Here is a 576,716-nt window from a genome sequence, read left to right as displayed (position 1 = left end):
CTACTAATACAAGTCCTTTATCATTCTACAAACATAATCTTTCTACTTGGAAGGATAAATTTAGCGCAGAGTTATCCGACAATGTGTTTGATGATGTGACACAGCAATTCCTGATTTTCTTATCCGAAGCAATTGATTACACTAGGGAACAACTGTTTTGCGGTAAAAAGAAAGTTGGTAATTAGTATGGAAACCGATGCCCTGAGTCCGAAAATGATTTCATTTTTTATGTATCACGTCTAGTTTTGTCGCAATTTCAATTTTTCGATATTTATTGCCGCGCACTATTCACTATACATTAAGCCGAGGTGCCCCCTAGCTGATGGCACTAAATTTCCACAAGTAAATATTTTTGTTCTAATATTTATCTCAGAATGACGTTTTATTATCACATGCCCTATCACCTCATCTCCTTCCTCACTTTGCCAGGAAGTTGTTCTTTACAGAAAACCCTAATATACAATTCTTAAATCTTGTCAGTTGAGCACCTGGCTTACTTCTGTGAACTCGTGTGAATTTTGTTACAGTGGAGTCCCTAGAATCGTAGTGCAAAAGTGTGATTTTAAAAACTGAATATGGCGAGTACATCAGAATTGCGTAGGAGACAGTGTATATAAAATCCTTAGAAGTTTTGCTATATTTGTGGGTGTTATATGTTCGATGGTAAAGTTCGTAAAATAGATTCGTTTGTAAAGAAGCTATATTTTGCTTACTTCAAAGTAAAAGTTGGTGACATGGATAAATCATTTGCACCTCAAAGTGCCTGTAACAACTGTGTAGAAGGATTGCGTTGCTGGTATGCAGGAAAACGGAAAAACAATGCCATTTGCTATACCAATAGTATGGGGTGAACAAAGGAATCACTATGATGACTGTTATTTTTGTATGTGTAATGTTACTGATTACATCAAGGAAAACAAGAAATCAATTAAGTATCCAAATCTTCAATCAGCTTTGAGGCCTGTTTCTCATGGGCTTTCCTGTACCTGCACCACCAGCAAACTTGTATGACAGTGAATCTGAAAACAGTTCCCTGAATGCAGATACTGAAATGTCTTCTGATCCAGACGAATTTGACAATTCACCAAAAAAATTTACCCAACCCAATCTGAATGATTTGGTAAGGGAATTAGGACTCATCAAAAAGAAAAGTGAATTACTAGGCTCTAGACTGCATGAGAAGAACATGTTGGCACCTGGAGTTACATTTTCGTGGTACAGGAATCGTGAAAAACATTTCCGGAAATACTGTACACAAGACGATAGATGGTATATTGTACAGTTGTGAGAAATCTACTAAAACAGTTTGGAGAGGAGGTATATGAGCCCAAAAGTTGGAGGGTTTTATTGATTCTTCGAAAAGTAGCCTTAAGGCAGTATTGCTTCTTAACGGCAATAAATTAGCGTCCATACCATTTCCACATTCTATAGTCCTAGTGGAATCATATGAAACATTAAGGTTGGTTCTCGAAAAAATTAAATATCATGAACATGAGTGGCAAAATATGCAGTGGCCTGAAGATTGTTGGTTTACTATTGGGACAACAGGGAGGATACACAAAATTTCCGTGCGTCCTGTGCGAGTGGGTAGCAGGGTCAGGAACAAACATTGGAACACTGTATACTGGCCTGAAAGAAAGCAACTAACGCCAGCAGACAAAAATATTAATAATGTAAGTCTCGTTGCTCGTAGGAAAATAAATACTCCCCCTGTTAACTTACATATAAAACTGGGAGTTATGAAGCAGTTTGTCAAGGCATTAGACAAAAATCTTTCTTGCTTCCAGTACTTATGTACGAACTCTTCTTCATTGTCACACGCTGAAATCAGCGAGTGAATATTTGATGGCCCACAAATTCGAAAGTTGATAATGGACCACAATTTCACCAGTACTTAAATTAAAGAAACAGAAGAAAGTGCATGGAACGCATTCAAAGAAGTTGTGAAGAAATTTCTTGGTAATGTGAAGGATCCACGGTACAAAGAAATTGTAGAAAACATGTTGGACAAGTTCAAAGTGCTCGGTTGTAACACGAACCTAAAGCTTCACTTTCTAATGGACCATATAGATTACTTTCCTGCGAATTTAGTAGCCCTCAGCGAAGAGCAAGGTGAAAGGTTCCACAGGATCTAAAAGAGGTAGAGTGACGCTACCAGGGACATTGAGATGTAAATATGATTGCCGATTACTGTTGGAGTGTTGAAGAGAATACTCGATTACTTCACACACACTAAGATTCCATGGAAAGAGAAAAAGCGAAACTGAGGACGTCTAACATAGGCTACATTCTGAAGGTGAGCTCTCTGCTCTTATAATTTAGTTTAGTAAAATGTTTTGCTTGTGCAGTATATAGGCTTAATGTTTCTGTGAATTATTAACTGTTTATTTTATTGTTATACATCGTAGAAAAAATAGATGAATGTGTTAAAGAATCAGATACACAAAATAATTATATGATTTCTACGAACATGCTGTAATTTATAATTTCATTTTGTGGCAAAATAATGTTTTGCTACATAGCCAAAAAACCTGACTTGGTACGGCAAAACAAAATGCATTTTTGAATTCAGCACACCGAAATTAGTAAAAGTTGCATATTTATATTTATACCGCAGAAAAAAAGTTCTCATTTGTTCCCTAGTGTTATCTGCCCGGATCGAAACATCCAACCAGGAAATATTACGAAGCCAGAAAACTAAAGAAAAATTTAAATAACCAGAGGACTTACAGCAGATCCACTAACCCATAAAGAGCCACAAAATGAAACAGATTTCTCTATGAGAAAACACAATTTGACTACTTCAATCAACGGTGGAAAGCAATAAGAACAGTACTGAGTCAAAATAAACCAACGTGCAAATTAGATGTCAGCGAGGTGCAACAACTTTACAGTTCAAATTTTTCTCAACCAAATAACAATATTCGATCAGAATATCCACCCCATTACACCGAAGCAGAAATATTCGAATTAGATGAAACATTCCAGAAATCTATCACCAAGTCAGAAGTTGCGCTTTCAATATCTCGAATCGCAGTGGACACCACTCCTGGCCCAGACCATGTCCTGATGAGAGTTCTGAAGGACGATACTGCTGCAGAAATCATCTCCTCCATAGCTACAAGAATGCTCCAGACAGGTCACGTACCTCCATGCTTCCAGACCACAAGAAGTGTTCACATTTATAAATCTGGTGACGAAAATGACTTTAAAAACTGGAGACCAATTACTATTTGTTCCGTGTTACGTAGGGTAATTGAACGCGTCCTCGATAAATGCCTTCGAGAATATATAAAATTCAATCCTCATCAGAGGGGATTTACACATTCTCCAGGAACAATAGTTAATACATCCTTCCTCAGGACCATTTTAATGTCCGCAAAATCTAAAAAAATGTGATGCAACTCTCGTTTTCCTTGACATTAGTAAGGCATTCGATAATATCAGGCACTTGCACCTATCAAACACATTAGATAGCTTGCTTATTCCAAGCATGTTGAAAATGTTAATTTTGAATCTTCAACTAAATAATTCCACTAGAGTAGAAATCAATCATAAAAAAACTAATCCCATAGATTTACGAAAAGGAGTTATGCAAGGATCGCCCCTTTCACCCGCATTATACAATCTATGTACTGATCACATCCTTAATGAATTGTCAGAAGACTCGATCGCTGCCGAATACGGTTTCAATCTTGTTTCAGGTTTAAAACCTATTACTGTACTTGGTTTTGCAGATGATACTGTTATCATAGCTAAAAACAAAAACTCTGCTTTAGAACTCACCAGGATGGCTATTGATCATTTCAAAGCTATTGGTTTAGATATAAATGTAAATAAATCTGTAGCTATTAATATTTCTCGCTGTAAATTGCATCCAAATCAACTAAACATTTCTGATGACACTACTATTACATGCTTAACTGCAAATGAGCATATACGCTACTTAGGTGTTAATTTTTCTGATGTTTGTATATTCGATTCCCAAACCGTTTTAAACGACCTGAAAACTAGATTAGATTTGCTAATTTTGTCGCCTTTATTACATCCTGATCAAAAGTTTTGTATATTAAATTCCTCAATTTGCCCATCATTAATCTACACATTTCAGACAATGCCCTTGAAAACAATACCCAATACTATTTTAGATAACGCTGATAAAATTATTAAAAGCATTCTTAAAGAAATTTCGCAACTACCAGCTGACACACCCGATTCTATGATATATACACATCTTAAATATAAAGGTCTTGGTCTTTTTAGGGTACGCTGGGAATCCACGCTACAACACATTAACGAATTAAGGGTATTACACAAAACTAATGATCCTTACATTACTTCCACTCGGGACCTTACTGAGGAGAGTAAAACATGTTTAAAGATCCTTAAATTAACTCCTGCTAATTCTTTTTTAAATAATCGTGAAAATTTTGTGGACTCTCGAAAAGTTAGAGATGCTTTAAGAGACAAAGAATTTGAAAATTGATGTACATTGCAACAAAAGGGTAAAGGAATTATTCTTAACAAAGAGTTCCCCCCAGCAAACAGCTGGATAAGAAATCACAAAGGTCTAACCCTCTCGGAATGGATAGATGCCCTTAAAACGGTAGGCTATGTTGCTCTGATCCGAGCTGTACCGGGTAGAAGTCAGGATGGTAGGCGCTGTCTCAGCGAGATTGAAACTCTTCCCCATATCCTTGACTTCTGCCCATATAGTGAGGCCTTTGTCAACATCCGTCACCATGCTGTCCGTTCTATGCTGCCCAAGGCGCTGAAGGAAGTAGGGTTTACAGTCCATCAAGAGGTGCAGGGACTAATCACACAAGGAAGTGTTCGGCGAATTGATATCATTGCCATTAAGAACAACTCGGCATACATTCTCGATCCCACCATCAGATTTGAGACACATGCAGATCAACCACATGAGGTGGACAGTGAAAAGAAACGGATCTATGAACCAACAATCCCGTTCTATAAAGATAAATATAGCCTGTCCCACATTGATGTGATAGGTCTGATGGTGGGAGCACGAAGTACCATACCCTCCTTCTTTGTCAACAAATGTAAAAACCTGGGCCTAACACACAGCATTGTGAAGGAAATAGCCATTAGTGCCCTCAAAGGATCGGTTCAGATATTGAGAAATCATTTGTATGGGAGTGATAATGGAAATTTCAAGTTACCTTAACCGATGGCTGTTGATTGGTTTAGATATCAATGCCAATCAATCCGTACTATTATTTTTCTCGCGGTATATGGCATTCAAATCATTCTAACCTATCTGATGATATTTTTTCCCACCTTTCTTAACTGTAAATGAGCACAAACGCTACTTAGGTGTAAATTTTTCTGACATTTTGCATATTCGATTCCCTAACCGTTTCAAATGTATATCATTTTACCTTTTAGGTGTGTTTTCAAATTATATGTAATACGCTTTGTCAAATCTGGCAACCTTTTCATAAGGGAAGCTAAATTTATTATTATTATTATTATAACAAATTGAAAGGAAACAACTGAATTAGTTTGGACATCTGGTTAGAATGGGAGATGAGAGGAAAGTGAAAGAAGTATTCGAATCAAGAGTAGAAGGTAAAAGGAGAAGGGGTAGACCAAGAATAGAATGGGAACAATACGTTAATGATGTAGTGAGGAGAAGAGGGAAGGAAATCCGGGAAATAAGATTGGCATTGGACCGGGAGAGATATAAGAAATGGGTGGAGGACCCGACGCTGCAAGGCACAAGGAATAGATGAAGAAGAAGAATGTCTGCAGAATGGCAGCCACGCGGTGGCCGCACCATTTTCTATGGCACACTAATTTAAATGTAGCAGTTCACACAGGACGGACAGTCTGCGGCAGCGGAACATCTCCACATGCCAGCCACATCGCCCATAGCGTAATGGACGCCGCACAGTGGCCGCAAGTTCGCTATGGGCTATTGAATTATATTGTATCAATCACACGAGCGGATGCGACAGTTTGGCGGCGAGTGTCCAGACGACATATCTTGGCTTTTACTAGAGCTGGACTTGATACCTTAGGCATGCTTTGGCGCTTTGTATGTCTATAGGCCTATATGTGATTGTCCAAATCTGACAGGTGCCTGAGTGACATTCGTGAATCTGTTGCTGACAGGTGGGCTATCCTGCATCAGCCCCTAATAGAGCTAGGTCCTGTTTCACAGACGAGTAGCCTGATAAGTCTCAGGGGCCGGAGCCCCAAGCCCTTCCTGCCATCGTCAGCTGAGAGACAGGCATCCTATCTGAGCCCCTGATAGAGCCAGGCATACGGGCTGATGAGCCCCAAACCCTTCCTATATCAGCATAGGAAATCCGTAAGCACTACTACCCCCATCTATTTTTTACTATTGCAGATGATAGATGAGGGGTAGGTGGAGTGTGTTGATGGAATGATAGAGGGAAACGGGAGTACCCCGAGACAAACCCTCTGCAATGTCTGCTTGAGTCACAGTCGACATATCACACATGTATTGTAGTACTGGCTGTTGCAATTTTTTTAACTTGTAGTGTTGCATTGCGCATTGCGATTGTATTCAATGAGGATATGGATGTAGAGAAAGTTGACATTGAGGTGTTTGTGATCGAGAATGAGAAAAGGCCATATATTTAGGACATTCAAAATGAAGAGTACAAGGACAGAAACAAAAAATGTTCACCCTGGTATGAAATTTGTTGTGTACTGTTTCCCAATTTCATGAAAAATTCCGACGCAGAAAGGAAATGTGTTAATAAGTAGTCCTTGGCAAATATTTCTCGCATAAGCCTCTACAATAATACATAAATTATTTTAATTTATGATATTTACTTTTTACTTCATTAATTTTTCTATGTGCTTTTTAATAAAGTGATAACACTGATAACATTTCAAATTCATCCACAGTTAATTCCCGATTTACCACGAAAATCGTCTGTAGCTGCATTTAGATTGGCAACAGGCCATGATTGTTTGGCCAAACACCTGCATAGAATTGGAATATATCAGTCCCCTAACTGCACATTGTGCAACTCAAACCAAGAAATGGATTCGGAACACCTCCAAATCTGTGCTTCAGTGGCTGGCCATGATAATATCTTTGAAAAATGTTGGAGTGCAAGAGGTCAAATGACTTTATTGTCAAACGCCTGGCATTAGAAAACAACAACAACATTTCAATTTCTGAAAATAAAACAAACAGTAACATTGCGACGGCTGAGAACCAGACTGTTCTAAGTCTGTGTTTCATTGTGTTCCAGTTCTTCTCTGCATATATAAATCGAACAAAATTGTAAATATTCCTTTCCATAAGGTTGTTATGAAGCTATTCCAAATTGTTTCATGAAGCTCTGAATGTCAGAAGCTTAAAATAGCTCTCCTGAAAAAAAAAAAAAAAGTAAAATGGACTTGGAACAATCTGGTTCTGGGCCATCGATTAATATATTTCATTTCAGTAAACTCTATATTTTAGTATTGATACTTCCTTCTAATTCCTCTCTCTTTACCTTCTATTAAAGTACTGGTAATGTACGTACCGTAATATATTTTCTCCAAAGTGAATACGAAATTAAATGCACTTATTACAGCTTCATTTCAACAATTAAATGCATACAACTATTGGCATTAATTTACCATAAATGTCATAGACAGCACTGTATTGGAGGTATAGCCAATCTTCTGAAGGCATTTTTCAGAGTATGATACAATTCATCGAAGCTCAGAAATGTCATTTTGAAGTTAATTAAAATAAATTGATTCCTTCTTGCGCAAACTTGTTAAACAACACATAAAAAGTTCCTTATAATAAAGGACTGTTGACTATTGGATGCACTCAATGTCTTCATCTTTACTTTTCGAAGTACACTAGTACTGCACGGTAATTAGCATCTATGGCGACTGTCCACCTCAAATCCTTCCGTCCGTCCTTCATCTGCTCGTGTGACCTCAGAATGGTGCGGCTGCTGCACAGCTGCCTTTCCACAGACATTCCTCTCGTGTGAACCGGGCAGCCTACTTGTATGACAAGAAATGGAAAGGATTAGTCATTCACTTATTTTGGCTGTCTCGGTTTAGTACATATGGTAATGTATGTTGGAGAACTTAAAACATATCGGGAGAAGTTTTCTTATGTTTCTAGAATGTGCTCTAGCAAGAGTGAAAAGCCTATGTGTGTGAGTGTAGTCTATATGGTGTTATGGACTAATTCAGGTATTTGTACGAGAAGAAAAGGAAAGGATTACTCATTCACTTCTTTTGGTTATGTCTATTTAAAACAGGTTTCTGTTTAGTATGCAGGGAATGTTGAATATACCTGGCTATTTTTGTTGTTCAAAATGTTATAGCAAGAATGTTAAATCTATGTGTGAACGTGTATATAAAAGTATGTGTATATAGATAACAAAATTATTGTATTATCGTTATTTTACGAGATGATGTTCAAAATATAAAATATGTGATGTAATAGGTTAGGCAAGTGTATTTACTCAAGAGTAAGTTCTGTTAATATTTTAAAAGTGTAACAGGGAGTGTTTGGTTAACCTTACAACTGTTGGAAAATTCTGATCTATGTGTAACTTAATTATTCTACTGTTAAATTTCATAAGGAAATAAATTGATGGAATGACACCTGGATGAGGGACCACTATTGACGATAAAGTGGCAAGAAGTTTTTTAAAAACCACCTGAAGCCCTGACACAAGAAGAATAAATGAACTCATCTAGCGATTCTGTGTGATTCTGCAAACATTATCATGTGTATTTAATGCACTTCAACAGTTCACAACATATATTATGAATTCAACATTTTTTATTGAAAGTAAATGTTTAACAGTAAGAAATATATTATATACAAAATAAATGTTTAATAAATTCTATTCTATTGGTAGTTAGGCCTACTATTTTGTCTAAATGCACCTCTATAAAAATGTAGTTTTTGTTATTTAAACGTAATCAGAGTTTGTATACAAATCGAATATCGTCGGTGAAGAAACAATACCACGTAAGTAACAAAATGCAAATTTTACAGGGCAAACAAGAAACGTAATTTAAAAAAAAACTAATCACTTCCGCAATGTGAAATTCGGCATGGTATTAGTAAATAATGCTAGAAATGTGTATGGTATCCGAAAATGAAATTATATTCCAATTTTAAGTTATTTATGTTAGTTACGTGGTATTAGAAGGCTAGCTGTGAAGATTTATGTCAGTTACGTGGTATTGCATTAAATTAGTTTTCACTTAATTTCAATGATAGAACATTTTTAAAGTGAAGAAGTGTTATAATTAAAAGAAGTAAGCAATGTTTTGGTACTCTTAATTTTATTTTTGATATTACTTAAGTTTTTTACAGAAAAATACTGTACTTGTTAAACAATACTTGGAAAGGTTTCCTGTAAAACAATCACCTTGAAAAAGATCAATATGATGTAATTATAATTATGTTTATTATTTTGTGAGACGTGTCAATGAATTATAGTGTTGCTTTTAAGAAAAAAATTGTACCATCAGGACGATATTGTATTGCCCTCGGATCAGTTACAGTGGGTTCATTAGTTCCTCTTCCTGGGCGAATTGAGTAATAAATCCAAAATATTTTGTCACCATAATTTCTGGATAAAGAATAATCTAAATGCTTAACAAAGTAAGGTGTGGGTTTCTTTCTTGCTTCTCTTGTTATTGAAACATTTTAACTTGCATTCAATTGCACTGTGAACTGAGTCACACTACATCTGAGTGCGACCCTTCTCTAGATATTTTTGGGTAATCAACACAGAAATTGCTAGACCAAGGAGGGCATTAAACATGACTGCATTTCTATTTTGGTATGTACATCCATCAGAGTACAAAATTACTGGCAGAGGATTTTCTTTTATGCAGTCAGTCAATGCATTTATGACACAACTGGCGAAAACCAACGCCACCAATTCTGCCTGGGTTTTGCTGAACCAGTAACACACGACATCATGATTTTTCAAGTTGTAAATTGTAAAGTTATGCACACATAACTTAGTCTTATAATACACAGAACTTGCCTGTATGTATGGAACTATTTTGACTGCCAGGAGATCCATGTTGAATACATTGCCCAGTTCCATTTCAGCATCCTCTTTATCCTTTTCTTTTTGAGGTTCCTTCTTCTTTCCATCATGTTGCAGCCATACAGCTTCACTTTTTTTTCCCGGTTTTGTAACTACAACAGATGTCACATTGATCTTTTCTCGGGCTATAAATGCTGATGTTACTTTCCTGGAAAAGCAGGTTGAAATATCTCTGCTCAGAGGGTCAGTATTTTCATGTGCACATCTCTGTTTATACAAACCATGTACTGAATTTTGGAATGAACTGTAGGCTCCAAATAAAGTTTGCTTGTTGACTGTCGACAATAATGGGAAGGTAGTTTAGGGAGACTGTCAAAAAATGTCCAGAGAAATTGTGTACCTTCTTCCTTTTTGTCCTTTTTGGCATGAGTGTGGAAAACAGTAGAACAAGAGGACATTCCATGCTTTGAATTTTCTAACCAATACCTGATACACCAATATTTTATTGCAAGAGTATTCAAGAACAGTTTCTTGCACACTTGAAACTTTTCATTGCCCACATGGAAATGATACAACAAAGTATCTTTTCTTCTTGACTCACTAGTACTCTTCCCAGGATGTTTTGTCGGGATTACATCCACAAGACCGTTTACGTATTGTTTTCTCTGATCCCAGGTCATTCTATTCCAAGATATATAAACAATTTCTTGTCTTTCAGCATTACCAATTACATTGCATTGTTTGAATTTTGATTTTTGACACATTTTGGAATTACATGATGCCCCTAGTTTCCTTGCGTCCCTGTGTGTGTCATGCGTTACTTTTCCAGTTTTCAGCCTTTTATACCCAACGTAGGCTGTCCCTTTTTTTGCAGTTTTCACAGAATATTGTGTACACTTATTACAACGAAACTCAGTAACTAATAGGTACAGAAGTATTGATGTGCCAGATAAGTGCATACAGCTCGAATTGGCGGGAAAAATGATGCTTTGCGGCACACAGATTGACGTGTGTGTTTCCGTAGCATTGTTGAGAAATATTAAATATTAATATTAAGTCTTTTCCTTCCATGACCCATATCAACTCACCCATATTAAATGAGCATGTATTACATTTCAATTTGTTACTGAAAAAAATGTAAAACTCCTTTAATTCAGTTTAGTTATATTAAAGTATTTTCCGCCGTACGCATTACTGTAAGATAATATCTATTTGGAGGTACACAGCTCGCACACTTTGTCCATAAAATAGCCTACAACATTATTTTATTCTTCCGTGTTGAAATGTTTCTTATTCAGTTACGCGGTATTTCCAACAAATGTACCCTGAATGCAGTTAAGCGATATTGCATGTAGTGTAGTTATGCGGAATTTCAGTAATATTTTCAGGAATTCAAATATGCGGTATTGTTTCAACTCCTTTTTCTCACATTTACATGGTGAAATTACACTTTCCCGCGCTATCAAATGGTGCTCGCAGTGTCAGGGATGCCAACGCACCAGAAAACAAAAAATCGTCAAAAAGTCAGTTACGCGGTGTTGTTTCTTCACCAACGATATGCTACCTTCAAGTTTTGCATAAAGTTTCATGAAAATACATTAGGTAGGAAAGAAGTTATAAATTTTGTTTAAATTCAATCCCTATAAAGGGTAGTTTCCCTTACACAAACGTAATCAGAGTTTGTACTCAGATCAAATAGCTACCTTTAAGTTCTGGATAAAGTTTCATGAAAATATGTTAGATACGAAGGAAGTTATTAATTTTGCCCAAATTCACCACCTATAAAGAGGTACCGTAGTTCCCTTTGCACAATCGTAATCAGAGTTTATACTAAAACAAATATGCTACCTTAATGTTCGGCAAAAAATATCATGAAAATCTGTTGAATAGGAGAGAAGTTATTAATTGTGTCCATCTAGATTAAGTATTTGGGACATTCCATGGTCACATGTGGGACATTTGTACTAATTTCTTAATCACATATCTTCATATAATTAGTTAAGTAAATTTTTAAATTAAAAGTCTTGTATGCCAAAAAGAAAGTGTCAACAATGACTGATTTTTTTAGCTATGAAAAGTTAAATCTTTTTTGTGTACTTAGACAATACAAGACACAAGATGGTCACGTGCAGGACACATGCATTTCCCTAACATAACAAATTACTGAGTTATGATAGAAAATTCAGCCCATCTGCTAATGCTGCCATGCTGTATTTTTTTCTGAATTACTTGCAGAAAATTCTATAATCTCACCCAATCACATTGACAAAACATTAACTGGTGAACCTGTAGAATTTTTTTTTCTTGTTGGTCACATGTGGGACACAGGGGGTCACGTGTGGAACTTTTACCCTTATGGGAGGAATTAAAACAGATGACTATAAATACTCTTAGGCTATTATACGTAAATTTTTTATGGAATAACAAAAAAAAATTATAAATATCACAAAACTAAGGAAATATCAACAAATTTTAAAAAGGAATGTTCTTCATAAAGAACACAATACAACAGTTTATTCTACTTTAAAAATGCTCTGAAAAATAAAAAAACTCCATGATTATTCACAACATCTAGAGGTAACAGTTTCTTGACACTCTCTTGTTGGCTGTAGGAGATATGTCAGGTCGTTCAGGCCACTTGAAGTGATTTGAAATTCCAGCCTGTACCAAAGCCGAGACTTCAATTTTGTCACAAGCATGTACCTGCAATTACTTCAGAGTCAGTATAATGTGATTCTCTGCCACGTAACAGGTATGGGTACTGCTAACAACCTGTGAGGCTAGTTCAGCAAAATATCTGGGTAATTATAAGTAGGCCTACTTACTGGTTTTCGTTTTTTATGAAATTAATTTTTTTAACTATTTGATTATTATTCCTAATGTGAAAATACTTCCAAGCAAAATCTATCTAGTACTTCTCAGAAAGTATAGGGTATCTCAAAAGTCAGTTCAAACACTAAACCGCTATAAATATTATAATATTTGAGATAGGGAAAAAAACAAAAACATCACAGTGTTGGGCACACAACAGGGTTTACAAAACATTGGTAAGATGTCCACCGTTCTCTTGTTCAATGTATAGCATTCTGTCTGCGACACCATGCACAGCATTTTCCAGGTAATGCTTTGAAATATTGGCAATTTCTTGTGAGGTGGCATCTTTCAGTTGCAGTAGGGTTGTTGGATGTCAGGAAAACTCGTTCTTTAAGGTAACCCCACAACCAAAAGTCGGCCGGATTGAAATCTGGAGATCGCGGAGGCCACATTGTTGGAAAGTGCCTCCTGATGACTTTGGTCGGAAAAAGAACCTCAATTACGCGTGTTAACTCCACCATTAATTTTTAGTAGGTTATTTTTCGACGTTTTATCAACATCTTAGGTTATTTAGTGCCTGATGAGATGAAAGTGATAAAATGCCGGTGAAATGAGTCCGGGGTCCAGCACCGAAAGTTACCCAGCATTTGCTCATATTGAGTTGAGGGAAAACCCCGGGAAAAAACCTCAACCAGGTAACTTGCCCCGACTGGGAATCGAATCCGGGCCACCTGGTTTCCTGGCCAGACGCGATAACCGTTACTCCACAGGTGTGGACAATAATGGAATAAGACAGACTGTTAAAGTAAATGGGGAGTGCTACTAAGCATGTTACAGAACTTCGTCATCCCTAGACTGAGGAATCACAATATGGACGCTCCACCCCACATCTTTATCCCTGCAAAACAATTAATTACGCAGATGTTTGACGATCGTGTCATCAGTAGGCACTTTCCAACAATGTGCCCTCTGCGATCTCCAGATTTCAATCTGACTTTTTGGTTGTGGGGTTACCTTAAAGAACGAGTTTTTCTGACACATCCAACGACTCTACTGCAACTGAAAGATGCCATCTCTCAAGAAATTGCCAATATTCCAAGATATTATCTGCAAAATGCTGTGCATGGTGTCGCTGACAGAATATTGTACGTTGAACAAGAGAATGGCGGGCATCTTCCCAATGTTTTGTAAACCCCATTGTTTGCCCAACACTATGATGTTTTTGTTTTTTCCTTATCTCAAATATTATAATATTTATAGCTGTTTAATGCTTGAACTGACTTTTTAAATACCCTATATTTCCAGCATCTTTATCATGAACTTATTTTAAAATTCTGACGATGACCCATCGCTCCATATTATTTCTAACTTCGGCTCATCACTACCTGATCGAATGATTTCATCATATAGAAAGTGAACACAAATACAATGTCTTTGTCTTAGATTGGCAGTCAGAATAGATAAGGTACATTTTACATTGTCCTTTATAGAAAACAGCTGCAGTAAATAAAAGTACACTTGTGTGTGATCAAAGAGCACTTTGAATTTCTAACAGACTTGGAGAGCAAGTTTTGTTTTGATTACAAAGGTGATAAAAATAAAATTGCATACATGTCCCATATAGGATGGTTATGTGTGGGACAACAATGAAAATCATTATTTAATTGGTTATAATTAATAAAACAATTTCAAAATGTGGTCATGCAATTGTTGATTAAAAAAGAGGGAAAAAAGTTACTCAAAGTTTTTTTAATGAATATATTTCTTTTGCAAAACAAAATATAACCTATTTTGAGTCACGTGTGGGACATAGATGTTAATTCTTTTCACTGGCTTAATTAATAATTACTTAACACATTTATAACGTTATAATAATAAACTTGTGTTAAAATATATATTCACTTTTCACACAGAACCGGAAAAAGTTGCACAATAATGTTTGTTAAGCAACTGAGAGTCTCAAAAACAATGCAGTTTCAGTCTAGTGGGAAATGGCTGATAAAGGTCATCTTAAATGCAGATGTACCACAGTTAAATTTTGAAGCAATTGAAAGGGCAATGTGTTTCTACTTAATTCAGGGTTTTATGTACCATTTCACAAAACTTTTACCTGAAAAAAAATAAATTATGACAAATTCATAATAATGTCCTGTTTTTCATGGGATATCCCAATTGCACACTGTGCGATGCGGGCTGTTGTGAGGGAGGCAATGAACCTCTGGATTTTCTAAAAGCAATTTGTAATTAAATATTATTGATATTGTTATAATAATGATTATTACTGTTGTTGTTTTGTTATTATATTGAAATTTAGTTAAAGTAGTATTTTATGAAGAACAAATTGATTTTAAATACACATTACTGCAGCAAACTCATATAGCCTACATAATTAACTAAGATAATGATAAAATATGTGTACCGTAACCTATAATTAATATATACCACATGTATATTTGAATCGCACGTTTCAAAAAGAAACAAAGTCAAAATTTGCATTTTTTTTGTGATCAAATGATTAATACTTTCATGAAGTACTGATTTGCAAAGAAATGAACTTAGTCAGTCAGACCTTCCCCTGTATCTCTAACATCAAGTTGATATTTATAGTACGGGACTCGTACACTCGTATTTAACATATTCATGACAATAAGTTTTTTTTTTGCTCTCCTAAAATGTAGCAAATTTTGACTTAGTTCCTTTCTAAAATGTGTTATCCTTTGAAATATTAATACATTTCTCACTTTCATTTCATTATGAATTAACACAACGCAAATGAGAGCACAGTCCCATGTGTGGTATGGGAGGATTTCGAAGTTTCATTTTCTCTCTATGAGGCCGGGAGGGGAACATCCCTATGCACCGCGACCTGAGGTCTATTGTGCACCTCTGGGATGAGTTGTAGCCCAATGACCGCACCCATGCCGAACCGACCTAACCCCCAACACCCTAACGACAGTCCCACCATCCCTTTAAGTCCGTGTACCATTCCATCTCAACAGCCCCCACATTCCCCCCTGCAAACGGTCTGAGGTATAAGCCACCCCTCTCGTCGGAAGGGAAGTGGGTTCTGCTGCTGGGTCACCAACTACCATATCCGTGGAGGCCAACCGAGAGCATCAGGAGCTTCGGAGGGCCGCCGCAGGGGCAATCTAAAAACCAAGAATACAAGCAGAATGATAAGGAAAGGATAATGAGGGGGGGGGGGGGAAAGGAAGTGACGAGAATGAGTGGGATTCCATATGCCTGATATTCATCCATAGGAGTGAGGAAAAAACCTCACCCAGGCAACTCGTCCCAAGCGGGGAATTGAACCCCGGCCTGCTACCACGAGACCACAGCGGTGGACTTTCATTAGTACTAGAATTATTATTATTATTATTATTATCATTATTATTATTATTATTATTATTATTATTATTTATTGAAGTGGGTGTAAATGTAGAATTGAAACTATGTTAATAATGCACATACCGTCAAAAACTTGCATTTTCAATTTATTTTTAAGTGCACATGGTAGTTTCCTAGTACCCAGTACTCGTCATGTAAGTTTTTTTTGTGTTTGCACAGTGGTTCCTTTCTGAAAAGAATTTCAATAGTTTGTTACTAGATGTGATTTTAGTCAGTTTGTAATATATTTTTGGTCCAGGGAAAATACACATCTCTTATGAATATACAACAATGGCTGACTTAACGGCTTATGTAACGAGTACCGGGTACTAGGAAACTTCCCTAATTATCTGGTTTTAGGGCGGAATGCTGTAGTTTCATTCATGTTTTTGCATTTAGCCTATTTCGGTAATTTGTTTTCGTGGATAAATACGCAGAGAATCCAGATATGAAACTGATTAATATTATATTTATTTTTAGATTTTTAATAGTATTAATAGTAATGAAATAGGTCAAGGTACAGTACCTATTTAATAATTAACACAATATATAAAATCCAGTACCGTACTTAATTATTCTGCTCAGTGGGATGAATATGTTCCTTTTTAAAGCCTACAATTTTTTTTGTATAATTATTTGGTTTTAGGGCAAAAAACTGTAGCCTAATTTCTTCTTCTGCATTTAACCTATTTCGATAATTTATTTTCGTGGATAAATTCGCAGAGAATCCATTACGATTATATTATAATTATTATTGGTGACATTTCAGGTTTTTAGTGATTCGTTTTTCGTGACTGTATACATTTAGCCGTTGAACTATTCTCCAAATTTAAAATACTATTTAAATACAATTTACGATTCACAGAATTCCACACTTTCAGAAGCGCTGCATTCCACGATTCATTTTGTTTCTATTTATTGATAAGAAAGGATGGCCATAAATAATATAATGTATTAAAATCATGAATTCTCATTGCCCTCAGTAATTTTTATATTGCATCACGCGTTAGGTACTAGTATTTTTAAATGTCTTCTAATCGAGGCTTAATTATCAGCTTCCAATATACACATTTATTCGTAGAATCTTCATTGACGCTACAAAACGTAAATGTTTTTATTCCCTACTTATTGTTGCAATTTTCAAGCAAGAATCATAATATAACTTAGAAAGCTTACCTCAGTGGGAAGAGGTTTATCCTAGTTGTCCCATGGGAATCGAACCGAGCTCCTCAATTCACGTACTCTCCATAAAGCGCTATCTTTGCTTGCTTTAAATGAAATCAAAACTCATAATGGCGGTCCAAAATGTCATTTGCATAGTTGAAGAAGGCATTGTTACGCGTTGGGCGATGATCGCGAATTCCATTGAGAATTAAAAAATGGAACTAGCGTCAGAGAGAGGAAGCTGTAAATAAGAAAATTCATAGTACATTGAGAACTTTCGATCTGACTTTAAAATTCCCCTGTCGTTTTCATACTTTATATTTAAAACACAATTGATATAATGCACATTTTATGATGCAGTTATATATTGCATTCCTGTTACTTTATTTTTGTCACTATAGAAATCACAAATCGTTACTTTTTCCGAGAATATTAATTTCAAAACCCTTTGGCTTAGAGATCTTCGTCTTTTATTAATTTTATATCTGTAAATTCATTCTATACTATGTTGGCTGCGTTTTCATAATACGAGATGAACCTTAATGTTGCGATTGTGAAGTTAAGAAAACATAGTTCATTTGTATATTTGGTTTTTAAAAAATTACATTTCTTTGCATGTGTCCCCATTTTATCTGGAACAAGTGAAAGTAGATAGTTGAAATTTCACCATTTTTGTATCATAATTATGTCAGTCATGTGGTGATTGAAATATACTCGTAGAGCAGAAACTTGTGTAGGAGTCAAAACTTTTTCAATTAATAATACAATACAACGAAGTTAAGTCGACAGTAGATAATTGGAATAAATGTCTATTTCCCTAGTAATTAGTGATGGGCCGCTCATGAGCGAGTCGTTTCGAATGAACGACTCCCGCTCTGGAGCGGCTCTCCGCTCCCTCCTTACAAAAGAGCAAGTTGTTCATTGCATTTCGATCCCTACTCTTGGGAGAGCAAGGCAACTTCACCTCGCTCTCTTGCTTCTGGCTCACTCCCAACGATCCGCTCCCTCCACAACAGCACAGCGCTCCACAGCTCCATTACAGCTGTAACGATACGCAGCACGTCTGTCAGTGTGGTCATGCGCAATGACAAAGAGTGAGACGTGCGATGTTTAAATTACACTTCAATACAGACACGTTTAAACGTCGCCTATTGTCATGTTTCTGTTCTCCTTATTGCTAAATAGATCATGTTTGCACATTAGCCGTTTTTATGTACCATTGTACACTTTCATATACTACTTTACCAACAGTGACGTCGCCAGAATCAGAGCAACGGAGGTGCGGATGGGGTGCGAGATTTAAAAATGGGGTGTGAGCTGTAAAAATGTGGTACATAAAAATTCAAAATGTTCTTTCATGCACTTGCGCGCATACTGTACATCTGTTTATTATTATTATTATTATTATTATTATTATTAATTATTATTATTATTATTCACATCCATTACGATACACTATGGGACGCAGTTTTTTCACATCCAAGAAATTGTTTGTTTTTGTTCTTGAAAATAATTTATGCCTAGTATTTTGTTAATAAGTTGCCCTTTGGGGTGTGGAAAGGGGTGCTCCGATTTTTTATGGGGTGCTTGCGCACCCTTTCGCACCCCCCCCCCTAGCGACGTCCCTGTTTACCAACACTTTCAGAACTGTTTTTAATTGATCTGTTTATACTACATATCGATACTTCATGATTGTTACTGGTTCCTAAAACAGCGTAAGTAATGTGAATGGGCTCTCTCCCTCTGGGATAACATGGAAACTTGCCTTACTCTACGTGTACAAGAAGCTTTTCTCCGCATTCACAGACCGATGCAAACCGATTCGAATGTCTATTGCAATGGCATCTATTGAGAAGCATGTGTACTATGTCATACAGTTAACAACCCGCTCTGCAGTTATCGTAGAAGAGTCGGAGCGGTGCGGTGGTGAAGCGTGGGGTGAGTGAGCGAGCTGGTTGAGAAAGAGGGAGGGCACTGTACTGCTCCGCTCTTTTGAACAACTCCTCAAAAGGAGCGGGAGTCAAAGAGCTAGCTCGCATCAATGAACGACTCCGACCCATCTCTATTAGTAATTACTTTTAAAACTAATGTTGATAATTAGCATTGCATTTCAATTTTCGAAGCTTGTACAGTAGAACCCCGATTATCCATCACCCTATTAACCGATTGGCAGATTATCCGATGTCTTTTTCTAGTTCAATTTTTTTATTGCAGAGAACAAATGAAGCTCTCAGGAGGTAATTAATTACAAGCCTTTACCCTTACACAGTATGTAGTAGGAGTGTTTTCGTTACTGGCAACTGGGACATTTACTTGTGGGAAGGGGTGTTTTTCCCCAACTTGTAAAATAGACACTACTGTACATGCTTTCAAAGAAATTACCCCAAGAACTTTCAACTCATATACCATTCAGACCTTCTCCTTACTATTCGAGTGGGCGTAATGTGTACTTCTATGCAAAATGTCTTCCACGGGTGTCAAAAGAAAAGGTGTTGTGCTAATTATCGAAAAAAAACAAAAAACAAATAATTGAGAGTTTTGAGGAAGAAACTGTGGCTCATTTCATACGAGATTGGCGTTACAACTCTGCGATATTTATTTAAAAAAAATACAAGAATACAATTGTGCAAAGTACGAGTACGCAAATCTACAACACGAGACTTCAAATTTTCCTGTCTTCCATCACCCTTGGTCCTTAAAACCCGTTGTTGACAACAGAACTTAAATCACTGAAGTTCTCATTCATTACCTAGCATGTCAAACACCACCACGGAGAAAATTACGAAATTATAGTTTAATTCACGAATTATCCGATTTTTTCGATTAATTGTTCAGTTCATCCCCTTCATTACCACGAATAATAAAGGTTCTACTGTATTTGAAAAATTCATTAATTTCAACGAAAATAGTGTCCATTCCGGAATCCTAGAGGATGTTGATGAAAAACCATTATTTTTTTCTTTTAGCTATAAAACGTTGTCCTTTAGTACAGAATTAATTTTATTTTATAACAAAACAAAATAATGTAATTTTTTGTGTTGTACTAGCTGAAAGCCCGGGCTTTCCCTTTTTGCTTCTAATTTTAATCAAACTTGTTAGATTTTTCAGAAATCTCGGAACTCAACTATATACAAACAAAACAAATTGCCTTTACTAAGCTTTCTCGTCCATAAAGATGAATCTTTACATAGCGTCACTTACATCAATTAATAAGCTTCTTAGCCAAATACCTGCCAGGGTCAACTCAATTTAAAACAGTTGTAGATCAGGCACCGAAAAGAAAACATTTCATCATGTGCCTTACGTTCAACTGGTTTTTAATTTGTGTGTGTGTATATACAGTGAAACCTGCCTTTGCGGTCACTTCATTTAAACGGCCACCTGGCCAAACGGCCAATTTTCTCTGGAACCAATTGGATTTTCTATAAGAACAATACAAATTCTCTCTTTATTTAGCGGCCACCTCATGCACCGGCCAGCGGCCGGGGTCTATTTGGATTGGAACCTGACTATAACAGTCACTGTCCAACAGAAAATATTTTCACGGATACTGTCTGACCTATTTTTTCAATGGTTAGAGGACAGGAAGCAATATAAAGAGGACAATACCTAAGTGTACAACAGTACACCCTCCATGTCTTGGGGTTAGTTGGTTACTGTTTTATGACTCTTTTGTCACTTTCCACTCCGACCCTGCACAACTATAAATTCTTACTCGTTTTTAAAGGATTGAAACACGGACTTTTTCTATCGAAAAGTCACAGTATGTTTTAGGTCAGTAGTTAACCATTCGAATTTTTTATATTTTTTTCTCTCCTCTTTCTATCTTTCTCTATTTGGACCAGCTTTCAGGAATTTTTCTTTTCTTCACTCAGTTGATTTAGAGGAACTGTGACGTTAGTTTGAGAGAGAAATCATGTCTAACAATAAATCTAGAGTGGTGTTAAGTTTAGAGGTGAGACGAAAAGTGATTGAAGAAAGTGAGAAGGGAACATCTGCGAGAAAAATTGCTGAAATATTCAAATGTGGAAGGACACAAATAAACGTATAATTAGGAATAAAAATGAAATATTAAAAGAGTGGGAGGAAAATAAGCATGGTGGCCAAAAAAGGAAGAGAGAATCTGTGTTTAGTGATGTGAATGATTTCGTTTACGAATGGTTCAAGTGTGCGAGGGCGAAGAAATTGCCAGTAAGTGGGCCTATGATTCAAGAGAAAGCTCTTGAAATTGCCAAAGAACTCAGTGTAAGCAATTTTGTTGCTAGTAATGGGTGGTTAGAGTGCTTCAGAAAACGACATAACATTGCATTTCGATCTGTGTCTGGTGAAGGAGGTGACATTGCAACCAATGATATTGAACAATGGAAAAACAGACTGCCTTCAATTCTTGCGGACTATGAACTCAGAGACATTTACAATGTCGACGAAACAGGTCTTTTTTTCAGGGCCCTCCCTAACAAAACTTTAAGTTTTAAGAAAGGAGAGTGTAAAGGGGGAAAGTTGGCAAAAGACAGAATAACCCTACTCTTTTGTTGTAATGCTGCAGGAGAAAAAGAACCACCTTTAATGATAGGGAAATCATTAAAGCCCAGATGTTTGAAAAATGTTGACATGGGCTTATTGGGGGTGAAGTGGACTGCCAACAATAAAGCTTGGATGACATCATCATTGTTTGAGAATTGGCTATGCGATTTCAATTCCAAGATTAAACGACAAAATCGCAATGTGATCCTGCTCCTGGACAATGCACCGTGTCATCCTGAAACGCAATTGTCAAACGTAAAATTGGTGTTTCTTCCCCCAAATACGACATCACACCTCCAGCCCCTTGATCAAGGCATTATCCAGTCATTTAAACTGAGGTACCGCAAGCGAGTTTTGAAAAGGCTAGTTGCAAGAATGGAAGAGACTGACAGTATGACAGAACTCACGAAGACAGTTAATGTTGGAGATGCCATTTCATGGACGAAATCTGCCTGGAATGAAGTTAGTGAGACTACAATAACAAAGTGTTTCGCAAAGTGTGGGATCATCGCATATTCGAGTCCTGCTGAACCAGCGCCATCCCAGCCTGGTGAAGAAAACGACATTGACGTGGAGCTTCAATCTCTGGCACGGGCAGCAGGAGTTAATTATGACACAGATTTTGACGAGATGCCTATTGATTGCTTCGATGATTTGAACGGCAACTGGGAAGACCGACTTAAGGCAGAGTGTCAAGGTAATGTTTCTTTGCAACATTTTGCATGCATATCAGCATTCATTAAACAGTATTTTGTTTAATTTCCTAATATATACCGAATAGGCCTAGTGATGAAAATTAATTCCTCGCCATCTTCCGTAGGTGTCCCTGTACCTGAGGAAGATGGAAGTGACACCGAAAAAGAAGCTGATGGCATAAGAGATTCGGTCTTAAGTTTAAAAGACGGTATTCTTGCTCTTCAAAACATAAAATCTCTGTGTGAAACAATTGATAAAGACTTTAAAATGAATGCAATGGAATCATGGAATAAATTGTTGGACACTTTAGAGAACTGTGCAGTGAAAAGAAAATTTAAAAATCTAAAACAGTTGACATTGAAAGACTACTATACTGTATAACATACATAAAGTGAACTCCACAATGTGAAATGTAGAATAATTGAATGTAATACTGTAGTGCTATAGTTCTAAGCATATTTAGTATTAACAATATAGAATAAATTATTATGCATGATTGTTGTGCTCGCATAGTACTAAAAAGTCAATGAAATTCAGTAACCGTAACCTTAATCAAGCGGCCACTGATAAAACGGCCATTTTACAAGGTAACTTCAGATGGCCGCTTTAGATAGGTTTCACTGTATATATATATATATATATATATATATATATATATATATATATATATATATGTTTAATCTGGTATAGTTAACACCAACAGGCCTTCTCTTCCACACCACCAGAAATACAAATAAAATAACAGAGAAAATAAAACTATAAACTAAGTAAAGCCAAATGAAAATATATAATATATAAAGGCTAGTCACACAAACTTTAAATGAGTTAGTACTGTCTTGAAGTTCAGGAAAAAACAAAAACATACCCCTCGGTACCTATACCCCCACTAAAGCGATGACTCAATGTTCTACAGATCTTACATTTTATCTCTGCCTGTTAGTGTTCATTAAATTTCAAGTGGCTTATCTTATTCGTGGGCGTCAGCATATTAAAAAGCATTACAACCTTTCTGCCGTCTCCATTATAAGATCTGTACATTGATTTGAAGCTGTGGTACATAAATTTCACGTAATTTCATGTCTATGTGTGCTTTCACTTGAATTTCAGAGACAGCTGATGATAAATAAGAAATTCCCTCGTTTCCAGTGTGAACCCGTTGTGGTGTCATCATGAGCCAAAATTTCTCTCTTTATCAGTCATACCAAAGGATCATATATATGTAGGGCTATATAATTTAATTTATATTGGAAAAATTTTTACCCCCTTGACTGCTGTATGCTCGCTTACTTTATTCCCTTTTTTAATGACTTGAGAAATTATACCTAAAAAATTCAGAACATATTTTTAATTGTTTATTTTATGACGCTTTATCAACTACTATGGTTATATAGCGTCAGAAAACTTCGGAAAAAACCTCTACCAAGTAACTTGTCCCAACCATGATTTGAACCCAGGTCCGATCGTTTCATGGTCACGCATGCTAACCGTTACTTCACACTGGTGGAATCCAGAGCATAGTAATTATCAGGGAAAGGATTTATATGTAAATACATATTTACTTATAAAGCTAATATAATTTATATTTTGCATTATCTTTATGTTTCACAATGTGTAGGGTTGAAAAATCCTACTTTTATTTTCCATATTTTTCCATATTTTAGAGTTTAGTACATATTTTCGTTAATTTCCATATATTTTCCATATTTCATATAAAACAGTCCATATTATATTAGGTTTAACAATAAAACAAAACAAAATTCCATTAACTTTTAAAAATACATTTCAACAATAGAGATTTAAACACATGTTCAGTAATCCCTTTAACATCAGAGTTATTTGAAAATTAGCAGTCCTATCAACAATGGGAAAGTAAGTTACAAAACTGTATTAATTTAATTTAAAATTTTTAACAGACTTCAGTTGTGCAGCTCAACAGTTAAATGCCAGTCAGAGTACACATAGGTTCAGTTTTGTAAATCATACTATAAAGACGGTAAATATGCCAAAAGTACGTCATTCAGTCAATTTAAAATCAAAACTAACAAGTTACATTTCAGAATTTAAAGAAGATGGTTTATCAACTGACAATAAAATATTATTTTGTAATTTGTGTCAGTGTGCAGTATCATCTACACAAAAGTTCCTGGTGCAACAACACATTACAACTAGTAAACATCAGGCCAACAAACAACTAAATTCCAAGCAGAGACAATTGTTTTTAACACAACCAACAACATCGAATGTAAGATCTGAGTTTAACATCGACCTGTGCCGTTCTCTCATCTCTGCTGATATTCCTCTCTACAAACTAAAGAATAAGGTCTTCAGGGAATTCCTTGAAAAATATACTCAACATACAATCCCGGATGAGTCAACACTTAGGAAGACGTATGCTCCATCCATCTACGATGAGACAATACAGAAGATAAGAGATGAAATTAAAGATAGTTCAATTTGGGTTTCCATTGATGAGACTCCCGACAAAGAAGGTAGACTTGTTGGTAATGTAGTTATCGGTTTGTTAAGTGAACAATATTCTGAACGAATTCTTTTACATTGTGATGTTCTAGAAAAGTGCAATAACAAAACTATAGTTAAACTGTTCAACGAAGCTATGGGTATCCTGTGGCCAAAGGGTATTATGTACGATAATGTGTTATTCTTTATTAGCGATGCTGCCCCTTATATGGTCAAAGCTGGACAAGCATTATCTGTTGTATATCCTAAATTGACTCATTTTACTTGTGTGGCGCATGCATTTCATCGTGTGGCAGAAGTGGTCAGAGACAATTTCCCTAAAGTAGATTTGTTGATTTCATCAGTGAAAAAAGTATTTCTCAAAGCTCCCAGTAGAGTTAACGTGTTGAAAGAAATGTACCCTGAAATTCCATTGCCACCAAAGCCAATTTTAACTGGATGGGGTACATGGCTAGAAGCAGTTGAATATTATGCCGAACATATAGACTCTATTAACAATGTTCTCCTTGCATTGGACTCTGAAGATGCAGTCTCAATTGATACTGCGAAAACAGTTACCTGTGACATAAGTGTGAAGAATGACTTAGCTCACATTCAGCATACATTTTCATGCATCATAAAAACGCTCAAAAGTCTCCAAAATAGGCACCTTTCACTATCTGAAAGTTTTGAAATTATAAATAGTACTGTGGAACAACTGAATCGTGGTAGAGGTAAAGTTGCAGATGCAGTAAGAGCTAAGGTGGACACTGTACTTTCAAAAAACCCTGGATATGAAGAACTACAAAAGGTTGTTGCTGTGATGAGTGGTGAATCAACAGTGAAGATTAACTTGGACTTATCCCCAGCAGACATTGTGAAATTGAATTATGTACCAGTTACTTCTTGTGACGTCGAACGCTCTTTTAGTCAGTATAAATCTATCCTCAGAGACAATAGAAGAAGATTCACTTTTCAGCACTTGAAAGAAATGTTTGTAACCTATTGTTATGGTAACAGACAATAAAAATTGTGTTTTGTTGAAACTACATTGGAAGATAAGGTACGTCCATTATATTTTTTGTTTAGTTTGATTAAAATGTACCAATATTTAACGTACATAGTCATTTTTTTATAATTTTAAGTCCATATTTAATTCCATATTTTGGTAAAAATCCATATTTAATTCCATATTTTGGTAAAAATAACTACATATATATTTACATATTTCATATATTTTTAGTCCATATAAATCCGTTCCCTGGTAATTATGTATTATATTATATATATTGTATAATTTCATGGGGTCATTATTTAACATAATAATATTCTGACAGACACATATTTTAGAGATTCAGAGATTTTTCTTTCCACAACTCTTAACATATTACAATAGCAACATGATTACACATAGAATTTCGTAGTAGCGCATTTTTGGACATTAACAACAATATTTTGAGAGATATGTTACTTTATAATTGAATCGGTCGGAGCTAAAAGGAATTAACTCACTTTTGACAACCTTTCAGGAGAAGCAAAAAATATTCATCTAATAACACAAATATTATATTTTTATGTTATAGAACACAAAAGAACATTTAAAAGTCTTAGTTCCTTCTTCCACCGTTCGATGCACATGACATCAGTTGTTCAAATTGTTGCATAACCCAAAACTTCATATTTTGACTTAATTCCTTTTAGCTCTGACCGATTCAATTAATACAGTGTTATTTTCAGTGGACTTGCATACATTCAGATACTACATTACGAACATGATGAAGGTACCATTGAATTTATTTTTGTTATGCGTACAATTCCTTTCTTCTCCTCTATTGCATTTACACCATGTCCCTTAGAAGAATTGAGAAATAAGTGCTGATTTAAAGTATAAATAATGGTTTTATAACATAACCTTTTGTATAACTTGATATAAAAGCTCTCCGAATTTCGGAGAATGGTCAGTGCAACTCGATGTGTTTGCCTCGAGCTACCCTGAAGACATCTAAAAGGTACTCAATCTTCTCCCAAGTGTTCCGTAACATTTGTGGGGTGATTAGTGCAGCTGCATTTATAATGTGTTGTCTCAGTTTTTCCAAAGTGCCAATGGTATCACGTTGGTACACAACACTTGTCACAAAGCCCCAGATGAAGGTCAATGAGCGTCAAGTTGGTTGACCTAGGTGGCCAGGCAAGGGTTCTCCTCTTCCGACCAACCTATTGGGAAAGTTTGCATTCAAGAAGCCACATATTGCTCCATTGTAATGGGATGGAGCCCCAGGTTGCTGAAGAGCCGATTCTGGGAGAAGCTGATCAATAACAAATGTTCTGCAACATGTCCAGATACACATTCCCTGTGACTGTTGCCTTGATGAAGAAGAATGGTCCAACGACGGAATGTTCTACTGAATGGCGCCAAGCTTGTTTCCACAATAAATGTTAGTGTGCATGCACATGAACATGCAACTGTTTTTAAACCATTGGTGCATAAACTTGGACAGTTTCTGCATCTTGTCAGATGTAAATCACAAAGATATCTTCATCTGATTTTAAATGGTGAGCATTTATTTCTCGATCCCTCTAAGCAGGATATGGTGTATATAAATGTTTAGATGTGCTCACTCGAAAGCAAAGTACATAGTTAACATTGCGAAAAACACGGAGTTTCTAAGTGAATGTCTGCAACTTTGAGCGATTGTACTTGAGCTTTATTTTAATACGACCATTACAAATGCTAGTCGAACTGAAATTGCAGTTGCTTAAGTTCTAAATGCATGTTAGTGGGTATCATAAGAATATATGGAATATAATGATCTTCTCCTTTCATTTTGCCAGATAATATTTCCATTTCTATTACGTTTTGCATGAGCTCTTCACATCAGATGTTGTTGTCTGTAGTTTATTAATACTTAAATGTAAATTGTATTACAGCTGTAATAGCCCTAAGGCCATACACTAGTGTAACATTTACTGTGTAGAGTTTTACACTGTTGGTGAATGTTACTTATGTCCCGCCCACTATAGGAACTGCACTTGAACTGCCAACATAGAAAACAAAAAATCACACTCAATCACTTTCACCTTCATCTTGACGTGATAATAAAAGCCTAAACTAACCTAACCTAAGTGCATCGGTGTCTATTCCAAAATCGGCGGAAGTCGCTCAACGCTCAGTGGGTGGTGATACTCTACATTGACCAAAACTAATTCTGCAGCAAGACCAATGTGCTTTTTTACCTCAAGAGATATCCCACCTTTGCCACAGCCTTTACAGAGTACATTATTTTGTAGTACACTAGATAATATGCCAACATCTATAACCTCATTGGTATCACTAAGACCAGTTACACACTATACCGAGAGATGTGTAATGTGAAATGTGTGCCGAGAAATGCGCGAGCGAGGCGAGACAGCATTGTCCACACACTGTGCCGAGAAATGTGTAATCGAACCAAAAAGTACAGAATACATAATAGTTGTCAGTGTCGCGCGGTATCCATCTTAATTTAACCTATCACTGTGTTTTCATAGTGTAGTTGTGTTGTTTTAAATTTGTACAGTAATACTTTGATAAATTTAAATATGCTGATCTATGTGCTGTATGGCAGAGGAAATAAGGAGTCCAAGAACATAACCTATCATGGATATGTATGAGAGATTAATGGCATTATGTACGCAAATATCCGGAGTTGTTGTCTGTAGTTTATTAATACTTAAATGTAAATTGTATTACAGCTTTCCAAAGGATCCTGAGGTTAAAGCTGTTCGAACACCTCGTGTTGTCATTGCAACACAATTTGTTCCAGTCACTTCAGGGAGTTGGATGTGGATCGCACGACCTTATCATATGTGTATCAGACAGGGGGCTGTGTTGTATATATTTGCACCTTGAAGAACCAAAGGTTAGTTAGATGAGCATTACACTGATAATTAACCATAATAATATTGGTATATCCATTCGCTACTGTGTATAAAGTAGGCTCGTTATGTTATATGAATTATTATTTTCAGGAAAGAAGAAGAGTAAAACGAAAGTTTGCTGAAATCTTCCCTCGCTCTACTGTGACAGTTGTAGACGAAGTTGGGACCTCCATTATGTCATTGGAAACTGATACTGAAAATGAAATTTGGGTTTTATCGAAGAAGAATAAGGCAGTTAAGGAAAGGATAGTTTTGTGTACAAAAAGAGAATAAGACATTGCAACAGTATAAATGGCGAGTGGTGAAATCAGTGGGTGATTTAAAAGATGTGTTGGAAACTGTGAAACAGAAAATCTTGTTTGGATACGAGTTTTGTGATATGTCACGTTCCATTTCAAAGACTTTTGTATCTCTTCTCAAGATACATATGAAAGGTTAATGGTAAAAAGCAAAAGAAACAGTGTGATGAAAATGTACCTAGCCTACCGGTAGCAATTAATTTTCTTTTCCCTAACACATATAACTTTGTTAAAGAATTTGATACAGCTCTTCCTAATCCTCGGACTCTATAGCAATGATACAAAGTTCATTGTACAGATAAATGAGATATTCATATTCTTAGCATAATATAAATAAAATGTTAATATACAAATAGTTTTGTTTTTTCTATGTTTATTATGTTGTAGTCTATAGTTTGAACCTTATAAATCATCCAATTTCTTAATAAAAATACAGCAGTGGATCAAACCAAGAACCAACAGTTTAATAATACTAAAAAGGTAAGTAGTTTACGTAATTTCGTGGTGCAAAATATAAATTAATGAAATATAACTTTTATTTTCTTTGGGAAGTTATATTTTGATTGTTACTCCATTACCATGAAAAGAAAAAGATTTATATTGCATAAAACTGCAATAAGTGTAGGCCTATTTGACAGACTCTTTGATGCGAAAGTGGCACTGGCTCTGACAATGTGGTCATAATAAAGGAGGTGTTGGAGCTTCTTTTATTGCACCCAATTATATAAAATATTTGAAAAAATTATCAATATCAGACGTGATAGTTCCAGCATGGGTTTCTAGGGAAATGACTAGTTTTCATAGTATTGTATCTTGGACCTAACGAGTGTTATATTGTTAACAAGTGAGGGGGAGCTGCAACAATGCATTAAAATACAAAAGAATCAAATCTGTATAATTTTAATAAGTGTGGGCTACAAAATCGCATTAGAATACACAAGTATCAAAAGATTTTTTATTCTGAAAGTACAATATTATATGTGGCTGCAAACCAAAACCATGTTTTTACCAGGTTATACAACTAGCAGAAGTCAGTGAAACGAAAGAAAATTGTGCCTTCTTTGGTGTAATTTTTCTGGAGAATTACCATTATTCCCTCGCTATATTAAATGGCATGTAGCAAAATCGTATTTCACTTTATCGCGAAACGGAATGATACTGTTCACTTTTTCATGACCAGGAACAGCATTCTCTTCAGTCCAATAATGCAACACCTTCATCACGAGTACAATGAAGAAAACTTAATCATTAATAAATTATCGTGTTGACTAGCAAGTAATACATACAGTAACATCTAATATAAAATCATATCTTTTCATTGTGTGACCTGAAAAAAATTACATCAGTAGTGACGTGGGGTTTGAGACACCCCATTTCATTTTTTGGCTTTTTACTGAATATGACACGGAACATACTGAAGGAAGTATTGCAAGCAGCTAGACGAATCCCCACATAACAAACCAGAGTATCTAGTAGCAAACAAAAAACAAAGCAAGGTGGGGTGTGTCAAACCCCACGTCACCAACGCAGGGTAAAGTATTATGTGATCATGAAGGCATAATTTCATTCATAGCCAATATCATGTTGATTGGCTTTGCAAATTAGAAACCTAACCTAATTAATGTCTGATTAAATCGATTATCTGCTTCCATATTTCTTCTTCTATTTGAAGACCTCCCCGGAATAAGGATATAACGAACAAAACTGTAAATTCATGTTTCAGTAGAAAGGAAAATTATTTCAGGAGCACATTTCATTACTATCACAATCATTTCACTAAACAGGGATACAAATTTATTCAGCCATTGAGTTCAATGATTTGTTATAAATAAATGCTTTAAAGTTTCTTTTCCTACCTACATCACATATTTTAATAATTTGATGTTACATTCCTTTTTCTGGCGACGTCTTCAATTTACTACTATTATAGTTATCGTCTCATGTATCATACTTATATGTATGACACCGAAAAATTTCAATGGCCGATCTGACATATTAGAACAATTTTGCTATGTTTTCTGAATTTAAAATAGCTGAAAAATGTTTTCCCGATATCTGTCGTTGACAGAGGTCGAATGTGTCTTGAAAAATTCGCTGGGCTAGCGATCAGAGCGAGAAATGTGTTTGCCTCGCGCGAGGTGAGCAAGAAACTCGTAGTGTGTGACGTTCCATTTAAAACAATGTTTTCGATTAAACGCATTTCTCGGCACACATTTCACATTACACATTTCTCGGTATAGTGTGTAACCGGCCTAACACTGTGTTCTTGTTGCAGAGTTTCATAAATGATTTTAGAATCTTCAAGTTTCTTTCCTGATGCACAGCCACTATTTACAGATACATGGGCAGAATTTTCAGTTACGTGAGGCACAACATTACGCAATACTTTGTTTATTAGGAGGCAGAGTAGGAAGGAAGATTCAAACTGCGACCAGCGTCCGCTTATCTTAATTGCTAGGGCGGTCAGTGGCGGATTGTTAGTAACCATTAATAAAGCATACTAAACACAGGAAAAGACTTGAAAATGTTATAATTATTTTTCTATATACATATACAAAGTGTGCAAAAGGAAATTATTGATGCACATAGAGACATCTGCATAAACAAAAGCAATAAATTATGACTTTTTATATAAAAAAATTCGAAATATAAGAAGACTTAAGGGGAGCAGGCACTGCCTATCTCGACAATGTTAAATTCAGGTACGCACAGCTCAGAAACTACTTGAGATAGAAAAACAATTTTTACAACACTTATCAATCTTAAAGTCCTCTATTTTTAAAACAAAATGTATTATTGTAGCTTTAAAATTGTGGTCTCAAAAAAATAACATGTGATTAAAATTAAAAAAAAAAATTAGGTCACAATAAAAAAATTTTTATCAATTATAGGAATTGAATGTACTTAATGAAATTATTCTAATACATAGATAAAGGTTATAAATATAACATGTAAAAATTTCAAATCTCTATGTTCAATGGTTTCAGAGCTACGCGTACCTGAACTCTGTGATTTTAACATTGTCGAGATCTGCTCCCCTTAAACTTATTTAAACTGAAATATACCATGTAATATGTATTTCTTCATGTATTATTATTATTATTATTATTATTACTATTATGAATTCAATTTCTATTATTATCAACGTCGTTCTCAACGATGTTCATTTCTGAAAATGCAATTGTTTCGAAGTCAGGTTCAAAATCTGACACAGCAATCCTTAGTTGAGCAGTTAAATGTTCATCTGTCAATCTCGATCTCGTTTTACATTTCACATAATTTAACTTTGAAAAGAACTGTTCACAGATATATGTGAAACCAAACACACATGCTATATTTGCAGCAAATGTATGCAGTCTGGGGTACTTATTTATGTCCAGTTGTTTATAAATTTCTAGACCAGTTACATTGACACATTTGCTTTTCAGAAAAGTATCATTCTGTAAACAAATTACTTCCATTTGCAGATACGGCCTGACATCCATGATATTAACAGAAAATGGATTGGCGAAAAGCAAGAAATCATTATGCTTATCATGGAAGTCATGAAATCTAACATTTATATTATTTCGTGTTTCAAATTTCCAAGCATGCTTATGTAATTATCATTATTACCTCTGTTAACGGGCAAAGAAAGTAAACAAGGAAAATAATAATATTGCTGTTGTTTCAATTGCTCCATCCACAAATCTAATTTCATTACGAAACTTTTGATGTGATCATAAAGGTGTACAACGTTCTGGTTTCTTCCCTGCAGCTGACAGTTCAGATCATTAAGATGCCCCGATATATCACACAAAAATGCCAAGTCTCGTATCCATTCATCGTTATCTAATTCTGGTATATTCTTTCCCTAAAAGCAAATAGAACAATGTAATTAATTCATATGATAGAAGAAGTGTATCATTAACATCAACAAATTTTGATAGATTTATCGAAAGCCCCTTACCTGTTGTTTCATGTAATCGGCCACTGAAATTCTTAAGTCGAAAAATCTCTTCAGCATTTTTCCTCGACTGAGCCATCTAACCTCTGTATAATACACAAGATCTTCATAATTCTCGTCAATATCACGGAGGAGTTGCCTGAATTGTCTGTGCATTAGAGCTTTTGATTTGATTTTATTAATTGTTTTTGTAACTACATCCATGACATGTTGTAAATTTATTATTTTCGCAGATAAAGCTTCTTGGTGTATGATACAGTGATATGCCTGAAGTTCTTCAGGTTTTCCTATGTTCTTTAAATGAGATTTTAAGCGACCAACAAACCCCAATTTTTCTCCACACAAAGCTGGTGCGCTGTCAGTAGCAACAGAAACCAGTTTCATCAATGACACTTCATTAGTTTCTAACACACTGCACACTGCTTCAAAGATGACTTCGCCAGTGGTTCGGGATTTAAGGGGCACTAAGTCTAACAAGTACTCTTGAGGCGACAAAGTGTTGTCTACACCTCGAATGAATAAAACAAGTTGGGAAGTATCAACAAGGTCAGTTGTTTCATCTAAAGCTAAGGAATAAGCCACAAAATCTTTAATTTTAGTTTTGATTGTGTTCTTAATGTAGTCACCAATTGTTTCAATTCGCCTACCGACAGTGCGCCTGGATAACTTAATACAGTACTCTGGAAATTTTGTGTTTCACTAGGACAGATTAATTTTGCAGCTTTAATCATATACTTCTTTACTGTCTCCCCGTCTCTGAACTGTTTTAAATCACGGGCGAGTTCCCAAGAAATTGCAAGACTAGCCAGTAATATTCTGTGTTATCTACAAATTTTATTCTCTTGAATATTCTGGTGTTTCTTAAGGCCACTTAATATAATAGTTTTGCACGTTCTAAACCTAAAAACAATTTTCAAAAATTATATTTAATATACTGTGCAAATGTTAAGATCATAAATTTTCTTCGGAATAGTAAGAAAAAATAACATTTAATTTGTCTTACCTTCTAATTCAGCATGTTCTTTATGACGTAAGGAGTAATGTCGTTGTATATTAAATTTATTAATGCCTAATAGGATTTTCGAGCATAACATACATCGCATGTTCTCCCCTTCTAAACAGCAATAAAACTCTTCCTCCCATTTCTCGTGAAAAAATCGTTTTCTAACACGTACACACTGCTTTGATAATGCCGAATGTGTTCTTGCGTTTACCAACATTCTTCTCTTCTTAAATACTTTCAAACTACTTCTGTAACCCATATTGTAAGAAATTATCACAAAATGCACATCTATAATGCAACTCAACTGTATCGTAACACAATTAACAACACGTGTATATCACAACCAAGTAAACAAACCAGTTGCTAAGAAACAAAGCACAGGCCGCTAAACCAGGTATGCCAATACATATAAATTCCCTACAATGAAAAAAATTTCGCATATAAGGCGAAACAAAGCTGCTACGAAAAAAAGCACAGGACGATAAACCAGGTATGCCAATGCATATAAATTCTCTACAATGAAAAAAATTTCGCATATAAGGCGCAAAATTTGAAACTAAGATAGTAGTATGCCAGATGAACAGGAGACACGCCCACTTTAAATGTCGCTGTCCATTTAAACCGAAAAAAAAAAAAAAAACATACTTAGGAATCAGATACAAACTTAAATCATGGCTCATCTGAAAGATAAAGCTTCATAGATCAATAAAACACGAAAAAATGAAAAATTCAAGATTTTTTGGCTTACCGGGTCCCCTTAATGTTTGAATATTGAATTTTATATATAATATATTGCAAATGCAACAATTTAGAATAGAGCATTACTAACGCTTCTTGCACAATATGCAGTGTTACCTTTAAGAAACAATTAGATTTAAAAAAAATTATAATGCTTTTGGAATTTTCATTAAGGTAAATGTATACATTAGGGGGTGAAAATTTAAATTAGGCAACATTTAGGGCTCTCAATATTTTTAGCTATAAGAATACATTGTTATTAAGAGATTTAACTGTTTTTAAACAATTTTTCTTTGAAATTGTTTATAATAATATTTTTTTTGTTTAAAAAATTTATTAAAATGGTAAACATGATACCCTCTTTCCTAATGAAGCTATTTTCAAAATTCCTTCACTGTTTTATAGGAAAAATGTTTGTCTAATGCCTGAATAAACTTTGAATAACATTTTGTTGTAATTTAGCATAAATATCTTAAATTTTGTAAAATATTAGACGAAAAAGTATGCAACCTTGAAGAAAAAAATTTTAATGGGACTGTGAACATGTAGATCAAATTTTTATTTGATTCATGCACTAGATTACATTCCAAGCTTCAAAATGATACCAGAATCATATCTCTATCTTTTTTCTTGGATGAGATATGATGTTTTCCTTAAGCCAATATGTCAAGAAACTGTACTTACGGGAAACGGCAGTTGAAAGTTAGGCTGTCAAAATCCTCCTGCTTCATGCGTTATACCCTCAGCAGTAGTCTCGCGATCCACCTTCATTTTTTTTCTTCCTCTCAGGTATCTTCTTCTGCTTCTTGCTTCTGGTGTAGCCTGATTTCTCTTCATTATATCCTTTACAACCTTCGAAGAAGATACGCCCGCAGTTGTGATCAGTCCAGGTTCAATTCCCATCTTCCTTAGGATGTCCAGCTCCACTTCAGGACCACAGTTGTAGTGGCACACTGCATCCATTACACACAAATTCAGTGTTGCATGTCCCACATAGGTTTCTTTTGGACACCTTTTCCAGATCATCCCATTGAAGGACTCGTTAATGTTCTGGGTCTTCCCATGCAGGCATTTCTGCAACATCTTATGGTCCGTCAGTCTTTCGTAGACCGGTTTCATTTGTCTAATCACTGCAATGGGAATACCAGGACCTTCATGCTTGTAAAGGATGCCTTTTGCTTTGGCCACGTGATAAGTGCACCAACTATCTTCACCTAGTGGACACTTTGCATGAAGTGGCTGGCTGTCATTTGCTGCGACATGGAACATAGAGGCCCAGATAGCTCTTTTCATTTTTTCTACACTTTCTGTGTTAGACCTGAGGACAATACCAAAGTAATTTTGAAGTTTGTCTATGAGGGCTTGAGTCAGTTTCCCCTTTCCACCGATCTTTTTGGTCTTTACTAACTGCCGAAGACTTTTGCCTAAACGCTTTTGGAAGTGCCCCACACATTCTAATTTCACAAACTCTTTCCCATCATATGAGTCAAGTTCAGATACAGTTTTGAAGCTTTTTGAGTCGCCATCTCCTAAATATTGAGTATAAAGTAATCCTCTATTTTGGACTGACCTCAAAAAGAGCCTATCTGCCCCAACAGGTTCCATGTTAGGTGAAGATCCCTTGTAGTTACAGGAGCATACTGGTACATGGTCTGCTAGCCAAGTCTGATATGAAGGTGATTTTTTGTCTTCCTTAGCATGCATTCTGCAAGACATGCAGCTTTTGGACGTTACCTCCACATCGAGAACTTTACCAGTTTTTACTGACATGGCTGTCACAACACCTGACAAAGAAGAAAATCCTCTCCGTTGCCATGTTCCATCAACTGACACTGCACATTCATTGCTACCAGTATTTTCACGTACTTCATTAGCAGCATCATTCATTGTATCATAAGCAAGCTGTGTTACCACTTTGTTTACATGCTTGATATGACCCTGATAAGAATTTTTACTGAGGCCACATGGTAAGCCCAGAAGGTAACATAACCTGTTCAATTCACTATAGCCACAACCAATTTCTCGGCTCGCATAGACAATTCTCCTGTTTATTTCAAAATATTTTGAAACTTTGTGGCTTGAGAATAATTCATCAGAATTATACCCACATGCTGAACAAGTCAGTTTCACACATACTGCCAAACCATTTCTCTTGCCACTATTCAAACATAATGAAACTGAACCCACCATAAGACATTCTGGACAAGCCAGTAGTAAAATTAATTTTGTTAAATATCTAACATCAAAAAGAATAAAGCCATAATGTTCTGTGTGTTCACCATTTGTTACTATCATAGAAAAGTGCCATTATCTACAAAACTACCAGTCAGAATTAAATAAGCAAACCAGCAAATGAAAGAAGAAGAAATGCTACGTCCAAAACATAATGTTTCAAAAAATGCCATTTTTCATAATTTTTTGTGTTTCTAACGTAAACTTATACATACATACCTTATGGGGGGGGGGGGGGAAGTAACTTTTTTAAAAATGTTTATGAGAAAAGACTGAAATTTACAATGTGTGATTATGATACTGATATGCATATTCAATAAAAATTTTAAGTCTGTAGCTAAAAAATTATGGACTTTAGAAATTTCAGTAGCGCATTGCCTTAAAGAACTAGTATATGTCGCTGGCTCAATATTACAAGGTTCTACATATGTCTATATCAGAAATATTACTACATACACCCTTGTAGTATTTAGCCAGCGATGTGTCATCAATGTAATACCATCCAGTGTTGTCTTAATTAAAATGTTGTAATGTGTTGGATATGGTAATTTTATTGACACTCTGCATCTGAATCATATTACAGGACTACAAGATGTCAACATGTTTCATGATGTTGTAGAAAAAATTTAGAAAAATAAAAATCCTGGATTGTTAAGCAAATTCTTTGAACTAAAAGCTTCCCTCATTGTTAAATCATCCCATCCACTTTTCTCCTCAAAGCATTCCAATAAATTAGATTTGTTTTCATTAACACTATTCACAACCCGACACTGAGAGTTCCATTTCGTGCTAACAATTGGAATCCACTTATTGCAGACTGATTGTAACAGGCGAAGAAGAGAAAAACGTCGTGAATCCAGTAATACTGGCGAAAAACAACCTATCAAGATACCAAAAACAATTTACTAGAAATGAAGTACTGTTGTTGTTTAGTCAACTGTTCGAAGGCAGGTCTGAACCTCACAAATATTACAAACATTAACAAGGCACCATTTATGAGACAACTAGGCCAGAAGATAATGGTGTAGGGTGGCCAGTCCCTTGTGCTTAAATAATTACTTAAGAAATTCCTTCCTTCTATTGTGACATGCGCATTAAGTACAACACAAAAATAAAGCTTTGTAGCATTTCTCCCGCGACACAATTTAGCTCACTCACACTCGTAACATAATCAACAATCGGCTATCTTTGGGTATTGCGCTTATCTCTTCAGCTGACTACACTATCTACACTTGCTCTCTGTAACAACTTCTATGCATTGGCCTTGAGACGCCTGTATAATGTGTGAGGTATATTTAAAAACCGAAATACTATTCAAGTGGTTATCTAACACATCAAGATTACACAGTAAAGATAACAAATCTAAGAAATTGTCATGGTTTGCTGATTCTTCTATTTCAATATGAACCCTCAATGTTTATTCATGAGTGCCACAAAATTGTAAACACTCTATCACTGTTTAGTATGTGTCTATGACCAGTTCATTGTGGTTCTGGATTAAAATTTTTATGTTTAAGTTCACTTTTCTCGTATTTCTTCACTCACTATTAACCACAATTTCTTACTAAACCACATGTTACAGAAAATTCTCTTTTTCTTCCATACAGTTGCATACATATAAATTCATTTGGTTGATGTGCACCTAACTGTTTAATTTAAAGTTTCTCTTCTAATTTTAACGAATGGAAGGAGCATTTAATAATCCACTCTCTTCATTTTAAAATCACTTGTTCAAGCAACACTAAGCAAAATCAACTGTATGTAATACCATTAATTATAGACTATGGACAGAATATTTTTTCTTAGCCTTCTCATCTAGTCAGTACCAGTTTGGAAGTAATAATTACATGGAAATAAATTATAAATAAATGCCTACAATTTATGTTACGTCGAGGGTGAAGGTCTTGTTACCGAGCATGTGGCACAACAAACAATAAAAGAGGAGATATTAAAGATTTACAACATCATGGAAGAAGATTCACAAAAAAGTACTCAGAGGTTGTCAGACGAACTTGATGCTTCAAAAAATACATTGTCACATTAAGATGCTTAGAACATTATACAACAGTTTTAGATCTGTACTTCATGAATTGACACTTGAACAGACTCAAAGCGAGTTAATATCTAATAATCTCATGAATGATAGATTTATCAGGAGAATTGTTATACGTGATAAAAAAAATGGGTACATTACCACAAACTTGATACCTCAAAAGAGTGGCCCAATCCCAATCAACTTGCCAAAGTCATCACTGAACAAAATTGGTTTGACCCTGAAGTAATGTGTGTCTGGTGGAATTCTGAAGGTGTTATTCGCTGGAAGTTTGTTTCAAATGGATGTACTATTGATGCGGATGTTCAGTCTCAACAAGTTCATAAAGTTTCGAGAGAGGAGCTTGGCATTAGCTAAACCAAATAGAATTCTCTTGTAACAAGAAAAAGCAAGAACACATATTGCTCGAACAACCATAGAGAAAATAAAAAAATTGGGAGGACTCGAGCTAGCTACCATATCTGGCATATAGCCCTGATCTTGCACCATTAGATTGCCATCTATTACGATTCTTAACCCACTTCCTGCATGAAGCCATTGGAATGGGTATCACCAAATACTTTGTATAAAAAACCAGAAAGTGGTATCAACATGGGCTAACAAACCTCACTGAAAAGTAGCTCAAGATCAGATTGAAATGGCCTTTACTATGAAGATTTGATTAATTTGTCACATCACACTCGAACTAAAATTCTGCTCAAAAGTTGATAATATTATGAGACAGTACCTGTAGTGATCCATCGAAGAGATACTAACTTGTATTGCTTTATATGGGCCACCTTTTATGTAGGTATGTATGTATGCATTGTGTGTGTGTGTGTGTGCATATCTCAGTGCACTGTTAGCCAAACAGCTAGAGCATGGGCTTTCCAAAGTGGTAACCTGGGTTCGAATTTTGGTGGGTCCAACTGGAATTTATTGCAGACAAAGACTATGGTGGTAAGTTTTCGTGAGATACTCTCGTTTCCCATACCAGCATTCCATTATTGCTACATTAATCATCAACATCATACAGTGTTACATAGTTTGCCTCCCATGGTGTACAGGCATAGCATTCGTTCTACACGAATGGAAATTTGTAATGGAAACTTAGATGCGAGTTACTCACCAGATGTGGACGGGCGGTGGACAGCATACTTCATAACCATTGCAGTGTCAGGCAGTTAGCAGAGTCAGACATCATCGATAACACAAGCACTATTTTATTTACTGGAAGTACAGTCGCTACTTGACCAAATATAATGCTGGCATTCTGTTAATTTTTTTAAATCCCACACTTTTAGCTGCTGGTATTAAATGTTATTTAAAAACAATTGCACTCCGTGTTTACAGTATGTTGATGCACGGACGAAGTACACTCATTACCAATATATAATAGTGGCATTCTGTTAATGTTTTAAATGTCACATTTTACGAAATCGACAACTAATCATCCTCTATTTCTTCCATACCTGACATGTCGTCTTAATTCTCCATTGGGTCATTTTCACATTCGTCGCTGCTTTCCATCCCATTGTTTTCAATCACAATCCTCTCAATTCTTTCTTCCAAGATGCCATCTTTCTCTCTCGTTCAATCTCTTCCACTTTACGGCATACATTTTTCCATTCCCTTTGGCCGATTTCTTCAAATATTTGCTGACACAACATTTCGACATCTTTTATTTTAAAAGTGGTATTTCTACTACCAACCCATTGCTTAACGTCTCCCCAAATTAATTCAATGGGACTCAGGTCGGGATGGTAAGGTGGAATCTTAAGGCTGTATGGTTGTTTTTAGCTAATATTTGGTCAATTAAGTAGGTCTTCTGTGTTGGCTTATTGGCTAAGATTAAATCGTACAACTTTGTTTTGGTACTGTTTTCACCAATTGGGATGTTATGTTTCACTAACCAGGCTTGCATATCTTTTCTTAAGGAATTTGAGGTTGGGGGTTTATCCAGTTGTGTATTATGATATGAAGCATTGTCGATAACTAGAACAGAGTTGGGGGTAAATTTGGAATTAACATTGTACGAAGCCATTTGGTGTAGTTATCAGTATTCATTTCTCTGTGAAAATCTCCTGTTTTCAGTTGCGACCTGTAAATGAGGAGAGCATTTGGTATAAAACCTAATCTTCCACCTGCATGGACGATTATAAATCGCTCCCCTTTCAAGACAGGAGATATCAAACTGGAGCCACTATCGTCAGACCAACTCTTCAGAAAGGTATGACTGCTATGTATGTAAGTCTTGTCTTCATACACTATTGGCCATCCCTCAGCTCTGTATTTGCGAAGAGAAGTCAGATATGTCTCACGAAGAGAACGAATAATGTCTCTTTCAACTAGAACACTTCGATTGGTTCTTGATTTTCTCCACTGAAAGCCAAAGTTCTTGATTATTGTTCTAAGACTTGTGGGTTTACCTTGGAAATTGATAGTGTCTCTTAATTTCTGCAGCAGTCTTCTTATTGTTGGTGCACATTTTTCTTCTATATAGAAGTTATATATGGTGCGACGGATTATGCATTTATCGAAATCATCGATGTCAGTGATTCTTTTTGGGACGTTGCTTTTTTCCCCGAAGTGTCGAAAGAGGTCCCTTCGTCTTCATGCTTTTTCCTGTCTCATAAAATTCTGTAGGTCCCGCACCGTGGCATCGCGGTCTAAGGCATCCTGCCTAGGACTCGCGTTACAGAATGCGTGCTGGTTCGAGTCCTCGTGGGAGAAGAAATTTTCTCATGAAATTTCGGCCAGTGTATGGGACTGGTGCCTACCCAGCATCGTGATGCACTTGGGGAGCTATGATAGATAGCGAAATCCGGTTGTGAATGCCAGCTATAATGGCTGGGGGGATCATCGTGCTAACCACACGATACCTCCATTCTAGTTGGATGATCACCCACCTCTGCTTCGGCATGTGGGCGTGAGACCAGCAGCCGGTTGGTCAGTCTAGGCCCTTCATGGGCTGTAGCGCCACGGATTATCATTATTAAAATTCTGTAGACAGAACTGTGCAATACCCCAGTGGCTGCAGCAACTCTTTCTTGGACTTTTCTCACTTCTTTAAAATACTCGGGTGAAAATCGTCTCCTCCTTCATGTAATCATAAACGTTAGCAACAATCTCTCGGCTTTGACTGTGCAGTGTCTTCCCTTTCAATTTGGAAACTTTAGGAGGCATAATGAAACTAATTATCACAACTACAAACTAGTAACACTCGCATCTATGTCACACAAGAATATACCGGGGACTGTACGCTGGTGTGGTCTGAGCAGATGAACGGAGTTTGTTTTGGTACAGTCACGTGTGTGGGGGGGGGGATTTACTAGTGAGAGAGACTGGCTAGGTTCACAACTTGGATATGATGACGAAGGCCATTCTTCAGAATCCTTTGCGGGGCCCGTACCAAGAGCAATGTCTTCATAGTGCCTCAGGAACTACAAGCTTCCACGCGTCACGCACTAGATGACATTGCTTTGATGAATCACGAAGTCGAGTGTCCGCCATTACTTAGCATACAGACATAGACACGCACAAACATATCAAATAGAATTTAAAAAAAAAGAAAAATATAAAAATTATTTTCAGACAGTAGATCCAGAAATGACTACCTGGCACAGTTAATGATAACGAACAATAGCTTTCCAAGTCACCAACTTAGATTCATCATCATGAATGGGTTCGTTTTCGGTCAAAATGGCCTGTGACGGTGAACCTAGCAAAGATGGTCTTGGTCTTTCCACCGATGTTTTGGTCGTCCTTGATCTCGATGTCCTGTTGGAGAGTACTGGAATGCTAATTTTTGGAGTCTAATTCTTTCCATTCTCCACAGATGCTGTTTCCATTCTTGTTGGTATCTTGTTATCTCCTTGGTTAAACTGGGTACTCCAAGTTTATCTCTGATGGCAGTATTCCTTTGGTGGTCTAATCTAGTGACTCCTAACAATGATCGCAAGAAACGCATTTGGGTTACTTCAAGTTTATGAGAGTTTCTATCATTTAAAACCCAAATTTCACTTCTGTATTTGAGAGCAGATTTTGATGTAGTGTTATGTAATCTTAATTTAGTGTGTCATCATCTGTTTACTAAAATGTCTTTGTATTATACCGTTCAATTAATTATATTTTTGTAATTTAATATCAATATCACGCTTATGTTCTGCAAGTACACTTCCTAAATATCAAAAGTTAGACACTTGTTCTATAATTTTGCCATCAATTTCAATTTTCACCAGTTGTATATTTTTTTCAAGTCATATGCACAACTTGTGCGCGTTTCCATTTATATATATTTTTTCCACACATTGTCATTGTTTTGGATTTTGATGTAGAGATTTTCATATCATATTTGCTATCGATTTTAAATAGTTGGTACGCTGCTATTTGTAGGTTGTCTTCAGTAACACTTGATTATCGGCATACAATATGGTTTGGACCCAACTTAGATTCAAATCCTAATAAACAAAGGTTCGTATGGGATACTCCACTTGTTTGTTCAAATGACTTTACAGTTTGCTACATAAAGTCAAGGGAACTATAAATATTAAAGAGGGCAGAAAATGGGCAGAATGGACAGACTGCGAGGCAAGAATGCGCAAACGGATTTACTTTCGCACCTGGATTTCTCGATTTACTAGCTGCCTTTGAGCAACGACCATAACAGGAGGGGGGGGGGGGGAGCAAAGAGAGTTATGATGTTGGCAAAGAGTATTCTGTCGATGCTGCCATCTACAGGCAAATTACGTGAAAAAGGCGTCTAATCAGATAATTTCAAAATATCAGGCATACAAGTTACGAAAAGAACATTTCTTGGTTTTTCAAAAATCTGCCAGGACCCCAGACAAAGGCCTAAAAAGGACACGTCCGGACAAAAGCAGGTGTCTGGTCACCTTAAGTATCACCAAAGTGTGGCAAGGGAAGAGGGTAATTTTTTACTCTTAGAGAGTCGGCACGAAATCTGCACCACATATCCTGTGTAATGTGGAGTGCAGGTTTTTGCTTTCAAGTGCATTGTAACTGATGAAAGGGTTGTTTCATCCCTGAAAATCTCTGCAAGCAACTTGTTATGCAGTTTCACCCAAAAAGTGTGAAATAATTTCTTTGAAGATTCAAGACACTAACATTTCCTTTATAATACCTACATAATTATAAACTAGGGGTTTATTTCACTTTCCTTCCTCCTCTTTCTACTTTTCTGTTCCTAGTGCTGACCTGCTATGGCACTAAAATCGTCCTCCAGTGGCTTAAGGAGGGAAAGCTGGTGATCAACAAGATCTCCCAGCTAGGTCCAATGGACCTGTCGACCAACAGCAGGTGTGGTCCTCCAGACATTCTGGGGGTTGTGTGTGAATGAAGTAGCCACCAAAACGTTAAAATATGGTGTTCACTTAAATCGGCTACAACTTGCCATTTTCACTCCATTATGAAATGAGTACCTCCTTAAGAATTTACCTGAAATACATGTTTATCAATTATCAAAAGATATCTTTATTTATAAAGTTTGTTGTATTTTTTTTTATCTTAGCAAACTACAGTATAATTCATTTATACACTCCTTTCCTTCCTCACAGCAAACTCATTAGTCTTTAAAATGTTTGCACAAACACAGAATGCTTGATATTGAACTAAAAGAGAGAACGAGAGGAAAAAAAAAAGATTCATTACTAATTATAATGCATCATCACATTTTCATCATGTTCTTATAAATATGATTTAGCTACCTTTTACACAATTTTTACAACAATGTAACTTGCCTTCTATAAGAAATACGTCTCACTGTTAAGACATAGTTACTGTAAAATTAATTGTAATTTCTTTCTATACTCAAGTGTTTCTCAAACAAGTTTACTTCAGCCATGTAAGAAACCCTAAAAAAAAAAAAACACAGCCCATTAAATACTTATATTCATTCTGATATACAGCAGGCGATTAAATATTTCAATGAACATTTCTTTTTAAGAAACAGATATTCAACATTCCATCTGATTAGTATAATACACAATCACTCTCTAAAACATAAAAAAAAACAAACACCTGAACAGTTCATATTACAGTACATGATGACAAGGCATTAAAGCCCAGTGAATTATAAACAAAACTATACAATGGCAAAACTTAAATTACATCAACTGCTAGTTTTTATACAACATAATGGCTTACAAATTCTTGTACTGTACAATGTTGTCCCTGAAACATTTCATAAAATCGGCCAACCAGATGGAAATGTCCAAGTAGTTATTATATTTCTACCACGTTTGTGAAAGGGGTGGGGAGAGGGTCAAGTGTATTAATGAATGTGCTACAAAAATACAGCAGGAACATTTTTAAGATTATTTTTCAAAACTTTTCTTTCTACTACATATTTTAACATTCCAGTGCTAAGTGAGCAATTTTAAGAAGATATAATAGGCTGTGTCAGACAAAATTCTAATAATACCAAACAGAAGCAGATAAAATGTCTGCAGTACCACAAATTCCAAAGAAACAAAGAAGAAATCTTTTAACCCTGTCAGGGGGAAGATAAGTTTTATCAGAACAAGTTTTGCATAGAAAATGTCAATATGCTAGAATCTGTGTATGAACTTAACATATGCAAAGGGTGTGATGAACAATTTCCATCACTTAACAAACCACATTATAATTTCAACTTGTAAAAAAGAAGTACCTATCATTTTCCAAATCAATGGACATTTAACAAAAGAAATGAGATTAGAACACTGAATCAGTATCAACATCATATTTTTTAAAATTGAGAACCATTTAATCAGTTGGTTTTTATTTTAATTGTGCAATACACGAAGCACTCTTTTAATGCTGGAGGGTTCCAAACAATTAAACTATTCCGTCATAGTCAGATAAACATAAAGAAAATCTAAAATATGTATAAAAAAACCACACACATGCAGAAGAGGTAACTGTGAAAGACATGCAATCTCATCAGTGAATACGTTTTATAAAACCACAGATTATTAACATTTTATGTCTTTACAAGTTACAGCATGAACTTAATTTATAATATAAAGAAAATCCTTCACATACAGTACAAATCTTGATTATAATGACAGTTAATGAAAGAAAAATAAATAAATAAAAACAAAAAAGAAAGCTTACTTTGTATTACAAATTTTAATGGACTTAAATCTGTCTGGTACAATTTAAGATGCTTTTACCTTTTTTCCCTGCATTTATCTGCAACAATTTTCTTTTTCATGTCCAGTCTAAGTTTACTAATTACTATGAAATATCGGAACAGAGGTGCAAAATTAATTTAGTCCAAAGGGGATGAAAGTGTTTAACATAGACAAAGAACACAATCGTGGTAGAATTGAGAAAGTACAGAAGAACGGTGTAAGTCATTTCTGTTCACTGCAGAATGGTTAATCGAGGTTCTATTGTATTTAGGCTGAAATGCAACCTTTAATGGAAGTGGCGACGTAGTTGTATCTTTTGTGTTATAACAGCTATGTTTAAACCCATTTTATTCTTTCCTCCATATGCAAGGTTTAGTTAAATTTTGATAGGCTTCGCTACAGTAGCAACAGATAGCTATTCTGTAGAACACTTTTCTATCTGCAATTTGTATATTATGGAAAGACTGCAAGAAAAGTGTACAAAAAATTTTAGGGGCAAGTTTTTGGGAGTGTTTGTGCCAGATAGAGATACTGTTCATAGGTATACGAAGAATTTTTCGATATGTGGCCAATATTGGATTGTTTTTTGGAATAGCCAAGAGCCAAAAAGTCAAAAAGTTCATCACAGAAAATGGATGTTGGCAAATCAGTTCATACCTTAGTGCTGAGTGAATTTTACTTTTGTGGTCTGCAGTACAAACTCTGGTGTTTCAAAATGTCTTTAAGATATTCATAGGGGAATTCAATGAATGTTAGAGAAACTTCTGTAGGTATATAGAAACCTTATCTAGTAGGTATATAGAAACCTTATCTAGAAGTACAAAGCATGTAATGAGGCAAAGGGAAAACATTTTACAGTATCATGTATAAAGGTAAGAACCAAATTGTATGCAACATCCTACTTGTCAAGCATGCATAACCTGCTTCTCATGTGTATCACAGGAAAAATTTTATATAGAGAAAAAAATGATCGACTTTTTTTTAATCCCTAAAATATAGTGACCTCAACATTACAGTTTAAGAAATGTGTTGCTGTCGAAATATCACAATTAATAGTAGTGCTCAATGGATTGATCAGAGTTGAAGGGTGGAAAAGCACATGCGCACTTAGGCCAATGGTATAGGTTCAATGTACAATCTCTAAATTTGACCACAGGCAAGAAATAGCAGAGAAGCTTTTCCTGGAACACACTATCTGGAACAGAATTCTTTTACATGCTGTAAATCTACCACACAGACCTTCCACGTTTACTTTCCCTCCATTCAGAAGAAGCCAAGCTTAATGATTTCATTGCCTTCTAAACTTCATCACTGGGTGTGAACCAGTAAAAATTTTGGCTCCAGTAACTAGCATGTCAACCACAAGACTGAGTATGTCGCATTTAGGAATTATGATCAATTGATGTGTATCAATTTATGCTATCAATGTAATTTCGATTTCACCTAGTACACACAGATCTGATATTTACCAATCAGCTTTCTGATCTCTAATACGTAACATTATATTATACAGAGACATTATTACGTGAGGCAAGAAAACAGCAAGTGACCTGTGGTCCACTGCTAGCATGGTCTCTAGCAAGCATGCAACTATTTCGTTGCTGAAAATGGCCCCCATTTGCTGCCACACACAACCAACATCTTCTGATAAACGAATGAACAACATTCTGAAGTTCCATATAATTGATAACCTCGATTTGTTTTCATATATAGGCTTTTAGTTCATCTATAGAATGAGGATTTTTCCTATAAACTCTACCTTCTAGTATATTATATATTGTTTCAATGTACCGAAGTACATATGATATTTCCATGCAGATATTCTGCGTCATCATACGATGAAAGAGTAATGGAACGGAGAAAAATTCTCTCCAGCACCGGGATTTGAACCCGGGTTTTCAGCTCTACGTGCTGTTGCTTTATCCACTAAGCCACACCGGATACAACCCCGGCGTCGGACAGAATTGTGTCTGATTGAGTTCCAACTCTTGGGTTCCCTCTAGTGGCCGCCCTCTAATTACGTCATAGATGTGTGGACTTCGGTCCTATGTTCATAGACATCTATGACATAGTGCAGAGGGTGGCCACTAGAGGGAACCCAAGAGTTGGAACTCAATCAGAGACAATTCTGTCCGACGCCGGGGTTGTATCCGGTGTGGCTTAGTGGATAAAGCATCAGCACATAGAGCTGAAAACCCGGGTTCAAATCCCGGCGCCGGAGAGAATTTTTCTCTGTTCCATTACTCTTTCATCATCTACCTTTTAGTGTTCTCTATAAACAAAAATTATAGGGTGTTAGATCTGAGCTTTGTGGAGCCTGTTTCAATAATTTTGTTGCATTTCTTGTAGAGGACTGAGATATTCCAGTTTCCTGTGCTCAAAGCTTCAGAAATTTTTGAGCGGTATATTCTAATCTTCAACCAATCTCATCTAATTTTTCTTCTGTAAGAACACTACGTTTTCTGTTTGATTTTCGATTGTTCATTGAACCTGTTTCTTTATGTCTTTTAGTGAGCCTTCTAATTGTTTCGTCAGAAGGTACAGGTCTGCTTGAAAACTTCATTAGAAATTTATGTCCCGTTTTTGCATACAATCTTCTGCCTTTTATGTACCTATTGTACATACACACAGGTTCACACAATGAGAATTTGTTGGTAGGCATTACCTAAACACACAATAATCACTAAACGTTATACACTTGAAGAATCAAGACTTTTGTAACATGACTTATGACTACAGCACATGCTATATGGCGATCGAGGATCTACTATGCTGCACCTCTAACAGCCTGCGCAGGGAGCGGACCACCAGTAACCCACCACTTTCTCACTTCACGTCATAATAATGTCTCTATACAATATCTGGCAGCTGGAACCCAGTGACATCTTTTGGTTGGTCTCCCTTTACTAAATAAAGTTACAAGTATTTTGTGCAGCTTGGATAGTTTACATTCAGAATTCATAAATTGATCATATCTTGGCTGTATGCAATCTCGAAAGTCATGACATCGTCCCTTTACAGAAATGCAATTCTTTAAAAACTTCAGGAGCTGTTACATGCACTGTCACTTTCTTCTAATTTTTCTATTAAGCTCCCCCATCTAAAAGAGTTATTGAGAAAGCATTGTTTGAAAAGGATTAAATTGACACAGAGTTCAACTTTGTTTTAAATTATGTGATTGTTTATCTTTAAGAATTCCCATTCCTTCTGTAAAGAAACGATGTCCAGATTTTCGAAATTATATACAAATTAGCTAAGAAACAAGCAATTTTTAAGTACTTCTTACTTCCGAAAAAATTCTACATACTTCATTACGCCAACATAAAAATTACGGTGGCTCGGTGCTAGTGTGTTGGGCTTATAAACCAAGGCGCCTGGATTTAAATCCTGGTTTAACCATCCTGAATTTAGATATAACTTGTGATGGGCAGTCCTGTGGTCCAGGCAACAAAGGGATTTTTCTGGGTACTCTGGTTCCCATGTGATATCCTAACAACTATCATTCAGTCATTACAAACGCAATATAGAATCACTACTTGTGGTGCACTCTGGATAGTCTGACGAACTAATGACATCTATGAGCCATGCTTATTATTAGAGTTGGGGAGCAAATAACGGCAATTCAAGGAGAGGGGGGAGATTGGTGGGGGGGGGTGGGGAGAGGACACCAACCTTAAAACTTCAGGATAAGAAACTAAATTGGTTTCACTATTCTATGGAATTTTTACATTTTTCTTTTCTGTAGATTGACAGTACTAGATTAAATATGAAAGAGCTTATACCAAATGCTTCTATCCAATGTAAGATATATAAAGGTGAAATTTAATTTTACGTGTTTGTAACTGAATGCAAATTTCTTTTGATTATGAATGTTAGATAAAAGTGAAACTATTTATGAGGAAAAAACCTAATATTATTGGTAGAGACCAAATTAACACACATGAAAATTAAGGAAACAAGAGGAAATTGAGTATGATTATCAGTTATCACAATAGTGATTGCAATTTTATCAAGTTAAGTGGGCAAAAACTTTAAGTCACCAAGTCAAAATAAGTAGAATGAATTTTTAATTGTCACAAGGAATACAATTCTGCGTGTGTATGGTTGTGAGGTGAATTATTTCATAATTCTACAACAGTAAGCATGGTATAGTTATAGTTCACTGATAATAATAGGAAGATTGTAATCAAACCTGGAGTAGGTGCTGTTAACAAATAATTTCCATATACAGTAAAACCTCGATAGGATGCGCCCACTTATTATGCTATACCGTGTAATACACTTTTTTTTGTCTGGTCCCTGCACATTTCATATATAACACCTTTATCAAACAACCTGTTTGTTGTGCTCAAGTCTAGCATAATACGCTATTTTTGTGAAATATTTTTACGTAATCTTCAGCATTGTATTGTAAAAGAAATGAAACATTTTGACCATTGAACTCACTGGTGCCATTAACCTTAAAAGTATCGGTATTCGACCCTTTACCTGTGCACTTCATATTTACAATACCCCAGTGGTTCCCAACAGGTGTGTAGCACAGCCCCATGGAGTGTGTCGCGAAATTTTGGAATTGAAAAATAAATTTTATACCATCCATGAAGTCTCTCTACAACGCATTTTTTATTTACGACGAGTCTTTGATATGGTACATTTTATTTTGAGACAGACTTTACCAATGAAACTTGAACACCTGCAATAATACTCAGTTCAATTTTTCTTCCTGACAATAATTCGAATGAAAATGAACATCTCCAACAATGCTTAGTAATTCGTTTACTCTTTCCACTTAGTAATAAACAGAGTTTAGAATCATTTGAACATATTGGTCGTTTCAGTATATATGTGTGCGTGGGTGATAGTGCGATTATTTTTATCAAAAGTGCTTTATTTAGATTTTATATGGACAAATTTTTAATTAAAAAAAACTCAGTCTGAATTGAGTTCTGGGTTAGATGATAGCAGTGCTAATTCATATATTGTGAGCAATAGTTCCCTTCAGAGTTCACAAAAACGTACCGCGTTTTGTAAATATTATAGTGATGAATACTTGCAATATGGTTTTACATGACGTGGAGATGAATATAAACAAAATCTCGAGTGTTTTATATGCGGAAATGTTTTGCCAAATCAGTAGATGGTGCCGAATAAACTAAAAAGACATTTAAAACTGCAGTTTTCAGCATGTTATATGAATCAGCATATTATACCATGAAAATAGTTAACTTTAAACGAAGTAACAAACTGCTGCATCTTGAAGATTATTTACGTGTTAGCCTGACAATTATAAGGCCACATATAAAGAAACTTTATTCAACCCACCAAGCACAGACGTCACATTAATTTAAATATGAAAGTTTCCAAAAGCAATAATAAAAATGTGTTATCAGATTATATATTTTTTTTCGATTCGATTGCATGTTACCATCGACCTATTTAGAACACTGGATGTCCGACACTACATAGAAATTGTTATTAGTGCTCTTTTCTGACGAAACGCTCTGGAACAGCATTCTGGCACCTTTTTGTTACATTTTTCATCATGGAATCGAAATATGTGTGAATAACTATGTTTTTAATATTATTTTTCTTTGAATTCCACATAGACATCGAAAGTCTTAGTTGAACAAAAATGGGGTTAAAAACAACAAAATTCCCGTACAGTGAACAGTAATCATCTTCCCATCCACTATAAAATATTCTACACACAGTTTCACCACCTTTTTCTCCAGAAGAAAAGCACTGGTTGTTATTATATCATTATTTTTAATAAAAACAAATAAGTGTGTCGCAATATTGTGGGCGTTCAGTAAAGTGTGTCGTCAGTCAAAAAAGGTTGGGAACTACTGCTGAATACCCCACCCTCTTGATACGCTCTTAGTCAACTCTTTACCTTCGCACTTAAAGCCTACATACAGTTACAATACCCCACTCTCTTGCTAACTTTCTCTCTCAAGCAACATTCCTTACTTGGCTTTAATAAAATTCCGGAAACTTTTGCTGGCCAGGTTGTTGTCCTTTAGTGTATTGAAGTGTCTGTGAGTGTGTTTACATGAGTGTTAAGAAAAGCGCTTCCTGTGTTGGAAAAATTTAAAATCTTACAAAGGTACAATGAAAACAGTACTCTTAATCAGAAACAACTCTCTGATTCATTAGGAATCCCATAATCGAAATTAAGGACGATAATAAAAAATCGCGATTCAAGCACTGCAGCTGCGATGTCGGGAGGATGTAAGCGCAGGAAAGTGAAGTGTGGTAAACACGAGGACTTGAAAAACATGCACATGGCAAACAATTATAAATGACATTTTTTCGAAAGAATTAAGTACAGTACATATTGCAAATGTCTTTGACATACAGTACAGTAATTACATAATGGAGTAATACTGTACTGTATTACCTTTCATGAATCATTATTTCAAAAAAGAAAAATGCTAACAGTGTAGATACTGTATATAAGTCAAAATTAGTATACCCGCCTAATATGCGGTCCCGGTTAATACGCAGTTTACATGTGGTCCCTTGAACAGCGTCTTATCGGGGTTTTACTGTACATCCAATCAAATTTGCTTTCAATTATCTGACAATGGCCTAGGTTACTTTTGAATAGTCTTAAAACTGGTGTTAAGAATTTGTGGTTGAAAACTGCTGACTATGTATCACACCAAAGTTACAGTTTGAAGATAGAAGTACTAATTCAATGTTTCTCTATTCCAATAAATGAAAACTAACCAGTGAAGAAATCTATGCATTTAAGAGATATTTGAACTAATGATGATTCGGAAATACTAGTAGAGTCAGAAAGTACTCGAACTTTGGGTGGCAACATCGTGCTCTATAGGCAACTTTTCTGCCTTGTCCTTGTGGTATGTGACCTACTCTCCAGGTGTACAGACTCAGTGCAAGCATGTATAGATAGCTTTGTTGCAGATGACATATAACCATGTACACAACACCACCTTCAAAATAGGCAGTGACACACTTCTGCCAGCGTCCATACCACTTCTCGAAACATTCCTGCAGCCCATCTTTGGTCACTTCCCGCAGAGCGCTTGTCGTATGAATTTTTACCCCTTCAGCTGATGCAAACCGCTGTCCCTTGAGTAGGGACTTGACCTTTGTAAATTAGTAGAAATCTGCTGAAGCAAGAATATGCTGGAGAATATGGTGGCTGTGGATGGACAGGTATTTTGTTTTGTGTGGGGAATTCGCTCACTAAGAGCAACCAATGTGCTGGGGCATTGTAATGATGGAGAACCCAATTCTGTCCTTGCCACAAGTTGGGTCTTCTTCGTTCGTCGAACTGCAGCATGAAGATGTCAAAGAATTGCAACATATGCCTCCTTACTGACATTTCGACCCTCAGGAATAAACTCGAAATGTACGAGATCCTGGATATCGAAGAACACTTCAAGCATTACTTTCCCCTTTGATCAGTCAGCACAGAAACTCTTTTGCCGTGTTGAGCTGGGAGATTTCCACATCGAAGACTGCCATTTTGGCTGCGGGTCGTAAAGGAAACACCATATTTCGTCACCTGTGATCACTCTGTGCAAGAAATTTGGATTGTATGCACCCTGTCAATCAGGTCTGCACTAAACAGTTGCCTCTCTTCCAGCTGCTCATCTGTTTGGCTTCCTGGAACAACGTGCTCACAAACACATTGCATATTCAAATCATTGTGGAGAAAAGACTCCAAAGAAACCATGCGAAATGCCTAACAAAGTAGCCACATCATCTATTGACTGTCTGATTTCTTGTGCAACTCGAGCTATCATTTCTTCCGTTCTTGCCGATCTGGGTCTTCCTGAAAGTGGATCATCATCCGTTGAAAGATGGCCACTTGTGAAGCACTTGTGCCACTCATACACTTGGGTCCGAAACATTGCTTCTTCTCCATACGCTTGGTGCATGAGTGCCAAAAGTCTCAGTAAATGTTTTACAGTGTTTAACACAACATTTAATATTATCTCTGTGCTCTTTGAAGCTCATTTTATCACATATACCTACATGTCTTCACTAAACGAAGAGTAAAGCTGCACTGTATCACACGTCTTCACTAAATAAAGCTGAAGGCTGCATTGTATTTCGATTGGTGTCCGGCCATGTTAGTCTTACCCATTCTCATGCGCAGCCACACTAAGTCTAAACACCTGGAGAGTAGGTCACACACCATGTGGACAAGGCAGAGAAGTTGCCTATAGAGGGTGGCACACCCGAAGTTCCGGTACTTTCTGACTCTACTAGTATAAACTTGACAATAAATAATTTTTAGTAAAAATATTATCCGTTCTTAAAATATATTGTAAGAGTTTACAGTATGTAAAAAATTGGTTTCACTGGGACTGAGTTTTGCTACACACTCTCTTCATGTCATTTCAAGCACTCGTTTTTCTTATTTGTACAATCTGTGAAGACGTCAGTTTTTTTTTTTTAATTAGAGAGACTATTAATCTGTACTTGAATATGGAAAGCACCAGCTCAGCCGAGTCTAACTGATGGTTAAGCCATTTCTTCACAGCAAATGTGGCCGTTTCTATTTTATTTTTCTCTCGTTAAAAATGTCAATCATTACAGCAATCATATTTACACATCACATCATACTTAAGCAATAAAAATTTGTAAAAATGAAAACTATACAACACACAATTATTTGCTTACTTTCATAGAAAGCAATCCTGCAGATAAAATATATATATATGCATGCTATCTGCAGAATGCTTTTGTTGAATCACTGACCAACTTATAAACAAACACTCTGGAAAGAAAAAAAAATACACAACTCATATATAGTAAAAAAACACATATTTGTACACTTTATCTCACTTTTTATGAGGACAATGCATTCATTTTTTGTAAGACTAGGATTTTGGCAAAGTTTATTACATCCATTTTCTATCAGTCTTTGCCGTACTAATATTTTTACAACTTAGCTTTCATGATTTTATGCTTGAGATCTTGCAGTAACACATTTTATGCCAGACTCAAAAGCAACACAAATCCGTCCCGATTTATCCAAGAGAGGAAAGGTAATCTGAGACCTCCAATTATACCATAGAGAATCCAGAACTAAATACATAATTTACTAGTGCCAACTTGTAACTAATTAACAAGTTTTACAGTTGCTTATTATACTTCCATGCCCATCAATTACTCAAAATGAACTACAATTTTAGTCAACTATATCATTCTTTTGAAACATCATTTCCTTTAATTATGAACTCCATCTCATATAATAAATGTAACTGTCTAACACAGCATGACTCTGTGAATCAGGAATGATATCTTGAATGTGCAGAAACAAAAAAAATCTTCATTACCCGAGATACTATATCACATAAAATTATTTTTGTTCTCAGAAATAGAATAGATCGCAAGCCTTCTGATTTTTTTTATCGAGTTAATGTCAAAATATATACACAGAGGGAGGGGGGACTAGCTGATAGTATTTGGGGGCAGTTTTGTTCCAAACATATGTAGCTGCCACAAATGAACATATTACAAACCTTAAAAGCATATCTCTTTCACACTGATAAATGTTTATCTGCAAGCAAAATATTTGTTTGCTTACTATTTCCCTTAATAAATGCTTATTTACAATCCATCTAGTGCAAAATACAATACAATGCACAATAATGTAGCGAGATTTCGACTAGTGATAAATACTGACAATTCTTTCATGAGAGGACATATTTCTTCCTACAAACTTCCGAAGATTATCACAAATCTTAATATACAGCCAAAATCCTACCAATAAAGAATTACTTTGGAAGTAATGTCTGTACTCATTCAGTGGATATCACAATAGTATCTGCATCTTAATTATTTTCATTCATCCACATAGAATATAAATTACTTCTATAATGGCAAAAAAAAGTGCAGCAATTGGAAATCAGCGGAATTGGTAAATATAAAAGAAGCGAAATAACTGTAAAATTTACGAATACAAGTACTTCATTTAATCTTTGGAAACAGAGACGTATGGAAGCCCAAATACTAAGCTTTGCTGATTAAAAAATGCAAATGACAGACTTGATTCTTAGTAGGCAATGGGCACATCTCCCATTTTTCTTTCTGGCCTTTGTTGCCTGAAATCTTGGCTTTGCGCCATTTTGGTTACATGACAAAGGAGTACCACTACTTTTGGATGTCTAGTGTTCGTTCACAATTCTCAATGAGGATGGGATGGGCTAAGGATCTAGATCTTAGTAGTAGTGGAGTTTATGATCAATCATATGTTTCTAAAGGAGTCGTGGAACATCTGTAATTAATTAATTATTTACTAATATATAAACAGTTCAAAAGAGATAAATAGAAATGCAATCTCAATCTCGCAAAGTCCTCCATTCAAATTCTGGGGGGGGGGGGGAAGTAGCGAACAAATACTAATTTCACTATGTACACACGTGAGGGGAATGGAAGTATTTGACACACGAACAAAAATCTATTTCACAAAATATTCAACTTTCAAGGTTTTTATAGTTGCAATGACAATGTATGAATTCAAAATTACAATCACCATTTAATGCAGAACATCACAAATAAATAATTTAGTTCTTATTCTTGTACATATCAGGGTGTCTACCGAAAATGTGGAACAAAATTTAGTTACTCTTCAGTTACCACAACTTTACTCATAAGCACAAGGAAAAAAAAAATTAATAAATATTAATCGTGTTTCAGTCATCTTACGATCTGTCATCGAATTTGTGAAGTAAGTTGTCAGATCTTCATTTCAATGGAAGTGCAGTCATCTTCTCTCCCCGCCTTCTAGATTGTATTGGACTCGCACTGTAATTGCGGACTATACTGCAGCTCAGACAGACAGACAATCATTTGAGTCTTTTGAATTCTTTACATTTCGTTACAAATTGCTTAAATTAGTTACGTTTTGATTACCTTCGTTACTGGTGAACACCCTGAAATATGCACACAAGTTTGGAAGAGGAAGAAAGAAAATAACATTTAATATTTTCTTTCTTTGCCTTCCAAACTTACATTAATTGAAGATTTGTTGTATCATAAAATGTTAGAAAATGCCAACTGTACACAATGAAAATGAGGATGTTCAAACTGGAGGAAAATTGCAGTGTCATAAAAATCCTAATATTTGTCCTGTAACACTCCTTTATGATCAACTGATTCCTACGAGAATATCTTAAGATTCTAATCATTTGATATTATTCAATAAGCACAACAATTACAATTCTCAGTGTTACAAAACATGATATTATCTAAATATATTTATATTATTATAAAGCCTATATACAGGGCAATGAGATGTTGAACCAAATCCTGGTCTTCTATGATAAAAATCTATGATGAAGACAGTAATGGAAATATTACATACTTTTCTACCAATTAAAATTTCTCCATAATACAATATATTTGTAAGCAATGTAGAAAACAATGAAAACTATACATCAAATCTACAGGACAAATATAACACAAATTCCAGAGAGAAGTGTATCTCATGGAACAAGTAATTACCTGGAATCAGGTGAAGTAAGAAACAAATAACAGAGAATCACAATGCAATTCAGCATTTAATGAAACATATCATTTATGTACAGCTGGCAATATTCGAATAAAAGAGTGATTTATGACATACATGCAGTAACAAGAGGCAAGAAGTGAATGTGATTTAATTTTAGTGAAAATATGCACGTCAGCAGTTTTTTGAAGGGACAAAACGAAGAACCTATCAATTTTATTTCCATGTAACAATGTCAGAAATCATCCTTAATTGATTCTGCATAGATTCGACAATGAAATCTGTTCACCAATAGCGCTGCACACATTGGCTCACCACACATGTGTGGAGAACTGCCAGCAAGGACAGTTATTTCCAGGGTAGCAATGTTTTCCCAATGGACAGACATTTTTAGAATGTTCTTGCTCTTTTTCATTTCATTTAAGAACTCCCAACGTTGTTAAACAGTTTCTATATCATGCAAAATGTACGTAAGTCACTGCCACAAGTAATAAAAATATGCTTGGCACACTCTTGACTCCCCCTCTCCACTTTTTGGCATGTTGGGTAGTAGTACTGTTAGTGACTGGTAAATCTGGTCCTAGGACTTGGAGAAGTTAGGGGTGGAAATTGGTCCCCACCCACATGATTCAGTAGCAAGAGTTTGTCAGTCAGTTTATGGTTGTCAGGTCCTAAGTCTTGCTTGTCTGCCTGTGTGTTGTACATGTTGAAAACATCTGGTCTGGTGATCTTTCACTTTCTGTAATATATTCCTAGCTCTTTAGTTCAGTTTAGTTTTTGTTATAACAATTTAGTTTAGTTAGTGTGTTCTTCTTTACAATTGTTTCAAGTTTTAGTAATAATAGCTAACCAATAAAGCAATAACACCCATGACAAAGAAAGACTGGGAGGGTTACTGCAGTCATGTATTGAGAGTAGAAGCAGGATATTGGAAAAAACATTGGTCAGTTTCTGAAATAATGGACACCATTATCATAAACTTAGGCGAAGACAGTAGCAGCAGTAGCAGTGACAGTGACAGCAAACGTGATGGTTCCGAATCTAATACAGGAAATGAATCTCAAGATCAAGTGACAACACCATGATGATTCACCAGTGAATAAAATTTTTCTTTATCAATAGTAGCAGTAGCACGGCAGTCTCTTCTCTACCCTCTACCTCTATTTGTGACATGTTTGTTGATAACATGTGGACTGTTAGAAGTGGAGTGGGTGAAATTCGTTACAGGGCAGGATTTACCAGTAACTAACAATACATTTCCAAGTATGGTTGTATTTATGAAACTTCACTTTCACTTGTGACCTCAAGGCTGTCTAGCAAAATGCTTATTTAATGAATATAAACATAATATTATTCTCAAATATTGTTTACTGTACCAGTACAGTTCGTGTCTCAGTAGCTAACCTGTATTAAATTGGAAATAGATTATAAGGTTGCTGACGTAAAAACAAGATTTGACATATGATACCATTATCATTGCAGCTACAAATGGGAACACAACGAAAGTGGAACATTTTAGTTGCTGTATATAATTATATTTAATTAAACACGGTTATACAGAGTAAAATAAAATATGGAAAAAAGAAAAAAAATCCACTGCCTTATTAACTTCCCACACACAGAAAGAAGGTGAAGTACATAATGTGTTCTGCAAATAATGCAGAACCATTTCTGTTTGCTTGATTCATAATATTGTCGCACACCTCCAAAATCTGCTGTGTGTTTTCAAAAAGATTTTGCAAGACAAAGACAAAAGCAAAGCCACGTTTAATTGCCTTGATTTTCAAAGCTATTTTCGGTATAATTTCATCATGTCTTGCAATGACTGAAATTATACCGAAAGTAGCTTTGAAAATCAAGGGAATTAAAAGTGGCAATGCTTTTTTTTTTGTACTGCAAAATTTTGTTAAAAAATCATAGCAGATTTTGGAGGCACAGCGATCAATATGTTTTTTGAAGACAAAAAAATTTGTTACAGGGCCGGAAAACTAGTGATACCAAACATAGTCTTCATGACATGTTCAAAAATGAACAGTAATCTGAAACCATGTATACAGTGCTGAATGAACAGTATATTGTTCTAAAATGTTTAGTTTCGCAATTCCTCTGCAAGAAACATAGGCCAGTTTATATGTCAGCTAGGGAGTAATTTTTCTTAATCACGATATTTCGAGAATTATATCCAAAGCAATGGAATTATACACACTAAATCAATGCTGCCCAAAGGTACACAATTATTGAAAAATATTCACACAAAAAGTTCAAGATGATAAGTAATTAAATATGAAGTAAAATCTTCATCTGTATGCATCACATTCGAGCAAGAATTTATCAATACTATGCTCATAGAAGATGGTTGTCAGATCGAGTATACCGTAGCTGTGTAGTTTAAAAGTGTGAAATTAGGAGATATCTTTCAAGCAAAGATGCAAAAGAGAAGATATACAATAATATACATTTTTTAATTAAACTTGTTTCTATTGTGAAAACCCTGAGAAGAAACTTTACAAAATTCGGTAATTAAATCCCTGAGTTACTTGTAACATGAAAAAATCAACATTACATCTTGCGCACACATTTAAAACTCGTATAAAATGACAAGATTGTGAAAATAAAATGCAGAAGGGATTTGAAACAAGAGATGTAGATGAAAGATAGCTTTTAAGTAACGGTACTGTCTCCAATGATAAATGCCGAAATAATTGAACTCATGAGTGTATGTAAATTAAATGCAAGGTAATATAAACTCTCATCTTTGCTTTTAACGTCTAACATACTGGTACATTCATCTTTAGTAACCCATATTATAAATAGCATCTTTCTTACAAATTGTCACACTTTGATTTCATTAAGTGTGGACTATAAAAACGCACTGCTTCATTCATAGCAGTTTAACAAAAATTATCTTCATCTCAGCCCAATGTATCCCTTACTCCAATGAATAGCATTGTACTGAATTGAAGGAAATTATCTAACATCTTGAACGAAAGAATTAATGAGTTTTTAGTTACTCAAGTTAAGTCCTCGCAGAAAAGATAAATGACAGCATAACAAATTACATTTTGTGGCTTAAAGAATATTCAATAGGGAAGGCATTACATTTTGGAGTGTCATTTTAAGAAAGATTAATTCAACAAATTGAATGCATCCATAGTTGGAAAATTTCTTTAAAGTATATAACATACATATATAAAAATATGCAGGTCTTGTTCAGGGCAGTTTGCAGGAACCAATACTAATTATACAGTTCGTCTCTTCTTGGGCACTTTCATTTTGCAATACAAAGTAATACACCTTTCTATAATTCTTACCTTGAGGCTGTTTTATAAAGCAACATTTCGAAAATTTTCAAGGCATACTGCCACAAAAAAAAGAGGTTTGTACTACTACAGTTAAATATACTTCCATTTTTTGACAATTAATTTAGTTTTTCCTGAGAACGAAACTTCACTGATTGAGAATATTATTTTGTACACCTATTTATTACTTTTGCTTATCTCTATGCACCATAAAATGGCGGGAATACAAACCTACTGTCAAAAAATCACATGACACAACACTACTCAGCACATCATATAATGACATATTTTATTAACGCACTTATTTTAGGCTATCAAGGCTCTATAATGGGATACGGAAGTATAATATATTAATCTCCCAACAAACTACTTATGAATAATGTAGCAGTCCATGATCTGCAACAGTCATCAACACCTTTTTTCAACTATAAGCAATGGAACTACTACATAGTGAACAATATAAAATTTCCAGAAAAAAAGACACAGTTCCCCAAGAAATTGCCAAAATGCTTTAAAAATGGGGCAATCATCCAAAGCAATGTATGATTCATATCACTGCTTTTCTTTTTAAGACCTTTCTCAAATTAGATGATTAGTAAAAATTATATTCAAACATTTTTGTTACTACACATTCAAGACATTTTGAGTAATATACAGCATCACCTGGAGTTCACATAGAAACCACATTCTAGGTTCTCAGACAGGAACTGATTATTTACACTGACATTGATCTTATTTACATATTCAGTTCTTTTCTTGCACCATATTCCATCATACTTGTATGGGCATTACATTTTTTCCAACAGGGAGAAAAAGCAGCAACAAGTCTTTAATGGAGGTCTAAAGTAGTCCTTTCATGTTATCAGCTTTTGGTCCCTTCATCAAAAATATACCTGTCTGTACTATAATACAAGGCACTTAAAACAATTCTTTCTTTTTCCTCATAATACTTGTACAAAGCACGAAAACTAATTACTTTTCATTATATAAAAAAAAACTGCCAGTCGTAAGTGGACAAGCATAATGGTAAAATATTTTATCATGATGCTTTCTAAGAACACAACCCCAATCTAATCTAATAAAAAGTGTTGTTCATTTGCCCCATATGTCTTCAAACACTTTATTCTGGGTGCCAATATGGCACAAAATATGCTTGTATTAAAACTTTCAGCACTTTCATGCTAGTAGCTTGTCAGAAGTGTGAAAAGAACTTAAAAAGAGCGAGAATAATATTGCAGTGATTTTAATTTCATGGCTTTAGGAAGCATTTTATGATTAGATTTTATTGGCATAACAGCAGCAAGCCTTCTATTTCTCTTTTTACGGAAGCACACAATTGTACATCCTTCTGTCTGCAACAAGGTACCATGAAATTTGTTTAAACAAAAGCCGCCCTAAATAAGGGTTCGATAGATCGGCCTACTAATCAATTCATAAAGAATAATAAGTAAACAAAACAATTTTGTGACATTTGGAAAGAAAAAGAAAAAACATTAAGATAAGAAAACGTAGGAAATCATTTACAATAAAAATTTTGTTGGGTACAAATGATTATTTATACAGTATCACTAAAGAACGATAACAGAATATAAATGATAAATATCGGTTTGTTTAATTAATATAAGATATTATGTACGTATTTAATTATCTAAATAAAATAACCTATTTTACAAAGAAAGATGGTTATTTGTGTTATAATAATTACTTACATAAAATACAGATTATTTATATTGCGAAAGAACAATAACAATATAAATAACTTGAATATTATTTTATAATGCTAATGAAGGAAAACAATATAAATGATAACTTGAATATTATTTATATCGCTAAAGAACGATAACAATATAAAAAACGTGAATATTATTCATATCGGAATTTCACAGACTTATTACATATGTATTTAAGAAATTGTAGAAGAATAGTAATTAGTAACAGTATCCTATTTATTCTTCTTGGAGCCAAATTTGTAACTTTTAAAAGTGTGGTTACTATGTTGAAGTGTATGTGTTGCATCGATGCTTGATTCGTTATGTATGTGAGTCAGTTATGGGATGCTTGATGTCGTCGCAATGTCGTAATTATAGTTTGATTGTGTTTGTGTGACTATTGTGTATTAATTTATGATGTATGGTACGGAAAGCTGCATATTTGTGTTATAGAAGTGTTACGTATGTGTGTTGTTAATGTTTTTGTATGTTTCAAATTGATAACTGATATTTGGTTTGCAATCGTAATGCCTAATTTACGGATTGTTTATGTTTTGTTTACATCGCGTAAGCTAATTTAATTTTCTTTTCCATTTCTCTTTATGCCCATCTTTTTTGTGTATAAAACTATAGCCCTAACAAACATATGTAAACTAGGGCTAATCCCCATTGGAGATAAAATAATAATTATTATTATTCATATCGTTATAAAACGATAACAGAATACGAATGATGAGTTGAATTTTATTCATATCTCTAAAGAACGATAACAAAATATAAATAACGTGATATCCATAAAGAACGATAACTGGATATAAATGATAATTTGAATATCATTTACATCGCTAAAGAACGATTAAAAAATAAAATGAAAACTTGAAGAAGGCCCGAACCCACAACCTTTGAATCATTAAACAAGCACTCTACTGCTGGTCTACGAGGCGCAGATATGGAACACTTTCATAGTTCCGGAACTGCTTGTACAAGCACATGCATCGTGTAACATCGCCGCGACCCGAAGTGGACTTTGAAAATATTCGCTGTTCACCAGTGCGGCCACTTTTTTTTTTTGACAGCTGTACAACATATACACATTAAAAAATTACACATTATCAGTGTTAATGTTTCAAAGGTATAATGAAAACAAATGGACAACCAAGATGACATTGCACCATCAGTAAAAGAAATGAGAAATTTTACGAATCTTCAAGTTTGATTAATGAAGAAGCTGATGGTGAAGCTCGAAGGAGTAGAAGTGCTTTCCTTCTTGATCCACCTACACTACCAGCACCATTGACAGATGTTGCTGCTACCATTGGTTTGTACACGTAATTCCTCTGTATTGTGCTGCCATTTAGTCTACTCCTCTTAGTAACCTGCAAAGTTAAGTCGATCTCAACTGAATTTTTGCACTGGACATGGTTTTCTTAATCCAAAGAATACAATTAAATAAACATTCCATACATCAGAATTAACATAGCAAAAGATAAACATGTATAAAAGTTCAGACAATTTAAAATTATATACTTATACTTAAAAGTAACTCGAATAATCAAGCCGTTTGTCAATTTTTTCTTTTTATTCAAGTTTATAAACATATTTTAAAAATCAATCAATCTTCTTAATGTATAAAGTTGTTTGCTAACAACGAAGTCCACTATAGTCCACTGTAATCTATTCAGTTTTTGTTTTTCATGAGAAATGAGGAGTATTTTGATCGGTGTTGATTATAAATGCCTCTTGCTAGAAGCCAGAGTTGGGATGTAGTCAATATATACTGCAGGGCTGTCTTCTACAACTGGTACTGACGATTTTAATTTACTTCTTTTGTGGTTTATGGATGGACAGTATAGAAGAATGTGTTCCAGATCTTCATCATGATTATTACACCACAGACAAGTAGGATTATCAGAAAGGTGAAATCGGTGTAGGTACAATTGTGTGACAATGTGACCTGTTCTGGTTCTTGTTAAAAATGTTTGAAAGTCTGGGCAAGTTTTTGTATATTTCCAGGTCATTTGGTTTCTTTTGTACAAACTGTAAAATTTTTCCTTTGTCAGAAGAGAGCCAATTGTTGATCCATAGGTTTGTAAAATGAGACTTTACTGAAGCAAAGGCACTAGATAGAGATATCACTTGGAATATAGTACCCTGCTCCTGATGTCCCATTATTGGGATCTAGAGATCCATCTGTATAAATTTGAAGGTGATCCTTATATGTGCTGCAGAGTAGTTCCATTGCATCTAACTTAAGAATGTATGGAGGATCATTTTTGGAATGATTTCCTGGAATCACTCATTTCCATAGAGAAATTTCGTTCACAACTGGAGTTTTAGCAATGAGTGTGCCTGTGATATAGATTGGTATTGCTTCTTTGTTTATTTTATAGAAATTACACAGGATATCATCTGACAGTTTGAAGAACATCTGAGATTTGGATGAGGCTTGCAATTTTAAATGTATTTTTAGATCCTTTTGTAATACAGTGTATGATTGGGTGTATATTACATTCAATTTTTAGGACAACAGTTGATGTGGTTTTTGATACTCCTAGGCATAATCTTAAGGCTGAATTTTGAAGAACAGAAATTTTTTGTAGATGAGTTGCTGATGCTCCTCTCCATATTTCACATCCATAGGTCAATTTTGATCGTATATAAGCATTATATAACTGCCGCATTGTCGTGATATCTGATCCCCATTCTTTATTAGCTATGATCTTCAAGAGATTTAATCGTGGTAGACACTGCGAAGCAACATGGTTAAATGTGTTTTCCATAAAAGTTTTTCATAAAAAATTAATCCTAGGATCTTAGGAGTTGGATTATACTGAATTTCTTGATTATTCAAATAAATGTGAGGTTTATAGTTTTTTAAACTATATCTTCTCGTGAAGACAACATATTCAGTTTTTGACTGAGATAGATTCCATTTGTATCCCCAATTACTGATATTATTTACAGCTGTTTGTATAATTCTTAATGATTCATTTGGATTGTTGTTCGTAGCTCATATTGTAACATCATCTGCATAGATACCTATTTTTACCTCAGGTGGAACAACATCAGATAAGTCATGTAACATTATATTAAATAAATTTGGGCTTAAAACAGAACCTTGAGGTATAACACCTGTAATTTTTTTGGATAAAGATAAATGATTATTTACTGAGGTTTGAATTGTTCTTTCATTAAGAAAAGAATGTAGAAATCTTAGCATTCTGCCTTTGATACCATATAGTTTAATGACTAACTAAATTTTTGACGTTGGAATACTTCTTGAACTGCCAAATCTTTATTAGTGGGGGGGGGGGGAAGGATGTGTGGAGTTAAACCATATCTTCATTTATAAATAGCCATTTCTTCTCCCCCCCCCACCCCTATTCTGGAATAATTCTATAAAAATCATACAAATGAATTTCGGTATTCATTTTTAAATAATGAAATTATTACCGATAATGACAGCCTCAAGCTCAGGGATATTTATGTACATATTAGATAATGCTCAGAATTTAGTAACAGCCCTGAGCACATATCGATGGCTCAGAACGAGACTGTTACAACTCAAAACAGAGATTTTTCAGTAGAGCCATTTAAAGTTTTCCATTGTAGATGGTAAATCAGAGAATCATGGCACAACAATGAAAATTGGTATATATAATCATTATTGTTATAGAAGTTTATTGAAATATTAATTTTGTCGGTATTTGTTTTATGTAACTTGTATGTGACATTTTTTTGAGTTGTAACAGTTTCGCATTAAAATATTGTGACAAAATTTCTCAGATATAACAGTATTCCATAATATATTATTACTTGCAACAGATTTTTCCTTACATCACTCTGTAATAAATTTAGATAATACAATGGAAAATATGTCAAATGTAGATTTAGAAACACAAAAAAATGATATTGGTTGATATCGGATGACTACAACAATAAAAGAAAAAATTACACCAACCAGGATGACTACAACAATAATAATAAATAAATTGCGTCATGTAGCCTAGTTGCCTCATGAGTGATGCCTTATTGGTGTAACTTAAGCCTATGAGGTTGAAACCTGTCTTCGGACAGTCGACTAAACATCAACATGTAGTGAGAAAAAATATGTTTGGTTGTTATTCAAATGTAGCATTATTTTCTTCAACACCATTGGAAACTTTGAAACTTTTACACAGATCAAGCAAATTTTCCCCTCACATCTATCCCTGAAGGCGAAGAAAATACTGGCTTTCCTATTGCTAGAGAAGACTTGTGCTTCCATCTCTGTCGACTACTTATTTTTTCGAAATCATCTTATTCATAGGAGTGCTTATAGAAGATGGCGAAAGGATCCTGTTTTCTGACGTCCACGATTTTCATAGTAGACTAGTTTATATTATCACCATTTTTATTTCTGGAAAAATTATTTCCCATTTTTTGTGTTAAGTCTTTCAAATCTAAGATATCTGGTGTATCTACTTCATTGACTTTGTATATATTGCCTTTTTTCTTGGGAAATTTCAGTACTGGTACCCATTGCGTTGGCAATAATGTAAGTCCTTCTTTAATAACTCTTCCCCCCCCCCCCCCACCCTTCAACAGTAGAATCCATAGAGTCATTCTCATTCTCGGTATGACTTGACTAAAAATTTCTGTATTATGACATTAACACAGGTTAGTTACGCAGTGCAGAAATAATGGAGCAATGAATTTGTTCTTGTTTTGCCCAACACAATTGTCTGAAAACATAATTACCTGGTTTGTTACTGTGTTGGGCAAAGAAATAAGAAATTATAGAGGCATGTGCCAATCTCTTTTGAACCTCTTTTGGCCAACCCCTCATGCCAAAAATAACAATGGCCCTGGCTGTTTGCGATGTCATATATTATGAGATTGTAACAGGACAGTTTACTTTTATAATATTAAGAGGAACACTCATCGCAAAGTGAAGGAAGAACTGCCTGAATATTAAAGCAGCACACAACTTTGCTTGGATCCTGTTTTCTGATTCAATATCTTTAGTCTTTGTAGCCCTTAATGTTGCTTCTTCTTTTATATGTCTATTATAACTTTTTGCAGTTAATTTCTCTGTTTCTGTATTATTCTTACATGCACTATATACACAACATTAACCTTTCTTAGAGATATAAAATGAAATATTAAGTGAATTAAATACTGATGTATAAGAACATTCATGATGATTAATGTTTCAATACTACGTCGATGGTGAAGACAAAAGTAATAATAACATTGTTTTTAAACAATGCAGCCAGTATTATGCTATGATTATTGCATGAACTTATCATCAGATGTGCCAAATCTAAACTCGAAGCATGGATATTTTTAATGCGAAAGTGTTACAAATCAAAATGGAACATTGCTTTTAGCAACAATGTTTGCAGTTGAGAATGGAAAACTGTTACAACGCAAAATATAACACTTCCCAATTGAGAAAAAGACTAAATAGCATAACTTTAAAACTGTTATATGTGCATTTATGTCCCACTAGGAAATTTTTAGAGTTGTAACAATTTCACATAGCATAATTCTCAATTCAAGTGTTCAAATGATAGTAATAACTCAAAAAGAGAATTTTTTGAGTTGTAACAGTCTCGTTCTGAGCCATCGATATAACAGATTGGTCGCAATATAGGATTTTTTGGTAAAAGCACGAGTAATTCGACAGACTGACAGATAACGTGATATGGCTGAACGGCCCTAGATCATGTGCCAAATTACCTCGTTATGTGATATTTTTTAACCCTAATGCAATAATTTGTTTTGTAATTTGGGTAAGGAATTTGGTATGCTCAAATTATATCATCTTTCCATGTCGTAGAACTGACATGGAGTAATAATGTATTACCCCATGGAACTTGTAACTTTTCTTCCATCTAGCAGTCATTACTAAAAGTTCATTTTCGACAGTGAAGAATCTAGTGACTGTTCTCTTTTATATGGTGCCATTTTATAACATGGGAATGGCCAAACTTATATATGTTGTTGTTGTTGTTTTTTAATGCCAGGCGTTTGACAATAAAGTCATTTGACCTCTTGCACTCCAATATTTTTCAAAGATATTATCATGACCAGCCACTGAAGCACAGATTTTGAGGTGTTCCGAATCCATTTCTTGGTTTGAGTTGCACAATGGGCAGTTAGGGGACTGATATATTCCAATTCTATGCAGGTGTTTGGCCAAACAATCATGGCCTATTGCCAATCTAAATGCAGCTACAGACGATTTTCGTGGTAAATCGGGAATTAACTGTGGATTTTGATGCAGAAAGTTCCATTTTTTCCCTTGGGATTGAGTTATCAGATTTTGTTTGTTGAATTCTAAGTATGTAGATTTAATAAATCTCTTCACAGAGTAATACGTAGATTTAGTAACAGGTCTGTAAGTAGCAGTGCTGCCCTTCTTTGCTAAAGCATCCGCATTCTCGTTTCCCAGGATTCCACAATGGGATGGTATCCATTGGAATACAATTCTTTTATTGAGTGATATTAATTGAGAGAGCATTTTAGTTATTTCTGCTGTTTGAGATGAAGGTGTGTGTTTAGAGATGATTGATAGAATAACTGCTTTGGAGTCTGACAATATAACTGCATTCCTAAATTTATTGATGTGGCATAGAAGATTCCTGAGACATTCACTTATTGCAATGATTTCACCATCAAAATTTGTTGTTCCATATCCAAGAGATCTATAAAGTGAGAAGCGACAGCACGTAACACCTGCACCGGCACCTTGTTCTCTGGAGATCAAGGATCTGTCGGTGTATAAATGAAGCCAGTTTCGTGGAGGGTACCTAATATTAATTGTCTCTAAAGACAATTGTTTCAGTATTTCAGTGTTTACTTCTGATTTCAGTATTTCTTCTGTTAAATTTAGATTATATTCTATATTTAATGGTTTAATTTGTAAGTTTTCTTTTAAATTCGGCATATTGATTTTCTGTTTTAATTCTTGAACAATGGATATGAAACTTTTTTGAGTTTTCAATCTACAGATAGGACTGTATGAATGCCAATTGTTTCCTGGTAATCTGATAAGTTTTTCATATTGAATCAGTGCTTTTTCTTCTATTGTCATTTTGATGCTGTTAATATTAGTGAGGAATCTCATAGAATCTATTGGAGTTGTTTTGATTCCACCAGTAATGAGTCTGAGAGCTTGGTTTTGAACATATTCTATGTCGTTTATGAAAGGTGTATGTGTATATATGTATATATATATATATATATATATATATATATATATATATATATATATGTATATACACATACAGTGAAACCTGTTCAAATCGGAACCTGAATAATCCGGAATCCTGTCTATTTCGGAACAATTTATTGGTCCTGGCGAAATTTGTATGTATTATGTGTAATTTTTCCTGAATAAAACGGAAACTGTCCAACGCGGAAACAGAAACTGTCTGCTACTGTTCAAAATGGAAACAATATTTTGGACACACTATATTTTGTAACTATATTTTGAAACAGCATGTAATTTCAAGGAATATACGAAATATGTAGGTCACCAAGATAAAAACAAGTTTTCTTTGCAAAATTTTAGGGGGTAGGAGGGTGTGTTGGCCTGTCGGTCATAAATTTTATTACCCTGTTGACTAGGCAGACTAGTCCCTTCAAAGATTTTCAATGCTTCACACCCGTATACTGTTGTAGCTAAACAGAGCGCAAGTGCAGTGATTTCCAGGTAAAAAAAAAGTTGCATAAAATGTGGCATTAACATTAAGTGATGAAGTCAAAGTTATCGAGATAAAGGAAAATTAGAAACAAAGTCTATGTGAATTAATGTTGAAGTTTAGTTGTGGAAAACTCAGGTGTGACACTTTGAAAATTAAAGATCATAATGAGTGGCTTGTGGCCGATATTGTTGACACAAAAGGAACCAGAAAACAACTGTTTATGTGAAAATAAATGAACTGTTGTAAGAGTGAGTTCTTCATGACCTTTCAAAGAACAAGCCAATTTCTGGATCTATTCTGCAAAGCAAGCTATTGAACTGGGAAAAAAATTAAATAAATCAGTATTCAAGGCTTCTAATAGATGGCTCTTAGTCCAATTAATTAATAATGTGCAGTGATATGCAGTACAGTATTAGAGTATAGTGTTAGATATTAAATATAATGAGATTAGTAAACTTTAGTAATGTTTAATGGCTAATGAGTGAGTTACGATAATATTTATACAGAAAATGAGATTTTAATCAAGATGATTCACCAACGTAATAAGCGACAGAAAGCTGATTTAATGTGATGAGTGTTAAATGGAATATTTTGTACTTCTTGCAATTTGCGGCATGCCATTTTATTTTTCATGTATATGAATGACAAAATATTCCATTTTAATGTCACACCTGAATAATACAGAAACCTGTCCACAACGGAAAAAAAAATTAGGACCATGTCACTTCCATCTTGAACAGGTTTCACTGTATATATATGATCAGTAGAGCCCAGAAGTTTGGCAAAATGCCTTGTTTTTTATTGAAGATAATGAGCTTTTGTTAAAGGAAAAACTATTTCCATGTCTTTCTCAGTATCTGAGTTTTTCATCCCCCCCCCCTTTTTGCATATTTTAACGAAATTGCTTCATTCTAAGATTTAATGTCTTTTTTTTTTTCTAAATAAAACCGTGTTTCAAAAATACTTGAATAAGACATAATTAAAATATCCACTGTAATTATGATTTTATATTTTTCTGTGGAAAAAAAAAGATTATATTTTTGGTAGAAAATATTACTCTACGAACTTAGGTCTATGTAATTACTGTGATTTTAGTTCACATTATTGGCATGGATGAATATATACTAGGATGCACTGTTGTAGAAATTTACCTTGATGCCATCTGTTTGTGGGAGGGGCGTTATTACATCTAGCAGTGCACTAAGTAGCGAAAAGAGTAATTACTCCATGCATTTAGCAGCGCACCTGGTGACGAAAATGTTAAACTGTGCAGAAAGTATTCCCTCCCACCCTCATCGATATTCAAAACTAACCCAATTTAAAATAAAACATTTACCGTTTTATTCCTCACAGCATATTCTACTGAAAATTCTTACCGGAGCCAACAGAAAGATAAAAGAGACGATGTGTTTTACACTAACCGATTAAAATATAACCAGACAGAGACAAAAAATAAAGCAAAAGGTTAGATCATTGGGATTGTATTCTTTGGGTATTATTGTACAGTGCAATGAAAAAGTCTGCAAGAACTACTTAGATAGTTCAAGTTATTATATTACTATTACTTTACAATACATTCAACACTATTTTTACAACGTCCATAAACATCACTGTTTAACATACACTGCTTATACACACACACGTATCACTTTATGTTCACTTATTAGCAAGTTTCAGTCCGCCATCTCACTCCTCGACTCTCCCGTACAGCAATATCTCGAACGGATAAATAGAGAATTCTGGGTAATGTACCCAACACGTAGTTCTAATGTTCACCACCTACGACGTTGGGCACTGATCACCTTATTTCAGATCCCCAAAGCCAGATGGTGCTGACCGCAGTTTCGCATCCTATTATATATTTATCCATATTATTGGAATGAGGTACATTTATTCTTCACTCAACTACAACACGTGTTAAATTCAGTCACATAAAAGTGGAAGTCAGCTTAGATCCTTATTCTTTGAATCAGAACCAATCCTACCACTGTCTTTGTAAACATTCAGTACAAAAGCTAGTATAATTAGGTCCCGCTCTCGTCAGATTTATGGTAGCCTACTTGGGTAGTCTTTAACATACTTTCCTGCCATTTCAATATACAGCAGAACCCTGATTATCCGTCACTCTATTAACCGATTGGCGGATTATCCAACTGTCTTTCTCTCGCTTTTTTTTTTTTTTGCTACAATATATATGAAATAAGTACTGCACATTATATTAGCGCGTTTTTTTTTTCTAGAGAGTGTTATTACAAGCATTTACCCTTTCACAGTCTAGTGTACTGTTAGAGTTGTAAGCTTACTTTATAGACTCTCTAACTTATATATAAAATGTCTTCCACGGGTATGAAAAGAAATCGTGTTGTGTTAAGTTTCTTAAAAAAAAAGTGCAAATCATTGAGTGGTATGGGGAAAGAGAAACTGTAGTTCACCTCGCATCAGAATACGAGACTGGAGTTACAATTACTGTATGCAATTTAATAAAACTTAAGGATAAAGTGTATAAAGTATGTAAGTCTACAACACGAGACCTCCACTATTCCTATCTTCCCACAGACAGCCATTACAATAAATTTCCATGACCCTTAAAAACCTGTCGTTGACAACCAGACTTAAATTATTGAACTTCTGATCCTCTACTAAGCATGTTAAATACAAGATCATGAAGGAAAATACGGAAGTTTCAGTATTTTTCACTAAATTTACGAAAATCTTTTATGGTATGGGTTATCCGATTTTTTCGATTAACCGTTCAGGGCACCTGCTTCATTACCATGGATAATAGAGGTTCTACTGTATTCGCAAACACATCCACCTGAGTAACAACTACAAAAACTGAGTGAATTGTCAACACAACACAGGTAATCATTGAAAAGGTTAATTTTCAGAAAACCCAGGAAGTCTTCACTTTTACAATTTTACAAGGGTTTTTAAAGGGAGAAATCCCATTCTGTTAACAGCATGGAAAAATACAAAAATGTAAGTTGTTACCACAAAATAACAGTTTTGTTTAGCCCTGCACTCTGAAGAGACCACATTTTAAATTCTGTACTCATCATGCTGAAACAGCATTTGGCAACAACTAAACATAAATCTGCTGCTGCTAAAATGATTGGACACAAATAGATATCTTTAATTTCAAAAGTAGTCTCCACATCCAGTAGACAATCTCAGTTTTTTCTCGATCTATATAAAGCCTTTATGGAAGCAGGTATTCCATTCTGGAAATTGAAAAACAATTCTCTCAGGATATTCCTAGAAAAGTACACTAAAGAGGAGGTGCCATAAGAGTCAGCACTAAGAAAAACATATTTAAATGTATGCTATGAAGATACTGTCAACAGAATTCGCATGTCATGAAATTTGCATGGATGTGCCAGCTCAAAGGTTAACTGTACTGGTTATTAGACAGTGTGCTCGATTTGAACATGCTCAAGTGTCTGTTGATTTGTTGTAAATAATATATTTCACAACAATATTAATATTGGTTTAATGTAGTAAGTTGCATTTAATATGTTCCATGAACAATCCCATTAAATTCCTGCCAATCTTTTTAGTACAGTGGAACCTCGATGCATCGTTCCTGTTAACGTCGTTTCCCCATCTTTTTCGTCTGCTTTATTGGTCTTGGAAATAGTTCCATATAAATAATGTTATTTTTTCCCGGTTCCATTATTTCTCGAACTATAGTTTTATTGCATCGATCATTGAGAAATCACGGCCCCGATGGCATATTTTCCCACATGGATAGTTTTGTTTCACTTTGAAAGGACGAAATTTTTGCTCTCCATTATAATCTTTGAAGCAAGAGGATGCAGAAGATTGCGATCCAGAGACTGTGTCAAACTTTGCGGAGAAATGTAAAATGTATTACGACGCCATGATACATGATGTGATTCATCATTTTAGTCAGTGGCAGCTCGTGGGTATTGAATTCAGGGGGGCTGGCTGCATACAAAAATAAACCATGCAACTTACCTTATTTAAAGATTAGTTCCATGCGCCTTGTCTTGTAGGTTGCAAGCTTTTGAATCATCTTCTTATTAAAATCCGATATGTCGTTTAACATAGTCTTTACAATGGAAAACATAGCTAATGCGGCCAGGCTCTCTTCTCTCATAGTATTTCTAAGATAGGATTTTACTCTCTTCAAACACGAAAAGCAACGTCCTGGTTCGGAACTTGTCATTGGTATGGTGAAATGTAAGATTTATGGAATAAAATAAATGAATGAATGAATGAATGAATGAATGAATGAATGAATGAATGAATGAATGATAGCTATGCGTAGTAATTTCACAACTTCTGAAAATGAAGCCTGCAAATTCTCAGATAGAAGAAACTGCAAGAGCTTGACTGCGTCACTGATATTTCTGAATTTTTGTCTCTGATGCAACACAGTGAGTTCCGTTTTTAGTTTGTCTTTATCGACCATCAGAAAAAGCTTCACACATACATTTAGGTCATTTTCAGGAAATGAGCTTTTGTAGCATTCAAATTTTTCTTGATACAGAAGAGAAGATAATATCAGATGATCTATGAACTGGAATCGGGTGTTAGCTTGTGTGATAATGATATCACACACTTCCTTGGCTGCCGCAATCCTTGTCTGAATCCCTTTGACCTTACGACGCATTTTAGAGTTTTCATTTTCACAGATCTCGCTGCTCAACTGTGCACTGTTTCGTATTGTCTGTATGGCATTAACAAAGCTTGATATGCAGAGTCGGCCTCAGTAGCATAGTCGATTGCGGGTTCGATCCCGGCCCAGGTCGATGGCATTTAAGTGTGTTTAAATGAGACAGGCTCATGTCAGCAGATTTACTGGCACTTAAAGGAATCCTGCGTGACAAAATTCCGGCACACTGTCGACGCTGATATAACCCCTGCAGTTGCGGGTGTCGTTAAATTAACCATAATTTAATTTGTTTTATAGGCCTATGCAGATTTGAACCTTAGAAATATCTAACTGGCGATGTTGTAGTTGGTTGTATAATATATCTACATGGCATTAAAGAAAATGCATTTAAAACTGCGTGCTACTGACAAGCTGCTGTAAATTTTGCAGCGCCTGGAAACCCTGGATTCATGGCCAGGGGCAGCAGGGGGAGGGGTAAAACTAACGCGCAAAGCATTCGAGACGAGATTGGCAGCTCCAGGGGAGGAAGTGGCTTCACCCATAGTCCTTGTTTCTGGCTTCGCTCTGGCAGCACCAGGGGAGGAAGCGACTTCACTAACGATTGCGTGCATGTCAATTAGAGCGAAATTTAAAAAAATTCTAGCCGCTAAATAGAGACTGAATAATAAATGTATTTTTTAACATAAAATGAGACAAGATCCACAAATGTCTGGGGGTGCTGCAGCTCCGCAGCCCCCCTTCGAAAGCCGCCCCTGATTTTAGTGCAACATGCAAACTCTCCATGTGCATTTGGTATAGTCTGTTAATATGTAAATTAGTTACTATGTGTATGATCTGTGCTATGAAGACAGGTATTAGATTCTGAAAAGAAATACAATTTTATAGTAACTTATTGATTAATCATATTTTTCCACACAAGGACGATGCGGAGGTGTATAAACCCTTGATATAATATTATTATGGAATAGATTACGCAGTCGTCTTAATGGTGCGACTTGTTTAGAGTCAGCTGTGCTACAACAGATGCTGATTTCCACAGTGGCAAGTTTTTCTGTACATTGTTTATGTTCAGTAAATGATTGTATGCTTAGACACATACAGGAGAACTAGCCTTGTAGGGTTATACTAAAAAGCTAGACAAGTTTCGGCATTATTTTCATGCAATATAATGTAGACCTAATTTGTGACGCAGGTTCTAGTTGCATGTAATGCAACAGTATGGGCTAATGGAAGCCCACCTACTTTAAACAATAATATTAATTTTATGGGAATGGATTTGTGGTAACATATATCTGCATTCTGAATGTATCACGAATCTAGGTTTATGATTATCATATACTTCATTTCTGTCTAAATTATCAATAATGACCATCATCTTGTAAGGAATAGCGAACTAATTTCTAGTGCATATGTCATTCTCATTACACATGACTTGGTATGATGGTATGGGAAGTGGTAAAACTCCATCTTCCTGTTTATTTCAGTATTGTTCTATTAGAAATTCACTATAGAATTCAGGCGTAAAATATGCACGAAGCGAAAGCTAATTGCAGATTGTTTCTGCAAGAAATAGTGTACATAATGTTCTAATAAAGGTGCATTCAGTGTAATCACTAACATTTGGTTGTTCATTTTATACACTATTTAAACAAACAATAGCTTTATATCGTAAGTTTACAAACAAGAATAAAATATTACGAGACACGTCCATTGTGATTTTATATTATTTATGATTATTGTTAAAAATTAAATGCATCGATTATATGGGTATTCCCCTTAAATCATCTAGGGAACAATGGGATACGTTCATAACTCTGTTGCATCTATATGCCTAAATACGGTAATTTTTATAGTTTCCCAGTATTGTAGTTTTCCCATATTTATCGTTTTTATTCCCTGTCCCCCCCCCAAAAAAACGATGAATCAAGGTTTCACTGTACACTCTTAGACAAAAAAATGACCAGACTCTTGAAGCGTAAATTTGTCTAAGTTCCGTTCGGCTGTGCGCCTGATACACAAGACTAAAATCAGAGTAGTAAGGACGAAACCAGCGAGATCCAAGAACATACTCTTATATCGGCAAACAACGGTTTGAACTGTGTATGTGTCATAGCTCCGTGGTAAAACTCTGACTTCACATGCAGAAAACCCGGATTCGTATCCGCCTTCATATAAGTATATATATTTGTTTCGTTTTATTTTTTCTCTAGCTAGAAACAAACGATACATTTATTAACGTGCACAGGAGTTTGGATTAGTTGAAAAATTAAACAAAAACATTCAGTAATATCGGTGACTTCTTCCTAATTACCCTTGAATTCAAATAGATGCTCACTTCTTGGATCTTCTCCCTTCTCCATAAAGAATATTGATCATTTACTATAATTTCTATCAGTAGTAGTACTAATAATAATAATAATAATAATAATAATAATAATAATAATAATAATAATAATAATAATAACAATACTAGTCTAATAATAATAATAATAACAACAATACTAGTCTAATAATAATAATGCAACGACCAGAATAATAACAATAATAATATTCATACTATTACAAACACAATAATAATAATAATAATAATAATAATAATAATAATAATAATAATAATAATAATAATCATCATCATCATCATCATCATCATGTTAATAGACTAGTATTACAAAAACGAGATGAATAATGTTAAAGACAAAACCAATGCATTCCAGATATTGGCCACACTCGTAAAAAGTGCCGTTACATATCTGCTTTGTAATAGGTCCGTGGTAACAGCCTTGCTTCTTGTTAGGCGATTGAAGGTCGTGTACCCGTAAGGACGTCAGATGTTTAATTCTATATTGATGTGTAATTTAATCAGAGACATCTGGAACTTCTGAAAACATGAGTAGTTTAATATCAAAGACGGATATCTGTTGTCTCCATAGTTTTGATCAGGAGGCACTTTTTGTTTCACAGTGTTCTTTGTAATATTTTAACACAATTTATTTTTATAGATGTAGTGTTAGAGTTTGCATATAGTTCACCATAACTGAAAAGAGCGTGAAAAAATGTAACTTATAAGAATCCACATTATCTAAATTTCGATGTGAGGTCAGATGTCCGTCTTTGATATTAAACTACTCACATAGTTCTGTGCACATGTAACTGCGCATATTAAACGTGAAACAACCATTCTCTCTTGTCATTATCAGGAGTAACATAGCTGAAAGAAGACATAGGCCAGATACGTGTAGGCAAGCTCTTCTTGTTTATTGGTCTCTGAGATCTATTTCTTTATTTTGTTTAATACAAAGAAAAGGATTATGTTTGTCTATTCCTATCCGAAAAGGATTTCTTTTACTTAAGGTTTATTTTTGTTTGTTTATATCCGAGAAGATTTCGTTTAGTCTCTTTAAATACAAGATACAAGGGAAGGAATTGTTATTATGTATCTAACTTGCCCTTTGTAAATATTAACTTTCTGTTAAATATTTCACAATACTGGTTATTATCAGTATATAAGTAAAAAATGAGAATGAAAAAGCAGAGTATAGACTGAGATTCGAACTCGAAACCTTTCGAATACAAGACCACAATACTACCAACTACGCTACGCAAGAGAGACGGTGACTCTTTAAAAAGCATGTTATAATATAATCATGATATAGTGGTGGCAGTGGAGTGTTGAAAACATTTACGACAGAAGAAATTCGTCCGCGTGTGTATCATGCTCTGACAAATGCACCCGAAGTCTTCTGAATCGGACATGGAAACTGGAGCCCGGTCATTTTTTTTGTCTAAGAGTGTACATCAGTTGCAGAGAGGTCATTGAATTCATTGCTATACTCCCTCCATAAGCCAAGGAGCATGACGTCTTGTTGCAGTGTAGGGATCGAAAATCTGTTGGCTGATTATAACATGCCACTACATGTTGTATGGAAAGCAAAAATATCACGCTGTTTCAAGCAAGAGAACATCACATCTACTTGTCAATTACTTTTAAACAAATAAGGACTGAATTATATCTACACATTACCTAAAGACATTCTTAACAACGCGTTTCTTCAGAGAATTCTCAAATATTCACTGCCAGTGTCTGCTTCTACTACTAAAATTTACAACACATAATAACCACCACCCTACACCTCGGATCAGCTTTCGAGCATAACGCTTATGAATAAGTCTGGCACTAGATTAAAAATTCCACACTAACAAAAAGAAATGACAGAAGCATGTATAAAAACAACAGAAGTACCTTACATGTATCTTGCTCTATCTCCAAAATAAAAACATTTAATTTCTCTGAAACAATTAACTTTGAAGATGTACCATGTCAAATTTATTTTGCATAAAAGAAAACAATCAATTCAGAATAAACTGACCTTATGTGTGTCTTTTTCTTATAGCTGATGCAATGAATCGATCTTTTCTCTGCTTAATGTACTCCCATTCTTACTAATTGCTTGTTTATCACAAGTTGTAAAAGTTTACTATAACATCTATTCTTGCACAAATATTTCTCGTGTTATGTATTGTACTAAGACACAACAATACAGATTAAATCAAAATGATGTTACAAGAGTCAGTGTTGCAGCATATCAAAGTATGTAGCTCCTGTCACTGGTTTCACTGAAGGAGGACCATAAATTTTTCAAGAAATGACACAAAAGACATTGAGTTTGGGAGAATAGCATTCATGTTCAAAAAATAAATGAGAATTATCTGTGCTCCACATCCTCACATTATGTGTGTTCATTTTTCCCTGAAATGTGGAATGTTGCTTCATCACTAAAAAACCAACTTTTCAGGAAACTGTCTGTTTTCAGCTTGACAAAATCAGCAGAGAAAGATGCCTGCAGGCGTAAGTCTGTGTTCCTCAGAGCTTGAAGGAATTACAAATGGTAGGGTGTCATTTCAAAACATTTCTGCAGGATATCAAGTTCTCACAATGCCAAGTACAGCATGTGGATTTGTATGGCCTTGTTACGAAACTTGTGTGGACATGCTCCACTGCTTCTTCCTCTGTTGATGGCCGAAAAGTCGACTTTCAATTACAAATGCTGAAGTATCTTGAAATTGCACATATCACTTTCAAACTAACTTATCACAAGGTAGGTCCATTCCAAATTTCGCCCAAGAAAGCACTGAATGCTTAAAAGAGTCTTGTTTACATGAAAATCAAGAACAAAGTATATTTTATGTTTTCCACTCATCATAATTTTCCTTAGCTGTCTGCTGGCAGATGATTGGAACAATGTGAGAGAATTAGAAGAGTTTAAATCCCAACAGTTTATCTCACAACAAAATACATTCAATAGATTTCGCACAATAAATTACTGAAATCAGAAACATAATTTTGATTTACCGTACATAACTCTTCGCACTTGTACTTAGGATGCATTTTCCACTTTCATAATGAACTTGCCATTAACATGCTCGACTTACTATTGTTGGTCCAATGCCTAGGCTCTTGACAATGAAGTCATTCACCATTTTGCACTTCAATATTTACATTTCATATGATGAGAAAGTAAAACATAAGAAAACTACAATTCTCAAATTCAAGTCAGGTAAGTTTTTATTATCCTACCACTATTTCATAAACATTACCAGTGCTGCCACTCTACCATTAACCCAAATAATAAAGAGTTAACTATAAAAATAAAAATACCTCAATATATTCTTCTGATGTGCTGTCTTCTTGTTTTATTAACTTAGAGGATGTTGATGTGACTGGTAGAGATATACTGGCGGAAGGTGTTATGAGATCGCTTGGCACAGCTGATATCAGTGTAATACCAAGATTAAGTTTCTCATCACGAGAATCAAGCTCTTCATAAATACCGTCAGCTACCTGTTGGAGATACATGTCGATTACAGTAACAGCATAAAATTCACTTAAAAATAAACATTTCACACAATTTACGGAGATGAATCATAAGTTACACACACACTTTTATGCAACTTTCCCACAAATAAGATAATGCAGTAAACTCCACTAAGTCACTGGCATTTTTGCCATAACTTGGAAGTTCGCAAAATAATTATCTCTCTGTATCTTCAATGAAACACCTAACATGTTGTATGGTTGTTTGTCAGAACTTTAGTTATCCAAAAATCATGTATTTCCAGTAAAAATATCTGCCAATTTTACAAACACTATCATTAACACAAGCTTCACACCAGGACAATTTAAATAAACTACACAGTGTCAATAAAGCAAAAATTACAAAATCATCCCTGTCCCAAATTTAATATAATAAAACAATACAGTATAAGTACTGATAATTTTACTATTCTAACTATTACTGTTTAACATCTATACCCCTTTTCACGTGACTTAGTTCATGGAGGTCACAGCTTTTAGCTACCCATAACAAAACTAGGCATTTGAGCTTAAGCAAAGTTGCCTAGTTGTAATGTTAAGACTCAGTCACTGTTAGTTATGGTAACTTAAATATTACATGTGCCAAGACAAAATGTTGCAGCCAAGAAGAATATGAGATGCATGAGCTAAGTAGCATGAAAGCATATTAATGTCACATGATAATGATGATAATCCGAGGCACAATAGCCCATGAAGGACCATGACCGACCAGCTGGCCTCACGTCCACGTGATAAGTGCACAAAATACACAGCCAAGTAAAGTATTTTATAGCTCCTCTTCCAGTATTATAGTATGGACACTGAGTTAGTGGCCACTAATGCAGTTTTTATATTTTCGTTCAGTTTACATGCCAAAAAAAAATATTAAATCTGTCCAATTAAAAAGGCAAATCAGTTCCACAAGAAAGAATTCCTCTATCCAAGTGTACTGCTCTGGTAGGCACTGAATGGATCATTTGACCACCTGTGTATAGAAAGTTCTCTATATGCTTGCTCTCTTAGAATACCCAAATCATATAACACAAAACTGCGGCTTTCCTTGACAATTGGCAATCTTTGCAGCCTAAGCAAGAATTGGACATACTGTGTATGTTAGTCCTACATATTCATATTTCAGCTGACACACTGTCATGTAATGTCTGCAATTTACAAGAGGACACTTTTCAACATATTCTATTGGACTGTAAGCATCCAGATTTTTATGAAAAAAATGGAAAAAAAAATCTTGGAATATGAAGTTAGGACCCGATGCATCACTTATGAACAAGAAATAAAGAACAATAAACTTTGGTCAATGGCAGAGGAAATACTGTATATTGGAAACGTCATATAATAGGTACTTCATTAAGTTGGAAGAACGCATCAAATAAGATAAATGAGATTTCAATCTTGTGGAATGGTTTCTAGGTCGAATTATTATGTTATTGTAGTTTACTAATATTAAGTAGGATCGACGATTTTAAATACTATTCTATTTGCCGATGACCAAGTAGTCTTTGCTGACAAGGAAGACAAACTGCAGCTAGCTCTCTTTCAGCTAAACAAAATAATGTCCAAGTACAATCTAAATGTTTCTCATGAAAAAACGAAGGTCATGGCCTTTATTGGGAAATACAGATATGTTCCAAAATTATCCTCAACAATATGGTATTAGAACAGGTGCGACATTTTAATTATTTGGGGTGTGATATATCTTTCGATGAGGAGAGAGATCTCAAACAAAAGGTGCATAAATTTCAAAGTATATGTGGCACCATAAAACGAACATTAAAAAACAAAACACGAAGAGACACGGTTTTAAAATTTTATAAAACAATGGCAGTACCAGTATTGACTTATGGAGCAGAGACTTGGGCCATGAACAGAAGTGATAAAAGAATAATAGAGACAGCTGAAATGAGATTTTTAAGATATGTCGCTGGCTGTACTCTTAGAGATCACATTAGAAGGGAAGATATAAGAGCACACCTGAATATTTTTTGTTTGAATAAGAGAATTGAAGAAAATCAAGTTCAGTGGAAGGGACATATATCCCGGATGCCGGATTAGTAAAACAGGTTCTGCAATATCGCCCAACAGGGGTGCGTGATATCGGCAGACCTAGGCATCGTTGGGAAGACAACTTCTGAGACGAAACAGGCCAAATAGCCTATCTTGTTGTTGATGATGATGATGATGATGATGATGATGATGATGATGATGATGATGACTAATATTAATGCAATAGGGTATACACAATCAAATAAAGCAACAACAAAAGAACAGGAATCAAACTGTGCTTAAATTGTTGCAGATTAACAAGATAATTATACTCCACCACCACTTTGCTAAGAAATGTGGTATGATGCAGAAGATTTCTGTTGCTCTTTACATTGGTGGCAAAGATGATTCTGAGAATTATCATGAAATGGTAGTACAATAGGAAACAAAACACCTAAGACAATCCCAACACATCTATGCCTATAACAAAATCATCTAGAATTTGGAAAGCAGATGCTCTAACACAGGCCTGGATACTATGTTCCTACATGGGCACAGTATAATATACCACCCCTTCATTTCTCCCTCCATATATATTCTATCTGTCTGCATGTGCATACAGTAAACAGAAGTTGAACTCTGTACCATAGCGTTCTAATCAGGGTGTGTAAAGTGGTGGAATATGAAATAAATTGTAGATTTCATTTTAATTTCCAAGGGAAAAAAAGAGAGACTATTTTGTTATTATGAATAAAGATAAAGTTCAACGCCTCAACTGTAGATTTATATGAAGCATTAGAATATTAATCTTGAACATAAAATTATAGGTAAGGATTTAAAATGGAATTGTTAAAAATCGTTTATATTAACAAAATAGTTGTTAAATGTGATCCTCATTATCTCCTGGCCTAGTTGTCTCATAAGTGATGTCATGTTGATATCACTTGTGAGGTTAAGACCTGTCTTCAGACAGTTGACTAAACAACAACAATCACTACATACTAGTTGAAACTGCAGTCTGATCAATTCATTGCAGTTCAAACATACAGGTGACTCATAGAGGACAATAGCCTTTTTCAAAAGCCAGGTAAAACCAGCAGGGAACTGTATGAATTATTGCCTAATGACAAGTCTCCTAACTTACCTAATATTGATGCTAAGATAGTGACAATCTTTGAATCCATATATGTCTGCAAACATTTTTTTTTTCTAAAACGAAATATTCATCCTAATATAGATAGACTCATCCTGACCAAACAGCATTGGCGATCTAAAGCTTTTAAGTGATTATTTATAAAGAGTGCTATGCCATAATGACAAGTTCAAGAAATGAAATTCATGTGACGTAAACAAGTCCGAAATATTGTGGAAGGGATGAACTGGATCATATTTATCTCCCCTCCGTTATGCCCCATGTCTGCTCTAGCATTTCAACACAATACCAAGTCATAATAAGAGCTACCATGTAATTGTTAAATTATGCACTGAAAATATTGATGGTAAAATGTACGTATTAAATCGATTTTGACATGTCAAAGCATTTGACAATATTTCTCATGAAGTACTTTTAAAGATATTGAAGTTTTATGGTTTTAGTGCATCAAATTTGAAATTTTTAAAGTATTATTTAAACAACAGGAAAGTACAAAGTCACCATTTTCCTATTCACAGTCGACACTTTGAGGAAAGTAAACTTCAATCGTGACTTTACTTCGAAGTCGCCGAAAATCTAGACTTTGACTTTGACTTTCGTTTGTGGACAAAAGGAAAATGATTGATATTTGGGAAATTGTTGAATTTGCCGAGAATATTGAAGACATCCAGGAGATTATTAAAGTTTCTCATGTTCCTTAGCGTATTATTATAGATTATAAATTCAAATCAAGGTACAGATTTGATAAACAGACAGTATTAAATATCCTCGTCATGTTTCAACTTTCATTGATGAATAATCAAAGAGGATTATCTATTCCACCATAAATATTCCACCTAAACACTATTCATAACGACTGAAAAAAAAAATTTATTTTATAAATATGGTACCGGTAATAACTAGAATTAATTATTAATAAGAGACAAAATTGTGTTTTACACGTAAATAGGTGAAGTGACACTTCGCCTGAATAACAGCCCCTGATATAATATCACAACAAAACTTATCTTGCAGTAATAGCGTCAGTGAGTGGCCACATCCGCCTCCCAGTCTTGTTACAGCAAGAGTGATTTCTCACTAGTTTCAGCGTGCTTCTATCGGAGTCTTCAAGTGTGAAGTGTACACAAAATTGCTTCTAGTGTCAGATGCAAATAGTAATTACGAATATCTCTCCCTGTCCTGGGTTTCGGCACCAAAATTATGTGGGGAATGCAAAGAGAGAAGACAAGTCGTCGTATTCACTGAAAGACTGCTTTAATGAAATCAAAAGTTACAACAATCTAAAAGGCCGACGTTGCTACAACAAACAATTGAATAGCCGAAATAGAAAGTTAACATGGTTCAGTAGGGTGGTCATAGATGGCAGGGGCGTCTTAAATCCTCCACAAACGCATTTTTATGTTAAGGAAATTAAACACAAGTGTTAGTGTTGAAGTGCTAAAATCTGTATACTATGCTTATATACATTGCCAACGAATAAGTTTGGGGTAATGATCCTAAAATAAAAAAAATTATTAAAACTGCAAAAGAGGGCAGTAAGAAAAATTTGTAATGTTAAAACTGTACACATTGTAAACCTTTATTTCGGAGACTTGAAATTTTAACTGTACATTTTTGTATATTTTAAGTTGTTTAATGTATGTATAAACAAAATATTAATGATTTCATTACAAATAGCTCAGTGCATAACTATTCAACTAGGCATAAAAATGATTTAAGAAAAGGACAATCTAACCACACTACAACTAATAGCAGCTTTGTAGAAATTTGTAAAAAAAATTATATAATGTTTATCAGATAATATTAGACATTTAAGCTTGAGGTTTTTTAAGAAAGATATTAAGAATAAATTAACAGACTTGTCACTAAATAATATTGGAGAGTATTTTAACTCTATGTAACTGTGTATCTTTTAAGGAGAATTGCATATGAGGATTTAGCGTCACTTACAGAGCTTATTTTTGAAGACATTTTGAGCAAAAAATGTTATACAAACATGGCTCCTAATATTTTCAGAGTTACATTGATATGAAGTTGCTTGTAAAATACATTTTTCTTTTGTTTAAAAGGTAAAAGAATATTACAAATAGGGAATGAATCATTCAGATGCATCATTTCTTTAATTGACATGTATTCTGAAGCTAAAAATGTGTTGAGAACTCCTTAATTTCTTCGTACAGATATTTTTTTAAATTTTTAACTACAAAATTACATTATTCTTATGCAATAATCACAACAATTATTACAAATCACACCATTTTCACAGGCTTGATTCCCTTTCAGTTCAATTTTGCATTCTAATTCACAGTCTTAGAAAGTTTCCAACACTTTTTAAAAAATTCCACCAACCGCTTCAATACACTTGGCTCCACTCTTGTGAACTGCACTTATTGCTCTACATATCTGCATACAGCTATCTTTGATTTCCATAGCGGCATGCATGATGCACACCAAGTTTGTGACTTCGTATGATAGACAAGATCCTTCATCCATCCCCACACGCAATAGTCCAACGGTGACAGATTTGGCGATCTAGGAGACCAGGGATGAAAACCACCTCGTCATACCCATCTCTCAGAGAAATGTACATTTAAGTGTTCCACCACTGCACAGTTGAAGTGAGGAGATGCTCCGTCATGCTGGAATATCATATGTTGTCTCACCACCAAAGGAACACAGCCTCAAGTAACTGCGCCAGTTCTTTTTTGTAAGAAATGCAGATAAACCGTACCAGTCAGTAGTCCTGGTAAAAATGATCAGCCCGATCAGCTGATCGTGAAGAACACCACACCACACATTGATGCTGAAATGGTGTTGAAAATTTGTTCCCTATTGCAGGATGGGGATTAATTTCTGCCCAAACATTTACGTATATTATTTGTGCCATCCTGCGAGAACTGTGCCTTGTCACTAAACAAAATGTAGCAGTAAAACTATTTTCATTCAATCAGTTGCAGAACTCCAATCGATGGGCAGGATCTCCTGGTTGTATATAATGTACTTGTTGGAGGTGGTAAGGATACAATCTGTTTGCAATAAGTGTCTTCCACACCATCCATTGTATAACTCCAAGTCGTCTTGTTAGACGCTGTAATCTTGCACGTGGACTGTGCTGGACAGCGTCGAGAATATTCTCCTCTTCAACTACGTGACGTTAAACATTACGCTCGCTGTGGATTGTAATACTCGGAAGTGAACCTGTTTACCATAAAGTGCTGAAAGTCCTTATAATTGTTCTAGGATTAGGAATCCTGCAGTTAGGGTACCGTGATATTCAGCTGAAGTAGCACTCACACTCCAAAAATAAGCACCATATCGGTGTATTCCTCTGCAAAAAACGTATGCTGCATTGTAATACAACATTTGCAACCAAAGGCAATCTGACTGATTGAGCACAAAATCTGTCAGTGATACAGCTGCAGACACGACACAGTCACGTGCTCGCACTGGCTGCACACTGGCAAAGGTCACACATTGTTCACAGCAATGCGTTCCAATAACAAAGTGTAACTCTGTAAATATTGAGAACAGGACTCATGTTTATATGACATTTTTTCCTCAAAATGTCTTCAGAAGTAAGTTCCGTAAGTGATGGTGAATCCTCGTAAATCACCCTGTATAATATTATAAAATGTGATTTTTTTGTGTATAATTTTATATGATATTTCTTTGTATGTAACTTATGTATCTTATTGCCTATTTGTAAGTTACCTTTTTAACACTAATATTTATGTTTTTATTTTACCATGACATTTTCTTATGCAGCACTGTTCAGTCTATCCAGAATTAAATAAATAAATAAATTAATAATAATAATAATAATAATAATAATAATAATAATAATAATAATAACAACATACGTACTGTCGCACTAACTGGGTTGTGTTCATGTGAAATATGTGTATGAACTCGTGCAATAATCACACTTACCTCAATATCGAAACCTGTAAGGCTTGATTCATCAAATGAGTCTGCACTGCCTCCCCCTCCAAATTGATTAATATCCATGAATTCAGGTAAATTGTGCTAAGAAGCAGATAAAGGGGTTAGAGGAGTTGGTGGTGCACTTCCTCCCAATTTATCATCACTTTCTTCACCGCCTGATAAACTCATTCCACAACCACCACTCATGCCAGAAAGTGCTGAAAATTCTCGCTTCATTTCTCCCCTCTCTAACATCTCCAGGTTTTCTAGAAGAGGAAAAAGAAAAATATATAATTCAATTATCTAAAAATACTGACAGATGTATATTTGTTGGTTGATTATATAACTATATTACTGACTAAAAATCACTGCAAACTATGCAGAAGATGAAGAAACCAATTCTAGGTGCAATGTGTTCAATGTATAAAACTAGAAGTAATGACAAATGTTTAATCAAACAATTTTCTTGTCCAAAGATTTATTTTTATGTAATTACGATTTGAATGAACTTTATCAAAATAACAATTGCATACTGTTACAATCATATTTGTCTATAAGTTTTTGTTAAATAATGTATTCCGACTTCAATAGTGCTATAAATATATGTATTTTATTAGAACATTTTAATGCCCTTTTTCCAGAAAACAAGTTTATTTTATCAAAATACTTTGAATATGATTATATTTTAACCGAAATTAAACATCAGCATTGAACAGCACGCATTACAGAGGTTTACAAGTTCATAATAATTTTAGTAAAATTATATTTCTTACATATATCCCATAGTTACATCACAAATTGTACCGAATACATGAAAATAAAAAATATTAATCTGGAATGGATTCACACTCACTTCAAAGTTTATCTTCAGAGTTCAGTTTACACTTAAGTGCACATCCTGCCCTCTGTTTATAAGATATTGTAACGAAACTAAGTAAGCAACTAGATTTTAAAAGGGAGAATTGAATTGAACATTCTGCCAAAAAAGGGCCTATAGAACTATGGGTCCATTTTCCAGCTACTGCCTCAATTATATACAGTAAATAAGAAAAAACACTTTTTTGAAGGATCTAATATAATTTTTCAATACTTTACCTATAAACCTCAAAATTATTTCAAGTATCGTACAACGTAAATTTTCTATTAATTTACTAACTAGGCAAATTATTGATAACTTGTCTTTATGTCAGGAATTATGCATTGATGTAACCCTCTCTCTATGAACTCAAAAAAAAGTAGCTAATAAGCAAGCAGTATTTCCAAGGTAACTTGAGATTTTCTTTAACTGATTAATATCATTTAATTCAAGTTACAGTAGTAATTGCTCGTGTATATGGTAAAAGATTCCATCACGCGAACAATTAGACTAGTATGGCATTAAATTTCTCTCAATTTAAACCTATAGTTATATAGTTACAGTACACTGTTATGTTCGATGTCAGACTCCGTACTTACTCGTCATTGCCTGGTGACACAGGTACTATACAGAGCTTGCCTTCTTCCAAGCGACAGCATCAGGACTTCCAAACTACCACTAATGTTCCAAACACTATTTACTGTCTTATAGATCGATTTCAAATTTTTTTCGCAGAAAATTTGTTATAAATGCGATCTTTCAGTGTACAAAATTTGAAGTTCCTATCCAACCTTCCCAGTGGCGGCTCGTGAGTTCTAGGCTAGGTGGGGATAGTGTCTTGTGACCTTCTGTCCATGAGCCAAGAGTTTGTGAAGGATTGTAGGCATATAATACTATTTGTGCAAGCATAAATATAATTCCCTTGTCTCCCTTGCATACATGTCAAGTGCCCGTTCATCAGTATTGCAAAACCGTATGAAAAAGGTTTCTGATATATTATGTGTAAACGACTTATTAGATTTCCATCTATTCCCGTAATATATGCGAAAGTGGAAACCTCCCTGAAAAATATTCTTGCGGTATTTGCATCGTTTTTATTGCGACTGCTTTGTTTTATCATGTCCACATGTCATGTCAACATGCCTGAACCTATCCTATCTTCAATGTTTCGCAATAAGTAAAATGATGGATCTAAATTAACTGTTATAAGATTTTGTATTTCCCTTAATTCTTTATATTTATTTGAGGTCAACTGTAGATCAGTAATCAAAGCGAGATCCTTATTAGGTGACAATTGTTGGTCGTTCCTGCAAAATCAATTTTTACCATTTTTTTTTTTTTTTCCATTTTGTCGCACATTGAAGTAATGCAAGTGAAGCTCTCCTACAATATTGGCCGCATCTCTTTTTCTAGAAGTTCTGAAATTCGTATGGGCAACAGAAAGCTTTTCTTCTGGCGATCTTTCTTTAAAATGTGGACTAGCTTTTTTTCCGTTTTGATCTTTCGCTAAGTCTCCGAAAAGTTTACGTGGATGTCTCGAATGCTTGTGCTGGCAGAATCAAATTGGAATTGTTTTGTAGTAGATGGCAAAGTATTATATATTTTATTTTCAGACTTTGCATCTTGGTTGAAACATAGCGCATTATATTTTAAGACATTTATCTCATTTCTGCTGTTTTTTCCCCACCGTAATCGAATTTTCGAGCATAGAAATTTAATTAATTTTTTTATTGACTGTAAAATGTCTTCAGAGTAATCTTTGAGACAAAAATGTTCAATTATATTTGAGAATTTCACTTTTCTCTCGCTCTTGTTCCACATCTGGAAAACAGCTCTCCGGATTACGGAGCGCATGGTGTCTGAAAATAATTAATAGCTACTCTGTCTGCACCTGTTTGCAGAAAAAATCACGACATCGTATTCAGAAAAGTATTATGAATATCTCTACAAAATTTTATCGAGGTGATAGAAAGTCAACTCGAAATATATAATAAGGTAAAACTCAAACTCTTTGCACATGTTTATCCAGACACTTATTCTAGACAATAAGATATTAATTTTTGTCACGAAAATTAGCTTATATGTAAGTACATACCTTCTTATAATATATCCACACTCTGTATTAGAAAAAATACTGTATTAACTTTACCACTTTGCACCATCCAAACACATACTTCGCGCCTGCCTGTGCAGCGTAAATGATCTTATCGGTGACATGCAACTTTCGCTCTATTGTGTGGGCCCCCTAACAGATGTAAGCATCTGTCTACACTTGGATAGTATACTTTGGTGTGTTATAAACACGTCTATATAAGAATTTAGCATTAAAGATAGGGTGTGAAAATTGATTTTTGGCCGGCTAGATGCTTGAAATTACACACTGTGCGGCATCAGGTCCGAACCCGGGTCCTTGGTTCTACGTACTAAGCGTTTGGTACGTAGAACCAAGGACCCGGGTTCGATCCCGGCACCGGAGCGAATTTTTCTCCTTTAATAACCATTGTTACTAAAAATATTAATATCGTTCAACAGGACGGAAAGAAATGCAGAAAAGTGGACTAATAAGGGATATACTGATGTAAAGCATTTTTGTCAGATAGGGTAAAATCACATTAAAATTCTACAATACACATTAACAACGCTATAGCATATATTAAACTTTAGGTGTTGCGTCAATTCGGTAGATGGCCACTACAATACGCTCACCACATGTTTAATATCTCAAATTTTCATCTTTTGGACCATGGTTCTTTTTTTTTTAATTGCATGGACTTGAATGAGAGTTGCATTTAATTTTTTTATGGTGGAGGGGCCTGAAAGCAAGCATTGCAGATTCTAGTGGACTTACTGTGCATTACTAATTTTATATTGGAAATGATTTTTAAGTCGCAATTTTGTACAGGAGATATCATGATTCTGCTGTGTGGTGCCATCTGTCGGAATTCAAAGGTCTGAATGCAGATAGATTTTATGGATAGGTTTGTGACATAATTGTAGAAATGTTTAAAACTTTTATCATAGGGTTACACGCTATTCTTCCCGTGATATGGATTGCAACCATTAGATTCGGACGCATTACGAAAGATCTTACATTATCTTATATCTGCAAAAATATCTACCACATGGTCTGTTGAAATTGATTTATTTACCTACTTATTTATTCACTAATTTATTTATTTATTCACTTAGCCATTAATTAATTTACTTATTTATTCATTCACTTAATCATTCTTCCATTAAACCTGTTCTGAGACATCCCATTGTAGCAGAGAAGTGTAAACGATCTCACAAATTTTGTATCTGCCACACAGAAAGATGTTATAACCTGATGTCACAAAACGCCCATCTGTTTGGGAACTAGAACAGGATGCTTGGATATTGGGAAGAAGAAGGAATTGAAAAATCACAAAGTAGACACTAAGGTATGTTCCAAAATGAACGAAACATTACCCGTACCAATATCAGAAGCAATTCAGAGAACAATATGGAGAGAAAATATATATATAGTATATTATATAACCATTAATATTTTGAAATTGTTCTTGTTGATTTCATCATTTCAACTGTTATTTCAATTCCAGTTTATAGGTTTTTTTTTTTCTTTTCTTTAATTACAATTTCTACATCAAGCATGATTAAATCCTCCAAATGGCATGATGCTTTGAAATGTTCCTTTATTACCTTACTTGTGGCTAAGTGCACCGACCTCTGTTAATTTCGGCCGTTTCGTAAAGACTACTAAAGTTTACTGGTATTAAAACTGCTCATGTCTTATGAGATTGTGAGTGATTAGAGGAACTATGTATACTATAAGTGGTAGTTGTGGTTTTTTCGGTGAATATCAAAAATGAATTGACCAGCTTTTTTGACGAGTTTCAGATCCAAAAAATTGATTGATTCCTGAGTTTCAGATTCAATTGTGAACTTCAATTTATTATGCATACTGTTAAACGATTGAAGTGAATCTTTAGATGTATCTGTATTTCCTTCTAAAATTACGATAGTATCATCAACGTATCTATTGTATAATTTAAGATTAAACTGAGACATGAATTTAGGTACGTACTGTTGTTCAAGATGTTGCAAAAAATCTCTGCTAAAAGACTTGAGAGTGAATCACTCATGGCTACTCCATCAGATTGTTGAAAAATCTTGTTTATCAAAAGAAAAATAATTTTGTTTAGTACAGACAGTAAATTAATCAATTGACAAATAAGATTTTCGTCTGTATTAAGTTAACATAATCTATCTTTTATTAACTGTAGAGTTTCATCCAAAGCGATATTAGTGTAAAGATTCTCAATATCAAGAAACATTAATTTGGTGGATCTGGTAACTTTCATATGCTGCAATCTATCAGCTAATTGTTTAGGGTGTAGTTATTCTGCATTTTGAAAATCTGTTTTAAATATTTGAGTAAAAATTTATTTTTTTTTGTGCTACTACTACTGCTACTGCTACTGCTACTACTACTACTACTACTACTACTACTGCTATTATTACTACTACTGCTATTATTACTACTACTGCTACTACTATTACCAGAGCGTTTAGAATAGAAAGTGGTAACTCGGCAAGGGTCTAATGGGACTTTTAAACCCTCTAGTGTCGCCACGGCAACTGAGCGAAACATTTGCATGGTGATCATTCTAAGATTGCAGTTTTCCTCTTAATACTATGGACAGAGCAGGTAGAACTCGTTCTGCTATGTAATTAAGAAGATATTTCTTGTGGTGTTCGGGTGATTTTTATTGTGTTGTTTATGTGAGCGAGTAGTAATAAGCCTAATTGTTTTGTTCTTGATGTAAATCCAATTATACTGTGTAATCTGTAAGGAAGAGACGTTTCTTTTATCCATCCAAAGTCTAGACTATTTTTCAGAAGTGGTGTAGAGCAATTCCACGAACACAGAAAACTATATGCTCATTCTTATATCTGTGATATCCATTTTTCTGTGGTTTTGATTGTGATTTTTTAAAATTATGATTTATTTAACGACACTCGCAACTGCAGAGGTTATATCAGCTTCGCCGGTGTGTCGGAATTTTGTCCCACAGGAGTTTTTTTTACATGCCAGTAAATCTACTGACATGAGCCTGTCGCATTTAAACACACTTAAAAGCCATCAATCTAGGTCGGGATCGAACTCGCAACCTCGAGAATAGAAGGCCAGCGCTATACCAACTGCACTACCGAGGGCGACTTTTGATTGTAAGAGCCGATAAATTTATTATTGCCGAGGTGGGACTTCCACGCAAGAACTGACGACCAAAACTGTATGTCATAATACATATTTTCCCAAACTTGCCTCGATATCTTAAAAAAAAAGAAAAGAGAAAAAATCCAACGAAGAGGACATCAATCCTTTCTCATAACAATGTACCCTTACCAAATACCATCTGGCTATGACCAATTCCACTGACGCTAAATAACACAGTAGTTGATTCAGCATCTTTAAATATCCGAGTAAAAAATAATTGGATGTGACACCCGAAAATCAGAAGAATGCCTTAGCTAATCATGTGCTTGTATGCATTTATATGCCATTACTCCACACCTGAATGCCCAAAATTATGTCTAGTTACATTGACCGTAATTCCTTCCAGTGAATGAAATCCAGACCAACATTTCAGCTGTTTAGTGTGGGTTTTTCAAAATTGATACATTTTTTTACAGTCATAAACTGTGATGGGTTCGAGGAAAGTGAAAATACAAAAGAATTCAAAGGTGAATGAACGACTTTGCAGATACGCTGAACTCAAAGACTCCCTCGTCTGCCCTGTATAAAGGATTCTAGCATTACCGGTACACGATTTTAGAAAATACATTACACGTAATTGACACTACAAAGAACATGTTTGGCTAAGAAAGAACCCTTGAATTATTTAGAGTGACAATTCAGAGCACTAGCGAAATATATTAATTCTTGTGGGATAGCAGATTTAAATATATTCTGACAGAAAAAATTTAACCAGGATCCTCTATAGCGACATTTTGGAATTAGAAAATGATTATCTTGTGTTGATTACCATAGACTTTCTACATCTGAACATTTTTAAAATCTATGTGCCGGTTAAAAAATGTGCTATATTAAAGTACTAATTGTGAACTCCTAATTGAATCCAAGCACCTAGCTTCTACTTCACTAAATATGCATGTTTAATTATTAATTATTTTATTTTTAATAATAGCACTTTAGTCATAATTAACGTAAAAGTTATTTCAGTAACAAAAGTACAGTATAATTCTACTTTGCAGCTAGGCTACAACTTAACCTGGTTTACAATTTTATTACATTTGTTTACTACGTTTCCACATCATAAGAGGTTTCTAATCGAGCATATGAGAAAGTAATAGATCTCATGGAAAAGTTGTTAATTTAATATTCTCCAATAAGTAGCATACTACTTAATACAGTGCTACCAAATTGTTTTAATTTTACAAAACACAAAATAACTTGGGTATTTCAAAAGTTCAAAACTTACATTAACATAGATATAATATCGAAGCTTAATTTATGAGTCTTATTGCACGTAATATTTTTTGTTCCCCTGAATTACGTATAAACCAGATACAACTGCAACTAATGACTGAATAGTAGATAAAAACTATTGGTGAAAATAAAGTGTCTCCTTTATTATATTACATTCTTTCTTGTGTATAAAAACTATAATTTCATGTCAATTATAATGCCATAAAAATGTTCATTTTTGCGATGCTGTACTTTTTTTTTTTGCGTATTTCTGGCTGAAGCCAGCACAAGGATTTACTATTCAGGGTTGTGTTATATAACTCACAATTTGTTAATGTAGTAATATTACATTTTTAAAGAAGTAAAATATTGTAACTAAGTATTCTACAATACATTCTTATCTAATGGGTTATTTTTAAAAACCTTTTGCATTCACTTGAATAGCGATCCTGAAACTGGGCACAGAAAACAGGGCTAGCGCCATTCGGTGACGAATCACTGAACTAGAGGAAGTAACGTCACTTTCTCCTCTACCTGCTCTGCTATTACTACTACTGTTGTGGTCTGTCAACTGAAGTTGGGTGACTTGCTGAACGGATGACTACTGCGTTTGACTCTGCTCACACTTACCAGGATTTCTGACACCACCATTACACTTGATAATGGAAAAGAAACGAGTTTACTGAAAGAGCTGGGGCTCTCAGGATATTATAGGAAAATTACATGGTTACTGAACTTAGGTTCTAGACTGAATTAGTTGTGAATGAAACTATACTTGATTTATTAAATATATTCAAAATATATACACAAAGAGTTACTTACATGGTAACTCTCTTGTCGGAGCTGACGCCATGACAATGTATTGTCTTCCACTTCTTCTTTACCAAAAACTCTGATTATGACTCACTGTATCACTGTCTATCACCAATCCTCTCACCATCACTTTTTATGTTCCCCTATCGGTTTCCCGGTTGGGGTACAACCAATGCTATCCACCAGGTGAGATGGGCTTTAAACCCCTTATGATTATACGTGCTTAAAGATGTCGTCTTAATCAAACATCTGTTACAATTAATTCGATTCAGTGCAATACAGTGATAAGTCACTTTAATGAGACTACGCGTAAGAAAAGAGTTCGAACAATGTGTGATATAATTTAACCAATTAAAATGCAGGCTTTGTTGCACTGGACCAATGCGGTTAGTCCAGCAGTAATTCGTGGCATAAGAATACTTTTATCATAGCCAGTGATTTATCGCATGTGCGACAAAACTCTTTAATACTGGCTAAGCATCTATCTACTTCACAAGCTGGGGTTTCATTGGGTGTCTGCTTAAAACCATGTATTTCGCTGACACTGTTCCTGGACAGTTTCAAATTTAATACCCCACAGGAAATCATGCTACAGGGCGTTCTTAAGCCCTAGGGCATAACAATGCCCCCTTCATTTCAAAAAGACGATGCTTCAATGGCATGTGCTTTTTCATTGAACTTATCTGGCCTAGTGATCGTGGATTAGATTCTGGAATACAGTCACACACACACAAGCAACAGAAAGAGTTAACAGAGGGTTGATCTTGTGTCAGGGACTCTTTCTGCTCATGCAGGCTTACGAGATATTTATTTCCTTGACATTGGCCTACAAATGCACACCATGCATACCATGAATCTGGTGGTCGCAGAATTACAAAGCAGAGCAAAATCACTAATAATGATTTTAAAACTTGGTTTATACATTCTAATTGGTTTTGGGTTTTCTGTGTTAAATTTTGAGATATTCTATAATTTTGTGTTGCTTCGGTTCGGTTCGTTGCATGGCGTTAGCTATAACACTTATCAACCTTAGTTAAAATAATAGATTTTCAGTCTTACTAATAAACAGTTTATAGTTTTTATACGAGACTTATGCAGAGTTGAGACAGAAAACGTTACTAATAAACCGTGAATAAGCTATGGACGTATAAACAGGCTGTAACTATACAATGGGAATTGCCTTGCAGTAGTTATATACACGAAACCCCTTGTTTTGACCTGCTGTTCATATTTTATTATGCTTTTTTCTTTCTTTCTGTATGTTATATATTATGTCTGATTTCTTCTTACTTGTTGTTTACATTTTATTATTGCTATCTTATTCAGTTTTGTGTGTCCTTTGTAAATTTGTAGTGTTTCTATAACGCAGTTTTTACTTAAGCGTTGTATATAGCGAAAAAATGGCCGCCCCTCTAACACCTGTTCATATCGACTGTCATTTTTTGATGATGGTTACCTTGTAACCACAGAAGAACAAACCTAAGATCATAGAATTATTAGAATAATATTGCTGTAGCTTGTACTCTTTGACCAAAATGTAGTGTGGTAATCGATTAGAGCCAGTTGTACTATCGATATTTAACACGCCACCTAGAGCACTCTACCGGATGCAATAGAGAACCTAAGATATTTTATTACCTTTCGTAATGACGAAACTATGACGTAGCTGTGTAACAGTTATATTGTTATACACGACGTATGTAGTGATTATTAGTACGGAATTTACACACGACTTATAAACGAGCTACTCATTGTATAAGTATAAGACAGTTAAACGTCTGTATATAGGGCTTTTATTAGTAAGACCGTTTGAATAGTTTTCCTTTTCTTTACAATAAAACCTAACAATCTAAGATAATACAGTATTTCTCTCTCTCTCACTCATTCCTTTTCTTTCCGGGGTGCTGATATGCATTCTTCTCTCCTCACTCATACTTTACACACACATTCTGTTTTTTTTTTTATTTTTTTTTTCCATCTTTTTCAAGTCATATGCCTAAACTAGGTTATCCATGTTTGTGGGTAGGTGCGCTACTTATTCACAAATCCCGGATGCACCGCGTGAGAAGGGAGAGCATCCAACGGAACACCTTCATTTGCCGTCAGTGTCGCAACTTCTCCCACTTGCAACTGTTGTCCAGGTCACCTGCGAGGCACCTCGCACCATGTCTCGCATCCTGAGCACCGCAATAATAATCGCCGCTGTTGCCCCAGTCTCCGTGAGGCCTCGTACGGCATTCTGCAGAGCAGGATCACCGGGGATCTTGCCTTGTGCGACATGTCGGGAACATATGAAAAATGCAAATCAACATCAGTATTATTCATACAGAGGCGAGGATCCCTCATGCACTTGCGCTTACGTGCTCTTCTGCTGTCCTGCTTGCCACATGTGAGTTACGTGCTGAGTACTGGTACCATTCAAGCTGGTGAGTGACGTCACCTGTCCTTCATGGCTCTCTTTGCTTACGCTGTGTTTCATGTTACACCACCGGCAGTACGTCTTGCATTCTCGAAACCTAGAACACATACATACAGTAAGTTCGAGTAGCACAATGATTAAATTAAGGTAATCGTATACTTACTCACGAAAGAGTTTTAGTTGTGACATGTCTAACTTCAACTTTCACATCAACTAAGCCTTCTTTTAAATTATCATTTGAGATATGTTTGAAATTGAATATTTAGGCAGAATAACCTTTAAGTTTATATTATATGCTATTATATTCTTGTGTTAAATTAATCCTAAGCTTAGAAACATATCTTATTTCATTGTTCAAAAAGTTTCAAAATCTATATACATATTACATAGCAGTTAACTTGGATCAACAGAATTATTTATGATACAGTTATTTTAAGTTACAAAAGTAGAAGTAAATTTTACAAGTGCCATTTTGAACTTTGGCATCTCCAGACGAGCTTCGTGCTCTACTTAATATTATGGAATATGGAGAAGTAGGTTGGGATCTGTACAGACAAAACCAAATCGATTCAATAGAAAAGGTCCAACGCAAGGCAGCAAAATATGTCAAAATGGGGAAGGGACATGGTGAGGAAATAGTAAAAGATTTAGGGTGGGAACCTCTCAAATCAAGGCGACGAAAAACCAGACTCACCGCATTGTTTAAGGCACATATGGGACACAAAGCATGGACCGATATCAATGCTAGATTAGCAACACCATCATACTTAGGAAGGGCTGATCATATTAGGAAGTTTAAATGTAGAAAACAAAGAACAGACGTGGCAAAATTTTCCTTTGTTAACAGCACAATAGTAGACTGGAACAGCTTACCTGCGGCAATCTTTCAGGGTGGTCCTCTTAAAATCAATACATTTAAGGAAAGGTTGAGAAGATTAGACTGTAATTATTTAAATTGGTAATAGTTGGGTGAAACAGAAGTACTTATAAGTTAGATTCACTTTTGCTTATCGTAGGCGTTATTATAGAATAGTTTTTATTTATAGTTCTATGTTTATTACATCTAATATTTATAGATTTACGTTTATTTTATTTTATTTCTGTAATTGTAATTATTGTATATTATATATCACTGCCACCGGGTGTATACCCAATTGTAGTGTTAATAAATACATAAATACATACAATATACTTGGAGTTTTTCCTGGAATAGACGATATCACATCGAAGATCATTCAGATCCGATAACACAGGCTTCTTCAGTTTCCTCTGGTTAGACAGTGCGGCTGAGTAGCTGAAAATATTGTTACATCCGGAGAACAGAGAGTGTAAATCTCATCCCCATATTTTTGTTAGATCACTTTCTTACAACAACAATTAGACAATCTGCAATCAAATAGGTTAGTAAATATTTCTGGTTCGCAATCCATAGCGAGGTGAAGTTGGTTGGCTTCTCTGTTCGGCTGTTTCATTACTCACACTGGAGCATTTACTGAATTATGAGGAGAATCGAACTCGTGGTCTGGTTCAGTAGAACTGTGTGCCTGGGGAGGATCATGTAATCTTGCTTTCCACGAGGCAAGAGGGATTTCGTCCTCGGACTCAAAATCCTCATCTCTTTCTACTCTTTCTCTTAATTTGCTTAGCAGTATCTCATCTTCCGATGTCCACGCGTTTTCTGTCGCCGTTCTTGACGTTTCACTCATCCCTTCACCTTGGGTTTCTCTGTTCGATTCCATTTCCAGGGTCCTTCATCATTCTCCCACTAGTGCGTGTACATACTTTTCGTATTACTTTCAGTAGGGTGAATGTCGTCATCCTGACCATTGACTCTACAGGGGCACAACTTTAACCTATTTACGTGAACTACTTGTGTTCTACCGTCTCCATAGCGAATGCGGTAATTGACTTCATTTAGTCTTCTACTATCTCAACTGGGCCTGTCCATTGTTTAGCTAGTTTCTTAGTTACTCCCTTTTTCAACACTGTGCTGTGTATGAATACTTTGTCTCCTATCTCAAATGTTTGAAGTTTCACATTTCGCCTCTTGTACTGTCTCGCTTGCGTTGTCTTACTTTGCTTTAATCAATCTCTAACCACTTTGTAGGCCGTCTCTAGCTTCCTGGCTAGCCAACTACATTGCAGAGACATTGTGGTAACAATGAAGATGGAATTTCGTGACCACTTTGGTGTGGAACCACCAAGGAAAGCAAAAATGTTGAGGTGGGAAAAACGTGCATTCGCAACATTTTGTATTGCAAGCGTGATGATACCTGAATACGATCTTTCCCAGCACGTGGACTGGAAGAGGACCTGCAGATGATCAAGCTCCTTTTGCCTAGCCTCCACGAAGTCCCGACCTCACAACACCTGATAATGCTCTTTAGGGTTCGTCAAAGACAAAGTGCGAAATCACCGCAACAACACAACGGCACAATTACGAGCAATTGTGGAAGATGCCTTCAACGAAGTGACCCTTGATTATCTTTGTAAAACATCTGCAGAATTCAGCTATGCTATGAAAATGAAGGTCTTCATAACGATGTCTTGGATCGTTAAACTATCAGGTACATGTTCATATCAATCAACCAACCATACCCATCGTAGTGTCGTAATAACTGGGGGGTACGCCCACTTTGTGACTTCTCTGTATGTGTTTTCACTAATAAATACTATGAAGCATCTTATTTCATCAATCATTTCGACATTTCGCGATCCTCTTAGTAACTTCACAAATGAATAGAAGTCGAAACTGAGCAATATTTTATACAATAGTTAATTATTAGTTAGTTTAAACTTAAAAATATTACCTTCTATTAACCTAACATCCATGTATTGTGGGTCCCTGTCACCAAGGCATGACGCGTCCTCAGGTTTCGGATAGAGGAGACAGCTTCCAGATATGGAGGATACTGCGAATATATTGAATAAGCAGTTGCAGATAGCTGATAAGAGGTGATCCTCCAGCTTGGGGGTTGGGCGAATGGCTAACAACCCATCACCATAAAAAAAACAGCATGTTACGAAACCCCAAACTAAACCTCGAAATGGGACTGATTCTCTCACACGAACACAGCTATATTGTTGTGAAACTTGGACTCTCACTTTGAGAAAGGAACAGAGGTTAAGGGTGTTTGAGAATAAGATGCTTAGGAAAAAATTTGCGGCTAAGAGGGATGAAGCTACAGGAAAATGGAGAAAGTTACACAATGCAGAACTCCATGCTAGGAACATTAAATCCAGATGAGAGAGAAAAGAAAGATATGATTTAACGTACCACGAAGTAAAATGTTTAGACTTCACAAATAAGAACAGGAAATCCATGTGGTTGATAGAGGACGACATCGGAAATGAAATAATAGACAAACAAGGAATACTAAACAGATGGACGAAATATGTAGAAGAGTTATATGAGACAAGGAACCGTCCAGATGACTTAGCTATAGAAGACAAAGAAGCCATATCAAAATACGAAAAAGGATTTTCTATTTTAAGCGAAGAAGTTGAATTGGTGAAATGCTTGGGTGAAGAGAAGCAGAAAATTCTATCATTATGCAACGAAATATATAGAACGTAATAGTACACATGATACATATTAACTTATATCTCTATAAATACAATATATACAATTAATTCCTTTAACAAAATCAGCTCTGTTATGGTAAACAAAAATATATATTCTGAGATTATGAAATTCATATCTTTTACCACAACTGTCAGTAAAAACTTGTTTAAGCTAAGAAAATGTTCTTCTTATGTCACAAGACGTTACAGTGACACAATTATAACAAAAATCAATATACAAATTAACAATATTTATATTTTACCCAATATATACAAAATACAGATCAAAATGAAATACAATATAACATAGATAGATAATATTAACACAAAAGTCTAAATGAAAATGCAACTTACTCAGTATTAGAATCAGGTCACAATGTAGTCGTAACTTGGTGTTTTACATATACAACATTGACGATGGAGCATCTATATTGTACCACAGTCTAGTACATATAGTCATGAAGCTTGAGTTGTTGAGAGTACTAGAAACAATAGACTGTGCTTGTACTATTTTGCATTGTCTGTGATGAGGCGATAGTAGCAATCCTAGTGGTTAGCAACTATCTATGGCTGCATATTCTCTATATATTGAGCTTCGTGACTATATATACTAGACTGTGATTGTACTATGATTCATAGTCCATGTGTACTTGCTTACAATACTACCCTGCTTATGCATCCATGGCTAACAAGCCACGTTATGCATTAACGTGACGTAATAGATGTACCAGATGAAACTACTCGATCCACTGTACGTTTGGGAACAAAAATGCGCTGCCTGATGAAGAATCAAATTAGCTAAATACACAAAGTGTAAGGGGACACAGGAGTGAAATTTGTAATTTTTTTATTTTTCTAGCAATTATTTTCAAATTTTAACCACTTATATATGTCATTGCCAGTAGATTCTGTACAAAACTTTATGTTCCTACCTTAACTCGTTTCAGAGTAATACACATTTTTGTTATTTTTTAATATCCGATTCAATAAATGCCCCTTGCGGAACAGTTTTTGAAATTTAGTTCTCAAAATTGGTTAGCACCTAGTTTATATGTATAAAAACAATAGTTAGTTAGCATTTTGTTGTTAGTAATTTAGTTTGTTGGAACTATTTTTTAAATTCATTTATTTCATTTTCTTTTACAAAATCTATAATTTTTCAAATTCTGACATCTAAAATATATACAAAATATGCACTTACAATAAAATGCTAGCCCACTTTGGTTTTTACAACTGTCCTCGTCAGTCTTAGAAAGTTTCAATGGAACTGCATGAAAATTGTTCTGCAAGGAACTTTTTATAGATGGCAAGGTGTTGTAAAATTTTTTCCATAGAAAAATCAATTCAAAGATTATAGTCACCAACCTTTGATCTAGAACAATCCAGCACCATAAGTGAGACCTTCCAAATTCTTTTTCACCTCCTCAGAAGAGATCTTCACAATTCTGGCCTTCTTTCTGATTGATCTTTCATGCAGTGTGCTCCTTTTCCTGTTCTGTCTGAGATGGTTCTTGTCACATCATTGACTAGTTTTCCTGTTGTTTTTCAGCATCCATACCATGAAGAACTTCAGTTGTTTTTGTGCATTCCATATTGAATTCTGCAATATTTCTAACTAGTGCCAACTCTTAACTTCTTTTTTGAAATAAATATTTCCTTCGGCACTTTTTCCAAACAACACTGTGAACACTCTCATTAGCGCAGCGTTGGAGGAAAGCATCTGATGCAAGCCTCTGGTGCACTGGCTTAAGTTTAATTACAACTTCAGGTGTCAGAGTTACTTTCATTTTACTGTCAGTGTCTGGAGTCTCACCTTGTGTTCGCTGTCTGTTGTAAAAGCACCAAGACATTTCGTTTGTTGGACATTTCCCATGTTGAGCCTTCTCATTGGTAGACATATAGGTAATGAATAATGACTGATGGTGGCATATATAGCTGATTTAATTTTCGCAACATCTGAAGCATTGTCAGTAATTGCATTTCTGTAATAACTGGCCATCCTTTTTATTGTAGAGTTTTTTTTAGATTTCTGGCTTTACAGCCACCCAAAGTTACATTTTTTTACTCTCCATTCTTTTACAAGATTTCTGAGAGCAGTTCCAAGCCTCTTAGAAACATGATTTACACTCTTCCTTTGATGTACAGATATTTGGACTATATACTTCGATATCATTCAAGTGTGCATGTGTTTTGCACAGTAAGTGGGTGTGTCGGCTGCTGGGGCTTTAAAAATGGCGACACAACAATAATTTTAACATATTTCGATTTACGAAAGTCTAAATAATTTTTTACTGTAAAAATATAAAAATGAGTTTTTTCAAATAAAATCGTTAAATTTCACTCCTGTGTTCCCTAAGAACGTTGGAAACAAAGTACAGTCAATCTCTTTCAATTATAAGATAATATTATAATGGTGGTGTCAGAAATCCTGATAAGTTTGAGTACCTATGGCATTTAGTGGGAGTCGAATGCAGTAGCCATCCGTTCTACATGTCATTCGACTTAAGTTGTCATGTAGGAACACAATTAGTGTTCAGAAGTATGACATGACAACAATTTGGTGTTAGAAAAACAACGCGACACAACGTAAGTATTAACTTAACATAAAATTAAAACTTAAGTAATCTATAACTTTACTCACTTTATCAATGTTTTACATCCTCTACTGATACTTCTGTTGGGATAATTCAGTTTTCCTTCCCATTGACATTTCACTGTTTGTTTTCTTGTCCGTGCCTGAAATGGGAGGTACGATGTTATTTCATAAATGACGCAGCCAGCGGACCAAATGTCAGTTTTGAGAGGTTGATACGGTTTCTCCTGCAATTTATTTCAAAACATCATATAGCTGAAGTTTTCAGTTTACTTTCATGAATAAGTAGATAGCATGTCTGGGTAAGTTTATCTGAGCAGATTGGGCAGAAATTAAGATTGAATTTTTAGTATGTAAGGTATTTTGTTTACCTTAACAGGCACAGGATTATGGACCAGCATGTCGACTGATTTGAGCGTTTAGCATTATTTCTTTTGGGGTTATTGTAAAACAGTTGTGTTTGCTAAACATCCTACAACAATAGAAGAATTAAAGAATTACATTAAAGAAAAAATACATTACATTTCAGAAGATATGCTTAAAAACATTTTCGATAGTATGCACAAAATAAATGAAGCCTGTATCGAAATGAATGTGCACCATTTTCAACAATTTGTTTAAAATATCCACATTTTGATTATTTTTCAATTTAAATACACTCTCCATACTGTATGCTAATGTGCTGTGGAGATTGTGCTTATACATCGCATAATGAATACGTCCGCCTGGATAGTTCAGTTAGTGAGCAAAAACACTTATTGTTAATACTGTACTGTATTTTGATTAAATAAAATCCCAACGAAAATGATCAAACTCAAAATCGTAGTAGTTCCCAGTTTACGTAAATGGATACACGACTTTCCTTCCCTCCTATACCCAGTAAAGTGATTTATTTGTATTTTATACTACTATCATCAAAATCCGGTCTTGGAAGGGGTAACAATCTATCTGGTTTTCAGCCGTTAATCTAAAGGTATAATCAGGTTAATATTAGAAATGTTAGTAAAAACAAAATGATGTCCTGGTATATTTTAATCTCATATTTCACAGTACCTATAGTTCACTGTGGCCAACTTTGACATCATGGCTGTGTTCAGGAGTTTTAGTTTATCCTTAAAAAATGCAGTATGTTTGCTGTAATGGCATTGTGAATTCTATGCTTCAGATGACGAGAATTACGAATTTTTATTTTGTACATAAGATGCAAGAAAAAGCAGAAAACGTTCTCAATTATTTTCAAGTGGATTTTGTCACTTGTAAATGCTCCAACAAATAAAATTCTTTTTCTTCTCACATAATTTACCTAGAAACATTCTTGAGGAGGAGAATGAACACCTAACGCTACGTCATAGTGAACTATTACACTAGCTCCTGGCGAGGCGCATTTTCACCAACACCAGCTCACTACACAAAGGTTAGCTGCATATAGGCATACTGGTTTCATGTCGTAGTCCAGCCTGTCTTCTGTATATGTCAGTGATCAAATATTAAATGGAAGAATCTCGAGAAAACCCCTAATTGCGATCATGTCTGCATCAGGTGTCACTACGAATTTTTCAATGAAAAATCTCATACTGACCGAGACTCCAACCAACACTGCCAGTGAGAAAGGCCGGTGGTCTATGTTATGCGGCCATCACAGGGACTAAGGCAGATCTAACCTTCGAAAAGACGTGTTTTACATTGGTCAGCATTCTAATCTGTATTCAGCTATCTATCCATATATTGCGGCACTGCAGCTGAGGTGGGATCCAGCTCGTCTGATAAGCAATCGCTTCCTGCCGGCTCACAGTATGCAATTTTCCCAGTCTAGGTGGACAAAAATCAAATTTCGACTTATTTAGTTAAGGTATAGATGAATATGAATTCATTAACATTTGAAGAATGTTGTGAGTAATAGCTTTCACTGTTTTATCAACGACAATATATTTAGAAGGGTTCTTCCTAACACTTCTTGCTCCTATCAGTCGTAGACAGAAAGGTTTACTATGTGGGTAAAAAAGAGCAAATTATTATTAGTGATTTATTATGCTGTGAAACATGCATGGAACCTGTTCAGATAGATACGTTATTACAAATGTAACTTCAATTACAAGTTTGTAAAATATTTTTATTCTTATAGTAGGGTTTAAATGCTACAATTGAAAAAAAAATTAAAGTTCTCTAAATATGTGAGTTTTAGTATAGCCATTCACATCCGGTTACAACAATTCTTTTATCATTTAATATAGCATCATTTATAGTGTTGAATCTTTGATTCAAAGTTTGCGCGTTCTTGCACATTTAACAGTAATTAATTTTTTTTAGTGACGGTGACTGTTCCATGTTTGGCTTAACAGCAGAAAAGAATCATCGAATAAGGAAGTTTTTAATCACTGTGTGAGTGTTTTAGGTCTGCAAAATTATTCACATAACATCGAACATCAGGTTAAAAATACATTGGACACATTTTTATCTAACCTTGGGGACTGGGAATGCCCTATCTTACCAATGTTAAATTTAGAATCTTAATGCCCCATTATCTCATTATCTATTGGTCACAGCTTATTGAAATTTTTATCATATATTCATGAAATATTAATAATGAAATAGACACAGGGATATTGCATTGTGTTGCATTGAAATGGTGAAATATTTTTTTTATTTCATGTTAATTTTTTAACTCAAATTTATCAAAAATTTCAGTGAGAAAATCTCTTCTAATTCATTTATCAAAATAATCTCCTGTTAAAAGTTGCAATGTTATGTAAGTAATTTATGTTCCAAGTTTCATTGTTCTAGGTTCAATACTTCCTGAGAAAATGGGGCATTTGCAAAGAAAAATCTTAGTTTCGAGAAAAGTATATACAAAGTAAACAATACATAGGCCTATAGTATAGCTCACCAAACTTCTAATACAATCCAGCTCCATAAGATGGTTCATCTGGGTCTTCTTGCTGCTCATAAAGGTCCTCCAACTTTCGTTTTGCTGCATTTCTCTTCTGTCTGGCTTTCATTTCAATATTTTGCACCATACGCTTTGCTTCTTCTATTAGGTAGCCATCCAGTCTCTTCATTGCTTTCACACAATTTTCACCAGGAGGGAAACCCAGTCTGTCATATATATGACACATCACCAAATTCCCTTCATTGAATGAGGCAACAGCATCCCACACTCCAAAATGTAAGGTACGGACACCAATAAATGTGGTTTTGGGAAGTCTATTCCAAATAACACTGTTTACACTCTCATTAGGATTTTGTGTCCTGCCATGTAAACATTTCTTCAGCAACTCAGGCTCACTTAGGTCTCTAAATATTGGCTTCATTTCTTCAACCACAGCACGAGGAAGATGAAAGTGATCAGCATGCTTATAACATTCGCCTTTAGTCTTGGCTCGCTGATACTTGCACCAACTTTCTGCACTTTTAGGACAGAGTCCATGCTGTGGATCTTCATCGGATGACAGCAAATGGAAATACTCTGCCCATACACACTCTCTCATTCCTTGAAGATTGTTTGAATTTCTTCTGATTGCCAAACCATAATATTTTTGGATGTTAAGTATGGCTGAATCAGTCACACGTCCTCGACCACCAAAAGGTTTTCCATCTTCAAGTTTCTTTCCTTGTAATTTTGTTTTCAAATTTTTTAATCTGGTACCCATCCTCTTTTGTACATGCCCCAAGCATTCTAATTTTGACACTGTCGTATCACCATAAGGGGCAGTCTGAAGAACAGCCTTGTGTCCCTTAGAATCACCATCACCTAAGTAATTGATATATCGTACATTGTACTTTTGTGTGGATCGATTAAAAATGTTTACAACACCAGAAACCTCCATACCTCCACTAGTGCCTTGGTAGTTTGCACTGCATACTGCTTCATGTTTACCATTTAGTTTATCCTTACATGTACAGTGCTTCGATAAAATGTCTACATCTATAACTTTTCCTGTATCCACACTCGTACACGTTACAACACCATGCAATGAAACATGCCCCCTGCGGTGCCACAACTGTCAAATCCCTGTTGTTATTATTTTGTGTCACTGCTTCTTCCACAGATGATTTCATTGAGTCTTTACATACATCCTCTACAGCAGAACCTAAAACACTTATATAACGTTGAAACTTCGATGGAGGTTTGGGTAAGTTCAGGGCACCACAAAGCTTCTCCCCAGCTCTTTCTCCTTTCCCAATAAAACGTAGGCCATACACAAGCCTCAAATTGATTTCAGCGAGACTTACATTTTTCTCTCCTATATTATAATCATGTTTCACACTATTAGAAAATTCAAGTTTGTCTTCACACACACACCACAGTGTAAAACTAATTCACAAGCCAGACCAACACCTCTCTTTGAAGACAGGGAAACATTGCCATAGCAACTTTTACATACAACAAACTTCTGAATTGCTTCTTGTAATAAAGATAAATTAATAATTTCATTCGAGTCATCATTATTTAATTCTAATGCGTTATAACTATTAATATTTACATTGAGTTTCTTTTCAGATGAACAGTGAACCACTTTACTGTTTGAACTAGTGGGGTTAACCTCAACACCATGTGGCTCACACAATACTTTAGGCTTTGGTTTGCCTACGTTTATCCTTTTTTTGAAGATACTCTTTCTTTTAGTCATTTTAAACACTAAAAAGCACCATGTAACTTACACACAATGTAAACACCTCCAAAACTTGAAGAAATTTATGCAAACACACCTCTGTATTTACTTACTATAAACCGTAGCAACGCTATAAACAAACAAATGCAATACCAGCAATGGCTTCCAATACCAACATTGAAAAGGGGAAATAAATGTCTTTCTAACAAAAAAAAAATCCCAATGTTACAGCTATCTTTATAAAAAAGTTATTCAACATTGAACTTGAGCATTTTTTTCATATTTTCATGATTATTCTTAAAATCACTACTTCAAAAATATTTTTTTAAACTAAATTATACAACTATTTACCATAAGTGTTATATATCATTTTAAAGCTAAAACTTTGGAGATGAATAATTAGCAAAAAAAAAAAATTTATTTTTTCAAAATTTTGTCATTCCCAGTCCCCTTAACAAACGCACAGTGAATCAGAATGCAAATCACTAGCTGGACAAAATTAATAACTTCTTTGCATTATAACGGATTGTTATGAAATTTTATACATGTCTTACAGGTGGCCGATATGTTTTGTGTACAAACTCTAATTATGTATGCACAAAGAAAAACTACCCCTTCATAGCGGGTGCATTTAGACAGAATTAATAACTTCTAACAGATTTTTATGAAACACTGCATGGAAGTTACAGGTAGCATACAGTTTTTGTGCACAAACTATATTTACAGTTCCATTAGAGGGACTATACCTCTATAGGGGTGCATTTAAAGAAAAATTAATAACTTCTCTCTTATCTAATATATTACCGGTATTATTAAACTTTATGCAGAAGTTACAGGTCAAATATATTTTTTGTCTACAACGTCTGATTATGTTTCATAAGAGGAACTGGTCCTTTATAATAATGCATTTAGACAAAATTAATAACTTTTATATATATATATATATATATTTTTTTTTTTTTTTTTTTCATGAAAATTTGTACAACAATTAGACCTACAGGTAGCATACAAGTGTAATCAGAATTTGTACACAAAAATATAATTATGCTACCTGTAATTCCTGTACAAAGTTTCATAAAATCTGTTATGTAGGAGAGAAGTTTATTTTGTAAATGCACACCCTGTAAAGGGGTAGTTTCTCTCCAAATACTTTCCAACGAATACTTACATGTAATATTTCTGGAGCCTGATAGCCGTATGTGCCACAAAAAGACTTTGATAAAATAATCTCTCCAGTTTTATTAGCAGATTTTCGGGCGAATCCGAAATCAATTACCTTAAGGTGGCAGGCACCCTTCAGCAGTATATTTTCGGACTTAATATCCCGATGACAAATTCTTAATTCATATAGGTACTTCACTGCTGATAGCAACTGTCTGTAATAAGCAAATACTTTAGATTAATATTACGAAAGGTGACAGCATAGTGAAAATCTAAAAGTGTTATTGTCAAGGAAAGGGAATTATGAGGAAACTTGGGCAAGGAGTGGAATTAGTGTAGTGAAAAAATATAAATGAAAGTGTACAGATGGTAAACTGTTGAGTAACTGTTCCTATGCCTGACCCTGAAACGAGTGGGTCAGGGTTGGGACAAGTTACTTGGTTGAGGTTTTTCCTGAGATATTTAGCTATGTTCCGACCCCAAAATGATGATTAAATGAATGAATAGATGGCCTTACCAGGTGGGACATAGAATATCCCTAAGCATTCAACCCAACAAACTTCTTGTGTATCCGTGATGGAATGAGTTGTGTATCAATGCTGCCTAAGCAGATCATCATCTGCCACACCACGCATTCGTCTCTAACCTTCAAATCCTTATACCATACCTCTGATAGTGATCTACCATACTGTCCCTATCAGGCAAGCAAGAACCTGATGGGCTTTGGGGTCTTATACAGACCTGAGCCGTTTAGAACTCACCAGCAGTAGGTACCTTATACTAATCTTTGGACAAAGTGCGAGGAATACTTGTTGTGGCAGATGGTCGATTCAGCGTCATGCAACACAGGCGATGTCTTATTGGAACAGATGCATTATAGGACCCACTCTGAATGTAAAAATATGTAAAGCCGCAAAAAAGGTCAATGGAAGTAGCATTCTGATCAATTAAATTATCGATATATAACTTATAGTTTTTATCTATGTTGCCAACCAACCAATATTGTTGTAAATTAGTTTGATTTTAATCATGGCGGCAATTTCGAATGCTATAATTAAAATAAAAAAGAAATGGATCAAATTCTCCCTGGTGGCTTAAAATGTAAGCCTAGAAATGGAAATTATGGAATTATAAATATAACTTTTCTACTTGCTTTATCCATGAATACAGATATGTTCTATGGTTTTTTATGTGATTGTGATTTACTTAGGAGTGAAATGTTCTGCGAAACATGCAATTCTGTTTTCTGCCTGTATTTGTACAAACTCTTATTCTCTTGGAATTCTGTTACAAATTCCAAGAGGATAATGGGAGAGGTTGATCAAAGGAAGTGAAGTCCGTCTAAAATGACTAAAACTATTGGAGCAATTCGGAAAAAGAATATGGGTTGGAAGAAGGCCAGTAAACAGTTTAATGTTCGAAAACAACACTTTTGAGGTTGTTCAACATGAAGTACGGTAACTTACACCTGAGGAAGCAACAAAAACAAAATGAGCAGACTTACAGTTTGGGTAAAGATCTTGAAGAAGAGCTAAGCTAGTTCACTATTGTCTTGCTATGGAAGCTTCTTTTTTTGGGCTTACTTGTAATGACTTACAAAGAATGGCCGTACAATTGCAGAGAGAAATAACATTGAACATCCTTTCAAAGACGAAATTGCTGGGAAAAAGTGGGTAAGTCTTTTTCTTAAACGCCACAAAACCAAACTGTCACAAAGGAAGCCTACTGGAACATCCTATTGCAGGGCTCTTGGGTTCAGCAAAGAAAACACAGAGAAATTCAATTACCTTCTGGAAGATGTTTATGAGAAAGATGAATTCACTCCTGGCAGAATTTACAACGTTGATGAGAACTGCATTACTGTGGTACAATCTAAAGTAGCAAAAATAATTGGTCTTAAGGGTAAAAAACAGATAACCGCTTGACATCAGGAGAATGTGAGGCCCTTATAACGATTGTTGTTTGTATGAATGCTAGTGGCTCATTTGTGCCCCCTTTAGTAATTTTTTCGAGGCAAAATATGAGTGAGCAGTTGAAAAAAGGGGCTCCACCAGGAACAATCTTTGCAGCGCATCATTCAGGGTGGATCCAAATGTACTCCTTCACGCAGTGGTTTCGACACTTCATCAAGTTTGCCAATCCTACAAAGGAAACACCTGTGCTGATGCTCTTGGATGGCCACTTTAGCCACACACAGAATATTGATCTGATCGACTTGGCAAAAACAAATCATGTTACCATTGTGTTGCTGTCACCTCACTCCTCACAAAACTACAACCTTTGGACAAAACTTTCATGGGTCCCCTCATAGTTCACTATAGCAAGGAAATCAGGCAGTGGTTAAGGCACAATGAATGTGCTGTCAGTGCTTTTAATGTAATGGGCCTGTTTGGCAAAGCCTATATTAGATGCCAAACAGTTCAAATCGCAATCAATGGGTTTAAAGCAACAGTCATACAACCCATGAACAAGAAGCTGTTCTCAGATGCCGAATACATTGAAGAGGCAAACGAAAAACGAGATTTCTCTTTCTATGAATCTGTATTAAAGAAACAAACAACAGGAAATCAGAGCTTTCCAGAGAACAGAGAAGAATGTGATGTGGACGAACCACAAGTTATTGCAGAGTTTGACTCAAATCAACCATCAACATCTTCGGCAGGTCAGGGTGTTCCTCTGTCACCAGCTACACTTGAGGATTCTCAGGGTTCCACATCTTCTAAGACAAGCCCGTTTGACATCACTCCCATTCCAAAAATAAAAAATAGGATCTCGAATAGGGGGCAAAAGACCTGCAGTTCTACGGTCATCACATCTACGTCTTGTATGTCTGATTTATTTTGACCTGCCGCTCACATTTTATTATGCTTTTTCCTTTCTTTCTTTCTATATGTTATATATTGTCCGATTTCTACTTACTTGTTGTTTACATTATATTATTTTTATTATTATCATCAGTTTTGTGTGTAAAATTGTAGTGTTTTTTGTAATGCAGTTTTATTCTGGTTGAGTGTTAGAAAAGGCTGTATGGCCTTAACTCTGTCAGGTTAAATAAACCATTATTATTATTATTATTATTATTATTATTATTATTATTATTATTATTATTATAAAGCCCAATTTGTGTAAGCTAAAAAAACTAAAGAAGCCAAGAAAGTTGAACAACAAGCACGGAAACGTGCTCAAGGACGCAATAGCAATCGCGGCCAGGGATGTGGTTCAACAGTACATACAGCCTTTAAGAAAAGGAAAAGGGCTCGTGACAAAGCATCTAAATTTTGAGAAAAATGTGAAAGAATCAAGCGCTGAAGATGAGAACAGCGTGTCCTCTGGAACATTTGAATACGATCTTCTCCCGGAGTTTCCTCATTCAAAGATGATGATGCTTTGTGTATGTTTTGTGACAGAAAATTTTCGGAGGATTCTAAAGGGGAACTTTGGGTCATGTGCATTATTTGCTCGCTGTGGGCACATGTGGATTTTGCTCGGGCTGAAAAGGACGCGTACATTGCGATTTTGTCACTAAACAGTTTAATTCTGTTGTACATTTTCTGTATCTTTTTTTAAAAACTAAAGTTTATAATTATTATACTATACTTATACTTTGAAACTAGAATAGGTTTCCTCTTATTTAATATCTTTTCCCAATTTTGTTTAGTGTTATTTCGATTATTTTTACAAGGGACCCGATTTCGGCAACTATTTTTCAAATCGCCAAAATGTAAGGTTATTGAAAATAATTTTTTTCATATTAATTTTTAATTGTATTTTCTAAAAGTAAAATGTAAATGGTCATAGCATTATAAAGTAAATGTTACATACTTTTAAAACATAATTTTTTGCTATTTTCTTTTTTTTTTTATCAAAAACAGAATGGGGGTCCAGTTTTGGGCACTTTCCTCTAGTAATCACTGAAATGAACTTCTGGAGAAGATTAGCTGGAAATTCTAGAATAAGAGAAATAATGAGTGTTACATATGAGGTGTCTAGTATCAAAACCGGCCAAGTCACAACAATTAAGAAAATGAATTTAACTATAAACTGAAATTAGTCATGTATATCTATCTGGTGAATTGCACACATTGTATTCTTCATCCGACATATTTAGGAACATTAAATCCAGACGTTTGAGATGTTTGGCGTGTAGCACTTATGGGCGAATCCAGAAATGCATATAGAGTGTTAGTTAGGAGGCCAGAGGGAATAAGACCTTTGGGGAGCCCGAGACGTAGATGGGAGGATAATATTAAAATGGATTTGAGGGAGGTGGGATATGATGGTAGGGACTGGATTAATCTTGCTCAGGATAGGGACCGATGGCGGGCTTATTTGATGGCAGCCATGAACCTCCGGGTTCCTTAAAAGCCATCAGAGGTATGGTATAAGGATTTGAAGGTTAGAGAGGAATGCATTGTGTGGCAGATGATGGCCTGCAATGCAAAACTTCATGCATTACAGATCACTAAATATAGAGTCGTGCAATAAAACGAGCCAAGTCACTCAGCCAGTGAATTCAAAATCAGCCAAATCAAGGAGCGACTTGGAATTCATAGGTGGTCATGATAGTTATTGGAGCTGAATTGAGAGCGATCCTCGTATTTAGTGATTTAATTGTTATTATTTCAACCTGAAGCGCCAATTTTATAATAATAATAATAATAATAATAATAATAATAATAATAATAATAATAATAATAATAATGGCTTTATTTAACCTGGCAGAGTTAAGGCTTTCTCTTACACTCAACCAGGATTAAAACTTGCTTACACAGTTGAACATAAAACTTGGTCAGAATTTTAGTGTTGATTGTTGTTTATTTTGTTATAGTGTTGTTTAATTACTTAAAATAATTGTTTAATTAGTTTTTAAATTAACATTATTATCCATTGGTGCGAGTGCGTGAAAAACTTTCTTCAAGCATGGACACAGTTTAAATTGGTGGTTCTTCTGGAAATGAATCCGGTTCTTATGGTTTAGATCCTAGCACAATTGAACATGATTTTCATACTGTGGTTGATCGGATGGAAACTGTGAGTAGCGATGTAAATATTAATAATTGTGGAAATGATATAGGTTCTGTAAACATTTCCTTGGTGTCTAGTAACAAACAAAAGAAGATAAAAAAAAAACAATATTTATGCAGCTACCTAAAAAATCACTGAAAACTCTTCCTGCTAAGCATGTTAAGTTGACTCCTCTTGGAAGTAAAAATGTTACTATTTTAAATGCTATGAACAAGAATGCTCCTTCAGTACCTAATCTGAATGCAACTTTTTCTAATATGCAAATTAATAAGCGGCCGTGCACAAGCTCAAATACAGAAATAGCACAGAATATGACGTGTTACACCAACATTCCAACTCAAAACAGATTTCAGCCCTTAGCTACGGAAGACAGTATGGAGGAACCTTCTGCTGCTTCTACACTTCGAAAGGAAAAAATTCCACCTATCTGCTTAAAGAATATTGAAAACTATCAGATCTTATTACAAAGCATACAGAATCATGTACAATCAGAATTTCATACAGAGTTGAAAGGTTCAATCATAAAAGTATACGCATCAACATCCTATGATTTTCGATCACTTTCTACTTACTTTGATTCAATTCGTCAGCAATATTATACTTATAAAAATCCCGCTGAAAAGAAGTTTCCTGCTGTTATTCGAAATGTACCCTATTCTCTGTGATCAAGAGATAAAAGTCCTTGAAGAACTTAACTATCCAGTTCATAAAGTAACGAGACTCCTAGGAAAGAACGAACAGCCCACTCCACTTTGCGCAATAGAACTGGACAACAAAGACCAAGGTAAATCAATACTAAATCTCAGTCGCCTATTTTACAGTGTAGTTAAAGTCGAAATCAGACGCCAATCCAGAGAGATCCCTCAGTGTACAAGGTGCCAAAATTTTGGTCATACAAAGAACTACTGTCAACTCGAACCACGCTGTGTTCGATGTCTAGAGGCTCATCATTTCTCTCAATGCCCTAATCCTAAAACAACACTACCTAAGTGCGTGAACTGTCAACAACAACATCCAGCTAATTACAGAGGCTGTGAACACTATTTACAATTGAAGGAAAAATTCTCACGTGGTGTTCAGTTAAGACAAGAACAACGGACTCATGTTCCAGAATCTTTGCAACCATTACTTCAACACAAAGTAGAGTCTCAGCATCAAGTAAATCCTTCAATGTCTCAACCATCTACGTCAAGATTTGAAGCAAATTCTCGATCTAACATGTATGCAAATACAGTGAAAGGATTCTTTGATCAGAGTCACCGTCGCCCTATAAGTCAACCTGCTCCAGAATCTTCCTCTTCATCTCTCTTAACTGATATACTCTCTAAGGTTATCCCGCACATTATCACTCTCTTGACTCCATTCTTGTCAGAAATTAAAGATTATTTTATCTCTTCTCTGTCATCTTACTTCCAGAATGGCAGCAAATAATCAAATTTCTATTCATAAGCTCACTATAATCAATTGCAATGCTGATGGTATTAGAATGAAACGATCTTCTCTGATTGCCTTTCTGTCAACACATAATATTATGATAGCCTGTATCACAGAAACTCACCTTCTTCCAAACGAAGTCTTCACTGTTCCAGGATATAAAATATATAGAAATGATAGGAATGCTTCAACTGCATCTGGTGGTGTTGCCATTTTAATTAAACGTAATATTACACATCAGGTCTTTCTTCCTTATACGTCTGATACAGAAACAGTGAGAATGAAAATTAAGTGTCAAAGTAATCATGATTTTGTTTTATTTTGTGCTTATAAGCTCCCAAAATATTTGCTAAATACTGCATACCTTGCTCTTTTATTTCCCTCGGTCGGTTCAACATTTCTTGTGGGTGATCTAAACTCCAAACACACATCATGGGGCTGCAGAGTAACGAACTCAAATGGACATCATCTCTACGACTGTATTAACAACCTCGGTCTCCATATTCTCGCACCAACTGAACCAACACACTATCCATATAATCCCTTCAACCTTCCTGATATCCTTGACATTGGAATTCAAAATAATATGCATTTACCAACTTATGTTGCATCATTAACAGCACTTGATTCAGATCATTGTCCAGTGTTGATTACTTTCCACTTGTCTCCTAATGTAACACCTCAAGTGCAACGCCTTATTAATGGTTTTGTTGATTGGGATAAATTTCAGTTGACTCTAGACTCAATGTTAGTCACAGAATATCATCCACTAACAGCAAAAGACATTGACAATGATGTTCAACATTTTACAAGCCAAGAATTGAAGTAAGTTTCCCTCTTTTTCTTCTCTCTTCTTCACGAGCAAAACTAGTTACGTCAATGTCGAAACTCATATCTTTAATAAATCACAATTTCTGTTCACATTTCATGGAAGAAAACTGTGACTACAAAATAAACGTCTTGTCAGTTTTTTATAACCAGGAGGACTTCACCTCATTTTAATAAAAACTAAACAACAGAAATAAAAAACATTATTCCTGATAAGCTATCAAGTTATTTCAGTTAAATAAATAACAACTTCATTGTGTTAATATTTAAATTGTGATGTAATTTTGTCTGATTGACTAATTTCGATTTTAAATAACTTAATAATCCATCAGTTACATTGTTGTTTCTAATGCTCATGATTTAACAATAAAATTATTTTCCTTCTTGCTCCCAATAATTTGATATTAGTGCTCCACAATTTGCCTAATGATTCAGGCCCATTCCTTCTTGAGAACATAACATCCAATTCGGTGTAGGTAATAGACCAATTTTGTGTAAGTGTTTATTTAAACAATCATGTCTAGCGAGGAGTCAAAAAATGACTACAGGAGAATAAAACTCATTTAATTCAGGAATTAAATGAGTTTTGTGTAGTAAAAATTTTATTTTGATTGGTTATATTCTTGTAGTAATTTAACATTGTAATTATGATTAACCTTGTGTTTGATAATTTGTTGTACAGATTCATATGATAATTTTTTTACTCATAATCTGTTCAATTTTAGAGACCTTTTTTGCTAACATATAAGATTTCCATTTCCATTAATCCCACAATGTGAAGGAATCAATTGAAAGTGTATGTTTTTATTTAAAGTGTGTATTTGCCTAATTATGGTATGAATTTACCCATATTAGATAGATAGATGGATGGATGGATAAGATGGATGGATGGATGGATGGATGGATGGATGGATGGATGGATAGATGGATAGATAGATAGATAGATAGATAGATAGATAGATAGATAGATAGATAGATAGATAGATAGATAGATAGATAGATAGATAGATAGATAGATAGATGGATGGATGGATGGATCGATGGATAGATAGATAGATAGATAGATAGATAGATAGATAGATAGATAGATAGATAGATAGATAGATAGATAGATAGATAGATAGATAGATAGAATGTAAACACACAGTACGGGAGAGTGGGGGGAGAGACCGCAGCGTGAACACTGTTGACTGGCAATTTGCTTTCAGTACGAAGCGAAACTAGTATGATCAACGTACACTTAACTTGTATTCAAGCAATGAAACGCAGGACTCCAGTTACCTCGTCACGCTGTTAAAACAGTTGTTGTTTTATTTTTCTAGAAAAGTCATTTTATTCTTTCTTCATATATCCGATTTTGTAAATCCTCACATTGCTCTTCAATCCTTTCGCTCTATATAATAATATTGTTGGCCAGTCAAATGGAATGGCTGTTTGTAACGACCCCAACGGTCAGGCTATCCTTCTCATCTACTCTTTTTATCACTTGAAGAGGAAGATAGAAGCCATCTTCAAAACGTTGTGAATTCATTTAAAATTAAGCAATGCAAAATGAATCCAATCTACGCCTCTTGTTTACAACTCTCTAGATCCAAAGCTATTTGCTGAAGCCTCGCAGTAATCCGGCTGGACGAATCGGTCCGAGGCGACGCAGCGAGGCAGGCCTCTCTGGAAGCTGCGCAGACCGCGCACCTCGCAGCTATTGTAGGGCCGCGATAAGTAGCGATCTGAGCTCGCGAGTCTGAGTATGACCCCTGATCACATATGTATGACATAATCGCGGTAACAGAGACACCTTGACAGCATTCTACAATAGTAGCCTACTACCGTAGAAAAAACATTCGCTCTACAAATGAAGTGAATTTCCCCAATGATAACAAGACATGGTTATAATGGCAAACTTTTATTTATGCTCATACGCTCATTACTGAAACTAGTGCGTACTGCACAAATTCCTTACGATGTTATTAAACATTAAGCAATAAATAAGTAAAGTACAAATATATACATAGACTGGGCACCTTGAATATTTTAAAATGGCACTTTCTTACTGAAAGTACAAGGATGGAAAAGGAAGGCGAAAGATAGGAACAAATGCCTGCAATAGACTGTAGTACCAATGTTGTTGTTGATATAATTATGGTTTATTTAACAACGCTTGCAACTGCAGAGGTTATATCAGTGTCGCCGGTGTGCCGGAATTTCGTCCAGCAGGAGTTCTTTTACATGCCAGTAAATCTACTGACATGAGCCTGTAGCATTTAAACACACTTAAATGCCATCGACCTCGGCCGGGATCGAACCCGCAACCTCGAGCATAGAAGGCCAGCGCTATATGTTGATGATGATGATGATGATGATGACTTAGTTCATTATTTATTCGAAGTCTTCAAATATAAATCTGCAGTTGGATGGTTCACTTTTGCAGATAATTTGACAGGTGTTATTTGTTTTTAAAACCATCTACAGTGTTCAGTATATAGCTAATTTACAAATTATTTCACTGAAAAATAGCTTATAAATCAACACTGAAATTTCTGAAGTACGAGTAATTAGGCGTACTATCATTGTAAAATTTCCTTGCAGGAAAAAGTAAATAATCGACTTAAAATTTATTTTTAAATAATGCGAATTATTGATGAAACAGCAGTGGGCTGTAATGACAGTAGAAATAAAGTCTTAACTCTTTTTACCTGGAGTTGTTTCAATGTCATCTGGTGGCTCGCTAGCCATTTTCCGGATTCTTATGACATTTGCATTACTAATGCCGGCGTATTTAGCAGCTCTAGACGTAGCCTGCCCTAGGGTAGCGATTAGCCTCTTGTTTCGAGCCTCTTCGTCGCAACATTCTATTATATTCTTTATAATCTTCCTCTCTCTACTGTGTATTACTTGACCACGCCGTCGAGTTGATCTTGGTTGCTCCATTGCTAACTACAAACTGTGAGGAGGTAATGTTTTCGTACTGGTGATACTCAGTGTTACGTGAGGTCCGCAGAATGCACACAGAGGTGACGAGGTTGTTTTCTCTTTTCCCCACTTCCCCGCTCTCAGAAGTAGCTACTAAACGCTCCCCTACAATATAATATTTTTATGGGTTATTTTACGTCGCTGTCAACATCCCAGGTTATTTAGCGTCAGAATGAAATGAGGGTGATAATGTCGGTGAAATGAGTCCGGGATCCAGCACCGAAAGTTACCCAGCATTTGCCCGTATTGGGTTGAGGGAAACCCCGGAAAATGTCTCAACCAGGTAAATTGCTCCGACCGGGATTCGAACCTGGACCATCTGGTTTCGCGGTCAGACGCGCTAACCGTTACTCCACAGGTGTGGACCTTCGCAGCTATAGAAAGCACTCACTATCTCTCGTGTAGTTCGGATTTGTGCGTACCTCGCAACTCGCACGCGTCGGTTCAGAAAAACCAAGGCTTAAAGTGCAAGTCTATTTGAAATTTCGATCTGATAATGTTGCTTAGTTTCCTCGTATTTTAATTTCGAAATATTGAATCTCCTAATATTAACTCTCTGATCTACCCACTTGACTACTGATAGTCTGTCTCTTAATTTTCCAAGTACCAAATAATGATCAGAATCACAGTTTGCCTCTCTGAAAGATCGAATTTCTGCTATAGTAGTTTGTAGGCCTATTCATTTATCTATCAAGGCGCGATCTATTTGGTTGTGTGTCAATCAATCTGGAGAAGTCCAAGTATATTATTATATCGGAATGTTGTACTTTTCACAATTAAATTTTCTGTTGTGGCAAAGTTGACTAACCTAACTCCATTATCGTTATTAGTTACGTGTAGGTTCTCTATTTCAATAGTCTGTATAAAAATATCCTCCCGTCCTATTTTAGCATTGAAATTCCCCAATAAAAGTTTCATGTGACAGACCTATTGAGATAACTGATCAAAAGTCTGTTCCATTTCGTCATAAAAGCTATCCTTTATATGGTCGTCTTTCTCTTCTGTAGGGGCGTGAGCATTTATAACTATGATATCGCACCATCTAAGCTTTAGTAATGGTAATATAATCTATCACTGATAAATTCGACCTTTTTTTACTGCTGAATTTATTCTTTTAAGAATAAGGAATTCTGTTCCTAATTGGTGATTATTGTTTCCTTCCCCACAGTGCAACAAGTGATCTCCTATTGGTGATATACCACTCTAATATAACCTAACCTGTACTTCCACAAAGACTAATCCGCTAAACTGGAGAATTCCCACGTTATCTTTGAACCGTGCCGTTACGTTTAGCACCAAATTTAAATAAATACACAATCCCGCCAACATATGAATACGAAATTGGTGTATGGTGTCGTTGGAGGGAGAAATTTGTTTCTTTTCTCTCTCTGCCTCCTTCGTTCTGAACATTACTGACAGATAGCACCACTGTTAGCTACAAGGTATATTTGCGCAAATATATTGAAGTTGATTACGTGACTTAGATGAGAATCTCGAGACAAAACAGTTTTGCTATATTTATTTTTTATTTGCGCAAATATTGCGAGTAAATTATTACGAGTGGCTTAGATGAGAGGCTCGCGACAGAAACAGTTTTGTTGTAGCGCATGCGCGGACCTCTCATGCATGGGAGCGTGATCCTTACTTGAATTTATTTTCGCGTGTACATTGCAGATTAAATGATTGAGATCCCTTCTTGTTCCGGTTACAGACCTTGAATATACGAAGGTTAGGTTTGGTTAGTTCAGGTTTTTATTAGCCAAGTCCGCGCATGCGCAGACAGGCAATATGATGCTGTCACGAGCCGCACTTGAGTGATATGAGGTCGAGGAATGGGAGAAGGTAGGTTAGGTTAGGTTTGGTTTGGTTTGGTTAGGTTAGGGATAGGAAAGTGACAGGAGATTTTAACATGAAGTTCATTTACATATTATGTAATATAAATATTATTTTCATGTATATTACGTACTTTACGCATTGGTGAACATTAACGGAAAATTACTTTCCGTCATTTTAATGATATTCCGTGAAACACACCTTTTTTCCTGTTTATTTCCTTGTGATAACCTACTTTAAGATCTTACTAAATCTGCATAATAGGCCTGTAATGAAAGTGGTGAATAATTTCATGGTCTATAAATTTTTTTTCGTAAAAGGCTAGGTATTTTTCTCTAGGCCAGAAATAAAACGGCAACGCAGTCAAAATTACGTACTTCACGCTTTGGCGAACATTAACCGGAAATTTACTTTCCGTTATTTCAATGATATTCTGTGAAACAAGCCTTTTTTCCTGTTCATTTCCTTCTGATAACCTATCTTGAGATCTTACTACATCTGCATTTTATTTTAATACGTTCAAAACACCGCCGTTGTATTACATAAAACCTTTCACTTGACTAATGCAGTTAATTATTTAAGAATATAGTCGCGAATTTTACTACCACCATTTCGATTGTGTTTTGTTTGGCACGGCTCGGTACGTCCGGGCTCCTACCCGTAGTAGCAGTAGGTAGCCTCGTCGTAGTAGCAGTAGGCAGCCTGCTCGTAGTAGCAGTAGGTAGCCTGCCCGTAGTAGCAGTAGGCAGCCTGCTCGTAGTAGCATTGCTGCAATTAAAAGCAGCACATGAACGAACCATAAGTACTTATTCAGCTCAACCAAACAAATGGCCGCCCGTAGGCTGTTCAATTTGGGAGCATAACACTAGCGCCAGTGAGCGGTCTAGCGGTTATTTAGTAAGTCTATGCCCCTACCACGCCGTAGCGGAGAAGTGAGAAATATGTTCCCAAATTGAAGCAGCGGAAAGCTGCCATTTTTTTGGAAGAAACCGCGCGGGATTTCGAAACCACTCTTTGAATATGTGTTGTATTGCGTTTCCGAAAGCTAAATGTTTTTGTTCACACGAAGAATACTTTCTTTCCCATATACCTTTAATAACGTGTTTCTGCTGTCAGCAGATTGCTAGGTTTTTTGCGATGGAAATCGGGATATCAGAAGCTAACTTTTATATAAATTAATTGAGGGGTTTGCCGGAAAAGGGGCGTATACGTCAATATGGTGAATTGAGATACAGACAATCTAAAATTTTAAAACGCACCTGAATAAAATGTTATACAGATAGTGAACAAAATTATACATTAAATTAAAAATCTTAGCGAGTATAAATGTTTTGTAGCATTTAGGCAATTTATATTATTAAATTTCCTTTATATTTGTACCATATAAAACTTCGGTCTATACGCCCTTTATCCATATAATGATTTGCTTAGGGGATTTAATGTAGATTTCAGATTTAAATTTCACACGGAATTGAAACAAAGATACATTTTATGACATTTATTATCTACTTCTAAAGTAATTTACATTATTTCAGATATACTGAGTAGACATTAAGTACGCAAAGCAAAATCTCTGAATATAACAGAAAAAGAATATCTCCATTTTGTGTTAACATAAATAAATAATATTTATTCTTTGTATAATCCTGATAACAATAAGCCCAAAAATATGAATATTGTAACAAATCTCTTTATAGAACATAAAATATTTCCGTCTGAATCTCTGAGTTTCATAAGTTTGTTTACTCTTAAAGCAAGGTCAATAGTGAACATAAAAAGCAGTCAAAGGAAGCAACTGGGCTGACTAAATTGAACTATATATATTTGCTTAGTCTCTACCAAGAGAAAACACACACAGTACAGTATGCGGTAACGCGCAGCACTAGCTCTACTTGCAGACTGACTGACTAAATCGCGCGCGCGCGCACGCACGCAGCCCTGTCCTGCAGGTATGTAGAGTACAATCAAAACAAAATTTCGCTACCATAATTAGCGAATTATTCACTACATTTTAAACAGTTTTCCCGAAGAAGGGCGTATAGGTCTATCCGCCTTTCTTCCGGAAAAGCCCTCAATTATTATAATATAAATAACCCTTACCATAAGATTTATAAGTAGGCCTAGTTGTTTTCTGAAAAGTAGTGTTCGCGTGCTTTTAATGTAGGCCTAATATTCGCCTCCTTGATAACACTAAAATACAAAGGACACACAATACAGTGAATATTTTAGGCTAATCGTGTTTTATTTTAACCACGAATATGTTTTAACCATTCGCTACTAAATTAACTTTGCAAATTATCTTTTTCGAAACCGGTACTGCAACAGTACATCTGACGATGAATCCACGTTTAAAAGTAGTTCACTAAACTATAAAACGGTTATTTAGTAAGTCTATGGGTACGGCCTGGTGACTACTGGCCAGCGAGTAACGTTGACTATCGATATTGCTTGCCGTGGGTATTATCCAGTTGTCCGACTAATCTATTATATCTAGCTAGTTCTTTTGCTGCTAATGTTACCCCTCCTATTCTATAAAGACTCGTGACATTCAAAGTACCAAATCTCATAACAGTCATAACATTATTCCTTTTCTATGGTTGCACCAGAGAATCAGTCCCATTTCGAGGTTTATGTTGAGGCCTCGTAACAACCTTTTTTTATGGTAGGTACGAGTTGTTAGCCCTTCGCCCAACCCCCAAGCTGGAGGACCACTCCTTATCGGCTGTCCACGACTGCTTATTATATATATTCGCAGCTACCTTCCACATCTGGAGGCCATCTCCTCTATCCGCAACCTGAGAACGCGCCATGCCGTGTTGATAAGGACCCACAATACATGGATTAGATATACGACACATAAAATAATGGGAGCACTGCAGGAAACTGAGGCTGATCGCGTCTTGCTTACGCCGAAATTGAATTATGACTTAGTAAGGATGTCTAATGCGGGTGAGTTTATTCCGCCCTTCACCTTTAGATCTAATATTTCTGCACACACTAGTATGTAACATTGCTGTGGTGTTAGTACACTTTGTAGGCCTAAACCGTTTTTATAGCTTGCATTTTTGGATGTCGTAACTTGGGTCTCGTTATTTACAAAACGAAACATTTAGAGGTTAATAGTTTTGTCAGTATTTAATACGCTACAACAAATGTGTTTTACTGAACAGTTTTCTTAGCATCATCAGATCCTTACGTGAATGCGAAAACCACAGAGGTTAATTCAATTCTTACATTGGCGAGAACAATAACATTAGCTCTATTCAACAATGCTTACAAGAGACTACAAGACAAATAATCTATCTATATTTTCTGGCAAAGGATTACACATTGTCAGTTAATTTGTTTTATACAATGAAGAACCCATGAAGTATCAAAAAGAGGAAAAAATAAGTAAACAGCACAACCGATGTTTGAAACGTATATTTTAAGACATTATTATAAAAATAGCTCTTGTCAATTTTTATCGAAATTGAGTTAAGCACACCATTATGTGCAGACGCATTTTTGTTATTATTTGAAATATCTATAGATTCAGAAAACAACACATGTCAGGTGCCATAGCCATCAGAAAAAACCACCAGTTGTACAAAAACAGACTTTGTCACTAACGTTTCCAACAATAATTCCCCTTTGTCAGATGACATGTTTTGTTCTTGTTTGAAATATTTTCAGAACTGAATTAATTAGATACTTTATGCATTATATATATTGACAGAATTCTATTAAATAAATCTCGAAATTTTTCACACTGCAACAGTGAATAAAATTGTTCAGCATTCCATTTCAGTTTATTGTACACTGACGTTCAAAGAAATCCGACCTACGATTGTATGATCGTGTAAGCGAACTTTCGAACTGCGGGATAAGTCAGAACCAAAGATATAAACAATTGACAAAGTCTGAAAGAATTCCGCTAGTTCTCAATAGATGGCACCATTATTGGGGCCGTTAAAAAAGTATCAGGGAAAATGATTATGTAGATTAAGCATAAATTAGTCTCATAATTGACAATATCAGCGGTTTCCAGCTATATTCAGTGTTGTTTTACGATCATTAGAGTGGGATGAAAAATTGAATTATATAATGCGGGTATATTTATCTACAATTGGCAACAATGACTATTATCTTCACCATCTATTCATAGAAGTTATAACTAAAGAATCCACACGTACACCAACAAATTATCGATCACTATCGATTAGTAGGGTCAGATATCTTTGAACGTCAGTGTATATCATGACTGGTAACGATGGCAGTGGGTTAAATTATCAGAAAAGGAAATGACAAAGTCCTTTTGCTTTCTTCTTTCAATGACAATGCTGAATTGTACTTTAGTTGACTGGGGAATTATGCAGCTGTATTGGGTTTCTGGAAGTTAATCGACTCGATATTATGCCTTTAATAGTCTTACTTACATGGATTTCATGGATTTTTGTGACATTCTGAATACCGTATCGTATCACTTTACTCAGCTGGTTGAGCGATAGTGTTGCCTCATACCGGGAAATTAAGCATGGAATGCAAAAACTCTCTTATTCCATGGAGTAAGTGGAGTTCTAACTTCCACGAGTTTTAAAACAGCCCCCAGAATGCAGATGAATGTCGATATTAGTGTATTCTTGCCTCCCATGCGGGACAAACTAAAACGTATCATCCAGCCCATAACTCAATTTTGTCAAAAATTGGAGTTAGTGGATTTTTGATCTCCCTGAATCAATTTGAAACAATCATACAAACAAAGTGCTCTTAGAAGCATAGCTGCAGTATTAAGTTTCGATTATATGCAGAATTTTCCTATCCCATATTTTATTCTCGTCAGCTATGCTATTATTGTTTTACAATACATGATTTGTCAAATGATAAAGTAACACTGTTTACATATCACGATGGAGTTGGAAAGAAGGAACAAAACGATATTATATCCTTGCTGTTTGATCAATTAAGAGGAAGAGATGATCTAAAATGAGTTAATTATAATATCAGACGACTGTTCAGCTGGAATAAAAATTTTTGTGTGATGTACTTTCTGTACAAGCTAGTACACTGTTTTCTGAAGTTCAAACGAGTTACGCGTTTGTTCCCCATAAGAGGCCACTCATGTTAACGAAATGACCAGGATTTTTCCTTAATTGCAAAGATAAAACGACCTCCTCTATAGAAATTTGAAATCAGTGGATTGTCTGATAGCTAGCTGCACAGTCATCCGACACCTTTTGAAGTGGAGACAGTATATAGGGTAAACATTGGTAATTTCGTGGCAGTGGTTATTTCGTGATACTTTTTCTTTGCTCTTTTGTGAACTAACCAATGGTGTTACGAGATTCAAATTTCCGCCAAGGGGTTGTGTATGTTGTCCAGGTTCCAGAAACATACAGCTAAGCTTTGTGTGAATATTGTAGTTGCTTCAGTGAGCTTTTATGTTTGGAGAGAGCAAGTTTGCGTCGACTTCTCAGGCATACAAATTTTGTGGATGTTTGTAATTACATTACAGGCTTATTACTGAAGGTAAGCATATGATATTTGGTACAAAGATTTATTGTATCTTCATGAAATTTTAGGAAATGTTTTTGGAATTCTAGATACATCTGTAGTCGCCATATAGGCTTAGCTTTACTGATAGAAATCTTAGCTGTTTGAGGCGAAATTTTGTTGAGCATTAAGTGTTACAATTTTTAAAATAGTATAAAATGTATTACAATAGGAATTTTAGAAATCTGAAGACAAGATGTGATAACAAAAAAGAAAAGGGAGACGCAATGGGTTCAGTGTAGCTTCTGTTTGATGTGTTATCATGCTAAGTGTCAATGATAAGTGCTAGATGACTTGCAAGAATTGTGACAGAAGATGGAACATGGCTCCACCATTTTGGACCGGAGACAGAGGCAGACAATGGAGTGGCATCATGCAAATTCACCAAAGAAATATAAATTCAAAAGTACACCTTCGGCAGGAAACGTTATGGCTACTGTGTTTTTCGATTCAGAAGGACTCTTTCTTGTGGACATCATGCCACACGGAACCACCATTAATTCTGACGGGTATGTTGCAACTCTCAAGAAACTTCAAGTTCGACTGAGCCGTGTTCGACGACATCGGGAGAAGCAGGATGTTCTGCTATTGCACGACAACGCACAGCCATATGTCAGTCACAAGATCACAGACCAGATCAGAAAATTCGGACAGACAACATTGAAAGATCCGCCTTACAGTCCTGAACTGGCACCGTGCGATTACCATCTCTTTGGTAAACTGAAGGATCCCTTCGCGGAACGAGGTTAGAAGATGACTCCCTTGTGCACGCTGCTAAAGAGTGGCTCAGACGTGTTGGTCCAGACTTTTACCGTGCTGGTCTACAGGCCCTCGTTCCTAGGTTACGTAAGGCAGGTGAAAGGGACAGGGATTATGTGGAAAAGTGATATTTTGTTCCTTAAGGATGCATCTACATTCTGTGAAAATAGCAAAGCTGTAGAATAAAAATGTAATTTTTAAACAAACGTTATGCATTACTTTTGGAGTTACCTAGTAATATAGGCTATAATAAAGTCCGTAATAAAAGTGTTCACCCTTTCAGGGCAAAGAAGTTCCCCTATCAATTTCAATTTTTACTTTGATTTCATTCTTATTATGTGTTGATATGTATTTCTATGTTTTCTTGCTATGAATATTAGACGGAATTACTATGTTTGAAGTCTTGTAAGAATAAATGAGAATTTCATTTGACTTTAATGAATTTTTCCACAATTCTTCTACCTCTCACGAAATTATCAATGCAATATCACGAAATTACCAAGGTTATCACGAAATAACCAACCTTTCAGCTTAAGTTGTAAAAGTGGTTTTTGGCACATATTCAAGAACGTATCCAATCTTTTATGTCTCCAGATTTGTACAGCAAGTTATCGTATTCTAGATGAGAAAATCGGAATAAGGATATATTTACACATTTGCATTTTAAATTAATTTTCATGAAATTATCACGAAATTACCAATGTTTACCCTGCACCAGATTTCCTCAACATCAGAGCAAAAGTGGATTTTGCTCATTCATCTAGATGTCAAGTCAAGCTAAAGTAACTGGGAATGTATAACATTGACAGAGACTCTCCAATAGGCCTATAAGAATAAGGGACAATTATTCAGGGCAAGAGAGTATCAATACCCAAATAACTCGTTTATAATAAATCTTTGAAGGACCAGCAGTGAAAAATGAAGGACCTGAAACAATTACATGCACTATTGTCTCCAGAAAGGCGCCAGTTCTTTGAAAATCTCCACACCGATTCAAAAGCGGGAACTTCCAATATAGCCTATATGTTGGAGACATTGATGGGTCAGGGAATAGCAGTGCGGAAGAAAGCTATTAATAAGCGTTGTAATTTTCTGTTCATTTACGTATTTTTAATACAATCTTTTTATTACATTAAAAATATAAAAATTTTCGTTTCCATTATTTTAGCAAAAACAACCCATGTCACACATACCCACATTCAACAATTATTTACCCGTCTGTAATACGTAAAACGCTTAATATGTTTATCAAATATTTCATTCTAATATCCTGAGAAAGCAATCTGTACCTTTTTTATTTCGATGTTATAATTTACGCGGGCTGTAGGTTGTTTTATTGTTCTCCTAAAAAATACCAAATTTTGACAAGGGCTGTTATTGTAATAATGTTTTCATTTCATTCATTCATTCATTCATTCATTATATTCCATAGATCTTACATAAGCAATGAAGCTTTAAGATGTGGAACAAGTCAACATTTTACAAGATTACAATTACAATTTTTACACATTTTTACAATATTTTACCATTTTTACAGTTTTACAATTTAGTAATTTTCTACAATTTTTACAGCTTTGTGCAATTTTTTTACAATATTTTGGCGAGATGTAGTGAGATGAGGCGAGGTCTGACGATTCGCCAAAATATTACCCGGCATTTGCCTTTTGGTTAGGGGAAACCTCGGAAAAACCCAACCAGGTAATTAAATCAAAGGGGTGAAATGAAGTGATGCCGAGGACTCGCCATAGACCACCCGGCTTCAGTCTCACGGCTGGGGAAAACCTCGGAAGAAAACCATTCAATGAGACCAAAGGGGGATCCAACCCAAGCCCTAACGCAGCTCCGGATCAGCATCCCAGCGAGTCTGCCGACTGAGCTACATCGATGGCTCTACTAAAAGTATACAATAAATAGCCAATCAGATTATTAAATTTACAAACGCAAACGATCATTTATCATTTGAGCTATATGTAAGCTTATAATACAAAACAAGTAAGTTAATTAAATTTAAGGCATAAACAATTCAATCAGTTGTGATATACAGAAATTGATAATACATATCATGCAAACTACTTCAAATTACAAACACAAACAATTTATCAATAGAGCTATATAGATTACTATTCAATTTAAAGCATATACAATTCATCGGCCAAAACTATACAAACATATACAATACAAATTAAGCAGATTAATTCAATTTACAAGCATACTTTCATTAAGCTATACAAATTTGTGCAATTAATATCAAGTAGATTAATTTAATTTTTAATCATAAACAATTCATCAGTTGAGCTATACAGACTACCATTCAATTTCCAGCATATGCAATTCATCAGTAGAGCTATACAGACTAGTATTCGTTTTAAAAGCGTATACAATTCATCAGCCAAACTATACAAACATATACGAGTACAATCAAATTAGTTCAATTTACAAACTTATTTTCGTTAAGCTATACAAAATTGTACATTTCATATGGAGTAGATTAATTCAATTTCTAAGCTTAAACAATTCATCAGTTGACCTATACAGTATATTATTCAATTTACAGCACATACAATTCATCAGTTATGCTAAACAAAAATATACAATGCATAGTAAACAGATTAAGTCAATATAAAAACATATTTTAGTTGAGCTATATAAAATTACACGTGTATAACTAACTATACATGGAAATACTGGAAACTCTTTCACTGGATTCGAAAGAATGAGCAAATGTGGAACAGGAACCACTTATTTTGTTTTGGCTTCTCGAGTTTATCGACACTCCGAGTTGAATGAGTTTAAAGGGAAATTTGAAGCTTTCACTTGTCCCTGAGAAACCCGGCATGTTCGTGGAATGGGTGGCTTGAATATTTCAAGTATTTCATGGAAAATATCTCTATTGTCTCCTTATAATGTCTGAGAAGCCCGGTTCAGCGGTATTGAGGGGAAAATCGAAAAAAAATGTGAATATTTTATTAAAGCATGTTGAAATAGACTATTAAATTTTGTGCGAGATCGGGCGTATTTGCTTGCTTTCCGCACAAAACCAATACGCGGTAAGTGTGAAATACCACATTCAGTATTCCCAACGTAACCTAACACACATAACAATTTCCCTCTTCTTACCGCTTAAGCGCCATATTCATTTTACTGCTTTAGGCTTTTAACATATTATTTTTAGAGACGTTTAACATAGTAATAATTACTTGGAAACTTACCACTGCAATTTCACCTAAATTGCACTGTTAATTATTGTTTTTAAATATTTGCAAAAATTAAGTAAACTCTACAACATCACAATAGTAATATACGTTACAAGAGCGGTAAGTTGACGTTTTCGTGTTCGAGGAAAAGATTGAAAAAGCGAAATGTAGTTGAGCTTTTTTAATTTCCGAGAACATGAAAACAAACATACCACTCGTGTATCGTACATTATTTTGTGCGAAGATCGTTTATTACATACCTGAAAGACGAATTTCTAATTAGTTGCAATGAAATCTCCATGTTGGTTTCTGTTTAATGACGGCAACTTCGGAAAACCGAAATATCTTTCTTCAACATTGTTCCTATAAAATGTTTTCTGTGTTTACTATACTCCAGCAGGCCGTGATATACGTCTGTCTTTTTTTTCCCCCAGTCTATAAATGCGAACTTAAAACAAACGGTAAGGTTATGTAATGATTTATTTTTCATTTTAACAATATTATTTATATAACATATTGCAGTAATAACATCGGAATCTGGAATCTTGATTTTTTCACGGCTTCCTTAATGTTACTTGCATCCACGAATGCAGTAACTTTAGTGGAGTTGTAGAGTTTACTTAATTTTTGCAAATATTTAAAAACAATAATTAACAGTGCAATTTAGGTGAAATTGCAGTGGTAAGTTTCGAATTAATAATTATTACTATGTTAAACGTCTCTAAAAATAATATGTTAAAAGCCCAAAGCAGTAAAATGAATGTCGCGCTTAAGCGGTAAGAAGAGGGAAATTGTTATGTGTGTTACGTTGGGAATACTGAATGTGGTATTTCACACTTACCGCGTATTGATTCTGTGCGGAAAACAAGCAAATACGCACGATCTCGCACAAAAGTTACTGCATTTGTAATGCAAGTAACATTAAGGAAGCCGTGAAAAAATCAACAAGATTCCAGATGCCGATGTTATTACTACAATATGTTATATAAATAATATTGTTAAAATATTAAAATGAAAAATAAATCATTACATAACCTTTTTTTTTTTACCGTTTGTTTTAAGTTCGCATTTATAGACTGGGGGAAAAAAAGACAGACGTATATCACGGCCTGCTGGAATATAGTAAACACAGCAAACATTTTATAGCAACAATTTGGAGATAGATATTTTTGTTTTCAAAAGTTGCCGTCATTGAACAGAAACCAAGATGGAGATTTCATTGCAACTAATTAGAAATTCCTCTTTCAGGTATGTAATAAACGATCTTCGCACAAAATAATGTACGATACACGAGCGGTATGTTTGTTTTCATGTTCTCGGAAATTAAAAAAGTTCAACTACGTTTCGCTTTTTCAATCTTTTCCTCGAACATGAAAACGTCAACATACCGCTCTTGTAACGCATATTACTATTTTGGTGTTAATTGCATTCTACACATCGTGAATCGTGAAAATTCTTGTTCCTATACCGTTAGTAGGAATGGTTTAGGTACACTGGTCGCAAGGCTGTGCATTTGTGACGTCGGAGGAAGCTTAGACTAAATGAACACTTGAAGAGGAGCACAACAATGGCGCAGAGGCAAGCTAGTACAGTTCAGTGGCGGCTTGTATAGTAGGTAGTTCGGGAGAATTGTTAAACACTAATTTTATTTATACGTGGTAATTTGTCTATATATTGAAGTGAGTGTAAACGATTTGGCGGAGAAAGTACTAGTGAAAGACCATTAACATATGAACATTGTTATCAGTGTGGGAACATTTATTTATATTTAGCTATGGAGTACGGGGACAATGACAAATTATTTAATTTTTATAAGGTACTCCAGCATGTTAAAAAGCTAAATATAAAGCATCATTATTCAGCATGTCATTTCAATGAAAATGACAAAAATACTGTGGACTATCCTAAGTTCGACTGAACAGAATTGAAAGTTCAGTCCAATAAGGGTAGTGGATGTGGCAGGTGAAATTAATACAAATTCTTATTGGTTATCCATCAGCGAATACAGTGCTGTACTTGCATTTCCTGCCCGCCCCGAGACTTGTGTAGCCTATGCGCTTCTAGTACCACAGTGGGCTTCGACAGTTCCGTCTCACAAACGGCACAATTCTCAAATACAAAAAGAAGAATTCATTAATTTAAAATCAGTGATTAAATATGATGTCCTAATCAATAAAATATTCTGTTTTCCTTTAACAAAAGTATCACTACAAGACACAGAACCAATTCCCATTCAAATGGCAAACCCATTTCTTTGTGCCCGTATAGGGGCGTATCTAATTCTCCTACGCAAGCAGTCGAACTATGGGATGTCGAACTTAAGAGCTTCCACTGTATGAGCGAGATGATTGGCAGGTGTAATTCAACAACTGAAAGACAAGCTGTTAAGTGTTTCTTTGTATTGTAGTCGCCACAGTAATTTCATTTTGTGTACATAGGAATTCTAAAGTCAATACATAACAATTTTGAAGAACTAAAATATGTATCGGTGTTTTAGATTAATTTATCATTCAATTTTTTAATTTATTTTAGTTGGTTATTTAACAACGCTGTATCAACTACTAGGTTATTTAGCGTCGATGAGATTGGTGATAGTGAGATGATATTTGGTGAGATGAGGCCGAGGATTTGCCATAAATTACCTTGCATTGACATTACGGTTGGGGAAAACCTCGGAAAAAACCCAACCAGGTAATCAGCCCAAGCGGGGATGGAACCCGCGCCCGAACGCAACTTCAGACCGGTAGGCAAGCGCCTTAACCGACTGAGCCACGCCGGTGGCTTTATCATTCAATCAATCAGTACTATTGGGAATATACAGGGTGAATAAAAATACTGGAACGAACTTTGGGGCGGATTCCTTACACCAAAACAAGAAAAAGGTCATATAAACATATGTCCGGAAATGCCCGGTTTATGAGTTATTCAAAGTACAATTTCGGATTAGATTAGATTAGATTAGATTAGATTAGATTAGATCTTTATTAGCCGAATAGAATTACAAGCATTCATGGCGTCGTCAGTACACAAGAAAAATGACATAACATACAATATAATACAAAATTAGACTTAATTCTAAATAAATTTAACAATTTAATATTATAGGACAAGCTTGATCTTCAGTCTCCACTGTTCTATCTAGTATCTTCTCTTTTTGCTTTTCCCTGTCTTTTCTTCAACTGTGAGTTACCTGAAACATAAATGGTCAAGGGCAGTATCAAGAAACGTTAAATTCTAAAATTTTAAATTTAGATATTCATTTGTGCAAAATGGCATATGTGTCAATAAAATGTTCTTTATCTCTTTTTTTAATTTTCTTATGTTAAGTTCTTTGATTTTCTGTGGAAGTTTATTATATAAATTGCTGCCTCTATGTGATATGCTGTTAAGACTTCTGGTAAGCCTGTGGTAATTCAGATGTATGTTTTGGGATGTTCTGGTGTTATACTCATGATATGTTGAATTTGTTTTAAAGGAATCTATGTTTTGATGAATAAAGCACACTGTTTCTAAAATATATATGCAGGGTACAGGTAAGATGGACTAGGCTACATTTACAGACAATGAAACATTGTCAACTCAAAGGAAATGTCCAAAATGTGCTCAGCCTGCTATTACACACGCATGGAATCATCGGAGTATGGACTGTCGCACCCTTTTAAAGACCCCAATATGGTGTCGAATGGTGTCGCAGGCTTGTACAACACGTTGATGAATATGTGGTTTATGTATGATTGGGCGCCAGTACATTTAGTCCCATTGTTCGAGCTGAACTAGCTAATATCTAACATGACAGATGGATCGGTAGGAAGGATCAGTTCCATGGCCTCCATGTTCGCCCGACCTGAATCCTTTGGATTCTTATCTGTGGGGACCTCTGAAAGCCCTAGGGTATGCAACGGACATTTCCAATAAAAAAGACGCTTCATCATTGTACAAGCCTGCGACATCATTCGACACTGTAATGGGTTTTTTGAAAGGTTGCGACAATCCATGCGTGTGTAGAAGTAGGAGAAGTACATTTTAAACATTTCCTATGGGTTGACAATGTTTCATTGTTTGTAAATGTAGTCCATCAGAAACATTGTATTTTGTACTTTGAATAACTCATAAACTGGGCATTTCCCGACATATGTTTATATGACTTTTTTTTTTATTTTGGTGTGAGAAACACGCCCCCAAAGTTTGTTATAGTATTTTTGATTCACTCTGTTTATAAGGCCTACTTATCATATACATGACATCAGATGTAGGTACAGGTCGTCACTGTAGTGTTCAATTGAAGCTTAGTTATTCTTCGCCACTCAGATCTCTTGATGCCGATGTTCTTCAAACAGAGCACAATTTCTCTGAAGGGTGATGTCACAGATCACTGATCCTGCCGATCTTACTTAATTACAAATGGCCTTTAAGGAACCCTGAGGTTCATTGCCGCCCTCACATAAGCCCGCCATTGGTCCCTATCCTGTGCAAAATTAATCCAGTCTCTATCATTATATCCCACCTCCCTGAAATCCATTGTAATATTATCCTCCCATCTACGTCTCGGCCTCCCCAAAGGTCTTTTTCCCTTCCGGCCTCTCAACTAACACTCTATATGCATTTCTGGATTCGCCCATACGTGCTACATGCCCTGCCCATCTCAAACGTCTGGATTTAATGCTCCTAATTATGTCAGGTGAAGAATACAATGCGTGCAGTTCTGCGTTATGTAACTTTCTCCATTCTCCTGTAAATTCATCCTTCTTAGCCCCAAATATTTTCCTAAGAACCTTATTCTCAAACACCCTTAATCTCTGTTCCTCTCTCAAAGTGAGAGTCCAAGTTTCACAACCATACAGAGCAACCGATTATGTACAGTAACTGTTTTATAAATTCTAAATTTCAGATTTTTTTACAGCAGACTAGATGACAAAAGGTTCTCAAGCGAATAATAACAGGCATTTCCCATATTTATTCTGCATTTAATTTCCTCCCGAGTGTAATTTATATTTGTTACTGTTGCTCCAAGATATTTGAATTTTTCCACTTCTTCGAAGAATAAATCTCCAATTTTTATGTTTCCATATCGTACAATATTCTGGTCACAGGACATAATTATATACTTTGTCTTTTCGGGATTTGCTTCTAAACCTATCTCTCTACTTGCTTCAAGTAAAATTTCCGTGTTTTCCCTAATCGTTTGTGGATTTTCTCCTAGCATATTCACGTCATCCGCATAGACAAGAAGCTTATGTAACCCGTTCAATTCCAAACCCTCTCTGTTATCCTGGACTTTCCTAATGGCATATTCTAGAGCAAAGTTAAAAAGTAAAGGTTATAGTGCATCTCCTTGCTTTAGCCCACAGTGAATTGGAAAAGAATCAGATAGAAACTGCCCTATACGGAGTCTGCTTTAAGTTTCACTAAGACACATTTTAATCAATCGAACTAGTTTCTTGGGAATACCAAATTCAATAAGAATATCGTATAAAACTTCTCTCTTAACCGAGTCATATGCCTTTTTGAAATCTATGAATAACTGATGTACTGTGCCCTTATACTCCCATTTTTTCTCCAATATCTGTTGAATACAAAAAATCTGATCAATAGTCGATCTATTACGCTTAAAAACGCACTGATGATCCCCAATAATTTCATCTACGCACGCAGTTAATCTTCTCAAAAGAATATTGGACAAAATTTTGTACGACGTGAGCAAAAGTGATATTCCTCGAAAGTTACCACAGTTAGTCTTGTCCTCCTTCTTAAAGATAGGTACGATTATGGGCTCCTTCCATTGTTCTGGTACAATTTTCTTTTCCAAAATAGCAAGCACAAGTTTATAAATTTCGCTAGATAATGCGCTTCCACCCTCTTGTATTAATTCTGCTGGAATTTGATGGATACCTGGAGACTTGTACTTTTTTAGATTTTCTACCGCAACTTCAACTTCTGAAAGTGTGGGTTCGGGTATAAATGGCTCAGCAGTTTTTATTTGAATTTCGTCCCGATCATTTGTATTTGGCCTATGTACGTTTAGTAGTTGCCCAAAATAGTTTTTCCATCTGTTCAGGATTGAATGAGAGTCTGCAAGCAAGTCACCAATCTCATCCTTGATCACGTTTACCTTTGCCTGAGCCGATCATTGGTATAAAATATGAAATTTCACATTTTGCCTGTCACTATTCATGAACGCTAGTTCGATTAAATAAAATGTGTCTCAGTGAAACATACAGCAGAGTTCGTATAGGTCAGTTTCTGTCAGATGCGTTTGCAATTCACTGTGGGCTAAAGCAAGGAGATGCATTATCACTTTTACCTTTCAACTTTGCTCTAGAGTATGCCATTAGGAAAGTCCAGGATAACAGAGAGGGTTTGGAATTGAACGGGTTACATCAGCTGCTTGTCTATGCGGATGACGTGAATATGTTAGGAGAAAATCCACAAACGATTAGGGAAAGCACGGGAATTTTACTGGAAGCAAGTAAAGAGATAGGCTTGGAAGTAAATCCCGTAAAGACAAAGTATATGATTATGTCTCGTGACTAGAATATTGTACGAAATGGAAATATAGAAACTGGAAATTTGTCTTTTGAAGAGGTGGAGAAGTTCAAATATCTGGGAGCAACAGTAACAAATATAAATTATACTCGGGAGGAAATTAAACACAGAATAAATATGGGAAATTCCTGTTATTATTCGGTCGAGAAACTTTTATCATCCAGTCTGCTGTCGAAAAATCTGAAAGTTAGAATTTATAAAACAGTTATATTACCGGTTGTTCTGTATGGTTGCGAAACTTGGACTCTCACTTTGAGAGAGGAACAGAGATTAAGGGTGTTTGAGAATAAGGTGCTTAGGAAAATATTTGGGGCTAAGCGGGATGAAGTTACAGGAGAATGGAGAAAGTTACACAACACAGAACTGTACGCATTGTATTCTTCACCTGACATAATTAGGAACATTAAATCCAGACGTTTGAGATGGGCGGGGCATGTAGCACGTATGGGCGAATCCAGAAATGCATATAGAGTGTTAGTTGGAAGGCCGGAGGGAAAAAGACCTTTAGGAAGGCCGAGACGTAGATGGGAAGATAATATTAAAATGGATTTGAGGGAGGTGGGATATGATGATAGAGAATGGATTAACCTTGCTCAGGATAGGGACCAATGGCGGGCTTATGTGAGGGCGGCAATGAACCTCCTGGTTCCTTAAAAGCCAGTAAGTAAGTACTATTCATGAACGTTATAGAAATGAAGATGGGAAGGACAATCGATCCCAATCGTTGACAAAGATAAATGTAGCGGTCATTAAAATAAGAAAAAAAAATTAATAGGGTTCAGAATATATTAAGAATAATAGAGGGATGTAGTTCAGGAAGATGTATTAGCGAAGTAGATGTGGGACATGGAAGTAGGCCTAATGAGCGTTATCGAATACTGCTGGGGTTGAGAAGTCTTCGCAGCGCATGACTCAGTCGCTGGCCGAGCTCCGAGCTGGTCGGACGTCATGCAGCAGCGGGGCTTCTCACCATGTCGCACATAGCAGAGCCAGGTTAGTTGGCAGCACTGCAGCCGGTCAATACACACGCCATCAATGAACCGGGCCGCCCCGCTCTCTCGCTGGTGTGCAGCAACAGGGCTGCGTGTCGATTAGACATCCGCGCCAGCGAGAGAGCGAGAGCTTCATTCTGAGCCAATTCGCAATATTGGGTTATGGTTGTGAATACGACCCCGTCCTCCAGTGTTTATGACCCTAACAGAGCTGTCTCCAATGGGAATAACCTTGCGTATTGGCATGTAGGATTAGGATATTCGTTGCATGTTGCTTCTCAAATTTCAGACAGATTTTGGTTTCGTGTACGTTTACATTAGGAAAGTTGCATAGAAGGTGGAACGAAACAGTAAATATGGCCTGAGTTTATCCACACATGTTGTGTAAGTGTTTCAATGATTGTTGTAATCTTCCGATTCAATTGTTAGTATAATGGATTAGTCTGTCGTTGCGAAATTCCATATATTCTACATTTCTTTTTCTTTTCTTTTCTGTTTCTTTTTTAAATATTTGTTTTCGTTTTCTTTGTTTATTACTTTCTTGTAATCGTCCATTCTTTTTTTCTTTATCGATTTATTGATTAATTCTTTCACTTTCATTTTCCAAATAGTAATATTTATAGTTCTCTCGTTCTTCATCATCACCGTCCTTGCAGATATTAGGCCTAGTGGCCTGTTACGGTCTCCGTCCAACTTTTCCGGGGGCGTCCCAAAGATCGTCTTCCATGTGGTATATAGCGGAGAATAAAATTTCTCTTGGGAGTCTGGAACGGTCCATTCTATTGACATGGTTAAGCCATTTTTGTCTATAGTGGTTGAGATGTTCATAAATAGGTGTAATTTTCAATTCTTTTGTAATTAGTTCACTCCTTTTGTGGTCAAGCAAGCTGTAGCCGGCAGTCCTCCTTAGAAATCTCATTTCCGCAGTTGTTAGGCGTTGAACATTTGAGTTTCGGACAGTCCAGCCCTCACTACCATACATGAGGACAGGTCTTGCTAGAACTTCATATGCTTTTAACATGGTATGTTTTTGGGTTTTCGTGGTTTGAAAACCTGGTTGATGGTTCTTAAGTCTCCAGTAAAATGTTGAATATTTTCAGATATATCAGTAACAGGTAAATATGTCATTATAACCTAAATATTTAAATGAGTTTACCTGTTCTAACGTGTGGGTTCCAATGCAAATTTTACTCCTAACTGGCTGTTTACCTTGGAACGCCATAATTTTTGTTTTGTTTGGGGAAATTTTCGTATTGAAATTTTGTGCTATTATATTCAGGTGATGTATTGAGTATTGCAGCTCGTCTTCATTTGCAGCAAAAAGAACCTGATCGTCTGCGTTCTTCTTTATTATTATTCCCATCTTCGTCGTTGTTTCTCACTATTATGGCAAATTGCGATTGGAAATCTTCAAGAAATGTAAACGACATTTAAGCCTAGTTTGCAAACGTTTTGAGTCTATAAAATTCAAAGAGCAGTAATGTCAGACACAACACCACACGCTATAGATCTTGAGATGCTGCAGCTGTTGTATTGATTTAGTTCAGGTTCACGTGCGGCCCGAACAACGAAACGCTCAGAATCACCTCAGCTGACCGACTAGACTCGATGTATAATGAAGGGCAACGCATTTTGTGTAAGAAATATGTCTGAATATACCTAAACATCACGAAACGCAGATAACAAATGTCTGACACCATAGTGTATCTGATCTCCTTGACATGGATTGGATTTTTTAAAATAGTGCAGTAAAAATTAATCTGGATAGCGAAATAAATTCACAGACTGAATAATTTTTTGCATTATCTGCGAGCTTGTACACTTCGACCAGATGTTGCGCTTTGCAGCGTTTATGTTTTTCTATTTCCTGAAATGAAATGGTAGGCTACTTATTATTGCCTTGTAATGACAAAAATTATCATTTTCATTACGCAACATATATTCGTTTAATAACTGTCACCACACTTCTTGATATTAGTATTAGCTCTTGAAATTAAACTTACAGAATTGAAATTTGGAAAATGTCGACGCCATTCTGCGCAGTACATTGTCGTCAGATCTGTCATTCCTAGGAATGCCTGTCTGCTTGTGTGTAAATCATGATTTTGCGTGACTTGGACGTGGATGGAACATAAAGATAAGCTTATAAAAAAAAAGCTATATGAATCTTCTACATAGATTCAAAACCCCCTAAAGACCATTTTGTTCAGAACTGAGTTATGCTCACATACTGCTTGCTAAGAATGAATTGTAATCATTTATATAGTTTGAATTCAAAAAGCCACTAAATTTAAAGCAAAACGTTTGTTAAAAGTCACTGTTAGGTTGAAAATTCCCTCTGTTTGCCGCCAGTTAGTGTCAAAATACTTTATTTTGTGAAAGTGGATATAGGAGATTTTAAATGTACAGGATTTATATATTCTGTAGCTGCAATAAATTATTTCCTATATTTCCGTGCAGTCATTATTACTATAATATATTTTGGCTGAAAAAAGTGATAGATTATTTTTTGTTAAGCAAGTAAGAAACATATAGGCGTATGTTAGTTTGTTTTATAGCAGTGCTATTAATGTTTTTATTTTATTTTTGTTTTAAATATACCCAGATGGAAGCAGAGATTGATGGGGAATAACATGCAATATTTAATAACTTACATATGAAGACGTAGTAATCGTCTGGATCAAATCCAATCCAATCCATTCCAATCTTCAACAGAGGAAATTCTCTTCAAAATATGTGACTGATTCTCAGTCAATAAATTAGTATTAAATTGTAACAAAACTAACATAATTCAATTTAAATCCTGTCCAAATTCAACGTCGCAAATTTCTAGCGCAATAATTAACAATAGATCCCTATTAGAAACAAAAACAACCAAATTTCTTGGCTTAAAAATCGATGTGTTAAATTGGAAAAATCATATTAAAGAAATTACCCCAAACAAAATTCAGCTTGTTTTGCTATTAGATCTATGCAAAAGATAGTGAATATCAATACCTTAAAAACAATATACTTTGCATACTTCCACTCGGTAATGAGTTTTGGAATAATATTCTGGGGAAATTCCACAGATAGTAACAATATATTTCTATTACAAAAAAGAGTAATTAGAATAATAGTAGGTGCCAAATCTAGGGAGTTGTGTAGGACTATTTTCAAAAAACTACAAATAATGCCCATGGCTTGTCAGTATATCTTTTCATTAATAGTCTTCCTCGTATGTAATCGTGAAAACTTTGTAACTAATTCAACAGTTCATAGCATAAATACACGTCAAAAAAATGACTTTCATACTCCATCGGCAAGTCTATCGTGCTATCAAAAAGGAGTGCGTTATATGGCAGTAAAAATTTTTAATAGCCTCCCTATCGATATAAAAAATGAAACTCAAAACATAAAATTATTTAGGGCCAAATTAAAGAAGTACCTAATTTCTCACGCCTTCTATTCTGTAGGTGAATTCATGACATTCAATAACACTTCATGAAATTGATACTAAAACTATGTGTTGTACTAGTAGACTATATTGTAAATCTCGTCTGTATATATTTCATCTAGACTGTGGCTATAAATTAAGATTTTATAATAGTATTAAATTTTTTGACTTGTTTCATATTCTAGCTGTAAGCATGTATGAATACCATGGAATGTTAATAAATACAATACAATACAATACAAATGTACTCGGGTTCGATCCCGACTGAAGGCAATGGATGTTTAGGCTGAAGAAACTCCGAAATGCAGTTTTCACAGGATTACCAAGCAAAGCCGTTTGTCCCATGCAATAGATTATATTGGACGTAAAATACCTGTCTATGCATTAACAAGTATGGATAAATGCAAAGTTCTATGAGTGCTAAAGGTTATTATCCTGAAAGTGGGCGATAGGTTTGTTAAATTCTGTCCTGTTAAGCCAGAGAATCTGATATCCGAAAGAATAACAAGGTCCCTATGTAGCTTACCTAAGGTAGACGTTACATTTTAAAATACCGGTCCCATACTCTATTGAAATGCTTGCTTACTGCAATAAAATAGGATATTACTAGTGCTGTTGATCGATCAAAATATTTAATCGATTAACTATTTGAATTTAATCGATTAATCGAGTTTTGATAGAGTTAAAGATATTTTAATATACTGTAATACACAACTATTGTTAAATTTAACTTGTGTTCGGTGATAAGCATAAGTATTAAATATTGTATATCTGTATATATTGTATCATTATATTACAAAACAACTATTTTAATTACTAACATATTTATTATGAGGCTTATAATTTATTGTGTCAATTTCTCCGGGAATTTGTGAGACACATATAAATAACAAAAAGTATGAAGACTCACCTAGTTAATACTGCCTCATCCATGATTTTAAACATGTGAGTGCATTCACATGCTCCGAATTAAGTGCCGTTCTACGTTTAGTAACAATGTTTCCTGCATCACTAAAAACAAAGAAACTTTTCTTCTGTCAAGCACTTCTCCACGATCGTTCAAATGAAATATCCACCGAGTTTACCTCTCAAATTCTCATATGACATAATGGAGTTTACACTTTTCACAGACCACAAAAAACTGATTTTTCTTTCCTTATCAAATTAAATACACAACCTTCATATACAAACTTAGTACAGAAACTGCAACTGCAGTCAAAACAGAAGACTGGCCTACCAGAATTTAGAAAGAGAAGAAGGTAGTTAGGCTCTCATTTGCACACAGTAGACGTGGCTGTTTTATAAGGATGAGGGAGACGAATCCCAGAAAAGTGTGTATTTCATATGCTAGGAAGATGAGCTGACAACAAGGTGGAAGTTTTCTTGGAAAACCATAAAACTTAATAAGGGTTTCGCATTTTGTTTCAACTTTCAATAGAGGTAGACTAGGTCACTGTCCTCATATCTCCATCTCTTTCTGCAGTGTTTGTGGAAAGATTTTTCCTACGCTATGGTTTACAGTTTAAAAATAACAGTACTATTGTGCTTTTAAGTAAGCAATTTCCAAGAAAGAAATATTGTAGGAATTTTTAGTATGAGTTTGTATTAACAAAATAATAATTAATATCAACTACAACTGATTAATTTTAATCGACTCAATTATTCGATTAAATGTTTTCGATTGATTAATCTTACAACAGAAATTGATCGATTAATCGATTAAATCCCACAGCACTAGACATTACAATGTAGACTTACGAAATTAAAGTTGTAGGCCTATAAGAATTCCAAAACTAATGCAGTACACATTATTCCTTTACAGAAACTCTTCCTTCATTTCATTTAGATATAGACCTATGCACATTGTAATAAAAATATAATAAAGAATCAGTTCAATAAACATGCGAAACGTAGGGTAAACCTACCCAATTTCGTGATATTAAAGAATTGTTTAATGAAAAATATCACACGTCTTTAACATGATTACTGTTTTACTTCTTATATAGCCTGCATACTATTTGGCCATTCTATTCTAAACTCTGATTACCAAAATAATGAAAGTAATGAAGACATAATTAAGCCAAACTGAAAATATGTTACAAGTACCTTATTTCGTGATAGTCAATATTCCATCGAAAATATTTATTCTCTGTCACTGCCACACACTCTTCTTGCACACTCATCTGAAACATTTATTAACTGGCACTGCCACTTTTTTCTTCACTTGCACACTCATTGCATATAAATATTCAACGGATGGATTCCTCCGATCTACAGATTGGCAATTTTCATGGTACCAGTGAAGACAAGGACAGCACTGCCGTATTTCTCTTTACAAGTACTACTAAACCATTCTTCGTGTTTTCTTTTTCGCTGTTATACTTCTTTTTGTTTATATTTTAGGACACTTGTGCTTGTTCTATTCCTGAAGATACATTGTCGTCGTTATTTGCATCCACAGTACATCCATGTTTCTCAGGAAGATACAATTAGGATTTTGTATTGTTTCTTTTTCTTGTCTTGACTTTTTGTCCCTTTGCGGTGCAGGGAAGTTTGGAAGTTTCAATATCTCAGAAGATACCAACTGACCCCCATCACTATTTGAAGACTGTCCTTGCGATTCATTCAGATTCTGTTGCAGCGTCGTGTCTCTGAAGTCTCTCCACTATTTCAACCGGCGTATTTTATTTTAATCACTGAAAAGAAAACTCTTGTTTCTGTGAAATTGCATTCCTTTCCGGCTTACAGTCAAAACGAATTCACACTCTAGCATATCCAAGATGAATTTCACAAGCATGAGATCGGAGGCAAAGCATAAAGCAAAAGAACTTCCTATTTTCCCAATAGGCACTGTTTGAGGTTCATTTCCACTACGTTTCAAATGGCCTCCGGGAATCCAAAATTCATTGATAGCTTTGTGCCTAGGCCACTTTTCTACTAACACCTTCCGAAGAGCTCCTTTCAGGCTCTGAGTGTTGTAATTTTGTTTTCTTTCGGCAGTAGACCCATCAACTACTGCATTTTTACTCCTAAATTCAGATGATTTGTTTTTATTTGGAGTCATTTTACTTACTTACTTACTGGCTTTCAAGGAACCAGGAGGTTCAGTGCCCCCTCACATAAGCCCGCCATTGGTCTCTGTCCTGTGCAAGATTAATCCAGTCTCTATCATCATATTCCACTTCCCTCAAATTCATTTTTATATAAGCCTCCCATCTACGTCTCAGCCTCCCCAAAGGTCTTTTTCCTCTAGTCTCCCAACTAACACAAAATTAATTTCTGGATTCGCCCATACGTGCTACATGCCCTTTCTATCTCAAACGTCTGGATTTAATGTTCTTAATTATGTCAGGTGAAGAATACAATGCGTGCAGTTCTGCGTTGTGTAACTTTCTCCATTCTCCTGTAACTTCATCACTCTTAGCCCCAAATATTTTCCTAAGCACCTTATTCTCAAACACCTTTAACCTATGTTCCTCTCTCAAAGTGACAGTCCAAGTTTCACAACCATACAGAACAACCTGTAATATAACTGTTTTATAAATTCTAACTTTCAGCTTTTTCGAGAGCAGATTGGATGATAAAAAGCTTCTCAACCGAATGATAACAGGCATTTCCCATATTTATTCTGCGTTTAATTTCCTCCCGAGTATCATTTATATTTGTTGCTGTTGCTCCAATGGACTTGAAGTTTTCCATCTTTTCAAAGGATAAATTTCCAATTTTCATATTTCCATTTCGTATTATGTTCTGATCACGAGACATAATCATATACTTTGTTGTCTTTTTTTGGGATTTATTTCCAAACCTATCTCCTTATTTGCTTGAAGTAAAATTCCCGCGTTCTTATGTTGTGGTTTCGTAACAAGCTGTTTTTTTACGGTGATGAATTGGAGCCACTTTATCTGAAGAAATTTAAGCGGTGAGATCAATAACCATTCAAGTCGATTTACACAAGTTTTGAGAAAAATGCAAAAAAACTTTTTTTATGTCTTATCTAATTATTATTTTTTGCACGTAATAGTTCTGGTTGTTTTCGAGATCAAGACAAAGTAGTATACCAACTTTTAAAGTCGTAACACTTGCGGAAATATCCAAAATTTAATTTCAAATATGCAAAAAATGAATGGCGAGAAGTGGACTTGAATGGTTATTGATCTCATCGCTTCAGTTCATATAATCGTAAGAAATTCACTCATTTTCGTAAGTTTCCTGGTCTTCACTGCACTTAAGAAACTGATATCAAATATGATGGATTTATAAATACTTCGTATATTAAGATTAGTTTGTAACTAGAAACAATATATAATATTTAGTAGTAATAAGGTGATGACCTTTGAGAAAACTCTAGCAGCACAGCCTCATCACAGCACTTTCTACACATACGTAAATGGGTGGTGACACAAAACGAGGTGAATCAAATATTTGAACTTTTCACAGCGTATGTGGAGCACACTTGATAAAGTTCCAGTTGGTATCCTTTACTCCATAATAGATCTAATTTCATATATCACGGAATACTGTATATCATGAAATTAGATTAGTTTACCCTCTTTTTAAAGTTAACATTTCTTTTATCAATACACCTACTATTTCAAAAATAGAAGATTACTCGGAGTCTATATATATCTCCGGTCAATGTGAAAAGTATGCTACATAATATATTTTCATTTTGAAAGTTAAATACCTGGCATTCAAAATAAATATGCTCATTCCCAAAGCATGATTTAATTGTATATTACAAATAATATATTATTTCTTTATGGTAAGCTTAATGATCATAATCTTCCCATTTGTTCAACTGTCCACGATTATCTAACCCGTATCAGATTCAATATATTTAAAAATGTACAATTAATAGTTAAATGTGCATATCTTATAAACTTCATAATTGTTTACCTATGCAATTAAGTCATTTTTTATCTTTAAGACGGCGTCATCAGTGAGGAAGACACTGTTGAGGAGTCCACTCTACAGTCTTGATGAGTTCTGCAATATAAAGTTTGAAGTACAAGTGTCCCAAAAATCAGTGTCACCTACAGATGTTCAAACTGGCAGCCATTATTTTCAATGCATTTCATACAACGATGTACAACAGATTTAGCCTACAAGTAGTCTATACGTAATTTATCACAAATAATAACATCAAATGCATGTTCAATGCGTGGTTTTAGTTTATCTACGTTTGCTGGTGATGAGGAATACATGATTTACTTAATTATCATCAATAGAGAAAAATCACATGGTGTCAAATAACACGGCGTGCTGACCAATCGATAGTCCCACGATGTCCGATCCATTCTGTAAACGTGTTGGTCAAAATGTTGCGAACTATCAATCCGAAATGGGGAGGAGCTCCATCTTATTGCCAGATTAGCGAGTCAGGTGAAAAATCGTGTGGTTTTCCAGCTCGGGTAACACAGAGTCCTGAAGTAAGAAGTAACAGTTGCTTAAAAAAGTCGACTTTCCTCCCCAGACATAAACACCTGACGCATCGAGCTCTTCTTTCAGTGCAAAGTTGAGATCGACGTCAGACCAATAAACACATTCTGGTGATTAACATGTCCATTCAGCTTAAAAGCTGCTTCGTCTGTCTATAGGACTGACTGCCAAAACGTTGGATCTACTGCATTACGGATTGCAAATGCTCACAGAACTGAAGATGTCTGTTATAATCGTCTTCATTCAGTGCATGAAGTAACTTTGGAAGATATAGTTTCGCTGTCACCAATCCCACCGACACTAAGGGCCGTATTAAAAAATATCACTGCATCTTCACTTTCACCTGCATCCGACTTTAGTATGTAGAAAAGGTAGGATTTATGTTCAGAGTCACAACTTAACTTAGGTACACTTCAGTTGCAATCTAGTAAGACTGAAGAATGATACGTGAAGATCAACCTTACTGCTATAATTTGCCTAAACAACAACTAATAAAACATCCATGTTAAATCTTTCGTACACTACTTTTAACACTTGAATATAAATAATTGATTGAATGGCGATCTTAATCGTGTTAATTGTGTAAGCATGTGCTCTTTACAGCTGTTTCGGTGTTTCTTCACACCATCCTCAGAGTCTACTAGATCTCGGTGTCATCTCGAACTTCGCTGCCTGTTGTGTGTGTGCGTTCGATTGTTGAAAAGTGTTGAAATGTGGTGTCAAATAGTGTGTGTGTTCTGAAGTATTGATCTGTGTGTTGAGAATTTGATCAGGGTGTGTTTTGGTGTGTCTGTATATTTCATATTGTTCTAGTGTGTTGAGTTTTTGGTTTTTGGGTTGTATGTGTAGGATTTCCATGTCTGGAATGCTAATGCTAACCACACATACAATAACATAAATACAGACATGGAAATTCTACACATACAACCCAAAAACCAAAAACTCAACACACTAGAACAATATGAAATATATACACACACACCAAAACACACCCTGACCAAATTCTCAACACACAGATCAATTTCAGAACACACACACTATTTGACACCATATTTCAACACTTTTCAACAATCGAACGCACCGACACAACAGGCAGCGAAGTTCGAGATGACGCCGAGATCTAGTAGGCTCTGAGGATGGTGTGAAGAAACACCGAAACAGGCTCTGTAAGCCATACATGCTTACACAATTAACACGAGTAAGATCGCCATTTAATCAATTAACTAATAAAACATTTGTTTACTACGATGAAGTAACGTTTAAAGGCTGAAATAGATTTAGAAGATGACAATTTTCAAGAATTCTTGGATTATGCATTCTTTCTCATATTATTTGCTTTCGTATTGTCAAGTTATGCCTGTGTAAACATAACTTCAATCTTATCTCCAGTTTCAATAGTTTATTACGAAGTTAAGTAGCTATAACATATATTTCAGATTTTTCATTCTGTTACATTATTATTATTATTATTATTATTATTATTATTATTATTATTATTATTATCATCATCATCATCATAATCATCTAAAATCAATGAAAAGGGAAGATTTATTTATTTTTAAAATTGGTGAACTTGTCATTTATATAACATGTGTGTATGTGTCTAATGCCTACCCACTTCACTTAACGTGATTCGGGTTCCACATACTGCGGATAGATGGCAGGACTGTGACCCATTTTCAAGTTGCACACCACGTTATGCATGATGTGTGTCTGTGGAGAGTTATGTCGTGTACTAGGTGAGCGTATGTGTAAGTGTATTGTAGGGAATGAGTGAGGATGATGGTGAAGGTGAGGAAAGGAGAAGAGGAAACCCGGTGGCGGGACGTAGCCTACTCCTGTCGAATAGCACCAAGGGGATCGCTAGACTTAACGTCTCCATCCGGCGGACGAATCACTATCAACAGTGACATATACCTTCTCTTCATATGCAATACGGAGAGATTTGGGGTTTAACCCAGGCATAAAGGTGCACAATCTAGTGATTAGAAGTTGTGCACCGCCATCTATCCTAGTCTCGAGGTAGAAATTTTACATGAAAATTTCTGACCCAGCCGGGAATCGAAGCCGGGCTGGCTAGTCTGGAGGCAGACGCGCTAGCACAGAGCTAACTCGGCGGACTATATTTATATAACATAATAGAATCTGAATAAAATTAGCTGCAATGGACTATGATCTTTCATTTTAGAATACAAATTACTTATAATCTTATATAATATATTGCCACCGGCGTGGCTCAGTCGGTTAAGGTGCATGCCTGCCGGTCTGAAGTTGCGCTCGGGCGCGGGTTCGATCCCCGCTTGGGCTGATTATCTGGTTGGGTTTTTACCGAGGTTTTCCCCAACCGTAAGGTGAATGCCAGGTAATCTATGGCGAATCCTCGGCCTCATCTTGCCAAATACCATCTCGCTATCACCAATCTCATCGACGCTAAATAATCTCGTAGTTGATACAGCGTCGTTAATTAACCAACTAAAAAACTATATTAATATATCTCATTCAATATAAGGTTAAGATTGTAATTCGATTTTCATGTACCGACACTTAATAAATTTTATTATGAGTATTACTCTAGATCATAATATATATTATATACACAGATTGTTCAGCCTTATAGGCTTTGACGGTAACAACTTTTGTCAGGTTTATTATGCTGCCATCTAGTTGTTACATAAGGAATCGCGTCATAACTCCCATTTGAAATGCATTAGCGACTGTACTGCCATCTCGTGTTCGTTTACGGCGGACGGATGGCGATTCTAGCGGTTGTTCTCTTCAAAGTGCTGCCGATTTTAACATAGGGATGAGCAATCTGTTACATATATGATCTAGCATATTACTTCTATTTTTTTGCCCTAAATTTCGTGCCATTTCTTCTTCTTCTTTGTCGAAACCTAGGGGAGAGTTGGGTAGTATCGGACATCGGGTAATATCGGACAGAGCGTTTCTTTCATCTACCACCAGATGATAGTACCTGAATGACATGGTTACGTTTCTGTGATGTCGCATACGGAAACGTAACCATGTCATTCAGGTACTATCATCTGGTGGTAGATGAAAGAAACGCTCTGTCCGATATTACCCGATGTCTGATACTACCCAACTCTCCCCTAAATGACGTCTGATTTTTTTTATTTTACACCACGTATATGTATTTGAAATCAAGTTATTTGATATGGACCTTCACCTTTATCTGATGTTCCTTCCATTTCAATGGACATTTTTGAAAACGACAGGTTTGAAATGAAGTGTAACTCACAATGTAACTGTGGGCTGGAAGCGCTACATCATTATATGATGACATCGAACACCACGTTACTTGCTTTTTACCTACATTTGACTTTGACAAGGAAAAGATAAGTGTTTTCTTTGAATAGGAATCCGGCACTTCACCACTTTGTATGATCTAACTTATGACTTGAGAAATTTAGAACGAAGTGAACTTGAAGTGACGTTCTTGAATTCGGCCCTTAGTAATCTCATACTTGATATAGCTTCATTAAATCATCGATGAGAAACAACAGAAATAACCTTTCATCATTAAAAATTAGTTGAATATGCATAAATGGAGCTCATTGTTTGTATTATAAAGTACTGCATGGTTAATTCGACCATTATATGATTATGCTTCTACATGTCTCAGTAATAGTGCGATTGATGTGAACACGATGATTTTTGGGATGTTGGTGATCACTGTGGGCTAAGAATCTTTTAGTCATATTTAGCTTCATCATCATAGAACTTCTACGGTTTAAGTCTTCTTAGATCTGTTCCGTTCACTGCTCATGAAGTCTGTCCTGATCCTTTCAATCTTGTTTAAGGAGCCCCCAGATGCCTCAATCCTGTGGTTTTGTAGCTTATTTAAGTGTTAAGTTGGGAGTCTGGTTCCTATCCATTCTTTCCAGATATCTGTGCCAATTTTTCTGGGACTTTTGATATCCCAAGTTTAACATTTCTCTGATTATAATACTTTACACTCTTGCAAAACCCAATAATTGTCGTAAAAATCTCATTTGTACTGCCTCTTAATTTTTGCCTGTCCCTCTTACTTAATACTGTTACTTTACTTCACTACCATATAGTAGCGTCGGTTTTCATCAAACGCTATGTAAATGCAATTTTGTGTTAATTGACATTTCTGTAATAAAGTGACGTTTAATTATTCAACTCACTTTATTATACTTGTGTAATATTTCATACATGTCTTTCCTGTCAACTGAAATTAGGTTTCCTGAATATATAATTCAAGATATTTTCTCTAACATTTTGTTGTTGATTTCAATTACATATTTTCCACACAACATAGTTATTACCATAGAAGAGCATTCTTACAATCTACGCCATGTCATATAAGTAGCAGTTAATAAGCAATCGGAACTTGATTAGGTTTCCTGAATAAATAATTTAAGATATTTTCTCTAACATTTTGTTGTTGATTTCAATTACATATTTCCCACACAACGCAGTTATTATCATGGAAGAGCATTCTTTCAATCTACGCCATGTCGTATAAGTAGCAGTTAATAAACAATCAGAACTTGATTAGGTTTCCTGAATAAATAATTTAAGATATTTTCTCCACCATTTTGTTGTCTATTTCAATTACATATTTTCCACACAACATAGTTATTACCATGGAAGAGCATTCTTACAATCTACTCCATGTCGTATAAGTAGTAGTTAATAAATAATCAGAACTTGATTAGGTTTCCTGAATAAATAATTTAAGATATTTTCTCTAACATTTTGTTGTTGATTTCAATTACATATTTCCCACACAACGCAGTTATTATCATGGAAGAGCATTCTTTCAATCTACGCCATGTCGTATAAGTAGCAGTTAATAAACAATCAGAACTTGATTAGGTTTCCTGAATAAATAATTTAAGATATTTTCTCCACCATTTTGTTGTCTATTTCAATTACATATTTTCCACACAACATAGTTATTACCATGGAAGAGCATTCTTACAATCTACTCCATGTCGTATAAGTAGTAGTTAATAAATAATCAGAACTTGATTAGGTTTCCTGAATAAATAATTTAAGATATTTTCTCTAACATTTTGTTGTTGATTTCAATTACATATTTCCCACACAACGCAGTTATTATCATGGAAGAGCATTCTTTCAATCTACGCCATGTCGTATAAGTAGCAGTTAATAAACAATCGGAACTTGGTTAGGTTTCCTGAATATATAATTTAAGATATTTTCTCTAACATTTTGTTTTCCATTTCAATTACATATTTTCCACACAACATAGTTATTACCATAGAAGAGCATTCTTACAATCTACTCCATGTCGTATAAGTAGCATTTAATAAATAATCAGAACTTGATTCGGTTTCCTGAATATATGTATAATTTAAGACATTTTCTCTAACATTTTGTTGTCGATTTCAATTACATATTTTCCACACAACATAGTTATTACCATGGAAGATCATTCTTTCAATCTACGCCATGTCGTATAAGTAGTAGTTAACGAACAATCGGAACTTGATTAGGTTTCCTGAATATGTATGATTGAAGATATTTTCTCTAACATTTTGTTGTCGATTTCAATTACATATTTTCCACACAACACAGTTATTACCATAGAAGAGCATTCTTTCAATCTACACCATGTTGTATAAGCAGTAGTTAACGAACAATCGAAATTTGATTAGGTTTCCTGAATATATAATTGAAGATATTTTCTCTAACATTTTGTTGTCGATTTCAATTACATATTTTCCACACAACACAGTTATTATCATGGAAGAGCATTCTTTCAATCTACGCCATGTCGTATAAGCAGTAGATAACGAGCAATCGGAACTTGATTAGGTTTCCTGAGTATATATATTTAAGATATTTTCTCTAACTTTTTGTAGTCTATTTCAATCATATTTTCCACACAACACAGTTATTACCATAGAAGAGCATTCTTTCAATCTACGCCATGTCGTATTAAGCAGTAGTTAACGAACAATCGGAACTTGATTCCATAAGTTAAGATAGTTCTTCGGATGTTATAGTAATTGCCTCATGCTGTTAAACAATTTTTTTTCTGACATTTAGCAAAAAATGTCGATCAATTCAGGTATTTAGGCTAAAATATATAATAAACTATTGGAGCATTTGGTGTAGAAGACCAAGGTCTACGTAAGTCCTTACATGATGCCACTTTGGGGTTATGTAACCTAGTTTACATAAACAGAACCGTGACTGATTGCATTTTTTTTTCAGATGTTTTCTCCAACTATAAAGTGACTATCGAGTAATTTGAGGGCTATACAGCCGTGTATTGGAAGTGTTCATGTTTGTTTCGTTGTGAAATGAGGTTACTTTGATTCAGGTTCATAGCCACAAGGTGTAGACTGTTTCTTTTTCCGACTGATAAGGAAATGGGAGCAAGATGTGCTCAAAATAGCAGACGAGGAATGTGGGATCCGAGAACATAGTATGGATTGAGTGAAGTTTGTGAATGAACTGAACTTTGAGAATATAAACTTAGGAATTGACTTGTTAAGTTTCGTAATACAATACAACTGAAGGGATATCATTTTATTTTACTTCAATTTTTAAAATACCTGAGTTTTTGAATGTACAGTTACCCTTAAAAAGAATGAGACGATTCTTGGTCGTCGGAAGTTAAAGTTCTACAGCGCGGTTCACTCGATATCGACGTAACGATAAGTACCATGAAAAAGAGAACAAGAATTGTTACAAGGACCAAAACGACAAGGACCAGAATAAGTATCACGAAGAAGACAGCCATTTAAGGCCACGATTTCACAACTTAGCTCGGGTAACAAAATATCATTGCTTCTCTGTACCGAATGGCAAATGCCTGCTATCGGATCTACGTTCTGGACTGCGGCTGTCACTGTCTTGTCTCGGTAGCTCATATAGTAGCGTGTCGGTTCCTCCGTATAACCGACACGTCTCGTGTTCGATCCCAGGTCAAACTTTTTTTATTGAGGTGTAATTAATTTGTTCAGAGTTCCTCGACTATCTAATTTGGTGAAAAATATGGAATAATTTATGTCCAATTTTTGAGTCTTACAAGTGGGCTGAACCTCGTCAAAAAAATAAATAAATCTTACTTGGAAGTTAAAAGTATTCTTCTTCAAACAAAAATCATAAAAAACTAAAAGAGACCTGTTAACTTAAAATCTTGTCCACATACCATCAGCTTCTATTACAGCTCTAAGTCGATCCGGCATGAATGTCACGAGATTGTGGAATAAGTTCTGATCCCCGGCGAGATCTTCCCAGGTGTCAACAACTTGATCCCACAATTCGTCTCGATTTCGAGGGCGTCGGTGGGCATAGGTGGCTATCCTTCTCTTTTTCAATTCCACCCATAAATTTTCGATAACATTCAAATCAGGTGACTTCGGAGGCCAATTAATGATTTCGATCTCGGATCTCCTTTGAAACCATCTTTGAATGCTTGCGGCATAGTGCACGGGATGGTTACTCTGCTGGAACAACAATGTTCCTTCGGAAAAACGTTCTCGGACGGAAGGAAGGAATATATTTTCCAGAATGTGCTCGTAAGTTCCCGCATTAAACCGGCCATCGATGCATTCTATAACGCCAGGTCCATCGTAAGACATCCACCCCCAACACGATATGCTAAAGCGCCCCGATCTTTCACATCGGTGCACATAGCGCTGATCATGTCGGAGACCATCCTCTCGATAGACACGGACAGGACCTTCGTAATCACTCGAGATGGTTGTTTCGTCGGAGAAAATTACATTTCTCCAATCGAAATCCACTCGATTGGTAGCGAAGGCAAGACGGTTGACAGCTTGTGCTTCCCCCAATATTTCCATTTGCGCAGCACTCCGGCTCCTAATACCGCGGTTCCTCAACCTGCTGATCACAGTCTGTGAAGAACCGGGAAAGTTAGATGCTGCTCTTATTTCGTTAGCAGTCCGAAAAGGGTCCAGTCGAACTGTCTCGAATAAGAGAGCTCCTCTTCCAATGAAGAAATCCGCGGACGCCCAGGAATAGGACGATTTTCGACCTCCCCTAAATTTTGGTAACGATGACCCCCCTCGCGGCTGTACTTCCAGGAACACCGACCAAACGGCCAGCAGATCTAGCCCCTTATCCACCCTCAACTAGAGCTATAACTCGCTGTTTCATGTCACGTCGGTTCGCCATTGCAATGAGAAATGAGGGATGACGATAATACTTTAGTGTAGACATGACTATTTAACGTGATATAGAATTATTGAAATAAGGGGCATCTTGCATAGTAAGAGTTAATAAATCAACCCTAAATTAAATATTTAAATAACAGGATATAACAGGAAGTCCAATTGTTGCGAAACTAATCAAATTAAATCTAATTGCATTAAGTAAACAAATCCCAAGTTATGACACCACATTGCTACAGCTAAATTGTAGGTTATTAACATAAGCATTGAATAGGTCTGTGCTTATGCGTTGGACGACAAAACCAAACATCGAAAGTTCGAATCTTGCCGAGGAATGTAACTTCTTGCTTTTAATAATGTAAATCAGACTTCTAACTACATTCATATTTCTTACATTATTTATTAATATTTATAGCCAACATTGAATATGTAAAGAAAAGACTTTAGAAATCTCATATGGAATCTGTGATCTGTAGTGACATAAACATAGATTATCTCTCGGAACTTTTCCGTAAAAGTAAATTAAATTCACCCCTTGAAACTGGAAACCTTAGTCGTAGAGTCATTTTCCCACCTGCATTCAAGCTGAAGTAGCACAGCCATTGATAAAAGTTTTGTATACAGAATTAGACTGAATTCCTATTCGACAGAACCTATAATCAATGGCTTGTCTGAACATGATAAACAAATCCTAAGTGTTTCCAATGTCACTGAACAATTTCAAAATATTAATTTAAAAACTAAAAAAGGGTCGTAAATGCTGTAGCCTATCTGGTGATTATTTACATTTGTGTCTACGAAATGAATCTTGGGAAAACGTATATGATACTGGTACTACTGATATTAAGAGTAAATGTATTGTATTTTTCATTTAATTTCATAATCACTTCAGTGGATGTTCTCCACACAAAGTTGTAAAAAATTCAAAAGTAAAATCATGCAGATAACGCAGGGACTTAAAAATCTCATGTATTAAAAAGAAGAATCTATATGTAATGAGTTGCAATGCAATGATCCACATGTTCTTAAATACTACAAGAAGTACAGTGTAATTTATCAAAAATTATGAAATAGGGACATATAACACATATGAATAGAAAAGTACAAAATTGAGATAATGCAATTAAAGCTATTCGGAATATTATTAAAGTTAAACTTGTAGATCTCCTAATAAAGAAAATATTTTTTCATTAAAACCAGTGATTATAATGTCTTATAGTATATAGTACAGAAATATTATTGACAACTTAAACACTCAAGATTTTGCAAAAGATACTGCAATTGGTAACTTAACAGATGCATTTAATAATTAGTATTAATATATGTAATTAGTCAATAACTGCAAAAGTGCTTTTTCATTCAATCATAACATGAATAAAATTGAATTCACATTAAATTAAACACTATTGCAAACACGTAGGTAAAATAGTTCAAATCAAACTGAAGGGGTGAGAATGAAATAATCCAAAGCCACACTTTTAACAAAAATTGTTTTTCTGCGAGTGCATTTCTTACACACATGGGAAAGCTACTAATAAAATATTGTAATAACTACTCAACAAATGACATAGCCTAAGGACTCTAAACCTTTATAAAAGTGTGTCTGTGTGGCTTAGGAATATTTTTTAATTTAATTTTAATTGTTAGTTTTTAATATATATGCATTTACATTGTATGTGTGTATGTATAAATGCATTCATTAGATTAACGTTTATAATATTGTAACTTGTAATTTTGTTTTGTCTGTGATCATTAACACTTAATCTGAGGACTTTTTAAAACTCTATTTCAACGTTATTTTGCTATTTCAAAGTTATTTAGACAAAAAAAAATCGTTGTATAGACTAGGAATCGAAGTCGCACTCTTCTACACAACACGCAGAAGTCTTAGCGTCTGAGCTATTGAAACGACACGAAAGCTTTCCTTTCTGTGCGGAGTGTCGATCTAGTCATGAAGGTCCATTGTCGATTTAACTACACGATTTACGTATATATTTATCTTTTATTTACGTAATATTATCAAATTTTTTGCAGTTTTTGAAGTGAATTTCGGAACGATGCTAGTAACAAACCAAATAGCCTGAATTTAAGTAACTCAATATTCGTTATCTTGTGTATCAGTGCTCTGGTCTCTGATCATGCGCAGTGTCTTACATCTGAGACTTAGGAATATTCAATCGTCTCATCCTTTTCTAGGGAAACTGTACTTCACTCGCACCCCTTCTACATGTAAACTTCCACTCGTCCTCGCAAAGAACCAAGGCCGCATATGCAGTCAAAGTCGTGTTACGGTCATAGTAAACAGTACTAAGTGAGTGAGTGTATTATGTTCCAGAAATATGGTCGTACTTTCCAGTAAATAAAGAGCATTCTTTATTTAATTGTATTTTCGCACTGGTACTGTGCGTCCGTTTTGGCCCCTCTGTAAAAGCTAGTGGCTGGACTGTCTTAGCTCTTTTCTGAAAACATTTGCTGTTAGGAATTGGATGTCTATTTTATATTATACAAATGATTGAAACAGTTTAAATAAAATAACCTCGTTAAGTAACTGTCACGTGATTTCCCTCCTTTCTACGACCCTGCGACATAACCATTTGTACGGACAGTAGATAGCATGTATGCGGGTCGGGCAGAAGTGAAGACTGAATTTACAGTTCGTAAGGCACTCTGTTACAGAGTAGGTAGAGACCTATTTCAACAGGCGCGGGATTATGGTCCCCATGTCGCCTGATTTGAGTGCTTTGCGTTATATCTTTTGGGGTTACTGTAAAACAATTGTGTTTGCTAAACATCCTAAAACAAAAGAAGAATTAAAGAATTACATTCACGAAACAATACATTCAATTTCAGAAGATATGATATTGATATATATTTCTTCACAGCACTTCTTTATATGTAATGGTGTACCTCACATTTCTGTATCCGGTGCCACCATTAACATATTATTACAATAACACATTATTTGCAGTACACGTCCACACAAATACTCCCAATTACACTATGTAGTCTACCTTTTTTATTACTTGGTCAATCTCCCCTTCAGTATTTCCCTACATTTCATTTGCTATTCTCTATTTGTTCATTAATCCTAATATATCTGATATTATATACTCCTTTCACACCCCCCTTTTCCTCTAACTACTATTCACTAAAATCTCAATTTCAATTTTTCTCTATAAATTATCATTTCAGAAGATATGGTTAAAACGTTTTCGATAAAATGCATAAATAACTGAAGCCTGTATCGAAATGGACGGCCACCATTTTCAACAATTTGTTCAAATATACAGATTATTTATTTATTTTTCAATTTAAATGCACTCTCCATATTGTATGATATTGTGCTGTAGACAGTATACTAGGCCTATTCATTGCTATCCGCCTGGATAGCTCAGTTAGTGAGTAAAAACACTTATTAATTTTTTAGTTGGTTCTTTAACGACGCTGTATCAACTACTAGGTCATATAGCGTCGATGGGATTTATGATAGCGAGATGGTATTTGGCAAGATAAGGCCGAGAATTCGCCATAGATTACCTGGCATTCACCTCACGGTTGGGGAAAACCTCGGAAAAAGCCCAACCAGATAATCAGCCCAACCGGGGATCGAACCCGGGCCCGAGCGCAACTTTAAACTGGCAGGCAAGCGCCTTACTCGACTGAGTCACGCCGGTGGTTCTTATTGTTAATGCTGTCTGTATTTTAACTAAATAAAAACCTAACGAAAATTATCAAACTCAAAATATTGTAATAGTTCGTAATTTTCGTAAATGGATGCACTACTTTTCTTCCCTCCTATATCTAGTAAAGTGATTTGATTGTATTTTACACTAGTACCATGAAACTCCGGTCGTGGAAGGGGGTAGCAAACAATATTTCCGGTTCTTAACCGTTAATCCAAAGGTATAGCCAGGTTGATAATAAAAATGTTAGTAAAAACAAAATGATGTCCCGGTACAGTGTTTATAGGTTGACTTTGAAGAACCACAATTTAAACTGTAGACGATTATTGATATGAAATGCCATTTTCACTCTGCGATGTAACAAATCTGAAATAGAAAACCTCTGGATGAAGGAAGTAATTTAAATGTTTTTATTTAAAATAATGCAGAAGAACATGCTCATATCGTGCAGCATATACTTAACTATGCCTTCGTCAGTATGACGATTGTCATTAGAGGAAATGGACCTCAACTCCAGTTTCAATTCTCTGCGTAAAATAAATCGCGAGAAGAAACTTAACATGTTGATGTTGTAAACCATTAAACGCTCTGATAATTTCTGATGATGCTACACAATTAAAAACTATGTATTCACATTTTACGACCTAACAGCCCAATGAAGAATAAGTGCACTGCTAGAATGAAGATGGGGGCTGAGTTATTCAAACCTCTTCTTACTTTGGTTTGGACTGTAGTAAAAATGCATACTTATAAAATAAAAGCGGTACTTAAAACGTTGTTAATACCGAAGTATGATGCTTCGTATTAATTAATATTCATATTTCTGATTGTGAATTTATGAATGATTTATAACATTGGAATATTTCATATAAACGATCAATGAATTCGTTTAAAAAATAACAATGAGTGGTATGCATAAAGTTGTAGTATTACCTTTTGTTTTTACTGTAGAAGATACTTGAACTAGAAGTATGTACTTCGTTTTGTATGAATAAACCTGATACTACTACTACTACTACTACTACTACGAAGTATTTACTACGCGACGATAGCATTTTAAACCTTACAAATGCTTATGCTGAGCTAATGACGTCTCAAACAGGGCAGACTACGATTTTTCTTAGTTTACACTTAGAAGTAGAAGTATATACTTCTTGTTATGCATATAAATAGTAGTTTATACTACAAATTCTAGCATAAACTGAACATGATCTTCCAGATTAACTTTCTGCTAATGCAGAATATAAAAACCCATAGTAAATTATTTACTATGGGTTTTTATACTTAAAGACCGTAGTATATATACGAAAACCTCAGAAATAGCATTTACTTCAACTTTATACAAATCAGCCTATAAAAATAGTATTTAATATCAATTTAGTTGAGAGACAATTATGACATCCTCATGGAGAATCAATTAATAATTAAAATTGAATATAAGAAATTTTAAATTAATTTAATTAGAATAATTACATCAAATTTTTCTGATTAAAAAAGCGGTTTTTGAAATAGTGAAGTCGGAAATTTTTGGTTATTGGAAGGTTGAGGATTAAGAACATACATAAGTATTTTGTATTTCGTTTGTAACATTTATTTGCACACTCTCGTCTGTAATAAAATTGTCTATAATTCTTTAATGTAACTGTAGACTGAGATATTTATTTTGTATTGTATCTTCAAAGGAAAGCAAAGTATCAACAGAAGTTTTATTTCTCAGTTTTGCCTTTCTTTTGGTTCAAATTGGATAATTTTTTATATTATTTTATATTAACCAGAACGTGTGAAAATGAATATCCTTGTTTCATTCCTGTGTGTATATTAATCTTACCCGAGACAATTTCCAACATAAACACTAAAATGTTGCATTCTTTGAATACATTTTAACCAAAATGATCAATGTAGAATTTCAAACTTTTGTAGTGTGCTGCAATAAATAATCACTTTTAATGCTGGCAAAATGTTTCTTAAAATAAAAATGTGTGTAGGACACTTCCTACTTAAATTCACATTTAATTATTATTTTTTTTAATTTCTCACAATAAATCTTGCCAGTCTGGATCCTTTTTTTTTTCTTCGGATTTTGACTTGTGATTTAATTACTTTTGCTGTTATAATGTGCAGGCCTACATCTTTATGTTACACTTGTTAAAAGTTTAAATTCAAACGTAGCAGTTATAACTAGAGACCGGATTTTTATGTAATATCAAGGTGTGAAATATGTACATATTTATGTAAGAAAAATAAGCTGAATATGTGCCAAAATATGTAATATCATGAAAATATTTAATATCAATATCTGGCAGGTATAGGATAGGTAAGACTCTCCAGTTGCGATTTCATAGAGCACCCGACTTTTTTACTGCACACTTGACACATCACTATTTTTCCATCTGTAGTGAAAGCGTCGCTCATCGCAATCCACGATTTTATTTTTGTCGTTAGGGTTGAAGATGCAGGGGTCATTTTAGTTAGTTAAAAGCAGTAGATAAACTCACTTGCACTTTATGCTGTAAGTACTAAAACTAGAGAACTGAGTGAAATGAATGACACAACAGAACTGCAAACACTGTTTCGCTTTACTGGCTTAGGAGAAAATAAGAGGAAATGTGGAACACATACATTTTAGCTGCTCCCTGTAAGAAACAAAGTACTTACTAATACCTCAAACTATAGCCATTTACAAACTATTGTTTGAAAAGTGATATTCCTGTCTCATTCAGAAGGGTATGATTATTCCAGCCGAGAACCATACTTTCCAATTGTTCGGAAAATCCCATTTCCGTATAGGTCTACTAAATTTAAAGTAAAGAGGTCAAGCAATAACCTGAAAGCTATTTATTTTAATCTTTCAACATCTTTCCAGTTTGTTCCTTTACTCCAGCTTCTTTTCAAAAGTCGGCTACTTTATTGCGGCTCATGTCCGACTTGACATGGGGTTTCCCTGGGAGGATTAGGAAGAGGGTGGGCAAGGTTGCAAATTGCATGGGAACGGCTTGTTAAGACGTGTGCAGAACAATTATAGTTAGAGAAAAATTATGTCGTCCTCGTTCCATTCCACCGCATGAAGGCAATTCTACTTTCTGAGTGATTTTTACAATAGAAGAGAGTTGTATGAGAAAGGTATGGGGTGAGTGCCTCTATTACTTCCTGGAACTAAGGACGTTACGTTTCGTCCCGAAATATATCCTTTCTTGGGTACGTAAAAAGATTTTTTAAATCTGTGTATTTCAAATTGTAAACTTCCCCAGCGGAAGTTCTTTTTTTTTCCTTTTAGAGAAGTAAAAATGAATAAACTCTCTAAATATGTAGATTTATGTAATGCCGAGCCATAATATGTAATGTGGGCTAAATATGTAAAAATATGTAGTATCAAATTTTCATATATTAATGGTAATTACAAGGTTCGCAAAGACTTTTTATTTATATACGATTAGGTTGAAAGGAATATAATATGTAATTACATAAAAATCCGGTCCCTAGTTATAACGATAGGTAAGTCGAGCATAATGGTAAGCTGCATTTAAGCTTATATAAAGTGGAAATATTATAACATCTTGCCTTATCTGTGAGAATGCTTGTTATTTAAAATTTTGCAAACCAATCTAAACTTATAAAATACGAATCCATAATTTTATATATTCATGATAGTGTAAAATCGAGTGATAGATCTACAGGTTTATAATCTTTTATTTGTTTACATTTCGTTCTTCTTGAACTGTGGAAACTTTTTAACAAATTACGAAGTGCGTCAACTTTGATTAAAAAGGTGGTATGACTAACCATGGGTTTACGTAAACACGGTTAAAAAGTAACCATGCTTAAAATGTAATTTCGCTGCACTATTTTTAATCATTGGTTACTTACACAATACAGTTAGTTGGAAGTTCATTTAACCAAGGTTGTTGTTGTTGTTGTTTAGTCAACTGTCCGAAGACAGGCCTGAGCCTCACAAGTTATACCAAGAAGACACCATTTATGAGGCAGCTAGACCAGGAGATATTATGATATATATTTCGTCAACAGCACTTCTCTTCATGTAATGGTATACCTCACTCACATTTCTCGTATCTGGTACCACCATTAACACATTATTAGCAGTACACGTGTACACAAATACTCCAATTTACACTGTGTATCTTTTTATTATTCGGTCTAATGTCTCTTTCAACATTTCTCCTACATTTCATTTGCTATGCCCCATTTGTTCATTAATCCTAATATCTCTAATATTATATACTACTTTTAACCGTCCCTTTTTTTCTCTCCCTAACTAATATTCATTAAAATCTCACTTTCAGTTTTTTTTCTATAAATTATCATATTGTATTATTTGTCCTATTTGTTCTTTGACCTTTTCTCCTATTTTTTTCTTATATTCATTTACTGTTTCAACGTTCAAATGTTAGTACTAATTTTATGCTACCACTTGTTCACTTCTCTTAACATTTTTTCACTATTATTATTTACTCTTTCCTATTTGCGCTCACTTTCACTTTCTCATTACTCCACGTACACCTAATTCTTTTTCATTATTCTCACCTCCTATAAATACTTATATTTTATCTCTACGCATTTTATTTTATTTATTTATTTTGCCAATAATTGTAACATAAAATATAATATATGCAGAAAAACATTAGCTCGCCCCTGAAAGAGTAGAACTCGTGCTTAGGGGCGGATTCCTGAATTGAAATTAATAAGTATACAATACAATTTGTCTTATGTCTATTATGCAATTATAATATATAAAAATTTAAATTTACAATTTTTCAATTTTTATAAAATCCATACATAACTTTTTAAATTTAATACTAGAACTATTAGAATTATTGACAAGATTAGGATATTGAAATATATATTTGTTATATATTCTTGGGCCTAAATTACTACTATGATTAAATACTGTAACAGTGTTGCATTTTGGTTCAAACAATCTTAAAGAATTCATACCTTTTGTTTCATAACTATGAGAATACAATTCAAAATTATTTCGATTTTTATGTATGAATTTTATTAATACTATGTAATAAATTTGTCTTATTTTAAGAACATTAAAGTCTAAAAACAATTTTGAGATGGAAAATCAATAGGTTTATGAAGACATATTTTAATTATTTTCTTCTGTAATAAATGAAATGGATTAAAATTGGATTTAAATGAGCTACCCCATCCTATAATTCCATACATAATTACCGATTGAAATAAAGCTAAATATTTTGTGCGTAGTAAACTTATTGACAAGTAATTCCTCAATAAAACAAAATAATATATTATTTTACGTAATTTATTACAAAGGTAATTAATGTGTTGGTTCCATTTTAAATTATTATCGAAAATTATGCTTAAATACTTAACTTCAGAGAACTCCTTAATAATCGGACATTTACACTGTATAAGACAACAATCAGAATTATGTAATTTAATTTCCTCTCACCCCTATACTTGTCGATATTTTTACAGTTCCACTTTACTTGCACTTTTTGATCACATCTCCACATTTTTTAATCGCATCTAATACCTCTGAAATTTTAATATCTAAATCCCTAGCCGTCGCAGGTTCTGACATTTCTTTATAATTCATCTCAGCCTTATTTCTATCTCTGTCTTTCTTTCTATTTATTTCTTTTTCCTTTCAATTTCATTATCTCTATCACTCACGGACTCTATAAATGGGTTAACTATGCTGGTACTGATTTGAATGGTTTCTTCTACTCCTCTTCTGCCCCCCCCCCCACGCTTTCACTTTCATAATATAATAGATTTCCATTTACATCACACCCTTACTCCTCTCACTACTTTCTTCCCTATCACTTGCCGACTCCTGGTTTCTCTTTTTACCCTCACTCGCCTTTTTTTTAGCGCCCGTGTTACTTGTTCCATTATTGTCCGCATTTCTTCTTACCGCCATCGTATGTAGACTAGGAATCCGCTTACGATGCATGATCACGTTACTGTTTTCTCCTCCTTGTTGTCCCATCATCTTTACACTTCCTCGTACGTATGTGGGTTCCTTAACTCACTACTATTCCCCCCTGTTTCCTACGGGACAAAATTCCGGCACATCCGGCGACGCTGATATAACCTCTGCAGTTGCGAGCGTCGTTAAATAAAACATAACATAACAATCCCCCCTGTTATCGTGTGTTGATCTGCGACTATCACTTGTTCCGTTCTTGAAACTGAGATGAATTTTTTTCTCCATTTCTGCTCATTCCCTCGGTTTACGTAGCTAACGTCGACTCTCTGTTGTCTTCTTGTTGCTTCCCTCTGCAAAGTTTAAATATATCCACTGTTCTCTTTCGTTCTTCTCGTTAATCCAAATTCTGGATGATCTTCATTCCTCAGGTAAAACCCCATATCATACCATTTTCCGTTCACTTTCAGTTTATCCTCGTACATTTTAGCAAAGTGACCTTTCGCCCTCGCTGCTTTCATATGAGGTAATAGTCGTTTTCTTCTATTTCTTCAAATGGCATATCTGTTTCCACTGTCACACCTGAACTACAGAGCCGTGGCTACTACCGTCATTGACTTCTAGCAGAATGTGGTGCCCACAAGTGGCGAGGTAACACGTTAAAGTACAGAGTGTCCAACATGCCCGACTGTCCAACAGACCCTAGTTTACCCTATGCATATATATATATATATATATATATATATATATATATATATATATATGATTGTTAATGATTACAAGAATATAAACGTAACTTAACTTTCAGCATACACATATTTTACGAGTGAAATGAGGTGATAATGCCAGCGAAATGAATCCAAGGTCCTCTAAAAAGTTGTACTTATACAGACAGTAGCAGAAGAAGCAATATGATACAGAGAAAGTGTAAAAATTAAGAAACCTTGGGTGAAAGGAAAAATGTTGGAAAAGATGGAGGAAAGGAGAAAATTGAAAAAAAAAAACATCAACACAGAAGAAGGTAAAAGAAAATACAGGAAACTAGACAACGAACTAAGAAGAGAAACTGATAAAGCAAAGGAAGACTGGATGAAAGAGAAATGTAAAGAAATTGAGGATCTAGAGAGAAAAGAAAGCTATGATTTAATGTACCGCGAAGTAAAATGTTTAGATTTCAGAAATAAGAAAAGGTACGAGAGATGCAATTGGACTGCTACGAACAATCGGCGAAAGATACCTAGAGAGATATAAAGAAATGTATATAGGCCCTAGTATATCTGGACCTAGAAAAGGCGTTTGACAGAATGGATTGAAATAAACTGATGGGGATCCTGAAGAAAATTGGCGTGGATTGGAAAGAGAGAAGGCTGTTCAAATTTTTACATGACGCAACGAGTCAAAGTCAGGAGAGAAGAAGAAAAATGTAAGAAGGAAGTAACTCCAACTCTCTTATTTTAAATGGAACACTCAATATATATTTTTTATTTTTGAATAATGATCATTAAGAGCTTGTAGTTCATAACAGAATTAACGATACATAGGGAATTATGCAAAAAAAAATGTAAAAATGAGCATGCAATATGCAATCAAATTGTGAAAACAAAAAATATACACAAAAGTAAACTAAATATGCAAAGCTTAAAGAAGTAATGAACATTTTTATGTATTTATTTAATTAACATGAATGAGTAAGAATCTTGTCGTTAAAAGGAATATTACTGTTTGTAATTATTTAAAGCCAACATAAATAACCTACGTGTAGATCAAGTTGCAGCAGGTATTGAGGATTTTTCTGTGTAGGTATCGGGCTGGTTGTGCCTGGCTATTCCAAACAACGTAAGTGTAATGATGCGGGAATACACTTTACTCAGTGGCGGTTCGTGCCTAAAATGACAAGGGGTTCGCTATTTTTATGATATTACATAGTTTTCCAACAATTTAAACAATATCTGATTACTGAAAAATTGAAAAAATACTACAGTTCTTTAAAATATATAATTACCTTAAAATTAGCCTGATGATGATGATGGTGATGATGATGATCAATTATCTTTAAAAGCAAATAGCGATTTTTCCTTGCGTTATCATTCTGTCTTTCAATATTCTGCCTGAAAGCTGAGCTAAGCTGTTGCCTAATTTCTGTTCTTCCAAGGACTGATAAATCTAGGCAAGCATTCTTATGAGCAATAGATTCCTCATGCTTCTTAATTTTCTGTGTCAAATGGCTTAAATCTGACATGTCCAACTCGTATCTTAACCCTTAGCAAATAGCAGGCACGGAAGATAAAATAACTTATTTGTAGATTCACAACAGCAAATTCAGCTGTTTCTTTCATAATGTCTCACCTCGGCTTGTTTGTGTTTGCTTTAAATCGAGTTGAGGTAACGGCCTTCCAAACTTCTTTATTTTACATTTATCTTCCAAGATTAAAACTGAAAATTTTGTTTGTAAAAGATATCGAACACTATTCATTTTCTTTGGAAACGAACACTGATCACACTCACAGATGAATATATTAACACTAAAACACCAAGAACGATCATTCTTAAGGTACGATCACACGTCGCTACTTTTGCAGCACCGCAGTACAAAAAACTGCGCAACTCTCGTACTGCGACGTGTGAACAACGGTGCAATTCGAAAAGTAGCGGCTGCCGAACCTGCTGCCCGCTACTTTTCCATGCTGCGCGCAGCTTAAAAGTAGCGACGTGTGAACAGGGTTCTCAGGGTTGCAGCCGCAGCATTTTTGATATCGGTTTTGTTGAAACTTTTGCTGCGGTTGTAACCAGTGTTATCACCCAAATGTGCCAATGATACTTTTATTGCTTGGATATATTTTAATGTTAAATGCGATGAAAATAAATTATTTGTAACAGTTGTTAAATACACAACACAGTCTGAGCATAATTGGTGACGATATAATTCATTTTTTAAATTTTCTGTAGCGTAGTTCCAAACAGGAGGTTGCCAACATTGATTACGTGAAAATACTGTTGGTTGTCATTTAAGTATATAGGCGTTTTTAAAAGCTTTATAGTAAAAATAATGTCAATTTCTGAATACTAGATACGACAGAAAAGCAAATAATAGATAAGGAAGCTTTCGCATGAGTTTCTTAATAATGCGAACATAACCACAAAATGTATATTGAGAAGTCAACACGGAGATGGAAACCTGCAGCATGACTGCGGCTGCAAAAGTAGCGCCTTGTGTGTGAACATATCCCAACATCCAGTTGCAACTTTTGCAGCACTCGGGTTGCGCAGCACGAAAAGTAGCGTGCAGCGCGCTACTTTTGGCTTACGTGTGAACACGACACGCAACTTTTGCAGCTGCAGTATAAAAGTAACGCTGCAAAAGTAGCGACGTGTGACCGTACCTTTACGTTTCCGCCATAGCGTGTCGGCTGTCTCACTATTACGTCACTGGACAGCTGCGCTCAGCGCAGTGCGCAGGTTTCCCCTGCAGCATTCCCCCCTTACCTTCGCCCTACATGCAAGTCCAGAAGCTGGCTCGGCGAGGTTCAGAGAAGAAATTGAACCTCGTAAGCATGTATTCGATCTCTGCGATTCATAAGTTTTCATAAGACAAAAAATACATCAGAGCAGATGAGCAAGAAACAAAGAATGATAGTGTGAATTATATAAATAAATTTATTTAAACAATTAAAATTGTTTTTCCTTGTTTTTCCGTGGGGGTTCTCTGGACCATTGAACGCATAGAATGCACCGCCACTGAGTTTTCACTGCATGTAGATAAAGATTTTGAGATAGTGTTTGTAACTTCAGCCACAGATTTATGTACTTGCAGTCTCCTTCCTGGCAGGTCGCAAATTTCTTTCGTTATCTGCCGACAGTGACAGTGTGCTCATAGATAAAATATATGCCATCCGTACGAATAAACTAAGATTAGAGTGTAGCCTATTTCTTTTCGGTATTCTTCTTAATAAGCTGGTGATAGCGATGGAAATACAGGAAAGAATAACTCTCTGTAAGGCCCTATTGCATAGCTATCCACTTTATAACTTTTTTCTAATGGATAAACACATGGCCGTTTCTGAAAGCAAATCTACAGATGAAATAACAATGCAATGGATAAGAAGTTACTTCCTCTGCTAATAGATGTCGTCACGTGTATTTGCATGGTTGCACCATGGTTGAATATCCATGGTTAGATTCTCTATGATCACGTGGTCAGGGGCATTACATATTACTAGGGACCTGAGTTTCATATAATATCAAGGTATGAAATATGTACATATTTATGTAAGAAAAATAAGCTGAATATGTACCAAAATATGTAATATCATGAAAATATTTAATATCAATATCTGGCAGGTATAGTATAGGCAAGACTCTCCAGTTGTGATTTCATAGAGCACCCGACCTTTTTACCGCACACTTGACACAGTACTATTTTTCCATCTGTAGTGAAAGCTTCGTCCATCGCAATCTATAATTTTATTTAAAGTAAAGAGGTCATGCAATAATCTGAAAAGCTATTTATTTCATTCTTTCAACATCTTTCCAGTTTGTTCCTTCACTCCAGGCTACTTTATTGCGGCTCATGTCAGACTTGACACGGGTTTTCCCTGGAAGGATTAGGAAGAGGATGGGCAAGGTTGTAAATTGCATGGGAACGGCTTGTTAAGACGTGTGCAGAACAATTATAGTTCGAGACAAATCATGTTGTCCTCGTCCCACTCCACCGCATGAAAGCAACTCTACTTTCTGAGTGATTTTTACAATACAAGGTAGTTGTATGAGAAAGGTTGCCTTTTGTTCACTCATATTTATTGTGGGTGGTATGCGATGAGTGCCTCTACTACTTTCTGGAACTAAGGACGTTATGTTTCGTCCCGAAATATATCCTTTCTTGGATAGGTAAAAAGCCTTTTTAAATCTCTGTATTTCAAATTGTAAACTTCCCCAGCAGAAGTTTTTTTTTTCTTTTAGAGAAGTAAAAATTAATAAACCCTCTAAATATGTAGATTTATGTAATACCAAGCCATAATATGTAATGTGGGGGTAAATACGTAAATATATGTAGGGTAAACATTGGTAATTTCGTGATAATTTCATGAAAATTGATTTAAAATGCAAATGTGTAAATATATCCTTATTCCGATTTTTTCATCTAAAAGACGATAATGTGCTGTACAAATCTGGACACATAAAAGATTGGACACGTTCTTGAACAAGTGCCAAAAACCACTTTTACAACTTAAGCTAAAAGGTTGGTTATTTCGTGATAACCTTGGTAATTTCGTGATATTACATTGATAATTTCGTGAGAGTTAGAAGAATTGTGTAAAAATTCATTAAAGTCAAATGAAATTCTCATTTATTGTTACAAGACTTCAAACATAGTAATTCCGTCTAATATTCATAGCAAGAAAACATAGGAATACATATCAACACATAATAAGAATGAAATCAAAGTAAAATTTGAAATTAAAAAGGCATATTTTTTGCCCTGAAAGGTGAACACTTCTATTACGGACTTTACTATAGCCTATATAACTAGGGTAACTCCAAAAGTAATGCATAACATTTGTTTAAAAATTATATTTTTATCCTACAGCTTTGCTATTTTCACAGAATGCAGACACATCCTTTAGAAACAAGATTTCACTTTTCCACATAGTCCCCGTCCCTTTCAACTGCCTTACGTAACCTAGGAAGAGGGCCTGTAGACCAGCACGGTAAAAGTCTGGACCAACACGTCTGAGCCACTCTTTAGCAGCGTGCACAAGGGAGTCATCTTCTAACCTCGTTCCGCGAAGGGATCCTTTTCAGTTTACCAAAGAGATGGTAATTGCACAGTGCCAGCTCAGGACTGTAAGGCGGATGTTTCAGTGTTGTCTCTCCGAATTTTCTGATCTGGTCTGTGGTATTGTGACTGACATATGGCTGTGCGTTGTCGTGCAATAGCAGAACATCCTGCTTCTCCCGATGTCGTCGAACACGATTCAGTCGAGCTTGAAGTTCCTTGAGTGTTGCCACATACGCGTCAGAATTAATGGTGGTTCCGTGTGGCATGATGTCCACAAGCAAGAGTCCTTCTGAATCGAAAAACACAAGAACCATAACTTTTCCTGCCGAAGGTGCACTTTTGAATTTCTATTTATTTGGTGAATTTGCATGATGCCACTTCATTGTCTGCCTCTGTCTCCAGTCCAAAATGGTAGAGCCATGTTTCATCTTCTGTCACAATTCTTGCAAGTAAGTCATCTAGCACTTATCATTGACACTTAGCATGATAACAAATCAAACAGAAGCTACATTGAACCCATTGCGTCCCCCTTTTCTTTTTTGTTATCACATCTTATCTTCAGATTTCTAAAATTCGTATTGTAATACAATTTTTAAAATAGTATAAAATGTAACGCTTAATACTCAACAAAATTTCGCCTCAAATAGCTAAGATTTCTATCAGTAAAGCAAAGTCTTATGGCGACTACAGCTGTATCTAAAATTCCAAAAACATTTTCTAAAATTTCATTAAGATTAACTTGCTCTCTCCAAACTTAAAATCTCACTGAAGCAGCTACAATAGTCACACAAAGCGTAGCTATATGTTTCTGGAAACCGGAAAACATATGCAATCCCTTGGCGGAAATTTGAATCTCGTAACGCCATTGGTTAGTTTGCGAAAGAGCAAAGAAAAAGTATCACGAAATAACCACTGCCACGAAATTACCAATGTTTACCCTAGTATAAAATTTTAATATATTAATGGTAATTACAAGATTCGCAAAAATTTGTTATTTATAAGCGGTTAGGTTGAAAGGAATGTAATATGTAATTACATAAAAATCCGGTCCCTAAATATTACTATTTGATGAAATGTAAAATAAAAGTATTACTATCGATATTAAGTGCTACTATTTCTCCTGTCTCTAAACGGGCACGAAGATATGAAGAATCGAAAACTATACTGCCATGAGTTGAGCCTTGCCACCAGGAAAGAATGTCACATATTTCTAGCTTTGCATTACACACCACTTGCACATTCAAAGAAAAATATCCTTTTCTGTTTCTATACACTTCGGCATTGTCTCCACCAGGAGACTGAATTCGCACATGCGTACCATCACACATGCGAGCACACCGGGAAACCCCGCAATATTAAAAAACTGTGTTTTAGTGTTAGTCACCTCTGCATCAGTTTCTGGCATTTGTACATAATTGGGTCGAAGTAGGGCGATGTAATGTGTCACTTTCCTAATGATCCTACTAGCTGTAGGTTTATTAACATTTAAACTGTCGATGAAAGAGTAATGGAACGGAGAAAAATTCTCTCCGGCGCCGGGATTTGAACCCGGGTTTTCAGCTCTACGTGCTGATGCTTTATCCACTAAGCCACACCGGATACAACCCCGGCGTCGGACAGAATTGTCTCTGATTAAGTTCCAACTCTTGGTTTCCCCTCTACTGGCCGCCCTCTGCACTACGTCATAGATGTCTATGAACATAGGACCGAAGTCCACACATGTGCTGAGGTGCACTCGTAATGAGTGACTAGTTGGCCGGGATCTGACGGAATAAGCGCCGTCTTAAATCACTTCGTGATTTACGCGTGTCATATATATTATTTCAGTGTACCGAAGTACATATGATATTCTGCGTCATCATACGATGAAAGAGTAATGGAACGGAGAAAAATTTTCTCCGGCGCCGGGATTTGAACCCGGGTTTTCAGCTCTACGTGCTGATGCTTTATCCACTATGCCACACCGGCGTCGGACAGAATTGTCTCTGATTAAGTTCCTACTCTTGGGATCCGTCGGATCCCGGCCAACTAGTCACTCATAACGAGTGCACCTCAGCACATGTGTGGACTTCGGTCCTATGTTCATAGACGTCTATGACGTAGTGCAGATGGCGGCCACTAGAGGGGAACCCAAGAGTTGGAACTTAATCAGAGACAATTCTGTCCGACGCATGGGTTGTATCCGGTGTGGCTTAGTGGATAAAGCATCAGCGCGTAGAGCTGAAAACCCGGGTTCAAATCCCGGCGCCGGAGAGAATTTTTCTCCGTTCCATTACTCTTTCATCGTATGATGACGCAGAATATCTGAATGGAAATATCATATGTATTTCGGTACATTGAAATAATATTTAAACTGTCCCCAATCACAATCTGAAAACTGCCACACGCATAGAAACGAAGACATAACAGCAGCTGGTTCATTCCTGATATCGCCATATTTCTTCTTATTCTTGGTTCCAGATGTGGGCCGATTTCATGAAGGAGATTCATTACAAGTTCTTTCGATAACCGGAATCGTTTCTTGAATTAACCATCGTCATATACATCAAAAGGGTTATTTCGGTCACGAAATTGTTGCTGTCGTATCGGCATTAGGGGAGAGTCGGGTAGTATCAGACATCGGGTAATATCGGACAGTGAGTTTCTTTCATCTACCACACGATGATAGTACCTGTTTGAAATGGTTACGTTTCTGTGATGTCGCATAGAGAAACGTAACCATGTCATTCAGGTACTACCATATGGTGGTAGATGAAAGAAAAGCACTGTCCGATATTACCCGATGTCCGATACTACCCGACTCTCCCCTAACAATTCTTCTCCTGACGAGGAAGATGATGATGGTGAGGATGAAGAAATGTTCATCTTGCTATTAATACAATATTTACTAGTAATTTGTAACATTTACTCTTTCGCCATATTGTATAACTTATTCAGTGGATAAAGAGTTATTCCTTCATTTTTCGGGGATAAGTTATACTGAGATTTATACATTGGATAAACGCTATTTCACATTTCGGCAACACTTCTCCATTGGATAAAGCTATGTAGTAGATATCATACGTTTCAGAAACCGAGTAAGTCAGCGTTTCTCAAACTTTTTTGAAGTGCGGACCACTTTTTTAAGTCGGAACAGTTCCGCGGACACCTTCCTCTTGTTCCCTTTGACAGCAAATTTATAATTTTGGTAGTATATTTTAATACCAGTATAATTACATTTTAAAATAGAATTAATTAACATTAATTAAATTAAATTAATTTTATATTAGTATTAACTAATTAAGCTAAGATTAATACAAGAAAATTCATTTTGTTTCTTTAATAATTCAAGGCTATTAGAATTTGGATAATCTTTAACTTATTACTAAAAAATAAATAATGTTGGTACTCATATTAATGAGATGGATGAGCCTGCCTATTCTTGCACATTTGTTCTATATTTGGACGTATGCTGGTAAGCTTAAGTCGGAGATCATCACATACATCGAGTCGATTTCAGTAGCCTACTTTGTTTTTGTTAGAGTTAGTGATAAAAACCCTTTCTCACACAGATATGTAAAAGCAAACTGAATTATAATCTGTAAAGCACCATTGTACAGTTCACTATATTCTCTTTTCACTTGTGATGAGGTCAGAAATTAACCATACTTTCCGCTTGGAATTTCATTTTAAGTCCGGTGTCATTCGAGAGTTCAATTAACTGTTCTCTTTCACTCAATGAAAGTTTGTTAGTTTCAATATCGCAATGAAAGTGATCACGAACCCATGAAAATTCGTCATATTTACTTGGAAAATAAGTTTCAAAGTGTGACCTCAGAGTTGTATTATTGGTGTACGACGTACAGTACGTTACCATTTCAATGTGCAGACTGGGTGTCGGTAAACCTATTAAGAAAGTCTTCAATACATCAAAAGATTCGGTCCTCTGTTATGAATTTGGGTGTTCCCTGGCTGGGTTACAGGCCCGGCGCCAGATGTACAGAGAAATACTACATTCATAGTGCTTTAAATCCCTCATTTGTTGCTGAGAGTAGAGTGGGAACTCGGTAGACGGGTAGGGTAATAAATGTCATAAAATGTCAGTACTGGGAGAAAAAGTGCAGGCGATTGCCATGTGTCATTTCCAAACTCTGAGATTTTCAGCTATGTAGTGATACGCAATTCGTTTGAATTTTATTTTTTCTTCTGCATTTTTTGAAGGACCACAAGGGCAGACCTCGAGGACCACAGGTGGTCCGCAGACCATAGTTTGAGAAACGCTGGAGTAGGTAATTGAGAGAGAACATATGCATTTCATATGAGTCGTAGAATAACTTACAGGAAAATATCTGTGACTAGTTTCACGAACTTTAGATTTACAGAACTACTAGTGAAGTTGTGAATATGTCAAGTACAATGTAACACACCTCAGACTGTTTATTTTAATTGAATGTAATTCTCTTTTTTTGTTTTTTCACTTTTTTGAGTTGAGATGGTTGGAAAAACACGAATTTTATGCGTAATATGATTGTGCCAAAGTGTTGGATTTTAAGATTGGGCACTTCCTCATGAATTTAAGTGATGTTGGAGAATTGGTGCATAATGATATGGTAAATGGGAGCGTTCCTGTGTTCACCATAATTTACACTTAAAATCGTCATGGTTTGAATCCGGTTCTCCGAATTGGAGAATTTATGCTGCGACCGTTTTTTAACCCTTTCACCTATTTTAAATATACATAGTGAGTAAAACGTATGAAACAGTGCTTGTAACTTTATTTCTAATTTTATGAAGAAACTATTTATACAAAAGTTGTAGAGTATCAAAGAAAGAATATTTTGAACACGTTTTCAAATACTATATCTTTCATTATTTATAAAGGAAGTGCCAATGAGTATTTTTAATGGTGCCATTTACTTATTTCCCCATTTTTGGATTCTTCATGTCTCAGTACGTACAAAATCATATTTTTTTGCCATTTATAAACTACTGTTTTGTAAAAATTACCTCTTGATGACAATGTATGTGTACTGAACAAAGGGAAATTTTAATTCTTCAGTACATCAATTTAAGGAGGCTTTGAATTAAACAATTGCAGACAAAAGCTAATAGAAACAGTGAATAAAGCTAATAAAACAACTGAATAACAATGGTTATTTCATTCCGATATCTTCCTGAAAGTAATTAATCATGAGAAATCTTACAGAAAGACAACGAATTGAAATACTAATGATGATCGGCTATGGTGATAGAAGAAGGACCAAAGAAGAGGTTAATTAAATGCATCCAGAAAGGAACAATAATCTAAAATTTTAAGAATGTCCAATGAAACTGGAAGCCCGAAACAAATTAAAGATGATGAAAAAGCTCTTGATATTGTTTCAGCAGTAGAAGAAAATCCACATTTATCGACTCGTCAGCTTGCAGTTGACCATGATGTCGGCCAAAAATTCATATGCAACTTAATAAAGGCAGTCAAATGACACCCATACATATATCCGCTGCAAGAACTCAGTGAAGATGACTTTGATAGACGTACTGAGTTTGCTGAAACCCTCAATGACATGCTCAACCAGAACCCTAACCTCGTGAAAAAAATAATATTCTCCTGTCTAAACGGTAATGTAAATCGTCACAACTGCCATTACTCGGGCTAAAGAGAATCCTCGTTGGATGATAAAACATCATACACAACGTCCACAAAAAGTAAATGTGTAGGCTCGTATAATTGAATGGCTGCCTAGAATAACGTTGTAAGTCAGTTTTTACAGGCTGTCAGGAAATTAAAAATAAGTTTATTCCATACTAACATTGTTAAATATTACAAAATATGACAGTGTTAGATCTGTATTAATACTTTAGTAAGTATTCACACTAAATTTATATATATATATATATATATATATATATATATATATAATATGTATATATACTGTATAATATGTATTGTCATCTAGATAGGAAGATAATATTAAAATGGATTTGAGGGAGGTGGGATATGATGATAGAGAATGGATTAATCTAGCTCAGGTTAAGGACCAATGGTGGGCTTATGTGAGGGCGACAATGAACCTCCGGGTTCCATAAAAGCCAGTAAGTAAGTAAGTAAGTATTGTCATCTTCCAAATAACACAACTTTTTGAACATTTACAGTAGAAAAACATTGTAAGTCAATCCAGAAGAACAACGTTGTAAAGCAAAGAAACTTAAATACTGTCCATATTTCCTGGTAAATTCTTTATGGTTGTTACATTTGAGTACATTAAATAATAATAATAATAATAACAATAATAATGATAATAATAATAGACAAATTTATATCATAAGAACTTGAAACAAATTACACAACTTAGATCATATGTTTAGGTATTCAATATCAATATTACACAGACAAGAATCCTTTTTTTTTTTCTATTTATTTTCTTATTAGGCCATGGGAGATTTCAGAGTAACCATGATCTTATTACCTTTAAATATTCTCCTTTAGCACTCTATAGGCCTACACTGACTTACAACATTATTATACTCACCAGTTCAGGTCGTTTCACAGCTGGTTTAATGTCATTTTCGAAGTATATTCTTTCCCCTGATCCTTTGGTGTCTTAGGTACATTGTCCTTCCATTGCATGATATTAATCTTACGTTTTCTCTTTCTATTTACGTTTTTTATGAGACCATGTGATACGCTACAAGTATGATTGTCCGCCATTTTATTTGCGTTACAACGTTATTCAGCTCAACAACACAATCAAAATACTACAGCTCTCGAAGTACTAGTGTGAATATCAGCAAGACGATGACAGCACATGATGCAAGATGTGCGATACAACATTTTTCAGCCGAAAATTCAGTTTGGCCAAAAACGGACAACGTTATTCTAGGCAGCCATTCAATTGATGGCAGATTATAGGCCCATTTTTCATTGATGGCAACTTAAATTCCGAACAGTCTTTAAATCTTCTGCAGAATGAAATAATTCCAGCTTGTGGTACTTTATTCCTTGGAGAAGGAAGAGGAATTCAAGATGATATTTCATTCCAGATGTACATTATGGAACGGAGGTGGTGAATTATTTAAATCAAGTATTTCTAGGAAGATGGATAGACAGAAGAAGAAGTATTGAATGGCCGCCAAGACCCCTTGGTCTGAACCCATTAGATTTTTTCTTATGGGACATTTGAAGTGGAGGGTCTACTAGGACCGACCACGAGACCTGGAAGGCTTAAAACGAAGAACTAGGGATGAAATACATCAGATCAGTCGAACAGTGTTGCTGAGAACATTAAACAATTTCAAAGACAGATTAATGCATTGTTTGGCAGTAAATGAGAGTCATTTTCAACACCTTTCGTGAACTGAAATCAACACGTGATAGAAAACAACAATGCTAATTTTGGTTTCAATGGGTTTTCTTGCTTTAAAGTCCATAATTATTGTATTACTATTGCAGTTAAATTTCAATGGTGCATATCCTACAATGTGTCTTTTTTTAAATCATAAATTTAAATAATATTAATGTTATTCAATTGTTTTTATTAGCTTTATTCACTTCTTTTGTCTACAATTGTTTAATCCAAAGCCTCCTCAAGTTGATGTACTGAAGCATTAAAATTTCCTTTATTCAGTCATCAAGAGGTACTTTTTACAAAACAGAGTTTCTCTAGCAAACAGTTTGCATGTCATAATAGTAATATGCGTTACAAGAGCGGTATGTTGATGATTTCATGTTCGAGGAAAAGATTGAAAAAGCGAAACGTAGTTGAGCTTTTTTTAATTTCCGAGAACATGAAAACAAACATACCGCTCGTGTATCGTACATTATTTTGTGCGAAGATCGTTTATTACATACTTGAAAGAGGAATTTCTAATTAGTTGCAATGAAATCTCCATCTTGGTTTCTGTTCAATGACGGCAACTTTTTAAAAACTAAAATATCTATCTTCAATATTTTTGCTATAAAATGTTTTCTGTTTTTACTATATTCCAGCAGGCCCTGATATACGTCTGTCTTTTTTTCCCCCCAATCTATAAATGCGAACTTAAAACAAACGGTAAGGTTATGTAATGATTTATTTTTCATTTTAATATTTTAACAATATTATTTATATAACATATTGCAATAATAACATCGGCATCTGGAATCTTGTTGATTTTTTCACGGCTTCCTTAATGCTACTTGCATTACAAATGCAGTAACTTTTGTGGTGTTGTAGAGTTTACTTAATATTTGCAAATATTTAAAAACAATAATTAACAGTGCAATTTAGGTGAAATTGCAGTGGTAAGTTTCCAATTTATAATTATTACTATGTTAAACGTCTCTAAAAATAATATGTTAAAAGCCCAAAGCAGTGAAATGAATATGGTGCTTAAGCGGTAAGAAGAGGGAAATTGTTATGTGTGTTACGTTGGGAATACTGAATGTGGTATTTCACACTTACCGCGTATTGGTTTTGTGCGGAAAGCAAGCAAATACGCACGATCTCGCACAAATATAACTTACGAGGCCTGTCAAGAACAGCGGTAAGTATGACAAAAATCACGATCGTGAAAAGATGAAGAAAAATATGGAACATTAAAATAACATTTTTCAACTTTACACATCGTGGTACACAAAGATAATACAAAATATAATTGACTTTAGCTTCATAACTGTAATATGTATTTAAATAGAAATCCGTTTCCTGATAGTGACCATGATGATGATAATAATTATGATGATGGAGATGACTAAATTCACATAGGATTTGCACTATGCCGGAGCTAAACTCAGACAACACAGGACATAAGACCAGTGCTGTCATGGAGGTCATACGGGGCCATACATCGTATGGGAACCTACAATTATTTTAATTAATCATATGGGGAAAATAAATTTTGTCTGTATGGAGCCATACGGCATATGGGTGCCTAAGTTTTGTACGCGGAGATCTGTACAGATCTTAGAACATCCCTTGCTGTTCTTAATGTACTTTGTTTGATGTTCATAAACAAAAATTGTCCACCTCTGCAGCACTGGAATCGAGAATTATATAAAATAATGGTTGAAAAACAAGAAGTGCTGCAAATACACACTCAAAGTTTCATAGAGACAAGTGTACATCTATGGTGGTGCTTGTTGTACAATTAAGAGTGAAGAAAAATAATTCCTTTACTTCTTCTTTAATATAAAAAAAGTCATTAAATGAAGGCTTCAGAGCCATAATGGGCCAAGCGCCATTTATTAAAAATGAAGAAAGCAAGGGTTAAAGGTAAGTGAATACCATAGTTTAATGAAGATTGACATATTTAGTTTGAATGTATGTAAGAGAAGGTGGAAATATGGGCTACCATTTTGTTTTCCTCATAATAACGGAAAATGGTGTGAAATATTGCTTGGAAATCTTTATTGGCATACAAAGTAATCATTCATATACAGTTTGTCCAGTCTTGAAGATCAATAGTTGCAATAGATATTTGCATATAATTACTTTTTCAAAGAAAGACGAACTGGTCCTCTAGAGATAGTTGGGTCTAAATATGGACTACCACAAAAATTTGAAAATAAAATTGGAAGAAACAAAGAAACATAAGTAGGAAATCTGTGTCACATCAATGGCATTATTCTGTAACAAATAACGGAAATCACGATTGTGAAAATACGGGACGTGTTAATGTGTTAATATGCTGGTAATATGGGCTACCTATCCCATATTTGACACATAGCGGTAGCCCATATTAGCAGCATCGACTCATGAACGTTTCTAAGATTATATATGGTAATTGTTGTTCTAACTAAATATTACTCTTATGCCATGTGATAGATCTATTCTTAATCGGTGCAACACATCAAGCGTGATTTCTAAACACAAAATATATTTCTTTCAATAAAATTGAAATTACTACCTGCAGAAACTTTGAAATTGATGAAGAACACAAAGAACACAATACATCAACACCACAAAGGCGAATGGTTTGTCTCTTTGTGCACGCAGACTGATGGACACGAGATGTACTTTTAGAGCTTTTCCGTTAGGTAACAGCCTACATATTAAAAAACGAGGTAGCCCAGATTACCACTCCTAGCCCATATTTCCACCTTCTCCTCTATACTTTATATTACTTGCTATATGTTTCCATTGAATTATAGTAATAACTTCATTTTAACCCTTGTTTTCTACAGTTTTAGTAAATGGCACTTGGCCCACTATGGTTCTAAACCCTTCAAATGGAAGGACAGTCGGAGAGCTAGAGAGAGGAGTGTAAAATATATTTCGAGGGAGAAAACAAGGGGTGGGGCGTATCACCAAGAGAAAAATTACCATGACAGCACTGCATAAGACTAACAACGAACACACTTCCATGCCAGATTGGAGACGAACACTCTATCGTCGTGAATTCAAGTATCGTTGAGGTTGCATCAAAACTATTGTGTGCACCATGTCCGTTAAATAATAAATTTACTCACAATAGTAATATGCGTTACAAGAGCGGTATGTTGATGTTTTCATGTTCGAAGAAAAGATTGAAAAAGCGAAACGTAGTTGAGCTTTTTTAATTTCCGAGAACATGAAAACAAACATACCGCTCGTGTATCGTACATTATTTTGTGCGAAGATCGTTTATTACATACCTGAAAGAGGAATTTCTAATTAGTTGCAATGAAATCTCCATCTTGGTTTCTGTTCAATGACGGCAACTTTTAAAAACTAAAATATCTATCTTCAACATTGTTGCTATAAAATGTTTTCTGTGTTTACTATATTCCAGCAGGCCGTGATATACGTCTGTCTTTTTTTCCCCCCAGTCTATAAATGCGAACTTAAAACAAACGGTAAGGTTATGTATAATGATTTATTTTTCATTTTAATATTTTAACAATATTATTTATATAACATATTGCAGTAATAACATCGGCATCTGGAATCTTGTTGATTTTTTCACGGCTTCCTTAATGTCACTTGCATTACAAATGCAGTAACTTTTGTGGTGTTGTAGAGTTTACTTAATATTTGCAAATATTTAAAAACAATAATTAACAGTGCAATTTAGGTGAACTTGCAGTGGTAAGTTTCCAATTTATAATTATTACTATGTTAAACGTCTCTAAAAATAATATGTTAAAAGCCTAAAGCAGTAAAATGAATATGGCGCTTAAGCGGTAAGAAGAGGGAAATTATTATGTGTGTTACGTTGGGAATACTGAATGTGGTATTTCACACTTACCGCGTATTGGTTTTGTGCGGAAAGCAAGCAAATACGCACGATCTCGCACAAAATGTATTGCGGTCATTACGGAAGTTTTGGTAACGAGAAAAATCCCGCCGTCACTCGAGATTAAACCCGGTACCTTGTAGTTCGTAGCCAGTTACTCTACCAACTGAGTTACCGGTGTGAAAGTTGTTAAAATAAGGAAATTGTTTCCATACAAAATTCAGGACTGAAAAGAATTAAGTGAAGTTGATTTGGCAGAAGGAATGAGTTCTGTGAAACGCTAATTGAGAAGATAAACAAATCCAGATCTTGTGAGGCACATCATATTTTCAGATGAGGCAATTTTCTGTTTAAATGACACCATCAATCGTCGACACTGGTTTCCTGACAGCCCTTACTGGATTGAACAAGCGCACGCAGATCACCCTGAGAAAATCAATGTGTGTGGGCAGGTTCAGCGGTAGAGAGGAAAAGTGGTACAATTTTAATGGAAGGAAGTTTAAACTCTAAAAGGATCTACAGCTTTTGCGTGGTTGTATTGTTCCAGCAAGCAGAAAGCAAAGTTTTTTCCAGTGTTCTTCATGAGAATATCTGATTTTAGCAAGACGGCTCTTCTGCGCATTTTGGGAAAGAATTAATGTGTTTTCTGGACAAAGCTATTCCTAGTAGATGGCTCGGAAGAAGAGGAACACATTGAGTTACCTATTAGATCATCTGACTGCGCGCCGCTTGATTTCTTACTGCGGTACCACTACGTCCAAATCCAGAATGCATCTCAATAAACAAAAAAAAGTTGCAGATCTGAAGGAAAGAACTAGGGATGAGACGTAATAGATCGTGACAGACTAGGGCAGCGTTTCTCAAACTATGGTCCGCGGACCACCTATGGTGCTTGATGTCTGACCTTGTGGTCCTTCAAAAAAGACAAAAAAAAATTCAATCGAATTGTGTATCACACTGTAGCTGAAAATCTCAGAGTTTGTAAATAACACATGGCAATCGCCTTTCACTTTTTCTTCCAGTACTGACATTTTATGAAATTTATTTAACCTACCCGTCTATCGCCTTCCCACTCTACTCTCAGCAACAAAAGAGGGATTTAAAGCACTATGAACGTGGTGTTTCTCGCTGTCTTTTCCGTGCAACTCTGGCGCTGTGCCTGCTACCCAGCTAGGGACCACCCGAATTCATAACAGGACCAAAGTACCGAAACTTTTCATGCATTTATGACTTTCTTACTAGTTTTGCTGACACCCAGTCTGCACATTCAAATAGTCACATACTGTACGTCGTACATCAATAACAGAACATGAAAATTACATCTTTACTTGTTGAAAATGGGGCATGTTTCTTCATTAATTTTTTTTATTTCTGTTTTTGCAAACAACTATATAAGACATTTTCTTCTATTAATATTAACTTAATTAGTTAATACTAACATAAAATTAATTGAATTAAATTAATTTTAATTAATTATTTCTACATAGTTAATGTAAGAATACTGGTATCAAAATATGCTACATAAATGATAAATTTGCTTTCGAAGGGAACAAGAGTAATGTGGTCCGCGCAACTGTTCTGACTTAAAAAAGTGGTCCCCACTTCAGAAAAGTTTGAGAAACACTGGACTAGGGTATTTTTTGAGTGTGAATGGATCTCATGTCGAGATTATTTCTTGAAAATATTGAAGTGTTTTTTTATTTCTTTCAATTTTATTAGTATCGTGAGATGAACACATTAAAAATATACAGCTAATAAATTCAGTATTATTTTCGATTTAAAATTGACACAACCCAGCAAAAATGGTCATTTTAAATACATACAATTTTATCCAGATTCTAAATATGTGAATCTTTCATAACTCAATAATTTCCTTTTCTATAACACAGCCATAATATTACTTGATTTATCTTCAACATCTTTTGTATGTATCGTTTTCTAGTGAAACTAGACATTTTAAGTTATAAGTAATGTTATATATAATTTATTTACACTCGATATGTAGCCTATGCATGTCTAATAGCTCAAATATTAAAAGTAAATGCTTATATTACACTAAGGTAAAAGTGACACTTTCTTATTCCCCGTCTGCAGTATAAGCTACTTTTATTCTCAGCCGGAGGATGACCATTGGCCGAAATCGTTCTGAATGTGTCGGGCGGAAAGCTGGCAAATAAAACCAAATGTTTTACTTAAAGCAAGTGTTGAATATGGTGGCCTCTTTCGTCTATAGTCCTGCAAATGTAACTGACAACGACAAAGGACATTCTGGAACAATTTATAGAGCTCTATTTACGTTTTTTTAGCTTCTAAGCCTTGCAAAATATCCGTATTAATGCGATAAACTTTCTGTTTGAAATTTCACCACAGATAGAAATCACACACTAAGATAAAGAGAACGAGATGACAACAGTTCTCGACTGATTATTATTCTTTCATTAAACACTTCGCCAATAGTATGTTCCAGGGACGTACGCAAGGTGGGGGGGGGCGTTACCGAGTTTGACTCCCTCTTGACCTTAAAAAGAAAATGACATATTTAGATTTGAGTATTTTTTTTATCCATAATCGTTTTCCCTTCTCTAATTTTTCACTGTCTGTGTAACAAAATCTACATCCACATAAGACATACTCCTCCTACCCCTCCTTCTACACAGGGCTTTCATTTCAAAACTTCCCAGTCTAAATCACTAATTATTTAAATTGAATTCAATTTAAACAAAAAAAAAAAAACACGTTAGTTTAGATATTGAGGGGAAAGTCTGAAACCAGGCTCAATTGCATTTTAGATTTCACCCCCAATCCCCCAGCTACTCCCACTTTGAAATTTCAAATAGCCTAGTATCCCTATATTTTTATACAGGGTTATTAAAAAGAAAGTGCAGATTTCAAATATTTATTTTAAACAAACTATAAACAGTAGAAATACTTGCCGCATATCATTGGATAGAGGAAGGTTTAAAGTTTTATAGTCCATGAGGTTGCAAGCACTCAACATGCGCATCATGTGTTGCGCGACAAACATCAAAACGGAGGTCCATTTCTTGCCACACAAGAATCAACTGGTCCCTAGTTATGGAATTCACGGCTTCAACAATTCGATGTCGTAGATCTTGAAGAGTAGCAGGAAGGTGTGGCATAAACACCCTGCCTTTTATGTACCCCACAGATAAAAATCACAGGGAGTAAGGTCAGTGGACCTGGGGGGCCACAAACGATGAACACGATCTTCTCCACCTCTTCCAATCCAACGCCTAGGAATGGTGTCGTTCGGATAATGCTCCACTAAAAAAGTTCATACATTTTCTTTACAGAAACGGCGCAAAAAACATTCACCTTCGATGAGTTCTTGCATGTTCGACGACTACGCAAGGATTTTTAGTCCCTCAAATTCGGACTGGCGTGTAACTGCGGCGGACAGGCCGTTGCTGTTTCCGCTTTGCTTATGGCCCCGGATCGAGCATGGAGTGTAACCAAACGTTTTAAAAAAATTGAACCTTCCTCTATTCATTGGTGTGTGGTAAATGATTCTAGTGTTTATACTTCGTTTAAAATAAATATTTGAAATCTGCTCTTTCTTTTTGAATAGCCCTGTACTTAAATATGAAAGAGCATTCAATTGTTTATACACCTAATTCATTTGTTTTCGCATCTTTTGTTTTCTATCGTCGCCTGGCAACCTGTATTTTTGTTATTACCAGTTGATTGTAGGATGAAAACAGAGCTTAGTTTTTGTAATTCCCTAATTTTAATCAATAAGGATGATTTATCTTCTTTCTTGAAGGGTATACGCCATTTTAAAATAATTTAATACACAAACACAACTATTACATGAAATGCTCAATAAGTTTCTGTAGCTTAATTCTCTTCAGCTCTAATCAACAGTATCAAAAATACGAAAAAAAAAAACTCAGCGCGCCACCTCACTCCATCTGTACTCCGTTGCACTGTAACTTCACTTCATTCTTAAGTTGTCTCGGAATCTAAGCCTGATAATGACAATTATATTGTAAATTGTTAGGTAAATTTTCCGTCCGATTTCACATGGTGTCGCCCTAAGTACAGCACACACACTTGGACACACTCATCTGCCGTTCTGCTAGCAGTGCAGAAACATTTTTGCTCACGTCACGCGTACAGAGCGAAGCGAGCGTCACCTTACCCGACTCAAGACTTGGTCGTAGCTAATATAATTTAACACTTCTTTATGCAGCACCGAAATTAAAATTGATATCATTTCTTCAGAGAGAAAGCAGCTAATTGATAATTTTATGTAACTGTTTTCTGTGAGAAAGTCTACCAAATATCGACATTTCTACTTACGCCCCTGTTAAATATTAATATAAAATATCATTGGTGTTCGTGCAGAATGTAGTATGTTAAAATTACCAATTTTTCAGGAAAGGAAACGAACTGAATATTTTTGTTGCTTTCAGATCAATTACTTTGAAACTTGAAATATTATCATAAAACACATCTTGTAATACGAGGCGCATCCAGAAAGTAAGTTTCCCGATTGTTTCCCCTTGAAAGTAAACGTAATTAGCCGTGTCAATTGCGCATGCGTAACAGATCTATGACGTATCAATCATATGCCAGCCGGACAGGTACCGCCTGGTGCCAGTAGCGTGGCAGCAGTGGTCCGAAATGGAAGCTCTTATTCCTTCTCCCGCCGCCTGCGAGGTTCGGTCGGTGATAAAGTTCTTTAATGCACAAAGCATTGCGCCAATTGAAATTCATCGGCAACTCTGTCATGTCTATGGGCCGAACATCATGAGTAAGCAGATGGTACGTCGCTGGTGTAGGCAGTTTTCCGAAGGTCGTCAAAGTGTCCATGATGAAGAGCGCAGTGGGAGATCGTCCCTCATCAATGATGATCGTGTTGAGCTGGTGCGGCAGTGCATCATGGAGAACCGTCGCTTCACGATTACGGAGCTGAGCAGCCATTTTCCGCAGATATCGCGATCCTTGTTGCATGAGATTGTCACTAAGCACCTGCTGTTCAAAAAAGTGTGTGCCAGGTGGGTGCCGAAAAACCTGACACCCGAACACAAAAATGGAACGTTTAGGAGCAGCACTGACATTTCTGCAACGGTATCACGATGACGGCGACGAGTTCCTCGACAGATTCGTCACGGGCGATGAGACTTGGATTTCGCACTTCACCCCGGAAACCAAGCAGCATTCAATGCATTGGCAGCATAGTGGATCTCCGGTCAGGACGAAATTAAAATAGACGCTGTCGGTACGGAAAGTGATGTGCACGGTGTTCTGGGACAGGAAGGGCATTCTGCTCATTGACTTCCTTCCAAGAGGTGAAACAGTGAACGCTGACCGTTACTGTGAAACACTGCGAAAATTGCGACGTGCCATTCAAAACAAGAGGCGTGGAATGCTTACTGCAGGTGTTGTGCTCCTCCATGACAATGCTCGTCCACATACGGCTCGGCGCAAAGCAGCTGTTTTGACGGAATTTGGCTGGGAGTTGTTTGATCATCCACCCTACAGTTCTGATCTTGCTCCCAGCGATTTTCAAGTTTTCTTGCACCTCAAGAAATTCCTGTCCTCCGGTGAGCGTTTTGGCAACGACGAAGAGCTGAAGACGTCTGTCACACGCTGGTTCCATTCACAGGCGGCAGAGTTCTACGACAGAGGGATACAAAAGTTGATCCCACGATACGACAAGTGTCTCAATTCTGATGGTGGCTATGTTGAAAAATAGCTGAAACATTGCTGTACCTGTTGCCAATAAATGTTTTCCTGAAAGTGTGTGTTCTTTTTTTTTTAATAGGGAAACTTACTTTCTGGATGCGCCTCGTATTTTGCAATTACTTGTGAGCACCAAAATAATGCATATCTAGAGGAGAAAAAATTGTTTGAATTGTTTGACATATGACATTTTGAACGAACACCAACGATATGGTGTATGCATAGTTATGTAAATCGTACTTTTAGCTATAAAATAAACTTTTGTTGGAATGTCGTTTCAAGTTTATGTTCTTTGAAACTAGATATTTTTACGGAATTATGACAAATTTAACTCATTAAAACAAGAAAATTAATGGACTTGAACGAGAACAGACTTCACACAATGAAGTATCTCCTACCGCCTATGTTTTTCGAGGAATTACACAGTTGTAAGCTTTTTTGCTGTCCGATTTCACATGGAATGTCCCTTATGTGAGTTGTTATAGCGCACGGTCATTCATTCATTCGTTCGTTCGTTCATTCATTCATTCATTCATTCATTTATTTTATTCCATAGATCTTACATGAGCAATAAAGCTTTAAGATGTGGAACAAGTCAAAATTTTACAATATTACAATTATAATTTTTACAAATTTTTACAGTTTTACAATTTAGTAATTTTCTACAATTTTTACAATTTTGTGCAATTTTTTTTACAATATTTTGGCGAGATGCAGTGAGATGAGGTGAGATCCGAGGATTCGCCAAAAGATTACCCGGCATTTGCCTTTTGGTTGGGGAAAACCTCGGAAAAACCCAACCAGGTAATCAAATCAAAGGGGTTGATGCCGAGGACTCGCCATAGACCATCCGGCTTCAGTCCCACGGCTGGGGAAAACCTTGGAAGAAACCATTCAATGAGATCAAGGGGGGATCCAACCCAAGCCCGAACGCAGCTCCGGATCAGCAGCCCAGCGAGTCTGCCGACTGAGCTACATCGATGGCTCTACTAAAAATATATAATACATAGCCAATCAGATTATGAAATTTACAAACGCAAACGATCATTCATCAGTTGAGCTATATATATAATACTAAACAAGTAAGTTAATTAAATATAAAAAGTGAATATCATTTTCAAATTGTTTAAGTATATGTGCCTAGATATTTCTTTAAACTATTACATTAACTTATTCTTAAATAATTTTGCAACAAGTTGCGTGTAATTTTCATTGACAGAACTGTACTCCTGCTTGATCAGTAAAGTAGCTCGGTTCAAGTTCACTACAACTTTGTCTATAGACTTTCGGATAACTTATTCACCGTGTCCTGGAATGAAATAGAAAGGAATGGAATTTCAGGATGGGGGCACTACGACCCAGCACTGCGACCTTTCAAGATTTATTGCGTTAACACTCATTCTAGGTGCATTCCCAAACCCATACCGGCTGACTACACTAAGGTTTGCTGAGTACCCAGGTTTCGAACATGCAACTCCACACGTCCTTAGGCCAGCCCCCTCCGTGTGTCGCCAGCCGGCGTTCTGTGAATGCTATGGAATGATGATGGAGAAATTTTGACGGAATTATGTAAATGCCTAATATGGGGAAACCGGAGAATCCCGAGGAGAAACCAATTGCGACCTTGTCCGTAACAAGTTTCTATTAAAAATCCCAGGCCTGACCGCGACTCGAACCCGGACCGCTTGCGTGACAGGCTGAAGGCCTAACCACTCAGCCACCGCAGGGATACCGTGCCCTGGAACTTAACATTTGCAACGTTTTGGAACTCTAGACAGGTTCCATGAGGGCAGGTAGTAAGATTAGAGGGTTCACCTAATCTGTTGGGATCGTTATGCCTAACACTTCGCTATTGTTTGTAATACGAAAACTATATAAAGTCAACTCCGGATATAGTGAACCTCTGCGGGCTTGTATATTTCGTTCACTATATCCGAGGTTCACTAAATCAGAAGCATCTCTCCTCTAACCTTAAATGACAGGAATGAATGAAACTGTGAATAAGAAAATAAAACACTATACAGTAATTAAAATATTTTATTTTTGTGGAATGGATTACACTGTATAAGTACTGTTACTCACAGTTGATTTACTTAAACTATGCTGTCCACCCATGTCCACTTGCGAAAGACCACGTTAAATGACATATTCGCCTCATCTTCCAAAGAAAACACTTTACACTTCGACATTTTTATACAGTACATTCACTGTTCGAACACTAGAAACAGACTGATCAGATAGAAATAATAAACGCTGTTAGGGTGTGACTGCGTATTCAGCTTTGGAATTTCCCGGGTCACTTAATGGAAACTAGGAGGGTGTTTATGGAGTTTGAAAGCCATCGGAATCTTACCTTCATTTATGCTCTGAACATAATGTCCGTCCCCTTTTAATACAAGAATACAATTTCATTTTCTGTTTTTTTTTTTTTTCGATGTTATCCGTCATAATGAAAATGTTTCTGAGAACAAAAGGCAACCCTTTGACGGCGGAGGATTAGAAATAACAATAGAGTAATGTGCCTGAGAACAGACGGTGGAGTGAGACAAGGTCGTCATGCGTTGCCTGGATTTACAGTACAGCTCATTGTCTAGGAATCACAGATTCTACCTTTGTCTTTGACTAAAGGAGTATACAAGAAGATCTGACTTCAAATAAGAATTTGTCAGGATAAAACTTTTGTAACTTCAGTTTTTAAGGTTCACTATAACCGAAGCGAGGGTTCACTATAAACGGAAATATTAATGCACTTTTTAATGTATGCGGGTAAGGACCAACGATTTAGGTTCAATATAGCCGAATGTTCACTATAATAGAGTTCGCTATATCCAGAGTTGACTGTAACGGTGGAGCTTGTTTCCTAAAGGTACTGAATCCAACTGATCTAATTTTACATAGTGCTGCTTATGATTAGGTTTTTCTCCGAAGCGGTTGTTTGTGCGCTTTCAATCGGAGACCTCCGGTTACCTCCGATTGATGCCGCGCGGGTTGCATATGTGCTGCGGCGCAGACATACTTTTCCGCTGAGCATTCCTTTAATCGGATCAAATAGTGATTCGAGTCCGCTGACGTCCGCGTATCTTTTATATAATTTGTAATTTTTTTGTTGTTTATTTTCTCTTTTTTATTTACCTCTCTCCCTCTCTCTCTCTCTCTCTCTCTCTCTCTCTCTCTCTTTCTTCGGCTCTTCTTTTTTTTCTTGTTTTGCTTGAAGTACGAAGTTAGCTGACAGATTTTTTTTCTAGTTTAGAAATTCTTAGTATATGTGGAAAAGCGTATTAGTTTAAGTCAATGATCAAATTAATAACATTAAAATGAACTGAAAACTAACGTACCGGTATTAGTAAAGCTTTTCAGTAGCTAATGTAAACATTTATCATTTTCCTGGAAACACTTGTTTATTCACAAACAGTTTTTGTCAATTATTATTCCAATCGGTTTAGTTTAACGTAAAATATATTAAGGGAGTTTCAGAATTTAACAAAAGAAACGTGTGGTATCAATGGATTAAAGTTTACTGTCCGAAATAATTTATTCAGATTCTTCAACGGACAGGATTGTGATCATTGTGTTAAAGGGTGTCAGTATTTGAACTGTCTCTTCTAAAACGCGTCAGTCTTCCTCTGTAATAAAAAATATAAGCTGATATCAACTTAAGGATAATCGTAATTATATTATTACCACACGTTTCTTTAGTTTCAGAATGAAACTCAATATTTTAATCTAAACATTAAAATATAATTCAAGTTGCCTTTCAAATATTCCATATAAGTTATGTATGTTTTTTATTGCCTCGAAAGTTGCGTTTTATAGAAATTTCAAGACTTTTTTCTAGACTGGGGACCTTTGGAACAATAGCACAATATGCTGGATCAATCTTAGAGGGTCCTTTTTTGCTGAAATTCTTCTGTTTTTTCAGTTTTTCAATCGCAATGTTTCTCTGTCTACACAACAAACTACGAAATTATTTGTTAGAACTTTTATGTATAAATCAAAGTAAACACGCTTTTTAAAAGAGTTCAAAAGTGCTTTGAACAATTAAATTTACTTATTTGAAAAAAAGTGACGATTACCGAAAAGTGAGAGAGAAATTCACCCACATCTGGGGTCTTATAAATTCCTACTTTCACGGTAAGGTTCAAGATGTGCGTACCACAGCCTAGATGACAAAAATTTAATTTTTTTTAACGGCAGCAACCATATTTGGGGCATTGTCTTTGACAGTGGCAGAAACTCTGTTGTTTATTCCCCATGAATTAATGACTTGAATTCAACCAGCAATTTTGTCGGCTGTATGACTTCCCTTGATGATACATAAGTCCAAAGAACAGAAGTTAATTGGTCACCTACCACGTAGTGGCCTGTTACTGTTACGTATCCATCTTACCTGTTGGAGGACCAACAGTTTTTTAAGTCCTTTAATTCCTTTCGCAATTTATTCCGAACGCTGTCGTATAAGTCGCCTAAAATAACTTGCAATATTAAGGTAAAAGTAGAAACCAATTGAAAAAAGGAACTAAGAACCCTGGTTAGTTAAATTATAATGAATAGTTTTTTATGTTTTCTGCACACTATCACAATGTTTTTTTTATCACGTAAACCACGTGCTCTGTTTACTTACATGAAAAAAGTGTTATGACACTGCAGTGAATATCTTGGGTTTAAACCCTTGACGAGATATTTAAATCCGGCATCTTCGACGACGCTGAGTGGTTGCATATCATTGGGCATAAACTGAGTTAAAAGTTTATCTAATTTAACTTTTTCAGCACTGTTCGATAGTTGTGCTCAGTGTTCGAGCTGCTGTCCAACATAATTGCCGGCGCTTTCTTCAAGTCCGCCATTGTGCAATCGCTTCAAATGGTCTAACAAATTCGAAGTCCCACTACCCTTAGAGTAAATTCGCCCACAAAGTTCACAGCGTGCGACTTTATTATTACCTTCAACTAAATTAAAGAATTTCCATGCGACGAATATCCGATTTGGTGCCATTTTATTCCACTCACAACTACCGTCAGTCCGTACGCGCCGGTCGTCCTTGAGCTCTACGTCCTCCAACTTCACTTCGCTCCGAACCACCACATCCCTCCGTATGTCCCCTGTTCCACCTACGATAGTACCGGAGATCACCGGTGGAGAGCTTTATTCGTAATCTCCGATTCCTCCGCGGTAGTAGTCACTCCGATGAGCAGCACTAATTTTACAGCAGTCCAAAAAACTTACTGAAGCTACAGTACCGTAATACTGGGTATTCAGTTCAAAGTGTGTCATGGCTCACTGTATGCCGTCATGTGGCTAGCCGATGAGCCTAGAGAATTCAATCTTCCTACACTTCCGCAGAGGTGTATAACCTAAGAGGCAGAGAAGTTGCCTAGCAAGTACGGCGTTCATTCTGAAGAGTACGTACCGATACGTACGGTAACGCCGGTAGTGGCAGGAATGTGAACTGTTTGGAAATACGTACTGTCGGGATATGGGGAGAGGGTTAAGACGATTACTTACGTATTTGTTGACATTAACTTCGACGGTCAACATGGACACGGAGCATTTGATTTGTGTTGTGGAATGTTACCGCACGCAACCGATGATAACAAATACCCTGCGTACGACTTGCCGGCGCAAAACACAGTTCGAAAGAGCACACAGACCGTACAGACCGCCATCTGTTGCTACGACGTTCAAGTTATAACGTACACGTTCTCAAGTTCAGATTTAAGAACGCCTTAAATAATAGGCAACTTCTCTAACATATAAGCTGAAACTCGCTTCAAATCGGTGACCCAACAACAGTGACGTCATGACACACTTTGAAATGAACACCCAGTATATCAATAGGCCTAATTGATGTAGGGTTTATCTGGGCCTCTTTGAAGTTTTTTATGGCTGATTTTAAACTATTACACATTTTATTCCAGAGATATTGGGAATTTAATTTTGGATTTGGTAAGTTTTGGCATAAAAATTCCAAAAGTTTTATAAACAGTGCACTTAATGGACTAAACAACTTGTAATAATAATATATTTCGTGATATTATAATTAATGCAATGGCTTTTCATATATGAGAACATTTTTAAAAATTAATATCTTGTCTTAACAACACAAAAGCAAAAACTGATCACTTCATAATGTACACCAATGTTACAAGTATCAGATGCATCTTCATTAATATAATTACGTCCAGCATACTTTTGTAAAATTAAATTTGGTTTAGTTAATTCATACTCCATTAGCAACCGGCATAACTCAGTCGGCTGTGGCGCTTGTCTGCCAATCCGGAGTTGCACTCGGGCGTGGGTTCGATTCTCGCTTGGGCTGATTATCTGGTTGGTTTTGTCAGAGATTTTACCCGAATCGTAAGGCGAATATTAGGTAATCTATGGCGAATCCTCGGCCTCATCTCGCCAAATACCATCTCACTATCACTAATATCATCGACGCTGAATAGTCCGGTAATCGATACAGCGTCGTTAAATAATGAACTAAAAAATCATATTTCATAGCTGAAATTAGGGATATCAAGTAATTTTTCTTATCTTCTTGTACATGGATACAATTTAGTATTTCTTACAGTTGCACCAAAATACCATCATACCTTATCCCAGGGGTTCCGTAGCCCCATGGAGTTTGTAGCGAAATTTTGGAATTGAAAAATAAATTTTATGCCATCCAGAAAATCTCATTACAACGTATTTGTATTTTTTTATTTACAACGAAGTCTTTGATATGGTGCATTTTTATTTTGAGACAGACTTTACCAACGAAACAATGGTCAGTTTAAATTTTCTTCCTGGCGATAATAAGAATGAAAGTAAACACCTGCAACAAAGCTTAGTAATTCGTTTACTCTCCCCACTTACAAAGTAATAATCAGAGTCTAGAATCGTTAAAACAGATAGTGTGATTATTTTATCAAAAGTGCTTTATTTACATTTTTATGGAGAAATTTTTAATTAAAAAATCAGAATCAAGTTCTGGGTTAGATAACAGCAGTGTTAATTCAAATAATGTGAGCGAAAATTCTGTTCAGGGTTCGCAAAAACGTACTGAGTTTCGTAAATATTATAGTGATGAATACTTGCAATATAGTTTTACGTGGCGTGGAGATTAATATAAACAAAATCCCGAGTGTCTTATATGCGGAAATGTTTGTCAAAGCAGTCTATGGTGCCGAATAAACTAAAAAAGACATTTAGAACTGTCGTTTTCAACGTAATACTTATGCGAATCAGCATTTTCTACCATGAAAATAGTGAACTCTAAACAAAGTAACAGACTGCTGCATCTTGGAGATGATTTACGTGTTGGCCTGTCAATCATAAGGCCATGTATAGAGAAACTCTATGAAACCCACCAAGCGCATACTTCACATTAATTTAAATAGGTGCATTTACAAAAACGATAATAAAAATCTTTTATCGGACATACAGCATAGATAGGTTGAGATTTTTGACAGATACCTTTGTTTTTTTTCTAATGCCACTCAAGTTGCTGCTTGTTTTTTTTTTTTTTTTTAGCATTCTGGTACCTTTTTGTTACATTTTTCATCATGGAACCGAAATATGTGTCAATAACTATGTTTTTAGTATTATTTTTCTTTGAATTCCACTTAGACCTCGGAAGTGTTAGTTGGACGAAAAGGAGGTTGAAAACGACAAAATTCCCGTGCAGTGAACAGTAACCATCTCCCCGTCCGCTATAAAATATTCTACACAGAGTTTCACCACCTTTTTCTCCAGAAGATAAGCACTGGTTGTTATTATTATATCATTATTTTTAATAAAAACTTATAAGTGTGTCGCGATATCGTGGGTGTTGAATAAAGTGTGTCGTCAGTCAAAAAAGGTTGGGAACCACTGCCTTACCCCATTTCTGAGAACTTTGTGTGAACACTTTGCATGTTGGTAACCCTGCATATGCAGAATGGAAGCCTAGGATGAATAGTCAGTCGTTTAGCTTTACTAATTTTAACGCTTTTAGTCCTTGGGACTGTCGTTTTGGAGATTTTACGTCTATTAAAAAATTATTTGGCTCACAGCATCTCTATTGGCCCAGTAGGCCTATTGCTTATTTTCACGTACCATATTACTAGTAGATAAGGATAACGTTTTACAAAAGTTATCATTATGTTTTCATTAGAGTTGAGGTTTTGCACTTGCAGCAACTTTAAGCTTTTCTTGTGTCAGTATTTTTTGTTTCCAATGAATTCAAAGATATTTTACGATTTCTTGGTTTGCCGGTATATTCAGACACATCGACATATTTATCTCATATATCAGAATATATTATTTTTAAGAGTTCACCATAAACAGATACAACAAGAGACACAAAAAAATGCTACACACAATAACACACTACACATAAGGTAGCCATTACTGAAAATGTTAGACCATGACTATTTTCAGTCTGTACATTGGCTGGCTGCATTCATGACGTAATAGCACACAGCCACATTGGAAGACTGAATAGGATATGGTGTGTTTGGCTGTAAAACGTAAAATTTGATAACATCTACTATTATCGCCGCGCTCTCATGGTTAACATTCGGCAGGTCTTTGAGCGGCCTCGTGCATAACATTCGGCAGGTCTTTGAAATTTAATTGCATTATTGTTTTCAATTTCTTATGTCGCCGCTCCAATCACTCGCCTCAATTTCAATATTGCAACCAATAAGCTGCTTCCATTATTAAATGACACCTACTTGTCTAATCCACGTGGACTAAAACCGAGGTTGCAATGTCTTGTGCTGAGGACGAACATTAAGGTATGTGATTAAAATTATTATTAAAGAGTTATTATTAAGAGTTAAGAATGTCAACGTTCTCGTATGTGAAATAATAATAATTATTATAGTTATAATAATAATAATAATAATAATAATAATAATAATAATAATAATAATAATAATAATAGTCATTTAACAATATAACAAACTAGTGCTTATTCTTATCGAGGAAGTAGACGTGACAACGTGACGCTTAGAGTGAAACCTACAGAGCAACAATCGGTCGGCAAAATTATGTTTTAAAAGCATACCGCACGTTATTGTATGATGCCGACATGTTAACCCAGATACGCCTGAAATATTTTTTTTGCAATTTTTGTGTATTTTTCAAATCTCATTTAATGCAGTATATAACTGAAGTATTTCTATGGTGTCGAAACTTTCTAGTTGTAACTGGTTGAGCTAGAAACAGGTGTCCTTTTAAAAGGACAGTAGTAGGCATATGAACATACATTTTGAGGAATAATTGTATACTATGCTTACATGAAAGGAAACAATGTAATTGTTGTAATATACAATTATTATTATTATTATTATTATTATTATTATTATTATTATTATTAACATTATTACGTTGTTATTTTATTATAGTTTCTTTATTATTACTACTAATATTATTCTGAAGAATGATGCATTGTGGCTAAATTCGTTTTAACTCTAGAATGATATCGTCATTGAATAGTACCGTATTGCTATTGATACGTAAAAATAAGTAATAGGCGAAAAGAGTGTTGACGTTTCGAGGAGGACATTATATTGGGAGAGAAGTGACGATACATATAATGAAGCAATTGCTGTGGCAATGTCGAAAGACAGGTTTCAGTTCATTTTCTAAAATCTACATTGTTATGACAATGACAATTTAGATAGCAAATAAGACCTCTTCCAAAAATACTAAATGAAAAACAACAGAAATTTATGTCCTTCAATACCTCCCTTCAGAACGTCATCAGTACTTGTAAACAGAACTTGCTGTGCAAATCTGGCTTTCAGGTATATCTCCCTGTGAAGCAGACTTGAATAATTTCAAAGGAAAAATTGTTTCGGAGCCGGCTGTCGATCCCGGGACCTTTGGCTTAGCGCACCAACGCTCTAACGACTAGCTACCCAGCAACTACACCCTACACTGTCTCAACATCAGTGGGCTGACAAGACGCCAGAAACCCAATTTTGAGTGTACACGAACACTGTGTGGCATTTGTAGGCTGCATTATAGTGATATGTCTATATTTGAGACGAAATTTCGCCCGTAGCATAATTTTCAAACGTAGATAGCATTTCATGCAAGGAAAATCCACTAAAATTGAAAAAGCGAAACAATTAAAAAATATATGGGGATATGCCTATTTGTCCTTCTAAAAGGACACAAAATGTTTCGTCATTGTCATGTTGCAATGAATAGATATTTCGAACGCATTGTGGTTTCACGTTATATTTATGTTTATTAGGAGTCATTTGATCTACAGCAATTTGTAAAATAATTCCGAACTGTAAAAATATTTAACATTCTTATCTGATTTGCGTCTCGGATGCCACAGCTGAAATAAACTAACAATTCTCACGTCCACATCTCAAACTCAACGGTGACCAGAACTCTCATTACCAGTCTTAACACACCTAGCAAGCCTCTAATTAAGACCAGTAATAGTGACACCTGTGAAAAAGCAAATTCGTTAACTGTAGAGAGGGTAATTTGAAACATTGACAACTGTCCTTTTAATAGGACAGTAGGCATATCTGGGTTAAGCATGAGAGCGCGGCGATAATACATGCGATTAGGTACTTTTTGACAAAAAGTCCTTTATCTTCAGTTTCTGAAACATAATAGGTATTAAAATATTTTTATAGTTATTAATCAAGTGGTGTGGGTCTTTTTGAGATATTCAATAGCGGTGTGGTGTGGATATTTATATTCAAAAATTACAGTTCCTAAGGAGAGATCAAAAGATATTACTTACTGATTAAATAAGAGGCCTACAAATTTTTGTAGTTCCTGACCATTTCAGCAAGATCTCTTAGCAGGATAAAATGATTCTATCCTCTATATTTCAAAGTAGTTCACGAAACATGCAGCAGCTATACCAAGATGCTATGTCTATTGTTCGAAAGCATGCAAAATCTGACATTTTCTTAACTCTCACCCACAATCCACAATGACCTCTACTACTGCTTTACTTACTTACTTATTTACTTACTTACTTACTGGGTTTTAAGGAACCCCTGAGTTTCATTGCCGCCCTCACATAAGCCCGCCATTGGTCCCTATCCTGAGTAGGATTAATCAGTCTTTACCATCATATCCCACCTCCCTCAAATCCATTTTAATATTATCTTCCCATCTACTTCTCGGCCTCCCCAAAGTTCTTTTTCCCTCCGGCCTCCCAACTAACACTCTATATGCATTTCTGGATTCGCCCATACGTGCTACATGTCCTGCCCATCTCAAACGTCTGGATTTAATGTTCCTAATTATGTCAGGTGAAGAATACAATGCGTGCAATTCTGTGTACTCCCACATGAAAAATCCACTGATCATCCTGACATTATTACTTGCGTTTCCGCTTTTAAACTCAAAAACTGAAGATGGATAGGTTCAAGAAAAAAGTATTTGGCATAAAAAAACCATTCAGAGAGAGTGTGTTTCATTATTATGGTAGCAAATAACTTTTAAAATGACTGGTAGGCCTATTCTTCATTGACAATAAATATGAAAAAAATTTATTTGAACTTCTAATGAACTTAGTTTGCAGCATTTGCTGCATAAGCCACTAGTATGCTATAATATGTAAAAGAGAATTATATTACATAATATATTCTTGATTTAAAAAGTTAATTTAATAATATTGAGCACAGAGAAGAAAAATCGAATCATTGGGTCTCAAAAAATAAGAACTGTACCCATGATGCAATCGGTGGCTTCTGTCGCTATGCTAAGCCTATATGGCGTGACATGTTGGTAATTTATGTATCGTGAGGTGATTCAGAAGTATTAAAGTTAAGGGTCAGTGGTTCAGCTAAGGAATAAATAATCAAATAGTGAAATATATTCAATTATTGCACATAATTAATTGTTTGGAATACATATTAAAATTTTCTTCTCTGTGTTTTAGAAACTGGTAAAATGGGTTTCCATGTCTTGCTCAATATGAATCCACTATCCCGGTTTCATGTTTTAGAACGTATAGTAATTTCTACTGCATCTCTAATTACGCGTTCCCAGCAGCATGATTTTCTAGCGAGGATACTGGCATTATGAAACAAAACCTTGTGTACACGGTTAATGCAATGCTCTCCTATTGCAGTCATGTCCGGTCGATATAACCTAATGTATCGAGTGTGTTCTAATTTTCTTGATTCAATACTACGCCCTGTTTGACCTATATAAACTTCCCCACTACATTATTCCCCTGCCAGCACTGTTTCGCTTGATATCTGATACTACTTTAATTGAGCATTAACATAAGTAAACCATTAATTATTCATGTAAATTGGTATTACCTATTATTATGCACTATCAAATAAACTTAGTATTACAAGGTTACTTGGTTACATATAAGAACCTGAAGATATGTGGAGTTGCCTTGATTTTAACATGAATTAGCGCGTATGGTATTTAGCTTATTCAAATATCTGGTAGCCATCGGCGTAGCTCAGGCGGTAGCGCGTTTGCCTGCTGATCCGAAGTTGCGATTGGGCGTGGGTTCGATTCAGGCTTGGGATGAATACCTATTTGGGTTTTTTCCTAGGCTTCTCCAACCGAAAGGGAAATTTCAGTTAACCTATGGTGAATCCTCAGCATCATCTCACCAAATATCACAAATTCGATCTATGCTAAATAACCTAGTAAAACAATAACTGGTAGGAAATCTAACCAATCCGTAATGTCCCCTCCGTCTTATCCTTGCAAACTGTCGTCTTGTCTGCGATCATAGTCATTTCTGGACTGTTCACGAACAGGAAGTTGAATGGAAGCGGATTTTATTTATTTAACTAGTTAGGTAGCTAGTGAGTACAATTTGAATTTATAAAACAAAAATGTTTCTAACCACTACCGTAAGAGCCAGGCTCAAAAAAAAAAACAGAAAAAGAGAGAAAAACACATTTAATATAAATTGACAATCAGGCAGAAGCCAGTGACATTCAATAAAAACATGAATATAGTCGACAGAAATAAAAGGTAAAAAATACACACAATTGTTAATATTATATATCATGAATCATTTTATAAATTTATTTTTTAAAAGCTACATACGAAATATCTTGAGAATAAAAGGATATACAAGGGTTGTTCAAAGTTGATTTTTATCATACTAATGTGTGTATGTAATGTGAGAAAAGATTTGAGTCAGGGCCGCCGTTAGAAGTTGCGTGGTCCTGTGCTAAAATCACCGTCAGGTCCAACCACGTAGCCTATGAGTATTCACGTTGGATATTGTGTATGTGTGTGATTGTGAGAGACAGAGAGAGAGAGAGAGAGAGAGCGCGAGGAAGTTATGTTAGATTCAGCCGTTAATGAAACATTGCTTATGACCTGCTAAAGATACCTAGGAGAGCAAAGAACAAATTACCGTAACAATATTCGATGTTGAATACGAAGGCAGAAAAGAAAATTGTACAGGGACATAATTTCATTTTTACTTCAATTTTTATTGTACCTGAGTTTTTGAATGTACTTCACTCCCCACCCCTTCTACTAATGAAGTTCCAACTGTCCTGCACACAGAACCAAGGCCGCATATAGTAAACAGTGCTGAGTTAGTGAGTATAGTACGTTCCAGTGACGAAACAGCTTTCAATATTGAATTACATTTTCGCACAGGTACTATCGTCCGTTTGCCTACGTCGCATCCCGATTTTCCCCACCTGCTTCTGCTTGCCCCTCTGTAAAGGCTAGTGGCTGTGTTGTCTTAGCTCTTTTCTGCAAACATTAATTTCTGTTAGGAATTGGACTTCTACGTAATATTATACAACTGTTTAAAATAACTTAAATAAAAGAACCTCGTTAAGTAATTAATTGTCACGTGATTTCCCCCCTTCCTACGATCCTGCGACATAACCACTTGAACGGACAATAGATAGCATGTCTGAGTAATTTTATCTGTGCGGGTCGGGCAGACGTGAAGATTGAATTTTCCGTACGTAAGGTACTCTTTTATAGAGTAGGTACAGAATTATTTCAACATGAGTTGTTAGTACGAAGGACGAAACTGGTAATTAGAATTAGGTGCAATAGTCTATAGTGCGATAATAGGCACATTAGAACTGAAGCCTGTATCGAAATGAACGGCCACCATTTTCAAAAAAGCATAATGAATACGTCTGCCTGGATAGCTCAGTTCGTGAGTAAAAACACTCATTGTTAATACAGTACTGTATTTTGATTAAACAAAATCATAATGAACATTATCAAACTCAATATTGCGATATTTCCTAGTTTACGTAAATGGATGAACTACTTTTCTTCCCCCCTATACCTAGTAAAGTGATTTGTTTGTATTTTACGCCAGTATCATCGAACTCCAGTCGTGGAAGGGGGTAGCAAACGTTGTTTCCGGTTCTTAACCGTTAATCCAAAGGTATAGCCAGGTTAATATTACTCATGTTAGTAAAAATAAAATGATGTCCCTGTACTAGTAGCCAGGTATTATTAACAGACATAGGTAGAATACAGCAGGCAGTCTGTCAGCCGACATGCCGCAAGTCGCAAGGCCAAGTTCATCATCTGTTCATCACATTATATAATGATATGATACTGGACACAGCTGTAATATTGGAGGGTTTCGAGTTTCGATAATAATCTCAGCCGCTAATGACACGCCATCGTAATGCATTACAGCTCAAAATTGTAAAGGAATACAAAGTGGAGAAAAGAACATTAAAGTTACATTACAAACAGCTGCAACAAAGAGTATTGTGTGTATATTATATTATATATAGGCCTACAGGTTGTTAAAAAAAGATATAATATTCTGAGGGATGGTAGTACGCATAACAACAAGAAAAAAAGTCCAATAAACATGAGTCCTAACATTAATCATTTCTATAAAATAACTACTTTAAATTTCGTGTGTTGGTGACAGGTTAATAGGGCAACACATTCTATCCCGTAGATTAACTGATTCTCAGTATCAGCGTTTCTTAGCAAACTAATGGTTTAGGTTAATAGGGCAACATATTCTATCCCGTAGATTAACTGATTCTCAGTATCAGCGTTTCTTAGCAAACTAATGGTTTAGGTTAATAGGGCAAAATATTCTATCCCGTAGATTAACTGATTCTCAGTATCAGCGTTTCTTAGCAAACTAATGGTTTAGGTTAATAGGGCAACATATTCTATCCCGTAGATTAACTGATTCTCAGTATCAGCGTTTCTTAGCAAACTAATGGTTTAGGTTAATAGGGCAACATATTCTATCCCGTAGATTAACTGATTCTCAGTATCAGCGTTTCTTAGCAAACTAATGGTTTGGGTTAATAGGGCAACATATTCTATCCCGTAGATTAACTGATTCTCAGTATCAGCGTTTCTTAGCAAACTAATGGTTTGGGTTAATAGGGAAACACATTCTATCCCGTAGATTAACTGATTCTCAGTATCAGCGTTTCTTAGCAAACTAATGGTTTAGGTTAATAGGGCAACATATTCTATCCCGTAGATTAACTGATTCTCAGTATCAGCGTTTCTTAGCAAACTAATGGTTTAGGTTAATAGGGCAACATATTCTATCCCGTAGATTAACTGATTCTCAGTATCAGCGTTTCTTAGCAAACTAATGGTTTAGGTTAATAGGGCAACATATTCTATCCCGTAGATTAACTGATTCTCAGTATCAGCGTTTCTTAGCAAACTAATGGTTTAGGTTAATAGGGCAACATATTCTATCCCGTAGATTAACTGATTCTCAGTATCAGCGTTTCTTAGCAAACTAATGGTTTGGGTTAATAGGGCAACATATTCTACCCCGTAGATTAACTGATTCTCAGTATCAGCGTTTCTTAGCAAACTAATGGTTTGGGTTAATAGGGAAACACATTCTATCCCGTAGATTAACTGATTCTCAGTATCAGCGTTTCTTAGCAAACTAATGGTTTAGGTTAATAGGGCAACATATTCTATCCCGTAGATTAACTGATTCTCAGTATCAGCGTTTCTTAGCAAAATAATGGTTTAGGTTAATAGGGCAACATATTCTATCCCGTAGATTAACTGATTCTTAGTATCAGCGTTTCTTAGCAAATTAATGGTTTAGGTTAATAGGGCAACATATTCTATCCCGTAGAGTAACTGATTCTCAGTATCAGCGTTTCTTAGCAAACTAATGGTTTAGGTTAATAGGGCAACATATTCTATCCCGTAGATTAACTTATTCTCAGTATCAGCGTTTCTTAGCAAACTAATGGTTTAGGTTAATAGGGCAACATATTCTATCCCGTAGATTAACTGATTCTCAGTATCAGCGTTTCTTAGCAAACTAATGGTTTAGGTTAATAGGGCAACATATTCTATCCCGTAGATTAACTGATTCTCAGTATCAGCGTTTCTTAGCAAACTAATGGTTTAGGTTAATAGGGCAACATATTCTATCCCGTAGATTAACTGATTCTCAGTATCAGCATTTCTTGCAACCCTATGGATTATGTTAATAGGGCAATATATTCTTTCCCTTGGATTAACTGATTCTCAGTATCAGCGTTACTTAGCAAACTAATGGTTTAGGTTAATAGGGCAACATATTCTATCCCGTAGATTAACTGATTCTCAGTATCAGCGTTTCTTAGCAAACCAATGGTTTAGGTTAATAGGGCAATATATTCTATCCCGTAGAGTAACTGATTCTCAGTATCAGCGTTTCTTAGCAAACCAATGGTTTAGGTTAATAGGGCAATATATTCTATCCCGTAGAGTAACTGATTCTCAGTATCAGCGTTTCTTAGCAAACCAATGGATTAGGTTAATAGGGCAATATATTCTATCCCGTAGAGTAACTGATTCTCAGTATCAGCGTTTCTTAGCAAACCAATGGTTTAGGTTAATAGGGCAATATATTCTATCCCGTTGAGTAACTGATTCTCAGTATCAGCGTTTCTTAGGAAACCTATGGATTATGTTAATAGGGCAATATATTCTATCCCGTAGATTAACTGATTCTCAGTATCAGCGTTTCTTAGGAAACCCATGGATTATGTTAGTAGGGCAATTCTATCCCGTAGATTAACTGATCCTCAGTACCATTGTTTCTTAGCAAACCAATGGATTGGCCGGGAAGATCCTGTCCCATGACCTGCTCGTTCCACAGATCTTAATCCCTTGGATTTATGGTTATGGGGACACTTCATGCCTTAGAGTATGCAACACCCATTGAAGACGTTCAAATGCTACGCGATCGTGTCTTAGTTTGTCAACACATCCGAGACCACCCAGGGACGTCTGAAAGGTTCTGTGGTTCCTAAGATGCCGAACAGAAGGATGTGTTACGAAGAATGGAAGTACATCGAGCAGTTAAGTTCTAATACTCATTCATTCATACATTTATAGTTTTCTGCCCAAGTGCAGGCCTTTCACTGCAAAGCCAGCATTTTCCAATCTTTCCTATTTTCTGTCTTCCTCTTAGTCTCCGCATACTGTTCTGAACCTATATCTCGGAAAAAAAAATTAAAATGTTAGAAACATTTTTGCGAGAGATTTTTAATAGCCTCAGGTCCGCCGACCAGCTCTTCGTCTTCCCAGAGCGAAAGAAAAAGTCCCGGAAGACATTAGTTTCAGGACACATGTTTTCTTAACACATCGTGTGTGTGTGTGTGTGTGTGTGTGTGCTATATATCTTACAATTAGCCCTATACAGTAGAATCCAATGTCTTATTCATGGATTTCTCAAAGCATTGTACTACATACAGTGAACATGTTTTATGAAAATTTATTTTAATAATCTTTGTATATATTTGTCTGTATTTTGTTAAGATTGATGGATTTATCTTTCACACAGAGTTGACTTTTCTCGCCTTCTCTGCTGCAAAATCTGCAGTGACGTCATCTAGGTTTAGCTGTAACACCACATCTCGTTCTGTTGATAAGGTTGCTACTTAAAGATTAAATGAATCTCATTAACATCTTCAATGTTATGCTCTATAATATAAGCTATTCAAGTTTAAATAATTAATATAAACATCATAATAATAAGTCATATTACAAAAAATATAAGAAAGAACTTTAAATTATTATATTGTCATCACTGATTAATTTTACCATTCCTTTCTTGAGCCATAGTTGTACTCAGAGATGCCTTGATTAATTTAAAATGGGAGAAACTTCTTTCTACACTCGCAACTGATATTGGCACTAACATAATTCTGTAAAGAATAGACATTGAGTTCGGGAAAAGATTTCGTATTATTTTGAAACGCTTGAATGACTGTCTTAAATTCCTCACGAATAAGTTATTTAATTAATTTTAGTTCTGGGAAAAGTTCTTCATTGCATATGTTATTGTCACTCTTTAAAAATTTAACATTTGACATCCCTTTCATTGCTAGCCCCGCAGAGAAAGTTTGCTTTGTCGAGCCGCGCAATCAGCGTGTCATTTTCGCCAATCAGATTCCGTTACTTTTAGTGGCTGCTATTAGTCTACGCGGCGCTGGTTCGAGTCCTTATGAGGAAAGAAATTTTCTCACGAAATTTCGGCCAGTGTATGGGACCGGTGTCCACCCAGCATCGTGATGCACTTGGGGCGCTACTATAGGAACGAAATCCGATTGCGAAAGCCAGCTATAACGGCTGGGGGAATCATCGTGCTAACCACATGATACTTCCATTCTGGTTGGATGATTGTCCACCTCCGCTTCGGCATGTGAACGTGAGGCCAGCAGCCTGGACCCTTCAAGGGCTGTGGCGTCACTATTATTATTATTATTATTATTATTATTATTATTATTATTATTATTATTATTATTATTAGTCTACGCGGAGTCATTTCCATGATTGTGTTTTAATCAGTTATAGGGCTATTCACGAGTTAGTACGTGCTAGTGGCACTCCGTGTATAGGCCCATGTATAATTAGAGACGTATGAAATCATATTGCTTAACAATGTCTAATTAAAGGTACATACAATTATTCTAATGTTTGACAATGAAGAACATTTACATAGACAAGGAAAACTGCAAAAATAAGGAATACATGTATCTGCAAACATGTTTTATTTTAACAAACAAAATCATTTAAAAAAAGTCACAAACGTTATTTTAATCTTATAATTTGATAGCAAACATTTATGAACAATACACAATTGAAATACGTTAGATTTCTTATCAACATTGCCAAAGTTGGTAAAAATATTTAGGACACTAGAATATCAATGTCATGAATAGTTTTTAGGCATATACGAGTACAAGTACATTGCGACATATACCATATTGCGAATTGTAAGCAAAAAAAATAACATATAGTAACTATTTATTAATCTATACAGCTTCCTCAAATTAGAGGCTGCCATTGGACAAAGCATACAAAACAAAAATAGAACAAATAGATGATGAAAGATAACAGAGTGAGAAAAATGACAAACAAACAAACAAACAAACAAACAAACAAACAAACAATGGCAGTTAACAGAATAAGTTAACAGAAGAAAAATGATAATGGGGCATCAGTTTTTTCAGTACGCTGAATTAGAGTCCATATAGATAAAAGGTTCCGTAAGAGTTTGACAGAATTACAGACAAATGACATAAATAATAATAATAATAATAATAATAATAATAATAATAATAATAATAATTTATTTATTTTATTTTATTTATTTATTTAGAATATTAACGTGCAAAAACAACAGCACAAGGCCAATTACAGTTTAGTTTAATAATAATAATAATAATAATAATAATAATAATAATAATAATAATAATAATAATCTCTAATAATTAGTGTATCAATCTTTCCGTCTGTAACAGTTGTGCAGCATGATTATTCGTTTTATTATATTTTCTGTGACGTTATCTCTGCACTAATATTGTTATTAATCTACTGCTATATCAATAATATTTTGTAAAACGTTTCTACATTGTCGCAGTATATAGGCGGAACACTATGTATGGACCTATCATATTATATATGTGGTAAATCAAATATTGAATAATTATTAATTAGCAATAATAACTGTATATCGAAATTTTTCATACTATTTTATTTATAACTTCATGTTCCTGTTTTGGTACGTTCCATTGGCTGTTCATTAAATGTTTGTCTTAAACGCAGAAAATAAAGCCTTACTTTTACCGTGTGAGCAAAACATATGTGTATCTTATCTGTCGCCTTCCATACAAGATAAGACATGTCGGTGAGATTACCTTGTACTGTGATTCTATTTATTACGAGCGTATCACGACCGATCGTATCTCACTCGAGGGTGCGACACTCGACCGAGTTCAAGCGAGCGATTTAACTCCAATGCAGCACTCTGGACTGTGTAGCCTGCAAATCAATGGATGTAGCCTCCGACTCCGAGTTCCTTGATGAAGATCCTGGAACTGCAGATGGGGTGGACCCCTCTCCATTTTTACAGCGTCTCGAATACATTCAGTAAATTTCAACAGGAACTGCGAAAATACGAAACAATAACATAGTTTTTAATTTAGATGATAATGTTTAAATTTAGAACTTCCAATGATCATGCTTGGGTTATGCACATAACAGTACAAAAATGAAACAAATGTTTGTCATTTTTCATACACCTTCACAGGCAGTAATGATACAGGTGTAACCAGATTTTTCTCCAGTTTCACATGATTAAAAATAAATTTAAATGATTATCAGAAAAGAAGAGGAATAGTGATTCTAGTTTAAGAACCAGAATAAATATCATTAGAAGCCACATGCAGCCCGCGGGTTACGTAGTGAGTACCACTGACTTGAAAGGTACGCAATAATTGCGTAATTATTACAATATCACTTTGGAATATTTCAATAATCTGTGGACCGAGGAAAACTCCCTCTTTCATCCTTCTTCCTATTTATCGTGGTGAACTTTATAAGTAGGTATTTGAATGTCGGTCCATTTCGGTGCAAAATCTTTACACAGTTTTGACAAGATGAGCTTGATATGAAGGGGAGGAAGAAGAACGTCATTTCAGAGCTTAGAGCGCCTCTATCTTCAACGGAGCGCGCACCGACTTGTTCCGAGGCACATACTAATAGCGACAAGTTTACATATTTTAATATCTTTGGTTTGTTGGGAATCTACCTGTACGTTGATACCACGTTCGGATTGTTCAAATTCTTTGTAAGAAGTACACTGATGTTCTTTGCATATTTGCATCCATCAGTTTCCCTACTGACGTAATTTTTAGGGACTTACATATTAAAAAAACAAATTTTATTTTCCATTTATACGTCGAATGTATTATTTATAACATATTGTATCCTTTGTACAGGGACATCATTTTATTTTTACTTCAATTTTTAATGTACCTGAGTTTTTAATGTACTTCACTCCCACCCCTTAACTAATGAAGTTCCAACTGTCCTCCACACAGAACCAAGGCCGCATATAGTAAACAGCACTGAGTTAGTGAGTATAGTACGTTCCAGAAATATGTTCGCGTTTTCCAATGACGAGAGAGCTTTCAATATTGAATCATATTTTCGCACAGGTACTGTCCGTTTGCCTACGTCGCATCCCGATTTCCCCCACCTGCTTCTGCTCGCCCCTCTGTAAAAGCAGGGCTGTCTTAGCTCTTTTCTGAAAACATTAATTTCTGTTAGGACTTGGACGTTTACGTAATATTATACAACTGTTTAAAATAACTTAAATAAAAGGGCGTCGTTAAGTAATTAACTGTCACGTGATTTTCCCCCTTTCTACGATCCTGCGGCATAACCACTTGGACGGACAGTAGATAGCATGTCTGAGTAATTTTATCTGTGCGGGTCGGGCAGAAGTGAAGATTGAATTTACAGTACGTAAGGTACTCTTTTATAGAGTAGGTACAGAATTATTTCAACATGAGTTACTAGTACGAAGGACGAAACTGGCAATTGGAATTAGATGCAATAGTCTATAGTGCGATAATATGAACAAAAGAACTAAAGCTTGTATCGAAATGAACGGCCACCATTTTAAAAAATGTGTTTAAATATCCATATTAACTTATGATTATTTTTCAATTTAACTTCATTATCTATATTGTACGCTAATGTGCTGTAGACAGTATAATATACACTGCATAATGAAAATGTTCGCATGGGTAACTCAGTTCGTGAGTAAATCACTTATTCTTAATACAGTACTGCATTTTGAGTAAACAAAAACGTAATGAAAATTATCGAACTCAAAATCGCGATATTTCCTAGTTTACGTAAATATATGAACTACTTCTCTTCCCTCCTATACCTAGTAAAGTGATTTGTTTGTGTTTTACGCCAGTATCATCGAACTCCAGTCGAGGAAGGGGGTAGAAAACGATGTTTCCGGTTCTCTAAAGGTATAGCCAGGTTAATATTAAAAATGTTAGTAAAAATAAAATGATGTCCCTATATAAAGAGGTACACGAGGAAAATAAGCATGAATTTACAATTTAAGAAACACAAAACAATAGTAACAAAAGCGTGATAACGTACCTCTATAATTATTGCAGTGGTTCTTAAACTTATTAGTAATATGTTATTATTTCGTATTTCCACAGTTTCTATTGAAACTTCACTGAATGCAGTACTGTATTCGAGACGTTGAAAAAATGGAGAGGGGTCCACCCCATCTGCAGTTCCAGGATCATCATCAAAGAACTCGGGAGTCGGAGAGTAGCAGTTCGATTCCTCCCAATTTCTGGATGGTTGTTCGAGTGGTATGAGGTCTCGCATTTTCCTCTTGCAAGCGAATTATATTTTGATTAACTAATGTCGGGTACTTCTCTCTCAAAACTTCATGAACTCGTTCTAGTTCTTGAGAATGAATATCCGCTCGACTGCAGTTTTCTTTGGAAGAAGTATCCAGTGAAACACACCTTCAAAATTCAACCAGAGACACATATTAACCGACTTTGCAAATCTAGCTTTCAGTTACAGCTCCCTGTGAAGCTGATTTCAATAATTTCAAGGGAAAAATTGTTTCGGGGCCGGGTATCGAACCCGGAACTTTTGGCTAAGCACACCAACGCTCTACCGACTGAGCTACCCAGGAAACTTCAAAGGAAAAACTGAGTAAATGTCTGGTAGAATTTCTGGATAGCTCAGTCGGTAGAGGTTGGTGCGCTTAGTCAAAGGTCCCGGGTTCGATACCCTGCTCCAGAACAATTTTCCCCTTGAAAATATTCATAACCTATTTTGTTTAACCAGGACTTAGGCAGGCAGACGGGGATAGAACGACTCTTTTGAGATGTCAGGGTTGCGCTACGTGCTTGTATATCTATTTTTCATCATATGTGACAATTTTCCTGATAAATTTATAATGCACAGAATTAGCGATAAGCTGACGACAGATATACACTCTGCGTTGAAGCTGTTCAGGTGACAATTCATGAAATAGAAATTGCATCTTCTGTTATGATTTTCTAAGGATCTTAATGTGGCGATGTACAAGGTTTTTCATAAGTAACGAGTCTATCGAAAAATTAACTATTTTGGATAATTTTTTGAAATGATGTTATTCTCACGAGCAAGGACCCTTCCCGGTGCCGTACAGTCGATTTGATGTTCGAGCCTTGCTGCACGAAGTGTTTCCAGGCAGGTGGATCGGTCGCATAGGCCCAGTCCGTTGGCTTCCGCGATCATCTGATGTGACTCTCCTGGACTTCTTTTTCTGGGAATTCATCAAGGATCGTGTCTATGTGACTAAGCCACGCACCATTCCTGAATTAGTGGAACGAATTGAACACACGATACAAATGGTTACGCCTGACATGCTCACCAGAGTCCATGAAGAGTTGATACGTCTCTTACATTTTGTGCATTCAGCAGAACGGAATTTGTCAACAATTGAAACTGTTTTTACATTTATGTGTTTTAATAAAGGTTTAAAACACTGACCATTCTTTCGTTTAATAGCTCTGGCGGCGAGGGGAGGGGGTGTTTGTTTCCAAATCGGCTATAGAGTACCAGGAAGGGTTCTTCCTCGTGAGGATGAACATCTTTTCAAAAAATTATCCAAAATAGTTGATTTTTCGACAGATTTATTACTTATGAAAGACTCTGTATTGTATGTGCTGAAGCACCAAGCTCTTCTGACAATCTACGAGTATGTTTTTGTTGATTTTTTCCAAAATTCTGTCTGCATTCTCACTATTCCATACATAGGTGTTCCAGGACGATGCAAATCTTTAATGCCTTCTTCTCCATTATTGAAACTCTGGAACCATCGTTGCGCTACACGCTCACTAACGACATCTTCACTCTCGACTTCATATATTCTTGAGCTTTATAATCTTGTTTCCAGTAGTGCTTTAGGAGGGCCCTTATTTCAAACTTCATCACGTCTATTTTATATTCCTTATGTTAGCAACTGATGACTGTCACATGGTCAGAATAACCAGTAATAACCATAGCGTCATGTAAATTGCATTGCCTAACTAAAGTTAAATCTTAGCTTAAAAAATCGATATTATAAGACGACCTAATAATACGATTCCTACATATCACTCCATTACAAATAGGGATTTACGATAACTGATTACCGTTATGGAATAACACGGTTACGTTATGGATCTTATTACCCATACAGATTTTTGCAGTTTTATGAAATTTCGAAATTACTTTAGCGTGTAAAAATTATCATTGATTCAGGAAGAGGACAGCGGGTAGTTTTGCATAAACAGGCGAGGGAAGCAATATTTAAAGTGTATTTATATTCTGTAAGTGTGCATCAGCTGACGTCGAAACAAGCAGAAGACGAGAAGTGTGGTGTTACCACATTTAAGGAAAAGACCGCAACCGCCTTCAGTGTGTGTCAGTCAGTCCGTCAGTGAGTCAGCCAATCAGCCCGCCAGTCATCCAGTTATTCAGTAACTACTAGTCAGGTAGTCAGCCCATCAGTCAGTCTCTACCTGTCAGTCAGCCAGTCAGTCAGCCAGCCTGTCAGGCAATCGGTTAGAAGTTACCGGTCAGTTAGTCAGTCAGCCAGCTAGCCAGTCAGTCAGACAGCCAACTAACCAATCAGGAAGTCAACCTGCCAGTCAGGCAGTCAATCAGGTAGCCCAGTAACCCAGTCATTCACGACAGCTAACCAGTCAGGCAGTCATCCAGACAGTCAACCTGCCAGTCAGTCAGTCAGCCCGCTAAGTCAGGGCAGCTAACCAGTTAGGCAGCGGATCGCGTCTCAAGGGAGTGGCAACTGCGGGATCCATGGTAAAACAGAAAATGCCAGAATTTCAAATGGCCACAGCCCAGTACTTATGTTATTAGTAGTTAGACCATGAACCAATGTAATTTGTGTGACCACGCTGAATGGCGCTATCTTCCCTCGCTACGAGCACAAGAGCGCCGAACTTGCATATAAAGTTAACCGTGACGCGCGACCTCTGTCAGTAATATCTCGGCATCGAGAGTTGCTCCAAACCTGTGCTGTCACTCCTTTTATTTGTAATTGCAATATTAAAGTGATGATGGACACGCATTTTAGGCTCTGAGTGAGCCATAGTCAAAAAAATATGTTGTGAGCTAGTACTAATTTCGAAATGTTGTTTCATATGAAGCGAAAATAATATCACAGTCTAGTATATACAGTCACGAAGCTTGAGTTGATAGGTTGCTAGGAACAATAGACTGTGCAGATACTATTTCGCATTGTCTGTGATGAGGCGATAGTAGCGATCCTAGTGGTTAGCAACTATCTATGGATGCATATAAAATTTATTACATATTGAGCTTCGTGACTGTATATACTAGACTGTGATAATACATTGCATTCCCTTCATTAATAATTACTACTCTTATCATAGATCCATACGCTCCATTCGTAAACTGAAACAAAAATGAAACATTGAAACCAGCAAAACTGTAGTCTCATTCTCCGGACTGAGTCATGTATTCTAAGTTCCGGTGTAGGCCTATCCGTGATACAGAACATAATTTTTTCCTTGTGAAACGTGTTATTTCTGAAACACAGTATGAATGTTAAATAAAATTTATGTATGAAACTAAGTATTGAATAAAATGTATTATTGCCACATATGTTCCGTAAAGCTTTTATGTTCTTGAAGTTATAAATATTGTATCATTTTGATGTAGGGTAAAGGTGCCTAATTCCGTGATATCCCTAATCCCGTGATACTTTTCTTAAATTGAATGTCAGTCAAAGCTTTGCGGTTCGACCATAGCGCCAGACATTTTTCTCGAAAGAGTGCATCTTTCGCATCGGTGAACTTCTTAGCAAGATACACAATACCGTGACATTCAATGAAAAAACGTATCACGGAATTAGGCAACTTTAACCTATGTTGTTTTCAGGATATCCAAAAAAGTACAAATTAATTATGCGTGCCAGGATGTAAACCCAGTTATAGGGGATAGCGAAATACACATATAAGCTTTTTCTTTCCTTTCCATCACAAAGGAAAAGAAAAGAACATGCGTGAAGGTACGTTCACCGCTGTCGAGGAACAGGACTGTAAAACGAGCGGGCCCGGGTTCAAATCTCGGTTGGGACAAGTTACCTGTTTTGGGGTTTCTCAATTAATTGAAGCAGAACTGCTGGATAACTTTCGGGGTTGGACGTCGGACTCCTTTCGCCATCATTTATCCAAATGGCATTATCATTATTACAATAGCCCAGGTTAAGTTCACGGTGCACCATGCTATATTAGTAAACGAGCTCGACCGTTCGGCAATAAATGTCATTCACAGAACTGGAGCGGTAAGCACAATAAGCCTCAGGCTGCGGTACAAGTTTTCGGGTCCCTCCTCCGTAAAAAAAAAGAAGGTGAAAGCAATACCAAGACAAAATTTGAGTCACTGAACACACAGGTGTTTGCATCGCCCACAAATTAGAGTGCAACATGTAGATAGATAGATGGATTTCTTGAGTAATATTATACATACAGATTTTTATAATATCATAGTTTTCTCTAAAATCCAGTGCACGGGTCTTCTGACCGTACGTGCTTTGTACCTAAAACAAGTCCTACTTTGTAGGTTCCCCCCACCTATTATTATATCCAACTACTCTCTAAAAGAACACGCATATTAAAATGAAAATGACACACAAAACATATTATATAATAAATCCTAACCTAAGACAAACATAAAAGTGTGTAGTTGGGTAGATAGTATTATCCCTTCCTCAGTTCGTGTCACAAACTTCAACAGCTGAAGTTGTAATCTTTCTCGCCTTCAAGAGGAACAAGCCAATCTTTTGAATAATTTCGAGGGAAAAATTGTTCCGGGGCCGGCCATCAAACCCGGGACCTTTGATTTAACGTACCAACGCTCTACCAAATTAGCTACCCGGGAACTCTACCCGACACCGATCCAATTTTTCCCTCTATATCCACAGACCTCAAAATGGGCTGACAACCGTCAAGCAACCTACTTCGAGTGCACACTAACACCGTGTGACTTAAATTGTGGTTTTCTGTTAACGAACAGTTATGTGTGTTATGTCAGGTATAACTCCCTGTAAAGTTGATTTGAATAATTTGGAGGGAAAAATTGTTCCGGGGCCGGGCATCGAACCCGGGACCTTTGGTTTAACGTACCAACGCTCTACCAACTGAGCTACCCGGGAACTCTTCCCGACACCGATCCAATTTTTCCTTCTATATCCACAGATCTCAAAATGGGCTGACAACCGTCAAGCAACCAACTTCGAGTGCACACTAACAATTTTTCCCTCGAAATTATTCAAACCAACTTTACAGGGAGTTATACCTGAAATCTTGATTTGCAAGCCAATCTTTTGTTCGTATTTTCTATTCCCCATGAGGTCAAGGCATGCAAGCGAACTCCTATTCTGACTTAGCATCGAGGGTGGTAGATATTTTCTCCGTACATGTTCCAATTCGATACACTGTAATAAAATATGTGTATAGGAGTCCTTGTATATTAGTTAGCTCCGTTTATGGATATGGAATTGGTGCTTTCACGTAAAAAAACTGGACTCGATATTAATGCTATTCCTACAATATTAATTTACTGTTTGCTACAGTCTCCAATGAGAGCTAGAGACCATTGATACAAAAATCCTAAAAAAAGGAAGGATTAAAAATTGGCGGTGAAACCAGGATTCCGGTATTGCTTTCCGTGAATAACATCTCTAAGGTTAAAATTAAAATAAGACTGTGCAGCAGTTTTATGAATATGTGAATCTATTAGTATACCCAACTTTTGTTTTTTAGTGTCTTCTGTATTCACGCATATAACATGCTGCTCCTTTTTCTTGTGCATCTCTTTTGTCAGACATTCTAACATAGTGTTACAACAGGCTACGGCGCGACGTCACATTCTTAGTCATAACATGGCCAACATTGAACAAGTTTATATAAAAATGCACGTTTAACAGGAGTTTAATATAGCAATTCCTTTGTTTTTTAGAACTTAGAACATATATTAAAAATAATGGAGATAATTATTTTTAATCTTCACTTATGAACACTGTTGTATCTTGACCTTTTAAGTATTTAGAACATGTATTTATATTAGGCGATTGTCAATATGGCCATGACTGGTCCACGATAATCACGTGACTCCAATTCGTGCCGAAGCCTGTCTTTCTCGTTAGTCAACGGTGTTACATTTTGTGACGTAACACTCACTTTATTAGTGATTGAGTCCAGTGTTGCCAACCATAATAATAATTAGTTCGCAAGGCTGACTGTAGAATTTTTTCAAACGTGCCAATTAAAAGGACATGCTAATTAATGAATCCTGGACGGACGCCAATAATATTTTGTTGTAATATCACCCTGCTATCTGCCTACCAACTCACGGGTTTCGCCAGTGCCTTCTTAACAGCTTTATAGGCTCCCGGGCAAAGCTGTGGACTGGGCCCTGCCTACACAACTACTCACAGGTGTTACAATGTAAATTATTTATAAAATAAACTTACATTTATTGGAGCTCAAACAAAATCAGTGTTTTGAATTGAAAAAAAAAAACAAGCACAGCAAAATTTAGTCAATATAGACGTTTGGAGAATATAACATGAGCCTTGATCTTGAAAAATAAAAATTTCAACATAAAAATGGTACTTGGTAGACCATACTGTCGCAGATAACACAGGGATACATTATGAAATTATTGACTTTTTACCAGGTAGTGATCAACATTAAAAAAAATTTCTTTGCAGCAGAGAATTCCTTCTGACCCCTCATATTTAGTAAGATTACGTACAGTTCCCTTTCGTTCTCGTTTTTTCACATCTCTATAAAATCTCAATTTGGACATCTATTTAAACAAACTTCCTCTAAAATAGGGGTTGCTCTGAAGGACAAAGTATACCAAATATACAAATATTAGTAAATGTGTATAATTTTATTTTTCTGGCTTTCAATTCTTATTCACTAAATTTGTCTCTAATTTCCTGAAAATAGATTTTTAGAGACTCACTTAGATTCAGCGCAACAAGTATGTTCGCATCCTCTGAATGCAGGACCTTACTATTGTCAGCTCTTTCATAAATATCATTCCAAAGAATTGCGAAGAAGATTATTAGGTTCTATATTTCCTTCTGCCTCCTATAACTCAGTGATTCCTAAAGTGGAGGTCGCAACCTTCTGAGGAGTCGTGTAAAGTGCTGAAGGAGGTCGCGAGTTGATTTAAGAAATAAAACAAGAAACACAATAGTAAGATATGTTATAAAGGGCTCCTACGAAAGATCTTTCCGGTTTCGAACACATGTAATTTACGCTCTATGAATCTACGGTGAATGAAAATAGTACCAATGGAAAGAGAAATTCAAAAAGTTTAGCTTCTTAACTTAAAGATGTTCAATATGTCCCCCCTTGGTAACACGGCACATATCAAGCCTATAGTCAAGTTCCACGTAGGTACGCGGATTTTCCGACTCCCTGATTCTGAGGTTATGTCTGTTCATCTTACCAGAAAGATGAAAAATGGCTTCGACAGAAAACACCACGGAACGAATAAATTCATCATCGTTTTCAATATTAAAGTTTGTATACTTATGCAGAAATTTCTTCGTATCACTTCGTCCTCTGGTTTCAGTGCTTGCAGCAACTGTAGTCGATACAGCTTGCGAAGAATCTTGCTTTAAAATCAGTGTACCATTTACGGATTGTAGGCCTACTGGGTGGATCTGCATCAAACTTCGGTAATGGCATTGCACATTAATAACCGACTGGTTCACATGAAAATAAAGGAAATAAAAAGTTTTTCTGTCCTCTATAGCAGCCATTTCGCCTCAACAATGAACAAATTTGTTTATATGCGCTATTATGAGGTAATGTTACCAACTAGGAAAACAATGTTGCCACAACTAAACTTTTTGAGTTTCTCTTTTCATTGCTGCTATTTTCATGCCACTGCCTGCTGGAGTATTAGCAGATTATTATATAAATGTACATTTCACTGTATATTTATTGAAAGTGTTACGGTTGTGACATGGATTGAACATTTTATTTCCACATTCTTTCTTTTATCAAGAAAGATGTTGGCACTCTTTCATATGTTAAGGCATAGGGAGACATATCAACGGACATATTCTACAGTTGATCCGAACAGAATGTTAGCTTATGTATAAAAAATAACACCTTCTGAACTTGACTACACTTTTTAAATATTCATAACATGAAACAATTTGTTGTAATCGTAATAATATGAACAAAACAGCTGATAAACACGCCGGAAAAAGAGATGAATTATGGGTAATTTGACGGCCATATTAGTACACCTTCTTGGTTCCACCGTTTCAAGCTTATGGCCCTGGGTTGGTACGTACTATATATTCACGTGTTTTTATCGATAACTACATATTTTACGGAAATGTGGCAACCTCGTTTGATTAAAAAAGGATAGCCCTTATGGTGAAATTCATGAGAAGGAAAGAGACGAATAGATTCCATTCTCTGCTCTACTGCAATTTAAGGTCCGAATACTCTACAGCTCATTCACCTCGTACGCTAGAGCGTTTCAAGCTCTCCTTGCTATAGCCAACCCTGGGCCATAAGCTTGAAACGGTGGAACCAAGAATGTGTACTGTAGTATGGCCGTCAAATTATCCATAATTCATCTCTTTTTTCAGTGTATTTATCAGCAGTTTTGTTCATATTATTACGTTTACAACAAATTGTTTCATGTTATGAATATTTCAAAAGTGTAGTGAAGTTCAACAGGTATTATTTTTTATACATAAGCTAATATTCTGCTCGGATCAACTGTAAAATATGTACGTTGATATGTACCCCTATGCTTTAACATATGAAGGAGTGCCAACATCTTTCTTGATAAAAGAAAGAATGTGGAAATGAAGTGTTCAGTCCATGTCACAACCATAACACTTTTAATAAATATACAGTGAAATGTACATTGATATAATAATCTGAAAATACTCCTGTTACCTCCACATCCATTCTAAACCGTGTACATATGACCGAAACCGATAGTAGCAATTGAATATTTGGCGATTGGCGGTATTTCGCGGAGGATTATGGGGCATAGAAGGTGTAGTTTGACGTCATATCCGTCGCACCGATTTCAAGCATATTTGCTTGGAGTGTCCCTCCTTTCTCTTCATCCTCTCAGGCTATAGCCATGGATAAATATATATTTATCCATGCTATAGCTTACCTGTCACGGATCGTATATAATATACAGAATGTTTTGAAAAAAAAGGTTCCAATATTTAGAAAGGAGGTAGTATGCATCAAAACAAGAAATCAAAGTCCTAAAATCAATATTTTCTGAGAAATGAGCAGATGTTTACCATCACTGTAAGAGCAGCATATCTTCTATACTGTGAGCTCTTTGGCAAGAAACAATTGAGGAAACAATGCAGCCGTTTGTCACTGTTATTACACAGCATACCTTAGTTTGTGTTAGTATCTAGAGGACGCTCATTATTCAGAAGATATCAAATTTAGGACCCATGTTACTGTTACAACAAAACATGATCCGATTCAACAGATACGAAACTAACTTACGCGACTGGTACAACATAATTACTGCAGTGTAGAATCAGTTTACGTGCAATAGTACGATTACGAACTCTTAACGTACTGCCGTTTGTTTAAGCGTTCTCTTGATACAAACACGCCAAAGAGCTCACAGTATAGAGCAGGCCTGTACAAGATTTGCGCTCTCTGAGTCGGCTCACACACAGGTCGACAGCGGAATGCAGATCTTGGCTGCGCTCTGTATAAGGATGAACTGGAAGAAGGGGTGATCTCCTACAAAATATACACAAAAAGTACGAGTGTTCATGAAACGAATTCCCGTTCAGTGTTTACAAAACTAAAGAAATACTGTATTTATTTTACAGAAGTAATAGAAACTCTATAGCTACTTAAATATACAATATCATTTTGTTATATTTTTATTTGTCAGTACACCAAAACGGGGTTTTACGCTGTTGGCAGCTGAAAGGAAAGTACTGATCGTAATGAAACATCAGTTACAGATATTCGATGCTTGTCTTTATTAAAGTTGATTATAAAAAACAGTTGCTCACAAATATAAATGTTGAGCCAAACATAGCAATCATTTTCACAGCCAGCTTGTGTAATCGTAGATGTTGCTGAGGTTTAGTCTTATAAAACTCAACCAGACTAGTAGTATTATTCAAACGGTCTTTAGCCGTTAGGTCACACTGAAGATCAATACGTTCAAGCTGTAAATCGTGACAGTGTTTCAACTGGCGTTGAAGGAATTTATTATGATAACTTTAAACTTGTTTCCAATTAAGAGAAGATCTTGGAACCTAGAATTAAATTAATTTTGAATTTCAATTAAATTTTGCACATAATCGTTTAACATGGCTTCATCACGAGCAGTTTCTATCGTTGGAATGTGAGCCATATTACCTTCCCGAAACTGACTTACGAAAAGTGGAAGTTTACGACTGAAATCCCGTAATTTATTCAACATATCAACAATGAGCTGGCCTTTTCCCTGAAGAGAGATATTTAAATTGTTGAAGATTAATAAATTCTAACGTACCCTACCACATGTAATAATGCAACTTTCAACTCCTGAACCTTTTTACTGCGATCTTCACCAACAAAACCATCGTATTTCTATGTGTGGACTAGTAATGACGCATTATATTATGTTTTCCTCTTTCTTTCAAACTTTTGTGGCAGATAAGTATTGACTCCAGCTGCTATGAAAAAATAAGCATTTTCTCATGCAATATTGAAAGAATTTGCCTGATGGTTACTTTTCCGTCTTTTAGATTCCTCCATTATGTAGCCGTAGATAGGCAAAGTGAAATAGCTACTAATAACACACACTACACCAGATAGCTGCGTGGACTATCCTCTACCTATAGCAGGCATACGTATTCCGACGTACCTTTCCGACGAGCTGTTAGACGGCTCTCCCGCTCCGAAGGAGCGGCGGCGCTCAATGAGCGCCGTTTGTGCAGGCCTGCTATAGAGTATAGGAGATATGCTGCTCTTACAGTAATGGTAAACATCTGCTCATTTCTCAGAAGATATTAATTTTAGGACCCTTGTTTATAAGATTTTTATTTCTTGTTTTGATGCATACTACCTCCTCTCTAATTATTAGAATCTTTTTCCAGAACACTCTGTATACAAGTATAAACGCTATCCTTAACGAAACAGAACTAGTTTCACAGATAATGGGAATTAAAAGCTCAAATTTATATAACCAATGAACTTACAGGAAATTTAACATATAATTTATCATTATAATGACTTTCCTTCGCAGCGGGAGAGCTGTGTTTACCGCTCGCCGAAACGGAGAGGAAGATACGTCAGAATGACATAGACTTGCTATAGGTAGAGGAGAGGGAAACGACCGCTCAGCTATCTAGTGGAGTGTAGTGTGTAGGCCTATTCTCAGTAACTGTTTCACGTTGCTTACCTCCTGCTACAGTACAGTATGGAGGAATCTAAAAGACGGAACATAACATTTAACATTTAACGATTTACAGCTCGAACTTATTGATCTTCAACGTGACCTAAGGGCTAAAGATCGTTTGAATAATATTACTAGCCTGGTTGAGGTTTACAAGACTAAACCTCAGCAATAATATCCACAACTACACAGGCTGGTTGTGAAAATGATTGCTATGTTCGGCTCAACGTTTATATTTGTGAGCAACTGTTCTCTACAATCAACTTTAATAAAGGCAGACATCGAACATCTGTAACTGATGTTTCATTACTATCAGTAGGCTACTGTTCCTTTCAGCTGCAACAGCATAAAACCTCGTTTTGATGTACTGATAAAGAAAAATATAACAAAATGATATTGCACATTTAAGTAGCTATAGAATTTCTATTATTTCTGTAAAATAAATATTTCTTTATTGATTAATAATAGTCCTAGAAAGTTTTGCAAACACTGAACGGGAATTCATTTCATGAACACTCGTAATAGTACTTCCTTTTGTGTACATTTTGTACGAGATCACCCCTTCTTCCAGTCCATCCTTATACAGAGCGCAGCTAATATCTGCATTCCGCTCATGAGCTGTGATCTGGCTCGGAGAGCGCAAACCTTGTGCAGGCCTGAACTAGAGGATGGAGGTTGAGAAGTCGCGTTGTACAAGTTCTAAATGTATTACATTTGCCAACCGCTGGCTCAGGATATAGGCTAAAAGTTGGTAATATTGTGATACGAGTAATATTGTGACAGTTCTTTTTGAGAATTTATTACAATTTAACTGAGCGAGAGGAAGATCGGTTTTGTGTAGAAATTTGTACACGAACATTCCCTTAACCCAGCGATGTCAGACAGGGACTAAACAGAGCGGAGCGTCCACTAGAATGGTTGCGTGCTCCGGTGTTTCCACAGACATAAGCATGTTCAAGCTCCGATCTAGCTCCACAACCGGAATTGGAGCTTACAACTCTTGACACTACTACCTTAATACGTTGACGCAAAAAAAAACCGATCTTCCTCTCGCTCAGTAAAATTGTAATAAATTCTCGAAAAGAACTATCACAATATTACTCATATCACGATAATACCAACCTTTTCCCTATGCAAACCCTGTCCAACCATTCAGTTGCCGTACAAATGGTAACTTGCTTGTGATAGCAATGACCGTTCTGAATTTCATTTGTAGCATGATGGTAAAAATGTCTGTAAAACCAACCTACAAAATTATTGATTTCGGTATGACACTGTTCTTTGATTTCTCAAATTAGTTGCCTTGAATTAGTTTAATGAAAGTGTTTAAGAGTATCGATGTTAGCGACATCAGCTCAATGATTCGCTATGAGATTACTTGATATTTGTGTTTCAGTTGGGGAGAAACCTCGGAAGAAAGCTAGCGAGGTAATCAGCCCAGGCCGGATTCGAACCCACGCTCGGGAGTGGCATCGGGTCACAAACCCCACTCGCTACCCTGGGGCTACGCCGATGGCTCGTTAAAGGTTAGAGAACATACCAATAACTTTGTCAGGCTACATGCAACCCAACATTAGTCTGAAACACGTATGAAATTTACAATATTATAGCGTAATGCCATTGAGAAATTCCACTTTCCATCTCTGAGGACAGTTGTGAGAAATCTGGCGCTTAACTCACAGACATGAGTCTCTGAGACATAATCGGTTCTTTGTTTTCATAGATTAAAACAATGCTTCACTAATTTATTTTCACAAAAATAGAATGAATTTTATAACTGAAAAACATATACATAACACCAGAAGAAATGTTCCAACTCTTTTGGCAGAACCTAAATGCCACACTACAGCTGGATTAAGACACAATAGGAATTATGGACCAAGATTATACAATTCAGTATTGAAAAATAATCCAGACCTAAGCAATTTACACAATCTTAAGTTTAAAAATAAAGTGAAAATGTTTGTATGATATTTGTTTAATTTTATTATTATTTTAAGTGCTACTAGCATTACATGTTACTAATATTTATTGTTTTATCTAATGCAGGTAACCCATAAGATACAAAAATAAGCTTATTTTTATATAATTTGTGTACTCTGTGTCTATTTTATTTGCGAGATTTAAATACATTCATATTTTAAAGAGAAATATACCAGGAAAATTTGTAATAAGTCTATTATCAGAGGTGACAGAGGAAAATGACAGTGACACTGATGAAGAAAATGAAATGAATGATTGTTTTAAGGAGTAAATGAAGCATTAGAAACTAAAGGTATGATTTTCAGCGATTTACACAAATATTTTTATTTTGTTTATTTTTTCACAAAACCAACGTAATAAACATCACCAGAAAGATTTCGACGTCCCACTCAAGTGAAACTAAAAGAAAAGCTGTTGATCCATTTTGAATCTTGCGTACACTTAGGGGAGAGTCGGGTAGTATCGGACATCGGGTAATATCGGACAGTGAGTTTCTTTCATCTACCACACGATGATAGTACCTGTTTGAAATGGTTACGTTTCTGTGATGTCGCATAGAGAAACGTAACCATGTCATTCAGGTACTACCATATGGTGGTAGATGAAAGAAACGCGCTGTCCGACACTACCCGATGTCCGATACTACCCGACTCTCCCCTACACTAGTAGGCTCTGATGATAGTGCGTAAAGCACTGAAACAGCTGTAAGCCGGACAAATATTACATATTTAACGCTACTTCGTCAATTAATCAAAAGCTGTTGTCTCTGTTAACGATGTTGAGATACGTACCAATACGAAGGAAGCTTATGGTGCATTGGAAATAATTTCAAAACAATCTCGTTAGAAACATAATTATGGTCAGTTATTAGCGAGGGCAAACTAAAGACCCTGACAAGGGAACCGTTCCAGGTTGTGTAGCTTGAATTTAATGAAAATGCATATTTACTAATTTTCGTTCGTTAAGAAACGTGGTGATGGTCGTTCGTTTCGCCTTTTCCTCGTTTAGGAAATATAATGACTGGAAAATCGTTGCTACTTATATCACGTCTTGCGCGTACTCGGATCCTCATAGCTCCGCGACACCGTATCACAGCTTTAATGCTCTAGTCAATTTTTTTTTTCTCTTAACTCACGTTAGTACAGCAGTAGTGCAATCCATGGCATCTTACACTCATTCGTACGCCGTTGACTTGTTTGGAGATTTTCTATTATTTGTTATTAGTCATTTGTTATTTGAAGTGTTGTGCTTGTAAATACGGCTTGAATTTTGTGGATTTGAAGAAAGTTTGTGTTATTTTTGGGACTAAAGAAGATAAGTGTGAAGTGGAATAAAACTAACATTGCCGATATATTATTCTGTTTGAGTCTAGTACAAGAGCAAAGGCAGGGAGGCGGCTCGAAACATTTGTGCCGTGTACGAGGAGAATGCCGTCGGAGAAGAAAATAGTTCTCTCATTTCATCACACAATACCAGTACAAAAGCTAGTGTTCATTCACAGAAGATGATCTTAGGCATTTGGTGGGATAATGAAGACATCGTATACTACGATTTGCTTCCCAGAAATGTTGTAACCATAACTGCTAACATTTATTACCAACAACGCCGCAATTGAAGAAAAACGACCGGAAGACTGCATCAAGTGCTGCTGCAACGCGATAATGTACGCCCGTAGTCCGCTAACATGACGAAAGCAGCTATCTAGGAGGTTGGTTGACAAGTGATTCCACATCTCCCATGTTATCTCGATCTTGCGCTTCAGATTTTCACCTTTTCCATTCTCTATCCAACAATCTTCAAGGAATTCCTTTGATAAGGAAGATGCTTTACAAACTTGGCTTGACGGCTTCTTTTACTCCAAAACATCAGATTTCTTCAGACACGGAATTGAAAAAATACCTCAGCAATGCAGAGAATCATAGATAATGCAGGAGAATATATTACTGATTAATTTCTGTCTTTTATCCATCTCAAATAAAATCATTTATCACAGCAACAAACGCTATGATTGTATCAACCCAATAAGTTCACCGATGCTTTTAACACGACATTATGAAGAAAATGTAGAAAAATGCGATGGAAACACTAGGAAATCTGCCCCTGCTCTTCCTTTGCCCGCATAAAGTTTACATTCATTCGGTGTGATAGTAGCCAGCTCTAATCACTGAACAACAAGAATTTTGCTCCGATTTAAAACATTGTGTTCCTTATGGTTTTGTGTGCGCTGAATCCGAAAATGCATCCCTTTTCTTAGTATCACGTAAGGCTTTTAAGATATACTACGATTTCCCTTTTCGATAAGGGTTCCCCCAGCAAACATCTGGCGCGGGTTGGGGGGGGGGGTGTAAACCAAAACAGAAGCTAATGCATTTTATGAGTTTATGACCTATTTTCGGTTTCTTATGGTTGTTGGCATGTTCTTTTGTATTTCTAATAAATAAACAGATATTGGTCCCTTCTATTCAGTAAATTTCATAACAGCTTAAAGTGAAATCTACGCAATGAACAAACAAGGGTGTGGTTTTCAGTATTTATAAGAAAATTTACCACCTTGAATGAAGACAAATTAAAAGAGGGGATTTTCATTGGACCAGAAATTCGCAAAGTTGATTGACTCTTTGTTTCAGAAAAATGGCATGGCGCGCTTTCAAAGATGTTTGCTCAAATGTTCTTGGAAATTCCAGGGCAGACAACTACATCGGACTTGTGTAAACCATGTTAAGTGCATATGAGAAAATGGGGTGTAATATGTCTCTCAAAAAACACTTTTTACATTCTCATTTGGATTTCTTTCCTCCTAACCTTGGAGCGGTAAGCGACGATCATAGGGAAAGATTTCAACAAGGAATATCTGAAATGGAAAAGCGATATAAAGGAAGATCATCATCCAGCATGCTTGCAGACTATTGTTGATTCCTTGTGAAAGACAGTCTCGGGTCTGGTTATAAACGGTAAATGGTAAGTTCAAATTGCGAGTTTTTTCTCATTATACAAAAGAAATATTTTTATTGTTGTGTTTTTTTGTGTTTTAAACTATGTAACATCATTTTTGTATCTAGTACACATTTTTAAAGTATTATGAGACATTTTGAATTCTTAGTATGTTGTAATTTTATCAGTAGCAGTGAAAAATAAATAAAGATTTTTTTTTTTCATTACAAAATTGAATTCACTTTCTCCGGAAAATGGTAGGTGATGGAAAAATTTGGATTTTAAATTCAGATTTAGAGCACACATATTAGTAATATTCATCTATTGTTATTTCGGAGCAGGACAAAAAGTAAGAATTTATTGTTCAGTGTAATAAGTCCTCAGCAAGTGACTTCCTTTTCTAACAAATGAAGAAGACCAAGCACCGGTAAACAACGTCAGCAGCGACTGGATCACTACTTCAGGTTTATTCGAAAGAACTTGCGGCTGTTGGAGAGCAAGTAGATCACCTCTGTTATACAGGGTGTTTCCGGGCTGGTGTTACAAACTTTCAGTGATGATGGGGAAGGGCACACATATCGATTTGAGATCAGGAACCATGCTCCGGAAATGACTGAGTCGAAAGTTATAAGCAAAAATAGTTGTGTGGAAATGTAATTGTAATTTCACAACACGTGCCCTCCTTCCCTTAACCTTTGGAACAGTCGTGGAAAGATGGTATGGGCCGGATGTCTCCTACGTGGGTACCTGGCCCGATACAATCTGTGAGTTAGTCTACTGTTCCCATTGGCTCATCCGTATTCGAAAATCAGGTCAGCTTATTCCGCTCTCGTGTACTCCTCCATTTCACTAGGACTGATCGACTGGACACTGCAACTTGTACACATACACTGCTGTCTACAGACGTGCATATCAGGACCAACCATGTCCGTTACACATTACGCTATCTGCATTGCTTTAGTATAGTTTCCTGTCCCCACCCCTCAGACAGCGCACTGAATGGAATACTGTAAGTAGACAACGTAAACAACGTCAGATGAATACAGTATGTGTAAGATGTATAGATAAATACAAATAAATAAGGTGTACAGAGGAATAAAATTATTCCATTTACACACAATTATTTTTGCTTGTAACTTCCGACTCGGTCATTTCCGGACCAGGGTTCCTTATCTCAAATTGATACATGTGCCCTTCCCCATCATCCCTGAAAGTTTGTAACACTAGGTCGGAAACACCCTGTATATCAGAGGCTGTAGATAGACACTAAGATTTCACATCTCGTCACTTCTCTGGGATGGAGTACACACTTAGGTCGCATGATTCCAGTGCCGAAGGACATCCGTTGCCCGTCCATGTAGAGAGCTGCATTGTTATCTTATGATAGAGTGTATCGGACAATTGCGCCTTCGCGTAGATAAATAATGCACTTTTCTTGTCGGAAATGGAACTCGGCTGGTTTGAGCATACAGCATTCATTCAGTACTGGCACTGGCCACCGATGTAAAGAAAAATTTGGGTTTCAGTTTATACATATGAGAGTGCCCGTAAACATCAAAGATACTGAGAAGAGGATTTATGTCATCACGTAATTTCAAATCGTGGAAGTTCTTGGGCAGACACAATTCTTGGACTATAAAAAGATTGCGTGACGGTGGATGTGGAAGTAATCGAATTACTCAAAATAAATGCCAAATGATTTAAATATGGCGTGTAGAATATCTGAGTTCCTTATATCTGCTCTTTCTTATTATTGGACTGTATAACCTCGAATTTGAATATCACGTAAACATTTATTGTCGCACGACGTGTAAGCAGAACTTCGCGTGACGCAATGTAGGCCGGCTGGAACAAACAATGAATTCTGCTGCGATTTTTTCGAGCTGAGAAACTACATGCATTCATGTCAGTATGGAAGCGCTTCTTAATTTTGCACTGTGCAATTATAAAATGTACGACACCTAAGAAATTGAGGAAAGTTTTTCTTTGCAATACTTTTACTGTGTGTAGAGTTACCATGTGAAGAAATTCTATATGAGGACATGTAATCTAAAATAAGAGGACATTGCCGAAAAAGGAGGACTTTTTAAAAATTGGTATGAACAAAATTAAAGATAAAAACAATGGCTCACCTTAGCTAGTTTTCTCACTAGTTGCTGGATCAGTATTACGTCTGTACCCTACTTATTGGTGGAGCCCACTTTGTGCACAAGAGCCTGAAGGGACAAACTTATATCTTGTAACAAATAACTATGGAACTGTTCACAGGACATGTCCTTGAAATTATATTTCGTCATGATGATACCTCTGACTGTCTCCGTTAGCATGCGATTTCGTTCTTTTGTCCATTGAGCAGATATTAGGGAAAATACTCTCTCAGCACTTCCATTGTGACTTGGGCGATACATAAATAGAATTGACATATTTTTAAGAGTTCTGAGAAAGTTTCAGTGCTCACAGAACTATTGGAATTGAAGAATTTGCACCATTGTTTATCTGAACTTAAATCTTTGTCCAAATTAATTTGGTTGCCATATCTTTGTACATTGCAGAATAAAATTGATAAAATAGCTTAGAATCATGAATAGTGACTGTTGTGCGACCGTCCCTTAGGTCGCACTGTTTGCAATCCGGATGGCTACTGCGTTCGACTTCTGCTCCTTATCATCAGGATTTCTGACACCACCATTGTACACAACAATGGAAAACTATTTTGCTGGGAGAGCTGGAGCTCTCAGGACACTATAGGAAAACTACATGGTTACTGAACTTAGGTCTAGACTGTGTTACACATGAATAAAATGCTACTAAATTTATTATGAATATTTACACAATGTACATATAAGTTGAATTACTTACAGGGTATCTCGTTGGCTGACGCCATGCCGCTACCAAGTCTCTCGATTAGCGCTCTCTGCAAATCTTCACTAACTGCCTCAACTAACTTGCAGAATCTCCTCACCAACACTTTTTATGTTTCGTTATCCGTTTCCCGCCCGGGGTACCGACTACGCCATCCACCAGGTGAGATGGGCTTAAAACCCCTTTTGATTTTACGTACTTACAAATGTCGTCTTAAACATCTCTTACATTTAATTTGATTCAATGCAATATAGTGATAAGTCGCTTTGATGAGAGTACGCGTAAGAAAAGAGTTCGAACAATGCGTGATATAATTTAACCAATTAAAATGCATGCTTGTTCTACTGGACCAATGCGATTAGTCCAGGAATGATCTGTGGCGTAAAAATACTTTCATTGTAGGCAGTGATTTATCAAACGCCCGACAAGACTCTGTAACGCTGGCTAAGCATCTTAAGACTATGTATTCCGCTGACACTGTTCCTGTTTCAAATTTAATACTCCACAGGAAATCATACTACAGAGTGTTCTTTAGCCCTGGGGCATAACAGTGACATTTTTAGAGTGTAAGAATTCAATGCATGTCAATAGGTCATCATATTTTATGTTGTTATGTGCTCCAGCTTCAACCATTGAAAGCAGTTAAATTCTTTCATAGGTTTTCATCATCTGTTTAGATATTCTATGCACAATATCGCACATTATTCAATATTCATATTAATTCTAGTTGAAATGCGAAATGCCGGACATTTCAAAGTTTTTTAAAATGCCTGCCGGACAGGATAAAATGATTAAAAAAGAGGACATGTCCTCCTTTTGCCGGATGGATGGCAACCCTAACTGTGTGGCCTTATAACTTGAGATATGAGTTCGGTCCCGCGAACGAGGAGCAGTGAACAAGACCGTTCCGCGGTCAATGCGGAGGAGGCGTTACTGACTGAAAGAGAAACATTAGGCATCGGTACTACTGCCGCCGAGTTTGAAATAATTTATTGTTTATTGGCTGGACCAGGGCTTTCCACTTTTGAGTATCGCGAAACGCTTTAAACTCATACTAAGTCCTTTCGGATCCACTAAAATAGTTTGCATAACTTAGGGAAATAAACATGTTCTACGCACTAAATATCAGGTTTATGCATAAGTTCGTGGCGTTTTTGTTTGTCACCACAACACAGCGTTGTTAGGAGATTGTTTATAGTTTGTCATTTGTTATTTGAAATGTTGTGCTTTTAAATACTTCTTGATTTTTTGCGGTTTTGAAGAAAGTTTGTGCAGTTTGTGGGCTAAAGATGATGGAGTGTCTGTCAAGAGCAGTGGTGGGCAAAATGAACGCAACCCACAAGACAGGATTTAAATGGCAACTACATACTGTGGAAGGGATTGCACTCTACTGTGCAGTGACGGATTTACAGACAGTAGCGCCACTACACTCCTACCTACCATATGTAATTAGAATACAGTGAAACCTCTCATTTACGGTCATCGAAGGGACGTAACAACCTATCCGCATCTGGGAGGTGTCCTTTATTGGGAGAGAGGCTCCCCAATCTCACAGTAAATTTGTAACATGCATTTTGTATCCCTTCACGCTTTAAATGAAATGTATTACTGTAGTTTAATTCTATATATAGTATACTACAGTAAATTCTTTGCAATTTTGAACTACAGTAGATAAGACCGAAAAAGGAAAATATAGTACTTGTGCCATGCAATTTTGTTCTAGGTTTACAGTTAAGCAGTACTGTAATTTACAGTTTTCAACTTAACCTTTACGTTCAGGTGCCATGTCTCTCCAAACAGAACACCTGATTGAAGTAAAGAGAATAATCCTACTAACTCTATCATCCTTAGGGTGCTATGCATAGACATTTCGATAGCCCGCGCTACGAGCGTGCTAAACTAGCCCCGGCTATCGACTGGTTACTTGTACGGGATTCATATCATATCACATCGTTAACACTGGTTTATGAATACGAAAAACGTTAATTCGCTGATCATCCACCGGAAGCCCGCGCTAAGAATATTTATGAATATGGCCCTTATTGTCTTCTTTCATGTTAAGAAATTTCTGTACGGTTCTCAAAATTAATTTTCCATTTTTGTAACACATTAGGTTTTGAAATCCAAGTTCTGTCCGCAGTCAGGAGGTAAAGCAAGCTTTAGATCTGTGAAACAACTGTCCGTGTCCGTGTGTGAGTGTGTCCGTAAACGAGAGTTAAATTTATCATTATTTCTATATTATTTAAGTTGGGACATAAAAATCTGTCCGCATATGAGGAGTGTCCGTATCTTGGGGGTGTCCGTAAGGAGAGGTTTTACTATAGTCCATTCACGTGATATTTAATTAATCATTTTTCAAAGGCATTTCTTCGAAATTGGGATTTATCTGTGCATGCTATTTTCAGTTGCGCAAGGAGATGAGCATCGCTTAAGCGGGATCTGTAGCTGGACTTTATAAATTTCATTTCAGAAAACAGCTGTTCGCATTGGTAGGTTGATAAATACATACCGTCATTTCCCATAACTATGGTCCTGGAACACAACTATGGTCCACGATACAGCCATTCAAAGATCATTGTAGAAGTAACATAGACCGTTCGTAGATAGCTGCAGTGACTTGACTTCAAACTACAGTACAGCAAGAATATAGATAAACGAGGTACTACGTTATGGAGTACAAAATTTGAATAGTTGAATCGTGGACAATAGTTATGTTCCAGGACCATAGTTATGGGAAATGACGGTACTCATTATTTTTGAAGCAAACTGTCTAAGCAGTGGATATGTAGTACTGGACATCTTTTAAAAAAATTTAGCCCCCAGTAGACCACATTCTGCTTACAAGAAGCCATCATTCTGCAAATCCAGTACTTCTAACTGCAATTCTGGGATAACATTTTCAATTTAAACATGAAAAGGAGTGGCAAAAATATTGAAATCCTTCTCCATCCTTTGAAAATCACTGAATCTGTGTTCTTTGAACTCGTATAACAGGTGATCTATTTTAGTAATGTACATATTTAAGTTCGCGTCTTGAATATTTGTAACTGATCCTAAACATGAGAAATGAAAGAACCGTGTTTCTTGTAAGTGTGATATCCTCTCGATTCATATGATTCTGCGAAAGACATTGTATCACTAATGAAGCTCCGAAGTACAGCAGTCCAGTATAATCCGCCACGTACACGCGCAGTATTTTCTAGGAGTGGGGGAAGGGGAAGATAGGGGCTAAGTTTGATGCTTCGCTGAGGTCTGACGTCACTGCGGCAATGCCGCAGGAATGCCCACCATTGGTCAAGAGGAAAAAACGAACACTTCCGACTTATTCTTCTATTTGAGTTTAATAGGGAAGCAGCTCGAAACATTTGTGCCGTGTATGGGAAGAATGTCATCGATGAAAGAACTGAAAGAAAATGGTTCTATCGTTTCAACATCCCGTACAAAAATGAGTGTCCATCCACAGAAGATGACATGCGTCTGGTGGGATAATGAAGGCGTCATGTCCTGCGAATTGCTTCCCAGGAATGTAATCACAATTGCGAACGTTAATTGTCAACATTTCAGCCGCCTGAAGACCGCAATTTAAGAAAAATGACAAGGAGGACTGTAGACATGGAAATGGGCATGAATTTTTCAATAGTGGGAACAGTTTTCTTAACCCAGTGAAATTCCTCGATTATGTTGCTAATTACTCTCACATCAAACTCATCGCAATTACTTTTCTGGTGGAGACAGCGAATGAAAAAATTGAGGCGGTAGCGGAAGCCCATAAGCAAAAGTCATGTTTCGAGAAAACAATGATTGAAAGATTTATTTGTATGTCATTGCGATTTGGATGCACTTTTATCAAGATAACTGTTTTCATACGGTTACAATATTATTTGTCTACAAGATTTTGTTAAATAATACATTCCGACTTTAATAGTGTTAATAAAAGGATATATTTTATTGAAGCATTTTATAGGTCCTTTTTTCAGAGAACAAGTTTATTTTATCAAAATACTTTCAATATGATTATATTTTAGCAGAAATTTAATATCAGCATTGAACGGCGCACATTACAGAGGTTTACAATTTCATAATCATTTTAGTAAAACTATATTTCTTACATATATCTCGTAGTTCGTCATAAATTGTACCGAATATGTAAGAATCAAGAATACAGATTACAGGTTATTTACCTAGAATGGATTCATATTCAGTGCAATTTACACTTTAGTGCACATAGGCCTACTGGATGGACTCACACTCACTTTGAGATTCATCTTCATTGATGTTTTCTTCCAATGCAACTTTGCTCTCTTCAATAATCTTGTCAAGTCAACTATTTGAAATATTTGTACTTCACATTCAGTTTTTCACCAGTCTTTCTTTGTAATAATCACAGAATGACCCAAAGAGAATCTTGACATTTAGCTTTTGGGTGTGGACAATAGTGGATCTTGCTATGTGGAATCGATTGTAGATGTGACTGCAGTAAATCTCATTATATTGTTGTTCATTTTATATGGTCTGTTTTCATGAGAATCCCTTTCTTCCTCAAATGTTTCACCTTTTAATATTTTCCCTTGTATTATTCTCAGTCTTTGGCAGAAATGTTGAAGAATCCCAAAATCATTTGACGACACACCTCTTGCTGAACCCACTTCGACGCAGAGAATATCTCCACGTATTTTTACGACTTACTTTTGGATTTTAAGTTACATTTATGACTAGTAGATTTTTTTATAACAAGCCTGACTCTGTAGCATCCTGCAGTAACTTTGTTTGCCCACTGTAAAATATTTCGAAGAGATCTTCTTGTTCATCAGCAGTGAACTTCGAGAAACATTCCTTCTGGCAGCAGAGGTAACGGGTGCAAACACTTACCTTCAACAATAGCACCTTTCGAAGTTACATACGTAATAATATGTTGTTTATTCATTTTTCTGTCTTCTCGTTTTAAGTTCATTTTCATGTCCTATCTCCTCTTTTTTTCGTTTATGTTCATTTCATTCCATTTTGAAACAATTCAGATCGCACACAGATCACAACTGCTACACACAACACAATTATACTACTTGCAGTACCTGCCTCAACCTGACTGTGTTCATGTTTGCTGCGTTTCACAACTATGCAAGAGTGCATGGGTTCATTCAATTAGCTACCCTGTCCTCTGTTTACGAAATACTGAAACGAAACTACGTAAGCAAGTAGATTTTAACACGGAGAATCGAATTAAACATTCTCCCGAAAAAGGGCCTATAGGCCCATGGGCCCCTTTCCCGGCTACCGCCTCAATTATAGTAATACGGTATTGTTTTTATAGAAATAAATTTGTTTATAAAAGAAAGAGGCTAGAAGTTTCTGTTTTATATTTTGTATCTCGTATCACTACCCGTACACACGCACTATAGTGTTTAATAGTGTTTCCGAATTACATAATAATAATAATAATAATGATGATAATAATAATAATAATAATAATAATAATATTATTATTATTATTATTATTATTATTATTATTGGATTGTTCTTTTTCAAATAAATTATTACCTATTCTTTGAGGATGTAATGGGCAGTTCTCTCTCCCGGTGCTCCTTCATTAACTTGCAATTATAATTAACAAAAGTTTAGGTTTTCCCCATAGTATATAGCAATTCTCCTACTTATGTTATTTAGTGGAAACATAGTTTCTGTTCCTCCAACTCATCTACACAGTAATTCAATCAGTTCATAATCATGGCTCGCTGGTCACTGCAAATTAATGTATTCTACTTTCGCCAATGTGGTGTCATTTCTCCCGGCGCACCGTGGTCCAGAATGCAAATTTAGCGGGACACACTAATAACTTTTCAGCTACCTGACAGATTTTTATGAAATTTTACACAGTAGTTACAGGTAGCATATATGTTTTGTATAGCAGCTCTCGTTACGTTGGTAAAAGGGTAACTACCCCTTATATGGGGGCGCAATTAGACAAAAATTGTAACTTTTCTCCTATCTCAATGATTTTTATGAAATTTTACACAGTGGTTACAAGTAGCATATATGTTTTGTATACGAGCTCTAATTATGTTAGTATAAGGGGAACTGCCCCTTATAGGGGGATGCATTTAGACAAAATTAAATAACTGTAATTGAGAAAAATCGCACTACTGTACCTGGAAAGAATAGTGCGCATAATTTATTACTTCCGCAAATCTGCGCACCTTAAGACTCCATTTAAAATAGAGTTAAATACTCGAGGAAGTGAAAAAAAATTATTTTGGGACAGAACAAAGGATGTTTTTTTCATCTACCTTAGCCAATTCTGCACTCAATGGTTACATTTATATTTTGTCTCGTGTCCATTCATGCTAATTTGACATGCTATAATAACATTAAATGTAACAAAAACAAACAGTGTTACATACCTAAAGACCTACTTGACATATTGATACCAAATATGAAAGGAATCGACCACTTACAACAGAGTTACAGCACAAAGAAAACGGCAGACTCGCGGCACTTGCTGAGTAAGAATGCTGGGTGGCGAAATGTGGCATGTTACCGGCTTCTTATCTCGCTATGCAGCCACCTCCGCTGATTAAGATTATCAATTCAGTGTTACTCAGTTATATGGAAAAAAGAATTTAAGGGTTTTATTTCATTTTTTACATGTCATTTTTCTACTTTTGTCCTCCTAAATATGGATTATGGACTACTGTGCGGCGTTCCAGAAATTGGTTAGCTTGTGTTCCGTTCTTCCATAGCCGTGTTTTCAACAGTATCCTCGTATGTTACAAGAACTCGGAAACGAAATCATAATACTAAAACTGCAGTACCGGGTTTTATTTTTTATTTCTTTCCTCATTCCTTTAAACCAGTGATGTCAAAGCAAGCGCATTTTTCTGACCTTGACGTCGAGCGCGGGCAGCAAGCGCTAATTATGGAAAGAGGAAATGTTGTGTATATGAATAAGCAACCTGTTGGATTAAGAAAACAGTGGTGCACAAACTTCAAACGGAACGTGAAATTTGATGTCGTTATTTTTATATGGCTTCTTTCTGTTTAATATTATCTATATTGTCTGTAAAACAAAAGTACTAACACTGATTTCTTAATATTGCGGTTTTGTTTTAAATCTTAATAACATAATAGAGAGTTAAGAAGGAATATTCACTTAAATTCCATAGTAGTATAATATTATACTGTATTAAGTGGATGAAACACATCATTCATAAAGAAAGTGATATTCCAAAGAAAGAGATTGAGTAGGACATGATAAGTTGGAATTTATATTGATGGTATCTTTAGCCTTACAAAATTAATCAATAAACTAATCAAAACAATATTACAGTACAAAGCAAAGTTACCTATACAAAGTTACATATACAGTACCTAGGTACTGTATATGTTTTAAGTGTAACTAATATTACATAACAAAACTCTTATCGCATTATGCTTTTAAGGTGATATTTGTGAGCAACTTCCTAGCATCAGAATATTAAATTATTTTCTCGAAATCTGCTGAAGCTATAGAGCTGACATTTTTACAACACATGGGCACGTATCTTTTGCTTATGATGTAACAGTAGTTGCTTTGTTAATTCATTTCCTTACAAACAATTTCCATGCGAATATTTTCAAAATTTTCAATACACTATCTTCAGTAATACGTATATACGGTGTATTAGATTTACGAAAATATTCTGTAAGGCTACTAAATAAATAGGCCTATACCTGAAAATTTCACTTTTCTATACGAAAAGTTGAGAAAATATTTCTTTTGAATAAAAAATTCAAACTGGTGAAAAATGAGCATTAAAATTAAAACTTACATTCTTATAATGCATTTATACTTCTCAGGCAAATCTAAAAATTAACATGGATACAGTTTTAATAAGTTCTCTTCCCTTTATTGAATCAGTGCTGGCCATCCCTGAATATAGCTCGACCAAGTGGCATATACCACTTCTTTCGTCTGTCTCTTTCCTTTCCGCTGTAAAGCGCTCAGGCTCTCCTGGGCTCTAAAGCGCGCGCTTGCTCCTGTGGGCATCAATTGACATGCCTGCTCTAAACGGATGAGACCACAATTTCAATCGCAATAACAAAAAACAGAGCAAAATGTTCAATACCAGAATAGCAACCGTAAATGAAGGATAAGATACAAACGATCCGCACAGAAGTAAAGATGTATCAACACTGAAGCAACGTACGTCGAAAGCGAAGAGCAATGGCAGATGATTTTGACCTGTTCTATATTCTAACGTTTCCCATGCATGGTTTTCCGGTCTCCTGAAATTCAGACGTCAAGTTCAAAGACGCACACAGTTCTTCCAAATAAATATCCGGCTATTTTGAGGCACAGCAGCAAGTTAATGAGAAACCGGAATTCAACAGACAGCAGAGCTCTGCAGTGTGTGACATTATGTTGAATTGTGTACCTCTAATTTAGATTCTGGATGATACATCTGTTATTTTAACAGGCATTACCTCTCACTTGACAATATGTATCAGAAGAAGAATAATAATATTGTTGCATATATCTCAAGTCTGATTAGTGAACTATGCTACTAGTCAGCGATGTATGCAAGGGAAGGAGGAAGATATTGGCTACCCTACCCCCTTATCCCCTGACTTAGTAGCCTTATGAGTGATGACTTATTGGTGTCACTCATGAATCATGACGTTGCAATCAGACTTCGAACTGCTGACTACACACATTGAATTGTGGTGCCTTGCAATTCTCAATTGTTAATTAATTTTATTAAAAGTTTAAGTGTGATTGAGACTATTTTATTTTCAAGAGAGACTTTATTTATTTTATTAGGTTATTTTACGACGCTTTATCAACATCTTAGGTTATTTAGCTTCTGAATGAGATGAAGGTGATAATGCCGGTGAAATGAGTCCGGGGTTCAGCACCGAAAGTTACCCAGCATTTACTCATATTGGGTTGAGGGAAAACCCCGGAAAAAACCTCAACCAGGTAACTTGCCCCGACCGGGAATCGAACCCGGGTCACCTGGTATCGCAGCCAGACGCGCTAACCGTTACTCCACAGGTGTGGACGCCAAGAGAGACAGAATGAGGGGAAGAGAGATGGATATCACCGCGTGGTTTGTGAATACCCGTTTTCCGAAATTAGTTGTAGCCTGTCCTTGACAAGCGGCAAATGAACTCACTAAGCAAAGTCCACCTACGTCTCGGCCTCCCCAAAGGTCTTTTTCCCTCCGGCCTCCCAATTAACACTCTACATGCATTTCTGGATTCGCCCATACGTACTACATGCCCTGCCCATCTCAAACGTCTGGATTTAATATTTCTAATTATGTCAGGTGAAGAATACAATGCGTACAGTTCTATGTTGTCTAATTTTCTCAATTCTCCTGTAACTTCATCTCTCTTAGCCCCATATATTTTCCTAAGAACCTTATTCTCAAACACCCTTAATCTCTGTTCCTCTCTCAAAGTGAGAGTCCAAGTTTCGCAACCATACAGAGCAACCGGTAATATAACTTTTTAATAAATTATAACTTTCAGATCTTTTGACAGCAGACTAGATGACAAAAGCTTCTCAACCGAATAATGACAGGCATTTCCCATATTTATTCTGTGTTTAATTTCCTCCCAAGTGTCATTTATATTTGTTACTGTTGCTCCCAGGTATTTGAATTTTTCCACCTCTTCGAAGGATAAATCTCCAATTTTTATATTTCCATATCGTACAATATTCTGGTCACGAGACATAATCATATACTTTGTCTTTTCGGGATTTACTTCCAAACCTGTCGCTTTACTTGCTTCAAGTAAAATTTCCGTGTTTTCCCTAATCGTTTGTAGATTTTCTCCTAACATATTCACGTCATCCGCATAGACAAGAAGCTGATGTAACCCGTTCAATTCCGAGCCCTCTCTGTTATCCTGAACTTTCCCAATGGCATATTCTAGAGCGAAGTTAAAAAGTAAAGGTGATAGTGCATCTCCTTGCTTTAGTCCACAGTGAATTGGAAAAGTATCAGATAGAAATTGACCTATACGGACTCTGCTGTAAATTTCACTGACGGTGAGACTCATTTTAATTAATCGAACTAGTTTCTTGGGAATATCAAATTCAATAAGAATATTATATAAAGTTTCTCTCTTAACGGAGTCATTCTTTCTACTACCATGCAACAATGATCATCAAACCACGGTTTCTTTTTCTTAGTTTCATAATAACCTATGCTCTGCTCGGCTGCAATTTTGATACTATCTCTGATATTTTCCCACACGCTATTAACATCTAAATCTTCCTTAATTTCATCAGAACTTCCTAAAGTGGCAAACGTATTTGAAATTTCGACCTGATAATGTTGCTTAGTTTCCTCGTCCTTTAATTTCAGAATATTGAATTTACTAACATTAACTTGTTGCTCTACCCGCTTGGCTACTGATAGTCTTTCTCTTAATTCTCCAATTACCAAATAATAGTCAGAACTACAGTCTGTCGCCCTGAAAATTCGAATGTCTACTATGCTAGTATGTCTCCGCTTATCTATCAAGATATGATCAATTTGGTTGTGTGTCAATCCATCAGGAGAAGTCAAAGCATATTTATGTATATCCTTATGGAGGATGTTGTAGTTTTGACAATTATATTTTTTGATGTAGCAAAGTTGACTAACCTAACTCCATTATTAGTAGTTACGTGTAGGCTCTATTTTCTAATAGTTGATTTAAAAATATCCTTCCGTCTTACTTTAGCGTTGAAATCCCCAAATAAAATTCTCATGTGATATATAGGTAACTGATCACAAGAGTGTTTCCCTTCTTCACAGAAGTTATCCTTATATCGTCGTCTTTCTCTTTTGTACGGGCGTGAGCACTTGTAACTATGATATCGCACCATCTACCCTTAAGTATTAAATACGATAACCCGTCACTGATAAATTCGATCTTTTTTACTGCTGATTTTATTCTTTTGTGGATAGAGAATCCTGTTCCTAATCGGTGGTTATTGTTTCCTTCGCCATAATAGAACAAGTAATCTCCTATTTGTGATATGCCGTTTCCATCTAACCTAACTTTTTGTACTCCTACAAATTCTATTCTTTACAGTATCTAGCTAGTTCTTTTGCTACTAATGTTACCCCTCCTGTTCTATAAAGACGAGAATAGTTACGTTTCAAGTACCAAATTTCATAACCTTATTCCTTTGCTGTGGTCGTGCCAGAGATTCGGTCCCATTCCGAGACTTATTGTGTGGATTCGTAAGAAGCTGTTTTTCACGGTGATGGGTGTTAGCCCTTCGCTCAACTCCAAGCTGAAGGACCACCCCTTATCGGCTGTCCATAACTGCTTATTCAATATTCGCAGCTACCGTTCAAATCTGGAGGCCGTCTCCTCTATCCGCAACCTGAGGACGCGCCATGCCGTGGTGATAGGGACCCATAATACATGGATTAATATCACATAGTAAGTTTTAATCCGGCGAAGCACTGCGAGTCCGCGAATGCAAGCTGCGGCTGTAGCAAGGGCACCTGTAGCTGGTGTAGAATTTGTTTACTTCTTCGAAAATATTCTTGCTAATCATCTTTGCTCAATTCTTATCATGTCAAAATGAGACGATTAATTCATGCTAACTCACGTGCGATCGTCCTAGCTTCAAACCGTTTGTCTCTTGATAATACAGAATGCACTTTTGCCACACAGCCATCGATATTCAACGTGGTCAGTCGTCCAGGGCGATCTTCTTCTTGACGTTTCCTTATATCACTGAAATCCTTGTGTCATCTGAAAACCAGCGCTGAAGATATAATATACATAAACTTTGTTAACATTTTCTTCAATTTCAACACAATAGCCTATTATTGCGTGCCATTGTTACATGTTTTCCTTCATTTTTGTGTCGCAGTATTAGAACTCAGCACTATACACATAGAGATAATGAAGTGACACTAAAACTCTGAGCTAATTCAACTTGTTTCGGTTGTGTACCTAACTCTCTAATACCAGGACAAAGGGAAAGTTATTGTTGCAGTGTTGTCGCATTCTCATAGCTCTGATGTACAGATACGAAAATAAAATTTGGATCTCCCTTATTGTTTAAGTTCATCATCATCATCATCATCATCATCATCATCATCACATTCCAGGCACGAAATTAGGCCGTTGTTGGCCTGTTTCGATTCCAGCTATACAGGATCCAATAGACGTTTCTGTGGACGTCCAGGTCGTCGTCGTCCTTGAGGGTGGTATTTTAGCATTTCTTGGGGTGTCCGGCCAGCTTCCATACGAGAAATGTGTTTAAGCCATCTATTCCTGTATTCTGTAATTTTTTCTTCTAATGGTTGCATGGTGAGTTCCTGCCGTATATCCTCGTTCCTCTTGTGGTCCAGAAGTGTGTATCCTGCAGTTCGTCGCAGATATTTCATTTCAGCTGCTCTTAATCTGCTGATATCTCTTTGTTTCATAACCCAAATTTCGCTTCCATAGAGGAGAGTTGGTAGTGCAAGGGTTTTATATAGTTTTATTCTGGAATGTTTCTGTACTAAACTTGGTTTTAGGGTATGGTTTAGCAGTCCTAATATTTGTAAAAATGTGTTAATTTTTCTGCTTACATTATTTTCTCCTTCGTATGATATATTACATCCTAAGTATGAAAAGGAATTTATCTGTTCTGAAATCACATTTTCAACAAGAATCATGCTTCGGATTGGTTTTGTACCTTCAAATACCATTATTTTGGTTTTTTCTGGTGAAATCTTCATGCCATGTTCTTCTATGATTTTATTTAGTTTAAATATACCCATCTGTAAATTGTCTTCGGAGTTTGCAACTAATACTTGGTCGTCCGCGAAAAGAACTGTGTTTAGTCTTATGGAACTTGAAATTTGAATTCCTAATTTGTACTCCTCACACCAAAGGCGTATTATTTCATCCATGTATACAGGGTGTTTCAAAAATACGGGGCATAATTTCAGGTATGTATTTCCCACATGTAGACAATCAAAATAGTTCATTACAACATGTGTCCGGAAATGCTTTATTTCCGAGTTAGGAAAGTTTTTCTTTCCGCAGGTCGTTGCCGTCAAAGGAGACATTAAGAGGGCACTCTGACAGTTCATTCCGAGGCGAAGGTTACATTCAGTGTTGTGTAAGCGTTAGACTGTGCGACATGTATTCAAATCAAGAGCTGGCAGAGATACACTTCATGTACGGTAAGGCGGACGGCAATGCTGCGCTGGCTCGTCGTTTGTACCAGGAGAGGTACCCACAGCGACAATGTCCAGATCGGAAGACATTTGTACGTCTCCATTACCGTCTGTGCGAGTATGGAAAATTTAACTCTCCTGGTTTGGGAAGGGGACGACCAAGATCTACAACTCCAGAAGTACAGGAGGAGATTCTGGAGGCTGTGAACATGACTCCTTCTATCAGCACACGAAGGGCAGCGTTGCAAGTCAGTGTTCCTCATACGACTGTCCGGAGACTGTTGAAAGAGTATCAATTGTATCCTTATCATTTGAAACGTGTACAGGCCCTGTCACCAGCAGATTACCCTGCACGATTTATGTTCTGTCGGTGGTTCTTGCAGCAGTGTGGTGTAAATCCGAACTTTCCTGCCTTAGCATTATTTACAGATGAAGTACAGTTCACACGAGATGGTATAACAAATTTCCACAATCAGCATGTATGGGCGTATGTGCAACTGTTCCATCTCATCACCAGGTGCGGTTCTCCCTCAACATGTGGGCCGGTATCATTAGTGATCGATTAGTTGGACCCCATGTACTTGTAAACAGACTTACGGGGCAGGCGTACACAAACTTCCTGGAAAACACCATACCTCATGTTTTAGAAGACACTCCACTGATCAATCGTCAACACATTCACTTCTTGCATGATGGCGCTCCTGCACACTTCAGTCGTACGGCTCGCCGGTACTTGGATCGAAGGTTTCCTGATCGATGGATAGGTAGAGGTGGCCCAATTGCTTGGCCTCCACGCTCACCTGATCTGAACCCTCTCGATTTCTACTTGTGGGGCCATTTAAAATCATTGGTTTATTCGTCTCCGGTGCCTGATTTGGAATCCCTTCGGAATCGAATTGTGGCATGTTCTGAGGACATACGCAATACTCCTAGAGTTTGGGATCGTGTTCGCAGGTCAATGAGACATCGATGTGAGGTCTGTATTCAAGCAGGAGGTGGACATTTTTAACATCTTCTGTAATTACAACGACCTGCGGAAAGAAAAACGTTCCGGTGAATTTCAGTGTTGTGAAGGCCATAACTCGGAAATGAAGCATTTCCGGACATATGTTGTAATGAACTATTTTGATTGTCTACATGTGGGAAATACATACCTGAAATTATACCCCGTATTTTTGGAACACCTTGTATATATTACATCCTAAGCATGAAAAGGAATTTAAGCTTATCTCTTCTAAAATCACATTTTCAACAACAATTTTGCTTCGGATTGGGTTTGGTTTTTTCTGGTGAAATCTTCATGCCATGTTATTCTATGATTTTATTTAGTTTAAATATACCCATCTGTAAATTGTCTTCGGAGTTTGCAACTAATACTTGGTCGTCCGCGAAAAGAACTGTGTTTGGTCTTATGGAACTTGAAATTTGAATTCCTAATTTGTACTCCTCACACCAAAGGCGTATTATTTCATCCATGTATATATTGAAGAGACTTGGTAACAATGGGCAAACTTGTCGTACTCCTTGATTTATGGATCATCTGTAGTTAGAAGTAAAATTATTAAATTTTATATTTATTTTATTGTTAGTGTAAATATTGCAAATGTTTTGAAGCAGGATATTTGTTACATTTCTTTTTTGCAAAATGTCCATTAATTTAGGTCTTTTGATCATATCAAAAGCTTTGATATAATCAATAAAGGCTTTTTTAAGTTCCGCTTGCAAAGAACTACGCCGAAGCTGGTTAATTACGCAGTTGATACAAAATCTTTCAATAACCAATGTAAAAAGCATACAATCTTCAATTGACAGAGAACCCCGAACCCTTATTTAACAGTACTAACAGAGCTACGGCTGGGCATAACGTTCTTTGGAAATCATTATTGCGATATGAATCTTCTGCTCCTCGCCGGAATTGAAACCTGGGTTCTTTCGGCCGGAACGCCGTGTAGCACTTGATTGATTGTCTTGGCACCACGTCCTCGATGCCGCTGACTCTGGCCGCGAGAGGAATAGTCCTCGAATCGAGAGGAGAGCTCTCGCTTACGTAAACTTCAAAACAATGGAACGACAATGTATCGATTTTACGCCACTTGGAGACAAAGGGGGCCGTGAGCTAAAGGTTATCAAGCCGGCATGTCTGAGTAAGAACTTGTTAGGATAGGAAGTGTGCTCCGGCACTGAAAGATAAGCCGTGTGTCAATAGGCGCTCCGCACAATGTCTGCCTAACATGCCCTGACAGCTCATATCTGCGCACAAATATTAATATTCTCCAGCATTACAATGTGCTGCCTCAACCTTCTTTTTCTCTCTTGTTTTCGAATTGAATTTGTTTAATTACACATATTTAAAATATATAGTTTGCATCCAAAACAGCAAATTATCGTACTTTAAAATCTTTTTTTCTCTACAAGCAGCTATAAACGAGAGAGAAGAAATAAAACAATTATTTAAGCGCCAGGTAAGCTAAATGATTACTCTTAGTAAATAGCAGTATAAATCTTAATATATAAAATTGAATGTGGGTATGTATGTATATATGTATGTGTGAATGTTCTCTATACAAATCTACACGATTTGACCGATAGGTGCCAAAATTTGCACATTTAACCTTCATAACCAGGAGAAAAACATATGGTACATTAAAATTGTGCAAATGGATGTAAAATTAATTAAAAATATAAAAAATAAAAATAAATAGATCAAATATTCATGTGTAACATTAAAATAAAAAATCTTCTACAGTCATTTTTTTTATTATTGTCTGTTGTATTCAACATCGACTTTGACTAGGCCATGGAAATTTTAACACGAAATTAAATTACATTGTTGTTACACATCATGAATAATTAAGGAAGTCTTCCTTAAGCTTCGTTACGCGGTCGAACATCTGTACCAGCGTCGTGGTACTACCACTGAAGATGGAGGAGCATTCCTCCGAAACATGTCTGGTTTTTAACCGATTTTATTAATTTTATTCAATCATTAAAAAGTGTTCATATAACTGTATTAAATTACTTCTATTGTACATAACTATCCCGCTCATGAACAATGTTGTATCTGACCTAACTTATGTAATTCAATCCTCAACTATATTTTATACAAAGAAGTGAAAAAAAAAAAATACACACATCAATAAGCTTTTGTCATGTTGCTAATGTAGTATGTGAATGTACCGAAAATAACAGTGTATTAATTATAAAATGTACGTGTCTCAAAATATTGTTGTTCACGTCCGAAAATGTGTTGCTGCAAAATTATATCTCTATAATCACGTTGCAAGTGTAATATGTTAAGCGTTGTGGAAATAAAAATCTCTTAATTTCTAAAATACCACTAGGCCTATACGTTTCTCAGAATATTAGTCTTTATGTTAAAAAATGAATTATTGCGAGTTTATATTGTATCTGTATTCTGTCTATAAAATTAGAATTAATATATGTTCTGAATTTATGAGATATAGTTTTAAGTTTTATTAAAAAAACTGGGTATGATATAAGTGAGTGTACAGCGGTCAAGAGGTAAAAAATCTTCCAATATAAATTAAATTATATATGTATATATTGATTCGATGCTGAAACTGATCAGAAAGAGGAAAAGGAATGATATTTTCGTTGGGTTTTACTTTGTTTATAGTTTGATTTTTCTATTACTTTATTTGTATTTCTGGCGGTGTGGAAGAGAAGGCCTAATAAATAAATAAATAAATAAATAAATAAATAAATAAATAAATAAATAAAAACAAATAAATATATAAATTTAAAACAACAGTTTAACGTCAGGCACATGATGAAATGTTTTCTTTTCGGTGCCTGATTTACAACTGTTTTAAATTGAGTTAACCCTGGCAGGCATTTGGCTAAGGAGTTCATTAAGTCATGTAAGTGACGTTAAGTAAAGATTCATCCAATTCGTTTTGGTTGTCGACAGTTAGATTTCCGAGATTTCCGAAAATTTAATAACCAGTTTAATTAAAAATAGTAGCAGAAAGGAAAACTCGGGCAACGCCGGGTGCTTTCAGCTAGTTATTTATAAATGACATAATTACGGTACATAATAATACACACGTATATTTTAATACGAATGAAAATGGGGTACATAATCACTCGAATTTTATTTATGGCTTCAAAAAGCACCTTAATTGCTGTATTATGAATCAGGGTTTTTTTATATAATAAATCCACTCCTACAGTGATAAAACAGATTCTAAAAGTTATTACGTTTTTCCACGATTGTTACTAAAACTGAGAAGAGATATGTTTATTTAAAGAAATTTGAACAGTTTCTAAAATTAATTATGGGCACTTTTCAATTTCATTGTAATTATTGAGTTGATGTAGATGTTCTTCGCTGTGACAAAAGTTCTTATTTGAAATGAACAGAAGACAGAATTTAATCACTAATATATTCTCCTTCATTATCTATGTCTCTCTGCTAATGCTGGGGTAGTTTTTCGATTCCGTGTCTGAAGAAATCTGCTGGTTTGGAGTTAAAGAAGTCGTCAAGCATTTTCGTTATCAAAGGAGTTACATTGAAGATTGTTGGGCAGAAAACGGAAAAGGTAGAAATCTGAGTGCGCAAGAGCGAAAGAATATGGGGGATGAGAAATCACCTATTAACCAAGCTCTTGGTTAGCTGCTTTCGCCATGTTAGCGGAGTGTGTGTGTGTGTGCACAAATATTTGATGCAGGCTTCTCGGTCGTGTTTATTCAATTGTAGCCGCAAAGCGTCTAAATTGTTGACAATACTCATCAGTAGTTATGGTTACATTCCAGGGAAGCAAATCGTAGTACACGTTGGCTTCTTTATCTCACCAGATGCAATATCATCTTGTGTGAATGAATATTAACTTTTATACTTTTGTACTTGGTGTTGTGTATTGAAAGGACAGAACCATTTTCTTGCAGTGCTTTCTCCGATGGTATTCTACCCGTCTCGAGCCGTTTCCGCTGCCTTTGCTCTTCTATTAAACTCAAAATGAAGAATATGTCGGAAGTTTTCTTTTTTTCCACTTCACTCTCCATTTTCTTTAGCTCACAAATAGCACAAACTTCTTTAAAATCTGCAAATATTCAAGGCGTATTTATAACCACACCATTTCAAATAACAAACGATAAACAATCCCCTAACAACTCTGTGTTGTGATTACGAACAACCACGCTATGAACATATGCATCAACATAATATTTCTGTCAAAATTTGCCCATCCCTATTGTTCAGTGTTGTGGGAAATAAAGAAAAGCGGCACAATGGTAGTTCTGCTTTTGGATGCGAATTTTCTCGTCTCATGCATTTCAAATAGACCTATTTTGTGCCCTACTACATCGTTTGGAAATCATCCAAATTGCAAACGTTTTTTCTTCAATTGTGTTTAATGGGAGCATAAGAAAAGTTAATGGTATGATATTGTTCATCACTTTATTTTGCCACACCAGGAATCCAGCGAATGTTGACACTACAGGCAGCTGCTGTTCTCTCCTGACATTTGATGTTCATCATTAACAAGCCAGCTTCCGTCATGCAGTACACAAGTCTCCTCACTTGAATTTTCAGTACTGCTCTCTTGAAGTTTCCTTCAGCCATCACTATACTATTACTTACTTACTGGTTTTTAAGGAACCTATACTATTACAGTCTTACTAATAAACCGTGTATAGTTTTTATATGATACTTATGCAGATTTGAGACAGAAAACTTTACTAATAAACCATACATAAGCGATGGATGTATAAACAGTCTGTAACTATACAATGGGAATTGCTTTGCAGTAGTTATATACACGAAACCCCTTGTTTAAGCGTTGTATATAAGTTATAGAAAAAATGGCCGTCCCTCTAAGCTGTTTGTAATCGACTGTCATTTTATGATGATGGTTGCCTTGTAACCACAGAAGAATAAACCAAAGAGCACAGAATAATTAGAATAATATTGCTGTAGCAACAGAGAATATAATATCCCAACTTGCATAGCTTTCATCGATTATGAAAAGGCCTTCGATACAGTTAAACGAGAAAAAATATGGGAAATATTAATAGCGAGAGGAACCCCAAAACATTTAATAATAACAATACAGTGTTTATATAAAAATACTACAATTAAAATAAAATTAAACAAAGGTATCACCAATGAAATTAGAGAAATAACAAGAGGGGTAAGACAAGGGTGCTCGTTGTCGCCTACTTTATTTAACCTTTATATAGACGAAGTCACAAGACAGTGGCAGATAAATTTAAAATCAAATTTTAATATAAATAAGGAATATTCGAACACCTTACTCCTTGAAGATGATCAGGTAGTATTTGAAAATTCTGAAGATAACCTACAGAGGGCCCTATATAACCTGAACACAACAGCTAGAGAATTTAACTTAAATATTTCTTTAAAAAAGACATGGGATTCAAAGTAAAAACACCAATAAGATTAAAAATAATCCTTGATGATGAACCAGTAGAACAAGTGAACCATTTTGAATATTTAGGCTGCACATTATCATATGACAATACAAATTATTTTGACAAAAAATATATTAAAATTTCAAAAAATAGTAGGAACAGTTAAAAGAACCTTCGTTAAGAAGGTAAGGACAGATACAGTTCTGAAGTTTTACAGAACAATGGTCATACCAACATTGGTATATGGCTCAGAGATTTGGAACGTAACTAAACAGCAAGGAAGAAGAATGGAGGCAGCAGAAATGAAATTGTTGAGACCGTTGGCAGGATATACACTGCTAGATCATAAACAAAACAGATACATTAGACAGGAATCAGGCATTTCAAATATAATTGATGTAGCACATAACTATATAAATAGATGGCACGAACATGTAGAGAGAATGTCATCAGACAGAGTTCCAAGAAAACTGCACAACTACTGTTCTCCAACCAGGAGATAAACCGTGAAAGGAATGTGCTTACTATTGCGTCATCTATTGGAGCGAAGTAGATAGATAATATTAGAGTTATAATGTCAGTTTAAATATCATGCGCTCTCCTCCATATGTTATTTCCTGTATGGAGGGATTAAAAGACCAAGAGATTAACAATGATCTAATTTTGTAACTAGGGTAGTATAAAATGTATTGTGGTTTGTGCTTTGAGAGATAGCCAATAGAGATATGAGTACCCACGTGTGCGATCTTATGACATCAACATTCATTCACAGCATCACCCCCCCCTTAATTTCATTCCCTGGAGACTTTCTCGTGGTTGGAGTAATTACACTATAGACCCATGGGACGACGGGATGTAGGAAGACCGAGAAAACGATGGAGTGACCAGTTTTAGAGTTTAATTAACTATTGGGACGGAACAGGCCGGACGGCCTAACCCGTGATGATGATGATGATGATGATTGCTGTAGCTTGTACTCTTTGACCGAAATATAGTGTGGTAATCGAACAGAGCCACTTGTACTATCGATACTTAACACGGCACACTAGAGCGCTCTGCTGGATAGATATAATAGAAAACCTCAGATATTCTATTACCTTTCGTAATGAAGTAATGACGAAATTATAACTTAGCTGTGTAACAGTTATACTGTTATACACGACGTATGTACTGCCCTGCTAAGCAAAAGTGCCGTATCTGCAGGAAAATTGAAAAATGGGGTTTTCACACTTTATAGGGTTTTGTACTGTCAGAAATTCATTGGACTAGATAAAAATGCGGTATCTCCAATGACAAATGAAATATAAGTTTTTCATTTTGCCGTATCTGCACAAAATCGCTAGATAAACTAAGCAAGACTGCAGTATGTCTCTCATGCTACGCAAAAGTGCGGTGTGTGAGTTGCAGATACTGCATTGTTGCTTAGTACCAAGTATATACCGCGGTCTTTCTTAGCATTTCACACTCCTTTTATCCACATGCCGCTTTCTGCTTCACTATGCACCTGTCAGTGTTATATTAAACAGCAATCTGTGTTAAAACAATTATAATTATGTCTTCTTCTTCTTCTAGATCTAAACAATTAGTAAAATTAGCTTTGGAAAAATGTTCTTTATCCAACATGATAGAAAATGAAAATTTTAATTCAAGTGTTGCAAGTCAACTTATGAATTCTAGCTTATGAGACGTTCGCTTCAGTGGGAAAGAAATCTAAATTGAAATTTTTTGCATTTGTTTGGAATGAAGCTATTACAGGACGAAATAAGGAAGGTATTATAGGTACGTTTTACATGTTCCTGAAAGACACAGAGATGTCAAAATATGGTAATTTGGGTAGATAATTGTTCAAGCCAGAACAAGAACTGGTGTCTGTATTCTTTCTTGGTCTTCATGGTGAATTCTAAGGAAATAGCTGCCCAAGAAATCAACCTTTTCTGTTTTGAACCAGGACACACATTTATTCTGCTTACAGTATTCATCACCAAGATCAAAATGTCTCTCAAAAAGCAGAAAAGAACATACGACTTTGACGATTTTGTAGACCCTTGTCAAGATAAAATAATGTAAAAATGGTACTAATAAAGATAGATCACACAAACTTCCACAAAGGAAAGAGTACACTGCCCATCAGAAAAAAAACTGCAAAACAACTACCTTACCTCAAGGATATCGTTCACGTGAAATCAGTGAGAGGTAACAATGTATTGGAGTACAAAACAACATATAATGAAACTGAAAGTTACAAAACTTTAGATTTCCTGCAAAAGAAAGCACAGAAAAGACATGGCATGCAATTCCCTGAACATCTGGATAAGCCCAGTGGATTTGATCTTGAGAAGAGAGATAGAATTGAGATCACCTTGAAAGAAGGCATTCCAGAAAACAGACTTAAATTCTGGCGACATATACTAATACAGTAAATATTTTGTGCATACTTATGTTTAAAGATTGATTATTATTAATAATATTACTTTGTTAATACTATAATTTTGTTCATGACTTAAATTGTGATTTTTTTGTCTCTCATAATGTCATGTTGCGAAATAATTAGAAAGGATTTATCATATGTATTCAATTTTTGTTACTAATGGGTTTCTGCATTTGCTATTGCATATTATTCATGTAGCATTATTAATTAAAATAGAGAATCGTCAACTTCAGAACTTCAACATAAGAGACGCCTAGAATCATAAGGGCCTAAAGCATACTATGGTGAATTTGTATATTTTAGCATATATGCATATTCTGATATATTTTAATAGATATTGTGGGATGTATAAGATTGAACCATGAACAAATCAAAACCTAACATATCAGAAATCTGAATAATAATTTTAATATCATAAATTAATGTGAATTTTTCGATTCCGTACTTTGGGCCCTTATGGTTCTGGACGCCTATTCTTCCATTTCTTAATTTTATGCAGATACCGCACTTCTCCTTAGCAGGCGGCAACATACGGCATTTTGTAGTTAAGGCAGATATTTATATATTAAGTCATGCTGTGTTGAAGAGCGGTATCTGCAGTTTCTATTAAATGGCTGAATTAATGTAATTTTTGTTTGTTTCAGTAATTTTGTAATGTCGTATATAGCTAGAAACCATATAAATTATGTAATCACACGTAAAAATCGAAAGGGGCTGTACAGAAAACTTTAAACTCATTTTTCTCGATACTTTGCTTTTTGTAGATACGGCACTTAGCCTTAGCAGGGCAGTGTACCGATAGTGATTTATTAGTAAGGAATTTACACACGACTTATAAACGAGCTACTCATTGTATAACACAGTTAAACGTCTGTATATAGAGTTTTTATTAGTAAGACCGTTACTATATAACACTAACAATACCAAACTATTATTACCTTTCATTATAATCAGTGGCGGCTCGTGATAAAATATTATGTGTGTTCACAATTTTGTGTTCCAAAATCGAAGAGAATTTGAAATCGTACGTTTTTAGCCTAATATGAAATGTCATGATTCCAATGTTTCACTGTCGAAAAAACCGTATATAAATTCAAAAACAAAATATAATAATAATAATAATAATAATAATAATAATAACAATAATGAAACCTAGTCTTTTTATTTCCAATTTTTCCTGGAAAGCCAGTTTACCCAGTTCTTTACTCTTCAAAATTACTTGAACAGAGTTCATTGTTTACGTTTGTTAAAAATTAATACATAAAACAATTTACAAAAGCGTGTGTTCAGTAATATATTTTGATTCACAACACACTGATACACTGTAGGCTATACCAGTACTGTAATCCCATTCGCATAGATTGATTACTATAAATACATGCCAGTAAATATTATTCTTAAATAATATACACCACCATACAGATATTTAATTTCATAACACCATCACATTCAGCCAGCACGTCTTTGAAAGCCAAATTATGCTATATGCCGACACTGAAGTATAGTAATTCACGAACTACACTCTCGTAGCAGCACTGTACACGCATCCACTTAAAGTAAACGTTCCGACAGTGAGATGCTGACACCTGCAGGCTACAATACAGACTAATTAAATTTTCTCCTCGAGATATAGCACGTAAACGATAGGAATCGATGCACCTGACATCTGTAGGATAGATTCACTGTTCACTTAAAGCTTTGTGCTTTTGACGAATCATAAGAGGCCAGCGAAAGACAATTTTCTCCCGCGCATGCGTGAAATTTCTGTAACCTTCATGAAAAGAGCACGGCTTGTACGTGAACGGATGTTGCCAAGTTTACATAAGACGTTTATGCAAGATGCGGGAAGTTTAAAATAGTCGATCCTGATATTATACATCCCCACTACGCCAATACGGTATTAATAAAACTAGTCTTGCTTTAATGGAAACAAGGTGTTCAAGTGCTCTTGTGCTCTTATTGACGCACCGCCGCTGATTATAATACAATAGAAAGGCCGCAAGAGTAAATTTTACACTAGAAGAGTACAAGTTAGACTGAATCTGACTGGTTCTTTGTAGAGCACGTGATTACATCGTTGTTATGGTGTACTCGTGGCCTCCTGCACTCCTATGAGGCGAGAATAATAGTCATTTCAAGTGGAGTAAATTGAAAGCCAACCTTTTTACAGAGTTCAATTATTATCGAGGGACTCCACCTTTTTACTCGTGCGAGTGACCTCTACGAGATGGCGACTAGAATGTGACGCGATAATGTTATTCTCCCCATCATGGAGCTTTATGAACAATACGAGTACCACTGCAATTCCGAAGCAGAGAATTATAAAATTAAGACTCAAACTCTGCTTCAATGAATAGTTTAATCCAACAGAAGAATAACTTATTCCACTTTTGGATGGTCGGAAGTTAAGAATAAAGAATAAAATTAAAAACTTCCATAGAGCCTATGCTCAAGAAGTTGCAAAAGTGAGCAATTACAGATACTATCAGGCGAGTCGCAAGAAGAGTAATAATTATGTTCCTTCGATTGCATGGTTTTCTACGGTCATTGTTTGTCCTTCACTTCAGTTTTAATTCTTACATGAACAGCCCTGGACCTAGATATACAGGATATTTCAAAAGTCAGTTCAAACATTAAACCGCTATAAATATTATAATGTTTAAGAAAGGGAAAAAACAAAAACATCACAGTGTTGCGCAAACAACGGGGTTTACAAAATATTGGGAAGATGTCCGCCGGTCTCATGTTCAACGTACAGCATTCTGTCTACGACGCCATGCACAGCATTTTGCAGATAATATCTTGGAATATTGGTAATTTCTTGCGAGATGGCATCTTTCATTTGCAGTAGGGTTGTTGGATGTGTCAGGAAAATTCGATCTTTAAGGTAACCCCACAACCAAAAGTCGGCCGGATTGAAATCTGGAGATGGCGGAGGCCAAATTGTTGGAAAGTGCCTACTGATGGACACGATGGCCACACATCAGTGTAATTAATTGTTTTGCAGGGATAAAGATATTGGGTGGAGCGCAATCTTGCATGAAGATTATGTTTTCCATATCGTGATTCCTCAGTCTAGGGATGACGAAATTCTGTAACATGCTGTAGTAGCGCTCCCCGTTTACTGTAACAGTCTGTCTTATTCCATTATTATCCACACCTGTGGAGTAACGGTTAGCGCGTCTGGCAGTGAAACCAGACGCTAAATAGCCTAAGATGTTGATAAAGCGTCGTAAAATAACCTACTAAATATTAAAGATGGAGTTAACACGCGTGAATAACGTAAGTTTTTCGACCAAAGTCATCAGTAGGCACTTTCCAATAATGTGGCCTCCGCGATCTCCAGATTTCAATCCGGCCGACTTTTGGTTGTGGGGTTATCTTACACAACGAGTTTTCCTGACACATCCAACAACCCTACTGCAACTGAAAGATGCCATGTCGCAAGAAATTGCCAATATTCCAAGATATTATCTGAAAAATGCTGTGCATGGTGTCGCAGAGAGAATGCTGTACGTTGAACTAGAGAACGGCAGACATCTTTCCAATGTTTTGTAAACCCCATTGTTTGCCCAACACTGTGAAGTTTTTGTTTTTTCCCTATCTCAAATAGCACCCTATAGCGGTTTAGGGCCGTATTCATAGTCATTTTTAGCGCGGGTTTCCGGTGGATGATCAGCGTTTTTCGTATTCATAAACCAGTGTTAGCGATAGGATATGATTTGAATTCTGTACAAGTAACCAGTGGATAGCCTGGGCTAGCTTAGTACGCTCGTAGCGCGTGCTGCGAAATGTCTATGAATAGCACCCTTAATGTTTGAACTGACTTTTGAAATACCCTATACTGCATGACTGCATGTCAACCAATCTCGCATCCCAGTAAACTAGCATGGAGCGAGTGTATATCGCGTCAACCTGCCTAAAGAATCGGTTCCTTCTCAACACCTCCACTTCGTCCGATAAGGTAGAACCTTTGTTTTTTTTTTTTTCTTTTTACTTGATTATTTAACGACGCTGTATCAACTACGAGGTTACTTAACGTCGATGGGATTGGTGATAGCGAGATGGTATTTGGCGAGATGAGGCCGAGAATTCGACATATATTACCTGATATTTGCCTAACGGTTTCGGAAAATTTCGGAAAAACCCAACCAAGTAATCAGTCCGAGCGTAATTCCGGATCAGCAGGCAAGCGTCTTAGCCTAGAACCTTTGTACGCATGGGACATGTTTCACAATTTCAGCTTAAACTCTTCTTTTTCAGGGTGCTGTTGGTTACTTCCTAAGCAAGTAATGCACTATGAGCTCCATTACAAATCCCTACTTCCTTTTAATATTGGTAAAACTGTAACTCAAGTAACGCAAAACTAACAGAAGCTCTTACGATGTGAGAATACAGTATTTTGTTCATATCAATGAACCTGAGGGGGGCACGGATGGCCCAGCACTGCGACCTGTTGAGATCTATTGCGCTAACCCTCGATATGGAATGAGCTGCGTGCTACAGATCCGCTATAGGCACCGATCCAACCATATGACTCCCTTAACGACCGGTCCCTACAGCCGACAGAATCCATATAGGCTACCATTCCTGCTTCGGCAACTTCATATACTTTTTCATATAGCAGAAAGACAGTGTTTCACACATACCAATTTTCATTACTGTACAAGGTACAGTAATGGAGGAAAAAAAATTTTGAATACTTCCAAAAGTTTTACTGTTGTAAGCTGTAGCTAACCCCTTATCGGTTAAATAAAGTATTCACAGTAATCACCAATCACGTCATCAGTTACATGGGACACAAGAAGACAATATATAAAAGGGAAAATCATGTAAGCCGTTAGCAATGCCTTGATATAGGCATCGATAGGGGTCGTAATATGATTATTTATGCCCATAACGTATGTCGCGTTTTTCGCATGTAAATGTTTTTATTTTATGACCATGCATGCACTCACACTCAATACATATATTCTCTGCTCTTATTTACAATCGTATACTTTCCACTCACAATCAGTCTCGCCACTGACGCAATTTGCTTCTAATCGATACGACCCGGCGAGAGTCACATGACCCGGTCACGAATGTTGAACTTAATGACAGACACCGGACTTATATCAGACTGAATGAGAGAAATCAGTAACCTTGGACGAATACTTCCTTCCGGCCATCTTCACCACGTTTTGTGTTGCTCCAAACTTCGCTGCAATGCAGGGCCCGGCTGAATGCTCTCAGCTCCTCCTTCCAATTGCTCGTGATGGGCGTCGGAGGTTGGTTTGCCTCACGAGTATTTTTTTTACAGTCCGCGGCCTTCCTCGATGAGAAAACACCATTATCTAGAACTGTTGGAACGTTGCGATGTCCTTTCCACTTCTATATGAGCCCTGTGTGAAGGTGCTCCTACTTCAGGTAGGTAGCTAACCTTCACTTCTGATTGATAAGGCTGGTTCACAATAAACCGGGAACAAGAACTAGAACGAGAATTGGAAACGAGGACGTGAAAGAGAAGATTTTTGATTCTCAATAAACCAAGAACGGAAATGGCTATGCATATCGATATGTATGACAATAACGATATGTAAAGTCGATATTACGCAATCTTATGTTATATTTGTACAGGAACATCATTTTATTTTTACTAATATTTTTAATATTAACCTGGCTATATCTTTGGATTAATGGTTCAGAGCCGGAAACACCGTTTGCTACCCCCTTCCACGATTGAAGTTCAATGATTCTGGTGTAAAATACAAACAAATCACTTTACTAGGTATAGGAGGGAAGAAAAGTAGTTCATCCATTTACGTAAATTAGGAAATATCGCAATTTTGAATTTATAATTTTCATTAGTCTTTTGTTTAATCAAAATACAGTACATTATTAACAATACGTGTTTTTACTCACGAACTGAGTTATTCATGCGAACGTATTCATTATGCAGTGTATATTATACTGTCTACAGCACATTAGCGTACAATATAGAGAATGAAGTTAAATTGAAAAATAATCATAATATTGATATTTAAACACATTTTTGAAAATGGTGGCCGTTCATTTCGATACAGGCTTCAGTTCTTTCGTGCATTTTATAGCACTATAGACTATTGCATCTAATTCCAATTACCAGGTTCGTACTTCGTATTAGTAACTCATGTTGAAATAATTCTGTATCTATTATACAGGGACATAATTTTATTTTGACCAACCTGGCTATACCTTGTTGAGAACCGAAAACACCGTTTGCTACCTCCTTCCACGACTGGAGTTCGATGATACTGGCGTAATATACAAACAAATCACTTTACTAGGTATAAGAGGGAAGAAAAGTAGTTCATCCATTTACGTAAACTAGAAAATATCACGCTTTTGAGTTTGATAATTTCCATTAGGTTTTTGTTTAATCAAAATACAGTACAGTATTAACAATAAGTGTTTTAATCACGAACTGAGCTGTCCATGTGGACGTATTCATTATGCAGTGTATAGGGTATACTGTCTACAGTACATTATCGTACACTATAGAGAATGAAGGTAAATTGAAAAATAATCATAATATGGATAATTAAACACTTTTGAAAATGGTGGCCGTTCATTTCAATACAGGCTTCAGTTCTAATGTGCATATTATCGCACTATAGACTATTGTACCTAATTCCAATTACCAGTTTCGTCCTTCGTACCAGTAACTCATGTTGAAATAATTCTGTACCTACTCTGTAAAAGAGTACCTTACGTACTGTAAATTCAATCTTCACTTCTGCCCGATCCGAAAAGATAAAATTACTCAGACATGCTATCTTTTGTCCGTGCAAGTGATTATGTTGCAGAATTGTAGAAAGGGGGGAAATCACGTGACAGTTAATTACTTTTAATTCTGTTATGTTAAACAGTTGCGGGTGAGGGAAATCGTGATGCGACGTAGGGAAACGGACGACAGTACCTGTGCGAAAATATGATTCAATATTGAAAGCTCTTTCGTCACTGGAAAACGCGAACATATTTCTTGAACTCACTATACTCACTAACTGAGTATTGTTTGTGTTTACTACGACCTTAAGGCGACTTTGACTGTATACGCTTGGTTCTGTGAGGAGAACAGTTGGAAGTTCACTAGTAGAGGGGGTGGGAGTGAAGTACATTAAAAAAATCAGGTACAATAAAAATTGAAGTAAAAATAAATTGATGTCCCTGTATAATTGACCAATGACGTTCTCACATGAAAACAAACCAGCCAACATAAACACAGGTTAACCAACTTCAGAATTCATGACACAGAATATTTAAGAATTCAATTCACGTGGTAATCTGGTCACATATTCATGTTAGCATATATTGAAAGTGATTCTATTGAATTTTCGAGTTAGTTGGAAACTATGGATGAAGAAGAAATTGTCATGACCTCCGTGCTACAAAATACACGACAAGCAAATAGCTTTACCATGGCAACAGAATGAATCTAGTAGACTGTGATGGAAACGAGAACGGCAAAGTTGAAACTTGGGCAACCTCACGTTACCGTTCCCGGGATCCGGCAAGCTTCTCGTTAGTTGTGAATACTTACATTTAAATATATAGGCCTACATTTTAACAATTTTTCCGTTCTCGTTCTGGTTCTCGTTTCCGGTTTATTGTGAACCAGCATATAGAGTAGTGACGGTCCGGAAGGTATTTCGAGTTTGTCTTAATATAACCCGACTCTGATGCGCGTCTTCTTGACATTTTCTCCCCTTCTCTAGTCAACTTCCTTAACTTCTTGTTAAGTCGCCGTCATTGGAAACTTACTTCCTTACTTCCTATGGGTGATAATTAGGGGCCGGATTTTTATGTAATTAGGCCTACATATTATATTCTTTTCAACCTACCGTATATGAATAACATATCTTTGCGAATCTTGTAATTATCATTAATGTATTGAATTGCATCAGGATGGAGAGCTTTCTGGTCACTGCAATTCATACTCCTCGACAAGAAACTGAACCGCAAACTAAAGCTGGAGGTGCTGCAATCCTGTATCTTCCCAACCTTACTGTACGGCTGTCAGACCTGGAAACTGACCGTGAACCAGAAGACGCAGATTCAGATCTGCCAGCGCAAAATGGAGAGGAAAATCCTAGGACTCTCCCTCAGAGACAAGATTTCCAACACCAGACCTAAGCAATTGACAAACACCAGAGACATGGCACACCAAGGGAAACGCCTGAAATGGAAATGGGGAGGTCACGTGTCGAGACTTCAAGGCTGCAGATGGGCGCATATTTCCACCACGTGGGACCCACGCATCGGGAGGCGAAACCGAGGAAGACCTGGGACCAGATGGGCGGACTTCTTCAAGAGCCTAGCAGGATCCCTGTGGTCCAGAACAGCCAAGAACCAAGAAGAATGGAGATCGCTACAGTTTGCAAGTATCGTGTGAGAGTGCAAGTGTACACACACGAACGACGAACAAAACTTATATACTCGTAGAACAGAACCTACCGTCATGCGGATTAGCTCACCGCATGATCTCTAAAGAGCTTCCCTTTTTAGGAGGCCATAGCCCTTCACGGGAAATCCAAAGGCTATTTCATTTCATTAAAATGTGATACTACATATTTTTACATATTTATCCCGCATTACATATTATGGCTTGGTATTACATAAATCTACATATTAGGGGTTTTATTCATTTTTACTTCTCTAAAAGGGGGAAAAAACTTCTGCCGGGGAAGTTTACAATTTGTAATACACAGATTAAAAAAATCTCATTATTGATGGCATTATCTTTTTGTACGTTTTCTCATTGAAAGAGTAGGAATTGGTAAAAACGTTTCCTATGAAAGTTGTTTGTTTTGAAGAGCTCTGTCAGATGGTACGTTATTTGACCCGGACTCCCATTTGAAATTTTAAAGTGATACGCCACTGACCCTACTTCCTTTTAAAGCTGATTAATGAAATCAACCTCAAGTGAAAGTTCACATGTGGTTTAGTAATAAATATTTTTTTCTCGAAAATTTTAATGCGCTAGATTCCGAAATAAATGACACGTGTGGTCCTAATCACCCATTACCTTTTCGTACGTTTTCTCATTGAAAGAATAGGAATTAATAAAAACGTTACCTATAAAAGTTGTTTCTTTTGAAGAGCTCTATCAAATGCTGCCCTATTTGACCCATACTCCCATTTGAAATTTTAAAGTGATACGCCACTGACCCTACTTCCTGTTAGATCTGATTGATGAAATTAAGCTCAAGTGAAAGTTCACATGTGGTTTAGTTATAAATATTTTTTCTCGAAAATTTTAATGAATTAGTTTCCGAAATAAATTACTGTTACGGGTGGTCTGAATCACCCTGTATAATGCTTTTATGCGACCAAGTTCATACGTCTCATCTTCTTCGTGGCTACGATATTTTGTCTGGTACATGTAATATTTAACTTACCATAACTAACAGCGACTGAATCTTAACATTACAACTGTTCCTTAAGCTCAAATGGCTCGTGTTGTTCTGAGCGGCTAAAAAGTCGCGACATCTATGAACTAAATCGCATGAAAATGAGTATAATAGCCTCTAATAATTGAACAGCAATGTTGAAGTATGTAACGTCAGTAGTGTATACTTATCGAATGAGATCGGCGAGTTCAGCATTAACATTTGTTGCGTCCAAAATCTTCCGTACTTCACTTCAAACGAAACAGAGTCATGGTCTTCATCTAAATCAGTAAAAGCAAAGTATGTGTTTTTATTTATTATCTTTTGTCTACCAGCTGATGTAGTGCAAACAAAGTACCGGTATCTAAACATGACCTACCTGATGCAAGGCTACTCTGTGCGTCACTAACAATATTTACCATCTCTTTTTCAAGAAGATACTTGAGAACTGATATAGAGTTTACTCATCGTACAACTTACACTGAGGTATCTGTTCCTCCGCTCATTAGTATATGTCCTTCCTTGTACAGTGAAACAATGTGAGATATCTTTCATTCCTTAAGTATAGACTACTTTTACTTCGGATACACGCGTGTATCAAGTTTCTAACATGTATTGTAAGAGCAGTGGTCCACATTTAATGAATTCAACTGGAACATATCCACAGCCAGAAGCTTTCCTATCCTTCACTGACCAGATGCTCTGTAGGGCCTACACAGTATAAAGAATTCTTCTTATACTGTGCTCTGTAGTGCTTGTTGTTCAGTTACTGCTCACAGACTTCTTTCAGTAGCTGATCTTATCACAATCCCAAACAGTTTCCTGTTCTCACCCAATAAAGAGGAATAATGGTATTTTTATTCAGCCAGTCCAATGTTAGCTTTCAAATGTATATAATTTTTTGTTGTTTTTTGTTTTTTGGAAGTTTAAATATGCGCCAAGATTCAAATCATTTGATGTCACCTAAGATGCCATCAATATTGTATTTCCCAAGATTCGTTCTTAAACTCTGAAACTTAGCTTTCAAAACCCGATTCAATGAAGTCTCTGACAAAAAACAAATGTTCTAAAAATTCGTTCCAGTGATTCTAGGTAATACTTTATGCAAATTATATTATATTTTTGGCTTCTTTTATTTATTGTATTTCCGTAATGAAGAATTGGCGCAAAGGTGATTTCTCCGTAGTATAATGCTTCACTATCCACTGCTGTAGACGTCTTTTCAATGATTATCCACCCCTTCCGATATCGGTTAGCAAGGATGATTTGAAACGGGAGAAAACCTTGATCCTAATACTCCCGTAACAGCTGGTAACTCTGAAAAGTGTGTGTAAGGTTCTTGTAAGTAAATCGGTGCCCATGAGTAAAAAATCAATGATAACCAAGAAAATGAATTACCCTTAGCGTTTTCTACGCCCGATTTGAGCGAGAGATTTCTGCTTTCGAAATGAGTTTTCGTGAATAAGAAGACGATACATTTTTGCACACCTTGTCAGCAGACTCGTTCTAGGTGGCTCTTAGACATTTTGTTCCTCGAGTGCGGAGCACGGTACTAGCATCGAGAAACCTAGAATGGATGAGAGAGACCAACAGTTTCTAGGCTTGGTGCCTGGTTTTCTTTCGTTTCCATAGGATGCCTTCCTCCAATTTGTGCCAAAGTATAAAGTACTATGGGACATGTCTCTGGCAATCTTTCACTCCGTATTGGTAATAACTTGAGGTCCAGGTATGCAGTTGTGCAATACGCAGTACAGTTTGCACTCTAGGATTATATGAGTGTCCTGCAGACATGTGAAACCTGGTTCTCTGCTTAAATATTCACTCTTCCGAGTAAATGCATATCTTTTAATTTCATAAAGCACCATAATATAACTTGTTTATTAGAATAGTTGACATTTTCCACTTCCGTATACTTTGCGGTGTGCCCAACACTGTTCTTCCATTTCTGATATCCCTACAGGTGTATTGAAATAAGTGGGAAAAATTTCAGATATGGATTCCTCATATGTATAGAAAAAAAAATGGTTATGTCAACATAGGTCCGAAAACGCTTGGTTTCTGAACAGGCCTTGCAAGTTTGATCATAGTGCACTCTGATACGTTTGTTTTCTGGAATTATTAAGATACATTCTGTTTACATTCCCTTAGATGAACTGTTCAAAATGCCCACCTCCTGCCTGAATACAGTCTGCAGTTCGTCGTCTCATATAAATATGAGGAATCCATACCTGAAATTTTGTCCACTTTTTTCGATACACACTGTAGAACTCTCAGCTATTGGTCTTGGTGCCTATAGGCATACATAGGCTACATACATACATACATACATACATACATAAACATATATCTACATACTGTATATACATACATAGTGTTCTGCCCAAGGGCAGGTCTTTCACTGCAAACCCAGCATCTGCAATCTTCCCTATTTTCTGCTCTAGACAAAAGTGGAAGTGCATTAGAACATATGAGAACAATTTTTCCCAGGATGGCTGAGGGGAAATTAAAGGAAGGTGTTTTTGTTAGACCTCAAATTAGACTACTATTGAAAGACAGTGCTTTTGAATCTAAGATTTTAAGTGTTGAATTGGCAGCATGACAGTCATTTAAACCAGTGGTGAAGGGCTTTCTGGGAAATCAGAAAGAAGACAATTATGAATTTTTAGTGTCTGAACTATTAAGGACATAAAAAGAAATGAGTTGCCGAATGTCCCTTAAAATTCACCTCTTGCACTCTCACCTTGACCATTTCCCAGGAAATCTTGGTGCTGTAAGTGATGAGCAAGGTGAGCGTATCCACCAGGATATTTCTGACATGGAAAGACGTTACCACGGACGCTGGGATACAGCCATGTTAGGAGACTACTGTTGGTTCCTTAAACGGGAGAACAAATGTGAATATAAGAGGGAATCGGCCTCAGCGAAGCACTCCTGAGAGTTTCAGGGTAAGTCAAAATGTGATTTTTACATTTAACTGCGTCTACAGTGATTGCTCTGTTTATTTTTCAGTAGTATTTAATAGTGAAATTAGCTTTGTGCCGAATTAAAGCATAACGATTTGGTGGCAAAAAATAAATTTGTAAATAAGAAGAAATAAGAATATCTAAAAAAAAAAAACTGTACGTAATAGAGAATTTTAATTGACATTTTCGAAATCAGTGAGCCAGTTTACGTAAGAATTAGCTTATTTCGTCCAAGTATACAAAAAAAGTTTAAATTTGTTCCCTAGTGTTATTGTTCGAATACATATTTCAATCTACTGAGTCCCAATAGTTCTCAAAGAATGAAACTAATTACAGTAAGGGATACTGTACCATATTTCAAATTCGCTCCAGTTGCATCTTGTGACGTAGTACGAACATTTTCCGGGTAAAAATATTGTTCTTCTGAACATACGAGTAGAAGAGTATATAAGAACTGATGAACTGAAAGTATACATTATTATTAATTGTAACAAGACTAGATACATAAAGGTATGTATTTTGTTTATTGTTATTATGTACATGTATATGTAACTATATATACAGTATACATAAGAATAACACACAAAATACATTGGTATAGGTACACACATGTATATAAGTTATACGTATATACAACATACGTATATACACTACAATAACAAACTTTCGAGGATATGTGAAAGTTAAAGTCGGGTTTTAAAACAAAGAGGAAGTAGTACGTCAGTATCGCAGATCGTTTGGTCCATGAAATTCACTTTCATTCATTGTCTATTAGACAGGGCGACAGCCAAGTTGTAAGTTTTGTACAAATGTATTTGAAATTGAAAGTACTCTAAACTACTTAATTTTAACGTAAAAAATTAATCGGCCACCAACAACTTACTTAAACCTTAAATGCTCAAATTATATTTTGAACAATAACAAACAAATTACATAATTTTATGTATCTAGCTAGCCTTGTTACAATTAGCCTCATGGGACAAAGTACGATCCCTATTCATTTCCGTACCAGGAGGCGTAATAACTCTAAGACCACTGAGCTATAAAACAAAGAGGGTAACAGGGTAGTTTAGTCTAGTTGTAGTGGATAGGGTATTTTACTCCGAGGTTGCGCTGTCGCTGGGATGTGGGTTAGAATCTCGTTTGGAATCCTTTATGGTTGGTTTTTTTTCGAGGTTTGCCATGAACGTAAAGAGGATCTCAGGTAATCCCATTGCGAAACCTGGAACTCAGCTCGTCAAAATACCATATCGATATTACCTGTCACAACGACGTTAGATAACCGAGCAATGGATGCAAAGTCATCAACTAACCGGTTGCTATATTGGGATGAAGACACTCCCAATTTCCTAAGAAGTGATGGCCAAAACAGCAATAGGTTGCGTGCTTTAAGTCGCAAAAATAGGTATGTAGGCCTACGCCTTGCTCCACTTAACTCCTGCGGTGGCTGAGTGATCAGAGCTTTAGGCTGTCACGCAGACGGTTCGAGTTCGAGTCCCGGTCAGGTCTGGGCTTTTTCATTGAAAAATCAATAGTGACACACTTGGCAGACAAGGTCACAATTAGGGTTTTTCTCGGGGTTCTCCCGTTTTCCTATATTAGACGTCTACATCATTCCGTCAACATTCCATAGCATTCTCCGAACGCCGCCGGCTGGCGACGCACGGAGGGGGCTGGCCTAGGGATGAGGGGCTTACCTGCTCGAAACCTGGGTACGCAGCGAACCTTAGTGTAGTCAGCCAGTGTGGGTTTGGGAATGCGCTTAGGTTGAGGGTTAGCGGAATACAGTGGTGTCAAAGCAAGCGCATTTTTCTGACCTTGACGTCATGCGCAGGCATTAAGCGCTAGGTATGGAAGGAGGAAGGATTATGTATATGAATGAACAGCCTGTTGAAAACAGTGGTGCACAAATTTCAAACGGAACGTGAAATTTTATGTCGTTATTTTTACATGACTTCTTTCTGTTTATACTGTCTGTAAAACTAAAGTACTAACACCAATTTCTTAATATTGCAGTTGTGTTTTAAACGTTAATAACATAATAAAGAGTTAAGAAGGAATATGCATATAAATGCCATAGTAGTACGACTATACTGTACTAAGTGAATGAAACACATCATTCATAAAGAAAGTGATATCCCAAAAAAGAGATTGAGTTTGACATGATAAGTTGGAATGATATTGATGGTATTTTTATCCTTATAAAAGTAATCAACAAGCTAATCAAAACAATATTACAGTATGAAGCAAAGTTACCTAGGTATATGTTTAAGTGCAACTAATATTACATAAAAAACTCTTATCACATTATGCTTTTAAAGTCATGTCAGTGCGCACCTTCCTATCATCAGAATATTATATTATTTTTTAGAAATCTACTGAAGCTATAGCGCTGACGTTTTTACAACACATGGGCACATATCTTCTGTTTATGATGTAACAGTAGTTGCTTTATTAATTCATGTCCTTACAAACATTTTCCATGCGAATATTTTAAAAAATTTCAATACACTAACTTCAGTAATATGTATTTACGATATATTAGATTTACAAAAACATTGTTTCAGTACCTGTAAGGCTACTAAATAAACATATCTCAAAATTTAACTTTTCTGTTAAAAAATTGAGAAAAATATTCCTTTTGAATAAAAAGACAAACTTGTGAAAAATGAGCATTAAACTTAAAAATTACATTCTTATAATGCACTTATACTTCTCAGACAAATCTAAAAATTAACATGGATACAGTTTTAATAAGTTCTCTTCCTATTATCTATTGATTTAATGCTGGCCATCCCTGTATACAGTCGACCAAGCGCCATATACTACCTCTTTCGTCTGTCTTTTTCCTTTCCGCCATAAAGCGCTCAGGCTCTCCTGAGCTCTAAAGCGCGCGCTTGTACCTATGGGCAACAGTTGACATGACTGGGTAATATATCGTGAAAGATCGCAGTCCTGCATCGCAGTGGCCCCTCTCGAAACTCCATAGCATTTCTTGTCCACTTCACCTTGAAATTGCAGTGATTATTCGGAGATAATCTATACTATACAGCAGTGATGTCAAAGCAAACGCATTTTTCTGACCTTGACGTCGTGTACGGGCATCAAGCGCTACTTATGGAAGGAGGAATAAGCAATCTGTTGGATTAAGAAAACAGTGGTGTACAAACCACACGGAACGCGAAATTTAATGTCGTTATTTTTACATGGCTTCTTTCTATTTGATATTGTCTATATTGTCTGTAAAACAGAAGTATTTACACCAATTTCTTAATATTGCACTTGTGTTTTAAACATTAATAACATGATAGAGTTAAGAAAGAATATTCACGTAAATTCCATAGTACCTACAACTAGACTATACCAAGCGAATGAAACATATCATTCATAAAGAAAGTGATATCCAGAAGAAAAAAAGTGATTGAGTATGACATGGTAAGTTGGATATGATATTGATGGTATTTAAAGCCTTTTAAAAGTAATCAATCAACTAATCAAAACAATATTACTGTACAAAGGAAAGTTACGTAGGTACCGCATATGTTTTTAAGTGTAACTAATATTCCATAACAAAACTCTTATCGCATTATGCTTTTAAGGTGATATTGGTGCGCAACTGCCTATCATTACAATATTAAATTATTTTCTTGATATCTACTGAAGCTATAGAGCTGACATTTTTACAACATACGGGCACATATCTTTTGCTTATGATGTAACAGTAGTTGCTTTGTTAATTCATTTCCATATAAACATTAATTGTCCATGGGAATACTTTCGAAATTTGTAATACACTATCTTCAGTAATACGTATTTACGGTATATTACATTTACGAAAACATTTTTCATACCTGTAAGGCTACTAAATAAATAGTCCTATATCTGAAAATGTCACTTTTCTATAAAAAAAAAAAGTTGAGAAAATATTCCTTTTGAATAAAAAAAAAAACAAACTTGTGAAAAATGAGCATTAAACTTAAAACTTACATTCTTATAATGCACTTATTCTTCTCAGACAAATCTAAAAATTAACATGGATACAATTTTAATAAGTTCTCTTCCTATTATCCATTGAATCAATGCTAGCCATCCCTGTATACAGCTCGACCAAGCGCCATATATTACCTCTTTCATCTGTCTTTTTCCTTTCCGCTGTAAATCACTCAGGCTCTCCTGAGCTCTAAAGCGCGCGCTTGTGCCTATGGGCAACAGTTGACATGACTGGGTAATATATCGTGAAAGATCGCAGTCCTGGGTCGCAGTGTCCCCTCTCGAAATTCCATACCATTTCTTGTCCACTTCACCTTGAAATTGCAGTGATTATTCGGAGATAATAATCTATGGTGGACTGTGTGGGGAAAATAGGAGTGCAGGAGGGAATTATCTCCTCATAAGTTTCTTTTCCTATAGAATGTGCCGATTACAGAACTGAGCGAGAAGCAGGTAGCTGTCTAAAATCTAACAGCAAATTTGGTGTAGTGAAGAAATATCCCATGGCAGTTTTATGAGAAGTAACAGCATCAATCAGAGAGCATCTCCGTGCTTTTAAAAGTGATTCCACCGCGACAACTGATACCTGGTAACTAATTTAAATCCTTGGTTAGGTGAGACAGATAAAGAAGCCACATCTCTGATCATCGCAAGAGTGTTTACAGATAAGATTGGGAATTATCTGACAATGTACACGATAAAATGCAGCCAGAAGCCGGCGGCCGCCACTGCGCAACTGTTGATCAAGGTAAGATGAGAATAAGAAAGAAAAACGCACACATTTTGATTGTCACGCATTAAGTTAGTGGAGATTCACGTTCACGTTTGTCTAGACCTATTGTGTTACAAGTCTTGTGCTTATTTGGCGATATCATACCACCGTGCAGCAGCAGCAGCAGTAGTAGTAATAAACAAAGTCCCGTCGCTCTAATTTCCGGCAGCCAATCGCGTTGCAGGTCGGCTACATTTAAACGTGTGCGTCTTGTGATTCGCTGATTCACTTCTTAAGGCTCGATAAATACTTAATATAATCGTCCGCCATTTTAGCTCTTTCGTTGGCGTTCGCAGAAAGCACACGAAGACGTTATTTGCCTCTCAATTATTTGCTGAATTACATTTCGTTTGATTTATTATCATAGCAGCTACGACATGATAATGTTTAACGGTGTGGCAAATAGATTCCTCGTATGGTAGCTCGGGAACGTAAGAACAAAAATGGCGAACGATACTACCTACCTAGACTTTATAGAGCCTTCACTTTCTAAGACGTAAGCAAAGAGGCGGAATCACGCCGGAAATAACAGCGTCGGGACTATAGTTGTAATAATAATAATAATAATAATAATAATAATAATAATAATAATAATAATAACGATATAATATAATATAATATAATATAATATAATATAATATAATATAATAGTGCAATATGATATAATATAATATAATGTAATATAATACAGTGTTACTATAAATGATCTTTCAGGTTACAAACTTGAATAACTACCGTTAGGAGACATTTAGAAACATGATATTGGTACTAATGGAAAGAGAAACTCAAATATTTTTGTTATGTTGGTGAACCTGTCGCATATTTATTAATTTCATAGCTAGGAGACGATATAACAGAAAAATGGCTGCAAACGAAGACAGGAGGGTATTTTGTGTGCTAGATTTTTACATATCATAGTTTATTGTCACTGTACAACGCAATTTTAGAAGAAAATTTGGTGTTGATCCACCCAGTGGGCCCAGTATCCGTAAGTGGTACGCTGACTTCAAAACGAGGGGATGCATTTGTAAGAGGAAGTCAACTGATCGTCCATCAGTAAGTGAGGTAAATGTGGAGCGTGTGAGAGAAAGTTTCACACGAAGTCCACAGAAATCCACCATAAAAGCCAGTAGAGAATTAAACATCCCCCAACGTGGATTGGACTAGCTGGTCGTGAAGATTTAGAATGTTTGCATTGGTCTCCACGTTCCCCCGACCTCACTCCTTGTGATTTTTTTTCTGTGAGATTTTATAAAACAACAAGTGTATCAGCCACAATTACCACCTACCATTGAGGATCTTCGTGTCCGCATCACAGAGGCCATTGCACTGGTGGATGGTCCAATGCTACAACGTGTATGGCAGGAAATTGACTACAGACTTGATGTGTGTCGTGTGACACAAGGAGCTCACATTGAGCACATGTGACTTACTTACTGTTGTGAACCAAATATTTCTCTTTCTGTTTCATGTTTTACAGTGAAAACATTTAAAAATTGTTAGGGTTTCTGTTTCTGTTGATACCAATTTCATGTTCTCTAATTTTTGCTGATTTAAGAGTAGCACATGTGATTTAACCGAATGGATAACAAAAAAATTTGAGTTTTTCTTTCCATTGATACCAATATCATGTTCCTAAGTGTCTTCTAACGATAGTTATTCAAGTTTTTAATCGGAAAGATCATTTATAGTAACACTGTATAATATAATATAATATAATATAATATAATATAATATAATATAATATAATATAATATAATATAATACTTACAACTTACAAACGGCTTTTAAGGAACCCGCAGATTCATTGCCGCCCTCACATAAGCCCGCCATCGGTCCCTATTCTGTGTTCGAGGCTTATTGTAAGGTTTCGTAACAAGCTGTTTTTTACGGTGATGGGTTGTTAGCCCTTCGTCCAACCATCAAGCTGGAGGACCACCCCTTATCTGCTGTCCATGACTGCTTATTCAATATATTCGCTGCTACCCTCCATATCTGGAGGCCGTCTCCTCTATTTGCAACCTGAGGACGCGCCATGCCGTGGTGATAGCGACCCACAATACAGTACAATATAAAATGAAATAATATAATATAAGATAATATAATATAAGATTTGCTGATATGTCGTTGTTAGCAGAAGAGGAAATGATAACACCGTTCTGCATGGATTTTGTTGTTTTGAAATAAATGAGCGTTTCTGATTCACAATTTCACACTGATTGCAAAAATGAAACCGTTTTCGCGTACCACGTCAGAATTTTTTACAATTCAAAATTTTATGTTTTCAGTATTTTTCGTAATATAGTAATGTTACAGTGTGCTTGTCGTTTGTTAAAAAGGCACGACAGCTTATAATTTAAAATTTATTACTTAAAATGTGACATTATATATTTTATTATGTTTGTATTTAATATTTATTAAAATCTACTGACTGTATCCGCCCTTAAGGGATGTACAAAATTGTACCCTTCCCCTTAAAATGAACCGAGGTTAAGACATCCGTTGTTTATTCTTGGAGATTTTTATCTGTCTGCACCCAACGTTATCTATAAACAGGAAGTTGAAATGTTTAGTGTCTCAGGTCATAAAAAATTATGAACGAAATATTTACTCTTAGAGATTGCTATTAAAACTAACAATGAATTAGAGAAATGACATAGGGTCCCGTATATATATTTATTTATGGAAGTGCAATCCAGCTTATGAGGCTACAGATTTTCTTACTGAGATAATAAGCCTATCCCCTTTCAAAGGTTGTTTTAAAATTAGAGGTTCAGTTTTGTGTTATTGGTTGTCGTGTAAAAGTGAAGTGTGTAAGTTCTCATTTTTCTGCGAGAGTACAACATAATAGTGTTGTTTCATAGAAATGTCGAAACGTGGTTGTGTAAATGATCTAAATTGTTTTGCTATATATGTGGGTCATATACGTTAGTAAAACAGAGACAGAATACAGTAACTTTTGTAAAGAATGCTTACTTTCAATATTTTGGCATTAAGTTAGGAGACCAGGACAAATCCTGATGCCCCCATAAAGTATGTCGTAGTTGTGTTGAAGAGTTGAGGAGTTGGAAAAATGTAAAAAGGAATTCATTGCCCTTTGGTATCCCTATGATTTGGAGGGAACCTACGAATCATGGAGACAATTATTATTTTTGTACAGTTAAGGTAGCTGGATATACTGCTAAAAACAAGAAAGATATTCTATATCCTAACATTCCCTCTGCCATTCGGCCCATACCTCACGGTCCTGATATTCCCGTTCCGCAACCCCCTGAATCAGATACACTGCCATCTGGATCCAGAAGCACTGGAACTGAATCTCCAGTGGATCATACTTATGACCCAGGCAATACTGGTGATGATAGATGTTTTAATCAAAGTGAGCTTAATGATTTAGTGAAGGATTTAAATTTGCCTAAAGAATCAGCAGAACTATTAGATTCTAGGTTAAAAGAAAAGAAAGTATTGGCTGAAGGTACATATTTTTCATGGTACTGGCATCGTCAAAAGGAACTTGTCCCTTTTTTTGCTGAAGAAGAAAATTTAGTGTATTTCCAAGACATCCTTGCCGTCTTAAAATTTTATAACATAAACTATAATTCCAAAGAGTGGAGGTTCTTCATAGATTCTTCTCAGAAAAGTCTTCAACGTGTTTTGCTTCATAATGGAAACATTGCGGAGTATTGCTGGATTTTAAAAAGGGACTGCTCTGAACAACATGCAAGGAGGTCAAGGAGGACAAAATTTGAAGTGCAAAATTGAGGTAAGGTTATGAAAGTGCTTATAATTATTAATTAATATTAATTAATGATTAATTAGTGACAAATAGCAAATTGTGGGCTAGTTTTTCTCAAACAAAATTCTTGTTGAAAATAATTTTTATGACGTTTCACAAAGGTATAATTTCATTTCTAGTTATTCATGAATTGTCTGAAAATCTGACGTGATGGGGAAAAATGGAGATTATTTTCGAATTCAGCACAAAAAATCCGTTTAGAATTGCCCATCAGATTGAAAACAACAGAAAATAAGTTCTGAAATGCAGAACGGTGTAATAAATGATACTACTGGAGCTAAATAACAGCTGTGAGCAGTATGGGATGAAGATAAATGCAAATAAGACGAAGACCATGGTCATAGGAAGAAAAGTAAAGGAGATAAACTTTCGAATTCTAAGTGAGGCAGTAGAGCAAGTGGACAACTTCAAATACTTGGGGTGTAAAGCAGTAACATGAGCTGCTGCCAAGAAGTCAAAATGAGGATAGTAATGGCAAAGGAAGCTTTTAATAGAAAAAGGAGCATCTTCTGCAGACATCTGGAAAAAGAACTAAGGAAGTGCTTTGTATGGAGTGTGGCATTGTATGGGGCAGAAACATGGACATTACGACGAAGTGAAGAGAAGCGAATAGAAGCATTTGCATTGTGGATGTGGAGAAGAATGGAACGTGTGAAGTGGACAGACAAAATAAGAAATGAAGCTGTGTTGGAAAGAGTGGGTGAAGAAAGAATGATGCTGAAACTGATCAGGAAGAGGAAAAGGAACTGGTTGAGTCACTGGCTGAGAAGAAACTGGCTACTGAAGGATGCACTGGAAGGAATGGTGAACGGGAGAAAAGTTCGGGGTAAAAGAAGATATCAGATGATAGACGGCATTAAGATCTATGGATCATATGAGGAGACAAAGAGGAAGGCAGAAAATAGGAAAGACTAGAGAAAGCTGAGTTTGCAGTGAAAGACCTGCCCTTGGGCAGAACACTAAATGAATGAATGAATATAGAAGAGTTTGCGGGAAAAACGATGAATGTCACAGTTTTCTTAAGGTTGATGTCATTATCTAATTCAATGGATTACTGCGAAATTTAATGTTGTTCTTATGAAAAATGGTAAAAAAGAGAATTATCACCACGAATATAGTAATCCTTTCCTTTATTTTCTATAGAAATAGCACTACATCTCGCAGTTACAGACTCAATTAGATCATTATGTAAACCTTAATAGAAATGTGACATTCATCGTTTTTCCCGCAAGCTCTTCTATAATATATTATATGATATAATATAATAATAATAATAATAATAATAATAATAATAATAATTTCAGTTGTGTAATTTGCCGACAGAGTTGTTGCCCAAGGTGCACCTAGCAGACTGGTCTACGCTACACCGCAATGAGATGAGGTGATGATTGAGATTTGTTGGGATGCCACAAGGGAACAGGAGCTCCCGGAGAAAACCTCTGTGTTATCTGGACCGCGGACTTGTCCAACACGTTATAGTTCATGTATACACAGGGTATCGAACTCGGGTGCACAGCGCTTTAGTCAATAGACCACCGTGGCGGCATATGTAATAAAAATGTTGGGATATAGATTGTCGAGTTTATGCGTGTTTTTAATGGCAAATTATTATTATTATTATTATTATTATTATTATTATTATTATTATTATAGTGGGTTAATTTACGACGATGTATCAGCATCTCATGTTATTTAGGATCTGAATGAAATGAAGGTGATAATGCCGGTGAAATGAGTCAGGGTCCAGCACCGATAGTTATCCAGCATTTGCTCATATTGGGTTCAGGGAAAAACCTCAACCAGATAACTTGCCCCGACCGGGATTCGAATCCCGGGACACTTGGTTTCGCTGTCAGACGCGGTAACCGTTATTCCACAGGTGTGGACTTATTATTATTATTATTATTATTATTATTACTGCAACTACTATTAAGCTGAACTAATACTACTGCTACTAGTTAACTTTTGTTCACATGAGTGTCCGAAATTCAATCTATGTCACCATATTCATGGTTCATGTTTAAAAACAAAATTATTATTAATTATTATTGACTGTGCTTCTATTACTGTATTATTTTAGATATTAACTTATTGTTGACATGTACTAATTTAAAGTTACACATCAATAGGCTACTGGGTACTAGTGATGTATCTAGATGGCTGTATGTTTGATACTCCTACATTTTGAATGTAGGCTACTCTTAACATACTAGAATAAATCCTCATAACACGAAATGTGACATCATTACAAACTCAAGAGTCTCTTTATTGATATCGCACGACATAGGCTAACTTTACAGTACAGTGTGTGAAAGAAAAGCTAGTGAACAGTGACAAAAAAATGTAGGTGACTTATACAGTTTTACAGTCGGCAGTCAGTTTTTACACTATCTACGAACAATTACATGTTCCTCTGCTCAGAAACAACACACAATCGTAGAGCACTGAAGCACAGTCTACTATATACAGTCACGAAGCTTGAGTTTTGAGGGTGCTAGAAACAATAGACTGTGACGGTACTATTTTGCATTGCCTGTAATGAGGCGATATTAGCGATCCTAGTGGTGAGCAACTATCTAAAGTTTGCATATTTACTACGTATTGAGCTTCGCGACTGTATATAGTAGACTGTGACTGAAATATACAACAGAATATGAGAAAATGACGTCGTTGTTATGTTTCCATGGTTACCAAGTATCTTTGAGGTTATGTTTATGTTCCCATCGTGAATGAAGGTATGACTTTTTGATTTTACCGTAACGTTTACATTTTTAATTTAACACTTACGTTATGTTTAATTTTGATTGTGAATAGGCCATTACAATCGGCAGTCAGTTTTTACACTACTTACGAACGATATTATGTTCACAAGCGTCAGTTTTTACACTACCTACGAACGATAATATGTTCCTCTGCTCATAGGACTCGATGAAGAGAGTTAATTAACTTCCTCATCGCGATGTAACTTACAAGGCTTGGATTTCACATGACCTTTCAAATTAAGTCATACTGAACTCCGGAGCGCTTTTTCTACGTAGTTATACGCATTCAATTGCGGCGCAAGCAACACTAGTCAGCAAACTATCATTTCTTTTATGTCATAAACGAAGATATGTGATCAAAGAATAAAGATAAAATATCAGTTTTACCATATCGTGTCACTTTTCTGAGATATTCGTACGAACATAACAGTATTTACTATTAGCTTATTGAAAATAATGATATCGAAGGACAGTACAGTATTTCCTTAAGTGAAATAGTAGTTAATATGGATAAGATCAAACTAAACTAGATTAAGGTATACATCGACTCTTGGGTAAAAAATCACTCTTCGGCAATATGATTCTTGGGAGTAAACTAAGTAATTTATATAAGTATAACATGAAAATCGAATTGGGCCCAAAGATTTTTTTTTATTTAATAAAATTTTGTACTGACCTAACTCCATTAGGAATTGACCTAGGGTAAAACTTCTTTCTCCAAAATGATCCTCTACATATGGAGAATGTTACATACTTATTTATTATTGCTATTAAGTTTGAAATGAATACAAATTAATAAATACAATGAAAGTTAAACTAGCCCACTCCTGAATGAATAAGACTCGTGCTCAGGAGGGAATTCCAATACAGACAAAAATAAATTTAAAGTTGAGAGTGAATACAAAGTAAATAGTGTTTAATATGTTTAAACCCAAACTATAAATCCAATACCAATTTTTTTATTAATTTGGAGAGAATTCGTGGTTAAAATATTATTGGAATAAAATTTGTTTAATAATCTGGGACCTTGACTCATGCTATGATAAAAAGCTGCATTGGTTTTACATTTTGGTTCAGACAAACGCAGAGAATTCATATTTTTAGTTCTATATTTATGTATATATATCTTTCAAAGTTATTAAAATTTCTATGAAAATATTTCTATAAAATAAAATCATACATTTGTTTAATGTTGAAAACTTTGAAATGTTTAAACAACAATTCAGTTGGGTAATCTTTCTGCTTTTTTAAACAAATTTTTAATACGTTTTTCTGTAGTATAATTAACGGATAAAGGTTGGATTTATAAGTTCCATCCCAACCTATGATACCATACATAAATATAGCTTGAAATAATGCTAAATAAATTACACGTAAATAGTTAATTGACAAAATAAAAATAATTTTTTTTATCTTGAACCATTCAAAATATATGCCACATTACACCAGGTGTTTCAGACCACTCATATCAGCCTTTTTTCTCGAAACCTATATGATATTGGTTATTCATAAAAAAATTTTGATAACCAAAACCAATGTAAAGAATCGATTGGTAGTAGTACCATTTTCCGTAACAAACCGGAAGTACGGGTACCTGTGGTAAACTTCGAAATTTCAAATAAGAACATGGGTCATTGAAGGCACCATTGAAAACTACTTTTAAAAAGAAACAACTTTTACTGAAACTTTTTTTTCCTAACTCTTACTGTTTACTCACAAAGCAACAAAAATGATATCTTCTAAGAAATGCTGTATGTTGTTTATGTACGTACACTCTTCATAGTAAGTGTTCAAAATGTTCGCCACTCTGTGCTACACAATGTTCTGATCTCCTCCTAACATCCGTGATTGCACTTCAGCACAGCTGAGAGACCCACAGGCTTCTATAGTTCTTTGTTTCATGCCTTCTCTAGTTGTTAGACGCAGTTTTGTGTCCAGTTTAAATGAGAATGAAACCAAATTCATTATACTTGCTCTCCAAATGTTTTCGGACGTCGGACATATGTTCATAACGGTTTTTAATAAAAAATCACTAATTATAAATTCTTACTAAATGTTTCGGAAAAGGTTTTAAATTTAATTTGATTAGTCTATACTACCACTCATCCCTCTACAACAGCCGTGGCGAAAATGCGACTCGCGAGCACATTGTGGCTCGCAATGATAACTATGCATTTCTCTTGCTTCCTACCGCCGCCAACCCCCACCCTGTCACTCACTGGAGTCAAACTCCGTTCCATTTGTATTTGTCTCTGATCTGCGAGTGGCGTATCGTCGCAATGTCTCTCTCGAAACCGTGTACCTCTACAAAAACGAACGTTTCAAGTAGAATGGGAGGATGCATTTTTTTGCTGTCAATATGGTGAGAACATTAAATGTATGATTTGTTCACAAGTACGAGTATTACGAGGAAAACGGTTGTATAACATAAAACGACATTATACTACATGTTACTCAATTAAAAGGTTAAGTGTTATTTTTATTATCATCATTATTATTATTATTATTATCATTATTATTATTACTATTATTATTACTATCTCTGCACGTCGATCCTTTTTCAGCAGATGTACGAATAATGCGGTTAGATTTTCAATTTAAACTCACAGATTTACAATGTGATGTAACAATGAAAGCTAGATGTAAGGACTTGACAAATGTTGAACTTTTCAAGTCTTTGCCAAAAAATAAATATCCTAAGCTTCGTTCTTTCGCTTGCTCTGTTGAAGCCATGTTCGCTACAACTTACGTTTGTGAAAAATTATTTTCAACAATGAAAATAATGAAAACCAAATTTAGATCACGATTGACAGACAAATACCTTCGTGATCATCTACGACTGGCAGTAAGTGACATAATTCCTGATTTTGAAACTCTGTCGCAGAGACATTCTGAAGACAATTAATTTTAGGTTGTGATAATGTGTCCTTTGTTTTCTTGTTCATTTCTTTCTTCGTTACACGTACTAAACATTAGTTTGTAGCCTTGTACTGTATATAATTTTATTTAAGTGCTTGACGTAAGCAAAATGAAAAACCTTTAATAAGTCAGACAGTTGCTTCACTTTCCCTTCGGATGTCCGCCTCCCTCCATAGGTGCTATACACGTTGCAGGATCCACAGTGGCTCGGCGCACGAACACATTTTCGCCACGGCTGCTTTATAATACTATCAGTCACGATGTCAAACGAAGAATGTCACAAAAAATCCAATATGCAAAAATGCCCAATGTCCACTATACCTACTCGTATTGCCAGAAAGTGCAGACTGCAAAAAATATCAAAATCAATTCACATTAAATTTATAGTAATTACAACAAATACGTGAACAAGTAAGTAATACAACTACCGTACTTCATTCTAATGATTTATTTTATACATCAACCTCTTCTTCCTGAAGCTGTGGATCCTCATCTAACCTCAGGTGGTACGATATGGCACGGAAGTAGGTATGCTTTAGCGCTTTGTGCGCCCTATGTATGCGATGATTGTTCAAGTTCAACAGGTGGCCTCGTGGAATTTGTGAATCCGATGCTGACAGGTGGACCATCCTGCCTCAGCTCCTGATAGAGGCAGGTCTCGTCCGCACAAGAATTGTTTGTTAAGCCTCTGGGGCCCGAAGACCAAGCCCTTTCTATACCAGCATCGGAAACCCGTACTACCGCAGACTTCATTCGAGCCTATTTTTACTCTTGCAGATGATAGATGAAATGAGGGGGAGATGGAGAGTGTTGGTGGAATGATAGGGGGAAACGGGGGTACTCCGAGAAATATCCTTTGTAACGTTTGCTTTGTCCACCACAAATTCCATCAAGTCCTTGCTGGGAATCGAACCCTGTACACCTGGATGGAAAACCAGTGCGTTAATACTTGAGCTTCAGTCACAGCTTTTATCTGTACTTCTCTGTAATATTTCGGGCAATTCCTTCAATCCTGTGTTGGTTAGTGATACATTTTTTTATTGACAATATATTATGACCAGCTTGAATTTGCCTTATCACCAGATTGCGGCCCAGGGTACCGAAACGCATTAAGTTACGAACTCACGAACCACTGTGTTGAGTAGATCGAGAGGAATGGAAGATTGAAAGTGTAGTTACTACTTGCCTCAACATGTAAACATTCGGTCACAATAGGACACAAAATAGATGTTCACGTTTACAATATAGTACATACAGTGCATTTCTAATAGAAAAAAATAATTGCCTAACATTAAATGTTTCAATTTACACTATATTGTAAAAGTTTTAACAATGTAAAATGATCATTTGTGTGTGAGCAGAAAAGAAAATATATTACGCACATAAAATACATTTATTCACAATTCAGTGTACCGAATTACAAGGTGCATTCACAACATATCAAAAGAAAAGCATCTCCTACTTTCACTCAAAGTAACTTTTTTCAAGAAACGCTTTCAAATAATGTTGAAAGGGATGTTGGCATGTACCAACATTATGCACAAATCTCGATGATATTCTATATGACGTTCTATGTCTGATTTTGATGTTGAAGGCCAGTTTTGACTGAGTAATTAAATATTTTCCAAGTACCTCTTCCTATTCCACTGCTTTTGAAAGAATCGAGTTCTATCTGTTCTTATACTTTTTTAACAATTTGCAAAATACAGTGTTTCTTTTCTTTAATAAGAAAATATTCCTTTCCGAACTTCTATATAAGTTCGTTCTGAAGAGAACGCTTGGTACTCTTAATTTTCGACATGTTCCTTAGTATTGTAAATTATAAAACAGCGAAATTAAGACTAACACAAATATGCATGTATAAATAATGAAATAAATAAATGAAGAGAAATAAAATATACTTGTTTACTAACAGGATCTCAAGTACGTATGTTGATTGCAAGGATCCACCTCATGGCATTACATGTAATGCGCGGAGTAAACTGCACTCTCGAGCAAGCAGTGCACACGATACGATCCATCTGAGTAGCGCGCAAGCCTCGAACACCTTTCTAGTTCCATTCTATCTAGCACGATGCACGACCATGGAAATCGAGGAAGCTTTGCTAACTGATATTTGCGCTTTGGTAGTAATAAGATACATTTTGAACAGAAAGAAACGTAGACCTATGGAGCTATACAAGAAGCGGCTAGGGAGTAATTTGTTAAGTGCTATAAACTTTCAAGAAATCAGCGCCCAGTATAAAAAACCTTAGGACTACTCGGATGATTTCCACTAATTACGGATAATTATTGATGAAAATTGGGCCAAACGTTAAAAAATCAGCCACCAAATGCGAGAACCAATCTCAAGTCAAGATAAGACAGTATTTATTGTACTAAACTCAATTCATCCTTTGAATAATGTTATTGTGTAATTAACAAAGTATGTGAAACACTATTTTTGGTTGACTGTATATGTCAATATTCCAGGTTCCCACTGACTTTACGATTTTTGGTGACAAGGGATTCGTTTACAAGCCTTTAATACCTTTTGCGAATTTCAAAACAGGGTATCGGAGAAATAATCCCAGAAGTTTGCCCAGCAATTGTCAGCACATTAAAGGAAAATATCAAGATGAGTTAAATCATAGTACCAACATAATGTGCATCTTTAATGGGGATATTTTAATTGCAATAAAAATAATGAAACATTGAGAGAATTAGCCTACAGTTAAAAAATTCGAAATATCACACCAAGGAAAATCAATAACATTTCGAAGTTGCATTGTAATAAAGAAACACGTACTATTTTTCGAGTAATCAAAACTTGATTGTCATATGATGTTTTCAATTTAAGTGTATAGTCAAAACGAGTATTTTAAATCAGCCAAAGAAAATTATTTTAAAATAAAACATAGGAATGCAAAATATATATAACAAATACTACAAAATTTTTATTCAATTAATTAAAAATAATAATAAGAAAAAAAACAGAAGATATTAAACGTGCTGGTTTTGACTATCGGAGTAGCCTATGTGATGAACATTCTGGGGACGGAGGTTCGGCTGGTTGATGTTGAAGAGAGCCAAGAAAGTTTGTTTCGAATCCGGAAGTGACAGAGTGTAGTGTAGTAAGAATGGAATTGGAGATTTTGTCATTGAAAGGTCGACTGAAAAGAGTCGGAGGAAGGTGAGGGAATAATAATTGGTTGAGTAGGTTGTCTAGGATAACCCATTTGGGAAGAAGACATCAAATGAAGGTCCAGATGAATGAAAACGTTGTTGTCCATAGTAAGTTGGCATTTCAAAGAAGTTTCGTTTTGCTTTCACCTGAATGTCATAAATAGCTTGCTGAATCCCTTTCTTAGTAGTCGCACGATATGCTAACTTACCATTTTCGATGAAAGGAAAGTACAAAATTATTTGACTTCACATTGTTCAACAGTGAACTTTAACTTCCCAGAAGCCATCGGCGTGTTTCAGGCGGTAGCGCGTTTGCCTGCTGACCCGGGATTGCGCTGAAGTGGGTTCTATTCCCGCTTGGGCTGATTACCTGATTGTGTTTTTCCGAGGTTTTCCTCAACCATAAGACGAACCTCAGGTAATCTTGGCGAATGCTCGGCCTCATCTCGTCAATTGCCAAATAACTTAGTAGTTGATGAAGTGTCATAAAAATAACCAATTAAAAAATTAACGTCCCAGCAGCGGCTTGCATAATTCCAATGGCGGTTGCCAGTAATTCTGTAGTATCATCCTGCTTTCTCCCTCGTTTTGGAGCCCTGTCTCAACTTGCGTGTTCACTGGCACGTTTCGTTATTTTTATTATAATAATCAATATCACCAGGATTGCACAAGACTGGACATAATTTATGAGGTCCAGTCTACTTCAGACCACTCCATGCTTGGGGTGTGCGCGATTCACGAGATAAACGGCAACGAACCCGTCCACACTGCGGCAACGAATCCCTTTGTGTTCGCGAGAAAAACCGACAGGGAACAGATCGCTACGCGGGATTTGAGCTGTGCGCGTTCTGGCCGCAGCGCGTGCTTGAAATCGCGTACAAACGAGCGAACAAAGTCCCGAATTCTATTCGATCCTTGTTGCATTAAAGCCCCGACGCGCCCGTGTATTCCCGGCCTTACGAAACTAACTATACTTTCACAGTGCCATCTCACCCCATGGACCATGACGGCACGTATACTCCGTGCGTTCCAAACTTCAGTCTCGCGAATCGGTGACCCTAGAACGCAGTCTGCTTATCACTAGGGAGCTGATTTTTATGTGCTAAAAAATTTAAATATATTTATTTTTATGTGCTAAAAAGTACGAAAATATTTGCTAAAAATAAAAAAAATATTTTTTTAATATGACAAAAATACCTTACTAAGCTTGAAAAAAAATGTTACTAGGTACTCACCAACCACACTTGAGTGCTAGTAGTTGGCCGGGAATTGCAGTGAACAATAAAGGTCATCTCCAAATTCTCCATTGCAAATGCATGCCGATTATCTCTGAACAACGACTTATAGGTACTGTGAAAACGATCTTTCCACATCACAGGACGTCAGACGTGCATATTTAAAGAGAGGAATGTCACAAACACATACACCGTCAATTTCACTTATAGGCACATCCTCCAATACTTGAGCAACTTTATACATTTTTTTATATCTACTGTTTTTCCCAAACACATTCTGGAATTTGTCCCTTAGTAATTGTGTTTCTGAACCTGGTAGCGAGTCTAGTTTAATTTCCACGGCACGCACCTCCCTGTTTCAGACAACAGGTTTTTTGGATGTTTCGACTTTTTTTATGGTGTCACACAAAAAGCTTAAATTTGTTAATAGGAAAACCAAACCGTTTTTTTAAATAACCATCTTTCAGTATATCTTGAAGGATATCGATTGACGAAGCCCGATAAAAGGGAATCACAACAAGATATATTGTCTTACTTGATAGACATGAGCGAGAGGCGAGAGATTTGTTTAAATTAAATAATGTTCATACGCGAGCAATCTGTTGTGTTTGACAAACAAAGCGTGGAATGAAATCATCTTCAGCAACAATAAACATTCCTAATTATGTGTTGTAAGATCTCTCCTCCTTGCCCACGTTAATTTATTCTCTAATAATAACACTGATATGCTGCCTAGCAGTTCTCAGAACTTGCGGCGATACTATTACGAAAATGGATCACGGATACACCACACACCGCTTAGAAACATGAAGCAACCAAGAATTCTTACAAAAGATAACGTGCTTCTGAGTGATATAATTGATTTAGTTTTAAAATATTTAAAAGTTCTTGTAAAAAATTATTTAAGTAAAAAAACTCCAAGATTTATGTGTTTATAATAGATTTCCTGAAAATATGTATTTACATAATTTTTTGTGAAAACATGTGTTTTTATATGAAATAAAATTCGGGTTTTAAACTTGAAACTTCATGTTCGGAATTTTTAACTTTTTTAATTGTGTTTTATCACACACAAAAAGAATATTTAATTACATAGGAATCCGCGTCTTACTTATCACATTTTCGTTGTCATTGCCTGATATTTTCCAGGGTTGTCTTGATACTCACATGACATTCGGGTACGAGCTTACGAAATTTTGAGTGAAACCCTTCCACTGCATTATTCGTTCTACTGTATGAAGTCCGTGTAAGGTAGGTCCATACGGTGATAAAAAAATCTGGTGGTACCGCTTTTCTTCGCCTTTGCACACGTTAACCACTGATGTACGTATTCGTATATTCCGCCAAATCCAGAAAATCTTCATGAACTTCTTCATAAAGATTTTCAAAGACGGCTAGTAGTTGAATCCTATAGATTTAAAATCTCCTATATTCACTTTCACAAAATAAAGTATTTTGACTGTCACTCGTGGCAAATAGAGGGAATTTTCAATCTTACAGTGACTTTTAAGAAACGATTTGCTTTTGAATTCAAAGTATATAAATGATTAGAATCCATTCTTAACAAGCAGTATGTGAGCATAACTCAGTTCTGAACAAAATGGTCGTTGGAAAGAGCACTGAAATCTACAACTACTCAATCTGAGGGAGTAGATAAAATAAATATTAAATTACTCTGTATGATATCTGACATAATACTGCCTACAATGACACATATTTAACGCTTCACTTATTACTGCTAATTTTCCAAGCCTCTGAAATAAGCTCTTATCCGTCCTCTCTTCAAAAAATAAAACTCCATCTCCTCCTGACGACTACAGACCTATTAGCATCTTAACGGCATTATCAAAAGTGCTGGAACGTATTGTACACAAGTAACTGATAACATACTTAAATCATAACGATTTACTCGACGATTACCAATCAGGATTTAGGAATGGCCATAGCACCACAACTGCGTTAATAAGAGTCAATGAAGATATACGAGAAGTTACGGATGACAGTAAACTGACTTTATTGACTTCACTTGACTTCAGCAAGGCCTTTGATACTGTTAATATTGACCTCCTTTTGTGTAAATTGAAAAACTTGAATCTATCGGATAATGCTGTCGCTTGGTTTCAATCCTACTTTCGTGACCGCCAGCAATGTACATTAGTTGGTGATTCCTCTTCTGAATGGCGCATCACGAAGTCCGGAGTTCCTCAAGGGTCAGTGCTATATATTAACGACGTGACAAACACCATACAGCACTTGTTTGCTGACGATTTACAGATCTATATACACTTTTGTCCTAATGAACTAACTGACGCAGTGACCACAATGACTGAAGATCTAAATTCTATCTATCTACGGGCTCAAAAGTTTGGAACTGAGGTTAAACCCAGGAAAATTGCAGGCAATTGTAATGGAACATAGCGCTTGCTCAGTACAATTAACGACAAAACCATACCAAGGCTGTCGTTTATTAAGTATAGTGACACTGTAAAAAAACCTTGGATTATTAATGGACAGAGATCTAAACTGGAATAGTCAAGTAACTCACATCTGTAAGAAAATATTTTCATGGCTCCACTCTCTAAATAATTTGCGAAATTGTCTGCCTCTTTCCACAAAAAGAAACATTATTCAATCGATAGTGATGCCCCATTTTGATTACTGCGATTCTCTCTTGACAAATATAACTGTCAATTGTCAACTGTTAATTGAAAGACTACGTGTTCATTATGTGTGTGTCCGCTTCATCTGCAATACTCGTAAATTTGACCATATAACTCCATCTTTTGAAGTTCTTTCATGGGTTCACCTAAAGGAGCGTAGAACAGCATAGTTTTGGCTGTTTTGTTTAGAATATTACTCACTTCTACTCCAAAATATTTGAGAACTCGCTTTGAATATCTTAAAAAGTTACGGAATCAACATCAGGCTTTATCATCCATTCTTCATGATCGCACCTCTTTCTATTCATCATCTTTCACCCTGTCAGTTTGTCGCCTATGGAAATCCTTACCTCGTCATATCAGGGATTGCCGAACAGTTAATCAATTTAAATTAAAAATTAAGAATGACATACTTTTACATGAAATTGATTTGTGAGTGTTAGCCAATTTTTATAGGTTATTCTGTGTGTTTGTGTAAATTGTCATTTAGGCCTATCTCAAAGTAGAATTAGGATATGAATTGTAAATCAATTAATTATATATCACGTTTAGTCAATATTTCTTTATATGTAAACTTGTTAATGTGTATGAAAATTATTATTATATTTAAGTATGACTATTAATATTAGGTACTTTTTTCCATTGTTTCATTGTGTTTTTCACTTCTGGTAGTGTGGAAGAGAAGGTCTCATGGCCTTAACTGTACCAAAATAAATAAATTAATTAATCAATTAATTAATTTAGTAGTGATATTTCTAACCTAAAACGCTAAGAGTAACGTGGGATTTCTCCGGACACCAATCATTTTATAACTCCATAACACAATCACGTACCACAAACTCAACAGAGGTATTAACTTATGACACATTTATTATTATGATGTTCCGAAGTACATATGATATTTCCTTGTTCTGCGTCATCATATGGTGAAAGATGAATGGAACGGAGAAAAATTCTCTCCGGCACCGGGATTTGAACCCGGGTTTTCAGCTCTATGTGCTGATGCTCTATCCACTAAGCCACACCGGAATCCCATCCCCATGTCGGATCGAATCCTTTCAGTTTAAGTTCCACCTCTTGGGTTCCCTCTAGAAGCCTACCCTCATGCACTGCGTCATAGATGTATGACAGTGGCACAATGTCCACACATGTGCAGAGGTGCACTCGTTATGAGTGACTAAGTGGCCGGGATCCGACGGAAAAAGCGCCGTCTTAAATCACAAGTGATTATTTTTCGCATATCATATATTATTATGATGTAAGATGAGTGGAACAGAGAAAAATGAGAGGATTCGATCCGACATCGGGATGGGATTCCGATGTGGCTTAGTGGATAGAGCATCAGTACGCAGAGCTGAAAACCCGGGTTCAAATCCCGGTCCGGAGAGAATTTTTTTCTGTTCCACTTATCTTTCATCATATTATGACACATTGTTAGGAAAAGTAACGGGAAGCCAGATATACCAGTGCAGCCAACAGAAAAACATTTAGAAAACAAAATTCAGTGGGATATTCAAATACCCCATGTTACTTCTCCAGAGCTAAACATGTATTGAATTATAAGTTAGTAAACGCGGATGATCGTGTAAAAAAGTATGCCTGATGAAAAAGCTACCTAAATTAAAGTTTGAACCTAGTTTCAGAATTTATTTTTGTGCCTTACTATTTGTATTACAGGTAATTTTTGTAATCTTACTGAGCTATCCTTCGCAATGCCTACGCGTGTACATCTTTACAAATGATATTTCTACCTGATGATTTTCTAAGGTTCCTTTGCAATATTCCCGAAATTTTCTTCTTTAGCCAGAGATTTACCAACATTCCGAGAGCAAGTTCTTCCACTGACTTCAGCTCCCTTCAGAATACAGTATAGGCCTATTCTTTTCGTGTCTTCTTTATCTTTGCTTTTTCTCTTGACAAATTTAATACACACCATTACATTTTCTGTAGATTTATCACGCGGTATCTTTTCATCTCAAAACACTATGACGTTATAGCCTACTTATATAACATGATGAGTTTGTTCGTAAATAAACTTAGTAGTTTCTCCAGATCAGCTTACTTCATACCCTAAGGGTGAAACCTAACCATTTTTCCCCCATTACTACATATGCTAGTGGATTGTGGTGATTTTCTGGTTTTCAGGTTGAATTTCCTTTTGCCAACTTCGTTTCGAATTTCGATACTGACAAATACTTCAAATGGTAGTGATCTTGTAACTATTATGTTGGCAGCTGAGACAGATGTTATCAGTACTGGAGTTCCCTGGGATTAAAATTGTACTAGATTTCTGAGCCAGTTACTGGAAACTAGTGAAATGTGAACATTCTAACAATTATTTAATATTAGTATTAATATTAATACATAATAGTAATATGCGTTACAAGAGCGGTATGTTGAAGTTTTCATGTTCGAGGAAAAGTTTGAAAAAGCGAAACATAGTTGAGTTTTTTTCATTTCCGAGAATTGAAAGAAAACATACCGCTCGTGTATCGTACATTATTTTGTGCGAAGATCGTTTATTACATACCTGAAAGAGGAATTTCTAATTAGTTGCAATGAAATCTCCATCTTGGTTTCTGTTCAATGACGGCAAATTTGCAAAACAAAAATGTCTATCTTCAACATTGTTGCTTTAAAATGTTTTCTGTGTTTACTATACTCCAGCAGGCCGTGATATACGTCTGTCTTTTTTTCCCCCCAGTCTATGATGAGTCTGGAATCTTGTTGATTTTTTCACAGCTTCCTTAATGTTACTTGCATCACTAATGCAGTAACTTTAGTGGAGTTGTAGAGTTTACTTAATTTTTGCAAATATTTAAAAACAATAATTAACAGTGCAATTTAGGTGAAATTGCAGTGGTAAGTTTCCAATTTATTATTATTACTATATTGAACGTCTCTAAAAATAATATGTTAAAAGCCTAAAGCAATAAAATCAATATGTCACTTAAGCGGTAAGAAGAGGGAAATTGTTGTGTGTGTTAGGTTGGGAATACTGAATATGGAATTTTAGACTTTCCGCGGATTGGTTTTGTGCGGAAACCAAGCAAATACGCACGATCTCGCACAATAGTAATTTTATGTGTTGCGTTGTGATTACAATTCAAGACTATAGTCAAGTAAATGTAAATAAATATAACATACTTGGGTGTGATAATGCAGGTGGGTAATCGATAGGAATATCATCACAGTTTAAAGAATTTCTTTCGTGTTTAGACTTTTATTACAATGATGTCAAAAAGACGAAAAAGCATGGCAGCGACTCCACCAGGAAAGCGAAAGCGTACTGCGATAGCGGGGATAACTTCCCCTACTGGCGTTCCGTTCTTTCAGATTTAACCGAAAGAAGATAATGAAGAATGAATTATCCTCACGGAGACAGCAATTATAACTGGAAAAGCAAAATTATTAGGAGTAAATATTCTTAAGCATATACTGTATTTCATGGTGATATTCGGTTTTCGGAGTTAGTACTAATAATTTCATGTGGTAAAACAAAATACATTTTTAGGTTAGGTCTCATGAATAAATTGTTCAGTCAAACCAATGAATTTCATATTGCCAAACAAAATACCTAACATGTTGATCCCTTTCTCGTATAGTTTGCCTATGAAAATATGTTAAAATTATTGAATTATTCAGAATAACCTTGCAATATAAATGTAAAGTACGGTAAGTAAATAAGTCAGTACGTAGGATCGTGATTTTACTTCATATAGTGATATCTGGTAACAGTTGGCAACACTGACAAGATGGCAATATTTGCTGTCTAGGAACTGTTCGTACTTGAACCTCACTATACATTTGCCTACTTACTTTGTAGTTATTCATTTGGAAGAAATGTTGCATGTGGCTACGTAGGTTTTATATTACTCAGTATGAGTCAAACTCTACCTTAAGTCTTGATACAAATAGTCGATACATTTATGAATGAAGTAATGACAATAATTATTGTTATTTTTCACCATCTACTTCATTGTTATTTTTCACCATCTACTTCAGTTTGTTGTTACATAAGGAATTAGAAACATATAAATCGTGTGGAGTCTTAAGTCACTGTTTGGATATAACTTTTTTTAAACCTTTGAGATCCTTTTATTTCTATTGGTCAACCGACGTGAAAACATTATAAATAACACGAGCAACTCGTTCGGGAATAATTTGTTAGCCTTTGGTAACTCATTGTCAGTGCATGGAGAGAACTCAGATAATACACGACTGCTGTAGTTCTGAATGTGCTTCTTGTCTACTTGTTTTCTGCGTTTCATTTCCACGATACTAACTTTATGCTATCGTAATACAATCTCCATTAATTTAATGGGAACTATTTATTTATTTCAACTTCACCACCAACAGAAGTAAGCTTTCAATTATAGGTGGCTTACATTGATACAATTTATATACAAAATACATAATAGTAGAAAAACAAAACAAGCAACACAAACGAAAGAAAGAAGGCTAAATAACGTGCTAGAATTTAATATTGCAGTTAATATTAGTGCCAAATGTAAATACAATAATGCAGAGTTATTTCAAAATTAGAGGAAAAACATTATAATACACTTATTCATAATTTTAATACCTAAGGAAATAGGCCTGTAGTTCTTTTTAAAATTTTTTTTTTCTTTATTGTGCTAAAACAGCATGTTCCATTGCATACAATATTTGCAATACTACATGCTATGTTTATGTTACATATCCAAAATTTAAAATAAATAAAATGTATCTACTCTACACAATATATGATCAACTAGTAATTATAAATCTTATGCTTAAGAACATTACAAATGCACAATTAATTAATACATCACAAATACACATTACACATCCACAATTAAATTATCTATGTACTATACAGAATCAATCCGCTCGCCAGTTACAAAGCTTATGCCTAAATGCATTATCAGAAAAATTTTTTACAAGTGTTGCAATATTACATACTATGTTTAATATATTTATATGTTATTTTTATGTTACATACATGTTCACAGTCATTTAACAATACACTATTGCAATAGACGGAGTCATATTTGAATTGTACATCACAGATCAACAATTTCAAATCTTATAATTGTATGCATATTTGGATTCATGTTTACAAAGTGTTGTACTTATTTGTCTTCATGTTTATAATGTGTTAAATTGTATGAAATTTTTTAATTGATAAACTGAAATCTGACTGAGAATCACAGTTTAAAGACAGAGAGTTGTAAGTATTACACATAATAAACAATGGAGAGTTCTTGAAGAAAACAGTTCTAAGAATTGAAATAATAAAAGGTTGCATATGACGTAATTGAACTGAAGGAATTTAAGAAAATCACAGTTATTCAATATACCATTAACAGTCTTACAGACTAAAATTTGGCTATTTATTAATCGTCTAGATTTTAAATTTAAAAAGTAACAGATTATATGAAATTTTCTTTTCATATGATGACACATGATTTTTTTTAATATAGATAACGTAAAGATCTTTTCTGTATCCTATTTACTTGCATCTGATGCGACTGGAACTGAGGTGACTATATTATAGACGCATACTTTAATTTACTTCTAACTAGAGTTTTATAAAGGATATCAATAATATTTATATTTTAAAATTATTTTGTATTTCTGATTATTATAGATTTTAATTTTCTATTTGCTCCATTTGCCACGTGATTTAAGTACATTTTAAAGCATGTTATGTGTGAAATAAATCCATAGATCCTTAAATGATTCTACGCTAAGTAATTTCACACCATTAATTTCATATGAATTTTCAGTAATTGTCTTATTTCTAGAATACATCATAAAGCAACATTTATTAGGATTTAACAGAAGTAAATATTGTCAATACTCCATCTATATAGTCTGTTCAAATCATGTTGTAGATTAAAATCGTCTTGTTGTTTGTCAATGACTTTACATAATTTAGCATCATCAGCATATAGTAAACATTATTGTGTATAACCCGTTTAGATGAGTCATTGATATAAAGTAAAAAGAACAAGGGACCAAGATTGCATCCTTGGGGTACACCTGAAGTTACTGTGAATGCGTTTGATTTTACTTGATTCAATGAAACATAATGCTGCATATTTGTAAGATATGATGTTATTAACTGTAAGTATTAAAAATATCATCCAAAACTTTGAAAGTTTATTAACATTTTATGGTCAATTTTATAAAACGCTTTGGAAAAATCAACTTATATTACATCTAAATTTCTAAGATTATGTAATGTGTTAAATGTATTTTGTTTAAAGTTAATTAGATTTGTTCTATGGATGCACAATCCATGATGATTTATTTCAATTACATTATAAACATGTTGAAAACTTCTGCATGTACAAACTGCTCAAATACCTTGGATGGGGCACACTCTATGCAATGGGTCTATCATTTTCAATTTTACTATTATCACCAGATTTAAATACAGGAGAAATCTTTTTTTTTTATTTTAGTAGGTTATTTTACGACGCTTTATCAACATCTTAGATTATTTAGCGTCTGAATGAGATGAAGGTGATAATGCCTTTGAAATGAGTTCGGGGTCCAACACCGAAAGTTATCCAGCATTTGCTCATATTAGGTTGAGGGAAAACCCGGAAAAAAACCTCAACCAGGTAACTTGCTCCGACCGGGAATCGAACCCGAACCACATGGTTTCGCGGCCAGACACGCTAACCGTTTTTCCAGGAATCTTTGTTATTTGCCATATTTTTGGAAAACTTTTTGTTTTTTACAACAACGTAAAGGATACCTAAGTACTTCGGAACAAGCTTCCAATATAAGGAGGTAAATCATCTGGACTACAAGATTTTTTTAGGCTTTAATTTTTTAATAGCAGTAAAATATTCCCGTCTAGTTACAAACTCAGTTGTTAATGGGATAATACGTACTTTCTATTAGAGGGTTGTATGATATGTTTACAGAGTAAACTAAACTAAAATAATTAGTAAACTCTTCCGAAATAAAATCATTACTATCAAAGATTTGATCTTGCTTAGTCATTAACTTTGCTGTGATATTTTTGCTAGTTCTCCTATTTTTTTATATAATTCCAAAATACTTTAGACTCGTTTTTAAAAGTGTTATCTATCTCGACAACATAACTATGATATGAATTATTTATCATAGTTTTAACACTCTATTTGTTTAAATAGTTCTTTATTATACTCAGATAAATGCATCCTTCTCCTGAAATATTCTTCCAACTTGAGATTATTTATACGTAATTTCTTTTGTAAGCGAGAATGGATACTTCTTTTAAGCTAAAACTCTTTTCTTTGGAACAGTAGAGCCCATTATAGGATATAAGTTATTATTGAATAAAAGTAATCCGTAGCATCATCAATATCAGTAAACTGTGATAACAATTGCCAGTTAACATTGGAAAACGATTTATACAATTCTAGGAAATGAGATTTCTGGAAATTATATACATGAGTATAACTCTGTTTAACAAGCGATTTTTTCACTTTTATGATATATTAATATTTAAGGCAAGGTGATGGATATCAACAAATATAAGGGGAGATTCATCTTATAATACACAGACAATTCTATGAAAATTAGTAATAATCAAGTCAAGTGTTTTACCATTAGAATTTAAAATATTATTTACAGATCTTAAGTCATGTATACAAAGAAAATATGACAACGCTCTGTAACTAGGTCCAGCACATAAAAGATTGTAATTGGTACCTGTAATTAGAGGCAAATTGAAGTCCCCTGCGATTAATAATTGTTTATTTTGAAGATTGCATTATTTAGGTATATAAACGTACATATTATGTTCCAAATTGTTTTTTGATTTAGAATTATTCAATGCTCATTAGGATATCATTCTTCTGAGCATTTTCAGGTAAAACCAGAACGTGACAAGTAGCGTGAACCCTGGTGTTGTGATCGGCATGGAACCGACGACAGTTTAAAAAGACACAGTTCTCACAGAAAGGACATGACTCGCTACTTTCCTATCAGAAATCTAAGCCGTGCCTGTTGAATTTCTATCTGGAGACGGCACTACTCGTCTCATAGGGAAAGATAAACAATCCTAGTGGTATTAATGAAGTTAATTTGATAATGCACCTTTGTTGTAGACCTTGATTTATCTGTGGTTCACAATACAAACTACATTAGATGAATTTTTCGGACAAAACTCTGAGAAAGGGTATAGAATTCCTAAGTGTAATAAATTTTTTTATTCTTGTTTTGCGAAAAAAAATAATCGGGAGTCCAGCTACATAGATTTATGGTACATAAAATAAGCCTGTTCTTGATAGATAGCATTAGACTATCTTCAAAATTCAATTATTGGTCAATTTCTTCATCCATGTAATCCTATAAAAAATTTTAGATAGTGAATATCATCGTACACTTTACTCACCCGAAAACTAAAATCCGGTATTGCGAGACTAACACATTGGAATTAGTTCAAAGTGTTCACATCTGAATCCAATAATCTCTTTTCTCTCGTTATTATAGGAATATAAACGAAATGTCCAAAATTGAGTTTTTTTAATTAATGTAATAACTTATATTAAAATAGATGTAGAAGATTTTATCTTATTCCAACATAAGTTTAAATTGTATTATGATTACATATAATTATATGGTGTAACAATTGACTGTTCAGAGCTACAGCTTACACATTCTTGTACCACAGTCTAGTATATACAGTCACGAAGCTCAATACGTAAGGAATATGCATCCATAGATAATTCCTAACCACTAGGATCGCTACTATCGCCTCATCACAGACAATGCGAAATAGTACCGGCACAGTCTATTGTTCCTAGTAACCTCAACAGTCCACATCTGTGAAGTATGTGAAGTAACGGTCAGCGCGTCTGGCCGGGAAACCAGGTGGCCCGGGTTCGAATCCCGATCGGGGCAAGTTACCTGGTTGAGGTTTTTTCCGGGGTTTTCCCTCAACCCAATATGAGCAAATGCTGGGCAACTTTCGGTGCTGGACCCTGGACTCATTTCACCGGCATTATCACCTTCATTTCATTCAGACGCTAAATAACCTCAGATGTTGATACAGCGTCGTAAAATAACCCAATAAAAAAACCCCTCAACAACTCATGTTTCGTGACTGTGTATACTAGATTGTGCTTGTACTATGATGTAAATTTCATACGTAATTTTCGTTATGCAGTTATTTGTACTGAGTGAGCGAATTATTTATGAAATGTGAGCACGGCGAAACTCCAGCGGAAGGTTAGCTTGGCCTTGGCCGACATTCGTGTGGAGAAGAGTCCAGTTGGACGGGATATACGGAGCGGTGAGGTAGGAGTTATTTAGCGATTGTGGATACTAGACACACCTGTATGTTGGTGATTTTATTGTATTGCTAGTAAAAGAAAAGTGAAATGAAAAATAATAAGTCTAATTACTCTATTTCTCACGTATGTTCCTCTATGATTCATATGTTCCTACTGATTCCGTTTGTGCTTATTTCAAGGGAACTTTCCGCTGTTCGTCTTCCAAGTCTTACTAAGTTTCGTAACTTGGTTAGGCTAATAAATTTTGTGAAACAGGAAGTGTTCAAGATAAGAAAAGAAAAGGACGACGTACAGTGCTAATAGAGTAGACTCTGGATGACATTGATCACTTGCTGGGAAACTTCCCTAAAAATATCTCTTTGGAATTTTTCTCAGCAAACGGGACTTTCCTACACTTCCGTAAGGCCTGTTACACACTTGAAGAGTTTTCGCTAGCGAGAAATGTGTTGCGAGAAAATTCAAAGATTGATAACATGGGTTCAAATGGACGTCCACACACTGGAAGAGATTCTCGCTCGAGGCAAAAACCTCGAGCGAGTTTCTCCCTGAAATCGGTAGCTCAGCGAATTTTCTTGACACATTTATCAAAGAAGTTTGACATTCATACTCTTTATGACGATTGAATGTAGAAAAATATGAAGAAGTAATATCATAGGTAGCGATGAATTGTATTGTTTTTATTGACAATGAGGAAAGATGGCTGATAAGCAGTCAGAAAGTTATCGAACTTGTACGATGTCACCCATAGATCTATTTATATGATACAGGGGATGAAAACTATAAAAACACGTAACTTAAAGAAGAAATCTGGAGACAAATATCAAATGATCTGAAAATAAATAGGGTTAAATTTTATTTTGATGAGATTTAATAATAATTAATTATAACATTTGAAATAATGTATCTACATATATGTCTTAACAGTTTACATAATTTTAATCAGAACATAGCAAAGAATCCTCTATCATATCATGAATGGCAAAAAACTGAGGTCCATTCAACCTGAAATAACGCCTAAACGTATCATCATCCAAATCGAAATCAGTGTCCGAAACTCGCCCTTATTTTCGTAAGATACAATGTGATTTTCAGATATTTCTGGCTTTAATTTTAGGCCTACTTTTTCTTTTCATTAACAAAATATATTGATGTAACTCCATTTCCTCATCATCTGAATACTCAGATTCAACACAGCGTTCGTACGTAATTTGTAAAGTACAATATACTTAAATACATAACCTATAATATTTCCCCCAACGAGTGATTACTATAATCAGAAAATTACTCTCTGCATGAAGAGAGTGCATAGATGATCATAGCGAGGTGTGATCTGTGATAGCGAGAACTCGCCAAGTGTGTGGATGAAGGCTCTTCGCCTCTTTCTCGCTAGCGAAAACTCTTCAAATGTGTAACAGGCCTAAGAGAGGCTTCGAAGCTACTTACGGAGAAACCGTATGAAATTACTGTGTGCAAGAATTTAAACCAGGTGATCTAGTACTTGAAAGTAAATTTTATAATGAACTGCATGACAGAGAATATGATCTTGATCTCATTTTGTTTTAGTACGAAGCTAGGTTTTACTTACAATGTTAACAATTTTGATAAATTGACTATTGGTCGGTGATACAGTACCTACATTTGAAAGAGTCTTCCTCCAAGTAAATTCATGCGGATATGGTGGGTGCACTGAGGGATCATTGTCTTTCTACGTCACCAAAGGTGTGCTGTTCTTGCAAGACAAGTCCCTGATTGTGTTGCAGGAAATGAAGTTGGCTTTGAATCGATTCATCGTCCCCTTTTCATCGAATGCAGAAGCAGGAAGCATTGGGGAAGAGCGGTTTACACATTGAAACAAACAAATAAGGCTAAGAATTACTGTATGACCGACCGTTGTGCTAAGTGTGTGGAGTTAAAAGGTGATTAGGCTATGATGAATAAGTAAACATTTGAAGAGGTGGATTCCAAAACCAACTAAGTCAATTTTTGGTGATTTTAGCTATGCTGCTTAGTGTGTTCTCCTATGCATTTTACACAGTTCTAATAACAGAATATAAATCAAACCCAACTAAGGCATGTCGATTTTAAATGTCAACTATAGTCCCGTCGCTCTAATTTCCGGCAGCCAATCGCGTTGCAGGTCGGCTACATTTAAACGTGTGCGTCTTGTGATTCGCTGATTCACTTCTTAAGGCTCGATAAATACTTAATATAATCGCCCGTCATTTTAGCTCTTTCGTTGGCGTTCGCAGAAAGCACACGAAGACGTTATTTACTGCTCAATTATTTGCTGAATTACATTGCGTTTGATTTATTATCATAGGAGCTACGACATGATAATGTTTAACGGTGTGGCAAATAGATTCCTCGTATGGTAGCTCGGCAACGTAAGAACAAAAATGGCGAACGATACTACCTACCTAGACTTTATAGAGCCTTCACTTCCTAAGACGTAAGCAAAGAGGCGGAGTCACGACGGAAATAACAGCGTCGGCATTATAAGTCAACTGTTGTTTTATTCCAGACCAACTAAGGCGGTGCGCATGCGCACTGGCTATCGACACAGCTGACTTAGCAATATTTGGCGCGATTTATTTCAGTCCTTCTATTGTAGGTGCACGTTGCAGTTCGCTACTAATATTTCTGAAGTAACATTAAAAAGTACCATTAATTTTTTAAAAAAGGAATGATGTTCTTAAGCTGATGAAATACAAACCCGAGGAAAATAGTAAAGCCAAACAATTTTATGAACAAGCACTGATGGAACCTGAAGGGGATAATGATAATAATGTTCTTATGTATGACGAAGAAGAGCCATTTGTTTAAATGAAAATTAAAAAATTGTAAAATGTCATATTGAAACTAACATGTAAATATTAAGTTCAATTGGTATAGTAATAAATAAGTTAGATTTCAGTTTCAGTGAAAATAGAACATTACAATATTGAATTCAAGCATTTTATTTTTGCAAATGTAAAGTGTAAAATCTACATTACAACTAATAGTATGTAATAAGTTAAAGTATTTGTCATAATACCTACAGTGTAGTAATATATATATTTTTTTTCAGTTAACACAGCATTTGCAATTCAATTCTTTATTTCTGTAAATGGAAAATGTAATATTCCATGTTAAAACTAACACGTAAAACGTTACAGTATTTAGTAATAAATATATGCAACATTTTCTTGAGTTAACACAGCATACTTGAATTAACCAGTACAGGGAAATATTTTGAATTTTTTTCCAAATCAAACTAAGTCATGACTTAGTGAAATTTTGAAAAAAAAAAAAAAAAAAAAAAAAAAACACGCGCCTATGAATTGTAAGATATAAACGTAAATGCCACAAATATTTCGTAATGTCATATCAATGTTATGACGGCTGTGGTACAACATGAATTACTCAGATAATAAGCTTCACAATAATTATTGGTTTGGGAATCCATCTCTTCATTTGTTTTGAGATGCAGTCACTTTATCCATGTTACCCTAAGAACTTATTACTACCGCTCTTGTGAAAGCAGCCATATGTTCAATATTTCTGTTCTTCCTTTACTTTTCCTTTTTCTTCCTCCTCCTCCACCTCCACCTCTTTCTCCTCAACCTATCACACTACCATCTTCTTCAACTTAGGCCATCTCTCTCTATAAGCAGCTCTTTCCATTTCCTCTATAATTTTCTGTATCTGTATTCTTAATAGGGTAGAACAGGTTATTTCAACTTAAAAACTTCTACGATTCTCCCATCTTTTCGTTCCTATTAAAACACGTATGAGTGCTGAACTCTCCCTGCCCTTCTACCTATTTACGTCACACGGATCTCATTCATTTTATTTCAGTACTTCGTTAACTATTTTATCTCAATTGACAAACATACCAAGTTCAATATTTACCGAATTTCACTTTATATCTGACATGTTGTGTTTTCCATAGGCTACCAACCTCTAAAAAGAATATCCCAAGTTCGTATCTAAACGTGTGTTTTTAAATCACACAAATATTTATTTAAATACTCATATGCACTTCTGATTGAGGTTCTAGCTGCTATGTACAGTAGTGGCAAAAAAAACCGGACCGACCCTTGTAGCTGATTTCAGGGCCTTGTTCCAGAGCACGATAGATTGGTAACTAAGACTTTCGTGGTTCTAATCCTGCCTGGGAAGGAAACTTTTTTTTTGTTCCTAATTCAAATTTATTCCCAATACTTTTCGATTGCTGGTAAAATTCATGCTCTGGGAATAATAAGTTAATTAAGAAGTAAAATATCGCTGCAATCGAAAAGTATTGGGAATAAATTTGAATAAGGAACAAAAAAAAAGTTTCCTTCCCAGGCAGGATTCGAACCATGAAAGTCTTAGTTACCAGTCTATCGTGCTCTGGAGTGAACAAGGCTCTGAAATCAGCTACAAGGGTCGGTCCGGTTTTTTTTGCCACTACTGTACATCTATTATTAGGCAGTACATCTCGCTTGACGATATGTCAGAGGAAGAACAATTGAAGATTCCACTGCAAGAATGATGGATGTCATTTGGAATACATTTTGCAGGAGAAGCAACTGAAAGTTTGAAATGCTTAGCGCTCAAAGCTTAACTATGATTTTCTGATCATTACTAGACAAAGACTATCAATGTTAATGGCATATAACTCTGTATGTACATTCTATATGTCTTAAGCTATGCATTGACAATCTTGATTCATTTTCGACAAGAAAGTGACATCCATCATTCTTGCAGTGGACTCTTCAATTGTATATTGCATTTGAAGTCCGAGTGTAATATGATACTAGTCGACGATGTATGCAATGGAGGAAAGGAACTGGCCACTCTATCTCATTATCTCTTGGCTTAGTTGCCTTTGAGTGATGCCTTATTGGTGTCACTTGTGAGGTTCGGGCAGTTCACTAAACAACTCTTATATGGCAAACCTACGTAGCTTTTACATTCTCCTGAAAACTTTACTTCAATGGACTTGGGATTCTTGTTAATTCAGGTCTTCAATTTTATTGTAATTTACATGGGCAATATTATTTGAAGAGTCCATTGCAAGAATAATGGATGCCACTTTCTTGTCGAAAATGAACCAAGATTGCCAATGCATAGCTTAAGACATATAGAATGTACATACAGAGTTATATGGCATTAACACTGATAGTCATTGTCCAGTAATGATCAGAAAATCACAGTTAAGCTTTGAGCGCTAAGCATTTCAAACTTTCAATTGCTTCTCCTGCAAAATGTATTCCAAATGACATCCATCATTCTTGCAGTGGACTCTTCATTTATAATGTATCACCTTCACTTTTTAACTTCTCTCTAGAATATGCCACTAGGAAAGTCCAGGATAACAGACAGGATTTGGAATTGAACGGGTTACATCAGCTTCTTGTCTATGCGGATGACGTGAATATGTTAGGAGAAAATACACAAACGATTAGGGAAAACACGGAAATTTTACTTGAAGCATGTAAAGCGATAAGTTTGGAAGTAAATCCCGAAAAGACAAAGTATATGATTATGTCTCGTGATCAGATTATTGTACGAAATGGAAATATAAAAATTGAAGATTTATCCTTCGAAGAAGTGGAAAAATTCAAATATCTTGGAGCGACAGTAACAAATATAAATGATACTCGGGAGGAAATTAGAATAAATATGGGAAATGCGTGTTATTATTCGGTTCAGAAGCTTTTGTCATCTACTCTGCTGTCAAAAAAATCTGGAAAGTTAGAATTTATAAAACAGTTATATTACCGGTTCTGTATGGTTGTGAAACTTGGACTCTTACATTGAGAGAGGAACAGAGATTAAGGGTGTTTGAGAATAAAGTTCTTAGCAAAATATTTGGGTTAAGAGGGATGAAGTTACAGGAGAATGGAGAAAGTTACACAACACAGAACTGTACGCATTGTATTCTTCACCTGACATAATTAGGAGCATTAAATCCAGACGTTTGAGATGGACAGGGCATCTAGCACGTATGGGTGAATCCAGAAATGCATATAGAGTGTTAGTTGGGAGGCCGGAGGGAAAAAAGACCTTTGGGGAGGCCGAGACGTAGATGGGAGGATAATATTAAAATGGATTTGAGGGAGATGGGATATGATGATAGGGAGTGGATTAATCTTGCTCAGGATAGGGACCGATGGCGGGCTTATGTGAGGGCGGCAATGAACCTTCGGGTTCCTTAAAAGCCGTAATTATATATAAATTCTAATGGAAATCTGAACGCGAAATTGCAACTGAGTTGACACGAAAGATTGATGCAAATAGTGACGATACAGAAATCAGAATACGAAGAGAAGATCACGGCCGGGACGTGAACTCCCTCCCCACACTGCAGTGAACTGCGTTCGGCTGTGCTGAATTTTGCACGACGAGTCAGTCGGGTTGGTCACAGAAATCGATACGCGCGTCCCGTCCGTGTCGCAGCAACAGCTGCGCCCGCGCTAACTACAACACCGGCCGGCAGGCCGGCAGGCACACTAGCACGGTGGGAACATAATGTTGCGTTAGACAAGAAGTGGTTCGACCACTCTCTCCACCATAAACCTCCATCTAGGATCGAGCCCCGGTGCCTTGGATGAAAAGCCGTCTCATGCCTCTTCTAAAATCTGGTCTATTGAGAATTGTATTGCCGTTTTCAGGCAAGAGAGTCACTATTTGTTATGTACAGTGGCGGCTGATTGACTGAGGCAAGTGAGGCCGAGCCTCAGTCACTTGGCTTAACTGAAATCAAATTTTGTGTTTTTATGTAATGTATTAGTTATTTGAATCAAGCATATATTGCTGTAGAAGTATTTGAAAACTTTGTGATGTAGATAGACCTGTTTTGCAGTAAAATTTGTTCCTGAGGCCAGGATCGCTGGTGCCGGGTCTGGCTTGTGATGTATATAGACCTGTTTTGCAGTGAAATTTGTTCATGAGGCCAGGATCGCTGGTGCCGGGTCTGGCTTGTGATGCAGATAGACCTGTTTTGCAGTAAAATTTGTTCCTGAGGCCAGGATCGCTCGTGCCGGGTCTGGCTTGTGATGTAGATAGACCTGTTTTGCAGTAAAATTTGTTCCTGAGGCCAGGATCGCTCGTGCCGGGTCTGGCTTGTGATGTATATAGACTTGTTTTGCAGTACAATTTGTTCATGAGGCCAGGATCTCTCGTGCCGGGTCTGCTTCTGGATTTTCGTTTGTCTTCGCGGGCTTTTGACGTTGCGCTTAAAACGTTGTAACTGAGGCACAATTCGTCTGGCCTAGTCAGGTTTCACTCCTCTCAACCATGGGCCGGCCTCAAGGGTAGAGTGGGGTGGGAATAGGGTGACTTGTCTTCCTAAATAGGCCATAAATAACAAACATTCCAGCTCTTTGGCAGGCAGAGACCCACACTATTCTCTCCTCTTATGTCTTAGTTTATGATTTAGATTAGATTTAGATTAGATTTATTTATTTAACCTGGTAGAGATAAGGCCGTCAGGCCTTCTCTGCCCCTCTACCAGGGGATTACAACTATAACATGAACAATAAGATTACAATTAATATTAAGCGAGGGTGTTGTACTATTGTACTTTGTAGTAGAGTAGTGAATCTGGGTCAATGTTATGTATTTCGGGGAAGTATAAACAGAAACAAATGCCAGAAATAATGCCGGTGTAGTTAATTCATTGTTAGAATGTCCTTTTTCGAGAAGAAATAATATTGAAAGAAAGGAAGTTTTAAATAAAAAGAGAGCCGACCAAGATACCTACGACATCGCTGACAATTTTTCTGGCAGATAGTCTTAAAACGCGAGTTTCTATTGCATCCTGGTATGGGCAGCATAAATGGTTAAGTGGTAATGTGGTGCAAAATAAACTTCTCTGTTGGCCTTGTTTGTTGTTGTCAAAGGAAAAAAAAAATAAAAAGAAAAGAAAGAAAGGGAAATTTCAACACATAATATGGGTTGCTTCATCACACTGAAACAATCACTGAAACTCACAGCATAACAGCTTATTTGGTGAGTGACATTATTTTTATTACTAGTAATAATAATAGACTAATAACAATAATACAGTAATAATGATATTAATAGTATAACAACAATAATAATTAATATCATAAATAAACATTTCCTATCGGAGGTACTTAAACTAGTTGCATCTGGCCTCACCGAGGATTTCGATCACCGGCCGCTACTGGTTATGTAGCTACAATAGGGATATCCTGAACTAGCACCAACAGATAGCGCGCATGTACTTTGAGGGTTGCGCTTTGCGTGTGCATTTGTTTTCCGGTATATAAACATTGAGGATTTACATAGTGTATTAGTACATTAAATACTCTTAAAAACCACTCAAAATGGCAAATTTTTGTTGTGTTCCTATATATAAAACCAGGGAAAGCCTTTTGTCTTAATTCAGGTCCCGAAATATTCTGAATATATGGTTTGAACCTTAAAAATTTAACTAATGAAATGGCGCCTAGAAAGTGTTAGCAATTAAACAAAAATAATTACTTCAAGTAAGGAATTGCTGGCTACAGTTTCATTTTGGAAGAGGGAATAATAATATACGTTACAAGAGCGGTATGTTGACGTTTTCATGTTCGAGGAAAAGATTGAAAAAGCGAAACGTAGTTGAGCTTTTTTAATTTCCGAGAACATGAAAACAAACATACCGCTCGTGTATCGTACATTTTGTGCGAAGATCGTTTATTACATACCTGAAAGAGGAATTTCTAATTAGTTGCAATGAAATCTCCATGTTGGTTTCTGTTTAATGACGGCAACTTCCGAAAACCAAAATATCTTTCTTCAACATTGTTGCTATAAAATGTTTTCTGCGTTTACTATACTCCAGCAGGCCGTGATATACGTCTGTCTTTTTTCCCCCAGTCTATAAATGCGAACTTAAAACAAACGGTAAGATTATGTAATGATTTATTTTTCATTTTAATATTTTAACAATATTATTTATATAACATATTGCAGTAATAACATCGGCATCTGGAATCTTGTTGATTTTTTGACGGCTTTCTTAATGTTACTTGTATCAGGACTGCAATAAGTTTCGTGGAGTAGTAGACTTTACTTAATTTTTGCAAATATTTAAAAACAATAATTAACATTGCAATTAGGTGAAATTGCAGTGGTAAGTTTCCAGTTTATAATTATTACTATGTTAAACGTCTCTAAAAAAAATATGTTAAAAGCCTAAAGCAGTAAAATGAATGTCGCGCTTAAGCGGTAAGAAGAGAGAAATTGTTATGTGTGTTACGTTGGGAATACTGAATGTGGTATTTCGCGGAAAACAAGCAAATACGCACGATCTCGCACAAAAGTAAATTAATAAAAACATATGCAACCTCGCAGCAAGCTATGTTAGCTTAGATTATAGTATTTCTAGGAGTCTCCGAAGTTTACGCCTGCAGTAAACTCTCGATTAACTGAGATGTTTATTATCCACGATAGTGAAATCCATTTCGTGAATAATGTTTTTAATGTGCTGTAGATTAATTATTAAAGCTATGTTTTTACTTCAAATTTTCATCCTACATAGTATTCAAAACTGCATGTTCTTAACCTAGAAAACATAGGAATAATCTTGATACTAGCTACTGCGATCATATTATAACATCAAACATTGCATTTACTCTTTCTGCAACTAGACGAAAAAAAATACTAGGAATTCAACCTCGATAGTTCCTTCCCTATAAAAAAACACATTGGTGGCTGCATATCCTGTTTTTAGCGTACGGTACTTACAATGCTAGTGATTAAAGAGGTAATATTTACTTTTGACAAAGTTCCTATTTTATTTATTTATTTTTATTCGTGCATCTCGTTCTCAAAGTTCTCGTTTCGGTTCATGAATATTCAATTTACCCGTATCTATATTCTGCATACTGCAGATTTCCCTATCCATCTCTTAAGGGGAATCGCTCATTATTATACAAGTTTACGCTATTATTTATTGTAAATTAAATTAAATTATGAGGTAAGAAAATACTGAATTATATTAAATTATACTAGATTATACAAAATAATTATAAATATAATTTTGACACACACAGAAAACTAACAAGCGGGAGAACGTAATCAACTGTAGTATATGACATAATATAGCCCTGCAACATGTTGTGTCGCATGGAACGCTCCTACCATCTAACGGTAATACTTCGCATAAGATATCCCTATGATTGACAGTGACAACACAGTCTAGTATATACAGTCACGAAGCTCAATACTTACTAAATATGCATACATAGACAGTTGAATATGCATCCATAGATAGTTGCTAGCCACCAGGATCGCTACTATCGCCTCATCACAGACACTTTCCCTAGCAGACGATACTTTCGATATCGTGTTCTTTTGAAAAAATTAACACCTTTCTTCCACTATTGAAATACGAAATACATAAGGTTCATATATTATTTTCATAAAGCGTATGTTATATTTTATAAACTCACCTTCCTGGATCTTTCGGAAGAAATATAACTCTGACCTATTTTTCTTAGAATTTATAGTGCAACAAACGTCTACTTGTCCCATATTATTATTCAAATTATTGTATTTTTGCCATTTACAGTTATTACAACCGATAACAAACATTTCACAGTTTACAAAACTTTTCACAACAATGCGAAATACGGCACAGTCAATGCCTTTTCGATCTGGACCGCCGTAATGTATGTTCGAATTTTCTATTTCAGTGTATGGCGATCAATGAATATTATATTATAACTTTATTGCATATCATTGCTAAGTTTTATTTAGTGTAATGTGTCCATAAGTTTCGTGTACTTCTTGCTGCATAATATGTTGCAGAAATAATTACAAAACTGTGTTATTGTAATGTGAAGAGAATTTTATATATTAACATAATCTGTTCGCATCAACATTTTAAGTTAAGAATTGAAGCTATTTTGAGGTTTAATAAAAAAGAATTTACATTGCGATTTTAATTTAGCACATTTACCTTCCTTAATTGCAGACAGAAAATTTACTATACCTCTCCTATGAAATTAGTGTACATACGATTGTGTTACTTCGTCTCTTAGGTTGTAGATAAATACAGTAATTCAGTCTCAATTGTAGTATTAAAATACAGACAAATTTAATGTGAGGGGTATCATACATGACATTATGTTTAATTATAATGTATACTTGCGAATATAGGAATATAAGTTAAATATAGTAAACATAACCTATAATTTTCATACGACATAATATACCGGTACATATGTAATGGCAGGACATTGGAGACCACTAAAATTAGACAGAAAGAGGCAACTGGTACAGTAAACATAACCTATAATTTCAGTATATCTAAATATCCGTGCGGTGCAACTGAAAATTATTGAATCGTGCATAAATGAATGTACAAGAATTTCGCAATATTTAATCGAAATAAAAGCATGACGAACAACGTAATTTTCACGCCAAAAATAATGTTACACCTTAACTCTCAAGTGAATTATGTCTGAAATGTCTCATAATCATTGTTTTAAATTTTATTAATGCAATTACACTACATTTGAAAGAAATATATGTTACTCTTTATGCATTCCAACTAATGTATATGGTTGAAACGCCGTCCTTAGTGATCGGGTTAAGGGAGTCATATGGTCTGCCTTACGGCCTGTATTAGATCACGATGGCAATAGCACAGTCTACTGTTCCTAGTATTCACAGTGCTCCAAGCGGCTAGCAACTATCGCGAGAAACGCAAGAAATCATCCCAAGCTTCGCGACTGTATATATTAGACTGTGGTGACAAATGGATACGTCAGAGACGAAGACTCTGTGGTGTATATCCTTTCTTAGCACTGCAATGGCGATCACAACGCACATATGTAGTGCAATTCATATTTATGTGCAATAGCACATAGGCTTAGTTTAGCCCAGTGATTCTGAACCGGGGGTCCACAGAGCAGTTTATGGGAGGCCGCAAGAATAAATAAATATATGAATTAAGTAAATGAATTAATAAATAAATATGTACAGTTCGCGTCACCGTTTTTGGCGTGTGAAATAAGTAATGGGAACGTTAAGTGCTTGTGTCTTACCTTTACCGCAGTCAGTCTGACAATTGTGTTTGGTAAATGGCTGATGTGACGTATATAGGAAGTGGTACCATTCTCAGCTGCACTAGCAACATGCTCACAAACCGGCCATTATACTCCAGGGACACGGCGAAAACGCCGGCGCCAGCTGTAAGTAAATAAATAAATAAATAATAATTTTAAAGCTATTTTATGAAAATTAAAACATACGACTATTTTGCATTAACCATACATATAATTTAATCGTTTTCTTCTTAAATTGATACAGAATTTTATATTACTCTGTTCTACATGCTACACCAGCGTTTTTTTCCCTTCTGGATGAGCCACCTCTTTTTCTTGCATTACTTTAGTGCGGCTCCCTGGCCTTAGGTGTAGAATGTATAACATAGTAGTGTTAAAGTAAGTTTACTTTTAAAACTTTACATTGATCTAAATGGATTAGGTCATTAATTATTGCTAATGAATGTAGATCTGGAGTGACTTGTAATGTATTTTAATTTGTTAATAATGTAAATAAATTAAACAATATTATATAATATTCAATTTTAAACTTGCATAATAATTACCGTATTTTATTCGCGGTCCTTCATTAACGGAGGAGATGGGTGAAAATTTGGTTATTTTTGGGAAAACACCCTTATCTTTCGATTTTTTGAGAAAAAATAATCGGTGACTTTTTATTTACCAACATGGCATTCTCAGAATTCATGCTTTACTTATTTCACAATTACAAGCAGGTCCTCGAATTTAAAGTCGTTTTTCCACACTTTTATTTTTGCTGTATTTACTCACATTCAACCACCAGAGGCGTGAAACAAATTTCATCCTACAAAGTTGAAATTTTTACTGCATGTTGTGAAAAGTATGGTTAACAACACTGCAGAGCCTTTTCTGGACAAAGTAAATATTAAAAAAATGTATTATTCGAACACTAAAGAAATTAATTTTTTGAACTGATTTTTAGGTCAGTAATAATAATAAAAAATTAAGCTTCCCTTATGAAAAGGTTGCCAGATTTGACAAAGGGTGTTAAGCCTACATTTAATTTGGAAACACACCTAAAAGGTAAAATGATTTACATTTGAAACTGTTAGGGAATCGAATATACAAAACGTCAGAAAAATTTACACTTAAATAGCGTTTGTGCTCATTTGCAGTTAAGAAAGGGATAGTAGTATCATCAGATATGTTACAATGATTTGAATGACATATACCGCGAGAAAAAGAATAGTACGGATTTATTGGCATTGATACCTAAGCCAATCAATAGTCATCTGTTAAGATAACTTTAAATTTCCATTATCACTCCCATACAAGTGATTTCTCAATATCTGAACCGATCCTTTGAGGACACTCTTGGCTATTTCCTTCATAATGCTGTGTGTCAGCCCCAGGTTTTTACATTTGTTGGCAAAGAAGGAGGGTATGGTACCTGGTGCTCCCACCATCAGACCTATTACATCAATGTGGGACAGGCTATATTTATCTTTATAGAACGGGGTTATTGGTTCATAGATGTGTTTCTTTTCACTGTTCACCTCATGCGGTTGATCTGTATGTGACTCAAATCTGATGGTGGGATCGAGAATGTATGCAGAGTTGTTCTTAATAGCAATGATATCAATTCGCCGAACACTTCCTTGTGTGGCTAGTCCCTGCACCTCTTGATGGACTGTAAACCCTACTTCCTTCAGTGCCTCGGCCAGCATAGAACGGATAGCATGGTGACGGATGTAGCGAAGGGCCTCACTACATGGGCAGAAGCCAAGGATATGAGGAAGAGTTTCAATCTCGCTGAGACAGCGCCCACAGCGGGTACCATCCCGACTTCTACCCGGTACAGCTCGGACCAGAGCGACATAGCCTACCATTTTAAGGGCGTCTATCCATTCCGAGAGGGTTAGACCTTTGTGATTTCTTATCCAGCTGTTCGCTGGGGAGAACTCTTTGTTAAGAATCACTCCTTTACCCTTTTGTTGCAATGTGCACCAATTTTCAAATTCTTTTTCTCTAAAGTTCAAATTATTACTTTAATTTTAAATTCTATGCATGTCAAAGATGCTGTAATTTTCTTTCAGGTCTGTAACCTGTATTTTGTGGAAGAAGATGCATTTTGAAAAAGTAAACAAATAATTAATTTGACACTAATGGAACTTGGGCACATTAATACTAATAACAAGAAGTTGCCGTATAGAAAAAATTTAAGTCTGTAGCTAAAAAAAATGTAGAAAATAGAAATTTTACCCATCTCATCCCTCAACTGCTCTTTGGCCCCCCGGTTGAGAATCACTATTCTACTGTACATCTTGGACCAGGTCGCACTAAAGTAGGCCTAAAGTGAGGAAAAGGGGGCCTCATCATAGAAAAATGTGAGAGACACTGGTTTAGTCAATTCTGTTCACGTATAAAACAGGCAAGTCCGACTTCATTGTGTACATTTGCTACATTTCTCACAAAGGAATGATGTGCAAACATGTTCTCAACCTCCACACATAGATATTTTGCGGACGTAGAAATTAACTGTACGGCTTCGAAATTAAAACCTGAATAAACGATTATTAAAACATTCGGTACCGACAAATCCTCGACCGTCAGTTGAAAGTGCTCACTCTTCTAGGAAAGTGCATTTAGTGCTTAAGTTCACCTCGCATGCCATGTGATGCACAGGATGGCAACATATCTCTCTCCAACTACGCGTCGTTGTTTTAATGCAAAAATGCAAGTAATTTTTCATACACTTAGTACGGATAGCTAATAATTCTGTGTTGTTTGGGTAAAGGGAGATAAGTCATAAAAATGAGTTTGAAGATAAATGGAAATTAAACTTCGAACCCCTATTGCAAATAATTTTCTACACAAATAAAGCACATCAACTGCTAGTATTCTTTGATTTTTGCACAGTCATTTGTTTAATTTAACTTGCGTGTTCATCTGGGAAACAAAATTCCACCTGCACAAAAAATGACTTATCCCCCTTTACCCGAACACCACAGAATTTATATTTTGTTTTTGTGCTGTAGAAATCAGTATGCACAATTTGAGAAGATGTTTCGACATGAGCTCACTAACAGCTCACTTGTCAGTTTTACCCTCTTCAAAATGCATCACACAATCAGTATCCGTACATCTCTATTTTATAGCACTGGTATTAGTTGACACTCGGGTTCCGGTTCGTGAATTTCATGAACCTTTCCGTTTCGTCTCGTAAGGAATGGTCACTGTAAATTCACGATCGTTTTAAATTAGCATTACATATGATGTTTCAAAGGATCATCTTCTGTGGATCTCTGAAAAAAGAATAAGGAAGAGACTAGTGAAATGCTTTCTGTGTAGTGAGGCATTGTATGGGACAGAAACATGGATACTATGACGAAGTGAAGAGAAGCGAATAGAAACATTTGAAATGTGGATATGCAGAAGGTGTGAAATAGACAGGCAGAATAAGAAACGAAGCTGTGCTAGAAAGAGTGGACGAAGAAAGAATAATGCTGAAACTGATCAGGAAGAGGAAAAGGAATTGGCTGGGTCACTGGTTAAGAAGAAACTGCCCACTGAAGGATGCACTGGAAGGAATGGTGAACGGGCGAAGAGTTCGAGGCAGAAGAAGATATCATATGATAGACGACATTAAGATATATGGATCATATGCGGAGACTAGGAGGAAGGCAGAATAGGCCTATTGGCAACATTAAAGAACACTGAGTTTGCATGAAAGACCTGCCCTTGCACAGACAACTATGTTGTTGATGTTTAGTCAGCTGTCCGACGACAGATCTGAACCTCACAAGTGATACCAAGAAGGCACCATACATGAGATAACTAAGCCAAGAGATAATGGGTTAGGATAGCCAGTTCCTTTCCCCCCCTCCATTACATACATCGCTGAGAGTAACATATTACACTACAGTAATGAGACTGCAGATCTATACAAACAATATTGTTCTTCCTCTGACACGTACTGTCAAGTGAGATGTACTGCCTGATAATAGATGTACATATCAGTCAGAACCTCAATCAGAGGTAAGAAAAGTATGAATGAATGAATATATAGGGTATTTCAAAAGTCAGTTAAAAATTAAACGGCTATAAATATTACAATATTTGAGATTAGGAAAAAACAAAAACATCACAGTGTTGGGCAAACAACGGGTTTACAAACATTGGGGAGATCTCCGTCGTTCTCTTGTTCAACGTACAGCATTCTGTCTGCGACACCATGCACAGCATTTTGCAGATAATGTCTTGGAATATTGGCAGTTTCTTGCTATATGATATCCTTCAGTTGCAGTAAGGTTGTTGGATGTGTCAGGAAAACTAGTTCTTTAAGGTAATCCCACAACCAAACGTCGGCCGGATTGAAATCTGGAGATCGCGGGGGCCACATTGTTGGAAAGTGCCTGCTGATGACTTTGGTTGGAAAGCGAACCTCAATTACCTACGCGTGTTAACTCCACCATTAATTTTTATTAGGTTATTTTACGACGCTTTATTAACATCTTAAGTCATTTAGCGTCTGAATGAGATGAAGATGATAATGCCGGTGAAATGAGTCCGGAGTCCAGCACTGGGAATGGAACCCGAGCCACCTGGTTTCGCGGCCAGACGCGCTAACCATTACTCCACAGGTGTGAACAATAATGGAATAAGACAGACTGTTACAATAAACGGGGACCGCTACTACAGCATGTTACAGAACTTCGTCATCCTTAGACTGAGGAATCACGATATGGAAAACATAATCTTCATGCAATATGGCGCTCCATCCCACATCTTTATCCTTGCAATTAATTTTATAGATGTTTGGCGATCGTGTCATCAGTAGGCATTTTCCAACAATGTAGCCTCCGCGATCTCCAGATTTCAATCCGGCCGATTTTTGGTTGTGGAGTTACCTTAAAGAACGAGTTTTTCTGACACATCCAACAACCCTACTGCAACTGAGAGGTGCCATCTTGCAAGAAATTGCCAATATTCCAAGATATTATCTGCAAAATGCTGTGCATGGTGTCGCAGACAGAATGCTATACATTGAAGAAGAGAACGGCGGACATCTTCCCAATGTTTTTAAACATCATTGTTTGCCCAACATTGTGATGTTTTTGTTTTTTCCCCTATCTCAAATATTATAATACATATTTACAGCTGTTTAATGTTTGAACTGACTTTTGAAATACCTAATATATTTTATTACATTTTTATTGAGTGTGAATTAAATTGTTAAAAATACTGATAACACTATCAGCGCGTCGGTACCTCTTTATTATATTACAGCATTCCTAAGCGCTCGCTATAATACACAATTGCGGCATGTCTTTAATACGTTTGATTCTGCATTGAGTATTGTAGAAATTCTGAATAATAGCGCGGCGTAGCCTAATTGAAATTAAAAGGCCCGGAACTCAGCAACACTTTATCACTCCGTATCGAGGTAATGATCGGATGTCATAGGCCACTGTTATGCAGGTAGTCGAATTTTTTATTGTTTAAAACTTGGAGCTTAGTATCCATTTCATAGACTTTTCGAAACAAAGGTTTCAATGATAAGTGTAGGGGCGGAAGTAAATTTTCTGTCAATAGAAGTAAATTAATTAAAATATGTAAATTTGATTCAGTATTTTGTTTTTCGGCTACTTGAAGTGACTACGTTCGTGGTTTCCGTCTGCGTAAATATGATAAAGAGACGAAAATTTCCGAAGACGTGTACGAAATTTTTATATTATTTGATGTTGTTGTTAGTCAATTGCCCGAAGACAGGTTGGAACTAGTGCTATTGATCGATCAAAATATTTAATCGATTAACTAGTTGAATTTATTCGATAATCGCTAGATTAATCGAGTTTTGATCGATTTGAAAAAATGTTTTAATATACTGTAATTCACAATTATTGTTAAATTTAACTGATTTTTTTTTCTTTATCAAACTAAACACACAACCTTCATATACAAGCTCAGTACAAAAACTGCAAATGCAAAAGTGCAGCGGTCGAAACAGAAGATGACCCCTATTGTAATCGAATTACCAGATTTTAGAAACAGAAGAAGAAGATAGTTACGCTCTCACTTGCACACAGTGCAGACATGGCTATTTTATAAGGGATGAGGGGACGAATCCCAGAAAAGTATGAATTTCATACGCTAGGAACATGAGCTGACAACAAGGTGGAAGTTTTCTTGGAAAACTATAAAACTTAATAAGGGTTTCGCATTGTGTTTCAGCTTTCAATAGAGGTAGACTAGGTCACTGTCCTCATATCTCCATCTCTTTCTGAACTGTTTGTGCAAAGATTTTCCCTACGCTACCTGGTTTACAGTTAGAAAATAACAGTACTATTGTGTTTTTAAGTAAGCAATTTTCAAGAGATAAATATTGTCGGAATTTTTAGTATTAGTTTGTATTAATAAAATAATAGTTAATAACAACTACAACCGATTAATTTTAATCGACTCGATTATTCGATTAAATACTTTTGATCGATTAATCTTACAAAATAAATTGATCGATTTAATCCCACAACACTAGTTGGAACTTCACAAGTAACACCAACATGACATCTCTCATGAGCCAACTATGTCAGGTGATAATGGGATTGGGTGGCCAGTTTCCTTCCCCTCCATTGCATACATTACTGACTATATATTACACCAATCAGACTTCATAATATGTATACAAACAATTCTTCTTTCTCTGATACATATAGTCTAGTGAGATGTACTGCCTGATAATAGATGTGCAGATACTGAATTAAAATTTGGAGCGAGTCTTGATAGGAGTCCACCTGTATGTAGGCAACAATTTCACACGACTGTTCACAAGTAGCATATACACAGGGGCTCTTATTTACTGCACACGCGAAGTGTATAGTAACCAAATTATAAAATAAGGGAGCAAGTATAGTTCCTTGGTAGTTGAGTCGACAGAAAGCTATATTTGAAAAAGCCAGATTTGTATAATACGCGTTATTGTTTCGGCAACAGAAAACCACAAATTTAAGTCACACAGTAAGTGTACACTCAATGCTGGGCTCTGTCGGTCTGTCAACCGATTTGAGGTATGTGGACATAAGGGGAAAATTGAGCCGGGGTCTGGTAGAGTCGGTAGAGCGTTGGCGCGCATAGCCAAAGGTCCCGGGTTTGATACCCGGCCTTGGAACAATTTTTCCCTTTAAATTATTCATAGGGAGAGATACGGTCTCTGAAAACGCCAGATTTGTATAAGATCTTAATTATTGTTTCTTTTGCTGTCGGTTCCACTTCCCCTTGGTATAAGTACAGTGGAAGCTCTTAAGTTCGACAGAAATCAAGTTCGACATCCAATAGTTCGACTGCTTACGTAGGAGAATTAGACACGCCCCTATACGGGCACTAAGAAATGGGTTTGCCATTTGAATGGGAATTGGTTCTGTGTCTTGTACTGTAGTGATACTTTTGTTTAAGGAAAACAGAATATTTTATTGATTGGGACATCCATATTGATCACTTATTTTAAATTAATGAAATCTTCTTTTTCTATTTGAGAATTGTGCCGTTTGTGAGACGGAACTGTCGATCCGCTGTGGCACTAGAAGCGCATACACAAGTCTCGGGGCGGGCAGGAAATGCAAGTACAGTACTGTATTCGTTGATGGATAACCAATAACAATTTGTATTCATTTCACCTGCCACACCCACTACCCTTATTGGACTAAACTTTTAATTCTGTTTTGTCGAACTTAGGAGAGTCCACTGTATATTGTAAATCCTTCCGGAGGTGAAGGTCTGAACTCAAGGCTAGTCTCATACTTGCTCAATATTTATCTGTAATTCATGACAATCTTTCTCAACTATACAGAAAGCAGTGCCAAATGTCCTCACGCACGCAATCCATAGAGGTCTTCGTCATCAAGAATCACACGCGTCTGTCTGCCAGTCTCGTCTCGTGATGATGTATTCATTCTACAGAGATCTGAAGTTGAAAGATTTGGGTGAGCTGTTTTCAGTTCGTGACTTAAATGATTAATTAAACTGATGCTAACTCAACGGGCGTAACCTTTATGCAGCACATCGGTTCCATCGGGTCGTAGAGATGGTTGACGAATGTGATGGTTTCTCGGAAAGGGCGGAAATTAACAGTCTTTTGTGTCCTATTCTAGTGTGTTGTGTGTTCATAGAGTAAATATATGATAGCGTGCGTAGCTGTGCAGAAGTGTATGGAAGCGCATCAACACCAAAACACGAACGAGTCACGTGACTTCGGGACGAACACTGCTGATTTTCATTGACTGACATGCCTACGCACAAAGATTTTGCATTTGAAATACTGTGAAATAGCACAATAAGCGGAAGTATTATGTTGTTTCACTTGTACAGGGACATCATTTTATTTCTACTAACATTTCTAATATTAACCTGGCTATACCTTTGGATTAACGGTTGAGAACAGTAAACATCGTTTGCTACCCCCTTCCACGACTGGAGTTCGATGATACTGGAGTAAAATATAAACAAATCACTTTACTAGTTATAGGAGGGAAGGAAAGTAGTTCATCCATTTACGTAAACTAGGAAGTATCGCGATTTTTTGTTCGATAATTTTCATTAGGTCTTTGTTTAATCAAAATTCAGTACAGTATTAACAATGAGTGTTTTTACTCACGAACTGAGCTGTCCATTCGGACTTATTCATTATGCAGTATGTATTATACTGTCTACAGCACATTAGCGTACAATATAGAGAATGAAGTTAAATTGAAAAATAATCACAATATGGATATGTAAGCACATTTTTAAAAATGGTGGCCGTTCATTTCGATACAGGCTTCAGTTCTTTTGTGCATATTATCGCACTATAGACTATTGTACCTAATTCCAATTACCAGTTTCGTCTTTCGTACTAGTAACTCATGTTGAAATAATTCTATACCTACTCTATAAAAGAGTAGGCCTACCTTACGTAGGCCTACTGTAAATTCAATCTTCACTTCTGTCCTATCCGAAAAAAGTAAGATTACTCAGACATGCTTTCTACTGTCCGTCCAAGTGGTTTTGTCGCAGGGTCGTAGAAAGGGGGGAAATCACGAGACAATTAATTACTTAACGAGGCCCTTTTATATAAGTCATTTTAAACAGTTGTATAATATTACGTAAACGTCCAATTTCTAACACAAATTAATGTTTTCAGAAAAGAGCTTAGACAGCTTAGCCACTAGCCTTTACAGAGGGGCGAGCAGAAGCGGGTGGAGGAAACCAGGATGCGACGTAGGCAAACGGACAACAGTACCTGTGCGAAAATATGATTCAATATTGAAAGCTCTTTCGTCACTGGAAAAAGCGAACATATTTCCGGAACGTACTATACTCACTAGCTCAGTATTGTTTACTATGATCGTAAGGCGAATTTGACTACATACGCGGCATTGGTTCTGTGTGGTGGGCGGTGGGAAGTTTACTAGTAGAGGGGGTGGGAGTGAAGTACATTAAAAAACTCAAGTACAATAAAAATTGAAGTAAAAATAAAATAATGTCCCTGTATAACGAAGTTATACTGATTGTCTAAACTCCCACTATTTGTCCGAGAATATATTACATGTCGTATTTAAATTTGTGTCCAGATACTTGGGCTTGGTATAGGAACATTGTCTCCTTACTTCCCAATATAATTCACTTTCAGATTAAACTTTTTTCATATCGCTGAATTATTAAATATGTTCCTAGTTCGCCGTACTACAAATTTTTGTATAAAACTCATATTCTTGAAGGATGAACGAAAAGGCTGATATGAGAACGTGGTCATTAAGTTCTGCGTGCTATAATGTAAGTCGGGGGAAGATGCCAGTAGGTGGAAGACGCCACTAAGTTGATATTTCGGTAATCTGCCAATAGACGGCTGTATATTCCGTCCCAGAGTGCGCGGAAGTCTACTGCACGTTCGTGAGGAGCTACTGCTGAAGCAGCTTTAATCCGAGTAAACGAGGAAGTTTGTAGATTATTACTGGTGAGTGAGCTTCCTATAATATTGATCTTGGTTATAATTGAGAGGATCAGAAGCAAAGGGGTACAAATGACATTTCTAAGAACATCAGTTAGGTGCATCCAGGGCAAGTTAAAGCATTTAAAATTTTAGTGACACCTTTTAACCACATCACACATTAAAATTGAAACAAAAAATTTCACGGAATTTACGAAAGCTTAATTACTTTCAACCACATTTTCTAAAAAAATAACTTAAGTGCACTTAGACTATGCCTCTTTTCTTCTGAATCCCCTTAAATAAGGTTTTTCAGTGAACGCTTGTGTTAAGAGTCTGATTCTTACATACATTTGACAGACATCATTCATACTGTATAACTTAACAGACATGTTTGTATAGCCGATTTTCTAGTGACATATCACTCATTATGCCATTTAAAATGCTACAGTTCTGTAAAATAATAGATAATGATATGGGCCCTAAGAATATAAAAATGTATCGAGTCTTATATTATCCTTAACAACATTAATTAAATTTATTAAAAACGATACGGTAAAATTTTCCTGAAAATTAGGTAATTTTATGTAACATGTGGCTTAGCTGCCTCATGGCGGTATTTGCCATTCTTTCTATGGAACTAGCGCTCGATTATAAAAAGGTGGCATCTTCCCCTAGTCTCTGGGGGTAAGATGCCACTCCAGTATGATCACTATCTACGTCAGAGGATTCATAAGACAACCTCGTTCTCAAAATTTGTACCGAGATTTTAATTTCAGCGGAGAAAATGTAGGAATAGATAGCCTGTTCTGGTTGGTCGTAACAGGCGTCGGGACTAGCAACTAGCTCCTGATTGGTCCACAGTGAGAAGCCTTACTGACCTCTTATATAACGGCTAGACATGGTCCCAAGGCACTTCAATCCTTGAAAAAATTGGCAGAGCTAGTCATCGAAAGATTGAAACTCAAATGTCTGACAACCCAAGAAGAATTACTTCATTATCAACGACGGGAAAGCCTCAAGTCCGACTTCTATATTTTTTGGAAAGGTCATTTCTATGACAAAAGGGAGTCCAGTTGCGACTGATTCGAGTGCATAAGATGCAAATAATGGCTGCATAAGGACTGCGGAAATGAAAGTGATTACTGCCCCAATCCCAGTGCCTGTTGAGAGCAATATTGCAAATATAAGCTTCATTATAATATGCTAACATAAAATAAATGTAAGATATTGTTTCCTGTTTCATTCATTTGCAAATATTTTTTCTTTAAAAGTAGTGGCATCTTACCCCATTACTTTTGGTACCTTACCCAACTATCTGGGAAAGATGCTAGTTGTGTATATAATATGTAAATATGTCTTCACTGCTCTTTATCTAGCATTCTAAGTTCTAAATTTTCATCACTGTTAAATAGAGGCCTGCATTATATAATAAAGAAAGTTCAAAATTTTTCGACCGCTTTTTCATTCACAATATTGAAATATTGCTTAAATGTGGTACCTCGCCCCGACTTACCTTAAAGTTATATTTGTTTTTGTTTTGTGCTTTGCAAATAGTAAAATTTGGGGATGTATGTCACCTCATAAGTCGATAATGAGAATTTTGCCGAGGGTATCATAAATGAATAGGATTTCGCAAACATCATGGAACAATCATAAACAAAATATTGGGTAGGAAATTATTACGTCTCAAGACGAAAGCAGCTTTATGCACACTGGCAAATATGGAACACTTATAAGTAACTCGTGACATCAACATGATTTTACGACTAAAACACGATACAAAATTATACTATCACTTGAAAAGGGGAATTTACTCGCTTCCTCTTCCACTCAACCAGGTTTATAATAAATACAAGTAGCCTACACAAGTTATAGTATAATAATAATAATAATAATAATAATAATAATAATAATAATAATAATAATAATAAAAATAGGAAGTGTATTAAACGATTCGGTATCCAGATGATCAAGGAAGAAAACTATAAAGGGGAATATCATCGATAATGACTTGATGAATGTAGGCCTACTGTACTTTTCTGAGATGCATAAAACATAAGAGTTAGCTTCATGGCACTGACTTGCTGTTATGCGAGAGTTGTATACAAACAGACATCTTGCAAATACAAACTTTTATAGGCATCCGTGTACCTATATTGAACGTATTTTATCTTTCTCAATGTTTTATATCGATAAGATAAAAATTACAGATAGTCTCCAATATTATGTAGTTCAAAGATAACGCTCTACGAAACTCAATTTAGCTTCTGTATTATGGCAGTTATTGATGTCGGGAAAACAGCGGCGAATACGGCGAAACAAAACAGATTAGATAAGAACTGTGACTGCTACATTTGCGATAGGAATAGCTTATGAATAAATAATATTTATTCGACGGAAATAATAATCATCATCATCATTACTACTACTACTACTACTACTACTACTACTACTACTACTACTACTACTACTACTATAGGTCAAGCGAAGTTAGCAATTTAACAGTATCCGTGTATTTTCGATTTGCATCAATTTTGATCTAAATAAAGGACTAAGTTATATTTCTGCATTGTATAAAATTATTATATTTTTTCCCATTGACTCTAATCTTTAAATCGACTTCGTAAAATAAAATGAACACAATTTTATGGTGTTGAACGTGATATTATACAATTTAAAAGAGACGTAATTAAAGAATATACATTGTTACTTAATAATCTTTCCGATTACAAACTTGAATAACTATCGTTAGGAGACACTTAAAAACGTGATATTGGTATCACTGGAAGGAGAAATTCAAATATTTTTGTTATGTCGGTGAACCTGTCGCATATTTATTAATTTCGTTACTAGGAGACGATATAACAGAAAAATGGCTGCAAACGAAGACAGGAGGACATTTTGTGTGTTAGATTTTCCTCCAAAGTGAACGTGTTTTGTGCTATAAGCCGTGAAAAGGTGTATGGCCCTTTCTTTTTTTCGAGGCGACATTCACAGGTAATTCGTACCTAGACATGTTACAGTTATGGCTTCTTCCACAACTGGAACAGGACATCGAAGGTCTCATTTTTCAGCAGGATGGGGCACCACCCCATTACCACTTAGATGTCAGGAACGAACTGAATACACGACTTCCAAGGAGATGGATTGGACGTGCTGGCCGTGAAGATTTAGAATGTTTGCATTGGCCTCCACATTCCCCCGACCTCACTTCTTGTGATTTTTTATGTGGGGTTTTATAAAAGAACAAGTGCATCAGCCACCATTCCCACCTACCGTTGAGGATCTTCGTGTCCGCATCACAGAGGCCATTGCACTGGTGGATGGTCCAATGCTACAACGTGTAGCCTATGGCAGGAAATTGACTACAGACTTGATATGTGTCGTGTGACACAAGGAGCTCACATTGAGCACATGTGACTTACTTATGGTTTGAACCAAAAGTCTCTTTCTGTTTCATGTTTTCCAGTGAAAATTTTTAAAAATTGTTGGAGTTTCTGTTTCTGTTGATATCAATTTCATGTTTTCTAATTTTTGCTGATTTAAGAGTAGCACATGTGATTTAACCGAATGGATAACAAAAAATATTTGAGTTTCTCTTTCCATTGATGCCAATATCATGTTTCTAAATGTCTCCTAACGATAGTTAGGCCTATTCAAGTTTGTAATCGGAAAGATTATTTATAGTAACAATGTATTACAGTGGCTCATGTGGTGTCGTTTCTGACTGTAAATCCAATAAGCGTGGACAAAATTCTCGGAGATCTATCATCCGTCTATAGAAACCGCATTACGAGTGACTCCTGCTTTTTACGAATTTTCACAATGATCTTATAGCAGTGAGGATGAAAGAGTTAAAGCAGTGGTAGGCGTTTTAATATCTCTTGCCATCTACAGTGAGTGCAGCAAGCCCACCTAGCTCATATATATCGTTCACAAGATTGTCTCGAACCTTTCTTGCTACTTTTCAGTGGTGGATCGTATATACAACAGTAAAAGCTCATAGCTATCCTTAATGAAAGCAGAATTAGTTTTTTTTACAAACAACAAGAATTAAAAACTGGAAATTGTGCAAACAGTCACGTATCTTTTAAATAATGAGTTCACCAGTAACTTTAACATATTATTAAATTTATCATGCTGATCTTTATCAAAATTCCTCTTTTCTTGAGGACATAAACGTTATGCTACCTCAATAAGCCACTTTTTAATAAATTCTCTTTCTGTTAAGTACGCTTTTTTGCATTTGCAATTTCTTACAATTGCTCACAGAAAGTTTTCCCTTATGAATTCCGGCCCAGTTGCGGTTTTTGTACCTGGTTTATTGTTTGTGTTTGATATAATATTTATACCATAGTTCAGTTTTACCATTTGTTTAACACAATCGGTACCTGCCAAAGGAAAACGTTTGTAAATAAACCTACAGTAAACTGAATTACAGCACCACGACGAAGAATTTTATGTACAAATTAGTATGGCTAGATGCCTAAATATAGGCTATAAATAGTGTCTATATAAATATATATGTATTTATAATTTAAAATAAAAGAGCTGCATGTTTAAAAAGAAGACAATTAAAACTTAATTAACAGAACCTTAAAAAAATAAACACTTAAACCTCTGATACAATACTTATGCGCACGTTGGCCATTTTCATAATGCCGCTCCACATTTCCTATTTAGCAAGCTAGTAGGCCTAACACTTTTTGGCACAGCAAACATCTAAACAGTTCTCCTCTTCCTCTTCGATATTCAAGACGAAATTGTCCAAAACATAATTAAAATACTCAGTCGCTATCTTAAAAAATCACCTATATGGTAAACACTCCACATAATTGTTTAATTATATATTTGTGATTGAAAATCTCTATTTTTATGTTAAATTTTTATCTATATAGGCTATTTTTATGTGCCCATTCATGTATAAATTGTGTGTTATTCTGTGTCTATAGGCAAGCCTTGGAAAGTCAGATAGTAAAAATAAAAAATATCTTCCCATTCCTTATGGAAATAGTATTTCCTGATCTACTTAGATTCCCTTACTTCCATTTAAAGAGATATTCTTTCTTATTAAGCCGCCGCTGGACAGTGTGTAATAATGCAAATCTAGCTGAACAAAATTAATAACTTCCTGCATTCTGACGGATTGTTATGAAACTTTGTATAGACCTTAGAAATAGCACATATTTTTTATGTCAAATTTTGACTACGTTTGTATACGAGAAACTACCCCTTTATGGGGGTGATTTTAGACTAAAATAATAACTTCTCTCCTATCTAACAGATTTTTATGAAACACTGTATGGAAGTTACAGGTAGAATATATTTTTTGTGTACAAACTATATTTACGGTTCCATAAGAGGAAGTACCCCTTTATATGGGGTGCATTTACGCAAAATTAACTTCTCTCCTAAATAACAGATTTTTATGAAACTTTGTACAGGAGTTACAGGTAGCACTTATTTTTGTGTACAAATTCTGATTATACCTGAATGGTACCTGTAGGTCTAGTTCTTGTACAAAGTTTCATAAAAATATGTTATATCGGAGAGAAGTTATTAATTTTGTCTAAATGTACTACTATAAAGGGGCAGTTCCTCTTATAAAACATAATAATGAGACTTTGTAGACAAAAAAATATATGCCATCTAAAACTTTTGTATAAAGATTCATAAAAATCTGTTAGATAGGAAAGAAGTTATTAATTTTGTTTAAATGCACCTGCTATAAAGGGGCAGTTTTTCTTGTGCAAACATAATCAGAGTTTTATACACAAAACATGTGTGCCACCTGTAAGGCATGTACAAAGTTTCATAACAATCCGTTAAAATGCAGAGAAGTTATTTGCGTTCTGATTCACTGTGCGTTTGTTAAGGTTAGATAAAAATGTGCCCAATGTATTTTTAACCTGATGTTCGATGTCATGTGGATAATTTTGCAGGCCTAAAACACTCGCAAGTGATTAAAAACTTCCTTGATCCATGATTCGTTTCTGCTGTTAAGCCAAACACGGAACAGTTACCGTATGCCCCACCGCTGAAAAAAAAAATAATTACTGATAAATGCGTAAGAATGCGCAAACTTTAAAACAGGGATTCAACACTCTAAATGATGCATTATTAAATGGTAAAAGAATTGTTGTAACCGGACGTGACTGGCTATATTAAAACTCACATTATATTTGGAGAACATTAAAATAATATTTTTTCAATTGCAATTGTTAAACCCTTCTGTAAGAAGAAAAATAGTTTACAAACTTGTAATTGAAGTTACATTAGTAAGAACATACCTATCTGAACAGATTCCTTGTCTCACAGCACAATAAATCACTAACAATTGGCTCTTTTTCACGCATATAATAAACCTCTCTGTCTACGACTGAACAGGAGTGAGAAATGTTAGGAAGAACTCATTGTTCATAGTCTTTTAAATATAGCTTACCGCTGATAAAACAGTAACAGCTACTTCTCACAGCATTCTCCAAATGTTAAAGAACATGAATTCATATTCACCTATGCCTAAGTTGTCGAAATTTGATTTTTTGTCCACCTAGACTGGGAAAATTGCACACTGTGCGCTGGTAACTACGCGAGTGAGTACATTGAAGCACGTCCACAAACCCTGCCGGTACAGGCGAACTAGAGGGTGGGTGTCCAGAAGTCGCGGATTACAAGTTCTAAACATATTATACATTTGTACATTTTCCGGCCGCTTAATTAAAGGGTCGAATAATTATTGAGAGGCGAGAAGCTCCGAACTCTCCCATCCAGGAGAGCTCCTTTGCCGTGTCGCAGATGTACTACGCAGGTCTCCTTGCGGCAACAAATCATACTAATTATTATTTTACTGCTCTTAAAATTATAGCTCAAGCACGAATTTGAATCCTCGAATTTTCGAACCATGGCATTTATGACTTGATTTTCATTAAACGACGAGATAAACGTTCCTAGCAAACTACGAGCACTACACATGCCAGCAGTGGTCGCAGTGAGACGATGTCACTCCTATATAAATGTATTAGATATAGTAAAGTCTGTAGAAAACACTTACAATGCTACAAAAAGTCGATTATGAAGATTTTGAGCATACAGAAAAATGAAACAAATATCTGTTGAGATATGGGCCATGCTGTATTGTGGCCTATCATCGTGATTTGTTTAAAAACACAAAACAATAGTGAATTTATTGAGATTGGGTAGTATTCCTCAAAAGAAGTAAATAGAGAATGTAGTAGTAAACAAAGGTCCAGGATGCTTCAAAGTCTATCATTTTATTTATGTTAGTAAGTATGAACAATACGTACAGCATTCAGTGGTGTAGGTTGTCTTTCTGTTAATGCACAATAGGGTACCACTTTTTTACGCCCCGGGCAACAATATCTAACCCGGGGTTTTAATGGATGAAGGATTGGTCGAGGAGGTCCAGTAGCATGGCCTCCCCGATCACCTGAACTAAATTCTTTGGATTCCTGGCTATGAGGATATTTAAAGACACTGGTGTGTGTCAAATCCATCGAAAACGTACATACGTTACAGTTGCGTGTATCCAACGCATATGAGCAAATCTGACAACAGCCAGGTGTGGTCGCAAGAGTTTATGACTCACTGAAAAGAAGGGCTGAAGCATGTGTAATAATGAGTGGTAACCACATAGAGCATCTTCTGTAATGTCTACTGTCTACGTAACAGACAGGTGGGTATTGTAGATCACAATAAAGCATTGCCCATATCTCAACAGATATTTGTTTCCGGACACATGTTTATAGAAACTTTTTATCTACCTCTTTTAAAAATATGCGATACTTTTCTTAAACACCCTGTATATTTGCCTGTCCGTATGCGTCCTACTGGGCGACTTTACAGCCATGTGCATTGCCTAAGAGTCTATTTATCTCGGAGCCAGACTTTATTTCAATCTAAGACCAAGGTCGTGAAAAAAAAACAACAACATTAATTGTAAAAAGTATCTGTCGATATACATCTTAAAAGGCAGAAAAATTAACTAAAAAAATAACTTCACAAATTGCATTTCAAGTAGCCTTTTTGTAATTCTCTTGCAACATGAGCGCTTGACGCGACTCTTCTGATGAATTAGGCCTGCAGATCATGCATTCAAACATATTCTGCCTTAGTAAATACAGTAAAACCTGTCTGAACCGGAAGTGTTTCGGACGAGAAATAATTTAAGTGTTTCGGACGAGAAATAATTTACGCTGTAGGGAGGTTTCCGTTTTATGCAAGACTGACTGATTTTTTATACTCTATGCTGCTTTTTCAATACAAGCATTTAAAATTTAAATTTAAGAACCTTTAATGAAAAATAAGTAGGTAATTACAATTTACAACATAGTCTACTGTATTATAGTATGAAAATAGCTATTTATTGAAAAGCCAAAGGCACTCCAGTGCTATAAAACTGTGCAATTGAGTATTATTTTTTTTCCGAAAGTCTTCCATTGTTTTCTGCTTCATAACTTTTTCGGATATTAAAGTATTCTCAATTATACACGTTGTTGATGAAAGACATATCTACTGTAGTAGTACTTCAAAATTATTTACTTAATGCAAATTCCTTCAATTGCAGAATAGATTGCTCCTGAATATCACTTGTTCCTATGAGCTTAATTTTTTCCATCTACGGTAAGAGTTTTATGTAAACGATTTACCCATGTACTTAAGAAATTACTTTATGTGTATGTATGCCGTTGATACTTCTGTTATTGTTAAAGATGGAAATGAACAGGACTTACAGACAACCTATTGTGACCTGTCAAAAGATCTCAAAACATGGTTTGATAGCTATCTGCTTTTCTTGAATGTTAATAAGACGGGATATATTCATTTTCACAAGAAAAATTTGAAGGACATTAATATTTCTATTCAAGATCAATACTTATATAAATTTGAAACTACTAAATTTTTGGGTGTTACATTTGATGATCGTTTGTCTTTGAGACCCCACTGTATAAGCTTAATTTCTAAACTTAACACTATTTGTTATCAAATCAGAATTTTGAGGACTATAATCATGACGTATTAATGTCCTTTTATTTTGCACAAGTTGAGTCAAGGCTTTCATATGACATTTGTTGTTGGGGATCTGGAACCATGTTGAATGACATTTTTATGGCTCAGAAGCGTATTGTCAGGTGCATAGCGGGTGTTGATAGTAGAACCTCCTGTAGGGAATATTTTTACAGTATAATATTCTTACTGTTTATGGTATATATATCGACTCTCCCAAGTATTAACATTGTAACTCACTTTTTTACATTTTTCAGGAGATGAAAATGAAGTTTTAAAATGGTCGTGTAAATTAATGTATACAAAAATGTAGAGTAACAATAAGATTTTCCATATAATTGGGAAGGTTTAGAGCTATACAATGATAGTATTGGGAGAAAAAGAAACAATTTAAGACCATATTAACTAGGACAACTCAAAACCATAAAAAATTGAGTTACAATGTTAGTACTTGGGAGTGTCGATATTTTAATGTATTGCAATTAATTTATTCAAATCTTTCTGACTTTCACCAAAATAGTTACTTTCATTCTTATGATACTCGTAATAAAATTAGCCTAAGTTGGTTTAGGTATTCCGGTACACTACCTTGCAAATATTAGCAGAACTTATATGATTTCTGGTATTAAAATTTACAATAGCTTGCCTCAGGATATTAAATATGTAAATAATACTCTTAAATTCAGGAAATATATAAAAATAAATTAATACATTTGTGTCCTTACAGCCTAGACGATGCACGTGTGGGCCTTTGAACTGTTGCATAATGTATTTTATGCTCCACCATGCCGAAATGTAGTAATTATACACCTGGTAGCAGTCCTTTAATGCATGTCATTAAAGTACACCTACTCATTAAAGTACAGGTGTTCAGCCAATGACAACTCAGCTTTGTACCGTTATAATCTCAGCCAATGACAAGTCAGCTTTGTACCGTTATAAAACCGCAAGTATCGATTATTCTCGGATATGCAATCGAAAGAGAATTAGCGAAAAGTCACGGAGGCTGGAAATCCAATACTGTCGCAGAAGGTTATGTTCTGTTACTATAATAATTAGAGTTAATTGTAAATAATATTCAAATAAATTCAATATGGCATCTCGTTTTTCAATTCTAAATCAATTTTCAGGTTATACCAGAGTAATGTTCATCTTATTCTGTGCCAAGGTCAATGAAATTCGGCCTCGGAAAAAAATCAATACTTTCGCGTCTGCGCACATTTCACAATTCAAGTCATAATTTTGAATACTTTCAAGTTAGAAATATGGTCGAGCATAAAAAGTCGTATGAAACTTGCCTATAATGATAATTAAGACGCTCGTATGAAAATTATGAAACTCGCTTGCACTCGTTTCATAAACAATCATACTTGTGTCTTAATTACTATCATTATAGGCTCGTTGCATAATGTACTATTATTTTTGACTTATTGTAATTTTAATGTATTAATGTATTTTATTGACAATGTCTATACACATTTGCCTCTGACAATAAAGTTTATCTATCTTATCTATCTATCTTTCTCCTCTGCCATTGTCACTTACAAGCTGAAGGATAACACAGCACGACCACAGCAAATTGTAGCAGGGTAGGTCTCAGACTCAAGGTTATCAGTACAGTACTAGTGCCACAGAACGAGCATTGTATCACATTACAACAGCCTGTTCGGAAAGTTATTGAATGGTATAATTTCTTGCCGACCATTTCTACTGCATTCTCTTTTAATTTTATTGTATTGCATTGGTAGGAATATGCATATAGAGTGTTAGTTGGCAGACCGGAGGAAAAAAGACCTTTGGGGAGGCCGAGACGTAGATGGGAGGATAATATTAAAATGGATTTGAGGGCGTTGAGATATGATGGTAGAGACTGGATTAATCTTGCTCAAGATAGGGACCGATGGCGGGCTTATGTGAGGGCGGCAATGAATCTCCGAGTTCTCTAAAAGCCATAAGTAAGTTTTATAATTCCATCAGTTGTCATTTAACATTTCTGGTCTCTCCTGGCAATGGCTTATTTGAAACCTACTTCTGAGGTTGGGGTGCCTGGAAGGCAGAGTTACGTTGCCCCGATGATATTATGATAGGATGATAATGAAGTGCCAGGAGAGGTCTTAAACCTAAGCCTAACCTAATTTCCAGACCATGGACGAACACAGGAATATTCCTCTTTAAATATAAAAGTCATGTTGAAGTTAAAGTTCTGATAAGTTGACTGACATAAATGATAAGAAAAGTTATATTACAACTTCAATCAACAACTTATCAGATTGGTACATAAAAAGTTTTTTTACAATAATCAAATTATAATTCTTGGTTATAATGTGATTATTGTAACAAAACTTGTTTTTGTATCAATCTGATAAGTTGTTGACTGAAATTGTAATATACTTCTCTTATCATATATTCCTCTTTAAGGAAAAATTCCTCTATTCTAACGGGGAATCGAACCCGGGACCTCATAAACTGTAGTCAGAAGCCAATAGCCCATGAGGCTGGTCCAAGAGGACTAAATATAGGCCTATAGCCCTCTTGGACTGATCTAAGTAAGTATATTGGTAGGAATTCCGTGTTATTCAACGATTTTTCTCTCTGGGTTTGGCAATATTGTTCCGTTTCCTCATTAATTACTCATCATATTCATTATAACTTGAGACGACCAGAGAAGATTTACGTTAAATGCAGGTTTCCGGTTTATTCAGGTTCAGATTTAGGCAGGTTTTACTGTACTACTCTAGTCACTGTAGTGTAACGGCCGACCCACGATTTGTCTTGAAGACAAGTACATAGATTACTAAATCATTAGTAGGATGGAACATTTGAAGCTGTATTTCAAACCAACTTTTGTGTTGCAGTTTCAATTCGCACCGTCATTTTTAGAACACTTGGCTTTGCTCTTTACAGTATTGATCTCGCTCTTAAAGTATTTACCCGTGGTATAGGACGTCCGACTCAAGCAGTTCATAAATTGTTTTAGGCATCACGCACAACATGACAAGGGGTGGACACAATGCTTTTCGAAGTTGAAATTCTGTAACTTGCAACGCTTGTATTTTAATTTTAGTAACGATAGAAAACAGTTAAAATAATAAATAAACACAGACAGGTTGACTGAATGATATATTGATTCAGAGGATGTTTTTGAGTAAAGAAACAGTCATTTCCAATATGCAAATCTCTCGAGGTAGTCATAGTTCTTAGCTAGTGATGGGTTCGTATGAATGTTTCCACTGCCAGAGATAGTTCGATCCCCGGTTCTTCTTTTCATGCCTAATTTCGAAATTCCGATTTAAGGTGATTCTTGTTAATACTACTTGAAAAAAGAAATAGACCTGCGTAAGCTTATGACCAGACAGTGGATGTGGGATGACTTATCGTTGAATATAGGCGCACATTTACTATATGTCACAATTTTTTCATTCAGACCATTGGCTCAACAGGTTTTAAACGTAAACAGACGACGTCAACATGCTACTGTATCTCCGTACAGTCAGAAGGAAAAGAAAAATGACGTACTGTAGTACATACCTTGCAAGTTCAGTCCTCGTCATCATTGATGCAATTACCAGCGTTGCAGTAAACGACGATATATTCTCGTAAGTTGTCGAAGCTGAATCGTCTTCGCCTATCGTTTAAACAGTTTTTGTATCGAGAGAATTTCTGAAGAAGACCTCTAAAATGAGGATCACTCAATTTCTTTAGAGGAATATTTGTACTGAGCATCATGTTGCACGTGTCGTTAGACCCGCACAACTAAATGATGATGATGATGATGATGATGATGATGATGATGTAGATGGTTCCTCAGATTTCATTTCAACTCATTTTCTATGCGATGTACTGTTGCAATGTTTCTCTGTAGCCTGAGTTGTTCTGGTTTTTATTTCAATTTTACAAACATTACACACGATATTGTCTTCGTTAATACATAAAATGTCACTCTCATACTTCTTAATTGCATTTCGTATCTCTAAGCGAATTTAACGTTTTGATTTCGACATTATGAATGGATCAGCACTACACTATTCAACTCGTACTAAATACTTGAGCAGGATAACACAACTGCACATATTGCGTTGCAATGTGGACCTCGGTTCCTTCGTTCTGTACGCTGCTATACCGCCAGGTACACAAAAGACGGACGGCGCGGCACGTGCCATATACTCTGATACGAAACAACTTCACTTTTCCTTAAGTCATCCCGCATCCACTGTCTACTTATGACCCAGGATGTTTCACACTAGTAATGAAAGCTCTAATTCTGTCTTCGTAATCGTTGCTTTAATACTGAAACTCATAGCAGCAAAATGATAGATGGCGACAGAAGAATCAAAATAAGATGTTCCAGCAAAAAGAATACGTCCAACTCCGTGCGGGTTGTCGTCGATCTCGTATGTCTTAAATCACATGTCCTGTCACAGTTTGAATCCAATTTTTTCTTGATCTACGTTCTCATGATAGTGTCAATAGGAGTGATATATTCAAAATATCTTCAAATATACAAATAAATTGTGTTAAAACTTTGCTTTGTCTCTTCTTTAATGATACTGTCTTATTATATCCGTTGCTTATTCCGAGTGAAACAGAAAAAAATAACTTGAAGGATTGGAGATAGCTTATATCGGGTGTTTCAAAATGAATATCGGGGTTTTAAGGCTTTGTAATATTTATTACATTTAACGTACAATTATAAATAATACACCAAATGAAAGAGGAACTCAAACAGTTTTGCTACAAGTGCTCAACATTAGCACCATTCGTCACACGGCACACATCGAGTCGATAAGCGAGTTCTTCCCTAACCTTGATCAGTGTGTCTGGAGTAATTGTTGCAACAATTGCTTCAGTCCTCTGTCTTAAGTCTGGTAGCGGAGGTACATACACACGATCCTTTATGAATCCCCAAAGGTAAAAATCGCATATCGTAATATTTGGTGAACGTGGAGGCCATGCGAAACAAGCTCTGTCATTCGGCCCCTTTCGTCCAATCCAGCGGTCGGATACAACGTCGTTTAACCAATAGCGTACTTCCATATGCGTCTCCTTAAAATTCTCCACACAGACGTCGCTGGAATTGCTAATTCACGACTAGCCTTCCGAACAGATTTCTTGGGGCTACGCGTGAAAGACTCTCTCACTCGTTCAACGCGCTTTCTAACGGCAGACAGAGGAAACAATGCATGCGCGTACAAAACTGTTTGAGTTGCTCTTTCATTTCATGTATTATTTATAATTGTACGTTAAATGTAATAAATACTACAAAGCCTTAAAAACCCTATATTCATTTTGAAACACGGTGTATATTAAGATATATTATCGGAAATATAAGAAGAGTAAATTATTCAATAAAACACTATACAGAAGCAACTAGAAACAACGTTGGAAAGCAGAGAGAAAATAAATAATTAACGTGAAAGATTGACTGCATATGTTTAACATTAAGTTGTCACACTAAGACTAAAATTCGTATAATTTACGTGACGATGTCACTGGACATTATATCAACCTCTGATTCCGCCTACGAAATCATGAAATACCTCCCTACGTATCTACTGCTTTCTAAACTATAATTTAGTTGTGATATAAACTAATCACCTGGTATTCTATTCTGTTGGAGACTGAGCAAATCCTGATCATACTGCGGCCGCAAAATTTACCTAAACAGGAATGAACGACTGAAGTCAAACACACTGTACATACTTGGGTAAATCTTACCTTAATGTTGTAAAAGCTTTTCTAATAGGATGGGTAATAACAATAAGTGTGTTATTAATCCCACTGTGAAAAAACTTAGCATACGTGTAAGTATAGTCTAGTCGAAGTAGGTAGCCTATCTGAAGAACAGAAAAGAACAAATCCTATTAAGGGTGAAATTTCTGAGAGTGGAAATAAATAAATAAATAAATAAATAAATAAATAAATAAATAAATAAATAAATAAATAAATAAATAAATAAATAAATAAATGAATAAATAAATAAATGCATGAATGAATGAATGAATGAATGAATCCGAGTGCAAAATTACCGTCAATTATTTTATGAGATCATTGACACGACAATTGTGCAGATGACTAACGGATTCTCGAAAACGGCCAGTTTCAATTCCTTCAATGCTTGAGTTTGAAAAACCTTTCTCAGAAACGTATCTTCATTGCGTTTCTTATTCCACAATATTTCAATATAATTCGCTTAAAAATGAACTCTTATGTATATTATATCCTGTGAAGTCTAAAATGAACCGAACTGCAAGTTCCTGCGAGATTTACATTAACTTACTAATGATTAATATTTCGCCAATGTACCATTTCCCTATAGTAGCTATACAGATGTGATTAATTTAAAGCAATCTATTATTGAAATAGTGTCGATATTGTATTGTCACTTTTATCTTACGTATGGTACTTGCAATTTTTTCTTCCACTTAATGAGGAAAAGCATAACCTAATTACCTGCGGACTCAGAAATAATAAACATATATTTCCTTATTAGCAATTACACCCAAAATAATTACTTCTGTGGAAACTCACTTCCATAATTTATTGTATATTTTGTTAAATGTATTCCTAAATTTTGTTTTACGTCTTATAATAAAATATAAACATTTTCATAATTCCGTTCTTTCTCTCATTCATGTGTACTTAGTAAATACTTAACACTAGATGGCGCTACTCGTATATACAGTATAAATAAATATTTTCTTTCTTTCTTTACGGATATAATGAAATATGTTACAATGTAAGTAAATTGTACTGTATTTATTTAACAGTGTGGTTTTAGGCGCAATAGATGGACTATTGATCAGATATCTTGTATTCAACAGATATTGCAGAAAAAAATGGGAGTATAAGGGTACAGTACATCAGTTATTCATAGATTTCAAAACGGCATATGATTCGGTTAAGACAGAAGTTTTATATAATATCCTTATTGAATTTGGTATTCCCAAGAAACTAGTTCGATTAATTAAAATGTGTCTCAGTGAAACAGCAGAGTCCGTATAGGCCAGTTTCTGTCAGATGCTTTTTCAATTCACTGCAAGGAGATGCATTATCACCTTTACTTTATAACTTTCCTCTAGAATATGCCATTAGGAAAATTCGGGATAACAGACAGGGTTTGGAATTGAACGGGTTACATCAGCTTCTTGTCTATGCGGATGACGTGAATATATTAGAAGAAAAGCCATAAACGATTAGGGAAAACATGGAAATTTTACTTGAAGCAAGTAAAGCGATAGGTTTGGAAGTAAATCCCAAAAGACAAAGTATATGATTATGTCTCGTGACCAGAATATTGTACGAAATGGAAACATCAGAATTGGAGATTTATCCTTCAAAGAGGTGGAAAAATTCAAATATCATGGTGCAACAGTAACAAATACAGTATAAATGACACTCGGGAGGAAATTAAACGCAGAATAAATATGGGAAATGCATGTTATTATTCGGTTGAGAAGCTTTTATCATCCAGTTTGCTGTCAAAAAAACTGAAAGTTAGAATTTATAAAACAGTTATATTATCGGTTACTCTGTATGGTTGTGAAACTTGGACTCTGACTTTGAAAGAGGAGCAGATGTTAAGGGTGTTTGAGAATAAGTTTCTCAGGAAAATATTTGGGGCTAAGAGGGATGAAGTTGCAGGTGAATGGAGAAAGTTACACAACGCAGAACTGTACGCATTGTATTCTTCACCTGACATAATTAAGGAACATTAAATCCAGACGTTTGAGATGGGCAGGGCATGTAGCACGTATGGGCGAATCCAGAAATTCATATAGAGTGTTAGTTGGGAGGCCGGAGGGAAAAAGACCTTTGGGGAGGCCGAGACGTAGATGGAAGGATAATTTTAAAATGGATTTGAGGGAGGTAGGATATGATGATAGAGACTGGATTAATCTTGCTCAGGATAGGGACCAATGGCGGGCTTATGTGAGGAAGGCAATGAACCTCCGCATTCCTTAAAAGCCAGTAAGTAAGTAAGTAAGTTCTTTCTATTTATTATCCCATAGAAAATGAAAACCTCTTGTGATGCTATCAATGCAGAACGGTGCTTTTCAGCTTTCCGAGGGATACATTAATCTACATAACACTCCAACTCAAATTAGTGGGAATAAATTGCTTAAAATACTTTAGAAGTAACCGATACTCGAAAACTCTATTATTGACGTGTTCTTAGAATCTGTGAATTGAATTCAAGTACCAGTAGGCGAAACAAAAATGTTGGGCAATCTGTAGCTATGTGCTTCTTTCGATTTTGTTCTGAATAATAATTTCGAAAACACGTTCAGGAACGCGGCCTGAATTTCTACCCCGTTGTGATTATGGGTTAGGATAAGACAACACATACGGATCATACACGCCACGCCCCTGTTATGCTGTATCCGTATCGTACTGATAATGTAAACGGCTGTTTGTATTCCCTGAGCGACTATACCAGCTACAGCTCACTGGCATAACCCTTCAACAATTATAGGTCATATTACGTGAGTTTAAACGTACGAGTATGAAATAACGGACAATAAGAAAAAAAGCTCAAGTCTGCTCAATGTTGACGTAATTTTCCCACCAGTGTAAATGATGAGAATAACGCCACTTGTCCGAACACTATTAAGTAGTTGCCGACATGGCTCTTGCAGGCAACTAAAGCCATCTATCGTGAGATCACGTAACCAGTTGCAATGTGAAGCTGCATCATAAAATTCATAATACAGTCTTTTATAGTATTTCTTTCGGATATCAAAGTTCTCACGAGGTTCATCGCTGTGGAGTAACGGTCACCGCGTCTGACCGTGCAACGAGCGGGCCCGGGTTCAAATTCTGGTTAGGACAAGTTACCGGATTGGGGATTTTCCGGAGTTTTCCCTCATCCAATTGAAGCATAATTTCGGCATTGCACCTCGGACTCATTTCGCCATCATTAATTCACATATCATCATCATCATCATCATCATCCATACAATAGCCCGTGTTCAGTTCAAGGTGCGGCGTGCTGTACTTGTACAGGGACATCATTTTATTTTTACAAACCTTTCTGATATGAACCTGGCTATACCTTTGGATTAACGGTTGAGAACCGTTTGATACTCCCATCCACGACTGGAGTTCGATGATACTGGCATAAAATACAAACAAATCACTTTACTAGGTATAGGAGGGAAGAAAAGTACTTCATCCATTTACGTAAACTAGGAAATATCGCGATTTTGAATTTGATAATTTTTTTAATCAAACTACTGTACAGTATTAGGCCTAACAATGAGTGTTTTTACTCACGAACTGAGCAATTCATTCGGACATATTCATTATGCAGTGTATATTATACTGTCTACAACTCATTAGCGTACAATGTAGAGAATGAAGTTAAATTTAAAAATAATCATAATATGGATATTTAAACACATTTTTGAAAATGATGGCCGTTCATTTCGATACAGGCTTCAATCCTTTTGTGCATATTATCGCACTATAAATTATTGCACCAAATTCCAATTACCAGTTTCGTCCTTCGTACTACTAACTCATGTTGAAATAATTGTGTACCTACTCTATAAAAGAGTACCTTACGTACTGTAAATTCAATCTTCACTTCTGCCCGATCTGAAAAGATAAAATTACTCAGGCATGCTTCTACTGTCCATCCAAGTGGTTTTGTAGCAGGGTCGTAGAAAGGGGAAAAATCACGTGACAGTTAATTATTTAACGAGGCTCTTTTATTGTAGTTATTTTAAACAGTTGTATAGTATTACGTAGACGTCCAATTCCTAAGATAAATTAATGTTTTCAGAAAAGAGGTAAGACAGCCCAGCCACTAGACTTTACAGAGGGACGAGCAGAAGCGGGTGGAGGAAACCGGGATGCGACGTACGCAAACGGACGACAGTATCTGTACGAAAATATGATTTAATATTGAAAGCTCTTTCGTCACTGGAAAACAAGAACATATTTCTGGAACGTACTATATTCACTAACTCAGAACTGTTTACTATGATCGTAAGGTGACCCTGCATACGCGACCTTGATTCTGTGTGGAGGATGGTTAAAAGTTTACTAGTAGAGGGGGTGGGAGTGAAGTACATTCAAAAACTCAAGTACAATAAAAATTGAAGTAAAAATAAAATGATCTCCCTGTACAAGAGCGCGGCCTTTTGGCTACCAAATCATTCACAGAACGGAAGTGGTAAGCACAATACGTCTCAGCAGGGCGGGTTTTCTAGGTGTGCAGTGCGTGCGTGCACGCAGGCGGCCGAAAGAATAAATTTAATACATAATTTTGAAATAATTATTAATGATTTAGTGTTACATGAATTTTACAAAGAAAAAATGTGAACTAATGTGCACTAATTTGATATCAATTATCACTGATTCCATTATTGACTGAACAATAAATGGTTATATTTAGCGGATATGATTCACATTTGAATTTATTTTCAAAACAGAATGATGTGAAATGTGCACAGTTTCAATGTGTGTGTAAGCAAAATGGCCTCCAGAACAAAATTAAGAATATCAATTCTAGAGCATTTTTGTGAGCCTCTGCATCTCATACTTTGAATCTAGTTGTAAACGATCCTGGCAAAGTAACATGAAAAATACTCTTTTTTTTTTTACATTATCCAAGAATTGTATACATTTTCTCTGCACCCCCTTATGGGTGGGATATACTGAAAAGCAATATCACCAGGTTAACATTAAAGTATGTAAGTGATACAAGATGGGAGAGTAGAATGAAAGCAGTGCGACCTCTCAGAATGCAATTAAAATTATGAAGTATTCGAAAGTTTAAATTACTTATAGTTGATAATTCCAGAGACATGAAAACAAAGCACACAGATCAATGTTTGTTAGATCAGGTTTGCATCTTTCAAGTTCTTTTGCTCAATTGTTACATGGAACGATATTCTGTCAAAAATTGCTGTCGTAAGCAAAATGTTGCAGTGCCCTCAGTCCAACATAAATTAATCCCTTTAAGTTTTGAGCGAGCTTGCTAAATTTGTGAGTGAAGACAGATGCAATGAAGCATTTAATACTTTTATTAGTCATGCAGAAGTTTTAGCCAAAGAAGTTAATGCAGTATCCAAATTTGCAGTCGTAAGGAGCAGAACTAAAGTTCGCCATTTTGATTATGAAAGTCCCGACTAAGAAATAAAAGATTCAAAATAATTGTTTAGAATACAATAATTTTATCTAATAGTTTTTGACACTGCATTAAATTCCATTTAGAAAGAATTTGAAAATCTGAATGATTGTAATAGTATATTTATTATTTATTTATTTATTTTTATTTTTTTGTGAATTCAGAGAAATGAGAGAGGATGACATTAAAAAATGTTGTTCTGATTTAGATGTTTCCCTTCAATTTAATAAATAAAGTGTAAATCCTAAAGATGTTGATGGTTCTGAGCTCTTCAATGAGCTGATAACATTCAGAACTTCGAGCAATGGCAATGATAGCATTTCAGAAAGTGATACATTAAAAAACTTGACCTACATTGCACAAAATAACTTGACGTCATTTCCTAATCTGTTTATAGTTTTGAGAATTTTCGTCACATCACCTTTCAGTGTAGCATCAGGTGAAAGAAGTTTTTCAAAACTCATACTTATTAATACATATTTAAGAACAACAATGACTCAAGAAAAGTTTAATGATTTAGGATTGTTAGCAATAGAAAATGAATTGTGTGAAAAATTTCAATTATCAGATTTATTGATGAACTGGTAAGAAAGAAAGCAAGAAGACCGCTGTTCTAATGTACTGATTAACAGTTGCTTCTGTTTGATACATTTTTTTACATTTTATATTTTTATAAACTTCACATAAATACTGTATGTGAAAATTTGTATGGATCTTTTTTGTCAATTACATGGTTGTGTCACAAAAAACATACTAATAGGCTTCCATGGTTTGGGTTAAGCTGTGAATGTACTCGCGATGTGCATTGTTTAGGGCGGCCAATTATATCTAGCACGCAGGTGTCTAATAAGCCAGAACCGGCAGGCTGGACTACAAGCCTTCGGTGTCTCTCCTACGTACAAGAGAAAAAGAAAAAAAAGTTCTTACGAGACTACATCATCTTGGTAATATCAAATTTGATAATGCAACTTTGTGCAACTAAGGAGTACAGTCTAGAGTTAGTAAGTTCACAGAAACCACAGACATTGTTTTAATGTTTCATTTTCTCGAGGGAAATGGATCTATTGAGAGCTCGTACAGAAAATGTCACACTGAGAAATGGTTGTTGATATTTTTTATCATCCTAAGGCCCGGTTTCTTCAACCTTTGTTAAAATGCACCTAACATAGCGTTAATTAACTGCAAGTTAAAAGTATGAATTGCTGTTAAGAATATTGCGTTTCTTCAACTTTACATTTCACATTTTAACATTTTGTTTGTTAACTCTCTGTTAGGACCAGAGATTCTAGAGTTTAACCATAACCTATAACCAAGTATAGGCTCACTTCTGTTTTCTGAACTCTGACAATTGCGATTCTCGCTTGTTTCCGTTGTTTGATTCAGAGAGAATAGAAGTCTTTCTATTCTCTCAGGTTTGATTTATGCTTCTTTCCTCGTCTGTATCACAATAGCGTGGAGTGGCGTATTGGTATTGCTGTTATGAAATGGAAAACACTAGAACAAAAAAGACATCGTGGGACTAATTTCTCTTCTTTCAAAAGAAACCTTCTGCTGGAAATTATTTCCCAGTATAAACCAATTAATGAGAATAAACAAACAAACGGATCTAAGTTGAAAGCGAAAAGTGAGGCTTGGCAGAATATAGCCTATACCTTTGTATTAATTTCTGGTCTGTCAAATCACAGAAATCATCCGCTCTGCTTATGTATTCATGGATATAATTTTCTAAATAATCCAGATATATAAGTTCAGCATCTAACGCACCAGCCATATTGGATACTTATATGCTAACAGAGAGTTAAATGATTTAACTGCATGAAATTGGGTAGTTAAATTAACATAGGTTTTAACAGCCTGTTAGTACTAACAGTAGTTGAAGAAATGCTTCAACTGTTAAGTTTACAGTTAAAATGGAATAACACACTGTTATAATTTAACAAAGGTTGAAGAAACCGGGCCTAAGAGACAAACAGCAAGTAATGACTGCTGAAACTCACTTTGTGAACAGAACCAATTGTTGCATATTATTTCATTAGGCAAGAAATTTCAATCTTTGTTCTGCTCTCGAATGAAAATAAGTAAAGTTCAAAATTTTCTATCACTACCGATTTTTCGGAAAATTTGTTTGTAATTTAAATATTATCCGAACTACTTGTGATGCACATAATTTCGTGCAATGTTCGAACATGAGAGGGGAAATGAAAGTATTACAAATTTCGCCTTACTCCATAGGCATCCGAGAATACTTACGTTAGAAGTGAAGCATGTAAACTATAGTCCCGTCGCTCTTATTTCCGGTAGACAATCACGTTGTAGGTCGGCTATATTTAAACGTGCGCGTCTTGTGATTCGCTGATGATGACGTTATTCATTTCCTAAGGCTCGATAAATACTTAATATTATCGCCCGCCATTTTGGCTCTTTCGTTGGCGTTCGCAGAAAGCACACAAGGACGTTATTTGCCGCTCAATTATTTGCTGAATTAAAGTGCGTTTGATTTATTATCATAGGGACTACGACATGATAATGTTTAACGGCGTGGCAAATAGATTTCTCCTCTGGTAGCTCGGCAACGAAAGAACAAAAATGGCGACCGATACTACCTACCTAGACTTTATAGACCCTTCACTTCCTAAGACGTAAGCAAAGAGGAGGAGTCACGCCGGGAATAACAGCGTCGCGACTATAAAATAATAGATTTCGTTGAAAACCGGTTAAGAGACCTTATGTTCCGTTCATATTTGCAGAGTCTTTGTGGAACTGAAGCGCGGAAGCAATCCTGTCATGTCTCACGTTTGTTCAAGCTTTGGTGCCTTTCTCCTTGGCTCTTCTCTATACCTCTTTATACTTTAGCTGCGTAAGGATATCAGGCACGTATCTTGCGAAGTTACGCATAGTAATGAGTAGGCTACATGTAATTTTTGTTGTTATTAGTATGACTAAATAGTCACAAAAATATACATACAATTACATCAAAGAAAATATCTCTGTAGAGACGCATATATTCATATTATCGATTACTGTCGAGGAACGTTGAAACATGAGAGAATGAACCAAGAAAGACATCACAAACTTCGTCTCATTCCATATGAAAAAACAATCACAAAATATGTACTAAAATCCTTAAAGGGCTAAAACATGAATGCGTGGGAGGGAAGGACAGAGGATATTTTCATAACAAGGAAGACTGGCTTCCTTCTGCAGAACGAACTTAGAAGAATATCGAACTTCGCCATACTCGGAAAACATGAACTTAACATAGCTTCTGTCCACACCTGTGGAGTAACGGTTAGAGCGACTAGCCGCGAAACCAGGTGGCCCGGGTTCGATTCCCGGTCGGGGCAAGTTATCTGGTTGAGGTTTTCCCTCAACCCAATATGAGCAAATGCTGGGTAACTTTCGGTGTTGGGCCCCGGACTCATTTCACCGGCATTATCACCTTCATCTCATTCAGACGCTAAATAACCTAAGCTGTTGATAAAGCGTCGTAAAATAACCTACTAAAAATAAACATGGCTTCTGTCAAGCTGACGTTAATGTGTAGTACAGTGATGTCAAAGCAAGCACATTTTTCTGACCTTGACGTCGCGCGCGGTTATCAAGCGCTAGGTATGGAAGGAGCAAGGATTATGTATATGAATAAGGAACCTGTTGGATTAAGAAAACAGTGATGTAGAAACTTCAAACGGAACGTGAAATTTTATGTCGTTATTTTATATGGCTATTTGCTGTTTGATATTACCTATATTGCCTCTAAAACAAATTACTAACACCAATTTCTTAATATTGCAGTTAATAACATAATATAGGTTAAGAAGGAATATTCGCATAAATTTCATAGTAGTAAAACTATACTATATTAAGTTAATGAAACATCATTCATAAAGAAAGTGATATCCAAAGAAAGAGATTAAATATGACATGCTAAGTTGGAATTGATATTGATGGTATCTTTAGCCTTATAAAAGTAATCAATAAACTAATCAAAACAATATTACAGTACCAAGCAAAGTTACCTAGGTATATGTTTCAACTGTAACTAATAATCTTATCGCATTATGCTTTTAAGATGATATTGGTGCGCAACTTCCTATCATCAGAATATTAAATTATTTTTTCGAAATCTGCTGAAGCTATAGAGCTGACGTTTCTACAACACATGGGCACATATCTTTGTTTATGATGTAACAGTAATTTCTTTGTTAATTTATTTTCTTACAAACATTTTCCATGTGAATATTTTCAAAATTTTTAATACGTATCTTCAGTAATACATACAGAGTGGCACACGAAATGTCATACCATTTAATTATCACATAAAAAAATTAATATTGTAGTTTCGATATTTCTAACTGCGCTAGTGGATGCTGAAATTCATGGAAAATCCGATAGGTATCATCACAATTCGGATGTAACGATAGCTACGAGCACGAACATCAATTTGTGAAATGGCGGACAACGGGCGATTGACTGTTGAACACAAGGTGAAAGTTGTTCTGTGTTGTGAATAAACAAAACGTTCGAGGGAACCTCCTCGCATACTGCATGAAAAAGAAATCTTTGGGGCAAAAGTTTCTGTATGGGCGCAATTTGGAACCGCGGAATCATCGGTCCAATTTTCTTCGATGAAACTGTCAACCAAGTTCGATACAAAACCACGTTGGAGGGCAGTTTTATCCCCCATCTCATGGCAAAAGCTCTCCCTATGGAAACTCAGTGGTTCATGCAGGATGGAGCCCCTCCACACACTGCAAACACCGTTCTGGATTACCTGCACGAGATGTTTGATCTTAGTGTGATGTCACATCGACATGGGTGCGGCAAAATGTGGCCGCCTCATAGGCCGGACATTAATCCGTGAGATTTCTTTTTATGGGGATTCCAAAAAAGAGAAAGTCTACCAAAGAAGGCCAGAAAATGTGGTGCAGCTCAGAGCCCTTCTAGTGGAGTTGTGCCGTGCGCTATCTGAAGACTTGTGTCCAAAAGTGGTGACGAATGTAAGAGTTCGTTTGCAGGAGGTTGTGAGGCAAAACGGCGGTCATATGGAACATGTTTTGCATTAGAGATAAAATTCCAAATCCTAATTATCAGGGAAAGGATTTATATGTAAATACATATTTACTTATAAAGCTAATATAATTTATATTTTGCATTATCTTTATGTTTCACAATGTGTAGGGTTGAAAAATCCTACTTTTATTTTCCATATTTTTCCATATTTTAGAGTTTAGTACATATTTTCGTTAATTTCCATATATTTTCCATATTTCATATAAAACAGTCCATATTATATTAGGTTTAACAATAAAACAAAACAAAATTCCATTAACTTTTAAAAATACATTTCAACAATAGAGATTTAAACACATGTTCAGTAATCCCTTTAACATCAGAGTTATTTGAAAATTAGCAGTCCTATCAACAATGGGAAAGTAAGTTACAAAAGTGTATTAATTTAATTTAAAATTTTTAACAGACTTCAGTTGTGCAGCTCAACAGTTAAATGCCAGTCAGAGTACACATAGGTTCAGTTTTGTAAATCATACTATAAAGACGGTAAATATGCCAAAAGTACGTCATTCAGTCAATTTAAAATCAAAACTAACAAGTTACATTTCAGAATTTAAAGAAGATGGTTTATCAACTGACAATAAAATATTATTTTGTAATTTGTGTCAGTGTGCAGTATCATCTACACAAAAGTTCCTGGTGCAACAACACATTACAACTAGTAAACATCAGGCCAACAAACAACTAAATTCCAAGCAGAGACAATTGTTTTTAACACAACCAACAACATCGAATGTAAGATCTGAGTTTAACATCGACCTGTGCCGTTCTCTCATCTCTGCTGATATTCCTCTCTACAAACTAAAGAATAAGGTCTTCAGGGAATTCCTTGAAAAATATACTCAACATACAATCCCGGATGAGTCAACACTTAGGAAGACGTATGCTCCATCCATCTACGATGAGACAATACAGAAGATAAGAGATGAAATTAAAGATAGTTCAATTTGGGTTTCCATTGATGAGACTCCCGACAAAGAAGGTAGACTTGTTGGTAATGTAGTTATCGGTTTGTTAAGTGAACAATATTCTGAACGAATTCTTTTACATTGTGATGTTCTAGAAAAGTGCAATAACAAAACTATAGTTAAACTGTTCAACGAAGCTATGGGTATCCTGTGGCCAAAGGGTATTATGTACGATAATGTGTTATTCTTTATTAGCGATGCTGCCCCTTATATGGTCAAAGCTGGACAAGCATTATCTGTTGTATATCCTAAATTGACTCATTTTACTTGTGTGGCGCATGCATTTCATCGTGTGGCAGAAGTGGTCAGAGACAATTTCCCTAAAGTAGATTTGTTGATTTCATCAGTGAAAAAAGTATTTCTCAAAGCTCCCAGTAGAGTTAACGTGTTGAAAGAAATGTACCCTGAAATTCCATTGCCACCAAAGCCAATTTTAACTAGATGGGGTACATGGCTAGAAGCAGTTGAATATTATGCCGAACATATAGACTCTATTAACAATGTTCTCCTTGCATTGGACTCTGAAGATGCAGTCTCAATTGATACTGCGAAAACAGTTACCTGTGACATAAGTGTGAAGAATGACTTAGCTCACATTCAGCATACATTTTCATGCATCATAAAAACGCTCAAAAGTCTCCAAAATAGGCACCTTTCACTATCTGAAAGTTTTGAAATTATAAATAGTACTGTGGAACAACTGAATCGTGGTAGAGGTAAAGTTGCAGATGCAGTAAGAGCAAAGGTGGACACTGTACTTTCAAAAAACCCTGGATATGAAGAACTACAAAAGGTTGTTGCTGTGATGAGTGGTGAATCAACAGTGAAGATTAACTTGGACTTATCCCCAGCAGACATTGTGAAATTGAATTATGTACCAGTTACTTCTTGTGACGTCGAACGCTCTTTTAGTCAGTATAAATCTATCCTCAGAGACAATAGAAGAAGATTCACTTTTCAGCACTTGAAAGAAATGTTTGTAACCTATTGTTATGGTAACAGACAATAAAAATTGTGTTTTGTTGAAACTACATTGGAAGATAAGGTACGTCCATTATATTTTTTGTTTAGTTTGATTAAAATGTACCAATATTTAACGTACATAGTCATTTTTTTATAATTTTAAGTCCATATTTAATTCCATATTTTGGTAAAAATCCATATTTAATTCCATATTTTGGTAAAAATAACTACATATATATTTACATATTTCATATATTTTTAGTCCATATAAATCCGTTCCCTGCTAATTATTAATTCCGTATAATTTTGTAAAGCTTTAATACAAATCAATACGTGTTATGTATCAAATAAATGGAATGACATTTCATGTGCCACCCTGTATTTACGATATATTAGATATACGAAAACATTGTTTCAGTACCTGTAAGGCTACTAAATAAACATATCTAAAAATTTCACTTTTCTGTAAAAAGTTTAGAAAATACTGCTTTTGAATAAAAAGGAAACTCGTGAAAAATGAGCACTAAAATTGAAACTTACATTCTTATAATGCACTTATATTTCTCAGACAAATCTAAAAATTAACATGGATATAGTTATAATAAGTTCTCTTCCCTTTATCCATTGAATAACTGCTGGCCATCCCTGAATATAGCTCGACCAAGCGGCATATACTGCCTCTCTCGTCTGTCTCTTTCCTTTCCGCTGTAAAGCGATCAGGCTCTCCTAAAGCGCGCGCTTGCGCCTATGGGCACCAGTTGACATGACTGGTGTAGTATAAAAATGAATGTTTTATTTACAGACAGGTTGGATATTATAGCTATTTATATGTTATAGGCTAATAGTGTGTAATATGAAAGGAAATCGTCTATTTTTATGGACTTAGGCAAATTATTTTATATTATGTTTTCATGTTATAATTAGACATCGGATTTTTATGCACTAAAACTGCAGTTTCAGGCGCCAAAAGCAGTCTCAATATTTAATAAATTAGACTCTAATTCAGTAAAATTAGGCATTTTAGGCATTCATTTTTTTTTTAATTCTACATTAAAACATAGGACTAAATATAGTACAAAAACTTTTTAGGTAGATAGCAGTAGGCTTATTTATTTAAAATTTCACAATCTTAGCGTAGATCTCTCCACGTCTGCATAAATTTGGACTGTTGTTGCATACCTGTCTGTTACAAAGCGTGCAAAATATTACTTTCCCATCGTAAGTGAAATGTAAAAATTTTGTTACCCCATTGTCGAATGAGCACACATTTTGCATTAATTGTCTTTCGCATTATTGTACCACCGCACAGGATAACGTCCTACCACTTGAAACTTTTCCGTTTAAATAGGGAGGGAGAGATAGAGAGCTAACAGACCATCAGTATTGCCAACACATATAAAGGGTACACGGGAATAACGAACAAGGTCCATTCAGAATAATTTTGAGATAAATGAAATTTAAAGTTTGAGGACTTGAAACGTATAGTTTATTGTTAACTTATTGTTATTTTTTATCACACAAGAATGTACCATTATAAAGCAAATATGTGACAATATTGTCTTGATTTTATGAATTCCAACAATGCAAAACTGCAAAAAGTCTACTTTGCTACGTTTTATAAACGGGAAGAACGAACAATGTCACAATTTAATTGAATATTTGTTGGGAATGGAATCAGGCATAATATTTTCAAACAATGTAGCGCATGTTTACTTTCGTGTAGGGTATTCTTTTTAAAGGTTATAAATATTGTTGATCCATTATAAATATTTTTATCTTTGAGTGTTCATTGTTCCAAACAATTATTGAAAAACAAATCTACAAACTAATCTGATTGCACTGAATTTTCCATTGTGAATGAATAGATTGAACTATAAAATCGTCTCATTCACTGTTATTGACTTCTTGTGACTCGTCATTGGTGGGAGGAAGACTGAAACATTCTCTAGCAGTTGGAGAACAAACATTTTTCAAAATTTGTAATTCCTTGTACATTGCCTTGTAGCTGTTTACAGTTTACAATGATGAATGGTTTGGTTTCCTCCTAGAATTCGCAATCTCTTGCCTCCAGTCATCGGGTACTTCACACCTTGCTCTCTGATTGACAAGTCCCATGTTTTTGTCACATTCCAGGTACGACTGGCCTCGAGTGGGAAATCTGATCCACTGAGCATCAAACCTCTTCTTAATATGTACTACATAATGACAAAATCTAAATACCGTAAAGTTCCTATTTTGTCCGGAACAAGAATCGTAGAAAATACGAAGTTCACTAACGCAGCATGGTACAATATTCATACAGTGGTGCCATATCTTAGAGCAAACTTCATCAGAGCCTTTACTTTAAATATTTTGGTCATACATGTCTTCCTGTTGACAGCGTATGTACGTTACAAGAATAAAAGGGCAGCTGTCGACGATAATAGCCCTCAATAGTTCAAAAGTTTGGAACTGGTAATTCTTTTGGAAATCCATGCAGATAGCTTCTTTATACTCTTACTTCCTGGATTTTAGGCGTGCAGCCCGTTTTACTTCATAAAATTTCTGTCTTTTTCTCTTGTGCAATTCATTCTTCCAAATCAAATTTTGTTTCTCCTTCTCAAAATTATCTAACTTACTTGTATCTTTTTCATTGGAAATTTCTGATTTAATGTGTGAAATGTCAGCTAATGTTGTATTTAGTGACAAAAATTACTCTGTATTGCTCGTAAGACATAGAATTCGCAGGAAATTTTTCTAAGTGTAACTTAAGCAGCTTAGAAATATTCAAGTTCTCTGGAAGATACGACCTTCGGCTATCGTGACGAGATTAGTGGACTTTCTGACCTCTAAGTGATTGAATGTGCTGACAAATTTTAGATAAAATCTCTCCTTTCATTTGGTGAGGCCTGTTTCCATGTTTAACTCTTGTTTCTCTATGGGCTTTTCCAGTAATAGCCAATGACGTTTTCAAAGTGACTAAACGTCTGTCTGTTATTCCATGTAGAGCAATAAATGCTTTATAGCAAACGGGAACATCAGTATTTTACCCATCTTTGTTTATTCGCATTTTATATCTGTAAGAAAAATTATGAAAATCAGCTTCGGCTTGTGTTTTTCTGGATCTTCTTCTTTGCACAGGAAGTACCGAAATTAGTCCTGAAAGGTGAGCATTTTGAGTGTCATATGATGCTAATTCATTGAAATGTTTAATAAGATCGCTTCTTTCACTTTGGCTTATTTTCTGAGAACACGGAAAACGAGAACATTTAGTCTTCTCCCATAATATGACTCAGCACGAATTATTTTATGCATCTGTAACACGTCCTGTAACTTTTCTCTTCCTTGAATTTACAGAACGTGGAATGGGTCCGGATAATTCATTTTCTCTAACGTCTGACATTATAAAAATAAATTGCACTAACCACAAACACTACAATATGTACCATAAAGGAAATAATCAATACCCTACCACTGACATCTGAACACTGGAATAGTACAGCTGTTTGTATTATGCTCACAAGTAGTTCTAATGAAAATTAATATAATTTATTGTCACGTGGAATAACAGCTAAACATCATAAAATCATTTAATAATATTATTATTGTATAATACAGATCGTATTGGCATATGTAAAAATAAACTAACCAGCAATGTGCTATGGATCTAAGATCAAGTTTGTAACGGCTATCTGCATTAGTTTCTGTGTTTAAAATGGACATTGTTCGTTCTTTCTTGGGATGGATGTGGCATTGTTCATTCTTCTAAAGTATACAGAAACTTAAACGCAGAATGCTGAGGACAATTTTCATTCTTACATAAAACCAATGCAGCCACATGAAAGTACTCCCCTTCTACTATCAGATGGCACTATTAACTCAATTTCGATTTTTGATGGACCTTGTTCGTTATTCCCGTGTACCCTTCATATGAGGAAGTCAAAAAAATCAAATGAAACTTTAAATTTATTTAGAAATTTTAGGGGGATTTCGAACAATTAGGACCTAGGAATAATTTTAAGGCAATTAGGACACTTTAAAATCCTGTGAATAGCTTTTAATTTTTATGAAACGTAAAGATCTGTAATTATTTTTCCTTTATCCTACAGAAACAAAATAGGCATTTGCCTTAAATTCCTATGTATAGTTACAATACTTCCATCATCCGTATACTCACACCTATTGTTACCTATCAACTATGATTTATTTTAATATTATGTACAAAAATATGTAAGTTATACTTTCTGTCGGTAGTTGGTATAGTAAATAGAGATTACGATTCATTACCTATGTATATTTCTGTGGGTTTTTGATCATATTTTTCTAATACAAATTATCTGTAATTACAACTAAATAAAACTTCATAAAATTTGTCCTTACGCAACTAAAGCATGAGAGGATGGGATGGGATGGAAGAGAAAGGGAAGGAAACGAACTTAAAATTTTTATCTTATAATTCTTTCCGAAAAAAATTATGATATGACATTCGAACAAGCCCAAAACGAATAAAATAATAATTTTAGTATTATAAGTACAACATAATGAAAGGCACGTTAAATTAATTTATCAAAAGTATTAGTTAATTTTTCATCAATTATTCCAAGAGCAGAACCACTCTGTTTGAAACTGACAATGAGTACACATGATTTATGACTCCTAGAATTTTCGAAACAATGACTCTGTTGACTGCATTGCAATGAATCGATTAAAGAACGGGGCGGCAAAATATAAAATGCCCCGGGCGGCAGAATATCGAAATACACTCTGGGTATCCGTCAGTACACACAAATATAAGTTTGTTGAAGCCAATGCTGTTCTTATAAGAAATGATTTAACTTATTCAAGAAATCTACGCCGTTTTTGGCCTGCCATAAATATTATCGCTAAGAATTCTTCTTTTATCATTCTGACCTTGCTAGGATATTATATGCAAATTTAAACTCTCACAAGTTAGTTGCTTTCATTTGTAAGCAAATAACAATAATAATAATAATAATAATAATAATAATAATAATAATAATAATAATAATAATAATAATTCTACTGACATCTTTATTCTTCACAGTCCACGCTTCACTACCATAGCTTAATACTGGCTGTGCTAAGGTTTTATACAAGCCTATTCTTGTGTGTCTTTGTACTAGTGAAGGTTTCATGATTTTATTAATGATCCCCATGGTTTTATTATATTTACATATTTTTTCAGCAATATCTACTTCATCATAAGGTGATAGTGTATAGCCAAGTCCGAGGCTTCTGTTGAGACTTGAAAGCAATGTGAAAATGACACTCAATGGGTTGCTAGCCCAGAGAGGAATAACAGCAAGTGAGATGAGGTTTATGAGAGCAACAGCTGGATATACTCGCTGGGATCATAAAAAAATGAGGACATAATGCAAGAACTTCAAGTAGAACCCATTATGCAGTTCACCAGCAAATATCAACTTCAGTTGAAGAGTCATCTCGAACGAATGGATCGATGCAGAATTCCAAAAGCACTGTTTCATTACCATCCGTATGGCAAAAGATCTCTAGGCCGTCCAAAGAAGAGATGGACTGAAAATTCTAGTTTGAGACCATAACAGGCCACTTGGCCTAATACTTGTTAGGAAGACGACGACGACAATAATAATAATAATAATAATAATAATAATAATAATAATAATAATAATAAAGTATTATTATTATTATTATTACTATTATTATTATTATTTATTACTTGAATAATTCCGTGAATGTGATTATTTTAGCTTTGCTCTTAATTTAACCACAGTTACGTAAGTTTCACTTCCCAGAAGTCAGTTGCTCCAGAAACATTACATTCACTAATTTCTTCAAGAACACAAAATTGTATGTTTCCTGACTTTTCGTTAAGCCGTTAACTTTTGTTACACAAACAGAATGAGAAAGTTGCAACTATTTTACCTCACTGTAACCCGTTTCACATTTACAAATTGATAAAATAACGTCACGCATGACTACAACTAGGCCACTTACAGAAAACAGTTACGGCGGAAATCTCAAATCATTTCCTTCCCTCATACTCGCTGTGCTACCCTGCATGGGCATTCCCCGCAGTACATCACCAATCAGAAGCTACCAGCGTAGCTCCGGCGGTAGCGCGTTTGCCTGCTGATCCGGAGTTATGATCGGGAGTAGGTTCGATTCCCGCTTGGGCTAATTACCTGGTTGAGTTTTTCCCGAGGTTTTCCTATACCATAAGGCGAATGGCAGGTAATCTATGGCGAATCCTCACCAATTCCGTCGACTCTAAATAACCCAGTAGTTGATACAGTGTCGTTAAATAATTAATTAGAAACTCACCAATCAGCGTCTGTCTCTGAACTCAAATCGACAGCACTAAACCCCATTTCAGTTTGGTTGATAGGCTTTCCCCCTCTACTCACACTCTCTACCATCAGCGAAGGGGAAGCTGCTACTGTCCATCTTACTAACGTTCGACTAATTGACTTTCAACACAGTGACAAAATTTTATTATTGAAAATGTTTACCGGTAATCTATATTTCGAAAGCCTATACTAAGTGATAATATTTCATTTTATCGCTATTTATATCAACTGGCACATTAAAAAGCTACTGAGAGCAGAAGATAAATGTTTACTCTACAGCATACACAACGGGACAATCTGCATTGTGTCACTCCCCCCCCCCCTCATATAATACAAACTAACATTTCTTAATCGAATTTATTATTAGTTGGAAATATTATAAGAACGACACTGAAATATACACAAAAATGTAATTGTCAAACTTGTGTCACTGTATTTTATATTCACTTATGTACTTTATTTAATATTTTATTTTCTTGTGTGTACAACTTGGGGGGGTGCAGGTATAAGAGGTAACAGCTACCGGTCTGTTTTTTTTTTATACTGACGGACTCTGGGCAAGTAGAAGGGGAAAGAAATGTCTTCGCATCTTCTCAACTTGTATGAAATGTCGTTTAGACCCACTACTATCATGACTCTCATTGGAAATGGAGGTGATTACATTGTTTACTTCTGCATCGACCCTCCACTTCTGGTCAACATAGTATTTGTCCTCTCGTTTGTGCACCTGCACATGCTCACAATACTTCCTCCATTTTTCGGGGGAATATTCATCCATGAGTTTCATGAGCAAACATTCTTTCTCACGTAAAGATATACAGCAGTGATGTCAAAGCAAGCGCATTTTTCTGACCTTGATGTCGTGCGCGGTCATCAAGCGCTAGGTATGGAAAGAGGAAGGGTTGTGTACATGAATAGATAGCTTTATTGATAGATAGCTTTATTGATATTGTTCACAAAAGTACAAAACTTAATAATTTAACAAAAGATCTATATACAAATGTAGTTCTACATAATAAATATACAATTTCCTAAACTAATTAATCTATCGCAAATCTCAATAAGTGTACATGAATAAGCAACCTGTTGGATTAAGAAAACAATGGTGTACAAACTTCAAACGGAACGTGAAATTTTATGTCGTTATTTTTATACGACTTCTTTCTGTTTGATATTATCTATATTGTCTGTAAAACAAAAGTACTAACACCAATTTCAGTTGTGTTTCAAATGTTAATAACATTAATAAAGAGTTAAGAAGAAATATTCACATAAATTTCATAGTAGTACAACTATACTGTACTAAATGGATGAAACACATCATTCATAAAGAAAGTGATATCCCCAAAAAAGAGATTGAGTATGACATGATAAATTGGAATTTATATTGATGGTACCTTTAGCCTTATAAATTAATCAATAAACTAATCAAAATAATATTACAGTACAAAGCAAAGTTACCTAGGTGCTGTATATATTTTAAGTGTAATTAATATTCCATAACAAAACTCTTATCGCATTATGCTTTTAAGGTGATATTGGTGAGCAACTTCCTATCATCAGAATATTAAATTATTTTCTCGAAATCTGCTGAAGCTATAGAGCTGACATTTTTACAACACATGGGCACATATCTTTTGCTTATGATGTAACAGTAGTTGCTTTGTTAATTCATTTCCTTACAGACAATTTCTATGCGAATATTTTCAAAATTTTCAATGCACTATCTTCAGTAATACGTATTTACGGTATATTAGATTTACGAAAACATTTTGTAAGGCTACTAAATAAATAGGCATATATCTGAAAAATTCACTTTTCTATAAAAAAAAAAGTTGAGAAAATATTTCTTTTGAACAAAACAATCAAACTTGTAAAAAATGAGCATTAAAATTAAAACTTACATTCTTATAATGCACTTATACTTCTCAGGCAAATCTAAAAATTAACATAGTTACAGTTTTAATACGTTCTCTTCCCTTTATCTATTGAATCAGTGCTGGCCATCCCTGAATATAGCTGAACCAAGCGGCATATACTACCTCTTTCGTCTGTCTCTTTCCTTTCCGCTGTAAAGCGCTCAGGCTCTCCTGAACTCTAAAGCGCGCGCTTGCTCCTATGGGCATCAATTGACATGACTGATATATATTCTTAGAAAAAGTTTTGTCCCACAGATACTTTATAAGTCCCAGAAAGGAGGCAGTGCGCATGATCAGACATACAACGAAACAAAACTAATTTTATTACCTCAACTAGTCGTTCTCTTGTGAAACAGGTCGCTCATCCTCTGATCATGCACACTGGCTCCTTTTTGGGACACAAAGTATCTATGCGACAAAACATTTTTCTCAGACTGTACGTACCAGTGCTCTGTAGAACAGTATTACCTAGCTACTATTAATTCATTTACTTTATAATTTACTTCACTGCATTTCACTTTGGCGCGACTGTACTCTCTACGAACTCGGCACTGGACTTGCACATAGAGATGGCCCATATTTCACAAACCGATATTTTGTCACAGGTGCGTGGTTGTCATTTATAAACCTGTGACTGATGACGCGAAATATCTCTGACAAAATATCGCTATCGAAATCTGCTCCGTAATAGAAAGAGTATTGAATATTCAGTACTCTGTGACTGATATTTCTGTCACTTGTGATCGAAGAGTATTATTCAGTACCGTAACTTATCTCTTAGTCTGATTTGTGTAACATGTAGCTAATCGGAGATATATGCAATGGAGGGGGAAAGGAACTGGCTACCCTTCCCCATTATCTGCTGACCTAGTTGCCTCATGAGTGATTCCTTATGAGGTTCAGACCTGTCTTCGGACAGTTGACTAAACAAACAATTATCTCTTAGGACAGCGAGTCTGCGATCTTCTCGCATTTTGAGTATTGTTAGAGGTCGTCGTCATACCGCATTGGCAGCTGCTTGCACAGCCTGTATCGAAATGAACGGCCACCATTTTGAAAAAATGTGTTTAAATATCCATATTATGATTATTTTTTTCAATTCAACTTCTTTCTCTATAGTGTACGCTAATGTGTTGTAGACAGTATAATATACACTGCATAATGAATACGTCCGCATGGATAGCTCAGTTCGTGAGTAAAAACACTCATTGCTAATACTGTACTGTATTTTGATTAAACAAAAACCTAATGAAAATGATCAAACTCAAAATCGCGATATTTCCTAGTTTACGTAAATGGATGAACTACTTTTCTTCCCTCCTATACCTAGTAAAGTGATTTGTTTGTATATTACGCCAGTATCATCGAACTCCAGCCGTGGAAGGAGGTAGCAAACGGTGTTTCCGGTTCTTAATCGTTGATCCAAAGGTATAGCCAGGTTAATATTAGAAATGTTAGTAAAAATAAAATGATGTCCCTGTACAAAGGTATTGTGTTCCTTATTGCATTATTCTTAGTCTAATTGTTCTATTTATTTATTTTTAAATAGGCCTAGTCATCCAATTTACAAGCAGCTTTTGTTGCTTCAGACCACTAGTATATCTTAATGTCGTCTATCATCTCATATCTTCTAACCCGAACTTTTCTCCCGTTCACTAAAATTATTGTATGTCTACAACATTTCTATTTGGTATTTCTATTTCTTATAATTCAGCTCCTCTGTGACTAAATCACAACAGTCACTATAAAGAGGTTAGAGACTCGTAAAATTATGTGAGATTTGATATAAAAGCAGTTGTGGGATAGAGTTCTTTCGCAGTATTCTCATTTTTTCATCACCCTACCGCTACTTGGTATCAGTCTTTGAATGACCTATATAGTTAAAAGGAAGCATTGCCTTCCACGTTTCACTTTGTGACAGGGTAAGAGCCTGTCACCCTGCCTGACAGGAGGCATGGATCCTGACATCACAGACTTCTTTCAAATACGGTATATATTATATGAACTCCTCACAAGTTTCATGGAATTATTTTGAAATCTGTAAGCAAGAAAGAATTTGTAAGGAGAAAATCGTGAGCAACTTACTCGAAGCAACTTCATGTATTATTACTAGAGATCGTTTTCTTAGTCCAACAACACTGGAATGAATTAAGTGTGCACGGGATATATATTACGTCACGTGTCCTTCAGTAGACACAAAGTAAAATTTCTATAAAATACAGCGCAAAGTAGCAATTAATATGTCCTTCATGCTATCCACTGACTACTAATAGTTTAATTGCTACTTTGCGCTGTATTTTGCAGAATGTTTACTTTAACCCTCATTACTAGACTTCGTTGAATTGCCACACGCAGCATGCAATCAGGTTGCCGATGTAAGGTAGTAAGTATAGAAGAGGTGAATGACATCCCGGTCTCGTAGTATAAGCAGTTCATGTTAAGGGTTGCGACCGGTCGAAATAGATGAAGCAGCTACAGCTAATGCATACCTATGTAAGCACATGTTTTTGCATTATTGTGGTTGGAATAGTCGAAGCTTAACATTTGTTCAGTGCAGACAAGAATTCAATCAAACATACTACAATGACAGTGTTGCTGTTCCAAACAATTGCCCCTGGAATACCCTTACCCCCGCAGCCAGTCTTGACCCGTTGGAAAACGTGGTTGGATGCTGTTAATTATTATGCAGACCATTACGGCGAAATAATGGAGGTAAGTTATGCACTGGATAGCACAGACAATTCCGCTGTTGCAGCTGTAAAATTATTGTCTTCCGAACAGCTATTGGAAGATATTCTGTTCATTAATTCTAATTTTAAAATCGTGTCCAAAGCATCATCCTCTTAGAATCGTCTAAACTACAACTCTCAGAAGCCCTTAATATAGTGGATAAAGTATCACAAACCGTTATCCAAAATAACAATTCACTAATTTCAGAAAAAGTGAAATGTAAGTTGAGAAACATTATTGCTAAAAATTCTGCCTATTCACAACTTCGTATTATAAATGATGTACCATCAGGTCACGACAAGACGTCTGAAGTTGGTGTACTAAAAAGTAGTGACTTTCCGTTCTTCAAATATGTACGTATTACATCGTGTGATGTTGAACGTACATTTTCCCAACATAAAAACTGTTTGAGTGACCAAAGGGAGAAGGTTCACTTTGCAGTCGCTCAAAATGTACGTAACTCTTCACTGCAATGCACATATTCAAGGATGATGTGAGTATCTTACATTAAATTTTAAGAGTTAATATATCTCACTATAAAATAATTGTGTATACTGCTCAGTGTTCACATCAGAGGCATACTCCATCCGTTGCACGTCCCCTTCTCATACAGTCTATACCGCGTGCACAGTAAACCTTACGATTCTCGTGGCAATTCCACGAAGTCTACTCATTACCCATTTTTGACTTACAACACTTCTGCTCTCAACGACTCATTTATACTCTGAAAATATTCGTTCTACATCAAAAGACGTTACTGGAGAAAATCTGAATTAATATGATATCATCAGGTGAACAACTACTTTGTGAATCTAATAGTGTATCTTGTAGTGTATCCCATAATTGTTTTCAAGAACACTTTTTGTTTCTATTGTTATGGCGGCTAGGAAATTGGTATCGTAATTCCGAAGTTGAACTTAGATTTAAACGCAACCGAATGCATAGCAGCACGAGACGTCAACATTTAACGAAGAATAATCCGGGGAAAAATAATAAACGTGTCACACGCTCCTGTTTGCATAATTATTAATAACAGATGAGTTTACTTTTATGGAATCGTACATAACATTCACATTACGTAAATAATGCAATAATAACAGAATAGCTCACTTTGTTCAGACCCTAAAATCTATATATATATATATATATATATATATATATATATATATATATATATATATATATAATTTGAACTGGTAATGAAAATTACGGGAAAACTGATGAACGGATTTTAATTAATGACCCGTCATTTTGAAGCTTGGCATCCAAGGATTTTCAGAAAAATAGTAACTTTCAGTGAAGCGTTAGTTTACCTACATAATTTTCCTATTTTCCAAAATCCATCTGTCGTCAGTTTTGAGAATTCAGAATAAAACAAACACACACACTACAATAAACAATATTACACGAAGGCTTGCAGGATTGCTGTCATATTTAGAGCTCAAATTCAAATGGTTATTAAAAACTTCAAGGCTTACTAAAAATAATTTACAGGTTTGATTCTGTAGTGTGTAATTTTCTGAGTACAGCTGTGTATTGGATATTAAAAACTACAAAACTTGAGGTGGTTTGATGACATTATTACCATTAGAAATGAAATATTATTATGCCATGATACGACTATTTTTCATTAATTATATCATATATTATTGATGCTATATAGATAATATGAAATTGAAACGTTTTCGGGTTATGTAAATGGAAGAGAATATCTTAAGTTAGATCTTCATTTCTAAAATTTACTGAGTGGCGGCTATATAGTATATGTTATTGAAAACTACAAAGCTTACGTAAGATAATAATATTATTAAATATAACATATTTTTATAGTTATTAATTAAGTTGGGTTGGGTCTTTTTCATATATTTAATGGCGGTGTGGTGTAGATATTTATATGCGTGATTCTCTTCAGTATTGGCTCGAGAGAGCGCAAAAATAACAGTTTCTAAGGAAAGACCAAAATATATTACCTACTGGTAAAACAAGAGACCTACAAGATTTTGTAGTCTCCCGATCATTTCAGCAAGATCTCTTAGCAGGATAAAATGATTTTACCCTCTACATGTCATAGTAGTTCACGAAACATGCAGCAGCTATACCAAGATGCTATGTCTATTGTTCGAAAGCATGGCAAATCTGACATTTTTTTAACTTTCAACTACAATCCACAATGACCTGAATTAGCTATTGCTTTACTCCCACATGATTGACTCACTGATCGTCCTGACATTGTTACTTGTGTTTTCGCGTTCAAACTCAAAAACTGAACATGTATAGGTTCAAGAAAATGTATTTTGGATAAAAAAAAAACCGTTCAGAGAGAGTATGTTTCATTATTATGGAAGCAAATAACTTTCACAATATTTGGTATTCTTCATTGAAAATAAATCGGAAAAATGTTTATTTGAACGTGTAATGGACTTAGTCTGCAGCAGTTGCTGCAGAAGCCACTAGTATTAATATAAATTAACAATATTCTTCAAACTATTCACGACTCTACACAGCTCCTCAGAATGTCACTATGCGTTGTTTCTGAACATAATATTTACAAAAATACTATTTTGTTATATATTAGCATGACTATTGTTCAAATTATTAATAACATGTATCTCTTTATAATTTCAATACTACACCACATTCATTGCTCATTTTATGAATGTGATATATGGCTTATCATGTTTTACATTTTAGCATAGAGTTCAAGTATAGGTTATGCGATTTTGTATCAGTTATTTTAATGAAAAATAATGAGGTAAATGATCACTTAATTACGGTATGTAAAACATGTGACCAATTTTTAATTTGGCATACATTTATAAAGAACAAGGTCTACAACAAAGCCTTTGTTTTTGTTTTCAAGAATTTCACTTCCGCCAGTAAAGAAAAGGACATAAAGGAAAGAGAGAACGCCAGGCGATGATAAATAGGAAACAAAAAAATTCCGGAGAATGTTGAAAACAGTATCGTGCGAAAGGAGCCGAAATGAAGTCTACGATTAAAAGCGTTCAAATTCATGAGCATAATTATACTTTAGTCATTTAATATTATATCTTAAACAGATGTAAGATATTTTGTTTGCATTAATAGTTGAAGACCTCCCTCAAAGAAGATTGTATATCATATGAAAAAGTATATGATATATACAACCTTCTTTGAGGGAGGTCTTCAGTTGCCCACTATTTGTACCATTATTTCATGTAAACAATTATAACCCTCATACATATAGGAGCATCTAATGTTAAATATGTTAAAATGTCAATAAATTAATGATTACATGTGAATCTTTTATGAATAATATAGTAAAAGAGAGTCATATGTACATTTATATTCAGTGGTAAGATTCCAATATTAAAAATTGTAATAGTAGATATTTTTTGAATATACAATTTCTCATATCTCTCAACTTTATAAATGTGGGTTAACATTATTTACCCCCGAGATCCTCAATTCCGAACGTCGAATCTATCACGTATCGGACTAGCAGAAAGTTACACAAAGCCAACATAAAGACTAACTTATCTCGATTTTACGTAAGAAACATAAGACTCAAAATTCTGGGAATTTACCAGATTCCATGCAAATGTGGGGACGTTTATATAGGTCAGACAAGACGAGTACTGAAACACGAAAATCAGAACATATTCGATACATTAGATTAAGTATTTAGGCATAATTTTTGACAATCATTTATCATTTAAAATGGGACTAACACATTAATTACCTTTGTAATAAATTACGTAAAATAGTATATTATTTTGTTTTGTTGAGGAATTATTTGTCAATAAGTTTATTACGCAAAATATGCTTAACTTTATTTCAATCTGTAATTATGTATGGAATTATAGGTTGTGGTAGCTTATTTAAATCCAATTTTAATCCACTTTATTTATTACAGAAGAAAATAATTAAAATATGTCGTCATAAACTATTGATTTTCCATCTCAAAAATTGTTTTTAGGCTTTAATGTTCTTAAAATAAGACAAATTTATTATATTGAATTAATAAATCAAGATAATTTTGTATTATATTCTCATAGTTATGAAACAAAAGGTATGAATTCTTTAAGATTGTTTGAACCAAAATGCAACACTGCTATAGTATTTAATCATAGTAGTAATTTAGGCCCAAGAATATATAACAAATTTATATTTAAATATTCTAATCTTGTCAATTCTAATAGTTCTAATATTAAATTTAAAAAGTTATGTGTGGATTTTATAAAAATTGAAAAATTGTAAATTTAAATTTATGTTTTCTTATTGCGTAGTAGACATAAGACAACTTGTGCAGAGACATTTTATTTTTACTTCAATTTTTATTGTACCTGAGTTTTTTTAATGTACTTCACTCCCACCCCTTCTACTAATGAAGTTCAATCGTCCTCCACACAGATACAAGACCGCATATACAGTCATAGTAGTCTTACGATCATAGTAAACAGTACGTTCCAAAAATATGTTCACGTTTTCCAGTGACGAAAGAGCTTTCCATATTGAATAATTTTCGCACAGGTACTGTCGTCCATTTGCCTACGTCGTGTCTCGGTTTCCCCCACCAGATTTTATTCGCCAGCTAGTGGCTGGGCTGTCTTAGCTCTTTTCTGAGAACATTAATTTCTGTTAGGAATTGGACGTCTACGTAATATTATACAACTGTTTAAAATAACTTAAATAAAAGGGCCTCGTTAAGTAATTAACTGTCACGTGATTTCCTCCCTTTCTACGACCCTACGACATAACCACTTGGACGGACAGTAGATAGTATGTTTCAGTAATTTTATCTTTTCGCATCGGGCAGAAGTGAAGATTGAATTTACAGTACGTAAGGTACTCTTTTATAGAGTAGGTACAGAATTATTTCAACATGAGCTACTAGTACGAAGTACGAACCTGATAATTGGAATTAGGTACAATAGTCTATAGTGCGATAATATGAACATTAGAACTGAAGCCTGTATCGAAATGAACGGCCACCATTTTCAAAAATGTGTTTAAATATCCATACTATGATTATTTTTCAATTTAACTTCTTTCTCTATATTTTACGCTAATGTGCTGTAGATAGTATAATATACACTGCATAATGAATACGTCCACATGGACAGCTCAGTTCGCGAGTAAAAACACTCATTGTTAATGCTGTACTGTATTTTGATTAAACAAAAACCTAATGAAAATGATCAAACCCAAAAGCGCGACATTTCCTAGTTTACGTAAATGGATGAACTACTTTTCTTCCCTCCTATACCTAGTAAAGTGATTTGTTTGTATATTACGCCAGTATCATCGAACTGCAGTCGTGGAAGGGGGTAGCAAACGGCGTTGATCCAGAGGTATAGGCAAGTTAATATTAAAAATGTTAGTAAAAATAAAATGATGTCCCTGTATTATCCTGCTTCTTAATTTCAATTCAGGAATCCGCCCCTGAGCACGAGTTCTACTCTTTCAGTAGCGAGCTAAAGTTTCTCTGTTTATATTATTTTTTTGTTACAATTATTATCAAAATAAATAAGTAAATCAAGAAATAAAATGTAAACTGGGCAAGTCTGTAATAGCTGAGCACTGCGTCAGTCATGGACACAAGATTTTTTCGATAAGACCAACATCCTAGCTAAAAAATCTGACGAAATTAGAGACTATAGAAATTGACATCTGTTCCATTAAGTTAAATCGTGACAATGTGTTCGTATTAAACATGATATGGAAATCAATTTTACACAATCCTAAACACAGAGAATAAAATCTAAACTGTATTCCATACATGGCTGACTGGCTGGACCCGGAACGGATCCGTTAGTGCTGCTTATGAGCGTATTCCGAATCTCACCGGTGAGCAATCCGATGGCATCACGGTGTTCCGAATTCCACCGATGACGTCATTGATGCTCCACCGGTGTCGCACCGATGCCATCAACTTGCAGAGGTGGTGGCAGTCTCCATCAGCCGTCATCAGTGAATCTGATTGGTTCTTGTATAGGGCGGGAATTAGCAGACGAATGACATCGTGCACTGTTGTGTCATGGCGGTGTGTTCTGCTGTATTGTTTGTAATGAGCAGAACGTAAAAACAATATGTTAATGGCTTATGAGCGAACATGTCAACGGACCAGTTATTACTACCGATTCAAGAAATAAGTTGTTTATGATCTCTTTTATTTGAACGAGATGGCAGTAGGGAAATTTCGCAAAATTTTGCTAGCGTAGTACAGATAACCACTTACACAGTCGCCATGACAGCATCGATTCTTCCAGCAGTTTTGTTCCTTATTTTCGTTGCAACGTGACGTCATTGATGCCACCGGACCGGTGATATTCGGAATACGCTGAATGATTAGGCTTTTCTCCGGAGCGGTTGTTTGCACGCTTTCAATCGCAGACCTCCGGTTACCTCCGATTGATGCAGCGCAGGTTGTATATGTGCTGCGGCGCAGACATACACTTTCCGCTGAGCATTCCTTTAATCGGATCAGGTAGTGATTGGAGTCTGCTGACATCCGCGTATCTTTTAGAATAAGTGTGTAATTTTTTGTTGTTTATTTTCTCTTTTTTATTTACCTCTCTCTCTCTTTCTTCGGCTCTTCTTTTTTTCTTGTTTTGCTTGAAGTACCTATGTACTATGTTAGCTGACAGATTTTTTTTCTAGTTTTGAAATTCATAGTGTATGTGGAAAAGCATATTAGTTTTATGTCATTGATCAAATTAATAACATTAAAATTAACTGAAAACTAACGCAGAAGTAAAGCTTTTCAGTAGCTAATGTAAACATTTATAATTTTCCTGGAAACACTCGTTTATTCACAAACCGTTTTTGTCAATTATTATTCTAATCGGTTTAGATTAACGTAAAATATATTAACGGAGCTTCAGAATGGAAGAAAAGAAACGTGTGGTATCAATGGTTTAAAGTTTACTGTCCAAAATAATTTATTAAGATTCTTCACCAGACAGGATTGTGATCATTGTGTTAAAGGGTATCAGTATTTGAACTGCCTCGTCTAAAACGCGTCACTCTTCCTCTGTAATAAAAAATATAAGCGGATATCAACTTAAGGATAATTGTAATTATGTTATTACCACACGTTTCTTTAGTTTAAGAATGAAACTCAATATTTTAATCCAATAACTCAAGTTGCCTTTTAAATATTCCATATAAGTTATGTATGATTTTTATTGCCTTGAAAGTTACGTTTTATAGAAATTTCAAGACTTTTTTCTAGACTGTGGACCTTTGGAACAATAACACTAAAGCAGTTTAAAAAATCGTATCAAATGTTTTGCGTAATTTTAAAACTACGAAAACGATGATATCACTAATTAACCGTCAATGTGTATCTGAATGGTAATAATTTATATTTGACAGCAAGTACGAGTACCACAACCGCGACTCTTAATGTTAGCCTAAACACTTACATACCTACATTTTAAAATTTAGACCTACTCAGAGAATCTATCTAACCTGGTGCACGCCATAGAGGTTTCCAAATATGGACCTGTTAGCGTCCTAGGAGCGTTTGGCATTTCTGGCAACACAATCACCAACTCATATGTGTACGCTGTATATTATTAGTATTTCATTTCTAATGACTCGTCTGAGTGATACATACAACCTGTTCGGTAATTCTACTCTACCTTCCTCCACTTCGTCCTACAGCGATGAAACTTCATAATCTTCAAGTAGGTGTTTAGTTACATCGTGCGATATAACGCAGCACAATATGATCAAAGACACTTTCCATTGTAACTCTTATTTTGCTTCGGAGAATTGGAAATTATTGCTTCACTTGGCCGAAACATCTCTATAATCGCAAGTTCTTTCGTTACCGGTATATATTTATTGTAGGCTCTTTGCTGTGGAGTGCTGGTAAAGTAATAAGCCAAGGAGCAATTTTGTGGCTCCAAGGCAAAATGTGTTAGGCCTCTATGTCATTTCTTTCACTTTTCAAGAGCGAGCATGTGCAGATATAATTTGAACAACCTTATAAAATGATAGGAATCATGTTTCATAACAATGGATTAGACAAAAAAATAATAGAGATATACATGTTATCGTTTTCCACAATAAAGATGCCAGCAGGATGCACACCATATCGCAAAATCTCATTTTCAACAAAAATATTAATATCATCTTTTGCCTTGGAACCACAGAATTCCATAGCCCATATCACCTAGAAGAAGTGCATTGGCATTATTGCCAATCATTACTCTAGAAACATCCGAATTTCTCCATATAGGCCTAATATAGAAATAATTATCCACGCTTGTAAATTCTTCCTTGACATTGCAGGTAGCTCGTACATTAAGGCTCGCAATACCTTTTTGTTTTGCCAAAATACTCATCGGTATGTTCATTGTTTTAAAAAAATATATTGGTATAATTCACAGCTTCACAGGCGTCAGGAAATGAATACTTCCTTTTTGCAATCTGTAACTCTTGGACAGTTGTTGGAAATTGAACGCAATTAAATGCTCTTAATTTTAAAGAATCTGCAACTTCCCGGCAGTTAGAAATTGTTTCATAAAAGAAAGCTATAAGGATAATGACTGGGGTACATAGAAGGACATCATGTAAAAAGATATTCCAAAATTTAGAAATCTTTACTGTACATTGTGAGTAGGTCTACACTCTTTCACTGAGTCCACACCTGTGGAGTAATGGCTAGCGCGTCTGGGCGCGAAACCAGGTGGCCCGGATTCGAATCTCGGTCGGGGTAAATTACCTGCTTGAGGTTTTTTCCGAGGTTTTCCCTCAACCCAATTTGAGCAAAAGCTGGATAACATTCGATGCTGGATCCCGGACTCATTTCACTGGCATTATCACCTTAATCTCATTCAGACGCTAAATAACCTGAGATGTTGATATAGCGTCGTAAAATAACCTACTCCAAGTTAACTTCTGTTAGTCGGCAGACTCGCTAGCTTCTGATCAGGAGCTGCACTCGGGCTTGGGTTAGATTTTTCCTTGGACTGATTACCTGGTTGAGTTTTTTTCCCCGAGGTTTCCCCAAACGTAAGGCAAATGCCAAGTAATCTATAGCGAATCCTCGGCCTCACTTCATCTCACCAAAAAATTATTTAACTCTTGTTTCGTATCTTGAAGCTTTAACGCGAACACAAGATCTATGGAATACAATGAAATGAAAAGTGACACGGTACCATGGGAAATATCCATATCCTCTGGAACGCCCATTTGAAAACCTGGATCGCCCACATATGGTAAGAAAATGCTCATTTTCATTTCATTATCGAGAGCTCTTCCTTTTCTCCCATTTGAATCTTGGAAGAAATTTCGCGCTAGCCACTGTACGTTCTCCTTCTTAAATTTGTACAAATCTTTGTAACTATGTTTACAAGCTTCTCTGCGATGTTTATACCTTTTCTTCTGCGTTATAGAATAATAATATACCTCGTCATTACGATTTTTTAACTTCACTCAACCGCTTTGAGTCGCCTATTCAGTTAACTCAGAAAGTTGATAGTATAAACTCAATTATATGAGTGAGTAGTAACGTTTATTAATATAGAATAGTGACTTATCTCTCGTCTGTTGCGTCATCGAAAGTTGTAACTCAAGGATCAAAGGTCAGTGTCAGACTGATTGAGAGATAAGTATGTTTATTAATACACATGCGAGTTAGAACTCGGAATTGTCGAGTGATAAGTAACAACTCAACATTATTAATATCTCCCAATCTGCATTCCGCTCATGAGCTGTGAGCCGGCTCGGAGAGCGCAAACCTTGTGCAGGCCTGCTATATAGGGTACTGTTACAAGAAGGCCACGTGAAACATGGATAATATTATATCTACACGTGGCCTTCGTCTTTAGAAATTGAACTGTTTATCTCTTGGAGACATGTGGAACGTTGATATTATCACTGGAGCAGTGTAACATCCTTTGGAACAGTTTCAAAAAAACAGTTCCAGCTTTTTTTACCCATCTCTATTCGAAACACGAACGTCCGACACTTCAGTAAATGAAGTATGAAGTCTGTGACACAGTGCACAAGCAAACACCATGAATTATAGGCCTATAATGGAAGTTACTCACGGTGAGAATAGAAGCGCGACAGAAAGAAAGACATGTGCATCGCTTCGAATGCTGCTCCCGTCTCTAGCGGACAGGCGTTATCTTTTCAACGTGTGCTATTTGTGGAATCTTTAACGAGTGTAGGAGGAGTATAAAGCTTCACATTTCCGTGTTCACACTACGGGCTACGCCACACACACTAAAGTCTGTCCACTGTACTTTTAGTTTACAGTCATCCGCAAGCGACGGCTGAGATTGATGCAGTACCGTAACGAGATACACTGATACTACTTTATGGCTAGGTATGAGTACTGCATCAATAAATGCCCCACAAGCAAAATAGAACTAGGATCACTGTAACATTAAGATTACTTGTATAATGCAGTAACCAATAATTCTAAATAATGAATTTAACATCACTATGAGTACGGTAAACCTATCTAACATCGTGATATATCTTACTTCGTGCTATGTGATGTTAGCTTGTCAGTTGGACCCGATACAATAAGTTTACTGTGCTTGTACTGTAGGTTGTTGACTCGCTGTTGACTGTAGATAGAGATGTGTTGAGGTATAGGTCTCGCAACAGTGTTGCCAACACATAAATTGTATCCCCGTCAGTTTAGCACCTGGAAATCCGTCAGAATCCGTCAAAATTAAAAAAAATAGTAATACCCCCCATATATATGCAAATTTTAATACAACTTACCAATTTTGATTAAAATAATCATTCGTCAACATCTGACGTGATTACAAGGAAATCTGAAACAGGGGATTCTTAAACATTGTACGGAACAGGCAGAGCTATTAAAAAAAAAGTAAAATCTCCCAAAAATTAAACAATTAAAAATGACAGCAGCTAAATGTCAAAAGGCTATGTATATCGTAATTTCCGCCAGAAAATCCTCACCCATCAAAGCCATTTTTTTCCCGTCCGCTACGTTGAAATTCCGTCAATTTTGACGGAATTTCCGTCCAGTTGGCAACACTGTCGTGCAAGTACGGATTACCGACGGAAGGAATGCGAATCAAACACTGCGATAAGGAAGAGCGGGCGAAAGGAAAGGTCACGAGATAACTTGAATGATATTCAAGAGTACAGTCGGAAGAGAAATGACATCGATAGAGTCAGTCTTGCGTTGTGATAGAATACATTACGACTTTAGTTTGTTCCATTGCATGTAAATGCGTGTCTTGTACTGCACGGTATTATTATTTCATTCGTAAACATATGTTGCGCGTTTAATTAGCTTCGAATTTTTCTCTCTTTTCACAGCGATGTCCTCATTTGTTCATCTTCTTGGAAGAGACAGTACTTCCATCGGGTCGCACCTCTTCCCCCTCGGCGTGCCTACATACACACGTCAAAACAGACAGCAATCGTTTCTTGCGCGAGCTATAACAACGTTGCTGTTTAGAGTAGAGTACGGTAGTATGGGGAAACACACTTAATGGGCATTCTGAAAGTAAATATACATTACACAATGGCAATGTCAAAAGAACGTGAAAAGCATTTATTCTCCTGTCTTTTATAAGGATTTGTGTTTAATTATACACAGTGTTAATGGTGGAAATAAACATGTAGCAATTTTAATTTCTTCATTTATCCTATTGGTCGTCTTTAGGAAGTGCAGTTACAGTACCGAATTGCAATGTACTACAAGATACATTTTCAGTGTCTCAAACGTAAATCTTTTTCAGTTGTCTACCAAACACAGTTTGTACTGTGAAAAGATGCGCTCTACGTCGCATGACTTTATAGAAGCAAAACGAAAAAAAACCCAACATCATTGCAGTCTCTAAGAGACAGTCCTTCATTCTCAGGTGACTCTATGTCCACTAATTTGCTGTTTATATTACACAATGCTCCATATCCGTTATTTTTACATAAAATTGATTTCCACTTCTGTTTCACACGTTCAGTAACCGGTGTACTTGGTGTCTCATTAATTCTCTGCATCATTTTCTCAATTAATTTGAGGGTTTCCGGCATCTCTTGCTCTGACTTTTCTAATCGTGTAATAGTTTCAGACACAGTTTGAAAATAGGTTTGTATGAAAACCAAATTATTCATCAGAACCTTCAAATCCAGAGCGTTTTCCTTTGCGTATTTGTTATCAGTCATTCTACAGTACCCCCACTCACTATACGCTTTACCACTATACTCAGTACGCCGTTATGCAGATTTCCCACTGAACTGCTCTACTGGGTCCGAAGTCTCGAAGCCTACTTGTCACGAAGAAAAATATACCACACAGACTTCTCAAGTGTGCTATAACACATGGCATCAAATGCTTAAACTCTGTGAAAAGTTTCAAGATCTGATTCAGTCTCGTTCGGTGTCACCATCCATTTTTGTGTAGAAAGTACTGTGATGCGTTGTGCTGCAGCAGCTTTCTCAAAGAAAAGTAGAAGAGACGGGGATTTTTGACACAGGGATGTATGATACATGATCAATTTTGGCCCGATCGTTGAAACTACTGTTCTGTAATTCATATGTAATAATAATCATTTCCTATTGATGGTTTATTGTCATTTGTAACAAGTGTGGAGTTGAAAAAATAATTTATCTAGAGCTAGAATTGCAATTCTGACCGATCAAAGTAAATATTACGTCAAATATTCCTCATCATTTTTCAATAATATGGATAAGATTTATCCATAATCATTTTGTGGGATTGCAATCTACATACCTTTATGTAATAATGTCCGGCTGCCATGAGACTTTATTGTCCTAATCCTTTTCCGAGTAACAATATAATGTTTATGTGTTGCATGGGGATGCATGATACAAGTGAACAGGTGACATATGATACGTGTATCCGTCATTCCTGTGTGGAAACTGAATGTTGCGTCTAACTTGAATTTTTGTGACAGAGTGCAGTGAATGTTGCGTCTAACTTGAATTTTTGCGACAGTTACAGTGCAGTGAATGTTGCGTCTAACTTGAATTTTTGCGACAGTTACAGTGCAGTGAATGTTGCGTCTAACTTGAATTTTTGCGACAATTAGAGTGCAGTGAATGTTGCGTCTAACTTGAATTTTTGCGACAGAGTGCAGTGAATGTTGCGTCTAACTTGAATTTTTGCGACAGAGTGCAGTGAATATTGCGTCTAACTTGAATTTTTGCGACAATTAGAGTACAGTGAATGTTGTGAATAACTTGAATTTTTGCCACAGTTAGAGTGGAGTGAATGTTGCGTCTAACTTGAATTTTTGCGACAATTAGAATGCAGTGAATGTTGCGTCTTACTTGAATTTTTGCGACAGTTAGAGTGGAGTGAATGTTGCGCCTAACTTGAATTTTTGCGACAGTTAGAGTGCAGTGAATGTTGCGTCTAACTTGAATTTTAGCGACAGTTAGAGTGCAGTGAATGTTGCGTCTAACTTGAATTTTTGCGACAGTTAGAGTGCAGTGAATGTTGCGTCTAACTTGAATTTTAGCGACAGTTAGAGTGCAGTGAATGTTGCGTCTAACTTGAATTTTTGCGACAATTAGAATGCAGTGAATGTTGCGTCTAACTTGAATTTTTGCGACAGTTAGAGTGGAGTGAATGTTGCGTCTAACTTGAATTTTTGCGACAGTTAGAGTGCAGTGAATGTTGCTTCTAACTTGAATTTTAGCGACAGTTAGAGTGCAGTGAATGTTGCGTCTAACTTGAATTTTAGCAACAGTTAGAGTGCAGTGAATGTTGCGTCTAACTTGAATTTTAGCGACAGTTAGAGTGCAGTGAATGTTGCGTCTAACTTGAATTTTAGCGACAGTTAGAGTGCAATGAATGTTGCGTCTAACTTGAATTTTAGCGACAGTTAGAGTGCAGTGAATGTTGCGTCTAACTTGAATTTTAGCGACAGTTAGAGTGCAGTGAATGTTGCGTCTAACTTGAATTTTAGCGACAGTTAGAGTGCAGTGAATGTTGCGTCTAACTTGAATTTTAGCAACAGTTAGAGTGCAGTGAATGTTGCGTCTAACTTGAATTTTAGCGACAGTTAGAGTGCAGTGAATGTTGCGTCTAACTTGAATTTTTGCGACAGTTAGAGTGCAGTGAATGTTGCGTCTAACTTGAATTTTAGCGACAGTTAGAGTGCAGTGAATGTTGCGTCTAACTTGAATTTTTGCGACAATTAGAATGCAGTGAATGTTGCGTCTAACTTGAATTTTTGCGACAGTTAGAGTGGAGTGAATGTTGCGTCTAACTTGAATTTTTGCGACAGTTAGAGTGCAGTGAATGTTGCTTCTAACTTGAATTTTAGCGACAGAGTTCAGTGAATGTTGCGTCTAACTTGAATTTTAGCAACAGTTAGAGTGCAGTGAATGTTGCGTCTAACTTGAATTTTAGCGACAGTTAGAGTGCAGTGAATGTTGCGTCTAACTTGAATTTTAGCGACAGTTAGAGTGCAGTGAATGTTGCTTCTAACTTGAATTTTAGCGACAGTTAGAGTGCAGTGAATGTTGCTTCTAACTTGAATTTTAGCGACAGTTAGAGTGCAGTGAATGTTGCTTCTAACTTGAATTTTAGCGACAGTTAGAGTGCAGTGAATGTTGCGTCTAACTTGAATTTTAGCGACAGTTAGAGTGCAGTGAATGTTGCGTCTAACTTGAATTTTAGCGACAGTTAGAGTGCAGTGAATGTTGCGTCTAACTTGAATTTTAGCGACAGTTAGAGTGCAGTGAATGTTGCGTCTAACTTGAATTTTAGCAACAGTTAGAGTGCAGTGAATGTTGCTTCTAACTTGAATTTTAGCGACAGTTAGAGTGCAGTGAATGTTGCGTATAGCTTGAATTTTTCAAAGTTGTAATACTTCAAAATTCCTATTTCGCCTTATAAATTATTTTCATTATTGTTATACTTATCAAAGCAGGAACTCAATCCGGGAACATAAATAGATAAGGTAATTTTCACCAACTTCTGATACTCCAATGTGAAGACATCCCTGAACTTAGGCGATATATTGAAAGGAGATCCTTTAAATAGGTGTCACACGACGCAGAAAATTAAATCTTGAAATCATGACAATAAAACTACTTCGTTTGTTGACTAATGAATTCTGAGATGCGGGTTATTTTGGCCTGCTTATGGATGAAGCTACTGTTATGGCGAAGAAAGAACAAATGGGCGGATTGGCTGCCAAGTGGTATACGTCCAAACTGCTATGTTTTCAGGAAAGCAAATTTAAAATTTGCAATTCACTGTAAATTCCGAATTATATATGTCTTGAGTAAATAATGGTTTGGCAATAAGTGGAACATACATACTTTCAATTAGAAGTTATAAATCTATCTTGCAACTGTTTGAACTACCTCAAAAGTGAACTTTTCAAAGTCATGATCTTGAAAAAAATAATAACGTTCCCCTAATTGAAACAAAAATAAATTGGGAAAGGAAATGAGATTGAATAAAAGTTGAAAGCCTACTCAAAAACAGCACTGTTGTTTATTGTTAAGAAATACAAACAAAAATGAACATTGAAAAGAACAAAATGAAAATTCATACGATGTCATCTGATATCATGATTTCATCAACTTATTCATCGTCTTCGGAAACAGTTCAAGGATCAGAATTTAAGCCAAGAAAAAAAGAGTGGTGACAAGGAGGTATAAACTGCAATAGATCCCCTATATCTTTTTTCTATCAGGGTAAGTCGTTTGAAGTTGATGCCGAGTCGGGCACATTGACGGTCGCCCAGTTCTGTCACGACCTTTTCTCAAGTCAAGCTCTTCGAACTCAACTATTTCGTTCAGATTTCCTTTATAAAGGATAAGGCTCCATGCGCCTTACTGTACTTGATATGACGCATTTTCAGCCAGTTGCTTTCATTTCCAGCCAGATTTTGTTTTCTCTTCGTGACACTGTTGAAGAACTTTGATTGTCAGAAAATCTGGACGTTGCATCTCATGAAACACAAACTCATTGGTTCTTCGGATTTCCTCCATCACGTTGTATCAATCGTTTGGTACATAAATGGTTCTATTTCTACTGGCAGTTTCAACACACCAAAAATCACCATCGTTGGAAAGGTATGAATGTCTCGAAACCAAAAATTTTTGTTCAAAGGTTTCCATGTCATTGTCACTGGACAGAACATTACGCAGAAGTGTGAGGGCTACATTCAAATTTCGATTCTGTCCAGTACAAGAATCGGACTAAATCACAATATGCTTTATAGCTGGTTTAGAAGACAACATTTATTGAAGTGAATAAGCAAGGATGAGACAATCTCCAGGGAGCCCCGAGCTGCAATAGCTTCATCCCAACAATAGAAATATCACGTTTTACTTTTCATGTCATTAATGCCAAAGTTATAGACGTATACGTTTCTTTTGTAGAAGCAACACTGGCTGTCAATATTGGGAATGGAAGGGACTTCTGTAGATCCATGAATATCGCGTACATTTCAGTATTAGGATTGGAAGAATCACGATTCATACATTCATGGTCTCTCTCAACTTTCCTTCAATGTAGTTCATGGGTTGTCTCCAATGTTGCTTTTTCTTCCACTGTGAGATTTGTATCCATCTTCTTGATTTTGTAAGAGACACAATTTTTACAAGTATATTTTCTCGGTTTTTGTAAGTGTAGTTGAATTGTGTATTAAAAATGTGACGATAGTAACTTTCTTTTACAAACTCCCTATTGCTCTTAAGGCATGCTTCTTTGTACAAATCATACATCTTTCGAATGTTCAGAAGAAGACTGAAGTACTTCCTGTTTACATGATCATTTCGGGTTTAGTGCGATTCACTAACAGAAAAACTGTTTATATGCTGTTCAATGAAAGCTATTTTGTCTGGGTCTATCTTACGTGGATTATGCTTGCGCCCTCTCAAGTCCTCACCAGGAGGTTTGCCTTCTTCGTAGTTTTTCAAAGCTCGCGGCAGTCTCTCACTTGTTTCACGTTATTTATAGTCGTGAGCAACTGGCACTTAATATGAATGGTTCATACACAGGCTACGTTATTTTATTCTTGAACAACACTTACCTAATAATAAGAATGTTTGGAACACAACAGAGTAAACAATGTTCACAGGCGGCGACAGCACAGAATCTATGTGCTGATAACACTGGCAGGAGCACCTGGACATAACACCACTTGACTGCCAAGGCGCTCAGCAGTTTCGTTCAATATAATAACATTGTGCGCTATTTTGTGAGCGAACTATTCAACTTGGACGCACACTACTTGTAGGATACAAAGAAGTGGATGTCTAGTAACTATAAGTGGTGTTAGTCCATTTTTAAATTTTTGAGACTTACACCACTTGGCGGCCAACCCGCCCAAATGTCAATATGTTTGCGTGCTACTTATAAAGAACTTGAGACGCAAGAGCACTTCATCGGGTTCTACGAAACGTCAGCAACACATGCAACCAGTCCTTCGTTATTGTAAGTGACTTTTATAACGACTAGGGCTAAATATGTAGAATTATCGCAAACAGTGCAATGCAACCTGCTGCCAGTTCCTACAAAAGGTTTCGATGCACAAGCTTAAAGTTCACCTTCATGAACTTTTGAATATCATGGCTATTACTTCCAAGATAGCTATTATATTAGTTGTAACTGTAGCTAGAAAACTAGGCACTCAAATAAGTATCCATAATATATCGTACCACCAGCATAGCTCAGTCGGCTAAGGCGCTTGCTTTCCGATCCGGAGTTGCGCTCGGGGGTGTGTTCGATTCCCGCTTGGGCTAATTACCTGGTTGGGTTTCTTTTCTCCAATCATAGACGAATGTCAGGTAAGCTATGACGAATTGTCGGCCTCATCTCGCTACCACCAATCCCATCGACGCTAAATAAACGAGTAGTTGATACTGCCCCGTTATACTCACAAATGGCTTTTAAGGAACCCGGAGGTTCTTTGCCGCCCTCACATAAGCCCGCTATCGGTCCCTATCCTGTGCAAGATTAATCCAGTCTCTATCATCATATCGCACCTCCCCCAAATTCATTTTAATATCATCGTCCCATCTACGTCTCGGCCTCCCCAAAGGTCTTTTTCCCTCTGGTCTCCCAACTAATACTCTATAATATGCATTACTGGATTCGCCCATACGTGCTACATGCCTTGATTTAATGTTCCTAATTATGTCAGGTAAAGAATACAATGCGTGCAGTTCTGCGTTCTGTAACTTTCTCCATTCTCCTGTAACTTCATCCCTCTTAGTCCAAAATATTTTCCTAAGAACCTTATTCTCAAACACCCTTAATTTCTGTTCCGCTCTCAAAGTGAGAGTTCAAGTTTCACAAACAGAACAACTGGTAATATACATAACAGTTTTATAAATTCTAACTGTCAGCTTTTCTGACAGCAGACTAGATGATAAAAGCTCCTCAATCGAATAATAATAGCCATTTCCCATATTTATTCTGCGTTTAATTCCTCCCGAGTATCATTTATATTTGTTACTGTTGCTCCAAAATATTTGAATTTTTCGACCTCTTCGAAGGATAAATCTCCAATTTTTATATTTCCATTTCGTAGAATATTCTGGTCATGAGACATAATCATATACTTCGTCTTCCAAACCTATCGCTTTACTTGCTTCAAGTAAAATTTCCTTGTTTTCCCTAATCGTTTGTGGACTTTCTCCTAACATATTCAGGTCATCCGCATAGACAAGAAGCTGATGAAACCCGTTCAATTCCAAGCACCGTTATATTACAAAAAATAAAATATCTTCTCGCTGGTATCACCTAGGGCCTATGTAAATGAACTATGTTTATTGGAACATGAATACATTTTTCTACCTCCCTTGAAAAAATATAATGCGGCCCCGATGGGTATCAGTACTTACTAGACTCGAATGTGAAGAAAAATATAAATGCAAGAAAAAATTGTATTTGAAATAATCTGCATCAGTGACGAAAGTCACAACAAGAAATCGCTCAGACGTCAGAAGTATCCACAATGGAAGCCAAACCCCACTGTGTCTTCTTATATATCTCCAAATTCTTAATGTCCTCATAAAATACAACTGATATGTAATTCTAAACAGTGCGTTACGAATAACATGCAAATCTGAGATTTTGTGGCAACTATGAGTTAACATTTCAAGCGTCTATGAATGTCTGTTGTACAATTTTGCACACACGCTATGTCTCGATATTCCAGGAAGATTGGACATACCTAATTTACAGCATGCAATTGCATGTGAGAAAGGCAGGACATTAACAGCATAAAAATATCACCTATAATAGGCCTGCACAAGGTTTGCGCTCTCCGAGTAGGCTCGCAGCTCATGAGCGGAATGCAGATATTAGCTGCGCTCTGTATAAGGGTGGACTGGAAGAAGGGGTGATCTCGTACAAAATGTACACAAAAGGAAGTACTATTACGAGTGCTTATGAAGTGAATTCCCGTTCAGTGTTTGCAAAACTATCTTGGACTATTAGACTATTATTAATTAATACAGAAATATTTATTTCGCAGAAATAATAGAAACACTATAGCTACTTAAATATACAATATCATTTTGTTATATTTTTATTTATCAGTACATCAAAACGGGGTTTTGTGCCGTTGGCAGCTGAAAGGAACAGTACTGTTCGTAATGAAACATCAGTTACAGATGTTCGATGCCTGTTTTATTAAAGTTGATTATAGACAGCAGTTGCTCACAAATATAAATGTTGAGCCAAACATAGCAATAATTTTCACAGCCAGCTTGGGTAGTCGTGGATATTATTGCTGAGGTTTAGTCTTGTAAAACTCAACCAGACTAGTAGTATTATTCAAACGGTCTTTAGCCCTTAGATCTCATTGAAGATTAATAAGTTCGAGCTGTTTCAACTGGTGTTGAAGGAATTTATTGTAATTTTAAACTTCTTTCCGATTAAGACAAGATCTTGGAACCTAGAATTAAATTAATTTCGAATGTCAATTAATATTTGCACATAATCGTTTAACATGGCTTCATCACGAGCAGTTTCTATCGTTGGAATGTGAGCCATATTACCTTCCCGAAACTGACTTATGAAAAGTGTTAGTTTACGATTGAAATCCCGTAATTTATTCAACATATCAATAATGAGCTAGCCTTTTCCCTGAAGAGAGATATTTAAATTGTTGAAAATTAATAAATCCCAACGTACTCTACCCCATGTAATAATGCAACTTTCAACTCCTGAACCTTTTTACTGCGATCTTCACCAACAAAACCATCGTACCTGCATGTGTGGACTAGTAATGACGCATTATATTATGTTATCCTCTTTCTTTCAAACTTTAGTGGCAGAAAGGCAGTGAGCATTGACTCCAGCTGCTTTGAAAAAATAACATTTTCCCATGCAATATTGAAAGAATTTGCCTGATGATCACTTTTCCGTCTTTTAGATTCCTCCATTATGTAGCCGTAGATAGATAGGCAAAGTGAAATAGCTACTGACAATACACACTACACCAGATAGCTGCGTGGACTATCCTCTACCTATAGAGTCGACGGCAATTCGGAAGGCGGTAGTCTGCAAGCGTTTGGGTCGAGAGAGACAGATAGAGAGAGCAAGGCAGCGTACAACATTGCCACATCGTACTTCACGCGCACGTGCAATACAAACAGCGCAGGAGAGAATTTAAATTATCAAAAGACAATAATGAACTTAGCCGTTGATTACTGTAAGCATGACACCAAACAAACCCTCTTTCCTTCACTAACAATATTCTTTGCACTGTTCTCAATCCCACACCACATGCTTCTGCAGTCATTTCTTGCGCGTTGGCAACGTTGCAGTCAGCATCAAGATGGCCGACAGCGTTCTGATCGTCAACGTTTTTAAAATAATTATACACCTTAAACACTATTTTCCGCGCCTGCCTGTGCAATACTTATCTTTTTACAGTTTCTTCTTCCATTTATTTATCTTACACATACACAGTAAATGTTAGTTTTCTTTATTCAATGTACTGAAACACTCACACGTGAACAAACGAATTCTGGAAATACTTGTTATAGACTGATTCTAATTGGTTCTACTGTACAAGTTTGTGACGTCACATACCAGAAATGCTACGGCGCATGTAGCAGCTGACCGCCTTCCGAAATGCCGTCTAGTCTAGCAGCCTACGTCATTCCGACGTACCTTTCCGGCGAGCTTAGACGAGCGACAGCGCTTAATGAGCTCCGTTTGTGCAGGCCTGATCCGTAAGGAGACAGGTAGTTAGATATACAGACAGAGAAAGATACACGACAGAACAGACAGTCTTTTAGGCAGGTTGGACAGACAGACGGAGAGGTAGATAGGTAGATGGATGGATGGATGGATGGATGGATGGATGGATGGATGCGTGGATACATATGTAAATGGATGGATAAGTACTTGGGATAAATTGCGGGGTGATATTCTGATTGTAAGCATGTTTGTATTTGTATGTGTGAGTTAATTAGTAGATAAATACGGAGGTAAATTATTTGTATTTCCATACAATGCCTGTGCCATTAGGCAGGTCCAGACCGGCCGAGCAGCCTCGCGCGGCAGCCTCGGTACTTTTGCTTCGCTCACGGCATACTCGGGCAGCCTCGTGAGGAAAATAGGGTCTTGATCATCTGAGGCACTCCGATTTGCTCAGGAGCTAAATTTCAGCACAGATACGAGTCACAGCCGCTGCGTCAGCTTTTTTTGGTTGTGCATAATAGTATAACAAAGAAAAAGAAAACGAAACTTGTCTGGACGAAGACGATATTAGCCACCGGCGTGGCTCAGTCGGTTAAGGCGCTTGCTTGCCGATCTGAAGTTGCGCTCAGGCGCGGGTTCGATTCCCGCTTGGGCTGATTACCTGGTTGGTTTTTTTCCGAGGTTTTCCCCAACCGTAAGGTGAATGCCAGGTAATCTGTGGCGAATCCTCGGCCTCATGTCGCCAAATACCATCTCGCTATCACCAATCTCATCGACGTTAAATTTTATTTATTTTATTGGGTCATTTTACGACGCTATATCAACATATCAGATTATTTAGCGTCTGAATGAAATGAAGGTGATAATGCCGGTGAAATGAGTCCGAGGTCCAGCACCGAAAGTTACCCAGCATTTGCTCGTATTGAGTTGAGGGAAAACTTCGGAAAAAACCTCAACCAGGTAACTTGCCCCGACCGGGATTAGAACCCGGGCCACCTGGTTTTACGGCCAGACGCGCTGACCGTTACTCCACAGATGTGGACTCGACGCTAAATAACCTCGTAGTTAATACAGCGTCGTTAAATAACCAACTAAAAAAATACTATAATTATCTAAAAACCAGATGGCGTATGGCAGCCGTGGCGAAAATGTGACTCACGAGCACATTGTGGCTCGCAATGATAGCTGTGCATTTCCCTTGCTTCCTACCTTCCACAACCCCCCACCCTCTCACTCACTGGAGTCAAACTCCGTTCCATTTGTATTTGTCTCTGACCTGCGAGTGGCGTATCGTCGCAATGTCTCTCTCATAAAAACCGAAAGTTTCAAGTTGGATGGGAGAACGCATTTTTTTGCTGACTATATGATGAGAATATTAAATGTATGATTTGTTCACAAGTATTACGAGGAAAACGGTTGTATCACATAAAACGGCATTATACTACATATCACTCATGACACATTAGTTAAGTGTTGTTGTTATTATTATTATTATTATTATTATTATTATTATTATTATCATCTTTGTACATCGATCCTTTTTCAGCAGATGTACGAATAATGCGGTTAGATCCTCAATTTAAACTCACAGATTTACAATGTGATGTTAAATGAAAGCTAGATGTTAGGACTTGACAAATGTTCAACCTTTCAAATCTTTGCCAAAGAAATAAATATCCGAAGCTTCGTTCTTTCGCTTGCTCACAACTTAACGTTTGTGAAAAATTATTTTCAACAATGAAAATAGTTAAAACCCAATTTAGATCACGACTGACAGACAAATACCTTTGTGATCAACTACGACTGGCAGTAAGTGACATTATTCCTGATTTTGAAACTCTGTCGCAGAGACATTCTGAAGACAGTTAATTTTAGGTTGTGAAAATGTGTCCTATGTTTTCTTGTTCATTTCTTTCTTCGTTACACGTACTAAACATTAGTTTGTAGCCTTGTACTGTATAAAATTATATTTAAGTGCCTGACGTAAGGAAAATGAAAATCCGTTAATAAGTCAGGCAGTTGCTTCACTTCCCCTTCGGGTGTCCGCCTCCCTCTATAGGTGCTATCCACGTTGCACATTACACAGTGGCTCGGCGCACGATCACATTTTCGCCACGGCTGGCGTATGGAAACAAATTATTACGAGAAATGGCTACAGTCAACACTGTGCAAAACTTTACACGGTTGACCCTAAACGAATTTGAAAATTTTTGTGATCAGCACTCTTTCTTTAACTCTCTTGGCATCCAAAAAATTTTTATCAGTTCTTCGTATGAGCCATGAGACGCAATGTGCAAGCACAACCGTGCAGATTACGCGACCGAGACATCTCTGAGCACGAGAAAAAGCCGACCGTTGAAAGATGAAGCTGAGGCAGCCGCGGGCGCGACAACCAGCCAGCGAGGCTAGTCCACACAGCACGAGGATGCCTCGGCCGGTCTGGACCCGACTATTCTCATCAGAGGTCTGCATCGGACGTTTTCGCTCGAGCGCCAAGTAGTTCATAGCATAATCCGATAGGTAGCGCACATGCATGATGGGTAAAATTGTCACGAGCGATAAATCCTCGAACGGTATAAACCGAGCATTAGAAATTCGTTCTTGTTACAGTGATGAACTGTATAGTAACATCATAGATGTTTATCATTTCAAAACTTTGCAGTGTTTAACTAACCTCTCCATAGTACAACTACAAAACTTGCTTTAAAATGTAATATAAATGTTGTAGGTAAATGTTTTTTTTTCTACATTCAGGAGTGATTTTGTTTTTGCCACATCTGATAGATGTTATTGGATGTAAATGTAATTATTATAAACGGAGAACACAATCACGATAATGGAAGAACTGTATAAAAGTTTTCTAGTAATAATAATAATAATAATAATAATAATAATAATAATAATAATAATAATAATAATAATAATAATTAGTGTATCAATCTTTGCGTCTGTAACAGTTGTGCAGCATCATTATTCGTTTTATTATATCTTCTGTGACGTTATTTCTGTACTAATATTGTTATTAATCTACTGCTATATCAATAATATTTTGTAAAACGTTTCTACATTGTCGCAGTATATTGGCGGAACACTATGTATGGACCTATCATATTATATATGTGGTAAATCAAATATTGAATAATTATTAATTAGCAATAATAACTATATATCGAAGTTTTTCATACTATTTTATTTATAACTTCATGTTCCTGTTTTGGTACGTTCCATTGACTGTTCCATTAAACGTTTGTCATAAACGCAGAAAATAAAGCCTTATTTTTACCGTGTGAGCAAAACATAATATGTGTACCTTATCTGTCGCCTTCCATACAAGATAAGACATGTCGGTGAGATGACCTTGTACTGTGCTTCTATTTATTACGAGCGTATCACGACTGATCGTATCTCACTCGAGGGTGCGACACTCGACTGAGTTCAAGCGAGCGATTTAACTCCAATGCAGCATTCTGATTCTCATAATAAAAGAAGGAAATGTTCCTCGTGAACCTTTGCTGCATTGGGAAGTTAGATTAAATTCTATAGTTGAAGTTGTTTACTCATTCGAAAAGACAAGCTGTAATGTTAGAATTTTCTGAGGTGACTGGAAGGGACGACTAGAAACTGCCATTCTTATGCAAGAGGTGATGAAGATAGGGACTATAATGGAGTCTGACGAGAGTGTTCCTTAACAACTATAGAGAAGCACAATTTTGACGCATACGATAGAAAAGGAAGACTAACCAGTACACAAATTAACTGCAGTCAATAGTACGGAATTTCTCGTACAACTCACACTGATTTCCCCATAGTCCACACACGACCTATGAACTGAATAATTTAAGTGCAATTTGTTGCGACAGCTCCATTATTCAGCCATGAATGTTGCATTTCGTTCCTGTACGCATGGAGAACTCGTGACAGTTTTATCAATGTTGATCTGAATCTTTAGAGACAAAGAAGGAATTGACAATCTTGCAAGAGATGTGATCGCTTTCTGTCCCAGTGCTGGTAATGCGAGAATTGCACGTTTCTATTTCCTCTCCGGTACGCTACGCACTTGTACCCTAAGGGTGAAACCTAACCTATTCTCCCAGTGACTACATATGCTAGTGGATTATAGCGATTTTCTAGTTGTCAAGTTGAATTTTCTTTTCCCAACTTTGTTTCCGATGTCGGTACTGTCAGATACAACTGGCACCTACTATCTAACTGTTACGTTGATAGAATCGTCTACATTTGAAGAAGATGCCAATGTTTATGAAATAAAAGTTACGAGCGAGTGTTATTTGAAATTTGGACATAATTAAACATTTTAATAATAACTAGCCGTACCCGTGCGCTCCGCTGCACCCGTTAGAAATAAATATAAATTACATAATTAAAATAGGACATTTGATCCAGGGAACATTCGTGTTTGATATAAGGATAAATCGTTTATTATGTTACTTAATTTAAATTGTATTTGCATAATTAAAATGCGATCATTTTGATCCAGAGACTACTCATTTCGTCATAAAAATTATTTTAGGAAATACAGGAAACGAATGTACAGAATAGCCTATCAAGTTTTCTGTGCATAAGAAGCTATTTTAATCTTACCTATCCTCGATTCACTCAGAAGTTACTGTAATAACATTATAACATTATGTCCATCTAGAGAAACTACACTTTCCAATGGTGAATTAATAATTAATTATACAAATCGGTTAATTTAGCTTCCGATATTACTTCATACAAATACAGAAACATTATCTGTAGGCTATCTTTCATAGCTTTCGATTGTTGCTGTCCAAGGCCCCTTATAGACGAAGTCATTTGTTTCTTAATTCATTACACGGCCTTAGACGGCAGTTATTTTAATATTAAAACTCATTTATCTCATTAAATATCAGTCCTATCAAAATTTTTCATGGAATAACACTTATCGGACATTATTTTTAAGAAACTTTTGTTATGTAACATTTTTCACAAAAATCAATAATAAGCGAGATATTTCGATTTATTTAATTCAGGCCCCCTTATAACCCCCCTTTTAAATAATGTATTTTGAATGCCATATAGCCTAAAATCTAAGTTACAACGAACTTATTCCAATTTTCATCGAAATCCGTTCAGCAATTATCGCGTGAAAAGGTAACAAACATACAGACAGACAGACAGACAGACAGACATACAAACAAAAATTTAAAAAAAAGCGATTTTCGGTTTCAGGGTGATGAATTATATATGTTAGGACTAATTATTTTTGGAAAATCGAAAATTACCAGAAAAATTTCGGCTACAGATTTATTATTAGTATAGATAATAATAATAATAATAATAATAATAATAATAATAATAATAATAATAATAATAATAATAATAGTAGTAATAAATAATACAATAATAATAATAATAAATAAACTGTATAAATTTTAAAATGGTATTCGGTTTTCGGAGTTCGTACTAATCATTTCATATAGCCAAATAAAATAAATTTTTTGGTTCTCTCATGAATCATAAATTGTTTTGTTAAACCCATGAATTTCGTATTGCCACACAAAATACATTTTAATATTAGATCAACCATTCATACTTATTTATTTACTTACAAATGGCTTTTAAGGAACCCGGAGGTTCATTTCCGCCCTCACATAAGCCCGCCATCGGTCCCTATCCTATGCAAGATTAATCCAGTCTCTATCATCATATTCTACCCTCAAGAGAACTCCAATGTTAACGAAGATACTTTATAATCTGGCTTGACGACTTTTTCTGTAACTCCAAATCTGCAAGGTTCTTCAGCTACGAATCGAAAAACTACCCCAGAGTTGGCATAGAGTCATAGATAATGTAGTAGAATGTATTACTGATTAATTTGTCTTCTATTTATCTCAAATAAAGTTTGTCACAGCGAAAAAAACGCTACGAAATTTTACATGAACCCAATATAATATGAAAATAACTTACTATGTTTGTTGCACTAATTGCTCTTAAACTATCACTCTCTTGAAAGTGGTCGATGCGAATACCAGTGTACGAGTATTTTGTGATTGTCAAATTGTGTCATGGTGTCGTTTTCACGCACTAACACACACACGTTTTCTTCCCTCTTCTGGCGAAAAAAGAAGTGGCTTATATTCTCCCTTCTTTCAATAATTACACTTATGTTCTACTAAAACTTTCATGGCGCTCATAAGGCCGACCAACAACCTTCATCAGTCATAGGCTTCATAGCCGGACGACCATAAATACAGTAAGACTTATGTAATCCAACTTAAGAGCCATCTTAACACAGCCATGAAGTTTGCATAAAGCAATTGACTAATTTCATCTAATATGAAAAGGAACTGTGAAAATTTATTGCGAAGCGTATCAAAAAAGAAAAAAAAATCGAAACAAAATATAACTATTCGATTAAAATACCAACAGTAGGTTATAACCGTTCTTTGACGTTACCAACAATAGATTATAATCGTTCTTCATCGTTACCAACAGTAGCCTATAACCATTCTTTGACGTTACCAACAGTAGATTATAATCGTTCTTCAACGTTACCAACAGTAGTCTATAATCGTTCTTTGACGTTACCAACAGTAGGCTATGTTCGTCCTTTAACGATACCAACAGTGGGCTATAATCGTTCTTTGACGTTACCAACAGTAGGCTATGTTCGTCCTTTAACGATACCAACAGTGGGCTATAATCGTTCTTTGACGTTACCAACAGTAGGCTATGTTCGTCCTTTAACGATACCAACAGTGGGCTATAATCGTTCTTTGACGTTACCAACAGTAGTCTATAATCGTTCTTTGACGTTACCAACAGTAGGCTATGTTCGTCCTTTAACGATACCAACAGTGGGCTATAATCGTTCTTTGACGTTACCAACAGTAGGCTATGTTCGTCCTTTAACGATACCAACAGTGGGCTATAATCGTTCTTTGACGTTACCAACAGTAGGCTATGTTCGTCCTTTAACGATACCAACAGTAGTCTATAATCGTTCTTTGACGTTACCAACAGTAGGCTATGTTCGTCCTTTAACGATAACAACAGTGGGATATAATCGTTCTTTTACGTTACCAACAGTGGGCTACAATCATTCTCTAACGTTACCAACAGTGGGCTATAATCGTTCTTTGACGTTACCAACAGTAGGCTATGTTCGTCCTTTAACGATACCAACAGTGGGATATAATCGTTCTTTTACGTTACCAACAGTGGGCTACAATCATTCTCTAACGTTACCAAGAGTGGGCTATAATCGTTCTTTTACGTTACCAACAGTGGGCTACAATCATTCTCTAACGTTACCAACAGTGGGCTATAATCGTTCTTTGACGTTACCAACAGTAGGCTATGATCGTCCTTTAACGATACCAACAGTGGGCTATAATCGTTCTTTTGCGTTACCAACAGTGGGCTACAATCATTCTCTAACGTTACCAACAGTGGGCTATAATCGTTCTTTGACGTTACCAACAGTAGGCTATGATCGTCCTTTAACGATACCAACAGTGGGCTATAATCGTTCTTTTACGTTACCAACAGTGGGCTACAATCATTCTCTAACGTTACCAACAGTGGGCTATAATCGTTCTTTTACGTTACCAACAGTGGGCTACAATCATTCTCTAACGTTACCAACAGTGGACTATAATCGTTCTTTGATGTTACCAACAGTAGGCTATGTTCGTCCTTTAACGATACCAACAGTGGGCTATAATCGTTCTTTTACGTTACCAACAGTGGGCTACAATCATTCTCTAACGTTACCAACAGTGGGCTATAATCGTTCTTTGACGTTACCAACAGTAGGCTATGTTCGTCCTTTAACGATACCAACAGTGGGCTACAATCATTCTCTAACGTTACCAACAATAAGCTACCATCGTTCTTCAACGTTACCAACAGTAGGCTATAATCGTTCTTAAACGTTACCAAAAGTACATAAAATTATAGTGTAGCAATCGATTTTTAATATTGCTAATAGTATGCCGATACATATTGCTGTTGCAGGCTAGTAGTTCCCAAATTGATCCGCGAAGCACTTCATGCTCCACATAGTGTCTCCAAATGCTGCCCGAAGAGACTGAAAAGAAATTTAAATGAAATGAATACGACAAGATCTCAAAGTTGTGAATTTATTTGGCCATGAACTATGTGTAGAACTAAGTAATGGTGTAAATGATTTAGGTTCTGCTGCGTGCTGTGAAATAGTGCAGATTACAAGTTTTATAGACGAAGTGCCTGGCATGCTGCACGTCAGTTTTCACTCGCCCGCACTTTCTCTGAACCACGAAAACCATCGAGAACGTCGGCGAAGGACGCAGAATGCACGCGGCGACACCAGACAGACTCGACGGCTCCACGTTGAACCGTTTTCCTCTGTGAAACCTTCGCCGAGCTATCAGATCCAGCGTCAACATTTTTCCAGAATTATCTGAAAAGTTTCCATTAAACATTATTACTCCTGTTTCTTAGCACTTTTAGTCAATTCCGTCGAGGGTCGAAACAAATCAAGTCGAAGTCCAGTGTAATTTGTTGATGAGTGCTTTTAGTGTGTGTTTCAATGAAAATATGATAAATTCAGGATTCAGTCTACCAATAGCAACACTCTTTTAATCTCCAGTTACAGAATCAAACTGCAGTCGTGGAAACGTCCTGTTGCAATTCATGAACTACTGTACATAAATGTTATAAGGTTTTAATTTAAGTGTGCGATGATTTTGAAACGCCTGCTTCCTAAGCAAACCGACGGATGAATTTCTTTGTGAAGTGTTCGAGTCGTTCATCTAGTTCTTCTATCTTTTTTTCCATAGGAACACGACGTTTCGGAACACATTTCTTGTAGTAAGAGATCATGTCTTTCTTAACTGTTCACGTTGGCGAACAGTTCCTCTACCTGGAAGAGGATTGCCAGGACATTTTCTTCGAATCGCCTTACCACGCCTCTGCAAGAATTCGTTTTTACATGTATTGAGAGAACCGTTTTGTTCTTTAGATATCCAGAAATTTTATCTGACAACTTTTCGGTTTGAAAAGGAATTTTAAAATGGTACATTTGTTCGGATCAAATTTCTACTCATTTAAAGGACAAAACTAAAATTCTTTCAATCAATTATCATAATACACTGCTGTCTTAAATTCACTACGCATATCGGGAATTAAATCAATGGCTTTTTCAAAACACGCTATGAAATTTTTCATATAAAACAAGGTTTGCTTGATAGTTTCAAGTGTTATTTTCGGAAAAAAAGTGCGCTGGAAAATTAAACATTAAAGAAAAGTTTCTGGATGCGAACTTACACCACAGTCTAGTATAGGCCTATAGGTACAGTCACAAAGCTCAATACATAGTAAATATGCATCCATAGATACTTGCTAACCACTAGTATCGCTACTATCGTCTCATTACAGACAATGCGAAATAGTACCTGCACAGTCTATTGTTCCTAGTACCCTCATAAACTCAAGCTTCGTGACTGTATATATTAGATTGTGGTTATACTCTGTTGTGTCGGAAAAGCCAGCCTGTCTGATATCACAGCAGTATGAATGCTTCATTTATTTGACATCAGATTCTGCGATGAAAGAGAATTTCACATGACATTATGTCGGTGTCAGATATAAGACGGATATTATAGTTTTGTCAGATTAAGCGAAAATGATACTTCTGCGCTTTTAAACAACTTTGTGATGTGAAACTGGACTTTCCGGCTGTGTGGTTACTAAAACAAGATATAGATCGTGCCGCATTGCACAGCCAGATGCGTACTTGGCTACAGCTGTCCCCAATTCGGCCAGATTATGAAAATCAAATTAGTCCCATCCCTCTCATTAGACTCTTCAGTTCCCGGCCGTATTTTATCGTTCTTTTCAGATGCCAAGTGACATTTTTGGTCTTGAAACGATAAACATGTTTTTAATTAGGGATAATTATGCGGGTAACACATGTTGGATTTATAATACCTGCTTTAAATTATTTTTCAATTGTATTAACTTACTTTATTTGTATGTTGTTGCTTTTTGTGTACATAGTTAACGAAGTTCCTTATTTATCTGAAATCAATTGAGAAAATAACATTTCGAATTCAATAAAATTTTATTCTTAACATTCCCAAATTCTTAAAAATACCTTCCATCGTCAATATTATTGTCATTCAGTTTAATAACTATGAAGGTGCTAGATCAAGATGTCACCCTTATGCCAAAGACGCTTATGAAATTGTTGAAGTTGATGACGTGTTCATATCCCGGAAGATATTAATTTTATAATTAATGTTTATTAGACACTCTTGTCTTGTTTTAATGAATATTATCACCCCTCACAATAATGAATCCTCTTTTTGACACTCTGTATAATTTTTGCTTCTAATTGTATAAAATCAACAGCAAAACGGTCTGTTATTAAGATCTGCAAATAAACTGGAATTTTGATTTTAGAAAAAAATAATAATATGAAATGGTTTAAAATCCTAAATAAATGTTACATTTTGCGATTATATTGTAATATGTTCTATTATATTAATATAATATTTAATAATATTATTATTAAACAACAACATATATTACACTTACCTGTGTCTTGTATGCTAATTTCGGCTTAACTCATGTTTCACACTGCTAGAAAACCAAGTCTACACGAAATCAACTATTTCTGAAGAATGGTTGGCTATACATTTTTGCTACACACGTGAAATAACAGTTCATTGTTGGTGGCGTGATTTTTTTAAGATATTAGGTTCTGGATAATATGAGCTAATATATTAAACTCGAAAAATATTGGAAAACAATAATGTACCACAGTTCGAGGGAGGTCCATAATATTTCATCGCAGTTGCTGGCTGTCCATGATATTGAACCACCATTAGGCTGGAGTGTATAGGGTGATCTAGAATTGTGAGGTAGCTACTTACACTGGACGCCAGTTCTGTTTTCAGTGCTCCTATCATATAATGGAATGGATATTCGCTCGTATGGAACTAGGTTTCCCGAAAACAATTTTGGAACTGGACTATAACTATTAGAGATCTGACAAAGCGCTGATTTTAAAGTGGAAACGTCTAAAAATCATAAAATCGCAAAAATGAGCTCCCATCCACTGCAAACTATGGTGCAGATATATGAATTACAAAGAGAAATGTACTAAGGATCACTAAGAGTATTTCCTTAAAGGCCCTTATCGCCTTGTCTTCAGTGTTGCCAACTGATACCAGATATCACCAAAAGTAAAATCACAATGCTATATACTGAAAATTAATCATGATAATAATAATAATAATAATAATAATAATAATAATAATAATGATAAATTAAATTAATTAATTTAACTTAATTAATGGAAATTTTGCAAAAAAGAAATATAACAAATATCCTGCTTCAAAACATTTGCAATATTCACACTAACAATAAAATAAATATAAAATTTAATAATTTTACTTCTAACTATAGATCCATAAATCAAGGAGTACGACAAGGTTGCCCATTGTCACCAAGTCTCTTCAATATATACATGGATGAAATAATACGCCTTTGGTGTGAGGAGTACAAATTAGGAATTCAAATTTCAAGCTCTATAAGACTAAACACAGTTCTTTTCACGGACGACCAAGTATTAGTTGCAAACTCCGAAGACAATTTACAGATGAGCATATTTAAACTAAATAAAATCATAGAAGAACATGGCATGAAGATTTCACCAGAAAAGACCAAAATAATGGCATTTCAAATTTATTCACTATTTACAATTGAAATGGTACATCGATCAAATTCCAGCAGAATTAATACAAGAGGGTTGAAGTGCATTATATAGCGAAATTTATAAACTTGTACTTCCTATTTGGGAAAAGGAAATTGTACCAGAACAGCGGAAGGAGTCCATAATTGTACCTATTTTTAAAAAGGGGGACAAAACCAACTGTGGTAACTTTCGAGGAATATCACTTTTGTTGACGTCGTACAAAATGTTGTCCAATATTCTTTTGAGACGATTAACTCCGTACGTAGATGAAATTATTGGGGATCATCAGTGCGGTTTTCGGCGTAATAGATCGACTATTGATCAGATTTTTTGTATTCGACAGATAATGGAGAAAAAATGGGAGTATAAGGGTACAGTACGTCAGTTATTCATAGATTTCAAAAATGCATATGACTCGGTTAAGAGGGAAGTATTATATGATATTCTTATTGAATTTGGTATTCCTAAGAAACTAGTTCGATTAATTAAAATGTGTCTCAGTGAAACATACAGCAGAGTCCGTATAGGTCAGTTTCTATCTGATGCTTTTCCAATTCACTGCGGGCTAAAGCAGGGAGATGCACTATCACCTTTACTTTTTAACTTCCCTCTAGAATATGCCATTAGGAAAGTTCAGGATAACAGGCGGGGTTTGGAATTGAACGGGTTACATCAGCTTCTTGTCTATGCAGATGACGTGAATATGTTAGGAGAAAACACACAAACGATTAGGGAAAACACGGAAATTTTACTTGAAGCAAGTAAAGCGATCGGTTTGGAAGTAAATCCCGAAAAGACAAAGTATATGAATATGTTTCGTGACCAGAATATTGTACGAAATGGAAATATAAAAATTGGAGATTTATCCTTCGAAGAGGTGGAAAAATTCAAATATCTTGGAACAACAGTAACAAATATAAATGACACTCGGTAAGAAATTAAACGCAGAATAAATATGGGAAATGCGTGTTATTATTCGGTTGAGAAGCTCTTATCCTCCAGTCTGCTGTCCAAAAATCTGAAAGTTAGAATATATAGAACAGTTATATTACCGGTTCTTCTGTATGGTTGTGAAACTTGGAATCTCACTCTGAGAGAGGAACATAGGTTAAGGGTGTTTGAGAATAAGGTTCTTAGGAAAATATTTGGGGCTAAGCGGGATGAAGTTACAGGAGAATGGAGAAAGTTACACAACACAGAACTGCACGCATTGTATTCTTCACCTAACATAATTAGGAACTTAAAATCCAGACGTTTAAGATGGGCAGGGCATGTAGCACGTATGGGCGAATGCAGAAATGCATATAGAGTGTTAGTTGGGAGACCGGAGGGAAAGAGACCTTTGGGGAGGCCGAGACGTAGATGGGAGGATAATATTAAAATGGATTTGAGGAAGGTGGGGTGTGATGATAGAGACTGGATTAATCTTGCACAGGATAGGGACCGATGGCGGGCTTATGTGAGGGCGGCAATGAACCTTCGGGTTCCTTAAATGCCATTTGTAAGTAAGTAAGTATGGTACATATGAATAGATACCCAAAATGAGCATATGCTCGTGCTCGGGTACAGTCCAGTAGAGTCTACATGAATAAAGGTACAAGGTACAAAGCCCATCCGAAGCAAAATTGTTGTTTAAAATGTGATTTTAGAACAGATAAATTCCTTTTCATCATTAGGATGTAATATATCATACGAAGGAGAGAATGATGTAAGCAGAAAAATTAACAAATTTTTACAAATATTAGGACTGCTTAACCATACCCTAAAACCAAGTTTAGTACAGAAACATTCCAGAATAAAGCTATATAAAACCCTTGCACTACCAACTCTTCTCTATGGAAGCGAAATTTGGGTTCTGAAACAAAGAGATATCGGCAGATTAAGAGCAGCTGAAATGAAATATCTGCGACGAACTGCAGGATACACACTTCTGGACCACAAGAGGAACGAGGATATACTGCAGGAACTCAATATGCAACCATTAGAAGAAAAAATTACAGAATACAGAAACAGATGGCTTGAACACATTTCTCGTATGGAAGCTGGCCGGACACCCCAAGAAATGCTAAAATATCACCCTCAAGGACGACGACGACGATGACCTTGACGTCCACAGAAACGTCTATTGGAGCCTGTATAGCTGGAACCGAAACAGGCCAACAGTGGCCTAATTTCGTGCCTAGAATATGATGATGATATTAATGATGATAATAATAATAGTAATAATTAAAATAATAAAATAATAATAATAATATAGTACCAATAATAACAATGTCTTACTTATTTACCACATCGAGTCTTTTTGTCGAGAGGAGCGACATAGTATATTTTCCTCCCGGACTCTCGCATATTATGTCAGTCATTAGTAAATTAGTATAAAATATATTTTGTCTGGCAACATGAAATTCATTGCTTTTTGACTAAACACTTTATGATTCATAAGACCTAACCTAAACATGTGTTTTGTTTGACCACGTGAAATGATTAGTACGAATTTCGAAAACAGAATATAACTTTGAAATGTATAACTTACTTAAAAGTACTCATTCCTAACAATTTTGGCACTCTCGTTATAATGTTGCCGTCTCTGTGCGCATAATTATTTCTTCAGTACGTTATATACTTACATATTAACCATAGCCCAATGAAATGAACTTACAGGGCCCTATTCATAGACATTCATAGCGCGGGCTTTCGGTGGATGATCAGCGAACTAACGTTTTTCGTATTCATAAACCAGTGTTAGCGATATGATATGAATTCTGTTTAGCACGCTCGTAGCGCGGGCTAGCGAAATGTCTATGAATAGCACCCTAAATGACAAGCTGATTTCTTTCTCGGAGAAGTCATCTCCATCCTATTTCCTCTCTTCGACATTTTAATAACAATCTAACCACGAGAAAAATGCATTAAAATGTGAAATATACTCTTATCCATGAGCCATTTGTGCATGTTTCATATTATGTACTTGTAGGTATATAAGTTATATCTTATTTAAATACACATGTCTGAATATAGTGTTGAAATAGAATCACAACGCAACACAACTGAATTCATTCATTCATAGTTTTCTGCAAATCCAGCATTCTCCAAACTTTCCTATTTTCAACCTTCCTCTTAGTCTCTGCATAATGATCCATATAACTCAATGCCGTCTATCATCTGATACCTTCTTTTGCCCCGAACGTTTCTCCTTCACCATTCCTTCCAGTACATTCTTCAGAAGGAAGTTTCTTGTCAACCAGTGACCCGACAAATTCCTTTTTCTCTTCCTGATCAGCTTCAGCATCATTCTTTCTTCACCCACTCTTTTCAACACACCTTAATTTCTTATTCTGTCTATCCATTTCACACGCTCCATTTTTCTCCATATCCACATTTCAAACGCTTCTAATCGCTTCTCTTCACTTCGTCGTAATGTCCATGTTTCTGCCCCATACAATGATGTCACACTCCACACAAAGCACTTCACTGGTTTCCTCCTTAGTTCTTTTTCCAGAGGTCCGCAGAAGATGCTCCATTTTCTATTAAAAGCGTCCTTTGCCATTGCTATTCTCCTTTTGGCACAACTGAATTATGAACTCATATTCATATATTATGTGTATACAATACCTATCCACTTCACTTACGTGATTCTGATTCCTAATATTGCGGATAGATGACAGGACTGTGACCTATTTTCAAGTTGCACACCACTTCGGCGGACCACGCTGTGCGTGATGTGTATCTGTTAAAGAGTTATGTCGTGTAAGTGTAGTGCAGGGAATGAGTGAGGATGATGATAAAGATGTGGAAGGGAGAAGGGGAATCCGGTGCCGCACGCAGCCTACTTCTGTCGAATAGCACCAAGGGGGCCGCCAGGCTTAACGTATATTAATATCGGTATTACTTATTAATTACATTCAAATTTCACGAGTCTAATTTCTACCGCAAAAGGAAATTATTGCTACTAATATAGCAGTCACCTCTGATTGAGGTTCTGGCGGATATGTACATCTATTATCAGGCAGTACGTCTCACTTGACGATATGTGTCAGAGGAAGAACAATTACTGTTTGTATGCATCTGAAGTCTGATTAGTGAAATATGTAGCTATCGGCGATGTATGGATTGGAGAGGAAAAGGAACTGGCCACCCTACCCGATTATCTCCTGGCCTAGTTGCCTCATGAGTGATGCCTTATAGGCGTTACTTAGGAGGTTCAGACCTGTCTTCGGACAGTTGACTGAACAACAACAACATAGCAGTTAGAAAATGACAACCATATTTTGTAGTATCACTATAATCCGCTAGCATATTATGTAGTAACAGGGGAAAATGTTGTGTTTCACCCTTTGGGTATTAGGTAAGTAAGCTGATCTGGTCTATACTTTTTATTTTACGATTCTTTATCAACTGCTATACTAGCCTGTCAATGAAGGAAAAATTGAACGTTTCCTTTACGGTTGATTGGCTACTATGCTAACGTCTTTAAATCCAATACAGATGACATGTTTATGGGCGCTGAAATTTCTTCGATTGTCGTCCTTGGGAAGGAAAATAAGATGAATGAGAGAAAGAGAATAGTGTCCCTCAGTGAGAGGGTTCGAGGTAAAATTCACCGGCCATTTGTCGCTCACGTAAAATTCTATGTCTGTTAGTAACCATCTTTGTCTATCATCCTATCATACAGGATAACGAATTTCACTTTGCAGGTACGCCCCTCTCAGAAATAGAATTCTACAAGCTTGTTGCCGGACTGACGCAGTTCTGGAACATGAAAACTAGTCAGTCAAGAAAATTATTACATCTAAAAGTGAACAAACATTACCGGTACATACCTATAAATTATGTTCACATCAAACAAAGCAGATAGTAAGTAATTGGTTTGGGAACCTTCTCAAGAAATAAAGAAAGAATATACAACAAAAAGTGAGAAAGACGTACAGCAAGGAACAAATAGGTGGGTGAAAAAGTACTTGCGCATTAAAAGACAATTTCAGCTGCTATCTTCTTCTTCTTTTACAAATTAAGTATTATGCCACTAAGTTAATTTTCTAATTTGCATTAATCCTGTTCGATTATATCTCTCTCTCTCCCTCCCCTCCCCATCCCCCTCTCCCTCTCTCTATGAGGGCGGGAGGGGAACATCCCATGCACCGCGATCTGAAATCTATTGCGCGCCCCTGGGAAGAGTTGCATGCTCACCGACCTCACCTACGCCGCACCGACTTTACCGCTAACACCCTGACGACCAATCCCCCCATCCTCCCAAACCCGTGTACGTTCTACACCAACAACCCCCACATTTCCCCCTCAAACAGTCTGAGTTGTAAACCCCTTTTCCCGTCTCCTCAATGGTCTGAGATATAAGCCTCCTCTCCCGTCTGGAGGAGAGTGGGTTCGCTGTTGGCCACCAACTACCACATCTTGACATATCCATGGAGGCCGGCCGAGAGAGTCAGCAGCTTCGGAGGGCCGCCGACCAAGTAAGAACCAGAAATGGAGAGAAAAGGAAGTGGAGATAATGAATAGGGTTCCATAAGCCTGATAAATTAACCTGTTATTCACCCATAGGAGTGAGGGAAAATCCCAAAAAACCTCGCTCAAACAACTTGTCCTAAGCGCGGAATCGAATCCCGGCCCGCTGAGTTCGAGAGCGAAGACGCTACCACGAGACCACAGCGGTGGACTTTGATTATCCTTTCTTATAATCTTTGTTCAATGAAAATAGTTTATCAACTTATCGAGAGAACCACAATCTGGAGGACTGCATCACGATTTAATTTTGATTTTTAATGTTAGTGCAGTAGCAGATTAAGACACCGTGCATCACAATTCAAGCTGTCCATTCCAACATATACAAAGGCATACGGCAATCGAAGAACAAGAGAAAATGCCAGCTAATAGGAATGTGTATAGAAATTAGGAATGATTTGCCACAAGGAGAAAGAAATTAAAATGTAATTATGCTTCTTCTAGATGATATAAAATATCCTCATTTTATGATATTATCTTACAAACGTATCTATGAAAATGAGCGTTCTCTCCGTCCCTGTCCATCTTACAGACTGCTACGAGGAGAAAGAAATTAAAATTTAATTATTCTTCTTCTAGATATCATAAAATAAGGATATTCTACACCACCGATCCCTGGTAACGATTATCATACAAATGTACTATCTGTGAAAATGAGCGCTCTCTCGGTTCCTGTCCGTCTTACAGATGTAAACTGCTCTCGTGTCGGGACAAGCCCGCGGTGCAGTATCGATCCGACGGACACGTCCCGCGTTGCTCAGCTGTTCTGCACCAACCTGGAACGTTATGAACTGCTTTGCTATAGAGACGGAATCAACAGTTAGCTGAGTTAGCTTTCTCGCGTGAGTAGATACCCCAAATACAGATGTAGGAATAATACTATTCAATTTTCCTAGTGTTCTAATCACATAGTCTTATTAAAATGAATTCTAGAATGATCGAAACTGAGGATCCTTTATTCCTTTCTTTATCGTTTTCCTTCCGACATAACAAGCTAATGAGCCAGCAATATACGTAGATATATACGCATTTCTGGCTCCCTAGCCGTGCGGTCAGTGCGGCACAGGGAGGATCACCACGGAGGCAACATAGAAAAACACAACACGGAATAAACGCCCTGTTCCGTTTACAGAATATAAATCTCTTCTGTCTTCCATTTCCCATGCTGAGAATCGAGAAACGGACTGTCTTATTTGAATGGGAAGTACTTAAGTCATGCACTACGCTAAGGCGGCGGCCATTATATAGAAATGTTATGCAGTAACCCAGTCATGTCAATTGATGCCCATAGGCGCAAGCGCGCGCTTTGGAGCTCAGTGTGCCCGTAGCTCTCGTCGGTAGATTAGACAAGAACATACCAAATGAACGGGCTAGTCTACTATACTAAAAGCCAGGTTATGAACCAAATTAACAGGAAGTAGTGAAAATGTCGTCTGCTAACGAGAATCTGGCAACGGGATCACGGAGACAGTGCAGCCAAACTTCCCAGTTGATTTGCAATACCACGTGCATTACGAGTCGCATTTCGTACCAGTGCCATTAGCTAGTAGGGTTGCCAGCTTGAACTATCGCCAAACCCGAAGATTTATGATGTTTATAAAATTAATTATTATTACTATTATTGACGTATTATTATTATTATTATTATTATTATTATTATTATTATTATTATTATTATTATTATTATTATTATATTGATAGGGACCGATGGCGGGCTTATATGAGGGCGGTAATGAACCTGCCGGTTCCTTAAAAGCCATTTGTAAGTAAGGTTTAAGTATTATTATTATTATTATTATTATTATTATTATTATTATTATTATTTGTTATTAGGGGAGATAGGTCTAAAATGACATACTTGGGTAAAATGACATACTATGTGTTTTGTGAAAACACTGTAAGCTGAGTTTGAATTTACAGCTCTATAGTGCACAGAAGCTGGAAACAGTGGTTACATCCAAGTTTTAGCAAGCGAAAGCGCTTTTTGGTGAAGCAGGTGCAACTAAAGGTAAAAAGTGCAAGACGATATAATATTGTTGAGGTATGTTAAGGCTATGTATTTTTTGTCCTTTTAAGCTTCAAATGTTAGTGAAATAATGTTCATGACTGAAAACATGAATATTTCCCTCTATAAAAAGCATTACAATATCCAAATTCATAAAGAAGTTAGGTCGTACTAACACTACTTCTTATTCTTCTTCATTTCGGGTAAAATGACATATCACCTACTTGGCTAAAATGACACACTATGTCATTTTACCCAAGTGCATGTTTCTGACTGGAAATGAGAAGCCATATATTATGGGCGATAGCGATTTGCAAAATTGGTGTCAAATTTGTTTACAATGGCTGATTAGTGATTACTTCTGTGAAGTTATGAAATATATAGTGGGATCTCTCTCATTGCTCGACTGAATTTTTCGTAAAGCAAACTGATTTTAAAATGGGTGAGATGGGGATTTCTTTAAAATATATAAAACCCTAAAGTTTCTAAAATAAATATATTTTCAATATTTATATGCACTGAATTTTGTTACTCTGATTTATCCTCTTATGAATGAGCTAGACTTGACGAGGCTGAAGTTTACTTGCACCTAGTTCACCAAAAAGCGCTTTTGTAGAAAACATTGTAAGATGAGTTTGGATTTACAACTCTATAGTCCACAGAAGTTGGCAACAGTAATTACACATCATGTTAGCCTTCCCTCGTTACTGCACCCACCGACTCCAGCCACTTGATGTCTCTTTCTTCGGGCCTTTGAAAAATATGATCAGGCCGTTACAAAGTGGCTGAGGAACCATCCTGGATGGGTGATTACACAGTTTGAAATTGCGGACATATTTTCTGAAGTCTATGGAAAAGCTGCAACCATCGCCAATGCATTGGGTGGATTTTCTTCAACAGGAATTTGTCCACTCAATTCGGACATATTTCCTGATCACTTATTTAGTCTTTCAGCGCCCACAGACAGACTTCTAACGAATGCAGTCCCTACAGACGGGCCAAAGGGTGCAACACAGAAGAGCAGTTCAACAACAAAAAATGCAAAAGAGCATATGATAGAGCCATCACCAACAACTGCTCCAGCAGCGGAAACGTCAGAAACGAGGCCTTCACCTCATGTGACACAGGAAGAGATCTCCCCGATTCCCTCTGGCAATAGATCTGTGGCGAGAAGTAAGAGAACACATGAAGGGTCCCAAATCGAGCATCTCTTTTATTAAAGGAAACTGAAAGAAGAGCTGTAGAAGAAAGGTGTTCAGCAAACAGAGGAAAAACACAGCTTCAGTTTAATCTAAGCAATGGGGACCAAGATGAAGCGAGTGATTTCGAAGGTGATGTTGAGAACGATGCACCTTGTCTGTACTGCAATGAATTTTACAGCCAATATGGACCAGAAGAAACATGGCTACAGTGCAAGAAATGTTTCTCATGGGCACACAATGAATGTGCAAGTGTATCTAAGAGAACAAAATTTTTTTGGAACTATGTAAAAATTAACTTAAGTGTGTCATTTTATCCTGGTAACTTGGCTAAAACGACATAGTTTGTCTATTTTCAAACATACCTTTCAGTTAAAGATTGTCAGTATTTTCCAATTTCTGTTGATCTCAAGTATTATATAATATTCTTATTGAATTTGGTATTCCCAAGAAACTAGTTCGATTAATTAAAATGTGTCTCAGTGAAACATACAGCAGAGTCCGTATAGGTCAGTTTCTATCTGATGCTTTTCCAATTCACTGCGGGCTAAAGCAGGAAGATGCACTATCACCTTTACTTTTTAACTTCGCTCTAGAATATGCCATTAGGAAAGTTCAGGATAACAGGCAGGGTTTGGAATTGAACGGGTTACATCAGCTTCTTATCTATGCGGATGACGTGAATATGTTAGGAGAAAATACACAAACGATTAGGGAAAACACGGAAATTTTACTTGAAGCAAGTAGATCGATCGGTTTGGAAGTAAATCCCGAAAAGACAAAGTATATGATTATGTCTCGTGACCAGAATATTGTACGAAATGGAAATATAAAAATTGGAGATTTATCCTTCGAAGAGGTGGAAAAATTCAAATATCTTGGAGCAACAGTAACAAATATAAATGACACTCGGGAGGAAATTAAACACAGAATAAATATGGGAAATGCGTGTTATTATTCGGTTGAGAAGCTCTTATCATCCAGTCTGCTGTCCAAAAATCTGAAAGTTAGAATTTGTAAAACAGTTATATTACCGGTTCTTCTGTATGGTTGTGAAACTTGGACTCTCACTCTGAGAGAGGAACATAGGTTCAGGGTGTTTGAGAATAAGGTGCTAAGGAAAATATTTGGGGCTAAGCGGGATGAAGTTACAGGAGAATGGAGAAAGTTACACAACACAGAACTGCACGCATTGTATTCTTCACCTGACATAATTAGGAACATAAAATCGAGACGTTTGAGATGGGCAGGGCATGTAGCACGTATGGGCGAATCCAGAAATGCATATAGAGTGTTAGTTGGGAGACCGGAGGGAAAAAGACCTTTGGGGAGGCCGAAACGTAGATGGGAGGATAATATTAAAATGGATTTGAGGGAGGTGGGGTATGATGATAGAGACTGGATTAATCTTGCACAGGATAGGGATCGCTGGCGGGCTTATGTGAGGGCGGCAATGAACCTTCGGGTTCCTTAAAAGCCATTTGTAAGTAAGTAAGTTGATCTTAATATATGTGTTAATGTTGTAGTATCAGTTATATATAATTGACCAAAACAAATTTGGTAAGAATGCATTTTTTTTTTTTCAAGATTTCCTTAAGGTATGTCATTTTAGGCCTAGTTCCCCTATATTGACAGGGACCGATGGCGGGCTTATATGAGGGCGGTAATGGACCTGCCGGTTCCTTAAAAGCCATTTGTAAGCGATAACTGCGGTTGCTTCATTTTATTTTTCTTTTGACTATTCTTCTTCCTCACGATTGTAATGCCATCAGTTTGCCCATTCGTACCTTGAGACCTCGTGTCTTCAGATCTTCTCTGCTCTTTTGCATATTGATGTTCTCGCTTCTTCGTACTTAATTCAAATATTGGGTGATCTTCATTTGCCTTACAGAATTCTGTCATAGAATTTCCCATTGATTTTTAATTTATCTTCATATAATTTTGCAAAGTGTCCATTCGCTCTTGCCACCTTCATGAAGGGAAGTAGAGCTTCCTTTTACATCTGATCTCGTAGCTCAGGTCATTTTCAACTCTCATTCCCGTTCCTCGCACTCTGTGTAAGTTCCTTAATATTTTTTCTTTGATTAGGCCTACTATATTTGAGAATCTTATCACAATAGGCTTTTCCTCCATATACGGCATCAATGTTTTGACCCATCCCCGCTACTTTTGCTCCTTTGTTAAGCTCAAACAGAACAATAATATGTCAGATGTCTTTCTTCCACTTGCCACTCCATCTTCTGTAGCCCACAAATAGCAAATGACAAACTATAAACAATCGCCTAACAACGCAGTGTTGTGATTTAGAGCCCGGATTTTATGTAATATGTACGCACCATCAATAAAAAACACGTAGGCCTATGCTTTTTAAAGTTATTCTAAGTGGCACACAGTCTTTGTATGTATGTACCTACGCTGTATTCTGAATCTCAAATAAAATACCATTTCGAATTCCGTAATAAATTACGTACAGTACGGGTTTGTAACTTTAGAGTTTATAATTCGAAGCTTATTTGGCAAATTATTTCTTACCATGGGGAGTCGGCCTGGTTGGCGCAGTTCTATGCCCGAGGTTGCGGGTTCGATCCCGAGCCAGGTCGATGGCATTTAAGTGTGCTTAAATGCGACTGGCTCATGTCAGTAGATTTACTGATATGTGAAAGAACTCCTACGGGACAAAATTCCGGCACACCGGCGACGCTGATATAACTTCGGCAATTGCGAGCGTCGTTAAATAAAACATAACTTCATAACTTCACCATGGGGATATTTCTTGCCTTTATTTCTCCATTCAGTTTCATTTCTATATGCCTATAACTGGCAAAACTATGTTGTAGGAGGTTACTAAACCTTATCGCTGTGCTGGAAGCGGAGTCTGGAGTTTCCCTCCATTAATCTGAACCATTGTCGCTACAGATTGACAAGTCATCTGATGCATCACTGCTATCAGTACGCGCTACTATTGGCTGACAATTAGCAAGGAGAAGGTGAATAGTATATTGTGTCACTCTTTAAGATTGACGCATGCGCAGACCAATGGAGTTTCATAAGTTGCTCCCCTATAATTACGAAGTGACTTATTTTGCGATATGTTTTATACAGTGTAGAATTCAATCTGAGTGTCTATTTTAGTTTTGTTTTTGTGTGCCCATTGCATGTTCCAAGAGTAGGCAGATTTCTCGCGTTTGTTTTATAATTGAAGAGTCCACTGCAAGAATGATGAATGTCACTTTCTTGTCGAAAATGAACCAAGACTGTCAATGCATAGCTTAAGGCATATAGAATGTACATAGAGAGTTATATGGCATTAACACTGATAGTCATTGTCCAGTAATGATCGGAAAATCACAGTTAAGCTTTGAGCGCTAAGCATTTCAAACTTTCAATTGCTTCTCCTGCAAAATGTAGTCCAAATGACATCCATCATTCTTGCAGTGGACTCTTCAAATGTTAATCGTCGAGTTAGTACTATGCCTGTCAATCGATCAGAGCGATGCACAGTGTGCGAAGTTCTTAATCTAGCTGGACAAAATTAATGACTTTTCCCCTATTTAACAGATTTTCATGAAACTTTATGCAGAGCTTTAAGGTAACGTATTTGTTTTCGATACAAACTCTGATACGTTTATGTAAGGGGAATTACCCCTTTATGAGGAGTGAATTTACACAAAATTAATAACTTCTTTCTATCTAACATATTTTCGTGAAACTTTATGCAGAACTTTAAGCAAGTACAGGGACGTCATTTTATTTTTACTTCAATTTTTATTGTACCTGAGTTTTTTAATGTACTTCACTCCCACCCCTTCTATTAATGAAGTTCCAACTGTCCGCATATAGTAAGAAGTACTGCGTTAGTGAGTATAGTACGTTCCAGAAATATGTTCGCGTTTTCCAGTGACGAAAGAGCTTTCAATATTGAATCATATTTTCGCACAGTCTTTTTGCCTACGTCGCATCCCGATTTCCTCCACCTGCTTCTGTTCGCTCCTCTGTAAAAGCTGGGCTGTCTTAGCTCTTTTCTGAAAACATTAATTTCTGTTAAGAATTGGACGTTTACGTAATATTATGCAACTGTTTAAAATAATTTAAATAAAAGGGCCTCGTTAAGTAATTAACTCTCACGTGATTTCCCCCCTTTCTACGATCCTGCGGCATAACCACTTGGACGGACACTAGATAGCATGTCTGAGTAATTTTATCTGTGCGGGTCGGGCAGAAGTGAAGATTGAATTTACAGTACGTAAGGTACTCTTTTATAGAGTAGGTACAGTTATTAGTACGAAGGACGAAACTGGCAATTGGAATTAGATGCAGTAGTCTATAGTGCGATAATATGCACAAAAGAACTGAAGCCTGTATCGAAATGAACGGCCACCATTTTCAAAAATGTGTTTAAATATTCATATTATGATTTAATTTTTTTCTCTATATTGTGCGCTAATGTGCTGTAGACAGTATAATATACACTGCATAATGAATACGCACGCATGGATAACTCAGTTCGTGAGTAAAAACACTTATTCTTAATACAGTACTATTTTAAGATTAAACAAAAACCTAATGAAAATTATCGAACTCAAAATCGCGATATTTCCTAGTTTACGTAAATGGATGAACTACTTTTCTTCCCTCCTATACCTAGTAGAGTGATCTGTTTGTGTTTTACGCCAGTATCATCGAACTACAGTCGTGGAAGGGGATAGCAAACTGTGTTTCCTGTTCTCTAAAGGTATAGACATGGTTAATATTAAAAATGTTAGTAAAAATAAAATGATGTCCCTGTATATGTGTTTTGTGTATAAACTATGATTGCGTTTATGAAAGAGGAACTACTCCGTTATAGGAGTAAATTTACAAAAAATCAATGCCTTCCTTCTCGTCTAACAGGTTTTCATGTAACCTTATGCAAAACTTTAAGGAAGTAACTGCTGAAGCGTTCCTGGCGACGTGATAATTCGAAATTTTCTCGGGCTTCCAGCCAGATAACAAGCTGGTGTGTCAGTTAACCCTGAAGACGAGGAAGATGAACATACTCGAAAGTCGGTGAATCACCAACTTGTTACCTGGCTGGAAGCCCGAGAAAATTTCGAATTTAAGGAAGTATATTTGATTTATGTACAAACTTTGATTACGATTGTGTAAGTAAAACTACCTCGTTATAGGTATAAATTTATAAAATATTAATACCTTCCTTCTCATCTAACAAATTTTTATGAAACTTTGTGCAGAATTTAATCAAAGTTAATAACATTTCTCTTGACGTACTGTATTTTCATGAAACTTTACGCAGAATTTAAACTCAGCGTATTTGATATGAGTACAAACTCTGGTTAATTTTGTGTGAGGGGAATTACTCCTTTATTGGGGGTGAATTTACACAAAATTAATAACTTCTTTCCTATCTAACATATTTTCATGAAACTTTATGCAGAACTTAGAGGTAGCATAGGCCTATTTGATTTGTGTACAAACATTCTGAGTGCGTTAAGGCCTATATAAGAGAAACTACATCTTTATAGGGGTGCATTTAGGCAAAATTAATAACTATAAAAATAGTATAAATGTCCTTCACATCAACTAAATACAATTGGATAAATTAAAAATTTAATATAAAATATGTTCCTTATCCATTTGAATTCATAGTATATGTTGTGAATTGTTGAAATGCGTCCCCACTATTTCAAATCTACAGGGTAATGTTTGCAGAATCGCTGAATGAGGTATTCGTTTATTTCTGTTATGTTAGCGCTTTGTCTGGCATCTTCTTGCCGGATTGCCATCATTAATGGTCCCACATCCAGGTTTCATTCTATCAACCAGAAGATCCATTTCACTTTGGAATTTTTCTCTAATTATTTTCTTCCTAGATTCACATTTCGACTCGTCAGTTTACCCCTGGTCTGGCATTTTTTAATCCCTAATCTGTAGGCGATATGTAGAAGACATTTTAAACAACGAATCAAGGCGTCCAGTGTGGAAAGATCTAAATCGTAAGTTGTGGAGTCTGAAATGTTTGTGTCCTTATTCACATATTTGGGAAGTGCAAATATTGTATTTCTTAGACGTCTTATTCCCCGTTAGGATAAGCACCCTTGGTATGTTCCAGAATATTGATTTACCGTTGAGCTTTATCTGTCTCTTCTTTGATTAATTGTGATGTTTCTTTCTGGAAAAGACTTATGAATCTGCAAAATCTCGTAGAAGAAGACCAAGGATGTTACTACACGATTAGTTTTTCCGGCTTATTAATATGGGTTTGAAGTGGGACTAATGAAATTATGAATATATTTCCATCATCACATTTCTGACTTCCTTCCTGCTCAAATCTTTGCTGATATGCTTCGAACTCCCGTCGCACCCCACTTGTAAATTACAGTTTATTCTAAATTACATTGTGCCATAATTTTAAACTATCACATTTCACACTGACAATACACTTACAAGCATGGTCCAGTTGGTCCTCGTAAAGTTGATTCTGCAGTGAATTTCCTCCTGACTAAGGTCATCTAGTAAACTTTGAACCTCTCTTTAGTTTACTTCTATTGCTGATTTCACTGAACAGTTTTCTTGGATGACCCCTACTCGGCCAAGGTATCGTATCCCCAGCCACAGAAGCAAAGGAATTGCATATTTCTTCCGGAAAATTAAAGGAATCAATTAGGTAGTCAGCAATAAGTCAGCATTATGTTTTAAGAATCTTTTCTAACTTCTATGTATGACACATTAATCAAAAGAACAGATTTTTCGGTGAAAAATCTCCGATCTTTGTCTTAATTCTATTTTCAATATTACTGGGAAAAATCTTTTAGTCCTAATGGTACCATAATATTATTTAAAAGTTCGTCATTCCATGATTCAGCAGTAATTCAGTACCGAACTCCAAAAAGTTACCACCGCGGTATAGCTCGTCACAGCACTGTAAATAATTAATATCGGTTAGGTTGTAAATATATGCAACCAAGCAAACAATATTATTTCCATACAGATAATGACGTCGGAATCTGTACTAATAATAAATTTGTAACAAAAATTGTGTGATAATTTTCGCTTTTCCAAAAATAATTAGTGTTAACATGCATAATTAACCATCTGAGACCAAACATCGCTTTTTTTTAATTTTTGTTTGTATGTCTGTCTGTCTAGATGTTTGTTACCTTTCCACGCGATAATGGTTGAACCGATTTCTATGAAAATTGGAATCTTTAATGAAGTTCGTTCTAACTTAGATTTTAGCCTATATGGCATTCAAAATACTTTGTTTAAAGGGGGTTATAAAGGGGACTGAATTAAATAAATCGAAATATCTAGCTTATTATTGATTGTTATGAAAAATGTTACATAACAAAGGTTTCTTTAAAAACGGTTTCCGATCAATTTTATTCTATACAAAATTTTGATGGATCTGATATTTAAGTAAATACTCGAGTTTAAATAACAATATGTTTATCAGCGCCGCCTCAGACTAATTCACTATAATGAAATTAAAACAAATGACTCCGTCTATTTAAGGCGGCCTTGCACAACAAACTATTTTATACCGATATAATTGTATTCTATATATAAATGTATAAATGTTTATCAATATTAATATACACAGAGAAAGTTTGTGTATTTGTATGAAGTAATCTCAGAAGCTACTTAACCGGTTTGGATAATTCCTTCACTATTTGAAATTGTAGTTTCTCTAGATGAACATAGTGCTATATGCCATTACGGTAACTCCTGAGATAAGGTGAAAATAGATCCTTACGCACAGAGAACCTTATATTCTGTCGCAATATTGTATTACTTCATTATTTAAACTTTATTTGGTCCACATAAAATACTCTAATTTTATACACTTAAGTTTCTTTTTGTCCACAGAACATAATAGTATTTTTAAGAGTTTTGTCGTAAAGATAAGTATTTTTACTGGATCAAAAGTACAGTACATATGGAGTAAAAATTAGAATTTTACCATTGAGCTCACTGGAGCTGAATTACTTTACAAAATGTCACGAAATGGCGTTCCTGCGCTCATAATTTACCCATATTCGTTTCCTGTATTTCTTAAAATAATATTTATGTACCACATTCATTTTCATTTTTTTATTTACATAAACAATGATGTACAACCGAGTGAGTTGGCTCAGATTGTAGCGTTTGAGACTCACATTCCGGAGGTCACAGGTTCAAACTTTGTGGCCGACCAATCTGACTGGGGGTTTTCATAAAGGCAAATGCCAGATTGGAAATTTATATGCCATGGTTCATTACATCACCTCCTCAATTACCAATACGATAAACATTCATCAAAATTTATAATCAGTTACATGAACACAAGTTATCTACAACACACAATAGAAACAGGAACTCAACAAGAGTAAAACCGGCCTTCTGATATACCTACACATTCTAAACACGCAACATGACCACAGATGTTAAAGCTTGTATAAATAAACTTAAAAAGAAAAAAAGATGCACAGTGAAGCCAACATAAAAAATTATCTTCATACACAATCCATTCTATATGACATTGACTCGGAGTGATTTATTAAAGGATGCATTCAAGACTAATTTAGAAAAAAGTTAAATCAATTATCCTTGCACCAAAAACAGATGTTCCCTGAACTAAATGATCCTATTTTAATTGTTTGCATATAATAACAGTTAAGAAACATGTTAAAGGAATTATCCTTGCACCAAATGTGTGCTCTCTGAACCAAAATGATCTATTTTAATTATTTAAACGATTTATGCTTCTATCAAACACGGATGTTCCCTGGATCAAATAGCCTATTTTAATTAATTACTTTATATTTATTTCTAACAAATGCAGCGAAGCGCACGGGTATGTCTAGTATAAATATAAAATTGTTTTGACTGCGCACAGCAGCTGGTATTTTATAACTCAAGTTAAAGTAGAGTTTTTGGGAAAAAAAAAATATATAAATGTCCTTCATACCAAATAAAATCCGTATTGTAAACTCTAATTTAGTAATTATGTTGAAGGACATACCTGGATTTACAAATTTTATGTGAAAGAAGAAAAGAAAACACAATTTACTAGCCCTTAATGCGACTTTCAACAAAGCGCCCTCTATTGCGACTGAGAAGTGTGGATTCAACACTTTGCAGACAGCAGTGCTTACGCTCCTCTAAAACAAATTAAATATCCGCGAGAAATACTGTGCAGTAGAGATGGGGTAAAATATCATTTTTCACTCACCAGTGAAGCAGTGACAGCTCATTTTCGATCACGGTGATTTTAATCAGTGATCCAGTGATTAGAGATGACTTCCAGTTGCCAGTGATGACGACAAGAGACCTGCGCTATAGAGCGGTCTGAACGCCAGTAGAGCAGTGATCTAGGAGTGGGGGCGATTGGGAGTGATCTCTCACTGCGAAGTGCGAGAAATCAATTGTTTTGAATTAGTTATTGGTGAATGTGATTATGATCGTAGATGCATTATTGTTAACATAATGAATGGAATAAGGTATTATGGGTGCATTGACAGTGGAGAGAAAAACAGAACTAACTCAGAAGAAATATATTATGGTGAAATCACATTAGTTGAGATTATTTGCGGAATTTACAAATAATAATATTTAACTTAAATACCGGTATTATGTAATTTACATTTGGCTGCATATATAATAAAGGTGATAAACTGATAATGAAATGAAATTTATGAGATATACAGCGGGATATACGAAATGGGATCACAAACGCAATGAAGATGTAATGGAAGAATTACAACTAGAACCTGTAATTAATCACGTAAAACATTATCAGAACAACTAGATAAATCATCTGCATCGCATGCATAGAGATAGAATCCCAAAAGCCATGCTCCTCTGTCGTCCAAACGGGAAGAGTCTCTCGGTCGTCCAAAGAAGCGCTGGATTGAAAATTCAACTGTGAGATCGTAACAGGCCATTTGGCCTAATACTTGAAGGGGAGAAGAAGAAGAAGAAGAAGAAGAAGAAGAAGAAGAAGAAGATAAACTGATAAGTGTGGTTGAACAAAGTGATATTTGTATACCTGCATTGTTATAGCAGCCTTAATAATTCTAGCCTCTCCTTTCTTTTTATTCAGACGTTCCACAGTTACAGTATGGTTAAACTACTACAATATGCGGTAAATATTAGTGGTAATTCTCCAGGAAAGCTACATCTACGAAGGCAAAATTGTCTTTAGCTTAACTGGCTTCTGTGATATACCCCTATATATATATATATATATATATATATATATATATATATATATATATATATATATATATATATATGATAAAGAAGTGGCTTTAGTTTGCAGGTACAAATACTTTCAAAATATATTCTAATGCACTGTTGTAGCTATCCTTCTTTTGATTATTTAACGACGCTGTACCAACTACTTGGTTATTTAGTGTCGATGGAGTTGGTGATGAGATGGTATTTGGCGAGATGAGGTCGAGGATTAGCCATAGTTTACCTGACATTCGCCTTACGGTTGAAAAATCTGGGAATGAGTTCAAGCGGGAATCGAACCCACACCCAAGCGCAACTCCGGACCAGCAAGCAAACGCCGTACCGCCTGAGCTACGCCGGTGGCCACTTTCTTGTTACTAGGCCTAAATTTTTTCTTGAATGAAAAAAAGTCCGAATTTTAAATTGCACTTCTGTAATTTCACCAAGCTGACTAGTGAAATTTTTGCCTCATTGGTGAGCCACCATAACATTTTTAAAGCCCCACTAATCCGCTAATTTCCAAATAACATGAGAGAGGTCTAGGACGAATTAATAGAGAAATGGTCATTTCTCTAGAATTGCGTCATGGACCTCTATAGTGTTATATTTGAAACAAGTAGGAGGCAGAAGGGCTATAACAGTGCATTAGAAAATATAGCTATCTATCGAAATATTTTTATGTTGAAAGTAACCTAATTCTTTAAAATCTATCAAAAAAAGTTATGCCATATCACTAAGTTGTTCAACTCAGCACTGAAATTGCAATATTTTCTTTCATCACAATAAAAAGCCGTGTAATGTCAAGTAGTTTAAAAATTGCTCAACAGGTGGCAAAAGACTGCAATGTACTGTAAGACACTGAAATCACTGAGGAAATAGTGATACGTTAAGGTACGGTCACACGTCGCTACTTTTGCAGCGCTGCAGTACAAAAAACTGCGCAACTCTCGTACTGCGACGTGTGAACAACGCTGCAACCCGAAAAGTAAGTAGCGGCTGCCGAACCTGCTGCCCTCTACTTTTTCAGCTTAGAAGTAGCGACGTGTGAACAGGGTTCTCAGGGTTGCAGCCGCAGCATTTTTTATATCGGTTTTGTTGAAACTTTTGCTGCGGTTGCGACCAGTGTTGCCACCCAAATGTGCCAATGATACTTTTATTGTTTGGATATATTTTAATGTTAAATGTGATGAAAATAAATTATTTGTAACAGTTATTAAATACACAACACAGTCTGAGCATATTTGCTGACGATATAATTCATTTTTTTAATTTTCCGTAGCATAGTTTCAAACAGGAGGGTTGCCAACATTGATTACGTGAATATGCTGTTGGTTATCATTTAACTATAAAGGCGTTTTTAAAAGCTTTAAAGTAAAAATAATGCCAATTTCTGAATACTAGTTAGGACAGAAAAGCAAATAATAGATAAGTAAGCTTTCGCATGAGTTTCTTAATAATGCGAACATAACCACAAACTGTATATTGAGAAGTCAACACGTAGTTGGAAACCTGCAGCATGACTGCGGCTGCAAAAGTAGCGCCTTGTGTGTGAACAGACTCGCAACCTCCAGTTGCAACTTTTGCTGCACTCGGGTTGCGCAGAACGAAAAGTAGCGTGCAGCGCGCTACTTTTGGCTTACGTGTGAACACGACACGCAACTTTTGCAGCTGCAGTACAAAAGTTGCGCAGCAAAAGTAGCGACATGTGACCGTACCTTTACAGTTGTTTCTTGTGCATTGAGTAAATCACCGCTTGATAACTGTTTCACTGGTTAATGAACACTTCACTCACTGGAGTGAAAGTGATTTTTTAATCACCGGTGAAAAATCGCTGCTAATGATGTTTTCTTCCATCTCTACTGTGCACTGTCTTCATAAGAAGCCTTTTACATTCAGGGACATATATTCATAAAAATATGCAGTCAAATTAACAAGTCGAAAAATGAATTTTGTTCAGCTAGATTTAAAAAATTGCACATTGCGCGACGCGCGATGCGGCTTCATGCCTGCGTTAGAAGATTGATTCTTAAGGTCGATAAAACCCTTTAGTATGCTCCCTGGAAGGGAAGTGAGTACGAGATAGTCGTGTCGAAGCTCCACACACTGTTTAGGATTGAGAACGGTAGAGATGGAATATTCAGTCAGTTTTCGCTCAGGTCAAAATTCAAAGCTGCTAGTTATTTTAAATATACCTAATCCAAGCATTAGTTAGGTATAGAAGCAATTCATATGAAAGTAAGGGTGATAAAATACTGGTTAAAAATTATGCAGTATTTGGGGATCAGTCGCTTCTACGGTCAATCTGCTACAAAGTTCAACAAAGAGAGCGTTGGGAAAAGGGGTGGGTTTATAAACTGCAGAGGGGGCTGCATCATATAGGAATGGGATGAGTGTGGGAGAAAGGAGAGAATAACAGGAGGAATGTATGGCGTAATGTGAAGATGCGATTAATTGATATCGAGAGGCAAGAGATTGAGCTCCAATGTTCGGAAAAGCCCTCACTACATTTACAATCAGATCTCATGCTTAACTGGGGGAGGTGTGACTACATAAATTCTTGTAACAAAGACAGCAGAACAGGTTTAGCGTGGCTAAGATTGGGGGCATGGAAGGGTAATAAAATTGTCAACGAAGAAGGAGAGCGCCTTTGTCCACTGTGCAGAGAAAAGGACTCCTCTAAACATATTTTATTACAGTGTGTCGAATTGGAACATGTACGGAGAAAATATCTACCACCCTCGATGCTAAGTCAGAATAGGAGTTCGCTTGCATGCCTTGACCTCATGGGGAATAGAGAATACGAACAAAAGATTGGCTTGATCCTCTTGAAGGCGAGAAAGATTAGAACTTCAGCTGTTGAAGTTTGTGACACCAACTGAGGAAGGGATAATAGTATCTACCCAACTATACACTTTTATGTCTGTTTTAGATTAGGCTATATTATATAATACGTTTTGTGTGCCATTTTCATTTTAATATGTGTGTTCTTTTAGAGAGTAGTGGATATAATCATAGATGGGGAGGGGGGTGAAACCTACAAAGTAGAACTTGTTTTAGGTACAAAGTACATACGGTCAGAAGACCCGTGCATTGGATTTTAGACAAAACTATGATAATATAAAAATATGTATGTATAATGTTACTCAATAAATCCATCTATCTATCTAGTTACGTATGGGCTATTCCATATGAAATCGATCAGTAAAAAACCTCGCATTTTACACCCTATTTTTTCCCCCTATTTATAGAAGGTGCTGAGGAGAGTGCATTTGCAAAAATATACTATCGAAAGTCAAACGGTTTTCGTATTGTTGAGCGACAAATTTAGCGTATTTTGGAAAAACAAGCCTCTTTCAGCGCTCAGAACTCTGGAACCATTTACTGTAGAACATTGAACGAGAGCTCATTTTGAAGCTGACATTTGGTAGATTATGTTAAGAAGTAATCCTTATTTTTATTGTGTACAGAGAGACAGATAATCTGATTTTACTTGCTTTTAGGCTTTTTGATCATTTGTAAAAATGTAAAAAAATATTGAGAAAAAACCTTGCATTATTAAGAGGGATTCGGCATTGTTTGCTTAGTGGTACGGCAATAAGTTTCGAGGGTATTAAATAGATTATTTTCACACTCCTAGATTTGAACGGCGCAGTACTGCACACACTGGCCGAGAGCTGAAGATAAGCCAGCGTTGGGCGTCATTTTACTCCTGTGTTTATGAAAACTTGTGATAAAGCTAGCCCAGCTATGCGCTACTAGACGAAACATCACGTGTTTGTCTCCTGGCCTTGCTTATCCGGGCTAGCTCCCGTCTCACAGTCAGCTGGTTAGTTCACGCGCGTACTATTTATTTTCTTTATTTGATATTTTCAATACTTTCTTATCAACATACCATCAGTAAAAAATATGTGTTTATTTGTACTTTCAATGCGGAATCTAACTATATATTTTTTAAATATTTTTTTCCTAAGCAAAGGCGTTTTAATGAGGAAAAATCTAAATTTCTCCATTTCCATAAAAAGTAAGAAAAACTGTTTATATGCCAATACAAACTTTAATTTCTCATCATCAAAATAAACCATGATTTTGATCATTGGGTGAAAGGGTTTCGGAGCAACAACAGTTTAAAGTTGCTAATTTTATGAAAATACGATAAATTTAAATATTTTTAATTTAAGCACTATGGAGTTCTGATGCCTCAAACTTTGCACAAAGCATTGTATCACAGTTCTCTACGTATAAAAAAAGTTTCATTGTATTTAGAAATTGTAAGGTCAATTTTCTCTATATTTCGGTCGATTTGAGATGGAATAGCTGGTATAATAAAGTTTGCTTTACATGTAATTCAATGTCAAGAAGTTAACTTTCCACATAGGGAGACTCGTCGAACTTAATAGGAGTGTGAGCACGCGTAATTCGCATTAACATATTAGATCACAGAGTAAAGGCTAATGAATATGCGGCTTGTTGCAGGATGTTCAAGTCTCGGGGCGGCAAGAAGCTGTCCACGCAGCGCTCCCGCGTGCTTCGAGAGCGAGCCAACCTCAGCTTCTTCATCGTGGTGATGTTCTTCGCCGTGTTCGGCGTCATTGTTCTCACGGAGATCTTTCTCATCGATGAGCGGGGACGGGGCGCCGGCGTGTTGGTGCGGCACGGGGGGCGGCGCCGCGGGGACAAGCCCGACTACGAGGACGCCCAGTCTCTTCTGCAGGTGAGCCAGCGAATAGGGATTATAAAGAATGGACACTGAGCGGATTTTCCTGTGTTTTGTTTCTCTGTGCGCCAGCGCAGTTCTACTTCCAAGCGCTAGAGGTTAGTGTAATCGAGCATAGGCTAAGATAATAATTGAGAATAGAGTTGAGACCAACCCTGGGTCATAAGCTTGAAACGGTGGAACCAAAAAGGTGTACTAGTATGGCCGTCAAATTACCCATAGTTCATCTCTTTTTCCGGTGTGTTTGTCAGCTGTTTTGTTCATATTATTACGATTACAAATTGTTTCATGTTGTGAATATTTCAGAAGTGTAGTAAAGTTCACCAAGTGTTATTTTTTTAATAAGCTAATATTCTGATCGGCTCAGCTGTAGAATATGTTCGTTGATATGTCCCCTATGCTTTAACATATGAAGAAGTGCCAACATCCTTCTTGATAAAAGAAAGAATGTGGAAATGAAGTGTTCAGTCCATGTCACAACCGTAACACTTAATAAATATACAGTGAAATTTACATTGATACAATAATCTGCTAATACTCTGTTACCTCCACATTCATTCTAAATCGTTTACGTATGACCGAAACCGAAAATAGCAATTGAATATTTGGCGATTGGCGGTATTTCGCGGAGGATTATGGGGCATAGAAGGTGTAGTTTGACGTCATATCCGTCGCACCGATTATCAAGCATATTTGCTTGGAGTGCTCCCTCCTTTCTTTTTATCCTCTCAGGTTGAGACTCAGGATTCAAACATCGCCTACCTTATTGCATAATCAAGTAACGCTTTGCTTCAAATAAATTCAAGTTAACAGCTTTTCCTTATTTCTCAGTGACGAACTAGTTATAATAATAATTTTTTATATTTCAGATATAATATATTATATTATAAAATAATATAATATAATATAATACATTATAAAATTATGTATCAAATTCGTTTAATATTTGTATATAATATAATATAATATAATATAATATAATATAATATAATATAATATAGGTACATGGTTTTACTTCTCATAAGAGTTATGTTTTTCAATTTTCAGTGCTATCAAATCATTACATATTTTAATTGTTGTTGAGGTCAACGTCTCAACCCTCATTATAAAGGAACTCTAGAGTTTAGACATTACAGTTAATGACGGATTTATTATTTTACGGATCCAATTTATTTTATTTGAGTACATAATGTACCTAGATGTATTAATTATACTTGTTTTCTTTTTTTTAAGATGGGACATGACAGGAGCGTTGCAATCGGAAAAACAACTGAATGTCACGTAGCGTGGTAGGCCTATTGCTATGGTAACAAGGGTCGAGTTGCCAAACTTACAGTTTCCACATGGCGAGTGCTTAATAGCTCTCTTGCCAACATTTATTGTGCTCACGTTAGCATTGGCACGTTTCATCTTTGATTCTCTGTCGATTTTTGGATTGTTTTCTTACCTTCGCGTCAATTGTCAATGAATGTTTTAACGTCACTTGCTAACTTCCATCAGCTGGCAGCGTGGTAGTCCATATTGGCAACATAGCACTGTAGTTCCAAGCTCGGCCGCTTAACTGTCATGTCCCATCTTTCAAAAAAACAAGTATATATGTGTTATATTTCCGCTGTGTCGACTGCTAGCTGGTGTGATGCATACTAGTATAACGTCTTTGGTGTGATGTCAGTGCCAACTCTAGGGAGAAAGCAGAATCTCACGCTCTAGCTGGCTTGAAGGCCATTGAAATCAGTCCAGCTACATCAAAGGTACCGTCGCGAAGTGTCCATTCTTTATAATCCCTATTCGCTGGGTGAGCGTCCCGCGAGCGATCGCATTTTATTGATAAGTAGCAATGAACTGAAGTTAATGGCAATTTAGGGGGAAAGGATGATATTTTTAAAACTCGTTTCCTATTTGGTGTAAAATATTGTTTGTATGTAGAGAGCTCATAGCTGTGGCAACTCAACCAAATAAAAATATTTTGAAAAAAAAATTATTTGGGAGCCCAAATTTGAAAAAAAAAATATACCCAATGCAGAATTGTACTAAAACCGATATATCTAAACCGTTTTTAAAGATATATTCAAACAGTTTTTTCCAATGTATTTGCAAAAGCATGTTCTACAAACTGTCTGTAACAGAATTTTGATATTAGTCCCTACGTTTGTAAAATAAACAATTAAATTTAATAACAACTTTCTGATTTCCTTTCTTGCAAACAAACGGACGTATTTTTAAAATGAAATCAATTAACAAAATTCTGTTACAGAGAAACGTTTTCTAATAGTCTAAAGAATGTGTGTTCTAAATTTCATGCATGTATTTTTAATAGTTCAGAAATTATATCCGTTTTTGTCTGGCAATGTAGCAAAAAAATATGAAGTTACTGGAAACCGATAAAAGCGGGCGTGTGATTTAAAAATCCATAGCGCAGGAAGTTTAAAAATGACATCTCAACATCCGATAAGGGCACAAATACCCACAAAATGTTATGCAATGCATTCCACACATATCAAGGGGTATTTTAAAGAAAAAAAAACATGATTTTGAAAATTTAATTTACCGGAAACAACAATAAAAGTGGGCGAGTGATTTAAAAATCCGTAACGCAGGAAGTTTAAAAATGGCAACTCAACATCCGATAAGGGCACAAATACCCACAAAATGTTATGCTATGCATTCCACACATATCACAGGGTATTTTAAAAAAATTTTATTTTTGAAAATTTACTCATTTTTCACCAAAAAATACCATCCTCTCCCCTCAAGAAGTCTATCTTTTGTTGTGACTCAAGCGGAAGTGTTTTCGACTAGGAGCATATCGTGTTCAGCTTGTGGCCGAAGAGTTTCGCTGCTTGTGCCATCCACCGCACTGGCCTGTTCCCATTTCAAGTCCCGAATTCAAATCCTGGCTAGGCAAGTAGGCTTTGTGGTGGACGAAGAGGTGTAGGGTAGAGGTTTTATCTGGTTTTGCTTTTTCCCTGCCATAATTTTGCCATTCTCTCACTAAAACTTCCTTGTCATCGCATCACTTTGAAGTCACTGACGTAGTTCATGCCTGCCGATGTGGAGTTGCCCTCAGACATGGGTTCGATTTCCTCTGGGGCTAATTATTGCTTGGTCCTTCGATATTTTCTTAGGAATAGTTTTTATGTGAGACGCAGTCTACAAATGCTGATCCACTTGGAACCTTTTTGTGCAGTTCAAATATTTATTAAAATATTATTAAACTTTAAAATACGCAACTGTATGTAATAAAATGTGTATTTATAAATAAAATAATTGAAAGTGTTTTGGGTAAATATTTTTAAAAAGTGCAAAAGCTTACTACTTTCTTCGAACAAACTTAACAAAATATACGTTTTCCGTCTGATATTAAAGTCTTCTCTCCATCAATCCAGCTTTTCAGAAGAGTACTACTTGAACTTTTGTCTTTAGGCATAACGAATATTACAACAAATCACCATGAAACACACGAACCGAATAAATGCATGGAACGTTGGCAGTCAGTTTGAATTTTTCTGCTAAAATGTAAACCAATTCATTCTATTGTTGATGGAGAATACTGTCAGCCCAGGATAGTTTTAAAGAGGCGAAAAAAACGAGTGCGTGACGTGCTGCTTAACAATGTAGTCTGTGCTAATGAAGTAGACATTGTCGAGTGAGATGGGGAAAGAGAGTATTGTTTTCTCGCAGTTTATATTTTTACGGTCTTACTAATAAACCGTGTATAGTTTTTGTACGAGACTTATGCAGAGTTGGGACAGAAAACGTTACTAATAAACCATGCATAAGCGATGGATATATAAACAGTCTGTAACTATACAATGGGAATTGCTTTGCAGTGGTAATATACACGAAACCCCTTGTTTAAGTGTTGTATATAGAGAAAAAATGACCGCCCCTTTAACAGCTGTTCGTATCGGCTGTCATTTTGTGTTAATGGTTGCCTTGTAACCACAGAAGAACAAACCAAAGATCATAGAATAATTAGAATAATATTGCTGTAGCTTGTACTCTCTGACCAAAATATAGTGTGGTAATCGATCAGAGCCAGTTGTACTATCGATACGTAACACGACACACTATAGTCCCGTCGCTCTAATTTCCGGCAGCCAATCGCGTTGCAGGTCGGCTACATTTGAACGTGTGCGTCTTGTGATTCGCTGATTCATTTCTTAAGGCTCGATAAATACTTAATATAATCGCCCGCCATTTTAGCTCTCTTGTTGGCGTTCGCAGAAAGCACACGAAGACGTTATTTGCCGCTCAATTATTTGCTGAATTACATTGCGTTTGATTTATTATCATAGGAGCTACGACATGATAATGTTTAACGGTGTGGCAAATAGATTCCTCGTATGGTAGCTCGGCAACGTAAGACCAAAAATGGCGCACGATACTACCTACCTAGACTTTATAGAGCCTTCACTTTCTAAGACGTAAGCAAAGAGGCGGAGTCACGCCGGAAATAACAGCGCCGGGACTATTAATCGCTCTACTGGATGCAATAGAGAACCTCAGATATTCTATTACCTTTCGTAATGAAGTACTGACGAAACTATGACGTAGCTGTGTTACAGTTATACTGTTATACACGACGTATGTAGTGATTATTAGTAAGGAATTTACACACGACTTATAAACGAGCTACTCATTGTATAAGTATAAGACAGTTAAACGTCTGTATAGTCTATAGAGTTTTTATTAGTAAACAGAATAAAATATTTATTTCTGTATTGAGTTAGTATAAATATGCAAATATATGCTCTAAAAGCATAAATATACCATAACGTTACAGATATGCTCAAATATGCACAATAAAATTCTGCATACTAATTTCAAACAACGAGAAAGATGTTCATGTTTTGTCTGCATATCGTCAAGTTTAAGGAAAAGAACATGGAAATATGCAAAATCCGCAGCCTGGCGATCAGTATGGTTGCTAGACATAAGACCAGGTGCCAAATATATGACAGCCAATTTCTAAGATAGAAGATAAATCTCTGTTTCCATGTTAGAAATAGAAACTGAATCTGCTGAATTTGTAGCTTGAGCACAACGCAGTTATTACATAATGAATCGTTTAGTCACGACATAATACTGCCTTTGTGTTGTAGGGCGAGGACTACCTGGTGTACCGTGGCGCAGGGTTCGACTACAACTTCGGAGTGTTCGTACGGGAAGACCACGGGGGCCCCAATGAAGGCGATACCCACGCCGGGGCTCGCATACATCCGGGGCATAAGACAGGCGAGTCTTCGGATTCCCTCAGGGTGATCCAGGAAGCAAACAGCGGTGGAAAAGGGGTTCCTGCGGGAGTGGAGTCCAGGCTGCCCGTGCACAACATCACTGCCAAGGACGGCGTGTGGCAGATTGTATCAGGCACGAGGTGAATACATTCTTTGCAGGGATATCAGAAACGCTTTTACGTCGCTTGTGATGTTACTTTTTTGCTTACGTCGAAAATCTATCGGTTTTTATTAAATGCAGCTCGAATCCTGATAGCTTCTGTTAGATTTGTTATAGGAGGCATATGCATAACATTTTCCCCCGAGAACTTGGGACTATTCTATGTACTATACTTATAATAATCATTACTCCATTGACACTTTGTGATATTACAGGTCAAGAATATTCTGTCTAGTTTTAGTTTGTCAGTGTAGACTCGGATTCCGACAGTTAAGGAATGGACATTATTTTTCCAGGTGTATAGTTTGTATAGTTTAGGTCTACTGTGCTGCTACTTAAGTGCATTTAATTGTCAATTGTGCCTCCAAAGAATCAACGACAATTTCATTGATATAATAAAGTCTACATGGAGGTGAATTGTTCATTCTTGTCCTTTTCATATAGTTCTGTTTGTTTTTCCATAGAGTTCTATATATCTATATCTATATCTCTATCTATATCTATGTCTCTATCTATATCTATATATCTATCTATATCTATCTATCTCTATATCTATCTATCTATCTATCTATCTATATCTATCTATATCTATCTATCTATCTATCTATCTATCTATCTATCTATCTATCTATCTATCTATCTATCTATCTATCTATCTATCTATCTATCTATCTATCTATCTATCTATCTATCTATCTATCTATCTATCTATATCTATATCTATATCTCTATCTATCTCTATCTATCTCTATATCTATATCTATATCTATATCTATATCTATATCTATATCTATATCTATATCTATATCTATATCTATCTATCTATATCTATATCTATATCTATCTATCTAGGCTAATCTATCTTATCTATCTATCTAGGCTAATCTATTTTATCTATCTAGGCAATCTACCTTATCTATCTCTCTAGGCTAATCTATCTTATCTATCTTATCTAGGCTAATCTATCTTATTTATCTATCTAGGCTAATCTATCTTATCTATCTCTCTAGGCTAATCTATCTTATCTATCTATCTAGGCTAATCTATCTATCTACCTATCTACCTAGGTATCTATCTAGCTAGGTATCTATCTACCTACCTATCTACCTACCTAGGTATCTATCTATCTAGGTATCTACCTACCTATCTATTTATTTATTTATTTTTTGCAAACCTATGGATTTGTCACTAATGTATGAACAGATAGAAATAATACAATAAACATTACAATGAAGTAAGTGTGACAATCAATATGTGTCATAAAAATGTGGCCCATCTCTGGACTCGTAGTCATACCACTTCGCCTGCAATAACCTTGGTAGGCCACCCAACTAACTGCGCACAATGTGTTTTTATATGTGTAACAACCGGTACACGTAATGCAAAAATATGAACCATGGAAGACGCGAACCTACTGCAACTGAATGTTTTATTCGTTATAGTCGTGCATAAATAATATTCTAAGGACTTCTGGCCCAAAGATCCAAACATGCAGACTGTTACATAAAGCAGTGCTCATTTTTAACATAATCACAATTCTTATACGGTTAAAAGTTATTTTTATTCATTGTAAGTGAAATGTTTTGAAATTACAAATGAACATAATAAATTGAGATTGAGACTATATTTGGAAAATTTCTGAATGGAAGAAATAGGAGAAATGAAGTGTTCTTTGATCGCTGTCCAAAGAGAGAACTGTCAAAAATTAAAATAAATGGAAATGGTAGTAATAAAGATAATAATAATAATAATAATAATAATAATAATAATAATAATAATAATAATAATAATAGGCCTAATAATAATAATAATAATAATAAAACTGTAACAAAAATTTTTCTGGTAATTTTCGCTTTTCCAAAAAGCTTTTCAGTTATACCGAAACACTTCTGCCTGAAGGCAAAACAAAATTCGGAGAATTAATAAAGGTGAGGAAGAACGGGAGAATCGTTTTTTTAAATAACTATGCAAACATTTCAGTGATTCGAGCAAGAGAAACTAGCATTGGCATGCCAATAAGGAAGTTCGAACTTACCAGGGTCAAAAAGAGAAAACAGCGCTGAACGTTCTCAGAGAATTAACAAACAACGAGAGCGTATTGCTAGAACTGGACAGCGTTGTCGACAGTAAATACGCATGTTAATACGTTTGTTAGCATTCCATTACGATCTAAATATCGATCATGCTCATTTTAATGATATTCAAATAGGTAAAACGGATGAAATGAAACGCAAAATGGGATGAAGGACCAAACGGATTATTTTGTGCTGCTGGGAACGTAGTTATTTCTTAGATTCAAGATCCCCCACAACCATTTAAAAACTTACTTATAGTAGTACATCCGTTATCAACACACGTTTTAAATAATATAAGACAGTGCAACACCTTATTCCAAGTGGTGCCGTTTGGTGACAGAGCCTTCTTCCAGCTGAGAGAACAATCCTCTGTTCTTACAAATATATTCTGTTTCAGACGTTGTTTGTTAGGACTAACGTAATACCAAGTAGAATTAATTCAACAACTCCAGAGTGTATTGTTTGGTAATAACAGTTTCATTCCTACTTCTAAAGACAACTTTGAAAGTAATTCAGTAGCAAACAATTTATACCTTATAATAAACTGATTAGGCCTATCTATACTAATAATAAATCTGCAGCCGAAATTTTTCTGGTAATTTTCGATTTTCCAAAAAAATTGGTCCTAACATATATAATTAACCACCCTGAAACCGAAAATCGCTTTTTTTGAAATTTTTGTTTGTATGTCTGTCTGTCTGTTTGTTTGTATGTTTGTTACCTTTTCACGCGATAATGTCTGAACGGATTTCGATGAAAATTGGAATATAAATTAAGTTCGTTGTAACTTAGATTTTAGGCTATATGGCATTCAAAATTAAAAGGGGGGTTATAAGGGGGCCTGAATTAAATAAATCGAAATATCTCGCTTATTATTGATTTTTGTGAAAAATGTTACATAACAAAAGTTTCTTTAAAAATAATTTGCGATAAGTTTTATTCCTTGAAAAATTTTGATAGGACTGATATTTAATGAGATAAATGAGTTTTAAAATTAAAATAACTGCCATCTAAGGCCGTGTAATGAATTAAAAAACAAATGACTTCGTCTATAAGGGGCCTTGGACAGCAACAATCGAAAGCTATGAAAGATAGCCTACAGAGAATGTTTCTGTGTTTGTATGAAGTAATATCGGAAGCTAAATTAACCGATTTGTATAATTAATCATTATTTCACCATTGGAAAGTGTAGTTTCTCTAGATGGACATAATGCTATAATCTTATTACAGTAACTTCTGATATAATATAATATAATATAATATAATATAATATAATATAATATAATATAATATAATATAATATAATATAATATATGTAATATTATATAATATAATTTAAGTTATTTGAAGCGTTCACAACCATAGTGAGCCAAGCGCCATTTACTGAATACGTAGAAAACAAGGGTTAAAATTAAGTTATTGCCATAATTCAATGGAAACCTATAACAAGTAAAATAAAATATACACATTAAATCTAAATAATGTCAATCTTCATTAAACTATGGTTACATGTAATAAAAATTAAGAAACATATTAAAGGAATTGTCATTGCACCAAATGAGTGTCTCTGGACCAAAATGATCGCATTTTAATTATTTGGATGCAATTTAAATTAAGTGACATATTAAACGATTTATCCTTCTATCAAATACGAATGTTCCCTGGATCAAACGTCCTATTTTAATTATGTAATTACTTTATATTTATTTCTAACGGGTGCAGCGGAGCGCACGGGTACGGCTAGTAATAATAATAATAATAATAATAATAATAATAATAATAATAATAATAATAATAATAATAATTTGTGTTGTTTCATGACAAAGTCTTCAAAATGCCATAAGACCCTGAGCCACCAGCGTAGTTCAGCGTGGTTCAGTCGCTAGCGTGTTTGCCTGCGGATCTGGATTTGCGCTGAGATGTGGGTTCGATTCCTGCTTAGGCCGATGACCTGACTGGGTTTTTTCGATGTTTCCTCCAACTTAAGGTAAACGTCAAGTAATTCCATGGCAAATCATCGACCATATTTTGCCAAGTATCATCTCGCTATCATCAATTCCAACGTCGTAAAATAACCTGCTAAGTTAGTTGATGACCAACTAAAAGAGAACAGGACTCTCATTTTAAAAACAAAATTGTAACATAGGCCTAAAGAATTTTAATAAGTATTGCGAAACATTATTTTAAGCAATATTAGTTTTCCTTTATTATTATCTAGCCGTACCCGTGCGCTCCGCTGCACTTGTTAGAAATAAATATAAAGTAATTACATAATTAAAATAGGACGTTTGATAGAAGGATAAATCGTTTAATATATTACTTAATTTAAATTGTATTCAAATAATTAAAATGCGATCATTTTGATTCAGAGACCACTCATTTGGTGCAATGATAATTCATTTAACATGTGCCTTAATTGTTATTGCATGCAAATAATTAAAATATGATCATTTGATTCAGAGAACATCCGTTTTTGGTGCAAGGATAATTCGTTTAACATTTTTCGAAATTAGTTTTGAATGCATCCTTCAATAAATCACTCCAAATTAATAGAGTTGATTGTGTACGAAGATAATTTTTATGTTAACCTTACTGTGCATCTCTTTTTTTTTTTTGTTTAAGCTTATTTTATACACGCCTTAACATCTGTGGTCATGTCGCGTGTTTAGAATGTGTGGATATATCAGTAGGCCGTTTTTATGCTTATTGAGTTCCTGTTTCTATTGTGTGTTGTAGATGGCTTGTTTTCATGTAACTGATTATAGAATTTGATTAATATTTTTGGTATTGGTAATTGAATCGGTGATGAATCATGCCATGTATCTTTCCAATCCGGCATTTGCCTTCATGACTAAGGGAAATTATGAAAAACTCCAGTCAGATTGGTCGGCCACGGGGTTTGAACCCGGAACCTCCCGAATGCGTGTCTAAACGCTACCGTCTGAGCCAACTCGCTCGGTTGTATGTCACTGTCTATGCAAATAAAAAAATGAGGTACCCTACATAAATATTATTTTAAGAAACACAGTAAACGAATATGGGTAAATTATGGCGCAAGAACGCCATTTCGTGACACCTTTTAAAATAACTCAGCTCCAGTGAGCTCTATGGTAAAATGCTTATTATGGGCTGTATTTTTGGTTCAGTAAAATACTCATCTTTACGACAAAACTTTTAAATATTATGTTCTGTATCTGTGAACAAAAAGGAACTTAAGTGTATAAAATTAGAGTATTTTATGTGGGCCAAATAAAGTTGCAATAAATAATCAAGTTATACGATATTTCAACAGAATATCAAGTTTTCTGTGCATAAGAATATATTTTAATCTTATCTGTCCTCGATTCACTCAGAAGTTACTGTAATAACACTATACCATTATGTCCATCTAGAGAAACTACACTTTCCAGTGGTGAAATAATAATTATAGACATACAAATCGGTGAATATTAGCTTCCAAGATTACTTCAGGCGAACACAGAAACGTTCTCTGTATATTAATAGCTTCCGTTTGTTGTTGTTGTCCAAGACCCCATATAGACGAAGTCATTTGTTTCTATTTCATTTCAGCCCGTTAGGTGGCAATAATAAACGCATTGTTATTTTAAAACTCATTTATCTCATTAAGTATCAGTCCTATCAAACTTTGCATAGAATAAAACTTATCGGAAATCATTTTGAAAGAAACTTTTGTTATGTAACATTTTTCATGAAAATCAATAATAAGAGAGATATTTCGATTTATTTAATTCAAGCCGCCTTATAACCCCCCTTTTAAATAAAGTATTTTGAATGCCATATAGTCTAAAATTTAAGTTACACCTATATTCCAATTTTCACATAAATCGGTTCAGTCGTTATCGCGTGAAAAAGTAACAAACATCCAGACAGACAGACATACAAACAAAAATTTCAAAAAAGCGATTTTCGGTTTCAGGATGGTTAATTATACATGTTAACATCAATTATTTTTGGAAAAGCGAAAATTACCAGAAAAATTTCGGCTACAGATTTATTATTAGTTATAGATTACCTGTCCTAGATTCACTCAGAAGTTACTGTAATAACATTATAGCATTATGTCCATGTAGAGAAACTACACTTTCCAATGGTGAAATAATAATTATAGACCTACAAATCGGTGAATATTACCTTCCAAGATTACTTCATGCAAACACAGAAACATTCTCTGCATATTAATAGCTTCCGTTTGTTGTTGTCGTCCAAGGCCCCACATAGAAAAAGTCATTTGTTTCTATTTCATTTCAGCCCGTTAGGTGGCAATAATAAACGCATTGTTATTTTAAAACTCATTTATCTCATTAAATATCAGTCCTATCAAAATTTTGCGTGGAATAAAATCATTTTTAAAGAAACTTTTGTTATGTAACATTTTTCATGAAAATCAATAATAAGAGAGATATTTCGATTTATTTAATTCAAGCAGCCCTATAACCTCCCTTTTAAATAAAGCATTTTTAATGCCATATAGCCTAAAATCTAAGCTACAACGAACTTAACTTATATTCCAGTTTTCATATAAATCGGTTCAGCCATTATCGCGTGAAAAGGTAACAAACATCCAGACATAGACAGACAAACAGACAGACATACTAACAAAAATTTCGAAAAAACGATTTTCGGTTTCAGGATGGTTAATTATACATGTTAACACCAATTATTTTTGGAAAAGCGAAAATTACCAGAAAAATTTCGGCTACAGATTTATTATTAGATTCGTTTTCACTCATATAGTTCATACATTACATCTCACAATATTTCCTATCTAGTTACGAGGTTCCCCTTTTTCATTTGATTAAAAATGTATTACTCCTTTCAGAGAAGAAATGTATAATTATGTAGTCAAAAGATCCCTTCTTTTTCCAGGTTCAAATTCTTTGTGTTCTCTGCTTTCTATGACGGTCGTGAAGAACGCAGTATACGTGTAATAGGGGCCACAAAAACAAGAGGACCAGAGAGAGTGTGGTGCAGGCTGTGGTACGGCAATAGCACCAGCACCACGCACTCTGCATCGGTAGCAGCCAAAGTAAAGGTCAGTATTCAATTCAAAATCTCGTTTTCGTTTGAGTTGAGCTTGGATCAGAATAATTTCAGTAAGTCAAGGTCTATATAGACTTGCAACAGATGGAAGAGGTTGTCCGAAGTGTGAGTATGACAATACAAATCAAGCTTCAAGAGCGTCACATGTTAAGTTTTAAGTGTGAATGAATTATGCATCATTGTGTCCTCAGTAGTGCAACAGATACGATAGAAGGAAAACATTCAACAGACATTGCCGATTACGCTGAACAACAAATTTTTACTTTTTGTCTTGCTCCAAAATAAAAATAGGTGAATATTACTAATATGTGTGCCCTAAATCTAAATTGAAAACCCAAATTTCCCCATCACGTACCATTTTCCGGGGAAAGTGAACTGAATTTTTCATGAAAAAACTTTTAATTTTTTATTTTTCACTGCTACTGATAAAATTGAAACAGACTAGGGATTCAAAATACCTCATAATACTTGAAAAATGTGTGCTGGATACAAAAATGACGTTATATAGTTTAAAACACAAAAAACACAACAATAAAATTATTTCATATGTAGAATGAGAAAAATCTCGGAATTTGAACTTATCATTTAAAAAGATTTTCCGGATGACTTCAGTTTATAACTACACCCGGGACTGTCTTTTACAAGGAACCAACAATAGTCTGCAAGCATGCTGGATGATCTTCCTTTATATCGCCTTTCCATTTCAGATATCTCTTGATGAAATCTTTCCCCATTCTGATCGCTTACTGCTCCAAGGTTAGGAGGAAAGAAATCAAAATTAAAATGTAAAAAGTTTTTTTTTGGGGGGGATACATATTACGCCCCATTTTCTCATATGCACTTAAAATGGTTTCCACAAATTCGAAGTAGTTGTCTGCTCTAGAATTTCCAAGGAAATTTGAGCAAACAACTTTGAAAGCGCGCTATGCCATTTTTTCTGTAACGGAAAGTTGTTCCTCAAACAAAGAGTGAGTCAAAACTTTGCGAATTTGTGGACAGAAGAAAATGCTCTCTTTTAATTTGCCTTGACTCAAATTGGTAAACTTTTCCTTTAAATACTGAAAATCACACCCTTATTTGTTCATTGCGTAGACCTCACTTTGAAATGTTATGAAATTTACTGAATAGAAGGCATCTGTATCCGTTTATTTATTAGAAGTACAAAAGAACATGTCAACAACCATAAGAAATCTGCAATAGGTCATAAACTCATAAAATGCATTAGCTTTCGTTTTGATTTACAACCCCCAACCCGCCCCAGATATTTCCTGGAAGAGCGCTTATCGAAATCATAGTATATCTTAAAAGCCTTACGTGATACGAAGAAAAGAGATGCATTTTCGGATTCAGTGCACACCAAACTATAAGGAACACACTGTTTTAAGTCGGAGCAAAATTCTTGTTGTTCAGTGTAATATGTAGATAATATGGTCTTCTGTATCTGGAGTTTAGGAGACGGTTAATGTAAGCAGTATACAAACAGATGCAGAGTGGCGGAGGGAAACGGGAAATTTTGAATTAACGTAAATGGCACGAATAAACACAATACAAACATTATTTATTGATGGAAATGCATTTACATAATATGCCATTTATGTTGCCATTATTACACAATGTCACTTGTCATGTTACTTCTTGAAGATGACATCGGAAAGATGTGCTCCATTTCGACGTACATATTCTGATAGCCTGGTGTTGAAACTCTGAAATGCTCGGTGTATCATGTCTGAAGGAATGCCAGTGATTTCGTCTTCAGTGTTCTATTTTAGTTCAGCGATGGTTCCAGGACGTGTGTCGTACACATTGCTTTTAAGATATCCCCACAGGAAGAAATCGCAAACACCTAAGTGTAACCTGCAGAATTTTTTCAGCATTTTTACTCATGTCAGTGACTGTTTTTAAAGTGTAGAATTATATTGAACTTAAAGAATAAAGTAACAAATGTCTTAGGATTCGGGAGGTTATGGCTTAGTAATACACCAATTTCCGAATCAGAGGATGTACATAAAATGTTTTAGTGAGATGAATATATAAAAAGTTATTATCAATATTCCATACTTAAATATCAATCTATATTTAAACAATTAAGATAACCTTTTAAAAATCCCACTACTACGTGTTACAGATTTGCTCAAATTATTATGAACGTTGGAGAAGATCATGTCATACCTACATATTAATTGAAGGGTTCACAGCCATAGCGGGCCAAGCGCCATTTATTAAAAACGGAGAAAGCAAGGGTTAAAATTCAGTAAATACCATAATCTAATGAAGATTGACATATCATTTAATTTTAATGTGCATACTTTATCTTACTTGCTAAATGTTTCGTTAAATTATGGCAATCACTTAATTTTAACCCTTGTTTTCTATGTTTTTAATAAATGGCGCTTGGCCCACTATGGCTCTGAACGTTTCAATTACATATTATATAAAATAAATACGTGTGAAGTGTATACTAATGGAATGGAATTTAATATTCTGGAGGGGTACACTATGACCCAGCATTGCGATCTTTTACAATCTATTGCGCTAACCCTCCAGCTAGGCGCATTCCCAAACCCACATCGGCTGACTACACTAAGGTTCGCTGCGTACCCAGGTTTCAGCAGGCAAGCCTCTCGTCCCTAGGCCAGCCCTCTACTTACGTCACCAGCTGGAGTTCGGGGGATGCTATGGAATGATGATGGAATGGATAAATGTTGACGGAATTATGTAATATGGGAAAATGGGAGAAAACCGAGAAAATCCTCAATTGCGACGTTGTCCGCCACAATTGTCACTATGGCCGGGTCTCCAACTCTGATCGCCTGCGTGACAAGCTGAAGGCCTGGCCACTCAACCACAGCAGGGGTGATATGTAGACTAATATTTAATATAAATTCAAACACGAGATCCGTTAGACAAGTTTCAGTGCAGTGAATAATGCAGGAATATTTATTAATATGTTAAAATGTATTTAATTTGCATGTGATAAATTTATTCATTTATTTATTTATACTATTAAAATGTTTTTTTTTTCAGGTTATAAGGGAAAATTGGAATCTTAAATACAGCGCATGCTTCATTCTGTGCCCCTTGCGGCAGAACCTGTCTGTCCCTTATAGTGTATCTGTTGTCAGTCGGTTACGGATCCCACCTGCGAACCACCTTCTAGTCCGTAACACAGAATGGGACCCTGACCTCAAAAACGCCTCAGCTGGGATTCCCAACAAGATGGCTGTCTGCGTGAAGCCTATACATTTTAACTATAATCAGGTAATATTTGATTCAGTAAATATAAAGTGTAATTTCATAAACTTGAGAAATGTCAAGGTACATACATCTAATAATTCAATAGAATGATAATTAATTGTGCAAAGTAATACAAAAATAGTGTAGAATAATCTGTAGCGACCGTGTAATTTCAATGAATGGCTATTTAAGGTCAAACATCTCACACACACACACACACACACACACACACACACACACACACACACACACACACTTAAAGTCTGGAGCTGTAGTACTTAAAACCCATTTCTTTCTATTGAAAATGCATTCTTATCCTACGTGGTGTAGTGTTCGCCGTACTCATTGCAATTACTCCTAGCTGAAATTTCTAAGGAGACACCAACTCGCTTTGAATAACTTACAACATTGCAGAATCAACATCAGGCCTTACTATCCATTCCTCGTCACAGTACCTCTTCCTATTCATCCTCTTTCACCGTGTCAGTTTGTCGCCTATGGAACTCCTTACCTCGTCATGTCAGGGATTGCCGAACAGTTAATCAACTTAAATTAACACGGAAAACGTATTAATGTCTTTCACGTGTTAAATTTTAATGTTACCTTGTTAACATGTTTCGGCCTGCTGTCGGCCATCTTCAGAACTGATTGTTACTGGTCTTGGTGCCTTTTGTTTTGTTTCTTGTGGGGGTGTGTTTGTGTAGTGTAATGTGGAGTCAAAGAGTGTGTATGTTCTGAAATTGAGTTGTGGTGTTGAGAATTTGATTTGGATGTGTTTTTGTGTGTCTGTATATTTCGTATTTTGTAGTGAAGTACTCCGTCTTTCTGCCTTAGAAACATTACATATCCGCTACCCACAAGACAAATGGCTGCATGTGTACACTGACGGCTCCCAAACAGAAAAACACGGGCCCACTGGAGCCAGAATTCATTGCCAATTGTTCTCTACCTATCTCACTCTAGGCAACAACCATACACCTTTTGATGGAGAAGTAAGAGCCATATGTACTGCTGTGAAACAACTGTTGTGCAGGTCCTTCCCATTTCCAAACATTGTCCTCCTCAGTGACTCAAAAGCAGCGATATCTGCAATTGGAAACTACTTACTACAACCAGCTAATGATGACATTCAACAATGCAGAGAAGACATCAAGAAATTAAATAAAATTGTACATCTGCAATGGATACCTTCTCACTGGGGTATTGCCGGGAATGAAACAGCAGACTTTCTAGCAAAGAAAGGAACAACTAACCCCCTTTCATATTCTAACATGCTGCCATTCCATAGAACATCTACAAATATAAGCAGTCGAGTGAGACAATGTTTCCATAAAAGTTTGGAGGACCAAATTAAAGATAAACACTGGAAGGACGCACTAAACTCCACTCTCCCCAAATGGCACAGAAGAGAAGCTGTTGCGACGTTCCGCGCCGCAGTAGGTCATGACTGTCTGGCTAATCACTTCCACCGCCTGGGTGTATTATCCAGCCCCCACTGCATGCTCTGTGGATGTTCCGACAACATGGACTCAAACTACATTAAGACTTGTCTAGCACTTTCATCTGTCAGCTTTGTGGATAGGTACTGGGAGCCAGATAAAGAATGCAGCAGTGCTGACATCCACTCCTTCATAGTTTCCCTTGGACATTGTTCACTTTTTTCGTTTTCTTTCCTTTTAGTTTTTATCGCCATTGTACGGCCAATGACTCTAGTCAAGTGCCACTACATTGAATAAAAAAAATCGTATTTTTCTAGTGTGTTTAGTTTCTGGCTTTTTGGTTGGATGTGTAGAATTTCCATGTCTGTATTGATGTCTCTGTAGGTGATTAACATCTCAACACACAAACAACATAAACAAATATAACCACACAGGCGTATACAAACTCAAAAATAACACCTGCAACAACTTCTACATAGGACAGACAGGCAGATCATTTCAAACCGTTACAAAGAACACATGACAGCCGTAACAAAATTACAAAACACTTCCACATATGCAGAATACATCACAAATGCTAACCACACCTACAGAGATATCAACACAGACATGGAAATTCTACACATCCAACCAAAAAGCCAGAAACTAAACACACTAAAACAATACGAAATATACACACACAAAAACACATTCAAATGAAATTCTCAACACACAACTCAATTTCAGAACATACACACTCTTTGACTCCACATTACACTACACAAACACACCCCCACAGGAAACAAAACAAAAGGCGCCAAGACCAGCAACAATCAGTTCTGAAGATGGCCGACAGCAGGCCGAAACATGTTAACAAGGTAACATAAAATTTAACACGTGAAAGACACTAATACGTTTTCCGTGTTAATTTAAGTTGATTAACTGTTCGGCAATCCCTGACATGACGAGGTGAGGAGTTCCATAGGCGACAAACTGACACGGTGAAAGAGGATGAATAGGAAGAGGTACTGTGACGAGGAATGGATAGTAAGGCCTGATGTTGATTCTGCAATGTTGTAAGTTATTCAAAGCGAGTTGGTCTCTCCTTAGAAATTTCAGCTAGGAGTATTTGCAATGAGTACGGCGAACACTGCACCACGTAGGATAAGAATGTATTTTCAATAGAAAGAAGTGAGTTTTAAGTACTACAGCTCCAGACTTCAAGTGTGTGTGTGTGAGATGTTTGACCTTAAATAACCATTCAATGAAATTACAGATTATTCTACACTATTTTTGTATTACTTTGCACAATCAATTATCATTCTATTCAATTATTAGATGTATGTACCTTGACATTTCACTGCTAGGATGGCATAAATACACTATAATACAAGATACAATTATTGTCTTTCAGAACCTAGAGTTAAATTAAGTATGTTCAAAAAATGGTTCAATTCTATTGCTATAACATTGTTTAATAAGTCACCACAAAATCACATAATGCAGTTACAGACAGTCTGAATCTGTTTTGTATAACTGGTTAATCAATCATCCATTCTATAGTAATTGTTTCTGCGGCACTCTGTTATTACTCAGTTATGTAGTAACTTTCACTGTTACATATGAGAACTTCTGTCACAGGCACTGCAGATGCTAGAGTTCCTGGAGTTGAACTCCATCCTGGGGGTGCACCACTTTACTCTATACAACGACACGCTGGGACCTCAGGTTGGCTGCATCCTACAAGACTACATGGCACGTGACATAGTCACCTTACTTCCCTGGCAACTGAACATGGTCTCTCAGAAAGAGATCCGCACCGAAGGCTTGTTTGCTGCTCTCAACGACTGCCTGTACCGCAGCATGTACCGCTACTCATATGCTGCACTGGTGGACCTGGATGAATACATAATCCCTCGACATAACGATACTTTGCCTCAGCTTATCAAGTGAGTGAAACACCAAGATTATTGTGATTATTTTTGTTGTTGTGAGGGAGTATAACTTATACCAGTGATGTCAATTGATGCCCATGGGAGCAAGCTCGCGCTTTAGAGCTCAGGAGAGTCTGAGCGCTTTACAGCGGAAAAGAAAGAGACAGACGAAAGAAGTGGTATATGCCGCTTGGTCGAGCTATATACAGGGATGGCCAGCACTGATTCAGCGGATAAAGGGAAGAGAACTTATTAAAACTGTATCCTTGTTAATTTTTAAATATGTCTGAGAAGTATAAGTACATTATAAGAATGTAAGTTTTAATTGTAATGCTCATTTTTCACAAGTTTGATTTTTTATTCAAAAGGAATATTTTTTCAATTTTTTATAGAAAAGTGAAATTTTCAGATATAGGCCTATTTATTTAGTAGCTAGCCTTACATGTACTGAATCAATGTTGTCGTAAATCTAATATACCGTAAATACGTATTGCTGAAGATAGTGTATTAGAAATTAAAAATATTCACATGGAAAATTAATGCTTGTAAGAAAATGAATTAACAAAGCAACTACTGTTACAACATAAGCAAAAGATATGTGTCATGTGTTATAAAAATGTCAGCTCTATAGCTATAGCGGGTTTCGAGAAAATAATTTAATATTCTGATGATAGGAAGTTGCTCACCAATATCACCTTAAAAGCATAATGCGATAAGAGTTTTGTTATGTAATATTAGTTACACTTAAAACATATACAGTACCTAGGTAACTTTGCTTTGTACTATAATATTGTTTTGATTAGTTCATTGATTACTTTCATAAGGCTTAAGATACCACCAAGATCAATATTCCAACTTATCATGGCATACTCAGTCTCCTTTTTGGGATATCACTTCTTTATGAATGACATGTTTCATTCACTTAGTACAGTAAAGTTCTTGGTACTATGGAATTTATGTGAATATTCCTTCTTAACTCTTTATTATGTTATTAACGTTTAAAACACAACTGCAATATCAAGAAGTTGGTGTAAATACTTTTATTTTGCAGACAATATAGATAATATCAAATAGAAAGGAGCCATATAAAAATAACGACATAAAATGTCACGTTCCGTTTGAAATTTGTGCACCACTGTTTTCTTAATCCAACAGGCTGCTAATTCGTCCTTCCGTACGTAGCGCTTGATGCCCGCGCACTACGTCAAGGTCAGAAAAATGCGCTTGCTTTGACATCACTGACTTATACACATCTCCAAATAAGTTACATCTTTGTGTCACGAAGAAGTCTAGCACTTTCTTAACTGGTATATTCCTATATTCACTGTTCTGGTATAAAAGCTCAAGTTCAGTTTTTAGAACCTGCGTATTTTTTAATATGCTGAAATAGCTAGCTTACGGTGAAAAAAGCAGATCATGTGAGATGTTTCTACTATAAGTGTCAAATTTGGAAGTATCAGCAAGGCTGACGAAACGAAATTTTTCTAAATCCCCAAATCTTTTATCGATCTGCATGATGATGTTGTCAATGATCTCAAAGAATAATATCTCGTAGTTACGATCATGTTCTACATCACTTTTTCCACTGTAGCAGCAGTCTGTACTTTCTCCCTGAGAATTCACTTCTACTTTTTGCTACGTTCAAAATTCTAGAATAGTGCAGTATCTGAAATTTCCACATTAAGCAAAGAAGTGCTTTCGTCATGGCCCCGAAATGTTAATTCCTGCTTGCTTAAATACAAAGCAGCGTCGATGACTGACCGCATAACTTGTCTGTTTAAACGAACATTTTCAATATATTGCACTAATAAATAGCCTAGCATTTTCTTTCAGAATATTCCCAATAGTGTTCATATTCTTCTGTAAATGTTTGAACTGCAGCACGCGCTTTAAATGTTCCGCCGAATTTCCATGTTTTTGTAGAGCACGACTAACATTATTTTAGAAAATCACTGAATCCGGTTTCATTCCACACGTGTTTTTAAACTCCAAATAGTAGGCATGACTAACAATAGTACATTATGCAACGAGTCTATAATGGTAGTAATTAAGTTAGAAATATGGTCGAGCATAAAAGTCGTATGATACTTGCCTATAATGGTAATTAAGACGCTCGCATGAAAATTATGAAACTCGATTGCGCTCATTTCGTAAACATACTCGCGTCTTAATTACCATTATAGGCAAGTATCATACGACTTTCTAACTTGAAATTATTCATAAGCATTCATGTTATTCTTATCTGACTGGGGAGCGGAACTGACCTTGTGCAATTTCTCGTAAATTGTGAGATGTGCGCAGACGCGAAAGTATTGATTTTTTCCGAGACACAAATGTCATTGACCTTGATATAATCTAGAGAGTAAAATAAAGATTAATCTTGATATAACCTTGAAATTGATTTAGACATTGAAAAACGAGATGACAAATTGAATTTATTTGAATATTATTTATAATTAACGCTAATTATTATAGTAACAGAACATAACCTTCTGCGAAAGTATTGGATTTCCAGCCTCCGTGACGTTTCGCTAGTTGTCTTTCGATTGCATATCCGAGAATAATCGATACTTGCGTTTTCAAATTGCTACAATGATGTTTTCTGATTGGTGGAACACCTGAACTTTAATGAATAGGTGTACTTTAATGAGGTCCATTAAAGGGCTGCTACCAGGTGTATAATTACTACGTTTCGGCATGGTCGAGCATAAAATAGTATTTCAATGTATTGGCTCCCACACAACCACTCACTGATGCTTGCAGTACCATGAAGTTTTAAAATTAAGTTCGTATGATTTACCAGCCTGTGAGTTTAACTTTTTACAGTTTATGTCTAAAATTGGTTGAGTTCTGTCTAGAAACAATAGATATCTCTTATACTGCTCACACCAGCGATTAAACGAGGTTTGAATTAATGTACACACTGTGTCATTGAACAGATTCATTTTTACATTGCAACATAACAATACAAAAACTTATATAGTAGGTTATAACACACTTGCTAGAAATTCATTAAAAACTGAAACAACATAATGTCTTCACCTAATAAAGTAATAAGTAAAATAAATTATATTTTAAAAATTAGGCCTATCACAACTGAATAGCTCGACATAGGCCTGCCGACACAAAACACGACGAAAAACAGACTGAGGAAAGGCAAAAATTAATTCACAACTTCCACTAACAAGGCTGTGTTCAGAATATCAAACTTTCTTTCCATTGCTTTCATAGTATTATCGGGCAAATCGTAAAACAGCGAAAGCTAAGCTCCGCCCACGACCCTTTCCCACTTTTCCCCTACAAGCTCACCACACACTCTAGCGGGAAAAAGTGGAAATAGGGGTTTAGGGTGGGGTGGAGAAAAGTGGAACAAAAAGAGTGAATGCGGCTTCTACGAAGCAAAAGAGGAACTTCGTCCTGTTTCCCTCTCCAGCCTCTCTTTCTCTCTTCCTTGCTTCATGTCTCTCTCTTTTTTCTTTTCTTATGACTTTGCGGAGGATAGTATTCGATCCGTTGATCTTCCTAACGAAACGCATGCACGCTTTTTGGTCACACTTTAGACCTCTCGACTACCGAGACGAGTTGGTCGTACAAGGAAAAATGAATCTATTTATGTTCAAGGGAACTGCCATAATGTATTGCAGAAATGCAATGTGTGTCGTTGGATATGTCTTAGTACGTATTTTTTTTCTTTTTCCCTGGAAAGGGCAGTTTGGTGTTGGAACATGATGTACTCCTAAACTTCATCTCTCAAACTTACGACTCTACGCAAAATGAGGTTGTAAGTGTAATAGCGAGATCTGAATTCCGCATCAGTTTCCAGTCTCGCGTAGAGGGAAATGTAAACTTAGTGTCCAATTCACATTACATGTGGCTGTTGTCTAATGCATATTAATTTGTTTGTATTGTGATGTGTTGTAAAATATGAAATGCGTGCGAGGCGGTAGGCAATGATCCACCCAAGCGGGGCAGATAGTAGAGAGAGAGAGAGAGAAAGAGAGAGTGAGCAGGCGTGCGAGGTGCCGATCGGCGAGGGTGGGGATAACTTCCCCTACTGGCGTTCGCTGTTTTACGATTTATCCCCTTGATTTTTAATGGAATTTTCCTATGAGGGACAGTAAAATTGTGACCAGAAGAATAAAAAATTGAAAGGAATGAAGATAGCAGCACAAAAATTAAAATCATAAAACATAATAGGACTTATATAGGAAGAAGACTTGACAAAGCAGAATTTTTAGGAAAGAATTTTCTTTAGGACGGGCCATGTTGCTGGACAGACAAGTAGTCGTAAATCTCCATGTCACCCATTATAGAAAGCGCATTGGCTGGGCTGAAGACCAAATGCGTGTTCGTCACAGCAATACCGGTTTCTTGAAGAATATGGAAGTGTGGGGGGGGGGGGGAATGTCTCAGCCGTTGTCATAGCAACCACCCACTGCCGCTCAAGGAACTGAGACGTGAAAGTTACACAACAGCGGGAATATTTAAACAGACTGGCGATACTGTACTTGATATTTATTCATTTATAGCGCTATAGTTTTAAAATTGAATAATTTATTATATGAAATATAAATCAAATGGCTCGCAAAATAACAAGTGAAATGTTCTTCACCTTCTTCATTTCAATAGCCGCTACTGTTGCTGTGTATGCGGGCAGAAGCTTCATGCTTAGTAGATAAATAACTGTTGAATACAAAGTCAGAATGCAAGACTTAGTTTTGGTACATAAAGTCATAATGACACGGCAACCAACTCAAAAATGTAACATGGCTTTAAAACGTGTAGCATGTAATTTTTGTTCTTGTTACGTAGTAAAAATTCTGAAATCATTAAAACTTATTTTTACTTTTCTTAATGCTTACTTATAATAATAATAATAATTATTATTATTATTATTATTATTATTACTATTATTATTACTATTATTATTATTATTATATTATAGTTTCATAAATAATAAAAAAGATATAACTATATATTTATATATTAGCAGTAGTGAAACCTGGAACCCCCACACTGGCTTAGTAAAATGTTAGAAACGCATCTGTACCAGTGTAATAATTGAGGGGTTCACAACCAGAGTGGACCAAGTCCTTCTGGAATAACTTTGAGAAATTGAGTCTTAAAGTTCCTGGCTCATGCTTAGCAACCTTCACCTTCAATAGGAAGTGCTGCTCTCTGTGGAGTAACAAATGAGTTATGGACTTGGTTTGTTATGGCAATGAATAAATCTAAAGGTAAGCGTTCACTACATCGTATCGCACGCATCGCCTCTCGGCAAATCCGTCCACGTTTCTCGGATGAGCAACTTTTCCGATGCGTGCGATCATGGCCTTCTTTAATAAATCAATTTTAATTGGTCAACTGTTACTATTATGTTGTGCCATGTCCAGTGTCGCGCCAAAATAACAGACGGAAAATTTATTTCGCTTGTAGAAAATTGCGAAGGATTATATAATTTGAGGCGTTCCCATTACAGTAATCAAGTAATTTCTTACATATATATTATGTAACCAATATTTCTTTAGTTTCTTCCTCTTCAATTAAGACGCATGAAGCAATTACAAATTCTTATTCGCTAACAGACGTAATTAATAGACCTAACCTCAACTCCTCTGTTTTCAGCAATGTCAATATCGCACGACGTCATGTTTTAAACAGCTGATAGGAGAATCCGATGAGGCGATGAGGTAGATCCGTTACAGTGAACGCACTGCACTTAAAATATCCGTTGCGTGCGATTCGTACGAGGAGTGCGATACGATGTAGTGAACGCTTACCTTAAGTTTTCTTCATCCGAAATTGTATTAATCCACATATCCACAAACTGACCAGTAGTGGACTTGGTCCACTCTGGTTGTGAGCACCTCAATTTAAATTTCGCATAGCACCTCACTCTGTCATTAGCAGGCTTCGAGACTTTGGACCCGATACAGTAAGTTTACTATGCATACACTATAGGTTGTTGACTCGCTGCAGGTAGATAGAGATGTGTTGAGGTAACAACGTTGCTATTAAAGTAGAGTACTGTAGTATGGGGAAACACACATATGTACATTCTGAAAGTAAATATACATTACACAATGACAATGTCAAAAGAATGTGAAAAGGATTTATTCTCCTGTCTTTTATAAGCATTTGTGTTTAATTATACACAGTGTTAATGGTGGAAATAAGCATGTAGCAATTTTAATTTTTTCATTTATCCTATTGGTTTTTAGGAAGTGCAGTTACAGTACCGAATTGCAATATACCTACTACAAGATACATTCTCAGCATCTCAAACTTAAATCTTTTTCGGTTATCTGCCAAAGTTTGTACTGTAAAAAGCTGCGCTCTACGTCGCATGACGTGATAGGAGCAAAACGAAAAAACCTAACATCATTGCAGTCTCTAAGAGACAGTCCTTTATTCTCGGGTGACTCTATGTCCATTAATTTGCTTTTTATGTTACACAATGTTCCATATCCGTTATTTTTACATAAAATTGATTTCCACTTCTGTTTTACACGTTCAGTAACCGGTGTGCTTGTGTCTCATTAATTCTCTGCATCATTTTCTAAATTAATTTTTGGCTTCCGGCACCTCTTGCTCTGAATTTTCTAACCGTGTAATAGTTTCAGACACAGTTTGAAAATAGGTTTGTATGAAAACCAAATTATTCGTCACAACTTTCAAATCCAGAGCGTTTTCCTTTGCGTAATTTGTTGGCATTCATTCTACAGTACCCCCACCTACTGTACGCTTTACCACTATACTCAGTACGCCGTTATGCGGATTTCCCACTGAACTGCTCTATCGGGTCCGAAGTCTCGAAGCCTGGTCATTAGTATCATTACTCATGACCCCAATCCACAGTGGGCCAGACTGAGTAAAAAATGGGACAAAATTGAAAAAATTAACTTTTTTTACAATACTTTTGACAGTGTATACTCATAGCAGAGATCCTGGTGAGCACTAAACTCATAATGCATCATCGATAACATGTTTTAACAACTGTGGCTACAGCCTTGAATGAGAGCTATTGTAACCAGGCGATAGCGCACCAGTCAGTCCTAGGCCGCGCGCTTGAGACAGTGGTGTGTGCTACGTGGTCATATTCGTGAATAAAGAAATAACAATGGCTGAGAATGTTAGAACAAAGGGTAAGTTTTATTAGGAATACATGTAATTTTGAATTGGTTTATATAGAGTATAAATATTTGTGATAACTCGGAGGAATGCAATTTAAGCTAATATATTTTAGTTTTCAATATTTAAAAAGGGTTATAAAGCGCGTGTCACTCGATGTTACGAAAACTTTTGTGTCGATGGTTTAAACAGACCTTATAGATTGCAGAAAAGTCGTATTCAGCTGCAGCTACTTGCACTTTTCTGTTTAATGTGCGAAAATTCAGATACCTACGTACAGTAGGCCTATTATTTATTACTATTCCAGATGACCGCTGTTTCTTACACCGTGAAATCTGGAAGCCTTGCTACAAAATATTAATGATAAGACAGCTGTTCATGAGTTTGTTATTTCATAATTAGGATTACGTGAAAATTGTCAACAAAACTTTTCTTCAGAACTAAAGAAAAAATAGTTCATTCTGCAGTAATTTGAATAAAAGATAGCAGAATTGCTACAGAATGAAAAATAAATAGGAAGAAAAATATGGCAGTTCATTGGATCAAGAATGTAAGCTGCCCCCATGTAATAAATTTCATGTTGAACATGTGGCTGAATGTTCATAGTTGTATAGTAATTCTGGTCATCCAAGAAAATTGTTCTCTGAATCATCTCAGAAGACCAAGAGGAGTAAAACTGAACATCTCAGAGAAGCTGCTGATCCTGTTGCGCTTGCTCTTGCTAGCCAGATAAATCTGAAGGCTTCTGGTAAAAAGAAGCAGCTAAACTAATGGAAAATGCTGTAAGTACACCAACCCGTGCGGCAAAAATTCCAACTGCATATAACGAGCATAGTGGTTCCTGCAAAAATGATGCAAAATATAGTGGTGATGACGTTTTAGCCCTGATAATGGATACGAAATTATCTAAGTACCAGTACACTTTATTGAGACTATAAGGAAAATGTAGAAATGTAGATTTATATCCAGCGTACAATGAAGTTCGAGAAGCAAAGCTGCATTGCTATGCATGTGATATTACTCCGATAGAAATAAGTGTAGCAGTGAAGTTACAGAGTCTGTTAGATCATACAAACAGACGATTTTATGAAAAGGAGAAAGGAAGAAATTCAGAATCGGTTTCCAAATGAGATTGGACTTCTTGTGGACAAACCTAAACCAGGAGAGAGTGGAACCTCAAACAACGGGAATACTGCTAGAAGATTCTTCTCAAATCCCGAATTTACATATCCATAACCGGGATAGATAAAGACTTAATTATATGTTTTGCAGTTGTTCGAGTAATTTCTAGTGGAAGAGACATTAAAGTTGATTCTTTCAATCAATATGTACTAGAAAATGCAAAATTGTTCATTCAGAAGTATCCCTAGTTTAACCTCCCAGCTAGCGTACACGAAATTCTCATCCATGAGTCTCAGATTATTAACTCAGCTCTGCTTCCAATTGCACAGTTATCTGAGGAGGCTCATAATAAAGATATTAAAATAATATATCGAGAGACCCACACAAGGAAAAGATCTCGTAAAAATACAATGACAGATTTAGTCAACAACCTTCTCATATCTTCCGATCCTCTCATTTCAAATATCAAGAAAGTCACATAAAAAGTCGACCTGGTTGGCGAGTTGGTATAGCGCTGGCCGTCTATGCCCAAGGTTGCGGGTTCGATCCCGGGCCAGGTCGATGGCATTTAAGTGTGCTTAAATGCTATAGGCTCATGTCAGCAGATTTACTGGCATGTAAAAGAACTCCTGTGGAACAAAATTCCGGTACGTCCGGCGACGCTGATATAACCTCTGCAGTTGCGAGCGTCGTTAAATAAAACATAACATTTTAACACATAAAAAACACAATACTCCCTTGTGGAAAGAAGGATAACAGCTATTGAAAGACTAGTGAGGAAGAAGAAGGAAATTCCATTCATGAAGAAAATGTCAGTAATGAAAATGTAATGATGAGGAATCAGATATTGAATAAAAAACTATTATGTTGTGAAAGTGCTTTTAACCTAATGAAAAAGTGAAAACTATTAAATAACTATTGATTTTATGCATCCAAGAAAACAATAGAGACATAAAATAATTTTGTCCCATTTTGAGTCGATTCTGGCCCAGGATTTCAATTTCCAAGCTTCCCCATCCATCCACGTGTGAGTTTCAAGTTCCAACGAAGTTCCAAGTACAACATTAAGGCCCAATTGTATAAAACTCCCTGACTAAAGATCAACTTTGATCGAAGATCGAAAAGTGAACCGAGTTCAGACACCTCTTCTATTGTATAAAACTTTTCTGCGATCAAATTGCCTTGGTTCAAATGCAATCTAAGTTCGCGTGAAAAGGATTTGGCAACATCGCATAACCAGGTGAAATATGTGATGCGCGGACGATGGTGTACAGGTTTTTTCAGTGTTGCCAATCTAGCGACTTCAACTCTTTTTCAACAACAATTTCTTTTAACTTTTACATTGCTTAAATAGGGACTTAGCGACCTTTTTAGCACCCCATAGTGACAAAATTTAATCTTTCTTTGTTGATAATGAGAAATCTAGCGACTTTACAACTACTTTTTGGCGACTTTCCGTACACTCTGTTGGAGACACTGGTTTGTGTTGTGCAATGTAAATAATGGCGGACAATAAGAAGAAGGTTGACTTTTCTCCAAATTCTTATCATGTTATGGTGTTTGATACTGCTAAACATAATAAAGCTTTATAAAACGACAATTTTCGTTTAGTAATACAGTTAATTGAAAATGTATTAATGTACCTATCATATCCATTAATAATTAATGGTTGTTATAAACATAATATAATTATAGGTTATGTTATTTGATACTGCTGAACAAGATAGAGCCTTATAAAATATAAGATTGTTTGTGTATTAAGGCAAGAAATTGAATATATATGCCTATCTACCTACCATATCTATTAATAGATCTATTAATAGTAATGGATATTTTATTTGCACAATCTGTCACTCGTATATTTCAAACAGAAAAGAAATAACTGAACTTGGATCATCTAACTTAATCGGAGAAATTTCTTCAGTCAAAGTTGACTTTAGTTTGAGACAAATTAATCTCAGATTAGACTTTATACAACACAAAATTCCAAGTTTAGCTAGAACAAGGATCAATTTAACCTCTGATCTAAGACTAAATGGTTTATACAATCGGGCCTAAGAACAACGAGAACAGTGTAGACGGAGCTGTCATGGTTCAACGGAACGGGTTCCGACTGTTCTCTGTTGTCTCGGAGTCGGAACATGCCTTGCGCAACGCAATAATGCGGGCCCGCTATAGCTGGACAAGTGAGCAGCTCGGAGTCGGAACAGTGTTATTTCGGAACAGGAGGTTCAGACCTGCTGTTCATTTTTGCAACAGTTCCGAGACCGGAACAATTCCAAATAACTGTTGTGTTATTTTTTACCCATCTCTACAAAGTGAGCAATGTAACTTTGAGGATACCTTGAAAGAGGCATAAGCTGATGTGTTCAGAAGGCTGGATGTATCAGCTTCAAAGCTAAAAGTATCAGGGTCTTGGATAACTCTAAAAAATGAAACTACCGGTACCGGTACATCTGCCATTTCGTTTCTTTCCGGTTCTATATCGTCTCCTGTTTCAAATGTTTGCGAGGACCATTTTAGAAATCCATGCTTGGTTGATTTCATGCCAAAACTTTAAAAGAAAGACGCAGTATAAATTGTCAATACTGTTCAATACGCGAAAGCAAGGCTTAAATCGTATACACCACGCGCTCGTCAGAAGAATGATGTGTGATGCACATGTTGCCAAGTTTTCGCCTTCCGACCTTCTACTAGAGTCGACCATGGCTTAAGGCAGCGTTTCTCAAACTATGGTCCGCGGACCACCTGTGGTCCTTCAAAACGGACAGAAGAAAAAATAAAATTCAAACGAATTGCGTATCACACTATAGCTGAAAATCTCAAATTCTGGAAATGACACATGGCAATCGCCTTTCACTTTTTCTCCAAATACTGACATTTTATTAAATTATTACTCTACCTGTCTACAGACTTCCTATTCTACTCTCAGCAACAAAAGAGAGATTTAAAGCACTATGAACGTGGTGTTTCTCGTCATCTTTTCCCGGCACATCAGCTGATGACATGTGGCTAAGTATTGGCATATCTTTCAGATGTATTCTCAAAACTACACGAACTAAATCTCTCTCTACAAGATAATTCGTTTACAGTTCTCAATGCGCGTGAGAAAATAAAGATGTTCGAGAGGAAACTTGTTCCGTAAAACGGAGGATTTTTTTCACTATTTCCAACCCTAGAGTCCTTTTTTGGTTGAAAATGATTTCGTTATTGGAAAAGAATTCTGCAGTGATATATGTTCGCATCTCGAAACTCTGGCATCACAATTTGAAACTTCTTTTCCAAGTAATATGACGAATTTTCATGGGTTCGTGATCGCTTTCATTGCGATACTGAAAATAACAAACTTTCATTGAGTGAAAGAGAACTCGAATGACACCGGACTTAAAGTGAAATTCCAAGCGGAAGATATGGTTAATTTCAGGATCTCATCACAAGTTAAAAGAGAATATAGTGAACTGTACAATGGTGCTTTACAGATTATAATTCAGTTCGCTTCTACGTATCTGTGTGAAAAAGTGTTTTCACCACTAACTCTAATAAAAACAAAGTACCGAAATCGACTCGATGTATGTGACGATCTCTGACTTAAGCTTACCAGCACAGCCTTCATCCAAATATAGAACAGGTATGCAGGCTTATCCATCCCATTAATGTGAGTACCAACATTTATTTATTTTGTTTAGTTAATGAGTTAAAGATTATCCAAACTCTAATAGCCTGATTTATTAAAAACGAAAATGAATTTTTTTCTATTAACAGGGTGCTATCTGGTGGGATGGAAGAGAAGGCCTTATGGCCTTAATCCTATCAGATTAAATAAGTAAATAAATAAATAAATAATAAATAACTTAATTAGTTAACACTAATATAAAATTAAATGCATTAAGTTAATTTTAATTAATTAATTCTTTATGTTTTAAAATATAAGTATACTTACTTACTTACTGGCTTTTAAGGAACCCGGAGGTTCATTGCCGCCCTCACATAAGCCCGCCATGAGCAAGATTAATCCAGTCTCTACCATCATATCCCACCTCCCTCAAATCCATTTTAATATTATCTTCCCATCTACGTCTCGGCCTCCCCAAAGGTCTTTTTCCCTCCGGCCTCCCAATTAACACTCTATATGCATTTCTGGGTTCGCCCATACGTGCTACATGTCCTGCCCATCTCAAACGTCTGGATTTTATGTTCCTAATTATGTCAGGTGAAGCATACAATGCGTGCAGCTCTGCGTTGTGTAACTTTCTCCATTCTCCTGTAACTTCATCCTTCTTAGCCCCAAATATTTTTCCAAGAACCTTATTCTCAAACACCCTTAATCTCTGTTCCTCTCTCAAAGTGAGAGTCCAAGTTTCACAACCATACAAAACAACCGGTAATATAACTGTTTTATAAATTCTAACTTTCAAATTTTTTGACAGAAGACTAGATGACAAAAGCTTCTCAACCGAATAATAACAGGCATTTCCCATATTTATTCTGCGTTTAATTTCCTTCCGAGTGTCATTTATATTTGTTACTGTTGCTCCAAGATATTTGAATTTTTCCACCTCTTCGAAGGATAAATCTCCAATTTTTATAGTTACATGTCATACAATATTCTGGTCACGAAACATAATCATATACTTAGTCATTTCGGGATTTACTTCCAACCCTATCGCTTTACTTGCTTCAACTCAAATTTCCGAAGTATACTGATATTAAAATATGCTACAAAAATGATAAATTTGCTTTCGAAGGGAAGAAGAGTAAGGTGGTCCGCGGAACTATTCTGACTTAAAAAAGTGGTCCCCACTTCAAAAAAGTTTGAGAAACGCTGGCTTAAGGCATCAAGCCTGGAACTCGCGTTACATAATTTTCTCATGAAATTTCGCCCAGTGTATGGGACCGGTGCCCACCCAGCATCATGATGAATTTGGGGAGTTATGATAAGTAGCGAAATCCAGTTATAGAAACCAACTATAATTTTGCTAGGGGGATAAACGTGAGGCCAGCAGCCAAATAGTCGGCCGCGACCCTTCATGGGTTGTCGCGCCACGGATTTAATTTAATAAACAGCAAATTATATTTGAACTAATGGCAGCTGACTGTGTTAAGAGATAGAACATTATTTTCATTTCTTGCATTATCCCAGGATATAAATTGAACCCAAATGGTTGTCTCGAATACTGCGGACAAATGAAGTCCACTTTCCTGTCATTGATGCAGTCAATACTGAAAATTGTCGAATGTTGCCAACGGACAATCCAGGTACACAGACTAAGTCTCATTCTTAGCACATTCCATAACGACTTAGTTTACCTTAACCGATCAATTTGTCTGGCAGTTATATTAATTTCAACTACCGGTATGTGAAAAAGAAAACTTGTGAATTGTTCTATGATCCTGGGACATACACATGTATAGTATTTGTGTCAGATGATATAATTAAACAATATGTATTATATAGTTACTAGTGGCTTGTGCAGCAAATGCTGAAAACTAAGTTCATTAGACGTTCAAATAAACATTTTTCTGATTTATTTTCAATGAAGAATACCAGACATTCTGAAAGTCATTTGCTTCCATAACAATGAAAGATACTCCCACTGAATGTTTCTTTATGACAAATACTTTTTCTTGAACCTATACACCTTCAGTTCTTGATTTTGAACGCGAAAACGCAAGTAACAATGTCAGGACGATCATTGTGGATTGTAGGTGGAAGTTTAAAAAACTGTCAGGTTTCCTATGCTTTCGAACAATAGACATAGCATCTTGGTATAGCTACTGCATTTTTCGTGAACTACCTTGAAATTTAATGATCGGAAGACTATAAAATCTTGTAGGCCTCTTATTTTATCAGTAACTAATACCTTTTGGTCTTTCCTTAGGAACTGTAATTTTTGCGCTCTCTCGAGCCAATACTGAAGAGAATCACGTATATAAATATCTACAGCACACCACCATTAAATATATGAAAAAGACCCAATCCCATTTGATTAATAACTATAAAAATATTTGATTTTAATAACAATATTATTATCTTATTACAAAAACAACTCTTGTCAAAATTGCTATTTTTAGGAGAACAATAAAAATAAATAGAACAACACATGTCAGCTGTTTCCGTACAACTGGTGTTTATCCTTGTGGCTATTGCACCTGACACGTGTCATTTTTGGAGTCTATAAACATTTGAAATACCGGTAGTAGCAAATGTGTCCTTAACTCAATTCCATTAAAAATGACTAGGGCTGTTTTTGTAATAATCTCTTCATATTAAATTTTTAATGCAAGCCCACTTATATGAAGGGTTCAGAGCCATAGTGGGCCAAGCGCCATATATTAAAAAAGGAGAAAACAATTATTGTTAAAATTAAGTGAATACCATAACTTAACGAAACATATAGCAAGAAGTTAAAGTATGCTATGCATATTAAAACTAAATGATATGTCAATATTCATTAAATCGTGGTATTCACGTAACTTTAACCTTTCCTTTCTCCGTTTTTTAATAAAATGGTGCTTGGCCCAGTATGGCTCTGAACCCTTTATATATTAACGCCTAACATTGAGTTTAAATCCTATAGGCCTATAGTTCCCATGTTATATTCAAGTACCTACATTGTTAGAGTAATTTATCAATAAGTCTACCTAGAACTCTCATTACATACACGCTGGTTCGAGCCCTCAAGAGGAATGAACTACTCTAAGTGTCTCAGAAGTAGACAGTTATCGATACTGTACAGACATAAGAATCAATTTCAATATAGTCATTCCTTTTCATCACAGTTCACAACAGCCTGTAAGTTCTGATTTTAATTATTGATAATAAAACTGTCACCTTTACTTTTTAACTTTGCCCTAGAGTACGTCATTAGGAAAGTCCAGGATAACAGAGAGGTTTGGAATTGAACAGGTTACATCAGCTGCTCGTCTATGCGGATGACGTGAATATGTTAGGAGAAAATCGACAAACGATTAAGGAAAATACGGGAATTTTACTTGAAGCAAGTAAAGAAGTAGGTTTGGAAGTAAATCCCGAAAAGACAAAGTATATGATTATGTCTCGTGACGAGAATATTGTACGAAATGGAAATATAAAAATAGGAAATTTATCCTTTGAAGAAGTGGAAAAATTCAAATACCTGGGAGCAACAGTAACAAATATAAATGATACTCGGGAGGAAATTAAACACAGAATAAGTATAGTAAATGCCTGTTGTTATTCGGTTGAGAAGCTTTTTTATCTGTTGTCAAAAAATCTTAAAATTAGAATTCATAAAACAGTTATATTACAGGTTGTTCAATCCAGTAATCCAGTAATGACGTCACAGTAACTGTTCCGAATCGAACTGCTCCGTTCCCAGTCCTATTCAAAACAATCTGAGTTCTGATTTTAATTATTAATAATGAAACTGGTTTCAAGCAGCAAATTCAGAAGACTTACAATCATCATTCAAAATGCGTGTGCATTGTCTCCACTAAGAATGTTCGTACGTCTGTTTCAGGTGGCTGGGAACACGCCTCAACACCAGGACCACTGGTTCGTACTCATTCCAGAACGCTTTCTTTTATCTTCAGTGGGGAGATGACCCCAGTATTGCTAGTTCCGTGGATACAACTGAAATTGGGCTTGTGACACTGAGGAAGACTCGTCGTCGCAGCAAACTACACCCTCACAAACAACGCTCCAAGTATCTGTGTCGTCCTGAGTACGTGGTAGAGGCCGGCAACCATTTCATCTGGGAATTCGTTCCAGGCCACGGAACACTCAATGTGCCCCCGGATGCAGCGATTCTGCACCACTACCGAGTGTGTGAATTTGGTGGCAATGACTGCATCAAGACCGCATCTGTTGTAGATCGAACGGCATATCGCTATAGAGAGAGGCTGGTGGATCGTGTCAAGTCGAAATGGCATGACCTCAAAGTGAAGTGCAACTTGCCAGACCTTCCATATCCCCCAACTGTATCCTCAACCATTCCATCAGTGAACAATAACACGAAATCAAAACATCAATCTCAGAAAACAGTGGAGAAACAAAGCTAGCAATAGTGACGCGTCTGAATTCGAAAAGGGCCGTAAAATAACCAGTCATCACAGAGAAAGACATCAACTTCGCTTTGAAAGCAATAGTGCAGAACTGTGGCATGAAGCAACACATGCTGCTCAGCGGTTCTGGCCACAGAAAATCGGTAACAGGGACAATTCGCCACAGATAGATAATTTGTCACAAATAGACAATTTGCCACAGATAGACAATTTGCCACACAGTCCATTATCCAAAAATAGGACCGTAACAATTTATTTAAATGTGAATTAGTGGCAAATATGATAACTTTCACGTTGGCCTCCGGTTCAAAATACAACCACCTTCCTCCTTGTACGATCTTAGTGTATCTCTCGGCTATAACGTTCAGTTCGTCAAAATTCCTTGGTGCAGGTGGTAGGTGCAGCTTCCTGGCACGGCGCACAGTTTTTTTAATAGATGGTTTCTTCGGTAGATTCACATTGGCTTCGCTTGCAATACGCTGTAACTCATTTTGAATAATGGCAGACGTTGGTTCTCGGGAAGTCCCCGCCCTTGCCTTCATGTTCTCTACACATTCCTTTGCCTTAATCCTTCCCCAGTCTGCAGAATGATTCTTGTGTTCAGACGGTTCTTTGACGACACTGCTTCCATCTTCTGATAACGTGACTGTTGCATTACACCGCCACGCATGTCACAGCGCCAAACAACTCCATTCTTATTTTCTCTAAGTCTCGTGTACATGTAGCCAAGCTATATTAATTTGTCAGAGCCTCTTTCTGATTTTGTGAAGCGAATTTCTTCCGCCATAGTTTCAATTTAGTTTACAGCTTCTAGATTTGTCTTGTGTTACCATAGACATATATTATAAATTGTTGCGAATTTGAGTATTGCCTTGAATTTTAATGTGTGGCAAATTGTCTTTGATACGAATTTCAATTATGTGGCGAGTTGCCTCTGTGGCCAGTTGTCCCCAACCCGCTACACAGTCACAGATTTCTCAATTTTTGACTAGGGATTTTGGTTAAGCACCGTTAGAATAAGGAAGGATCAATACAAGCACTTACCAGAAATGTATATGTACAATACACAGTTATAAAACTGGGATCATGTCTATTTATAAGCGTAGAAATCACCAACTCAATCACTGACAACCAATGGAGACAACAGAAAAGACACGAGTAAAATCCTAGTAGGACGCAGTGGCGCAGACTGACTTCAAGGACAGTACTATCTCACCTTACAGTGTTTTAACAATGATATTAACAAAGCTTGAATTATTAAGTAATACAAGCAATGTTCTGCTATATACCAATAGGCTAATATGAAATAATAATATATATAACACCTCAGAAAATTTAATTTCGGCAAGAACTCCATTCTTCTCTTTTGTGCTAACTTCTGTATCACATCTGCACATAAGCGTTTCTCCTGAACATTATTTTCATATAAATAATGGATTAAATGGCGAACTTACTCGTGTTAATTATGTAAGCATGTGCGGCTTACAGCTGTTTCGGTGTTACTTGACACCATCCTCAGAGCCTACTAGATCTCGGCGCTATCTCAACTTCGCTGCCTGTTGTGTGGGTGCGTTCGTGTGATGAAGAGTTGTGTCAATTAGTGTGTGTGTGTGTTCTGAAATTGATCTGTGTGTTGCGACTTTGATTAGGGTGTGTTTTAGTGTGTCTGTATATTTCATATTGTTCTAGTGTGTTGAGTTTTTGGTTTTTGGGTTGTATGTGTAGGATTTCCATGTCTGTATTTATGTTACTGTATGTGTGGTTAGCATTAGTTATGTGTTCGGCATATGTAGATGTATCGTGTCCTCTGGGTATTGCTTTACACAACACAAACATGCTGCATTCAGGACAATGGTACACAGATTACTCAACATACTCATGAGCCAACAACACTACAATGAAGAAGTGAACACAATCAAATACATAGCACAAGAAAATGGTTACAACCCAAACATAATAGGCAACATCATAAGGAAGACAAAACAAAAACTCAACAAACACAAAAACATACAAAACACAACACAAACACAAGAACACAAGAAATACATCACACTAACATACGAAAACAAAAACATACACACGACCGCATCCTCATTCAGAAAACAGAAATACAACATAGCATACAGAACAGAAAACACACTACTAAGACATCTCAACACACAAACACAAACAAATAAATACAACCACAGGCGTATACAAACTCACATACAATAGATGCAACAGTTTCTACATTGCACAGACACGCAGATCATTCCAAACTCGATACAAAGAACACATTAAAGCAATAACCAGAGGACACAATACATCTACATATGCCGAACACATAACTAATGCTAACCACACATACAGTAACATGAATACAGACATGGAAATCCTACACATACAACCCAAAAACCAAAAACTCAACACACTAGAACAATATGAAATATACAGACATACTAAAACACACCCTAATCAAATTCTCAACTCACAGATCAATTTCAGAACACACTCACTATTTGACACAACTCTTCATCACACGAACGCACCCATACAACAGGCAGCGAAGTTGAGATAGCGCCGAGATCTAGTAGGCTCTGAGGATGGTGTCAAGTAACACCGAAACAGCTGTAAGCCGCACATGCTTACATAATTAACACGAGTAAGATCGCCATTTAATCAATTATTTATATTCAAGTGTTAAAAGTAGTGTACGAAATATTCAACATGGATTATTTTCATATCTCAAGAGATGGTTTTCTCTACATACAAAACAATTTCCTAAGCTGGACTTGTTCTTGTACGTATCTGAATTAAGTCTAAATTATCTTCACGACAGATAACATTTCAACATTTGCAGTTGTCAATGGACATTTAGTTGGGTGATTGGTAATGTCACCAGATATGAAGACCTAGACCTTCCTGAATTCTGCAAGTATAACAGTGTGAAGAAATCCATGTGTTCTGTCTGGAAACCTGTACGATGGAATTCTTCAACCCCTATGATGGGATAATAGGCAAAGGTGATGATGAGTAGAATTGAATATTTATCGTGGGCAAGAAATGGCCTGCAAATTTCTCTCTCAGAACTAGGATTCTTCTTTTACGTGCCGTAAATATACAATATCGACCTCTCAACTTTATTCTCCTTGCAAATGGAGACCGAATTTTAACCCCAACTTATAACGTAAGAATGATAACCGTTAGACCACCAACGAAATTGTAATATTAATTCTCCCAGATCCTTTCACTAAACACAAAATTACTAGCTTTTTGTAATAAGTCCTATCATAATCTACTTCCTTTTCTTATCCAAGAAGTGAATAAAACAGCTTTAGGCCTATCGGTACTTCATTTCTAAGGCGAACTGTAACAAACTTCGAAGCCTATGGACGATTCTTTAAGTTCTCACATTAGAATTTTAATATAACCTTTCACAAAATATAATAAAATTGCTTAAATCTAATCAGGACACAAATTTAAGATATTTCAATGGGTCAGACTGGAATTTTATTTCAAATACTGCATTCAAGAATTCCGTTACAAGTACACTGATATTTGGATTCGATCAAAATCAGTTCTATGTAGCCTACTTCTGGTATTTGCTCAAATTCTTCACTTTGTTTAGTGTGATTTATATTTCCTGTGTATAATACATCAAAATCGTCATATAAAATGTTCTTCAAGTATCGTAAAATAACTGTATTGCTCCAGTGATAAATGCACATGCATTTATTTCGAACTGTCATTGTCAAAGCGCCAACTGGAAAAGAGGACTGATGATGGAAATATATTAAATTATATCATGTATGGATTAACTAAGCATTGTTCATTTATGGAGTTGCTTTACAACAGGCCTGCAGAACTGTAGCTCCTGAGAGCACTGCTATACCCCCCTTTCTTACCTCACCCACCTTTTCTACCAGCGCGGTCATGACGTTCTAGTTACGCTCGGCTGCATTAACATTCATTCGCGGCGGCAGGTATACAATACGCTATCAAGAATTACAAATGAACAGATAATAAAATCCTTAGAAACATACCTTTAGAAAGTAAGAGAAAAATGAATGAGGGAAATAAATAAATTAAAAGACATATAAAAAAAAATTTAAATGTATGTGTGCTAATAATGTAAGAAGGTCTACTTATGGGTATCGTCCTATTACTAGTAAAGCCGATTAAATCCACTTTTTGTGTAAAATAAGTTAAGTGCAGTCCCCGACTTGTCTTTCCGTGCTCTGTATTCTACTAAAATGAAATAAGTCCGAAATGTTGCTTGCAGGCAACAAACCAATCACTTTATTTGAAGAATTTATTATGATTTTTCATGCATTAATAAAGTTTTAATTCCTGTTTTTACTAAACTTGTATTACAGGTCTTAACTGGTTTTACTAATAATAGGACGATAAATAAATTGTACGTTGATAAGTGAGTGATAGCTATATGACCGGGTGTCAATGCTGTCATTCAACATTGTGACGCACTCCAGCCAAATAAATGTATGTATATATATATATATATATATATATATATATATATATAAGTAAGAAATTAAGTAAGTAAATAAATACGTAAATAAATAAATAAATAAGTAAAAAATGAATAAGTAAAGAAGTAAATAAATACATAAGTAATAAGTAAATAAATAAGTAAATAAGTAAATAAATATATAAATAAATAATTAAGTAAATAAGTAGGCCTAAATAAGTAAATAAGTAAGTAAATAAGAAAATAAGTAAGTAAATAAGTAAACAAACATACAAATAATACGCGTACTGCAGTTCAAAGAGAACTGGAACATGGCAAAATCTAAACCCGTGAAGGAATACTACTTCCAAAGGAAATAGTAATACGATTATTTTGTTGTTGAAGACGAAAGAATTGCTTGTTTACTGTGTCCCATCCAATTTATTTCCACTCGTCATTTCAATATTAAACTACATTTCAACAAAGCCCATATTAAGAATTATGGAATGCACAAACTTTCGGGTAAGTTCATTATTACGAACTGTATATTGATTATTTATTTATATAGGCCTACTGTAAATCGTTGTGTTCATTTTGAATTGAAATAAATAGTGACTTTCAAGATTCATTACTTAAATGCTATAAATTTATGTTTCCATAGGTGATGATAGGAGGAAAGTCTTCGAAAATCTAAAACAGCTTAAGTGCAAAGAAATCTCAAAGAAAATACCGACAGGAAATCCAGCATAATTGTAAACCTTGAAACGAGATAACGCATTACGAAAACAATGAATTTATTACAATCCTTTTTTAAAATTACATGCCACCACTGATGGACCTTTGACGACAATAGAAGGTAAATAACTCTACGCGGAAGTCGATCATCCCCAATAGAAGTGGAGTGAGGCTGACGTCATATTTCCCCTACTTACGAGTTCTGCAGGCCTGCTTTACAACATGAGGGGTAACTCTGCACCACTTTAGAAAATAAGTTATGACTATCTGTGATGAGGAAATAGTGTGTTATACATAAAAATTTATAACTTCACACACCAAAGGACATATGAAAATATGTTTTGTGAAGAATTTACTGATTCTTTTAATCATCTATACTGCTTGTACTTGAGTTAATTGATATTCTAAGAAAAGGCAGCTGTCTTTAAAGTGAGAATTAATTTTTACCTACATCCCACTAGAATAATTTTAAGATAAATACGTTGTGCCTTTTGTTTGTAAATTACATAACAATTAAGCTAGAACTTAAAATTTGTTTTTTACATGACTGATTACTTCTGGGATACGCTGAACCATGGCGAGAAGTACCCCATGTGGTCCAAAGTAACCTCTCTATTTAATTATAGTATAACTTTATTTTCATAATGCTGAAATTATATTAATGATGATTGATTTTTTATTGTCAACACAAAATTGAAAAGAAAATACTTTTTGTGTTCTTTTCACTTCAGATGCCACGACATTACACTAGAACCTCCAGGATGTAAGATACTATGTTAATTACACAGAAGGTGAAATAGCTCGTTTATATGTAGTAAACTTATTCAAAGTCAAACTGTAGTTATTTTATAATTACCTCGAAGAATTACGAAATATTAATTTAAAAATAAATATGTGTTGCTATCACGTAAGCCAGGATGTTCTATAAATGAGGACGAATTATGTTTTTGAAATGCATAATGGTAATTTGTGGTTTTCATTTTTACATTTATTGAGCGAGATCTATGAAAATATTATCAGGAATTATCTTGCAAACAAAGAAAGAATTATGAAGGAGTTCAAGGGTAACAATTACCCTGGATGCAACTGAATAAAATATTTCAAGAAGCGCAATCCAGAATTATCCGCTAGGTTCGCTTCAAACATAAAAATACCCATGCCGCTGGTGAAGAACATATTGGAAACTATGAGTTGTCTTTCAAAATGTCCATCTACCAGTACACAAATTCAATGGAACAAATTTCCAGTACTATGCGAGGCGTTTGTGTCTTTTAACCGTGTGGAAACATCCAAGCTACATATCAGCTCTGTCATCAAAGGAGGATAATTCTATCCCTTACCAAAAGATGTTATGTATTTCAGTTTAATAAACTCCTTGTTTTTATATTTATGCAAATATATTTCTTCAGCTAATTGTTAAACATTTTTATAAAAATATTTTTATCTATGACAATGACTTGAGTTGCAGAATTAATGAACTGAATACTTATGTGCCGAAAGATAACATTCTAGCCTATCCTCTGCTAGAGAAGCTAAAGAAAATATTTTATTAATGGTGCAAAGTATCCTTACCCTACGGAGATAAATTGCACCAATAATTGAAAATAAATTAAACATAAGGTAATAATTAATCAGATACTTTAATTTCACAGAAATTTCGGTTCGAGTTTACCTACTATACATAAAATTACGAATCTATCAAGCAAAATAGTATTTAGTTAAAATTGATCAGCTTCTTGACAGAATCCTTAAAATTTAGCATATGCAAAGTACTCCCATGTGCTGATAGCTTCTCTTTACAAAAAACAACTCCAAGGAGTGGCGGGAAACATGTCTGTAATTATGTTCAATGGTCTAGTTACAGCCCTTGAATAGTGTTCACACCGTCAAAACAACAGCTTCCCAGTACTACTTTAGTTTCTCGAAAAAAAAGAAAAAAAAAAAAAAGTGAGCCACATGGGTTTGTTCCGGTGAGTATAGTGGTCACAGAATACACGGACTATTTTGCTGGCCAGTCTTATAGCATGGTGCGTCGTCATGCGAATTCTTATTCTTCGCCAAAATCTGAAGACCAAATACACACCCAGACAAAGCAGCTCATCCAGAAAGTATGCACTATAAATTTATTTTAAAAAATCTGTTTCATCTGCAATGTTGGTGGCATGTTAGAATTCGGTCTGAACTGATATAAATGAATCGCAAAAACCGTTCTAGAAGTTTGCTTTTTTTAGCTACATTTTGTATAACTGTCGACAACACTAGTCAACAGCCATTTTGTAACCTAAACGAAAACATGTGACCTTACATTTTTTACGTTAAATTCGAATACATCGCTAAACGTCTCTATCGGAATCTGTTTTTGAGTTACAAGCTATACAGGGTGTTTCTGAGGTGGTGTTACAAGCTTTCAGGGATGATGGCGAAGGGCACATGTATCAATTTGAGATCAGGAACCCTGGTCCGGAAATGACCGAGTCGAAAGTTACAAGCAAAAATAATTCTGTGGAAATTAAATAATTTTATTCCTCTGTACACCTTATTTATGTGTATTTATCTGTACATCTTACACATACTGTATTCATCTGACGTTGTTTACGTTGTCTACTTACAGTATTCCATTCAATGCGCCGTCTGAGAGATGGGGACAGGAAACTACACTAAAGAAATGCAGATAGCGTAATGTGTAACGGACATGGTCGGTCCTGATATGCACGTCTGTAGACAGCAGTGTATGTGTACAAGTTGCAGTGTCCAGTCGATCAGTCCTAGTGAAATGGAGGAGTACACGAGAGCGGAATAAGCAGATCTGATTTTCGAATACGGATGAGCCAATGGGAACAGTAGACAAGCTCATAGATTGTATCGGTACAAGTACCCACGTAGGAGACATCCGGCCCATATCATTTTTCCACGACTGTTCCAAAAGTTAAGGGAAGGAGGGCAGGTGGTGCCAAATTACAATTCCATTTCCACACAACTATTTTTTCTTATAATTTTCGACTCAGTCATTTCCGGACCATGGTTCCTTATATCAAATTGATACATGTGCCCTTCGCCATCATCCCTGAAAGTTTGTAACACCACCTCGGAAACACCCTGTATATGAGTGAAAAAATAACAAAAATCAGACATTTTCGTTCACGTTACTTACGGCCGTGTGCACCATTTCGATCACCTAGCCCGTTTATCAGCAATCATGGAAACATGGTTAATTCGTGACAGTGATCAAGTTACAAATGCGGTGCACCGACATTTTCCCTCTATCAACTCAGTACCGTCAGCTGACGGTACGCTCGCTTGAGAAGAATCATCTGAGCGCTAGGTTACCGCGTATAAAACAGCGAACGAACGCACTCTGTCAATTATCGCTTCGTTTTTGTTTGTCGGACTGCTTTCAAACATCCTCACAGTTTTCAAATAACAAGTTTCAATAATCATGGAAGAAAAAAAGAAAATAGCACCGAACTTCTCACAGTTCGAAGTGGGAATTCCTTTAGAACTCGTCAGCAAGAATGCGTCCATATTACAGATTAAAAGTACTGATTGAAGTTCTCTAAGAGAAAAGCAGGCTACCTGATTGGATTTAACCTCACAATTCACATGAGTTATAAGTGTTTACATAATTCTACATAATTTGTAACGTGATTTATACAGTGGTTATTTCATATTATTGATAATAATTGGGAAAATTTCAGTATACGGATACCTCACTGACAATTATCTTGAAATAGGCTACTACTAAAAAGAGCAGATTTGTATGTGTTTGTCGAATGCTCCATCATCTTGCTTACGAAAAGACACATTTCAGTGTCAATTTATTTGGGAAAATTTCAGTATACGGATAACTCACTGACAATTATCTTGAAATAGGCTACTAAAAAGAGCAGATTTGTATGTGTCTGTCGAATGCTCATCATCTTGCTTACAAAAAGACATATTTCAGTGCCAATAATTATTTCAGTATACGGATACCTCGCTAACAATTATTTAAAAAAAAAAAAAAAAAAAGCAATTCGTCTGTGTATGTCGAATACGCATCATCATGCATACGAAAAGGAAGTTCTTAGTGCCAATTTATTTTGTGTGCACAAGGTTGGAATTTTGGAGTAAGAGGGAAAGGAAGGTATCCGTGTAATTTCTCTTAATTCAAGCGTAAATAGCCTAATTGTCCAAAACGTCATGTAGGTCCTAATAGTTTCAAACGGCAAATCTATAGCTAATAAGTGATAATCTCGCATTCTACAAAATGGTCATTTAGTTTTGCTATATTATTACCGGCATAGAATAACTACTTTATTATTATGTTAACAAAATTGGACAATTAGGCCTAAATATTTTGTCCTTAAGTAAAGTCCCGATCTTCCAAAGCAGAAACATGTATAAAACATTAATCTATTTTGAGAAAAAAGAACATTTTTATTATTCATCTACAATCTTACTCTTTCTACAATAACACCATTTCTGTTATTTCCGCAGTGATTTGCGTGTTCAAGATACATCATTTCATCTTCAATTCCATCAAGTACGTCAAATCGTGACGCCATTTTGGTTTTCTCGACTTGACCATGTTCAATTCAAGATAATCGGTCCCACACCCGTGATCAAATTTGATCATCATCAACTCGCTTGTTTAACTTTGATCGAGATTGATACTCCGCAAATTGGCGTTGAAGATGGTCAAGTGCCGACGTAACCATGCTCAAATTTTAATCGAGAATGGTGCACACGGGCACAGGTCTCAAAAACCGCCACTGATTGCTGAAAAAATAATTTTGTCTTTCTGTAAGGGCTTGCATATTGTTCTATGAACAAGTACCAAGGTTAAAAATTCTTGTTGCATAAAGGTTAGGTTTACCATGGGGAGAGAATAATGGTATCTGATCGGTCCTTCAACCCATAGTTCAATGAATCACTGCTGGTTTCTCTACGGGGAAACGTTCGATTCGACCTAAAAACGAAAGTCAACAAAAACATTTCTGATTCAAAGAATGAACCTTTAGAGTTTATATGAAAATGTTTGCATGCCTTTTAAGTTAAAATCATATTTGAAGAGTTCGCGAGAAAAACGATGAATGTCATAGTTTTCTTAAGGTAGATGTCATTATCTAATTCAATGGATCACTGCGAAATTTAATGTTGTTCTTATGAAAAATTGTAAAAAGGAGAATTATCACCACGAATACAGTAATCCTTTCCTTTATTTTCTATAGAAACAGCACTACATCTTGCAGTTATATACTCAATTAGATCATTAACTAATCCTTAACAGAAATGTGACATTCATCGTTTTTACCGCGACTCTTCATTTGGTTTGTTGTCTTTAATTAATATGTGAGATAAGAGTCAATTGTTATGTATAATAACTGCATATCGGCATGGGTGTTCTTAAATATACGCAAATTGATGAATATTGGAGGGATATACTGGTAACTCAGAAATATGACCCGATAGAGCAATTTGGATGCTTTTTTCTAGTTCAGGAGCTCAAATTACTCTTTAATCAGGTATTTTGATCGAGATTATCGAAAAAAAAAAAAGTCAAAATTTGTTGACTGGTGTAATTATTTTTTGTAGTTGATGTAAGTTTCTTTATCGAATGATATTGTGGCAATCGATATATTTTATGTTTACGATTTCATTTTAGAAGTATTTCAGTTTTTTTTTTAATTTGTACACGACCATTTTAAGCCACAAAACAATCTACAAGTAAACTTGTAGCAGTAGGCTAACAATCAATGATTCGTCAATGAAACATGCTTCATACTTTCTGATAATAAAACAATGTCTGTGAAAAACATGTAATATAGTACATTCCAGTAATTCAACACAACTGTGTCATAGGCCTACTGGTAAGGAAAATCGACGTGTACTTAAAATTTAGATTAGCAACATTCTTTGTCTCTCTATCGTGAGAAAAAAGACGTTGCTGGTAATAAGGTGTTGGATTTGGTCACGCCAAAAGCACAATAGGCCCTGTATATTAGAATAGTGATTACTCATTTTATTTATGTATGATAACAATTTTAACTGAACCGTTCAAGACAACAAGAAGTATATTCCAGAGAACATTTCCTAATAGCGATACTCCCAATACAGCTATATAATCACAGTCTAGTATATACAGTCACGAAGCTCAATGCGTAATAAATATGCATCCATAGATAGTTGCTGACCACTAGAATCGCAACTATCGCCTCATTACAGACAATGCGAAATATTACCGGCACAGTCTAACGTTCCTAGTACCCTCAAAACTCAAGCTTCATGACTGTATATACTATAGTCGTGTTGCTGTTATTTCCGGTGTGACTCCTCCCCTTTGCTTACGTCTTGGGAAGTGAAGGCTCTATAAAGTCTAGGTAGGTAGTATCATTCGCCATTATTGTTCTTTCGTTACCAAGCTACCAGATGAGGAATCTATTTGCTTCACCGTTAAACATTATCATGTCGTAGCTCCTATGATAATAAATCAAACTCACTGTAATTGAGCAAATAATTGACCGGCAAATAACGTCCTCGTGTCCTTTCTGCGAACGCCAACGAAAGAGCCAAAATGGCGGGCGATTATATTAAGTATTTATCGAGCCTTAGGACATACATTACATCATCACTAGCGAATGACAAGACGCACACGTTTAAATGTAGCCGACATGCAACGTGATTGTCTGCCGGAAATAAGAGCGACGGGACTATAGACTTTGATATTATTATGACAACGTGACGCACCACCACATATCGGGGCTACTAGTTCTGGTGGTAAAGGTGATGTGGAAGCATACAAATAAGCAATGCATGATATTAAATAATATAACATATAACTAATGAAATATATAAAAGAATACAAGAATATACCGGGACAATGAGATTAACTGACATGAAAGAACAAAGAGTTAATAATAATGGAAAATATGTAACAATATTAAACTAAATGAAATAAAAAATGAGAAATGGCCGCTAATCAGTACAATATAGGGGAGAGTCGGGTAGTATCGGACATCGGGTAATATCGGACAGTGAGCTTCTTTCATCTACCACACGATGATAGTACCTGATTGATATGGTTACGTTTCTGTGATGTCGCATAGAGAAACGTAACCATGTCATTCAGGTGGTAGATGAAAGAAATGCACTGTCCGATATTACCCGCTGCCCGATACTACCCGACTCTCCCCTACACTACTATAATACAGCAGGTTCAAAGCTACATTCAATCTTAACTCGGCTACTAATAAATTATAAACACACATCTGTACAATATTAAACTATTACAAATATATCGTAGACTAATGAGAGGAGAAAATGACTCAAAGAATTTAGAAAACACCAAGTTAATACTTTACCAAACAGACGAATCTCGGCTAATACTTTATCAAACAGGCGAATCTCAGCTAATACTTTACCAAACACACCAATCTCCGCTAATACTTTACCAAACAACGAATCTCAGCTAATACTTTACCAAACACACGAATCTCAGCTAATACTTTACCAAACAGACGAATCTCAGCTAATACTTTACCAAACAGACGAATCTCAGCTAATACTTTACCAAACAGACGAATCTCAGCTAATACTTTAGCAAACAGGCGAATCTCAGCTAATACTTTACCAAACACACGGATCTCAGCTAATACTTTACCAAACAACGAATCTCAGCTAATACTTTATCAAACAAGCTAATCTCAGCCAACACTTTACCAAAAAGACGAATCTCAACTAATACTTTACCAAACACACGAATCTCAGCTAATACTTTACCAAACAACGAATCTCAGCTACTACTTTATCAAACAGGCTAATCTCAGCTAATACTTTACAAAACAGGCGAATCTCAGCTAAAACTTTATCAAACAGGCGAATCTCAGATAATACTTTACCAAACACACGAATCTCAGCTAATACTTTACCAAACAACGAATCTCAGCTACTACTTTATCAAACAGGCTAATCTAAGTTAATACTTTACCAAACACACGAATCTCAGCTAATACTTTACCAAACACACGAATCTCAGCTAACACTTTACCAAACAGGCGAATCTCAGCTAATACTTTACCAAACAGACCAATATCGCAATAACCAATACATGTTACTATAATCTGGACCCTTCCAGAATAATTCATCGTAGCCAAGTATAACTTCCGCGTTCTCGAAACTTCAATACAAATCAATACTAATTTCCGCGGCACAATTTCAAACCCTCTCGTCTACATTTCTACACCAAGACAAATCTTCGAGTAACCTTACAATATCAGACGATACGAGGTTTCGAATAACTATTTTACATGTATAGGCCGAGGCGAATTCCCGAGTTTAATTGCCTACATGAGGGGTTCCCAACCGGTGTGTCGCGCAGCCACATGGTGTGTGTCGCGAAATTTTGAAGTTGAAAAATAATTTTATACCATCCAGAAAGGCTCTTTACAACGCATTTTTTTATTTACAACGAAGTCTTTGATATGGTACATTTTATTTCAAGAAAGACTTTACTAATGAAACTTGAACACCTGCAACAATTTTCAGTTTTATTTTTCTGCCTGGCAATAATTCGAATGAAAGTGAACACTGCAACAATGCTTAGTAATTTGTTTACTCTTTCCACTTAGTAATAAACAGAGTTTAGAATCGTCAAAATGTATTGGCCAGTTTCAGTATATACGTGTGAGCGGGTGATAGTGCGACTATTTTATCGAAAGTGCTTTATTTAGATTTTATCATGGACAAAGTTTTAATTCGAGAAAGACAATCAGAATCAATTTCTGGGTTAGATGACAGCAGTGTTAATTCAAATAATGTGTGCGAAAACGCCCTTCAGAGTTCACAAAAACGTAATGCTTTTCGTAAATATAGTGATGAATACTTGCAATATGATTTTACGTGGCGTGGAGGTGAATACAAACAAAATCCCGAGTGTCTTATATGCGGAAAATGTTTTGTCAAATCGATGGTGCCGAATAAAAAAATATTTAAAACTACCGTTTTCAACATCATAATTGTGTGAATCAGCATTTCCTACCATGACAATAGTGAAATCTCAACAAAGGAACAGACTGCTTCACTGTTGCCAACATGTCGCCCAACAATCTCGCTAACTTTTCAGAAAAAAGTAGCTAAATCTCTCCAAAGTTTGTTTAAAAATCCCCAGAAATGTCGCTAAAAATTAATAATAAATATCAATAAATAAAAATAAAAACATACAGATGCGGAGAAAGGCGGCCGGGTAGCTCAGTTGGTAGAGCAGCTGGCTACGGACTGCAAGGTCCGGGGTTCGATCCCAGGTGGTGACAGGATTTTTTCTCGTTGCCAAACTTTCAGAACGGCCCCGAGGTTCACTCAGCCTCCTATAAAATTGAGTACCGGGTCTTTCCCGGGGGTAAAAGGCGGTCAGAGCGTGGTGCCGACCACACCACCTCATTCTAGTGCCGAGGTCATGGAAAGCATGGAGCTCTACCTCCAGGCCCCCCCCAAGTGCCTTCATGGCATATTACGGGGATACCTTTTTTTATATGCGGAGAAAAATATAATTTCCTCGTCGTCACCCTCTTCTGCGGAGTCTGGTTGTGTTGTTGGCGGCTGTGATGTTGAGGTGGAAGCTGATTGTGAATACACTGCACTTGATTTAATCATTGACACTACACTTTCTGGCAAATTGTAACACTTTTTAAATATATATTAAATTTATTAAAATTAGCAAAAACTACAGTCTCATTTGCTTCACACGAACTGTCGGCACAAAATTCCGAAACTCAATTGCCTAGGGTCGGTTCGGAGTGGAAAATCTCCGCGTTGCGGGGAAGAACCAAGATTACATCAGCTGCAGCTTGCGACTCGTCACGTGTCAATCAAAGTTGCCACGTTTATGGGTGTTGGAGCAGTAGCGTTGAGAGAGAGACCTAACCCGTGAGAATCATTGAATCAGCATCTTTCACCCCTAATCACTGATCACAAATATATGAGATCAGGGCTATCACGTATGAATCATTAGACTACTCAACATGCACCCATGCCTCTTCTAAAACTAAGAAGTGCATTACTTCGGTTGAATGTTTAACTTAAAAGAAAGAAAAAAGTGGGAAAATATAAATCCGCAGAAAGGTCGCTAATCATATTTTACAAAATTTGTCGCCGAGACTGATTCAAAATTCCCTAGATTTAGCGACTTATCGCTAAATGTGGCAACACTGAGACTGCTGCATCTGGTCTGGTCTGTTGGTCTGTCAATCATAAGTCCACGTATAGAGAAACCGACGAAGCGCAGAGAGATTTTTAACACATAACTTTCTTTTTTCTAATGTCACTCAAGTTGAAGCTTTTTTTTTTAGATTGCATGTTAACATCGACCTATCTACAACACTGGATGTCCGACGCTATAAAGAAATCAATGTTATTGTTATTGTATTATTAATAATAAAAAGAAATAAATGTGTCGCGATATATTGGGTTTTCAGTAAAATGTGTCGTCAGTCAAAAAAGGTTGGGAACCACTGGTCTACATGACCAGGCAAAGGTGAGTTTTCGAGTGTAACTTATCTACATGTCCAGGTAGAGGCGAGTTCAGAGTTTCGATGCAATACTACTCGTCTAATCAAGAAATCTCTTATTTCCTTCTCTCTCGTCTGCCCACAATTCCTTGTTGCTATTAGGATAGAACATTCGGGAATATGCCGATAATATAGGTGGCGCTAGGTGCTGAAGAGCTGCCCGAGTGGTCGAGACGACGCACAGTGTGCAATTTTCCCGATCTAGGTGGACAAAAATCAAATTTCGACTTGTTTAGTTACGCATAGGTGAATATGAATTCGTGTTCCTTAACATTTGGAGAATGTTATGAGTAAGAGCTTTTACTCAATTATCAGCGGCAAACTATATTTAGAAGGGTATAAACAATAAGTTCTAACACTTCTACAGGCTCCGGTTCAGTAGTATAGAGCAGCCGTGGCGAAAATGCGACTCACGAGGACATTGTGGCTCGCAGTGCATTTCCCTTGTTTCCTACCTACAACCCCCACCCTCTCACTCACTGGAGACAAACTCCATTCCATTTGTATTTGTCTCTGACCTGCGAGTGGCGTATCATCGCAATGTCTCTCTCGAAACCATGTACCTCTATAAAAACGAAATAGGATGGGAGGACGCATTTTTTGGCTGACAGTATGACGAGAATATTAAATGTCTGATTTTTTCACAAGTATTACTAGGAAAACGGTTGTATAACATAAAACGGCATTATAAGTTACATGTTACTGATGAAACATTAAAATGTTAAGTATTATTATTATTATTATTATTATTATTATTATTATTATTATTATGATCTCTGTACGTCGATCCTTTTTCAGCAGATGTACGAATAATGCGGTTAGATCTTCAAATTAAACTCACAGATTTACAATGTGATGTCAAATGAAAGCTAGATGTAAGGACTTGACAAATGTTGAACTTTTCAAATCTTTGGCAAAAAATAAATATTTGAAACTCCGTTCTTTCGCTTGCTCTGTTGAAGCCATGTTCGCTACAACTTACGTTTATGAAAAATTATTTTGAACAATGAAAATAGTAAAAATCAAATTTAGATCATGACTGACAGACAAATATCTTCGTGATCAACTACGACTGGTAGTTTTGATTTTGAAACTCTGTCGCAGAGACATTCTGAAGACAGTTAATTTTAGTTTGTGACAATGTGTCCTGTTTTCTCGTTCATTTCTTTCTTCGTTACACGTACTAAACATTAGTTTGTAGCCTTGCAGTACTGTATATAATTTTATAAGTGCTTGACGTAAGGAAAATGAAAATCCGTTAATAAATCAGACAGTTGCTTCACTTCCCCTTCGGGTGTCCGCCTCCCTCAATAGGTGCTATGCACGTTGCAGCTTACACAGTGGCTCGGCGCACGATGGCATTTTCGCCGCGGCTGGTATAGAGAGAGAGACTTACTATGTGGGTGAAAAGGAGCCAATTGTTAGCGATTTATAATGTTGTGAGACATGTAGTCTGTTCAGATAGGTACGTTCTTACTAATGTAACTTCATTTAGAAGTTTATAAAGTATTTTCTCTCTTACAGTAAGGTTTAAATATTACAATTGAAAAAGTTATGTTTTGAACGTTCTCAAGTACAGGCCATATCAAAAGTCCGGTAACACTTTCAATATTTTATTACACAAAAACTACCTACTAATGATAGCACTTTCAAACACACGTCAGTTTAAAGTCAAACTCTCAAAGTTCGTTTTACACCTTACAGAGATTCGATGTGTGAACCACGAGTGACTCGGCAGATGTCCAAACGATAATCAAACTCTTCCCATACCCTTTTCAACATATCCTCTGTGACCGTGGCGGCAGCTTCTCGAATTCTGGTTTTTTGTTCCTCTAAATCACGTGGCAAAGACGGTACAAACACACGGTCCTTTAGATACCCCCATAGAAAAAAGTCACATGCAGTCATATCGGGTGACCTTGGTGGCCATGTCATGAAACATCTGTCCCTTACTCCAGCACGTCCTATCGAACGATCAGACATCTCAGTATTCAGGTAAGCACGAACTGCATTGTGGAAATGTGAGTTTTAGTATAGCCGGTCACGTCCGGTTACAACAATTCTTTTACCATTTGAGCCGTTCAGAGCAGAAGTGGTGTAAGTTAAAAATGGGTAATGAGGGTTAAAGTAAACATTCTGTAAAATACAGCGCAAAGTATCATTAATATTCAATTTATTTAAACTATTAGTAGTCAGTGGATAGCAAGAAGGACATATTAATTGCTACTTTGCCCTATATTTTACAGAATTTTTACTTTAAACATCATTAACCAATTTTGACTTACACCACTTTTGCTCTGAACGGCTCATTTAATACATCATTTAGAGTGTTGAATTCTTGTTTCAAAATTTGCGCGTTTTTGCGCATTTATCAGTAATTAATTTTTTTCAGTGGTGGGGTGTACGGTAACTGTTCCATGTTTGGCTTAACACCAGAGAAGAATCATTGACTAAGGAGGTCGACCTGGTTGGCGAGTTGGTATAGCGCTTGCCTTCTATGCCCAATGTTGCGGGTTCGATCCCGGGCCAGGTCGATGGCATTTAAGTGTGCTTAAATGCGACAGGCTCGTGTCAGTAGATTTACTGGCATATAAAAGAACTCCTGCGGGACAAAATTCCGGCACATCCGGCGACGGTGATATAACCTCTGCAGTTGCGATCGTCGTTAAATAAAACATAACATTGAACATTCACTAAGGAAGTTTTTAATCACTGTGAGAGTGTTTTAAGCCCACAAAATTATTCACATGATATGGATTATCAGTTTAAAAATACATTAGACACGTTTTTATCTAACTTTAACAAGCGCACAGTGAATCAGAACGCAAATCATTAGCTGGACAAAATTAATAAATTCTCTGCAGTCTAACGAATTATGAAACTTTGTACAGCCTTACAGGTGGCACACATGTTTTGTGTACAAACTCTGATTACGTTTGCACAAGAAAAACTACCCTTTCATAGGTGGTGCATTTAGACAGAATTAATAAGTTTCCTCCTATTTAAAAGATTCTTATGAATCATTGTACAGAAGTTACAGGTAGCATGTATTTTTATGCACAAACTATATTTACGGTTCCATAAGTGGAACTACTCCTTTAAGAGATGCATTTAAACAAAATTAAACAATTTCCCTCGTATTTAATAGATTTTTTATGAAACTTTATACTTATATATTACCTGTAACTCCTGTACAAAGATTCATAAAATCTGTTATGTAGGAGAGAAGTTACTATTTTTGTCTGAAACCACCTCGTATAAAGGGGTAGTACCTCTTAAACAATCGTAGTCAGAGTTTGTACACAAAGAATATGTGCTAACTACAGGGACATTATTTTTACTAACATTTTTAATATTAACCTGGCTATATCTTTAGAGTACCGGAAACACCGTTCGCTACGCCCTTCCACGACTGGAGTTCAATGATACTGGCGTAAAACACAAACAAATCACTTTACTAGGTATAGGAGGGAAGAAAAGTACTTCAGCCATTTACTTAAACTAGGAAATATCGCGATTTTGAGTTCGATAATTTTCATTAGGTTTTTGTTTAATCAAAATGCAGTATTGTATTAACAATAAGTGTTTTTACTCACGAACTGAGTTATTCATGCGAACGTATTCATTGTGCAATGTATATTATACTGTCTACAGCACATTAGCGTAGAATTTAGAGAATTAAATTAAATTGAAAAATAATCATAATATGGATATTTAAACACATATTTGAAAATGGTGGCCGTTCATTTCGATACAGGCTTCAGTTCTTTTGTGCATATTATCGCACTATAGACTATTGCATCTAATTCCAATTGCCAGTTTCGTCCTTCGTACTAGTAACTCATGTTGAAATAATTCTGTACCTATTCTATAAAAGAGTACCTTACGTACTGTAAATTCAATCTTCACTTCTGCCCGACCCACACAGATAAAATTACTCAGACATGCTATCTACTGTCCGTCCCAGTGGTTATGTCGCAGGATCGTAGAAAGGGGGGAAATCACGTAACAGTTAATTACTTAACGAGGCCCTTTTATTTAAGTTATTTTAAACAGTTGTATAACATTACGTAAACGTCCAATTCCTAACAGAAATTAATGTTTTCAGAAAAGAGCTAAGACAGCCCAGCTTTTACAGAGGGGCGTGCAGAAGCAGATGGAGGAAATCGGGATGCGACGTAGGCAAACGGACAGAACCTGTACGAAAATATGATTCAATATTGAAAGCTCTTTCGTCACTGTAAAACGCGAACATATTTCTGGAACGTACTATACTCACTAACTCAGTGCTGTTTACTATATGCGGCCTTGATTCTGTCTGGAGGACAGTTGAAACTTCATTAGTAGAAGGGGTGGAAGTGAAGTACAGTCAAAAACTCAGGTACAATAAAAATTGAAGTAAGAATAAAATGATGTCCCTGTATAAGGTCTGTACAAAGTTTGATAACAATCCGTTAGAATGCAGAGAAGTTACTAATTTTGTCCAGCTAGATTTGCGTTAATGCACAGTGTGCGACGTGCACGGCTCAACCGGTATGCACAATTGCGAATGAAACAAACAGTAGCGAGTCTATTTCAGACATGAACGCGTAAATGATGACGTCATGTGCCAACGAGAGGAAAGTTAAATGGGACTAGAAACTCCTTCCCACTCTGTTTAATGTTTGCCTACAAGAAAATGTAAACAACTGAAAGATTATACAAAGAAAGAATAAAAGAGGTGCCAGTTATATCCAGATGCAGGCAGAAAATGTAAGTCGAAATTGAAGGAGAACCCATTGGTTCCTCAAGGAGCCTATAATTTATACCCAAATCTGATCCGCTTCCCGGGATCGGATGGACCCTGTTGTAGATCCTGTATCTTGAAAATATCTTGAGTAGAGTCGGGAATAGAATTTGGGAACCGTTGTTTCATAGACTGGAAAGCAAATAAAAACATAAGGAGGTTGTCAATGAATAGTAATATCGAGATCTAATGTGACTGAGAAGGATAGTTATAGCTAAGCTAGTATTCCTGCTACCTAAAGAATCAAGTTGCGCGTAAATAGTCTATATAGTAGGTGGAACCCAGGTGATGCAGCAGAGAAAGAGACAGACAAACATGTTCTTACTGCATGTTCGTAGAGTACATCCAACCTGAAATAAAATTAGAGCAAATGCCGACTTTATAATCTAACGGCGCAACAGCCCGAAGTTGGCCAGGGCCTACCTACGTGACAAACATTTTTTCTTCATAAAGTATGGGTACAAAGTGCTGACGGATTTGGGGCTCACTTGGAATATGTTCCTTCGTGTACTTTTCTAGAACTTCTCTAAAGTGTTTATTGTTCAATTTGTTAAGCGGTATATTGGCATTGACCATCATGGCACATATCCCTGCAAAATATGGATTTCTTATCCTACTCTCCCTGAGTTTGATGGTACTGCTTGTTTTGAGTTACGTTCAATCATATTTTTATGCCTTTTTGTATTGCAGTGTCTTTCAATGCAATGTTTTCTTGTAACTTTTATATTACTTTGCACAAATTACATGTAATGTAAGTTATTACTGGCTTCGAACTCCTGAATTAAGTCCTCCAGCCTTTCATACTTCGAACTTTTGTCTTCGTCATTTTACCTCGTCACAAATACAAATGTTACGTTAAGTAAATAATACGACTTTTACACTTCACTGGTTTAAAGCACTCCCTATGACCATGTTCCGGCTTCAACACAAACTAGAGTGAGCGTAAGATGCGGTTCTATGTTGTATCAGACGGGACGTATCCCTGTGATGTGACGTCAGATACAGTATGATAGTAGGCAACTGTATTCCAGCTTAAACGTAGCTGAAATACTAAGCTTATTCATAGTAAACAGAACACAAGCAATACTGTATAGCTACAATAGTCTTGTGCATCAGGGAATCACTTCACAATTCATTCCAGCACCAGCGTCCTATTTCGAGGACACCATTTGCCTTATTGTCAGAGACAATACAGATACAATATTAAAATACGAAACTATCCTCATAATGTTTTCAGAAAACAAACATTTCACAGCAAAAATCTCGATGTTGGTAGTGGTAGACTCGAAGGCAAAATAAAGGTTTATAGAGTGAAGAAAAAATAAATGCGTATTAGCAAAACTGTAATAGAAATCAAATCTAAAATTATATATATATATATATATATATATATATATATATATATAATTCAGTTTATTATTTTCCGCATAATATGCACACAATAAAATTAAGTTATAAAATGTCCTATGATGGGTGAGTTGATACCTTGAGTGTCAAATTTTGTAAAGCAATATCAATGATCTTAAAAGACTAACAAGCATTCTCACGGGGGCAAATAAAAAAGTTGTTTTTTTTTTCTTTCACCATGTTAATTATGTCAAAACAAGTGCTTGTACAAATTTTGCCAGTCAGGCACAATTTCGAGACCGTAAAAAACGTTTCCCTGAGACCGTTTACAGAAAGAAAACATAATATCATTGGAAAAATTTATTGAAATAGATACAACTGTTGAGCTATTTCTCAACATATTTCCCACTGGAACTGAGACATTTGTCATATCATGGGATCGACAGAGAGGTGCAGACGGCTGTCACACATGGTTCCAATCCCAGGCGACAGATTTCTATGACACGGGGATATAAAAGTTGATCCCACGGTATGACAAATGGGTGAAACGAGCGTTGAGTGACTTCCGCCGAATTTGGAATAGACACCGACTGACTTGAACTGCCAACATAGGAAACAAAAAATCACTGCCTGTTCAAGAGCGCCACACTCAATCGCTTTCACCTTCATCTTGACGATAATAAAATCCTAAACTAACCTATCACTAAAATCCTAACCTAACCTAACCTAACCTAACCTAACCTAACTTGTCACAGATTCACCTATACAAGGCATTACAAAAGTCTAAATTGTCCTAACCTAACCTGTCACAGATTCGTATATGCAAATCATAATAAAAGCCTAAACTAACCTAACCTGTCACAAAAATTCTAAACTAACCTAACCTGTCACAGATTTGCCTATACAAGGCATAACAAAACCCTAAACTACCGTAACCTAACCTGTCACAGATAAGTACGTAAGACATAATAAAAGTCTAAACTAACCTAACCTGTCATAACACTCCATTTTCTTACCCCTACACACTTCCCTGAGGTATGAAAATGGCCGAATTTCTACCCCGCTGGAACATTGCAAACAACGTTCGTAATGTCTCGTAAGTTATGTTGTACGACATGTAAGACGGCTGAAGATGCATATATCCGTAATAGAAAAAGAAGTCACACAACGCTTGTTTAACCAAATCTTTCCATGAAATTGTGTTTTCTTTCTTAAACGGCTCCAGGGAAATTGCACTCGAGTGGTCAGAATTTAACAGTATTAACATGGTGGAAGAAAAGAAAAACAACTTTTGGTAAATTTAAAGATATGATGGAAGGTTATGATGTCATAGATGACGTCACAAGGTAGTTATAATAGTTACATACAGGCATGTTGTTTTTTTAAATTTAAGATTTCATTACATATTTATGGAGTTAATGACATTAGATTAAGCGTATACATAATATTTCGTACTCACCATTGTTTATTCACCATGCACTTCCGACTATTCCTTCACTAGTATAACCTGTAACTAAGCTTAAATAAGTTTCACTGCTAGCTGTTTGTGAAGTCATTCCCTGAAGCGAACATTATTAAGCACGATGTTTTGTAGAATTTAAAATTGACAGTCTTTAAAGCAAGTATTATTTGTAATAGTCATTTTCTTGCACTCACTACACTATAATTCTAAACGAAAAGTCACTTTTGATTATCGTTTCTAAGTTTTAAATTTCACTTGTTTTTCACTATGGACACAATGCTTTGGTTCTTCCGATGGAAGTAAGTTATATTCTCTATAGAACTAAATACTTTTGTCTGTAGTACGTAGTGATGATATTATAATATGTATGCACTTTAACGTGTGTTGTAGCTATGTATTAAGCATGTTGCACAGTTTTACTGATACTTTCTGCCACAGTACACGCATTAATCGAAGTCTAGTATGGAAAGTGCGTAGGAATTTAAGTTTTCTACCAATTTTATAAATTTTATAGTACTTATAATGCCATCTATTGTTTCGTTTATAGACTATTACCATAGAAATAATCGACAGCTAATTTTGACGAGTAGTTTGCAACTTGTCTCCTTGGCTTAATGGTTAAGGTGTTGGGCATATGCTGAAATGTAAGGATTCTTGGTTCAAATCCCAACGTCAGCAATACGACAAGAGTGAGTAATGTTGTCGTTGTTCTTGCAATAACTCCTATGTGATATATTTGTCTATTTTTAGATTTTTGCTGTATTAAATAACTTAAATAGCGATACAGCAAAAATAATGAAAGCTCCTATGTGTAATTATATTTCTTTGTTTCAAAAATGTAAGAATTCACAGTCTTCTATGTACGGCTGCCGTAGAATGAATAAATGTGTTTTTCTTCCTACTGAAAAATGTTATATTTTGCACATAGGAGTTATTGCAGGAACAACGACGATGTAATATAGGTAGTTAATATATGAGGGGTTCACAACCAGAGTGGACCAAGTCCGTCTGGAATAGTTCTGAGATATTGAGTCTTAAAGTTCCTGGCTCAGGCTTAGCAACCTTCACCTTCCATAGGAAATGCTGCCCTCTGTGGAGTAACAAATGAGTTATGGATTTTGTTTGTTATGGCAATGAATAAATCTAAGTTTTCTTCATCCGAGATTGTACAGGGACATCATTTTATTTTTACTTCAATTTTTATTGTACCTGAGTTTTTGAATGTACTTCACTCCCACCCCTTCTACGAATGAAGTTCAACCGCCTTCCACACAGATCCAAGTCATAGTAGCCTTACCGTCACAGTACGTTCCAAAAATATGTTCGCGTTTTCCAATGACGAAAGAGCTTTCAATATTGCATCATTTTCGCAAAGGTACTGTCGTCCATTTGCCTACGTCGCATTCCGGTTTTCCCCACCAGCTTCTATTCGCCTCTCGGTAAAGGCTAGTGGTTGGGCTGTCTTAGCTCTTTTCTGAGAACATTAATTTCTGTTAGGAATTGGACATATACGTAATATTATACCCATACAACTGTTTAAAATAACTTAAATAACAGGCCTCGTTAAGTAATTAACTGTCACGTGATTTCCCTCCTTTCTACGATCCTGCGACATAATCACTTGGACGGACAGTAGATAGAATGTCTGAGCAATTTTATCTTTTCGGATCGAGCAGAAGTGAAGATTGAATTTACAGTACGTAAGGTACTTTTTTATAGAGTAGGTACAGAATTATTTCAACATGAGTTAGGCCTACTAGTACGAAGGACGAAACTGGTAATTGGAATTACATACATTAATCGAAATGAACCGCCACCATTTTGAAAAATGTGTTTAAATATCCATATTATGATTATTTTTCAATTTAACTTCATTCTCTATAGTGTACGCTAATGTGCTATAGACACTCTAATATACACTGCATAATGAATACGTCCGTATGGACAGCTCAGTTCGTGAGTAAAAACACTCACTGTTAATACTGTGCTGTATTCTGATTAAACAAAAACCAAATGAAAATTATCAAACTCAAAAGCTTGATATTTCATAGTTTACGTAAATGGATTAACTACTTTTCTTCCCTCCTATACCTAGTAAAGTGATTTGTTTGTATATTACGCCATCGAACTCCAGTCATGGAAGGGGTTAGCAACCGTTGATTCAAAGGTATAGGCAGGTTAATATCAGAAATGTTAGTAAAAATAAAATGATGTCCCTGTATTAATCCACAAACTGATCACTGGTGGACTTGGTCCACTCTGGTTGTGAGCTCCTCATATATAGAAGTAGAGTGTAATTGTGAATTTGTAAAACGAAAAATAGAGCCTACAAAAAAAAAAGTAAGATAGAAGGAAAGGAGAGAAGGTAAATAGGCAAGCATGAGAGGGGGAAAAAAATAAGAGAATAATTTTAGTCAATTCTCGTATGGCGGTAGTAGTGACGTCATCTATGACATCATACCTTTCCTTCGTATATTTAAAATTACCTAACTTTTTTATCAGCCACCATGACAATGTTTGCTTGCAAGTGTTTTTTGCGTTTATCAGAAATTCTTATTAAATTAAATAAATAATTAAAGCTGCACCATACCAGCGTCTTTCGCTACAACAACCAAAAACGATCAGTACGCTATAGTGAGATTAATGTAGTACTGAATGTAATTAACAAGTGTTATGTTTTGTAGATGCTCTCATTAACACTCCTTATTATGCAGTACACTCGGGTCGGTGTTAAATGCTAGAAAGGATTGTTTAGGTCTGGCTGAATCTACAATTTGAAGCTTTTTCTCATGTCGAAACCGGGCAAATAGTGTATTTTACAAAAGTTTATTAATTATTACAATACACATTTTTAATTAATTACATTCTATTCCAGTCACGTTATTAAATTAATACAGTACACAAATTTAATTTACGAAAATGTAATTTAAACGGAATAAAACGCCAATACAGTAACTCACGAAGTACATGTAACACTAAACTTATAAGTCAGGCCTGCACAAACAGCGCTCAACGAGCGCGCGCGCTCCTTCGGAGCGGGAGAGCCGAGTTTACCGCTCGCCGAAACGGAGAGGAAGATACGTCAGAATGACATAGACCTGCTCTGGGTAGAGGAGAGGGAAACGACCACTCAGCTAATCTAGTGGAGTGCAGTGTGTAGGTCTATTCTCAGTAACTGTTTCACGTTGCTTACTTCCTGCTACAGTACAGTATGGAGGAATCTAAAAGACGGAACATAACATTTAACGATTTACAGCTCGAACTTATTGATCTACATGTGACCTAAGAGCTAAAGATCGTTTGAATAATAGTTCTAGCCTGGTTGAGTTTTACAAGACTAAACATTAGCAATAATATCCACGACTACACAGACTGGCTGTGAAAATGATTGCTATGTTTGGCTTAACATTTATATTTCTGAGCAACTGTTTTCTATTATCAACTTTAATAAAGGCAGACATCGAACATCTGTAACTGATGTTTCATTACGATCAGTAGGCTACTGTTCCTTTCAGCTGCCAACAGCATAAAACCTCGTTTTCATTTACTGATAAATAAAAATATAACAACATGATATTGTACATTTAAGTAGCTATAGAATTTCTATTATTTCTGTAAAATAAATATTTCAGTATTAATTAATAATAGTCCAAGATAGTTTTGCAAACACTGAACGGGAATTCATTTCATAAGCACTCGTAATAGTACAGTACTCCCTTTTGTGTACATTTTGTACGAGATCACCCCTTCTTCCAGTCCACCCTTATACAGAGCGGAGCTAATATCTGCATTCCGCTCATGAGCTGTGAGCCGGTTCGGAGAGCGCAAACCTTGTGCAGGCCTGTTATAACTAGACAGTGGATGCGGGATGACTTATCGTTGAATGTAGGTGCACATTTACTATATGTTACATTTTTTCATTCAGACAGGTTTTAAACGTAAACAGACGACGTCAACATGCTACTGTATCTCCGTAGAGTCAGAAGGAAAAGAAAAATAACGTACTGTAGTACATACCTTGCAAGTTCAGTCCTCGTCATTATTGATGCAATTACCAGCGTTGCAGTAAACGACGATATATTCTCGTAAGTTGTCGAAGCTGAATCGTCTTCGCCTATCGCTTAAACAGTTTTTGTGTCGAGAGAATTTCTGAAGAAAAACTCTAAAATGGGGATCACTCAATTTCTTTAGAGGAATATTAGCACTGAGCATTATGTTGCACGTGTCTTTTAGACCTGCACGACTAAATGATGATGATGATTCCTCAGATTTAATTTCAACTCATTTCCTGTGTGATGTACTGTTGCAATGTTTCTCTATAGCCTGAGTTGTTCTGTTTTTTATTTCAATTTTACATACATTACACACGATATTGTCTTCGTTAACACATAAAATGTCACTCTCATACTTCTTAATTGCATTTCGTATCTCTGAGCGAATTTAACGTCTTGACTTCGACATTATGAATGGTTCAGCACAACATATTCAACTCGTACTAAATACTAGAGCAGGATAACACAACTGCACACATGTGGACCGGGGTTCCTTCGTTCTGTACGCTGCTGTACTCGCCAGGTACACAGAAGACGAACGACGCGGCACGTGCCATATACTCCGATACGAAACAACTTCACTTTTCCTTAAGTCATCCCGCATCCACTGTCTACTGATTAAACACTAATATGACAGACTTTGTAATTAAAAAAAATGAAAAAGTCATAATAGTCTATAATTTTATTTTTGGTATTACCGTCATTATTATTATTATTATTATTATTATTATTATTATTATTATTATTATTATTATTATTATTATTTCATGGAATGAAGCTGTCTTGTGTCACTTCCCTCTTTAGCAGAAGAGCTATTCCACTCGAAACTGATCAAGATTTGATATTGCTATCTCCGATTTTCTTTTTTAACTTTTTTGGACACGTTTAACACTTTTCTGAGTCTTGAGCTCAGGCGGAAGATAAAAATATAGCCTACTTATTACTAGATGGTGGAACCGGGATATTTCAGCAAACAATGTATGCAAGCATTGACTATAGCTTTTACATACTCGGTACTGGGCACACACTGCGGACATAAACAAAGGTAGTACAGTCTGGTTATGATTGAAATAAAGTACATGAATACATACCTTATACATGCAAGGTTCCGTCTTCTTCGGTTTCGTTGCCGCATTACAATGAACAACAAAAGACATCCGAAGATTTGCGAACTGAAACGTCCTGCGGCGATCACTCAAACAGTTTTTATGTTTTGAGAACCACCGTTCAACATCACAGGATGTCAATGGTGAACGCAAATAACGACTGGTGTTTCGACATTGCACTTGTACACGTTACCAAATACAGTAGAGCGTCTCGTTTAGGCACAGTGAAAACGTAAAGAAAGTGTGAGAGAGGACGAGCCGTACGATAAACAAGAGGGATGCACAAGGTTTTAGTTACAACATTTATGGTGGAGCATTAATTGAAATTATATTTTCCAAAAACACACAAAACAAAATTGCATAATTTTATCATACACACGTTTTAACAAACAAGCAATTGTAACGTTGGAATAATTCAGTATAACAAATCAAATTTTGCTACTTATATGAAGTTGCTTTCAAGCAGCATTTTTTACGGTCATGAATTTCATTCTCTGTATAACTAACATAATATCACCGTCTTCTGTGGCCGAATTACCGAATTAACAAAACTGCAGTATATTGGTCTGAAGTGACAACACTGTTTCCTAAACATAATAATAAAATTATCCCTTCTCAAAGTTCAATTCATTCAGGTACAGTACAGAAGACGGTGATATTATGTTAGCTATACAGAGAATGAAATTCATGACCGTAAAAATGCTGCTTGAAGACAACATCATATAGACTAAGTAGCAAAATTTGATTTGTTATATTGAATTATTTCAACATTACAATTAAGTAGTGTGTATAATATACTACCATCCATTAGTAAAGTCCTTAAGCCTGTTTTTAAATACATTTTTGGTTCTTGGTAAAGCCTTCAGTAAGTCTGCAGATAAAGCATTCCAGTCCCTGATAGTACGATTGAGAAAAGAAAACTTTCCAGTGTCCGTCCTCTGTCTTCTTTCACTCAATTTATATGAGTGGTCGTTCCTTGAAGAGTAATTTGGCGGCTGCAACCTATCTTTTATTTCTCTCCAGGCAGGCTCACCTCTGTATGTTTTGAACAGTGCACACAATCGAATACGCGTTCTCCGGTACGTGAGTGTGTCCCATTTTAATGGTGGATTATTACGACAACGCTTGGGAGTCCGTTTTTGAATGTTTTCCAGTGTCTTAATATGTTCTAATCTGTAAAGATCCCAATATGCAGCACCATATTCCATTACTGGACAAACTAGTGATTTATATGCAATCTCTTTGGATTTATCAGAGTCTTTCCTTAGTACCCTCATCACAAAGTGTAACGCCCTCCATACTTTTCCCGTTGTGTCAGTAACGTGTTCTCTTATTACATAACAGGAAGAAATTAAAAATACAAATTCATGTCTTGAAAAATAAACATTTATCTTCATAACATTTGTGTTTCAAATACATGCAGCTGGTTCCTCAGAGGTGTCAAGTGCAGACATGCGGTATCCGACGAGTCGCAGCCGCTGCTTATATCGTGTGATGTTGAAGACGAATCAGCCACCATGTCACCCATGTGAGGAACTTAGGACCATCTGTCTGGTGAAGAAAAATCAGCTATCATACACATTAAATAATGAAGAAGCTGAGGTGCTAGCCCTCCCCGAGGGCCAGGAGACGGACGAAGAAGAAAAGGAAATTTTTTCGGTTTCCGTCTCCCCTGATGAAAGAAGAGAAGATTTATTTAGTTTCCTCCGCCTTTTGGTCTCGTCTAAGCCAATGGTTCTCAACCTTAGAGAAACCGCGGTCCGGTAAATTCTTTTCCTATAAGAAGAATGCCCGGTCCCAACACATTTACTCGTAAATACTTTTCTATTTATTTTAACTTCCATAAATTTAACTAACGTAAGTATTAATAATAAGTATGGTTCTTAACATTAAAGAGTATTAATACACTATGAAAATGGTGTGACATGTTGACAAATAATTCAATTAATAACACTGATCAACAATGATTTTGTTAAATGTACAATTTCTACTGTTTCTTATGTAATGCCATCTGCTGATTCCAAAAATGAAGTCACTATTTTGTTTACAAAAATTGATTTACTTTTTTATTGCTATATACAGTCCTTAACGTGCTAATGGAAATAAAATATTTCAAATATTTCATTTTATTGCTTTAACAATATTGACCTATAACTTTAGATCATTGTTGCCTGAAAAGTCAGAATCCATAACAATAAATTTTATTCCTCATAAGACTGCGAGAGTTAGTATTAATTCTCAGTTAAGTTGGAACTTACAATCATGAAACAAGTTTCATAATCCATGTTTTCTTTGTCCTAATTTTACGTATGGTAAAAGTATCTTGTAAAGTGAAACATACCTCGAAATGACAAACAAATGTTGTTACGTTTGTGGGTAATTAACACAGGTGAATTTTACTACACTAGGTAAAAGAGCTTACGAGTGTTCTTTTGATAGCAAAATAGATGTGGACAGGAACCCCCTGAAATCTGTTGTGCTCCTTGTAATTCTATTAGCCTAACTGGTTGGCTAAAAGGATCCCGTCATATGCCTTTTCCAGTTCCAATGATATGCCAGGAACCTAAGGATCATTCAACAGACTGTTACTTTCAGGAACCACAGATCAGAAGATTACAGAGAACTTGTCAGCGAGCTGATTCAGAACTATAACGTGATGGAATATCATGTATCTCTCAAAGTAACTTCTTGGGTTCTCATTTATTATTTCTTTCCTCAAAACCTTCGGGCAGTGAGCGACGAACATGGGGAGCGTTTTCATCAGGATTTTTCTGAAATGGAAAGGCGCTACCAGGAAAAATGGAGCCCAAATATTCTGACAGACTACTGCTGGACACTCAAAAGAGATGTTTCTCAACCGAAGTATTGCCTAAAATCTATTTCACACACATTTTAGGTAAATAAAGATGATTTTAGGTAAAATGTTACAAGGTATCAATACTAGAAAAGTCATATATTTCATATAGCCTAATTACTCGAAAACCCTGGGTGATAGAAAAATTATTAAAACAAATCTGAAATCAGCACGAAAAATGCAATAAGAATCGTCAATTTTTTTTATCTTTTAACAAAAAATATGTTTAATTTTGTTTACCAGTGTTATCAATCACTGGAATAATCAAATTATGTTCTAGTTCAAGTCAACATCATTAATTAACTTACGCTAATTTTCATTGACATATTATCCCTTTCTGACCACCAAAAACATAAAATTTATAACAGTGATTATTCTTCTTCTTCCTATCACGTATTAAGCCTGGTGGCCTATTACGGTCTCACTCCATCGTTTCAGCGGACGGTCCAAAGATCTTATTTCTAAAGGGCGGTAATTTAATGGTTGACGTGGTATTATATTATTAATTTGATTTTAATGATATTGGTTTGAAAAAGATAAGATAATGAAAACAATGATTATGTACTGTAACTCACCACAGAAGTCAGCCGAGCAAGGGAAGCAGCAGAACAATGTCAACATGTTGGCAAAACACTTATCACTTACACACGCCAAATCTTTTATATGCAATGTACGAGGCGCGTTCATAAAGTGTAACTTTCTCACTCGTCCCACAGCTAGCAAATCATATGTTGCGCGAAGCTACTGCGTGTACGTGATAGAGTAATGTCCTGGCATGGCGCATGCGCTAGCGGGACTTCCCGAGTGTGAAGTGGGGTCAGTGATAAAGTTTTTGAATGGACAGGGTATAGCGCCGATTGAAATTGATCGTTAGCTGTGCCAGGTCTATGGGCCTAACGCCATGAGCAAACAGATGGTGCGTTGCTCCACAAGGTCGTCTGTGATGATGTTTGGCCTCCCACTGCGCTCCTCGTCATGCACATTTTGGCGTCCTGCTGAAAATTGTCTACAGCAGCAACGCACCGTCTGCTTGCCCATAGACTTGGCACAGTTGACGGTCAATTTCAATCGGCGCTATGCCCTGTGCATTCAAAAACTTTATCACTGACCGCACTTCATATGCGACTGGAGCTGGAATAGGAACGTCCATCTTCAACCAATGCAACGAAGCTACTGAGAGCACTCGGGAAGTTCCGCTAGCGCATGCGCCATGCCAGGACATTAGTATATCACGTACACGCAGTCGCTTCGCGCAACATATGGTTCGCTAGCTGTGGGACGAGTGAGAAAGTTACTTTATGGATGCGCCTCGTATGTAATTGCATGTATAAAACGTATGAATCAATTCTAAACACTAGATTCAACATTAATTAATATAATACTTTTAAAAGCTCAGCACATTAATAGAGCAATAATTATAAGTTATTAAAAAATAACTTAGTACTTAAGTTTATTTTATTTTTTATTACATTTGAGAATTTTTAAGATTTTAGCTAGTCTAATCAGACTTTCATTTATGTTTCTGTCTGTCAGCTTTTAATTCTGGGATCAATATTGAAGTGATAGCCAAACGGAGAAAGTCAGAAAGTTGCAGGTGGCTCCTCTGTTTCGTTAAGTATGGTCAAGGCAGAAAATGCAGTTTCACAAAAATATGTCGTGAAAGAACAAAAGAAGAAATCTGATTGCTATTTCATGTAAATTTTGATAGTCATTTTTCATTCTTATCCAGAATTTCCAATTACTCATCGATTTAAAAGTAGCCTACTTTCCAGTTCTGCATGATTTGATGCAGTCGGCTTGCAAGCAATTTTTAGGGCGGTCTTAAACAGCGGTATTCCCTTCTCGGAGTGTTGAAAGATTTGCAAGTCTGACGGATTCCCGATCATTAAAAAATAAATGGCTTCGTCACTGGCATTTGCTACACAGATGTTATTTAGTTACATTTTAGAATTTAGAGACGACCTGAATCTGCGCTTTTCAACACAATCACGAAAATTATTCTCCTAAGAATATTTCCACTATAAAATATTTCTTCACGAAAATTCTCAGAAAAGTAAATGACAAATTCCAGGAGAATATCTCGCGGCCTGGTATAATAATAGATAGGGACCGGATTTTTATGTAATTACATATTATATTCCTTTCAACCTAATCGTATATAAATAACAAATCTTTGCGAATCTTGTAATTACCATTAATATATTAAAATTTGTTATTACATATTTTTACACATGCACCCCACATTACATATTATGGCTTGGTATTACATAAATCTACATATTTAGGGGGTTTATTCATTTTTACTTCTCTAAAAGAAAAAAAAAAAGAATTCTGCTGGAGAAGTTTACAATTTGAAATACACAGATTTAAAAAGCCTTTTTACCTACCCAAGAAAAGATATATTTCGGGACGAAACATAACGTCCTTAGTTCCAGGAAGTAATAGAGGCACTTATCCCATACCGCCCATTGTAAATATGAGTGAACAAAAGGTAACCATTCTCATACAACTACCTTGTATTGTAAAAAATCACTCTGAAAGTAGCGTTGACTTCATGCGGCGGTGTGGGACGAGGACGACATGATTTGTCTCGAACTATAATTGTTCTGCAGACGTCTTAACAAGCCGTTCCCATGCGATTTGCAACCTTGCTCACTCTCTTCCTAATCCTTCCAGGGAAAACTCGTGTCAAGTCTGACATGAGCCGCAATAAAGTAGCCGACTTTTGAAAAGAAGCTGGAGTAAAGGAATAAACTGGAAATATAAATAATAAATAAATAAAATAAATAGCTTTTCAGGTTATTGCTTGACCTCTTTACTTTAAATTTAGTAGACCTATATGGAAATGGGATTTTCCGAGCAATTAGAAAGTATGGTTCTCGGCTGGAATAATTCTACCCTTCTGAATGAGACAGGAATGTCACTTTTCAAGCAACAGTTTGTAAATGCCTATAGTTTGAGGTTTTAGTAGGGTACTTGTTTCTTACAGGGAGCAGCTAAAATGCATGTGTCCCACATCTTCACTTATTTTCTCCTAATCCAGTAAAGCGAAACAATGCTTGCAGTATTGTTGTGTCATTCATTTCACTCAGTTCTCTAGTTTTAGTGCTTACAATATAAAGTGTAAGTGAGTTTATCTATTGCTTTTGACTAACTAATATGACCCCTGTATCTTCAATCCTAACGACAAAAATAAAATCATGGATTCCGATGGACGAAGCTTTCACTACAGATGGAAAAATAGTGTAATGTGTCAAGTGTGCGGTAAAAAGTCGGGTGCTCTATGAAATCGCAACTGGAGAGTCTTACCTATTCTATACCTGCCTGATATTGATATTAAATATTATCATGATTTTACATATTTTGGTACATATTCAGCTTATTTTTCTTACATAAACATGTACATATTTCATAACCTTGATATTACATAAAAATCCGGTCCCTAATAATAGACGCCAGAGCTCGGTATCGGGCTGCGGTGTACTGGTCAATCATTTCTAAAAAGGTAGTCCTACATTAATGTGATTTAAGATATAATAAAATTGTGTTAATACATAAATGATTGAATGAGATATTAGTAACACTTTATTCCTGTTTTATAGACCTATAATAAGCTTGTACAGTGGAACCTCTTAAGTTCAACATCCTATAGTTCGACTGCTTACGTGGGAGAACTAGACACGCCCCTATACGGGCACTAAGAAATGGGTTTGCCATTTGAATGGGAATTGGTTCTGTGTCTTGTACTGTAGTGATACTTTTGTTAAAGGAAAACAGAATATTTTATTGATTAGGACATCATATTAATCACTGATTTTAAATTAATGAACTCTTCTTTTTCTGTTTGAGAATTATGCCGTTTGTGAGACGGAACTGTCGAAACCCACTGTGGTACTAGAAGCGCATACACAAGTCTCGGGGCGGGCAGGAAATGCAAGTACAGTACTGTATTCGTTGATGGATAACCAATAAGAATTTCTATTCATTTCACCTGCCACACCCACTACCCTTATTGGACTGAACTTTCAATTCTGTTCAGTCGAACTTAGGAGAGTCCACTGTATTTAACGGTGAGGTTGACTCGTTTCAAGATATCTTAGGGGCACTTCCTTTCCTCGGAGTTAGCAAATTGCATTCCACGGCCATATTTCAGGAAGAATAGTATACACGAATCATCATTAAAACCTGTTTAAGTAGAGTGACTGAGAATAAGAAGGGTACAAAGGCCAGACAACAGAAAGTAGCTCTGTGACGTCACTTAACGTGGCTTTAGCTATATTCAAGTTATTGGAATTGGCATCACTGTCTAATCTATGATCCGAAGTCGGAAACTAAACAGTACAACAGTGTGCAGAATGGAACCACTGAGACTAGACAAAATTATGCTGAGTGAAATGAGAAAATAATTGTTATTTATCATGGGTTTTACATTTAGATTCTACAGGGACATCATTTTATTTTTACTAACATTTTTAATATTAACTTACCTATACCTCTGCATCAACGCCGTTTGCTACCCCCTTCCACGACTGGAGTTCGATGATACTGGCGTAATATACAAACGAATCACTTTACTAGGTATAGGAGGGAAGAAAAGTAGTTCATCCATTTACGTAAACTAGGAAATATTGCGCTTTTGAGTTTGATCATTTTCATTAGGTTTTTGTTTAATCAAAATACAGTACAGTATTAACAATGAGTGTTTTACTCACGAACTGAGCTGACCATGCGGACGTAGTCATTATGCAGTGTATATTATATTGTCTACAGCACATTAGCGTACAATATAGAGAATGAAGTTAAATTGAAAAAGAATCATAATATGGATTTTTAAACACATTTTTTAAAATGGTGGACGTTTATTTCGATACAGGCTTCAGTTATTTTGTGCATATTATCGCACTATAGACTACTGCAACTAATCCCAATTACCAGGTTCGTACTTCGTATCAGTAACTCATGTTGAAATAATTCTATCCTACTCTGTAAAAGAGTACCTTACGTATTGTAAATTCAATCTTCACTTCTGCCCGATCCGAAATGATAAAATTACTCAGACATACTATCTACTGTCCGTCTAAGGGGTTTTGTCGTAGGGTCGTAGAAAGTGGGGAAATCATGTGGCAGTCAATTACATAACGAGGCCCTTTCATTTAAGTTATTTTAAATAGTTGTATAATATTACGTAGACGTCCAATACCTAACAGAAATTAATGTTCTCAGAAAAGAGCTAAGACAGCCCAGCCATTAGCTGGCGAATAAAAGCCGGTGGGGGAAACCGGGATGCGATGTAGGCAAATGGACAACAGTACCTATGCGAAAATGATTCAATATTCAACGCCCTTTCGTCACTGGAAAACGCGAACATATTTTTGGAACGTACTGGTCACTATAACCGTAAGGTTACTATGATTATATATGCGGCCTTGGTTCTGTGTGGAGGACGGTTGAACTTCATTAGTAGAAGGGGTGGGAGTGAAGTACATTCAAAAACTCAGGTACAATAAAAATTGAAGTAAAAATAAAAGTATGTCCCTGTACAACGTGCTTTCTGATGTAGAGAACGGTGGTCTTGTGTCTACAAAAAGTGCAGAAGTTTTATTAAGTGTAAGCCTAATGAATGTCGCGAAATTTTCTTCCCGCCATTTTCAAGATTTCGCATTCCCGAATATCCAGTTTCCCGAAAAGTCGTTTTCCTGAAACCCAGTTTCTCGAATCTATGTCCCCGAAGCCACGAACCCGAATTTCATTTCGTATTCACTTTCCTGAATATGTCTAAAAATTGCCGAAGAAGGCAATGCCAATAGCCCGGACGTTTACGCATTTATTTTGGCTAAAATAGGCAGGCATATAGGCATTAAAATAGTAAAAATAGACAGTGAAATAGGCATTTATTATTCATGGAAACAGACAAACAAGACAAATACTTAATAAACTATCCCATACGGTACTCACTTTCCTTGGTTACATGTCACAACAAGATCTTTTTAAGTTGTCAACTGTTATAGTAAGCCGCCTATCAGAGAGAACGTTCTTCATGGTGGAAAAAGATCTTTCTACTGCTACTGAAATGATTGGAGCAAACTTAAAACAACTTATTTCAGAAGAACTGTCTCTATTCTTTCAGAGATCAGGAAAAACCGACTGTGTATTGTCTCAAAAAGAGGGGTGTGAGAAGGGATTAGAGACTTCAAAGTACGTGTGACTTGTGCGTGCAAGTGACAACAGTAACGGGACTTCGAGACTTGCTTTTAATTCTTCCCTCATACCCTTTCTTTCACTGGTAAACCCCGAAGTGACCTGAGTACTGAAGGTTATACCTACTGTTCAAACATTATGTTAAGTGACATAAAAGATAGAATCAGTAGGGGAGAAAAGTTTACGACTTCTTGGAAACATAACGTATTGCTGGAGAATAAGATTCTTAGTAAATATTTGTGTGAGATGAATATATATTTTTATACCTGGTAAGATTTATCTTGTCTCAGTAGCAATAAAACCAAGTCCCTTCAAATGAGGGTGGAGATTATAGAAGGGTTGTAAATTTTCAGGATTCCTTTCAAAACCTTGTTATTGTACAGGCTACCGGAACTCAGTTTCTTGACAGAAAAGCTCAGTGAGGGAACTACACAGTACGAAGAGAGATATTTTGTAATTTTATTTTGTGCTACAGAATGTATTAACTAGTCCCTTCCGCCACTGGATAGATCGACGGCATCGCTCCACTCCCCCATCGCTATAACAATACAGACGAAGTAAGACACATCTCCTTTCTCTCTCTTTTCACAGTGAGACAAGATACATCACACAAACTTCAATTAAACAACCGTTCTTCTTGGTTTTTGATATAATTTATGTGCGGTTTATTTTAAATGCATTAAAATATAGAAAATGTACAATAAAGAGGTAAAAATCTAAAAAAAAAAAAAAGGCATTTAACCTTAAAATAGGCAACGGGAGCTAAAATAGGCAAAAAAGGCAAAATAAAATTGGGCCTATCGTCCACAAATGTGTGGAAACGTGTTTATGTCTAATAGGTCTTTCAAACATATACTCAGTTAAAAAAAGGCATTTTGCCTCACATCCGGGTTCTAGTAATGACATTCGTTGAAAATGGAATTTTTATAAATTCACATTATTATTATTATTATTATTATTATTATTATTATTATTATTATTATTATATCAGCTCGAGGTGGAAAGAAACTCCTGTTCGGTGGTTATGTTTATTTGATGAGTATGAATGGTGCAGGAGATAAACTTCACTGGGATTTTAATCTAATAAAAGTAGAGCCCAGTATTAGATCACAATGAACTACAAGTTCAGCGAATACGTATTACGTTCTGCTATGCAACGAACGATACGGCAAGGACACAGCTACTGATACTGAGCATGTATAAACTTGTACAGTCAACTTACGAAAGAAACTAGTGTAATTTGTTTGCAAAATACTTTTGAGAAATGATTATGATTTATATTATAAGGAAAAACGTATATGGTTGTTTATAGTCGTAATTAAAAAGAAAGATATATAGTAAATTAAAATGGTAGGCCTAATAAACAAGTAAGATTTCCATTGCAATAAAAACTATAGACTAACATCTCTTCAAATGTTAAACATTACGACTGTGATATTCAACAGCCTCTCTCAAGTCCATTACAATGAATGACTGTGTACATTTTAAAATTTCCAAATGAAATTTTTTTCCTTCTTTCGGATAAACAATGTTTGTAAATTTCTTTCCATTACATAAAACGTTACCGATGCATATACAGTACAAAATGTGATGCATCGATGTGTGTATAGGCATGACCCTCTTCCACCAAAACATGCAAACCTTCAATAACTGTAGTCTAGTCAGGTGAGGTGGGCTGGGGTAGGGTGATTGTGTTTTTATGATGTGATTGTATGTTTCAGTTGCCTATACAATTTCAATTAGACTAACAATCGACACCTAATCATGTTACCATCAGCACTATCTTTCTAATACCTTCTGCGCTGACTACACCGGACGTGCCTTGCGCGTGAGCTACCGTCTATATCCAATAGCACACCTAATCTGTTTTCTTCACTCGGTGACCAAAAGCTGGCCTTTACTAAGAACTTCTTACAGTACAAATGGTAAATTTCACTTACCAAAAAAGTCATCAAAACGAGTCATCGTTCCTCGGACACTGACAAGATTCTATTTGTTGAAACAGTCTGTCTATTTCTTGTTGCTGTTCTTCTCGACTGTAACATATCACATACATAACGAAGTTAAAATCATTCAAGCACACAGTTTAATAAGGTGGAACATATTTTTAAGGTATAACTTCTTGTAACATCAGAAATAGACCTTTGAGTATTCCACCTTGTCCTGAACCTTGACATTTCCAACGTTTTTCCACAAGTTTTCTATTCTCGACTAATGGGATGTCAAGAATAACCGATTCATCATTATTTTGCTCGTTTTTGCTTCCTTTTCGAGATAAAAATTGTTTTATATTAAACATTTCAGAGTGTATTTTGGGAAAGCCATTGATTGAATTCCCAATATGCTCAGTCAATTTAAGGGAATAGTGTATTTTAACAATAAATGATTTAAAGAATTTTAGTTTTCTCCTTTAAATGTGCAGAAATTTGATACGAACAAATGTAATATTGAAAGAATTGTATGCCGTTACATTGCGTTTCATGCGCCTCTGACTTTAGGTACCGGTACGTAATTGCGTTGGGGTGGGGGATTTCAGTGTGTTTCGTTCAGCAGTGAAATTTAGTTGATCGGCTACATTACGACCGAATACTGCTATTCGTAACAGGCAACATTCAACGTCCTGTGAAGAAGAATAATAGCAAGATGCCGAGGACGAAATTTGTGACTTAATTTCAAATGAGGGAATTCGTAATAATGATACAGATTTTGAAATAAATAATGCTTGTGTAAAATATTACATATATTCCCCTATTGTCTCTGCAGAAGTGGAACGAAGTTTCTCTAGCTGTGTTTTCTAGGAATAGGCAATCATTCTCCTTTGAAAATTTGAAAATGTGGTTTGTTATTCACTGCAACAATATATGAAATGAAAAATTATGTAAAACAAAAAAGTAATATACTATCATATTAACATAGTGAAATAATAAGACTGATATTTGTCAATGTTATATTAGGTGTATTTTCTAAAGACAGAAAATAACATGTAGGCCTACTTACTTTCTTACTTGCTGGCTTTTAAGGAACCCGGAGGTTCATTGCCGCCCTCACATAAGCCCGCCATTGGTCCCTATCCTGAGCAAGATTAATCCATTCTCTATCATCATATCCCACCTCTCTCAAATCCATTTTAATATTATCTTCCCATCTACGTCTCGACTTCCCTAAAGGTCTTTTTCCCTCCGGCCTCCCAACTAACACTCTATATGCCCTGCCCATCTCAGACGTCTGGATTTAATGTTCCTAATTATGTCACGTGAAGAATACAATGCATGCAGTTCTGTGTTGTGTAACTTTCTCCATTCTCCTGTAACGTCATCCCTCTTAGCCCAAATATTTTCCTAAGCACCTTATTCTCAAACACCCTTAACCTATGTTCTTCTCTCAAAGTGAGAGTCCAAGTTTCACAACCATAAAGAACAACCGGTAATATAACTGTTTTATAAATTCTAACTTTCAGATTTTTTGACAGCAGACTGGAAGATAAAAGCTTCCCAACCGAATAATAACAGGCATTTCCCATATTTATTCTGTGTTTAATTTCCTCCTGAGTATCATTTATATTTGTTACTGTTGCTCCAAGATATTTGAACTTCTCCACCACTTCAAAAGATAAATTTCCAATTTTTATATTTCCATTTCGTACAATATTCTCGTCAAAAGACATAATCATATACTTGTATAACATGTAGTCAATAATATTGTGACGAAACTGAATAGTTGGAACACGAAATAAGAAAAAAAAAATGTAGCAAACAAGATGAAAAAAATACTGGATAAACATTGTAGATATTTAGCTCTATGTAAAATTTGTGACTTAATTTCAAATGAGGAAATTTATTAATAACAATACAAATAGACAATGCTTATGTAAAATATTTCAATTATGGGCCTCATTCTTTCTGCAGAAGTGGAACGACGTTTTTCTAGATGTAAGTTAAGGCTGTGTTTTCTAGCAAAAGTAGTTATTCTCCTTTGAAAATTTGAAAACGTGGTTTGTTATTCACTACAACAATATATGAAATGAAAAATTATGTAAACCAAAAACGTAATGTACCATCATTTTAACATAGTGAAATAAGGCTGATACTTGTCAATGTTATATTAGGCGTATTTTCTACAGACAGAAAATAAAATTGTCTTTAAAGTAGTGTAATTTTTCTTTAACAAAGAAAATGATGTCTTTAAATTTTTCTTTAGCAGATAGTTGTGCTTCGAAGTCAAAGGAGTGGCTTTCAACCACCCAAATGCTGAGGACTAACTTACCGTGATGATAAGCATGAGTTCAAATGAACGAAAAACACTGCGTTAACTCACCCCAACTCTGAGACGTACTCAAAGTCAGAGGCGCACGAAGCGCGCTGGTAGTATAACGGCATATATTTCTCAGGCCTAGTCATCAGCAACCAGTTTCGCGGGAACAGGAACGTTCGTGTTAAACAGTGGTGGGCAAAATGAACGCAACCCACAAGACAGGATTTAAATGGCAACTACATACTGTGGGAGGGGTTGCATTCTACAGTGCAGTGACGGATTTAAAGACAGTTGCGCCACTACACTCCTACCTACCATATGTAATTAGAATAATCCTAGAATAATCCATTCACGTGATATTTAATTAATCATTTTCAAAGATATTTCTTTTTCTTATTTCAGTAGGTTATTTTACGACGCTCTATCAACATCTTAGGTTATTTAGCGTCTGAATGAGATGAGGGTGATAATGCCGGTGAAATGAGTCCGGGGTCCAGCACCGAAAGTTACCCAGCACTTGCTCATATTGGGTTGAGGGAAAACCCCGGAAAAAACCTCAACCAGGTAACTTGCCCCGACCGGGAATCGAACCCGGGCCACCTGGTTTCGCGGCCAGACGCTCTGACCGTTACTCCACAGGTGTGGACTGCAATTACTTGGAAATTGGGATTTATATCTGTGGATGCTATTTTCAGTTGCGCAAGGAGATGAGCATCGCTTAAGCGGGATCTGTGGCTGGACTTTATAAATTTCATTTTAGAAAACAGCTGTTCGCATTGATAGGTTGATGAATACATACCGCCATTTCCCATAACTATGGTCCTGGAACACAACTATGGTTCACGATACAACCATTCAAAGATCATTGTAGAAGTAACATAGACCGTTCGTAGATAGCTGCAGTGACTTGAATTCAAACTACAGTACAGCAAAAATATAGATAAACGACGTACTACGTTATGGAGTAAAAAATTTGAATAGTTGTATCATGGACAATAGTTATGTTCCAGGACCATAGTTATGGGAAATGACGGTACTCATTATTATTGAAGCAAAGTGTCTAAGCAGTGGATATGTAGTATTGGACATCTTTTAAAAAATTTTAGCCGCCAGTAGGCCTTCATATTCTGCTTTCAAGAAGCCATCATTCTGCAAATCCAGTACCTCTAACTGCAATTCTGGGATAACATTTTCAATTTAAACATGAAAAGGAGTGGCAAAAATATTGAAATCTTTCTCCATCCTTTGAAAATCACTGAATCTGTGTTCTTTGAACTCGTATAACAGGTGATCTATTTTAAGAATGTACGTCATATTTAAGTTCGCGTTCTGAATATTTGTAACTGATCCTAAATATGAGAAATGAAAGAACCGCCTTTCTTGTAAGTGTGATATCCTCTCGATTCATATGATTCTGCGAAAGACATTGTATCACTAATGAAGCTCCGAAGTACAGCAGTCCAGTATAATCCGCCACGTACACGCGCAGTATTTTCATGGAGTGGGGGAAGAGGAAGGTAGGGGGTAAGTTTGTTGCTTCGCTGAGGTCTGACATCACTGCGGCATTGCCGCAGGAATGCTCGCCATTGGTGTTAAAGCTAGCTACTATCATCTAGAATATTTAAATTTATAGCGCTGTAAATAGATGCGTGAATTTTACCGTTTCCGCAGCTGTTGTAATTTTGAGTACAGATCGGAATTTTTCTCGTGCTGCATCTGCTCATTTAGTGTGTCCATAGTTTGGCGTTCATGATGGTTTCTTCTCAGCTCCTGCAGCTGATTCATCAGCATCTCGTTGTCCCTCTGATCAACAGCACAAGATTATTAGTTATGCTATAAAAACGTGATTTTATGTATGTATTTATTCACACTGCAATGGGTATATAGCCGGTGGCAGTGGTAACTAATTACACTCAATAATGACAATAATAAACTTATTAATTAAAAATACAATTAATAATACTAATAATTAATACTAATACTAATAATAATAATAACAATAATAATAATAACAACAACAGGGAATATACTAAATTAAATGAAAAGATCACTTAAAATAACATTTGAAATATTCTAATTTGTATCTTAAAACTAAGATCGAACTAAAACCCACGAGTATATGTTCATATCTGCACAAGTACAGGGACATCATTTTATTTTTACTTGCATTTTTATTGTACCTGCATTTCTGAAAGTACTTCACTCTCACTCCTTCACTAGTGTCCTTGCTCCCGTCAGACACACAAACTTACGGCCGCTGTTGCATTCGAAGTCTTCAAGCAGTGAAGTGAACACTGCAGTGTATAGTGTGTTTCAGAAATATGATTGCGTTTTCTATAGAAGAAAGAACCTATATTAATAATATCGTACTAAAAAATTATATTCAAGAAACGATAAATTCAATTTCAGAGAATATGCTTCAAGATGATTTTAATAATATGCGTACTGAATTGAAGCCTGCATTGTAATGAACGGCAACCATTTTCAGCAACTTGTTTAAAAATTCGGATCAGTTTTTTTTGAATTGAGGTGGCTAGAAGCAAAGGAATGCTAGTGACATTTGTAATAACATGAGTTAAGTGCATCCAGTGTAAGCTAAAGTATCTAAAATTTTAGTGGCAAAGGAATATTTTAATCGCATCACACATTAAAATTTAAATAAAAATTTCACCGATTTTACGAAAGCTTAAATATTTAAACCCCATTTTCTCAAAGTAACTTAAGTGCACTTACAGCCCTTTACTTATGACCCCCTCAATTTAAATATACTCTCTATATTGTATGTTAAAATCAATAATTAATATGCTAAATAAAGTAGACATTACATAACGAACATAGCCGCCTGAAAAGTTGAGTTTAAAAAAAATGTTACTACTCTACTGTATTTTGATAGATTCTGTAAAAGTGGTGATCAAACTGAAAATCGTAATATCGTATTTCCCTACAACATAAATGGATACACTACTTTTCTCTCCTCCTATACCTAGTAAAATGATTTGTTTACATATTGCACTAGTAACATGGAACTCCTGTAATGGAAAGGGGCAACAGTGTTTCCGAGTATAGCCAGGTTAATGTTAAAAATGTTGGTAAAAATAAAGTGATGTCCCTGTACCTTTCAACATTACACTCATTTCGCTGTCAACTCACTCACTGCACTGGAACTACGACACATTTCACTGAATCTATCCTGATTTCACTAACACTTCAAAAACATTTCACTGTTCAAATTCTTTGCACTCTTACAATATAAACTATAAAGCTTCACTGACAGGAACACGTTTCACTTACACAGCACACTTCACTGACACGACAAACTTCTTCACTGATACAACACACTTCACTGACACAACATAATTCTTCACTGATACAACACTTCAATAACAACATATCATTTACACCCTTTAACTACTGTGTATAATTACCGTCTATTAGTAAAGTCCTTAAGCCTATTTTTAAATGCATTTTTGGTTGTTGGTAAAGCCTTTAGTAAGTCTGCAGGTAAAGCATTCCAGTCCCTGATAGTACGATTGAGAAAAGAAAACTTTCCAGTGTCCGTCCTCTGCCTTCTTTCCCTCAATTTATATGAGTGGTCGTTCCTTGAGTTCCTTATTACTATTGTATAAAAACGACACTTCGTAAAATATAGACTTATAGACAATATGTCATGGAAATATTTCAGCTCTCAGGAACTTAATCCTTATTTACATAAACAAACTTTCGACAAAATATTTAGACATTACAAATATGTATATAGGTATATAAATCGTTCTTCACGTGTGAGATTTAATGAAAACTTGGAAGCGAGTTGCTCAACAATATGAGACATGGCATACATATCACTGTATGGATAGCATTGTTGCACAAATTCTAATAAATATTATACAGAAGTTTCAGTACTTCAGTACTCTACGTACAATGTTTATTTTAGTTAACTGTTTCAGATGAACCATACATACTCCAAAAAAAAAAATAATCATCCCCTAATAGTTCTTCAGTTTCTATCAAGACCCTTCTCTCTGTCAATGAGTATTCTTATCTTTCCTGTCTATTTGACAATTCCGTCCTTTTTATAATAATCCTGCCCATTTTCTTCAATTTGACGACATACATTCTCACATTCTACACGGCAGATTTATCCAAACCTCTGACGACACAGTATTTCCATATTTTTCAGTTTAAATGTAGTGTTCTTGCCTCCAACTCGTTGCTTGACAGCTCCCCAAAGCAATTCGATAGGGTTCCGATCGGAATGTATGGTGTAGTCGGAGAACTGTATTACCGTTTTCGGATAATAATTTGTCAGTCAGGTAGGTTTCTTGCACGGACATGTTTGCCTTGATTAGGGTTCCCAGACATATTGGAAAAAAATTCGGTACACTTATCAGTTATCAATGAGTGTTTAGTGTGCGCACCCATCAAATATGCCAATCTTTCAAAGTGTGTGTGTGGTAAAGTTTACTACACAAACACTTTACTAACTAAGGGTAAGTAAACAAATAGTAAACAAAATTCTTAGGGAACTTATTTGCATTACGTTTAAGTTCTTTATGTAAATTGCCTTCAAATTGCTTTTACTAAGTTATTACAGAAATAGCTACAAAATACTCTACTCACGTGACAATATTCTTATAAATCAATCCGCCTTGGCCTTGTAATATTTCTCTGAAGGATGAATTCCACTTAACAATTTATTGTTTATTTTGAAGAATCATGTCATGAAAAGTAACATAATCTTCACTGAAGAATCATTTTAAAACAAGCATTGATTTTACTGTTTTTACAGACAATTTCTATTTCTCGTCAGTCCATAGAGCGTTCATGCGACAAAATAATCTTTCGACACACGCATTTGTTCCAGGGATACACATAATGAACTCCACTACCCTCTTCAAATTTAAGAGTTCTCGTTCAGTACTTTTAAAAGATCCACTCAAACTTCATCTAAACATTTGGTGTTGCCATCACTCGCCTTGAGAATTAATAACTCACAATAATATTGTTTCATAATAGTTCATCTACAGTCCCTTGCAATGCTATGTTTGTAATTTTTAATATACTCGTATTAATAAGAATGAAGGATTTCCACTGTTGGAAAAAGTTTCATTCAAGGGTGATATTGGGGGGGAAATGTAAAATTCATGTTCTGGGAATAATAAGTTAATTAAGTAATAAAATATCGCTGCAATCGAAAAGTATTGGGAATAAATTTGAATAAGGAACAAAAAAAGTTTCCTTCCCAGGCAGGATTCGAACCACGAAAGTCTTAGTTACCAGTCTATCGTGCTCTGAAGTGAACAAAGCTCTGAAATCAGCTACAAGGGTCGGTCCGGTTTTTTTTTTTTTTTTTTGCCACTACTGTACATTGTGGTCATTACATGCAAACAGAATGCATGTATTAAATTTAATACGATATTGATGACGCTTTATCAAGAGATTTTAAAATTAGTTTCATGTACTTCTAAAATAGGAACGTTTTGGATTTTACTGCGTGTTATTTCCATGGTAGAAATAGAATAAGATAGGTATTTCCTCATTTCATGTGGCTCACCTGTAAATCTTTTGTTTGATTTCTCACAAAGGATAATTTATTTAGCATTTGATGTCGCCAATCTTTGAAATTTTTTTCTGCTTGTGTTTCCGAAACATCTTCTTTCTGTAATACAAGAAGAATGCATTACTTTTTTCATATTATAACACAAATCAATGAAAATATTACTAGAGCAGGCCTGCACAAACGGCGCTCATCGAGCGGGAGAGCCGTCCAAGCAGCTCGCCGGAAAGTTGCGTCGGAATGACGTACGCCTGCTATAGGTAGAGGATAGTCCACGCAGCTATCTGGTGTAGTGTGTATTATCAGGAGCTATTTCACTTTGCCTATCTACGGCTACATAATGGAGAAATCTAAAAGACGGAAAAGTGATCATCAGGCAAATTCTTTCAATATTGCATGGGAGAATGCTTATTTTTTATAGCAGCTGGACTCAATGCTTATCTGCCACAAGAGTTTGAAAGAAAGAGGAAAACATAATATAATGCGTCATTACTAGTCCACACATAGAGATACGATGGTTTTGTTGGTGAAGATCACAGTGAAAAGATTCAGGAGTTGAAAATTGCATTATTACATGAGGTAGGGTACGTTAGAATTTATTAATCTTCAACAGTTTATAAATATCTCTCTTCAGGGAAAAGGCCAGCTCATTGTTGATGTGTTGAATAAATTACGGGATTTCAGTCGTAAACTTACACTTTTCGTAAGTCAATTTCGGGAAGGTAACTTTCGAACGATAGAATCTGCCCGTGATGAAGCCATGTTAAACGAATATGTGCAAATATTAACTGAAATTCAAAATCAATTTAATTCTAGGTTCCAAGATCTTGTCTTAATTGGAAAGAAGTTTAAAGTTATCATAATAAATTCCTTCAACACCAGTTGAAACAGTGCCATACATAACATTTAAGTGTGCTTAAATGCGACAGGCTCAAAATTTCGGCACACGGGCGACGCTGATATAACTTCGGCAGTTGCGAGCGTCGTTAAATAAAACATAACATTTAACATTTACAGCTTGAACTTATTGATCTTCAATGTGACCTAAGGGCTAAAGATCGTTTGAATAATACTACTAGTCTGGTTGAGTTCTACAAGATTAAACATTAGCAATAATATCCACGACTACACAGGCTGGCTGTGAAAATGATTGCTATGTTTGGCTCAACATTTATAATTGTGAGCAACTGTTTTCTATAATCAACTTTAATAAAGGCACACATCGAACATCTGTAACTGATGTTTCATTACGATCAGTAGGCTACTGTTCCTTTCAGCTTCTAACAGTATAAAACCTCGTTTTCATGTACTGATAAATAAAAATATAACAAAATGATATTGTACATTTAAGTAGCTATAGAATTTCTAATATATCTGTAAAATAAATATTTCTTTATTAATTAATAATAGTCCAAGATAGTTTTGTAAACACTGAACGGGAATTCATTTCATGAACACCTTGTGTACATTTTGTACGAGATCACCCCTTCTTCCAGTCCACCCTTATACAAAGCGCAGCTATACTCGTTTTTTTTTTTGAGATGGGACATGACAGGAGCGTTGCGATCGGAAAAATAACTGAATGTCATGTAGCGTGGCAGGCCTGTTGCTATGGTAACAACGGTTGAGTTGCCAAACTTACCATTCTTTCGTGGCGAGTGCTTAATAGCTCTCTTGGCGACATTTATTGTGCACACAATGTTAGCATTGGTGCGTTTCATCTTTGATTCTCTGTCGATTTTTGTATTGTTTTCTTACATTCGCGTCAATTGTCAATGAATGTTTTAACGTCAGTCATCTTAACATCAATTGCTAGCTTCCAGCAGCTGGCAGCATGGTAGTCCATATTGGCAACATGTAGTTCCAAGCTCGGCCGCTTAACTGTCATGTCCACTGCCATCGTGATCTAGACCAGGCCATAATGCAGGTTGTGTGACGTCACTCGATGAGTCGGGCTTTTCTATTTGAGTATACGGAGCTGAGTGAAATATATTACTTTATAGCGTGTCGGCGCTCAATTTTATTTAGTGTAATGTGTGTATAAGACCCCTTCACACTTCTTATAGCATAATATGTTGCAGAAATAATTACAAAACTATGTTATTTTAATGTGAACGGAGTTTTACATGTTAACATAACCTGGTTGCATCAACATTTTAAGTTTGGAATGGAAGCTATTTTGAGATTTAATAAAGAAGAATTGTTTATATTGTGATTTTAATTTAGCACATCTACGTTCCTTACTTGTAGGTACAAAATTTACCACAGTCCCTCCTATGAAATTAGTGTATGTACAGTTGTGTGTTAATCTGGTAGATTACATAAATACAATTCATTACAACCCAGTATAGTAGGGAACAAATAAATAATACAATTAAATTTTTATTCAATGTAATATGTGCATAAGTTCCATTTATGTGTTGCATAATGTGGCAGGAATAATAAATAAAACTGTGTTATTTTTATGTGAAGAGAATTTACCATGTTAACATAACCTATCTGCGTCAACATTTTAGGCTAGAGTTGAGAACGAAAACTGTTTTGAGATTTAATAAAGAAGAATACATTTTTAGGATAAACTTCAGAACACGGTTACCGTCCTTACTTATAGGTAGAAAATTCACCACAGTCCCTCCTATGAAATGTACATACGTTATATTACTTAGTAGCGCTGAGGTATAGTTCCGGTAATTTCTGAACTGAAAACAGTTGAATTTATTTTTTGTGGAGATGCATTTGATCGTATAAGCAAGGCATATTAAAATCCTGAACGAACCGAACTAATTTGTATATGCAAGATGTATGAATACGAAGGGAACTACCTCAGCGCTAGTTTAGCCCTAGTAACATATTAAACTAATCAGACTTCAGACTGGAGTACCGTCTGAAACGAATAAATACAATTGAAGTGTAGACAAATTGCATTTATAAGTTATACGTAGAGTTATGCTTAATTATAATGCATAATTGCGAATATTACTGATAGAATAAACATAACCTATAACTTCAACACATTAAAATATGCGTGCGATGCAACTGAAAATTGTTGAAACGTGCATAAATGAATGTGCAAGAATTTCGTAATGAAGCATGAGTGCTTTATTTCAACTAATTACAATTCTAGATACTGTAACAGTAATGAAAACTATAGGGTATAATTTTTCGTAATATACTATATGTATCTCGTTTTTAGTTCAAATTGTGTATATTATCAAACGTCGTATTATTGACTCGTATAATGTAGGTTATTCACAAATAAAAAGGGCGCAATAATTTAAATTTAATAAGACAAATACGGTAAACTAGCAATAATGGATTAGACAAGAGTAACATCGGTAACGCTGCACTTAGGCCTAATCACAACTTACTTCACATGTCAGTCAATGTTTCACTTTCACGTATATATTATTACACATATTTAGCCTACTGTTTATAAGACCAAAATTTCACTTAACCACATAAGGACGCAATATTTAATCGAAATAAAGGCAGGTATTACACATACGAACTTTGCCTGCAACAACGTAATTTTCACACCAAAAATAATATTATACCTTAAATTGCAAGTAAATTGTGTCTCAAGTGTCTCACAATCACTGTTTAAAATTTTACTGACGCAATTACACTGCATTTCAGAGAAATATATGTTATTCTTTATGCACTGCAACTAATTCATATGGTTGAAAGACCGCCTTTCGCGATCAGCTGTTAAGCGAGTCACGTGGTCTGCCTTACGGCCTGTATTAGATCACGATGGCAGTGGTCATGTCCCATCTTTCGAAAAGAACAAGTATAATACCTGCATTCCGCTCATGAGCTGTGAGCCGGCTCGGAGAGCGCAAACTTGTTCCTGAGTATTCAAAAATACAAATCATTCAATTCCTTTCTCCCCATTTCCAAAACAAATACTTCGAATTCACTAATGAAAGTTTCTCTTCTGTTTTATAACGATTAATTAAACACACATTCGTATCTTGCGATTTGTACTCCTAGGATATTGAGAAATTTTGGAGTTCGATGTTCACCTTAAATTAGATCATTAATGTAACATATTGACTTTTTAGTTAATGGTGGGTATTTGTCATTCACCCATATGAAGCCAGCTGTGTAGACCAATTTACGAATAGAGTCGTTGCCCAGGCTGCGCCATAAGAGGCTGGTCTACGCTACACCTGCGATGAGCTGACGGAGATTTGTTGGGATGCCACAGGGAGACCGGAGCTCCCGGAGAAACCTCCTGCGTTATCTGGATCACGGACTTGTTCAATACAAGTTATAAATCGGGGGTACACAGGGGATAAAGCCCGGGTCCACAGGATTGCAAGACCAACACTCTAGCCACTAGACCATCCTGGCGGTCATATAAAATAATGTAAGTACATAGTCCACACACCAAAAACATTCGTAAATTATTTTTAAAATTTAACTACAATATTGGACTCAAAAGTAAACTAAACTGTGGGGAGAGGGGAGAGAATTTTCTTTTCGAATGAATGAATGAATGAATGAATGAATGAATGAATGAATGAATGAATGAATGAATGAATGAATGAATGAATGAATGAAGCCACTGTGTCCCATGAAGGGCTAGGGCCTCCTACAGGAGGGGAAGCTCGGTTGGTGTGGTTCACATGATGAGCTATTTCACGTGAACAATATTTACATTCACATTCACTATCGAAGGAATAGGTTTAAAATACGGTATGTTTTCTTTCAATATCGAAGTGCTGGCTAAAGGCAACATTATCCTGTATCCTGTGATAAAGACACTTTAGTATAATTATGTACAATGAAGTATAGGCAGTGAGGGAAGTGGGGAAAAAATCAGAGGCGGTATGCTATCCGAAAATTTTCCCCTGGCATACTTCGATTTAAAAAAGTCATACCGCCTCCTTCACAATACACATACATGATGTAGGTATACAATAAATTGTTTCGTGCAGTCAGTAACGCGAATCTTCGAACATTATGCAACACATTAAATTTCTTAATAATCTGGGTGCGAATTAAAGCGGGGCTGGGGTATTTCCCCCCTGTTGGAAAGTTATCCCCCTCTCAAAAATTCATATTAACATCCCTGCCAGGGGTAACTTCTACCGCCTCTCACAAAATATAATTTTATTGTTTCAATACGAATATACTTTATAAAGTATAAAGTAAGCAAAGAAAATAATATTGATGCATTATCATCACCGGAAAGCTGACAACAATCAATAACTCAGGAATTACACATCTTATCTTAAACCTGCTCATGGATATAATTACAGTATTATTATGAGTAAGATGCAAGACAAGCAACTCAATGCGACCAAGAGTTGAGCCGTATCGAATGAGGATAATAATAATTTTATGTATGGTATTCTCTATCTAGGATTCTATCTCACCCTCATCAGAAATCTTAATTTAGCACCCTGTTAATAACATAATTTCAAGTTACTTCAGTGATTTACTACATTGTTTTGAGTTTTGCAATGTCCACTGAGACTTAACATTTAAAATAATGTTAAAGCTTCAAAGTGCCTTACCTAATTATTAATAAAAAGTGCAACAACAACAAAAATGACACAGTCACTGAGTTGGCAACAATGGCCACCTCAAGCTACAGATCGCAGTTTTCTATACTTGAAATACTACCTTTATAAGCATTCCAGGAGTTGACTTATCAAATAAACGTGTTTAAATACACGTTGAATACAGGTCCAGAAGGCTGTGGTTTAGATTTACGAAGCAAACATGTAGTACTCTTTGCTGTGAAGAAATGTATAAACGGATCACATTTTTTCAGTAACGGTATGTCATTTTACACTAACGGTATGTTTACTGGTCATAGAAACCAGTGGCGGTATTCCATACCGGCGCATACCGCCTCACTTCCCTCACTGAGTATAAGCCTAGAGCCCTAGATATGATTTACATCGTATGGTACAGTACCTGGCTGACGCCGGAGAAGATCTTGTCGAGGTAGAAGGGATCGTTGTTGAATTTGTTCCAGTCGAAGTCAGGCATCACCTCGCGCAGCAGGGCTTCGCACTGGGCCTGGCGGCTCAGCATGCGTTGTTGCCACATGTCGTACCGATCCTTGAGCTGCGCCTGCTCGCGCGCTAGCAGGTCGCCCACGTCCGTGTTGCGCGCCGCAAACATGCGCTCCACGGTGTCGCGGAATGACACCTGCTCCTCGCCCATCACCTTGCGCAGTATGGAGCCTCGGTCGCACGTATGGGGCGACACCAGCCCCACGAACTGCGGCATCGACATGTGGGACCCCAGCTCTGCGATGATCTTCCTGATGCACAACAACTGAATCTTATATTGCATTGCCCAAAGTATATTGTCGCTTCTTCAGGATACTCGAACGTTGCTCACTACTGAATTTACAATCATGTATAAAGCGGTTAGTAGCTTCCGGGGCCGTCAGTATCCGTTCCGTGCCTGCGCTATATACCTCACTTGTAGCCGGGGAAGAAAGCCAATGTCGCTCCTAATAACAGTGCACTATATCTCTATTGTCACTAAAAGTAACTTGATATTTTAAACTGACTATTACACTCTTACTACGTCATACTACTCTTGACCAATAAAACGGTACGAAAGGACGTATTTCAACCAATCATGGCTGCTTATCGCACAATTTTATCGCGTCCCTAGCATTTGTTTAATTTTATCGCGTCCCTAGCATTTGTTTCTTTGTTTGCCAACATTTGAAACCGAGCCCCTACCACGCCGTAGCGGAGAACTGAGAAATATGTTCCCAAATTGAAGCAGCAGAAAGCCGCCATTTGTTTGTTAGAAAACGCGCGGGATTTCGAAACCGATATTTGAATACGTGTTGTATTGCGTATCCGAAAGCTAAATGTTTTTGTTTACAGGAACAATACTTCCTTTGCGAGATACCTTTAATAACGTGTGTCTGCTGTCAGCAGAGTTACTAGGTTTTCTGCGAGGGAAATCGGGATATCATCACTTTATCATAAGATTTATAGTTGTTTTCTGCAAAGTAGTATTCGCGTGCTTTTAATGTAATATTCGCCTCCCTGAGAAACACTAAAATACGAAAGACACACAGTACAGTGAATACTACAGGCTAATCGTTTTTTTCTTTTATTAACCACGAATATGTTTTAATCATTTGCTACTAAATTAACTTTGCAACTTTTCTTTTTCGGAACCGGTACTGCAACAGTACATCTGACGATGAGTCCATGTTTAAACATAGTTCACTGCACTACAAAACGCAGCAATTATATGTGTCTGTTATTAGTGTAAAATACGATATCAAAACGCTCTTTTGTTATGGCACTCAACGCACTTAAAATACACAATGTTGATTATTTGCGAGAACAGCAACTAGGTACCGAAACGGATTAATCAACAATGCGGTAGAACTAGGGAACTATTATCTTGCGAATAGAGTTGACTTACGGCAAATAGCTGGATTACCTCACAGACTTACTAAATTTCCACGGGTTACCTCTATGTTTACAATGTAACCATCTGAGTCAATATATAAATAAAAATATCGGATAATAGGAAATGCAGACTAACTTGTTTAAATTACGTTCTAGGCTATTATCCCTCAAATCGGGATTTTTATCAATCTCGATCCGCTTTATCGGGATTCAATTAGGCTGTCAGGCTTGCAGATTTTCATAGGAACTCCGAATGTGAATATTCATAACCAAGGTTAATAATGTCTACCTTTTAATTTAATCTGTAGGTTAAACTGTTGTATAAAATCAAAAAGCATTATTATTATTATTATTATTATTATTATTATTATTATTATTATTAGTAGTAGTAGTAGTAGTAGTAGTAGTAGTAGTAGCAGTAGCAGCAGCATAAAAAACTGTTTCATTAATCTGTAACTAAGACAAGAGTTACTTTCAATCAGGCATATTAAAAAATTAACTTTTTGTAGTTTATACATTTTCTGTTGAGTCGTCCAAAGGAACGATGGTGTGAAAATTCCTCTAACAGGCTATGTGGCCTAATACTTGTTCTGGGAGATGAATTTGAAATGTGCTATGCCATTACTTAATGAGTGGATGGTATATGCAGTATTAATGAACATGTTTCAGCTTTTAGGCTCTGAAATTTGTTTATATACTTTTTTTTAAACAGGATCTATTTGTACCGTCCCGCGCCGTGGCGTCATGGTCTAAGGCATGCTGCCTAGGACTCGCGTTACGGAATGCGCGCTGGTTCGAGTCCTCATGGGGGAAGAAATTTTGTCATGAAATTTCGGCCAGTATATGGGACCGGTGCCCACCCAGAATCGTGATGCACTTGGGGAGCTACGGTAGGTATCAAAATCCGGTTGCGAAAGCCAGCTGTAAAGGCTGGGGGGGGGGGGATCATCGTGCTAACCACACGATATCTCCATTCTGGTTGGATGATCGTCCACCTCTGCTTCGGCATGTGGGCGTGAGGCCAGCAGCAGGCTGGTTGGTCTGGGCCCTTCACGGACTGTAGCGCCACGGATTATTATTATTATTATTATTATTATTATTATTATTATTATTATTATTATTAATTCTGTATCTTCGAATTCGGTGAATAATTTTATTATTCATGTATGCACTGAAGCAACAGCTGTTTGAAGAAAGGGAGGGATATGGAGTGGATGAAGGACAATAACAATGTATACGGTAATAACGTAGTTTAAGAGGTAACAACTATCTTCGAAATGAGTTGAAACACTGAATGATTCATTGTAGTGTAGAAATTCTCTCTGCGGATTGCACCTATCCATTTTCGGTTAAGGGAATCTTTACTCAGAGGAAACCTGAAGCACAAACAGTCGTATAAGTACAATAGTTTGTCTTCTGTAACATAATACGGGCCAAAAATGTTGTAGAAATTAAAGATTAACTAATCAGTGAAATGTAACATTCCTTCCTTCTTTATCTTTACATCTGTGTGCATTGCTGCAATTAAAAACAGCACACGAACGAACCATACTTATTCAGCTCAACCAAACAAATGGCTGTTCAATTTGGGAGCATAACACTAGCGCCAGTGAGCGGTCTAGCGGTTATTTAGTAAGTCTATGTTTGAAACTGCGCTGGTCTGGACGTCAAAAAAAAAATATATATATATATATATATAAAATTACAAACCACTCCAGTCGATGCACAGCAGTTTCAAATATGACTCGCATTGGCATTCAAGAACAAGAATTAATAAAAATCACTGATCATACCTATGCATCTTCTGAAATCCATTTACAAATAAATGAAGAGCACCATTCGGAAATCCTGAATAAGTTGAATACACCATGTAGGCCTAAATCAACGAGTTCCACTTCTATTACGCACACGTCCAATATAATATCAATTGAACCACCAACCACATTCAAATTTGAAAATTGTACATTCAATAATTATTCCTTTTAAAATTATTCATTCAGAAATCCTGTATAAGTTGAATACACCATGTAGGCCTAAATCAACGAGTTTCACTTCTTTTACGCATACGTCCAATATAACATCAATTGAACCACCAACCACATTCAAATTTGAAAATTGTACATTCAATAATTATTCCTTTTAAAATTATTCATGTTTATTTTTTATGTCATCGTCGTTAATTAAAACTTTTCTAACACTTGTGTATATTAGTTAGGTTATGTTATAGCTTCTGCTATATGATATTATGGATAGTCACGTATCAGAGATTGTTTAATATTAAGATTTATTGAAAATCATCTATCAAGTGACGTTGATTACTGGGATTCGGATAATTGAAGTGTAATGCAACTGTCTTAATAAAAATGAAACTGAATCAACAAAGCCTTCTTGACTAGTAACATTGCCATCGTGTATAATAGATCGAGAACTTCTCGACGAGAAGGCATTGCTCACTACTGCCATCTAGCATGCATCTAGCGTAATATTTGTAATGTTGAGATGGTACAATAATACATTTGAAGACAGATGTATTTTCGTAAGTTAATTAATATTTTATTGTATTGGAGTACTTCGTTACTTCTAATCTTTATATACTTTCTTCTAATCGTGTAATAGTCAATTAAATCCCACTCGAATTTTGATTTTCTCTAGATAAATCAAAACGTCTAGTGAGATTACTGTTGACTATTACACTTTTACTACGTCACACTACTTTTGACCAATAAAACGATACGAAAGGACGTCTTTCAACCAATCATGGCTGCTTATCGCACAATTTTATTGCGTCCCTAGCATTTGTTTAATTTTATCGCGTCGCTAGCATATGTTTATTTTTATCACTACCCTAGCATTTGTTTCTTTGTTTGCCAACATTTCAAACTGCACTGGTCTGGACGTCAAAAAAAAAAAAAGAAAAAAAAACAGAAAATTACAAACCAATCCAGTCGATCCACAGCACTTTCAAATATGACTCGCATGGGCATTCAAGAACAAGAATTAATAAAGATCACTGGTCATATATGAAGAGCACCATTCGGAAATCCTGAATAAGTTGAGGGATACACCATGTACATCAACGAGTTCACTTCTTTCACGCACACGTCCAATATAATATCAACTGAACCACCAACCACTAAAACATTCAAATTTGAAAATTGTACTTTCAATAATTGTTTCTTTTAAAATTATTCATGTTTATTTTTTATTTCATCATCGTTAATTAAAACGTTTCTTGTTTATTTCATCATCTATAATTAAAACTTTTCTAACACTTGTTTATATTATTTAGGTTATGTTTGTTATAGCTTCTGCTATATATTATTATGGATAGTCATGTATCAGAAATTGTTTAATACTAAGATTTATTGAAAATCATCTGTCAAGTGACGTTGATTACTGGGATCCGGATGATTGAAGTGGAATGCAAATGTTTTAATAAAAATGAAACTGAATCAACAAAGCCTTCTTGACTAGTAACCAACGAGTTAGATACTAGTATTTAACTCGTTGCTAGTAACCGTCCACAGAGTTCAATGAAGATTCCATAGTTGGCACAACTGATAACAAGAAAATATAATCATAAAACACTACTGCCATCTGGCGTAATGTTGAGATGGTACAATAATACATTTGAAGACAATTGTATTTTCGTAAGCCAATTTCGTGTACGTGTTCCACTCGCAGATTTATCGATAAAATCAAAACCTCTAGTGAGATTACTGTTGATAATAATCAACACTTGTTTCTGAAGTGGAAATGCTCATCGAGCTTGTAGAGAAATATACACATTTATAGAAAATAAGACGGACGGCGTTTCACTAAAAGAAAAGGACGCAACTCAGCGAAAAATTGCAGAATAATTCGGTCATCTTCCTGCTAAGTTATTAATTTATATTTATTTGTATATAAGTATGTATTTATTTTCCTTTAGGATTGTAGAACTGATGTTGTAGCTTTACAGTTAGAGGATAGGCTTACTTCGTCACTACACAGCTACAATAAAATTAGTATAATGCATATTGTAGGCCTACAAGCATTCGAAGTCACAGCTGTATGCCTACCTACATGTATTGAAGTGCTGGGTTTGGATAAATTTCAGAACACGGATACCTTCCTTTCCCTTTACTCCAAAATTCCAACGTTGTGCACACAAAATAAATTATTGGCACTGAAAAGTGCCTTTTCGTAAGTATGATGATGTGCATTCGACAAACACAGATAACTGTTGCTTCAATTGTTCCCTTTCTTGTGCTACCATCTGTTGTTTCGGTCAACAATGATCAATTACGCATTTCCTGAAATTCTTTGAGCTGTTTTTTCTAATGACACCGGTATGAATTTCGTAAAACTCATAGTGACAGAATTATAGCAGTTTATAACACCGGAATGCTTCTGCGGACATACTGTATTATGCGGCACACAGTTGCTTTGTCAACATTATTAACGTCGCCGATCACTTGAAGGAAGGATCCTATTGCATAAAACCAAAGAGCGGTTGGAACGCGATTTCTCGGGGAAATAGGTCTGTTCCTCTGAGTAGAAAACTCACGTTTTTCACCTATTAATTTTAACAGCGAAATCACAATATCTTTTCGTAATCGAAATCGTTTTTGAAATGCAGAATCATCTAAATCTTGAAAGGGATCGCCCCTATCTCTCACTCTTCTATCTTCGTTTTCCAGATATTGCGAATACACAAGATGAGGTGCTAAATCCATATCGACGATTATTCTGATCACGGCTTCTGGATGCACATGCATGCAATCGGCAATGTAGGTATCTAGGAGGACGTGATATCCAGAGTGTTTCCGAGGTGGTATTACAAACTTTCAGGGATGATGGCGAAGGGAACATGTATCAATTTGAGATAAGGAACCATGGTCTGGAAATGACTGACAAGTAATACTTCAGGTGGGATAAGAAACAAAACAAATGTCTTTATTACCGTTCGATTAAGCATTAAAACTAATCCAAAATACGTAAGTTTTATAACTCGAACACAATGAACACCAGAGATCACGACCAATCAAGATGCAAGTTGACATGAGCTACTTAGGCTAGATTGCAAACACGTACACCATGCTGCAATACTAGATGCGAGAGGGAAGACAGTGCTTCTCTAGATGCGCTGTCAGTTATAGCACAGTCTAGTATATACAATCACGAAGCTTGAGTTGTGAGGGTGCTAGGAACAATAGACTGTGCAGATACTATTTCGCATTGTCTGTAATGAGGCGATAGTAGCGATCCTAGTGATTAGCAACTATCTACGGATGCATATTTACTACGTATTGAGCTTCATGACTGTATATACTAGACTGTTGTTATAGCCTACCTTGCAGTTTGTGTAATGTTATGTACAGTGAGCTAAAGAAGATGAAACCAGTGATTAAAGTTCTGGATAAACTAAAAGAAGAGGGTTATAAGGAGACAGACTGTGAAATGTCGCGAAAGGAACTTGAAATTGCTGATGATATATACTACTTATTAAAGAATTATGAATCGGAAGCAGTTGAAGAAAGTCTTACTCTGGACAGTGATGAAAATGAACATTATTATTATTATTATTATTATTATTATTATTATTATTATTATTATTATTATTATTATGTTGATTATATGATTATGTCTCGTGACCAGAATATTGTACGAAATGGAACTATAAAAATTGGAGATTTATCCTTCGAAGAGGTGGACAAATTCAAATATCTTGGAGCAACAGTAACAAATATAAATGACACTCGGGAGGAAATTAAACGCAGAATAAATATGGGAAATACCTGTTATTATTCGGTTGAGAAGCTTTTGTCATCTAGTCTTCTGTCAAAAAGTCTGAAAGTTAGAATTTATAAAACAGTTATATTACCGGTTGTTCTGTATGGTTGTGAAACTTGGATTCTCACTTTGAGAGAGGAACAGAGATTAAGGGTGTTTGAGAATAAGGTTCTTAGGAAAATATTTGGGGCTAAGCGGGATGAAGTTACAGGAGAATGGAGAAAGTTACACAACGCAGAGCTGCACGCATTGTATACTTCACATGACATAATTAGGAACATAAAATCCAGACGTTTGAGATGGGCAGGACATGTAGCACATATAGGCGAATCCAGAAATGCATATAGAGTGTTAGTTGGGAGGCCGGAGGGAAAAAGACCTTTGGGGAGGCCGAGACGTAGATGGGAAGATAATATTAAAATGGATTTGAGGGAGGTAGGATATGATGGTAGAGACTGGATTAATCTTGCTCAGGATAGGTACCAATGGCGGGCTTATGTGAGGGCGGCAATGAACGCGAGACTGAAAAAAATACTACGTCACAAGAGGAATAAAGTACATACTTCACAAAACTCCGGTTCTCTATATCCTCCGTCCCCTTCCAAAACATTCCAAGTCATTGACTTTGAAGAAAAATGTAAGATAATAGTGTATTGGATCACCGATCAACAAAAATAAAAAGCTTAACCAGGTCATGAAGCAGTACGAAACAAATTCACATGGCTAACACACGAAAGTCAACTCTACAAAATGAAGCAAGCTGTCGAACAACAAAACGATGTTATGAATAAAATGAAATAAGTGCACCGAAGAACATTTGGGGAATTTTGTCTCCGTCGGTTATCAAATTAAATTATAAAAGAAAGTACCGGTAACATAAAAAGAATTGCTCGCGATTTATTAGGAATAAACAAAAATACTACAACGCAAGTCCTTCCTGGTTACATCGCTTTAAAAATTTCATTATAAGATTGTCAGCCGAAAAATATAATATGAAACAAAGCGTCAGGTACACGAAAAGACAGCTCTTGAACAATCAATCCAAACTTTCAGACGTGAATACACGTCACTTATGGATACGTACAATGATGATCATGTATTTAATGCAGATGAATGTGGATTCCATAAGGAAATGTTTTTCGGCAGAACATTAGACCAGTCAGGTTATCAGTTGCTACAGGTACCCCTAGCAGGAGACTTCGACCTAACCACTGAAGATGTCTGCCGCAGTAGTAGACGAAACGTCTGGGAACATCTGCACCAGTAGACCACGGCATCTTAGCCCGGAAACTCCGTTTCAACTAGACACCGGCCGTGAAAGCCTGCATGCTAAGATTTGTTTACATTGCTTTTTTTCTTATGATGGATGGAGATTACCTTTCATAAAACCAAAAGATAAAGGCAATGCACGTAAACCGAGATCTATACTATAGTCCGGGTCAGCTTACTTCATACCCTAAGGGTGAAACCTAACCATTTTTCCCCCATTACTACATATGCTAGTGGATTGTGGTGATTTTCTAGTTTGCAGATTGAATTTTCTTTTGTCAACTTCGTTTCGAATTTCGATACTGACAAATACTACAACTGGTAGTGATTTTGAAACTGATATGTTGGTAGCTGAGACAAATATTGACAATATAATGAAAATAAAATTGTACTAGATTTCTGAGCAGGTTACTGGAAGCTAGTGAAATTTGAACATACTAATAATTAATTAATATCAGTATTAATATTAATACATTATAGTTATTTTATGTGTTGGGTTGTGGTTATAATTAAAAACTATAATCAGGTAAGTTTTTGGAGTTGGTACTAATAATTTCATGTGGTCAAACAAAATACCTTTTTAGGGTAGACCTCGTGAGTCAATTGTTTAGTCAAACCAATGAATTTCGTATTGCCAGACAAAATTCTTGACATGTTGATCCCTTTCCCGTATAGTTCGCCTACGAAAATATGTTACAAATTATTGAATTATTTAGAATAACCTTTCAACATAAAATACTGTAAATGAATAAGGTCATTTAGTACGTAGGATCGTGTGATATCTGGTAACAATTGGCAACATTGACAAGACGGCAATATTTGCTGTTTAGGAACTGTTCTTATGTGACCCTCACTATAGTAATAAAAAACTGAACTTTTTGCTGACGTATATTTTTGGGTAAGGTTGCGACAAGGTTTCAAAAAACAATACGGCAGTCTGACCAGGCAGAGAGACCGATCACAAGTCTTTGTCAACGACCTTTCCACATTTATAGTCGAAGTCTGTAATAGCTCGGGTAGCACGCTGTGAACGTCGCGGGCACCTGGAAAATTATTCGTTCTTAAATGGGTATGGATGTTTAGTGATCACACGCTCTTCTGCATCGAGTGTCATGAAATATTTGAGGTGTACATACTATGTCATTATTTAAATTATTAGAGACAGATAATGGTTAGGTTCGTTCTAAAGGCATGCAGGGGAAAACAGTGAGTGGAATAATAAAGATAGCATGATGCAAAGTTTCCGTACAGGTACAGCTGTCCTGCATGAAGAAGTGTTTAAGCCTGTCATTTTTTCTTTCTAATAAATATATTACTTCGACTGTACTTCCATTTTCACTGCCATAGTCATCGGTAAAGATCGTACCAAATAGGAAGACGTACCTTCTCGAGAACAAATGCAAGCTATCACTCTCACATTTCAACGCCGATAAATTGGAACCTATGTAACATAACTTACATAACAATACAATGCATCGCTTGTCAGACACAAAGTTCGGGTCTTGCATTATTGCGTCATATTTCTTCAGTACAAAGATAACGGGAATGAGGGTGTTTTCCGTTCTGCCGGACTGATGTCATAAATACAATACCGATACTTAATACAGAACTTAAAAAAAATCACGACATTTTAGCGTTCCAACAGTTAGTGTGTTGACAATAAAAATCGGGAACGGGTGGCAACCATAATTACAGTATATATTTTATGCTCGACCATGCCGAAACGTAGTAATTATACGCCTGGTAGCAGACCTTTAATGCATGTCATTAAAGTACACCTACTCATTAAAGGTCAGGTCTTTCAGCCAATGACGACTCAGGTTACAACTGTTCAGCCAATGACAGGTCACCTTTCTACCGTTATAAAACCGCAAGTATCGATTATTCTCGGATATGTAATCGAAAGAGAATTAGCGAAAAGTCACGGAGGCTGGAAATCCAATACAGTCGCAGAAGGTTATGTTCTGTTACTATAATAATTAGCGTTAATTGTAAATAATATTCAAATAAATTCAATTTGTCATCTCGTTTTTCAATGTCTAATTTAATTTCAATGTTACCTCTGTAGGTTCTTATGGCCTAGCAAGGTTAATATGGACATTTGTTCCTCGGAAAAAATCAATACTTTCGCGTCTGCGCACATCTCACAACATACGGAACATTGCTGAAGGTCAGATACAATTAAAATTAATAATATCAAGTTAGAAATATGGTAGAGCATAAAAAGTCGTATGAAACTCGCCTATAATGGTAATTAAGAAGCTCGTATGAAAATTATAAAACTCGCTTGCGCTCGTTTCATAAATATCCATACTCGCTTCTTAATTACCTTCATTATAGGCTCGTTGCATAATGTATTATTAAATGTGTGTGCGTGTGTGTGCGTGTGTGTGCGTGCGTGCGTGAGTGCGCGTGTGTGTGCGTGTGTGTGTGTAAAATTTTTGTTCAAGTTATGCTTGCCTGAGCGTTTCACGATTACAGTCTGTGACATTCACACGGCCGGCCTTGCCGGTCGGCTCGTACACAGTGATGGAGGTCTTGGCAGTTGTTGAGCTGTGACCTGCTCCTTGACCAGCATCTTTCGCTTGTTTTGTTGGACAAGACATTGCAGATGTATGCGGATGATGACTTAAACTGTTTTCTTCCTGTTGACAAATTAGAGTTCATCATTATACTAATAAACTTTTAACATTAACGTTAGTTTTAAACATATCACCATCAAGATGTATAATATATTGAAATTAATATTTTATAGACTTCTGTACAAGTAGAAATTTCCCATTTTGTCTACAAGAGAGAATATCATCGAAATGATAGCCGTCCAAATCTTGGATTTAAAATATCGGCATCCTAATCAATTCAAATGAACAAAAAAGAAAATGTAAATTAATGTTAAAAAATACATAATGAAATTTTAAAAAAGAATATTCTGTGACAAGATTTGGTAGCTATCAAAACGATAAAAATTTATTGAAAATAAATAATATACATTGAATATTATAAAGATGAATAGAGATGGTGATTGATGATGTTCAATGAAGATTTTAAAATGGTTGATGCAATTGTCTGAAGAGTCTTATCAGGAAACTTTAATTTTCTGAGGATCTCCAATGTAAATTTGGGAATTGTTCCTCGCGCACCAAACGTAAGTCCAATGACATTCCAATCTTGAATATTATATTTATGACTGTGATCATCACGGCATGGAAGGTAAATAGCGCGTTTCTCTTCATGTACCTGCTTTGGTTGATCTTCATTAATTTCAAACCTTACAGTGGGGTCAAGAATGAGACCAGTTTTTTTTTTATCTCGGTCAATTATTATGATGTCAGCACGCCGTGTAGATCCTTCCGTAGAAAGACATTGAACTTCCTCATATACTTCGTATTCACCATGTTCCCTTAATCTGTTAGCAATTATTGAGCGGGCTGTGTTATGTCTGTCAATTCGCAGTAATTCGCCCTGAGGGCAGAAACTTAGCACGTGTGGTAACGTTTCATCCTCATTGCATCTCCTGCAATGGGTATTGCTAAGGCTTCTACCGGGGAGAGAGATGTAACTGCGATGACATTGGTGCTCATTTTAATGGCCTCGGTCCATTGGCCACAAGATAGACCTTTCTTATTGCTAATCCAGGTGTTACCTTTTTTCCAGTGAGAGTAGAATGTAATTCCTTTACCTTTCCCAGGTAATACGCTTCATTGATTATAAGAAGTGACACGAAGTTGTTTACGGATGTTACGTGGATTAATGGTTCCAATATCGTTGACATTAATTGGTAAGTGGCGAAGGCTGTCAGTAATTTCTACAGCCATAAATTTTATAATGCGAAAATTATACTTGGCTTTAATATGTAGGCCTAGCTTTTCTACCCTTTAAGAAGAAAGTATCTTTTCTCCATAATGAAACGAGTAAGTTTTCAGCTACACGTTTGGTGGATTCTGTAACATTAATTAGCGGTTTACAACCATACTACTGCAACTGGCAAGCTGCACATGTGGAAGGATGTTTTATAAACTCAAACATGTGAATACTGTACAGGTCTTTGATCAATGCGTGAACAAGGCATAGGCTAATATTGTGAGCCACAGTCATAATGTCCAAATACAAATGTCCGAGGCAAAAATGTCCAAAGTGTAAAATGTCCCTAAACAAAAATATCCAATATAAAGATATCCAAAACCAAAATGTCCAAACACAAAAATGTCCGAAGCTAAAATGACCAAACACAAAAATGCCCAAAAGTAAAATGTCCAAATACAAAAATGTCCTAATCAAAAATATCCAAACACAAAAATGCCCAAATGAAAATCTCCAAAGCAAAAATGCCCAACACAAATATGTCCAAACTGAAAAATGTTCAAAATATAAAATGTCCAAACACAAATATGTCCAAACCAAAGATGTCCAAATGAAAATGTTCGAAGCAAAAATTTCCAAAGGGTAAAATGTCCAAACACAAAAAAGTTCAATACAAATATGTCCAAACCAAAAATGTCCAAACTGAAAATTTTCCAAAGCATAAACGTCCAAAGTGTAAAATGTCCAAAATAAAAACGTCCAAACGAAAATGGTCCAAATAAACAAACTTAAGAAGTAATTCATGTTACATACTAGGGTGAACCATTCACGACTGATTAAGTAGCCTATCATTAAATGGGGTCATAATAATAAATACAAAACAAAAATATCCAAATATATAAAGCTACTTCCAAAGCAAAAATGTTCGATACGAAAATTTACGGTATACTACCTAAATACCACCAACAAAAATATAAGACCAGCTGTGAATGAAATTTCTGAGGCAATTTTTCAACAATGGAAAAAATTAATTTTTAATTCTCGGAAAACAGTTGCAGTTACACATTTTAAATTTTTAACAGTATTTGTTGACTCTTGACTCTTGACAGTGTAAGGTTAGCAGTGTTGGCTCAAATAATTGTCTCAGAAAAGTCAATCAATACCGTAGATATTATTTTATATCACAAATATTCTCATTATAACAACATTTACTGGCGTAGTATAAAGGGAATGAATGCAATGCGCGCTGCACAATTGATAATTGAGCTAATAACTATTTTATACGATGGGACTGAGGCACATTTGCATGAAGGGAATACTGTAAATGCAGCTAGAACAGAAACCTCTCGCAGCATTTTACTCATTGGACATTTTGCTTAAAGAATAATATATTTTTCTTCGGAGTGTTTTGTGATGAACACTATTGCTTTGGACATTTTGCACATTGGACATTTTTGTATTGGACATTATTGCTTTGGACATTTTACACATTGGATATTTCGCTTAAAGAATAATACATTTTCTTCAGAGTTTTGTGTTGGACACTATTGCTTTGGACATTTTGCACTTTGGACATTTTACACATTGGACATTTTGCACTTTGGAATTTTTGTATTGGACATTTTACACTTTGGACGTTTTTGTATTGGACATTTTACACTTTGGACATTTTTGTATTGGACATTTTACACATTGGACATTTTGCTTAAAGAATAATATATTTTTCTTCGGAGAGTTTTGTGATGAACACTATTGCTTTGGACATTTTGCACGTTGAACATTTTTGTATTGCACATTTTATACATTGGACATTTTGCACTTTGGACATTTTTGTATTGGACATTTTACACATTGGATACTGTATATCGCTTAAAGAATAATACATTTTTCTTCAGAGAGTTTTGTGTTGGACACTACTGCTTTGGATATTATTGGTTTGGACATTTTACACTTTGGACATTTTAAACTTTGGACATTATTGTTTTGGACATTTTATATTGGACATTTTGCACTTTGGACATTTTCGTATTGGACATTTTGCAATTAGGACATTTTGTACTTCGGCCATTTTTGTTTTGGACATTTTACACTTTGGACATTTTGTATTGGACATTATTGCTTTGGACATTTTACACACTGGACATTTTTCTTGGAGAATAATATATTTTTCTTCGAAGAGTTTTGTGATGAACACTACAGCTTTGGACATTTTGCACTTTGGACATTTTGCACTTTGGACATTTTACACATTGAATATTTTGCTTAAATAATAATACATATTTCTCTAGAGAGTTTTGTGTTCGACACTATTGCTTTGGACATTTTGCACTTTGAACATTATTGGTTTGGACTTTTTACACTTTGGACATTTTGCACTTTGGACATTTTTGTAGTGGACATTTTACACTTCGGACATTTTGCTTCGCACATAATGACCTGGAACGAATATTGTTGTGTGTTGACCAAGGAATTTTCTTGCAATGAAGCTATAAATTAATTTAAGAACATCGTCACTTTCTAGAGAAGAAAACTGTTATAGACGTTACGTCTCCATCTAGTAATAAAATATATTTAAAACAATGTTGTTGTTAGGAGAAATATTATTTTCATTTACATTACTTTTTCTGTGTATGCTACAGTTTGAGACTGATGTTCAAAGCAATCGAAGAGCGATAAATCTAACAGTTGCTGCGAGGCCACATAAATTGCTCTTTCTCGTTCATAGTCACCTTTGTTATTATAAAGCCCTTCTTTTTTTTCATTCCTTTGCAAAAATTCCCTTTTGCATAATAATACATTTGTATTCAAATAAAATACAGTCAACATTTGCAGAAAAGTAACTTCAATACTTTTGTGTTACGAACTTCCATGGCCGAAAGGAAGTAACGCTGAAAACCGTAAGCACACACTATGAAAAGTTCTGGTTGATCATTTGTCCTGTTTTCTCTATGATTTGTTCCAGTTGTGACTAAATTGATACTCCTGAGATCATCACCACCACCACCACCACGATCAATTTATAGTCAAGACACTATCGTTCAGTCTCCAATTTCAATAAGTCTCTGTCTTGAAAATTTACTGATTCAGCAGAGAACGGCAATAACTTAACCTCCAAGGTCCTGTTAGTACTGACTGTCAATCACTTCACTGTGACATTAATTCAGTCGCTAAATGATCGGAAGACAATGGTATGAAAATTAACGTATCCAAAACTAATGTAATAACCTTTTCTAGAAAAACTTCTCCACTGAAATTTAATTATTATCTAAATAATGTTCTAATTAACAGAACGGATTGCGTAAAAGATTTGGGAATATTCATTGACAGTAAATTGTATTTTCATAGTCACGTTGATTACATTTATAATCACGCAATCAGAATGTTAGGAATAATACGGTCAATAACACAGTCTACTATATACAGTCGCGAAGCTCAATATGTAGTAAAAATGCAAACATGGTTAGTTGCCCACCACTAGGATCGCTACTATCGCCTCATCCAAAGCTAATGTATCGCAGATCTCTCTCCTAGCAGACGACAAACTATGTTACACTTTCGTTGTGTTCTTTTGGAAAAATTAACACCTTCCTTCCATTACTGAAATATTAAATGCATAAAGTTAATTTATTATTTCAATGAAGTATATTAAATTCCACCATAAACTCGAAGATACCTGCAAGAAATAAGTAATATAATTTTTGTTTGTGCAAAACGAACTGAAATTTACTATAACAGCTTCACTCATTCAAGATTATAGCGATAATTAACTATGAAACCAATAAATATTAATTTGCATTTCCCTTTACAACAATAATAATGGAAATATGAATTAATGGAGTAACTTACACGTACCGGTACTTGTAGTGTAGGCTTACGTAGTTAAAGTGGGATGAGGTTAAGCAATAATAATCATACCAGAATTGAAAATAAAACGTGATCAATAAATTTCATTAAAACGAACTTAATTTTTCTACGTCTTTAGTAAACACATAAAAATAATAACAAAATTAATAGCTACAATTAAAAATATATCCTCTGAAAAAAAATAAATAAATAAAAAAATAAGTAGACCTCTGGAAATTTAGCAGCCTAAGTGACGGAATTTTAACCGGTATCTAATGTCCTTTCGGTTAGACTGAAACATTTCATTGTGAAATTTAAGGATATAATGTATTCTAACACTCACAAAGAACTTCAGAATTAAGAGTTTTGTTTCTGCACAGCATTCTTGTGGAAACCCAGGAACCTTTCTAAATCTTTCGGAAATCGGACAAAGGATAACTCTGGCCTCTTTCTCTTACTGTTGCTACAATTTATAGCACTACAAACGTCTCGTCCTTGTCCCATATTATTATTACAATTATTATATTATATTTTAGCCATTAACATTTTCATTACAACCAATAACGAACATTTCACAAGCATCAATGTGAAATACGCAACGAGCGAACACTCGATAGAAATACGACACAGTCCAAAGTCGACCATGGACAGTCTATTGTTTCTAGTTGCTAACCGCTTGGAGCGCTTTATCACGAGATTTGCAAAAAACACCTCAAGCTTCGCGACTGTATATAGTAGACTGTGGTCAATAACTTCTTTTTCCATGTCCGATTCTCTTTTCATGCTTTACTATACATTGGTGCGATCGAAACTCGAATATGCATCTGTAGCTTGGAACTCGATTACAACTACAGACTCGGCTAAATTAGAAAATATACAAAGAAAATGTATATCTTTATGTTCACTCAGATTTCTGCCCATTAATTCCGGGTACAGTTATGAGAGAAAATGTGAATATTTTAATTGTCGAAATCTATATGCTAGACGCCATGAGCTAGAAAGATTATCTGTTCTTTTGTTAAGTCCCCAAAGGTGATATATCCTGTGACTCTTTCTTAAACAATATTACCTTACGTATTCCAACAAAAGATATGAGAGCCCACAAACTTTTCTATATTAGAAATTCGAAATTTCTTTCACCAGTCTCCAGATGCATTAAAAATGTCAACATGCATGGCTTCCCTTCAATGTATAGACTTAGTTTGCTCTTAGCAATGATTTATCATTTATGTATTCTTTTAGGCATTATACTCAATTATCATTGTCACATAGTTATGTATTTTAAAGGCAACCATTATTTATCCATTCATCGCAATTATTGTCATTAAATGTAATTGAAGAGTCCACTGCAAGAATGATGGATGTCCTTTGGAATACATTTTGCAGGAGAAGCAATTGAAAGTCTGAAATGCTTAGCTCTCAAAGCTTAACTGTGATTTTCCGATCATTACTGGACAATGACTATCAGTGTTAATGCCATATAAAACTCTCTATGTACATTCTATATGTCTTAAGCTATACATTGACAGTCTTGGTTCATTTTCGACAAGAAAGTGACATCCATCATTCTTGCAGTGGATTCTTCAATTGTATTTATGTGTAATCATTATTTTTGTATTATGTTTTTGTTATATTCCTTGTGCTGAACTGTAATTAATTGGCCATTGGCTGTTGTACAGCATATTAAATATAAATAAATAAATAAAATTATTATTATTATTATTATTATTATTATTATTATTATTTCTTATTGGTAACTTTGCTATTATTTACTACTACTCCATACTTACAAAATACGAAGTTGAGTAAGAGGCAAGTAAGACAATAAATTATTTTATAAAGTAAAGTAAAGTTGCAAGAAAAAATAGCAGCGCTGCGCCTCGGCTCACCCCGACACGATTGCACCCCTGTATACTAGTACAATACAAGGGGTTAATATTGATAGTTCATACAAGACAAAATATTCATGCAGCATTATTGAATGACATAAATCATCTACAGAATAGAAGGCGTGAGAAATTAGGTACTTCTGTAATTTGGCCCTAAATAATCTTATGTTTTGAGTTTGATTTTTTATATCCATATGGAGGCTATTAAAAATTTTACTGCCATATAACGCACTCCTTTTTGATAGCACGATAAACTTGCAGATGGAGTATGGAATTTGTTTTTGACTAGTGTTTATACTATGAACTGTTGCATTAGTTACAAAATTTTCACAATTACATACGAGGAAGTTTAATAATGAGAAAATATGCTGACAAGACATGCGCATTTATAGTTTTTTAATGGTCCTACACTATTCCTTACATTTGGCACCTACTATTATTCTAATCACTCTTTTTTGTAGTACAAACATACTGTTACTATCTGTAGAATTTTCCCAGAATACAGGGTTGTTTCCGATCTCTGATAACGAATGTGAATGAAGTCATGTGCGTCAGGAATCATACCGACAGCTGAATTGCGGCGAGAGGTGACAAACCAGTAGTGAGTGATTTCATAATCAGAGTTCACGGTGTATCACAGTAGCAATGCCCAAGAAAATCGAGCCTTTTTGGGAGAGGTAGATAACAACTCTTTCCGATGGCAAGTACAGTTACGTGAAAATCATAGGAGCCTGCAAAAAACGTGGTTTCCTTATTTCCAAGAAAGGCATCTTGTGTGTACATAATAAGACCGGCAAAGCTCGGGTGGGATTAATTCCAGAGTGGAAAAGGCAAGCAAATCCACCCCCCCGTCACAAGTCACCTCACGACATGATGAAAATTAATTCCCTTCGAGCTTTACCAATCTTATTAAGTGCACAGAAGATGCCTTTCTTGGAAATAACGAAATCTCGTTTATTGCAGGCCTCTTTTATTTTCACTTAACTGCACTTGGCTCGGAAAGGGTTGCTATGTACCCCTTCCAAAAAGACTCGATTTTCTTGGGAATTTCTGCTGTGAATCGCCGTGCGTTCTACTATGAGATACTCACTACTGGTCTGTCACCTCGCGCCACAGTTTAGCTGTTGTGTAACTCCTGACGCACATGATGTCATTCAAATTCGTTATCAGAGATCGGAAACAACCCTTTATTATTCCAAAACTCATTATTGAGTAGAAGTATGCACAGATTGTTTTTAAGCTATTGATATTTACAATCTCTTGTATAGATCTAATAGCAAAACATGCTGAATTTAGTTCGGTAGTGATTTCTTTAATATGATTTTTTCAATTTAATATAGCCTATTATTTATCGATTTGTAAGCCAAGAAATTTGGTTGATGTCGTTTCTCTAAGGGTCCTATTAATTATTGTGCTTGAAATTTGCGAGATTGAATTACGGCATGATTTAAATTGGATTATGTTAGTCTTTTTACAATTTAATATTAATTTATTGGCTGAGAACTAATCACATATTTTGAGGAAAATTTCCTCTGTTGAAGACTGGAATGTATTTGAGGATAAAGCTGAAAAGCACATCACACTGTTGAGAAGAGGATACGCTTGTAATCACAACGATCCTTTTATATATCTTTTCATAAAATATATTCAACTCAAGTAGCTTGTCAAGTATGAAACATCGTTTGTTTCAGAATGATCATGCTGACGGCAAAACTAAACGCTAATTACCTTTTAAAAATGTTCATACAATATGACGTTAAGGTAAGATGTCAACACTTTTAATACAACTTACAGACTTAATTTTTGCCATACTGTTTTGCAAACACGTTCAGGTTCTTAATAATATGTGATATCAAGATCATTACTCACCACGCTCGGAAAGAAGGAATAAACATTTACAGATGTTCTCTACTGTCCTTTCATATTCAGTAACAAATTCCTCTTCTGTCCGCTACAATTTTACGCGAACTTAAATATAATTGGCACTAGTAGTTTTGTGTCCAGATTCTAAGAAATATTTATACTTTCCGGGGCATTATTTTGTGTTATTTCTCGGTATATCGAAGTACGATTTTATGTTTGAGTCTTTCACAAAAATTTCACTATGTACTAACTACAAGAGCATGAAACACAGAAAAGAGGAAATAATCTCCTAATCATTACCATAACTACACCACGTAATACCTAGCTGAAACCTTGACGACTGGCTGCAAGAATGTACGCACATTATCGCAAAGACGTGAACTGTTCCTTAGACCAAATACCTTACTATAATAATACCGGACAGCTGTATATTAGCAGCATTGACGTGAGTGCGAAATATCGCGACCTGACATCTAGCGGAGCGGGATGGAATTACGTCCACATATACAAATATTAACATAGCGGAATTCGGACTATTGTTTAAAACGTGAGTTACTGATGTGGAATAATATATGAAAAACTTAAGAAATATTGAATAATATTTAATGTAATATTATTATTTTATATCAAAGCTGCATATTATTGAGAAATATTGCATAGGGTAAACATTGGTCATTTCGTGGCAGTGGTTATTTCGTGATACTTTTTCTTTGCTCTTTCTTAAACTAACCAATGGTGTTACGAGATTCAAATTTCCGCCAAGGGATTGCATATGTTATCCAGTTTCCAGAAACATACAGCTACGCTTTGTGTGACTATTGTAGCTGCTTCAGTGAGCTTTTATGTTTGGAGAGAGCAAGTTAGCGTCGACTTCTCAGGCGTACAAATTTTGTGGATGTTTGTAATTATATTACAGGCTTATTACTAAAGGTAAGCATATGATATTTTGTACAAAGATTTATTATATCTTAATAACATTTTAGGAAATGTTTTTGGAATTTTAGATACAGCTGTAGTCGCCATATAGGCTTAGCTTTACTGATAGAAATCTTAGCTGTTTGAGGCGAAATTTTGTTGAGAATTAAGCGTTACATTTTATATTATTTTAAAAATTGTATTACAATACGAATTTTAGAAATCTGAAGATAAGATGTGATAACAAAAAAGAAAAGGGAGACGCAATGGGTTCAATGTAGCTTCTGTTTGATTTGTTATCATGCTAAGTGCCAATGATACCGGTAAGTGCTATATGACTTAGTTGCAAGAATTGTGACAGAAGATGAAACATGGCTCCACCATTTTGGACCGGAGACAGAGGCAGACAATGGAGAGGCATCATGCAAATTCACCAAAGAAATAGAAATTCAAAAGTACACCTTCGGCAGGAAAAGTTATGGCAACTGTACTTTTCGATTCAGAAGGACTCTTGTTTGTGGACATCATGCCACACAGAAGCACCATTAATTCTGACGCGTATGTTACAACTCTCAAGAAACTTCAAGCTCGACTGAGTCGTGTTCGACGATATCGGGAGAAGCAGGATGTTCTGCTATTGCACGACAACGCACAGCCATATGACAGTCACAAGACAACAGACCAGATCAGAAAATTCGGATAGACAACACTGAAACATCCGCCTTACAGTCCTGAACTGGTACCGTACGATTACCATCTCTTTGGTAAACTGTGAAGGATCCCTTCGCGGAACGAGGTTAAAATATGACTCTCTTGTGCACGCTGCTAAAGAGTGGCTCAGACGTGTTGGTCCAGACTTTTACCGTGCTGGTCTACAGGCCCTCGTTCCTAGGTTACGTAAGGCAGTTGAAAGGGACGGGGATTATGTGGAAAAGTGATATTTTGTTCCTAAAGGATGTATCTACAATCTGTGAAAATAGCAAAGCTGTAGGATAAATATATAATTTTTAAACAAAAAAGTTATGCATTATTTTTGGAGTTACCCTAGTAATATAGGCTATAGTAAAGTCCGTAATAAAAGTGTTCACCCTTTCAGGGTCAAGAAGATCCCTTTTCAATTTCAATTTTTACTTTTATTTCATTCTTATTATGTGATGATATGTACTTCTATGTTTTCTTGCTATCAATATTAGACGGAATTACTATGTTTGAAGTCTTGTAACAATAAATGAGAATTTCATTAGACTATAATGAATTTTTCCACAATTCTTCTACCTCTCACGAAATTATCAATGTAATATCACGAAATTGCCAAGGTTATCACGAAATAACCAACCTTTTAGCTTAAGTTGTAAAAGTGGTTTTTGGCACTTGTTCAAGAACGTATCCAATCTTTCATGTCTCCAGATTTGTACAGCAAATTATCGTCTTTTAGATGAAAAAATCGGAATAAGGAATATATTTACACATTTGCATTTTAAATTAATTTTCACGAAATTATCACGAAATTACCAATGTTTACCCTACTTTCCGTAATTAATTGTTACATATTTGTTCTTTGGTTTAGTGAGACAAAATCAATTCTGACATTAAGAATGAATTTACAATAATGCTTTATATACCCATTGCTGACAACTGCAAAGACAAAATTGATAGTAATCTGATGCTTGTAATAATATAAAGCCATGTGGACAACAATAAAACTTAATTTGAGAAAACCTTAAAATTTCCAACACATGTTAACATCTATTAATTTATTAGGTCTAAATAAAAAAGCTAATTTGTATTTTTCTGTTAACATAAAGACGAAGGAATTAGGCCTACTAAAGAATGTTGTTGACTCACGTTTTATGATCCCTCGGAAATCGAAAGTACGATTTGGAGCAATTTGTGGAACAACTGGATAATACGCACGGCAGACCAATATCGATAGTCGACTCTACTCGCTGGACACTAGTCACCGGGCCGTACCGAGCCGTATCAAACAAAATATAATCGAAATGGTGGTAGTCAAATTCGCGACTATATTCTTAAATAATTCACTCCATTAGTCAAGTTCAAGGTTTTATGTAGTACAACGGCGGTTTTTTGAATGCATTAAATGAAAATGAAGATGTAATAAGATCATAAACTAGGTTATCACAAGGAAATTAACAGGAAAAAAGATGTGTTTCACGGAATACAATTAAAATGACGGAAAGTAAATTTCCGGTTAATGTTCGCCAAAGCGTAAAGTACGTAATTATGACGGCGTTGCTGTTTTATTTCTGGCCCATAGAAAAATACCTAGCCTTTTACGAAAAAAAATTTAAGGACCATGAAATTATTCACCGCTTTCATTATAGGCCTATTATTTTTTAACAATATTACGAATCAAAAACTGTCATATTATATAATTTTAACTACTACATGGACGAACCAAATCAAGCTAACCTAACCTAACCTAACCAAAGCTAACCTAACCTAACCTAACCAAAGCTAACCTAACCTAACCTAACCAAAGCTAAGCTAACCTAACCAAAACTAATCTAACCTAACCAAAGCTAATTTAACCTAACCTAAGCTAACCTAACCAAAGCTAAGCTAACCTAACCAAAACTAATCTAACCTAACCAAAGCTAATCTAAGCTAGCCTAACCTAATCTAAGCTAACATAACATAACATAACATAACATAACATAACATAACATAACATAACATAACATAACATAACATAACATAACATAACATAACATAACCTTCGTAAATGCAAGGCCTGTAACCGGAGCAAGAAGGGATCTCAATCATTTAATCTGCAAGTACACGCAAAAATAAATTCAAGTAAGGATCACGCTCCCACTGCATGAGAGGTCCGCGCATGCGCTACAGCAAAACTGTTTCTGTCCCGAGCCTCTCATCTAAGGCACTCGTCATAATTTACTCGCAATATTTACGCAAATACACATTGTCGCTAACAGTGGTGCTATCTCTCAATAATGTTCAGAACGAAGGAGGTAGACAGAGAGAGAAAAAATTTCTCCCGCCAACTACGCCACACACCAACGTCATGTTCTTATGTTGGTGACATTGTGTATTTACTTAAATTTGGTGCTAAACGTAACGGCACGGTTCAAAGTGACCGTGCTAATTCTCCAGTATAGCGCATAAAACTATTAACTAGTCCAGCAACAATATACATTGCAGTTGATTGCACCTTGTTTCGCGAGTATCACCACACCGGCCGCCTAGGTAGCAGCACCAGCGTCGTTCGCACGTAAAACTGCTAGCTGTCCGGTATTATTATAATAAGGTATTTGCTTAGACTTTACTGTCGAAGAATCCTGATTCAATAAAATCCTCAGTAAAGAATAGAGAAATTTGTAAATATCTCATTGAGATGAGATGTTCGATCATTTGTTTCATGTTGACTAAAGAGTTAGCTATAATTCTAAGAGCAGACATCTTCACACAAAACGAAATAAAATGTTGGCGTCCAGTATCATAAAACTTAAGAATCAAGTGACAACAGATTAGATTTTCTTTTAGTGCTGTATTTTTACTTCTCTTGTATCATTACTTCATTATTGTCGTAATCATCTCATCGACTCTGGATAATTTTTCCGATTTAAAATGGCCGCCAAATGAAATAATTACCAATCAGAACGCAACACACCAGAATCAACCCTCAAGTCCTCTACCACTTACGGAATCAAATGGAAACACATTTTTTCTTCACAATGTATTTAAATGAAGACAGCAGAAAGCGGCGCGTCGAATCGAACTCAGCCGAATCTAATCGGATAGAATTCATGAGCTAGAATATTTATTCCATTCCTAGAACAGAATTTCTTGTTTCGGGTATGATCGTATGTTTTCGTAAAGTCTTCATCAAAAAACAAATGAGTCATGCCTATTTTTGGTAGCGCAATTGAGGCGTCTATTTCCAAAAGGATCCTTGTCCATCCTGTTTAATTTTAGAGAATGTGATAAAAACTTTTTATTGGTACTTTTGATTGGAAAATATTAATGGGACTTTTGTATTTTGTTTATTCGTTATTGTAGAATGGTATTATGAAAGAATTAACTCCAAATTCTTATAGGTTTTGTTGAAAATAAGGTTATTTATTTGGACAAGGGTCATTTTGGAATTGTTTTATGGACAAGGGCAATTCTGGAACTGTTTGAAATGGACAAGGGGGATTTTGTTCTTGCAACATTTTATTAGAGACAGAAAAGATAATAATAATAATAATAATAATAATAATAATAATAATAATAATAATAAAAGTTTGGAACTAAATCCCGAAAAGACAAAGTATATGATTATGTCTCGTGACGAGAATATTGTACGAAATGGAAATATAAAAATTGGAAATTTATCTTTTGAAGAGGTGGAAAAATTCAAATACCTGGGAGCAACAGTAACAAATATAAATGATACTCGGGAGGAAATTAAACATAGAATAAATATGAGAAATGCCTGTTATTATTCGGTTGAGAAGCTTTTATCATCCAGTCTGCTGTCGAAAAATCTGAAACTTAGAATTTATAAAACAGGGACATCATTTTATTTTTACTTCAATTTTTATTCTACCTGAGTTTTTGAATGTACTTCACGCCCACCCCTTCTACTAAAGAAGTTCAACCATCCTCCACACAGATCCAGACCGCATGTACAGACATAGTAGCCTTATGGTCATAGTAAACAGTACGTTTGAAAAATATGTTCGCTTTTTCCAGTGACGAAAGAGCTTTTAATATTGAATCATTTTTGCACAGGTACTGTCGTCCATTTGCCTACGTCGTATCCCGGTTTCCCCCACCAGCTTTTATTCGCCAGCTAGTGGCTGGGCTGTCTTAGCTATTTTCTGAGAACATTAATTTCTGTTAGGAATTGGACGTCTACGTAATATTATACAACTGTTTAAAATAACTTAAATAAAAGGGCCTCGTTAAGTAATTAACTGTCACGTGATTTCCTCCCTTTCTACGACCCTACGACATAATCACTTGCACGGACAGTAGAAAGTATGTCCGAGTAATTTTATCTTTTCGTATTGGGCAGAAGTGAAGATTGAATTTACAGTACGTAAGGTAATCTTTTATATAGTAGGTACAGAATTATTTCAACATGAGTTACTAGTACGAAGGACGAAACTGGTAATTGGGATTAGGTACAATAGTCTATAGTGCGATAATATGTACAAAAGAACTGAAGCCTGTATCGAAATGAACGGTCACCACTTTCAAAAATGTGTTTAAATATCCATATTATGATTATTTTTCAATTTAACTTCATTCTCTATATTGTACGCTAATGTGCTGTAGACGTATAATATACACTGCATAATGAATACGTCCGAATGAATAGCTCATTTCATGAATAAAAACACTCATTGTTAATACTGTACTGTATTTTGATTAAACAAAAAAAAATATCAAACTCAAAATCGCGATATTTCCTAGTTTACGTAAATGGATGAAGTACTTTTCTTCCCTCCTATACCTAGTAAAGTGATTTGTTTGTATATTACGCCAGTATCATCGAACTCCAGTCGTGGAAGGTGGTAGCAAACGGCGTTGATCCAAAGGTATAGCCAGGTTAATATTAAAAATGTTAGTAAAAATAAAATGATGTCCCTGTATTACAGGTTGTTCTTTATGGTTATGAAACTTGGACTCTCACTTTGAGAGAGGATGAGGGGCTAAGAGGGATGAAGTTACAGGAGAATGGAGAAAGTTACAGAACACAGAACTGCACGCATTGTATTCTTCACCTGACATAATTAGGAACATTAAATCCAGACGTTTGAGATGGGCAGGGCATGTAGCATGTATGGGCGAATCCAGATATGCATATAGTGTTAGTTGGGAGGTTGGAGGGAAAAAGACCTTTAGGGAGGCCGAGACGTAGATGGGAAGATAATATTAAAATGGATTTCAGGGATGTGGGATATGATGATAGAAATTGAATTAATCTTGTTCAGGATAGGGACCAATAGCGGGCATATGTGAGGGCGGCAATGAACCTCCGGGTTCCTTAAAAGCAAGTAATAATAATAATAATAATAATAATAATAATAATAATAATAATAATAATAAAGAATCTATGTTATCTTGTTTAGTATGCAAATACTGACAAATAAAAGCAATTTATAAGCCTAAATAACAGAAATGAATACTTTGGTCATCTCAACTAAGGCAAAGAAGAAATGCCATCAATAAAATTAACACAAAAATTAATGAAAAATGAATGGAACACAATCCAGAATTTTGATAAGTCATAGTTATCTATTAATAACAAAAAAAAAAAAAAAAAAAACATTTAAATTGTCTCTAGCCATTGACAGTTTCAAAATCTTCCACGAAATCCCCCTCATTTTCATCTTCAGATGGCAACTCAACTTGAACATCACTGACAGTCTTAAGTTGTTTGTAAAATTCCAATTATTTCAAGTTAGCCCAGGCCTCTCCAAAGTGCGGGTTCAGTAAGCGATAAACCCTTTCCCTTAAGTGAGGGTGTCACTGCACCAAATACTCGCCTAACCTCACTCTCAAAACTTGCAGACGGTTGCTGTCGTTAATCCATATTCTTGATAAAAGCTATGATGAATTAAAACGTAATAATTAATGCAATGATTAAACTGAGAATATGTGAGTAAAAATAAAGCACGGAAAGAGAAATAAAAGCTACAATGCACCAATTACCTCAACAAAACAAGACAACTTTGAATATGTTCCACAGCTGTCTGGTCGTTCAAATTTGTGTGTTTCTTATGCTCTGTGCCTATTGAGGTACCAGCAACAGAAACATATTAAATTATTGTATAAAGATGTTTAATTCTCTGTACAATTAAGCATTAAACCTAGATGACAAATCCAAATGAGAAATGGACAAGGGAACTTTCGGAAGTAAATAATATTCTTCATAAGCTCCGCCATTGGACAAGATTTCATTTGTTCCTGTACTGATGACTGCTGCTGTAGTCAGCCATGATTGATTCTCTGTTGTGGACAAGGGGCATTTACAATAAGAACTTAGATTATCATAATTATAATACACGAAATGCAAATCTGTTCTCAATAAAAGATCATAAACTTGTGAAATATGAAAAATCACCTGTCTATACTGGCATTGTGTATTTTAATAAATTACCATTGCAGATACAATATTTACCTTATGCAAAATTTAAAGTGAAAGTTAAAGAGATTTTAACTCATCAAACTTTTTATTCAGTAAAAGAAATCTTAAATCACAAGTTATGATATATGCAATACTACTTGATTATATTATTTATTTTAAATATATTTTAATTTGTAGTGTTTTTAATTTTATTGTGTTTTTTATTTATTATGTAATTGACGTGTACATCCATGGCCATGTATAGAATAAATAATCAATCAATCAATTTGAATCTGTTCGTAATTTTCAAATGCTTGTTATACAGGTTTAAATGCGTTTTGGAACTGTAAGACGTGTATGTGGAGACATGGAGAACCAGCACTAAGGGATTTTCTTAACCATCTAAATGGGGTCCACAAACAGATCCAGTTTACGATGGAAATAGAAGCAGATGGAAGATTACCATTCCTGGATGTGTTGGTTCACAGGAAGCTGGACAGTAACCTAGGACACAGCGTCTATCTGAAGCCCACCCACACCGACAGATACCTACACAAGAACTCACACCATCATCCTGGTCAAAAACAGGCGATGATGAAGACTCTGATTGAGAGAGTGCGGAGAATCTCAGGACATCATCATCTCCAACAAGAAATGGTTCATTTGAGAACTGTGCTAAGCAGTAATGGGTACTCAGCTCCGGAGATTAGGAGGGCCATACATCCCAGGAGGGACCTGAACAGGCTATCACAAAGCCATGCTCTAGTCCAGCAGAGGAAGAAGGGCACTGTCTTCCTCCCGTATCATCATAATGTCACAGACCGGATTGGCATAGACAGGAATTATCATAGGATTTACAGAAGAGATAGAGATGAAGGGGTGGAGGAGTATTTGTATTAAAACAGGTATAGATAGCAGCTTGCTATGGTCACATGCAGAAGTAGACATTATAGCAGTAAAAATTAGTGAAAAGTCGGATATAATAGCATGCTATAGGCCTCTGAACGAAACAAACGTATTTACTTTGAGTAAGCTACAAGAAAAGATGTCCTCAATATCGTTAGAAGGGAAAGTCGTGTTAGCAGGGAATCTAAATCTATCCACAGCGAACTGGAATGGCCAGGTAGAGACAAACACCCTTTCACAAATATTTGTTAATTACCGAGTATGGGAACAAGGATTTATATAAGTCACAAGGAACAATAACCTTTTAGATGTCTTCTTAATACGACCCTTAGATAGTTTTCACTCTTCACAAGTATTACCTGGAATCAGTGATCATAACTGAGCTAAACTGACTTCAGACAAATGTCCATATAGATATCACTCGAAAAATATGGCAGTATAACAAAGCAGACATTAACAGTTTGCAAGGTTACCTTATAGATCAATATAACAAATTCATAGACGAGGACAAAAACATGGGTCAAGTTTGGGAAAATTTTTAAATGAATATTAACAGAGACCACCTCCAAATACATGCAATACAAAATAGTAAAAAGTAATTCAGACCCGGAATATTATACAATATATGTCAGACAACTTAAGAAAAAGGCTAGGCAAGTGTACAACAAAAGAAATGAGAGTTCTGAAAATTACCAGAAATTCAAGGACCTTACCAAACAATTAGAAAGGGAAAAGAAAAAGACAGAAGAGAACTTGTGTAGGCAGAGGGAGCTGAGCCATGTATCGACAGCACTCATGGCCAATGGCTACTCAAGGCCGGAGATAAAGAGAGCCATACGACCTAAAGTAACACCGACTATGCAGTCTCAAGAACAAGCGACCAAGAAGGGCACGGTCTTCCTACCGTATTTAAAGAATGTGACAGACCTTATCAGCAAGGTACTGAAACGACATGAAGTGGAAACGACCTTCCTACCGACTAAGCAAATCCGGAGCATGCTGAGGTCATCCAAGGACAAACGAGATAAGTTGCTGTCCGCCGGAGTTTACAGGATTCCATGTTCGTGTGGGAAGGTCTACATCGGTACTACACAGCAGAGCGTCAGTACGAGATTGACAGAACACAACAGGAATTACCGCCTAGGACAGATCGACAAATCAGCGGTGGCAGCTCATGCCTACCAAAAGGGCGATCACAACATACGATTTAAGGACACGGACATCTTGAGCACGACGACACACTTCTTCCCCAGCCTACATAGAGAAGCGATCGAAATCTGCAAACATGACAACTTTAATCGCAAGGAAGATGGTGTAAAATTAAACAAATGTCTGTACCCGGTCCTAAACAGAACATACACGAAGCCACAACAACAGAATGACGGAACCCAGAACAGGAGCAATGAACTAAATAGTGCAGACTGCAGCAACAACAGGCCTCGGCCTGCTAGTTGCACTATAAATACGCCTGCACAACTAGCCACAGGATCAGTTGCCTTAGGTACGCCACGAAGAGTTTTGCGACCTCGAATACCACGCCACTGATGATGTCTGCCGCAAGCAGACGAAACGTCTGGTAGAAAATCAACCAACAGACAGACCATGGCCTCTCAGCCCGAAAAACGAATCTAGATCTACAGAAGAGAACTACTTGCAAAATTTATTGAAAGAAGGCGAAAATAACTGGGGTAGGTTTTATAATTTACATGCGCAGAAGAAGGGGAAATCAGCAATTGATAGTTTTGAGAGATAGTAGTAACCAAATAATTACAGGGGACACAAAAAGCAGATTTACTGAACTCAAAATTTATTTCTGTCTTCAATAAAAAAGAGAGAGAGATTATAATCGAAGAAGATGAATGCACAGAGATGTTAGAAATAACGGCTAAAGATATTCGGAACAGAATAAAATGACTACAAAACCAAAAATCGCGCGATCCAGACGATATTCCCACAGAAATTACAGCGAAACCTGTTCAAGACGGAAGTGACATTTTTAACCATATAAAGAATGCATCTGTGAACAATAATTATTTCCTTCAAGACTCTTTCGAGCAGGTAACAGACTTTCTTTAAATTTATGTAACTTCTATTTTCGGAATCAATTTCTTTAACTTAGTTACAATAGCCCTATACAGAACTTATTTGTGACCGAAGTAGAAATAATTATCATAGATCTGAATACAACTGGGCGGCCGGGTAGCTCAGTTGGTAGAGCAGCTGGCTACGGACTGGAAGGTCCGGGGTTCGATCCCAGGTGGTGACAGGATTTTTTTCTCGTTACCAAACTTTCAGAACGGCCCCGAGGTTCACTCAGCCTCCTATAAAATTGAGTACCAGGTCTTTCCCGGGGGTAAAAGGCGGTCAGAGCATGGTGCCGACCACACCACCTCATTCTAGTGCCGAGGTCATGGGGCTCTACCTCCATGCCCCCCAAGTGCCTTCATGGCATGTTACGGGGATACCTTTACCTTACCTTTACCTGAATACAACTATATAAACAGTAGTATTTTTCTTACTCCACTAGATTCATAGAGCCAATGAAAGAAGTTTCTTGCTTTATCAGACATCTTCAAGTCATAGAATATAACTATTTAAAGTTATTGTTGTCACCTTTTCCATTTTTAAGCATTAGGTCTATTTAACACTGATTACTTCAATGTTTCCACACATAATTTGCACGATTACCTTAATAATATTCTGCAATTAATTAACTGCAAAAAGGAACCAAGCATCTTGGATTCAGGAACCAAGCATCTTAGATTCAGGTCTCTATCATTTCGTGAATTTGCAAAAAGGAATTATGTTCCTTACTTCTTTTTTTTGCATATTATAAAACAGACAAAAACAAATGTGGCTTACTTCAACATTTCATAGAATTATATCTATTAGTCATTTGGCTTAGAACTTTTTTCCAAAACGTAAACTCATATCCTACACATCCAAAAAGTGTATCAACTCAAAAAGCAAGTTGGTTAGTTCCTTTTTGCATAACTGCGTCCAATTAACCGACAGAGTCATTGTTCAGGGTGCATCTAGAAGGCTGGTCTACGCAACACCGTTGCCTACGTGATCTCTCAAGGCCTACGCATCGCTGTCTGCCAAGCGTGACAAGTGTTGTCCAATTTTGCCACTAGGTGTCAGGTCTTCTCCCTGTGCTTTTACTTGTGTGTAAATGAAAAGGCGCGTTGAAGTTGGATATTTTTGTGATTTATTTCTATGTTATGTTTCGTATTCACGATATAAGTGTAAATATAACATTTAAATCAATATTAAGGTAATGTAATGACATTATAATATATTTATCTTATACATTTAAGCTTGAAACTTGCACTACTAATTATCGCATGCCCAATGAATAGAATGTATTATAGAATTGTGTTTTTATAGGTCAAACTTAAAATGCTGATACATTGAATGATAGGAAGAGCAAACAATGGTTTATTGTTGTGGGCCATTTTGCAAAAGTGAGGAATCCAAAGTGGTTGGAGTCTCTTTACACCAATTTCCAAGCAACCAGGAATTGCGAGAAAAGTGGCTAAAAGCTGTATCGCGACAGGGATCCCAGAAGAATAGCGCGAGGCAACCTTAAAAAAAATCTGTAGTATGCAGTAAACATTTCGATAGCAGTTGTTTCAGTATTTCAACAAAAAATAAGCGACTTCTTCCAAGTTCTATCCCAACAGTTTTTCCTGGATATCCTTCATATAAACAGAACAAAAATGAAAACAAACGAACAAAACGGAGCTATGACAATGCTTTCCCTCCAAAAAAAGATTCAAGCGCTTCTAAGCCGTTGATTTTCCCAGAACAAGAAGTTGTAGTGGACAAAACTCTTATTTCGACCTCACCTCAGGTAGCTCATTGCAATTCGTGCTCTTCTAAGAAGATAATAAGCGCAAAGTATTGTTCCCGTACAATAAAAAGGAAAAATGATATTATAGCTAAGCTACGCCTAAAACAAAGAAGCTTGACAGCACAGCTGAAAATAAAAAATAGAAAATCTGAAGGTGAACAAATTTATTCTGCATTGTTAGATGCCAGTGAGTCAAAAGATATGAAAGCAACATTTTTATTAGAACAGCTTAAGGCGTTTGGCAAGGGGAAAGTGCAATACGACGAAGAAATTGTAAAAATTTGTGCAGTCTGGCAGAAGAAGTCGCCAAAAGGTTATGAGTTTGCTAGAGAGATGGGTATCTTGCATTTGCCACACAAAAGTACTCTCAATAAATATCTTGGAGTATCTTCTGGGCAAACAGGCATTACAGATGATATACAAGAAAGGTTGGAGGCAGAATTGTAAACGCTTAGCACGGAACAAGAAAAGGTTGGTTCGCTTATTATTGATGAAATGTCAATTCAACCTAAATTGATATACGATAGAAAATTAGATCAATTTCACGGAAAAAATGAGCTAATTGACGAACGGTTAGAAGACCACAAAAAACTAGCAAATAGTTTGCTCTGCTTTGTCTTTAGAGGTCTTTCAACAAAATATCGATTGCCTGTTGCCTTCTTCTTTTGCAGCAATTTGAATGGCACTCAATTGCATAAAGCAATGCTGCAAGTAATTTCTGATGTGGAAGAAATTGGATTTCGTGTCCTAAGAATTGTGACAAATAATTCTAAAGTAAATGTATCCATGTTCGAGAGGTTGTGCGGTGGTACTGTAACAGCGGAAGTCCAACATCCTTTGGATGAGTGCCACAAAATATTTTTAAGCTATGATCAGAGCCATATAATTAAAAATGTTCGGTCTCAATTTTTGGAAAAGACATTACAGGATGATGGGAAAGAAATCAGTGGAAAGCATGTCAGAACACTATACAAGTTACAGAAAGATCTAATATTCTCACCAGTTCGCTACTTATCTAGAAAAATGGTGTATCCATCTAATTTAGAAAAAATGAATGTAAAACGTGCTAAGATGTTGTTTTTTGATTCCATAACAGCTGCTCTTGAAACTTGCAGTTCTGTTGCAAGTGAACACTTCCCTGATAAAGAAAGTCTTCAAGCAACGGTAAAATTCATGCAGATATATGAAAAAATGGTTTGACATCCATGATATATGTAATTGAACACAAGGACACGTTTCTAGAAATTATGACAAACTCCACTTCTTTTCACTTAGTGATGAACGACTTCAATGGCTCATTGAAACGTTTTTACCTTACGTGAAGAAACTTCAAGACGCTGGCCGAAATAAAGAGGAGAAATTCAGTGTAGAAACGTACTCTGCTCTCCTTGTTACAACACAATCGACCGTCGCATGCATACAGTATCTCCTCAAGATTGGATTTCACTATGTATTAACACGAAATTTCTCCAGTGATGACATTGAATTGTTCTTCAGTCATCTCAGACAACTTGGCGGATTCAATGACATGATGGATTCGCGTGCTTGTATGCATGCAATAGAGGCCACAGTGAAAACTGGTCTTTTGAAAGCATCTATGCATGTAAATGTGGAATCGAGTCTTGGAGGTCCCTCTTCAGAAAAAATGCTGCGTACGGCTCAAACTTCAGCACAAATACCAGAGGTCAGCTACCAGATTCTGTGCTAGAAATACTAGCTCGTCCTTTGACAAGTACGTAGCCTATATTGTTATTGTTATTGTTATTATTATTATTATTATTCATAATACGATATAAAAATAATGTAAATTTTGTAAGATATGCAGTGTATTATTTTTTTACAGCTTGTCTTGCGACAACAAAGGCAGCCTCAGTCGCATTTGTATGCGGCTATCTTGTAAGGATTGCTGAAGAAAACACAACTTGTGATAGTTGTTTAGACAATTTAAGAACAATCAGCAGCAATTCACCTTTAAATATGTTAATACAGAGGCAAGATCATGGTAAACTGAGATACCCAAAATCTTCATTCGTGTCTCTCGTGCTGCTTATAGTAGAGTTTTGTGTAGCTGCAATTCCATTGTTGCCTGATAGGAATGTGAGATCAATTCTCATTCAGAACTGCAAGGCAAGATTTATGAAGGAGTTGAAGTGTACCTGCAATAGCGACAAGCTGTGTCATCTGTTGCTAATCAAACTACTAAACCCATTGTTGGACAATATTGGTAAAAGAGCAACAGACAAATACCAGCGTGCAAAACTGCTGAATTACAAGCCCTCAGTAGAAAGGTTTTGAAGATCTAAACATCACTGTAGTAAGTATATACAGTACTTTATATGGAAATCCGAAATTAGTCAAGTGATTAGATATTAAACTGTGATTTAATCATGGTGTAGGAGCACAGTTTAATTCTAAAGAAATTACGTACTCTAAAATTTGGTAAAAGTGATTGACTTTTCGTGTGAAAATATAATTGTTTCCTTTAAAACATTTACGTCTCCCATTAAAATATTCAGGAAGTGATTCTATTGTCCTGAGCTGTACATTACTACATCATTTTTCTTTTATCGTAATAATTTATACTAACATGCTATTTAAACGCATGTTGAACGACAGGGAGAAGACCTGACATCTAGCGGCAGTGCCAGTTTTGTGCGAGAAAAACCGCTTGATGCGGAGGCCTCTATAGTATCACGTAGGCAACGGCTACACCCATGATGAGATGACGATGATGATAATGATGATGATGATGATGATGATTTGTTGGGATGTCACAGGGGTACCACAGCTTGAGGTGAAAACCCCTGTATTACCTGGACCACGTGCTTGTTATACACAAATCATAAATCGGATGTATACTGGGGACTGAACCCAAGTCTACATGATTGTAAGTCCAGAGTTCTAGCCACTAGATCACAGTAGCAGTATGTAATAGAATTATCATCATAATTTCTTTTCTTTACACATGGCTGACCTTTGTCTGATTGACGCATATCATGAAAGTTATATCACTTACAGATTTCAGACGCAGATGAATACGACTTTACTCGAACAATTCTGACACACAATTGAAATGTCTATTAGAAGCAGGCATGTGTAAGTATTGATGAGAATATAAAATTATTTTCCGAAACTGGTTATTTTAAATTGGACATACATAGAGTTATTTGCATTACAAATTTGTCATTGAACCTTTAAGATTTTCTTAGAAGGAGCTTAACTATTCCTATGGGGAAGTTCGAAGTGTAGAAATTAATGCAAAAACATTTTCTGTAAAGTCTAACTTGCGTGCAACTGTAAGAGAACAGTGGTTCAGACATGATGCTTTCAAATCTTTCAATGGGAGGGAAAGTATACATATTAGCAGGTGGTGCAATAATTCACATTAATTGTATATCCTAGGCATATCTATTATTGGAAAATGCATTTTTCAATGCTGAGTTACAAGTCTGATGTCTGTGAAATAATTATGTTAACAACAACAATAATCATCATCATCATCATCATCATCATCATCATCATCATCTTCCATTATGGAAATATTTTGATGGACTGCTTAGAAGATTTTGTGAACAGCATTTTCGGAACCACTGATATATACAATTAATAAGCAATACAAATAAAACACATTAGTTGGCATACAAGAAATTTAATAACAATGAGACATAATCCAACAAAAGAAGAATAGTTCCTCATGGCTTCTGGATCGCATCTTTGAATGTAGACACCAAGCTATACAAGACAGGTCTGAAAACACAATAAATATATTTTAATGTGTTGCTAAAATTTCGTAACACAATTAGTAGATTCGCTAAAACTTATCAATTTAGTGAGTTACTGTACTATAACTTCAAAATTCTGTGGTAGCTTGCCGAGAGAGAGAGAGACGGGGGGGGGGGGAGGGAAGGAAGGGAGAGAGAGAGTGTGAGTAAGTGAGTGAGTCTCCTACACAATTCCCATCCTCATCTTCATACAATTTAACATGTTATAAAGAAATGAGGCTCTGGGGACTGAGTCGCAGTGCTATAAATGTTAGTATTAGTATTTATTTATTTAACCTGGTAGAGATAAGGCCGTCAGGCCTTCTCTGCCCCTCTACCAGGGGATTACAACTATAATATGGGCTATTCCATATGAAATCGATCAGTAAAAAACCTCGCATTTTTTTTATACTCTAATTTTTTCCCTACTTATGCAAGGTGCTGAGGGGAGTGCGTTTTCAAAAATATACTATCGAAAGTCAAATGGTTTTCGTATTATTGAGTGACAAAATTTAGCGTATTTTATAAAAACAAGCCTCTTTCAGCGCTCAGAACTCTGAAACCATTTACTGCAGAACATTGAACGAGAGCTTATTTTGAAGCTGACATTTTGTAGGTTATGTTAAGAAGTAATCCTTATTTTTATTGTATACGGAGAGACAGATAATCTGATTTTACTTGCTTTTAGGCTTTTTGGCCATTTGTAAAAATGTAAAAAAATATTGAGAAAAAACCTTGCATTATTAAGAGGGATTCGGCATTGTTTGCTTAATGGCACAGCAATACGTTTCGAGGGTATTAAATAAATTATTTTCACACGCCTAGACTTGAATGGCGCAGTACCGCACGCACTGGCCGAGAGCTGAAGATAAGTGAGCGTTGGGCGTCGTTTTACTCCTGTGTTTATGAAAACCTGTGATAAAGCTAGCACAGCCATGCGCTGCTAGACGACACATCACGCGTTTGTCTCCTGGCCTTGCTTGTCTCGGCTAAGCTCCCGTCTCACAGTCAGCTGGTTAGTTCACGCGCGTACTATTTATTTTCTTTATTTGATATTTTCAATACTTTCTTATCAACATGCCATCAGTAAAAAATATGTGTTTTTTTGTACTTTCAATGCGGAATCTAACTATATATTTTTAAAATATTTTTTCCTAGCCAAAGGGGTCTTAATGAGGAAAAATCTAAATTTCTCCATTTCCATAAAAAGTAAGAAAATCTGTTTATATGTCCATATAAACTTTAATTTCTTAGCATCAAAATAAACCACGATTTTGATCATTGGGTGAAAGGGTTTCAGAGCTACAGCAGTTTAAAGTTGCTAATTTTATGAAGATAAATTTAAATATTTTTAATTTCAACACTATGAAGTTCTGATGCCTCAAACTTTGCACAAAGCATTGTATCACAGTTCTCTAAGTACAAAAAAAGTTTCATTGTATTTAGAAATTGTAAGGCCAATTTTCTCTATATTTCGGTCGATTTGAGATGGAATAGCTCAATATGAAGGATAAAATTACAATTAATATTAAATTTACAATTACAATTACAATAAAAATTAAAGTACAACAAGATTACCTGATTAATGAAAGCTAGACATTTTTTCATAGAAGTTAAGAACAAAGAATATTTTTGTATTTACTGAATTACAAATTAAACCTAGAATAACAAAATTCTATAATGATGAAATTACCGGATATTGAAATATTTTGTGATAGATTAAGAGAACTATTTACAAGAAACCATGTCTGAACGAGTCTCAATTACTGACCAAGTGCCTAGTAAGTTTCCGTTTGAATTCAATTTTATTTCGACAGTCCCTGATGCTAGCAGGTAGCGAATTCCAGAGTCTTGGCAGGCTATTGTGAAAGAGGATGAGTATGAGGAGGTGCGATGGGATGATACTGTTAGTATTGTTTCATGGCGAGAGCGTGTGTTCAGATTGTGGTGGGAAGAAGGGTAAGTGATGCGAGACGACAGGTATGAAGGAATAGAAGAGTTCAAGATTTCGAAGAGAAAGAGAAGTGAATGAAAATTTCTTTTCTTATCTAGTTTAGCCATACTATTGCTTCCAGGGATGGGGTGATATGATCATATTTACGAACATTGCTTACAAAATGTACACACAAATTATGAACACGAAGTTTCGTTTTGTTGTCGCTGGAAAGGTCAGTCAGTAAAATGTCAGCATAGTCAAAATAGGGAAATACAAGCGCCTGCACAAGGAACTTCTTTAAGCAAGAGGGAAGATGAACATTTACCCTTTTATTAACATGGACAAGGAGGAGAGATCTTGCAACACATAATTAGGAATGTTTATTGTTGCTGAAGATGATTTCATTGGGTGCTTTGTTTGTGAAACACAACGGATAAGAATTCAGAGCTCGGGTATAAACATTATTTAATTTAAACAAATCTCTCACCTCTCGCTAATGCCTATCAAGTGAGGCAATACATGTTGTTGTGGTTCCCCGTTATCTGGCCATAAGCATAAGCTGCATAGTGTAGACGTAGTGGCGTCGACATTGTCAGTCAGTAGCTACAAACATTTACGTTAAGACATGTGTATATTAGCCTCTTAAGATGTCTAAAATCAAATCGAGTTTAAGATCGCGTCTTCAGCAATATGTAGATGAATTAAAAAACATTTTTACTACCGACGGAAAAGTGTTATTTTGTCAACCATGTGGTAAATCAGTAAGTGCAGATCAGCGCTCTCACGTAACCCAACATTTGTCTGGAAACAAGCACATTGCTGCTGCTTCATGTGTGCATTCACGGAAAAATAGTGGATATAAATAAATGTGTAAAGTTGCTCAAGTATTGGAGGGTGTGTCTGCAGGTGAAATTAATGGTGTATGTGTTTGTGACATACCTCTCTTTAAATATGCATATCTGACGTCTTGTGATGTGGAAAGATCGTTTTCACAGTGCAAGTCGCTGTTCAGAGATAATCGGCATGCATTTGTGAGGGAGAATTTGGAAATGACCTTTGTTATTCACCACAATTCTCGGACAACTACTAGCAACTGATATTCAAGTGTGATTGGTGAGTACTTAGTAACATTTTTTTCAAGCTAAGTAAGGTATTTTTGTCATATTTAAAAAAATACATATATATTTTTTTATTTTTAGCAAATATTTTCGTACTTTTTAGCACATAAAAAAATTAATATATTTAAATTTTTTAGCACATAAAAATCCGCTCCCTATTTATCACCATCTTTTTTCCTTAAGTCACTTCATTCAACTCATTTTTACATTTTAACTTAAAACCATACCACTAACAGCATACCATGCAACATTCTGCAAAAGTTTGCCAAATATCACACTGAGAAAATAACTACACTTGGATTAAAATTGCATTGTGATCGCCAGCTGATGGATCCTGAAAGCAAAAAATTTAATTATGTTTTATTTATCGACGCTCGCAACTGCCGAGGTTATATCAGCGTCGCCAGTGTGCCGGAATTTTGTCCCACAGGAGTTCTTTTACATGGCACGAAATCTAGTAACATAAGCCTGTCACATTTAAGCACACTTAAATCACATCGACCTAGGCCGGGATTGAACCCGCAACCTCAGACACAGAAGGCCTGTGCTATACCCAGGGCAACTCCTGACAGCAATGTTGCCGTACATTTCACTCTTCCGGTTATTCATGTTCGCGGTCTATCGATGTGTTTCGAAACCAAAATTAAACAAAGATTATACTGTGAATACAAGTAGGGTAACAAAATAATAAAACAATAACAACGAAAAAATAGATTTAACAGTGAATTAAACTACAACAGTACCAACAATAACCATATAACAAAACAGAATATACTTAAGTTAGCTGGGAACTGGTACACACAAGCCATGCAGCAGACGAAATACAAATATGAACAAGTGTGACTTTGTTCATAAAATGAACCGGAAACAATGCGATCACATCACAACTCAGAATGGACCTTGAATTATTGCCATAACTGTGGTAACTTTCTGTGAACATACTTCCTGTCCAATCACGAAGTATTTTTAATTCAAGTATAGAGAGCAATATTAAAATGACTAAATTCCTATACTTGAAACAGTAAAATATACAATTCTAGTAGCTAAATCAATCTTAAAAATAACAAAATCTTATGCTTACAATAGTAAAACGTTAATATACTTATTATTATTAAATTTATTTAAATTTATAATAGCTAGATTCAGCAATAAAAAGGCAAATTAGCTTCACTGATCTGCAGGATTGTTAGTCTTAGTGTCCAAAATGTCATCCGTAAGTAGCCAAATTTTAACTATAAGGTACATATGTATGAGCATAAATATAATTATTTGCATTAATTTCTGTTACGCAAACTGATTATGCCAGGAGAACATGATTTTTGCAATTGTTGTTGTTGTTGTTTTCTAATGCCAGGCGTTTGACAAGAAAGTCATTTGACCTCTTGCACTCCAATATTTTTCAAAGATATTATCATGGCCAGCCACTGAAGCACAGATTTTGAGGTGTTCCAAATCCATTTCTTGGTTTGAGTTGCACAATGGGCAGTTAGGGGACTGATATATTCCAATTCTATGCAGGTGTTTGGCCAAATAATCATGGCCTGTTGCCAATCTAAATGCAGCTACAGACGATTTTCGTGGCAAATCGGGAATTAACTGTGGATTTTGATGCAGAGAGTTCCATTTTTTCCCTTGAGATTGTCTTATCAAATTTTGTTTGTTGAAGTCTAAGTATGTAGATTTAATAAATCTTTTCACAGAGTAATACGTAGATTTAGTAACAGGTCTGTAAGTAGCAGTGCTGCCCTTCTTTGCTAAAGCATCCACATTCTCGTTTCCCATGGGATGGTATCCATTGGAATACAATTCTTTTATTGAGTGATATTAATTGAGAGAGCATTTTAGTTATTTCTGCTGTTTGAAATGTTTAGAGACTATTGATAGAATAGCTGCTTTGGAGTCTGACAATATATAACTGCATTCTTAAATTTATTGATATGGCATAGAATATACCTGAGACTTTCACTTATTGCAATGATTTCACCATCAAAACTTGTTGTTCCATATCCAAGAGATCTATAAAGTGAGAAGAGACAGCACGTAACACCTGCACCAGCACCTTGTTCTCTGGAGATCAAGGATCCGTCAGTGTATAAATGAAGCCAGTTTTGTGGAGGGTACCTAATATTAATTGTCTCTAAAGACAATTGTTTCAGTATTTCAGTGTTTACTTCTGATTTCAGTATTTCTTCTGATAAATTTAGATTATATTCTACTGCGTGTTTTGTATACCTCATTTTAATCGTGACAACATTTTTTAGTTCTTTAAGCATTCTGATTATTGTATAGTCTCTGTTCTGTAAAGAATTTTAGATAAGGGCGCAAATAGCCATAGATGCTGACGCACCCTTTTTTAAACCCCACTAACTAACTAAACTACTGCGTGTTCAGTTCAAAGTGTGTCATGGCTCACTGTATGCCGTCATGTGGCTAGCCGATGAGCCTAGAGAATTCAATCTTCCTACACTTCCGCAGAGGTGTATTACCTAAATGCGAGAGAAGTTGCCTAGCAAGTACGGCATTCATTCTGAAGTACGCAGGACTCTGGAATTACGTACCGATATATACGGTAACGCCGGTAGTGGCAGGAATGTGAACTGTTTGGAAACACGTACTGAGGTGAGTTTTTTTCTTACTGTTGGGATATGGCGAGAGGATTAAGACTATTACTTACGTATTTGTTGACATTAACTTGGACGGTCAACATGGACACGGAGCATTTGATTCGTGTTGTGGAATGTTGCAGTATGCAATGGATGATAACAAATACCCTGTGTACTACTTGCCCGCGCAAAACACAGTTCGAAAGAGGTTATGGTAGCACACAGACCGTACAGACCGCCATCTGTTGCTACGACGTTCAAGTTATACCATACACATTCTCAAGTTCAGATTGAACGCCTTGATTAATAGGCAACTTCTCTGACATAAAAGCTGAAACTCGCTTCAAATAGCTGACTCACAACAGTGACGTCATGACACACTTTGAAATGAACACCCAGTATATTTAACAGAGCTAAAGGGTTTGGTTTAATTTGTAAGTTTTCTTTTAAATTCGGGATATTGATTTTCTGTTTTAATCCTTGAACAATGGATATGAAATTTTTTTGAGTTTTCAATCTACAGAGAGGACTGTATGAATGCCAATTGTTTCCTGGTAATCTGATAAGTTTTTCATATTGAATCAGAGCTTTTTCTTTATTGTCATTTTGATGCTGTTAATATTAGTGAGGAATCTCATAGAATCTATTGGAGTTGTTTTGATTCCACCAGTAATGAGTCTGAGAGCTTGGTTGTGAACATATTCTATTTCATTTATGAAAGGTGAAGTAAGTAAAATTTCTCCGCAGGATTTTTGCAATTGTACTCATTTTTATAGTAGTATTTATGCATTGTTGTATAAAAAGAAAGCTTAACCACGAAAGGAATCCATTAAGAGTTAATGTTAGCTATGGCGCCTATGGCTCAGTGTTATGGCAGGAGAGCTGCAGCAGCATAAGAAACACACATATTGATGCAACAAATCAATTCTATTATTAAAAATATATATTATTAGATAGGCTACTATATGTAGGTCCAATCTTCACCTAAGAGTCTAAAACAGTCTAGGGGAGAGTTGGGTAGTATCGGACATCGGGTAATATCGGACAGTGCGTTTCTTTCATCTACCACCATATGGTAGTACCTGAATGATATGGTTACATTTCTGTATGCGACATCACAGAAACGTAACCATGTCAATCAGGTACTATCATCATGTGGTAGATGAAAGAAACTCACTGTCCGATATTACCTGATGTCCGATACTACCTGACTCTCCCCTAATTGATCTATGTTATCTTGAAACTGATTTTAATATTGTTGCACAAAGGAATTATTTCCTATCTCATATGGCAAAATTCCATTCCCATTGGAGACGAAGTAAAAGGATTTGCAATTCGTCGTGCTAACCTAAAATGAAACAGATCACTTTGTACAAAAGCATGTGACTGTGCTACAATAGAAATTGAACACTTTATTTTGCTATTAATGGACCTACATAGGAAACTGATTAACTGTAATTTCTTGACTAACAAAATAATGTAAGTCTATACCTACGTAACATGTCTTAATAGTTATGTAGTAGTTAGTACTATAATAACAATAATAATCATAATAAATATTTAGTATATTACAGAGAATGGATTTTGCTTCTGCATTGGACTGACAACATATTTCAATCCTTTTGGTATTATATTTGCCTCTTTGTCTCATTACTTGGTTCTTTTCAATATTAAACTTGGCTCTGATTGACTGGACGGTGTAACTTTTGGTGTTCCAAATAACTACTTTAGTACTTGACATTCTCAGTGCAGTCCCTACCCGGAGATCCGACTGAGGGACTATTTTACCTCCGGAGAATTTTACACTGAGGGACTCCATGAATCATAAGCAGTGAAAAATATAGTGGGACTGCGTTGGTGTTAATGCAGCTCATGTGGGTACCTCTTTGTTACTTGTTAGATAATAAATATTTGTGCACCACCAGGATTATGTATCACCACACGCCACTGGAACCAATAACAACACTGTTGTTACTTTACTCATATTTGAGACGTCCTCTGGAACAAGAACTTAACTACCAAATCTTGAATTTGAGATACAGGGCATCAAATATTTTAGATCTAGTACAACAGCATTGCGTGAACGAAATTCAAATGTTTCTAGAGGATGCTTGTTTGTTGGAGGAAAATAATTATTTTGTCAGAAGGGAGATGTGTTATTAAGGATCCAATATATGCTGGAAACAGAAAAACGACATAACATACATTAAGTTATTATTCCAGGAAACAGCTTATTTATATCCAGAGAAAACATCGTCCAAATTGGAGATGGTGTGATGGAATGTGCTTTGAAATGACATGCTTGCGCTTGAACTTGCCACATCTCTCTCTCTCTCTCTTTTTCTCTCTCTCGCAAGACTCTGCATGATCTATAGGTAGAAATTTATTTTTTATTTTATTGGGTTATTTTACGACGCTGTATCAACATCTCAGGTTATTTAGCGTCTGAATGATATGAAGGTGATAATGCCGGTGAAATGAGTCCGGGGTCCAGCACCCAAAGTTACCCAGCATTTGCTCGTATTGGGTTGAGGGAAAACCCCGGAAAAAACCTCAACCAGGTAACTTGCCCCGACCGGGATTCGAACCCGGGCCACCTGGTTTCGCGGCCAGAAGCACTGACCGTTACTCCACAGGTGTGGACTATAGGTAGAAAACTCAATCACTGCATCACAGACGAAATGTGTTACAGATGTGTTGAAAAGATATAATATGCAAGATTGTATGTCAGAAGTGACACCACTGGAGATTGATACTTTTATCAGTATAGATATCATGTTTAACTCATGGAAACAAATTTTGTTTTCCTCTTTTAAAACTTACATTTTTGATGTTCCTTCTGTATCTACTACTCCTATGCTCCGTGTTAAGGATGATCTGTCTAAAGGTTCGACTGGCATACCAGATTCTGCAAAGAAAAGCGAGAGTAGGACATAAATATGTGAACATTAAGATTTGCTTTCTTTCTATTACAGTTTCAGCTAGTATGATTTTTTATTAATATTGGTATCAATGACTAACAACTGGATGGTGGATCTAGATTCGTTTTTCAGGCTGAGAGGCCATGGTCTGTTGGTTGATTTTCTACCAGACGTTTCGTCTGCACCACGGTAGACATCATCATTGGAGTGGTATTCGAGGTCACAAAACTCTTCTCGGCGTACTAACATCATCAGTGGAGTGGTATGCGAGGTCACAAAACTCTGCTCGGCAGTTGCCTCAGGTATGCCAAGAACAGTTTTGTGATCTCGAATACCACTCCACTGATGATGTCTGCCGCAGGTGCAGACGAAAAGTCTGGTAGAAAATCAACCAACAGACCACGGCCTCTCAGCCCAAAAAACGAATCTAGATCTATAGATTCCGGCCGTGAAAGCCTACATAACAAGATTAACTGGATCGTGCTTTCCCCAGTTTTACTTTTCTTTGTGATATTATTTTATGCACATTCAAAAAAAGTTGAATATGTCTTTTATATCTTCATTGTAAAGCTATCATAAGTTTATAATAATCTGTGCAGAAACAATTACACTTCATGCTCGATTCTTAAGCTATTTTCATAGTATTCACATTTTTTAATTTATACTTTTGTATATGAACATTCCCAAAGGGATAATTTTGAACAATGAAGTCAGGGCAAAACTTTAACATTAAAATTAAGAACTATATTTTAGCTTCCACTATAGCTATTGTTCTTTCTCATTCCTATTACCGACTAACAAAATGAAATACAATTAAAAGGAAAGTGAGAGTAAGCCTACAGTATCAGAATTTAACATGACTCACACCATAAAAGACGTAGATTTTAGAAAGATGAATTTCAATAAGAAAGGCTTACAGAATATTTGACAAAATAAACAATTTTAGAATAGCAAACAAGCCTTCACAAAGAAACAGGCAGATGCTTTAGTAACCCACAATTTGTAAGACAAAGAATACAAACATGGATTTCATTAAAACCGACACAGATTTGTTTTCTTCCTCCGCCTCAGGGATTAGGTCCAATGGCCTGTTCCACCCTCATTTGAACGTGTTTTGCCATTTTGTTTTCGGTCTGCCCATATTTCTGTATTCTCTGAGTACAGTAGAACCTCTATTATTCTTGGTAATGAAGAGGGCAGAGTAAATGGTTAATCGAAAAAATTGGATAATCCGTGCCATAAAAGGTTTTCATAAATTAAGTGCATAATAGAATTTCGTAACTTCCCCCCTGGTTTTGTTAGGTAACAGCTCAGAAATTAATTAATTTAACACATCTTGATTACACAACTTTTAACACTGTATCACTTCGGAATATGTATGATAAGAACTTTCTTGTGTTAAATTTTAACGTACCTTATTAACATGCTTCGACCTATTTTGGGTCATCTTCAGAACTGATCATTGTTGGTCTTGGCGCCTCTTGTTTCCTGTGAGGGTGTGTTTGTAGTGTAGAGTCAAAGAGTGTATGTGTTTTGTAATTGAGTTGTGTGTTGAAAATATCATTGGGGTGTGTTTTCACGTGTCTGTATATTTCATATTGTTCTAGTGTGTTGAGTTTCTGGCTTTTTGGTTGGATGTGCAGTATTTCCATGTCTGTGTTGATGTCTCTGTGGGTATGGTTGGCACCTGCAACAACTTCTACATAGGACAGACAGGCAGATCATTTCAAACACGTTACAAAGAACACATCACAGCAATAACAAAATTACAAAACACCTCCACATATGCAGAACACATAACAAATGCCAACCACACCTACAGAGACATCAACACAGACATGGAAATACTGCACATCCAACAAAAAAAACCAGAAGCTCAACACACAAGAACAATGTGAAATATACAGGCACACGAAAACACACCCCAACTATATTCTCAACACACAACTCAATTTCAAAACACATACACTCTTCGACTCTACACTACGAACGCACCCACACAGGAAACAAGAGGCGCCAAGACCAACAACGACCATTTCTGAAGATGACCCAAAATAGGTCGAAACATGTTAACAAGGTACGTTAGAATTTAACACAAGAAAGTTCTTATCATACACATCCCGAATTAATTTAAGTCTGATTTTCAATTATGGGTTTTTAATGGCCAAGGAAATTCCTTATAATGGCTGTCTATGGAAAGATAGGAATAGTAGAAGTCTCATGTTGTAGATTTATATACTTTATACACTTTACATTTGTTTCATTAAATTTGGCACAATTGTAATTCCTATCTCGTATTTTGATGCGAGATTAACCACAGTTTCTCTTTTCCCAAACCACTCACTTACTTGCACTTTTTTCCATAGCACAACACGTTTACTTTTGACACATGTGGAAGACATTTTGCATAGAAGTTAGACAGTACGACCACTCGAAGAGTAGATCATACTGTGCAAGGGTAAAGCTTTGTAAAAAAAAAAAAAACCCCCCATAAAAAAATTCGTACTAATATGTTGCACAGTACTTCATATTTTTTCCCAGCAATACTAAAAAAAGAGTGATAGAGAGAAAGACAGTCGGATAATCCACCAATCGGTTAATAGGGTGACGGAAAATCGGGGTTCTACTGCATAGTTTAATAATATTTTAGGTAGGTTTTCTTACTTCTTTATATTGATTTTTTTATTCTCCCACTTTTGTGTTTAAACTGTATATATTTAGCTCCTTGTGGATGTCTATGCTCCTCTTTTAATCCAAGAGGGTAACTCTAGCTACCGATTTCAAGAAATATATCTCCCTCCCTCCCTCTCTCTGCATGCATGCGTGTATGTGATAGATAGCAGAAAGTGGCACATCGAATCAACTCGAATAGAATTCATGAGCTAGAACTGCCAGAACAGAACTTCTTGTTTCAGGTATGATCCTATGTTCTTATGAAGCCTTCATGAAAAACAAATGAGCAGTACACATTTTTGGTAGTGCAATTTGTTTACTGAAAGTTATTTCTAAAGTAGTATATATAGGGAAAATTACACTTTAATAATATGAACGAAGAAAAAATAAATCTTGTTTGATTGATTATTTTTTATTAAGCAGTAGGAATGACAAGCATTCATGGCATCGTCAGTATAAAGAATTATCCACTATTGTTGACAAAACATAGAAGTACTACGGTAATAATGATGCTTGTGGAACGAAATAAGTAAATTAACGGAAAAATAAGGTAAAAATTAAAATCCAAAGAAGCGCAAAAGGTCGAAATTTTGTTTCATCTCTCAGAAGACAGTCTAATAAAGTGGAAAAATATCATAAATCCAGTATTTTCTTTTCTTGTTTTGAATATTTACTTATTCTTTTTCTGCTTCTTCACATAACTACGGTATGCTAAAGCTATCATGCGATCCATTTTACACTGCAACATGCATCAGTTTGGTTCAATTCCACTAGATGTGAGCAGCAGCAGATATTTTGTTTCGATTTCGGTAAGTGGAACCGGGTCTTAAGGGAACACCTTGAAATGAGATGTGCTGTCCCTTCCTACTGCCTACCCCTTCTACCTGATCACCACTTTCATAGCAAATTTGCACTCTCATTCTAATCCGAAATTGGTGTCGGCACTCAATTTCTCTTTTGTTTACAGTACATATGACTCGACTAGAAGCCAAGTAGTCTATGTACATACATTTGTATCTTAACATGGCAATCCAATTGTAAAGAAATACGAATCACAAAACCTCACAAAACTACTTCATACTATCATCTTACACCTCGCAAAGCTTCATAATGAGATCATAAAAGGCTCAGGTGATATGAGTGCAAGTTTCACATGTAAGGAGAAATAGCCTGCATATCCAATTTAGCCTTTGACAAGTCCATAGCTTTAGACAAATTTAGCTGACTTAGTACCAGCAGTTTTAAACAATATGATATTAGTTAATATAAGTTATATTTTAAGTATAGGCCTATGAGTACTAAAGAAATTAATTCAATTTATAAGAAAAAAACATTCCTTTTATCAACCTACCCCAAAATATTAACATTAACATAGACTTAGTTAGAGTCGGGCAGACTGCCTCATATTATCGCCCGTTCTCGGTTGCGTAATCACCGCAGTCTCGCCCAGTGCGCGAGTACCTAACGTAGCCAAATGACTCATTGATAGAGAACACGAGATTCTCTTGGTCCCGAGATTACCGATACTAGGTCATTCCCGACAGTCTCGGACGTCTATGCGGGACTGTAGTAATGATAAGAAAGCAGTATCGCTCGGGCCATGCTGCTATAGGAAGCATTGGCTTATACACTTCCCGGTTCTTTAAATATATATCATGTCGTAGCTCCTATAATACTTAATCAATCGCGCTGTAATTTTTTGGATTGATAGCTCAATGTCTAAGGAAAGCATAGAAAAGCAAATCGAACTGAAAATCTTTTTTGGAAAGTGAAAAAAATATATATATTAACTTCGATGGAGATTGATCTGTTCAGACTTCACCGCTGGTAAGCGGCAAACTTTTTTGTTTTTCACGTTAGATGGGGGGTCAAAGCGAGAGAAATGTTGAAAAAGGATGGATATTACTTTTAAAAGTGATGGCAACTCAAAATTTTTACTGGTTCTCGAATAACTCCGAGTTAACCTGTTAGCGCGGGACTCATGACTCAAACGTTTGTTCCGAAAAATTTGTACGGAACCCTTCAACGCTTGAAAACTCGTTATTGTACGGATGGTATTAAATGGTATTTTAATACAGGTAGTTGAAAATGAGGCTATACTCGTATAGTCCAAGATGGTTTACACTTTACAGTAATTAGGCTATCTTTTATAACAACTAAATAAAAAAATAGTTTGTAACACAACGATATGAAACATGAAAATATTAAAAGCTGGTTCACAATAAACCGAAAACGGAAACGGCAACGAGAACTAGAACGGAAATATTGTTAAAATAAATGTATTTAAAGATAAGCATTCACAATTAACTATTCTGAATGCTCACATTTAAATACTGTACATTTATTTTAACATTATTTCCGTTCTCGTTTCCGTTCCCGGTTTATTGTGAACCAGCCTATACTATAGAAAACTACACTTTCTATTGGTGTGCACGTTATAAATTATTGTTACAGAACAATCATTATTGTATTCTAGCCATGTTACAATATAAAATTATATAGGCCTGTATGGTTTATAATAATTATCCTATATGTTATAGAAACGAGAATAACAAATTAAGAATTAATCAGATTTCTAATACTTGTACCGGTACCTAATGATAACTTACAAGACAGTAATAAATAATAACCATCATAATAATCCTGATAATCATAATCTTAATCATCCTAATGATTACGATAATGATGATAACAGTACTAATAATAATGATAATAATAATGATAATAATAATAATAATAATAATAATAATAATAATAATCGCTGTAGAGTAACGGTTAGCACACCTGACTGTGAAGCGATCGGCTTCCGGTTCGAATCTTGGCTGGGACAAGTTAAGACTGGTTCACAATAAACCGAGAACGAAAACGACAACAATAACGGAAATATTGTTAAAATAAATACATTTAAATGTGAGCATTCACAATTAACTTTCACGTTCCCGTTTCCGGGCTCCAGCAATCTTCTCGTTAATTGTGAATGTTCACATTTAAATATATTTATTTTAACATTATTTCTCGTTGTCGTTTCCGTTCCCGGTTTATTGTGAACCAGCCTTTACCTAGCTGAGATTTCTCGCTTCAACCCATTGAGAACAAATGCTGGGTAACTTTCGGCACTGGACCCTGGACTCATTTCGCTGGCATTATCATCTCATTCAGATGCTAGATAGCTATAGCAGTTCATAAAGCGTCGTAAAGTAACTAGGTAATTTAATAATAATAATAATAATAATAATAGGCCTAATAATAATAATAATAATAACCCTCTTTTATTCTCTGTTGTTATGATAAAGCAAATATAAATGACACTCAAGAAGAAACGCAGAATAAATATGGGGGGGGGGGGGGAAATGCCTGTTATTATTCGGTTGAGAAGCTTTTGTCATCCAGCCTGCTCTCAAAAAACTTGAAAGTTAGAATTTATAAAACAGTTATATTACCGATTGTTCTGTATGGTTGTGAAATTTAGACTCTCACTTTGAGGAACAGAGGTTAAGGGTGTTCGAGAATAAGATTCTTAGGAAGATATTTGGGGCTAAGAGGGATGGAGAATGGAGGAAGTTGCACAACGTAGAACTGCACGCATTGTACTCTTCACCTGACATAATTAGGAATATTAAATTCAGAGGTTTGAAATGGGCAGAACATCTAGCATGTATGGGCGAATCCAGAAATGGATATAGAGTGTTAGTTGGATGGCCGGAGGGAAAGGACGTTTGGAGAGGCAGAGACGTAGATGGGAAGCTAATATAAAAATGGATATGATGGTAGAGACTGAATTAATCTTGCTCAGGATAGAGACCGATGGCGGGCTTATGTGAGAGCGGCAATGAACCTCCGGGTTCCTTAAAACGCATTTGTAAGTAATTATGATCAACTTGTGAAAGGATCTACTCTATTTCGTAATTCTGTCCTTCCCCTTGCAAAAGTGTTTCCATTTCACATTCAGCATTTTATCAGTTGGAAAACAAAAATATCTTTTGTCAGAGCCTTTGCTCCTTTATAATAATATAAATAAGCATTATTTTATTTCGTCCTTACACAGCGCAATAATTACCCATGTTGATGAAGATGCCCTTGCATTACAACGAAACATCCAGATGTGAACGCGCAATATAATAATAACACAGTCGTGTGATATCCATTACTATAGCGTATACAAAACACTATCGAATGATTAAATATGGAATGTCAACAAAATGCTGATAGCGAGAAAGTATATCATAGCTCCAACCATAACTTATTGTTTTAGACTAGCTTAGGATTAGGTAACGGCTAAAAGTGCTGCATTATTTTGCTTCTCCGGAAAGGCAATAAATAGTTCATTAAAATAGTGTGACTTCTGTAAGAATGTCGACAATCATAATGTGCTGTATTATTGCATACCACACTGCTGTGCCTTCTTAAATTACTTCATGAACATTAATATTTCAGAAAGAGTCACGAATTGCAGTGATGAGCGGCAATTAAGCCGGCAGTCAGTGTACGCATTTCATAACGATAAGTCGGCCGTGCGATAACAGGCTGGGACCCGGTATTCCTCATTCCCGAGAGTGCCAATCTCGAGAATACGATTCTCGGAACTGGCATTATCAGCCAGCTAGTCTCGCCTACGAGAACGAGCAGGAGTAAGAGGCTGTTTGCCCGACTCTAGACTTAGTATTCAATTGATATGCTGAAGATGGTGGTTGCTGCTAACTCAAGTCTATTGTCTTCTGTCTAGTATAAGAAGTACTTCATGACCTCAGCAATTTTCTTCTTTTGATCTTCAGACAGAGCATTAAGTTAGTCCGACAAGTTGGCATTTAAGATTCACTTTGCAAATTACATCAGTAGAAGTATCCAGAGCACATCAGGTGTTGAGGCTGATTAAAAGAATGAGAAGGTTCTGATGGGGGGGAAGAAATTTAACTTCTGCTTCACTTTCATCTCTATTTTTCCCTAAAACATAGCTCAACCACCATCTGTCACTGTAGGCCTAGGCCTATATAGAAATTACAAAACCATTCAGTTAATCATAATCTGGTAGCTATCTCTCCATGAGGGATGACTAGGTAACTAGTTGATAATGAGGTAAAGGATAATAACTTAACATAAACTTCTGTTCCACATTTTGAACGAATGAAAACATGGAGCTTTCGAGTTGCTGGAATTTCAATAATCTTACTGACTTGTAGTGCCAACTGTCGTTCATTTTCTATGTACCGCTGTCACAGACTCCTGGGCTACTTGTCTGTCATATACCTTCTCAGACCTTCATCTATCACTTAGCTAATCCCTCATCAAACCTTCTCTAACCTTGTTACAAACGATCCTTTCCCATTCCTAATAACGTATTGTAATGGCGGATTTTCACTTCCGAAATCACCAGAATTAATTGTGCGCTAGTTTCCCCGAGATTTTACAAGTCGTGTGAAGATGGACAAGACAGGTCTAGATGGCCAAGACAGACCTCCCCATCTCACAATTCCTCGGCCCCATATCACTTAAATAATCCCTTTAACTAACCCACTAACTTTGTCACATATCTCGACTTAATGTCACTTAGCTATTCCCTCATTTAACCCATCTAACTCATAAAGAAACTTGGTAATTCAGTAGAAAACGTTAGTCAATACGGCGGACATCATCGAGTATCAGTGACAGTTTAGGGTAACTCGGTAGAAAACGGCAATCAATAAGATGGACATCAATGACAGGTTAGATTCAGTGTATTGAGGTTTTTGTCGTGTCTTCCATATTATACGTTTTTTTGGTTGGCATACCAAAAGCCCGACAAACCAAAGCTAATCTGACTGGAACCCGGACTCGATTTCACAGTCATTATCACTTTCATTCAGAAGCTAAATAACCTGAGTTGTTGATACAGCGTCGTAAAATAAGCCACAGAAATAAATTACTGGGAAAACTTAACCTCAAAATCATTCAAACTTAGAAAAAAATCATCCTACCTGCAACTAAAACTGAAGCTGTATATTGATAACCATTCCATGACAAAAATTCTCGAATCAATTCATTAATTATGAATGTTTCACGCGACATTTCTGGCATCGCGATTGAATTAGATGTGTCGAAGACCTTCATTATCTCTGCCCTCAGTTCCGCTTTTATTTCATTTAATTTTCCACTCTTATGTAAATTTTCTCGTACGGCTGAAACAAGGTACATAATAAAAAAAGATATACACAAAAAAAGTAATCCTTAAATTAATTACAATTTAAATAGAGGAAAACATATTTATTCACCTTCAAATAAATCACTTTCTGATGCCATTTTGTTAAATGGAATACGAAATACTGCTTTTGATTTCGATCAACCTGCGTCTTGTTTGGCTTCAAATAACCTCTATCCAGTGCTACCAGCCTATCGGAATTTTATAGTCAATGTTGCCAACAATTATCACCTCAAAGTCGCTAAATTCAATTTATAAGTAAAAGAAAAAAAAAGTGTGTGTGTGTGTGTGTGGATCGGAAAGTAACGCACAATTTTTTTTTTTGCGTTGGTATTGCAGCTGAAATGTTGACGTTTCACCTGAGAGTACTATAATACATCCCAAGTACGTATTTGAAGCTGTCCACTTGCTATACTGTCTCATATGCTCATCGTCTTGGCATTTATCTTCATTCCATACTCCTCACAGCTGTCATTTAGCTCCTGTAGCATATCCCTTAGTATCGTCTCCTCTTCTGCTAACAATGCCATATCAATAACAAATCTTATGCACTTCATTCTTCTTCCTCCTACTATCACACTTCCTGTGTTCTGAAAACATTTTTTCACTAAATCCCCCAAGTAGATGTTGAACAAAGTACGAGGTGATAAAGAGCATCCTTGTCATACTCCTCTCCCTATTTCACTTCCTTGCGACATTTCTTCTCCTATCCTGAATTTTGACTCATTTCATGCAAAGATTACTGAACAACCTCCTCTTTTAAATCTACACCTATTTTCTTCACAATCCCCATAAGTTTATTCCAGTCCACCCTGTCAAATGCCTTTTCTAGGTTAAAAATACTATAAGGTTTGTTCCAGCACAGTTCAGAATCGATTCTGAATTGTCTGCTCATGCGCAGTAGCCCAATGTGTGTTGCAACAAGACTAGAACAAATTCCAAAATGATACTGAACTCCCAGGTCCCTGGTGTTCAGAAGTCGTTTGGAATGAGTGAAATTAATTCTCAATTAAGAGCAGAACTGGGACTTCTGATGCATGCGCATATGGTTTAATCTTAAGTTAAGGTTAAAATGCTTTGAGACTAGGCAAGTTAAAATAAAAAGATAGTCGATCACGAGTGATTTGGAAGGTAACTGTGATATATTTTATAACGAATGAAGTTCAGAAGATGAATATAATTTTAATATGAGAATAAACTCCAAAGGCCTTGAAAGAACAGTTTAAGAAATGTTCCAACAACGTAAACTCCCGAACTAGTTCTGACACCGTACACAACTGGCGCATGCATCGAAAGAAGTTCAGAACACATTCTGAATTGCTTGCTGGACCAAACCTATTGCATATCTGAACACTTCTTTATTCTTCTCGAGGTTCTTTCGCCAATTGTTTGCAGCAGGCCAACTGCATCTCTCGTACCTTTTCCCTTCTTGAAGCCAAACTGCTCTTCTTCCAACTCTCCTTCCGTGTTAGAATATAAACATGGATTCAGTAGTCCACACCTGTGGAGTAACGGTTAGCGCATCTGGCCGCGAAACCAGGTGGCCCGGGTTTGATTCCCAGTTGGGGCAAGTTACCTGGTTGAGGTTTTTTCCAGGGTTTTCCCTCAACCCAATATGAGCAAATGCTAGATAACTATCGGTGCTGGACCCCAGGCTCATTTCACTGGCATTATCACCTTCATCTCATTCAGATGCTAAATAACCTAAGATGTTGATAAAGCATCGTAAAATAACTTACTAACATTTAAAAAAAAAAATCGATTCAGTATTTACAGGAAAACCTTCAATGAATGCAATTTCAGGCTGATAATCCTGAACTCATATTTCTTGGCATTTTTATTCGATATTGGCAGCAACATTGTCTCTGTAAAATCTTCACGCCATTCGCATTTCTCATATATTTCGTTGCATAACGACAGAATTTCCTTCTTGTTTTCACCCAAGCATTTCACTAATTCAATGGGGATTCCATCAACTCCTGTTGCTTTTCCATTCTTAATTTCTCTTTGTTCAACTTCTTCTCTTAAAATAGAAGATTCTTTTTCGTCTCCTATAGCTAAGTCATCTGGACCATCCCGTCTCATATAACTCTTCTACATATTTCGTCCATCTGTTCAGTATTCCTGGTTTGTCTTATTTTATTGCCGATTTCGTATTTTTATTGCCAATTTCGTATTCTATCAACAACATGGATTTCTTTTTCGTATTTGTTAAATTCAAACATTTTACATTCCGGTACATTAAATAATATCTTCCTTTTCCTCTACATTCTCTTTCTTTACATTTCTCTTTCATTCAGTCTTCCTTCACCTTACCAGATTCTATTTTTAGTTCGTTCTTTCGTTTTCTGTAGTTTCTTTTACTTTCTTCTGTGTTGATGTTTTTCATTTTCTCCTTTCCTCCATTTCCCTGTGACCCAAGGTTTCTTCATTCTTACACCTTCTCTGTATACTATTGTTTCTTCTTATCTGTATACAGTTTTTTTTTAGATGAGTCCAGTACTCATTACTATTCTCAGGTGTGGATTCTAATGTAGCAACTTTCTCTTGAAAATGTGCTTTAAATTTTCTTCTTTCCTCTTTGTTCTTCAGTTTTTTCATGTTCAATTTCGTCACCTGTCTTCCGGTTATCTTCTTCAATCGAATATCTACTTCACCTATCAGCAGGACATGATCATATACGCTGCTGGTAAAGTATATAAATTCGTATTTAGGTCATTCTTCTTGTTTTGGTCATATTATGATTATACTTGAGGATAAGGTCACATAATTTATGGCCACTAGGATATTTATGTTGCCTTGTAAAGAAACAATGCAGTACGTATGACCTGTTTTCACTCTTATTTCGGGACAAGGGCAGGCAGTTTTCGTCCAACTTACCATTTTCAATAAGAAAAATTTTCAAGACTTCGGCTTTGAATTTTTAATAAATGCAGGTACTTGACTGTCCGTCATTTACTACCTATATAAAATCAGTTGTGTACATAAATTTACCGACATAGTCATTGCCCAGGATGCACCATAGCAGGCTGGTCTACACTACACCCACAATGGGATGAAATGATGATGGAGATTTGTCAGTTTGCCAAAGGGGAACTGAAGCTTCCAGAGAAAACCCTTGTGTTACCTGGACATCAAGACATAATAACAATATACAGTGCACCATATATGTTAAAAGCTGGAAAAAACCTTTAAGGAAATATGACAAAATTTTTCCAATGTAGACAGATTAATTTCAAATATAAAGAAAATATTAGGATTCAGCCCAACAAAGCAGGCAACGACTTCTGCTTGATGCAGCTGCAGCCTAGCCATCTTCCATATTGTCACACTTCTCGAAAGACCTTTATAAGATGCTGATATCCACCAACACTCCTTTTAATAAAGTGAACAATGAACATGTCAAAACTTTTGTGAAGAAATACACTACATAGCTGATTTCATATGAAGCAACATCGATAAAAATTCATTTACTGTCTTGTAATGAAAGAGTACTGTGAAAAATCAGAAGTAGGGTAGGAAACATAAGATTTGAGTGTCTACTGATTCCACTGATGAAAGTATGGATGCATGTGGGAGATATATTGCAAATATAGTTACTGACATCCTCTTTGCTGACCAACCTGGTGACATATTTTTACTGGACTGTGAAGTTCTTGAAACAGTAAATCATTCTATAATTGCAGTACTTTTCGACAATGCCACGGAACTGTTGTGGGATGGTGAAGTTAAATGGGAACAAGTCTTTATTTGTAACTAACCCAGCACCATACATGGTAAAAGCTGGAAAAGACCTAGAGGTTTTGTATCCTGTAATGATGAATTTAACTTTTAACTAGCTCATATCTTGCACAGGGTTGCCGAGAAAATATGGAAAAATTGTTCCAATGTGGACAGATTAATTTTAAACGTAAAGAAAATATCTGTCAAAGTTCAAAATGGAGCTCAATGCGGATAAAAGTTATTTTAGTACATGAAAGATACGTTCTGTACATTCTCACTTTGAAACAATATCACGACAATAATGTAGTTTCTAAAAATATGCGAGAAATTTCAAATGCAATGAAAGCACCAGGTGGGTAATACCCTAATAATAACTGATAATTTGTAGTAGGTCTATTTCTCTGCTCTACAGGGTGGATGGTAACCTCTGCACCAAAATGAAACTGGTAATAAATCACGAGGAGAGATTTGAAAAATCTAAATAAGCTTTTTCTCTAACAAACACAGTTTTAGAGAAAATCCTTATGTTTCTATGAAACATTTGGCAACAGCATGGCTACTCTAGCAAGTGCAGCGTGCTCTCCTTACCTTCCGCTCTCCTTTTGCAGTACTCACTCAGTTACACGTGACAGTGCCCTACGTTGCAAGACTTATTTTAATGATTTATGCAATTATTCAATTTAATTCGTGGCTAAACGGTTTAATTTGCAAAAAAAGATTCAAGATATTAACTGTTCAGATTATTTTTACCTATCTGCTTGTATAGCAATCAGCCATTTCTCTTGGCCATTACTGCAATAGAGCGCTGCAAACATTGAGCAAAAACTATTTTTTTCCTGCTTAATGATGCTTCATAGAAAGAAAAGTGTAATAATTTCGTTATATTTAACATGTAAAATCCCCTCTTAAATGTTGGTGCATCGATCCCCTTTCAACCTGTATATTATCACTCGTTATTGATTTAACATATTTCTCATTATTGTGGCTCGTAAGGTAGTCATAAACATTCATAGGCGGAGTTATGGGGGGGCATGCGGGGCACTGCCCCTCCATACTTGTCTGAACTCCTTTTTTTCTATTAAAGATAGAAAATATTGAATTCAAAAGATCTTTTTTGCTTTTGTTTATGATTAAGTTTCTGTGCTTAAATTTATGAATTAATGTCTTCAGATCATGTGTCTGTACTATAATATTTATTTTAAATTTCTGAATGTATAAGAATTTCAATACCTCATTTGAGGAATGGAAGCACTGTAATGTTTCTTTTGTAACAGCCTGTACTCATGTGTTAGAAGTCTGCAGGTGTTCAGGCCGTCACTTGGAAAAATATGAATAACATTCTGCACATCAATGCAGAAAAAAGAAAAGTGATCCCGGTATAATGTATAACCTTAAAGACTAGATTAAAAAAAATAATTAGAGTTTACATTTCATATGATATCTTCAGGAAGGTAAACTTCATGTAAAACGTTTCTGTTAGCACTGTTACATTAGTCTTATTGATGTATGCATGTGTGTCTGTACAAGAGAGAAAAAGAGGGAGATTGTTTTAAGTTATGCCCTATTTATTTGTAGTAGGCCTACAGTTCAAGTCTTACACAACTCAGTCCGAAACATCGCAGATATGGATGTAACACTGTAAGAAACATACTCCTCGAAAATACCTTTATTAAATAATCATATTCCAATATACTTTACCACAGTCAAGCTATAACAGGGGGAGGAGGTCAATGATGTCTCCCTTAACCCCTTATACGGGGATTCTATGGTTTTGTTTTGCCTCCCCAAGGAAATGATTCTCTCTCCCACTATGAGTACATTAGTAGTATTTAATTTTAAGACAATTTCAATTGTACAGTTTTTAGGTGAATACAACATAATTTCTGATATAGGCTGTCCTCATCCATTGACTACATTTTCTATGCTAGTGCAGTTTTCCAAACCCACACAGCCAGCAGATGTTGTCGCGAGCAGACAGTGTTAAGTTATTGCGAGGTGTTGAGACACTAAAAAGTAAAATATCGCATCGCAAAGAGCTGCGCCGCGCCACGTTTAAGGAAACACTTGAATCTTGTTTGTGCTGCAGTTGACGTCTATGAGGGTGGGAAAATTTAACGAAGACGCATCTTCCCTCACTCTTCCTCTTCAACCAGTATCTATTCCCAATGGAGTACATGGCTCGATGCAGTTAAGTATTACTGCAAAGACTGATGTAAAGAAAGTTGTTTCCACTTTTGATAATGGGAATGAGTCTTCAATAAAAATTGTTCACGAACTTTCTTCCAGAAGTTTGTTGGGAAATCTGCCATATATGAGGTCAAATTATGGAGACATCACAAAAGCAATTTCTCGCCTAGAAACAACTGGTTTAGAGTTGGATGACAGTTTGAGACTAGTGAAAAATATAGAAACTGAGACACGGCAAGAAGGGGATAGTTTTACTGTTTCTGTGAAGAGCAAACTTGCTAAATTGTTAAATGGAAATATAACAATGTGGCAAATGTGTTTTAAATGATGACAACCCACACTTAAATTGCAGTGACTTAGCTCCGTTTAAATATGCTCCCATGAAGTCTTACGATGTTGAATGGAGCTTCTTACAATACAAGACAGTAACTTACAAATTAAACCAAACCCTTTAACTCTATTAAATATAGAACATAATCTAAATTTAACAGAAGAAATACTAAAATCAGAAGTAAACACAAATACTGAAACAATTGTCTTTAGAGACAATTAATATTAGGTACCCTCCACAAAACTGGCTTCATTTATACACCGACGGATCCTTGATCTCCAGAGAACAAGGTGCCGGTGCAGGTGTTACGTGCTGTCTCTTCTCACTTTATAGATCTCTTGGATATGGAACAACAAGTTTTGATGGTGAAATCATTGCAGTAAGTGAAAGTCTCAGGAATCTTCTATGCCACATCAATAAATTTAAGAATGCAGTTATATTGTCAGACTCCAAAGCAGCTATTCTATCAATCGTCTCTAAACACACACCTTCATCTCAAACAGCAGAAATAACTAAAATGCTCTCTCAATTTATATCACTCAATAAAAGAATTGTATTCCAATGGATACCATCCCATTGTGGAATCCTGGGAAACGAGAATGCGGATGCATTAGCAAAGAAGGACAGCACTGCTACTTACAGACCTGTTACTAAATCTACGTATTACTCTGTGAAAAGATTTATTAAATCTACATACTTAGACTTCAACAAACAAAATTTGATAACACAATCTCAAGGGAAAAAATGGAACTCTCTGCATCAACATCCACAGTTAATTCCCGATTTACCACGAAAATCGTCTGTAGCTGCATTTAGATTGGCAACAGGCCATGATTGTTTGGCCAAACACCTGCATAGAATTGGAATATATCAGTCCCCTAACTTGCCCGTTGTGCAACTCAAACCAAGAAATGGATTCGGAACACCTCAAAATCTGTGCTTCAGTGGCTGGCCATGATAATATCTTTGAAAAATATTGGAGTGCAAGAAGTCAAACGACTTTATTGACAAATGCTTGGCATTAGAAAACAACAACAACAATACAAGACAGTGCTAAGCAGGGCTCGAAATGGATGTTTTCATGATCCAGATTGCTCTGTTATTTTCATGGACAAGGTACTGTTGATGATGACAGAACTAATGACAAAGACTAATAATGCCGAGTATTATCACGAAATATTTACATACTGTATGTTACCAAACAAAAGCATGAATAAAAAGTATATATACAAAGAGAGTTTTCGTAAGGTCTAGAATCAATGACAGGTTAGATTTTAAAGGTAACACATACACATCAATTAATATAAAAATGTCAGACACATGTCTTCGGCACCAGTAGTTTTCTTCCCTTTATCATATTTATATAAATGGTAGTCACTTCATTCAGCCGAAAAATTGTACTGAATAAAATGTATACATCTTTAATAATTTAGTTCGACAAGCATATTATTACTAGTTAAAGAAAATTATTTCTGGTTCTATCACTGGAATCTTTGTTTCGCAGTCTATGAAGTGGATACCCAGGTCGATGTTTAAATGTGAGAAATTCGACTTGCTGAGTTCCAGTCTTTTTAATTTCATTAATTCTGCGCTATTATTCAGAACTTCAACAATAATGAATGTGAAATCAAACATATCAAGGGCATGCTGCAGGAGTATTACAAGTTAGCGAGAGTTTATATGAGTGCTATACCTACAATAAAGTAGTACCCTACAGACAGGGCTGACGGTGTCTTTGTCAGTATTTTTAACAATTGAATTTACCTGAACTGGGAAATGTATTGCAATGTCATGTATAATTAATACTAAATTAAAACAATCTGTAACGGACAATAGCCATTTCTTATGAGGTGGAGCGATAATGTTCCCGAAATTCATGAATCAGAATGCAGTTCTGGTCTGGTCCGGTCTGGTCTGGTCTGCTCTGGTGCTAAGTGACAACAGAGGAAGATTCTCACTGAGAATTTGAACATACACATGGTCATATACTGTAAAACATATTTTAAAATTTGACAATTGATTATTAAATTAAATATCTACAGTTTGCAGGTTGCTTAATATTGAAAGCTAATGTGGTTACAGTTATTTTACAGGAACAAGAAAATGTGTGAACTAGTGCTATAATTTCTGACTGGCGCAGTGAGTGAGTTAAGCACAAAATATATTGCCTGAATAAAAGATCTTTGCCTATATCTTGTCTCTTGAATATATATTATGCTTTTATCCATTCTCATTTAATGTATATGTCATTTATTTGGGGGCATAATAAGAAAACTGCTTTGAGACCTTTACAAATTATTCAAAATAGAGCTTTAAGAAATTTATTGGGTTTTCATTATTTGACTCCAGTTAAATATCTATATCAATTTTCTTTCGTTCTACCAGTTGAATCAATTATCAAATTAGGTGCTGCTATTTTCATGTACAAAGTTATTAACAATTTAATACATAATAATATTACATTTCAGTTTAATAAAAATATACATACTTATTTAACAAGACAAAAAGACAATATATATTTTTCTCAGCTTAGCTCCATAACTTATGGAACAAAAGGACTTAACCATTTTTTAACAACAACTTTTAACCAACTTCCTTTAGAACAATCTTGCGATGGTAACTAATATTTGCAGGCGAGAGCTATTTTATGCCCGCTGCGTGTTCGCAGAACTCTTTTACCTGTAAACATTGCTAAAGGCTGTACAGATCTTAGAACACAGCGCATCATGACGGAACGGAAGCGCTTAAAGCTTTCAAGGAAGAGTGGAAGATACAATATTTATGCTTCGAACATGGTGATGAAGTCCAGTGTTTGTTGTGTAAAAAAAAAAAATATCATTTGCAAAAAAAGCAACATAAAACGGCATTATGAGACGCAACATGAAAAAAATATAGGCATTATTCAGGAGAAGAGAGAAATAAATTCATTTCGGAATTGACATCGAAGGCAAATTAATTTACATTTGGGTCAGCAGATAGTATTTAGATTCCTTTTATTTCTTTATTTTAAATGTATTATTGACGTTTTATTTGTTGCTTGTTTCTGGATATTTACTTTTATTAGACTACGTGTTTCTTTAATTTAGAAATAATATTTTATCTTTGATTGCACTTTAACTTATACTATTACTAAACTCAAAATGCTAATTCACTTTTATTCCAATAACTATTTTCAGGATTTTTATCAAATATGAACTAAACATTTTGAAAACTTTGATGCAAGGAGCTTTTTTTAGTAACGTCAATATAAAATATACTTAAAAATATAATTTCAAAACTATTAGACCTAATTGCACCAAATTTTGTACAGATGATATTATTATAGATCTGTTTATATAGTTTAAATTTCACAAATTTTGGCCGAAATTGTGGAAGTTTTAAAAGTCATACATATCCCCTTAAATGATTGACTCCAAAAATTACGATGCCTCTCAATATCTTAATCAATTTGTTTTTTTCGTGTTACGTGCATCTCACAAATCACTCTAAGAAAACTCATTACCTAATCACGACTGGAGAGTAAGGACTACATTTTCACAATCATACAATCAATATACTCTCTTTCAATCAATATTGCCATTATTATTTTTTCAACAAATATTCAAAAGTACTTAGAGATCACACACGTCGAGCAGGTAGACCCTATTAGTTTCTCCTAACCAATGAAGTGAAGTATTTACATAATAAATAATTGCTTTTAACAATAAAATGGTTTACATACAATTAACTTTTCCTATTTCTCTTTTTGTTCCTAAAAACCCTTCCCTTTGCGATTTGTTTATATATGTACATGTATATTAAATAACTGAATAATTAGCCCTATTACATAGGTAGAAATTTAGTAACGCAAGTTATTGTAATAATTGGTGCCTTTATTCGCTGCATGTGCATGTACATCCCTGTTGTCTACATTACAGTGAATGCGCTATGCGCTCGTGATCAAGGTCGAGCTCTTCTACCATGATTGGGAGCTAATATCGTCTCATCCCTACTTTAGAACATAGACTTTTACCAAATTGCCGGTGTTTTAAGAATTGTTTAAAAATACGTTTTTGGGAACATTATTTATTTTAATTCTCAGGTGATTTATTTATTTCATGGTTTCAAACTTTTTCTTCTTTCTGCCCAAAACTTTATATTATCTTACTATTTGTCCTTATTTTGCTTTCTTTCCTTAATAAATTCTTGTGTTAATGTTTGTTTTCACAGACTGTAGTTTCATGACATTTCAATTACATTGTATAACATATGTATGTGTTCTTGTATAGCCCCTACATATGAATTATACTCGGTGGGCATACTTAATAAAAAAAAAAAAACTACAAAAATAGCACTTACATGTAAGTTTATTCCATGTCACTAAGCATTTATTCTAAGCAAGTACATTCAAAAGTTTGGTCATATTTTGTCGTTTTTGAGATCATATTAGCTATTTATGTCATACTTGTTTACAATTTCTCATCTTTCTAAGTCATAAACATCCGAACTCTACTTATTACATACAATGCTAAAAACATTACGATCTTATAATAATTATCAACAGACAATACATCCAGATATAAATTATCTACCACTTTTATGCAATACAAAGATAATTATTATCATTCAAAATTGATGTTTAAATCATCCTACACAAAAATAATTCCATAAATCACTTACATTCAGCAATTTTCATTATTGGTACTAATAAAAAGGTTTATAAACTACAGCACTTTTAGTGGTAAGGATAGAGCTTTATTACATTTGAAACCTTTCACTGATACTCGAGACTGAAACCATTCTGTGTGTGACAAGACAATGCATAAATTGTTGATTGACTGCAACTGAGGCTGTGGTGTTTGAAGATCATTCTCTTGTTCCTTTGTGTTCGGATGTATCTGATTACTTTCCTTCAAATTTATTTCAATATCTCCTGGAATGTGAGCAATACTACTGGACGATGTTACTTTTTCCATAACAGTATCTGTAATTGAGCTCTGTGTTGTGGGATGTGTAAGATCTATTACTGCTTGATATTTGCATCGTGGGAGTTTGTAGGATGCCTTTGGTAGAAACCAATCAGACTGCTTGCCATATTTCTTCTTCAGCATTACATACATATTTGTTGGGTTCATGGTTCGACTCAGCATATCACTGAAATCTTCAGAGAAGACTATTTTCCTGTGGATCCAACAAGGGTTAGTCATCAAATAATAAATAAAATCAACAAATGTTACTACCATCTATATGCTTTCAGAAACAAAAAATTATTGATCCTCATCTTCACCAGAAGTGCAGTCAGCATGTTTATTGATGTTTCCTTTCATTATTACGTATATTATTCCCTTTAGATATCTCTGCAGGTTAAAAACTAACTATATTGTCGTGATATTGTTTCAAAATGAGAATGTACAGAACATATCTTTCCTGTACTAAAATAACTTTTATCCACATTGAGCTCCATTTTGAACTTTGGCTTTAATGCTTAATGCAGCCATGACGCATTTGCTATCATGCACTTCTTTGTGAAGGTGTTGGACAGTGAGTGTAGTTACAATAGCTCTGTAGAAGAAAAAATAATCAACAGTGTTCTAAGAAAGTACCTGTACCAGATAGAATAGACATTTAAAATAAAACTACGTCATTTGAAAGCAACAATGAGCAAGATGTGTACCTGTGTACCTTCAAGGACTTGTAGAGGTGCATGATATAAAGAGAAAAAGTCCTCCAAGAGAGATCCCAAAGCAAGAAACACCATCTTTTTCGGAGGGATAATATGCAATTTATGTTATTTTCTTATTGTGAACTAAAGATATGTCTGTACTCATACATTGCCATTAAACATGTGACACACTGGTATGAAAATTAATTACTCGCAAATAACTTTTTTTTTTTAAATCGCATATTATATTTTGAATTTATTTTTTTGTGATATTAATCATTTTGAATATGAAATAAAAATAACAATATAAACTGATTGAAAACTGTATAATAATGTATTTCAAACTACAACCAACAGTACACTCCATATTTTGTCAGGATACTGGAGTTATTATTGGTACTTGTTAAAACAACATGAGTACAAAAAATTAAAAAATACTTTAAGGTGATATGAAATGAGATAATTAAGATACAATGCTTTTGTAATCAGACATAATAATGCATGGTAAAAAAGGTAAAGGTATCCCCGTAACATGCCATGAAGGCACTTGGGGGGCATGGAGGTAGAGCCCCATGCTTTCCATGACCTCGGCACTAGAATGAGGTGGTGTGGTTGGCACCACGCTCTGACCGCCTTTTACCCCCGGGAAAGACCCGGTACTCAATTTTATAAGAGGCTGAGTGAACCTCGGGGCCGTTCTGAAAGTTTGGCAACGAGAAAAAATCCTGTCACCACCTGGGATCGAACCCCGGACCTTTCAATCCGTAGCCAGCTGCTCTACCAACTAAGCTACCCGGCCGCCAATAATGTATGGTTCTCCTGTAAAAATTTCACAGACCTAACAGAAAATCCATTTACTATAGGTAGTTTTTTCTATTTTTCTCGAAACTTATTTTCTGTGACTCATGTGGTTTTGCAAATGACCGATTTAAATGCCATCTCTGATGTCTGCGAGGTTTGACTTCGGTTTGTTATTGGTAGGGAAAGGAAGTTCATGGATTTGCATATTTGTTCTCTATCGTCGTGTGAATATGCTGAAAGATTATCTACATCAGGGCTTGCCAAACTATGGTCCGCGGGCCGCATCCGGCCAGCGAGCTACTATTGCTCGGCCCACTTACTAACTTGAAAAAATTAAAAGTCAATAAAAAAGAAAAAAAAAGAACAGTATGCCTATAATAGATTAATTTATTGACGAATTTCGATCCATGAAATCAAATCAGAGGCCCAGATTCTTAAACAAATTCCTCAAGTATTGTGGTAACAATGATGTCTCTACAATATAGTTCTAATGTTTGCAAGCAAGCGGTCAGCTGCCAGGCGACCGTGGGTTAGCCAGCCCAAGCACTAAGTGTGGCAACAGAGCTACCAGAGGTTGCACCGCAGTAAGCTGACAAGAGTGACTTCTTTCTGTACACACTCACACATTCTAGAACAGTGGAACTGTTAAGTGGTAAATATTATCCAGTTAAAGATTGTAATAGCACTCTGGTTAATCCACAAGCATTTACTAGTAGTTCTTACAGCCTAACTTAATTTTAATTATGGCACGAAAAGAAAAGAAGAGAAAATTGGACAGTGAATGTCGTGTGTTTAAACAACAATGGAGTTTGGACTATTTTGTGATTGAAACTGGAAATAAAGTAGTATGCTTGATTTGTAGCAAATCAAATGCTTTGTTCAAAGAATATCACATTCGCAGGCACTATGAAACGAAACATTCTTAAAAATTTTCACAATTTATGGGAAAGTTACAGAATAATAAATTTGAAGCTATGAAACGTGGAAATAAGATTTAGGTAACAACATTAGTCTTTCAGTACATATCGATGTATATGTTCGTAGGGTGGAAGATATTGCCAGAAACATAACTTGCCAGTTCCATGAAAAAAACAAAGCAGTTTGAATATTTTTCACTTACACTTGAGTCCTTAGATGCTTCACACACACTTCACAGTTCTGGTTTTATTCGTGGCATAAACAGTGACTTTGAAGCGATTGAAGAATTGGCATCTATGCAGCATGCATGGAAAAACTACAGGTGAAGACATTTTCCATGAAGTTGAAAAAAACACTTTCTCAGAATAGCTTCAAGTGGGAGAAACTTATGTGTAATACAACAGATGGGGGCAGAAATATGTGAGGCACGAAAAAAGGTCGTTGGAAGAGTATTTGAGTCTGCAATATAGTTGGGTGACCAAAGCCTATGATAATGCACTGTATTATCCATCATCATGCATTATGTGGAAAAGATTTGAAGGTACCTGTTGTCATGGAGCCTGTAGTGTCGACAGTGAACTTTATTCGATACCATGGACTTAACCACCACCGTGAGTTTATACTGGAAATAGAAGCAGTTTATCTCGATATTCCCTACCATATTTCGGTTCGGTGGCTCAGCTACGAAAAGATATTACTGAGTTTCTTCGAGCTCAGGAAAGAAATTGAAATTTTCTTGAAAGAAAAGACACGGCCTCTACATAATTGTTATAGCTCGCGCAAGAAACGATTACCGAAAAGCAATGGTGGCGTTGCTGCCTGTTTTGACGTGTGTAGGCACACCAGGGGGCGAGAGGTGTGGGCCGATGGAAGTACTGTCTCTTCCAAGAAGATGGATAGATGAGGACATCGCTGTGGAAATAAAGAACGTAGCAAGAGAAAAATTCGAAGCTAATTAAACGCGCAACATATATGTTTACGAAGAAATAATAATACCATGCGATACACGACACGTATTCACATGCAATGGAACAAACTAAAACCGTAATGTAACTATCACAACGCAAGACTGATTCTATCGATGTCATTTCTCTTCTGACTGTACTCTTGAATATCATTCAAGCTATCTCGTGACCTTTCCTGTTGCCCGCTCTTCCTTATCGCAGTGTTTCATTAGCATTCCTTCCATCAATATTCCCTGCTTGCGAGACCTATAACTGTGATTGGATTTGGAGGATGGCTTTCCTTGCAGATATAACCAAGCATAGGCTATGAATGACTGCAGTCTTAGGTTATAAAGAGATGGATCTCTGAATTCTACTCTCATGTGCAGGGATTCAGAAAGAAATTGGTGATTTTTTAATCCCAACTTGTGAACGAAAGCTTCGTTCATTTCCCATGCCGAGAAAATTTCAGCATGGAAAGCACAACAGAATTTCCGGTTCCTTTTTGTTAGCAGGTTATAGACTCTCTTCAACAACAGTTTTAGAACCGTTTTTCTGTTGTCGATGCCAATGCAGAGAACATCAGATTGTTCCAAAATCCATTTGAATGTGATGTAGAGAAATTGTCACGTGAATTGCAGCTGAAAGTTATTGAAATGCAGTGTAATAACATTGTGAAGGACAAATACAAGGAAGGTAATTTGGTGGATTTTTACAACTGTCTGCCGAGTGACATATATTCTAATTTGAAGGACTCTGCACGAAGATTAATTTCAGTGTTTGCGTCAACTTATGTGTGTGAAAAATCATTGACTATGATAGTAACTTGTAAAGTATTAATTGCATCAGTTATTAATACGTAAGTATAGGTTTTAGATCAATAAAACACAAAGTTTGAATACTAATATTGTTTAATTATGAGCTTTGTTTATTACACTTAATTTAAACTTACGTGACTTGGCCCGCAATTCTTTCTCGGATGGTTAATGTCGCCCTCGCTATGAAAAGTTTGGCAAACCCTGATCTGCATGAATCACACATTTATGAATATAATGATATTACTTTTATTGTGCATAAAAGTGCATATTTTGCTATTATTTATAATAGCATCATATTTTAACATTTATACAGGGAAACTGCATATTATGTATGTTTATTTATCTTTCCCTCATTTTTAAAAGTGTGTAACCTCGTAAACACAACTAATTTATGTTTGTGTATTTTGAACGTAACGATGACGCCCTCATAGGGAGCCTCTCAAGTTAGCAATTGGTATTCCTTTACTGCAGTCTTTAGCAGATTTCGATAGAACAATATCCAGTTAACATCAGTTCCAGGAAATGTAGGAGATAAAGTGAACGAGAAAACAGCAAATATTCTTTCCAGAAACCCTGGCTATTATCAACTTAAAGAAATTCAAGATATTCTCGAAGGAAAAACACCCCAAAAACCAACAACAATTTCTATAGAACAGCTCACAGCTTTTATGCAAACCCTTCTTACTTCTTGTGATGTAGAACGAAGTTTTTCGCGCTACAAAGCTATGCTGAGAGACAACATGTGAAGAATGACGACAGAAAACATACGTCACTGCTTAGTTGTGAACTGTAACAGCATAAATGGAGCATTCAGCAATGAGGTAAGCATTTCAAAATCCATAGACTAAACGTAAGATACCTATACCTTATTATTCTGTTAAAATAATCTTAGCCTGATAACGCATATTTTGTAGCATATTTATCTACTTATACGGCATAAATGCATACATATTCTTCACGATTTTAGGGCATGAACTTCCTTTCCCTGGTTATTGGACAGGACTTAGCAGATGTATTCTCTGATCTGAAGACTGCTCTGATATTATATTTCTTAGAAATTTTCTTGAATTTTTCGGAAGTGCCCTTGACATATGGTATTACAATGATACTCAGGGATTCAGGAAAAAGTAGAAACTGCTCAATTATTGAGCATTCACTTTCCAAACGCTTCTTGTACATAACAAATTTCTGATTTTGTTGAAACTTTATGTCAGTAAGCATAATTTAAAAATAGTTTTTATGGCACATACCGAATTAGATGAAGCATAATACCACTGTCATTACTTCTCTCCGGTTGTTTGCATGAAAGAGCTGGTAGTATAAATCGGTACAACTCCTGTGGACTTCGTGTAGTAGCACCTATTAATAATACCACCTCCTCCACTTCATCTTCAGAAGCAGCACAATTCTGAAGCTCTTGTTGAATGTTCTACAAAGAAATAAATTAGGAAGTCGCTAATTTATCATAAAATGTACATCACATTTACCTGGGCCTACATGTGTATAAAAAAGACCTGTTCATTTATTGCCCGAACTGATTTACTTTGCCCATCTCCTAGTTCTATCATTGGTTGAAATAGGTGTTAATCATCATCTCCACTGCCACTTTATGACAATGCCAACTTAGAATGAGTTACTCAATATACTCATCTCGACTGACATTCTTCTACAGCAGTGGTTCTCAACGGGTATATCATGGCACACTACCGTGCCACGAGATCAGCTAGGTGTGCCGCAAAACTCCTGAGACTTCATTGTTGGTAAAAGTAATTAAATTCAACAAGTTGTTATAGAATGGGTAGACACATTGAATAAATTATAATAAGACTAAAGTCATGATGATAGCAAGGACAGAAGATCAGATAAAGGAGATTGAGATTGAAAGTGAGGGAAAACAGCTACACCAGGTAGAAAGTTATGAATATTTGGGAACAGTGATACATCAGACTGGAAAAATACAAGAAGAAATACGCAAGAGAATTCAGAAACTACAAAGGCTTATTATTCATTAAGTAGATGTGTATTAGGAAAAGAAGAAGTAGAAAAGGAAACTAAAACAAGAATGTACCAAACAGTAATAGAACCAATCCTTACGTATGGCAGTAATATGTATATATGATGCATATTTTTAGTTTCATTTTAGATTCTAATGTTCAATTTTCCTATATTATTCTATAATGTCTTACAGTTTCGTGTAATGTACTACATTTCATTAGAATAATCTAGTAACCTTAAAAAGATGGAAATTATAAAAAGAAAGAAACTTATAGAATGCTTTACTGTATCTACAAAAAAAATTTAAGCTCAAAGTATCTCCAAAATCCAATTCCTCTTAATGTTATAACTGGGTACCATACCTGAAAAATACTTTCAAAGTTTTCATAAGCTTCGAGGATCATTTTATAATGTCGTTTAATCTGCAAAGTCTTCCTTTTCTGTGGAAACGCAGGATTTTCAACAGAGCTCTGGGAAAGAAAAGAATTTCACTTTACAACTCTTAAAATAATACATCTTAGAAGGAGAAAATAAAAATAGCTAACATGGAAGTTATTTATATAGCTACTCACTGTGGAGTAGATCATGAAACAAGACAAGCTTAAGGTTTTATTTCAGTGAACCATATGAAAAACATATTTCTACACTCTTCCATACACGAATTCTTTCACTTAAGATAATATTTTGTTCAATGCGCCGCCATGATGGTCTAGTGGATAGAGTGCTGGACTTATAATCCTGTCGACCTGGGTTCGGTCCCTATCGTACTGATTTATAACTTGTGTTAGGCAAGCCCATGGTCCAAGTAACAAAAGGGTTTTCTCCAGGAACTTCAGTTCCCTTGTGGCATCCCAACAAATCTCCATCATCATCTCATATCATCACAGGTGTAGTGTAGACCAGCTTCCTATGGCGACTCTGTTGGTAAATTGGTCTACACAACTGGCTTCATATGGGTGAATGACGAACAGTCAAATACCCGCCATTAGTAAAAAGAATTATTCAATAACAAAAGAATAAAGAATCAAAACGGTAATTTATTATTACAAATGTCAAGTAAAAAAAAAAGTATAAATGGTTCTTTTTCTTGCTGATTGCTTTCCATATGAGGAGCATAATATCAAAGTTAGACAACTCCATTTTTTTCGATTTCGAGATATCGATTGTTTCTCATAAAATTTTCTATGCTTAATTCGATTCTGGAACTATTTAGGTTAAAAAACAGACAGAACACAGCGAAAATAGCACTTAATTGTGCGCTTTAGAATGAAAATGCAGACAACTCCACTGTGGCTTGGTTTCAAATTAGGACAATTCCTTCAGTAGCCAATGAGAAGCTCACATTCGTACCACTTTTTCCCATCACGCATCGCAAATCCAACATGGCTGATTGTTTATATAATCGGCTTGTGGAGGAATAAGACGTGCTGTTTTATGTACATTTCCTTTGCAAAATTATGTTACATCGTTATTTCAATAAGAATATGGAAGTTCATGTTAAAGAAGTTCCCCAAAAGGAAGCGAGGAAGCTTCATTTGGTTTCAAAAACAGACAACTTCATTTTAAATATGACTTCATTTGGTTTCAAAAACAGACAACTCCATGACTTGGTTCCAGAGACAGACAACTCCACGTTTTAAACTTAAATTGCGACCAGAATATTAATTTTAATCGCATTTTGAGACTGAAAAAATGTTTCTATGACCCATGAGAATGTCTAAAAAAAAAAAAATCTACGTATAATGGTGACATTGGTTTCCAAGGATCAAGTTTTTCGCCTCTTCTCTGAAAAAAAAAAAAACAAAAAACAAAAAACAAAAGTGGAGTTGTCCAACTTTGATACCAAGTTCCTCATATCAGCATGTTACCTATTAGTTTCGTATAATGTGCATGTTGGAAAAATCATTGTGAAAAACTGACTGATACACTGCCAACAAAGATTTGCTAAGGTGGGTGAAAAGCAGCAGCAATATTTTATTTAATAGTGCTTCTCAACAGCAGAGGTTATTCGGGGTTGAATGGCAATAAGCATGTTTGTTAATTTGTATGTGCAAATTATGAATATAACAAAGTAAATTTTTATTACGTCACTTTTTTTCAAGAAACGCAATATTAGTTTAAAAAAAAAGAAAACAAAAATCAATTGAAACATTCAATGTGGCATTGGGTGCCTTTCCATGTCGCAATGTGCTGTAATAACCGACACATATTTCACTTACTTAATGGTACACTCCAAAATTTTCTACATTTCTTGATCAGAAGAATGGAGGCTGTAAGTAATACTGTTTAGTGCTGTTGATCGATCAAAATATTTAATCGATTAATAGAGTTTTTATCGAGTGTTTTAATATACTGTAATATACAGTTATTGTTCAATTTAACTTGTGTTTGGTGATAAGTATTAAATGTTGTATATCTATATATACTGTATCGTTATATTACAGAACAATTGTTTTAATTATTTACTAATATATTTATTATGAGGCTTATAATTTATTGTGTCAATTTCTCTGGGAATTTTTGAGACAAACATAAATAGCAAAAAGTATGAAGACTCACCTAGTTAATACTGCTTCATCCATGATTTTAAACATGTGAGTGCATTCACATGCTCCGAATTAAGTGCCGCTCTACGTTTAGTAACAATGTTTCCTGCATCACTAAACACGAACAAACTTTTTTTCTGTCAAGCACTTCTCCACGATCATTCAATTTAAATCCAAACGTTTCACCGAGTTCCCCTTTCTAATTCTCATATGGCATAATGGAGTTTACACTTTACAGACACCACAGAAAACTGATTTTTTTCTTTATCAAACTAAACACACAACTTTCATATACTGTACAAACTCAGTATAGAAACTGCAACTGCAAAAGTACAGCAGTCGAAACAGAAGATTGGCTCCGATTGTAATCAAATTACGAGATTTTAGAAAGAGAGAAGATAGTTATGCTCTCACTTGCACACAGTGTAGACATGGCTATTTTATAAGGGATGAGGGGGACGAATCCCAGAAAAGTATGTATTTCATGTGCTAGGAAGATGAGCTGAAAACAAGGTGGAAGTTTTCTTGCAAAACCATACTTACTTACTTGCTTTTAAGGAACCCGGAGGTTCATTGTCGCCCTCACATAAGTCCGCCATAGGTCCCTATCCTGAGCAAGATTAATCCAGTCTCTATCATCGTATCCCACCTCCCTCAAATCCATTTTAATATTATCTTCCCATCTACGTCTCGGCCTCCCCAAAAGTCTTTTTCCCTCTGGCCTCCCAACTAACACTCTACATGCACTCCTGGATTCGCCCATACGTGCTACATGCCCTGCCCATCTCAAACGTCTGGATTTAATGTTCCTAATTATGTCAGGTGAAGAATACAATGCGTGCAGTTCTGTGTTGTGTAACTTTCTCCATTCTCCTGTAACTTTATCCCTCTTAGCCCCAAATATTTTCCTAAGCACCTTATTCTCAAACACCCTTAACCTATGTTCCTCTCTCAATGTGAGAGTCCAAGTTTCACAACCGTAAAGAACAACTGGTAACATAACTGTTTTATAAATTCTAACTTTCAGATTTTTTGACAGCAGACTGGATGATAAAAGCTTCTCAACCAAATAACAACATGCATTTCCCATAACAGTGGTCTATATGCAACGACGTCTCCTAACAAATTACCCACTTATCATTTAATTATAGGGCAAATCGCAATATAGCGAACGTAGAAGCTCCACCCACGACCCGACCCCTTCCACTTTTCCCCTACTAGCTCACCAGGCACTCTACGTAATAGGCGAGTGTTGTGTCGAATGCACATTTCATGAGAGTGGGGATAACTTCCCCTACTGGCGTTCTCTATATTGCGATTTATCCTAATTATATAATTAAAATTTAAAATAGGCATTTTGTTTTCCAAAATACATAATGTAAATACATAAAATTATGTATATCTTATGTACAGGAGGGCTAATATATTTTCTTATAATAAATGGTACTTACGGGAGCTATAGATTGAGCTGCATACTGCAATGTATTATAGGGGTACGGTATTAACTTATGATAAATGATATACTTAGAGATTTCTGTTATAATTTTGCATCCAGAAATAGGAGATAATGTAAGAGGTGTATGGCAATTGATGTAAATACTCATTTCCTTTCGATTCTGACACATCCTTTCATTTATATTTATACTGTCCAATATATAACTAACAAAGTTACATTAATAATAATAATAATGCAGAATTAACTAAACAACAATTTATAGTAAAAAACCGATAATTCCCACAAAATCTTCAATCACAACTCCCTCTTTTTCACATCCCAAATACAAATGTGGTACAAAGCAGTGTTCCCAATTCGATACTTAAAAATCCGCTAAGATACAGTACAGAAACCGCTAAATTGCTATATTGTCAATGTAAAAATAAGATTATTTTATCGCTGTAAGTGTTAAAAAAAATGCAAAGTCCCTATATGAGCAATACAAATTTGATAAATTTTACCCGCTAAACTAACACTGAAAAACGCTGAATTGGCAGCACTGGTACAAAAGTCAACACGCCAATGTCGCCAAAACTTGCTCATGAAATTACCCATACATAATCCTAAAATTACCCGATTTTGCTCCAAAATACCCTCCGTTCCAAAAATTACAGAAAAAAATTATC

At 35.8% G+C, this 576,716-nt stretch overlaps 4 protein-coding genes, 1 long non-coding RNA gene and 2 other non-coding genes across 22 annotated transcripts; 2 read left to right on the top strand and 5 right to left on the bottom strand.

Moving 5' to 3' along the window:
* Positions 1–6,998: 6,998 nt before the first annotated feature.
* LOC138710428 (uncharacterized) lies at positions 6,999–34,227 on the bottom strand. The gene is made up of 4 exons (XR_011335235.1): positions 33,243–34,227; positions 32,909–33,146; positions 17,412–17,640; positions 6,999–8,010 (listed from the first exon to the last, which is right to left on the bottom strand). It is a non-coding gene; the product is annotated as an uncharacterized lncRNA (long non-coding RNA).
* Positions 34,228–48,529: 14,302 nt separating this feature from the next.
* TRNAY-AUA (transfer RNA tyrosine (anticodon AUA)) lies at positions 48,530–48,601 on the top strand. Its single transcript has one exon. It is a non-coding gene; the product is annotated as a tRNA-Tyr (tRNA).
* Positions 48,602–88,153: 39,552 nt separating this feature from the next.
* LOC138710426 (uncharacterized) lies at positions 88,154–112,025 on the bottom strand. Of its 12 annotated transcripts, none has more exons than XR_011335228.1 (5): positions 107,746–109,514; positions 105,233–105,333; positions 101,515–105,088; positions 98,646–98,801; positions 98,062–98,553 (listed from the first exon to the last, which is right to left on the bottom strand). XR_011335228.1 is itself a non-coding variant. In XM_069841315.1 (5 exons), the coding sequence occupies exons 2-5, from the start codon at positions 105,260–105,262 to the stop codon at positions 98,538–98,540; spliced, it is 381 nt and encodes a 126-aa protein (XP_069697416.1). In that variant the 5' UTR covers positions 105,263–105,333; positions 110,640–110,921; the 3' UTR covers positions 98,062–98,537. The 12 variants fall into 12 exon arrangements, 3 of the variants coding, with proteins under 3 accessions (XP_069697416.1, XP_069697418.1, XP_069697417.1); XR_011335227.1 differs by having other exon boundaries at positions 98,062–98,801; positions 101,515–101,616; positions 104,910–105,088; XM_069841315.1 differs by lacking the exon at positions 107,746–109,514 and adding an exon at positions 110,640–110,921 and having other exon boundaries at positions 104,910–105,088.
* A 27,644-nt stretch (positions 112,026–139,669) lies between these two features.
* LOC138710424 (uncharacterized) lies at positions 139,670–454,146 on the top strand. 4 transcript variants are annotated; one of them, XM_069841311.1, is made up of 8 exons: positions 139,670–139,743; positions 224,195–224,324; positions 411,894–412,131; positions 417,240–417,511; positions 424,494–424,659; positions 427,692–427,925; positions 430,961–431,268; positions 447,006–454,146. In XM_069841311.1, exons 3-8 carry the CDS (start codon positions 411,895–411,897, stop codon positions 447,544–447,546), a joined length of 1,758 nt encoding a protein of 585 aa, XP_069697412.1. In that variant the 5' UTR covers positions 139,670–139,743; positions 224,195–224,324; position 411,894; the 3' UTR covers positions 447,547–454,146. The 4 variants fall into 4 exon arrangements, with proteins under 4 accessions (XP_069697412.1, XP_069697415.1, XP_069697414.1 ...); XM_069841314.1 differs by lacking the exon at positions 224,195–224,324 and having other exon boundaries at positions 139,676–139,743; XM_069841313.1 differs by lacking the exons at positions 139,670–139,743; positions 224,195–224,324 and adding an exon at positions 264,754–264,910.
* On the bottom strand, positions 287,185–287,256 carry TRNAY-AUA (transfer RNA tyrosine (anticodon AUA)). Its single transcript has one exon. It is a non-coding gene; the product is annotated as a tRNA-Tyr (tRNA).
* A 23,243-nt stretch (positions 454,147–477,389) lies between the features above and the next one.
* LOC138710422 (uncharacterized) lies at positions 477,390–554,659 on the bottom strand. Its single transcript, XM_069841308.1, has 8 exons — positions 554,471–554,659; positions 545,749–545,833; positions 511,793–511,977; positions 500,814–501,165; positions 494,880–494,984; positions 490,989–491,131; positions 487,018–487,113; positions 477,390–477,576 (listed from the first exon to the last, which is right to left on the bottom strand). Exons 1-7 carry the CDS (start codon positions 554,509–554,511, stop codon positions 487,029–487,031), a joined length of 996 nt encoding a protein of 331 aa, XP_069697409.1. The 5' UTR covers positions 554,512–554,659; the 3' UTR covers positions 477,390–477,576; positions 487,018–487,028.
* Positions 554,660–564,532: 9,873 nt separating this feature from the next.
* On the bottom strand, positions 564,533–576,489 carry LOC138710423 (uncharacterized). 2 transcript variants are annotated; one of them, XM_069841309.1, is made up of 4 exons: positions 576,047–576,489; positions 572,412–572,519; positions 571,305–571,483; positions 564,533–566,092 (listed from the first exon to the last, which is right to left on the bottom strand). In XM_069841309.1, exons 1-4 carry the CDS (start codon positions 576,218–576,220, stop codon positions 565,636–565,638), a joined length of 918 nt encoding a protein of 305 aa, XP_069697410.1. In that variant the 5' UTR covers positions 576,221–576,489; the 3' UTR covers positions 564,533–565,635. The 2 variants fall into 2 exon arrangements, with proteins under 2 accessions (XP_069697410.1, XP_069697411.1); XM_069841310.1 differs by lacking the exon at positions 576,047–576,489 and adding an exon at positions 574,269–574,357.
* Positions 576,490–576,716: the final 227 nt, after the last annotated feature.

The sequence above is a fragment of the Periplaneta americana genome, chromosome 12 (genome assembly GCF_040183065.1).
Source record: "Periplaneta americana isolate PAMFEO1 chromosome 12, P.americana_PAMFEO1_priV1, whole genome shotgun sequence".
NCBI classification, from domain to species: Eukaryota; Metazoa; Arthropoda; class Insecta; order Blattodea; family Blattidae; genus Periplaneta; species Periplaneta americana.
This window is presented reverse-complemented; position numbering and strand designations above follow the sequence as displayed.

What these genes read in the sequence shown, in the direction of transcription:
- LOC138710426 (XM_069841315.1), bottom strand. Translation starts at nt 105,262, where the DNA reads ATGCTGGTCCATAATCCTGTGCCTGTTAAG. An exon ending in ATAATCCTGTGCCTGTTAAG is followed by an intron (nt 105,089 to 105,232) that starts GTAAACAAAATA and finishes AATAAATTGCAG; the next exon opens with GAGAAACCGTATCAACCTCT. An exon ending in GGATGTAAAACATTGATAAA is followed by an intron (nt 98,802 to 104,909) that starts GTGAGTAAAGTT and finishes TATGTGTTCTAG; the next exon opens with GTTTCGAGAATGCAAGACGT.
- LOC138710424 (XM_069841311.1), top strand. Translation starts at nt 411,895, where the DNA reads ATGTTCAAGTCTCGGGGCGGCAAGAAGCTGTCCACGCAGCGCTCCCGC. An exon ending in ACGCCCAGTCTCTTCTGCAG is followed by an intron (nt 412,132 to 417,239) that starts GTGAGCCAGCGA and finishes TTTGTGTTGTAG; the next exon opens with GGCGAGGACTACCTGGTGTA. An exon ending in CGGTAGCAGCCAAAGTAAAG is followed by an intron (nt 424,660 to 427,691) that starts GTCAGTATTCAA and finishes TTTTTTTTTCAG; the next exon opens with GTTATAAGGGAAAATTGGAA.
- LOC138710422 (XM_069841308.1), bottom strand. Translation starts at nt 554,511, where the DNA reads ATGGAATGGTTATCAATATACAGCTTCAGTTTTAGTTGCAG. An exon ending in TGTAATCGTGAAACGCTCAG is followed by an intron (nt 501,166 to 511,792) that starts GCAAGCATAACT and finishes GTTGTGCATCAG; the next exon opens with GAAGATCATCGCAGAGCTGG. An exon ending in TTACAACAGCTGCGGAAACG is followed by an intron (nt 487,114 to 490,988) that starts GTAAAATTCACG and finishes GATATGTTACAG; the next exon opens with TCGAGAAGAACAGCAACAAG.
- LOC138710423 (XM_069841309.1), bottom strand. Translation starts at nt 576,220, where the DNA reads ATGTGTCAGAATCGAAAGGAAATGAGTATTTACATCAATTGCCATACA. An exon ending in CAGCTCAATCTATAGCTCCC is followed by an intron (nt 572,520 to 576,046) that starts GTAAGTACCATT and finishes TTTCTTTCCCAG; the next exon opens with AGCTCTGTTGAAAATCCTGC. An exon ending in ACTTTGAAAGTATTTTTCAG is followed by an intron (nt 571,484 to 572,411) that starts GTATGGTACCCA and finishes ATTTCTTTGTAG; the next exon opens with AACATTCAACAAGAGCTTCA.